Below are 576,716 nucleotides of genomic sequence, written 5' to 3'. Positions count from 1 at the left end.
CCATTATCTGATATACTTTTTGGCATTCAGGCACTGTAGAGAGTGTGCGTGTGCATGTGCGCGTGTGTCGCAAGAAGGTTTTTTTTTTAGTCATGTCTTGTGACTGGTTTGATGTAGCCCACCATTAATTCCTCTCCTGTGCCCACCTACTTATCTCAAAGTAGCACATGCAACTTGTGTTCTCAGTTATTTGCTGGATGTATTCCAGCTTCTGTTTTCCTCTACAGTTTTTACCCTCTACAGCTTCCACTAGTACCATGGGAGTTACTCTGTGATGTCTTAACAGATGTCCTGGTATCCTGTCCTTTCTTCTCATCAGTGTTTTCTAAATATTTCTTTCCTCATTGATTCTCTGGAGAACATCCTTATTCCTTACCTTTTCAGTCCACATGCTTTTCAGCATTCTTCTGTAGAATCACATCTCAAATGCTTCAATTCTCTTCTTTTCCAGTTTTCCAACAGTTCATGCGTCACAACCATACAATGCTCTGCTCCAAATACATATTATCAGAAACTTCTTCCTCAAAGTCAGGTCTACATTTGATGCTAGTAGACTTCTCTTGGCCAGGAAGGCTCTTTTTGCCAGTACTAGTCTGCTTCTTATACTCTCCTTGCTCTATCCATAATAGAAGTCTTTGACTTCATCTACTTCATGATCACCAATTCTGATGTTAAGTTTCTCACTGTACTCATTTTTGCCACTTCTCATTACGTTCATCTTTCTTTGATTTACTCTCAATCCATATTCTGTACTCTTTAGTCTGTTCACTCCATTCAGCGGATCCTATAATGTCTTCAGCAAATCTTATCATTATGTCAGTGATGAAAGACATTTAAGGAATATAACAATCTATTAGCATCCTGTACATCTTACTGACAACAGTGAGGAAAATAAAATGAACAATAAAGAAGAATGAAAAGAAAACACAACTGCCAATTCTAATTTAAACTAAAGGTATGTGATGTAAATATGAATACCAAGTCATGAATACAACTGATCTAAAAATTTATCAGCATAATATGCAGTTGCTGTGTAATAAGATCAACAAAATTAACATACTGTTAACTGATGAACTAAAATATGTCTCAGTGTTACACATTCTGAACACTGGCTTAACCCAGAAGTAATTCAGAATATATAAGCAAATAAATTCATTTTGTCTTCCTGCAACTTCAGGAAAAACAGAAAGCAGGGTGTGGTGGTGATTTACATAAAGGAAAATATAGATTTTGCTACCCTACCTGACTTAATAGAACAAATGTTGAAAAGGATTATGAAATCAAACCTCATTATTGCTACAGTTTACCAGTCACCATATGGAAATTTTGAACGTTATTTAAACAAAATGGAGTCTTTGCTACATAAATTAAATAAAATATATTGTGAGTTGATAATCCATGGGACTTCAATATTGATTTGCTCACAAATAATAGAAGCATAGAGGACCTTTTGAACCTTTGAATGTCCTATAATTTAATGGCTGAAGTAAAAGCTGCTACCCCAGTGACAAAAACTTGTGAAACACTTTTAGGTCAATTTCTATTCAAGAAAAGCTTATGCAACACTTCACTAAAATTTTTCAGTGCAGGTTTTAGCGACCATGTTGTTCAAATATTGAGCTTAAAAATGAAAGGCAATATTATTAACAACATGTCTTTAAGAACCACATGTAGAAGGTACAATCAGGACAATGTCAACTATTTCATCAGCTTATTACAGAATGAAAGATGCTCACAGGTTTAGAAAATTAATGAAATAAATGAAAAATTTACCACCTCCATTGATACTTTAACCCATTTCTTTCAAATTGCATTCCCTCTGAAAACTGTAACCATAAGGGGAAATTCTAGAACAGCTGGATCACAAGATGAGTAAGGCTTTCATGTCAGAAGAAAAGACTATTTCTTGAAATATGTAACAAAATCCTTACTTGAAACACACACATACAAAAAACTACAAAATTCTAAGAATAATAATAAGAGTAACAAAAATAATGCATAATGATGAATACATTAGTAATTCAACTAATAAAGTGAAGACTATGTGGAGTGCTATAAGAAAAGAATCTGGTGAACACAGGCCAGCCTGCAGAATTATAACACTATCACAAAAGAAAAGAAAAAAAAACCCTTAAACATAGCCAAACATTTAACAATCTTTCGCAGGTGTCACTGGTAATATGATACTATCAAACTTATGTATGAACACCCAAGCAAATGAATATAGCATAAGTGCTTGTAGAGGGTCATTGTATATCATTTCTGACTCACAATATGAAGAAACTAATGCAACAAAAGGACTAAAAATTTCCAACTCTCCAGGCATTGATAGTGTTCCTGCAACAATCTTAAAGAAGAGTACATCAAATCAGGCATTTTTCTCTGATGTATTGAAAACATCTAAAGTCATTCCAATATTTAAAAAAGGTGAGAAAGATAATCTAAATAACTACAGACCCATCGCAGTTTCCTCCTACATTTCAAAAGTATTAGAAAATGTTGTGTATGACAAACTTATGAATTTAGTAAAAAAAAAGAAAAAATATCCTATGTAATGAACAACATTGATTCAGAAACAAGAGGTCAATGACAACTGCTTTTTATGTGTGCATCAATTCCAAATTAAGCCTGATGGACAAGAAACAGGAATCAGTAAGAGTATTTATTGACCTGTCAAAAGCTTTTGACATAATGGACCATAAGATTGGTATTTGATGTCTGTCCAACAACTGGATAAGCTTCCTCCTGAGCAGTTGCATGCAAGCAGTGTGCATCAAACACACAAATATGCACCTAAAAACTGTATCTGAACAATTATCAGGCTATAAACAAATTAAATATGACAACCCCAAGGAACAATAAAGGGACCATCTCTGTTTCTTCTGCATATAAATGATCTCATTTATTAAAATGTGGATGCACATAAAACAATCATATTTTCAGAGGACACCACAATTACACTAAAAGGAGACAGCAATAAACAATTACATCAGTCAGTAAACATTGTCACCAAACAACTTAGCAGTTGGGCACAAATCAACCAGCTTGTAAACCACTAAAATTCCACATGTTTATCCCACTGGTCTCTATTAATGATGAACTAATTGGTAACAGTACTGAATCCAAATTCTTAGGTCCTTGGTTGCACACAATTAAAATGGAATAAACATACTGAATACCTTAATGTAGAACTGAGCAAGACATGTTACTTTCTTTGCTCACTAAAATCATGCTATAACAAATAAAGCTTTCACCAAAACTCTAATGAAATGTCTGATACTGCCCTTTTTTGTATATGCATCCGGATAATTATTGGACAATTTAGTACTTCCTAAGGACTTGTATTTGTGTCTTATATATATCATTCTGTCCAATTTGCTAAAACACTTGATATTCATTGTGAAAGCATATAGAAGGTTCTGGAAAAACATATATTATCATGATTGTCAGGGGATTGTTGTCATTGACAAAAATTATGTACAGGTTCCAAATCAAAAACCTAGTTGAGAAGTTTAAGTAACAGATATTTAGTAACAAATGTAAAAAGGCCATGGAAATGTTGGCATAAGTGGCTGGTGCCTCTAATTACCATAATTAGAATTGAATAACAAGTAAACACAGAAAACATCTTTATCTTGAGAAACAGCTTGAAAGTTATTACCAGGCAATGTATTTTCATTTTTTATCTATTTTTATGTCCCCCTCTGTAATTAATAGCCTTTGTAATTACATTTCTAATTAACTCTCCAATTGTTTACATCACACTATTCTCTCATTTTCTGAATCTGAAGCTTTATTTGTAACTTTCTTGTATGCAGTAGGATAAAGCACAAGATTTGTAATGACATTGAATGTTAGTAACCAAATCCAAACTGTAATTAATTAAGTAACTAAAATAATACAAGAGACATTATTGTAATTAAACTTCAGATCAATTTTTATATTTAAAACTAGTGATGATACTATAAAACTTACATCAATTAATATTGTATTTTTTATCTTATTCAGCTGTAACATCAGTTCCTTTACATTTTGTAAATTTTAATTGTAACATTGAAATTGTAAAAAATTAATAATGGACTATTTTGTAATTTATTGTTAAAATTCTATATAAAGTAAAGCAGCAATGCTCCTAGTCAGTCAGTTTTGAAGTTAGTTTTGGAAGTCAAAGAGATCAGTGATGTCAGTCAGTGTATTTTGTTAATATGGTGAGTAAGCAGATCAGTTGTCAGTAAATTATGTGAAGTTTGAAACTGTTATTTTCATTCATCAAATGAACTCAAGGTCAAGTTAAGTTAATGTAAGTAACATTCAAGAAAATAGCACTGTTACAATGCTGTAGTGAGAAAACAGTAACGAATGGATATCATGCCTACTTCCATTCTCACCTTAAGTATAGAGTCACGTTCTGGGGAAACTCTCAGACAGCTAATAGCACTTTCAAACTACAATAAAGGTCCACTAGAAGCTCATTTGGATGCAGACCTAGAGACTCTTCCAAACTTCTGTTTAAGATATCTGGTCTTCCTCCTTTACCTTGTGTGTACATTACAGCAACCCTTATATTCTTTAAAATAAATGTAATAGGTAAGGACAGCAGTCTGCAAAAAAAAACTGTGATGTAGGTGATCACTTTACCAGACAAAACAAAAATTTACATATAACCCAAATCAACACATCTCTGTGTCAAGAAGGTACTTTCCATATGGGAGTTAAATTTTATAACAAACTTTTTGAAAACATAAAAGCCATTACTGAAGTCAAATCCTTTGGAAAATCTCTAAAGTCCTATTTACAGCATCACTGCTTTTACTCAATGCACGAAGTGTCTTATATAATTGCTTAATGTGCAAAGAGTATTATTGTAACCATAAATAAGTGTGCCTAGAACTCACTTGCAGAAGTGTACTTATGACTTGATTCGCCTTATCAACCATAACAAAGTGTTTACTGAAGTTTGAATGATGGATAAAGTGCTCAAATGGCAAGTGGATATAGGTGCTGCTGAACTGACAAACTGATGTGCATTTGGGATCTCCATAATTGTCTCCAATTATCAGAAGTTTGGAGAGTTGCAACAAGCAGCATATCCCAATTCGCGGCAAGTTGTGGCTTCCATTATTTATAAATCTGTGGTTTGTTCCTTGACTTTTTGTTAGTGGCTGATGCTAGTCTGGATGCTATCAATACATCTGGTTTTTCCATTACGGGTATGGTGCACTTCACTACTGACCATGATGCTTACCATCAGTTAGATTCTCTGTGTTCTGAGTTCTTGTCTCTTTTTCTTGGATGGATTAGGTTGTGCCAATAATTTAGTGGCCCACATTATGCTGAAACCTGAGGCATGTGGCTGTGCTTTTTCTTTGTGCAGCCTGTTCCACTGGCTTTGCATGATCAAATGAAACTGAAATTGGACAGGCTGATGTCATTGTAGGTCATACAGCCTATTACATTGAGTGAGTTGTGTACCCCCTTGAGATTGTTAAAAAACTAACTGGTCAGCTTTGCCTCTATGTGGATTTTGAAGTTCCAGTTAATGCTCACTCTATCACTGACATGTACCCTCTGCCCCATCCAGATGAGTTATTGGCTAAACTTGCCAGGGGCCAGTTTTTCTCCAAAATGGATTAATTTGTGCCTATTTACAGGTTCCACTGGATGAGGACCATAAACAGCTCCTTGTGATTAACACACCCTTTGCGCTGTACCAGTATCAGTGCCTCCTGTTTGGTGTGGCTAGACTCCAGCAATTTTTTAGTGTTTTTTGAAACAGCTGATGATGTCTGTTCTGGAGTGCATCAGCTATCTCAATAAGATCATTGTGATGGGTCCATCTATGGAAGAGCTCTTATTCACTTTGTTCATGATCTTACATACTGCAGGGTTGAAATGCTACTTGGCCAAGTCATACTTTTTTTGGCCATCCATTGCATATTTGGGGCTTGATGTTTCTCACGATGGTGTTAAGCATTTACATAATCGTGTCTACACAGTCACAGCTCTACGTCACCCCACCAATGTCAAAGAACTCAAAGCATTTTTAGGTAAAATTGCTTACTATTGCAAATTTATTCTGGGTGCGGCTGTGTTGACCCATCCCCTCCATGAGCTGCTGTGTTGCTCCACAAGAACATTCCTTTTCAGTAGAAACTGGCCTGTGAGTGTGCTTTCATGCTTTTCAATCTAAATTGTATTCTGCTTCTTGTTTGCCCATCTTCCATCACTTGGTTTTTGTAATGGAAGCCTCTCAGTGTGGACTCATACCAGTCTCACTCATCTATATGAAGATGGTTCCGAATGTCTGAGAACTTTTGTATCAAAAACACTGAACTCCACTCAGCAGCACTACATCCAAGTTGAAAATGAAGCACTTGCTATCACCTACATCCTCAAAGAAATTCATGTATGGGTCTAAGTTCCATCTCATTACTGGCCACAAGATCTTGATTTTGTTGTTTAAGCCTTCTGCTTCATTGCCCAGCAAAGCAGCACATTGCCTTCAACATCGATCCTTGTTTCCACCTCGCTACAGCTATGAAATACACTTTCAGCCTACTGTGCAGCATGCAAGTACTGATGCATTGCCTGGCTTCTGATAGGGCAGTATACTGCTTTTGATTAGGATGTGCTCCTTTGTTTTCACTTATATGTTCACGCACAATGTACAGTGAAAGGGTTTCATATTATAGGCTCCTGTGTCACAGCTGCTGTCACTGCTGATCCAGTTGTGTGTTGAGTTGTTCAACTTGTTCAGCATGGTTGGCCAGACAGGCCTCTGGATAAAGCCTCTGATTCTTCAAGAAACTATTTTGCCTTTCATCACCGCCTTTCTGTATTTGATGGTGGTGTTCTCTTAGCTATGGACAGTCTGTTGCCTACAGTTGTGATCCCAGTCACCCAATGGTAAGATTTGCTTTTTTTGCCCAATGCCACACGTCCACGGTGGTGTCATGGGACCCTTCCTAATTTCTTACTGGTTGTTAGTTGTTGATGCTTTCTACAAATTTCCATGCATTTCCACCTTCCTTCAATGTTGGCCTGGGCTATGATTCAGACCCTCCCAAGAAAATTTTCTATTGAAGGATTGCAGTATACACTTGCAATGGTCCACAGTTTGTACCTCAGGCCTTCCACGTTTTCTGTGCCCACAAAGACATTCACCAAATGACTGCTCCTCCGTTACATAGCCAATCTAATGATGGAATAAAAGGTCTTGTCCACACATTCAAGGTTCAAATGAAATATGTTGCAGACGATGCCTTGACACACTTCTTGAGTACATACTGGTTTATATCAGTGGGGTATTGGAGTCCAGACAAGACATTCAATGGTCACCAGCCAGGCACCCTCCTGCATCTACTCATGCTACTCCACCAATGCCCATTGGCATTGCCCTCATTGCAGTTCACTCCTGGCTCTAATCTTGGTTCAGGGCTTCAGCCACCAAATGAAGTGGATTCCGGCCACAGTGCACAGCTGCTGAGGCCACCACCTCAGTATGGCACACACCAGTGATGGGCTGATGGTGCATTACCATGACCAGCTGCATCCTCATGCCACAGTGAGGCCGCAATTCTGACGCCACTACCACTTCCTTCAGTGCCTGTCCCAGCTTCACATGGTGTCCCTGGAGTGGGGGCAGACACACCGCTTGTGAATGTTGCTTCTTCCTACCTCTCCTCCAGGATCTGGCCCCCTAGCACCTGCAGTCAGGCTTTCCTGTGATGCCACTGGCTGTTCCACTGCCAGCTGGGCCAGTGCCTTCAGGTCCTTCGACACCTGCGTCCGACTGAGCAACAGGGCCCTTCACCATCAGTGCTGTTCCACCTCATCGTGGGGCCAAACGTCGAGATGCTACTAGCACCCTTGTCACAGGTTGTCTGTTATGGTACTTCAAGGGGGAGAGGCCACCATGCATGTCCACAGCAGCACGATTTCAGCCCCTACTCACCAGTTACGGCCTGGAATCTCTTTCTGCCCTCACCGTGATCAGCTACAGAATGCACCACAGAGGCCATGGACAATTCAACAGTCACCCCAGTGCCTGCATACATGCAACACCCTATCCCCAAGGGGGGGGGGGGGGGCAGGGATGTTCTGTACTTAATATTTGGCTATGAATCATGGCACCAAGCCGTCAATGCACTACAATTAGAATATTCTGTCAATGGCATCTGTGCGGGTCGGCCACCAGAGGCTGCCTGCAGTGGGCCATACAACCTGTGCACATGGCATGGCATCTGCCATGCCATCTATCAGAGGCCCCCTCTTTATAAGAACAATGAAACAGTCACTCACTCTCACATTGTGTTAGTACTTATAGTCAGCTATTGCTTGTATGAGTACCTGCATTTTTGTTTCTATGTTTGTGCCTGTGTTCAAAACTGGTGTCCAGTCATGTGTATAAAAAAATAAACTTTGGTTCAAAGTGACCGTGCTGTTGTTTGTGCCTTAGAGCATGTTACATGTTGGTTTACAATATGTTGTCAATGATAAAGAGCAGCAAAGTGTCATATTTACCAATTCAGTCCCTTTCCCACCAACACTACATAGGTTACTTGCAACACCACACTCACAAATTAAATGCACAGAAAAATATTTTACATAATAGGTTACTTAACAACTGCAAATAAGTGCTCACTTAATAAACAGAAAGGAAGCTATTTTGTCTAGTTACATAAATTTACTGGACCAGAAATGCTGGGGAGGTGTAACCGAAAAACTGAGCAGCGCTCATGGTGGGAGAATACTGAAACTGCCATGCAGGATAACTGTAAATCAATTTCTCCTCTAGCAGTATACAACAGTGGGAAGTGTTTAACCTAGATTCTGTCAATATGAATTATCTGCATACAGTCTTATTAGCAACTCCTATCAGCATTCATGTAGTGTTAACACATTTTTTGCACAAAATAACCACTATTTGGACACATCTGCACTCTCTGTCATTAGTAAGTACTAGAGGAGATGCATGGCTAGTACTTACTAATGACAGAGAGTGCAGACATTGGTACCACTGAATTAATTTACAGTTCATGTGCCTGTCATTGTGAGCCACGTTAAAAATCTGTTACATGATTGCGAAACCAGTGCTGTCTAATTTATTGTGGTTTTCTCTGTTATAGAGCAAGCAAGGGGAAACTGCAACCATAATTTTTTTTAGGGCATGAAGCTTTACTGTATGATATCATGATGATGGCATCCACTTGGGTAAAATATTCCCTAGGTAAAATAGTCTCCCATTCGGATCTCCGGGTGGGGACTACTCAGGAGGATGTCATTATCAGGAGAAAGAAAACTGGTGTTCTATGGATCAGAGTGGGGAATGTCAGATCCCTTAATCAGGCAGGTAGGTCAGAAAATTTAAAAAGGGAAATAGGTAGGGTAAAGTTAGATAAAGTGGGAATTAGGGAAGTTAAGTGGCAGGAGAAACAAGACTTCTGGTCAGGTAACTACAGGGTTATAAATACAAAATCAAATAGTGGTAATGCAGGAGTAGGTTTAATAATGAATAAGAAAATAGGAATGCAGATAACCTACTACGAACAGCATTGTGAACACATTATTGAGGCCAAGATAGACACAAAGCCCACACCTACTTCAGTAGTATAAGTTTATATGCCAGCTAGCTTCACAGATGATGAAGAGATTGATGAAATGTATGATGAAATAAAAGAAATTATTCAGATAGTGAAGGGAGACGAAAATTTAATAGTCATTGGTGCCTGGTATTTGACAATAGGAAAAGGAAGAGAAGGTGAATATGGAATGTGGTATGGACTGAAAGAGGAAGCTGTCTGGTAGAATTTTGCACAGAGCATTACTTAATCATAGCTCACAATTAGTTCAAGAATCATGAAAGAAGGTTGTATACATGGAAGAGGCCTGGAGATACTGGAAGGTTTCAGATAGATTATATAATGGTAAGACACAGATTTAGGAACCAGGTTTTAAATTTTAAGACATTTCCAGGGGCAGATGTGGACTCTGACCACAATCTATTGGTTATGAACTGTAGATTAATCTGAAGAAACTGCAAAATGGTGGGAATTTAAGGAGATGGGACTTGGATAAACTGACAGAACCAGAGGTGGTGGAGAGTTTCAGGGAGAGCATTAGGGAATGATTGACAAGAATGGGGAAAGAAATATGGTAGATGAAGAATGGGTAGCTTTGTTGGATGAAGTAGTGAAGGCAGCAGAGGATCAAGTAGGTAAAAAGATGAGGGCTAGAATAAATCCTTGGGTAACTGAAGAAATATTGAATTTAATTGATGAAAGGTGAAAATATAAAAATGCAGTAAATGAAGCAGGTAAAAAGGGATACAAACGTCTCAAAAACAAGATCAACAGGAAGTGCAAAATGGCTAAGCAGGGATGGCTAGACAAAAAATGTAAGGATGTAGAGGCTTATCTCACTAGGGGCAAGATAGATACTGCCTACAGGAAAATTAAAGAGACCTTTGGAGATAAGAGAACCACTTGTATGAATATCAAGAGCTCAGATGGAAACCCAGTTCTAAGGAAAGAAGGGAAAGCAGAAAGGTGGAAGGAGTATATAGAGGGCCTATACAAGGGCGATATACTTGAGAACAATATTACATAAATGGAAGAGGACATGTAGATGACGATGAAACGGGAAATATGATACTGCGTGAAGAGTTTGACAGAGCACTGAAAGACGTGAGTCAAAACAAGGCCCCAGGAGTAGACAACATTCCATTAGAGCTACTGATAGCCTTGGGACAGCCAGCCCTGACAAAATGCTACCATCTGGTGAGTAAGATATATAAGACAGGCAAAATACCCCAGACTTCAAGAAGAATATAATAATTCCAATCCCAAAGAAAGCAAGTGTTGACAGATGTGGAAATTACTGAACTATTAGTCTGATAAGTTACGGCTGCAAAATACTAACACGAATTCTTTAAAGACAAATGGAAAAACTGGTAGAAGCCGACCTTGGGGAAGATCAGTTTGGATTCCGTAGAAATGTTGGAACATGTGAGGCAATACTGACCCAACAACTGATCTTAGAAGAAAGATTAAGGAAAGGCAAACCTACATTTCTAGCATTTGTAGACTTAGAGAAAGCTTTTGACAATGTTAACTGGAATACTCTCTTTCAAATTCTGAAGGTGGCAGGGGTAAAATACAGGGAGTGAAAGGCTATTTACAATTTGTACAGAAACCATATGGAGTTATAAGAGTTGAGGTGCACGAAAGCGAAGCAGTGGTTGGGAAGGGAGTGAGACAGGGTTGTAGCCTATCCCCGATGTTATTCCATCTGTATATTGAGCAAGCAGTAAAGGAAACAAAAGAAATGGAGAAGAAATAAAAACTTTGAGTTTTGCCAATGAAATTGTAATTCTGTCAGAGACAGCAAAGGACCTGGAAGAACAGTTGAATGGAATGGACATTGTCTTGAAAGGAGGATGTAAGATGAACATCAACAAAAGCAAAATAAGGAGAATGCACTGTAGTCAGATTAAATCAGGTGATGCTGAGGGAATTAGATTAGGAAGTGAGACACTTAAAGAAGTAAATGAATTTTGATATTTGGTGAGCAAAATAACTGATGATGGTCAAAGTAGAGAGGATATAAAATGTAGACTGGTAATGGTAAGGAAAGCATTTCTGAAGAAGAGAAAAGAGTATAGATTTAAATGTTGGGAAGTCATTTCTGAAAGTATTTGTGTGGAGTGCAGCCATGTATGGAAGTGAAACATGGATGATAAATAGTTTAGACATGAGGAGAATGTAAGCTTTTGAAATGTGGTGCTACAGAAGAATGCTGAAGATTAGACGGGTAGACCACATAACTAATGAGGAGGCATTGAATAAAATTGGGGAGAAAAGAAATTTGTGGCACAACTTGACTAGAGGAAGGTATCAGTTGGTAGGACATGTTCTGAGGCATCAAGGGACCACCAATTTAGTATTCAAGGGCAGCGTGGAGGGTATAAATCATACAGGGAGAGCAAGAGATGAATACACTAAGCAGATTCAGAAGGACGTAGGTTGCAGTAGGTACTGGGAGATGAAGAAGCTTGCGCAGGATAGAGTAGCATGGAGAGCTGCATCAAAACAGTCTCTGGACTGAAGACCACAATAACAACAGAGTTTAACTTGTGTGTAACGGTATTGTAAGGTGCCCTGGCACAGGGCATGGCTTACTGGCATATTTTCCTGTGCATGTGACTTCTGTCTGGTACACTGCTGCCACGAGTGAGGGGCCTAACTTTGTTTTCATTTGCAGTTGTTAAAGTAACATTGTTACTGTGAATCCTGTCTTTGAGTGGAGGTATTAAGATGTTGTAAGTGTCATCAGTTCATGAGGGTTATGACACTGCATTTTGGGCAGCAACCATAAACTGTCAGGTGTTTTGTACTGAGTCAGTTTGGCAGTTATTGATATTAAAGTTTGGTAATTACTTGTGTTGGGTCATAAACACTTCTAACCAAGTAAATTGGCAATGAACTTTTTTTCTCTGTAATTGTCAATGGCGTCATCAAGTTTTAATTAACTTGTTCAAATGTCTACAGTCATTAGTGTTTTGTTATTTTAAATTCATTTGTTCTTTGATTGTAAAATATTTGTTGTTGATAAAGGTTTAGAAGTTCATTTGTTTTATCTAAATTGAAAATTTTACTGGTATCAGCTGCTCAAAGATTTCTGAGGGATTTTACTAGTCCATCAAGTAAAGATTTATAACTGCAGTTGCTGCATTTGTTTTAAAGATTTGGTCAATTTAACTCTTTGTTTGTGTTGTTCAGGTACCAATGTACATAAGTATTTTCATTGACATCTAATAAACGATTGTAAGTAAAAATTATAAAGAAAAGGGCCAGTGGCTTGTCACACAAGGATCCCTGTATCAGCTGCTCTTAGGGCACTGTAATTGGTAGCAGTGAGTGTGGTTTGGATGCATACATTGTTACTGAATAACTATTAGCTTTTAGTTAGTGTGTTCTGTTAGTGTTTGCCTTCTGTCTTTTAAAATTGTTGTTACACCTTGGTGTGTGGTTGCAGAAACTGCCATGCATGGGGGCAAAATGAGTCCTAGGGGTAAAATATTTAAGAAGGGACCATCTGGCATATGAATTACACATACACAGTGAGAAGGAGGAGAGCAGTGTCATGGAGCTGTGTCAGTGGCTGCAAAGTGCACTGGGCAGCCGAATAAACATCACTGCAGGAGCTGTTGGGGAGGTGAGTACCACTTGCGCTGCATGTTGCTCCTTGTTGTCTGCACTTCAGGTAGATGTAATGTTGTTAGAATGTACCTCTCTCTCACACGATGAAACATTGAGAGTACATGCTCCACAGACCACCTTGCTAATAGGTCGGTTGGTTGTATGATTAAAGGGATAAGAATGCTAGAGCATTAGTCCTTTTTTGCTTGAATGGACATGTCTACATGATTGTAGATCAGAGATAGCCTACCATGCAAAACCTAGGGAAAGAAAACCCCAAAGTCTATGAAAGGTCAATGAACACAAGATGAGGGACATGAAAGGGAGACAGAGGAAGGAAGGAAGGAAGGAAGGCATGCAGGCAAGATGCCCCATCTAAGGAGCAGCTGGAAGCCCCCAAAAGAAGAGTGCAATGATTGGACATACATCCCTCAATGCCCCACTCAGAAACTGCTTAGGAAAGATCAGCAATATGTACATGACAAAAGAAGCACAGAGAGATAAAAAAGATGAAAAAATCTAACAGACCACATGAGAGCGGGAGGAAGAATAAATGAGCAGGTAGGGAGAGAACCATAGGGAGAGAACCGGGCTGGACCATCAAACCCGGACACCCACAGCGTGGTCTGGACAGAGGAGGCAACAGTGTTTTCTGCCAACCCCTCAGTGGGCTGATAAGATTGAGTGGCCGTCCCTTAAGGAAGGTGCTAAAAGCCTCCTTCACAAATAAAATGTAGAACTAAGTTAGTTGCTGAGGCATCATCTCCTAACACCAGGGGAGTCAGGGAGATTGAGACTCTGCCACAGGGCAGTTAAGATTGGCACACTCCAGCAAAATGTGGCCCACTATCAAATGGTAACAACAACAACAACAGTGGGATGGTTCCTCAGAATGGAGTATATGACCATGAGTCAACCAATGCAGAGCTGGCAAAGGATGGTAGAGTACTCGCAAGAGGCCAGCATGGAGGACCTCCACAGGTTCGTAGTCTTCTTTCTCACATGTTAAGTACAGCTTCACCTTCAGAATTGTTAAACAACAAGGCAATCATTGCCACTCATACACACTCAATATAATTAGTCAAAGATTCATTTGCCCCTTGCCCCTTGATGAATTCAGAGTGAGCCATTCCATATTCCAGATTCATAAAACTTGATTTTGTCATACCAACTGGAGGTCTATTTCTGGAATACCTATCTCAAGAGGCCGTTTACAGGTAGGCATTTGCTAGTAGGATTGCTAATGTGGGTTTGGTTAATAAAGATCCAAAATTCAGTCCCGATATACAGGCTTCGTGAGATGAGCTTTTGTTAGTACAGCAATGCATATCTTTCCTCAACTGATAGGAGGACTGTAAAATAAGTGAAAGTCAGAGTTTAGATAATCAGGAGAAGTTTAGTGTGCAGAGGAAGCAGAACACTTGGAGTCAGTTTACTAAACTTCCAAATCCCATTCTTTCTGTCATTCAAGGTATTCAAGTCCTGCAAATTAATGATGTTAAACAAACTATAGAAGTGTTATGCCTAATAATAAAGCTGGAGAATCAGGCTAGTGCCATACAAATTCCCGATGGCGTCAAAGTAACACACTGAAGACCCAATGTTGTGTAGGGCCACCGCGAGTACACAGAAATGCTGCAACATGACATGGAATGGAATGGAATCGACTGATGTCAGAAGTAGTGCTGGAGGGAACTGAAACCGTGAATCCTGTAGGGCTGTCCATAAATCTGTAAGAGTACGAGGGGGTGGAGATCTCTTCTCAACGTCAATTTGCAAGGCATTGCAGATATACTCAATAATGTTAATGTCTGGGGAGCTTGGTGGCCAGCAGAACTGTGTTCCTGGACCCACTCTGTAGCAATTCTGGATGTGTGGGATGTTGCATTGTCCTGCTGGAATTGTCCAAGTCTGTCAGAACGTACAATGGACGTGAATGGATGCAGATGATCAGACATTATGCTTATGTACATGTCACCTGTCACAGTCATATCTAGATATGTCAGGGGCCCCACATCACTCCAATTGCACATGCCCCACACCATTACAGAGTTTCCACCAGCTTGAACAGTCCCTTGCTGACATGCAGGGTCCATGGATTAATGAGATTGTCTCCATACACATAGAGGCCCATCCACTCGATAAAATTTGAAATGCGGGGGGGAGGGGGGGGGGGGGGGGAGTCTAACAGGCACCCAACAGCAAATTTGAAATGAGACTCGTCTGACAAGGCAACATGTTTCCAGTCATCAACAGTCCAATGTCAGTGTTTTTGGGCCCAGACAAGGCGTAAAGCTTTGTGTCATGTAGTCATCAAGGGTACACAAGTGGGCCTTTGGCTCCTCAAGCCCATATTGATGATGTTTTGCTGCATGGTTTGCTGACACTTGATGAGGGTCCAGCACTGAAATCCATAGCAGTTTGTGGAAGGGTTGCTCTTCTGTCATGTTCAATGATTCTCTTGTCATCGTTGGTCCCATTCTTGCAGGATCTTTTTATGGCCACAGAAATGTCAGAGATCTGATGTTTTATTGGATTCATGATATTCACAGTACTCTTGTGATATGGTCATATGGGAAAGTCTCCAATTCATCTTTACCTCTGAGATGCTGTGTCCTATCACTCGTGCACCGACTATAACACCACATTCAAACTCACTTAAATCTTGATAACCTGCCATTGTAGCAGCAGAAACCAATCTAACAACTGCACTGGATACTTGTTGTCTTATATAGGGGTTGCTGACTGCAGCGCCATATTCTGCGTGTTTATATCTCTCTGTATTTGAATATGCATACCTATATTAGTTACTTTGGCACTTCAGTGTATGTCCTTCAACTGAAGGTCATTTGGGAAGATTATTCCGTAAGTATAAGGATTGTATAGTATCCTCCATGAGAAAATATTGTTCAAGTGCTTAGGGGCATGTACACATAGCTATTTGATTGATAAATATTTTTATAAAGTGCAAGGGGCAAATGAATCTTTGACTAATTATATTGAGTGTGTATGAGTGGCAATGATTGCCTTGTTGTTTAACATTTCTGAAGGTGAAGCTGTACTTAATATTTCAAAAGGAATACAATCTCAGGACTGATCATGGGAGCTGTCTGTGAACAAACCACAGTCATCCGCCAATCTAGACAAGATAGTAGTCAGTACTGAAAATGTGAAATATGGGGTGAGAAAAGGAATAGCAAAGGATTGACCCTTAAAAAACAAATTTACTAGCACCAATGGTCTGGTTTGTGATTGGTACATATGTTTCTAGTGTCAGAGAAAACTACACCTCATCAGACACTGTAATCTTATGCAGGGACAGCAGGGGGATAGTTGACACCAGTGTGCGGCACAAGGTTGAAAAGGAACTTTGCCACCGTGCGGCTGCCACCAGGTGTATGCTGCATGCTTGCCCTTCATGTGTGCCACTGCTGACTGCCACCACCCTCTTATAACCCAAAATTTATGTATTAATTTTGAATTAAGTTTAAATTTGGGCTTCTGGCCACATTTTCACAGGACTTGACATGATGAGATAGTGACACACTGCAGAGAGAGGTAGCGACAGTAGAATCTAAATGAACAGTTTTCATAATACTAATTTTTTATTCTTTTCTTTGTTGAAAGTTGTGTAGTCCATTCTGAAATGCAGTTTTGTATACTGGTTTAGAGGATGCTCGACTTCATTTTCTTTAAGCAATATGAACACTGGTAGAGTTTCTGTTGTTGGATAGATATATTTTTAGTCATTTCACTTCAGTCACCATGCTAACATGACACATATAACTTGTACTTGATCCCTGCACTTCAAACATTTACTAAAAACAACCCAAGGACAATCATTTACCTCAAACAACATTTAGCAAAGAAAATACTATCATATATTGACCTATTTGTGCAAAATCATCGTTGAAATATACATTTCAAAAGTGAAGTACAGATAATTGTTTATCACTGCTTATCTTTTTAAGAAGTCCACAATCATTATCATAATTACATTATGTGTTTATATATGTTGACATTTATACATTTTTGTATAACTATACGATAGCGGATTTCTGGATTTTGAGTCTTATCTCACCACAACCAGTTTTCTTACACACTCTTGGGTCATAACCAAGTTGTGCCCTGATCAACTCTGGCAGTAGCTTGTCCTCGATTGATCATACATGATACTCCAATTGTAAACAAAGCACAGAGTTGCCCGAGTTATGACCGATTAAGGAGAGCAGTCAGTCCGTTTCTGGTCAGATGTTGAAGCTTGCAGGGCAAGTATGCTGCAAACTCTGGACAGGTAACTTTACCTGGGTAGTACTATTTTTGGTTGTCAAAGGATTTACCATGAAGGTATTGCTAGGGGGTGACTTCTTGGCAAGTATACATTGTATACTAGACTATGAGAAAAAGGCATTGCATTTTAAGTTTTGATCTAGTAGGAAGATTGGGTTTTGTAACCATGGGGATGGGTTGAGTGTGTATAACTTTTAATCTAATGACTCGGGGGTTCAATGTAGGACATTTAAACTAACCTGAATGGGTGCAACTTGTGGGATTCTTGGGACAGTTTCCAGAGGTCTTAACACACAGGTTGGGGAGTACCAACAAAATTCAGTATCAAACTAAGATAACTGACAAATTTCTGGGGATGCAGGCTACCTACCATCAACTTCCTCCTAAGATGAAAGAACTCAGGAAGATTGTGAACTGCATGCTTAAAGATGAGTCTATAAGGCTGTCCTTGTCTCTGTATGCAGTGCCCATCTTCCTTGTACCAATGCCCAACAGAACAGATTTTAGACTGGTCATTGGTTACTAAGCCAGAAGGTAGTTTTAGAATCGGCACCTCTGCCTGACCTGCATAATTGTTTTACCTGGTTCACTGGAACACACATCTTCATTGTGCTCTAGCTGAATTGGGCTTACTATCAGAAACTACTCACAGAGAGCTCCAAGCCACTGACCACCTTTTTTATAAACATGTTTGAATTTAATAGGGTGTCTTTGGGTTGTCTACTGGTGCGACTGTTTTATCTTGGCTTCTGGATTCTGTGATCAGTGACTTGAAATTTAAATGCATCTACAACTATCTGAATGACAATGTCATCTACAGCATGAATTTTAAAGAATATCTCTAGCACTAGAGGCAGGTTTTAGGGTGACAGAGAGGCTGATTTGAGTGTCAAAACTACTGAGGTCACATTGGCCTGGCCACAGATATCATTTTTGGGGTATACCATTTCCAGTAATGGGGAGGCTGTGTATCAGTCATGAACCAGTGCTATTTATGAATTCCCAGTGCTGCATAACAATAAAGCTTCATTTGCATGGTAAATTTTTTTAGGTAATTCGTACCTAATTTTTCCCAGCTTGCTGCATCCCTTAGTCAGCTGCAGCACAAGGGGCGACTCCAAGCAAGCTGCCTTCGATGCATTGAAAGGTGGCATAAGTAATGCACCTGTGCTCAGGATCCCCAGTTTTAACAGGCTCTTCATGATCCAGACTAATGCTTCCAATTATGGGAACATGGTGTTTGTACTCCAGGAGCAGGAGGGAGAGCTTTGCAACCTCGAATGTGCATCAAGGACACTGTCCGGACATCAACTTCACTACTTTGTGCATGAGCTTGAGGTTCTGACCATACTGTTTGCTCTAGGGAAATCTAGACGGTATCTCGAATACAGATGTTTTGAAGTGGAGACTGATAATCAGGCCCTCAACTGGGTTTCAGCTAAGCCATGCAAGACTGGTTGCATATCCCACTGGTCTGTGAGAATTTATGTCTTCCAGTTTGATGTGGTTCACATAAGTGGAACACAAAATCAGGTGGCAGGTGCGCTTTGTTGTATATTCAAGAGGAAGTTGTGGCAGAAGAGGAAAAGGAAGTGATGGACTCTGTGGGGAAGGCAGAGGCACCCAGTTTGTACATGTTCACCACCATCTTGACTGAGAGCCCTGCTTTATTTAACGAACTTGAAGAGGAACAGAGAAGGATAACCAGTTAGGGATGATCTGTCAGTATCTGGAACTGGGGCACACAGTAAAAGGTTATTCCTTAGATAAGGGTGTGTTATGTTACTACATGTAGTATAATGGAAAGCTGAAGATTTGCCTTCTTAAGTGTTTGATACAGACAGTCTCTTGCTATTTTCATTGGTCCTTGTGCAGTGGGCACTTAAGAGTTATGGGAAACATAGGGAAAAAACAGCAAACACCTAACTTGGAAAGGCGCGGGCACCAAGATACGGAGGCTGGTCAGGAGTTGTTATAAGTGTATATTGGGCTTCTGGCAATCCACACAGGAGATCAGACCATGTGACAAACTTTCTGTGGACTATTTAGGACCTTCACCTCACACCTGTGGTGGTAATAATTCTGTCTTTGTAGCTGTCAGTACTCTTACTGACTTTTGCAACTTTAAGTAACTAGAGAAACCAACAGTGCGATAGGTATTCAAAATCTATCCAGAATCTTCACCAGTTTCAGACCACCGAAAGTGACAATGCGAGTGTGTTTATTTCATGTTGGCTCCAAAGATTTTGTTTCAGTAATGGCATTAGGTATATTACCATCACTCCCTACTACCCTCAGCCATCATTCATTGAGTGTATAAATAGAGACTTAAAATTGGCCCTTATAATTTACTGTTCAGGATCTCGAGGTTGGTGGGACAGTTCACTCAATTGGTTGAGTCTGGAATTTAATATCACATGTCATGAATCACATAAAACCACTCCAGCTAAGCTCATGTTTTCTTTTGATGTCACTTTTTCTCCAAGTAACCTTTGGGCATTGAGCAACTTATTGCCAGAGCACGTTGGCCCACAGGAATTAAAAGCTACATGGAACACTGCAAGAAGAAAAACTTTCCTTGCAGTGACAATCAGTGTCTGTAATGGTGGGTGTCAGTTTATGGGATGAATGTATGGAATCAGAGGAAAGGAAAATGTGGAGGCACACAGACAGAGAGAGAGAGAGAGAGAGAGAGAGAGAGAGAGAGAGAGAGAGCTGTTGCATTTGTTTTAAAGATTTGGTCAAATTAACTCTCAGTTTTGTTGTGCAAGTATTTCACCCAAGGATCCCTGTATCCATGCAATCCTATTTACCTGCACTTAGTGCAGTGCATATTCTACTAATGTATCATCTTCATGTATGAGCAACATAGAATATTGCAGCTGGCCAGAGCGGCCGAGCGGTTCTAAGCACTTCAGTCTGGAACTGCGTGACCACTACATATTACATCTCACACATGTGACAGGTTATTCTTGTGTCTTACACAGTCCATATATACTGAAATTAAACTTATCTTGATGAAGCTTAAAGCAGTGAGTTCACGTATTAACTCTCATGTTGGCAGGATAGCTTGCACAACTATCTGTATTTGTCACTTAAAACTTATCTTTTGAGGATGTTGCTCACTGAATTATATCGTTAGTGCTTCAGAGTAGTACAATGTACTGTTATGTCTCATTATAGTTACTTATTCCACCCTACATTAATCTTTGCATTTAGTGATAGCATTTTGAGTTACTGGAGTTGCTACTTATAGATGTAAGGGTACATATTTCTAAATAGTGTCAGTTTAATCACTTTGTATTATAGTGCAGTTCAGATTTTTGTATTTAATAGATCACATTTCCCCTCTTAGTCCATTTTCTTAAACATATAATTAATATTTACATTTGTACAGTTTTAACAGTCTACTTGTTCACTTTGTGAACTCCCAGTATTTCCATCAGTCATCATTGTGAGGCTTAGCACGACCAGTCGGTGTTGTCCAGTGGTGGTGGTGGTGGTGGAGTAACATTGCTATTGTCCAGCTTTTCAGCTATGCACACTGCTTGTTGTCTATTTGTGTGTATTTTATATATCCTGATTACTATGGAAACCTTGATCCCTTAGCTGAGCTCTGTGCTTTGCATCGGACCAGCATTCATTGGCCTATACTCATTTCATGTCTCATTGTTTATTCAGCTATTGTCCAGAGTACCTTGCCAGTTGTTTTACCACTCCCTGTTGTCATTATTTGGTGGGGGTCTGGTATCCGAGTTTATACATATGTTGTCCTTTCTTTTGATAATGGTCATTTCCTTGAGAGTCAGAGTTTCTAGGTCTATTATATTCTGGTGGCACATAAGGTTGCCCATCATCAATGTTGTTGTTACTGAATTGTGTGTTCCCACTGCCTGTAAATTTGATTGTGTGGTCATGTTGTCTCCTTGACCTAATCCTTCTTCAACAATTAAGTCAATGGAGTCAAACACAGAGAGGGAATATTCAAGATCTGTTCTATAATTGTGATTAACATTTTGTGGAATATTTGTTTGCAGCTTACCTCTGAAAATTTTAAGCACATCTACATGAGGGATAGGTTTGCTCCTGTATCTAGTTTATCTAGTTTACTTACCTATTTCTTAAAATATTTCTGAAATCTCCTAGCAGTTACAGGTTGAAAACTTCTTGTTGTAATCGTTCATCAACACCAGTGGGCCAAAATTTGTCTAGAAAGGCTTGATAAAATTGATCATACGTTTGACAACATTCTGGTACATCTGATACCCAGTGCTATGCATTTTCTTGGGTGCATCCTACCACACAGAATATTTTTTGTGATGTGGTAAAGCTAAGTAACAGTATGCTACAGAACACACTTAATAAAACTACTGGGTGGACCTTTTCTGACTGTAGAAAACACCTGGCATTTGTGATGCTTTAAGAGGCTGTCATCTACCTATATTGATGGAAGACAAGTTCCTGTCCCCAGTAAGTCTCATACCGACTTGTGTGGCAATGTAGGGTAACTCATTTGGTTTGTCATTGGTGTTGACAAATCATTGTACATGCCAAACTCACTTTCAGTGGCATTGTGAATCTGTGGAGGTGGAAAGGTATTTTCTCTTTCATTAGCTTAACTTTCTTGCATGTTTCCTGTATTAACAGCAGTCAATTGTGCCAGTGGCTAGTTCACAACGAATTCATGGTACACAACAGGTGTGATATCCACATCTACTTTGATAACAATTTTGTTTTCTTCTTTGGACATCAATTTTTGATTTGCTTTACATAAGTTCAGTGCTGCAGTACAGACTTTCCATGACTGTGGTGTCACTGTTGAATGCTCCCAGCTCCGTGTTGTTGTTCAACTTGTTTACATCATTAACAACACATTTTTTTACAGTTTCATAAAATCAGTCTTTGCGACAGCTTTTTCACTTGGTCAGAGAGTTCGCTGCAAACCGATTGCAGTTCTGAAACATCTGTCTGAACTGTAGCTATGGTTTTGGTAAACTTGTCAAGTGCAGTTTGCAAATTGCTTTGCTGTTTGGTCAGTTCATCTAACCCACACATAGGTTTCTTTTGTTATTCAAGGAATTGTAAAAATTTTTGGTCAAAATTGTTACACATTTTTGTAGATTTATGATCAAAATAATTTGACAGATTCATAAAAATACTGTTGCTGCATCTCCATAAAAATATTTCCTAACATAATGCCTTTGGCTGTTTTCTGCATCAAATTTGGATCATGATGATGTCATTTTGATGATGTTCAGTGCCAGTTATTCCTGTTTGTAAATACATATCTGTGGTGTCAAAAATTGCTGTAACATATTCAGGTACACTATCCCGATGAGGGTTCTCTCACAGAAAAAAAAGGGCTGTACACTTTTTCTTGCTCAATTCACAAAAACATTCAGTTTAGGGCAATCATGAATGTGTTACAATGATTGATGTGGATTTTACTTGCCTTATTAGTGTCTTATTGCTTGCACAATCATCAATCTGTACAGTTTCAAATGCAAGCAGTTTATCAACACATGCCAGACAGTAGTGTGTGGGATTTGCAGTTTGATAGATGCATGCCAGGTCAATTTTGAAGGGCTGTTGACAAGACGTTGTCTCACTCACTCATGGACGTCATTAGATTCGCTTGGACGGCCTGATGATTTCCCATGTGTTACCAAGCACCCTGTTTCTACAAAACATTTATGCCACTCATAAATTGTAGGCCTACTAGGAAGATCTTTAGCGTACTTGGTACGGAAAGCATGCTGAACTGTTGTTGCCGACTTTGATTCTTCAAACCAAAACACACAGCTATCCATCTTTAATGCATCTGCCACTGGCACTCCTTACGGTGTGATTCAGCACTAGCAAACTATGTGAGATGAAACTTGATGCATTTTCCTACAAATTGACACTATGGTCACCTCTGTAGGTACTATGATTTAAAAGTTGTAAAGTCCTTTCTGAAACATCATGTATTATTCCTAAGCATGTTTTTGAGCAATAAAGACTTTCTTTCTTAAAGATGAGGTACTCCAGACCTTACTCCATGTGAATTACTGAAGGAAAGTATGCAAAATATGTCAACTTACTTATTTGTCTCTCCCCAAGATTTGCAATGACTCTACAGGAAAATGTGGCTGAACTAAGTTGATTTAGGAGTTCCAAGAAGTGTTTTTTCCAGTTTAAATTCTCATCAATATGGACCCTAGGAATGTTGAAGTTTTCACCCTATTTATTATTTCCTCGCCATATCTTACACTTATCATTGGTGCAGTACATCTAGATTTGCAGAAAAACAGTCAGGGATACTTTTAAGAACTTTGTTTGCCATTTCTTCTCTTTCTGTATGTATGCTCAGATGGATTACAATACTAGTGTCATCTGCAAAAAAGGACTAGTTCTGCTTGTTGTATACTAGATGGACGTTTGTTTACATATATGAGGAATGGTAGTGGACCTAAGATTGAACCTTGGGAAATGGCATAGGTGATTTCTCCCCAGTCACAATTATGTCTCTGGACATTATTGTTTGAATTGCTAACAGACACACACACACACACACACACACACACACACACACACACACACACACACACACACACACACACACAGAGAGAGAGAGAGAGAGAGAGAGAGAGAGAGAGAGAGAGAGAGAGAGAGTCACCTAAGTCACCTAATTCCTGTAAATTCTGGGGAAGGGGTCGATGAGCTCTGACGCCATGTTCAACCACGCCTCAGATGTGTTCAATTGTGTTCGGATCTGGCGAGTTTGGGGGGGGGGGGGGCAGGGTGGCAGCACATCAATAGGAGCTCACCACTGCGTTGTTCTAACCACTCCATACTCTTGGCCTTGTGACATGGCACATTATCTTGTTGAAAAAAGCCACTACTGTCAGGAGACATGGTTGTCATGAAGGGGTGTGTGTGTTCTGGCACCAGTATACAATACCCCTCGGCCATCATGGTGCCTTGTCCAAGCTCCATTGGACCCATGGACACTCACATGAATTTTCCATAGAGCATAATGGAGTTGCCACCAGCTTTTCTCTGTCCTGCAGTACAGGTGTCAAGGAGCTCTTCTCATGGAAGGCATCAGATACGTGCCCTCCCACAGACAAGATGAAGAAAGATCAGGATTCATATCATCATGTAACACACTGCCAATGTGCCAACATCCAATGGTGATGGTCACATGCTTATTTCAGTCATAGAGCTGATATTGTGGTGTTAACATTGGCACAGGCTTGGGTCATACATTGCAGAGTCCGATTGTTAGGAGTGTTCAGTGCACTGTATGTTCAGAAACACTCGTACGCTGTCCAGCATTGAAGTCTGATTTTACTTCTGCCACATTCCGCTGCCTATCCTGTTTTACCAGTCACCCAATCTGTGATGTCTGTATGTGGTTTCACCTTGGTTTTGCCACTTGTTGAAGACACTCATCACAGCTCTCCTAAAGCCCTTGACAAGCTGTACAGTTTCTGAAATGCTCGTACCAAGCCTCCAGGCCATTACAATCGGCCCTTGGTCAAGTTCAGACAGATGGCACACCTGACACATTCTACACATGGACAGCACACTCACTGATACTACATGCACCATGCATGTGTGACTAGCAGTTATTCCTCACCAGGTGACACTGCTCTTGCCTGGATGGGTTCCTATTGATAGAAAGATGGTGGTCATAATGTTCTGGCTGATCAGTGTACAATGAAATAATATAAATTTTACCAGTTGTCTGTAATGTTGACTTACACACTCCTTGTTGTAATCTCACAAGTCACATTGCTGGTACTATAACGGGCATCCAATAAAGATTTCTTTTTCAAAGTTTCTGTTTTCTCTGGAGGTGCTAGATTTGACCATTCTCCTAGTAATGATTTTATGCTGCATGTAATTCTAATGTGGTGCTACAGAAGAATGCTGAAGATTAGATGGGTAGATCACATAACTAATGAGGAAGTATTGAATAGGATTGGGGAGAAGAGAAGTTTGTGGCACAACTTGACCAGAAGAAGGGATCGGTTGGTAGGACATGTTCTGAGGCATCAAGGGATCACCAATTTAGTATTGGAGGGCAGTGTGGAGGGTAAAAATCGTAAAAATCTACCATTTGGCATTAAAAAGTATCATTCATTTTCCCCATACATACGTTACATCACATAAAGAACTTTTAACTAAAACAAAAATATGTAAACTATGTAATAGATTGCTTTTTCTAAAATCATGACTGCTGAAGTAAGGAAATTTGTGGACATCTACATAGACCCCTTTGAAATACCAGAAAACAAAAGTCTTGATGCATACAAAGTGGTATCTCCATATTATTAAGATTACGTAATATCACTGCATTAAAACTTTACAGGCATGATACCTAATATCAAAAGTTTGTTAATCCAGATAATTTAAAATATTCTCTGCTTTATACAACAATAATCAAAAACCAATAACTATGGTTTTTATTAGTAGCTACACCTACCATTCTTTGAGTGCCATACAACTAAGCTAGCAGAGAAAATGTGTTAAAAAATTTATCGGTTGCTGATCATTATGTTACCATATACTGTGTAATCATAATTTAAATAACTATTTTGATGTTTCTCTCTATATTGCAATAAGATTAATGTTTTTAACATTGTGGCCAATGGCTGTTGTGCACACAGCACAGCACTTGTTGCAGCATCCACCCTGATTGTGAGGTGATCTCTTAGGCTGGCCATGGGGGGGGGGGGGGGGGGGCACTTGTATGATGCACTGATTATGTGTGCTCACCATATAGGGTCGCTCCTCCTCCCTCACGGAAAAGTGTTCACTGTGGAGATGCTCACGTTCCATTGAAAGGTGACAACTGCTTGTAATCTTACTCTCCCACACATCACTATTAAAATTCCTTGTGTCTGCACAAGTCTTGAAAACTTCGTGAAGCATAAGATATAAAAAAGAAAAACTTTTTACTTATCTCCATTTCCTCTTGTTGTTGGCTCCAGTTCTTGTGTCTAGGGGTACATTCTTGTGGCTGAAATTTTGATTTAACATTGTGGGCTCCTGATGACTAAATAACAGATAATACTTTATCTGTTGCTATGATTTTTTTTATTTTATCCCATTCTTCTATATCACACTGACTTCACAATCTCCATTTTCATAAACCATCAATTACATTGTTGCTGACAAAATTGAAAGACACGTGCACTTCTATCAGAGGCCTGCCCACAACTCCTCACATTCTGCGCTACTCACAACATTCTGAAGAGTCTACTAAGCTCAAACTTTCTTGACAAAACAAGAATCATCACCAAGTTATATCATTCTTTTATAAATGAATCTAGAAGTAAATTTAATAATTAGTGTCAGATTGTTCAATTAATGATATGAATGTTAAGTATGCTACACATTTCGTAGTTTCAAATGTTTCCAAAAGAAGAAGAATTTTAACCACACATTAATTTCTTTATATACATTTTAGTCTGAAATTTAATACATCATACACAAAATCAAATGCAATTCTTTCCGTGATACAGCTGAGAATGTTCACCTATACCAGAGTCGGGATTAATCCTGGTATCGGCTGCTTCTATAAAAAAAGGTTATGTTAGAAATGGGTGTCCCATTACAATATTCCCCTCCCCCCTCACAAAATTTGGAAACAAGGTGTTTATATGTTTACAATATATTCTGACAGACTATATAGTTTGCCAAACTGTGTACAAAATGATTCCCAGGATAGCAGATGGATGTATTGAAGTATCGGATACATTACATATTACAGAAAACACAAGAAAAATATCTGCTATGCTTATCGTAATCTATATATATATCAGGATATGGCATTCATATTTTTAGATTTGTGGAACATACTATCATATGACAAATAATACCAGGTCAAAACTACAACCACTTAACTATAGAAATACAAAGATAATGTAAATTACTAGCATCACAATTTGAAAGTTACATCCATACAATCAAACCTTCAAAATCTTCAAAAGACAAGAGCAAAATTTCAGAGCCTAAGTGTGTGACGAGTGAGCTGACTCGAAAAACTTACAACAATGGGTACAGACCAGAAGAATATACTCAACCATGAGTTGGCATGTAGTACAAAATCAGTCAGCCACATAAACCAGAATATTTATGGATATGTTGACTCAGTAAAGGACAAAATAATGGAAAAATATTAGGGTCTAAGTTTATGATGTGGGGATCAACCGATGAATCCAAACCACACCGGGTACAAAGCGTCCGCCGCTCGTGGTCTTGCGGTAGCGTTCTCGCTTCCCGAGCACGGGGTCCCAGGTTCGATTCCCGGCGGGGTCAGGGATTTTCACCTGCCTCGAGATGACTGGGTGTTTGTGTTGTCCTCATCATTTCATCATCATCCAGGAAAGTGGCGAAATTGGACTGAGCAAAGATTGGGTAATTGTACGGGCGCTGATAACCACGCAGTTGAGCGCCCCACAAACCACAAACCAAAACCAAACTGGGTACAAAGCAGCAAAAAATCTTTCAACACAACTAAATGAATAATGTTTATATTCCAGTAGCTTGAGGACCAAAATCAATATATGAAAGCAGACATGTATACATCTTGTTATATTGTTTATACTAAGAGATGTCTTCCACACTATTTGCTAACTGTCCATACAAAGTAGCCTACATACTCTAAGACCTAGAATATTCATTTACATTTGATAAAAGAAAATACATAGTGATTTAAAGTTACATAATGCATTGGAAAGTTAATCCCTCTACTTGAAAAAACATGCCTTTATGCTGAATAACACAGTCTCTAGCAGTCTGGGCTAACAATTCACAAACATCAGTCACAGCACAGATCCAGTCGCCAGATGCTCTATTACGTTACCTAGCACCCACGATGTCTTGCAAGTTGACTGGTCCAGCAGGGTACAGCCAGACAGCAGTGTGGGAAACATCTTCACATCACACAAGATATGTTCTCCTTAGTAACATTTCAAAGTCAATTATATGGGATTTATGTATGGTGAAATTAAAAATTGTCCACATATGAAACATTAAGAAACAGAGTTAAATGCAATGAAAAGGATGGGCTAATGAGGTAATGCACACAAATATGCTCAGATATTATTCCTAATCTTGGCAGTAAAAATTATGAACATTGTTCCATTTCAAAACTGTGAAAAGATCTAATTTAGCCTCATGGTGTATATGTATCAAATTCTGAAGCACGAATCTAATATGGAACATAATTATATATTGTATGATAGATTTTAACTCAGTTAATAGGTAAGATAGTACCTTGAAATTCATGTCATCTTACATACTAAATTCCAGACAAACAAAACATTATATCATTGTATGAATCTACAAATAGATTTATACCCAGTCACTGGATAAGATAGAATGCTAGAAACTACATGATCTTACACACTACATTCATGGCAAACAAAACACAATTACATAGTCTTAAAACTCTACAGACAGACTGTATCTATTCTTCTACACTAGGTATCATTATGCAACCATGATCATATGTCTTGTACTCTATTCTAAATATTAAAAGTACCCGAGATTTTACCAATTTGCTTTGCTTACCTGTAGCTCCTCTTATCTTTACACCTACAATGGGCATTTCCACAAAACTCTTACTGTGTTTACTCTTGTCTTTAAATTGTTCAGATATACCACAAATTGGGCTACCTGTATCAATCAAATAGTTCCCTTCCCACTGATTAATCTTAATTTTAATGTAAGGACATCCAAAATCTGATTCATCATCTTTGTTATTAGACACTTCATGTAAGAGATTGCTTTCAGTTTCATCAAATGCCACATACACACTGTTATTTCAGGGTTTTATCAACTTTACTGGTATCATAGTATTACTTTGGTTACATATGTTATCAGGTAAAATCTGAACACACTGAAATGATTCCATGACACAACCGACATCACTTATCACATAAGGAACATAAAATATATTACTGTCAAAATTACATTTCCTACTTAGGTCTTCTTTCACTTCATTTCATCAATTTGGACTAACCACAGCTAACTTACTCCAGAATGCACATTAATCTATGTTATCATCAATTTGGTCCCAAACAAATTTCAAAAAGTTTTCACCTTTATTCTCTAAGCTTATAGATAACTTACCTTTACTGTCTGAAACATTACTCTGCATGAAAATGAAAAACTGCTTTGACTGGACTCTCACGTAGATCATCACAAACATCACTTACCTTAACCAAATTCACAAATAACTGTGAAACTTCATTATTCTTAAACTCCACGAATAATTGATACTTATCATCATCATCATCATCATCATCATCATCATCAACAACCTCTTCCAAAGTTACTTCATCAACAACACTATTAACAACACAAGTCTCATCACTATCAAAGTCACACACCTCACCTACATTCATTTGCAATAAGCTACCAGTCTCAGACTTACCAACCTGTCATTTCACAGCTCTCATTCATATCTGCATCAAAAATACCACCTAATTCAGATCCGATACAGTGATCACCTGTTTTACATATGTCAATACCACTGTTTTCTGACCAAGAGAAGAAATCATTAATACACACTACATCACAGTTCTTATTACTCTCACATTCTGGTTTGTGATTAGTACCTACATCACTATAATTAAACATAGTATCCCAAAACTTTTGATTAAAACAGAAATGAGAAATCTGATATTCCTTCTGTTCAACTTCAGATAGCTATGCCACATTATTAATACTGTTATTATTGTCTTATTGTAAGCATAAATTGGAGGTCCTGTACTTGTTGTGTTTCCTTGCCCCAAAACTGTGGACCTTCTTCTAGCCAGACCACTGTTTCCCAAATAGTTATCTCTCTGATTGTTTTTGCTATTAAATTGCCCATAGTTATCCCCATTATTCCTAATCTGGTTCTGTTCAAAATTTCTGTTTCTATTGGCATTTTGCCCCTGAAAGAAATTACCATTATCTCTGCTTCTGTAGTTATTACCATTGAGATCTCTATAATTTCAATTATTATGGTACATGCTTCTTTCTACTACCCTATCTGCCTGTCAACACATCATAAAAATTGTTCAAGGCAATCATCAGGTCTGTGTACTAAATCCCATAGCAATCTCTCTGGTAATCTCCTTCTTTGTACATCAATCAATGTCATTTCATCAAATGGTTTGTCAAGATGTGTTAATCTCTTAAGTTGATTCTTACAAAACTCTTTCAGGGTACCATCCCTATTCCTATAAATGTGACCATTTAGAAATTCACTTTCAATTCTTGCTTGTTCAGCTTCTGACCAAAATTTATTTAAAAAACTTTTTTCAAAACTTTGGTACGTCTCCCACTGCCTTAAATTTAGATTTACCCAAGACGCCGTTTAACAAATTTAATTTTTTGATCATCACTCATGCTCAACACAAAACTATCTCTACAGTGGTGTAGAAAATCCACTGGATGTAAATGGTATGATGGAAAACTTGATTGGAATATTGGACCATGCAATACCATTATTTGAATACAGATTGTTGTGAATAAAATTTTCCTGAACTACTGAAATTTTTTGATCTAGAACATTTATGTTAGTTAGCTTACTGTCTTCAACATTTAAAATTTTTTGATCTAAACTACTAAAATTCTGTTCCATTTTTCCCTCTACAGCCTTCTGTTGAACTCTGACATCATTAACATTCTTCTCCTCATTTGCAGATTGTACAACTAACTCATTTTCCAAATAATAAATTTATTTTCTAGTACTTCAACTTTTTCATTCACACTTTTTAATCCATCTGACAACCCATTTTTTAGCTCCAAAACATGATTACTAAGTTGGTGTGTTTGGTATTGTACCCTGTCCATTTTATCATTTTTTTCAGTTCATATTTCCGTTAACTGATCATTGATTACAGTAAATTTGCTATTGTTATCTCCTTTTATTACCGTCACTAATCATTAACAGCACTCAGTTTTTCCAAAATCAACTGCATACATCAGTCTTAACTGTTTCTTTGCTGTCTACACATCCACTTGGTTCAAACATGTCTAGGCTACATCCTACAGCTTTCATTTCATCGCCACTACCATAATCTCTATTACATTTTTTCTTACTGACGTCCCTCATCATCTTTGTAAAGTCCTCTTTCAATTCATCCGGTCCGTCACTGTTGATATGACTTTGTCGGGCAGCTCTCTGGTTTTCTTTTGTCAAGTGACTGTAATTTCATTTATATATATAAACTGTAAATGACACAAATCCAAAATCCATTCTTCTTCTGCAACAGAAAAAACTTCATTGTAGTCAACAGATCATGGCTGATGCGCACACTTGTAATCTTACCCTCCCACACATCACTATTAAAATTCTCTGTCTCTGCACAAGTTCTGAAAGCTTCATGAGGTGTAAGATATATAAAAAGTGAAACTTTTTACTTATCTCCATTTTCTTTTGTTGCTGGCTTCAGTTCTTGCATCAAGGGGTACATTCTTGCAGCTGAAATTTTGATTTAACATTGTGGGTTCCTCATGACTTAATAACTGATGAAGTATTATCTGTTGTTACAATTTTCTTTTATTTTATCCCATTCTTCTATATCACACTGACTTCACAAACTCCATATTCATACAACAATCAATTACGTTGTTGCTGACAAAATTAAAAAACACATGCACTTCCATCAGAGGCATGTCCACTACTCCTAACATTCTGCTGTACTCGCAACACTCCAAAGAGTTTACAGAGCAAAAGCGTTTACAAACATTCTCAACAAAAGAATCATCACAAAGTTACATCATTATTTTATAAATGAATCCAGAAATAAATTTAATAAGTAGTGTCAGATTGTGCAATTAATAATATGAATTTTAAGTATGCCAGACATTTTGTAGTTTCAAATATTTCTAAAAGAAGAATAATTTTAACCGCACATACAGAATGTAACAAATTAATTTCTTTTTATACATTTTAGTCTGAAATTTAATACATCATACAAAAAGTCAAATGAAATTCTTTCACTGAAACAGCCGAGAATGTTCGCCCATACCAGATTCGGTATTAATCCTGGAATCGGCTACTTCTATAAAAAAAGGTTATATTAGAAACGGTTGTCCCATTACATACTGGAGCAGCTGTCATGCTATCACGGGAGAATACGGTCTGAAATAACATGGGTGCAGGCGTGGTGCCTACCACCCAGAGAGAAACTGTAAGGGAGTGCTGCTGCTGATGCTACCGTATTTACTCGAATCTAAGCCGCACCTGAAAAATGAGACCTGAAATAAAGGGAAAAAAAATTCCAGAATCTAAGCTGCACCTGAAATTTGAGACTCGAAATTGAAGGGGAGAGAAAAATTTTAGGCCGCACCTCCAGATCGAAACAAAGTTGGTCCATTGTAATATGAGACACAATTTAGGTCAAATGAATGACGACACAGCTGCAGTAGTTTGGTTCGAGTCATAAGCTTAGCAGTTAAGCTTTACCAGGTAGCCATTGCTATGCGTCAGGCGCTCCGTCCGTATATTATACGGGTGCCCTTCCCTTTTCATGTGCTTCGTCTGGTTTGATTTGATTGCTTATTTTTCTTCGATCTGATAAGTGCCGTTCTCTTTGTTATAGGTGTTTACGTCACTCTAGGCTGAAAATGCATTACTGTACTGTGTCATGCATTGTTTGTTGCATTCTGATAATGAGTGTTTCCTGTTTACGGCCTGTCGCCGCTCGCGGCATTGCTTGAGAGAGAGAGGAGTAGTCTTATTGGCGAAACAATGGGAAGAGACTGCTATTTGTTGTTACTCACACTGCTGCTTTCTTTGTTAATGATCAACAAGAACCCAGTAATAGACTGTGTATGATAGAAGATGGTCTGAACGAGAGTTTAGGGAAATTTTTCACCGTTTGAAAATCTTTGCAGACACCTCTTCAGTACATTACATTCTGCACAGAAATTAGAGTCATCTTAGATTTAAAAATCCATTCAATTGCCGTGCTTCATTTCTGACTGTATCACTATTAGGCACAAGAATAATACGAATATAAACATGACATTATATGCATATTCTTCCGCGTTTGTGGTTGTCTCACTCTAGTTTCGTAGTTTATTAGGCAGACGGGATTTAAATGAGATAGCAGCAAACATGAAACAATACATGGCAAAATGTGTATATTCGTATTCTTCTTATGGTGAAGAGAATACTGCATGTGATTGACAATTCATAAAAGTTCCTATTAGCAACCATCTCTTCTCACAGGTAGGAAAAAATTCAGAACGTAGAGTTGGCCATATCGACAAACATCCTGAATAGTCTTGCAGCCGGATTTTTGTGGTAAATTGAAATGCTGCTGCATTCGAAGATGAACAATACGGAATTTGTATTTACTTCGTTGGATAATGTATGAAAATGCAGTGGTCGAAACTTGAGGCAGAGAAAAAAGCTCGTCTTCCACCTTTTTTTTTTTTTAAATTTATTTACTGACACAGAGGTTTTGACGCCAGTATTTATCTTTGTGCCTACAAAGCATGCCTATGTAGCGCTACATATATTCGACGGCAGAAGTTAGTTGTGGCGGCACATACCAACATTTTTCAGAACTTCTGCTTACTTTGCACTCGATTATAAGCCGCAGGCGGTTTTTTGGATTACAAAAACCGGAAAAAAAGTGCGGCTTAGATTCGAGTAAATACGGTATATCCACGTCCACATCCACATCTTGGCAGAACACTCAGTGCTGGAGGCAGCAGAGGAGACAGTGGCAGCAGTGGCAACAACAGGGGCTGTGGAGATGAAGGTTGCTTGGAGCTGTCTACTCCACCCAGTGGTGACAGCACCCAGAATGAAGATGGTGCCAGGGCCGGGCCACAGGGGTTGGTGTAGATGGTGGAGGTGGCCGCAGATACGGAATGGCTCTCTGGTGCACGGTCGGTCATGCACGGATGGAGTCGGTTGTAGTGTCATGACACTGAACCATCAAACATGTGCATGATGCAGAGGCAGTGGCATCAGCAGCAATGGATGATGGCTGATATCCACTAAGGGTGGTGGACAATTTTGCAGGCTTAGACAGTGGAGCCCAGACAGAATTGCTGCAAGGCAGAACCATGGGCATATTTGTGTGAGAGAACAGCCCAAAGGCCATACTGGGAAGCATCTGTGGCCATGACAAGTTGGTCTGATTGGAAGATGACATAGCAAGTTGCCGAGTGAAATTTAGACCTTAATAGGGTATAAGCATGATTACAGGTGGCTGACCGGTGGAAATGGAAATCTTTACCTCAGAGAGGATGAAGTGGCTGGTATAATGTGGTTGTGCCAGGAAGAATTGATTGATTGATTAACTGAGAGGGGTTATGGAACCAAATGGCGAGGTCACGAGTCCCGCGATTCCATAGTGAGTTACAAAAGAAAGAGGGTCTGCTAAAAGTGGACCGATCTGGTCAGGAGAGTAAAATTATATAATAATGAACATTGAACACACACAGTAAAGGCATAAAAGGTGAGACCAAATCTAAAAACTGCAAAAAAGGGGGCGGTTGTGGGGTCACAGACCGAGAAGACTAAAAGAAGTCCCGACCACAACCAAACTGTCCCCACTCCAAGACTAAAGGAGAACCTTATACCTGAAAATAAAAAACACTTTCACGGTGGAAACCGAGGACCAGTTCAACTATCCGTGGATCATCTGCTAATACCAAATTTATGGAATCGGGAAGACTATACTTAACACAAAGGGCCGAAAGAGGGGGCATTCCACCAATATGTGAAATATCGTCAGTCTGGCTCCACGACCACAATGGGGGGGTGGGGTTATTACATAGGAGGAAACAATGGGTGAGCCGGGTATGACCAATGCAAAAATGGTATAAAACTGTGGACTACTCCTGGGAGGAGTGGAAAGAACAGTGCCAAACTCTAGTAGACTCCTTGATTGTGTGGAGTTTATTACTATGAGCAGTAGTGCTCCAGATGGCATTCCACTGTTGGGCAAAGAGAGATTTGACATAGATCCGCATATCTGCTGCTAATCATGAATGGAAATGGGGTAAGTATCTGCTTCTTGAGCCAAACAGTCAGCCAATTTATTCCCTGGGATGCCCAGATGACTTGGGTCCCAGAGAAGGACGACTGAACAGGCGGCATGCTGAAAGGCAGAGAGAAGGTCATGGATGGCAGAGACCAAGGGGTAACAAGAGTAGCATTGGTTAGTAGTCTGCAGGCTGCTCATGGAGTCTGAACAAATTAAAACACTGTGGAAGGAGCCCTGAGAAACAAAAAGGAGGGCCCTGTGAATGGCTAGAAGCTCTGCTGTGAACACACTACATGATACCAGCAATAAATGGTGTTTGAAGCCAGCAGGAGATGTGAAAGCATATCCCACCTTATCAATAGTCTTAGAACCATCAGTGTAAAGTGTAAAAGATGGTGGCACCCTGGAACTCTGCACGGATGGAGCAGATAACGCAGTGGAAAAACATAAGAGTGGCAGAGATCTTAGGACCCTGGAATAGATCAGTCCTAATACGTGGTCTAGGTGCCATGCGGGGGGGGGGGGGGGGGGGGGGGAGGAGGAAGGTATGGGAGGAAAGACACAGGGTGTTAGGAGGGAGACATCCCTCATTGGCGAAGAGCACAGGGTACACAGGATGGTCAGGGAATTGGCGAATGGCGACTGCGTAAGAAACAAGGAGTTGGCTCCATCAGATGTGCAGAGGGGGAATCCCCACTTCTGTGAGGAGACTATCAACAGGACTAGTGCAAAAAAAGCACCAATAGTCAGACACACAATGATGGACAGGGTCAAGGAGTTTCAAAGTGGAAGGAGCTGCTGAGCCATAAACCTGACTACCATAATCTAGTCTGGACAAGACCAGAGCATGGTAAAGATGGAGAAGAGTGGAACAGTCTGCACTCCAAGATGAGTGACCAGGAGGCAGAGAGCATTAAGCTTTTGCATACATGTAGTCTTTAGGTTGCGAATGTGGGGCAGCCATGTCAGCTTATTATCAAAAATAAGGCCCAAGAAACAGGACTGTGCCACAACATCAAGGAGCTCAGTTGCCTAAATAAAGTTCTGCATCGGGGTGCACTGTGGGTCAATGACAAAAAAATGCATAACCTGCATTTTGGAGGGTAAAAACTGGAAGCCACGGGTGGTGGCCCACGCAGAGGCCCTTCAGATGGCACCTTGGAGCTGGCACTCAGCAGACGCTACTGAATGGGAGCTGCACCAGATGCAAATATCATCGACGTACAACACCAGGGTAACCAGAGACCCAACAGAGGTTGCAAGCCCATTGATGGCAGTGAGGAAGAGTGTGACACTTAGCACAAAACCCTGTGGGATACCATTCTCTCGAATCTGTGGGGCACTGAGTGAAGAGCCAGCTCAAATCCTGAAGAGCTGGTAAGATAAAAACTCACAGATATAAATTGGAAGGGGACCACGGAAGCACCAGTCATGGAGGGTAACTAAAATGTGATGGCGCCAAGTCATGTCATACGCCTTATATCGGTTGAAGAAGACTGCAACAAGGTTCCGGCAGTGAGTAAAAGCCTGTCGGATGGCTGATTTCAATCAGAGTAAATGGTTAGTTGGAGATCGCCCTGCCTGGAAGCCACACTGATACAGGGACAAAAGGCACCAAGATTTGAGTACCCAACATAATCTGAAGTTGACCATCCTTTTGAGCAGTTTACAAAGTACATTCATAAGGCTAATTTGGTGGTAGCTCTTGAGAGATGTTGGGTTTTTCCCGCACTTAAGGACAGGGATAACTATACTGTCTCACCATTGTGACGGAAAAGCACCTGTGAGCCAAATGTGGTTGAAGAACCTGAGGAGCTGTTGCCTCTAGGAAACGTCAAAGTGTTGGATCATCCGGTTGTGGATGGAATCTAGTCCTTGGGCTGTGTCTCGTGAAGAGCTAAGAGCCTGCAGCAATTCCCATTCAGTGAAGAGTGCATTATAGGGCTCAATGTGGTGTGCGATCAAACAGAGGGGGCTCTGTTCAACTCTGCATTTCTAGCAGGTAACAGGGTAGGAAGAGGACAATATGCCATCACAAAGTGTGTCGCAAGGTGTTCTGCGATGACCAATGGATCAGTGCACAGAACACCTTGGAGGTTCAGACCCTGAACAATTGACTATCACTGGCAGTCCAGAACTCTATGGAGCTTGGACCAAACCTGCGATGAAGAGGCATATGGCCCTAGGGAGGAACTTCTGCTCCCAGAATTTCTTTTTACTCTGCTTAATAAGGTGACAAGCCTTAGCACAGAGACACTTCAAAGTGAGGAGGTTGGTCTGTGAAGTGTGTCGCTTAAATCGCTGCAGCACCTGTCAGTGGTCTTGGACAGTGACTGTGATATCCTCGGTCCACCACGGCATTGATTGACAATGAAGGGGACCTGTGGATAGGGGAACAGCAGTGCCAGCAGCATGAATAATAATAGCAGAGACGCCTTACATGACTACATCAACGGAAGTTTAGAGGAGGGTATCAAAGTGGACAGCAGACATATATAAAGTCCAATTGGCCCTGTGAAATGCCCAACGTGGGGGCCTGTCTGCCTGGCAGCAGCAGGGGAACAACAGAATCACCACTAAGTGGTCACTGTCACAGAAATCATCACGGTATAACCGATGTAGGGAAGCCATGAGGGCAGGGGAAGAGACCGTGAGATTGATGGCAAAGAAGGTGCTATGAGAGGCACTGAAGTGGGTAGGGGAACCATCATTGAGGAGACAAATTGAGGTCTGTGATAAGTTGGTCAACCTACCCATTGAAGTGACACTACTCCACAGTGGATGACGGGCATTGAAGTCCCCAAGGAGGAGAAATAGGGGTGAGAGGTGCTGGATTAAGGTAGACAGTGCAATGTAAGCAAGTGGCCTACCTGGGGGGTGGTAGACATTGGCAATCACCATTTGCAGAGTCATTTGCACTCGAACTGCTATTGCTTCCAAGGTGGTACATAGGAGGATCCAGTCACTAATGACATCAGAGCAAATCAAAGAGCAGACGCCACCAGATGACGATACCCCAGGGCCAGCACAATTCCGACAGAATGCCTGCTAACCACAGAAAGGTGGAGAGTGGTTATCACGGAAATGGATTTCTTGAAGAACAAGACAGAATGCAGAATAGGAGGGGACAAGACATCAAATTTCCAGTAGGTGACAATAGTATCTGTTGCATTTCCACCGGATGATCGTGTGGCACGAGTCCAAGGTAGACATGAAGAAGCTGAGAAGCAGGTCAGGTCACTCGGTCAGTAGTTGTCACCAACAAGGATGGCGTAACATCCATAAATAAGAAGTCAGGCTCAGGTTGTAAGGGGGGAGATGGCACCTCCAGGGGCATCTTGTCTTGGGATTTATGTTTCTTCTTCTTCTCTTTCTGAGGTGGAGGAGGGCAGGGCACAGGGAGAGCACAGGCTTTTGCAAGATCTGGAACCGAAAGAGAGCAGGCAACCTTAGGGTGCACAGATGGTGTGCTTCATGGCTGAGTGGTGATGACAGCCTTCTGGTCTGAGAGACGCCAGGGAGAGGGGTCTCGGGAGGGAGCCCAACCACCAGCAGATGCCAAAGAAGGGGGGCACTTCTTCGGCCGGGGAGGGGGCTGGTACCCTGATGGGAGGTCGTGGGAACTACAGGGGAGGGGGAGGGGGAAAGGATAGTGGGATGGAGCAGGAGTAAGGACGAGGGAGGAGGAGGAGGAGGAGGAAAGGAAGTAACAGAACGAAAGTTGAAGATAGTGACACTGGATGGAGTGTCTCATATTTTTGGTGAGCCTCAGCATAAGACATGTGTTCCAGGGACTTGTATTCTTTAATTTTCTTTTCTCTCTTGTAAGCCCAGCAATCCAACGAGTGAGGGGAGTGGCGGTCAGCACAATTTACACATGCAAGTGGTGGAACACAAGGTCTTCCCTCATGGAGTGGGTGGCCACAGTCTCCACACAAAGGGCCCACCGTACAGCAGGAAGACATATGCCCAAAACACAAGCACCAAAAGCACTGCATAGGTGGAGGGATGTATGGTTTCATATCACATCTCTAGCACATAACCTTAACCTTCTCTGGGAGGGTATTCCCCTTGAAAGCCAGAATGAAGGTGCCAGTATCGGTGTGGTTGTCTTTGCAACCCTTCTGCACTCGTCAAACAAAATGAACATCACGCTGCTCCAGGTTAGTCTGGAGTCCCTCATCAGTTCGCAGGATGAGAGTGGTGAGGAGTGATAGACACTGGGACATTGTCAAGATTATCACAGGCATGAAGAGCTGCAGACTGGGAGCCAGAAAAAGCTTTGATCAACAGGGAGCCCAACAGAATCTTACAAGGGCATTTCGAAAAGTACAGATACAATGGCTCGCAGTCCTTAAATAGAACATTTATTTTGAAAACGTCAGTTACATCTTACTAACTGGATTATTTGTTATTTTTCAACATAATCACCCTTGTTATCCAAACATTTGTTAAGTCGGTGCACAAGCTTTTGTATCCCACAGTCATAGAAGGTAGCCGCCTGTTGTTGGAACCACATTTCAACTTCATCTCATCGTCGTTGAATGATTTTCCACCAAGATGTGACTTCAGGTAACGAAAAACATGGAAGTCGGTGGGCGCCAGGTCCAGGCTGTATGGCGGATGGTCCAATACGTCCCATTTGAATTGTTTGAGTAGTGCTTTGGTTACGAGCGCTGTGTGAGGCCGAGCATTGTCATGAAGCAAGTGGACTCCACTTTTCAGCATTCCCCTATGTTTGTTTTGAATTGCCCTTCGAAGATGTTTCAAAGTCTGGCAATATGCAGCAGCATTAATTGTTGTTCCAGGAGGCATAAATTCCAACAGAAGAATGCCTTGTCTGTCCCAAAAAGCAGAAGCCGTGATTTTCTTTGCTGAAATCAATGTTTTGCGTTTCTTGGCTTTTGTGAATTCGAATGGCGCCATTGCATTGATCGTTGCTTGGATTCAGGAGTATGGTGATAAACCCACGTCTCGTCATCTGTCACAGTGTGATCAAGGAACTCATCACCTGCTTCAGCATAGCGTGTGAGGAAGTCGAGTGCAAAGCCCATCCTTTTCTTTTTGTGTTCTTCTGTTAACAGTTTTGGAACCCAGCATGAACACAGTTTCCTGTATCCTAACTTGACAGTCACAACGTCATAAAGAGTTGTCATTGACACGTCCAGTATGATCAGATGCAATTCTTTCAATGTGAGAAGTCTATTCGCACGAATTGCTTCCTCCATTCTCCAAAGAAGGGCATCAAAGATCACAGATGGCTGACCTGTTCTTTGTTCATCATGAACATCAGTCCTACTTCCAGAGAAATGACGACGCCATTTCGTTACGTTTTGTCGATTCATAATGTTCCCATAAACAGAAACAATTTCTTTGTGAATATCCACTGGTCGCTGACCTTTTGCATGAAGAAAATGTATGACGTAGCGCATTTGGCGGGATTCTGAATCAGTGCAGCCATTTTAAACATGATCTACTCCAACCAGAAGTAACATTCAACTGCCGAACGACCGCGAGGAGAAAGCTAACGGTTCAAGGTTAACACCAGTGTTGCCAACCTCCTCGCCAAAACTCTTCTGCTCCTCTGGCGTACGGTGTATCTTTACTTTCCGAAATACCCTCGTACAAAGAGACTCCACTTCACCAAACTCATCCTTGACATTTTCCATGAAAAACAATGTCCCTGTGGTGGTGAATGTTTCCCCTTGATGAGGTAACGGGGAAAGGGTTTCACCCCAAGATGGCGAGCCTAGCCCTCCTCCCATGGTGTAGCCAAGGAAGGGTTGGTTGCCATGTCATACGAAGCAGCATTCAAGGATCCTTCATCATTCAAAGAGATGGCCAGATTTTTGCAGCTTGAAATGCTTCATGTGCCAAGCATTTGCCCTGATACCATCCACTCCGACCAGGGGCTCTCCCCATGGGTGCCACCCAGCCATTGCCAGGATTTCTGATGCTTCAAGAAGATATGCAACCACTCCTTGGCATACATGGGGAGGGAACAGCTCGGGTATCAGCAGATCAGTAGTGTTATCCCTGTGTTGTCAGGGGGCTCAGCCATATAGGTACATAACAGCCCCACCTCAAGGACTGGCTACACGTGCTGGTGTCTTAGCAGGGTGGAAGAGGGCTTCAGTGAGATAGGGAGAGGGGTAGGAAGGGGGGGGCGAGAGGAATCCACACTGTAGATGTTAGGGAGGGAGTTCTTCCCCATATGGCTCTCACTAAAACCAGGAAATTTTGAAGTGTAGGTCAAACCTCAAGTGGGGACCTAACACCAAAAAAGATGAAAGAACAGGCAAAAGGAACAAAATTGCAACCAATACAGGAAACCAGATGGATAGCCAGGGTGCCATAAATCAGAAAACTGAGAAGATGGAAGGAGATGGCAACAGGGAAGGAATGAGGAAGGGAGGGGGCAGGGTGAAAGAAATGCAGCCAGGGGATGAAGAACTGGCCGCAATAGCTCGGGGCCCCGTGTGTGCCATGCACGAACTCACGAAAGAACTGTGAGCCCTCTGGGGGGTGCCAGGAAGAAATTTATGGTAGTATGTGTTCTTTCTGAGAAAGGCTTGCAACTCTTTGGCATTGGTAGAATGTGGTGAAGCTGTAATGGCATCACGATGCTGACAAAGGCTTGAGGCCAGCATGTGAGAATTCAAAAGCAAGGTAGATGACAGACCACTGGAAAAATTGTGATTTGTCTAAGTTACATTTCAAACTGATGACCTGTAGCACCATAAAAAAGTCACAAAGGCTCTGGAAATATTGTTCTGTTGAGGAACCCCAGACCACTCCAGCACCGAGGACGTGAGTTGCTCCAAAAATTGTTGGAAAATGGCAGGGGTGATATGCTGAATGGCAGGCACTAGTATTGATATAATTACAATGGGCATTCACTATGAGGACATGTGTGGAACCATCATTCACAGGCAGTTGTAAGCAAGCTTCTTAAAAAATTTTTAAAAAAGTAAATAAATTGATGGTGGGGGAGCGGGGGGCATGCTGACAGTTGGTTTAATTGTGATTGGTATCACACCCTAAACCTTCCAAAAACAGGAGCAGTCTGATCAGAGTGCATCCAATTGTTGGTACAGAACTTGATTCAATATCAGATGCACTTCATCAGAAACAGAGAACCCAAAAATTTTGAAGGTGTCCAACCCAAATAAGTTGTGAGCATTGGTATCATACACTACTAGAAAATTCAGAGGCCAAACAACTGCTTTTTATATTCTGGAATATAAAACTGTCCCAATATAGGTATATGTCATTTCTTGTAACTTACAAACTAATGAGATACTGGGAACAATACTGGTGATCTAAGATCCACATAGGTTTGAGAATTAAATAGGCACAACTTGCATTTTTAACATCTTGTCCATCAGATGTACTTCAATGTAGGGTTTGTTTAGGGTTACCATCACTTGGGAGACACTGTTCATATCCATATTCATGTCCGGTGAAGGAGGTTGAGAATTGCACACAGATGCAATGCCCCCCCCCCCCTCGCCCCTTTTTGTTTACAATTGTTGCACGTCACCCAATGCTTTGGGCATGTGGCTTGTTCATGTTGATTGAAACAATAAGAGCTCGACAGAAGAGGAGCATGTGATTGCTATTGTAATGCTGACTGGTGCTGTTGATTAGATGGCACTGCCCCATGTGGCATGGAGGCTGCAGTTACATGGCTGCAATGTTGTCTTCCCCCTTGTGCTAACCAACCAAACGTGGCCAACGACGAGAGAAACCAATGGCAATTACTTCACACTGTTCTTTCATCTGATTTCCTGCTGCCATAGATAGTTCAAAAGACTGAGCAATGGTGAGTCCACCTGTGAGAGAGTGATTTCCACATTGTAAAGCATGTTCACAAACTTCCCTGTCAGGGGCCAGAAGTATTATAGCATCATGAACCATCGAGTCAGCATATGAGTCTCGGTACGCCTCAGTGACAAACTGCCAATAATGGCTAAGCCTATGAAGATCCACTATCCAAGCTCTGTATGACTGTAGCGGCTGCTTTTGACAATGGTAGAACTCAACATGAGCAGCAATAACATGAGTAAGTCTGTAATGATACTCACACATTTCACCCAAAGAGAGACTGGAAGGTTCCTGAAGAGAAGCTAGTTGATATGAAAGGCAATAAACGAGGAGAAATACACATCAAAAATAAAGACTTACAAAAATTGGGGTCAGTGACTCCAAAAGCTTAGAAATGTTGCAGGAGGCATTTTCTATTTGCATCCCAATCTTTTACAGAATAATCATATTAGGAAACGGTGGAAGTTGCATCAATGGCAACAGAACCCAGTGCATAAATGAGGCTATGGCACCAAATTGTTTAGTGCCATGGTGAGAGAGTGTTGCTTTCATTGAGATCTCATTGTTGCTCAACAAGAGACTGAAGACCTTCGACATGTTGGCTGTATATCAAAGTAGAAAAACAAAACACACTAAGTAGAGTCTCATCCTTGTTGCCAAGTATGCTGTAACATTGTACAGACACAATATCGGCAATAACACCAACTTATGTTCTGCTTTCATGTGGAGAGATCTACAGCAACACTGAATGAAGTATAGAATGGTACAAAATCTCATATCTACAGAACACATCAATATACAGTCCAGTAGGTGAGCATGAGCAAGTAAACCCAAGTGAGGCTGAGGGCCTGCCATGCCTGTCTTGTGTTCAACTGTTGTGCACAGCACTTGCTGTTCCACCTGCCTGGGCTTTCAGGTGACATCTCTAGGCCAGCTGTGGATGCACTTGTATTGTGTGCTGCTTGATTATGTGTGCTCACACTACAGCATTACAACAATTAAGAGTGCGCTAATGGCACCTTTTTTTGTTTTTTTTTTTGCTATTAATTGATCTGGAACATTTATGACAGCTGTCTGAGAAGTAGACACATCTCTTGCAAATTTTAAAGACTCACCTGAGCATAATTATTTTTCTTCATGAAATACAGGGCTATTACAAATGATTGAAGCGATTTCATAAATTCACTGTAGCTCCATTCATTGACATATGGTCACAACGCACTACAGATACATAGAAAAACTCATAAAGTTTTGTTCGGCTGAAGCCGCACTTCAGGTTTCTGCTGCCAGAGCGCTCGAGAGTGCCGTGAGACAAAATGGCGACAGGAGCCGAGAAAGCGTATGTCGTGCTTGAAATGCACTCACATCAGTCAATCATAACAGTGCAACGACACTTCAGGACAAAGTTCAACAAAGATCCACCAACTGCTAACTCCATTCGGCGATGGTATGCGCAGTTTAAAGCTTCTGGATGCCTCTGTAAGGGGAAATCAACGGGTCGGCCTGCAGTGAGCGAAGAAACAGTTGAACGCGTGCGGGCAAGTTTCACGCGTAGCCCGCGGAGGTCGACGAATAAAGCAAGCAGGGAGCTAAACGTACCACAGCCGACAGTTTGGAAAATCTTACGGAAAAGGCTAAAGCAGAAGCCTTACCGTTTACAATTGCTACAAGCCCTGACATCTGATGACAAAGTCAAACGCTTTGAATTTTCGGCACGGTTGCAACAGCTCATGGAAGAGAATGCGTTCAGTGCGAAACTTGTTTTCAGTGATGAAGCAACATTTTTTCTTAATGGTGAAGTGAACAGACACAATGTGTGAATCTGGGCGGTAGAGAATCCTCACACATTCATGCAGCAAATTCGCAATTCATGAAAAGTTAACGTGTTTTGTGCAATCTCATGGTTTATAGTTTACGGCCCCTTTTTCTTCTGCAAAAAAAAAAACGTTACAGGACACGTGTATCTGGACATGCTGGAAAATTGGCTCATGCCACAACTGGAGACCGACAGCGCCAACTTCATCTTTCAACAGGATGGTGCTCCACCGCACTTCCATCATGATGTTCAGCATTTCTTAAACAGGAGATGGGAAAACCGATGGATCGGTCGTGGTGGAGATCATGATCAGCAATTCATCTCATGGCCTCCACGCTCTCCCAACTTAACCCCATGCGATTTCTTTCTGTGGGGTTATGTGAAAGATTCAGTGTTTAAACCTCCTCTACCAAGAAATGCGCCAGAACTGCGAGCTCACATCAACGGTGCTTTCGAACTCATTGATGGGGACATGCTGCGCCGAGTGTGGGAGGAACTTGATTATCGGCTTGATGTCTGCTGAATCACTAAAGGGGCACATATCGAACATTTGTGAATGCCTAAAAAAACTTTGAGTTTTTGTATGTGTGTGCAAAGCATTGTGAAAATATCTCAAATAATAAAGTTATTGTAGAGCTGTGAAATCGCTTCAATCATTTGTAATAACCCTGTATATCCTTACTGACCTCTGTTAATGGTTTACCACTGAAATAGGACAGCAACATTTGAAAATACTGTTAAGAAAACTGGTGTATATTAATTATGGTTGCTCACACTACTGTGTCATTGACACCATTATTGTTCAATGCAATGATGACTCATTTTTTAGGTTTAATGAGAAAATAGTTGGTCCATTTGTCAGAAACCAAAAGCTTTCAAATAATAAATATCATTACATGACACATGTAGAATGATAATTTTTTGGCGATTGTACCACTCAGCAGGTAATACCTACCCCAACTGGGTGACTCCATACATCATTTTGTTAAAGTGCTCATTCCTGTAACTGCTCTTCCTGGATAGCATACGAAAATCAACACAAAAAACTCTGACTAAAATTCAGATATGAAAGATCCAAATGTCTTTTCAAAATTACACAAACAAACTGTAAGGGGATATAGGAGTGTCTTGAGGAACAAAATGAGGATAGGACCCATGACTAGTCATCATCCAACACTACAGAACATTGAAGCTATAGGCATAGGCACCTGTATATGTATGTATTTACAGGATTATACTGTGATGATGTTACAAACTTTCAGAGATGATGGAAAAGAATAAATGTATCACTGATGCAATGGACCCTGGTCCAGAAATGAACAAGTTGCAACATACAAGTGAAAATTGTTCCGATACCTCTGGCAGTGGAATACAGGTAAAAGTACTGTTTTTGCCAAGATTGTAGGATACGCAACTTTCAGAGATGGTAGTACGGACCAAACCCAGAAAAAATGCCTAGTATACATCAACTATAAAATTCATACTTCGTAAGATCTATGAACTTTTGTTCAATAGTGGAGATGTTTTTTGGTGTTTCGCAGTAGCAAAGATGAACAAGTGCTCATAGCTCTTAAGGATCATGAATTTTGTAGTCAATATGTACTAGGCAGTTTTTCTGGTTTTGGTCCATACTTCCACATCTGAAAGTTGATTACCCTACAATCGTAACACATACATTCCACTGTCAGAGGTATCAGAACAATTTTTGCTAATAACTTTTGACACAGCCATTTACGGACCAGTGTTCCATACCTCTAATTGATACATTTACCCTTCTTCATCATCCTTCAAAGTACGTAACATCATCATCATCAAATCACCATTATATACATAAATATACAGGTGCCAGCACCTAGCATTTCAACACACTGTAGCGTCGTTGGATGATGATTACGGTCATGGGTACCTATTCTCATTTTATTCCTCAAGACACTTCCTACATACCCGCAAAGTTTGCAGGCATAATTTTGGAACAACCTTATATACGTAGCAGTTTTATCATAATTAGAATATGCAAGGTATGGTCAAAAGCAACGGAATTTTTTTAATTTCACATATTTTATACATCCTTTTTTCAAATTTTTTTGTATCTTGTTGGTACACATGTTCTTGATGTAACTTAGTATTTTTCAGCTGTTTTGAATATTTCATTTATTACTGACAATTGAAAAGGCTACATGATTTTTTTAAGTGCTTGAAGCATTTTTATTTTCAAAAAACATCGATCAAAGAATCTGTATTAAATTTTGCTTGAAAAATGGAATAAGAGCAGCACCGCATTCAGAATGTTGTCTGTGGCTTTTGGCGATTCGACTGAGTAAAACAAGAGTTTATGAGTGATACAAACATTTCAATGAAAGTCAAGAAGACATTAAAGGTGATGACTGCCCTGGATGCCCTAACACATCAATTACTGACAATGATGTGGAAGAAGTAAAGAAAATGATTCTGAGAAAGAGGTGAATCAGCATCAGAGAAGTTGTTCATGATGTCAGCATGTTGTTTTTTTCATGCCAAGCAATTTTTTTTGATGTTTTGGGCATAAAACACGTAGCACCTAAGTATGTTCTGAAATTGTTGAATCTGAACAAAAACGACATTGTGTGGACATCACTCAGGAATTCCTGAATGCAGTCAGCATCAATCCAGAACTTCTAAAGAAGGTTGTAACATGTGGCAAAACATAGGTATATGGGTATGACATTGAAACCAGGCCAAATCATTCCAATGGAAACTGCCTGAAGAGCCAGGACCAAAAAAAGTTTGGGAAGTTTGAACACATGTGGAGGTTCTTCTCATTGCTTTCTTTGATTACATTGGGTAGTACATCACGAGTTCCTGCCTTATAGTCATATGGTCAATATGGAATATTACTTGGAAATTATGTAATTTGCATGAAGTAATCCAAAGAAAAAACCAGAATTGTGGCAAAACCACTCGTGGCAATAAAGAACTACAAACTAGCTAGTTACTTCTGCAGATCTAAATATAAGGGTGGTGGTGTTTGTATATATATTAAAACAGGTACTCTATCAAAGAATGTAAACAGTGAAGCTGCTACATTTCCCATAGCTAGAGAAAAAGACTTTGAAGTTACTGGTATAGTGGCAGAGGATTTTAGAGTGTTTTGTGTGTACAGGTCACCATGTGGCAATATTAGCATCTTTCTAAAAAAAGTTGCTAGCTTATTGAGGATGAATATGAAGAGAAATCTTATTACATGTGGAGACTTCAACATTGACATGGGAAAAGACACAAAAATAAGACAGGATTTTGAAGAATTGTTAATACAGCATAACATGAAAATGACAATAACTGAACCAACAAGAGTGACTTCACAAAGTGAGACAATTATTGACAACATAATTACTAATATGTGTAACTATGAGTCACATGTAGTTCAGACAGAAATATCTGATCATCATGGACAACTAATCAGCTTTTGTAGAAGTAATGACACAGTATCAAAACCACAACAAACAACCAAAGAAATTAGGATCATCAGTGAACAAAATATCAACATCTTTAGAACAATGTTAAGTAAGGAAACCTGGAATGAAACCCTACAGGCCCAGAGTGTAAATGAAAAATATGATGCATTTATTTCCGCAATTAAGTACCATTTTAATGTAGCATTTCCCAAAGTAAAGAGACAAGAAAGGCAGCAAGATCAAACACAGTGGATTACCAGTGAAATACTAGAACAGTGAAGGAAGCTTCAGGACGTGAGACGGATGGGCGAAGCTGAAAACTTTAAAACGTTAAAAAAGAAGTATAGAAAAACAATAAGAGAAGCGAAAGCAAGAGCAATTGACACCACTATAGCGAACTCAAAAAACAAGGCAAAGGCAGCTTGGAATGCAATCAATGCTGAAAGAAAGGAAAAAGATGGGTCAAACAAAGAAGAAGGTATTAGGTCAATTAAAATAGACAACACAGTGGTCACAGATGGTATGGAAATAGCAAACATACTGAATAATAACTATATCAGTGTAGTAGAAAACCTAAAATTGGAAAGAAATAGTCAAAAACAGAAGGGTATTAAGGTACCAAAAAGATCATGCAGTACTATGTTCTTAAGACCAGTCACAGAAGATGAATTGCGGAAAACTATACAGAAACTGAAGTCCAAGAAATCAGCTGGTGATGATGAAATATCAAATCATGTAATAAAGCTGGTATGTGAGGAGATAATAACACCACTGCTGAACATAGCAAACTGTTCTTTCAGAGATGCAATTTTTCCAGAAAAACTGAAGATAACGAAGGTAGTGCCAGTGTACAAGAAAGGGTGTAAGGATGATCCCAACAACTACAGACCAGTTTCACTGATATCAGGTTTCTCAAAAATCCTAGAAATGCTTATGTATACCAGATTAGTTAACTATTTGGACAAACATAACATTCTCATGACCTCACAACATGGTTTCAGAAAGGGTAAATCTATAGAATCAGCAATTGTCAGTCTAACAGAATACATTTTACAGTCCTTAGATGAGAAAAAGGTTATCTCTGCAATGTTTCTGGATCTTTCAAAGGCATTTGACACCATTGACCATGAAATGCTGATACAAAAATTAAGCAACTATGGCATTCGGGGGCAGCCAGGTGAATGGGTAAAATCAAACTTGTGCAACCGCAAGCAGTATGTATCATTAAGAAACTCGTACCAATCAGAAACCAAATCCATCAAATATGGAGTGCCGCAGGGTTCGGTAGTGGGGCCATTGTTACTTAATGTATTTGTTAATGATATAGGTGTTGAGGAGGAAGAAAAGAAAATATTGTATGCTGGTGACATGACAATACTAAATAGTGACCAAAATATGGAACAGCTTCAGAGAAGAGCATACATATCTGCAAATGTCACAGCTCAATGGCTGTTGGAAAATGAACTGGTTATAAATCTAAAAAAAGACTATGTATGCAGTGTTTAAAAACAAGGAAAAGGCCATAGACATGGATTTAGAGGTTGATGGAACAAGGCTGGAAGAAGTAGAATCTGCTAGATTCTTAGGTATTCTTGTGGATAATGAACTGAAATGGAAAACACATATTAATAATGTCTGTAAGAAACTGAGCTCTGTCATATTCTTAATTATGCAGCTATCACAGTATTCAGACAAGAACCTTCTGTCTACAGTGTATCATGGACTTTTCGAACCATACTAACAGTATGGAGTGACTGTGTGGGGAAACTCAAAACAAACAAGAGACAAAACGAGTGTTCACATTTAAAAAAAAAAAAAAATAAATAAAAATAAAAATAAATAAAACTGAAACATGCAGTAACTGTTTCAAGATTTAGGTATCTTAACTTTTTCATCATTGTATATATACAAAACAATAATGTACATCACAAAAGGTAGTGAGGACTGGATTACAAATGCTAGTGTACACACCCACAATACAAGAAAGAAGAATGAAGTACGGAGCATACCCCACCGACTGGCAATGCTAGAAAAAGGACCCCAGTACTCTGGTATCAGACTACTAAGAAGTCTGCCCAAAACCCTGCAAGATAGTGTACTTCACAATGACTTTCCAAAGAAACTTAAAGACTATCTCATTGAAAAAGAGTTTTACAGTGTTGCAGAATACTTATGCCATTAAATTTGTATATATTGTTACTCATTATCAGTGATGTAAAAATGTAAGCTAAAGGTGTAGAAAAATAAGTGATAAAGAATGTTAATACTTTGACATGTCCTATATTACACGTACATTTACTGTACACAATGTAATCTTACAGGATCAAATAAAATTCAATTCAATTCAATTCAATTCAATTCAATGGAAACTGCAGCATGATAATGCTCCTGCTAACACATCATGACTTTTTGGCAAAAAACAAAACTCTTAAATTGCCTCTGCCACTGTATCCACCCAACGTAGCCCCCTGCGACATCTTTCTTTTTCTGAGGTTGGACAGAAATACAAAGAGACATCGTTTTGCTGCCACTGGTGAGATAAAAATAAAATTGCTGAAGGAGCTGAACACCATACTGAAAAGTGAGTTATTTTATCGGAAGTGTATTACTTTGAAGTGGATGAAGTTAACGATGAAAAATAAAGATTCTTCAAGAAAAACTAAAATTCCTGTTACTTTTTAATTGTACTTCACATTTGTTAGTATTTTAATCAAATCAAGTTCATTAGATTTTCTGTTTATAAATTTTGTGTGGTGCCAAAAATGGAAGTGGATGAAGTTAACGATGAAAAATAAAGATTCTTTAAGAAAAACTAAAATTCCTGTTACTTTTTAATTGTACTTCACATTTGTTAGTATTTTAATCAAATCAAGTTCATTAGATTTTCTGTTTATAAATTTTGTGTGGTGCCAAAAATGGAAAGACTTGTCTCAACGGAAAATGATTTTGCCAGCTCTTTGTAATCTCCGTTGTGCCATTTGTTATTGCAGAAGTGAGATAAAACAACCTGATATAGCTCTTCACAAAAATGAAGAAGGAATTTGACTATCCATTCAGTTGCTATTACCCTCAAACAGAATATTTCACTTATAAATTCTTAAAATTTTATTTGCACTGTTGGTCAAAGTACAAATGAAAAAGAAAATCTTTGCTTATAGCATTTACTTTATTTACAATATACACAAATGTTATGTTCTATTATGGTATTTGTCATGTGATTTCATTTAACTGAGCCTACTTTGAAAAACCATAGCTATTAAGAGTTATAATACAGTGGTATGTTACCTTTGGACTGCAAAACCAGTCTCCAATCCAATTAGAATAATAATTATAATTTATTTTCAGATTTAAAAAAACAATCTTTTACACAAACCTGATGTAAAACATATGGAAAAAATCATAACATATTCAAAGAACCTGATGACTCAGATATTTGTAATATGAAGAAAATTGTTACTTTTCATGCTAAATGATATAAAGTTTTTTAAACATGTTCTGTTGTTAGTAGATCAAAAGACACTATAAAGCATAATTTCATTTTACAATTATTTAAAAGCAAATGACAGTCTTTAAATAATTATGTAAACCTAATGCTTATATTTTACTTTGTCTTAAATTGCAAGCACAAATCTTTTAAATGCAAAAATTAGCTGTTATCTAAAGGAAATCATATTTGCTCAATAATACTTAAACAACATTTCTATTTTCCTTCAAAATTTAAAATTTTGAGCACAAAATTATTATTACTGTCTTGCTATAACATGATTACAAGTTCATTTATAATTTTTTCATTTAAGAATTTTTGTCTGCACACACCTGTCAAGATTCGCTGGCTAGACTTTGTGAAAACACCGTTTTCATTGCCATTGCTATTCAATTACTTTACTCCAACCAAAAAGCAGTTAACATTCTTGTTGCAGACATACTGCATGATTCATTAATGGTTTGTGAAGAAGACCCATAATTTTATTTTATGCAACCTCAAACTTTTGAAGTAATAGACACAACACAGCAATTTTTACATCTACAAGCCTCTCAAACTTTCAACTTCATATAAAACTTGCCTTAGAAAAACTAATTTTCAGATGTAACACCTGAAGCCACTCAAACAAGATCTGGGTGTGACTGAGCCACAGTCAGCTCAACTCCGTCTCTATACATCAAAGATCTTTGCTTAGGACTTGATGCACCATTCCTCGTCCACCACATGTCAGTACGGTGGTTGTAAGAAACTAAAATGCCTGCTGTGTCTCAGCGAGATGGGGTAAACAGCCCTCCAGCATTGTGCTCCGAGAGTCAGGAAACAAATGGGTCAACATTGCAACTCAAGGATGCCCATTGATTGCTTAGTGTGGCACAATACTTTTTCTATGGAATTCTGCAAATAAATTTTCCACTGAAGATGCCCCTGAGGGTCTCCGAGTCCATTCTTTAGCTTGCATAACGGTGCTAATCAATGAGAGGCATGGCACAGCACCACAGCCATTACTTCTGGCGAGGATTTCTGTTTGAAGCTCATGGTGGTACCACACTCGCATTATTGTGACGTAACTACTAGTGTTAGCGTTTGCTGATCTGCTGTGTGTTTCTGTCAGCCATTCAGATAAGTGATTAATCTGAAGCAAACTTAAGCTGCATCTACGTATACTAAACTTATATTTGTTTGGCAACAGTGATCGATCTGTTCAAGTATGTTAGTTTTGGCCGGGTTTGATGGAACTGTGCATGAGTGTACTTACTAGTTCTGAAGATTCTAATTAAAGTGTTTTTGGAAGTTATCTTATTATCTACAACTGCTTTGTTACAGTGTGTGTATAATTGGAATTTTGTTGTGTTGCAGTAACAACAAATGTTCACATCATTGTCAAGCTGATGTTCCCTTTAGCTGAGACATGGCAACTGATGTGGTACCAGCCAGAAGCAGCTTGCACACTGTTCTGGCAAAGGCTGATTTGCCTTTCATTATTTGTTTTCCTTTTAAAAGTTATCCAAATCACAGAATTTTGGTGTAGTAACACCTTATCAAATTTTAAGTTATTATGGGTTAAGTATGTTCCATTTTCTTTGTCCTGACTGAATTTAACATAGAGATTAAGTTTTGTTTTGATATTGTATCATATTGTATAGGTACATAAAGGAAAAGCCCCAACACGCTATGGTAAACACTAGTGCGGCCACTGTAATCGTCGGCAAGAGAGATATTTTGCTACGCCGGAAGGCGAAAGACAAATGGTGGAAATCTTTTTAATTTTTTTTGTTGACAATTATTAAAGAGACTCTGTTGTTAGTCCTCGTGGTGAGATGTATTCTTGTGAGAAGTTTGTAGTAGACATTGTATTACCTGAATAATATTTTTTATGAAAATATGAAGTGTGAGGATTCTTATTAGTGCAAAACCATGAAAGTTTTCATTTCCTTCTGTGCATTATGCTAACATCGTGTCACTAGCTGCCTGCATCTGAAGAGGAAGTCTGATTAAGAATCAATATTGTACACATAGTCGAGAGTGAGAACTAACTGTACTGGAATCGATGTAAGTTAAAAGTGAAGGACATTGCATTCCCTTAAAAATCTATAAGGAATCAAAGTGATAAAAGCAAGAAAAAAATCAATTTGTTTAATTAATTACAGTTTTTTAAATATAAAATTTGCACAACTGGCGACCTGGTGACATGACATTGAGAAAGCCATGAAGCCAGTTGTGTAAATTATTTAAAATTATTTATGACACTGTGTGAAATTTTTTTGCATGTATAATTATATTTAAATTTTTATGTGCAACATAACGTGTGGGAGCAAAACAACCAGAACCAAAAATTATTGTGGATGAAGCAACCAATTCAGAAGGGAATCAAAAGTGAAATGGGAATTCATGGAAAACTTTGGAAATACGTTGTTTGGTTCATCACAGCAAAGGTAGGACTACTCTACATAGCTATGCTTGGTAGCATCTCCTGCATAGTAATTAGACACCTTTTTCCTCAATTTCCCTTCCTAAATTTATTGTAATGAATTTTCCAGAAGTTTTACATAATGATTGGCAAGAGAAAAGTTTGAAGTTTTTGTGTCACAACATTTCGTGCATCATAATAGTAGCCAATTAACGCTTGACGACACGTAAATCATATGTTTAGATTTCCAAAAATAATATATCTCAATTTTATATTTTTCAAAATTTTGACTTTAATATTCAGTCAAAATGGCACAAAAATCAGTTTCCATTATTGTTGACAGTGGCAAAAAAGCAATGAGCCAAGATGTCATACAATTGCAAGACAGAACATCTGAAGTACCAGCGTCATGTCTTCCACACTCGTAAGTATTCAGTAGTTCAGAGATGAACATAACCAAAGTGACAAGTGCTAGTGAGCTTTCACAGAGTTCTAACCTTGATGATACATTGGTGACAACAGATGAAACTACATCATGTATCTCTGCAAGCAACATTCTCCTCACCAAGGAAAACACAGAAAGCGAAGATAACATGTTTTTTGACGACACTTTACCATCACCCATCATATGAAATCCAAATGTCAATTTAAAAAGTACAATTATTAACAACCAAAGTACATTGCATAGAAACCAAAATGACACACTTGCCGCTACACTTCAAAAACTCTGTAGTATGAACACCAGTTTGTGTGCAAACATAAAAAACAAACACCAATTTGTGAACGGACATAAATACAAAATTTGACAGTTTGTTGCAAAACCTTACCATAGTCACACAAGACATAAACAACATAAAACAAGAGCAGAAACAAGTTTTAAAAGATTTTCAGGATACAGTAACACAACAGATCAACAATCTGACAAAGAATTTTCACGAAGAAATGAATGTAAAATTTAGAGACATTGGAAAACAGCTAAAACAAGATGTACTTTCTGAAGTAAACAATGGCATTACGGAAATAAAACAGAAATTAGACACTCTTAACGAGCAGAATGATACAGTAGAGCAGCAAATAAAAGTGATTAAAGACACACACACACACACACACACACACACACACACACACACACACACACACAAACCTGGAAGCTGCACAAACACAATTAACTTCCACAGTAAAGAATATCTCTACTGTAGTGAAAAAACTGCGTAAGGATTACGAAAATATACCAACAGCTATTGATGAACTCACTTTAAATGTAGCATCACTTGAAATCGAATCAGTCTGTGCCAAAAAGGAAAGAGACAAAATTAGTGAAAATTTATCTGATGTAATGTCACAAGCAGGTACTTTGGATGAAACCAGTACTACAGCGGAAAAGGTAGTAAAGGAATGTAGATCAATCAATGACGTAGTTGAAAAGGTTATTCAGTAAAAGGAAAATGACATTACTGATGAAATGAACAGTAATTTGCAAGCTACGAAGCATAGGATATGCAACTACTTACACAGATCATTGCAAACCCCACAAACAATGCCAGTAGTAATGACAGACCACAGAGTGTAAGTATACCAGACCCGTACCTACAAGAAATGCAAATAATTATGACAGCTATGTAAACACAGCACAAAATGCAAACAGCTTGTCCACTATATTTGCTGAGGAAGGTCTATTAAGACACCATCAAGTCGCAACATTTACAAGTGAAGGTAAGAAGATTAATCCTGTTGTATTTATTAGTGCTTTTCGACATGCATTTCCTAGAAATTGGAGGGAAGCACAAAAGATCAGGTTTATTGCTCGGTACATGCAAGGCGATGTACTTTTGTGGGCGACTGAGGTAGCTGAGCATTGGCCACATATTTACAATTTGAACGGGCATTTCTTGACAAATACTGGTCAGAAATCGTACAAGAGAGACTTAGGCGAGAGGTTTTTAACCCCACCCCTTTTAACAGCAAATATGGTAGCTAGCGAGGGTATTTTGAGAAGTACCTCCATTAAACATGTTATTGGATGAATCATATTTCTCATGTTGATGTTTTAAAAAATTTAAAGAATTGTTTGCCATCACACATTTGTGAAAAATTAATTACCACACCTGAGCACAACACACAATTTTTTCTATCCAATTTAGATTTAATCAACCTAATATATGAGGAGAAAGTAATAACAAATAGGGCGTCAGACAGCCAAACACCACAACAACATAACTCAAATGGTCAATACAAAAAGCCAGATGTGAACATATAGCAAGGATGGTACGTGCAACCGCAAGGATATATTAACCGTGGTAATGGATACGGGAATCAAAATGGCAGGAACAAGAGACTTAAACAAAACTTTCTGTATAACAGGAACGATTACCGTCCACAAGCTAATTTGAATCCCTCCTCTCAAAACTATGCACTGGGTGTAAATAAAAACTGTCAGCCATACCAAAGGCCAGTGCGAGGCAACAAGAATACCACGCCGCATGCCATACCACAGCCAACTTTTTCCCAGCAAAATCACAATATGGCAACATTCCACAACAGCCATATGAACACATGAGAAAGCATGTCACAAACTGGAAATGATACACACTAGGGAAACAATCACACAGTACAACTGACAGAAATTGTCCCGTGTACTGAAGTAGATCAGACTACACCGCAGGAAAACCCAAATCGGTCATAGTTGAGCCCCATACTATAGACCTCATAAGTGATGGGGGCAAATCAGATTTTCAAGCATGATTTGTATGATTTGATGAGCAAGGAGACATAAAAGACAATCTATACCAACATGAACTGGAATCAGCTAAAAATACACTAGAAGAACAAGTGCAAGCAGTAATCAGGGTGAAAATTTTTGGTATAGACACACAGTTAATAATTTATACAGGGTCCATGACTAATTTAATGCCTGAAGCATTTTTCATTGAATTAAAAAGACTGAATAAATGTCCTGTTCTGCCAGTACAAAATTGCGAAGTACAAACCGCTACTGGTGGCAAAACTAAATTAGTAAAACACCAAGCTCTCATCACCGTGCACATTGAACAATTTTCTGTGCAGTGTAATTTTTTAATAGTAGACAAACTTATTGTCAACTGATTGATAGGTATGGACACATTTAGAACCTACAAAACTCAAATAGACATAGGTAATGGTAAGTGCCAAAAGATTTTCTATCAGCCTGATTACCACACTGGGGAGGTATGACAAAGTAAACCCAGAACTCAATGTCACTGTACGGTATTCATATCCCACATGTCACTGTACAGTATTCATATCCCACTGTGTACTTGTTGAACAAATATAATAACGAACACGAGACAGACACTGAAGTTAACCAGGAATTAGTAGAACAAAAATTAAATGAATCAAATATTCTAGATGCTACACAACGACAAGAGCTTTCTCACTTACTTTTTAAATATGCAAATGTTTTTAATAAGAATCCAGGATTAATCAAAGATTATGAACAGAAACTTAATGTCTATCCTCACAGAACATTTTGTGCTATGTCTTACCATATACCATGGTCAAAGCATGAAGCAGTTAAACAGGAAATCAATAGAATGTGCGAATGGGGAATCACACAGCCATCATTTTCACCACATTGCAATGCAGTACTACCAGTTAGCAAACCTGATGGATCAGTATGACTAGTTTTAGAGGCTAGAGGCATAAACAAAACCTAGTACCAGTAAGAACAAAACCAGATAATTCAGATGAACATCTGCTAAAATTTCGTAACACCAAGTATTTCAGCACCCTCGACCTTAAATAATCCTACTGGCAAATTAAGTTACATAAGGAGAGCAGAAAATACACAGCATTTGTCTGCAATGGCAGGAGTTATGAATTTCAAGTTCTACCCTTTTTCTTAAACATTAGCACAGGTATATTTATATCAGCTTTGGACAGGGTCTTAGGACCAGAATTGCTCAGTAAAGTTACAATTTATGTTGATGATATGTTAATAGCCACATCAACTTGGGCAGAACACATCAGTGTAATGAAAAAAGTATTCAGAGATTTACAGAGTATAAAGTAACAGCAAATCTTGAAAAATCTAACTTTGGCAAAGAACGAGTAAAATTCTTAGGACATATTGTATCAGAACAGGGTATATTACCAGATCCAAAGAAACTAGATGCCATACGTAATTGCCCACACCCAAGGAACAGAAAACAATTGAAAGCATATCTAGGACTAACTTCCTTTTCTTGAAAATTTTTACCACAACAGCTTATGAACAGTGATGCCCCACTTAACCTGTTGAGAAAGAATAAACCTTGGCTATGGTATGAGAGATGCCAGGAGGACTTAACCAAAATTAAAAATGCATTAATATCAGCAAACATTTTTAGTCATCCTGACATGTCTAAGGACTTTTGTTCAAGCACAGACACCTCGTCTCAGGGGCTGGGGGCATGTTTGTTCCAGATACAAGAAGAAGAAGGGAAAACAGTACCCAAAGTCATCAGCTTTGCCTGCAGTACTTTATCAGAGGGGAAAAGATCATATTCCATATCAGAACTGGAAAGTTTAGCAGTAATTTTGGCATTTATGAAATTCAAGTATTTTCTTTGGGGTAAAAACACTAAAGTCTATTGTGATCACCAATCATTACCTTTTCTCTTAACATGTAAACTGTTACACCGAAGACTAGCGAGGTGGTGTTTGTACCTGCAGGAATTCAATTTTGAAATAATATACATAAAAGGCAATCAGAATATTATCGCAGATGCACTATCCAGATTACTGCAGGGACTAGACGAGTTCAGTGAACTGTTTGAACATGAATCAGAAATCTGAACATTATTGATGAAAAGTAAGACACAAAAACCAGACCACAAAAAATTTTGTAAACAGGTGGGGATGATACACCACCAAGACAACATGTGGAAAAAGGTAATACAAAATCTCAACCAGAATGCAAACCATAAGGTAAGTAAATGGTATCAGTTTACAAAGGCGTTTTGTTTCACCGGAAGCACGAAAATTCTAACCACTGGTGTGTATGCCTTCCAGAGGAATATATCAACGAATTTATAAAACATACACATTAAGTGTTGGGACACTGCGGAGTAACAAAATGTACAGACAAGATTTCCAAACTTTGTTATTTTCCTAATTTACGATGACGTGTTTCACAAATATTAAAGAAGTATGCTATTTGCCAAAGAACAAAACCATCCAATATGTCAAAGTTTACAGAGCTGCATCCCATACTAACCAAAGCTCCACTGGAAATGGTTTCTCTGGATATCGAAGGGCCATATCCCAGAGAAAAAGGTGGTGTCAAACACAGAATAGCTCTTTATGATATTTTCACAAAATACTTTAAACTTTATGCTATCAAAACCATTACAGTCAGTAGCATCATGAGGAGAATTGAAACGGATTATGTACGAAGAGTAGGGAAACCCTAAGTAATATTAACAGACAATGCAGCCTATTTTGTAGTAAGAAAATGGAAACAATTCATGAATACACAGGGCATTAAACATATCTTGGTAAGTTTTTCCACCCAGAAGCAAGTCCTGGGGAGAGGGTGTTTAAGGAATTCAATAGGTTTATATGGAAATACGCTCGTAACAAGCATTCACGATGGATTGAATATGTGACTCCATTTATGCAAAAATAGCAAACAATCTCCCCCTCTCTTCCACAGGTTTCACTCCTAATGAACTTATGTTTAACACAAAGCAAAATGACAAATGAGAATCACCCATACCAAAATTACCTACTAAAGAGTAAGCTTTACAGTATAAAATCAAACAAGCAGTAATTACACTAGAGAATAGAGCAGAATACAGAAAGAGAATATACAATAGAAAGTTAAAACGAGTTACACATTTTTTCGAAGGGCAACAAGTCCTCTAGAGCTAATAAAAAATAGCAATTACTATACTTAGGGCCCTACATTATTGCAAAAATACCTTATCCTGGAACGGGGAGAGACAAAGGTCTCCACCCCATCACAAAGACTTAAAGGCTTTTCACAAGTAGTGACACAGGATCACAGCAGTTCTCTTGTCAGAAAATATATTTATCAGTAAAAATTTTTGTTATGTGTATTTTTAAATGAAATGTATATAAACTCAAGTTATTTTCTTGCTTTGTAAGCAAAGGCAAACATTTGACTAGAAGGAAGTGTAAAAACACAGCTTCATATGAAGCGAAATGCAAACTGGAGCAGCATACAACTCAGCTGTGCGTGCTCAACAATGCATGCTTATATCAGTACTAGGGAAGAGACATTGACCTTGCACAAGCGCAACAGGCTAACTCGCGGCACAACCAAACAGAAAGGCAAAGCTACACAAGTATCAAACTCAATTTCAAAATAAATAACAACACACAACAACTGTATTTGCTATCAGGGAATGAAAGAATACAACATTTCATTTATATCAACCTGCAAAATAAATAACAACAACTGTATTTGCTATCAGGGAATGAAAGAATATAATATTACATTTATATCAACCTGCGAAGTTGCGTCAATACTAAGATACATAAATTGTAACTAGAATTAAAAGAAATCATTACAACGAAACATACAGAACATGATGATACCGTACAAGATGTCAAAGTAACTCCCTTTGCAGTAAATGAATAAAAGGAATCCAAATGCAAGTAAATAAAATATATAAAAAAATAAGAATGAAATATGAAAAACGTCTGCGAACGAATGTGATGACCGAGTATATGCGTGGCCTGTGGCCTATGAAAAACAATTAGTTTTTAAGTTAGTTATAAGTTTTTTATATTGCAGTACCAGTACATCAACATGGTGCAGAAGAAGAGATTTACGACTGGTGTTATAGGTACCAAATGAAAAAATGGACTATTTTGGTCATCATACAAATGAAGAATAAGAATATACATCCTTGCAGTGCACCTACAAAACATTTACCCATACCTACTGACTACAAAGTGCACACAAACGCAGAGGCATGTGGCCTCAAATAAAACTAATCAATTCATATCGCATCACATGGAAATATAAATGATGACATTTCCACATAATTGTAAAGAGGTAAGCATGAGGTAATGCAAAAACTTTTGAGTTATGAAAACAAAGCTATACGTAAATAATTATAAGCAACACAATGGTATATAGTACATGAGTCGTTAATACGTTTCGGTTCCATGAAAGAGGAGTTCCCTAATAAGTGATTTAAATAAGGACGAATAGCATTTCCTCAGTAACCCATAAACCAGTAGAATAGTATTCCTTATTCCCTCACCAATGCACGAGGCGGTGCCAAGCCGTAGTTAAGTCAGCAACGCATAATGCAGAATCCTGATGTAAATGTTTTTCTCTATTTCTCCCTAGGAAAATATTAAACTCTCATAACTGATGTATGCATGACTGGAAAATAAAATGTGGATGCATTAAATGCATATATGGTAACACGGTGTAATGTTTTAGTATTTCAGAATTTTCAACGTTTGATATAAATAATGGGTGGAATGTCAGCCTTAGATATAAGCCATTTTAATACGAATTGTTATGTAAAAATGTTTATGTGACTTTTAAGTGTATATCAAGTCATACGTAAAAGATGAACTTGAGAAAAAAAAGGGAAAAAACCCTCAAGGACTAAAAACAATTCTCACGCCAAAGTGAACGATGAAATAGATGGTGGTATCGAAATGTGTGTGCAATAGTGCAACGAATCAATTGTGGTAGTGTCACGCTACACAACGTCTGATATATTAATTGGCAAACTACAATTGTGCAAGCATCACTTATCTTGACATTGGGTGTTTATGTGCAATATTCACCCTACTCAAAATGTGGATACGATGGAAAAGCTCTTCCTGGGCCGTATCAAAGGTGAATTATCTGCCACAGCATCGGTTCTTGGAGAGTAAACGCACATGCACTGCACTAACAATGGAAGACCAACAGCAAATTATTCGATGGATAGTACTACACTCAGTGTGAAAGTGACACTAAAGCGGGAGTGGAAGCGCGAACGGCCATACACAATAATGCATGGAGCATTAACAGCTCTTGAACAGCCAACAAACCTATTTCGTATGCATGTACACAGAGACTGGTAATGTTGCCAAAAGGACAAGTATCCGCTTTCACAGCACTCTCCTGTAAATACTTAATGAATTATCATTCCATATGTAAGTTGTGTATTTCCTGTAAGATAATGTGTAAGCAAGACAAGCTGATATCTCCAACCCAAAATACAAAGAAAAATACGCCGACAAATTAAGGTCATTGTACCCCTTTCGGCAAAAATTTAGATTTAAGCAGTATGAGTGTATACAAAACACTGTGCGCCTCCATTGCATGTCACCGCACAGTGTGGGAGCAATTGTAGAGGTACATAGAGGAAAAGCCCCAACACGCTATGATAAACACTAGCGTAGCCAATGTAATCGTCAGCAAAGAGATATTTTGCTAAGCTGGAAGGTGAAAGACAAATGACAGAAACCTTTTTCATTTTTTTTTCAGTTATTAGAAAGACCCTGTTGTTAGTTCTCGTGTTGAGAAGATGTATTCTTGGGAGAAGTGTATAGTAGACATTGTATTACCTGAATAACAATTTTTATGAAAATATGAAGTGTGAGGATTCTTATTAGTGCAAAACCACGAAAGTTTCCATTTCCTTCCTCGCATTATGCTAACGTCATGTCACAAGCTGCCTGCATCTGAAGAGGAAGTGCGATTAAGAATCAAATATTGTACACACAGTCAAGAATGAGAACTAATTACACAAAAATCAATGAAGTTAAAAGTGAAGGACATTGCATTCCCTTAAAAATCTATAAGGAATCAGAATGATAAAAGAGAGAAAAAAATCAATTTGTTTAATTAATTATATTATATTTTTTAATATAAAATTTGCACAATAGCAGTGCTGTTGTTTTGAAACTTGCTACTTCAAAGTTGGTGCAGCAAAATTTCACTTAATATTAAAACCTCTGGCCATCCTGGACTTAAAATTGAGTGTATGTAAATTCGAGTCAGTTAAAGTTTGAGATAAAAGCAATGGATCTGAGGTTATTCTTTAAAGTTCTTGTTGCTTTTTCTCTCCCTCTCCCTCTCCCTCTCTCTGTCTCTTTTGTCGTAGTAGTGCATCTGACTTAAAAGAAAAAGGAAAATATTTATTATCTTGTTAAAAAAATTATATAATTTCAATAGTGGTACAAGTCCATTTTTGTTTATTTAGAGATAGAGATACAGAGTCCTAAAGTTAAATGAGCGCTGAAAAATCTGCAGTTAAAATACCAGAAATATTCCAACATATGGCTTCTTGCTAGAGATGAACCTTTCTTTCTGTTTGTTTGGATCATTAATTTCAGAAGCATTATAGCCAGAAAAGTGGAGATAATGGACTTTTAACACTATTGAAATAAGCCCTTCATTTGCCATAACTAATCAATTAAAAGTGCTGAATTGATAGCTAGAGTGTGATTGAGCGGTACAGGAAATTTAGTTTTTGGTAAAATAGTTTTAAGGAACACTATTAAGGATATTTTACTGCCTGGCACTGTGTGTGGTTTATATTTCAAGTTATACCATTTCTGAATATGAGTACATGAGAGGGGACTGGCACGTCTCATTTAAAAAGGGAGTTCCTCCATTATGAACTGAGACTCAGGAACTAAGGTACAGAAGGAAGCATCACAGAACTTGTTTCAATAGGTTGCCAAATCCACTAGCAAAACTACTAGAGGAAATTGATGTGTTATCAGTTGAGTCAAGATCCACAATGATACAGTCCTATGGTGGTCTACTAAGTTACAAGACCAAGTTGATATCCTTCATACCTTCCTTTTGCTGGAACTTCAGATTATTTATCCTATGGAAACAAGTAGACTGAGCGTTTTGGTGATTCACACTATTAGTCACCAAGGTTCAGTGGAAAGCTTAAGTAAAGTGATCATTTGTGGAAATTTGTATGAGTTGATGAATGTGCATTATTTTAGGGTGCACTGTTCTGCCTGTTACATGGAAAGCATTCATAGTGCAAAGCTTGCTCTTTATCTTGAAACTACTGAAGTGAAAATGATTAGTAGTATTTTGGAAGGAATGTGCCCTCAGGACCATTCAAGGGTAGTTTTGGCTGATAATAGGATGAATTTCAGGGAGTTTGATGAATTAGTCATAGCTGTGAATGGCTTTCAATTGCTTGAAGAAAAACAAATGACGGATGATTGTGAAGGAGGCACGGATTCTGTTAGCATGAAGCAAGAGAACAGCAATCAGGCATTTGTTCGATCACAGAACTATTTCTGCTGCAACCAGCTGGAGGATTTTGTGGCAAACTGCAAAATCTGATCCTACCTGGATGGTAAGAAATGCTGACGGTTTTGGTGAAGGGGGCCTTGCCTAAAGCTTGTAATAAAGTAAGGGGTGTGAAGAGTGCTCTTCACCTCATTTGCGCTGCCATTAACTTGGAATGAGTGTGCAGATTATTAGATTCTGGGAGTAGTTATTTTCTAATACAGGGTGTCTACGTGGACAAGGAAAAAAAATTCCCGGATTTTTCCCGGATTTCCCAGTTAAAAACACACTTTCTCCCGGATGACAGTATATTTTCCCCTATCACTCCTTTGAATGGTTATGGTTTTGTACACGGGCGTACAATTTCCCGGCACTTTAGAAAACGAAACTCAGAGAAAAAGACACGTTTTGGAAATATCTTTGATGTGCAGCAACATGTACACTGCGCATTTTCGTATTACGAAAACATACATTAGAAAATCCACCAAACACCGCATGTTACTTTCCGAACCATTGGCACCGAGATTTCGATGCGCTTTTGTAAGCCGTTCGTAACTCATGTCACGTGATCTCGCCAGCCGATGACAGAGGATATTCAGACCATAGGACACGTAATTTAGTCAGCCAATAGCAACATCAATGTTAAGTAGCGCGCCAAACAGGGAAAGTTAATAGTTTAAATTAATATACATAGTGTTGTTACAAGAAAAGCAAAGCTTTCACATAAAATATTGGTCTCAAGCTGCAAGAGAAGCTAAGCTTTCGCATATACTGTTGACCTTTTTTGCGCGCGTTACACTTTAAGAGAGATCATACAAATGCACCTGTAAAATTTTTAATAATGACATAAATATCTGATCTTCAGGGTTCGAGGGTTCGAAATGCTTCTAAATGGCTCGTCATCTGACACCTGATTTTTAACTGAGAGTCAAACGCTTTGTGATTTAATAAATTCACGGTCCATTCTTGTACGTAGTTCAACTTACGTAAAAGGATATTTACTTTGAAAGTAACGCTTTTCAAACCACCAATCGTAACATTTTCCCGCGACCTGTTACAAATAGGTTCGTTTCAGCAGTTGCCAGAGAGCTCAGGTAACAGGCGACACCGCGCTTGGGTAGATATCATGATGTAGGAAGCCCGTATGTACGTACGTGTAAAAGATCATCAATGAAAGATGATACTGCAAGAGCATCGGAATTTCGTGAACCATATTAAAATGTGCACATTTAAAGTGCATACTTAAAGGCACACTCGTATGTCCAGATTCCCAATGAAGTACCGTAGACCCCGACCGGATATTAAGCTTTTAAGTGTGGTTTTCAGGATGTAAATTTTCTTGGAGCACCAGTACTGTATTATATCATGTTTGGTTCTTTATTATGGCATAATGCCATACGTGCTAGAAAATGAAAACGTGCACTTGAAATGCAGCGAACAGTTGAAACTACCCAGTACTGTGGAATTAAACATTTCGTTTCAGATACATTGACTGCCTCTGCGGAAAAGATTAGCAAAAGTCAAATTTCTTTAGCAAACAGACAAAAATAACTTCATTGTTCCGCAAGGCGATTGATGCTTGACTGTCAGAAAGGTGGAAATAAAATAAAATCTGAGACTAATGACATATTTCAGTCTTTAGTAATTATGTGAATGTGTTTTAATTCACTTGATAGCTCCCGGCCATGGATATCCGTTTTGTTTTCATTTGACGTGAGAGTAAACGAAGGGGAAACAGCAAAATCACTGAACGTAAACACGGCTCACGTGGAGGCTGCCCACTACAGCTCAGACTGCTCTGCGCATCAGCCCCGGATCTACGACATTTGCGAACCGGGTCAATACTAAAAAAATTCGAATTTTCAAAATATGTTCATCTTGTAGCGCACATCTTTCTGAAAAGTCTGAAGCATAAAACGTATGTATTCGAGGAAATGTAAGACATATAATTTGGTCGTAAGTATGCCCAAGTGCAGTTCCATGCCTCTTCATAAAGAATTTTTCTACTGCACGTCCAAACTATATTCAGGAGAGTGGAAATTGAAATGTCCTGTGGTGCCTCTCCTGCTCCCAGTCGGCCGGTTTGGCAGCCTCTTAAAAATCTCGCAATTAATAGCGGATGGGATTATTTGTAATCGAGAGAACAAAAACTCTTCGGAAAATCTGAATTCTTCATTGCCCATTAGTTAATAACTTGCTGTTTTGTGTGTCATAAAATTAAATATAGGATATATAAAACCAGTACTGACAAGAGATAAGCAAGAAATTACACATTTCTTCAAACCTTAGCTCCTAGCATTTTTTTCTCTCTAATCAGCTTTACATGGCGTGTTTTCCTTTCTGTGAAAGAATCTTTTACCTCATCAAAGTTTGCCAAACGTTTTGCTACATGGAAAATCGAAATGTAGTTATCTAATACTGAATAAGCTGTTAATACAAATAATACCCAAGACTGGTGTGGTTTCTCGATCTGATTACGTCTATTTTGTCACTGTCTGCTAGATAAAACAAAATAGGCCTTTCTAATACGGCAGCAATTTTATAACACACCAAATAAACGAGACTGTTTTGGCACAAATGGTCATTTTTATAACACGACAGAATATAATCCAATAAGTTTCAATATCAAATGCCTATTAGGCCTACTACAAGCAAAAAGCTTTATGTTAGGAAATAGTTTCACGTTTCATTCATATGCACCAGCTTCTCTAGTATTACGAAATTTTTATATAAATTTGGAATCTTCTTATTCTTCCATAATTTGTGTGATGTCCTCGTTTCTTCTCTGTCCTCGTTCTAACAAACAATCCTGTCATCACCAATTCTGTAGCTATTGCTGCCACTGTCAAAATTTGTTCGCCGATTAACTTCACTAACCCTACCAGAATCACTGGTTTAGTTCTCCCGCAATTATTCTCCGGTTATTCGTTGTTACGTGCTCGTACAACACGTTTTCCGCGTTACTTCCATAATAGAACTTAAGCGGCTGGTAGCCGGGGACTGTACTACTGGTCCTTACTAGTGTAGCGATCTGGCCAAACATTTTCTGTCAAAAATTCATTTTCTTGGACACACCGAGAAGATAATACATAATCTTTCTCACCTGTTATTCCTGTCAGTCGTTTATTTCCATTCTGATAGTATGAATCTATGGATTTCGCTAGTAATTATAACAATGCTGATCATTCCCACACCCAATCAGCCACATAATCAGACAGCGATTGCCATTCATCCATTCGGCTTTACTCCACTCAGCTCGTATAGCCCCGTCCCCTTTTGTCTGTGGTAAGTTTATTTCTAGATCCGACGAGGATTCTCCTGACAGAGACATCACGTACACTATGCATGCATTCAAAAGTCAGCTTATGATTCATTCAGAAATCAACTTAAAATGTGTTCAAATACCAACAGAAAAGCGTTTCAAAATCATATGACTAATTGATAGGCAAATGTGCATTGGATGCTAGGTGCTTTGTGAAACAAGTTTTTTTCCCCTCAAGAATATGAATTAGGCGCCCCCTTCTCCCGGAAGTATCTAGCTGCTTGCTGCGACTGCTTGCACAGCCAACAGCCACATTCCTGTTGACAGAAGCGGGAGAATCTACTACTCAAACGTGACTCTACTGCGCATGCGCATGAGCCCGCGCGTTAACTGCTAAAACAAATCGAATGTAACCAGTTGCGACTTCACGCTCATTGGAGACAATTTGTTGTTATGAAGCACTGCATAGTCTTCCTAAAGCCTTTGCCACATTTTCAATTGGCAGACGCTTGCATGATCACTTGTGTCGTCGTTGTATATGGCGCATTTCCTTTGCAATTTATTTTCGTTTCTTTCTCTCGTTTATGTTTTATTGTTGAAGTATTATTCTGCAGTAGCGGGATACAGTAATATCCCTTGTTAGTGTGTCGGTTCTTACTAGTCAAAATTACAAAAATTTAACTGAAAACTAAAACAATGAAAAATTCCCGGAATTCTAAAAATATCCCGAGTTTTTCCCGGTTTTCTCCCGGATGAAAAAAATCCCGGGTTTTTCCCGGATCTCCCTGTTGTCCCGGGTCGTAGACACCATGTAATAAGTTACCAGTGGTACTGATGGCATAAGTATCTGGGTAAGTTTCCCCCATTGGAACTGATGGAACAGCAGTGCTGTACAGTTAAAAAGAAAGAATCTATCATTAGTGGGAAAGGGTTCAGAATTTTACTTGGCCATTGGAATTTCTCGAGGCTAAGGACCTTCTGATGAACTTGATTCTGAGGTGTGGTTTTGTAACTAAATCACAATGCATGTTGGATTATGTGGGAAAAAGTTTTCTTCTTGAGCTCCTCCCCAAAGTTAAATATAATTTGTGTGAAACAGTTTAGATCAGCACGTTAATGCAGTTGTTGAATTTGAGAAACAATTTCAGTTATATCACCGAGGCACAAGAAATTTTTAATTTGTTAAAACAGTTTCCTGATACAATGACCGAGCAGTTGTGGGTTACTAATAACAAAGAGCATAATATTCAGCTGTTGGATCCAATCCCAGTGCAGCAATCATCCTACTGACCACCCCCACCCAAGATGTGAGAGCTAAAATGGATCATTACTCAGTTGCTGGAGGGTAGTGCAACTGGGTCCTCCATTTTGCCATATGCAGCACTCCGTGTCCTAGTTCCTAAGAGGAGAGGTGATGGTTATTGATCCACAGAAGAGGTTTGGCATTAAATCATAAGGTTGTTCTAGAATCAGTACCCTTACTCAGACCTCCATAATTGTGTTTAATGATTTGCTGGAACTCGTTACTTTACTGTAACAGACTTGAATCGGGCATACTATCAGATGCCTTTATCAGAAAGATCTAAAACTATTATGACTTTCTACACCAACTGGAGCTTGTACGAGTTTAATAGAGTTCCATATTTGGTTTACCCACAGCTGCCAACATTGTGTCCCAATTTTTGGATTCAATTTTTGGAGAATAAAAGTTTCAATTTGTGTATTATTATTCAAATGATCTTTATGTGAACAGTGAAACATTTTTCAGACATCTCAGCCATCTGAGACAAGTATTGGAGTTTTTGAGAGGTGCTGGTCTGACTGTGAAGCCAATGTGAAGCCTCTAAAGACAATCTAGTGCATTCTGAAATATTTTTCCTGGGACACCTGGTTTTGGCTTGGTGTGTGAGGACTGAACAGGAAAGAACTAAGACTATTGGAGATTACAAACTGCTCAGGATAAAATGGGTGTCATGCATTTCGTAGAAATGATAAATTTTTTTAGAAACTTCATTCCAAATTTTGGTCAGTTGGCAGCACCTCTAAATCAACCCTGGAGGAAAGGCAGGTCTTTAACTGCATGGAGACACAGTTGGTGGGGGTTTGATGCCCCAAAAGAGAATGCTCCAGTTTTAGGGATTTCTGATTTTGACAAGGAGTTTTCCCTCCAGACTGATGCTTCTACTATTGGACTAGCAGTGTTACTGTTACAAGAACAGGAGAGAGGGTATCGGCCCACTGTTTATTCCTCTAGGTGTTTGACAGAGATGGAGATGAAGTACTTGGTATATGAACTCAAGGCCCTTGCAGATTTTCTCTATTTCTACCTTCCGCATAATCATTAAGTCAGAGGTGGAAAACCAGGCTTGAGCTGAGTTCTTGCAAGGCCCAGAAAACTGGCCACATAGCCCACTGGGCTGTGCACATCTCCACACTACAATTTTCAGTCAAATGCTTTAGAGGATCAGGCAACACAGTGGTGGATGTACTGAGGCCTAGGTTCAGGAAACTTACTAGGATTCTCCCTCTGAGGATTTGCCTCATAAACAGGAAGAGGACAAGCACTGGAGAGAAATCGGGAGACAGATACGGGAAGGAAAGTCGCCAAGTGGCTGTCACTTAAGTAAAGGGGGTCTTAATGTTATCTACACCAGTAATGACAGAAAATCTAAGATTTGTCTCCCCAAGCAGTTGCTGCCAGCTGTTTTTCATTATTTTCACTGTACTTATGGGAAGGGCACCTGAGGATGTTTAAACCTATTGAGAAAATCAAAGAATGTCTAACAAGGCCAATTTTGTATTCATATATTAGGAAGTGTGGATTGTAAGATTGCTAAGTCAAACCCAAACAACTGGTGCGGTTTATTCATTTCCAGCCAAGAGTGTAGTCCTACGGATAAATTATTCTTAGATTATTTAGAACCATTGCTCCATACTTGAAGGGGAATAGGTACGTCTTTGGGGTCATCGACTCCTTTAGTCATATCGTCTGGCTGTTCAGCATTGTGAAGAGATTCTCTCCTGCTGTGGCTGCCCAGAGTACAGGTGAGAGATAATGCTCTGACTTTTATGTCTACAGAGTGTCACACGTTTCAGAAATGACTTCCCTCTAAACTCACCTATGTTATAGAATACTAATGATTTCCTTCCCAAGAAAGTGGACCCCCAAGTTCATCAAAAGGAACTGGGCTAGGGCCTTGAAGAATATTTGACCTGCACATCAAAGGGAGGCTGGGAGATATAGTCAGGGAAGGTGGCCTGCCTTGCTGAAAGTAGGAGACATAGTATTTGTGAAAAATTTTCTGATGCAGAGTAAGGCCATTGATAAGATAAAAAAAGAAAAAATGTTACCATGTTTTGTTGGCCCCTATAAAATTGTGGATGTACTCAGCCTATTTACCTTTTGTGTACAGAGAATGGCCACGATGAGGTGTAATGTGTCATTTGTAGACTGAGATGTTCCATACCCTTAATCTCCATTGGCCAATGAAAGATGTTAATAGGTTAAGGTAGGTAATAAGTAGAAGCACCTCACTTTCAGTAGGATTTTGATGGTTTGTACAGAATGGAGTTGTAATGATCCTAAGCTGTTAGTGATGATGGCTGCGGGCTGGTGCTTTTAGCTACTGATTGGAGTCATTTTGCTCTGTGGGGCCACAAGGGAAGGGCATGGAGCACATGACCTCCATGACATCAAAGAAACCATTGCTAAAAAGACAACTGATGTTTAGATTTTACTGTAAAAAAAAATTGTTAAGAGTCTCTTGTGAGATGCACTCATGCAAACATCTAGCTGGAATCTTATGCCTATGTAGTCCATCAATTAGATTAGGATTGTATGTTCTAGAAAATACAATAAGTTGAATTTCTCTGGGTGCTTTATTCCACTAGGAAGAAGGAAAATTCTCTTTCAATATCACTGATACTGTAGATCAAGGTCCACAGGGGTGAAGCTGGTTCCACGGTTCAAGGGTGCTGCGTAGCAGGGCCTTTGCAGCATTGATATTGCACGGCTACCAGCAGAAAATTTAAGAGAATTGAAAAATCCAGAAAAATATGAGAGCTGCAGATTGAGTATTAGACTGCTTCAACAGCCCAGTCCTATCACCCTCAGTAGGTAAATAAGCCATTAAACATTCCATTTGGCCACCTTAATAGAGAACATGAAGATAAGGTGCAAAGAACAAGACAAAAAGGTTTTGGAGAAAAATTCCTTTAAAACATTTGAGAATATACTTCATTGTCAAGGACAACAAGAGTCAGCAATGGAACGTCTAGCAGTGCACATATTATACAGTTGCACTTATATTATTAAAATATGTTTTTGTCTTGGAGAGAAAGAGAAGTAGTTTTTGGACAATTTGAGGATATGAACTGGGGTCCTGATTAAAGGCGTCAACTGTTACATTATTGTGTATGTTCATGAAAGTGTAGACATGAGTCGTGCACATACTGTTGGAGTTGTAATACTGAAATTTACTTTCAGTTCAGAGAAAAATATTACCAATGTTATAGCAACTGACAAATCTCACAAGAGATTTCAACATGGCACATTGTTTACAGTGTCATGCAGTTATGTCCACCAGCTACATAACAGCAGTTCCACCAGCAACCCACTACACAGCTGAATGATGTGACATGTCTGCAGCATGCTCGCAGCTCGACCGTGGTTCTTCGCAGCACACAGTTACAATATCTGGTGAGCTGTATAAGTCGCAAATGTTTGTTGCGGACATTGTTAAGGAGGGGCACAGTTGAACTGTGTTTAAAATAATAAAATTTGTGACAACTGCTAAGAAGTGGCAAACTCAGATATATAATTTTCGTAATAGTCTATGCAAATCACCACCCAGAAAATGGCACCTGAGACACAGGGAAGAGATATGTAGATATGACAGCTTTATTTGTTAAATTTTGAAAGGAAATTGCAAAGGATTTGATGAACATTTTAAAGATACTCATAAAAACATGAACACAGTAAACAAGGAAATCTCAGATACTAAAGAAATGGTAAATATACTCAAACAAGGTAGGGAATTTGATTAAATTTTGAGTCCTCATGCCACCTTATCAGCTTTGGAGGGATGATTGCAAGACTTTGTAGAACAAAATGTACAGGAAAGAATTGATTTCTCTAGCTTGACACTTCTACTGAAAACTCTAATTATAAATCAACAAAAGTTTCAGAGAATATGGGAGGAGTTAGAAAAAAAAACCACCAGGAACTACATTAAAGGAGTACTGTATGTCCAAATAATACGGTTAATCCAAAAGAATGGTTAGAACTTCAAATAGGGGTCGAGTACAATCTGTCAAAACAGTTTCCCAAGTTTAAATCAGATGGAGACGTACATCCTACATATTTCTTACAAGTATTTTCTAGGGTTTACACAATAGCTGGGAAGACCACAGAAAAACAGATTTTGAACTCAGTTACTTAGTCGGTGACACCGCAAAATGGGGAGCAGTCCATTCCAAGAATTTTAAATTGTGGGAAGACTTTAAAGAACAATTTAAAAGAAAATATTGTCTACAACTGAACAGGAGGAGTTGATGCTACAACTGTGAGGCCCCAAGTATTATATAATTCATGGGGAGGCTGCAAGAAATACACGGAATGGCATTTAACACAATCATAACCCCTTTAGAAGAAAATTCCTTGACAAACTTGTTAGTTAGGAGACTTCCATGCTATGTATGGAAGGACATTTTGTATAGAAGATGGAAGGATGTTAAGGAGCTATTGACCTTCATAGAGGAACTGGATTCATTAAAAAAAAGAGAAGAGTTATATTAGTGAAACTAGTGACAATATACATATACGAACATAAATATAAGATGTAAGGAGATTTGTTTATGCATCTATCCTGAAATAACCATAACAGAAACAACAGACATAATCAACTTGCGCAACAACTGAATATGCAAGTTTTCATACCAAACCCTACAAATGATGATGTTGATATTATGTGATACAAACTGACAATACCGATATAACAGAGGAAAGCAAGGAACATCCTGGAGGGAGGGCCAAATTCCAGGACGTGACATTTCAGCAGTAGGCCCAAAGAAAGAAAAACATATCACATTTAGTCAGATCTTATCAATGAGTGACTGGTTGGTAGAAGAAAAACAATCTTTGGAACAGGAACAAGCAAAACCCACTTAACTACACACAGTGGTAAGTACACCAATAGATATTTACACATATTCAGGAAGTGAAATCTCATTAGTATCACAAAAACTGTTAACATCTATTAGGAATCAATGTTACTGTCACATTTTACCAGTGATGGCTGTGCATGTTATTGGAATAACTGGCATTAAAGGAAGAAAAATTCAGAGAAGTATCTCTATTAACCTTAAGTATAAGTAATTTTAAGTTTGTATAAACAGTGCTGGTAATACTGAATGTAAATTTACAGTTATTATGGGAACTGACTGGGTAATAAAATTCTCAGAAAGTTAGATTTTGATGTCAAAATTTTATATTGGTAACATGGAAAATATCTCTATGAGACACCATCCAAAGTGAATTGTCCAACATGGAATACACAGGTTTGTATTTAGTAGTGAATACTCACATAATAAGTAACGAAGTAAATGAAGGGGAATGGATAGTGAGAGACGATTTACTACGTCGGGGGTGGGCAGTTATTTTGGCTTGGGGGCTGCTTTGTGGAAGTGGAGGTTAGCAGAGGGTCACACTTTTTTAAAAGACTGAATCTGCAAGTTACTATTGTATTTCAGAAATGGTGTAAATTATATCATAAAAGTCAATAAATGTAAATGAAATAAAATGATGACAGTGATACTCAGTTTATTTATAGATATTATCTACAGCTGCAAGTACACTTAATTTTAGAATCAGTTTCATGAGACAAATGCAACCCGTCATCCTTTTCTACACCTTTTTTGAAATCAGGACAGATTCCTTGTTGAGGTGCACATCACACCCTGTGAGATAATGTCCATCAAGTAGCCTCTGTATTTACTCATGTTAATTCTGAAGCAAGAAAATCTTTGGTCACAAATGTATGTGAAGCCAAATATAGAGAACATACTTCCACAAAACTTCTTCATGGATGGAAATTTTTCAGGAGATGAAGATTTGAAAAAGTCAATAAGTGCCCATTATGCATTTCTTTCATGGTGTGATCTGATTGCACATCAATAAGTTAAGTTCAAGCTGTAGCTCCTCAGGTGCTCTGTCACCAACAGTGATGTGATAGGAGAACAGATTGAGTTTAGGTTCAATTTTCTTCATTCCTGAAATCATCTTCTGCCCTACTATTCCAAACCTGGCAGATGCTCCCGATCACACCACAAACACTTTCAGGCACCTTCTGTTTTCCTAATTAAGGGAAATGACAAAAATTGCTTTCACTTGCCTGCATTGCCAATAGACATAGTTGAGCTTTGAAAGATCTTACATGCACCCACTTTTCATGCATAAACAACTCCTTTCCCTGCAATGTCACAATCAGTCCATTCAATTTTTCAGATATATCAGGCTGCAGACATCTTCACTCTTCACAAAACCATGTTCAGAAATAAGGGGATTACCTTCCGCAAAGCTCAGACACTTTCTAACACTTTCCCAAGGCTCAACCAACTAAAGTGGTCATGAACTGCTTGAATAATGAGGACTGAAATCAACAACTATATTGTAATTCAAACATCATTTATTCAAAACATGGTACCAGTTTCGAAGCCAAAATGCTTTATCTTTAGGCCCCTGTGCATGAAAACATACCTCACATGATAGTAAAGTATAATGAGACTACTGACACCACAAAAGATCACAGTTTGTGATTAAAACAGGATAAATCACATAAAATTATGTAATCAAAATACACACACACACACACACACACACACACACACACACACACACACACACACAAGAGAGAGAGAGAGAGAGAGAGAGAGAGAGAGAGAGAGAGCTACCATATTTTAGGTGTAGGTCAACATCAAGAAAGGTGGCTTGTTGGCTTGAGGACCAGGTGAAATGAATAGGGAAGAAGGTGTTGACATTCTGGGTGAATGTGGATAGGGTGTCCTTATCCTGAGTGGTGGAGGAGGATTCCTGTAGATGCCCCCTTGCTGTACAACAGATTTGTTTGTATGTGGTGCCTTCAAAAGTGAAGTAATTATAGGTGGGGATACAGTTAGTCATGGTAATCAGGTAGGAGGTTGTAGGTTTGGGCACTGGGTAAGGTAGTGTTCAGCAGCAGCAAGGACATTGCCATTGGGATGTTAGTGAAGAGGGATGTGGCATTAATAGTGACAAGCAGGGTGCCATATAGTAAAGAAACACGAACTGTGGAGAGTCGGTGAAGGAAATGGTTCTGTCCTTTATATACAGGAGGAGGGTAGGTTTTGGGTAATAGTCTGTAGGTGTTGATCCATGAGAGCAGAGATTCTATCAGTGGGGGCACAATAAAGAGCCACAGTGGGGCACCCTGGGTGGTTGGGTTTATGGAATATGAGAAGCATGTAGAATGTAGGAGTACAGGAAGTAGTAAGGGTAAGGAGAGAGATTCAGGGAAATGTGGGCTTAGGGATTTCAAGAGAGGTGGAGACACTATTGGGTTCTGGAATAGGAGCACTGTGGCAGGATTTGTAGATGGACAATTCCGATAGCCGGCAGAGTCCTCCTGTGGTTCCAGACCACAGTGGTAGAGGCTTTGTCGGCAGGTAAGATTATGAAGTCAGGATCAGCTTTTGGGTGGTGGATTCTGGTTCTCTGTGCAGATGGAATGTTAGCTTCCATTTTGAGGGATTTGGGGAAGGTTGGTGAGGCAAGGTTTGAGGTTAAGAAAATCGAGAATGTTAAGAGGGGGTGATTGGGGGCAATGTGGGTGGATCATGGTCGGATGGAGGAGTGAATTGAGTCAGGCAGTGTTCAACATTGAATCCAACATTACATGTCTGTAAGAACCACAATCCACCACCTAAAACCTGATCCCAACCTTATAATCCTTTGTGCTGACAAAGGCTCCACCAATCTTGTTTTGAACTGTAGCAATTACCTGGTGGAAGGACTCTGCCTGCCAGCTGTCAGATACATCCATCAGCAAACTCTAACCCAGTGATCCTATTCCAGAAACCCAACAGGATGTTCAGTCTCTCCACAAATTGTTAGGCCTACCTGACAACCTCTCCCCTAAGTTTATTTCTTTCCTTGCTGTTACCACTCCCCACACTCCTACCTTCTACACGCTTCCCAACTTCCATAAACCCAAACTCCCAGGATGCCCAACTGTGGCTGGTTACTGTGCTGCCACAGAGATTCTCAGCTCTCACTGACCAATGCCTCCAGTCTATTACCTGTAACCAACCCTCTTTTGACACCAACCGTTTCCTCCACAGTTCCTGTTCCTTTACCACACAGCACACTGCTTGTCACTATTGATGCCGTTACCCTCTACACGCACATCGCTAAACACCCATAATATTGCCACTATTAAACATTACATTTCCCAATGCCTGACTCACTCCAAACCTATAACCTCCTTCCTGGTCACCATTACCAACTATATCCTCAGCCATGATTAATTCAACTTTGAAGGCATCACCTGCAAACAAATCCATGATACAGCAATGGGCATCACACCATCCTATGCCAACCTATTCATGGGCCATCTAGATGAATCTTTCCTAACTACCCAGATTCCCAAACCTCTCAACTGGTTCAGATTCAATGACGACATCTTTGTGATTCAGACAGAGGACGATGACACTATCTAAATGCCTCCAGCATCTCAACACCTCCTTCCCTGTTCACTTCACCTGATCCTCCTCAACCCAACAAGACTATTTCCTCAACGTTGACATTCTCTTCAAAGATGGCTGTATCAGTACCTCCATCTATATCAAAGCTACCAGTCAGCAGCAATACCTCCTCTTTGACAGCCCATTACATACAAAGAAATCCCTTCCATAGAGCCTAGCTACCTTGACCTTCACATATTGTAATTACTCTCCCAACCTTGTACAAAAGCAGATCATCAATGCCTTGTCACTCGAGTTCCCTACCACATTCCATATTCCCAGTGTCTGGCCTCTCCCTTCATGACTCACTACCACCCAGGACAGGACATCCTCGGTCAGGGTTTTGACTATCTCTCGTAAAGCTCTGAAATGAGGAATACACCACCACCACCTATCCAGTCAGGTCACAAGAATCAGCTAACGTATCACAGGCTGGGCTACATACTAAACTGCAATGACTCTGCTACTCCCTAAGTGGGCATGACAACCAACACACTTTCAGGATTGCAGCCTGTCATCGTAAACTTCAGTCCACAAATTTCAACTGGAGACATGCCAGTCATCTTCAGGTGAGCCACCAAAGATTGACAAAGACATTTTCCACTCCACTTTATACAGCATACTGATAGTATTGTTGCGCATGCATCAGAGTCATGGTGACACTGCCAGGTAGCAGCACCCTCACTGCCGGAACTACAAGGATCAGCTGTCTTCAGCATTACCACTCCACAGTCATTGGAGTATTCCCTCATCTTCATCTGGAGTAAATCTCAGTGATGAGGGGATTCCACGCATTATCCAGAAGGTAGCCACAGTCATGGTTTTTATTAGATTTCTGCACTGTGAATTTCAGTAGATTCTTTTATAATGGAGTCCCCAAAAGATATTGCTGTGGCCCAAATTAATATTTTGTCATACTCCACTGAATGTCCATTGGAGATGGAATGTTCTGCAACTGCAGCCTTGCTGACTTGCAGAAGGCGAGTACAACATTTATGTTCTGTGCAATGTTCTTCCCTTGTATGTGTTGTTTGTCCTATATAAGCCATACCACACTGGCAAGGTATATTGAAGAGTCAAAGAAACAAGTACACCGGCCTAATATCATATACAGCCCCTGCAAGAACAAAGAAGTGCCGCAACACGATGTGGCATGGACTTTTACTAATGTCTGAAGTAGTGCTAGAGGGAATTGACAGCATGAATCCTGCAGAGTTGTCCGTAAATCCATAATAGTACGAGGGGGGTTGAGATCTCTTCTGAACAGCACATTGCAAGGCATCCCAGATATGTTCCATAATGTTCATGTCTGTAGAGTTTGGTGGCCAGCAGCAGTGATTGAACTCTTAAGTGTGTTTCTGGAGCCAGTCTGTAGAAATTCTGGATGTGTGGGGGGGTCGCATTGTCCTGTTGGAATTGCCCAAGTCCATCGGAATGCACAAAGGACATGAATGAATGTAAGTGATTACACAGGATGCTTAAGTACATGTCACCTGTCAGAGTCATATCTAGATGTATCAGGGGTCCCATATCACGCCACCTGCACACACCCTACACGATTGCAGAGTCTCTGGCAGCTTGAACAGTCCCCTGCTGCCATGCAGGGTACACGGATTCATGAGGCTGTCTCCATACCCGTACATGTCCATCCGCTCAGTACAATTTGAAACAAGACTCGTCTGACCAGGCAACATGTTTTCAGTCCTCAACATTCCATTTTCGATTTTGACAGGCCGAGGCGATGTGGAAAGCTTTGTGTCGCGTAGTTATCAAGGGTATGTAAATGGACCTTCAGCTCTGAAAGTCCATATTGATGATGTTTCATTGAATGGTTCACATGCTGATACTTGTTGATGGCCCAGCATTGAAATCTACAGCAATTTGCAGAAGGGTTGCACTTCTGTCACATTGAACGATTCTCCTCAGTCATCATTGGTCCCGTTATTGCAGGATCATTCTCCAGCCACAGCAATGTCTGAGATTTGATGTTTTACAGGATTCCTGATACTCGTGATACACTTGTGAAATGGTCGTACAGGAAAATTTCCACTCCATCACTACTTCAGAGGTGCAGAGTCCCTTTGCCCATGCGCCAACTGTAACACGACATTCAAACTCACTCACATCTTGATAACCTGCCATTGCAGCAGCAGAAACCTATCTAACAACTGTGCCAGACACGTACTGTCTTACATTTGCACTGCCGACCACAGCGCCGTATTTTGCCTGTTTACATATCTCTGTATTTGAATATGCATGCCTATACCAATTTCTTTGGAACTTTAATGAATTTTGTAAATTCCTGCCTTCCAAACTAACAAAGTATCCTTCACAGAACCCATTATATCGGAAATTTTAGATGGTGGGCAGAAAATCACCTGATAGTTACTAAGGATTCTTGCTATTTTGAAGGAAACATTTCCAATGAAGGGAAGAAAAACTACAGACTTTGCTGGCACATTCTCCTCTTTTTCCACTTCCCAGTTCTCGGTTGTAGCTGAAAATGCCCTGATAATTTGCCAGGTCAAGTATCCATTATGTTTGAACCTCGTCCTTAAATGTGCAAGCACTTTATGTAAACTAACTGACTGCATCAGTGTTAAGCACACTTACACTTTTGGATGGGTGGTGGCAACTTTAAGAGTGCAAGTAGAAAATGTTGTGAGTGGGCTTACAGTAAACAGAATGTCCCAGAGAGCCCTCACTCTTCTGTCTAACCGAAACATCCAGAAATGGGAAACAATGATCTTTCTCTTAATTCCACAGGAAATCTAATATTCTCACGAAAGAAGTTAAGACGATATAAAAACTCAGTTAACTCGTCTTCTCCGTGTGGCCACGCTACGAAAGTATCGTCCACGTACCTCCAAATAACAGCCCGTTTAAGAATCGCCGATTCGGGTGTTCTTTCCTCAATATCCTCCGTAAAAAAATTAGCCACCAGGGAGGTGACAAGGGGCTGCCCGTGGGAATGGTGTCAGTCTGTCCAAAATATTCTCGGTTAAACGTAAAATAGGTTGAGGAAAGAGCATGCCAAAACAAAGCAGTGAAGTACAGGTGAAACTGTTAACCAACTAGTGCCAAGGAGTCAGCAAGAGGCACCTCAGTAAAAAGAGATACTACATCAAAGCTCACTAGAAGATCCAAACTACTGAGATGGAGAGCCCCCAGTCTGTTACTCACTACGGGCCATAAACTAAGACCGACGTGCACTTTAGGAAGACCGTACAGTCTGGGTGGTCCACCTGCCACGTCGCCTTTAACTGCCTGATGATCTCTGGAGGTAATTAGGAAGAATTCAGGAGTGTACACATTTTGTAAAGGCCTCGTCACAACTTCCACGAAAGCTGAGTTGCCACTGTTTTTACGGTAAACCGAATTTGAGTGTTCGTGAAATGGCTGCTGGTGCAGTACACTGCTAAGACAATTTCTTTCTGCCACTATTACACAGCTGTGCCCCAGCATCAGGTAACAGAATAGGAGACCGAAGGTTCTACAACGTCCAACAAATTAGCAACGAGTCACACGAACGAGTTAAAAAGGTTTACTTATCGTTGTGACTTGTCGAATAATGAAGTGCACCATACTGCGTACAATTTAAAAAAAAATAAATAAAAATAAAAAAAACACTCAATGCATAAGTGCACGTAATCTAAGGTAAACTTCAAAATTTTGTAGTACGTAGCAAATGCAATTTATAACAACTGTCTGCTCACTTCTAAGAGTTCACTAAATGACATTCCCCGTGTAAGTCAGTCCTGGACGATGTTCTACAACCGAGTGGGAGAGAGCTGCTCTCCTATCTTCCGAGTAAGTTTCTGTCCGTTGTCATCCGATCACTGGCGGACCGTATTTGGCCACCGACTGGCAGAGGCGAACTCGTCCTCGGCGCCGCCCGTGACGCTGGCGGAACTCGGGCGAGTGGCGAGTCTCTGTGGCACTGGGACCGGTTCACATCTTTGTGCCCGTGCTGCTTTTGCCCTGGCCGTGTGTCGTTTGGACGGCACAGCAACACACCTCCCGTTGCACACGTGCCGTAGGGTCGTGATCGGTCTTCCTGTACGTAGTATCACTAAGCGGGCAATACGTCTTCTCCAAATATGAGCTACGATGTAACGGAACAGTCGAGTTACCTTTATCGACCTTTGGCACCACTGTGCCTGGATCCGCTCTGAGAGTTTGCAGTCCAGCCCTTTCTTCAGAAGTTATATTATTGCCTTAAGGATGAGCTTTCAACAGAGCACAGCAAGATTCCCTTCTTATTTCTTCGGCAGCATCCACAGGAAGACGTCTTACAGCTTCTTCGACACCACCCACGAAACTTAGCAGAGGTAGCACACTCGGTGTAGGTGCAAAATAAACTGCGACAGCAGATACCACTCGGATAATGTGTGGAATCCCGATATCTCCAAGATTTGCTTCAGACAAAAGACAAAGACACCAGAGTACTCCGACGACTCCAGCGAGCGGCAACGCCGTAGACAGCTGATCTCGCAATTCCACCAGAAAGGGCACCGGTGCTGGGTGGTGTGGTCCTCCAGTCACTGTGACCGTGATGCATGTGCGGCAATACTATCAGCATACTATTTGAGGCAGAGCGGAGAACGTCTTTGTCAGTGTTCGATGGCTCAGTCGAATATGACTGGCAGGTGTCCAGCTGAAATATCACGGAGTGAAGTTTGCGGCCACCAGCTGAAATCCCAAAAATTTTAAATTTCACATCAAATGCCTTTATGAGGAGGAAATAGCCTCACATGTAAGACGTTTCGACAAGCTACATGTTAAAAGAGCAAAACTCTTAAGATTTTTAATAAGATGTCGGGACTATGGGCATAATACCAAAATTTGCCAGAGTAACACACTTTATTAAGACTGCCACTGCACAGAAGATAATGGTGAAAGCCAGTCATGCTATTGTTATGAAGAGAATCTGTTGTACGAGATGAATGTTGGATGCCATTTCACAAGAACTGTTGCATCTATGTCTGAAGACTGTAGCACTTCTTTCTCCTGTATCATGGGACTAGATTGATAGAGTGACTTCCGCCAAGTTTGATTGGGTATATAAGGATGCAAGTTCTCAGCAGATGTCAAAATCTGATCATTTGGTACCACAACAAACGTCACAGCAGGGAATAATTGCATGAGGTTCCACTGCCAAATTCACGGAGAAGAATTTGGACAACGTGAGGTAGCCAGTTTTAGGTAAAGAACTCATAGTTGCACCTATACCAAGAGCACTACTTCTGATTAGTTTTGTGAGTGGTATTGAAGAAGCTGTATGCTGCCAGAGAAATAAGAAGGGAAACTTCATGAGCTCTCTTGTAAGCTTCCCCTCAATGCAGTAATATAACCTCTAAAGATAGAGCTGCACTACGAAATCTCTGAGAGGATCCGGACATAGTAGTGCTGAAGGCTGATAAAGGCAGCTCTGTTACATGGTAGTTTGTATTGGGGATGATGTATGACCTACTTAGTGATTCTATGTACACAAAGACTGATCATGACCCTACAGCACATGTGAAATGACATATATGTACACTCCTGGATTCCTCGTTACCTGTAGAGACCATCAAGTGGTTAAGACCACATGGCAGCATACCACCAAGATTATATGGTCTTCCTAAAGTGCAGAGAGAGAGAGAGAGAGAGAGAGAGAGAGAGAGAGGGGGGGGGGGGGGGAGAAACAGGGGTGGGGGAAGACGAAGATCTATTAATTATTCATTTTGGTAATGTTACAGATATCTGTTTGCTATTGTTTTAGTGGCTAACATGATCAGAGAGCTATTACTTACGTGGATTTGGTCATTAAGTACTTTTTTTCCATTGCTTAATAGAATGTTATATGATTTACATCCTGAGTTATCTGCATTTATTAACAACCCAACAGTGGTTATCAACACAATACAAAAAAATGGAAACATGACAGCAAGAACACTGCAATATACACAGAACAAACAAACAAAAAACCAATACACTCACTAACAAAAATAACCAGAAAGAAACTCACAATGAAGAACAACATATCCAACACCACAAATTTCACCCAAAACTAATAAAACTCAAAGATACACAATTAACAGAGAATGAAACACTGCTATTAGAGAAAGGGCTCAAACTCAACATCAGTAGAAAATAGATAACCACTACATAGCAAACCTGATTGTAGAAACAGAAAGCATCCTGACAGAGGAAGAGAAACAGAAATAACACTATAAATATTGGGCTAACACGAGAACAAGTGAAGAAAGAAATAAACAACATAATGATTATGTCAAAGAAATAGCAAACCAGGAAACTCCAAATAAAAAACACCATCAATAAGAAATTAAAAGCAAAACTATAGTCTAACAACATCATAGTCACAAGAGCTGATAAAAGGAATAGCAGAGTACTGACCAATAAAGAATAATACAAAGAAAAAAAAAACTTAAGATTTCATCTCATCTAACAATATCATGAAACTGATAACTGACCCAACAGTACATTTCCAGACATGCATAAAAAACAACCTCAAAGATCTCAAACACATACTCACAGATAAACAAAAACAACACATCACACAGAAGAACCAAAAAGCACCAACATTCAGAAGCCAAACCAAGGGTCACATACCCCTTATTCCGTTGAGGCCTATTGTTAATTTCATGAATGCACTATCATATCATGTGGCAAAGCACATGAACAAACTCATAATGCAACATTATGAAATAAAGCACAGCAGAACAGTGAAAAATACAAATGAACTCTTAACATAAATAAAAGACTTACATATTCCACAAACAGCATCACTCATCTCTTTCAACACAGATAACATGTACACCTCCAAACCCACTGCAGACACAATAAAACTAATTGAAGAAAACTTGCTGACATTCGACAAACTACCTGAAGACAATACTAATGAAATGAGTAGAACCCTCAAAGCAAATCATATCCTAAAATTACTTCCAGTTTGAAAAGGAATTTTACTTACAAGAAGATGGGCTTCCAATAGGATCTCCAATACCAGAACATTGGCAAACACGTTCTTTAACCACATAGGAAACACAATCTTTGATACAGTAATCACAAAGAAATGATACAAAATTGTTTATTGGTACAGATATGTGGATGACAATCTGTATGGAAGATGAACCAGCTGAGAAAATTGATAAACCTCAAACAAACAAACAAATACTTTTCTTGGATATACCAATAGAGAGAAACAACAAGAAGCACACATCTGACATCTTCAGAAAGCCAACAGCCACAGGTACAATTATACATGCTTCATCCAACCACCCACAAAATACAAAATTAGCAGCCCTATGACACATTACACAGACTAAATAATATTCTACTCAAGAATGAAAACTATGAAAGGAATTACAAACAGTACAACTCATAGCCATGAACAATGGTTACAGCACCCATGTAATACAAAATCACAACCAAAAAATCAAAACACAGCAAAAGAAAAATGAAAACAAGTTGAGAACACGAACATTAAAGAAGCCCACAGACACTACAGCACACACAGAAACAGAAAACAGTAACACTTGTGACATGACTAACAGTAAAAATGGTACAGTTTAACATACAAACACAAAGAAACATACATGATATATTAAAGACACAGGGATTACACATTGCCTTCAGAACAAGACACACACACACAAAAACACACACACACACACACACACACACACACACACACACACACACACACACACACACACACACACACCAGTCACATTTACAAAGAACAGAAAAACCCAATAAATACCAAGTAGCAGGTATATACCAGTTAAAGTGCCAAGAATGTGAATTATTATATCTGGGGATGACAGGTAGGAATCTCAAAACTGGGGTATGAAGAACATATAAGAAGCTGGAAGTATGAAAATAGCCACTCTCTTCATTGAACACTTGATAAAATATTGACATGAATGATGATATGAAAGTTATCTGAGTGAATAATCACAACAAAAAAACTCCTGGCATTACAAGAAAACTTTCGCATACAAAGAGCCCTTGCAATGAAACAGAAAGTACTTAATCATACTTATAAGAAATAACACACTGATCATGTTTGCCACTCGCACACACAAAGCAAATAAAAATATCAAACACCACACACAACACAAACAAAAGACTAAAGATAAACACACAGTGACAGCTGGCAACATTACACACTGTAAACTCACATATGTTGACCACAAAATTAAAAGTGCAAGTGAAGTGATGTAACAAATGTGGGTGAAAAAAAAAAACACTGGAAATTGCCAGCTGCAGGATGGGGACTAATGAACACATCTCCAGGACCACACATATAGGCTAACAGCACTGGAAATCTTAAGTAACAATGAATGATAATTTCATATCACAAAATTTGTGCAATAAAAGTTAATTCCAAGCCGAAAAACAAGAGAAAAATGGGACAAAATGTAACATCATAACCTACTGTAACTACTACATAATACAGTTATTATATGTATAAAAAGAAACATGTTACAGGTCACTGAAGATGCTTCACAAATAGAAAGTGAAATGTGTATGGCAATAAAAAGCCTGTCTTTCATTTAGTTGCATAGGCAAACTGTACCTCCATGAATTTAGAAGCAACTAAGGAATGACAGACAACAGAAAAAAAATGACACTGTTTCTCTTAGTTGCCAGTTATGTCTTCAGCTACCTTCTGGTAACCAGTGGAGATACAATCATCCTCTGTTCTCCAGTTGCTTCTGAAGACCTGCATCACTGTCTTGATTCCATGGTATTTGATTCTCTGTTATGCCAACTGTTTCCAAGTCCGAAAAGCAGTGCACTGATTTATCAGACATCTCATTGGAGCTACCCTGAATGAAGTTGACAGTTGCCTGGTTAACTGCAGTACCAGTTCTTTTTCTGTTAAGAATATATCCAAATAATGCACAAAGAAGAACCAATGATGGTGATGCTTTACCTGATTATTTCAAGGGTCACAAATTTTCCAGTGGCAATTAGCTCCAATCAGGAGTTCTTCACAGATCTGCCAGCCACGTACCCTCTCATGTGGTACTACTGCTTGGTGTGAGAATTTGTTGCTGTTTTTGTAAGCTGTAAATGAAATGTGAGTATTGGTGGAGTATCTCATCATATCAAAATGAATCTTTCTACCTGAGAGGGATGAAGCGTAGGATCACTCAAATGATGTTACCTCCAGAGCTGTGGTTTCAGTGGCATTGAGATGATGATTCTGGTGTGAAAGGATCAGCCACCAGAGAAACCTGATGCCCAGGGTACGCCCGATTGCAAGTCTTACCTTGGTCGGAAATCATTGCAATCTTTGTGGAGGCTCCTTTCAAGTAGCCTTTTGAGTCACCTTTATAAACTGTTCGAATGTATGATTCTGAATAGAATCCTACAAGTAATAGACCCTCTTCTCATACCCGAACAAGCAGGATTTCGACGAAACAGAAGCTGCACAGGGCAACTTTTGAGTCTCACTCAGTTTATAGAGGATGGTTTTGAAACCCGTCAAGTAACGGGCGTGATCTTCGTGGATCTCACAGCAGCGTACGATACTGTCCATCATCGGTTACTCCATGCAAAACTATACAATATGATCAACAACGCCCATCTAGTTAGATTACTCAGCACCCTCCTCCAAAACCGCAAGTTTTTTGTTGAATTTCAAGGACAACACAGTCGCTGGAGAGTGCAGAAAAATGGTCTATCTCAGGCTGCGTCTTGGCTCCACTTCTCTTGAACATCTACACCAACGACCAGCCATTGACCCCAGGTGCAAGAAGACTATTATTAGCAGATGACCTAGCCCTTGCTACGCAGAGCTCATGCTTTGAAACAGTGGAAAGAAACCTGACAACAGCACTTAGAACACTGTCAAGCTACTACAATCGGAACCAACTCAGACCAAACCCTTCGAAGACACAAGTGTGTGCCTTTCATTTAAGGAACAGGGAAGCTAATCGTGAGCTACATATTGCATCGTCAGGCACCCAACTCCAGCATCATCACGCACATAAATACTTGGGAGTCATTTTCGATAGAACTCAGACATTCAAAACTCACTGCAATAACACCAAAATGAAAATCTCCGCTCGAAACAACCTAATTCGCAAACTAGCGGGGACACAGTGGGGATCACATTCACAAACTACTCACTGTTCTGCAATGGCACTGTGCTTTTCTACTGCTGAATATGCTTCTCCAGTCTGGTACAGGTCATCTCATGCCAGACAAGTAGACATTGCTCTCAATGAAACCTGCAGGTTGATCACAGGTTGCTTAAGACCTACCCCAACTGATAAGCTCTCCTGCCTGGCTGGAACAGCGCCACCGTGGGTACGCAGAACAGTGGCTGCCAACAAGGAGAGACAAAGTGGAACAGGACAGTGCTCATCCACTGCATGGACATAATCCACCACAGCAACGGCTGGGATCGTGAAAGAGCTTCCTGAGAATATCTGAGAAGCTCACCATTTCACCAGAGAAGGCAAGGCTGGAGTTATGGAAGAAGTCGACGCCTCACCTGCAGACGCCAGAAGCTGAAGAACTACCACCTGGACACAACGAGAGCTGGCTGGTGTGGAAATCTTTAAACAGATTACGGTCAGGAGTTGGACGATCCAGCGACAACCTGAAGAGATGGGGCTTCATAATAGAAGATACATCCTGTGATTGTGGACAAGAACAAACCACAAGCCACATGCTCCAGTGCCTTTTGTGCCCTACATCCTGCACGAAAATTGATCTCCTGCAAGCCACTCCAAGCACCTTGGAGGTTGCAAAGTACTGGGCACATGTAATACAAATACAATTTGTGTGTGTGATCAATTTTGATGTGTATGGCTACTGTAAATTTGTATGTTTCTGATTCGAGAATAAAAAAAAGTGGCATTGAGTAGTACAGTTTGCAAGTATTCAAAGTTGGATGTCGTTTCAGTCTTGGTCACTGTATGTGGTGGTTATTCTAGATAGAACTGTGCTCACCCTTAAATTTCATGCAGAATGCCTTTCCCCACTTTAAATACTGATTCGTGTTGTGCTCACATCCAAAACGTAAAAATCAGTAACTTGTTTTCTTCAGGATGTAAGCTTACAACCGTTTCGCAAACTTGGCTCCATTCCTTGCTTTTTTTCACAGCATACACAAATTGAGCATGAATTTTGTTGTTGTTGTTCTTCTTCTCACCATTCCTTTTAATCTTAAAATGAAAGTAGCTACCATGGGTACATAATTCTCTTCTGAAGTGCATGTGGTGATTGGCTTTCTGAACTTCTGTTTTAGACACACCATAAGGTGATTAATATTCCCTCTCTGGATCTTTTGTCTTCATCATGTGTAAGCCAGTGTCTGTAAATTTCTTCTGGGAATCACACAACAATTTGGGGGACGAGCAGTCTTAACGTAAAAATTCACCTCCTCTCCTAGCACTCAAAGTGTTGGATCCGCTAATGGTACTCAATGCAACTGGCATAGGAGCCTATGGACTACCTAAAGTTGAAGTGTTAAGGTTCTCCACGAACTCAAGGTGACTTTGGATACTCCTGTTCTTGCACCATACTTGAATTTAAAAATCTGTTTTGTTTCCTCGCATGTGTCATCTCAAACAACATACCACTGACAGAATCATTGGGTTCCTCATCCACATAGGAATGAGTGCTTATTCAAAACTAGACACCATCAGATATTCATTAGTGCTCCAAGAATTGAGGCAATGTTTGTTTGTCACCACAGGAAGGATGCAGTTTGAAGTTAGGCAAGTTTATGTTTACATAGATGTGTTGTTGAACTGCTGAGGCTGGCTTGTGTGTGCTGGCAGCATTTTTATTCACTGAATGTGCTCTTCCTAAAAGCTCTTTTGCCTTTCAAGTAGTGCTTTAAATCTGTCCGTATTGTCCTTGCAAGCTTTGGACAGTAACAAAATGTCCCTCATCAAATATAATGTTTTTGAAGTTTTGCTGAATCAATTGTTTCACGCAGTTTCTCATTATTATTTAATCAAGTCTTATTACAGATCCTTAGTTTTGGTAAGAGCCTTAGTTTTAATAATCCCCTTGTAAGACTTTGATACAAATATTGTAGTGTGTGATAAATATAACTTTATTAATAGTGATATGAAAGGACCATGTGGCATTGATGGACAGAAGCCCCCACTTTGGGAACTTGAGCGACCAAGCTGCAAGTCTTTTCAGTTGATGTCACATTGGGCAACATGTGTATTATTGATGATGAAATGACAATGAGGACAACACAGCACCCAGTTCTCAAGCAAAGAAAATCTCCGACCTAGCCGGGAATCAAACCTGGTCTCACTGAATGGCAGTCTGACTCACTGAAAACTCAGACAAGGGGCTGGACTTTGTTAACAGTAAAACATTATTAGTGCAAGTAAAACATAATTGGATGGATAAATTTACTCACCAAGTGGCAGCAGGAGAACACACAAGTCAAAAAAATTTTACTTATGCAAGCTTTCAGAGCCAGGGGCTGCTCATTCCAGCTAAAGGGTTGAAGGGGAAGGAAGAGGGGTGATGGGAAAGGAACTGGAGACATTTAGGAAAAGGTGTAGAGTGCAGAAAAGTCACCCAGAACTTCAGGTCACAGGAGACTTACTGAACGGGATGAGAAGGAAAGACGGACTGTTGGGAACTGCACCCGACGAGATATGAAAGTCTGAGATCTTAAAGGTGGGAGTCAGGATAATATGCAAGTCAGAGATTAATGCTAAAACATTATGCACGATTTTATAAGAATGAAAAGCGAAGTGCATTGTATGTAACAGAGGTGGGAGGGGGACGCGAAAAATAGACTGGTCAGGAAATAAAAAAGGATGTAGGAAAACAAAATGAAGTGAAGAAAGGAGTAGTTACTGTGAAGAAATGTTGTGATGGAAGAAATTAATGTAAACTGAGGCCAGGTGGGTGGTGAGAACCAAGGACGTGTTGTAGTGCTAGTTCCCAGCTGCGGAGTTCCGAGGAAATGGCATCCGGGAGAAGAATCCAGATTGTGCATGTGGTGAAACAGGCACCGAGGTCATGACTATCATGTTGTAGAGCATTCTCTACAGCAGGCTCTTGTTTGTTGCTGGAATACACCCTCCACCTATGCCTGTTCATCCTGACAGACAACTTTGTGTTAGTGATGTCGATGTAAATGGCCGAACAGTGTGTACATAACAGCTGGTAGACAACATATGTAGTTTCACAGGTGGCTCTCCCTTTGATGGTATATGTTTCGCCCGTCACAGGGGTGAAATAGGTATGGTGGTGGTGGTGGTGGTGGTGGTGGTGGTGGTGGTGGTGGTAGCAGCAGTAGGAGTGTGCATAAGGCAAGTCTTGCAATGGGGATAGTTACAGGGGTATGTGTCATAGATGGATGCAGAAGGAGTATAGGGTCTGACAAGGATAATGTGAAGATTGGGGTTGGGGATATGAGGAAAAGCTATTCTGGGTGTGGTGCGCAAAATCTCAGACAGGATGGGTCTCATTTCAGGGCATGATTTTAGGAAGTCATGGCCTTGTCAAAGTAGCTTATTAATACATTCAAGGCCATGATAACACTGAGTCATAAGTGGTGTGATCTGAAGTTGTTTTTTCGAGGGATCAGTAGTACCATGATTGGATGTGACAGCCCGGACAATCTGCTTTTGAACTAGGCTGGTGGGGTAATTACATCCACCAAAGGACGATGTGAGAATGGTGGTGTATTTCTGTAAAGTCTGCATCTGGACAAATACGTTTGCCTTGAATGCCAAGACTGTATGGGAGGGAATGTTTGAAATGGAAAGGATGGCAACTTTCAAAATGTAAGTACTGTTGTTTGTTAGTAGGTTTAATGTGGACAGAATTGTGTAGCTGACCTTTAGTGAGGGAAGAGGTCAACATCAAGGAAAGTGGTGTGGGATTCAGAATATGACCATGTGAAATGTGAGTCCATATGGCAAAGATATCAATGTATCTAAGCAAAATCCGGGACTAAAGGCTTATGGATCCTAGGAAAGCCTCCACTAAGGGATCCACGAAAAGGATGCCATAGGAAAGAGCCATCCGAGTTTCCATGGCTGTACCCATGATCTGTCTGTCTGTCTACCCCTGAAAGGTGAAGTAGTTATTGGTATGTATAGAGGTGATTAAGGTGAGCAGGAAGGATGTCATAGGTGTGGAGTCAGGTGGGTGTTGAGTGAGGTAATATTCAGCAGCTGAGAGACCATACACATATGGGGGCTATTGGTACAGATGGAGATGGCATCAATGGTGACAAGCAAGCAGGGGGGGGGGGGGGGGCACGAATTTCAGTTGATCTATGGAACTGCTGGCATTTTAATGTAGGAGCAAGTTCTTTGTACTATGTGCTGCAGCTGCTGATCAACTGAGGCAGATATGTATTTGGTGGGTGCTTTGAAGCTGAAACTATAGGTGTCCAGGATTACTGAGTTTGTGGATCTTGGGGAGAAGGTACAAGGAGGGGATGCATGGTTTGGGTGGGTAAGAAGTTCTACAGATTGAGGTGTTAGTCCTTGTGTGGGGCCTGAGGTTTCAAGGTGTGATTGCAGGTCAGTTTAAATCACAGGGAGGGAATCTTGATGGCAGATGCTGTATGTAGAGGTGTCAGACAGCTGGCATAGACCTTCACTAACATACTCCTGTCAGTCAAGTACCACAGTGGCAGATCCTTTGTCTTCTGGTAGGGTAATGGAGTTATCAGCTTTATGGGAATGCAGAACCTGGAGTTCTGCAGAGCATAGGTTAGGCTTGTGTTACAGGGACCTGAGGAAGGGCTGTGAAGCAATGGAGGATTCGAGGAATTCTTGGAAGGCTTGTAAGGGATTATTTTGTGGTGGTGGTGGTGGTGGTGGTGGTGGAGGAGGAGGAGGAGGAGGATCAAGTTGGGATTGTGATCAGAACAGTTCAAGACAGGTTTCATTGTTAGGTTTGCTGTTGGAAAGGTTTTGAGACTGGGACTAAGTTGGGAAGTGTAGTTTCTAGTTGACATTACATGTGATGGGATGTAGGTCCTTTACCAAAGCAACATGATTAATAGAGATTTAGGGCTGAAAGTGAGACCCTTGGATAGTACAGATAATTCAGGAGGTGGAGAGTACTTTAGAAAAGAGGTTGAGAACATTGTACTATTGTGACTAGTTCTTGTGATTATGAGTTATTACTGGTGCGGGAGGCAGTGGTGAAGACTGTGGGATGTTAAGGATGCTGGCCAAGCTCTGTTTGTAGGAGAGAGGAGTGGTGGTTGATGGTGTGGCTGTTTATCCTTTTCAGACCCTATGCTCCTTCTGCAGTCATCTCCCCTACACTATGGCTCCTAATACCCCTGTGACCCCCCCCCCCCCCTCTCCACCCCAAGACTTGCACCACCGCCACCAATACCAGCCCTGTAATTGGCAAAATATATACTATCAAAGGGAGAGCCACCTGTGAAACAACATGCCATATACCAATATACCAGCTGTTATGTAAACACTGTTCGGCGTTTTACGTCAGCCATCAAATTATCAGGATGAACGGGTATAGGCAGAGTGTGTATACTCGCAACACACAATATCCTGTTGCAGAACAGGCTCTACAACCTGACAATTGTGATCTCGGTGCCTGTTACACCACACACACCATCTGGAATCCTTCCCCAGACACCAGTTCTTCAGAACTCCACATATGCGAACTAGCACAACAATGTTTCCTTAGTTCTTGCCACCCGCCCAGCCTTAATTTATATTAATTTTTTCTATCTTAGCATTTCTTCACACTAACTACTCTTTTCTTCACTCTTGTTTTAGTTTTTTACATCTTTCATTGTCTTATCCATCCATTTTTCAGTGCCCTCTCCATCTCTGTTATGTACAATACACTTAGCTTTTACCCTCATTAAATCATGCATGATTTTTAAGCAGTAATCTCTACCTTGCATATTACCCTGTCTACCACCTTTAAGCTCTTAGGTTTTCAAATCTCATCTGATGCAGCCCCCAACAATCAGTCTTTCCTTCTTGCTCTGTCCAGTATGTCTCCCTTAAACCATGGTTCTGGGTGACTTCCTGAAATATACCCCTTTTCCTACACCTCTCCAGTTCTTTTCTTTCACCCCTCTTCCTCCCTCTTCAACCTTTCTGCCTAAAAGAAGGACCCACAGGCTCCAAAAGCTTGCCTAATTGTAACTTTCTTTTATATGTGTGTTCTGCTGCTACTTGATGAGTAGGTTTTTAATCTACCAAATTAAATTGTTTTGTCAAAAATTGATTGTTATCATTATTTTACAAGAATCTTAGTTGACGCAATGTCTAGACTGTCACAACGTCTTACAGAAAATGGTAGAATGAGCAACAGACTATCACGTTTTATTCATGCAAGACAAACACTATTATAGTGACGTGCAGAAATGTGAAGGATTGCAATAAGCAGATCCACAGTGGCACCAGGTGAGAACATGCATTCCAACTGAGGTTTAATGATGATGCCTGGGGACATTACAATAACAAAAATGTGCAAAGAAACTTAAGCTGTTTTGCTGATTTCCCATTATTTGGCAGAAAGTACACTTTTGTCATCTGGTGGAGAGCAAAATCTATCAGCAAAACTGAAAATGTGCCAGAGCAGGACTCTGGCCTGGATTTTCCATTTATCACAAGTGGCTGCCTTACCATTTGGTTACCCAAGCATGACTCACAGCCAGACCCAAACCTCCACATGTCGTCATCTGTGTGTCAACAACCTGTACTTGTACATCAATTATGTAAATTCCCATACAGGGGAGACATTTTCCTTGTAAGTCCCTTGCCCACTGTGCTGGATGAATGCAATATTGCAGTGCCTCTGTTCTTCCAAATTATGATGTAAGGTTCCTTTGGACATGCACTGTTATTCCAGGTTATGATATAAGAACATTTCATCATAATTTGGAATAAACACTGACACTGACACTGAAATATCGTATTTATCCGCTGACACCGGGCAAGCGATTTTCAAGGAAAATGTCTCCCTGTACAAGAATATACATAATGGATGTACGAGAACAGGTTGTAGGCACATGGTTGACAGCATGTAGAAGTTTGGATCTGGCCGTGAGTCATGCTTGAGTAACCAAATGGTAAGGTGGCTGCTCGCAATAACACGAAATTCAGGTTTGAGTCCCACTGCTGCAGAAATTTTCACTGCCATCATTCCATTACACAGCTGATACTAGTCCGTATTCACAATTGTGAAAACATTTCATGTAGTTCATGATGACTGTAGTCACTTCAGTGCCTGCTCCTCTGGACATGCACTCATGTCTGAAAGAACACTGCATTGTAATTTGAAACAACACAGGCACTGCAATATCATACATATTTTAAAAAGCTGAAATACAGGGTGTCCCACTCAAATCTCCCCAATTTCAAGGACCCAGGGGAGAAAAACCACAGTAGATACGACAATGAAAAATGCACCACATTGTAGAGCATCTCAAAGAATTTACATTCCCACATCAGAAGCGCCAAGTATCACCACCAGAGTGCAGCATGGTCGCATGAAGTGAAAATGGCGAGTCCACAGCAGCGCGCGCAAGCAATAGTTTGGTGTGCAAAAACAAAATCCCCGATTACTGTGCAAATAAATTATTGTCATGTGTACGAATGTGATCCACCTGATGTGAAAACAAGGAATGGTACAGGAAGTTTCTGGTAACAGATAGGGTTCTGAAACATTCTGGCGGTGCATGTTACGGAGTTTTAGAAGAGACGGTGAAGGATATCAGACAAACGTTTGTCTTGAGCCCACGTAAGTCAATTCGTCAAGCATCTAGGCAACTTTATGTACGTCGATCACCATTGCATCGTGTAGTTCACCAGCATCTTCGTCTGTGTGCTTATAAAGTGCAAATTCTGCAACATCTGACGCCGAACGACAAACCACACAGACAACAATTTGCTGTGGATGTGCTGCAGCAGATTGATGCGGATGCCAGCTTCTTGGAAAGATGTTTATTCTCAGATGAGGCAACCTTTCATCTATCAGGAAGGGTTAATAGGCATAATGTTTGGATTTGGGGTTTTCAAAATCCGCACGTTGTCATCGAACATGTTCGTGATAGCCCTAAACTAAACGTCTGGTGTAAGTTAATGCACAACAGGATTGTTGGACCGTTCTTCTTTGCGGAACAAACAGTGAATGGGTCAGTATATCTGGACATGTTGGAGCACTTTGTGTACCCTCCGATACAAGACTTGCAACCCAACATCATTTTTCAACAAGATTGAGCTCCGCCGCAATGGTCAATGGCTGTTCGCAAGTTCCTTGATAGGAAATTTCCCAATCGTTGGATCGGACACGACGGACTCATTTCCTGGCCATCACATTCACCCGACATTTCACTGCTTGAGTTCAGGTGATTCATGAAGGACCGTGTGTATGCAACTAAATTGGATGATATTCCTACGCTGCAACATTATATCACTAATGCGATTGCAACAACAACAACAATAACAACAACAACGGAGGAAATATTACAAACGTAGAAATTTGTGGCAAGTTCTATGAGACCAAACTGCTGAGGTCATCAGCCCCTAAGATTACACATTACTTAATCTAACTTAAACTAACTTACGCTACGGACAACACAGACACACCTATGCACGACGGAGGACTAACCTCCGACAGGGAGCGGGAGGCGGTGGGGAGGGTGCGCAAACTGTGACAAAGAGCCTCAGACTGCATGGCTACCCCACACAGCTTATGTACGAAGATACCTAGAGTACTATTATAATAATAAAAAAAAAATAGTGGTGTGCACCTGCTAAACAATGACCAATCACGTGCTGAGCTGGAAAATTAGTGCACTGTATGTAATCCTGATCCCTGGTGGGGTGCTAAACAAATATCAGCACAAGTAAACACCATTTCTGGGCTAATGAATGGCCTTGCCACAGTGGTAATACAAGTTCCCATCTGATCACCGAAGTTTATCACTGTCGGGCTCTGCTAGCGCTTGGGTGCATGACCATTCAGTCTGCTGAGAGCTGTTGGCAAACGGCGTGTGCTCAGCCCTTTTGAGGCACAACTGAGGAGCTACTTGACTGAGAAGTAGTGGCTCCGGTCTTGTAAACTGACATATGGGAGAGCACTGTGCTGACCACAAGGCCCTCCACATCCACCGGTGGGCTGAGGATGACATGGCTGCTGGTTGGTATTGTTGGGCCTTTACGGCCTGTTTGGGTGGAGTTTAGTTTTTTAAAACAGCATTTCTGCCGGGTACAAAAGGTGTAAACTTACCTCAGGAAAGAAAGGTGTGCCGTGTCGGACAGTCGTGTCTGAATAAAGCTGCGGCACACCAGTAATAAACTGTAATTGTCACTGCATGTCTACGCAGTGCACATTATTGTGCCATTTAAAACAAGAAAACAAAGCTTATGGACACAGTGATAAGCATGTGAATATCAACAACCACTTTTTAATCCTTGTAGATAAGCAATGTGTTATCCAACAGACAATGAACTTTCAGCTTTGCCTGAATTTGCTTTGTTTCTGCAATGGACAATGCCCAAACCTTTCCAGTAGAAAACACGATGAAAAATGAACAACAGTTTATTACGACCCTTTCTTGTTATCCATTGTAAAAAGGTGAATCTAAAAACAGCATTTCTGCCAGGTACCAAGGGGTACAGTTACCTTAGGAAAGAACTGATGCTACTTTCTTAATGAGGTTGTGCTGCCAATTGGGTATGTGTGGACTTACGTATTATATATGTATTTTAATTCCATATGCATAACAGAAGAGCAATTATGTCAGTGTACAAATGTTTCATGAATCATGGAGCCTCAGCACTGCTGCATGTATGAGAGCGGACACAGGAGTGAGAATGAGGAAGACAACACTGTGTTTGTCTGATGTCATAACCCGCAACTGATGTCACTTCTCCAATGGACTCACAGCCAAAGATTGCATGTGTGCACAAGCCAACAAGGTGCGGAATCAACACTCAACTTTGGAACATTGTTTTACTCACATATGTTGACAGAAGGGTAATCCATGCCAAGGACTACACAATGATTGAACAGTACACTTACTGCAACGGTTTTCATCAAACAAGACAAAGAAATGTGTACATATCATCAGTTCCTTTCGATGTGTAAAGGGTGAATGACTAGTTGCAACAAAGCAATGATCTGTATCATAGTCATTCAGTGGGCACTGTAATACCCCTTTCCAAATATTCTATTTTTGTGTGTGTGTGTGTGTGTGTGTGTACCAATATTTGTGTATATATGTATATGGATGTCAATGATTTTGTATGTGAAGGCTTATGTAAGGATTTGCACCCGTCAAATTTTTTAGAGATCTGCTACTAGAAGCCTGGCTGTTCGCACTTGTCTTTTTGCTTTCAGATGTCACAATGTAAGCATTGTTGGGTGTAAATTTAAATGATTTCATAATATATGTGCTGATTTTGAGTTATTTGTGCATTCCTTTATTTTTAATCCATCAGATAACAGGTTTATATGAACATTTATTGTGTTACAAGTTCTATTTTTCAGCATTTCTAGTAGAAAGATGCAGCACTTTGATGTGATACTTATGTCATTAGCACAATTTCATTACTAATTTGCATGTTAATTTTTGTGTATTGTGTGAACAGAACCAGTCGTTCAGAGAAGTCAAAAGTTTTTCAAATCAACTGTATACCATAGAGCAATTACCAAATCAAAACATGCAGAGTATATTTTTAAAAAAATTCTTGTGTTTCACATGCCCTCTTGCACTGCTCCCAATGCCAGTATGGGATTACAATCTTCATTCTGGTAAAAATATTCTGAAATATTTGAACTGGCGGAGGTGGAAGCTGACTCACAGAACATAGAAAAATGGCCAAGACTTTACAATTAAAAAAAGTTTACTTACTGTAACGTCAAATTAGGTTATTAATTTATAAATATTATACTCAGCATCTATACATTTTTATGTAGTATGCACTGAATAGTGCCAGTATTCTAATATCAGTGACTTCTGTTACTTGCTGTTCATAGTTACATTTACATGATGAAGGTGCTCCACTGATCTATACAAATTATTTTTCAAGTTTCTTATGCCAGCTATTCAATATTAACTAAGAACATTGATTTAAACTTAACAGTTTGTTTGTTGTTCATTCTGCTTTTTAGATTTATTATTTAAATATCCCAAAAGAATATTTTAAGCACAATAAAATATTCTTTTACAGTTAGACAGAATACTTCGTTTCATGACTGCATCATCATTCACTGTGTTTCTTTCCCAAGTTCTTTTTCTAACATTTTCCTCAGTTTAAATTTTTGAATTTTTCCTGACACAGTCTTTGGAAATTCCTCCACAAATCTGATGTAGTGTGGTATCTTGAAATGTGCAATCTGTTCAAAAAAAAAAAAAAAAAAAAAAGAAGAGAAGTTATTAAAGTCAATATATTGTCAAACTGCAGAAACCTCATATGGCAAGATATCTTAAATTACAAGCATACAGCTTTGTATTGATCATCACAGAATAAACACATGAAATGTTTAAGACTACAATTTGAATGTTTAAAATAGACAAAATGGACTTTCATTCATTCATTTATTTATACATACAAAAAGTTCTGTAAATCTCATCATGAAGGAGTGCCTTCAAGGATGTGGATTTTGTCAAGTTGTAAATTAATAGCAGCTACTGCAGGCTGTGATTAGCATTAACTTCTTGAGATGGACAATTGTGGAAATTAAATCTAATAATTATATGGATATGGTTTATACTTCTATTGGGAGTGAATTTCACTGTTCATTTTTTGTGTTTAACTCCATGTGGCACAAATGTTCAACAATAGTTATTCTGAACTATACTACAAGGCTCCACATAACACGATATATTATAGCGTAATATTGTTTAACATACAGAGATTTTGGAGAAATACTGGAAATGAACATACATTTAACATAGATCCATATCAAATGATGATATCCACTTTTTTAAAGGTACTTAATTTTGTGCAGCCCTTAATTTAGTACATCTATATTATCTAATTTTTCTTATAACATTTTACTGCATGTGTCAAATCAATCCACATCTTCTTCTTCTTCTTCTTTTTCTTCTTCTTCCGCTACTTCTACAACTACTCTTATTGCTACAACTATATACAAAATAGCTGTGTAAGCCTTTTACCCTCATACATTCAGAAACACAATCATACAATGGAAAATCCACGATGGAATGCAACAATACTGTGAAAAGGAAAGTTGCTACTCACCATATAGTGGAGATGCTGAGTTGCAGATAGGCACAATAAAAAGACTGTCACAAATAATAGCTTTTGACCAGTAAGGCCTTCGTCAGAATTAGACAGCGCACACACACGCACACCTCACACACACCTGACTGCAGTCTCAGGTGACTGAGCCCACACTGCGAGCAGCAGCACTGGTGCATGATGGGAGTGGCAACTGAGTGGGGGTAAGGAGGAGGCTGGGAGAGGGAAGGATAGTAGGGTAGGCGTGGTGGAGCGCTGTTGTGGAGCATGGAGGGTCAACGTGTAAAGAGGGTAGGATAGCTATGTGCAATCAGGAGGTTAGGAGGGGGAAGTGAAATTACTGTGTGATGAAGGAATAAGGGCTGTGTAGTGCTGGAATGGGAATAGAGAAGGAGCTGCATGGGAGAGGACAATGACTAACGAAGGTTGAGGCCAGGAGGGTTACGGGAATGTAGGATACATTGCAGGGAAAGTTCACATCTGCACAAATTGTGGAAATCTGGTGTTTGTGGGAAGGATCCATATGGCGCAGGCTGTGAAGCAGTCATTGAAATGAATGATGTGTTTGGTAGTGTGCTCAGCAATAGGGTGGTCCACTTGTTTCTTAGCCCCAGTTTGTCAGTGGACATACATTGGGACATACAGCTTGTTGGTTTTCATGCCCACATAGAATGGTTGGTTGGTTTGGGGGATGAAAAGGACCAGACTGCTACGGTCATCGGTCCCTTTTTCCAAATACAAAGAACACCCACAGAGAATAAAAACGAGGAACAGAATAGATCACAGACGATACAGAACAAGAGAAACGGAGACAGGGACAAGACAAAACAAACTAAAACCACACAGAGTGTGACAGTGGTTGGCCGACCATAGAAATAAAAAAGGAAAAGCCAACCACTTAGAAACACATTAAAAGATCAGTTTAAAATCATAGGCCAAAGGCCAGAATCAACACAAAAAATAAAATAAAGCAGAAACACTCAGATGAAAGAATAAAAACTCCCTGCCCTAATAAAACGTAAAACTAAGGCAGCCATAACAGGGTCATCAGATAAAACGGCAGGGAGCGTATCAGGCAGCGTAAATGTCTGCCTGACCACAGCTAAAAGGGGGCAGGCCAACAGAATGTGGGCCACCGTCAAAGCCGCGCCGCAGCGACATACAGGAGGGTCCTCCCGGCGCAGTAAATAACTGTGTGTTAGCCGGGAGTGGCCAATGCGGAGCCGACAAAGGACGACTGAGTCCCTGCGGTTGGCTCGCATGGAGGACCGCCACACAGTCGTCGTCTCCTTAATGGCACGGAGTTTATTGGGTGTAATCCGATCGCGCCATTCAGCGTCCCAAAGCGCAAAAACTTTTCGGCGGAGGACTGCCCGCAAATCAGCCTCTGGGAGGCCAACATCCAGAGATGGTTTACTCGTGGCCTCTTTCGCCAGGCGGTCAACATGTTCATTGCCTGGGATACCGACATGACCGGGGGCCCACACAAAGACCACAGAGCGGCCGCAACGCGCAAGAGTATGCAGGGACTCATGGATAGCCATCACCAGACGAGAACGAGGAAAACACTGGTCGAGAGCTCGTAAACCGCTCAGGGAATCGCTACAGATAACGAAGGACTCACCTGAGCAGGAGCGGATATACTCTAGGGCTCGAAAGATGGCGACTAGCTCAGCAGTGTAAACGCTGCAGCCAGCTGCCAAGGACCGTTGTTCGGAATGGTCCCCTAGAGTTAGCGCATACCCGACACGACCAGCAACCATCGAACCGTCAATGTAAACAATTCCAGAGCCCTGATACGTGGCCAGGATGGAATAAAAGCGGCGGCGGAAGGCCTCTGGAGGGACCGAGTCCTTCGAGCCCTGTGCCAAGTCGAGCCGAAGGCAAGGGCGAGGAACACACCACGGGGGTGTACGCAGAGGCGCCCGGAAAGGAGGTGGAACAGGGAAAAACCCAAGCCCGCAGAGAAGCTCCTTGACGCGTACGGCGATCGGACAACCCGACCGGGGCCTACGGTCTGGCAGATGGACGACTGACTGCGGGAACAGGACACGATAATTTGGATGCCCGGGCAAGCTTAGAACATGGGCAGCACAAGCGGCCAGCAAACGTTGGCGCCGGAACCGCAGTGGAGGTACACCTGCCTCCACTAGTACGCTGTCCACAGGGCTGGCCCACATAGAATGCAGCACAGTGGTTGCAGCATAGCTTGTAGATTACATGACTGGTTTCACAGGTGGTCCTGCTTTTGATGGGAAAGGTGTTGTTTGTGTCTGGACTGGAGTCGGGATCTCCGCTATATGGTGGGTAGCAACTTTCCTTTTCAGAATACTCAAACATAATCATACTGATTTCACTAGCTACAGACATCTCCTCCCCCCTCTCCCCCAGAGAGAGAGAGAGAGAGAGAGAGAGAGAGAGAGAGAGAGAGAGAGAGAGAGCGTACTTCTCTACTCAGCACTCTTCCTATATGGTTTATACACTTGTGACAACACTACTGTTACGTATCTTGCTCTACATGGTCTTCCAATAACAAGTAATCTAGCCCCTTCTTTCATAATCCAGTATCCTGCTAGCTGTTCTAACGTGATAGTTCATATTTCTATATTAATGTGGTGATTACAAAAATTCAATTATTGACTGGTCTCAACCTAATACTTCAAATCCTCAAATATTTCCATTCTTTCTAAAAATTCTCTCTTTTGCAGATCTTTTCCTACAGCAAGTGTGATATGCCTGACATACATCTTTCCTGGATGTTTCATTAATTTTGCTTTTCTTGATGAATCACCTCCCTCCAAGTTCTCAGCTTTCAAATCATTTGTATTGTTGGTCCTGGATTGCTGATTTTCCTCTCAACCTGGTATTTAGCAGAGTCCATGAGCTGAGACACTTAGTGAATGTTGTATTAAGTATTTCCAAGTCCTTGAAACTTTTTTTTTTTTATAAATAAAGGAACTCTTAGTTTTGAATCTTAGTAATTTTAAACTGATTTATACATGTTTTTATGATATAAATAATAAAACAAGATTGTTCAAGAACTGGCTATTCTATTTAGAACAAAATGAACTATTAGTTACTATTATTTCATGTAACTGTAGTGACAATCTTTGATAGCAGCTCTAATGCACTGACTAATTGTTTTCTCTACTCATCAGAGAATAATTCCAACACAATTTTGAAACTCCAGCAATATTGAGCAGAATACTCTCATTACTTGATCAAACAATGGAAAAAAACCAGGGTGGAATGTAACTATAATATGAAAAGGAAAGCTGCTACTCACCATATAGCGGTGATGCTAAGTCGCAGATACGCACGATAAAAAGACTGTCACAAATAAAGCTTTCAGCCAGTAAGGCAATCATCAAAAATAGATTAAAAAATGAATGAGACATACATGTGTGACTGCAGTCTCAGGCAACCAAGGCCACACAACATATTTAATGTTGAGAAGATTAACAAGGACTAGGTTTGCACCCTACCTTTCCTCTGCAGAAGTCTTTCACATCTTGTTCGGTCAGTTTGTGGCCCTTTTTGGTACTTATGGCGACACACACTTGTTCACCAAGTCTGTCATCAGCTATCCCAAACACCTAAATAAAATAACAAGTGCAGATACAAAACACAGGAAATACTTCAGCTTGCCACAGTAAAATATTGTTACACTCAAGATAATAATGCCATTTGTCTAATTCTCTATTTGTTGAGTATGCAGGCAGTCATCCAGTTAATTTTTAATACATAATGCTATTAATATAGTACTATTACAATATATACATGAATAATCTGCACATATTTTCCCCAAATTTAAGGATGGAAACTGGGTTGTATGGGTTAATTATAATAAGGTTGGTACTGCTCCATCTCCAACAATAGATCTCGTTATACTATAGAGATGTTGAGGCCTCAGTCTTAATGTGAGCACGTTAGAAGTGAAGTGTTAACCATATGTTAACTTCTGAAGGCCAGAAGTTCTCATCATCACTCATAGGCAGCTTAAGAAAAACTTAAAATTATTGAAGAAGCAAAGAACATTGGAAACTGTACAGCAGAAATATACAATGTGAGTGAGGGTTGTATTTGTGACTGGGGGAAAAAAAACCCTGGCTATGCACTGAAAATGTTTAGGATAAAAATACCAAATCTGATTAACATGAGAAATCACAAATGTAATTCAAGCAAGCATGGGAATAAAGCTGAATATGTGAATAAATGAAGAAGTCTTCCTACCTGAGCTTCTGAAACACTTGGATGAGTCTCCAATAGTATTTCTATTTCCTTTGGGAATATATTTTCTCCTCCGCGAATAATCATATCTTTTATCCTCCCAACAATTTTACCATAACCATTTTCTTCAAGGATGAAAGCATCCCTGTAAGAAATGGAAGCATCTTATTAAAATCTGTTATTTGTGTGTGTGTGTGTGTGGGGGGGGGGGGGGCACATTTGCGTATCAGCTGCACACTGATGTCAGTAATGAATTTGTCTTCAATTTTAAGTGTTTTACCTCACTGACAATACTGCCTTCAGATTTGGACTTTATTGTGGTTTCAACATGACAGTTTGCTGAAGATGGCACGTACTTCAAAACATCTACATAAATGTGGCTCCAATTAAGCAATACAAAAGCCATCACCTACATGGGCAGGAATCAGAATAAAAGCAATATATCATTCCCAAGGTCCATATAGTTGGAAGACAATAGACTCCAAAACAGGAGTACATCAGGCTCTGTCACTGTTTTCTGGGGATACTGACCACAACCCAGTGTAACATTAAAGGACTTGACCAAATCAGCAAATACGACAAGTGGGATGACATGCTGTGTTTGGAAAATGTATGCTTTTACTTGGACAGCACAACCCAAGAATGTGCTGAGAACAATGAAGACAAACTCAAAAGCTGGGACAAATTTCAAGCTGAAGTGAAGAAAACATTTGGTGACAATCAACAGCAAGTCCACTTAGCAGAAGAATTATCTACAAGCAGGGCTCATTGTCACGGAGGAGTGGCAGTCTTATATACAAAATGTTTTGGCCCTTTGCAATATTGTGCATTCTAATATGACAGAATCTGACAAAATCTCTTATTTCATGAAAGGTGTCGCAGAAGACATGTACCAAGTTACTAAACAACAACACAGTAACACAAAAATTCATGAAGCTGTGACAGCACATCATAGAAAGGTACAAGAGAAGAGTCAGATGAAAGAGGTTCCTGTGACAGTTGTGGAAGATCACTATGATTTTGCTTCTCTCCTACACCAGGTTGTAAAAGAAGACTCGCAGCATTTTATGGCAGCCAAACCTGTTGCACTGAATACACAAGATATAGAGCCCATTAACGTTGACCCCATACGTCAGGAGGTAGTAGAGAACATTGAAGAGATGTATGTATCTTTGGCACCACTCTCCACCAGCAGATGAATGCCCCACGAAGAATGGCTATTACCAATTTGGACCTGTGGCGCAGCCATCAAATGACAATCCAATATCTGGCTGATGCAGGTACAACCAACTTCTACAGCAAGTATGAAGCACTCCAGAAGGACAGACATTTGGAGGCTGCAGAGAAAGAGGATGAGTGTTTGATGACTATTACACAACAAGATGTCAATTTCACAACAGTCCTATTAATGCTGTTCAACTTCACATGATTACAGTCAACTTGTGGGTCAAAGCTAGTTTCTGTACCCTGGATGAGATCACTCCTCAACATGCTGTAGCCATTTCCCATCACAGAGGGTCCAGCCACTTGCCTAACTGCTGAATTCAGGAAAACCAAGTGAGGTGGCCATCTATGCTGTTGAGGCTGTCACACATGTAAATCCTCCATGGGTGACAGTTACCAAGATGGCATTGATTCATCATCAACAGGCAACCATTCCAGGTGCTAGTCAACACAGCAGTTTCTTTTTCTATCATGTTAAATGCTTTTCATTGCCAGTTAAAATGACTATGTTCTGTGATATCAAAGTAATTGTGCTGAAAATCACAAATCACAAATCCATTAAGAGTCCACACCTTGCAATATATAGTGAAACCAGGCAATATATGCCGCCCTCCTTTTCACACACACTGGAAGCTAAATTTTGAAAACTACATTTAGTTTACCAAAAGCACTTAAAGTCATTTTCTACTCTTCTGTTTATGTCTACAGATATCCTTTCAAAGGTCGTCCACTGCCTTAAATACATGAACTTAGCCAGTTCTATGATTTTACTGTTAATTTGTACTATTTTCTGTGTAATATGTTGCATTATTTCCAGTCTTACTTTAATAAATTTCCAGGTCTGTTACAAATACTGTGGTATTAGTTTCTTCTATTCATTGTTGATGCTTAATCACACTAGAGGGAAACAATATGTCATCAGTGAACAAATTTCATTCAGTTATGTTCTGGCATCTCTTATTCCTTCTTCGTACTTCCTGCTATAGGATCTGAAAACTTCCTCTATGAATGCCAAGAATAGTTTAGCTGGTGTGGACTCCACCTTGCATATTTCCTCCTTAATTCTGTATTAACTGAAATCTTTGGTACCATTTAACTAAATCACTACTAAACCATAGAACTCAAGCTACACTACAGATCAATATTTCTCCACATTAAGATCTGATAGTTTTGTTGGCTTTGCTAACTATCAACCAAGTTGTCACCTTTCAGTCTGACTTACTTTGAGCTATGCTACAGGCTAAAGATCAGTTTGTCACAATGACCTACATTCCAAAAACTTACAAACAAAAAACTTTCCTTAGGATAATCTGAAAACCAACTGAATCAAAAAACGTTTACAGAACAACATAATAGGTTATGATCATGATACCAGAACAAAAGTAACAAAGAAGCAAACAGTACAATTTCATTTCCATTGTTATTAAACTGAGTGATCATTAAGGTAGTGTCACTAGGACTGGCCACTGCCGACATGAGTACCTCAAAGAACAACTACTTTCATGTACTCATGTCAACAGATACCAGTCCTAGTGACACTATCTAAATGATCACTCAGTTTAGTCAAGGAAAAGCCAATTTTATACTGGTATCTTAATCATGACCTGTTATATATGGCTCCGTACATGCTTCATGACTGAAGTTTTCAGTTTATTCTATACAAGGCTGAACTGCATATTCATCTACAGTGCAGCTTTTGTTCATGTGAAGATGGTCACTACAACCAAAACTAGCACCATTAAAGAATAAACTGTGCTGCTGGTGGCAAGTATGTAATTCTTCAAATTCCCGACAGTTATATTGAGCCACTTCTTTAAACTAATAGGTACAATAGACATTATTGCTAGTGTACAGTTCCCTTCCTGTTTGCATCTGCATGACATCACATACAACAACATGATGATGTCATGGAAAGTAGTGAATATCTGGTATTGCTAGGTTCAGGAGACCTGAATCTCTCACTGCCTTTACAAATTGTAAGGGAAGCTATAGCAATATATTCTTCAGTATACTAACAAAGGTTGAGTTAATACTAATTCTCGTTTTGTTTGAAAAGGATTTGGGCAAACCTAGACAAAAACTTTCTCAACGTCTTGAACCCAGATAAAGTGATAATTCACACACATTATGCCAGTCTGTAATTTTGTTTGTAGCTTGCAAGTAGTTCACTGGGACCAACTCCTTCCTTTACCAGATTAAAAGTTAATATTTTTTCTATGTAGCTAGTATAACTTCAGTATGTCTCTTGCATAATATGTACAGCAGACGTTCTCTTAATTATTGTTTGTGTTTCTGATTCATCTCTTTAACTATGCAAAAATTTAAAGCAATATTAAACATTTATATTTTTTGTTGTTATTTCGCCACCTGGAATCTTACATGCTCAAATGTGGTGTCTAACCAACATAGGTGTATGTTTTGTTTTATTAATATCATTATTTTAAGCTGTTTCTTTTCTATTTTTGTTGCATAATCTTAAATCCTAACGAACACATTTCTGCATAATTTAATTTATTATAAATGAAGGTACTCTCAATGACGTCTAATCCTTGGGTCATATATAATTCAATTGAAATTTGGATTGTGGGAAGTCTGATCAGATATTTCTTGTCTGGGATGGTACCTTCCATTCCATTAAAGGACAGTGGATGCTGAGAATGGCATCTGACAATCCAAACACGAAGTCAAACAAAATGCACTGTGTTAAGCACTTCAAAATTTTTGAGTGATAGCACATCAGGTGTGGTAGTACCATGGTGAGAATCTAGCATATAATGATTGGTTAACCTCTGTAGGCTGCAGAAGGAGTGGATCAAGCACATATGGATTAAAAGAGAGGTGCTGCTGCCTCCAGATATTAGTGCACCAGTAAGCCTGGTAACTCATTTTGTTGACAAAATATCATGCACGTATTTCTGCCACAATGCTCTGCGCAATTGGCTAAGGACTCTTAGGTGATAATATTCACCAGGTTCTGCCAAGATGAATTACATTATTTTACTATCAGTTTCAGTGACAGGTTCTGTGTGAGAATGAGCATTATTGATTGAAACTACTAAGAAAAAAATATAATTCATCTTAACAGCTGTAAGTAACATTTTATTACTAGGTAACCTTAGTATAAAACTTCTATTTCTCAGTTTATGTTCATCACCTATTAACATGGAATGCAGAGCTGACAAAGATTTCAAGTCAAGGAAATAAGTGATAAAACACTTTTAGCTACATGTCCAGAACAATATCCAGCTTTATTACCCAAGAGAATTTGCTGGATGTTTTTGCAATATAAAGAAGAGCAGCGACTCTGCTATTGGTATACTTTCATTAACATATTTGAAATAAATCTAAACAGTGGTGTAATATAGCATGTGATTTGTACATACCCTGTTCTGAGCCATCGATCTTCTCTGATTGTTTCTTCTGTGTGTTTTTTGTCACCCCAGTAACCTAACATATTGCAGTAGCCACGCACCCAGAGTTCGCCAGTGGTACCAAGTGGTACCATCTTTCCAGTTTCATCGACTACTTTTACCTGAAGTGAGCACATAATTTTCATTTCATGGAAAGTACAAAATTTTTGAGCAAAATTTAACAAGAAAATATGATGGAGCAACTACAATACCCTTCAAAAGAAATCAATTACAACAGAAGTAGCTGTAAGACAGATTTGCAGTTTGAAGAGTGCTGAAATGGAAAGTCTTGCGTTGAATACAAATAATGGAAGGAGTAAAGGTAGCTACTCACCATATAGTTGAGACATTGGGTATTGACAGGCAAACAAACAAGATGAAAATTGTCCCTACACAGTAGCCCGACCTGTGCTACGATGATGTGGCCAGTTGAGAAAATGTAATGAAGGGCGAGTATGTGCATATTTTTTCTGTTAACCATATATAAGGACATTGACCAAAAGCTTAGCTACAATTTCAGTCTCTTAAGTCCCAGTCAATACCCAATGTTTGAATTACATACTGTGTGCACACGTGCACAAAACCGGGTGAACAATTTTGCACTTGGTCTCTGCCACAGTATTTATTCAGGTGGACAGCTGGTTGTTGGTCATGCCACCATAAAATACTGTGTGGAAGTTACAGCAGAGATGACATGACTTGCTTTCACTATTAGTTGTGCCTCATATAGTTCAGTATAGAACAAATGCAAGGCAGAAGAGGATAAAATAGGATATGTCTGATGGGACAGAAATAAGATGTGTATGGTAGTCTTACTCATTGGTTCTCCCCCCCCCCCCCCCCCCCCCCCACACACACACACACACACACACATGTATGATCCATGTGGCGAAGTGTTTGAAGCATATGTGGCATAATGGCATAACGACAGATTAGAGTACTAGAGCATTTCATAGAAAGGGTGGGAAAGGGTTGATAAGAGGTTGAAGCTCTGACTGATACAGTTAAGTTGTTCCAGTCCAGAGTGAATGTAGGTACTGGGAATGATCAAAGGATTAGGTGTGTGTTTGGATATGGCACAGAAGATTTATTTGCGGATTAGGTTTGGAGGGTAACAGCTCTGTAAAGCACTTAGCAAGACAGAATATTGGGCAAGGGAATGACCATCACTGCAGATGAGTCATCCAAGGTAGGCAGACTACATGGAAATCACTTTAGTGTGGAAGCAGTGACCGCTATCAAAATGGAAGTTCTGTTGATGATTAGTGGGTGTGATAAGACCAGAGGTTTTTATAATGATATAGGAGATGTACATGTCAACATCCAGGAAGTGATAAGCTGGGCTGAGGAAGACCAGGTGAAGCAGATGGGAGAGAGACTGGCTTTGCCCACTGCACAGATTATAAAGATATCAATGAATCTGATTCAATTAAGAGATTTTTGATCTTGGATTACTAGGAAGGTTCCCTTCAGATTGCTCAAACAGGTTGGCACAGATGTGTGTGCGCCATATTGATTCCCACGGATGTGCCAATGTATTTGTTTGTACATATTACTCACGAGGATTGAGGTGGTGGATTTGGAGGACACGGGAGAGGTAGAATTTGACAGTGGCAGGGCCACGAGCAAGGAGGCCATTCTATGTAGGGAGATTGTGACATAATAAGGAGGAATTTCCCCATCTGTTGAGTTTCTATGCTTCCTAAATTACTATTTTTATCTTTTAACTCATCAAAAATAATTATACACATCATGTATAAGCAGCAGATACACAGGTTTATCAAAGTACTATTTACACCATAATTCATATAATTTTATTGTTCTTCTTATAACAGATGATCTGTTATCTTTAGCTTTACAAATTATTTTTGACTGAAAGTTCTAAATAACTGAAGTTACAATAATGAAGTCAAATGGGAAAACATTTTGTGGTAATTGGCACAATCTATGAACTATTGATACAATTCATTCAGAAGCATTCATTCATATAACTCTCTCTGAGAATATTTTGATTTGATGGGAATCAATTAACTTTAAAGATATTTGTAATTAAAGTTCAGAGAAAGCTATACCAGTGTTGTCTTCCATGCCACACACTATTTGTTAGATTCCCAGGATAAACTTTATACTTTTTGTAGACTGAATGTTGCTGGACCAAACAACATCCTTCACTCAGCAGTTTAGCCACAAATTAAAAAATTGATAAAACTAATATAAAACATTACAAATTTAAATATGACTGCCATACTTTAAGTTGGAGTATCCCCAATGCAGATGCATAAAATAGTTTCATGAACTTTTCTGGTTTACTAACCTCCAATATATTTCATAAAACAAGTCAATGTTAATGCTTTTAATCCAGCCTAAGTAGCAAAATTTAACCTAGTTGTTTTTCAAATGATAATGAAGCTTCAGAAATAACAATTTGTTCTTATGCTAGTCTTTACACAGTCAAACCCCATATAAAATCTCAGTCAGTACTTGAGTGTGAACATGTTGAGTCTGCCACTAGAATTAACTCTGGCAACATCTATGTGATGGAGAGTCAGGGGCTAGCACTCTCACAATTAATATCTTCAAGTCAATATCATCAAAAATCAGTACACACAAAATCTTCATTAAAACCTGCCATTCAAATGTCTACAATTAACAACTTTGCAGTTACATGCACTTTCTTCGGTAGGCAACATTTGTACCAGTTGTGTAACTGTTTCAACATTATCAAAGACAGTGGACTTGCATTACATTTGTGGAAACTGGATGTATCAATAAATTGTGTGCACCATGAATATTGTAGTTACATTATTATGTCAACCTTTATCTGCTGAAGTGCACTGCAATTATACCGCAATGACCACATTATTGTGTAGATTTGTGGATTTATTTACATAAGATTCGTCACTGTTCTGACGAGGAGGACAGTAAATAAAGAAGATAATCAAATTTATTTAAAGTGGTTTGATGTATCCTATGAGATACTGAGGGCAGAATATGACACTGCTGATAAGCAACTTTCCATGAGGATTGAGTGGCTTTGCCAGGTTACAGTTTGGTATCTTTGGTGGCTAGAAAGTGTGAAGACAGTACTCGTGACTTCGGAGAGTAGAAAACCACAGTTGATAAGCTGTGCTCGAAACACTCTTAGCACAGCAGCTGTATGGGTTGGCATTATGAACTATACTGAGGTCCACGAGGGCTGCAGCTGCCAATCCACATGCATGTAGCGATCGGTCAATGGCTCATTAAATATCGGAGCACTGAGCTATAGCGGCCAGTTCTCTTCAGTGCATCGAGATGTGTACAGTCCCCAGTCACCACCGAGCCTATGAGCTGCAGTGCTCATCCACTGTCTCCGAGACTTGGGCTCCGTAGCACAACAGGAAGCTGGATGTCAAAAGGCAGAATGACTCGGTGCGTCGTATGCCAACTCTGGACTCTACATAGGCATCACACAGAGGCACAGTGACAGTACTTCAATACTTTAGAGGACTTGTAATAGTTTCAAACATCTAATTGCACTGGACATTTCACAAGAAGCATCATCATTTAAGTTTATTATTTCTTCATATTTAATAAAGATCATTTTATTACTAATTGCTGGGAATTTTTTAGATTGAAGATAACCTGCACTGTCCTCCTGCACTCCCAAAGAAATGGTTTGGTCAAAAATTTCCGTTTGACACACCATTTTCTCTGCAGCGACGTGAATTATTTTTGTCTCGGTCACAACAGATGACACAGCTCGTGGCTGCTCTTCAAACACTGCTGCTTAGTCACGAGGGACAAAGCAATAAAATCTCCGCACCACCTTTTCGTAGTTATGATGAGAAGGTAGAAGACTGGAAAAACTACCTTCAGCAACTACAGCAGCACTTTGCAGCCTACATCAAAGATGAGGATCGTCTATCATTTATTTTCTCAGCTGGGTTGGCAAGGAGACCTACAGTCTCCTTGTCAAACATTTTGCCAAGTCTGATCCAGACAAACACATTTATGAGCACATCTCTGATAGGTTACTATGCCAGCAAAACTCATGTTCCTGTGGCTCGATTCAAATTGTTTTGAGGTACCAAACAACCACAGCAAACCTAAAAGGAATGGCTTACCAAGCTATGTTTTCTCACTAGAAATTGCAAATTTCTCTGTTCACGTGGAAATTCATTTGCTGATGAAATGCCCTCTCACGCAATTACTCAGAATGTTCCCAATGAAAGGATCCATTCTAAAATAGTGCAGCACAGGAATTCAACCTGTCAGATGATGTGCAGATTCTCTAATTATGTGCAGCCATTTCCCATAACTGCTGCTGTTGACAAAGTGCTGCAGCAAACAGCTGCCAGCATGCAGCAAGCCCTGCTCTTGCAGCCCAGTATGGGCACGGCATTCTCTTAAACAAGAGAGACGTGCTTGAACATACACAAACAATCACCAAGTGCATCTGCCAGAAATAAATTAAAAATCATGCCCACAATGCTTTGTCTGCCACGACATGAATTTTGTCTTCATAAAGATGCTGTATGTTCTTCCTGTAACAAAACCTGGTCATGTACAGCAAGTCTGTTCTCACAAGTTATGTTCACAAAAGCCTTCAGCACAGACAGCAAGAACAACATGTGGATATAAATGTTATTAACCCATCAAAATGTCAAGTCCACACAGATGTCTTAAGTCAACTCCAGCATCTGCTACTGCTAATAAAGCAAACCCTGTCCAGAGCCAACCAAAAGTAACTGGATGTCAAATTGTTCATTTCGCTGAAGATTGTTCAGCATGATGTGCAATTTCAACTGGATACAGGTGCACCTCTTAACTTACTGAATCAAAATACTTACACTGGCAGCCAGCCATTGCTTCCATCAAATACACATGCGACACCTTATGATTGTGCTAAACTTGACATTTTAGGAACATGTGTCTTAAATGCTATTTTTATAAGAACACCACAAAATTGGTGCCATTTACTGTCCTTCCAGCAGCTCTGAGTCAGAACATTTTTGGTTTGGATGCTTTTGATCTCTTTGGATTGACAATATATATCAATGTTCTGCACCTGGCTTCTCTTACATCTTTTACTGATTTTAATGCATTGTGTGATGAATTTCAAATTTTATTTGATGGTTCTCTAGGGTGCAGCAAAGATTATGCTGCACATATTATTCTTCACCCAGACGCCCATCCAAAGTTTTGTAGGGTTCACCCAGTCCCTCGTTCACTTCACTTCAAATTTGCAACAGAGCTATGTCGCTTGCAAAGCAATGGCATTTTGCAGACTATTATGCAAGTCAAGTCGGTGTCACATCTCGTAATAACTAAACCTAATGGAGACATTAGAGTTTGTGTGGATTTCAAACCTACAGTAATCGCCCAGACCACAGGTGACATTCTTCCCCTGCCTCACCCTGAACATATCGTTAATAAACTTCAATCTGGCACATATTTATCGTAAACTGATCAAAAGGATGTCTGCCTCCAGATACCATTGGATGAAGAAACCCTACAGTTTGTGGTGATCAACACTCACATTGGCCTGTTCTGTTTTCAATGTTTACCATTTGGCAGCTCTTCCGCTCCTGATTATTTCCAAAGGACTTAGAACAACTATTGCATAATGTTCCATGTCATGCCACCTATCTGGATGATAACATCAGATAGTAACATTGCCTGAGAATCATTTGAACAACCTCATAAATATTTAAGACCTTCAACATCACAGCACATCAGCAATCGTTGGTTAATATTTTAAAAAACTAAAAATCTGCCTCGATTGCAAAAAAAGCACCTAGTGTTAAGTGTTAACCCAGGTTTCGGTGTAGATAACTACACCTTCTTCAGAACAATAAAATCCACAAGTGCCTGGTGTTCTTTTAATCATTCACAAAGGTCTTCTTAAGCACTTGTGGATTTTATTGTTGTTCTGAAGAAGGTTTAGTTATCTACGCCCAAACCTGGGTTAACACTTAACACTAGGTGCTTTTTTCACAATCGAGGAGGGTTTTTAGTTTTTTAACCTCATAAATGTTGTTACTGTATTAGCTTTAGCTAGTCTTAAATGTAATCATGACAAGTGTGTATTTTTTGTTAACAAGTTGGAATATTCGGGCCATATGACTGATCAATTAGGCATTCACTCAGCTTAAAACCATTTGGACACTATTTGCCGCCTATCACCGCTAAAGATTGTGTCATAACTACAGTCTGTTTTGGGGAAGTTATCTTATTACATTAAATTCATCCAAAATGCGGCTTAAATCACTGCTCTGTTTCACTGCCTTCAGCAGAAGTATGTGCTTTTTCAATGGACAAGGGAATTTCGATATACTTTTCAAAAACCTAAGGATGAACTTCTCAGTGACCCCTGCCTCATGCCTTTTGATCCAGTGAAGACACTTATCATAGCAATGGACACATCTGATGTTGGCTTAGTGGCAGTGCTGTCACACAAGGTCGGCCCCTTGGAATGACCCATTGGATTCACATGCCAGTTGCTTACTGAGACCCAACATAAGGACAGCTAGATAGAGGCGGCGGCTCTGGCCATCATCTTTGGTGTGTGTAAATTTCACTGGTACCTCTATGGAAGATGGTTTACTTTAATCACTGACTACAAGCCATTCACTTCTTTGTTTCATCTGTCCAAGGATATACTGGATCAAACAGCTCAGAAACTTCAATTTTGGGCATTGATACTGTCCAATTACAATTATGATATTGTGTATAGGTCCACCATTAAGAACGCAAATGCAGATACACTTTCATGTCTGCCAGTGAGTGAAGATCCAGGTATCAATTCATCAGAAGATTCTTTATGTCAGCTGGATCATCCTGAACTTGAGAAACTGAAATCCTTCCTCATCGATGCACAGATCATTGCTTCAGCCAAAGTACGCAATCCACAACTGAAATGGCTTTCTCAATTCATTCAACACAGATGGTTCAGATGGTTGACTAACAGACTGGGGATCACTGGTGCTGCCATTTGCCCTTGCTATCCACAACGTGAGGCATTGTCTATACAGCAAGGTGTTATTCTGGTTCACTCACCAAATGACCATACTCTGGTCCTAGTTCCTCGTGAGGGTCAAGCTTCTGTTTTACACCAGCTCCGCATGGGACACTGGGGTCTGGTCAAGACCAAACAGCTCGTTTGTTGACATTCTACTTTGTTTGGACTATTTTTAAAACGATTGAATGCATCACTGTGCAATGTCAAGCACGTTCTGAGAATTCTGCAGTGCCTTGGCAACAGAATTTCAGTTGGACTCATCCTACTGTATTCATATTCACTTTTGCAGCCCATTCTGGAATACAAGATGGCTGATTTCAGTGGAAGCACACAGAAGATTTGCCATTTGTGCCCCTATGCACTCTTACATCATCAGTGACCCATGTCTGTGCACGGGAGGCTATTTTTTGTTTAGAGGGATTACCAAAAGTGAGTGTTTCTGACAATGGAACTCAATTTGTTTCTGCATAATTTTGCCAGTTTTGTTGCCTCAATGGCATCAAGCATTTGACTACTGCAACTTTCTCACCCTAAAGCAATGGGGAAGCCTAACACTTTGTAAGAACATTTAAGATGCAGATGACGAAGCTCCGCCGAGAACATTCCAGAGAGAATGCTCTTCTCTTATTCTTCACTTCTTATCAATCTCTGCCTCCTAATGGCAAATCTCCAGCAGAGCTACGTGGTCATCCCCACGGTACTATTTTGAGCTTATCGCATCTCCGAACAGTGCCGTCTCCTCAGCACTTTTGCACAAAGGTCACACGGTCTGACACCGTATACTTCTGCGTATATAATCCGCAACATACCTAGGAGCCGCGCACTGTGGTTCTCATTCATGGGTGAGCACATTATGACGTCGCGCCATCTTCCGATCATATCTGTTGCTGGCACCAGAATCAATTGAGAGCCCACCCTTGTGATGATTATGGTGATTGTGTCACGAGATTTCATTCCACAGATTCTGGCTGGCTGTCACCCCGGGCTTCAGTTGGCCTTTGCATCTCACGGCCTCCATCCGACTTAATGGAGTCTCCTCTGGCCAGCCCCACCTCCAGGCTGCAGCCACCTCTGCACGCCTTCAAGCAGCCTTTGCCACCAGTGCCACCTTCCCTGCTGCCAACCCACACAAATGTGAACCTGCCATCACCGGACAACCCTGCCCCCTCGGACCTGAATGCACCAACATCATCCCTGTTGTGACTACCTTCCAGAAACACCAGGGATGCCTCGTGTCCTGGCACCCCTGAAGATCTGCCCCAGGTGTGCACCCTGCTGACAGTTTCCTGGCAGATGTTCCTCGCAGGTGCGAGACAAATGTCAGGGTGTGGGCTAGGGGGAGCTATCTGTCACAGTTCTGCCACCAGTTTTCTAATCTATGGCAGTGCTCCTCCCCCGCCACCGTTCAACAGTTTCTCCATGACCGTGCATCAATTTGGAGAGGGAGGGGGATGGTGTGGTACTCACGACTTCAGATAGTACCACACTACAGCCAATAAGCTGCACTCAAAACACTCTTAGCACAGCAGTTGTAAGGGTTGGAAGTAAGAACTTACTGCAGTCTGCAAGGGGCCACAGTTGCCAACTCATGTGCGTCACATGTGTGTATAGCGATTGATCAATGCCTCAAATACTGGAGCACTGAGCTACAGTTGACAGTTTTCTTCAGTGCTCCGAGTTGTGTACGGTCTCCAGTTACTGCTGAGTCTACAAGGTGCAATGTTTATCTACCATCTCCGAGGCTTGGGGCCCGTAGTGCAACAGGAAGCTGGAAGTCAAGGGGTGGAATGACTGACTGAGCATTATGGGACAGATAGATAGATAGATAGAGAGAGAGAGAGAGAGAGAGAGAGAGAGAGAGAGAGAGAGAGAGAGAGAATCATCATCATCATCATCGAACAAAAAGAAATTTTGCAGATAGGCAACTATTAATGAAACAAAGCAATGTGTCTTCCCTTCTATCAGTGTGTTGTTGCGGAGTGGAGTGCTTCCATACAATGTTAATCTTTCCTCTTGGTTCTTGCTTCTCCTGCCAATAACAACACTCTCCTACACATCCGCTTTAGTGTTTTCAGAATGACACAGCGCTATAAAATGTCACCTGTAACAAGCTTGAGTTTGTAACTTGCAGGAGCAATGTTGAAAGGTAGTCAATTCCACAGTAATCCACAAGGACACTTCATTGGAAGCACGGTAAGCACTATAAGTGATTTACTATGACACTGCGATCAATGCCAATCTCAAATACCAGAAACACTTAGCATCCTTGGTGGCATTGCCTATCCCTTTGACAGTCAGAGTTCGTCCACGGCGTCACAGTAACTTAGGTCTCACCACCCTCACCTCATTGCATGCCTCATGCCGCGCCAGCGAGACTCCTGCCGGCCAATAGCCACATCCCTGTCGGCATCGGACATGAACCCAATGCCAGTCAGAGGTGAAGTCTTTAGTTGCAAGACGCACCAGTGCTGACATGGTACATTAGGCACTGTAGGTCAGCTCTGGCCTCTATGTAGGAATCACTCAGAGGCACAGTGACAGGACTTTGATATTTTAGAGGTCTTGCAATAATTTACAACATCTAATTGTGCTGGACATTTTACAAGAAGCAGCATCATTTAAGCTGAATAAATATTCATATTTACTAATTATTAATTTAGTGCTAATTGTTGGGAATCTTTCTGATTGAAAATAACCTATGCCGCCATCCTGCATTCCCAACAGGAAGGTTCCCTCCAGAAGGCTCAAACAGGATGGAATAGGTGTGTGTGTGTGTGGGGGGGGGGGGGGGGGGGGGGGTTTGAAAAAGGCCTCATTGGCTGAATGCTAGCTTTCTGACAGTCTTTTTGTTGTGCCTATCCGTGACCAAGCATTTCTGCTATATGGCAAGTAGCAACTATCCTTTTCAAAACACTGTTATATTCCATTCTGGATTTTCTATTGTTTAAAGGTCAGGTACAATTTTTCACTAACTGTAGTTTGAGTCACAATCAGTGCTTCACCACAATCTAACATCATCAGTTTTCGATCTGATTGTTGTGCAACACCAAATCAAAATGGTTACTTTCTCCACACTAATTACTGCATTTCTTGAAACTGCGGCAAATTTGACATTAGTCAATATTTAGTCTGTCCTGTGCTAGAATCGCTCAGTTACAGATATTATTCAGTGAAAGGTAATTCTACAGAATATCCTAAACAGTTTTTAAATGGATATCATCTAGCTAAAATAGTGTGTGTATAATTTCAAATGATGCTTTTTATATCTGTATATTTTTGATAGAAAGTTCTTATTATTATTGGTGTTTTGCCCTTAAAGAGCGCATTTGGACTAAACTACATGGCCAGTTCCTTTTGCTGCCTTCCTTGCTGCCCAAACTTCCCTCATTCGCTCGCTGTGTTTCTGTTTACGGTCCTCTGTCCATGCTTCTTGTCGGCTTCGTGTCTTCGGCTTCATCTTGATTGCCTTTTTGGTTGCCCATATTTCTTTCATCTTCTGGCTGTGATCTTGCTTTCGTTCTTCGGTCCATTTTATGCCTGTTCGTTTGTCGCATTGTATCTCATGTAGTTTACTTTTCTTAATGATGTTTCTGAACTTTATTCTGTCGTTTATTGTGTCTGCTGTTATGTTGAGCTGGTTCAGGTCGTTTTCTACCTCTGCCACCCATTTGTTGTTTCTAGTGGTTACCCAGTCAAAGATCTGTTTGGTCAGCCTGTGTGATGGCATTCTGTATAGTTGTCCATAGAATTGTAGTCTGCGTTTTCTAATCTTTTCTGTGATTGTCTCCGTATGTTTGTACAGTTCCTCTGTAGGTTTCTTGATCCATATTCCATTGTTGTTAGTTGCGCCAAATATTTTCCTAAGTATTTTCCTTTCTACTTTTTCTAATTGTCCGATACGTGTATGCCCTCGGATTAGTGTGGTCTCTGCTGCATATAGTGCCTCGGGGAGCACCACCGTGTCGTAATGGCGTAATTTGGCTTTTTGTGAGATAGACTTCTTGTTGTAATGATTCCACACTACTTTGTATGCCTTGTCTAGTTTAGTCTTTCTTTCTTCATTTGAGTCTCTGTTATGTCCACTCATTTGTAGTGTTTCACCGAGGTATTTGAAGTTTGCTGTTTTGTAAATCGTGCCATACTTTGCGTTCAGAGATGAGAGTTTCTTTGTGCTCATAAACTGTGTCTTTTCGTAAGAGATCTGTAGTCCAGTTTTGGAAGCGATTTCGTGCAGTTTTTCAATAGCGTCTTTTGTTTCCTTTATACCTTTCGTGACAATCGCCAAATCATCTGCAAAAGCCAGGCATTTAATCTGTAGGTTTCCTAAGGTTATCCCCTGTTGTGATGTTTCCCATTCTTTTATGACCTTATCTAACACCAGATTGAAAAGGAGAGGTGAGAGGCCATCGCCTTGTCGGACACCTGTGCGAATTTCGAAGGGCTCTGATAGTTCCCCACAGAACTTTACTTTGGAGGTCGTGTTGGTTAAAGTTTGCTCTATGATAGCTCGTGTTTTGTTGTCTACTTTGTATTCTGCTAGAATTTTGAAGAGAGTTTTCCGGTCGATAGAGTCGTACGCCTTTTTGAAGTCAACAAAGGTAATGATCAGGTTCTGTTTGTGTTGTAAAATCATTTTCAGGTTCCAAATTTGTTCCGCACAAGACCGCCCTTTACGGAAGTCTGCTTGGTATTCCCCAATCAAGTGGTCGGTTTTTGCATTCTAGTCTGTTCAGTAAAGCTTTAGAGAGGATCTTGTATGTGACCGGTAGTAGGGATATTCCTCTGTAGTTGTTCGGGTTAGTCTTGTCACCTTTTTTGTGTAGTGGGTGTATCAGGGCAGTTTTCCAGTCGTCAGGAATTTTCACGGTTTTCCAGATGTCTTCCAAGATCCTGTGGATGTCTTTGGTGAGTTCTGGGTCTTGTAACTTCCAGATTTCCGCGATGATGCCATCTTCTCCTGGTGCTCTACGATTCTTGAGTGACTTTATTATTTCTTTAACTTCTTCTAGAGTTGGAGGTTCACTATCTGGATTGTAAATGCTCGTTTCTGTCATCATTTCTTCCATGGGGGGGTTCGTGTTGAGCAGTTTTTCAAAATACTTTGCCAGAATGTCACAATTGTTTTTGGTATTGGTTTCTAGGGTTCCATCCGGTCTTCTGAAGCACAAGTTGGGTGGTTGATATCCAGTCATATTTTCTCTGAACGTTCTGTAGAAGTTTCTTGTATTGTTCTTCATGAAGTCCGATTCGATCTCTGTCAGTCACCGTTTGTCATACTGTCGTTTTTCACTGCGAATGATTTTGCTTGATTGCTTCTGTGTTTTCAAGAAGTTCATCCAATTCTCTTGGGATTTATGGCAACTAAATTTTTTCCATGCACTGATTCGTTGGTCAATAGCTTGGTCACATGTGTGGTTCCACCAACGGTGTTTCCGTGTTCGTGGTGCTTGTGCTAGTTTCATGGCCTCTCGGATTCTTCGTGAAAGTTGTGTCCAGTCTGTCGTTTTCTCCATTTTAATTTTGTGTAATATTTGTGTCTGGTTTAAAGTAACGTATTCTGGATCTGGTCTAACAATTTTGTTCTTCTGGAGCTTTTTCTTGGGCAAAAGACGAATCCTGATCTGTAGTAGGTGGTGGTCTGAGTCGAAGTAGCCTTTACGGGTGTCTATGTTCAAAATTTCTTTTTGTGAGTCTTTCTGCACTATTACGTGGTCGATTTGTAGTTCTTGCTTTCCGCTGGGGAATTTCCATGTGGTAAGTTTTCGTGTTGGTTTCTTGAATTTTGTTGACATAATGGCGAGGTCGTGGCTTTTGCAAAAGTCTATCAGATGTTTTCCGTTTTTGTTGGTGTCCTTGTGTGGAGTATGTTTTCCTGTGATATGTCTGTATATCTTTTCTTTTCCGAGTTTGGCGTTGAAGTCTCCCAGTATTATTTTGACTATGTGCAGGAATTTTTCTGATAGTTTCTTCCATTGTCGTCCAGAAGTCATCAATTTCGTCCGGGTTTTTCCTGTTGTAGTCATTAGTTGGTGCATGTGCGTTGATTATTGTGTAGGATTTATTGGCTGATTTCACTGTGATGGTGCTTATTCTTTCGTTAGGTGACGAAAAGTCGATTATGCTGTCCGTGATGGACCTGTGTACTGCAAATCCTGTGCCAAAAAGCCTTAGGTTTTTCAGTTGCCTCGATGGTTTTCCTTTGTATATTCTGAAATTCTCCGTGTTGAAATGGTCTTCGTCTGTGAATCGTGTTTCTTGCAGTGCACATATTTTGATTTGAAATTTTTCGAGAGTGTCTGTCAGTTGTTTCATCTTTCCTGTCTTCATCAGTGTGTTCACGTTGAGTGTGCCGATGTAGTGTTTGCGTTTGGTCTTGAGGGAGTTTGAGAAGCTCCGATTCTTCTCATGATGTCCGTGAGAAGTTCTTATATTAGAAAGTTTTCTTTTTCTTTTCTTTTTACAACAACAATTTGTAAATGTTGCCTGTTTAGGTTAAACTATATACAATGCTCATACAACTTGTTTAATAGCACTGCAGAAACAAATGGTAAGTTCCATCATAGTTACTAATTATAAAAAATAGCTGTAATAATTTCTCTGATAAATTACATGTCTCAACAATGCGAGCCCTGAAATGAAACAAAAAATTAATAACCTCTGCAAAATAATAATAATAATAATAATAATAATAATAATAGTTATAAACAGATTAATTTTGTTAAAAACAATGGGAAGTCCATGATGGACTAACAAAATATTATAAAAAGGATACTCTTCTTCTCACCTCAGAGGACAAGCGGAGGGACAGGAGGGCCTGTTGGATTTTTGGAATGGGGTCACTGCGGCAGGGTTTGTAGGTGGTCCTCTGCCATGTAATTCCTATGGTTCACAACCATAGTGGTGGAACCAATGTCAGCAGATAGGACTGTAAGGTTAGAATCCTTATTTTGCTGGGGGATTGCAGTTCTTTCTGTGGGGTGTATCGTTGGATTCCATGTTGAAGAAACTGAGGAATAATGGTGAAGCAAGGTTTGAGGTTAAGAAATTCTGTAATTTTAACTGGGAAGGAGGGGGAGGGGTGTGGCAGGTTGGGGGCAGTCGGGGTGGCCCATGGTTGGATAGAATGAACTGAACCAGGCAGGGTTCAATATTGGTTTTGTGTAGAGTCTGATTGGTAGGGTCAGTGAAAAAAATATTTCCATACAGAGAGTGCGAGGAGGAGAGAAGGTCTTTTACCAAGTCCAACATGACTGACTTTGGTAATGAGGCAACAGGTAAGACCTCTGGAGATGATTGCTACTTCTGTGGGACTAAGGTGTCTGCTACAAGAGAAAAGGTTCACAGCAGTGTTTTGGGTCTTTTTAGGTTCTGGATTGTGTGTGGTGATGGGGAGTTTGTCATTAAGGCACGATTAGCCAGCTTTGAGGGGATGCAAGGAAGGTTGAGAGGTTCTTGTTGAAGTGGTGGATAGTGGCTGTCTAAGGTGGGAGGAGATGGTGAACAAGCTGTAGATGTTTTTGAGGTGGTGGTGTGCTCACTGCTCTAATTCTTGGATGGAAAGTATTTTAATGTGTGAGATGGGATGCAGGAATTTGGAAATGCAGAGCAGGAGAAATTTACAGGTATTGCAAGGAGATTTGGGCTGGATTTATTAACAATAAAATCAGGCTTTTTGCAGATGATGCAGTTATCTGTAAAGAAGTACTGTCAGAGAGGCTGCACAAATATTCAGTCAGAACTTCATAAGATTTCAATGTGTTGTAGAGATTGGCAATTTGCTCTAAATCTTCAGAAATGTAAAATTTTACACAAAAAAAAAATAAAAAAAATGCAGTATCCTATGACTATAATATCAATGAGCCCTGTTGGAATTGGCCAACTCATACAAATACCTGGGTGTAACACTTCGTAGGGATATTAAACTGAATCATCACATAGAGTCAATTGTGTGTAAAGCAGGTGGTAGACTTCAGTATTGGTAGAATACTGAGAAAAAGAGATTGCTTGCAAAAAAAAAAAAAAAAAAAAAAAAAAAAAAAAAAAAAAAAAAAAAAAAAAAAAAAAAAACACTCATTTGACCCATCCTAGAATATTGTTGAGGTGTGTAGGGCCCATACCAGATAGGACGAACAGGGGATATTGAACATATACAGAGAAGTGCAGCATGAATGGTCACAGGTTTGTTTAATCCATGGGAGAGTATCACAGAGATACTGAAGGAACTGAACTGGAGGATTGTTGAAGACAGATGTAAACCACCCCGAAAAAATCAGTTAAGAAATTCAAGAATTGGCCTTAAATGATTAGTCTAGGGATATACTACAACCCCTCACATAGGAGTCATGAGGATAAGATTAGAATTATTACTGCACGCACAGAGCCATTCAAACAATCATTGTTCCCATGCTCCATAAGTGAATGGAACAGGACAGACTAAATATTGACTTCTGTTGGATTACGTTAGAGAGAATTATGGAGTGACAGAATTCGAACAGGCAGAGGTCCTTGTGAAAGGAGGAGCTGCAGCCAGAGATGGGCCACTCGATGTGGTTTCCATGGGCAAGGTAACAATGCAGGAACAGTATGCGGGACTAGGTTCTGGTTAGGCATAGAGAAACTTTTCTGTATTGGTGTAGATGGAAGGAGCTAGGATCCATATTGGAGAATAAAAACATGCACAAATATGTAGGAAAAATGCAAAATATGGAACAGATAAAGTAAGTGGAGGGAGTGGGGCTGTACTGAAAAGTAATTATGTTCTGTTTGTGGGGTGCTCAACCGCATGGTCATCAGTGCCCGTACAAAGTCCCAAGTTTTACACAGTCCAATTTCTTTTTTACACAATCCAATCTAGCCACTATCACAAATGATGATGAAATGATGAGGACAACGCAAACACCCAGTCCCTGGGCAGAGGAAGTGATAATGAACTAAAACTGTATTTAAGTTCCAACTCTCATATATATATATATATATATATATATATATATACATATACATATATACATATATACATATATATATATATATACATATACATATACATATACACACACACACACACACACACACACACACACACACACACACACACACACACACATATATATATATATATATATTTATTTATTTAAAAAGAAAGATGATGAGACTTACCAAACAAAAGCGCTGGCAGGTCGATAGACACACAGACAAACACAAACATACACACAAAATCTAGCTTTTGTAAAAAAAATCTAGCATTTGTAAAAATGTCTGCTTGTGTCTGTGTATATGAGGATGGATATGTGTGTGTGTGCGAGTGTATACCTGTCCTTTTTTCCCTCCTTTTTTCCCCCTAAGGTGAGTCTTTCCGCTCCCGGGATTGGAATGACTCCTTACCCTCTCCCTTAAAACCCAAATCCTTTTGTCTTTCCCTCTCCTTCCCTCTTTCCTGACGAGGCAACCATTGGTTGCGAAAGCTAGATTTTGTGTGTATGTTTGTGTTTGTCTGTGTGTCTATCGACCTGCCAGCGCTTTTGTTTGGCAAGTCTCATCATCTTTCTTTTTAAATATATTTTTCCCACGTGGAACGTTTCCCTCTATTATATATATATATATATATATATATATATATATAAAAAGAAAGATGATGAGACTTACCCAACAAAAGCGCTGGCAGGTCGATAGACACACAAATAAACACAAACATACACACAAAACTCTAGCTTTCGCAACCAATGGTTGCCTCGTCAGGAAAGAGGGAAGGAGAAGGAAAGACAAAAGGATTGGGTTTTAAGGGAGAGGGTAAGGAGTCATTCCAATCCCGGGAGCGGAAAGACTTACCTTAGGGGGAAAAAGGACAGGTTTACACTCGCACACACACACATATCCATCCACACATATATATATATATATATATATATATATATATATATATATATATATATATATATATATATATATATATATATATATATATATATATATATATATAAAAACAAAGATGATGTGACTTACCAAATGAAAGTGCTGGCAGGTCGACAGACACACAAACGAACACAAACATACACACAAAATTCAAGCTTTCGCAACAAACTGTTGCCTCATCAGGAAAGAGGGAAGGAGAGGGAAAGACGAAAGGATGTGGGTTTTAAGGGAGAGGGTAAGGAGTCATTCCAGTCCCGGGAGCGGAAAGACTTACCTTATGGGGAAAAAAGGACGGGTATACACTCGCACACATTTAAATATGTCTGCTTGTGTCTGTATATGTGTGGATGGATATGTGTGTGTGTGCGAGTGTATACCCGTCCTTTTTTCCCCATAAGGTAAGTCTTTCCGCTCCCGGGACTGGAATGACTCCTTACCCTCTCCCTTAAAACCCACATCCTTTCGTCTTTCCCTCTCCTTCCCTCTTTCCTGATGAGGCAACAGTTTGTTGCAAAAGCTTGAATTTTGTGTGTATGTTTGTGTTCGTTTGTGTCTGTCGACCTGCCAGCACTTTCATTTGGTAAGTCACATCATCTTTGTTTTTAGGTATATTTTTCCTTCATGGATTGTTTCCTTCTATTATAACCATATATATATATATATATATATATATATATATATATATATATATATATATATATATATATATATATATATAGTGGGCTGCATTTCAGTGAGTGAATGTGTGTGAAGGGAGAGGAACAGCAGTTTTGTTACTTTTTAGTGCAGTGCATATTTTCCCACTGTGATGAATATCAAACATAACAACACATCTGCAGTTTAACACCATTGCACTTTAAACAGATAAAACAACTTTATGTACAACTATTTACCTCAACATGGTCAATGACTCTGCCAACAGTAGTGTATGTTTTTTCTGGTGGATCATTTTCCTCAGGAATGAATGACAAGGGAGCAGTTTCAGTCATACCATAGAAAGTCTGCAAATAGGACATCAAAGTTATAACACCCAGCAACTTTACTAGTTCGTGAAAACTTAAGTGACTTATTTATTGTTCCTTACTGTAACTCTCTCAAGTCCAAATGTTCTGGTTAACTTTTCATACAGGTCTGGTGAAGATATTGCACCACCACTTGCCAAAATTTCTAATGAGTTTATTTTCAATCCAGAACTTTCGACAAAATTTAACAGATCTATATTCATAGTAGGGGTACCATACACAATAGAGCATCTGCAACAAGAAATAAAAGCTGTGACTAAAGTAAACTGTTTTGGCTCGTCATCTCCTTTTCATCACAAAAAAAAAAAAACAATAAGATTACAATAATTTACTACAATTTTTTACCGAGTTAATGTAGGGATGACACAGCTTGACATACATTTCAGACAAGAACAGCTACAAGTGTAGAAGATAGTCCTTTTCTGGAAAGGTCATCATAATTCCACAGTATTGTCACATAATAGCCTGAGTCATTAAGTCTGAATTTGGCCAAAACTTGAGTGCTGCTGAAATGAATGGGATGACTAAGGATTGCTACAGTAATAAATTTCTTCCATTTTTCAGGAAAGAACATTAAAAAAAAAACATTAAGACTCAGTGATGTGGTATGTTAAACCATCTACAAAACTGACCCAGGCCTAAACAGATAATGCATTTACAAAGTATGAAATAAATTTAAACAGCTGTCTATGACCAGAAAACCTCATGTCAAAGAATGATAGATATTATGTCAGGAAAAGTCATTGCAAATCCATATTCCAGCTACTTTGAGAGCTTTGTATATTAGATTACTATTTAATCATACTTAGAAAAAACTGTGATTGCAGGTTTTAGTGTTCACTGCTTGTAAAAAAAATCTTAGCTGCTAATTGACATTTTCTTCATGCACATACCACTGCTTAAAGGCTTCTCTTTTCACTGACTAGTGATCTGTTCTTATACAAATACTTAACAAAATAATAGTTTAGGATGAAAATGGAAGCAAGCATTTTGACTGTGTAACTTCCTTATATACTATTTAATAACATGACATGTCATACTTGAGAAGTCCTGAGACGACTTAGTCCAATTAAGTATGGTTTATCTTCCTACACACTGGTTTCACTTTGTACACTTCTCATTTCTTAATTGTCTTTGTCCACAAAATCATTAAGTGTTGCATTTCATTCTCCCCCCCCCCCCCCTCTCTCTCTCTCTCTCTCTCTCTCTCTCTCTCTCTCTCTCTCTCTCTCTCTCTCTCTCTCTCTGTGTGTGTGTGTGTGTGTGTGTGTGTGTGTGTGTGTGTGGTCCTTTTTCTCTATTATTTTCCACTAACTTCTCTATTTTTTTTTCACTAAATTATTGAAATGAGTTTAGTCACTTTACAGACTGAGCAGTCTGGTGTACCTACTGAGAAATTAGAGATTAAAAATTAGCCTTTTCAATAACAGCACAAGCTTTTGCAGCATGAACAAAGTTAAGGTACAAATTTCTTTAGAGACTGGTTGGGCTGCTGAATGTACCAATACGTATTATTATTTCTGGTATGGTAAATGACAAGTATTATTGTCTACTTAAGAACCTGGTGCACTTCCCCAAGTTTACTAAAGCTATTTCAGTGGCAGAATCTGTACACACTGTCAACAAGATTTCAGCTGATTTTTTCATCATAGCTGTCAAACATGTTCAGGCAATCAACACAAAGAGCACTGTTTATCCCCTCTTGTACACTGATTCTCAGTGACTGATGATTTTCATCTGTAGAATTTCTTTTAGTTACCATTTGAGCTGTGAATTCTGTTGAAATTGTATCCATCCTTGTTTCAAGTCACATTCAATTTACAGTTTGATATAACTATTTAGCGAGTCTGTGTTAGTTTCGGTGCTTTTTCTACATAGATGTTTTGATCACAGGACACAGTCCACCAGAGATGATATTTTGTGGCTGTGTCTCATCTTAGTTCAGGTATAGTTGTAGCATTTGGTTCAGAAGACTCAACTAGTCTCGTGACAGTTGTGACCCTGGCATGATTAGCCAGTGTGAATAAACCTGCAATACCAGAGGACTTATGCTCAGCTTCTCAAAAAGTCAAAATTTTCCACACTGGTAGATGTACCCGCCACAGGAAGATTCACAGTTTGAATAACCCATTTTGACCACACACTCCTACATTATTGTTTACTAATAGTTGAGGCAATTTCTCAGCACTCTAGTAACCACAGACTCCACAGAATTTGCTCTAGTGTTGCAGTAGTCCAGGACATAACAACCACAGCACCTGAAACAGAGTCATAGGAGAAGCTCAAAGGAGAGCTGATAAGTAGAGTATCTGCCTCACAAGAAGAGCACTTATGTACTTATACAGGAAGACATCGGGGACAGAAACACGTTGCAGTATCTCCAACATCTACTCACCAGCGCCAACACAGGCACGGTACCAGATACACTGCTGCACACACTGGAGCAGCCAACTGCCAGCTCAAGTAAATGCCACTGAAGCGGCCCAGACAGACGCCACTTGACACCATGGCAGATGCAGCAGGTAAAATTCACGACGCGATTGTGCCACCCCACACAGTTCAGCAGCAGCGGCACGCAACAGCACATCGTTGGCCACAGTGATGCATGTAGATTATGAATACCTCGTTAACAAGGTTGATGCCTTAAGCCAACAAATGAGTAAGCTATTCTCTTGCCACAATGTGAGAGGTCAGTAAGTCATTCCTCCATGAACTCTTCAGTAGTGAGCAGCACAGCACAGCCATTGTCTGATATCTGTTGGTAACACTGGAAATTCAAAGACCAGGTATGTAAATGCACTTTGTGTGATTTCCCCAACAGCAACGGCAATTGGACGTACATGCACGCAGTTGACAGTTGCCATCCTTGTGCCCCTTCATAATGGATTGGAAGATACGATGGATGTTTCTGGTGGATGCAGGATTGGTTTTTAACACTGATCCTTTTGCCTAAGTATTGGCAGCCGACTTGACTACCTCTCTGCAGCCAAAAACTCTAGCACAGTATTCTTCAGCACACAACACACGGAAATGAATTTGGGATTATCTTGCACTTCTGCTTGGAACTTTACCATAGCAAACATGACTTAATCGGTTAACTGAGCTGACTTTCTGGTGCAGTACAGTCTACTGCCACACATCGTCAACATGTACACTATGTGATCAAAAGTATCCAGACACCCTCAAAAGCATACGTTTTTCATATTAGGTGCACTGTGCTGCCACCTACTGCCAGGTACTCCATATCGGCAACCTCAGTAGTCATTAGACATCATGACAGCAGGATGGGGTGCTCCGCAGAACTCACGGACTTCGAACGTGGTCAGGTGATTGGGTGTCACTTGTGTCATACGTCTGTACGCAAGATTTCCACACTCTTAAACATCCCTAGGTACACTGTTTCTGATTTGATAGTGAAGTGGAAACGTGATGGGACACGTACAGCACAGAAGTGTACAGCCTGACCTCGTCTGTCGAATGACAGAGTCCGCCAATAGTTGAAGAGGGTTGTAATGTGTAATAGGCAGACTTCTATCCAGACTATTACACAGGAATTCCAAACTGCATCAGGACCAATTGCAAGTACTATGAATTATGTGGGAGGTGAGAAAACTTTGATTTCACAGTTGAGCAGCTGCTCATAAGCCACATATCACGCCGGTATATGCCAAATGACGCCTCGGTTGGTGTAAGGAGCGTAAACACTGGATGACTGAACAGTGGAAAAACATTGCTTGGAGTGAAGAATCACAGTACACAATGTGGTGATCTGATGGCAGGATGTGAGTATGGCGAATGCCCAGTAAGCGTCATCTGCCAGCATGTGTAGTGGGAACAGTAAAATTCTGAGGCAGTGGTGTTATGGTGTGCTCATGTTTTTAATGGAGGGGGCTTGCACCCATTGTTGTTTTGCATGGCACTATCACAGCACAGGCTTACATTGATGTTTTAAGCATCTTCTAGCATTGTTGAAGAGCAATTCAGGGATGGCAATTGCGTCTTTCAACAAGATCGAGCACCTGTTCATAATGCACGGCCTGTGGCCGAGCAGTTACACGACAATAACCTCCCTGTAACGGACTGGCCTGCACAGAGTCCTGACCAGAATCCTACAGAACACCTCTGGGATGTTTTGGACTGCCGACTTCATGCCAGGCCTCATCACCTGACACTGATACCTCTCCTCAGTGCAGCACTCCGTGAAGAATGGGCTGCCTTCTCCAAAAAACACTCCAGCACCTGACTGAATGTACACCTGCGAGAGTGGAAGCTGTCATCAAGGCTAAGGATGGGCCGACACCGTACTGAATTCCAACATTACCGATGGAGGGTGCCACGAACTTTTAAATCATTTTCAGCCAGGTGTCCGGATACTTTTGGTTACACAGTGTATCTGATCACTGGCCTAGCTGCTACTGGTTTCTGATGCAGTGCAGCGTTGCACAGTGCCGAGCTTATCCAGTCGGCAGGCAGCAGATACACCGAGCTGCTGTAGCAGTTCCCAGGTACTGCATTACCTCCAGGTGCACCTGACGAGGTATGTCACAACTTTGTGCACTACATTAAGACTACTGCAGCCCACGAATTTCATATAGGCGAAGAGGATTTGCCCCCAATAGCTATGCTGTTGCCAAGGCGGAATTCAATATTAAGCGGAAGGAAGGCACCATTCACCTTTTCAGTAGTCCACGGTCATCGTCTCCACAATTGGCGCCCAGGTTGTCTGGCATATTATATCGAGTCAAACTGCAGTCAGTTCAGCACTGGAACAAGACACAGATGGTTCACTGAAGCCAACTGCATTTTATTCACATGATCTCTGTCACAATTAAAAAGGAAGTGAGTTTGATTGCAAGGTATTTAATACTTTGCACACAGTTGGAGGCGAGAGTGTTTACCATTTTCACCAGCGACAAAACCCTTCTGTGCCTTCCGACAGATTAATGATAAATGCATGCCACAGCAATACAATCAGTTGGAATTTATCACTCAATTCGGCACTGACATACACTACATAGCAGGAATTGATAACACAGTAGTTGACTGCCTACCCCACGTAAACAGCACAATGAATGCTATACATTTTGGTAACTTCCTAAAGCACAAAAGTCAGACCAGGAGCTTCAGGGCCTTCTCAAAGATGCTTCCTCTAATCTTCAGCTGAAACTGATTGGTGTTCCTGCCACAAATGTAAAGCTTTGTTGTGACGTCTCTCCAGACAAGGTACTGAGACCCTTCACAACTTTCACCATCCTGGCATCAGATCTACAGTTTAACTGATTGCTAACCATTTCATATGGCCTGGTATGCAGAAAGATGATCAAGTGTGGACTCCAGCATGTGTTCATAGTCAATGTAGTGAAGTATCTCACCACGTGCACATTTCTGTGTCAGTGTGAAATTTCCCTGATGCAACCACATGATTTGCACATGTGCACTGAATAGTCAACAATACCTATTAAGAGCGATCAACTGATTTACCTGCTGGCCTGAAGCCATACCAGTCAACAATATTTCAGCAGGAACACTGGCCGCCACCTCCATTTCACACTGGATTTCAAGCTTTGGTTGTTTGCTACGTATCACAACGTTAGCGAGTCTGTATAATTTTCTGTAGTTTGTTCTAAATAAATCACAGTACACCAGAATTTATATTTTGTGCCTGTGCCTGGCTGAGTTGATGAATTTTTGTTAACATTCAGTTCAGAAGACTATCAACTAGTCTTTAAGCACTTTGATCTGCGACTAATTGTTAATTATGATGAGATGATTACAAAAAAACTTACTTTTCTTTCAGTATTGCTTTTGCTGAATCCTCTCCTTTGAAACCCGCTGAAGGTAACACAATTGTACACCCATGATGCAGTGAATTGAGAACTCCACACACATTTCCAAAGCAGTGAAAAAAGGGCACTTGTAGACATATACGATGATGCTAGAACACAACAGATTCCCTGCTCTCTAATACCCATATTACTATATTTAAATCTCTCAGGTAATAGGTTAAATGATATACAACTTACCTTTTTATATAGGCCCGCTCTCTCACCCAAGAAATATGAGTTGTTGACAACACTATGGTGACTTAACAAGGTTGCTTTTGGATGTCCGGTTGTGCCCTATTAAAGATGTACATATTAAAAACAAGGCAATTGCATAAACTATGAAAATGTAACAGAAAAAAATTAATTACACCAAACTGCCAATGGGGCAATTTTGTATTATTATGCATAAAGAAAGGATTATATTTTCTTGTTAAGCAACTTTTGCATAATTTACCTGACACTAAGTTAAGCAGTAAAAAATTAACCCCTTACTGTACAAATAAAGCCTCAGTGCAATGGTTTAGAAAATAATGTGTCCCTTTTCTTGTCTAAGTGGTAAAAGTCCCTCTCTCAGTAGGCCTCTCAATTTAGAATTCTAATGTCTTGAATCATTAAAATGAGAATAAGCCATGGAAGAACTGAAAATAGTCAAAACCAATCTCAACAATTTGAGGAAACTACCATTCTTGATTTTTAAAATGATGCATCAGAAAATTTACTTCTATAGCTATTGCACATTTTGACATTAACAGGCAATTTCAAGCAATCCTGTTGGAGGAACATCTGCAGCTGAGCATTATACCAGAGGTTGAAAATTGTATAGTGCACCACGTCTTGTACACATCCACTGCGCAAGGGAGGGGGAGCTCACAGCAACAAGTTACGACACCTGAACATGGACGTATACCGTATTTACTCGAATCTAAGCCGCACTCGAATCTAAGCCGCACCTGAAAAATGAGACTCGAAATAAAGGGAAAAAAAATTTCCCGAATCTAAGCCGCACCTGAAATTTGAGACTCGAAATTCAAGGGGAGAGAAAAGTTTTAGGCCGCACCTCCAAATCGAAACAAAGTTGGTCCATTGTAATATGAGACACAATTTAGGTCGAATGAATGACGATACAGCTACAGTAGTTTGGTTCGAGTCGTAAGCTTAGCAGTTAAGCTTTACCACGTAGCCATTGCTATGCGTCAGGCGCTCCGTCCGTATTTATACGGGTACCCTTCCTTTTTCACGTGCTTCGTCTGGTTTGAATCGATTGCTTATTTTGCTTTGATCTGATAAGTGCCGTTTTCTTTGTTATAGGTGTTTGCGTCACTCTTAAGCTGAAAATGCACTACCGCACTGTGTCGTGCATTGTTTGTCGCATTCTGATAGTGCGTGTTTACGGCCTGTCGCGGCTCGCGGCATGGCTTGCTTTTGTGCGCGCTACCGCCGCGTACAATAAAATAAAATAAAGAGGAATCGTGTCATTAGCGAAACAATGGCAAGAGACTGCTATTTGTTGTTACTTACACTGCTGCTTTCTTTGATAATGATCAACAAGAATCAAATAATAGACTGCGTATGATAGAACATGTTCTGAACGAGAGTTAGGCGAAAATTTTTCTCCGTTTGAAAATCTTTGCGGCCGCTTCTTTATTACATCAAATTCTGCACAGAAATTAGTCATCTTAGATTTAAAAATCTAGTCACTTGCCGTGCTTCATTTCTGACTGCATCACTATTAGGCATAAGAATAATACGAATATAAACATGACAAGATACGTATATTCTTCCGCGTTTGCTGTTGTCTCACTCTAGTTTCGTAGTTTATTAGGCAGACAGGATTTAAATGAGATAGCAGCAAACACGAAAGAATACATGGCAAAATGTTTATATTCGTATTATTCTTATGGTGAAGAGAATACTGTATGTGATTCAAATTTCATCAGGTTCCTATTAGTAACCATCTCTTCTCACAGATAGGAAAAAATTCAGAACGTAGAGTTGGCCATATTGACAAACATCCCAAACAGTCTTGCCAGTCAGATTTTCGTAGTACACTGAAATTGTGCCCACATTCGAAGATGAACAAGACGGAATTTGTATTTACTTCGTTGGATAATGTATGAAAATGCAGTGGTCGAAACTCGCGGCGGAGAAAAAAAAGCTCGTCTTCCACTTCTTTTTAAAAAATTTATTTACTGATGCAGAGGTTTTGGCGCCAGTATTTATCTTTGTGCCTACAAAGTATGCCTGCGTAGCGCTACATATATTCGACGGCAGAAGTTAGTTGTGGCGGCACGTACCAACATTTTTCATAACTTCAGCTTGCTTTGCACTCGATTCTAAGCCGCAAGCGGTTTTTTGGATTACGAAAACCGGAAAAAAAGTGCGGCTTAGATTCGAGTAAATACGGTATGCCATTTCTTTCTTGATTTCACAGGACCGTAGCATAGTTCAATCTCTTCTGGATCTGTCTACCAGTCTTCAATTCATCCTCCCTCACTGCAGTTACACTTCACCTTTTTATCATAACTAAACTGCACAACACCTTTTTATTATTCTTTTACAATACTACTCAGACGTCTGGCAGTACTCTGATGTCACTGTAAGCTCTTTATCTATAATTTTCTATAGTTCTCTAGTATAAACACATTCTCTCACATTAAAGCAAATCTATGATAACCTAGCCTTTCCTGTATTGTTTTACATCTACCTACTGCAGCTTAAAGTGTCCATCATTCTATATATCTTTATTTGTCTCAGCATGATCTATGAATGGTCTTTGATTATGAAATAAACAAGTGGGATTTGTGGCTACTACTATTTTAATCACTATTCCATGCTTGTAATTAAGGTCTGGCTTGTGGAAAGATCCTCTCACCATTACAGTTGTTTGCCCTACCATTAATACTCAATGAGTAGTAGTACCAGTAGTACAATAGCATTTTTACACTTTAGCTAATATGTGCTCTACGGAACATTTGTCTCACTGCAGATTCTTAATTTAACAGTTCACAATACCCTTTACATACTTATTCAATGTCTCTCCTCAAGAGTGTTAAGTATTCTTATCAATTTCTTCCTTATTCTACTATTTGGCTATCTACCTTATCCAAAGTGTACTTTTCTCTTTGGCGACTGCAATTGTCAAACGACACTTCACTCGTATGTCTGCATGTTTGTTACCTTCCTCATGGGTATTCTCTTCCCCCAAATGGCCGATGTGCCTAAGCAATATTTACTATGAGCTTTCTTGTCTTGTTCAAGTTCTATCGTCCCATGTGTGTAGATCAACATCGGCTGTTCTGTGAAAACAGGCTGTAATCAAAGAGAAGGAAAGAGTTCCACACTAGCGATAACTGAATATGGACAGATGGGAAGATAGTGCTGGACCTTGCATACACGAAGAACGAAAATGAGGAAGGAGAACATTTATTGGAACTGAGGAAGGGAAGAAGACAGATCCCAAAGACTGGTTATCATTCCCACCCACGCACCCACCCCGCGGTCTCCCGTCTGGCAGATACATCATTATGAGCTCTGAGGACATAGATATTCAGCATGCTCTACAGAACAAAGTGTCACAGTTTCTCCTGGTCAAGTCCTCAAAAAGTAGTCCCAACAAACCCATATTATAAAAGTGTTGATACAGATGCAACAACTCGTGATAAAAAGAAAATTCATAATTTGTAAATCATAATTGTCCTGAGTAACATCGAATGTCATAAATGTCATACATTGTCTCTTGTGATTATTCAGGTACCTAACCATAATGAAATAAATTTCTATTTGATCTGTCTTTAAGATAAATATATTTTTGACATGTGCACTACTGACACAGCAAGCATTCGTGAAATATTTTTCTCATTTGCTATTCGACCAGTGTAAAACTTACAGTAAATGCCTTATTTACTGTTTCGATCATGTCAAATCAGTAGTTTTTGTTACTCAAAAAAGTGACTACTCATTTACAAATCTGCAATTTCTCTGGTATCTTTTGTGCTAATTATTTATTGCAATAATATCATTGAAGTTCAAGCTGATTATTGACAAATGTGCCTTATGCTCCATTTACTTTGTCGTATTTGCAATTATTGTTAGTTATAATATTATACAAAGTCGTGAACTTCTAGGTAACTAGTGGATTCTATTTCTGCATACCCACACTGTATGAACCTTTTACTCAACTGGTATTTGGTTTTAGCAAGAAAACTGCTTTTTCATGTGATCTATTGATTATCATATAGTGTCCACTGTATCTTGGAAAAAAATTCTTGTGTTCCTTTATGTTAGAGCTTTGATGTACTACTTTGACTAACAATAAGTCATTAAGTTAAGTACTGATGTAACTGCTGTTTCATTCTACACTGAGGTTACAAAAGTCACGAGATCATGATATACACGTACACAGATGGCAGTGGTATCATGTACAAAAGCTATAAAAGGGCAGTGCGTTGGTGGAGCTGTCATTTTTACTCGGGTAATTCATGTGAACAGGTTTCCGACCCGAATTTACAGACTTTGAACAAGGAATTGTAGTTGTAGCTAGGGGCATGGGACATTCTATTTCGGAAATCATTAGGGAATTCAATACTCTGAGATCCACAGCATCAGGAGTACAACAAGAATACCAAATTTTAAGACATTATCTCTCACCAAGGACAACACAGTGGCCGACGGCCTTCACGTAACAACCGAGAGCAGTGCTGTTTGTGTAGTTGTCAGTGCTAACAGACATGCAACACTGCATGGAACAACCACATAAATCAATGTGGGATGTATCTGTTAGGAAAGTGCGGCAAAATTTAGTATTAATGGGCTGTGGTAGCAGACGAATGATGCTTCACCTACAGTGCCCCTCTTGCCCTACTAGTGACCATATTCATTGGATTCCAGACAACTGGAAAACCATGGCCTGGTCAGATGAATCCCAGTTTCAGTTGGTAGGAGATGGTGGTAGGATTCAGGTGTGGTGCAGACTGCATAAAATCATGGACCCAAGTTGTCAACAAGGCACTGTGCATGTTGCTGGATCCATAATGGTGTGCGCTGTGTTTACATGGAATGGACTGGCTTCTCTGGTCCAACTGAACCAATCACTGACTGGAAACAGTTATATTCAGTTACTTTGACACCATTTGTGGCCATTCATGGACTTAATGTTCCCAAACAATGGAATAGGGCCACAGTTGTTCGTGACAGGTCTGAAGAATAGTCTAGGCAAATCGAGCAAATATTTTGCCATCCAGGCTGCCCGACATGAATCCCAATGAAGATTAATGGGTCATAATCAAGAGGTCTGCTTATGCACAAAATCCTGCACCAGCAACATTTTCATGATGATGGACAGCTATAGAGGAGCATGGTTCAATATTTATGCAAGGGACTCCCAAAAACTTGTTGAATCCATACCATGTCAAACTGCTTCACTATGTCAGTCAAAAAAAACTTTTCACATGGAATTTTAGGGTGTCTCATGACTTGTCACCTCAAAGTATTTACCTCGTCATTTGCATGCTGATTCTCATAAATGCCATTTCACCACTTCTTCTACTTAATTTGTTAGATCTACATTTGCCTCTGGCCATTTAAGTAACTTCAATAATGCCTCTCAATGAATTTGTGGCGTAATATTCTTATGAGTGACAATCCATTTGATAAATGGGGTAGTTGATTTAGTTGTGCCTAGGTTGTTTGCCTTTTAGAACTATGTCCTAGGTAACCTTCCTATTTACTTCATTATCCATTCACAAGGTTATGATTTTGGACTTTATTTTGAAATTGCAATACATTTTATGCCTTCTCATGTCAAAACTATGACTAATAAATTGTGTTCCATTATCTTCAATAAGTCACTTCAGTTTTTCTACTGCAGCAAAATATTTTTGCATACAGTTAATTATTGTCTCAGTATTTGCACAAATATCTGGACCAGCATTCCACAAACACATATATAAATGTGACATCTCCCTATCAGTCAGCAACAGAGCATAAAAATCAGGAACTGTTAAATGGTTCAAATGGCTCTGAGCACTATGGGGTTTAACATCTGTGGTCATCAGTCCCCTAGAACTTAGAACTACTTAAACCTAACTAACCTAAGGACATCACACACATCCATGCCCGAGGCAGGATTCGAACCTGCAACCGTAGCAGTCGCGCGGTTCCGGACTGAGCGCCTAGAACCGCTAGACCACCGCGGCCGGCCAGGAACTGTTAAATCATGTAATCCTTTTGGCAACATCTGATGCACTGCATAACAAATACCAGTATTTTCCTCCTTTACCTTCTGACACGTTATACAGGTTCTCAATAAATTTATTTAAGCCTCTGAAATGACAGAACTTACTCATGTGTGTAATACTTATATGTATGCTGAAATGATCAAACACTTTACGTATGAACCACAACAAGTCTGTCCGAGCATATTCAATAATACATAGTTTCCAAAACTGTATATTCTGACTTTCATCAATGTAACAGTTTACCACTATCCACAATTCTCTCTCTGCTGGTAGTAACAACCCCTGCTTACATTTCTGAACTTTACTCTTAAAACTTCAATGTTCCTTGTTTTATTTGATTTGCTAGGTTTCTTTCATTTTCGGTGTAACTAAAGTTAACAGCAAATATTATCTCAGGCCCCTTGGTTTTTGTAAAATCCTTCACTTCTGATAATCTGCCTGGAACTTTATTTTGTTAAGCCTTCAATGTATTTTATATCTATATGAAACTGTTGAAGAAACAGTACCCAAAGCACGAGGCAGCTATGTATAAATGACTCTCCATCAAAAAGTTAAGTTCTTGGTGGTTGGTATAGAGTACTATTTGAGAACCCCAAATGAGGGTTTCAAATTTTTGTAAACTCTACACTATTACTAATAACTTTTTCCATTGCAGTATAATTCAATACAAGTCTGTTTAAGCTTCGACTAGCGAAAGCAATTATTTTATGTTCTTCCAACTCAGGATCCCATTCACCCTGAAACAATTCCAAATAGCTATCTATTTTAATAACAATAACAAACATGGTTCATTCATAACTTGTTCACATATATACTGGTGGCAGAAATCAGCTAATCTTAAGAATGAACAGAATTGTCCTGAAGTAAAGAATGTTAGACAATCCTTCATAGCTCGTGTGTTCAGGGTCTAGTTTTACATTGTTTACTCCCACAAGATGTCCTTCAAACTTCAGTTCATCGCCTCCAAAGTGTGACTTTGCTAACTTAATTGTTATACCTGCCTCATAAAATTTATCCAAGGTTCTTAATAACATTGTTCTTTCCAAGTTTTGGATATGATTAATAAAATAATTAAGTAGATCAAAAGCTCTTGCAGTAGCTCCCTGCTGAAAGCTTTCTCTCAGACCCACGTAAATACAGAAACAAGTATATTTAGCCCAAATAGTAATATTTTGAATTTAAATGATTTTCCCACATGGAAAAATGGTGTATATTGTTTTGCATCTTCATCTGAACTAATCTACCAATAGCCAGCCATTAAATCCACCGAACTAAAGTACTTTGCTTCCTCGAAACATGCTAACAATTTGTCGATTCACACTGGCCTGTCCCTTTCAGTCCCTATACATCTTCTGAGCATTTAGCCAACTACAGCTTATCTCTATCTGCTTCAGTGATCCAACCATGAAATCAAGCTGGCGATGAACTTGCATATAGATTTGTAGTCACCAACTGTGCTGAGATGGTATATGTTTTGTCAACAAGCCACAACTACGTCAGCTGTCTTCTCCATCACACCCGACAAATTTTCTTATAAATTTTAGCTGTATTTTATCTGTGTTGCGTGTCTGCAATGTGCGCGCGCGCATTGCAGACACACAACTCAGATAAAATACAACTAAAATTTAGAAGAAAATTTATCGGGTGTGATGGAGAAAACACACACACACACACACACACACACACACACACACACACACACACACACACACACACACACACACACACACGACTGGCAACTGTCTTTCAGCTATCCAATTAGGTGTGTGAATAATGCTATCGTGCACTTTTCAATATCATTTCTTTAGTATCTTTTATTTCTTGTCGAAATATTTAGATAACATGGTGTATCGAGGGATTTAGCTCTCTTGTTTGTCCTCAGTTACCACAGGAAATGAAAATAATAATCTCAACATTTCCTGAAAACTGGTATACTTTCTTGCAAAACTTGTGATCTTTCCAGCCTCGCAGTTTCTCCTCACTTCACAGTCACCAAATACTGTGTAAAAATTACAAATAGCTGCACTAAAAGCTGTCAGTACGTTTTATATAGGTTGAATACTTCTTTAACACAGTTTTAGAATGCCATCTGTTACCACCTCAAATGTCTGTTCTTTATGAATTATTGTCTTGCTACATTGTTCTGGTGGTCCATACTCTCCATCCCATCACCACGCTCGAACATCCAACTCTTCTGCACTTGACAAACTGCCTATTGGCTTCTGTCTCGGGTTCTTCGGCCGACGTTCATCTAATGATTTTTCTGACGTTTCGCCAGCACGAGTGGCTGGCATTGTCAAAGCTTCACCCTCCATTGCCGGTGGTGAACTGGAGGCGAGCTCACGGCCGCAGACTATATGTACCTGGCGCGCCAACGTCCGAGGGCTTCTCCGCGGTCATTTCCAGTGCGGTTCTCCTCTTGCTACCTGCGATGGTCATTCGCTGCAGTACGGGAAGCCAGGATCCGTTTACCTTAAGGCTTTCCTCTTTCTTGTTGAAACTGTTCACGTGTTTTTGGATTTCTACAGCTTCTCTGAACAAGCGCGTGTGATAGTGCTTCTCTACAGCCAGAACTTCCGTGTCGGCGAATTTTATTACGTGGTCGGTCTCATTCAGTGCGTGCTCTGCCACGGCCGATTTCTCCACCTGCCCCAACCTGCAATGCCGCTTATGCTCTTTGATCCTGGTGTTAATGGATTGTCCAGTCATTCCGACATAAACTTTTCCGTATGTGCATGGTATACGGAATATTCCCGACATTGCAAGTGGGTCTCTTTTCTCCTTCGCCGATCTAAGACACTCTTTGATCTTCCTTGTCGGTTTGAAAATCGTCTTTACGCCGTGTTTGCGCAATATACGGCTGATTCTGTCCGTCACTCTGGGAATGTATGGCAGAAAGGCCGTACCCGACATTTCTTTTTCTGGTTCCTTACTTCGCCGAGTGTTTGGCTCTGTTACACTTCTAATGTAATTTGTGGAGTACCCATTGCTCCTCAGAACAGTTTCCAGGTGTCGCATTTCTCGTTTGAGGTGTTGAGGCTCACATATTCGTCCTGCTCTCGTTACAAGCGTACTAATCATGCCTCTTTTCTGGCTTGGGTGGTGGTTTGACAGTTTGTGCAGGTATCGGTCCGTGTGTGTCGGTTTTCGATACACGCTGTGTCCCAGGTTTTCGCCGTCCCTTGTGACCAGCACATCTAGAAATGGCAGTTTCTTGTCCTTTTCTACTTCCATGGTAAATGTTATGTTGGCATGGAGGCTGTTCAAGTGTCTCAGGAATTCACCGAGCTGTTCTTCACCATGGCTCCACACCACGAAAGTATCATCGACGTACCTGTACCACACCTTAGGTTTGCAAGTCGCCGAGTCCAGTGCCTGTGCTTCGAATTGTTCCATGAAAAAGTTGGCCACCACTGGACTGAGAGGACTACCCATAGTGACGCCTTCCAGCTGTTCGTAGAAATCGCCATTCCACGTGAAATAGCTCGTGGTGAGACATGCATGGAAGAGCTTTTTGATGTCTTGCGGGAACATGGAACCGATGTGCTCCAGAGCATCGCTGAGTGGCACTTTCGTAAATAACGAAACAACATCAAAACTGACCAGGATGTCATTTGGCGCAAGTTTCAGTTTCTTCAGCTTCTCAATGAAATGTCCTGAGTCCTTAATGTATGTGTCGGTCTTTCCCGCGTGTGGCTGGAGCAGAGAGGCCAAGTGTTTCGCCAGTTTATACGTTGGTGAGCCAGGAGCGCTAACGATCGGTCTCAGTGGAACGTTGTTCTTATGGATCTTTGGTAATCCATACAGCCGAGGTGGTAGGGCTTCTGTGTTGCGCAGGTTTCTCTGTATGTCCGCCGGCAGAGAAGACGCCTTGATTAATCGAATCGTATTCCGAGTGATACGCTGCGTCGGATCTGCGCTTAGTTTTCGGTACGTTGTCGGATCTAATAGGTCTCGGATCTTTTGGTCTTCATTACGACGGTCGCATTCCCCTTATCGGCAGGAAGTACCAATATACTCTTGTCGGCGTTGAGATTCTTAATGGCTTGTACCTCTTCTTTCTTCAGGAGAAGCCCTCGGACGTTGGCGCGCCAGGTACATATAGTCTGCGGCCGCGAGCTCGCCTCCAGTTCACCACCAGCAATGGAGGGTGAAGCTTTGACAATGCCAGCCACTTGTGCTGGCGAAACATCAGAAAAATCATTAGATGAACGTCGGCCGAAGAACCCGAGACAGAAGCCAATAGGCAGTTTGTCAACAAGTGGCCACGAAAGCCTTAACAATTTTGTATTACGCCTCTACGGGAAGGAGATTTGCAGATTGTACCGACGCCTTGACCAACGACAGAAAAAGAAAGCGCGACTGATGTCCTCTCTCGCCTTTCTGTCACGGTGCCGAGATGAATGTGCTACACTGAAGTTCTTGAGATGCAAGCGCCTATTCACCACCGCCCAAACACATCGTATCTACGACAGAATGGAACGAGCTTTTCTTCGTGAGCGAATACATACAACACAGAGAGACTTGGCAAGAACGGATCAGGAACTTCTGGACATTTTCTATCAACTAAGTAGCAGAATGCATCGAGACGACTGGGACAAGATCGACAGCATCACTCACAGGAGCATGCAGAACTAACTCGAGCGCTGCACCGAGCGGCAAAATAAAAAGTTTGAAAGATACCGGAAGCAGACCGACAAGGCGATTCCCGACATGTCGCACACAGTGGTCAACCTCACTGAATGACAATTGACCGAAGAGGAAGTGTCTGTTCTTCAAAAAGGAGGGAATTTCGCTATCATCCCAAGAACTATACCTATGGAGGACATCATTGCCAACACCGAAGCAGCCATTCGGACACTTCTTTGTGAAAGGGCAGAGGAAATACGCACTGAAACAGCCAGGATACTGCGCCAAGCAAAACCACCAGCTTGATACCTGAAGAAAGAAGAGGTACAAGCCATTAAGAATCTCAACGCCGACAAGAGTATATTGGTACTGCCTGCCGATAAGGGGAATGCGACCGTCGTAATGAAGACCGAAGATTATGAGCAAAAGATCCGAGACCTGTTAGATCCGACGACGTACCGAAAACTAAGCGCAGATCCGACGCAGCGTATCACTCCGAATACGAATTGATTAATCAAGGCGTCTTCTCTGCCGGCGGACATACAGAGAAACCTGCGCAACACAGAAGCCCTACCACCTCGTTTGTATGGATTACCCAAGATCCATAAGAACAACATTCCACTGAGACCGATCGTTAGCGCTCCTGGCTAACCAACGTATAAACTGGCGAAACACTTGGCCTCTCTGCTCCAGCCACACGTGGGAAAGACCGACAAATATATTAAGGACTCAGGATATTTCATTGAGAAGCTGAAGAAACTTAAACTTGCGCCAAACGACATCCTGGTCAGTTTTGATGTTGTTTCGTTATTTACGAAAGTGCCGCTCAACGACACTCTGGAGCACATCGGTTCCATGTTCCCGCAAGACATCAAAAAGCTCTTCCATGCATGTCTCACCACGAACTATTTCACGTGGAATGGCGATTTCTACGAACAGCTGGAAGGCGTCACTATGGGTAGTCCTCTCAGTCCAGTGGTGGCCAACTTCTTCATGGAACAATTCGAAGCACAGGCACTGGACTCGGCGACTTGCAAACCTAAGGTGTGGTACAGGTACGTCGATGATACTTTCGTGGTGTGGAGCCATGGTGAAGAACAGCTCGGTGAATTTCTGAGACACTTGAACAGTCTCCATGCCAACATAACATTTACCATGGAAGTAGAAAAGGACAAGAAACTGCCATTTCTAGATGTGCTGGTCACAAGGGACGGCGAAAACCTGGGACACAGCGTGTATTAAAAACCGACACATGGACCGATACCTGCACAAACTGTCAAACCACCACCCGAGCCAGAAAAGAGGCATGATTAGTACGCTTGTAACGAGAGCAGGACGAATATGTGAGCCTCAACACCTCAAACGAGAAATGCAACACCAGGAAACTGTTCTGAGGAGCAATGGGTGCTCCACAAATTACATTAGAAGTGTAACAGAGCCAAACACTTGGCGAAGTAAGGAACCAGAAAAAGAAATGTCGGGTACGGCGTTTCTGCCATACATTCCCAGAGTGACGGACAGAATCGGCCGTATATTGTGCAAACACGGCATAAAGACTATTTTCAAACCGACAAGGAAGATCAAAGAGTGTCTTAGATCGGCGAAGGAGAAAAGAGACCCACTTGCAATGTCGGGAATATACCCTATACCTTGCACATGCGGAAAAGTTTATGTCGGAATGACTGGACAATCCATTAACACCAGGATCAAAGAGCATAAGCGACATTGCAGGTTGGGGCGGTGGAGAAATCGGCCATGGCAGAGCATGCACTGGATGAGACCGACCATGTAATAAAATTTGCCGGCACGGAAGTTCTGGCTGTAGAGAAGCACTATCACACGCGCTTGTTCAGAGAAGCTGTAGAAATCCAAAAACACGCGAACAGTTTCAACAAGAAAGAGGAAAGCCTTAAGGTAAACGGATCCTGGCTTCCCGTACTGCAGCGAACGACCGTCGCAGGTAGCAAGAGGAGAACTGCACCGGAAATGACTGCGGAGAAGCCCTCGGATGTTGGCGCGCCAGGTACATATAGTCTGCGGCCGCGAGCTCGCCTCCAGTTCACCACCGGCAATGGAGGATGAAGCTTTGACAATGCCAGCCACTCGTGCTGGCGAAACGTCAGAAAAATCATTAGATGAACGTCGGCCGAAGAACCCGAGACAGAAGCCAATAGGCAGTTTGTCAACAAGTGGCCACGAAAGCCTTAACAATCTTCTGCACTTCATTCCATCTTGCAGGAAATGTTAAATGAGAGATTGCAACTTCTACTCCAAGCTACGAAATGACTGAATGAACTCTTGTTTCAGCTCTTCTATATTTTACAGTTCATTACTTCTCACTGATATATATTACAGTGGTTCAAAGAAGCTATATCTATGGTAACAGACAAAAATCATTGAAACATTTCTGATTTCAAGGCCATACAGACAGGCAGTGGTATATTAAAAGATAGTTCATTTGTCTTGATGATGAAGTTGACATTGTCAGCAGGCTGTGTATTCCAGGCAGCCCATGACACCTTCAACTGGAGGCCGAGCTGCTAGATGTTGCACATTCACTGCCAACATACCTTGTCCTTTCCACAGCATCTGTGCCAATAAAAAGCGGCACGGATGGTCTCTAATTTCACCTTGAACACTATTTCTACCAATTTCCTCTATTGCAATCATGTCTTGGTGGAACGATTCTTCATAGTGGACCATGATATTTGCTGTAACATCCTGAAACACTACAGCGGTGGGAAGGATTTTTCGAACGATGTTCTTCATTTTGGGGCACAATGAAAGAGAGAAAAAGCCTTAGCACTAGATACAGCTAAGTTGTCCAAGGCGTACACTCTCTCTGTCTCTGTCTCGTGGTTTTTTTTTTTTTTTTTTTGAGGGTGGGGGTGGGGGTGGGGGAGGGTGCTGCTCCTTTGCAGCTGGTTAATGTAGATAGATCGTGAATTTAGGACTTGAGATAGGGTACATCAGGCCTGCTTGTGAACTACATATCATGAATAGTGCCTGTCTGTGAAGATGTTAGCAAAACTAACGAACTGGGAAAAGGGTTTTTTCATCATTCCAAATGTACCATCCAAGGGCTGACCAACTGTATGGGAAACAAACTTTGGTGTCCAATTAATGGCACATGTCAAAGATGACTATTGTTGATGGTTGATGGTCTTTATGCAGATAAAGGCACCTGAGACAGAAGTAGATGTTGAGGCTGAAGTAGATGTTGAGGCTGAAGTAGATGTTGAGGCTGAAGTAGATGTTGAGGCTGAAGTAGATGTTGAGGCTGAAGTAGATGTTGAGGCTGAAGTAGATGTTGAGGCTGAAGTAGATGTTGAGGTTGAAGAGGGCCAGCTGAAACAGATAGCACAGTAGGTGTTAAGACTTGACACCTACATTTGTGGCTCTCAGTTGCCTCCATTAATCTTTCATGGCCTCCGCCCCCTTCCCGCCCTGTTTTATTACCCCTTCACCCATGCCCAACTTAGTCTCACTTCATCGTGTGTCAAACAATTATTGCAGCCTGCACCAGGACATGGTCGTTGTTGCCACATTCGTATTTAATTCCCTTGCTGCCTCTCCCTCCCAGCTGTCACTATTGCACCCTACCCCCCCCCCCCCCCCTTCCTCTCCTCTGCTAGCAATCCTCACCCCAGTACCCCAGTTGGACTGCAGTCCTGGGACAATGGACTGATATGTGCATGAGCGTGTGTCCCCTTACATATAATACTGATGAGTAGCTCTTGGGTTTGAGTTGGCGCCCATGCTCAGATTCCACGGCATTGCAACAAGGGTCATATCCATAGCTCTCAGATGAAGCGTCGAGTCCTTGGGAATGTCCTCTTGTTTGTATATGTAGAAGCTGTGCTTATTCACTTGGTGTACATTCTTGCCTCGGCTCATGTGCAACATACTTGTAGGTGAGCTCTCACAAAGGCTGCTTACAGAGGATTTCACACGAACTTGAGATGATAGCACTCCTCTGTGTTTATCCTTATTCCTACTGATTTCTTTATGATGCTCTCCCTGTAATTACTGACTTCGCACAACAATGTTCCTTACATAAACACACTCAACAATATTGTTGAGATTCCTGGGAAATTAAAAATTTAAATCGATCTTCAATGTGACTTGGTCTGCAGTGTGATAAACTGTAATTATATGAATAACTTAAATCAATTAAACAATCGTTTTCAGCCATCATGAAAGATTAAAGATATGTGTAACCTGCCACATGTACCAGGTATACAAAAGCATCAGCATAAAGTACAAAGGCAGTACTGTATCTCTCGGCATTGCATGGCATGCATTAAATGCATACACAAAAGATATAAAGAGAAATCGATGATGGAAGAACACAGCTTCAATGTAAAAACATTTTATTTCAATGCATAACCTTGCTGTGATATTACTATTGAGAGATTGTGCTAAAGATTACAAAAAAATAAGTATTAACAAACATTATATCGAGGGAGACAAGGACATTAAGTTGTTACGGGCTACAGTCAGAAGATGCTCGACATGGGGCTCAGGCAATGTTGCCCACACAGAAGACTAAGCAAATACAACTGCCCCCCCTCCCCCCCCCCACACATACCACCCAGCCAAACACTGGTCCAAAAGAGCCTCAGTACTTCCACAAAATTTGTAATTTGTTGTACAAGTAGTTTGATCACCATTTTGAATGTGGTTCTTAAGACCTATGTATTTGTTTACTTTGGTACTTATTCCGATAGTGTTTACCTCTTCAAAAAAAAAAAAAAAAAAAAAAAAAAAAAAAAAAAAAAAAAAAAAAAAGCCATAGAACGAAAATAAAAGTAATATTCTTACCGATGTGAATTGCACATTGCAGCCTTCATCTGCTTGGATATCATAATCCAGCTGCTTTAACTTCTCAAATGATGCAGTTGAAGCACAGTCCATAACATCACTGAATCTGAACATTCCACTGAAATGACATCATATTTTTTATAAGATAAATTGAAGCAACTAGGTTGCTGAAACATTATTATTGAAATAAAAGAAGCAATTTTTGTCCTAAACCTCCAAGACGTTATGAGTTATTAATTTTTGAGAATTATACTAATTCTGCAAAATATTCCAACAGTGGTCATTGCTGCTTCAAATGCTGTATGATATTCTACTCAGAAACCATTTGTAGCATCACAGTAATACACAATTTGCACTGGAAATGTAGGAATTGAGTTGGTGATTTTGTGTGTGGCTTTAAATGATCATATTAGCATACTTTAATGATGCTCCCAAGACTGGGGAAGTCTATCCTTAACAGTAGTGTATGGTACTCACACTAAGTACATATTTCTCTTTTCATGCACATTATCTTTGTCTGCCTATGTTTAGTGTGAGGTGCCAGTATTTGGCAGGCATTTGTTTACTGGATGTCTTAAAGTTGTCACAAGAAAACCCATCTCCTTGCACAGCTACATAGGAACAGTTATTTATTTTATTTCTGATTTACAGCTGTTGTAAGGACATTCTCAATAGCAACTGCATATGATACTCCACTGTTTTTACATAACAAAACTACAGCTAGTTCAGTTGTATAGAATTCATACATTTTAAGCTGTGTACTATTTGAGTTTATTATTATTATTGTTGTTGTTCAGCCACTGAGGAAATGGGTTGCTTTCTTCTAACTGTCAGAGCAATACAGGATGATGCATCTGTACTACGAGAAGATTAACACTGTGCATACAGGAGGACTGTTCACAACGTATAGTCTCACACATCCTTTATATTCTATAAGAAGGATGGTTGGCAAAAATAACCTTACAGTGAATAAAGAATTTGCGACAGACAGACAGAACCCAAGTTTGGATTGTTTCAAAGATGGGGAAGGAAATTGGTTGTGCTCTTTCAAAGGAATCATCCTGACATTTGCTGGGCACAATTTTGGGAAATCATGGAAAACAATAAATCAGGATGGTTGGAGGTGCATTTAGTCTCTCATTCATCTGAATGTAAGTTCAGTGTGCTGAGTACTGTGCCATCTTGCTCTGTCAGGAACCACTGAGGCTGTTATGTAAGGTGGTGTCGTCGTACCAGACGGATGGATGGCTTCTGTCAAATACTGGTGTAACCAGAAGAGAATTATGGTTTGGAGATAAACATTAAAAATACAGAGAAATGGGAATGCTGAAGGATGAAAGATTACTGCAAATCAGAGAGAAAAACCATAAAAATAGAGAACTGTAATAACCAAATTCATAGATAGTCTGTTTAAGATACCTGTAATGGATTTGGATAAAAATTTATCATGTCAAATGCTTCATTCATTATGCTGAGGCAGCTACTGGCTGCTAGACGGATTGGGTTTATGAAAGTAGCTTATACAGCATCACACATGGAGCAGTAACTTTTATGGTCAAAACACTGAACTTAAGGAAAAAGGAAAGGAATCACTTCGACACACCACATTGTGATATTGGGAAAAAAAATAGGTAATTTAGATTGTACAGATAAAATCTTAGCAGCCTAATTACTTGCTACCACCAATAAGAAGAAATGTAAATGAACTGCAGACATCTTGAGACTGTTGTTGAAAGGTATTGGAAGGGATGCAAGTTACTGCTATGTGCATATTCAAGTAAAATTTAAGACAGATAAACTGAAGAGGAAAGTAACATTTCAAAAAGCTGCTAGTTCCCATGTTGTCCTAAATATCTGCTGATTACCTCCAATTGATAGCTTAATATCACAATGAGCACAATGATATTTATCATCAAATAACAGTTACCCATGCCCCAAATGCAGTGGCTGTTAGTTGGTGGAAAGAAGGGAGAGAAGGTAACTAGCATCAAAAATGAGTGAACATTTACAATACTTAGTTGTGTAAACAACATCAGTGCATAAAAAAGGAATGATCTTAACTTAATCAAATAAACCTTGCAATGCAATGACAAGAGTTAACTTACGGATATTGCTTATCTCCAATTACAATGACTGTTGTGAGATTGGGTAAATTTAGACTTTTCAAATGTCCAGGCTTTGCTGCAGTCACCTCTGGAGCCAGTGCCTGCACCATCTCAGGATATTTTTGTGTCTTAAATGTTTCTGCTGCAACCAAAGCACGAACATGCACCTTCTTCAGGCAGTATTCTAACTCAGGGATTTGATAAGCAGGATTGATATTCACCTACAGAAAAAATTCATCTGGTTGAATGGCATTTTAAAAGAAAAATAAATTAATTATTTTTTAAAATGCAGTCTTACATGTGAACACAAACTATCCCACCATTCAGTAAAAGCTTATAGAAAACTAACTGTATTTAAAGTGTCAGCAGAATCTCTGTATTTATGACAATTTAAATAACCATGTGACAAATTTTATATAGAAAGTTCTGACAGAATGTAAATAATTTAGAAGTCATGGTGACAAGCCAGCTAATTGTAGAAGTTGTCGAAAGGCACAAAAAAAAAAAAAAAATAAATAAATAAATAAATAAATAAATAAAAATTAAAAAAAATGAAAATTTTGTTAGCTTGTGTAGTTGTACAGCTTTTTTGTGGACAAATTTCTCCTATAGGCCAAGTTATATTGGTACTTACAATGTAACTGCAATAACTACAGTGCAACTCAGCATTTTTCACACATGTAAAGTAAGACAGCTCACAAGTTTGGTAGTCCAGAATAAATATTTCACTCTCAAGTCGCAGGTGCATGGTTGTGAAATATCCTGACTGATTAAAACTGTGCGAACTTTAATCCCGACTTTTGTGTTTCGTGGACAATGATCTCAGCTATTCACGACTCATCCACACAGCTTTCATTCCAACAATGCTTCTCTCATGCTTAACATACTTCAGAAAAGTTTACATGTCAATGTCTGAATCCCACATTGTGCCTGTATAATTAAGTTAATAAGTGAACTGCTCATGAAAAGAAAGTGACTAGGTGTTAGTCTTGATCCATCACAAAGTTTTAATCTGTAAGGAAGTTTCACAAGTTTCACATTATATGAATGCCTTGAATGATATGTAAAAATTAAGGTACCTTATTGTTTGACAGTGGTATAACATTTTTCTTTCATTGTCACTACACAAGTTTCCAGAGATTATATATTTAAAACCTATAAATGCAACATCAAGAGTTGTTTTGTGAATCTAGACTCTGGATTCCAGGAACATGACAGCATTAAGATACAGTTACAGTCTGAGTGTCACGCTCGTTGCCTACTGGTGAAGTGCTGAGATACTGTGGATGTTCCAATATTTACATAAGAAGTACGTCCCTCCTACCAGGTGGCAGGTGATTGGGCCCTGTGTGGCCTACGGGCGGGGGGAGAGTGGGGATGCAGTTTTTGGGGAGTCAGGAGCACTAGAGTTTCACTCTAATCTTTGTACTGGTATTCAGCATGCATCCTGCATGCCAGACAATGCTAAGTGCACTCTTGCCGTATTGCTGTTAATGTCAAATTCCAAACCAGACTTCACCCCTAATGGCAAGATTCTCTTAGATCCCTATTTTTATGGACTTCTTTACAATGTCATCCCAATAGCCATTTGCTTGGGGGGTAGCAACTATATGTTCTCAAAGTCACGAGTGTAATCATTTATTCAATGCTCTGCCACTACTAGTCTTTGTGTTTCTCAGTTTTACACACCTCATGTGTTTTCCACAGCATTTCAAGGTACAGTGCTGTGTTTTCCCAATGCCATATACCCCAGATATATTAAATTTTGTTGGTCTTTCACACAGTCAAGAAACTCTCATCTTAGGCAGTGGTTAGAAGACTGTTTTGCTGTTACATTTTCCAAGCAGCTTCACAATTTTGGCTGAGAACAGCCAAAACAAAAAGAGTTTCTTCGTTCTGTGAAAGACTCAATGAAACTAAATGTACTACAGATACGCAGCATTCCTTAGGAATGTAGCCAGCAACATATCAAGCAAAGGAAGTTCTGTATTCCAAAACAATGGAAGGAGCACATGAAGGGTATATGACTGGGGCACACAGAGAAATCTGTAGTGAGATTGTGGATCACACTTTTGACTTCCAGAACACCAAGTTGCTATGCTAAGGGATCAACTATTTGGACAGAGTTACAGAGAAATTCATAGAAGTGCAGATCCACAAGAGGCTTGTCAATAGGGACAAAGGTTTCCAATTAAGAATTAACTTCAGCTCAGAATCCCCCGTTAGCATCTCACGCGGCGTGCCAAACACATTCAGAATACCCATGCAGGGACTCGAGGGCAGCCTGCAGCCACCCCTATCACTACACATCCAGCTCCTCCCCACCCTCCAGCTGTACAGCAGACAGCACACACTCACCCACATCCATGTGCACCAGGCATTCCGCTGGTAGAAATGGTGGGACATCAGCAATATTGTGACACTTCACCTGACGGTGAGTATGACACTCATCAAAACATTGTAGTACCTTTGTTATTCTAATACAAAGAAAATATACATTATTCTTTCTGTGACACACACACACCACACACACACACACACACCACACACACACACACACACACACAATGAACTATAAGTAACAATAAGCTATATGATAAAATAAACTTACAATAACTAATCCAGCTTTGTTGGCAGCTAAGCTGGTCAGGTACCACTCGGTAAGGTTGGGAGCCCACACAGCAAGAGCATCACCATGCTTTAGACCAATCTCTAAGAAGCCGGCTGCTAATTTGTCAACCTGCACAAGTCAGTTATCCTTGAACGATGTCTGTAAGATGAAAGCATATTATGTATATGCTTATTAATTTAAGGACAATGACTATGGTGTCTGCAATTTGGGTATGTATTTTACTTTAAATTCACTTATTTCACAAGGGATCTCAGATTGGCATTGCAATACTACAAAAAAATCTGACATATTACAACATATTCAATGATAAATTGTGAATCATTTCTGCAGTTACTCGTACCAAGATAAATGATCAGGTCAAGGTTCATGACAGTGTTTTATTGGATAAGAGATAGCCAGAAAGTAACCTTCATTAGGCTACAAATAAAATAATGTAACAGACAAAGTAAATTAGAAGAATCTTAGAACTAACTTCTATATTACTTCTCCAGTTAATTACCATTCAAATTCAAGCATTTATCACATCTCTGAACGAGCTCACTAATAGCCTCTTCATATCATTCTGCTACGTGAGATTGCAGCCAGCCCATGAGAGCATCTGTACGTTCTTCATGGGAGTAAAGGACTGGTAGCCAAGTCACATATTAGAGTTTATGAAGAGATGGAAATCACCGAGTCAGGCTGTAGGGAGGATGTTAAAAATGGCCTATCTGAACTAACTGAACAGTTAGTGTGTGTGCCTGGCAACAAGCAGCTGAGCATTATTGCGCAAAAACATGACACCTATAACCAAGAGTTTGTTGCTCGATTTGAATGGCTCTTCTCAGTTGTTATACTTTGTTGAAATAGGCTTCGTAACTGATTAAATGTAGAACAATGTTCCAATAAATGGTAGCCTTAACAGGGTGTATACGTGGACAAGGAAAAAAAAAATCCCCAATTGGTCCCGGATATCCTGTTTAAAAAATACGCTTTTTCCGCGAGCGAAAATACACTTTTTCTGTGCTAAGTGACAGTACCATTGAATGACTTTTGAAAAAAAGGCAAGCAAGAAGTTTTGGAAAGACCTTTGATGTGCAGCAACATATACGCTGCATATTTTCAGGTTACAAAAGTATAAATTCGAATTGCACCAAACACAGCGCATTAGTTTCTGGAGCATTTAAATTGAGATTGGGATGTCCTTTTGTATGTAAGACAGTCGTATCTCATGCCATGTGATCTCTGTAGTGGACTAACCCGACAGCCAATCCATTAGGACGGGTAGCCGAAAGGCACGCGTTTAAGCTCACGCAGGCTGGCGTGAGGTCTGGAAAATGACAATGTAATTAATATAGCCAATAAGGTAAGTTGCTGCTGGAATACTTAACTTTAATCCATAATTGGTGTACATCGGTCTGATGGTACAGGCATCACAATATACATAGCAAAGGATATGGCGCCTTGCTAGGTCGTAGCAAATGACGTAGCTGAAGGCTACGCTAACTATCGTTTCGGCAATTTAGAGCGTATTTGTCAGTGTAGCATCGCTAGCAAAGTCGTCTGTACAACTGGGGCGAGTGCTAGGAAGTCTCTAGACCTGCCGTGTGGCGGCGCTCAGTTTGCAATCACTGACAGTGGCAACACGCAGGTCCGACGTATACTAGCGGACCGCGGCCGATTTAAAGGCTACCACCTAGCAAGTGTGGTGTCTGGCGGTGACACCACAATCTCGCCAGCCGATGACAGCAGATATTCAGAGCATCGGACACGTGCTATAGTCAGCCAATAACAAGATCACTGTTACATACTACTCGTGCGAACAAAGTTGACACTCAGCGCGCTGGCTGATGGGAGCAACATTTATAGTCACTCCCATAAGCCAGCTCGCCAGGTGTCAACTTCGTTTGTGCGAGTAATAGTGCGAACACACAAAGAGGAAAAGTTAACGATTTACATTAATATACATAGTATATTTACAAGAAAAGCTAAGCTTTCACATGTAATATTGATCTTCTTTTGCATGTGTTATACTTTAAGATACATCACACAAATGAGCCCGAAAATTTAAAATAATGGCATAAATTTAAAGAAATGGCATAAATTTAAAGAAATGGCATAAATTTAAAGAAATGGCATAAATTTAAAGAAATGGCATAAATTTAAAGAAATGGCATAAATTTAAAGAAATGGCATAAATTTAAAGAAATGGCATAAATTTAAAGAAATGGCATAAATTTAAAGAAATGGCATAAATTTAAAGTAATGGCATAAATTTAAAGTAATGGCATAAATGTCTGGTCTTCTGAGCTCGAAATTCTTTTAAGTGGCTGGTCCTCAAAGTGTTCAGTTTTAAATGCTCTGCGATTTAAGAAATTCATCCCACTTTCTCACACGTAACTTAATTCATCTTGTGTAAAAAGAAATTTACTTTGAAAGTAACACTTTTCGAACCACCGTTCACAATACTATCCGCAGATGTTAGAAATAGGTTTGATTTAAGAGTTGCCAGAGAACGCCAGGAAACGGGCACTATTGCGCATGCGCAGCTGCAGTGGTTTAGGAAGCCCACATGTTTATATGTATAAAGCACTAAGAGAGCTTACATTACGCCATAAAAGAAACAGGACATCAGAGGATACTCCAAGAGCACTAGAATTTTGTAAACCATAATAAAATGCATAATTCAGCTTGAAGTGCACATTGGTATTTCCAGATTCCCAGTGAAGTAGTTCCCATTTGATATTAAGCTTTTCAGTGTGGTTTTTGCGATGTAAATTTTCTTGGAGCACCAGTACAGTACAATCTCATTTTTGGTTCTTCATTATGGCATAATGCCGTACATGGCAGAAGATAAAAACGTGCACTTGAAATTCAGTGAACGGTTGGAACTAGCCAATACTGTGGAATGAAACACTTCGTTTCAAATAAAATGATTGCCTCAGTGGAAAGATTAATAAAGTCAAATTTCTTTGGCAAACTTGCAAAAATAACTTCATTGTTCTGCAAGGCGATTAATGCTCGACTGCTAATAACACGGAAATAAAATAAAAATCAGAAAACTGAAACTAATAATATATTTTTGCCCTCCATAATTATGTGAATGTATTTTAATTCACTTGATAGCTCCTGACCACTGAAATCCATTTTTTTTTCATTTGACTTGGAAGCTGTAAATGAAGAGAAGCAGCGAAATCACTTAATGCAAACACGGGTCATGTGGAGACTAACCCCCTCTCCACTACAACTCAGAGAACTCTACACATGCGCGAATCTGGAAGCTAGGGCGCACGAGAAATTTTTATCATTTGCATCTGGCTGCTTGTTGCTACTGCCGATACAGCTAACAGCCACATTTCAAGTAGCAGGAAGCTGGAGAATGTACTGCGAGTCAACTGTGCATGCGCATGAGGTCGCTGGCAACTGGTCAAACAAACCTAATGTAAACAGTTGTGATGTCACGCTCATAGAAAGCAGTTTATTGTTACAAAGTACCACATAGCCATCCCCCTACAGCCTTTGACACATTTTTGCTGTTTGCAGACGCTCGGCGTGCACGGTGTTTTGTAGTTGTAAATGGCACATTTCCTTTGCCACTAAAGTTTTATTTTTTTTTCTCTCGTTTATATTTTATTGCTGCAGTATTATTCTCCAGTAACAGGCTACAGTAACATTCTTTGCTAGAGAATCAATTCTTAGCAGTCAAAACTACAAAAATTTAATTGGAATGTAAAACAATGAAAAATACACGGAATTCCAAAAAATTCCCCGTTTTTTCCCAGATGAAAAAATTCCCAAATTTTTCCCAGATGAAAAAATTCCCAGATTTTTCCCAGGTTTCCTGGGTCATATACAACCTGACTAATCGTACTGGGTGAAAAAGCTTGGCACACTTTTTATGGTTTGTTGTGAGAGGCAGTATAATCTCCCCACTACTGACTGGTGTTTCATGTCTGCCTTACCACAGGAAACCCACGTCTTATCACTTATCATTCTTTTCAGTAGGATCTTCCTTCCACATCATAATGGAAAGGAAGTCCACAGAAGTAGTCGTCTATTTTGTGGAATTTTTCATCAATTTACTGTACATGCTAGTTTGCAAGCTGCCGACAGATGTTCACCTTTGTCATCAACATAATCACTGACAACACTATCAGTTATCACATTTCGTCTGTCTACAGCACAAATTTTGTGATGAATGGTAGCAGTTTTCAGATTTAATGCCACTAAAAATCATATTACAGAATGAGTATCACACTTGGTAGGATCTTCAATGAATGAATGAATGAACGATGTTACCACCTCATTATCAAGCTCTAAAACATACTGGCCTATTGTGACAGTCAGTGTAATGACTGTTCCACCCACTACTTCTCGCACTACATGAAAATAGAGATTCTTTATGAATAGCCCTCATTCTCACAAACACACTGCCAGAGATGTGGTATCTTCTTTAGCAGTTTATAAGCTTGCTAATGCCAGTATTTACAGTAGTTTGAAACAGGCCCTCTTCCTCAAGCTCCATTTCATTTGAAGGCGTATCTTTGCATTTTCCACTTAATAACCCAAAGATAAGTCTACAGGCACGACATACTGCAATGTTATGCAAGCTCAATTTTCTAGTAGTACTTATGGACATGCTGTCAATCTGATAAGTAACAAAGAACTACAATGTGAAGCTGGTTAGTAAGTACTTGCAATACGGGGATATTGTGTGTTAGAGTGATTAGCTCACTTCTTGCTCTGAAATCTGAACATACACATGATGCTCCAGACTGAAAAACAACAGCCTTGACACATCACAGACCACTGCTGGCTTTCAGAGGATGCTGATCCAGTAATGGGAGGTGTTATTTTAATGCTAAGAGTCTTATCCACAGCATCTGGAGCCATTGTGGATTCTATATTGCCATGTGAGAGCATTAAATCCTAAATCACCAGACACCATTGTACCTAGTAAGTGTGCTCATTCCTGGTTTTCTGGTATACTTTGCATTCATATACAGGGTTATTACAAATGATTGAAGCGATTTCACAGCTCTACAATAACTTTATTATTTGAGATATTTTCACAATGCTTTGCACACACATACAAAAACTCAAAAAGTTTTTTTAGGCATTCACAAATGTTCGATATGTGCCCCTTTAGTGATTCAGCAGACATCAAGCCAATAATCAAGTTCCTCCCACACTCGGCGCAGCATGTCCCCATCAATGAGTTTGAAAGCATCGTTGATGCGAGCTCGCAGTTCTGGCACGTTTCTTGGTAGAGGAGGTTTAAACACTGAATCTTTCACATAACCCCACAGAAAGAAATCGCATGGGGTTAAGTCGGGAGAGCGTGGAGGCCATGACATGAATTGCTGATCATGATCTCCACCACGACCGATCCATCGGTTTTCCAGTCTCTTGTTTAAGAAATGCCGAACATTATGATGGAAGTGCGGTGGAGCACCATCCTGTTGAAAGATTAAGTCGGCGCTGTCTGTCTCCAGTTGTGGCATGAGCCAATTTTCCAGCATGTCCAGATACACGTGTCCTGTAACGTTTTTTTGCAGAAGAAAAAGGGGCCGTAAAATTTAAACCGTGAGATTGCACAAAATACGTTAACTTTTAGTGAATTGCGAATTTGCTGCACGAATGCGTGAGGATTCTCTACTGCCCAGATTTGCACATTGAGTCTGTTCACTTCACCATTAAGAAAAAATGTTGCTTCATCACTGAAAACAAGTTTCGCACTGAACGCATCCTCTTCCATGAGATGTTGCAACCGCGCCAAAAATTCAATGCGTTTGACTTTGTCATCGGGTGTCAGGGCTTGTAGCAATTGTAAACGGTAAGGCTTCTGCTTTAGCCTTTTCCGTAAGATTTTCCAAACAGTCGGCTGTGGTACATTTAGCTCCCTGCTTGCTTTATTCGTCGACTTCCGCGGGCTACGCGTGAAACTTGCCCGCACGCGTTCAACCGTTTTCTCGCTCACTGCAGGCCGACCCGTTGATTTCCCCTTACAGAGGCATCCAGAAGCTTTAAACTGCGCATACCATCACCGAATGGAGTTAGCAGTTGGTGGATCTTTGTTGAACTTCGTCCTGAAGTGTCGTTGCACTGTTATGACTGACTGATGTGAGTGCATTTCAAGCACGACATACGCTTTCTCAGCTCCTGTCGCCATTTTGTCTCACTGCGCTCTCGAGCGCTCTGGCGGCAGAAACCTGAAGTGCGGCTTCAGCCGAACAAAACCAAGTTTTTCTACGTATCTGTAGTGTGCCGTGACCATATGTCAATGAATGGAGCTACAGTGAATTTATGAAATCGCTTCAGTCATTTGTAATAGCCCTGTACATGTCACAATGCTGTAAGGGCAATAACTGTGTCAAGTCATTCATGTCCCTCAACCTCAATTCAGTCAAATGCCACTCCATCGGGGTTCCAAGTGGTTGTGCTCATTAATAACTACAGCTTACTGTAGACTGCTCTGATACTTATAAAGGCACATTTGCATGCCGAGCGTGAGTTTCCTCGGAAACTCGAAATATTAATTAAATAAATAATCAGTGACAAATAAATAAAGCCTATGGCACACAACTGCAGCGCTGTGTCGCTGATAAAACAAAAGCACAATTACGTTACTCTTATGTTTGATTAAGGAATGGGAGAGCTCTGGTAGAAGTGGTGCGAGAAGCACGTATTTTATTCTTTTGTCTGGCACACCGCCATATTTCATGTTATAGAAGAATACTGCGAGTTGCAACCAGACTAGGCACTCGATTCTGTAAAGAACTTATATTTATAAAAGTAAGTAGGATTATGAACTGTAGGCTTATTCATTGAATATATCTGATTTAACTAACTGTGTAACTTATTTATGTTTAGTAGACAATCACCTCTGTACGACGTATTGGCATGGCTGGCAAATTATTGAAATATTGAGATTTAGATTATGAGTCCGCACCTACCGCAGCAGTCTTTGGAAACGATTTATTTACGAAGTCCGATTATTTCAGTTTTATTTCACGGTCAACTACGAGTAACATTGCCTTTATGAAAAAGCCATTGTCAAGCGTCTGATACCGAATAATTAAACGTCCACGTTCCAGATAAGCAAATATCAATTACAATTACAATCACCATCATACAGATAGAATAATTAATATTCAAATAATATTTTTTATTTTATTTATTTTATATTGGCGACTGCGTGTCGGACTTGTTATTTTGTCATTTGTTACATTGTTCTCTTTGTTTCATGTGAAAAATCAACTTCCTGGACCTGGACGTGAATGTATGAGAGATAACAAAAAATCTGAAGATATTTTCCAATTCTAAAATTTTGCGGGAAGACGCAATGAAACTTCCAGCAAAATAAGGTAAGACGCAGCATCTTTGCATTAGCAGGCTTGACCAGACGTATAATTCAGTGTATTAGCTTTTCAGTAGATTCTGTAGTGTTTCTTTCGTGCATAACAGTTTTCAAAGATAAATTTCATTCTCAGTACTTTTCCTTAAACAATAATGTATGCAACAATACCAATACACGAGTGTACAATACGGCCGACTTCTGTACGATACGTAGTAACATGGACAGCAGCCATTACCAATAATCTCAAATTCAGTTTATATTTTTAAATTAACAGACAGCCATTGTTGCTACGAGCGATTCATGCTCAACTGCATTTTATTTTAAAATCAGTGTCAAATATTTTCTTGAAACATATATCACGTGTGGCATGGTAATAACTAGAAATCAATACGCAAAAATGGAACAGCAAAGACGTACTATTCAGATGCAATCCGACTCGGACGAGAGACAAATGTTAGAAAATGACTTTACGACAGCAACCGGTAGTGACGATTTATCAAACATTGACGCAAGTGTTGACGGAAATTTTGGCAATAGGCCGTCCACTACAAAAATTTCAAAGTCTCAGTCAGAGCCCATGTTGATGCATGACGTCACGTCTAATGACGCGACGGGGGCACAGACCTTGCAAACAGTAAACATTGCCGACATGTTACAAATGCTAATGAAACAAAACGCAGAAAATATGGCATACATAAGGAAACAGAACGCCGAAAACATGGCAACCTTACAGACACAAAATGACGCAATTAAATCTGACCTCATAGCACTCAAGACAGGTAATGACACTTTATGTAAACGTGTGGAACTTATAGACGCCACACTGACCAAACAGATGACTGAACTCAGTACTAAATTTTCCCAGCTTAATACGAGACAAGAAAAGACTACAACTGACGTAGCACTTTTACAGACACAAGTAAAAAACCTTAATGTCACGTGTGAAGTTCTTACTGAACAAATTCAAACATATCCTTCAGTACATGACAACCTTGAAAAACGAATTACTGACGTACAGAATAAATTTGACAATGTTGAACAACACCTGACTGACATCTTACAATCTGATGCCACAGCTCATTTTCAAAATATTAATAAAGAATTTCATGATTGGGTAGTGAACAAAGACAAACATTTTTATAGATGCTTACGTGAATATTTACCAACAATTGTGCACGACTCCGTAGCGCAATACATTACTAATAACAAACAGCTGATCAGTGACGCAGTACAATCCGTCACTGCACCCATGAGACAATTCACCGATCGACCACAGTCTGAATGTAACGAAAATATCAGTCAAAATGCACAGTTCAGGAACCAATATACATTCGAGTATGACACACACATACCGCACACGAACAATATGAACTGCAATACTGTGCCGCGTGATCTAACTGTACGATATAACGGCAGTGCCGGAGTCACACAGACGCTTCTGCGCATGCGCGCACTCTATCTGCCAACATAAGAACTTTTACGGCGCACCCGCGTCATTCAAATTTTGTATATAATGTGTATAATGTGTATAATGTAGGTCATGTAAATAGTTGTAGATAACTTAGATTTTCTTGTGCCTTTAGGTGAATTGCTCGCCTGCAGGTGTGTCCTTTCGCCTCGCAATTCAGGGGGCAATATAAAGGCACATTTGCATGCCGAGCGTGAGTTTCCTCAGAAACTCGAAATATTAATTAAATAAATAATCAGTGACAAATAAATAAAGCCTATGGCACACAACTGCAGCGCTGTGTCGCTGATAAAACAAAAGCACAATTACGTTACTCTTATGTTTGATTAAGGAATGGGAGAGCTCTGGTAGAAGTGGTGCGAGAAGCACGTATTTTATTCTTTTGTCTGGCACACCACCATATTTCATGTTATAGAAGAATACTGCGAGTTGCAACCAGACTAGGCACTCGATTCTGTAAAGAACTTATATTTATAAAAGTAAGTAGGATTATGAACTGTAGGCTTATTCATTGAATATATCTGATTTAACTAACTGTGTAACTTATTTATGTTTAGTAGACAATCACCTCTGTACGACGTATTGGCATGGCTGGCAAATTATTGAAATATTGAGATTTAGATTATGAGTCCGCACCTACCGCAGCAGTCTTTGGAAACGATTTATTTACGAAGTCCGATTATTTCAGTTTTATTTCACGGTCAACTACGAGTAACATTGCCTTTACGAAAAAGCCATTGTCAAGCGTCTGATACCGAATAATTAAACGTCCACGTTCCAGATAAGCAAATATCAATTACAATTACAATCACCATCATACAGATAGAATAATTAATATTCAAATAATATTTTTTATTTTATTTATTTTATATACTGCATAGCTACTGCACCAAAAGTATGTTGTTGTGGTCTTCAGTCCTGAGACTGGTTTGATGCAGCTCTCCATGCTACTCTATCCTGTGCAAGCTTCTTCATCTCCCAGTACTTACTGCAACCTACATCCTTATGAATCTGCTTAGTGTATTCATCTCTTGGTCTCCCTCTACGATTTTTACCCTCCACGCTGCCCTCCAGAACCAAACTGGTGAACCCTTGATGCCTCAGAACATGTCCTACCAACCGGTCCCTTCTTCTTGTCAATTTGTGCCACAAACTCCTCTTCTCCCTAATTCAATTAAATACCTCCTCATTAATTATGTGATCTACCCATCTAATCTTCAGCATTCTTCTGTAGCACCACACTTTGAAAGCTTCTATTCTCTTCTTGTCCAAACTCTTTATCGTCCATTTTTCACTTCCATACTAGGCTACACTCCATACCAATACTTTCAGAAACGACTTCCTGACACTCAGATCTATACTCGATGTTAACAAATTTCTCTTCTTCAGAAACGCTTTCCTTGCCATTGCCAGTCTACATTTTATATCCTCTCTACTTTGACCATCATCAGTTACTTTGCTCCCCAAATAGCAGAACTCCTTTACTACTTTAATTGTCTCATTTCCTAATCTAATTCCCTCAGCATCACCCGACTTAATTCGACTACATTCCATTATCCCCGTTTCGCTTTTGTTGATGTTCATCTTACATCCTCCCTTCAAGACACTGTCCATTCCGTTCAACTGCTCTTCCAAGTCCTTTGCTGTCTCTGACAGAATTACAAAGTCATCGGCGAACCTCAAAGATTTTATTTCTTCTCCATGGATTTTAATACCTACTCCGAATTTTTCTTTTGTTTCCTTTACTGCTTGCTCAATATACAGATTGAATAACATCGGGGATAGGCTACAACCCTGTCTCACTCCCTTCCCCACCACTGCTTCCCTTTCATGTCCCTCGACTCTTATAACTGCCATCTGGTTTCTGCACAAATTGTAAATAGCCTTTCGCTCCCTGTATTTTACCCCTGCCACCTTCAGAATTTGAAAGAGAGTATTCCAGTCAACATTGTCAAAAGCTTTCTCCAAGACTACAAATGCTAGAAACGTAGGTTTGCCTTTCCTTAATCTTTCTTCTAAGATAAGTCGTAGGGTCAATATCGCCTTACGTGTTCCAACATTTCTGTAGAATCCAAACTGATCTTCGCCGAGGTCGGCTTCTACCAGTTTTTCCATTTGTCTGTAAAGAATACGCATTAGTATTTTGCAGCTGTGACTTATTAAACTGACAGTTCGGTAATTTTCATATGTGTCAACACCTGCTTTCTTTGGGATTGGAATTATTATATTCTTATTGAAGTCTGAGGGTATTTCGCCTGTCTCATACATCTTGCTTACCAGATGATAGAGTTTTGTCAGGACTTGCTCTCCCAAGGCCGTCAGTAGTTCCAATGGAGTGTTGTCTACTCCCGGGGCCTTGTTTCAACTCGGGTCTTTCAGTGCTCTGTCAAACTCTTCACGCAGTATCATATCTCCCATTTCATCTTCTTCTACATTCTCTTCCATTTCCAGAATATTGTCCTCAAGTACGTCACCCTTGTATAGACCCTCTATATACTCCTTTCACCTTTCTGCTTTCCCTTCTTTGCTTAGAACTGGATTTCCATCGGAGCTCTTGATATTCATACAAGTGGTTCTCTTTTCTCCAAAGGTCTTTAATTTTCCTGTAGGCAGTATCTATCTTACCCCTAGTGAGATAAGCCTCTACATCCTTACATTTGTCCTCTAGGCATTCCTGCTCAGCCATTTTGCACTTCCTGTCGATCTCACTATTGAGACGTTTGTATTCCTTTTTGCCTGCTTCATTTACTGCATTTTTATATTTTCTCCTTTCATCAATTAAATTCAATATTTCTTCTGTCACCCAAGGATTTCTACTAGCCCTCATTTTTTTACCTATTTGATCCTCTGCTGCCTTCACTACTTCATCCCTCAGAGCTACCCATTCTTCTTCTACTGTATTTCTTTCCCCCATTCCTGTCAATTGTTCCCTTATGCTCTCCCTGAAACTCTGTACAACCTCTGGTTTAGTCAGTTTATCCAGATCCCATCTCCTTAAATTCCCACCTTTTTGCAGTTTCTTCAGTTTTAATCTACAGTTCATAACCAATAGATTGTGGTCAGAGTCCACATCTGCCCCTGGAAATGTCTTAAAATTTAAAACCTGGTTCCTAAATCTCTGTCTTACCATTATATAATCTATCTGATACCTTTTAGTATCTCCAGGGTTCTTCCACGTATACAACCTTCTTTCATGATTCTTGAACCAAGTGCTATGTTTAAGCTATGATTAAGTTATGCTCTGTGCAAAATTCTACCAGGCGGCTTCCTCTTTCATTTCTTAGCCCCAATCCATATTCACCTACTACGTTTCCTTCTCTCCCTTTTCCTACCACCGAATTCCAGTCACCCATGACTTAAATTTTCGTCACCCTTCACTATCTGAATAATTTTTTTATTTCATCATACATTTCTTCAATTTCTTCATCATCTGCAGAGCTAGTTGGCATATAAACTTGTACTACTGTAGTAGGCATGGGCTTCGTGTCTATCTTGGCCACAATAATGCGTTCATTATGCTGTTTGTAGTAGCTTACCCACATTCCTATTTTCCTATTCATTATTAAACCTACTCCTGCATTACCCCTATTTCATTATGTGTTTATAACCCTGTAGTCACCTGACCAGAAGTCTTGTTCCTCCTGCCACCGAACTTCACTAATTCCCACTATATCTAACTTCAACCTATCCATTTCCCTTTTTAAATTTTCTAACCTACCTGCCCGATTAAGGGATCTGATATTCCATGCTCCGATCCGTAGAACGCCAGTTTTCTTTCTCCTGATAACGACGTCCTCTTGAGTAGTCCCCGCCCGGAGATCTGAATGGGGGACTATTTTACCTCCATAATATTTTACCCAAGAGGACGCCATCATCATTAAACCATACAGTAAAGCTGCGTGCCCTCGGGAAAAATTACGGCTGTAGTTTCCCCTTGCTTTCAGCCATTCGCAGTACCAGCACAGCAAGGCCGTTTTGGTTAGTGTTGCAAGGCCAGGTCAGTCAATCATCGAGACTGTTGCCCCTGCAACTACTAGAAAGGCTGCTGCCCTGTTCAGGAACCACACATTTGTTTGGCCTCTCAACAGATACCCTCCGTTGTGGTTGCACCTACGGTACGGCCATCAGTATCGCTGAGGCACACAAGCCTCCCCACCAACGGCAAGGTCCATGGTACATAACTGCCACATAATGACTAAACTGCTTCCATGCCTCTGCAGATTGGGTACGGAGATGATGCTGTAAGCTCCACTCACTCACATGGAGCCCTCCTGGGACTGGTAGTTTATGGAAGGGAGACTGTATTGTTCAATAAATTTGGTAAAGCAGTGGCTTGACCTGACAGTTGATGCCAACACCATGTTTTATTAGGTTTGATCCTACTGGCAATGCTATGCCATCATCTTCATTTGACTTTTAAATTGATTAAGCCAGTTGCAGAGGAATGCACCCTTTGACATGGAGTCCAGCTTGGCATTTTTCACATATACAGTTCACTGCCAGAGGTGAAAGGTGCAAGAAGTAATAGAACAAAAATACTTGGTTGAAAAGCTGATATAATCCAATACCTCTTTGGATTCACAGTCTGATCTTATGTGCATTGTGCCAGACTGAAATTTATACACACACACACACACACACACACACACACACACACACACACACACACACACACACACACTCCTGCCATAAGGTGAATATAATCAAATGGAACACCAGAAAAATTGCAAGAGGTACAATTTGTTTCTGCAGTTCTTATTGTTTATATACTTCTGAACACCCTTACCTTCAGGTGATTCAATCATGTAAGTTCTTATTAACTTTATGACCGAGGAGTCTCAATGACTGTTTAAAGTTGAGAATGTGTTGTTAATACGTATGGTCAAGTCTGAAATAGGATAATGAGTAAAACAGGACACACTGATTACACAATGCACACATTCACAGCTGATGTTTGCATCCTTTGTCATTTTTATCATATTGACATTGTAGGCTGTGGTGTAACACCCCCAAGAGCATGGCCTAATGCCCATATAACAAAAATTACCAAGAAAAGTTTTTGGTTGAAAAGCAAAACCCTGTTCCTTCTCCATTCCTCTAGCTTCTTATGTAGCAAATGAAAGACTAGAGCATTCAAGAAATGAAAAGTCTTCCCACAAAAGGGAATGCTGCATTTGACTTTTGACTGTGCACAAAATGTTGCCCGTAGGCAAGTTTAAGACAAATCTTATTCCCATTCATTTCTAAAATGACAGTTTTTAAGAAAAGACACCTCTAAATAGGGCAGGCAACCACATAAGCACCATTCATGCAACTGAAGTACAATGTAGTGCCTCCATATCTAGTGTTATACTATGAGTGAAGGTGCCCTGAAATGAATCTTGAACATCCACTTGCAGGAGTACTAATTGTATAGAGCTGATCAATGCTTCCTAAATCTACATTTTAAGTGGCTAGTATAGCCTTTTTGTTTTTCTTTCAAAAACTTTGATTCTATGATTATTAACCAAGTGCTCTAGGATCCTTCTGAGGCTGCACTGTTGGATGTAAGCAATCTTTTCCCCAACTAAGACAGTTATGTCAGTTTCTCTCACTTATCCATTGTGTTGTCCCTCAGATTACATTAAAAAAAAAAAGTGGAGGATGATTTTCTTGGATACCAAACATAGCTGTTTCAGCCTGCTACAATGAATCTTATCCTTATGTGGAGGTTTGAGAGGCAGCTAATGTAGCATGAAGTTCCCACAAAGAGGGATTGGTTGCATATCTGAATGTTTACAATGTCAATATGGAGTTTGTTGTTCCACATTTATTTGCCATCTGCACGAAAATTTGAGCTTTGATTCTTCAATGATATATTGTGGAAGTATCATGCCACTTAAGTGGGATATCTGTTGCAGTGCCTTAGTGAGCACCCCATTTTTGAGTATGGTTGTCAAGTGAACAGCCCTACTTTTGCATGACATCATCCTTACTGACTAACAACACTTCTATGGTTGAGATTGTAACGGAACATATTAAAGGCTTTACTTTACCGAAGTATGCGATACCCTCCAAATTCAAGCAGTTTGAGTATTTATGATTATAGAAAAGTTATTGTGTATGTTAACAATGATTGCATAACATGTCTGCATAAACAGTCAACCCATTAAATTATACTGAGTAACTGACCCACACAAAAGTTTATATCACTTGATCACTGATACAGCAAATGTCATCATGTAAAAACACTAAGTTCGTCTTAAATAATTAATATGAAGTACGAAAAATAGTGGCCAACTTAGGTATTTTGGATCTCCTTAAATAAAAATCACCAAGTGAAACCTATTTGTTCACTATGAGCGTTTTCACTCAGTATTCACGTAGGCAAGCCTATTTTAGACGAAAACCAATGTAATTCTTAATAATTCATGTTATTTACTTATTTATGCAAATTAGAGAAGTCAATTGACAAACTTCTAAAAAACGGCCTTTTTGTAACAAAGAATTATTCTGTCAAGTCAACAAATCTGTCTGTCATTTTAATAACATGTTAAATTATGTCACTCGATGCAAATTAATAACTTTTCTGCACAAATTATGATAACAGATGTACATGTGACTTATAAACTATATCTCTTTTTAGTAGTTCTTTGACAATGTTATAAATACAAGCAGCAAGAAGGGTCGAGAGGCAGTCGGAATGTCACTTTGGTAAAGTGTGTTTGTGTGTTATTGTTTGAGGTGGATAAACAAAGCAAAGAACATGTAAAGGAAGTACTACTTTGTGTTGTGTCATGGTCTTTGGTGGACAGTGGAATTAAGATGGCCACCAGAGTAATAAATATTTGAAGTTTACATATTTGTTGGTTTCGCTCGTTCTTTATCATCAAAAGCACATAAAAAACATGGGACCTCATGTTTTTAACCATAGACAACCAGATTTAGAGCCAGCATCAGCATCGAGAGACAGCAGCGATCCAGCAAGTAGCAGCGATTACCGCAACACAATGCATTTTAATGGCACCAACCTAACATCAAGTGCTAACAAGCTGCGTAAATGGGAGTGAAATAGTGCGATTATAGCAACTAGCAATATCTACGACTAGGCGACCATTACAAGGTGCAGTGGATAATGGTATTCTGGAACTTATTCATGGCTTCTTTAGGTTCTCCAGTTATTCTGTAGATGGCCTACTATGTAACCATCAGGGCTGCCTGCCTAACACTTTTTGCAAAATGACATCTCTCATTCCATGAGAGACATGTTCTCTTCTAACGTGTTTGGATGCCTTGATGGCTCTATGGATGGTTATACATTCTAGTCAGTTCTGGAGATTGCACGTTTTGCTGGTCAAATACAGTCTGTTGGCTGTAAGGAGTCCAGTTTGCCTATTAAAGATCCATTTTGGTTTTTTGCTTTCAGATATTCCCCTTTTTTGGCAGAACAGCTGGTCTGAGTAATCATCTCTGCTGTGCAAGTCTTTAAATATTTCCAATCAAACTGTTTTTGTGGTGGTTGGTGAGCATAAAGCGAAGTCAGTGGCTGAAAACAAGGAATAGTGTTTAGCTGAATTTGTATCTTCCCTGTGATCAAAAGAAATATGTTGTTCAGGGTAGCAGGCAGCTTCAACTACCTGATTCTTGGGGCATGTTTTACAAGAGCCTCAGAGCTCGCTGTGTTCACAGGAATCTCCTCAAGCTCACTGTCAATTGTATCATTTGGCAATGAGTATGGGAAGCATATTGGTATGTGTAATGAGAGAGGACAGTAGCAGCATGAGTTTGAAGTGCTGTAATTTTGTGGATAAGCCACCTGTGCTAGCTCTCACCGAGAGTGGCGGGCTGCACCGTTCACCCTGTCTCCACCAGGACGACCTTCCCTGTGAAGTTTGTAGCCCCATTGTGTAGATGCATGGGAAGGTTTAAACCGAGTCATTTAGAGACACACTGAAGTTCTTAGTGAAGGTATAGCTGCTCTGCATGTTCTGAAGTCATTTATATTCACATGTATGAGGAAGAAAGTTAACAGATTTCTGTTCCGCTCCCCCTCCCTCCTTCATTCCTCCACCTCAAGTGGGAAAGAAGCTTGAAGCAAGGTACGTTCAGTCATCATTGCTTCAACATCAAGTACAGAATCATCAACATGGAATGTCGAATGTCGTGCGTAGAAAAGGATGTGTCTCTTTCTTTCTATCACATTTGCATATTTTTCTCACTTTTTCTTGGGGGAAATGACAAATTGGATGCCACTAAGGATACAACCTTTGCAGATTTTGTGTGTTCTGATAGATATTTGTCATTCTTGAAACATTAGACTTTGCATCAGTGATAATACAAAAGCTAGGAATTAGATTTCAGTGCTGCGGCAAAAGCTGTTTTGAAAGTGTGAGGTCGAGTTGACCCGCGTCTTTATACCAACATGGGGCATGTGTTATTTATATATATATATTTTACTCTCCTCTATGAAGACTGGGAATTTTTTTAGTTCCATGCAGAATGGTCTCCTAAGCACTTAACACATTTTTCTGGGAATATGCACATACTACCATGCTACACCTTTCACATGATGTTTCGCAGTTGTGCCCTGTCCTCCCATACTTTGGCAAACACAAAAACACTCAAAAGGTCTATTTTCTTTTGAAAACAGTTAAAATTTTGGACAAACATGTTTTTTTGTTGCTAGTCGTGACTTCTGCTTTCAACTTAATACGTCCTGTCAGAATGTAGCTCCTGTTAATGTTCACTTTTTTTAATAGAGGTTGTCCCTTTGTCATGATGTGAACCAAGCTTCATATTTGTAACATACAAAATTCTAGCATCACACACGACTTGTTCCAGTATTCAAAGAAATTTAAGTTACAAAGGACTGATGACACCAATGTGGAATGATCTAGGAGGGACACATGACCTTTTTTTTATTTTTATTTTTTTTACACGTCAAGTTCTGTAGGACCAAATTGAGGAGCATATCTCCGAGGTCATGGAACGCGTCAGTACATGAAATTACAACACAAAGATAATAACAGATAAAACTAAATGTTATTGACCTGAAAAAAGTCAGTCCATAAGTTTAAGTAAACACAATCAACAATACAATAAGAATCAGCTTAATTTTTCAAGGAACTCCTCAACAGAATAGAAGGAGTGAAGCAAGAGGAAACTCTTCAGTTTCAATTTGGAAGTGCATGGATTACTGCTAAGATTTTTGAATTCGAGTGGTAGCTTATTGGAAATGGACGCAGCAGTATACTGCACATCTTTTTCCACAAGAGTTAAGGAAATCCGATCCAAATGCAAGTTTGATTTCTGCTGAGTATTAATTGAGTGAAAGCTGCTTGTTCTTGGGCATAAGCTAATATTGTTAACAAGAAATGACAGTAAGGAATATATATATTGAGAGGCCAGTGTCAAAATACCCAGACTCGTGAACGGGGGTCAACAAGAGGTTCGTGAACTTACACCACTTATTGCCCAAACTGCCCATTTCTGAGTAAAAAATATCCTTTTAGAATGGGAAGAGTTTCCCCAAAATATACCATACCACATAAGCAAATGAAAATAAGCAATGTAGACTAATTTTCATGTTGAACGATCACTCACTCCTAATACTGTTCGAATAGTAAAAATGACAGTATTCACCAAGTCTTTGAACAAGATCCTGAACGTGGGCTTTCCACGACAGCTTACTATCTATCTGAACACCTAGAAATGTTAACTGTTCAGTTTCACTAATCATATGCCCGTTCTGTGAAATTAAAACAAAAGTTTTGTTGAGTTGCATGTTAGAAACTGTGAAAACTGAGTCTTACTGTGATTTAGCGTTAGTTTATTTTCTACAAACCATGAACTTATGTTATGTACTGCAATATTTGAAACCGAGCCCATGTTGCACACAACATCCTTCACTACCAAGCCAGTGTCATCAGCAAAAACAGAAATATTTTAGAGTTGCCCATAACACTAGAGGGCATATCATTTATATAAATAAGGAACAGGAGTGGCCCCAAGACTCCCTCCCTCCCCCCCCCCCCCCCCCCCACTTGACTGTACCCCACTCAGACTCCACATCTCAACCATTATCAACATTGTTAACAATGACCTTTTGCTGCCTGTTGCTAAAGTAAGAGGTGAACCAATTGTGAGCCACTCCCCCTATTCCATAATGGACCAACTTCTGGAGCAATATTTTGTGATCAACACAATCAAATGCCTTAGTTAAATAAAAAAAATATGCCAAGCATTCAAAATGCTTTGTTTCGCCCATCCAGTACCTCACAGAGAAAAGAGAATATAACATTTTCAGTTGTTAAACAACTTCTAAAGCCGAACTGTACATTTGATAGCAAATTGTGTGATATACAATGATCAATTATCCTTACACAACAGCCTTTCCAATAACTTTTGCAAACACTGATGGCATTGAAATAGGTCTAAAATTATCTACATTATCCCTTTCTCCCTTTTTATAAAGCAGCATTACTACCGAGTACTTAAATCGTTCAGGAAACTGACCATTATAAAGGAAAAATTACAAATATGGCTAAATACAGGGCTAATATGTGCAGCACAGTACTTTAATATTCTGCTAGACACTCCATCATAACCATGGGAGTCTTTAGTCTTCAGTGATTTAATTATTGACTCCATCTCCCTCTTGTCTGTATCACAGAGGAATATTTCTGACAATCTCGGAAAAGCATTTGCCAAGACAGTTATATGATTCCCTGTAGAAACTAAATTTTTATTTAATTCAGCAGCAATGCTCAGAAAATGATTGTTAAATACTATACATACATCTGATTTATCAGTAAAAGAAATATTTTTACTGCAAACTGCCTTTATATCATCGACCCTGTGCTGCTGATGAAACACTTCCTCCACACCTGACCACATGGTTTTAATCGTATCTTGTCAATTAGCTGTTCTATTTGCATACCACATACTCCTTGCCTTCCTAACAACATTTTTAAGCACCTTACAATACTGTTTGTCATGGGCTACTGTAGCTTGATTATGACTACTTCTGACATTTTGATATAATTCCCGCTTTGTTCTATAAGATATCCTTATCCCACTAGTCAGCCACCCAGGCTGCCTATTACTGCTAGTACCCTGTTTAGAACGTTCTAATGGAAAGCAACTCTCCAAGAGCATGAGAAATGTGTTAAGGAAAGCACTGTATTTATCATCTATGTTATCGGCACTATAAACATCATGCCACTATTGTTCCTTGACAAGGTTTACAGAACTCTATTGCTGTTGGATTAACTTTCCTACATAGTTTGTAATTACATATGACATTGGTTTGAGTACAAAACCCTTTTAGTGTTGAAATTAGTGCATCATGGTCTGAAAGGCCATTCATGCTTTTACTAACAGAATGCACATCTAGTTGTTGTTGTTGTTGTCTTCAGTCCTGAGACTGGTTTGATGCAGCTCTCCATGCTACTCTATCCTGTGCAAGCTTCTTCATCTCCCAGTACCTACTGCAACCTACATCCTTCTGAATCTGTTTAGTGTATTCATCTCTTGGTCTCCCTCTATGATTTTTACCCTCCACTCTGCCGTCCAATACTAAATTGGTGATCCCTTGATGCCTCAGAACATGTCCTACCAACCGATCCCTTCTTCTAGTCAAGTTGTGCCACAAACTTCTCTTCTCCTCAATCCTATTCAATACCTCCTCATTAGTTATATGATCTACCCATCTAATCTTCAGCATTCTTCTGTAGCACCACATTTTGAAAGCTTCTATTCTCTTCTTGTCCAAACTAGTTATCGTCCATGTTTCACTTCCATACATGGCTATGCTCCATACAAACACTTTCAGAAACGACTTCCTGACACTTAAATCTATACTCGATGTTAACAAATTTCTCTTCTTCAGAAACGCTTTCCTTGCCATTGCCAGTCTACATTTTATATCCCCTCTACTTCGACCATCATCAGTTATTTTGCTCCCCAAATAGCAAAACTCCTTTACTACTTTAAGTGTCTCATTGCCTATCCCTCAGCACCTAGTAATGAAGAATAAATAAAAATATTGTCTATGGCTGTGCTACTGTTCCCCTGCACCATGATTGGAAAAAACACAATCTGCATCAGATCATATGAATTTCGGAGATCTACCAACATCCATAATTGAAGTCACTACATATAACTAATTTCTGGTACTTTCCTACAAAGTGAATCAAGAACCCTCTCTAGCTTTAGCAGAAATACTCTGAAGTCGGAGTTAGGGGACCTATAAACAACAACAATTAGAAGTTTAGTTTTACTAAATCCAGCTGCCATAGATCATAGCATGCATTACCTATAATGAATTTACAAGGTAGAGGAAGGAGGTGGAGGAAGAAGACAGAAGAGGAAGGAGGAACAGGAGGAGACAATCTTTTTGTTGTTAAAACTGCACACACTGACTGTGACTTGCCTTTTCCTTGACTTCCTGAAAGGTGAGGCGGTGGCCCTGGTGCACAGAGACGATGGCTTCACGGTCTCCCCAAAGCTGTGCACTCTTGTCCACCAGTTGACCTACTGTCAGGTTGACAAGAGGAATCTCGCTGGCCTCATGCCAGTAGCTCAGCTTCGGGCCCTTGCTGCCACTACTGTACCTGCAGAGGAACAGGAACACTTCATTTCACACTTGAGGTGGCTCATATCTTATTGTAACTAACAGCATAGAAGAAAAATTCTCGATGTTCATTCACACTCATGAAACTGACCACACAGCTCCACACACTTCTCACATCCATATTATTCAACCCTAAATCATCTCTAAAATACTTTTATTCAGAATAACTCTTAAAACTCTTGCTGCAGACTTTTACTTCTACATTATATTACATTTATTTTTTCCAATCATGGTTGTTCCAGTATTTAAAACTGTCTCATTCACACAAATCAGTTGGCTGTCACTATTATCAGGTGGAGCACTAATGGTGCGCTTGAGTGTGTTCAGCCAAGTTGTTGTTGTTCCCATGTTTTCCCCAATATTTTGATGGCTTGTGTGCTGACTGCCTAGGCTAACCAGACTGGTTTGAGTCCAGACAGCATGTACACTGTATCACAACTCTCAGTAATTTAAGGGGACTGGGCCTGTCGTGCAAAAATTGTGAATGTAATGGAAACAATTAGTCTTTTTTTTTTTTTTTCTAGGGTCATTAGCGCCCGGTCTATGACTTAGGAAACAGTAAAAAAACGAAAACGGAAACTAGCAGCAATGGGAACAAAAGTCATAAAATTGGAGAAACTAAAAGCAGAAGGAAGGCTTAAAAATTCACTACAGAAGGGGGTTGGTTGTCCCAAAAAAAACTTCAAATAACTGACGACATTTCACTGGCACGAATGAACTCTAGAACGCGATCGGCCGATCGCGTGTCATCTGCTAAAATTGACGATATATCAGGCGACAGCTGTAGACGGGCGCATAATGGAGTAAAATAGGGGCACTCAAAAGGTGTCTTACCGTCCACAACTGAGAGCAGTGGGGACAGAGTGGGGGAGGATCGCCGCTTAAAAGATGTCTAAGGCTAAAAAGACAGTGCCCTATCCGGAGTCTAGTTAAAATTACCTCCTCCCGACGACGCGTTCGGGAGGAAGAGGTCCAAGTACAAGGAAGAGTTTTCACGTCCCGCAATTTATTTTGGGGAAGTGTCGACCAGTGCGTGTGCCATAAATGAACAACACGATGACATAAAACGCGCCATAGATTGGCGACGGGAATCGATGGAATAGCTGGCCGAAGAAGAGAGACTGCAGCCTTGGCTGCAATATCGGCCGCCTCATTTCCGCAGATACCAATGTGTCCCGGGAGCCAGAGGAACGCCACCGAGACGCCCTCCAGGTGGAGCAAGCGCAGACAGTCCTGAATCCGGTGGACCAGAGGGTGCACAGGGTAAAGAGCTTGGAGACTGAGGAGAGAGCTGAGAGAATCGGAGCAGATAACGTACTGTATCCGCTGATGGCGGCGGATGTAGTGGACAGCCCGGAGAACAGCGTAAAGCTCCGCAGTATAGACCGAACACTGGTCGGAAAGCCGAAAGTGATTTGGGGTGTCGCCAACAACATAGGCACTCCCTACACCTAACGATGTTTTCGAGCCATCGGTGTAAATAAATGTGGCTTCCGTCATTTGTGCACATAGAGCAGCAAATGCCCGACGATAAACAAGTGAAGGGGTACCATCCTTGGGAAATCGACAAAGGTCACGGAGCAGGCAGACCCGGGGATGGAGCCAAGGCGGTGCTGTACCCCAAGTTGTCAAGAAGGTTGTAGGAAAGCGGAAGGAAAGAGAATGGAGCAGTCGACGGAAGCGGACTCCCGGTGGTAGTAGGGAGGAGGGGCGGCCTGCATACCCTACATCAAAGGAGGCGTCGAAAAATATGTCATGGGCTGGATTAGCAGGCATGGAAGACAGATGGCTGGCATAACGGCTCAGAAGGACTGCTCGCCGATTTGACAGCGGAGGTTCAGCAGTCTCAGCATAAAGGCTTTCCACAGGGCTGGTGTAAAAAGCTCCAGACACTAAACGTAATCCACGGTGGTGGATAGAGTCGAGACGCCGAAGAATAGACGGCCGAGCAGAGGAGTAGACTATGCTTCCATAGTCCAATTTCGAGCGCACTAAGGCGCGATAGAGGCGGAGAAGGACCACTCGGTCCGCTCCCCAGGAGGTACCATTCAGGACACGGAGGGTGTTAAGGGATCGCAGACAGCGAGCCGAAAGATAGAAAACGTGGGAGGACCAGCACAGTTTTCTGTCAAACATAAGACCCAAGAATTTAGCGACGTCCGAAAACGGAAGGTTGACAGGTCCTAGATATAAGGAGGGTGGAAGAAACTCCTTTCGTCGCCAAAAATTAACACAAACGGTCTTACTGGGAGAAAAGCGGAAGCCGGTGTCGATGCTCCAAGAGTGGAGGCGATCGAGACATCCTTGAAGACGTCGTTCAAGAAGGCTGGTCCGTTGAGAGCTGTAGTAGATCGCAAAATCGTCCACAAAGAGGGAGCCCGAGACATCAGGAAGGAGACAATCCATAATTGGATTGATGGCAATGGCAAACAGTACAACACTCAGCACGGAGCCCTGGGGTACCCCGTTTTCTTGGGAGAAAGTACGGGAGAGAGTGGTGTTCACCCGCACTCTAAATGTGCGCTCTGCCATAAATTCGTGAAGAAAAAGGCGCAGCCGACCTCGAAAGCCCCAAGAGAACAGTGTGCGGAGGATACCAGTCCTCCAACAGGTATCGTATGCTCTCTCCAGATCAAAAAATATTGCTACTGTTTGGCGTTTCTGGAGAAAATTATTCATGATATAAGTGGAGAGAGCAACAAGATGGTCAACGGCAGAACGATGCTTTCGGAATCCGCATCGGGCAGGTGTTAAAAGATTGCGGGACTCCAGCCACCACGCTAGACGGTAATTCACCATACGCTCCAAAACCTTACAGACACTACTCGTGAGAGAAATGGGGCGATAGCTAGAGGGTAGATGTCTGTCTTTTCCAGGTTTCGGAACGGGAACGACGATAGCTTCCCGCCATCGTCTGGGAAAAGTACTGTCGGTCCAAATTCGATTATAAAGGCGAAGGAGGTAATGCAGACTATGGGTTGATAAATGCAGCAACATTTGGACGTGGATACCATCCGGTCCTGGGGCGGAGGAGCGAGAAGAAGAGAGTGCATGTTGGAGTTCCCGCATGGAGAAAACAGTATTATAGCTTTCGCGATTTTGAGAGGAGAAAGCTAGAGGTCGCACTTCCGCTGCACGTTTCTTCAGGAGAAATGCTGGCGGGTAATTGGAAGAGCTCGAAATCGCAGCAAAGTGCTGACCCAACGAGATAGAAATTGCGACGGGGTCCACGAATGTATCATGCGCGACAGTGAGCCCAGAGACCGGGGAGAAACTAGGCGCGCCTGAGAACCGTCGAAGCCGACTCCAAACTTCCGAGGAGGGAGTGAAGGTGTTAAATGAGCTAATAAAGAATTTCCAGCTTGCCTTCTTGCTATTGCGGATGACGCGACGGCATCACGCACGGAACTGCTTATAGCGGATACAGTTGGCCAAAGTAGGATGGTGACGGAAAATGCGAAGAGCACGTCGCCGCTCACGTATTGCGTCACGGCATGCCTCGTTCCACCAAGGAACTGGGGGGCGCCGGGGCAATTCGGAGGTGTGTGGTATTGAACGTTCCGCAGCTGTAAGAATAACGTCGGTAACGTGTGTGACCTCATCGTCAATGCTGGGAAAGTGACGGTCATCGAATGTCGCTAGAGACGAAAAAAGTGTCCAGTCGGCCTGGGCAAACTTCCAGCTTCTCGGACGCATATATGGCAGTTGAGGCTGCAGTCTAAGGACACATGGGAAGTGGTCACTCGAGTGTGTATCATCAAGGGCGAACCATTCGAAGCGCCGAGCCAGCAGAACAGTACCGACCGCAAGGTCCAAATGAGAGAAATTTGTCATGGAGGCAGACAAAAATGTAGGGACCCCAGTGTTGAGGCAAACTAGATTCACTTGGTGGAAGACGTCTAGCAATAGTGAGCCACGTGGACAAGGATGTGGAGATCCCCAACGCGGGTGGTGGGCATTGAAGTCCCCAACCAGCAAATAGGGGGGTGGAAGCTGACCAAGAAGATGAAGGAGATCAGCTCATGCCATTGGTGTGGACGATGGAATGTATACTGTACAAAGAGAGAACGTGTATCCGGAAAGGGAAAGACGGACGGCGACAGCTTGGAAGGAAGTGTTTAAGGGGATTGGGTGATAATGGAGAGTATCATGCAGAAGAATCATGAGTCCTCCATGGGCTGGAGAGCCTTCAACAGAGGGGAGATCATATCGGACGGACTGAAAATGAGGGAGAACAAAGCGGTCATGGGGACGCAGCTTTGTTTCCTGAAGACAGAAGATGACCGGCGAGTAGGATCGTAAGAGGATTGACAATTCATCCCTATTGGCTCGAATGCCGCGGATATTGCAGTAGATAATGGACATGGGGTGAACAGAAAATGGAGGAATGTGACCAAAGTTGCTGTCAACTCAAAGACTGCTCGGAGCTAGCGACCGACAGCATGGAATGGCATTCAGCCGAAGGCAGAAGATCCTGATCCATAGGTTGGTCAGGAGCAGCTCCTGCCACCAGCGATCGGCCGGTTGACCGGCCACCAGCAGTGCGCCTCGGCGACACAGAAGACGGCCGAGGGCGATTTCCGCCAGGTGGTGCTGTAGATGGGACACGCCTTGGCGGAGAAGGAGAGGAACTGGGTTTCTTTTGAGCCTTCTTAGAAGTACGATGTTTAGATGAAGGAGGAACCGATGGTTGGGAAGTTGCGGTACGCAAAAACTCTTCACGAGTATGCTCTTTTTTGGAAGGCTTGGTGTCTGACTTTTGGGCTCGAGATTTAGCAGAACCCGATGAAGGGTGAGCCATAGAGTGGGCAGGCGAAAGTGGTGAGGTTTAACGGGCGATCTTTGCGCTGGCTGATCTGACGACCGTGGCACTAAAGATGAGGTCGCAAGTCTGTGTAGCCGCCTCCTTTGTTGGCCGAGGAGAAGCAAGGACAGTGCTGTATTTTCCTGTCGGAGGCACGGTGGGCTGGTGACTGGCAAATAATTTTCGAGCAGCAAAGGTCGACACCTTTTCCTTCACTCTTATTTCCTGGATGAGCTTTTCATCCTTAAAAACGGGGCAATCTCGAGAGGAAGCAGCGTGGTCACCCATACAGTTGATGCAGCGAGGGGATGGAGTTGGACAAGCACCCTCATGGGCATCCTTGCCACACGTAACACATTTGGCCGGATTGGAACAGGACTGGCTGGTGTGATTGAACCGCTGACACCGATAGCAACGCGTAGGGTTTGGGACATAAGGGCGAACGGAAATTATCTCATAGCCTGCTTTGATTTTCGATGGGAGTTGAACTTTGTCAAATGTCAAGAAGACAGTGCGGGTTGGAATGATGTTCGTGTCAACCCTTTTCATAACCCTATGAACAGCCGTTATGCCCTGATCAGACAGGTAGTGCTGAATTTCTTCATCAGACAATCCATCGAGGGAGCGTGTATAAACGACTCCACGCAAGGAATTTAAGGTACGGTGCGGTTCCACCCGGACAGGGAAGGTGTGGAGCAGAGAAGTACGCAGCAATTTTTGTGCCTGGAGGGCACTGACTGTTTCTAACAACAGGGTGCCATTCCGTAATCTGGAACAAGACTTTACAGGACCTGCAATTGCGTCGACACCTTTCTGAATAATGAAAGGGTTGACCGTGGAGAAGTCGTGACCTTCGTCAGACCGAGAAACAACAAGGAACTGTGGCAACGATGGAAGAACTGTCTGTGGCTGAGACTCAGAGAACTTACGTTTGTGAGCAGACATAGTGGAAGGTGAGGAAACCATTGCGGAAGAATCCCCCATGATTACCAGCGTCTCCGATGGCGCGCTCCTCTCTTGTGGGGGCCCTCACTGAGGGCACTCCCGCCTTAGGTGATTGTTCACACCTCAGGTCACACCTCCCGACAAACGGACGGAGGGACCAATCGGCACTTTCGGAAGGTATCAGCTCAGGTAATCACCCCTCCCTGGGCCTGGCCGTTACCAGGGGGTACGTACGTGTCCTACCTGTCTACCCGGGGCGGGGAATTATGCGTTACCCCGTCACCGGCTACGCATGGAAGTGCGTGGGTCGGCCTTCAGACATGCACAGGGAGGAAAAAAGAGAAAGGGAAAGGAAAGAAGAGGGGTCTCAAACGCCGCAGCGGAGAAAAGTGCAGAGAGAAGCGGGAAGGAAATGAGAAGGACAGAGGAAGGACGAAGAGTTGCAAGTATAGAAAGCAAGGAATTTGTAACAGTCTAGAGCGTCCGTCTCCTGACGTAGGCACAAACCATACTCCCAGAGGGGGAGAAAGGGAAGGAAAGAGCCAGAGGTGAGGGGGGGGGGGGGGCGCGAAGATGGGGGAGGGGGAAGGATGAGGAAAGGGAAGGTATGCAGCCCGGAAAAGAAGGAGGGCCACATTAGCTCGGGGTCCCGTGCTCGCTACGCACGTATCCACAAAAGAGTTGTGGACCCCCTGGGGGGAACAATTAGTCTGTTTGTGGTGTACTGAGATAATGATTGGTTGGTTTAAAAGAGGGGTGAAGGGACCAAACTACGAGGTCTTCGGTCCCTTGTTCCTAATAAAACAATGCCACAAATGTGAGAATAAAATGGACGAGACATACATCACAAAACGGAAAGAAAGAAAGAACCACAAGAACGGAGGAAAGGCAATGAACCCTAAAAGGAACAAAAGAGAACAAGAAAACAGACACTAGAAACAGAAGAGAGTAAAACAAGAAAGTGTCTGGCTGGCCACGAGAATAAAAAGGAGAAGCTAGCCACTCTGCAACACATTAAAACTTCCACCCTAAAAGCACTAGGGTGGAGGACACACGGGACAAAGAATGTGCGCTAAAACCTACATTGAAGTATAAAACCCTCTCTCACGGATAAAACTTTAAACTAAAGCTTCTGCAAGGGCATCGTCACCCAACACCGAAGATAGGGAGCTGGGAATGTTAAAAGTCCACTGAAGAGCGGCTAAAAGTGGTCAGTCCAGCAAGAGATGGACAACTGTAATTTGGGAGTCACAGCGACACAGAGGTGGGTCCTCGCGATGAAGTAGGTGACTATGTGTTAACCATGTATGGTCAATGCAGAGCCGTCAGGGGACAACTGATTCCCAGCGAGAGGACCGCATGGAAAACTTCCACACATTCATCGTCTTCTTAATGATATGCATCTTGTTGTGCAGGCTTTTATGCCACTCCGTCTCCCAAAGCCTGAAAACCCTGTGGTGTAAGACAGAACGCAGGTCAGCTTCGGAGATGCCCATCTCCAGAAGCTGTTTCTGTGTCTGCCTGTTTGGCAAGCATGTCGGTAAGTTCATTGCCTGGGATTCTGACTTGTCCAGGGGTCCAAACAAACACCACTGAACGACAGGACTGTTCCAGAGCCTAGATGGACTCCTGGATAGATGCTACCAGAGGATGGCAAGGGTAGCACTGGTCGACAGCTTGTAGGCTGCTCAATGAGTCAGTACACAGTAGAGCCAGGGCATGAGCGGATGTGCTCAAGAGCACCAGATATGGTCGCCAGCTCAGCAGTAAAACACTGCAGCCATCTGGCAAGGAGTGCTGTTCAATATGTCCTCCACGAACATACGCAAAGCCTACGTGACCATCAGCCATCAGTGTAAACCACTTCAGAGCCCCGGAACACGTCAAGAATCTAGAGGAAGTGACAGCGGAAAGCTGCAGGGTTAACGGAGTCCTTAGGGCCATGTGAAAGGTCCAGACAAAGCTGTGGCCAAAGCATACACCATGGAAGCGTACATGATCGGACAGCAAGTACAGGTGGTAAAGGGAAGGACTCCAGTTTGGAGAGAAGAGACCGCAGGTGAGCCACTATCGTTAGCCCCGACCTGGGCCACCGATGCGGGAAATGGATTGCCGCAGGCAGGAAAAGGAGACAGTGATTCGGATGCTCAGGAGAACTATGAATGTGTTGAACGTAACGGGCAAGCAGCTGTGCAAGCCTGTCTGTGCAATGGAGGGATTCCAGCCTCCACCAGTATGCTGGTCACCAGACTCTTCCTAAAAGCTCCTGTCGCTGGTCGAACCCCGCAGTGGAGCACAAGGTCAAGTATATGCAAACCTGAGGGCACTGTCGAACCATAAACACTCCCATAGTCAAATTGGGATTGGACAAGGGTTCTGTAGAGCCGTAGCAGTGTAGAGCAATCTGCACGCCAATTGGAGTTGCTCAGGCAATGGAGGGCCTTGAGGTGCAGTCAGCACTTCTGCTTAAGCTGACGAAGATGAGGAAGCCAAGTCAATAGAGCGTCGAAAACCAGTCCTAAGAATCGATATGTCTCCACTACAGTGAATGGATCATCATGAACATAAAGTTCTGTGTCCGAATGAACGGTACAATGCCAACAGAAGTGCATGACCACACGACTTTGCGGCTGAAAACAAAGCGCCTGGTGGATGGCTCCCTGTAGGCCACGCTCACCAACAACACCAATGGAGCAGCAGTACGACATGCAGAAGTCATCTGCATACAGAGAAGGTGAGACGGAGGGCCCGACAGCTGCTGCTAGACAGTTAATGACCACTAAAATAGGGAGACACTCAATACAAAGACCTGTGGGACTCCATTCTCCTGGATATGGATGGAACTATGGGAGGCACCAACTTGGACACGGATAGTATGGAGCGACAGGAAGTTTTGGATAAAAATCTGGAGTGGGCACTAGAAACCCCACTCGTATAATGTGGCAAGGATAGGACGTCCCCAGCTCATGTCGTATGCTTTACGCGAGTCAAAAAAGATGGAAATCAGGTGTGTCCATCTGCAAAAGGATGTTCGGATGGCAGACTAGAGGGACACAAGATTATCAGTGGTAGAACGACCCTGGTGGAAGCCGCTCTGACATTAAGACAGTAGGCCAGGTGACTCCAGGACACAACCCAACCGCTGACATACCATACGTTCCAGCGGCTTACACAGAACATTGGTGAGGCCTATATGGGCCGATAGCAATCCACATCAAGCGGGTTTTTACCGGGTTTGAGCACCGGAATGATGGTGATCTCCCACCATTGAAATATGAAGACGCCATCACACCAGATCCGGTTGAAGATGATGAGAAGATGTCACTTGTAGTCATACGAGAGATGTTTAATCATCTGGCTGTGGATCCGATCAGGCCCAGGAGCTGCGTTGGGGCAATGTGCGAGGGCACTGAGGAGCTCCCACTCTGTAAATTGGGCACTTAGGATGTACTGTGACATGTAGTGAATGAGAGGACGTTCCCTTGCTGCCGCCGTTTCAGAGTGCGACAGGTTGGGGGTAATTCTCTGACGCTGAGGCTCGAGCGAAGTGCTCTGAGAAGTGCTTGCGTTTGTGTCGGTAGATAACACGCCATTTAGGGTAACACCAGGAACCCCTGTTGGGGTCTGGTACCTGAAAGGACGTTTGATCTTTGCCCAGGCTTGGGAAGGTCATGTACGGCACCCAATGATCGAGATGTATCTCTCCCAACACTCCTGCTTCCGTCGTTTGACAAGATGGCGAACGCGAGCACGGAGCCGTTTAAAGGCTATGAGGTGTTCCAGGGAAGGGTGCCGCTTATGCCACTGCAGAACTCACTGACTTTCTTTAATTGCTTCAGTGATGACCAAGGGACTGTGTTATGCCTCAGGCACCCTAAAGAGCGAGGGATCGTGTTTTCTGCCGCAGAAACAACTGTGGGAGTCACCTGCTCAACCATCACATCGATGTTACCATGTGGGGGAGATTCAACGGTGACATCAGAGGTGAAAGTTTCCCAGTCCGCCTTGTTTAAAGCCCATCTGGGTAGGTGTCCGTGGACTGACGCTGGGGTAGTGACTGGAAGATGGGAAGTGGTCACTACGACATAGGTCGTCACGTGCTCTCCAGTGGATAGATAGGAGGAGTCCTGGGCTGCACATTGATAAATCAATGGCCGTGTAACTACCATGAGCCACACTGAAATGCATAGCGTCTCCAATATGTAAGAGGCAGAGGTCGAACTGAGATAGTAAAGTTTAGACATCTCTGCCTTAGCCAGTAAGCACAGTGCCACCCCACAAGGGGTTATGGGCGTTAAAATTTCCCAGCAGTAGGAATGGTACTGCACCATCTGGAGGAAGATATACATTGCGGACGATTATTTCCTGTGTGGTCCTTATTCTGACAGCCATAGCTTCAAGAGGGATTTGAAGTGGCACAGTGTCACTGCAGACTGAGTTTAGGACAAAAATGCAGACTCCACCTGACAATTATAGTAGCTACGGTTCCTGTAATATCACTTATAGCCATGGAGGGCAGGGGACCGCATTGACGGGAAACAGGTTTCCTCTAGGGCAATGCAGATAGCAGGTGTAAAGCTGCAGGCTGCAGAAAAAACCACTGCAATTCCACTGGAAGATGACATGAGACTGGGAGGCATGGAACATTCAATGAAATAGTTTACGCCTCAGAGTCATCTGCTGCCACTGACTTACTGCCTCAGCAGTCTATATCCGGTGAGATCTAGGTCCTCAGTGGATGCCCGAATCTCCACCTCATCTGCAGACGCAGAGCTTGTAGGTAGCAGTGGTGTGGGAGCCACTGCAATTACCTTGGTCTTAGGGAACTTCTTTTTGGATTTCTCTCACTGCTGCTTGGGTTTCCCTGGCTGGGAGGACTTCACTGGCTCTGTCTCCGGGACTGAGGATGAGTGTGAAGTCCTATGACCAACTACTTTTGGGCTCTTCAGCCACTGACGGGTGTCATTTTTTCCACTAGCAGAAACCTGGGAAGGGAGTGACCCAAGGGACCCCTTCCCAGCAAGAAAAGCTGAAGACAACTTCACTTCTCCGGCTTAGAAGTGGGGATGGACATCCCCGATGGTTGGGCGGTTGTTTCTCCCGAAGTAGGTGGTGCAGGAGCAACAGGGAGGGAAATGCCCCCCACCATCAAAGGAGCAGGTGTAGTCTTCCAGCTCTGAGAGGTGACTGACTTTGGTGGAGCTGGTTGTGCCAGAACTGTTGAAGCGGCAGCATAAGACAATGTCATACACACAGGATGCAGGCGTTCAAATTTTCTCTTAGCCTCAGTGTAGGTCAGTCGGTCCAGGGTCTTGCACTTCATGATTTTCCTTCCTTTCTGGAGAATATTTCAGTCCGGCGAGTGAGGCGAATGGTGCTCTCCGCAGATGACACAGATAGGAGGCGGGGCACATGGAGTATTGGGATGTGATGGGCATTTGCAATCTCGACATGTGATGCTGGAAGTACAGCGGGAAGACATATGGCCGAACTTCCAGCACTTAAAGCACTGCACAGGGGGAGGATATAGGGCTTTACATCAAAGTGGTAGATCATCATGTTGACCTGCTCGGGCAATGTATCACCCTCTAAGGCCAAGATAAAGGGACCAGTGGCTATCTGATTATCCCTCGGATCCTGGTTGACACGCCGGACAAAATGTACACCTTACTGCTCTAAACTGGTGTGCAGCTCATCGTCGGACTGCAAAAGAAGGTCTCTGTGAAATATGGTACCCTGGACCATATTTAAGCTCTTATGGGGCATGATGGTTACAGAAACATCCCCCAGCTTGTACCAAGCGAGTAATGCCTGTGACTGGGCACAGGATGCTGTTTTGATCAAGACTGACCCAGATCTCATTTTGGACAAGCCCTCCACCTCCCCAAACTTGTCCTCTAAATGCTCAACAAAAAGCTGAGGCTTCGTTGTCATGAAAGATTCCCCATCAGCTTTTGAACATACAAGTTACCGGGGTGAATATGATCCTCTGCCATCCTTAGCCTGACGTTCCTCCCACCGTGTGGCCAGGGAGGGGAACGATTTGGGGTTGTATGTCTGTGCACTGAATTGAGCTCGTAAACACTTAGAGACTGCTGGTGTTTCACCACCAGCAAGAGATGATGGACTATGTTACATTGCGTGTCATCCGTCCTGACGCCACCCACTCCAAACCAGGCGCCCTCCCACCGGCGCCACCCAGCTGCAGCAAAGGCCACCTGGCAGGATGGCCATAGCCAGGAGTACCGATGCCCCAGTGGGGTGGGCATCTACCCCTTGGCATACGTGGGGAGTTAACGATGCAGGCATCAGCAGAGCGATCCCTGTGTGGTCAGGGGGCTACAACCAACAGGGTACATGGCGACCCCATCACAACGGTCTGGCCATTCACCAATTGGCTCGCTCTTCAGGAAAATTTTGAAGAATAGAGGTCAAACCCTACAGGGCACCTTCACACAAGGCTGAAACGTGTGATACTCCTTTTAGTCACCTCTTATGACAGGCAGGAATACCTCAGGCCTATTCTAATCCCCAGACCCGCAGGGGGAGATGTACTGAGATAACAAAGAGGACGAGTTTGTGACAGCAGGTACCTGATGTATCATGGACATCAGTCCACAGCAGGACCATTGCCGCCTGCAGTGGCACCACCACCACCACCACCACCACCACCACCACCATCACCACCACAAGGGGCCTACTTTGAAGGGGATTATGGTCCCAACCTCGTCAGGTATTTGAAATATTTTTTCTGGCCAAAGGTCGGATAATTTTTAGACAGGTCTCTTACATTTTACTTAGTGTGTGTGAAAAGTAATGTCACTGATTTCATCTCCAAACTTTTTTTCTAATAATGATATCATCCCCTTCAGCAGCTATACATTGGCGGAGTCACTATTCCGATTCTTGGAAGCAGTGCTGAAAGGCTTGAGATGATGGGACCTTTGCCATTTTGTCTCAGGATCATATTCATAAATTTATGATTCATCACCTGTGATCACACAATCAAACCACTCACGGTCACTTGCAATCCTCTGAAGATTATCAATGCACACCTTTCTTCGATTGTCCTTCTGCTCAATTGTGAGGTTTTGCGGCACCATTTTAGCCGAACCTTTTGCTTGTGCAAATCTTCGGTCAATATTTGATGTGTAGTGAAAGCGTTTAACCAGTGACCCATCATCCTTATTGTTTAACTTTGATACAATCTCACAAGAGCACACATATGTTCGACATTTTTATTTTCTCTTGAAATTTAAAGTCTCCCTGAGCGAGGTTCATCATCAAAATGTTCTCTACCTCCCAAAAATGATTTGTGCCTGCAAAAAACTTCTGTTCTTGATAAGGAATGTTCCCATAGGCCTGTTTCAACTTTTCAGAGGTTTCCTCAAGTTTAACACAAAACTTGATGGCATAATGTCACTCTAAATTCCACAGTTTCATTTTCGTAGCAATAAAAACACAGTTTCACTGATGGCACTCTCAGAAATCATGTGATGGCCATATGGAGCTGAAACTCAAGACTGAGCATCTGGAAGGAATGAAGACACTTCTCTACACAAGTAGAAAAACACAGCATTGGCAGATCACTCACGTCTATGGCAACCCACCTGTCATGTGTGTCTCCTGGATCATTCCACATTAGTATCACCAGCCCTCTGTAACTAAATTCCTTGGATGCTGGAACGGAACTCTCGTGTGGTGCTAGAATTTTGTATGTTACAAATATGAAGCTTCGTTAACCGTGCAGTTCACGACAAAGGGACAACCTCTTATGGAAGAAAGTGAACATTAACAGGAGCTACATTCTGAAAGGACATGGTAAGTTTGCAGTGAAAGTCACAACTAACAACAAAAAAACATGTTTGTCCAAAATGTGTAACTGTTTTCAAAAGAAAATAGAAAACTTTTGAGTGTGTGTTTCATATTTGTAAAGATTTGTAGGAAGTGGCCAAGACCTTTTTAATAAGAGGAAACACCCCCCAAACATGCCAACAGTCTCACTTGATGAATGTTCATTACTTACAGAAATGCATCGGGCTCTGAATGGTGCTTTAGCTTCTATAAATATTATGGATATGAGCATTTTTGAGCTCCTGTTAGTACTTTAAGGAACCTGGGCCAGTCGTGAAAAAAACTGTCAATATAATGGAAACAATTAGTCTGTTTGTGCTGTACTGAGATATCAAAAAGGACAAGTTTGTGACAGCTGGTACTTGATGTACCGTAAACATCAGCCAACAGCAGCAACATTGCCTCCTGGAGGGGCACCACCACCACCACCACCACCACCACCACCACCACCATCAGGAAGAGGGATGCATCCTTAAGTAACTGTGCACAAGCAGAAGTTGTTGACTGCAAGTTGTGAGTCAATCCGAATCTCGCTAGGGTATTTCTGCAGAGCGTCTGTCACACTTTCATGTTGTTTTGTCTTGATTGACAAGTTTTTAATGTACTTTTATTTCCACTGCTTCTTTGATGACCATATCCCAAAATCTATTGGCACAACACAGCAACACCGTCTGCTCAGAAACAAACACGTCCTTCGCTGATGTTGTGCTCTGCCATTGCAGACTCATCGGTTTGGCCCGGTAACAACTGATGCTGCAGCTGCCATAGCCCTTAGCCTTAGCTGCTCTTTGACTACTATATCAATTGTAACTATTCAAATGGTTTTTATGTTGTGTTTCTCAATTATCCAGACAATCTTGGCTCTTGGCTGTCCTATGTATGGAAGGTATGCAAGGTGCTTTGCTGCTTCTTCTTCTTCTTGCTTGGCTGGAGAGTCCCTCTTATTTGTTTCCTCGTGAAAGGTTTGGCACACCTGCTGCAACTCAGTAGGCAGACTTTCCCTGTCATATATTTCTTATGTTCTGCATATCACAGTTGGGAGCATAGATTTTTCATTGTGTCGGATGGAGGCAGCTATTGCCGTTTAGGTACAGATTTGTGAATATGGAACATCCTAATATGCAATCAGGGTCTTTCATTATTAAAAAGTCCAGGAATTGTAGGCATCCATTTTCTTACCACTCCATGGTGGTCCTGATGATGATGTGGATCTTTCTGCTTACCAAGAGTAAAAGATTTCAGATTATGTAAGCAGTCAACATGAAAACTTATCTCCTGCACAATATGAATGGAGAAACTTTTAGAGTATTGCACAATACACTTCAAACAATTACATGCTTAGTGCAATTGTACAGGATAGATAAGATACTGATTTGTCAGTCACATTAAAAAGCTGCTACAAAAGCAAAGAGGTTCACTGTGAATTTAAATGTAGCAGAAGCCTCACAGACAAACTCAATTAAACCACAATTAGCATGATGAGAATCATACATTTAGTTCTCAATGAATGCAAAAGTCTAATTCTATCTGCCATTCTAAGACTTTCCGGTCTCGTATTAAATCAGTGTGACTGTAATGGCATCGAAGCGGAGGATGACACAAGAAAGGCTGAATATTAGATGTATTTTTCCAAAACTATTTCACTGAGGAAATTCACTCTGTAGTCCCTCCTTTAAACTGTTGCACGAACATCAAAATGACATATCAAAGTAAGTGACTATAGGATAAAAAAATCAACTGCAACCACTGAGCAGAAGAAAGGCCACAGAAACTGACTGGATACCAAAATGATTATACACACAGTATGCAGCAGAATCCACTTCTCTTCTTGCAGCAGTGTACTGTGCATCACTGGAGGAGCAAAGTGCTAAGCAGAAGAAAGCATACTGGTAGGTCATTTCTGTTTTCAACAAGAGTCATCGAACAGATGCACAAACGATAGGCCTGTATCTGTGACATCTGTCTGGTGTAGAATTTTGAAACATATTTTATGTTGACATATTATGACATTTCTGGAAGCTAAAAATCATCTCTGTTGGAATCAGCACGGGTTCTGGAAACAACGATCACGTGACACCCAGCTCACTCTGTCTCCAACACCCAGAAAACAGTAGATACTGGCACTTAGGCTGGTGCCATGTCCCTTGACTTCTGGGCGGCATTCAATACAGTTCTACTGTGCCATCTAATCAACAAAATATGAGTGTATGGAATATCAGATCCGTTGTGAGATTGGGCTAAAGAGTTTGCAGCAAACCGAACACAGCTCGTCATTCTCAGAGATATATATTTTAGTCATGAAAATAATGTAGCTTGCAGAGTGTAGATCTAGATTTTTATTGCAAACTATAATGACTGTACAGGGGCAAATCCAGGATTTTGGTTTTGGGGTGAAGCGGAGGGGTGGTTGAAGTCAGAAGTATCACCCTCATAGAGGCATCAAAATTTACTTCTGTTCAAGACACCTCATTATGTTTGAGCTCAGAATATGTTTTAAGAGTCTTCAACAAAACAACATCAAGGATATCTGATGGTAGTTTTGTGGATCACTTCTACTACCTTCTTGTACATGGATGTGACCTGTGCCTTTTTTTTTTTTAATTGGGCATAGTATTTTGTTCAAGGGATCTACAACAGAACCTAGTGAAAGAGGGCTAACTCAGCCGCAAATTCAGTATAAAATCTGACAGGTATTCCACTGGGGACTGGAGCTTCGCTCAATTTTTAATGATTTCAGGTGTTTCTCAACACCACTGACCCTAATACTTCTTTCATTCATCTTTTCAATGGTACAAGGATTAAATTGGGGAAATTCTCCAGCGGGGGGGGGGGGGGGGGGGGGGGGGTGTCCTTTGTAAAGGAACATTTGAAAACAGAGTTAAGCATTTCAGCTTTTGCTTTGCTCCTCTCAATTTCAGCTCCTGTCTTACTCATTAGGGACTGGACACTAACTTTGGTGCCACTAACAGCTTTTACATATGACCAGAATTTCTTTGGGTTCTGTGAAAGATCACTTTACAATATTCTACTATGGTAGCCATTGAAGGTATCAAGCATTGCTCTCTTGACAGCCAAACAAATTTCTTCCAGCATCTCTTTATCTATAGCCCTGCACTTTGTCTTACACCTATTAAGCAGTACTCTGTCTCTTTAGAGTTAAAGTATACCATGGAGGTTCCCTCCCATAATGAACTCTTCTACTGGGTATGTATCTATCCAGTGTGTGGCCAACTATCCTTTTAAACTATTCTTTAAATTAGTATTGTATTAATACCTTCAGCTGCTAATGGGTGATGATATATATCAATGAGGATAGGTGAAAATGTGTGCCCCGACCGGGCCCTCAAACCTGGGATCGCCTGCTTACGTGGCAGACGCTCTATCCATCTGAGCCACCGAGGGCAGAGAGGATAGAGTGACTGCAGGAACTATCTCACGCACGCCTCCCGCAAGACCTACATTCTCACCTTGTATGTCCACACATTACATTCATAGTGCTCCACCCCAACACACTCATTACTCGTGGAAGACATTCTTACCAAGTCCCGTAAGAGTTCGGGGAATATATGTGCATCCATACAGAAGACGGCTGCAGGTCGGACATGTCCGAAAGAACAGACACCATATCCATATATGTATATAGTTCTAGCAACACCGGCCATGACCTCCTCCTGTGCGGATGCACACATATTCCCCAAACTCTTCTGGGACTTGGTAAGAATGTCTTCTACGAGTAATGAGTGTGTTGGGGTGGGACACTACGAATGTAGTGTGTGGACATACAAGGTGAGAATGTAGGTCTCGTGGGAAGCGTGCGCAAAATAGTCCCTGCAGTCGCTCTCTCCTGTGTGCCCTCGGTGGCTCAGATGGATGGAGCATTTGCCATGTAAGCAGAAGATCCCAGGTTCAAGTCCCGGTCGGGGCACACATTTTCACCTGTCCCCATTGGTATATATCAATACCCGTTAAAATTATATTAATACCTTCAGCTGCTACTTTCGTTCTAGACGGCTGCAGGTCATCAATAGTGTGTGTTCTTTCGGACATGTCCGAAAGAGCAGACACATCCATATCCGTAAATGTAAATCCACCATATCCATATTTGTATATTCTTTAACTCTACACGCTCCTGGCCTGTGCAGAAAGTTGCAAGTTCCTCATCGAGATATGCAATTGATTTTTTTATCTAATTTACTGAACATATATACACATTACTGCTTGTTTTAGTTGCCCTTTGTACTTCGGTAATCATTGTTGTCACAACCACATCATGGTCAATAGAGATTTCAATGTGGACATCCTCAAAGAGGTCAGGTCTATTTGTTGCCATTACATCCAATACATTTCCATCATGAGATGGACTCCTTAACTATCTGTTCTCGGCAGTTTTCTGAGAAGCCATTTAGTAAAGTTTCACAGGATATGTTGTCATCACAACTAAGATGTAATTTTCTCAATTAATTAAAAGCATCCACCAATGATTACAGTATGATTGGGGAACTTATGTATGAATGAACTAAGGTTTCCTCTAAAGTTTCCGGTTACATCAAGAGATGAGTCTGGTGGACAACAGACAGTTCCAATTTTTGTGGATTTGCGTTTTTTTTCCCCCTGCTGCAATAATCATTTTGATACACACTTAAATTTTTTACCAAAAATCTCACTGCAATCAATTTCGGGTTTCAACTAGCTTTCTGTACCTAGTACTATACAGGCTTCACTGCTTTTCATGAGTGCTTCAACTCTTGGCACACCATTGTGAATGCTTCAGCAGTTCACCATTAGTATTTTAATGCTCTCACCTGTTTTGACGCATTTACACATACCACGAGTAGCAGCCTCTGATGTGCAGTGCACACCTGACCTATTTAGGGGGACCCTACACTTGTCAAGCCCTATGGCACAAATCCGGCAAGTCGCAGCCTAGCTTGTCTCACAACTTTCGAAGTCTCTCATTCAGTACTTCTACTCAACTCAGAATCAAAAGGGCCACAATCAGTTCTGGTGAAAATTCTTGATGTTAATTGTAGTTGTTAGCAAACTTGAAAACCGAGTTAATTTACGATGAATGCAGATAACATAAGGCTACTCCTCTTAAGATAAAAGTAGATTTAACACAAAATGTTAGTTACTAATCTGCTACAGAAGCTAAATCACAAATCCCAATGTGTTACAAATTGCTCATGTTGTTGTTGTTGTCTTCAGTCCTGAGACTGGTTTGATGCAGCTCTCCATGCTACCCTATCCTGTGCAAACTACTTCATCTCCCAGTACTTACTGCAACTTACATCCTTATGAATCTGCTTAGTGTATTCATCTCTTGGTCTCCCTTTACGATTTTTACCTTCCACGCTGCTCTCCAATGCTAAATTTGCGATCCCTTGATGCCTCAGAACTTGTCCTACCAACCGGTCCCTTCTTCTTGTCAAGTTGTGCCACAAACTCCTCTTCTCCTTCATTCAATTAAATACCTCCTCATTAGTTATGTGATATACCCATCTAATCTTCAGCATTCTTCTGTAGCACCACATTTCGAAAGCTTCTATTCTCTTCTTGTCCAAACTATTTATCGTCCATGTTTCACATCCATACATGACTACACTCCATACAAATAATTTCAGAAACGACTTCCTGACACTTAAATCTATACTCGATGTTAACAAATTTCTCTTCTTCAGAAACGCTTTCCTTGCCATTGCCAGTCTACATTTTATATCCTCTCTACTTCGACCATCATCAGTTATTTTGCTTCCCAAATAATGAAACTCCTTTACTACTTTAAGCGTCTCATTTCCTAATCTAATTCCCTCAGCATCACCCAACTTAATTTGACTACATTCCATTATCCCCGTTTTGCTTTTGTTGATGTTCATCTTACATCCTCCTTTCAAGACACTGTCCATTCTGTTCAATTGCTCTTCCAAGTCCTTTGCTGTCTCTGACAGAATTACAATGTCATCGGCGAACCTCAAAGTTTTTATTTCTTCTCCATGGATTTTAATACCTACTCCGAATTTTTCTTTTGTTTCCTTTACTGCTTGCTCAATATACAGATTGAATAACATCGGGGATAGGCTACAACCCTGTCTCACTCCCTTCCCAACTGCTGCTTCCCTTTCATGCCCCTCGACTCTTATAACTGTCATCTGGTTTCTGTACAAATTGTAAATAGCCTTTCGCTCCCTGTATTTTACCCCTGCCACCTTCAGAATTTGAAAGAGAGTATTCCAGTCAACATTGTCAAAAGCTTTCTCTAAGTCTACAAATGCTAGAAATGTAGGTTTGCCTTTCCTTAATCTTTCTTCTAAGATAAGTCGTAGGGTCAATATCGCCTCACGTGTACCAACATTTCTGCGGAATCCAAACTGATCTTCCCTGAGGTCGGCTTCTACCAGTTTTTCCATTTGTCTGTAAAGAATTCGCGTTAGTATTTTGCAGCTGTGACTTATTAAACTGACAATTCGGTAATTTTCACATGTGTCAACACCTGCTTTCTTTGGGATTGGAATTATTATATTCTTCTTGAAGTCCGAGGATATTTCGCCTGTCTCATACATCTTGCTTACCAGATGATAAGAGTTTTGTCAGGACTTGCTCTCCCAAGGCCGTCAGTAGTTCCAATGGAGTGTTGTCTACTCCCGGGGCCTTGTTTCGACTCAGGTCTTTCAGTGCTCTGTCAAACTCTTCACGCAGTATCATATCTCCCATTTCATCTTCTCCTACATCCTCTTCGATTTCCACAATATTGTCGTCAAGTACATCGCCCTTGTATAGACCCTCTATATACTCCTTTCACCTTTCTGCTTTCCCTTCTTTGCTTAGAACTGCGTTTCCATCTGAGCTCTTGATATTCATGCAAGTGGTTCTCGTCTCTCCAAAGGCCTCTAATTTTCCTGTAGGCAGTATCTATCTTACCCCTAGTGAGATAAGCCTCTACATCCTTACATTTGTCCTCTAGCCATCCCTGCTTAGCCATTTTGCACTTCCTGTCGATCTCATTTTTGAGACATTTGTATTCCTTTTTGCCTGCTTCATTTACTGCATTTTTATATTTTCTCCTTTCATCAATTAAATTCAATATTTCTTCTGTTACCCAAGGATTTCTACTAGCCCTTGTCTTTTTACCTACTTGATCCTCTGCTGCCTTCACTACTTCATCCCTCAGAGCTACCCATTCTTCTTCTACTGTATTTCTTTCCCCCATTCCTGTCAATTGTTCCCTTATGCTCTCCCTGAAACTCTGTACAACCTCTGGTTTAGTCAGTTTATCCAGGTCCCATCTCGTTATATTGCCACCTTTTTGCAGTTTCTTCAGTTTTAATCTACAGTTCATAACCAATAGATTGTGGTCAGAGTCCACATCTGCCCCTGGAAATGTTTTACAATTTAAAACCTCGTTCCTAAATCTCTGTCTTACCATTATATAATCTATCTGATACCTTTTAGTATCTTCGGGATTCTTCTATGTATACAACCTTCTTTTATGATTCTTGAACCAAGTGTTTGCTCTGTGCAAAATTCTAACAGATGGCTTCCTCTTTCATTTCTGTCCCCCAATCCATATTCACTTACTATGTTTCCTTCTCTCGCTTTTCCTACACTCTAATTCCAGTCGCCCATGGCTATTAAATTTTCGTCTCCCTTCCCTATCTGAATGATTTCTTTTATCTCAACATACATTTCATCAATTTCTTCATCATCTGCAGAGTTAGTTGGCATATAAACTTGTACTACTGTAGTAGGCGTGGGCTTTGTGTCTATCTTGGCCACAATAATGTGTTCGCTATGCTGTTTGTAGTAGCTTACCCACACTACTATTTTTTTATTCATTATTAAACCTACTCCTGCATTACCCCTATTTGATTTTGTATTTATGACCCTGTATTCACCTGACCAAAAGTCTTGTTCCTCCTGCCACCGAACTTAACTAATTCCCACTATATCTAACTTCAACCTATCCAGTTCCCTTTTTAAATTTTCTAACCTACCTGCTTGATTAAGGGATCTGACATCCCACGCTCCGATCTGTAGAACACCAGTTCTTTTTTTCTTTTTTTCTTTTTCCTGATAACAACATCCTCTTGAGTAGTCACCGCCCGGAGATCCGAATGGGGGAATATTTTACCCAAGAGGATGCCATCATCATTTAACCATACAGTAAAGCTGCATGCTGTCGGGAAAAATTACGGCCGTAGTTTCTCCTTGCTTTCAGCCGTTCGCAGTACCAGCACAGCAAGGCCGTTTTGGTTAGTGTTGCAAGGCCTGATCAGTCAATCATCCAGACTGTTGCCCCCGCAACTACCGAAAAGGCTGCTGCCCCTCTTCAGGAACCATACGTTTGTCTGGCCTCTCAACAGATACCCCTCCGTTGTGGTTGCACCTACGGTACGGCCATCTGTATTGCTGAGGCACGCAAACCTCCCCACCAACGGCAAGGTCCATGGTTCATGGGGGTAGGAAATTGCTCATATATTATACGAAGGACAATGTTAGCTTCTGAAAATTCTCAAAAGCCCATGTTTATTTGCATTATTACACTATGAAATTCAGGTGTGATGTATACTTTGGTTTAACTGTGAACCACAAAAGCTGATTTGCAATGAATTTTAATTCCTATCCAAAACACTCTTACCACTAACTTACAAAAATATATTTTCATAAGTGCCCAAAAATTCTGAAACTAACATATTTTTCACATAATTGTACAATTAAATTAGATTATTGTTCTGAACAAGGACAGAGGCCTTCTGTCCTTAAAATTTAAGAGAGCACAATTTAGTTTAATCCTACAATTTATGATAACAATACTAATTTGGTGTGACACTTGCGAATGTTCAAAATTTTAAATAAATTGCAATTCAAACGGATATTGATTCAGTCAATGAAAGAATATGCAGGAGAAGCGACACGAACAGTAAAATATGCATATATAGAACTTTAAATCCAGACACGATCTTGTACAAGTGGTCTTTCACAAGGGAAAATTTCTATATTGGCTTTTATATACAAACGTGTATTGCGCAGATTTTTCACTTAGCTAATTTAGTACCACAAAACAAACCAGGAAGGACAGCAAGAGTGAAGTTTCCTACAATTACTGCAGCAACAGCAATGACTCAAACAGCTCAATCACCAGTAAATGTGCAAACTATAGCAATGGCACACAGGAGCATCAGCCACAGTAAGTGCTAACTTAAGGCCATGAGGGCCTGCAACAGAGGAAGATTTTTGCTATGCCCCTAAAATAGATCAGACTTGACAACTTAAGTTGAAGTTTAGACATACAGTAATGCTATAAATAAATCCAAACAGAGTTTTAATTAATGAGACAGTGCCAGAATTCTCTCGTGGAAATGCATTGTTTGGCGAGAAACATGACTCTGCGCCAAAACACTATTTTCCTACTGTACAGCGTTTTAAGAGTAAGCTGAATGAGCTAGAACATAACGAGCATGAACAGTGAACTGTCAGATGCCAAAATACTGGGTATTACTGAACATTACAGGACACCTCTCCGGACAATCATTTGTGCTACCACAATTCAAACTAGTGCACCACTTTTGAAGGAAAGTCTCCAGTGGTGGAGGAAGCTGTATATTTGTAAAATACAGTGTTACAGCTTCACCACTGGAAATATGCAACTCTCACTCTACAGAGAAAGACATGGAATTGTCAGATGTTGAAATCAAATATATCACTGTTACGTAATATTAGTTTATACGTCTCCTTCAGGCAGCTTGTGCTCCTTTTATAGAAATTTCATACCAGTATTACAAAAGGTAGTACAGAGGAACCCTTGCAGAGTCATAATCTGTGGCGATTTTAATATCAATTTCCTTATAGAAGGTGACAACCAGCGTAATTTTAAACATTTCATGAACTGTTACAACCCTGATATGAAGTGTACATCCCCAACTAGGGTAACCAACCAAAGTGTAAATGCTCTTGACCAAGTAGCTAGCAACATAGATTGTTCTGTAAATGTAGGATTTTCTGACCATAATGCATGAGTATACAGCCAGTCTTTCTAGGAAGTAAAAAACAAGAGAATTACAAAGCACAAATTTTTGTCAAAGCAATGTCCTTAATTTTTTGTGTCAAATGCAGAGAGGAAACTAGGCAAAGTGCTTCACTGCATACAAAAAAATATTTAGAAATGGGAAATACGGAAGTGTCCGATCCCGCCCATCTGCTTTGACCCATGACGTCACAAATATGGCGGAAACAAAAACAAACATACACACTTTCCACAAGAAGCCTAATGACACTAACGGGACAAGCGCAGGAAATCGGGTGTTTTGGGTGGGGGGGGCAAACTAAATATAAACAAATTTAGACGCCTTGCGTAGCTACAATGTGTAAGTGAAGACAGCCATGCATGAATACCCACCCACCTCCCCAGGGGTCGTAACCCCTGCAACCCATAGAAGATAAAGATGCTTCAGTAGCTGATTAGTGTTTTTTGTCTTTAAAAAAAAAAAAAAAATCTCACGGGATAGAACGAACAGATCAGAAAGATAAATATAATAAACTAAAACAGAAATTGGAGGAAACAGATAATTAAAATAAGTAATAAGCGTTTTTCAATTTAAAAAAAAAAAAAAAATCTCACGAGATAGAACGAACAGATCAGAAAAGTAAACAAAATAAGATAAAACAGAACTGGAGACAGCCACACTCAAACCAAACTCCGCACAGTCATGACGTCACACACGACAACACCCTTACGTCACGGGTCAAAGCCGACACGTGGGATCGGACGCTTCTGTCGACCCTAGAAATGTGGTGAATGCTGCTAAAAAAACTACACAATGACAACGTTCTAATGTCTTCACATAATAAAAGCAAATGCATGTGCCAAATAATTAATGCAAAAATGGGTAGTGATAGAAATAGTGTTAGTGACATTACTGCAACATAGATTACTGACCAAGAGGAAGTAGCTTAGGAATGTAACTCCAACTTTATTGAAACTGTAGAAAAATTAACAGAACATCTAAAAAGTAATTACACCCTCAACCATTTCTTAATACCTTCGCCAAGACAATGTTCTTATCACCAACATCGGGAGCACAGAGAGAAAATATAATTCATAATAAAATAAACAAAAAAATCATCAGCAGGAGAAGATATGATCCCTTTGTTCTTTCTACACCATTACAGCAAACTTATTAGTAAGCCACTTTCTCTTGTAATAAATGCTTCATTTTCACATGCAATATTCCCAAGGAGACTTAAAATACCAAAAGCCATACCCATACATAAAAAGTGATCTAAAGAAGATCCTAGCATCTACTGTCCAGTTGCAGTGCTGTCTGTATTCAGCGAAATATTTGAATACGCAATGGCTGCCAGACTAAAATCATTTATTGGAAAATACAACTTTCTTTCTTCTGCTCAGTATGGTTTCCAAGAAAATGAAACTGCTACTGATGCAATAGATTAATTTCTTGATACAACTCTACATCTAGTTGACAAGAAATACCCAACCATAGGTGTCTTTCTTGACATCACAGGGGCTTTTGACTTGGAAAATCACACGCCACTTTAGCAAAAGTTGGATTATTATGGGGGTAAGGAGAACTACCGGTACCCATGGCTGGCTCAGCAGCAAAGACTGAGCACAGTATGTTCAAATAAATAAAGTCAATTGATCACAAATTCTAAATGGGCTGCAGTCATCTACACAAGTCATAAAACAGTGCTCTGTTCTAGGCAGCTCATTATTTCTACTTGATATAAATGTCCTCCCTTCCACCTTACCCACTAACAAGGCATCTCTCTTTGCTGATGATGCTAATATCCTTGTATCAAATGCAGATGAATCTCTTCAGTCAGCAGTTAATAGAAAAACAAACCAACTAGGCTCATAGCTTGCAACAAATAGACTACTCCTACATGCAAAAAAAGGCAGTATGCCTAATTTCCATACCATTCAGAACAGAACTCCTCAGGTTCAAACAGTAACACTAACTGGCAGCAATGTAGAATTTGTCAATGAATCAAAATTCTTAGGGACTGGTGTCACTGATACATTCACATGGAACAAACAGGTTGACACGATTAATGCCAGGTCAAGCACACTTGGTTTTGTGATCCACTCAGTGAGGGACAAGTTAAATAATGCCAGCACATTGACACATATGTATTATGCTCTTTTCCATTCAGTACTATGCTATGGAATTACTTTTTGGGGTCACAGTACTAAATCAACTTATTTACAACAAAAGAAAAGAAATCAGAATAACCCTGTACAAAAATCAAAGAGAAACATGTTAACCACTCTTTAAAAACTAAACATACTGCCTCTCTCTAGCCAATATACTTTTGAATTTCTGTTTTATTAAGCGAAACATCAATGACTGCACAGGAATCCAGACAGTCACCATAATGACACATAAAAAAAGACTAGTTCTCCATTCTACTAAACTGTAAAGGAACAGCATTAAATGTATGGGAATCAACGATACAACCATCTCCCAAAAGCAGTAGACAGTATTCAAGAATCAACAAAATTTAAAAACATTAAGAGCATGCCTAAGAAAGCACTGCTTTTACAGCATACAAGACTTTCTTCAATGTTATCTAATCATAAATTAAATTTTAGATTTTATGTTTCAAAATCAAACTTTTCCATTAGAAATAACTAATTGACCATTAATTAAATTTGCTGTCTGATTATGAGCAGCATTATTATTTGAACTTATTCTTATGAATACATACGTGATACATCTTCAGTGAGATGTAAACTATAAGAAGTAATGCTATGTCTATACATGTTCTCATATTATTTGTTTGATTTGGTCCATATCATATTGTACGCTTCTGTACACTGAATGATTAAGTTGATCAATAAATATACGAGTACTTTTATACTGGTGTGACGAAGCAGAACACTACAGCATACGTTCTCGATCAAAATCGCTAAAACTGGGGCACCAACAATGCCCTTCTGCCTCTTGCTGCTAACAATGCAACAGCCTATGTAAGATGACGTAAGAAAAACGTAATTACATTTTATAGGGAAGTAAACTATATGGTGAATACTTTACACACTGTCTCAAATATGTACTTGTGTTGTAACATTTCCAATTAAGGAAAACTTGTTTTTTTTTAATCACCTGTCAGACTGGTTTCATGCGGGCTGCCTCGCACTTTGAACCTACGTCCTCGTTATTTTTTTGTGGATGTATTCGACGTATTTCCTTCTTCTTGTCAGAATATTCCTTTTTTCGCTGATTCAGGAGAGTACCTCCTCCGTCCCTATCAGTCCACCTAATTTTCAACATTCTTCTGTGTAAATGGTAGAATGTTTTTGTTCTTATCAGAATATTACTTCTTCGCTGATTCTGCAGAGAACCTCCTCCGTTCGTATCAGTCCACCTAACTTTCAACATTCTTCTGCTAAGTGGGGCAATGGTACTTTTACAGTCGCGACACTTCGCCTCGGAGTAGGAGGAAAGCGTGTCTACGTAGTGCGTGACGTCATAAGGTGGATACACACATGGCCCCTTCTTCAACAGTTTCACGGAACAATGCTTGTGAATAGTCGTTCGGCCAGTTTCGCGTCAGTTTACTGTTGTAGTACTGGTGTTCCTGCGTTAGTGTACGTTATTTGGTTGTTTAGTTTCTGTGCACTAAACTGGTGATGTGTTTTTCTTGCCTGTGAAAATTTCGTTGCCTGCAAAATGCCGTATCGTTGTTGTGTGCCGTATTGTAGAGGCAATTACGACTGTGTACCAAAAGTAACCGTGTTTAAATTTCAGGAGGATGAAGCAACGAAGAAGAAATGGTTGTCAAGTATTCGCAGAGATAACTTCACTCCTCCTCCAAGTTCAAGAGTGAGTATTTGTTTCGTTTATTTCTTAAAAGAGGTTAAGTGTGCTAACAACGAATAGGCACTTATGCAGTAAGTGGAGGTGGGCCAAACGGTTATTCTGGAGTAGTGGTGGGCAGGAAATCGCGTATCTGTTAGAAATCACAGTGACTGAGAAGTCACAGATATCACAGTAGCAACTTTACAGAATCTAACTGCGATTTCAGTCACAGTTAGCAGTCGCAAGTAGTATTTCATATTCAAAGACGTGAGCCATCTATTGGTCGAATTTAGCACTGCTTTCTGCGATTTTAGTGACAAGTCGCAACTAAGAGTCGCAAGTAGCAACTAAAAAGCGCGGTTAACAGTGGCATCTGTTGGCCAAAGTTCGTGCTACGTCCATCTCTGCGATACGGTATCGGGTCTAACTGCGATTTCCGTGACAAATCGCAACTAAGAGTCGCAAGTAGCAACTAGAAAGCGCGGTTAACAGTGCCATCTGTTGGCCAAAGTTCGTACTACGTCCATCTCTGCGATGCGGTATCAAGTCTAACTGCGATTTCCGTGACAAGTCGCAACTAAGAGTCGCAAGTAGCAACTAAAAAGCGCAGTTAGCATTACCATCTGTTGAGCAAAGTTCATACTACGCTATTCGCTACCGAGTCAAACTGCGATTTCTGTGACAAATCGCAACTAAGAGTCGCAAGTAGCAACTAAAAAGCGCAGTTAACATACTTTTCCTAGTGTCATCTGTTGACCGACGTATGTACTTCATTATGAGAGCCTTGTGCCTCACGAGTTCGATGTGCTGTGTGTGCATATGAAGGGCTTATTTCAATAGTGGTACAAGTCCATTTTTGTTCATTTTGAGATACAGAGTCGTAAAGTTAAATGAGCGCTGACAAATCTGCATTTGAGATACCAGAAATATTCAAGCATATGGCTTCTTGCTAGAGATGAACCTTTATTTATGTCTGTTTGGATCACTAATTTCAGAAGCATTATAGACAGAAAAGTGGAGCTAATGGACTTGTACCACTATTGAAATAAGCCCTTCATATTATATGACGACATGCACATTCAGCATCAGTTATGATTGGTCAAATACTGCTGTGACTCTGAATGTATTATATTAATAAGAAGCAACATTGCCTTTTTCTCCAAAAAATATCAAGTAACGTAAGAAATGTGTTTGATTCTGCTTCCAATATGACAGTTTTGGTTAATACTCCACATGCCTACAGGACTTTGCAATGTTAACACAGCACAACTCAGACATCTGTATAAGTGTAGAGAAATGAAAACAGTCATATGAATGCCTCACTTTTGTTCTGATACAGTTCAAGACTCTGGAGAAAAGTTTTACACCTGGTGTTCTACATGGCAACTTCACACACAAGAACTTTTTGCCGACACTACTACCACCTACATAAGTAAGCTTTTCCTGTGTTACTTTCAAGTAATGCACTTAAGCTATTCCCGATTTAACTGGAAGATCTGTACTTCCCACTTTCATATCAACAGCCTCAAAATGCATATTGTAGACTTCGGGATATGTTACAGGTCAGTGTCACACCAAGATTGTGGAGAAAGGGGGGGGGGGGGGGCGGCATGTCACTCTCCAACAAGTGTTTACCAATAAGTAAGTGGCGGAAAATTATGGGTATAGGACGGCTTAAACATGTGGAAAATGAGATTTTTATAATTCACTCACTGTATTTGACATTTATTATTCCTTTAAAATCGCACAACAACTTCAATAAAACACAGTTTAATCACTCACACACTTATTTCACAATTATTTCATTTTTAAACTGCAAATCCTCTACGAGCTGTCTTGAATCTTCATGAGTCTCTCTCAACAGCCTTGATGTGGATAGATACGTACAGCAACCAGTAATCGGAGTCAGAACTGCGTCTGCAAAAACACAAAGATTATTAAACAATTTTTGCTGTCACTAATTACTAGCAATATAATTGACAGAGTAGATTGCTAATATTTGCTATAATGAATATCACATTTGCAAGAACGATCTCACTGAAGTAATTAAGTCCATTGAAACGCTTAGAAACTAACCTCTCGTCTGACGAAAACGGTCTAAAGACGCTGTGGCAATTTCTTCAAATCTGTTGACAATGATATTTTGAGTTATCACTTTACTGAGTGACTGAAATGTAGCTCAGGTACCTGTGAACATAACAATATGTTAGAATTCATTTTCTAAATACGAACTATTACGGTACAGTACGCTACTTACATATTAATTACACTATTAATATTTTCACAGTTGTTTCTTTAATACAAAATTAAAGCCAACGGAAGAAAAAACGTAAAACATACTTGCCAATGACAGGTTTGTTGAGATGCAATTTTCTGTGTTGACAGATGTAACTTTTTCATACGGTGGTAAGTCGCAGGAATCACAGAAATCGCAGAAGTAGCAGAAATCGCAGAAGTAGCAGAAGTCACAGAAATCGCAGAAGTAGCAGAAATCGCGGAAGTAGCAGAAATCGCAGAAATAGCAGTGGCGGAGGGATACACAAACTATGTTCCTTAACTGCGACTCTTAACTGCGACAAATCACAGTTAAGAATAACTGATACTGAAAAGTAGCATTCACAGAAATCACTGATATCGGAAAATCGCAGTTTAGCCCATCACTATTCTGGAGTAACCGTTATCACAGTTCCAGTTATTCTTTGATAAGGCCGGTATTACACTATCAAATTTCTTTGTCAAAGATATTTGATGGTGTAATAGGAACTTTGTCAAATGTCATCCAATATTTGATCAAATCTAGGGCTTCGCTGTAGATTTTATGAAAGAAATCGCTTGTCTTCTGTTCTCTGGAATGTGACATGTTACCACATGGAGCGCTAGCATCGCTGCAGCGTTCCGTTGTCTGTAGTGTTTTTATAAACATTGCCGGTAAATACAATTGGAGTGTGCTGACAACTACAAAATTAAGAGAGATGTATGAAGCTGATGAGGCGCTTTACAACGTGAGGCACCCTGAATACAAAAATAGATTAAGAGAATTTGAGATCTGACCTAAACTAACATAACCCTCTCCTGTAGCAAGGGATCGGAGTGTTACAGTGAGCCTGTCTTCTGTAGATGTAGCAGTTCTTAAGTGAATATTGTGCGTTGTGATATGAGGATACACATCACTGAGCACATACAGAAATGTATGCTCATCAATTATTAAGTAATGGATGTACGACTTGACGTCTTCCACTGTAAACTCACGTAACAAGTTTTGTCGAATGCTTTTATCGTGTCGTCGTAAAACCCACGGCTTCACCAAGATTAGATTAGTTTTTCGTTCAATAGATCCGTGCTGAGGAGATCCTCGTGGATGTGGAACATGTCAATTATTTTAAGCTGAAATAACAATACTAATAGTATGAATAAATACAATACATAATTTGTTTGTATTAAAAATTTCGTCAATGGAGTAGAAGGAGTTGGCCACTAGTAAGTCTTTCAGGCTCCTTTTAAACTGATCTTTATTTGTAACTAAATTTTTTATGTTTGCTGGCAAATTATTGAAGATGAGTTTTTCTGAATAGTGGACCCCTTTCTGAACTAAAGTAAGAGCTTTTAAGTCCTTGTGCAGATCATTTTTGTTCCTGGTATTGTATGTATGAACCGAGTTGTTTGTTGGAAAATATTGTTTAGGACAAATTTCATTAAGGAGTAAATATACTGAGAGGCAGTAGTTAGTATACCCAGTTCTATCAAGAGGTTTCTGCAGGACAAATAATACGTATTACATGCTTTTGGACTCTGAAAACTTTTGTCTGACTTGAAGATTTACCCCAAAATACTATACCATATGACATTATGGAATGAAAGTAGGCAAAGTGGCCAAGCCTTTTCATTTTTATATTGTCTGTCTGCTAACACTCGAATTGCAAATACAGATTTGTTAAGGCGTTTCTACAGTTCTGTGGTGTGCTCCTCCCAACTGAATTTATCATCAAGTTGTAATGACAGGAATTTAAGACTGTCAACCTGTTATGTATGGTTCCTTTTTTTCTCCACTTCTTTTCCGCATGTGCACACAATGCAATTGCGGTACGTGCAACTGCTACGGTTAATAACAAGTTGTTGTCAGCCATCTTGAACTTTGACGAAAAATTTGATGACAGTGTAATACCACAGTCTAACAGACTTTTGTCAAATATATTTGACGGAATATTTGATCACATCTTTCATCAAATCTTTGACAAAGAAATTTGATAGTGTAATACCGGCCTTATTGTTAACTGTTATTAATAACTGCCAAGTTATTTTTCGCTAGCGAATACTCAGAGGGGGCTACAGTTAAATAACGATATAGTTGGAATCCATCAGTTTAGTTATCGGTATAACTGCGAATAGTGTGAAATGGCAGGAATGTCGTATGAATCGTGTCATAACCCTTATTAACTCCGGGTACATTTTAGTTGATGTTAGAACGATTATTAGTGTTTCATATTATATGTTTGTAGGTTATCGGTCGCTATTAGAAATATTATCTTCGCAGCTGCGACAGAAAGTACGCGGAACTTCGCCACAGCAGTGTTTAAATAAAATGGTAACAACGTGCGTTTTCAAGTATGAAGTAATATGTAAACTGAGTACTGTAGGTCAAATTCGAAGCTTAATTTCTTGTGCTTCTCACATAATAGAATAAAGCGTACAGCCTTGTAATACAACAAAAAAATATACGTAATGTGACAGATTCTCCTGTGCTGTAAAAGCGAGTCCTATTGGGGAAAGTGTGAGTACGCTAATCCAAGTTTTATGTCAGATTTGGAAACTGCTCGATTTCTCCAGCTACAGCATGTTTATAACATATGAAGACATGCAGATCGAAAAGGTTGACAGTGTTACATTTCTGGGACTACAACTCGATAATAAATTCAGTTGGGAAGGGTATACCACATTTTTTTCACTCTATTATTTCATAAGGGAGCATATTCTGTGGTAACTTATCAAACGTAGCGAAAGTTTTTCGGATGTAAAAGCGTGTACTAAAAATCGTTTGTGGTATAAATTCAAGAACATCATGTAGGAACCTGTTCAAGGAACTTTCTATTCTAACCACTGCTTCCCAGTATATTTATTCCTTAATGTAATTTGTTGCAAGTATTTCCAACCAACAGCTCAATACATAATATCAGTACTAGAAATGGGAACAGCAATCTACATAAAGACAGCAGCCATTAAAATCTTGGTTTCAGATAAAGCACGGTTTACAGTGTGTTTGAAAGACTATTTGATACAGAAGTGTCTGATTCCACCCGTCATCAATATGCCGGAAATGGCTATTGTAAGTGTGTGTATTACGTCACTACATACACATGGCAACAAACACGAAGATACATATAAATAATACAATAACATCTCCCACCAAAAATACAACCAAACCAATGGGACAACTGCGGGAAGTTGGGGGTTTTAGTGTGAGGAAGGAGAAAAAAAACATGATCCCAAAACACAAAATGAAGAACAAAAAGAAAAAAATACAGCATTCTGCTACACCAACAAAAATCTGCAGGAATCTGACACTTCCCTTGAACAATATAGGTCAACTATAGGTGACCATACCAAAACACCAATACCCACAACAAAGTACGAAAATTGGAATCTGACAGTTCCCATGACCTACATAGGTCAACCTCGGTTGACGATACTAAAACATCAACACATACAACTATGAAAATAGGAATCGGTCATTTCCGGTGACCTATATAGGTCCACCACAGCTACTGATGCCAAAAAACCAACACCTACAATTGCGAAAAATAAACCCACAATCCCAAAAGTCCACAAATCAACTCGTAAACACCGTGCCGTAATGACATTCACACACCACAACATCTTTACGTCGAAGCAGACGGGTGGAATCAGGCGCTTCCATTGACCCCTCCTTCTACTCTGTAGATGAATATCGTAACAGAGACTGATAGACCAGCTTAGGTAAAAATTCTGCTATATTTCGGTTTTGACAACACTTTGTTGCAACAGTCAATGTCGGGTATTCTGTGTATGATAAATTTATTGAAAGTGCGTAACTGTGTTTTATTCTGACAGTATCAATTTTGTAAATATTAGCAGTTACTGTGATATATTCACATATTTTGACAATCTCCTGACAAATGATGATGATAATAATTATTATATTCAACTGTATTATGTTATACTTTCTGACATGTTATTTGTCATTCGTGATGGCCAGCGGCTATTTCCGAAGAAGTACGTAAATTTTTGTTCGCTGCAGTAACTATCGTGTCTGTAATATCACGGGGTCTAAGACTGGAGTCACTGTATCAGGAACACAGACACAGTTATTCCGTTAGCAACTTCCAGGTTACCTGTAATGGTAGCCCGATAACTGCCAGAGAGCGAGAACTGTGAGCCAATAACGATAACATCCAGAGGAAAATACCGATCGCTGACAGTTGTTTCCATAGTCGCTCGAATTTCTTATGGTACCACTCTCTATACAACCCGTCTAAGCTAAATTGACATATGAGGCGGTGGCTTAAGGGAACGACCTGCTTGTTAATGCTTGTACTGCAGCTCCTATCAGCCACTGCTCGGACATTAACCTTATTTAATTGTTTGTGCTAAAAGTAACGAAGGCGCACGATATAGTACACAGTTCTTATCAACAGATGGCGCACAGTCTCACAGTTATTCCCATGGCCTATAGAATGCCTTCCAAATGGTCTACCTTCTCATTAGGCCGATATTACACTATCAAATTTCTTTGTCCAATATCTTTGTCCAATATCTTTGTCAAAGATATTTGATAGTGTAATAGGGACTTTGTCAAATGTCGTCCCATATTTGATCAAATCTAGGGCCTCGCTGTATATTTGATAAAAGAAACCGCTTGTCTTCTGTTCACTGCAATGTGACATGTTACCACATGGAGCGCTAGCATTGCTGCAGCGTTGTGTCGTCTGTAGTGTTTTTATAAACATTGGCGGTAAATACAATTGATGTGTGCCGACAACTACAAAATTAATAGAGATGTATGAAGCTGGTGGGGAGCTTTACAATGTGAGGCACCCTGAATACAAAAATAGATTAAGGAGAGTGGAGACCTGACCTGACCTGACCTGACCTGACCTGACCTGACCTAACCTAACATAACATAACCCTGTCCTGTAGCAAGGAATCTGAGTGTTACAGTGAGACTGTCTTCTGAAGATGTAGCAGTTCTTAAGTGAATATTGTGCTTTGTGATATGAGGATACACTTCATTGAGCACATACAGAAATGTATGCTCATCCATTCTGAAGTAATTGGTGTATGACTTGACGTCTTCCACTGTAAGCTAACGTAACAAGTTTTGTTGAATGCTTTTATCGTGTCATCGTAAAACCCACGTCTTCACCCAGATTAGATTACTTTTTCGTTCCATAGATCCGTGCTGAGGAGAGCCTCGTGGATGTGGAACATGTCGATTTTTTTTTTAAGCTGAAATAACAATACTAATAGTATGAATAAATACATCATTTGTTTCTATTAAAAATTTCGCCACTGGAGTAGGAGTTAGCCAGTACTAAGTCTTTCAGGCTCCTTTTAAACTGATCTTTATTTCTAACTAAATTTTTTGTGTTTCCTGGCAAATTATTGAAGATGAGTGTTCCTGAGTAGTGGACCCCTTTTTGAACTAAAGTAAGTGCTTTTAAGTCCTTGTGCAGATCATTTTTGTTCCTGGTATTGTATGTATGAACTGAGTTGTTTGTTGGAAAAAGAGATGTATTATTTACGACAAATTTCATTAAGAAGTAAATATACTGAGAGGCAGTAGTTAGTATACCCAGTTCTTTGAAGAGGTTTCTGCAGGAGGTCCGTGAATTTACTCCACAAATAATACGTATTACACGCTTTTGGACCTTGAAAACTTGTTTGACTTCAAGATTTACCCCAAAATATTATCCCATATGACATTATGGAATGAAAGTATGGAAGCTTTTTCATTTTTATGTTGCCTATGTCTGCTAACACTTGAATTGCAAATACAGATTTGTTAAGGCCTTTCTGCAGTTCTGTGGTGTGCTCCTCCCAACTGAATTTATTATCGAGTTGTAATCCCAGGACTTTTAAGACTGTCAACCTCGTATGTATGGTTCCATTTTTTCCCCCACTTCTTTTCCGCATGTGCACACAATGCAATTGGAGTACGTAGAACTGCTGCGGTTAATAACAAGTTGTTGTCAGCCATCTTGAACTTTGACGAAAAATTTGATGACAGTGTAATACCCCCTCTAGCGCTACGTCGAAGATCTTTGTCAAATATATTGGACGGAATATTGGATCACATCTTTGATCAAATCTTTGACAAAGAAATTTGATAGTCTAATACCGGCCTTAGTTTCTACTCCTAGCCAGATCTCCGACGAGTTGACGCGAAAGCGTAGTACGATCTTCGGTCAACAGATGGCGCGAGGCACTGTTGACATTAGACAATTATTGAAATAACTGCCTGTATCAGAGGAACGATTATCTCAGTAACCAGTTATTTATATCAGTTACGTTATTTTTTGCCACCTCTAGCAGTAAGGAAGGTCAGCGACATTTTGGCTAATATATTAGATCTTAACTGCATAAGTGCCGAAGAAAATAGTGTTTCGTTTTCTAGCCCTGGCAATTCTACAGTTTTACTGGTATAGGTTAAAAGAATTCTGTATTCTGCAAGTTCAACCAGTGTAGCCTAAGCACAGTCATACTTACGTAGTTAAATATCTCAGTATATCTTTATACTTACTGTTTATGCTGTCCGTGGTTAGGAATAAAAGTCGGTTTATAATTAAGTACATGCACTGAAGATACAGACGACTTTCGATGCATTCTGCTTCTGTATGTGTTTCTTTTTGCTGTAAAAGTCTTTAAGAAGTTGCCTGTTCAAAAACAAGGAATGTGGTGTACCCAGAAATTGAAAATGAAGTAAAAACAGTGTCTCAGTCGCTTGTTTTTAATAAATTATTGGTGGGAATTTGAAGTCAATGCAAGGAATATAGTAGGCTTTCGACTTTACAGTGAACCATTGACAGGAAAAATAAATGAGTACATGAATGGATTAACAGGCCATCACAAAATGCAAAGGGAGAAACTGTGAAAACATGTAAAAAATAAAAAAAATACTTGTGGATTTTACAAATTCTTACTATCTGGGTCTGGAATTTCAGATACATGCCAGTGGCCTACACAGCTGCCTTATAGATACACAGCTAAAGTACTTGAAAGCAATTGTGTGCTCACGTTTAGCCTAATAGGTAGCACATAAGTGGCGATAAAAAGCATCTACCTTTAAGTATTTCATAGTTCTAAAGGTTACACAGTGTGACAATTACTTTGTATTATTCTGTTACTGTTTCACAGTTGCTTCTATGGATTACACCTGTGTGAATTTGGTGTCATCATGCTTTCTTGTGACCGAGGTGTGTGTGTGTGTGGGGGGGGGGGGGGGGGAGGAGGCAACAGAGCAAGACATTAAGCAAAAATCCCACCCCCTCTAGTGAATATATAGGTTTCAAGGCCAAATTATAAAAAAAAAAATCACTGTTATTGAATTATGCTACAAACATTAGTCAATGCTTGTAATTATTGATGGGGCAAGTACTTTCTTCATTTCACCATCTCTAAGAGCTTGTTGCCATGACATGTAACTGCATGTATACTTGAGTATTCTTCTGCATTTTAGTTGAGAGTCTATTTGTATTTTAGAACTAGAAACTAACTTTATATTCATAAATTGTTTTCACACTGTTAATATTGTCATCACATTCAATTGTAAGCACCTTTTTCATTTTTTATTCATTTTTAATTACAGGTATGTCATGTTCACTTTCACAAGGATGATGTTATTTGGGAAACACAAATTGTGGTTGAAAGGACTGGTCAGTTATTAACAGCCCCCCTTTTCAAACCACATTTGAGACCAGATGCAGTTCCATCACTACTCCCAAACTGTCCTTCCTACCTTTCAAAGGAAGAAAGTAGACGTGAAGGGCCAGAGGAGAAAAAGCAAAGGCTTGAAAATGAGCAGTTAGCTGCAGCGTTACAATATAGTTTAGCATCACAGAAGGACTATGAAAACACTTTCAGCTTCAGTTCTTTAGAAGAGTTGATGTTGCGTACGAAGGAAGTGGATTTGCCCAACGAGTGGAGTGTGATTAAAAAACAAACAAAATCACTGTGTTTTTCGAAGATAATACGAAAACCAGCACCATTAATCATACATTCTGTCATAGATAGTAATTTAAATGTTTCATTGTTTAAGAAAGATGTACAAATTAAGACATTAGGAAAAAGAACTTTTCCTGTAATTGTAATCAATATTCATGAAATTGTCAGTGTACTGCAGAAGTTTTCAGACACAGATTGTGGGCACTCAGAAACTTCTATAGATAGTATTGTAGAGATAGTGAAAGACAGTTTTCAGGAGAGTGAAAAGGAGATGGTAGACTTTATATATGAACAAGTTAGTCTCATAAATGTCAAGAAATTTAATCATAGGTTTAGTTCTACATTTATGATACTGTGTTTGCTATTTTCAATTTCATCTCATGCTTACAATTTTTTACGTAGCAGCTCATTAATGAAAATGCCACATCCAAGCACTCTGCGTAGGATCTGCAGCAAATTTAATGTGAATCCATCTCACGAAAGGCTTGGGGGAAGTAATTTCGTGTCCTATGCAAGACAGAAATTTCAATACTTGAACAGCGATGATGTCAATGTTGTTTTGAGTGTAGATGAAATTCATCTAAATTCTTATTTGGAATATAAAGGAGGTAGTGTTTTGGGCATGTCATAACTTGGAATGTGCTGCCAATTCAGCGTTTGTATTTATGTTGCAGAGTGTCAATTCTTTGTACAGGGATGTTGTTCACATTTTACCGGTGAAAACCATTTCATCTAATGCATTATACGATGTGCTACTGGCCATAATAAATGGCCTTGAACTAATAGGCTATAGGGTTTTTTTGTGTGGTAACTGACAACAAAATCAATAGCAAAACCATGTCCATGTTTTCTCTGGATAAAGCTGTTAATATAGTTTTTAAACATTCATCTGATCCTAATCCCCAACTTTTCTTTTTAATTGATGCCATACACATTGTTAAATGCATAAGAAATGTGTGGTTGAACCAAAAAAATGATGGTAAAGATATGTTTTATCCTCAGTTTCCAGTTAGAAAAGAAGTGGAAGAAAATAAGTTTTCTGTAGCTTCTTTTAAAACACTGAAACAGATTTATGACATAGATCCAGTTCTTTAGTAAAATATTGTCACACATTGTCTCTCAAATCACTTTGCCCTACATCGTTAGAAAAACAGAGCACGAAACTAGTGCTGCAGATATTCAATCGACATGTGTCAGAGGGCCTTGAGGTAGCTAGTGATAAATTTGATTTGAGACGTGCACCATCAACAGCAGAATATATTCAAATAACAACAAAATGGTTTGATGTCATGAATGTGAAATCAGTGTTTAAAGGGAAACACAAACAGAATCCTTATATGGAGCTGTTGACAACTGATAGCGTTTCTATGCAATTTTTGCTAGATTTTCTAGACTGGCTTGATGTGTGGAAAGCAAAGGGTTTGTCAAGTGGGTTTCTCATAAAAGAAACATTTTTTGCTATTCAGCATATGCCGTTGCAGAGATTGCTCGATACTGTACTGAAGAGCTAGGTACGAGCTATTTACTGACAGCCAAGCTACAAACAGATATGCTTGAGCGGCGTTTTGGAAAGTATAGACAGCTTGCAGGTTCCCAATACAATGTTTCAGTGACACAAGTCTATGAAGCAGAAAAGAAGCTTTGAATTCAAAGTGTAATGCCTTTAGTTTTATGTTCTCCTTCCTATGGCAATATCACAGTAGGAGCCATAAAATTTTTTATGTTTTCTGAACTTGAAGAAACAGACACATTAGACATAGAAGTCAGTGTAACTGTAGACGATGTTCTTTCAGTGAAAGATATTGCAACGTCTAACTTTCATTGCAGGCTACTGTGCTCATGCAGTGATTAAGAAGCTGAAATGTGATAGTTGCCTTAATGAAATTGTGATTGAAAAGGAGTTGCCAATAAATGAACATTTTAGTTTGATACAGAGACTTGATCATGGAGGACTAAAATACCCATCAGACACTATTTTAAATATGATTGTCCACACTTATATTGTCATCAGCAAACTTCTCAAAGAACATGAAAGAGATTTTCTTGCCTTTACGAATCAACGTGCTATTGCCTGTGCAGTAGCACTTGCTACTCTACAAGAAAATAACTTTTTATTATTTGATGGGGTATGCTGCAATGGACGTTCATCCCAGGCAATAATGAAAGTGTTGTTTGGGTTGGTGTCAATATATTTTTAAACAACTACTGTAAAAAGGTTAATGGAACAAAAATTTCAAAAAACACTCAGCGAAAACTGCAAACTCTTACAACATAATTTTGAAATCTTTATCTTAGATTCTTTTTAAATCATTAATACAAAACCTGTCATCAGTAATATTGCCACATCAACAAATGCCTCTTAAGCTGAACTAATTAGGTTAATCTGAAACTAGTCAAATTTACCAAATTGCAACTTATGGCTGAGAGTTTATATAAATATTTTAATATACAGCTGCTAACAGCTATAAACACTTGAAATTTTTATCAAAGAAATTAATCTTTATATTAAAGAATCTTACACTAATTCTTTCTCAGTTGAAGTTGGGTTGTGAATGATACATACAGGAGGGAGGGGAGGGGGTGTGGCAGGCAGAGAGGACCAATAGTAATCTTTTTATAGTATGTGAAACCTAAAAATCAATTAACTTGGTTTTCCGAGTATGACAAACCACTTCTTTGCTGCACGCCTTATTTATAGTATTTCTAATTTGTGTAATAAAGTTATGTGGCCCAACATGGCACATGCCGTTGACAAAGACAAGACAATGCCATTTTGATCACCTTCCTTTATTATTTTGAGAAAAACTTACACAAACTGTGCTATAGCAGACTTCACTTTTTTTTAAAAAGAAGGTTAGTTTGTTTTGGTGATAAATGGAAGACAAGAGCAAAATTGCTCTATAGTTCTTTACATTCTCTGCAACCTTTTTCTTTGTATACTGAAGTTATTACTTTAGCTTGTGATACGTGTGAGAAATCTGCCAATTTGTAGTGATTCATTACCGTATTTACTCGAATCTAAGCCGCACTTTTTTTCCGGTTTTTGTAATCCATTGTAATCCAAAAAACCGCCTGCGGCTTAGAATCGAGTGCAAAGCAAGCGGAAGTTCTGAAAAATGTTGGTAGGTGCCGCCACAACTAACTTCTGCCGTCGAATATATGTAGCGCTACACAGACATGCTCTGTAGGCACAAAGATAAATACTGGCGCCAAAACCTCTGCGTCAGTAAATAAATTAAAAAAAAAAAGGTGGAAGACGAGCTTTTTTTCTCCGCCCCGAGTTTCGACCACTGCATTTTCATACATTATCAAACGAAGTAAATACAAATTCCGTATTGTTCATCTTCGAATGTATTAGAATTTCAATGTACTACGAAAATCCGACTGGCAAGACTGTTTGGGATGTTTTTCAATATGGCCAACTCTACGTTCTGAATTTTTTCCTACCTGTGAGAAGAGATGGTTGCTAATAGTAACCTGATGAAATGTGAATCACAAGCAGTATTCTCTTCACCATTCACCATAAGAATAATACGAATATAAACATTTTGCCATGTGTTCTTCCGTGTTTGTTGCTATCTCATTTAAATCCTGTCTGCCTAATAAACTACGAAACTAGAGTGAGACAACAGCAAACGCGGAAGAATACACTTATCGTGTCATGTTTATATTCGTATTATTCTTAGCCTAATAGTAATACAGTCAGAAATGAACCACGGCAACTGACTAGATTTTTAAATCAAAGATGACTAATTTCTGTGCAGAATTTGATGTACTAAAGAAGCGGCCGCAAAGATTTTCAAACTGTGAAAAATTTTCGCCTAACTCTCATTCAGAACATGTTCTATCATACGCAGCCTATTATTTGGTTCTTGTTGATCATTCTCAAAGAAAGCAGCAGTGTAAGTAACAACAAATAGCAGTCTCTTGCCATTGCTTCGCTAATGAGACGATTCGCCTCTTTTTAGCTGTAAGCGGCGGTAGCGCGCACAAAAGCAAGCCGTGCCGCGAACGGCGACAGGCCGTAAACACGCACTATCAGAATGCGACAAACAATGCATGACACAGTACAGTGATGCATTTTCAGCTTAGAGTGACGTAAACACCTATAACAGAGAAAACGGCACTTATCAGATCAAACAAAATAAGCAATCGATTCAAACCAGACGAAGCACGTGAAAAAGGAAGGGTACCCGTATAAATACGGACGGAGCGCCTGACGCACAGCAATGGCTACCTGGTAAAGCTTACGACTCGAAGCTGTAGCTGTATCGTCATTCATTCGACCTAAATTGTGTCTCATATTACAATGGACCAACTTTGTTTCGATTTGGAGGTGCGGCCTAAAACTTTTCTCTCCCCTTGAATTTCGAGTCTCAAATTTCAGGTGCGGCTTAGATTCGGGAAATCTTTTTTTCGAGTCTCATTTTTCAGGTGCGGCTTAGATTCGAGTGCGGCTTAGATTCGGGTAAATATGGTAATTGTTACTGTTGAAAAAGCTACAATAGTATTTATGCATTCTTTAGGTAGACAAACTTCGATTTCACGTAGTGTTTGTGGTGTTCCTCTGTCTTCTACTACTGTCACTGTTATGAGTGCAGATGTGCATGCTGTGACAATTGCCTCTCTTTTTCTGAGTTTACTACTTTCTCTGCAGCTGTTATAACTGTTGTTCTTTCAACATTTTCTTATTTAGATCATGTTTGTATATATTTTACTACCATTACAAATGGAGAAGCTGGTAGGGGAGGGCTTTGCAGTACTTTCATGGCCTTCTTTGTGTATAATGATTGGCAGGTCTCCTCATTAATAGTAATGTAATTGTGGAACAGCTCTCACTTCTGTTACAAGCACTATTGAGTGCCACTAATCCTCAGGTTGACTAATTACTGAGCTCTTTAAATAGATGCTTGCTCTGTGCCGTAAAGTGCCTTCTTGTTAGCTCATCTTTGCTGAGGAGGAAAATATCTGAGGTGGACTCTCAGGTACGCCCTTCTGTTGGCTTTTTGACTATATTTGTTTAGTATAAAAGAATATTCAAAAAGCTTAAGCCTGCCACAATTGCTTTTCACTCACCTAATCTAATTAATGTAACCAGATCATATTCCAACACCACTTGACATATTTTTGCCACATAACATACACTTACAGATGGTAATTACTTGCAATTTACAGGGTGACCTAATATAATGTCTATATGCATTGCCATTTTTCTACTACAGTGCTTTCATATGCATTCTTCGTACACAAAACTTTTATCGTGAAGTGTTTTATTTGCGTTCTTTTAGTGTCCCACTTACTTGAAGACCTTCCATTACTACCCTGGAGATTATAAAATAGCAATTTAATAATTAATGTTGTTCAAAATTTATCATTATTATTCCTAAAATTATGAAACTTAAGTCTCAAGAATGTGCTTATTGTTAATGTTTGGACGTGGTGTCCATAAGTCTTAATTATTTTGTCCCTACATAGTATTCATGCTGTACATCTATAATTTTCTGTTGTGAACCACTATAATCTAAAATTTTTCTCATTCCATGTGTTAGTGATTATTGACAAGAGTGTATGGAAGCTGAATAAAAGAAATAAATAAATTCATTCATACACAGAATTTTTTTTACTTCATTTGCATTCATTCATATCAGCATGGTCAGTAGATGAAACTTGTGTTCCACTTCTAAACAATTACCAGTATATATATTTTGGAATGATGATCTGTTAAAGTATTGCAACTAAATAGAGCTGAACCACCCCCCCCCCCCCAACTTACGGAGTATCTAAGCCACTGGTGAGTGCAGCCCAAATGTGATGCCAAATGAAGGTATGTGTTCATTTTTCACAATTATTTCATCACAGATCACATCACGTCATAAAACTTCAACAGATGAAATGAAAGTTTACTTCGTAGTTGAAATTTATTTATATGCAATTCATGCAAACAGTTTGTTTTAAAGTATATATTTCTTATTACAGAAACATTCTTTCTTCAAAGGTATTCAGTTTAGAGCAGCGAAATTCTAACCTGGTAATCTGTATTTTGAGACCTCATGTAATTTCAATACATAATGGAAATTTAGTTAACTTACTGAGAAAAGAGAATTCATTGAAATTTGTATTGGCATACCAAAACTTCATGGCAATACCATTACATACTGATCTTGGGTCAGTGAGATTTTCTTAATGGACAGAAAGTTTCTTAGGGAAAGGTGCACAAACTGAGAAGAGATATCATTCATTAGAACTGCATTTCGCTTAAAAACTATTAACAGGAGAAACTTCCTTAAATTAAAAAAAAAAAGCATGAATACAAGGTTGCCGAAATGGACTAAAACATATGTAGAACATGTCTTTCAGGGTAGTGTTAGTTTTTGAAACGACTCGTACAATTGCTTATTACTAGTGCCTCTCTATAGGGGGTGTTATAATTCGAACACTATTTGCCCAATTTTCGTGTTTCTTTTTTTAATTCACAGGTATATCATCCAATCAGGTTTTAAAATGGATTTTGCTACATAAGGAATAAACAGCGGCAATAACAGTGTCCGTAAAATGTTAGCTGCAAGTGTGCTACTTTGCAAAATGCCGTCCACATCATTAGACCTGCGTCAAAGTGATGCAATATTTAACTTAAAAAACAAAACAAAAACCCTAATAGAAAGTCCGCGAGAGCATACGAGAATCTTTCGCGGGTGGCTTTCAATCAAAATTTTTGTCATTAAAAATCGTCTTACACAGGAACTGCAAAACGGAAGAATGGTGAATGGTGGTCAGCCATTATACCGTGTATACCGTTGCAGACGTTTAGATTGGCCTTTTCGAGATTTACAATTTATACTACAGCACTTACAGTTTAGGAATGGTATTGGAAAAGAGCACGCCGGTGGCAAACACTTGCACTTTGTGTAGCTGACGATCTTTGAACGGCTAACCAGACTGTCATCAAATAAGTCGTGACAATCCCCATTAAAGTAACTGTAAAATAAACTACAATGAAATGGGTCCATTCATTTGTGAGTTTTGATGCCTCAGATAGTGAAAGTTATTACATCCACTTTTTACGTCGGGGCTAAAAGGTACGCAGAAATAAGTTACAGACAAAAGAACTGGGTCATTTAAGAAAGGAAATCTTGTAATTCATGAGAGAGTTATGTCAGATTTCTTTACGAATTTTCCTCGTGCGGTTCCCGTAACAGTCTATTGCGGTCGCCAAACGGACTGCGAGCACCGGCACCAGACTACGTGCGTGACGTCACTGAGCGGGCGCGCAGGCTTTCCTCTATAGGGGGTGCTGCTCGGAGGCCCTCGATTTTGTTGCCCATGCCTACTGTGCCAGCAGCGCGCCAAGTGGCCAGTATGAGAAACTGTGGAGTTTGGTGCGATCGTGAAAGCGTAAAGTAGTATATGCATCTTCATATTTTTCCGGCGCAAAATTTCGGGCGTGCAGCCACATAAATTCGATTTTAATATTTCGTCTGAATACCGATTAGCCATCTTCAGAGTGAGCTGGAAGGCATTCAGCCGAAATATAAGAAGTTCTTAGGAATTTGGTTAGATGAGCGTCTCAAGTGGGACAAGCATATAGATGTGCTCAATAAAAAGTTAAGTAAATGTTGCTATGTATTTAGAATGCTCAAAAATTGCTGCAGTGATCAAACAGTACTGTGTACATATTATGCATTTATGTATAGTCTTTTGCGATATGGTGTCATATTTTGGGGCAATTCAAGTCAGGCAAAACGCTCTTTTATTACTCAAAAACGAGCGATAAGGATCATGAAAGGAGCTGCACCTAGTGATCCATGTGGGGAATTTTTCTAGGAATATAAAATCATGACTCTTCCATCCATTTACATCTATGGAAGTATATGCTTTCTGAAGTCTCACCCCCCAGTTTTCTTCTTTAAACAGTGAGTTCCACGACTACACAACAAGACAGAGTAATGAATTTCACAGAGAAGTGCATAAGAAAGCCCAGTACAACAAAAGTGCAATATACCACCCAAAAATTCTCTATAGTGCTCTTCCCTTAAAAATTAAAAGGATTCAGAAGCTGAGCAGTTTTAAAAGTGAACTCAAAAAAATGTTAATTAGTAATAGTTTTTACGGAGTTAGTGAATATATGAATTCTTCAGAAAGATAGGTGAAGGGACGCTATCTTATAAGTCACTCATATACAAACTTGTGTCGCGGGGTAGACTTATGTACACACAAAAATTAATTAATTTCTCAATATAGAGTGTTATAATCATTGTTTCTTGTTGCTGTCCATTATACACAGAATATATGTAACTTATTTGTGTCCTATATTGTTACAAATTTATATCTTGTAAGCTATAATTGTTTTGTCCATATATTTAATTCAGATTGTTCACTGATATTTTTTACATAATATGTTGTTGTTCATATTTTTTTCTGTATGTAACATATGACAAATCCCATATCATTGTACATGATAAAACGGGTGCTCAATAAATCAAAAATCAAATCAAAGTCGAATTTATGCGGTTCCAAGCCAGAAATTTTTTGGAACCGAATAGTAGTAGTTTATTTGGTTTGTACAACGGTTTTTACAAATGGGAGCACGTGATAAATTGCAGCAACAACAAGAAGATACCACGTCTGTCTTTTTTTAGTTTCCCAAGGACACAGAGGTATATACCATCGTGTTACTAAACTATCATCAGAAGTCGCTTGCAACTGCATGTGTATTAATGATTAAGGTTTCGTTTTAGGTGCAGAAAATGGCTAGTCAATAGCAGACGAAAAGATCTTATGGAAAAAGACCCAGTTTACCTGTATAATAAGTTTTGTTCGCTACACTTTGAAACAAACCAGTTCATGAACGCAGAAACACACTGACATCCCAAATAACCCACCTCAACTGACGAAGAAAAAATGCTTTAAAGGTTCGACAATGCGTCTAAAGATTTAAAACAGTCTTATGATATGTTGTTGTTGTGGTGGTGGTCTTCAGTCCAGAGACTGGTTTGATGCAGCTCTCCATGCTACTCTATCCTGTGCAAGCTTCATCTCCCAGTACTTACTGCAACCTACATCCTTCTGTATCTGTTAAGTGTATTCATCTCTTGGTCTCCCTCTACGATTTTTACCCTCCACTCTGCCCTCCAATGCTAAATTTGTAATCTCTTGATGCCTCAGAACATGTCCTACCAACCGGTCCCCCCTTCTTGTCAAGTTGTGCCACAAACTCTCCTTCTCCCCAATTCTGTTCAATACCTCCTCATTAGTTATGTGATCTACCCATCTAATCTTCAGCATTCTTCTGTAGCACCACATTTTGAAAGCTTCTATTCTCTTCTTGTCCAAACTATTTATCGTCCATATTTCACTTCCATACATGGTTACACTCCATACAAATACTTTCAGAAACGACTTCCTGACACTTAAATCTATACTCGATGTTAACAAATTTCTCTTCTTAAGAAACGCTTTCCTTGCCATTGCCAGTCTACATTTTATATCCTCTCTACTTCGACCATCATCAGTTATTTTGCTCCCCAATAAATGGTTCAAATGGCTCTGAGCACTATGGAACTTAACATCTGTGGTCATCAGTCCCCTAGAACTTAGACCTACGTAAACCTAATTAACCTAAGGACATCACACACATCCATGCCCGAGGCAGGATTCGAACCTGCGACCGTAGCACTCACGCAGTTCCAGACTGAAGCGCCTAGAACGGCACGGCCACTCCGGCCGGCTTGCTCCCCAAATAGCAAAACTCTTTTACTACTTTAAGTGTCTCATTTCCTAATCTAATTCCCTCAGCATCACCCGACTTAATTCGACTACATTCCATTATCCTCGTTTTGCTTTTGTTGATGTTCATCTTAACATCCTCCTTTCAAGACACTGTCCATTCTGTTCAACTGCTCTTCCAAGTCCTTTGCTGTCTCTGACAGAATTACAATGTCATCAGCAAACCTTATATTTCTTCTCCATGGATTTTAATACCGACTCCGAATTTTTCTTTTGTTTGCTTTACTACTTGCTCAATATACAGATTGAATAACGTCGGGGAGAGGCTACAACCCTGTCTCACTCCCTCCCCTTCATGCCCCCTCGACTCATAACTGCCATCTGGTTTCTGTACAAATTGTAAATAACCTTTTGCTCCCTGTATTTTATCCCTGCCACCTTTAGAATTTGAAAGAGAGTATTCCAGTCAACATTGTTAAAAGCTTTCTCTAAGTCTACAAATGCTTGAAACGTAGGTTTGCCTTTCCTTAATCTTTCTTCTAAGATTAGTCGTAGGGTCAGTATTGCCTCACGTGTACCAACATTTCTACAGAATCCAAACTGATCTTCGCCGAGGTAGGCTTCTACTAGTTTTTCCATTCGTCTGTAAAGAATTTGTGTTAGTATTTTGCAGGTTGTGGCTTATTAAACTGATAGTTCGGTAATTTTCACATGTGTCAACACCTGCTTTCTTTGGGATTTGAATTATTATATTCTTCTTGAAGTCTGAGGGTATTTTGCCTGTCTCATACATCTTGCTCACCAGATGGTAGAGTTTTGTTAGGACTGGCTCTCCCAAGGCCGCCAGTAGTTCTAATGGAATGTTGTCTACTCCCTGGACGTTATTTCGTCTTAGGTCTTTCAGTGCTCTGTCAAACTCTTCACGCAGTATCGTATCTCCCATTTCATCTTCATCCTCTTCCATTTCCAAAATATTGTCGTCAAGTACATCGCCCTTGTATAGACCCTCTATATACTCCTTCCACCTTTCTGCTTTCCCTTCTTTGGGACTTATGAAATAGCAGCAGCCAGCTCAACTCACAATATATCGGAGTCAACAGGAGCGTCCTATTCCACCCATCTGCTTTAACTCATGACGTAATGGTGTAGTGTGTGACGTCATTATGTCGCGAAGTTTGAGATGGTTGTGTTTGTAGTTGCCATGTTTTATCCCATGGGGACCTCTGGCGGTGAATGTGAACGTGCTGAGTTTAACTTGGGGAATTGGGTTTGAGTTTTGGTTGTCATCGTGCTAATGTGGTTTCAAGTTTAGGTAGTTCGTGCGGTAACGTGGGTTGTGGAAGTGTTTTCAGTGAGTGGTTAAGGTTCGTTTTGTTTGTGTTTGGCGCTTTTGTTAGGTGTGATTAGTGTGGTCCTTGTTGTGCGGAAAGAAGTCTAATTGTTTTAATTGCTTTTATCATTAGGTATGGATATGAAAGTGAAGTTCACGAGGATATCATTACGTGCTGAGATGGGTGATGCCATGTCTGTCAAAGTTTCTGCTGAATAAGTTAGGTGTCACGTTTGTGGCGTGGCATTGTCTATGCACGGTGTGTTTGTGTGTTTTTACACCTAGATGTTATTGCTGGCTTTTGTTGGTAAGGAATTATGGTTCTGGTTTTATTATATAGTAATTGTGATGCTTTGCGTGTTGTTTATTTATGGTAGGGCGTTTGTGTTTGAATTGATGTACCGAATATGGAATATTTGAGTTGGAGTTGAGGGGGGTTTGGTTCCAGTTTTCGGATTTGTAAGTGCTCTTTTGGCATCAATAGCTGCGTTGAGTTATATAAGTCAAGAGAAATGTCCGATTCCTATGGTTTAGTTTGTGTTGAAGCTGAAATTTAAATTTTTTTGATGTTATTTGTTGTGGGGTATGGTGCGGTGTTTTTTATTATTGTACGTTTTTCTTGTCCCCGCCCTAAACCACTATATTCCGCGGTTGCCCCGTTAGTTTCATTTTATTTATGGCATGAGATGTTGTGTAATCTTTATTTTTGTTCGCGTTCGTTGGCGTGTGTCAGTAATGACATTGTCATTCTATATAAGCTGGAAGTTGCCGTTTCCTCCATATTGATCATGTCACGGGTCAAAGCAAACGGGTGGAATCTGATGCTTTTTTTACCGTGACGTCATTGTCATTTTTGATACGCTGGAAGTAGCCGTTTCCGCCATATTGATGACGTCACGGGTGAAAGCAGACCGGTGGAATCTGATGCTTCTGTAACGCTGGAGGACCATTATGCAAATAACTGTAGAAGAGTAAAGTGAAGAGAGAAACGAGAAGCTGCAATTATTGGAAGAAAAGAGGTCATCTGAAATCACATTGCACGCTGTTGAAATTTAAGGAAGGCAAAAAGGCTCAGGTTGTAAATGTCTTTGTGTGTATGAATCAAGGGGTTGACCTGGAAGATTATTGCCTCATGGATACAAGCGCTAGCGAGCATATATGCAGTAAGAGAGAACTGTTTATGAAACCGGACAGTGCAAAACTCAACGAAAGTTACTGTGGTTGACAGTAAACTTCTTGATGTGATTGGGTGTGGTACTGTGGAACTATATGCACAGAACTAAGATATTTATGGAAACAATACTTAATGAAGTGCTTTTTGTGCATTAATGAAATTCAGTCTTTTTCTGTAGGAACTGTGTTAGACAAAGATGCGTGTTTACTGTCAAACAAGGAACAATGTTACCGGTAATTCTTGAACAGTAAAGGTGAAGTTCGTGCCTTATCCAAATGTGTCGTCAAAATGTATCATATGCTGTTTTCACTAAACGGAACACAGAACTGTCAATGGTTACTTTGTGTGCGGATAAAACACACATTGTGGTTGACAGTAATGACACTAATGAGATTTCGTCAGTCAGTAATTATAGTGGCCTGGTCAATTTGTCGACATGTGTTGAAAACTTGAGTGTCTGGCATAAAAAAATTGTGCGATCAGAGCATTACATATGTGAGAGTGTTTATGTCACGTTAATGGTGAGCTTTATTGACGACTTGGACACTTACGACACAGTTACACAACATCTCTTGCCTTTCGCTGTCGGTTCGTCAAGAGCTAATGCCCCACTTGACTGGTTCATGCAGACGTCTGTGGATCCATGGAAACGCATTCGCTTGGAGGAGCAAGATATTTTTTGCTTTTGAAGGACGACTACACTTGCTATCGCAAAGTACTCTTTATGAAACAGAAGACTGAAGTTAAAGGTTCGATTAGGTATTTTATTGAAACTTCCTGGCAGATTAACTGTGTGCCGGACCGAGACTCGAACTCGGGACCTTTGCCTTTCGCGGGCACAACTGAGCTACCCAAGCACGACTCACGCCCTGTCCTCACAGCTTTACTTCTGCCAGTATCTCGTCTCGTACCTTCCAAACTTTACAGAAGCTTTCCTTCGAACCCTGCAGGACTAGCACTCCTGAAAGAAAGGATGTTGCGGAGACATGGTTTAGCCACAGCCTGGGGAATGTTTCCAGAATGAGATTTTCACTCTGCAGAGGTCCCGAGTTCGAGCCTCGGTCCAGCACACAGTTTTAATCTGCCAGGAAGTTTCATATCAGTGCACACTCCGCTGCAGAGTGAAAATCTCATTCTAGGAATTTTATTGCAAAAACTGAGGGAGAAACTGGTCTGACAGAGTTCTAGGGGGTGACAATGGGCTGGAGTTTATGAATAGTGACTTAGGTACATTGTTGAGTGAAAATGGCGTAACTCATTAAAGGAGCGTTGTGTACACACCACACCAAAATGAAAGAGCTGAAAGGGAAGTATGCGTCTTGGTTGAAGCTGCTCATGCAATCATTTCAGAAGTGTCCAAACATTTCTGGGCTGAAGCAGTTAACATGCCAGCTTATGTACTAAATCGAACTGGTCTAAGTCCTGTATAAGGTAAAACTCCTTTTCGAGCTTTGTATGGCAGAGAATTACCCTTAGCAAATTTCAAAATGTTTGGAGCTCACGTGTGTCCTTGCAGCCAAAGAAAAGAGAAACTAGCCCACAAAAACGACAGGGGTTATTTATGGGTTATAACCGTAAAAAAAAAAAAAAATGTTTAGTAGCATCGAACATGGAATTCTGTCAATAATTCATGTATTTCATAAGATATACCAAACAAAATTTATCGGGAAACAGAAATAAACACTTATTACAACAGTGCCTTTCTTATACACAGGAAGAGTTTGATATATTCCTGGATAACATGGTAAGAAGCGTTTGTATGAGAGAGAGAGAGAGAGAGAGAGAGAGAGAGAGAGAGAGAGAGAGAGAGGTGGCTTGTTCCCCTCAACAGCCAGAAAAGCGTCCGCTGCAATGTGAGAGGCAGTAGGAGACCTAACAGGGCATGTATGAATTATTCGAGCTTGTAATCCTGCCAAGCAAGTTGAAACGTATTACGCACATTTTAAAACAATTATACTCACCAAAAGCAGCAACTCCAGGACTTTGGGAAGACAGCTTCAAAATAAATAGTAGGAACGGTATGGGAAATCAATTAGTCACTCCTTGTTGGAAGATATGTCATTCTCAAACTGAAACCTTCAATTGAACACGCGAATGACTTAACAGGAAAGGCACTCAGTCGTCCTTTCATGGTGTTTCGTAGGAACGTTTTAATTCTCTTGAGCATTGAAAAGCACCGCTCAGTTCCTGACGTCGAGACAGGCATCGTGATCAGCAGTTTCAAAACTTTACCAGTCTCTTAAAATGTGGCACAAAGTTCATCCTCTTGAATCAGAGAAAGAAACGGAGCTGCCCCAGAAACTGCTCCCCACTCAGGCCTAGCATAGAAGACTTGAGGCTCACCCTTCGACTTTCTTTTTTCCAGAAATTTGAGTGTGTGAGAGAGTGAGTGAGGAAATTTCAAGGTAATTGTCTGGAAAATTATGTATTTGTCGAACTGATTTACACAAGTTGGTTGGTTTAAAAGAGGAGGGAGGGGGGGGGGGGGGGGGGGAAGGGACCGAACTGTGAGGTCATCGGTCGCTTGTTCCCGGTAATATAATTACACATGGGAAAGAAGAAAAGAAAGGAAATGTACAGCAAAATAACATGAGAAAGGAAGAACCAGAAGACCGACAGATGGACAAAACAGGAAAATAACACCACAGAGACAAGTAAGAAACAGGCAGAAGGGGCAAAACCAAGACAGCAAATAACTGTGGCTGGTCGACCACGAGAAAAAGGAAAAGTCAGTCACTCTGCTGGGCGCAGATATTTAAAACCATAAAACAATTAGAGTGGAGAACACAAAGGGACAAAGCACACACGCTAAAACTTACATAGAATGATAAAACCCACATATAAAACATGAAACTAAATTAGCCGATGAGACTTTGTCAGCTAAAATTAATGGCAATGAGTCCTGTTACTGACGAGTCCATCGCAGGGCAGCCAAAGAAGGACAGCTCACCAAGATACGGCCTATTAATGACCACTAAAAATAGAGACACACTCAACACAGAGCCCAACGGGACCCCACTCTCCTGGATACGGAGGGAACTATGGGGGACACAAACTTGGACACGGAAAGTACGAAGCGACAGGAAATTTTGGATAAAAATGGGAGCAGGCCTCGGAGACTCCACCCGCATGATGTGGCAAGGACGATGATGTTGCCAGGTGGTGTCATACACTTTTTGTAAATAAAAAAAGATAGCATCCAGGTGTTTGCGTCTGGGAAAGGCTGTTCGGATGGCAGACTCGAAGGAAACAAGGTTGTCAGTGGCAGAGCGACCCTGGCGGAAGCCACCCCACATGGAGCCAGAAGGTCACGTGACCCCAAGACAGGACCCGACCCGACCCGACCCGACCCGACCCGACCCGACCCAACCCAACTGCTGACCTCACCATACGTTCCAGCAGCGTACAGAGAACGTCTGGTGAGGCTGATGGGCGAATAGCTATCCATATCAAGCGGGTTTTTACCTGGTTTGAGTACTGGAATGATGGAGCTTGTAATAATATTGGATTTCAGCTACTTTGCATGCGAGATATGTCACAAAAGAAAAGGACAGCCAACGACCTGTAGTTCGTAAAGATGCTAAGCATCACAGCGCGAGAGTAATTTTTTTAATGTGCGCCTATACCAAAACTCGCGTCCAGCGTTCAAATACTCTAAACACTATGACCCGCTGGGCGCAGATATTTAAAATCATTGCCGCAGCGCTTGATAGCAAGAAGCTGCGAAACAGAAGAAAGAACAATCTATCTTTTGTTAAGAAATATTCTAGAGACTTCATTATCCATTGTATTTTTGGTCGCCGACATGTTAAGACGTACTATATAGCATTGCTACAAGTTTTATTTTATTTTGTGTAAAAACTATGTAAAACGACGAACAAACATTTCGGTAACTCGGGTGTGGATACAGTGTGCTTACGCACCCGCAAGGACATTTAATTTTAAGAAGGAACGGACTAACAAAGCAGCGATCATTGGACTGCGCCATTTACAAAAGAAATATCAGATGTAAGTCATGCAATTATTGTGTATTTGTTAATGTGCAGAAGTTTAAAGCCAATTTGTTCAAAATATATTAATATAGTACGATGCAGTAATTTTTTTCTTATTCTTTTCTTTCACTAACCAAAAATGACGTTCAAATTGTATATGAGCTTTGTTACATGTTCGCACTTTATCGCGATGTCTCGATTGTATTTGGGAGACCACTAATGTGTTCAACTTCTGATCTGTTAATCTTTCCCTTACGAAATTCCACTAATTTGCTTTCGTTTCCATTTTATATTCAAATAGGTCGCTTAAGCATTTTCATCGAAGATTCTGATTGCGTGAAGGCAATCCGGGTCAAAAGGTCAATTATTCGATTAATCAATCCATACGTCTCCTGAACACAATCGAGAACCGACGCATCCGTGATCAATTAATAATCTCTCTCTTTTAAAGTCGTACTAAAAAAAAAGGCCGCACAGGGCAGCTATAAGTACGCAATTTAGGATCTATGCACCCAAATTGCGTGAAAATGTAATCACACGTCATTTGTAGTATAATATATTTGTCCAATTTATACCCGTTTATCGTCTGCATTTCTTCTTGGTGTAGCAATTTTAATAGCCAGTAGTGTAGTATTGATCTTACCAGTTCTCTAACGAATTGCTTTTTAACGATCTATACAAAATCTCGTGCCTCAGCAATCTGCAAAATGTACGTATCGAGCACCAGTTCAAGTTTCGGAAGCTGTTCGCTTTGTTAAAAAAGAACGCACGTACGACGCTCGACTTCTCTTCCTTTTAACTTTTTTCCATGTGGAATCTCTCTCTCTCTCTCTCACACACACACACACACACACACACACACACACACACACAGCGGCATTATCGTGACCCGCGTGAACACTTCTGGCCTAAAAGTGTATTGCCACGAACATTGTCGGGCAACAGTGACCGACCATGTTGAAATTGTGACAAAAAATGGTTCAAATGGCTCTGAGCACTATGGGACTCAACTGCTGAGGTCATTAGTCCCCTAGAACTTAGAACTAGTTAAACCTAACTAACCTATGGACATCACAAACATCCATGCCCGAGGCAGGATTCGAACCTGCGACCGTAGCGGTCTTGCGGTTCCAGACTGCAGCGCCTTTAACCGAATGGCGAAATTGTGACATTCTTTATGGCGACAGTGTTGCCGTGCAATATTTCCGACACACATTTTCGGCAGTATGCTACTTTTATTTCCTGGCTTTGTTTGTCCCACAATAACGTGTACTGCTGCCAGTCACGATTTTTGGGAAATAATTCCCCGTTGTCAAGTGTGTGTCTCGTGTACTGTGGCATTTACGCATGATGATTCGGATGTGTGGTCTGCTGCATTACTCCGGTGCCTTTACTATGACCCATAAACACGCGCAGTTAAATGAAAACTGTATGTCAGTTGTGTAAGCGCTGTTTAACATCCGCAAAGGAGGACGTGAAAAAGAAGTATTTTCCAAATTTTCCACTATCTATAGAGAACTATACATAGTAATTATTAATGTTAAGCGTGTTTGTATTGAAGCCATCAGAATGCGGCAGCTCACATATCGCAACTGAAGTGCCATAATGAAACGAAAAATGGAAATTATTGCCGGCCTCGGTGGACGAGCGGTTCTAGGCGTTTCAGTCCAGAACCGCGCGACTGCTACGGTCGCAGGTTCGAATCCTGCCTCGGGCATGGATGTGTGTGATGTCCTTAGGTTACTTAGGTTTAAGTAGTTGTAAGTTCTAGGGGACTGATGACCTCAGAAGTTAAGTCCCATAGTGCTCAGAGCCACTTGGACCATTTTTTTGGGAATTATTTTCAGAAACGTGAAAATCGTGGCTGGCAACAGCAACTGTTAAATCAGAACCACTGAGAGCTGCTTGTCTGGCGCCGCTCCCATTTCTGACAATCACTCTCCTTACGAGGTGTAATGGAAGCTACAGCACTGAAGTATACATTCGTCTGTTTCTTAACGTTGTTTCAGTACGCTGATTCTAAAGGACTGTTAGTAGTTTTTTGACTGTCTTATTAATAAATATTTCACGCCAAGGGAGGGTACGTAGTCACGCAGGATAAAAATAAGACTTTATGAGAATAGAGTTGTCGTGGTTCACACGAAGCGTGAAAGTAACAGTGCTATATTCGACGACGAGGTCGTCGTCGTTTCACGCCTTGTCCGCCAACTGTACTAGGAACGCACGCGTCTGGAGTTGCAGCAAACGGTCCTGCTGTCTGGCTGATTGATCACCCCCCAACCCATTACGTGTAAGTGGCTTCCACATTGCATGTTTGTAAGTCTTTCGGTTTTTCCTTGTTATAGGATCATATGCTTATAGTTAAGGTATAACGTGAGACTGACACATACTTGGGCTGAAAATGAAAGACTGGTAAGAGACTCTTCATCACAATTCAACATACCAGAAAAATAATCTGCATACATGCTCCGCAAACTACTCTACAGCGCTTTGTCGTACGAGTAACAGCCACTAGCTGTCCTACTCCATTCGCGTTAACACCTCCGCAGCCGATGTTCCACTCTGTACGAACCCTGCTGATGGAAGAAATTTTCGGCCCTCGTAGTTTCACTGGAAAAGAGGCGGGAAGATGATACCGTAAAATTCTTGATAACCGAACCTCAGTTTACGCCCTGTATTAAATTCCGAAATTGCCTGCGGTGTCTCATGGAAAGAATATATGGTACCTGTTTGGCTGTGATCCATCTTTGGATGGGGTCGTTAAGATCGACGCCCGCCTTTAAGTTCCTTGAGGCGGCAGGCCCTGTGCGGGTCCGCACTACACCATCCCCTTTGTCCCATCTTCACGCAACAAAACATAACGCCACATTATACACACGTCGACAAGGGATTTGAAATTGATTCCGGTCTTCAGAAGGCTTTTGACACTGTACCTCACAAGCGTCTTTTAGTCAAATTGGGCGCTTATGGAATATCGTCTCAGTTACGCGACTGGATTCGTGATTTCCTGTCGAAGAGGTCAACAAGTAAAACAAAAGTGATTTCTGGCGTTCCCTAAGGTAGTTTTATACGTCCTCTCCTGTTCATTATCTAGATAAACGATTTAGGAGACAATCTGAGCAGCCGTCTTAGGTTGTTTACATCTAGTAAAGTCATTAGATCAAAACAAATAGCAAGACGATCTAGAAAAGATATCTGTATGGTGAGAAAATTGGCAATTTACCCTAAGTAAGAGAAATGTTAGGTTATCCACATGAGTGCTGAAAGGAATCCGTTAAACTTCAGTTAAACGATAAAAATCAATCAAACCCGTGGCCGTAAATTCAGTTAAATACATAGCAATTACAATTTCCAACAACTTAATTTGTAAAGAACACGTAGAAAAATGTTGTGGAGAAGGCGAAGCAAAAATCGTGTTTTATTGGGACAACAATACATTATGCTTGTCCGTCCCCTTTTGGTGTACTGCTGCGCGGTGTGGGATCCTTACCAGATAGGATTAACGGGGCATCGAGAAAGTTCAAAGAGGGGCAGCTCGTTTTGTATTATCGAGAAATAGGGCAGAGAGTGTGTCACGGACATGATACAGGATTTGGGTTGACATCATTAAAACAATGTCATTTCTCGTTGCACCTGGAACTTCTCACGAAATTGCGATCACCGACTTTCTCCTCCGAATGCGAAAATATTTTGTTGAGGCCGACCTACATAGGAAGAAAATATCATAATAAAATGAGGGAAATCAGAGGTCGCACGGAATGATATAGATGTTCGTTTTTCCGCGCGCTGTTCGAAGGTGGAATAATAAACATTCTTAAGGTGGAAAAATCTGTGTATTAACAGGTTTAAGGACAGGATTCGGTTAGGATCCAGTGTTTCAGGTAGCTCAGATTTTTCACTGGAATGATCACTAGTGGCTTACTTTCCTCTGAAACAGAGACTGACATGAAACATCTGCTGTTATATCGTAGGCTGTCCCATTAGTAATTATTCCATACTCAAGCAGATACAAATGTTCAGCTCAAGAGCTTACCTTGCCTGTAGCAGTTTGCTACTGCCACTTCGCTACTGTTTACAGAAAACACCCAGTGCAAACCTGCTTGCTGAAAACAGCGTCACACTTCCAGTATGTCACGTTCCGCTTTACGTAAGTACAACCGTATCTCTCATGTGCCAATACCAATACGCACCACTCAAGTCAGGCAAACAACAACATTTTCCATCCGACAATGTTCAAGTTTGGTTAGTGACATCACCATGTAACTACCATCATATTCTATGATCAGCAGTAACCTCCTGTGTGCTTACATGGACGAATTTCCCCGAAGTTCAGTTTCAGCTTTAGTGCCCAACAATGGCTTGTGAGTACCACACCATCTCGCCTTATTAAATTTCTCTGGTTGCGAAAGCTGGTACCACAGTGCACACACTCTACTCCTGCTGAAGAGGTGCAACACAGCTAAGATAAGAACTCTGTCTTACTCTGACACCCAGCAGTCTGAGAACAGGAAACTCCAATCCCCATCCTCCCCCTTCAAGAAGTTTGTTGTAACATGCACATACAAAAAAATACATCCCTAAAATACCTAACTTACACGCATATTAACGTAAAAGTACATCCTTACTATAAAATGAACAAAACCTCTTCCTCCTACCGTCGTCTTATACTGACATGCTAATCATTTATGCTTCTACATAACACACACACTTCCTTGGTCTTAATCCATACAGAATCTCCTGCACTGTCCGTGAAAGGTTACCATACTTCCTCTTTTTCTACTGCCCATATTCCTACCCTCAAAAGATGACTTAACCTGCGTCAACGCACCTATAAAGTGTTTCCAACATGCTTACTGGTAACTGTCTCAAACTACCTGAAACAGCTCTTGATAATGAGTTACAAATTCCTTTGTCTTACCTTTCGAAATGTAATAAAATTGCCCAATGACCGATTTTATACTATGGTAATCTGTTCACATGATCCCCAACTGCTTTTTATGTTCCAAGGCTCTGGTGTTTTGTCCCTGAATATGCTCCAAACTTTCCTCACTTTCTTAGCAAAATACTTTATAGACTCCCTGTCCTTGCCAGCTCTTTGCCTTATTATGTCAAGCAATGACAGTATGTGCATCCTGTAAACCAGCTCATATGATAACCTTGTCACAGAATAGACTTTTGAATTACAAGCACTCTTAACAGAAGATAAACACACATCCTAACCATTACTGCATATGACCACATAATGACAACATCCATCCGATTGTGCAATGTACTCTTTGTGTCCTATCATTAGCCTGAGTGTGCAATGAACTCTGCCTTAACTACTTAACCTCTAGCAAACTGCATGGCACCTGTAACAAATTGGACAGAGATTGGCCCTTGGTCAGTGATGATAGTTTCTGGCACTCCAAATGTGAACACTGAGATGCTGACCAGTTGTTGTGCTACTTTTGCCATCTGTTAGAGACTGCAATTATTTCTACAGTAACAGTTAACACAAACTGATTCCCAGCCGGAGTCCTGTTGAATGGCCCAAGGACTTCCAACTCAATCATTTTAAAAGGCTTTGTTCCGTCTGGTAACCTCTGCAAAGATATAACTTAATGGCTCATATCGACCCACTACACACATTACACGTAACATCTTGCATACTGATCCACATCTTTCCTAGACTTCCACCACTCACCTAGTGATTGACTTTTGTTTTACTTAAGGGCGCAAAAAACAACTGGGGACATACGTGCCCAAGTCAAAACTATAGAACACGATCACAGAGAGGAGTTAAACGACTACACTCCACTCCCAATGGACACAATAGGAGACAGCTGAAAAACAGGCACATGGAGAAAGGGGTAAAATAAAACACCATGCAGAAATGGAGGTCCAAAACCAAAAATTAAATGGCCTTCAGCATATTGCTTCGGTGGATAAAAAGTAAAACGCGGTCGACAACCCACGCGTCATTCACTAAAACAGCTGATAAATCAGATGGCAAACCCAATCTGGAACATGAATTGTTAAAAAAGGGCATTCCAGCAGGAAGTGATTGACAGTTAAAATTTCGGCGAGATGTGTACAAAGTGGTGCGGTAGCGACACTTAGCAAATGTCGATGGCAAAAAAGGCAGTGCCCGATACGCAACCAAGTTAAAATGATCTCCTCCTGCCAGGAGGGCCAAGAGGAGGTCGTCCAAGGTTCTGGGAGAGGTTTAATGAGTCAAAGCTTATTCCCGTCAAGGGAGGACCATTGGCTTTGGCGAAGGGACACCACCTCCTGACTGACGGCAATGCCGAGATCATCGGAGGTAATTTAGCTACTCCCAGGCTGAGGTATGATGACTGCAGCCTTGGCAGCTGCATCAGCAGCCTCGTTTCCTGGCAGACCGACATGACCAGGGACCCACCAAAACATCACACTGGCTCCACCAAGAGTGAGCAAGCGACAGTTTTTATGGACACGCTGCACTAAGGGATGAACAGTGTACAGTGCACATAGACTTTGAGGGCGCTGAGTGAGTCTGAGCAGAGAACAATTGTAAAGGATGTGTTGCTGGATGTACTCGGTGGCCTGATACAAGGCAAAGAGCTCGGCTGTAACTGAGCAGTGTGCTGGAAGCCAACGACAAAGGCACACCTGACCCCACAGTCAGTCCGAGGGCCATCAGTGTAGACAAAGGTACTATGGCAAAGTTCGATTTGAATGTCGTGAAACTGGAGGCAATAGTCTGAGGCTGGAGTAGTGTCCTTAGGAAGCGAATGAAGACCAAGGTTAACATGGGCCACTGCACGAAGCTAAGGTGGTGCAGGGTTCACACCCACTGGGTAAGTTGCAGGTAGTATGAAGTTAAGCCACCGTAGCATATGCCAAAAGTGGACTCCAGGAGGTCACAGAAGAGGGATGTGCCACATACTGGTGATCAAAGGAATCATCAAAGAAGGAGGCATATGATAGGTGCCCATGCATGGCAGGCAAACTGCATGCATACCTGCTGAGGAGAAAGTCATAGCGATAGGACAGTGGGAGTTCAGAAGCTTCAGGATACAGACTCAACTGGGCTAATGTAAAAGGCGCCCATGACCAAATGGATGCCACGATGGTGGATAGTGTTGAGATGGCATAAGATGGATGGACGTGTACCAATAGTCCGAATAGACTAGGGACTGGAGAAGGGTGGTTCGGTCGGCACCCCAGGAAGTACCATTGAGGACATGTAGGACATTGACAAACTGTGTACAGTGGTCTGCCAGTAAGACATGAGAGGACCAAGAGAGTTTCCTATCGAGCGTGAGCCCCAAAAATTTCGTAGTTTCAACGAATGGAAGAGTAACAGGCTCAAGATGTTGCGATGGTGGGAGAAACAATTTGCACCGCCAGAAATTCATACAGACGCGTTTATCAGTGGAAAAGCGAAAGCCATTGTCGATGCTCCAGGAGTAAACACGATCAAGACAGCGCTGAAGATGCCACTCAGTGAGATATGTCTGTGGAGATGGCAAAATAGTCTACAAAAAGAGAGCCAGAGATGCCCAGCGGGAGACAGGCCATTATAGGGTTAATGGTGATAGCAAAGAGGGTGACGCTCAAGACGGAATCCTGAGGCACACCATTTTCCTGGATAGAGGTGTCCAACAAGGCACAACCCACATGCACCTTGAAAACTCAGTCTCGTGAAAATGCCCAAAGAAAACAGGGAAGGCGCCCACGGAAGCCCCATTTGTAAAGAGTACAGAGAATACCAGTTCTCCAGCAGGCATCGTACGCCTTCTCCATATCGAAAAACACGGCCACAGTCTGGGATTTCCTCAGAAAACCATTCATGACATAGGTGGACAAAGTAACGAGATGGTCAACTGCAGAACACTGTGCTCGAAATCCACACTGTGCATTCATTAGTAAATGTCGAGACTCTAGCCACCACACCAGCCAGGCACCAACCATATGTTCCATCACCTTGCAAACGCAGATGGTAAGAGAGATGAGGCTGTAGCTAGAAGGAAGGTTTTTGTGCTTGCTTGGCTTAGGTATGGGTACAACAGTGGCTTCACGCCAGTGTCTGGGAAATGTGCCCTCAGTGCAGATGCGGTTAAGCATGATGTGCTTTCCCCCCAAGAGAAAGGAGCTGCACCATCTGAACGTGGATGGCGTCTAGCCAAGGGGGCAGAGGATCGGGATGAATTGAAGGCACGATCGAGCTCTCTCATAGTGAAGGCGGCATTGTAGCACTCACGATTCAGAGAAGAGAAGGGTATTGCCCGAGCCTCCTCCACTCGTTTGCGATGGAGGAAGGCAGGTTGAAAGGGGGAAGAGGTCGAAACTCCAACAAAATGGCGGCCCAAGGTGTTGGAGGGAGCAGTAGGGTCCACAGTAACACCGTCTGCTACTGTCAGGCCGGAAATTGGGGAATGGATCTCGGTCCCAGGGAGCCGTCTGAGGTTGTCCCACACAATGGAGGAAAGGGTGGAACTGTTACAAGAACTAGTGAATGAAAGCCAGTTACCTCATTTACTATTCTGATGGACGCTACGACACTTTGCACACATCTGTTTATAATGAATGCAGTTTTTTCATCATAGGATGACGGTTAAAAACGTGGAGAGTACGTCTCCATGCGCGAATTGCATCGATTTATTCCTCAGTCCAGCAAGAGATTGGAACACGAAGTGGTAAAGAGGAAGTGCAAGGATAACGTTGGTGAGATAGTCCACCTCGTCATCACAACTGGGGAAATCTTGTTCTGCGAATGTTGCCAGGGAGGAGTAAAGCTGCCAGTCAGCCTTAGTAAGCTGCCATTTGGGCGTGCACGCGGATGGGGTAGGAGTCAACAAACGGCAAGAACACGAGAAATGGTTGCTCGAGTAGGTGTCAGAAAGAACGGACCACTCGAGACGATGGGCAAGCTGGGGAGTGCTAAAGGATAGGTCCAAATGGAAATAGGTGTGCGAGGAGTCAAAGGAAAGTGGGTGCTCCAGTGTTAAGGCAGAAGAGGTTGAGTTGGTTAAGGTCAGACAAGAGGGCACCTGTCTGACAGGTCCTGGGAGATGATGCACATTAAAGTCAGTGAGTAGCAAAAACGGGGTAGATAGCTGCCCAGTACGCTGAAGGAAGTCTGCCCTGGTGACATCGAAGGACAGAGGTACATAAACAGTACACAGGGAGAAAGTCAGGCGGAGAAGGAAAAGGCGAACTGCAACAGCTCGAAGACGGGTTGTCGGGGAGGTTTGTCGACTGTGAAGGTCATCCCGTATGAGCAGCAGGACGCCCCCATGAGACGGAATGCGGATATCAGGGGGAAGGTCGAAAAAAATTGGTAAGTAACGTGAAAGCTCAAAGTGATCATGAGGGCGCAATTTCGTTTCCTGAAGGCAGAGTACAAGAGGAAGCTGCAATGCTAAAAGCAGCCATAAATCCTCTTTGTGGGGCCAAAGGCCACAAACGTTCCATTGGAGGACAGTCATGAGGAGGAAGAGATGGCGAGGTGTGACAGCTGGTGTGGAGTCACTACTGCAGGGCACAGGAGCAGAAGCATCGGCCTGCTGTGCAGTCGGTCCGTGGAGTCCAACGCTGAAAAACGGTTGGTGGTGCGCACCAGCGAGGCAGAGACCCTCCAGGCTAAGGTAGCACGTGGCGACACCGTTGAACAGGATCTTACAGTTGGCGAAGGAGAAGACCATTTGCTTTTAGCAGACTTCTTCGAGCCTTTCCAGTTAGAGGAAGACTCGGGTGTTGTTTGGTTGCAGGGATGGAGGAAGTCTTCACAGGAGTACTACTCCTGTCGTTTCCTGCCTACTGGTTGTGTAGTCGGTGGCTTCGCACCTTGAGGCGAGAGTTCGACTGTTTGTTGCACAGCTGGACAGTGGGATGGCGATGCTACCTTGACACTGGGAGAATTTGAGGCCGCATGTCTGCGTGATCATGTCTTTCATGGAGTGAGGGTAACAAAAACAAAACTATAGGTGCCAGACGGGAGAACACAGGGTTTGCGAGTAGCCAGTAACTTGCGAGCTACTAGGTAAGGCACTTTTTCCTTTACCCAAATCTCTCTGACGACCCGCTCATCTAAATACACGGGACAATCCCGAGAGGAGGCGGCATGGCCGCCATTGCAGTTGATACAGCGGGTAGGAGGAGGCGGACAAACGCCCTCGTGTGCATCCCTGCCACAGGTCATACATTTGCGTGCGTGTCGATAAGACGTTCTAGGCTGGTTAAAACGATTAAATTGGAAGCGGCACATCGGGTTCGGGATGTACAGCCAGAGTGTGATAATTTCATAACCCGCTTTGAGCTTGGACGGCAGCAACACCCTATCAAAGGTGAGGAAAAGAGTGCGAGTGGACACTAAGGAGGAATCTACCTTTTTGAGTAGATGATGAATGGCAATGACACCCTGATCAGAGAGGTAAGATTGTATTTCGGCCTCAGAGCGTCAAGCAGCCTGGTGTAAATTACACCTCAGGAATAATTCAGAGTTGTGTGGGTCTCGACACAAATATGATAGCCATGGAGAAGTGAGGCAGCAAGCAGGTGTTGTGTTTGAGAATCAGAAGACGTCTCCAAAAGCAAAGTGCCATTCTGCAAACGAGAGCAGGATTTCACAGGGCCAGCAATTGCATCAACACCTTTCTGAATAATAAACGGATTGACCATGGCGAAGGACTGACTGTCTTCAGTACGCGAGACCACAAGGAACTGTGGTGCAATGGAAAGGGTCTTTGAATAAATAGCCTCATTACGTTTACGTTTTGTAGAAGTCTACTGGGAAGATGAGTGACTCATTGCGAGAAAATCCGCCACGATTGCCATCGTATCCGATGGCGCACCCCTTCAAACTGGGGACTCCCTTCACAAGGGGGCACACCCGCCATAGGTGATTGTTCAGACCTCAGGTCACACCTCCCGAACACCTGACAGAGGGACCAATCGGTAATATGGGAAGGTTGCAGCTCAGGGAATCACCACTCCCTGGGCCTGGCCTGTACCAGGGGGTACGTGCGAACCATACTTTTCGACCCAGGGCTGGGAATTACATGTTACCCACTCACCTGTTACACGTCAGACACGTGGGCCAGCCTTCAGGAGCGCACAGGGAGGAAGAAGAAAAAAGAGGATCCTCAAACGCCGAAGCGGAGGAACGAGAGGAGAAGGGAAACAAAGAAAGGAAAAGGGAACCAAAAATAAAGGTGAAACTGTTCGTACGTCAGCGATAGAATGCAGAACATTCCCAATAAATCCCCAGACATGTTCCCCAAGGGAGGGGAAAAAGAATAGTAACGGGACAGACATGCAGCACGGTAGGGAAAAATGCTGGAAAGGCTGGGGCTCCATGGTAGCCAAGCACTAACCCACCAAAGAGTGGCGAGCCCGCTAGGGGGCCCCTAGTGATTGTACTACAATCTCAGTGTCCTGACAACATGTGAACATGCGCTTCTTTCAGAACTTCCTCTTTTTATCTTTGATGGTACTATTACCCACAGTCCCAACCTCTGTCTTACACTATAATCTATCCCACACAGTGTATTGCAGCTGAAACTCTTATTGCTTACATTCCAAATCTGCCCATTGCGCTGCTTGCTTTTGTGTAAGGTCATGGCCCAGTGATCATATCACTGCTAATTTATGGCTCAAACTACCCACTTTTTTTGTGTCTAACCACACTTGGGTATAGCTTTGTACTTTAATTTACTTAACCTCAATGCCCATCTAGGCTGCTTTCTAGAAGCGTCCTTAACCCACAAAATGCACTTAAGGACTGCATGGTCCATTACTACTTTAAATATCTTTCCATATAAATAACGCCAAAAATATGAAATTCCATGTGTCACAATAAACCTCTCTTTTCACGCTGAGTAGCTTTTCTCTGTTCCGTTCAACTGCCTAGAGGTATATGCTACCGGATACTCTTCTCCTTGTAGCACTTGAATGAGGACACGTGACAGCCTGACTGGAAGCATCAGTTTACAAAGTTTTTCTTTTAGTCCAGAAAAATTAGTGCTAGACTTTACGTCAATGCTTTCTAACTCCTTGAATGCATCTCTACTTTCCTTTGTCCATACAAATATGATCTTATTTTAATATTTATGTAAGTGGTCCTGCTATATATGCAAACTCTTATGTGTTTTCTATAATAATTCCCGAAACCCATGAAAGACTGTAGCTTCTTGGTATTACTAGGAATCTGCAATTCCTGTGCCAACCTCAGATCGGTCTTAACACGGTCACTGCTATTAACATGCCCTAAATATGTAAGTTATTCTTAAAGCCTCTCGGAAATGTTGCATATGCTCTGCCGTATCCTTCGCAAAAATGATTACATCATTCAGGTACGACATGTACTGGTGAGGTTTCAACCCCCTCGGCACTCCATACAGCAAATGTTTAAATGTTGCTGGTACATATTCAACCTAAACGGCATTCTGCGATATTGAAATGCTGTTTTCAGACAGTCCTTTACGTGTACTTGCACGTTATGGTACCCACTCCTCAGATCTAAGGTAAAAAGAGTACATACACTGCCCCAAATTATCAAGATTTTCAGTAATATTTGCGATTGGGTATGCGTCAATTACACAACAGAATCTATATATTTTGGTCGCCTATGGGGACTTTTTCAGTACATACTATGACAGTTGCACTCCACATATAAGTGTTTTCTTGTATTACTCCATCCGCTGGCTATTGCTCAATTAATTCCTCCAGTATTAGTTGCATACATCACGGTATGTAGTAAGATCTACGATATATTGGTGACTCAATTCCTGTATGGTTATGACGCTGTGTTATACGTGCTGGTGGTAAAGGCCCTCGAGGAAACAAAACAAAACAAAAAATGCTCAAATTCGAACAATAATTTCTCCGTTTACCTCTAAGATGCTCTAACTTCCTACACAAGGCAATTCTGTCGGCGGTTCAGAGATTATCTTGGTGCACACTGAGTCCCTACCCACATTCTCCACGACTTACAAATTAGCTTTCTTGGTGAGCTGTACTCCATGAACGCCAAAATTATCTAAATTCACGGGCGCTATCTTCCCACCCTATTCCTCCCATATGTGTACTAATCTTCTACTTATGAAGCAATGTGATGAGTCTAATATGTCATTTTCATTGTCTACCAGTGGTTCTAACAAGCGCAATGCATTAATGGGAAACTCTGGTTCCGCATTTACCTACACCAACTTCTTAGCACCTTGCAGCACAATAACATGTGAATGAACTCTTAGTAATGTTGACAGCAGTTTAAGTGATTCACCTTGGTGCATCTTGCATTTGTACTTCACTGGTGACCATCTCCCTATACGTTGCCTAAGGTAGGTTTTGTCAGAAAGTCGAATCCTTACATCATGCAGTAGCCGTAACTTACGTGGTGCACGGTTCCTACACATTGCCTAAATGGTGTGTCACCACCTGAAGATCAGTTATAGCTGAACCCAAAGGTTGCGTAAATTACATCACAGAGGGTCCAATTGCCTCTGATCCACGAGGTCCAAACTTGCTACCGACCCATGTTCTTGTGTCTAATAAAAACTTTTGCTTTCTATTCTTCACTACTCCCGTTATACTACATTCCGTTTCTGCATCCATATACTTTGCTTCGAAATCGATCGATAACTCCGTTCTGCAGGACTGTGGTTCCCTTTTGCGTTTAACAAATGCTTATTCGAATCCGGTTACCATTCGTGCAACCAAGTTGGTTGTGTCCAAGCACACCACATGTACTACAATGACGTTGCGACATTGCCTGTCTGGACATGTCCCGTCCTCTAAGATGTACGACACATGACGTTGGCTAAAAAGACTCTCCTATGCTGTATTCCTGTTTCTACATCAATTTGTTAAAACTCATTGATAAATCAGACCATAGAGTATGAAACTTTTGGTGCGCCCATTCTCACCCCCTCTTAACACAACAGACAGTAAGTCCCTCAAAAATGCATCTAATGTTCTCTGTTTTGATTCATTGTGTATGACTATTTGCCTCATCACTTCTCCTTAGGTCATATGTCTGCACCCTAACTTCCTGTATTTTGTCTGCAAAATTCTCTACCGGCTCATTATGCTTCATTGACACACTGCGCAACAGTAAGGGAAAATTCCATGCACTGTTTTGCTTCTTTTGCTTCTTTTGCTTTTGTAGCAGGCCTTTTTTCAGTTTGTGAGACGTCTGTGTGCCTGGTAATCCCTCTGTACATCTGACATCTTGGCTTTCCCAACTAACCATAACTTTGTCATCTTTAAGCACTGATCCTGTGACACCACCACCACCACCACCACCACCACCACCACCACCGGTCATCCGCCAGTCGGTGTGACCGAGCGGTTCTAGGCGCTTCAGTCTGTAACGGCGCGACCCTGTGACACCACCACCACCACCACCACCACCACCACCACCACCACCACCACCACCACCACCACCACCACCGGTCATCCGCCAGTCGGTGTGACCGAGCGGTTCTAGGCGCTTCAGTCTGGAACGGCGCGACCGCTATGGTCGCAGGGTCGAATCCTGTCTCGGGAATGGATGTGTGTGATGTCCTTAGGTTAGTTTGGTTTAAGTAGTTCCAAGTTCTAGGGGACTGATGACCTCAGATGTTAAGTTCCATAGTGCTCAGAGCCATTTGAACCATTTTGTAGGTCATCCAACGAAAGCAGTAGGTTGTCAGTCGAGTTTCCAGAGAAGGGCATCATCAAACTGGCTGTGGATGGATCCTGTTGCTCAGCTAATTCCAATTCCTCCTCCCTAGCTGCCAGTCTAACACAGGTCTCCATTATCTGCTTTCCATTGCACCATTTCATTATTCAGTGCTTTAATCTCCTTCCAACAAGTGATACCCTGCACCTAAGACTACCACTGAATCTTAATCTGCATTATCACTAATATATAAAAATTCAGTTAACAGACCATTTAACACTGTACACACATAGATCTTACGTCCTATCGTGCACCCCAACTCCGTGCAGTACTAACCATATTCTAAAAAGCGATGAGAATTAACGCGAATTACTCGGACTCCCTCTATATACAATGGAAAATGCTCTCAAGTTACACTGACCGCAGGTCGTAACTAGTGCTCCTCTGAATTATCACAAAATTGCGAAAGATGAACTGGTTCCCATGGTTCTACAAAAGTAGCCCTCAAATCCCTAAGCATTATTCGCTTATCCTCCTTGTCCCCTACACATAAAACAGGACAGGAAAGAACAACCCCAAAAACCATTAGTCTGCCCACACACCCCACTGTCACCAGACTGGGTGCTGCAGTTGCGAAGTGGTGCTACGCGGAGGTCGACTGTGCTGGCACCAGCTGCTAAATGAGGCTCATAAGTGTTTCTGACACCACTCCATAGCAAGGCTGAGCGAGTGGCACCACTACTGTGTAGACATGGTGGAGTGGCGGGTTGTGGAAGCAGTGGTACTGGCCGGCGTGGGTAGGCAAACGCCTCTGCTAGATACAACACATTTTATTCGTCTCGGACAGCAATGCCAGAGTGCTGCGACGCCCCCCCCCCCCCCGCATTCGCCCTCTGCAAGTGTGTGGTCCACTGGTGATGCCTGTGACGTCAGAAGGCCGTGGCAGTGGGGCAGCCCTTTGACATGTACGTCCTGCTTTGCCGACTCTGTCTGCCTCACTCAGTAGCGCGTACTCGGCTGGCAGTATATGGTCTCGAGTGAGCAGTGCCAGCGATGCGCGTATCCACAGAATTCCCATAGGTGGCCACAGCTACGGGGTTAGCATCCCACCCTGATGCCGAGGCCTGGAGGAAGACGTGCCCTGACTGAAGTGCTGTCCTCTGAGGCACAGGCCTGGTGCGTGGGGACAGTTCGTCATTGTGTGGCCCAAAGCCGCGGGGCGGACTGACAGTAGCTCGCTGGTCTGGTGGAGCTGGCTACCCAGACCGGTATCGGCTGCTGGATGGCGTGTTGGACACCGCCGCTGACCCGATGGCGTGGAGGGTGCTGACAGACGGCGCATAACTGTGCTCCAAATATAGGGTCCTAGCACCCTCGTTGTGCCACTCCACTGCTTCCAGGCACATGGAGATCAACACCTGTTTGTCCCAACGGTGTGGGAATATACCGCTGGCCAGCCCGTCGTTGCATGGCCTCACTGTGTCACCACAACAGCGTGTCTTAACCTGGCCACGTTGCGCCGTACAAATAGGCTCGCTTGCGAAATTAAATATCAGCATCTCTGTGGCTACCCACCTACCTCTCCCACAGCTGCAGTGGAGTTGCTTTAATTCAGAAGTGCCAAAATTTAACGACGCCGTTACACACATGAAACCAGGGTTGCTACAAGTTTCCCCAAAGTTAAATTCCCTGATATTTCCCCGATTTTCGAACAAGTCGGGACATTTTCCCTGGCAAATTTTGAGATCTTAAGGGTAAGTTAAGACGTGAGTTGACAATCTGTCTTTGTTCAACTCAAATGGCTCTGAGCACTATGGGACTTAACAGCTGAGGTCATCAGTCCCCTAGAACTTATAACTACTTAAACCTAACTTACCTAAGGACATCACACACGCATCCATGCCAGAGGCAGGATTCGAACCTGCGACTGTAGCGGTCGCGCGGTTCCAGACTGAAGTGCCTAGAACCGCTAGGCCACTCCGGCCGGCCCTGTCTTTGTTGCTAAGGTACAAGAAACAATAGTGCAAACGAGGAACCATCTAAAAAAACTTGCAAACGGACGGCGTTTCCTGATGTAACCAAAAATGTTAATGTTAACTATTAACTTCTTTTGTAATGAACTATTTTTAGATGAAGAAAGGAAACCAAATGGTATGGGTGTTTCATTAAGACCACTGATATTTTATTTCAATAAAACTAAACACATTTGGTGACAAAAATGCGCTGGAGTTGCAAAACAGATTTAAAATTCCTTAAATAACCTCAGAAATAACCTCAGAAATAACCTCAGAAATAACCTCAGAAATAACCTCAGAAATAACCTCAGAAATAACCTCAGAAATAACCTCAGAAATAACCTCAGAAATAACCTCAGAAATAACCTCAGAAATAACCTCAGAAATAACCTCAGAAATAACCTCAGAAATAACCTCAGAAATAACCTCAGAAATAACCTCAGAAATAACCTCAGAAATAACCTCAGAAATAACCTCAGAAATAACCTCAGAAATAACCTCAGAAATAACCTCAGAAATAACCTCAGAAATAACCTCAGAAATAACCTCAGAAATAACCTCAGAAATAACCTCAGAAATAACCTCAGAAATAACCTCAGAAATAACCTCAGAAATAACCTCAGAAATAACCTCAGAAATAACCTCAGAAATAACCTCAGAAATAACCTCAGAAATAACCTCAGAAATAACCTCAGAAATAACCTCAGAAATAACCTCAGAAATAACCTCAGAAATAACCTCAGAAATAACCTCAGAAATAACCTCAGAAATAACCTCAGAAATAACCTCAGAAATAACCTCAGAAATAACCTCAGAAATAACCTCAGAAATAACCTCAGAAATAACCTCAGAAATAACCTCAGAAATAACCTCAGAAATAACCTCAGAAATAACCTCAGAAATAACCTCAGAAATAACCTCAGAAATAACCTCAGAAATAACCTCAGAAATAACCTCAGAAATAACCTCAGAAATAACCTCAGAAATAACCTCAGAAATAACCTCAGAAATAACCTCAGAAATAACCTCAGAAATAACCTCAGAAATAACCTCAGAAATAACCTCAGAAATAACCTCAGAAATAACCTCAGAAATAACCTCAGAAATAACCTCAGAAATAACCTCAGAAATAACCTCAGAAATAACCTCAGAAATAACCTCAGAAATAACCTCAGAAGTAACCTCAGAAGTAACCTCAGAAGTAACCTCAGAAGTAACCTCAGAAGTAACCTCAGAAGTAACCTCAGAAGTAACCTCAGAAGTAACCTCAGAAGTAACCTCAGAAGTAACCTCAGAAGTAACCTCAGAAGTAACCTCAGAAGTAACCTCAGAAGTAACCTCAGAAGTAACCTCAGAAGTAACCTCAGAAGTAACCTCAGAAGTAACCTCAGAAGTAACCTCAGAAGTAACCTCAACCTCAGAAGTAACCTCAACCTCAGAAGTAACCTCAACCTCAGAAGTAACCTCAACCTCAGAAGTAACCTCAACCTCAGAAATAACCTCAACCTCAGAAATAACCTCAACCTCAGAAATAACCTCAACCTCAGAAATAACCTCAACCTCAGAAATAACCTCAACCTCAGAAATAACCTCAACCTCAGAAATAACCTCAACCTCAGAAATAACCTCAACCTCAGAAATAACCTCAACCTCAGAAATAACCTCAACCTCAGAAATAACCTCAACCTCAGAAATAACCTCAACCTCAGAAATAACCTCAACCTCAGAAATAACCTCAACCTCAGAAATAACCTCAACCTCAGAAATAACCTCAACCTCAGAAATAACCTCAACCTCAGAAATAACCTCAACCTCAGAAATAACCTCAACCTCAGAAATAACCTCAACCTCAGAAATAACCTCAACCTCAGAAATAACCTCAACCTCAGAAATAACCTCAACCTCAGAAATAACCTCAACCTCAGAAATAACCTCAACCTCAGAAATAACCTCAACCTCAGAAATAACCTCAACCTCAGAAATAACCTCAACCTCAGAAATAACCTCAACCTCAGAAATAACCTCAACCTCAGAAATAACCTCAACCTCAGAAATAACCTCAACCTCAGAAATAACCTCAACCTCAGAAATAACCTCAACCTCAGAAATAACCTCAACCTCAGAAATAACCTCAACCTCAGAAATAACCTCAACCTCAGAAATAACCTCAACCTCAGAAATAACCTCAACCTCAGAAATAACCTCAACCTCAGAAATAACCTCAACCTCAGAAATAACCTCAACCTCAGAAATAACCTCAACCTCAGAAATAACCTCAACCTCAGAAATAACCTCAACCTCAGAAATAACCTCAACCTCAGAAATAACCTCAACCTCAGAAATAACCTCAACCTCAGAAATAACCTCAACCTCAGAAATAACCTCAACCTCAGAAATAACCTCAACCTCAGAAATAACCTCAACCTCAGAAATAACCTCAACCTCAGAAATAACCTCAACCTCAGAAATAACCTCAACCTCAGAAATAACCTCAGAAATAACCTCAGAAATAACCTCAGAAATAACCTCAGAAATAACCTCAGAAATAACCTCAGAAATAACCTCAGAAATAACCTCAGAAATAACCTCAGAAATAACCTCAGAAATAACCTCAGAAATAACCTCAGAAATAACCTCAGAAATAACCTCAGAAATAACCTCAGAAATAACCTCAGAAATAACCTCAGAAATAACCTCAGAAATAACCTCAGAAATAACCTCAGAAATAACCTCAGAAATAAGTAGGCCTCTTCCAAGAAGTGTATAAGGCGGGGAAGAATTGTGTAAACCAACACTATGTGACCGCCAACAAAATATTGGTTCAACTATGTTCGTTATTGTCGGTTATTGCCCACTGTGGTACGAGGGGTGTCCAGAAAGTGAGCTCCGATCGGTTGCAAAATGGAAACGAGTATGAAAATCCGATAAAGCTTTGCACAGATGTGTTGGGCAGTGTCTCTAGTATGACCCTAGATAGCATCACGTCACTCTTCTCATTTATGAGCTCACAGTGAGCGCATAAATATGTCTAGAAAATAATGTCTCCCGCCAAGTACGAGGGCCTGGTGAGAAATTCCGCCTGAAGCTATGCAGCCAGCATTACGTAACTGTCGTGAGGTTTCTTCTTCAAGACAATTCTCAGTCGCATTCTGCAGGGGCAATGAAGATGCTCCTGCATCGTTTCCAATTCGAAATGTTCGATTACCCACAATACAGCGCGTAATTGTCTCCCTCAGAGTTTCTTCTCTGCACACATGAACCGCTGGCTATGAAGATAACATTTTTGGCACAGACAACGAGCTGTAGGCCAGCGTAGAGAATTGGCGGAAAGCACTGGCGGCTGCCTTCTATGATGAGGGTATTGGAAAGTTGGTACAACGCTGCAACAAATGTCTAAGTCAGATCGGCGACTACGTAGAGAAGTAGCTGGAATGTATAGCTAACTGTTACAAATAAAACATTTCTGATTTTCTCTGTGGTTTCCATTTCGCGATCAATCGGAACTTACTTTCTGGACAGCCCTCGTGTTTCATATGTATTTTGTGATTTTTATTTCGACAAATATAGGAGTACATAGCGTACAAACCACCAGTGACTGACAATTTTCTTCTTATCGTCCATAATTTCTAATACATAAACTACTTTTGAAGTGCCAAAATGTACTAGAAGAAATAAAACGCTACGCTGTACGATGTACTTGTGATGAGACAGTCAATTCCTTGACCCCCATCGCCCATGGCCTCTTGCCTGCTGAGGCGCACTGCAGTCATCGGTCCACAGATAAACCATGAAAATCCGTCGCATTACATCGCAAACAAACAGACCTGGCCTGTGAGCAGGTCGGTGAGACCAGACCCCACGGGCAGGAGCTGCACATTAGAGGGAAGCGAATGGCCTCAGATCGGCAGGTGAGATCCATTACAGATACCCGCAGAAAAGGCCTGCGGTTTTGACCCGTCGCGGAAATCCACTCCTGTGACAAGCTATTCACGAGCCACAGACAAATTGATGAAATGCGACCACAGTGATCAATCCATGCGACAGATTATTCAAATACTCTGATGACGATGATTGACGATGATTGACGATGATTGACGATGATTGACGAATAATGAGGTAGCACCTCACTGTAAAGATGATCACTGAGCCGCAGACAAGCGGTTATAAAAGACCAATACACTCTCAGAACTAAATTTTCGGCCATAGCTCTTGTCAGCAAACGAGAGCGCACACGCAATCTCTCAGACAACTCGTGCTCACATGACCGCTGCAACAATCTCTGAGAATTAGATCCAAACAAACCACTCCTCACGCCTTCCCGCCTCTCGTCAGCAAGAAGTGGTGGCCGCACTGACCTGCAAATTGAGGGGAGTGGTAGGAGTAGGGAAGCGGCGCACGTACTCAGCGACGATGCATGCACCTCAGAAAAAAACATTTCATCTACTCAGATGAAAACGAGATTTTTTTTCAAATTTCCCTGATATTTTCCCGATCTCCCTGAAGTGTGTAAAATTCCTTTATTTCCAGAACCTGTGGCAACACTGGAAACTTTCGACTTGACGAGGCCTTGCACGGGCAGCACTTTACCTCTTAGCGTCAAATAATCCTGACCCAATAACGAGGGTCTAAACAGAGACAGGTGTTAGTGAACATAGGGTTTCCGTTGCGAGACTGAATACCGTAACTCCCAAATCCTCCAAAAACAAACGAAAAATATACCTACTCAAAAAGCAGATAAAAATCCTGCTTGACGCGTTTCAGAGAGAATCTCCACTCCTTCCGAATTAAAGTGTAAACTAGCAGTGGCTTGAAGTCAAAGAAATAGTAGCGGCAGCAGTTGAGAGATCTATACCGAACACATTAACGCAGCTGACTCCCTTGGTACACAAAACGGTTTAGAACACTGTTTCAGAAACAACAAAAACCATGCCAAATTTAAACGAGCGCAATATCTCTTAGATTTCCGATCTTCTACACAAGCTCGAAATTTAGCGCGGACTTCAATGAGAGATACTTAGTTTCCACAACGAAACTTTATCTCGAAACCTGGCAGAAAATCCAAACAGATTGGACGTATGTAAAGTGTGCTAGCAGCAAGACACAATCAATGCCTTCTCTGCGAGATAGCAAGGGAAATGCTATCGATGACAGTGCTACTAAACACAGACTTCCGGAACTTCTTCACCAAAGAAGACCAAGTAAATATTCCAGAATTGGAATCAAGAACAGCTGTCAACACGAGTAACTTAGAAGTAGTTATCCTCTGAGTAGTGAAGCAGCTTATATCACTTCATAAAATCAAGGCTTCCGGTCCAGACTGTATACCAGTTAGGTTTCTTTCAGAGTATGCTGATGCAATAGCCCATACGTATACAGCAACTACTTGCTCGACGAAAGATTCGTACCCAAAGATTGGATAGTTGCACAGGTCTCACCAATAATCAAGAAAGGCAGTAGGAGTAATCTGTTAAATTACAAGTCCATATCATTAACGTCGATATGCAGCAAAAATTTTGGGACCTATGTTGTGTTCGAACATTATGAATTACCTCGTAGAGAACGGTCTATTGACATTCAACACCGACTTAGAAAACATCGTTCTTGTAAAACACAACCAGCTCTTTACTCACACGAACTGCTGAGTGCCGTCGACAAGTGATTTCAAATTTATTCCGCACTTTTAGATTTCCAGAAGGCTTTTGGCACAGTGTCTCACAAGCGCCTTGTAATGAAATTGCATCCTTATGGAATACTGCTTAGTTATGCTACTAGATTAGTGATTTCTTGCCGGAGGAATTACAGCTAGTAGTAACTGGTGAAAAGTCGTCGAGTAAAATATAAGTAATATCTTTCGTTCCGCTAGGTGGTGTTATACGCCCTCCTCTGTTCCTTAGCTATATAAACGATTTAGGAGACAATCTGAGCAGCCGTCTTAGGTTGTTTGCATATGATGCTCTCGTTTATCATTTAGTAAAGTCATCAGAAGGTCAAAACGAATTGCAAAACGATTTAGAAAAGATATCTGTATGGTGCGTAAATTGGCAATTTACCCTAAATAATGAAAAGTGTGAGGTCATCCACATGAGTGCTAAAGGAATCCGTTAAATTTCGGTTACGCGATAAATCAATGGAATCTGAAGGCCGTAAATTCCATTAAATACCTACCAATTACAGTTACGAAAAAACTTAAATTGGAAAGTACCCACAGAAAATGTTGTGAGGAATGAGAACCAAAGACTGCGACTGACTGGCAGAACACTAAGAAGATGCAACAGTTCTGCTAAAGAGACTGCCTACACTACGCTTGTCCGTCCTCTTTTGGAGTACTGCTGCCCTTTCTCGGATCCTTACCAGATAGAATTAACGTAGTACATCGAGAAAGTTCAAAGAAGAGCAGCACGTTTTGTATCATCGGCAAATAGGGGAGACAGTGTCTCTGACACGAAAAAGGACTGGGGGTTGGAAATCATTAAAATAAAGGTGTTTCTCGTTGCGGTGAGCTCATCTCACGAATTTTCGATCAACTTTCCCCTCCATAATGCGAAAAAAAATTTTCTGTTGCTGACCTATATAGGGAAAAACGATCAACATAATAAAACAAGGAAGATCAGAGCTCGCACGGAAAGATACAGGTATTAGTTTTCTTCCGCGCTTTTGAAATTGGAATAATAGACAATTATTATGAAGGTGGTTCGATGAACACACTGCCAGCCACTTAAGTATGATTTGCAGAGCATCCGTGTAGATCTAGGGCAACACGACTTGTCTTATGTAGACACAGATTTGTTCATAAGACAGGGAATAGAGCTATGATTATAATTCAGAGAACAACATTAAGTAACTCAATATACTCACCCTTCATATTACTTTAAGCAATTTAAGCAGCACATGTCGTAAGAGTTCTCAGGAGGCAGGAATACTACTTGCTCCATTACTAAGGTTCTGCTCCTCAATCGGTAAAAATGGATCCCTTATAGGGCCTCTGTTGTCCGTCTGTTAAGATCTGTCTCAGGAGCGAGTACGGGCACCAAGTTGAAATTATTGTCTCATGCTAAGGTCTATGATCCTTTCGAATTGTAATCAATTTAAGTTTCTGAGTCCATGCAATCAAAAGATCAGCCATCTATGTTTTCTATTTTGACACCCGCAAACTCACTCATCATAGCCTATAGGGCACTTCCTGTTGCCGTATAATCATGAAATTTAGCAAGAAGCAAGGTTTCACAGTATAAGTAGAGGGAAAAAATTCAGAATATAGTTAATTTGTTATATTTTGGTAACCTTACCTGACAGTCCGTCAACCCTTGTTGTTGTTTTTGTCGTCTTTAGTCCACAGACTAGTTTGATGCAGCTCTCCATGCTACTCTATCCTGTGCAAGCCTCTTTATCTCGAATAACTACTCCAACGTACATCCCTCTGAATCTGCTTACTGTATTCATGCCTTGGTCTCACTCTACGATGTTTACACCCCCCCCCCCCCCCGCCCCCACGCGTCCGTCCAGTACTAAATTGGTGCTCCATTATGCCTTAGAAAGTGTCCTACCAACAGATCCCTTCTTTTAGTCAGGTTGTACCACAAATTTCTATTCTCCCCAATTCTATTCAGTACCTCCTCATTAGTTATGTGATCGACCCATCTAACCCTGAGCATTCTCCTGTTTATCGTCCATGTTTCACTTCCTTAGATGTCTACACTCCACACAAATACTTTCAGAAAGGACTTCCTGACAAATCTATAATTTTAACGAATTTCTCTTCTTCAGAAACGCTTTCCTTGCCATCGCCAGTCTATTTTTATCCTCCCTACTTCCGAACGTCATCCGTTATATTGCCTCCCAAACAGCAAAACTTATTTACTACTTTTAGTGTCTTATTTCCTAATATAATTCCCTCAGCGTCACCCGATTTAGCTCTACTGCATTCCGTTATCTTCCTCTTGCTTTTGTTGATGTTCATCTTATATCCTCCTTTCAAGGCACTGTCAATTCAGTTCAACTGCTCTGAAAGTCCTTTGCTGTGTGACAGAATTACAGTGTCATTGGCAGACAGTTTTTATTTCTTCTCCCTGGATCTTAATTCCTATTCAAAATTTTTCTTTTGTTTCCTTTATTACTAGCTCAATATACAGATTGAGTAACATCCACCGGCCGCGGTGGCCGTGCGGTTCTAGGCGCTTTAGTTCTGAACCGCGGGGCTGCTACGGTCGCAGGTTCGAATCCTGCTTCGGGCACGGATGTGTGTGATGTCCTTAGGTTAGTTAGGTTTAAGTAGTTCTAAGTTCTAGGGGACTGATGACCTCAGACGTTAAGTCCCATAGTACTCAGAGCCATTTTAAACAATTTGGTTTCTGAACAGATTATATATAGGCTTCCGCTCCCTGTATCTTATCCCTGCCACCTTTAGAATTTGAAAGAGTACTCCAGTCAACATTGCCAAAAGCTTTCTCTATGTCTTCAAATTCTACAAACGTAGGTTTGCCTTTCCTTAATCTACCTTCTATGAGAAGTCTTCGAGTCAGTGTTGCCTAGCTTGTTCCTAAATTTCTCTGGAATCCAAACTGATCTTCCCTGAGCCCAGCTCCTACCAGCTTTTCCATTCTTCTGCAAGGGATCCGTGTTAATATCTTGCAGCCGTGACTTATTAAATTGGTAGCTCGGTAATTTTCGCACCTGTCAGCACCTGCTTTCTTTGGAATTCAGATTATTATATACTTCTTTAAGTGTGAGGGTATTTGGCCTATCTCATACATCTTGCTCACCAGATGGAAGAGTTTTGTCATGGCTGTCAGTAGCTCTAACGGAATATTATTTGCTCCCGGGGCCTTGTTTCGAGTTAGGTCTTTCAGTGCTTTGTCAAATTCTTCACGCACTATCATATCTCTCTTTTAAACTTCCTCTACGTCCTCTTCCATTTTCATAATATTGCCCTCAAGTACATCTCCTTTGTATAGACCCTCCATATGTATGCACTGGACAGATGTATCAAGTTTAAATTTATGTGACATACTAAGGCCTACAGTGTCTTGGTATAACTAATTTTTCGAATTATTTCCTTTACATGTACTGTGCAATACCGCTTCTTGGAAAATTTCATGATTCTCGGTCAACACGAAGTACCTTATAGGTTCTTTAAGTGAATCTCATTTTCCCTATATGTATATGAGGCAGGCAAATGAACGCAAGATAGACTATATAACGAGCAAGATGCGGACGTTGGTGTCCTCTACTGGCAAACAAAGGAACAAAGGAACAACTGAAAAATTCGCCACTGTGCCATTCCTCTTTTGGATGTGCTCGACGTGACCTCAGCGAGTGGTGTTTGTGTCCGACTTCACTGTTGAGTACGGTAAAGAGGAACAGACGTGTACTGCGGTTTTTGACTGCAGAAGAAGTGTTAGGAAGTGTAATTTATGCCCGAATATCAGCAGCGTGCGCGTGCTCGTCGAACACAGTAGGACACGTACGCGCGTGTTTGCGTGGTACAAACAATTCTGGGAAGGTCGGGTGTCATTGAAGAACAGCAGTTGGAAAGGACGGGGTCACCGTGTCCCAAGCTCCCTGTCACTGCTGCCGTGGACGCTGCCGTCAGAAACGAGCGGCGGCGGACGACGGAAGACATTCGGCTCGTCCTGGGCATCTGTCACGGTGTTGCTCACGCCATCGTGACAGAGCGTCTGAAGTTGCACAGAATCTGTGTGCAGTGTGTTCCCCACAGCCTGACGGAAGGGCACAAGTTGAACAGAATGTCCCGTAATATCCGCGGGAGATGAAACAGGGTGTAACAATTTTGACCCGGAGTACAAATGTCGGAGACGATAATGTAGTCCATAGTTCCACACTCATCGAAAAAATCGAAAACTGTCAGCGCCAGCTCCGGGGAAGTCATGTTGACCTTTTTCTTTGACTGTAAGGGCTCGCTTGCTCATCGAGTTTATGGAGCACAGCACTACAATTACCGCACAACGGTACGTGAACACTTTCCACAATGTGACGCCCGCCGTCAAGTCAGTAAACCCAGGAATGTTGACGGACGACGTCGTTCTATTGCGGAATCACGCCCGCCCACGTGCTGCTAGGGCTGTTACGACTACGTTGCAGAAATTTCACTATGAAGCCGTTCCACATCCTCCATACAGTCGCGATCTCTCCCTGTGGATATCCGTATTTATTATTTTTTTTTTTTTTTTTTTTTTTTTTGAGTCCTGAAGAAAGACATTCGTGGATTTTGATTTGATTCGGATGAAGAGGTGCACCCCTGCGTACAATCATGGTTCTGCAGGCAACCGCAGACGCTTTTCGAAGGGGGCATTGACGTCTTGTGTACCAGTGGGAAAATTGTTTAACAGTTACGGCGATTACCACATGCGACCCGTTTGTACAACAAGGTGTTGCATTCCTACAAGACGTTCACTTTTTCTCATTTATATCAGTGTTAAGCAAATGAGTTGAACTGTGTCATGTTACACGGTACACCGCAAAATGATGCTAATGATAAAAAAACATTGTACTCGCTAATGGTGTAAAAGCCGAAATCTAGATCGTACAGAAGAAAAACAGTAATATACAGTCAAATGGCGCTGTTTTCTTTAAAAAAATGTTCATAGGTTGTAAACACGGTACTCTGACGTCAGGGTGTTGTGTGTATTGTGCTGTAAGGAACCTGTGATCACCTGGGCCTCGTTACATTATGATTTAGTCGATTTGGTAACCGAATTAGCTTCATAACAGTGGAAAGACCCAAAATATACAATCAGCAAAGAGTCCAACACAAGACGTTGCAATGCAACAACTCTCAAAAGCTGTAGTTCAGTGACTTGTCTTGCCGACACTGTGGTGGCAGCTGAGAAGAGCGTCGCCCTCCCATTGTATTCACTCAGGGAACCCACACGCGAGCTGCGCGCCTACCAGTTCTTCATCGGTAAAAAATTCGTACTGCTCTCTATAAGTGTATTAAAAACACTGCCCAAAAAAAAAAAAACAAGAGAGAACGGAGCGGTACTGAATGTTATCATGAGGGCGAAGAACAAAACCGGCATCACTGTTTCCAACAGCAAGTACCGTGACTTATTTCCAAACAAGCTTGTTACACTCAGACAAACTTGTACACTTCCGACATTTGCACTGTTGCGCAAATATTTTCTGTGCAACAAAGACAAATGGGGTAAGAAATTAAACGAAATGCGAAAGAAGTCAGCTACACAGGGACGTGTTCTCTTTCTGGGGCACAAGCTCAGTTGGCTCGATGTGGACTGCCTAGGCACTGCCGACGGTCTGACAGTTCTTTCTGATCCAACGGGAACTCCACTGAATCAGCTCAGTGTTCTCAGACAGCAAGCAGAAAAAGTAGGGCTAAATATGTCGCTTGAGAGAAAGAAATAACCACCTCTCTATACCACCAACATCAGTAACTCCTTGCACGTCGCACTTGCTGCAGGGAGAGAGCAGGAAAATCAGCACGAATACCTGGCAGAATGGCTGGAACCCTATCTTTCCGAAAGAATAGCTTTACCAACTCTAGTGAACAAGCTTAACTGTCCTACCAACTGACCAAGAGCACCTGTAACAAAAAGGACCTCTCCTGTGACACAGAAATTGAGCACTTCTAGACAGACATTCACCCAAAAGTCCTATATTCTTCAGAATGTCTAGTACTTAAGAGGATGGGCCTCCCAGACAAACTTTAAATCCAGATGAGAAATATAATGAGGAAGATACTGCGGACAGCAAACGAAGCTAACGAATATCAAAAGCGACGAAACCAGTACTCTACAAGCACTGTGAAAAAACCATGCACGTGGCTATGTGGGGATGTCTAGCCTTGTGTGGACACGTCTACAGAGTGCATCCGAGCGGGTTGACCAGTCAGTTTCTCGCATATTGGCGAAAGAGGGAGGTCAAGTCACCATGGTTGATGGAAGCGATGTAAGGTCTGCAGGGACTCGGAGATACAGAAAGAAACGTAAAGGGCCGGAATCTCTTAGGCGAATGGCTAAGCAACAGATTCCTGGACAAACCACCAAGAAAGAAGGCAGGTGCGCTCTTAACAAAGGAGAGGGAGGAACAATACAGCAATTACTGGACGAACTTCAAAACCCACCCCAAACCCAACAGTGTAGGGTCATGCTCTTTAGCTGGCCTACACGAAAGCAGAAGTAGTGTAAATACTCTAACGAGCCACCAGATATGACAGCTCTCTGATACCAAAACATTCAGAAAATATCTTAACAACCTCAGAGATTTTTTCTGAGTGCACATTTAGTCTATGGACTGCAGAACAGTCCTCGAAAAACATTTCTGAGATTTTGAACTATCCACTAGATCATTTACATACACTCTAAGACGAGAAAAAGGAGACACTACAAAAGAATTATATGAATGGGACGAAAATCTATATACGTGTTGTAATAATTTGTTTGTCTTTACATGTACAATTTCTGCAAAATCTAATCATTTAGTCAAGAAAAAGACCTTCACAAAGTCAGCAAGTCAATAACGTGTTTGTCAACTTCTGGCTCTTATTACTTGGCACTGATTGACAGTTGTTGGATATCCTGAGGGATATCGTGCCAAATTCTGTCCAACTGGCGCATTAGATCGTTAAAATCCCTAGCTCGTGGGAATGTTCTGCCCCTGACGCTCCAAACGCTCACAATTGGCGAGAAATGCAGCGATCTTGCTGGCCTTGGTAGGGTTTGGGAAGCACCAAGACGAGCAGCAGAAACTCTCGCCTTGAGCAGGCAGGCCGGCAGGCAGGCAGCTATTATCTTGCTGAAATTTAAGCCCATGCCAAGTTAGTATCCCACTGCTCTGTGGGGTGTCTGCAGACACGTCTCGTTGACTGGAATTGAACTGTCTGCAGCAATGAGTCGCCCTTCGAATTGAGCTCCCACGACCAGTGAAGACGCGTCTGGAGACGCCCCAGAGAGACTGTGGCCTGCTATACAACCCGGTAACAAGCAGTGATCTCTGGGATGCCATTTGTTTCTATACCAGCACCCCTTTGGCTGTCATCCGCGGCAGTCTTACAGCACAGCGGTACGTCGACGATACTCTAAATCCCGTTCTGTTGCCCTTCATGGCAATCCAACTCGTGCTTGCATTTCGGATAGATAATGCCACAAAGCGAAGGTTTCTATTGCTTGTCAAACCCTGCCTTGTCCAGAAGGATCGCCGGAGCCCTCAAACTGAGAACGTTTGGAGAATTCTGCGCAGGGCCCTCCAACCAGCTTGGAATTTAACGATCGAACGCGCCAGTTGGATAATTTTGCACGATATCACTGAGCAGGACATGCAACAACTATCAAGCAATGTCAAGGCGAATAACTGCTTGCATAAGGGCCAGAGGTGCACCAACAAGTTATTGGCTTAATTTCTGACATTCTCTTTCTTAATTACATCTTTTTTATGGAATTGTAATCTCGTTTCGGTCTGTAAATGCCCATCACATTACCGTTTTGTGTCCCATTCTGATAATTCCTTCGCGGTGCGCTTTTTTTACCTGTAAATACTAGTAGTCATTCAGCAGTCCAGTCCCCAAAATTATCTTCACATCTGTCAATTATTTCCTGTTAAAAAGAATACGAGTTCTATCTACATGGAATGAACCCAGTCACTAATCTGGTCCAGTCTTCGCTAAACTTATTTAGTCCACGGCACTGAAGGAGTGTCGGAAACCCCCGAAAGTCAAGGAACACGGCATCAACTTGGGCGCCGTTGTCTACACCGCTCTAAATCACAAGGGTAAACATAACTAACCGAAATGCACAATTTTGTCAGTTAATTTTCTTGATTCAATTTCTTTACGTGCGTCTTTTCGTCCATGCAGTTTCGTGGCTGAGGTCGCCAAGGCCAGCTTAAGCGGAGGCGCCTTACTGTGAAGTGCGTGGCTCACATCTTCACATCTGTCAATTATTTCCTGTTAAAAAGAATATGATTCCTATCTACAAGGAATGAACGCAGTCACTAATCTGGTCCAGTCTTCGCTAAACTTAATTAGTCCACGACACTGAAGGAGTGTCGGAAACCCCCGAAAGTCATTATTCTCCTGTGCGATGTGTAAACATGTTTGCGACTGGACGCAATGAGAACGAGACATTCAAGCAGTGTGCGGCACAAGGGAGTGTGATATTTTTTTTTAACTACTTGTTGATCGTACACAATGATATGGTGGACAGTAATACACTGAGGTGACGAAAGTCATCGGATAATGACATACACATACAGATGACGGTAGTATCGGCGCACAGAACGCGTAAAAGGCCAGTGCATTGGCGGAACTGTCATTTGTACATAGGTTTCCGACGTGATTACGCCGCACGTCAGGAATTGACAGATTTTGCACCCGAAATGGTAGTTGAAGCTAGATGCATGGGACATTCCGTTTCGGAAATCGTTACGGAATTCAGTATTTCGAGATCCACAGCGTCAAGATTGTGCCGTGAATACCGCATTTCAGAGATGGACAATGCAGTGGACGACGACTTTCACCTAACGCCCGAGAGCAGCGGGATGTGTGTTGAGCTGTCAGTGCTAACAGACAAGCAACACTGCGTGAAGTAACGGCAGAAGTCAATGTGGGACGTTGACGAACGCATGCGTTGGGACAGTGCGGCAAAAGTTGGCGTTAGTGAGCTATGGCAGCAGACGACCGAAGCGGGTGGCTGTGCTGAGAGCACGAGAACACTGGCAGCGGCTCTCCTGGGCTCGTGACTGCATCGGTTCGACCCCAGACAACTGGAAAGTGTGGCCTGGTCAGGTGAGAGCCGACTGCAGTTGGCGAGAGCTGATGGCAGGCCTCGAGTGTGGCGCAAACTCCGAGGATCCAAGTTGTCGACAAGGCGCTGTCCAAACTGGTGGTGGCTCCGTAAAGGCGTGGACTGATTTTACGTGGAATGGTCTGGTTCCTCTGGTCCATCTGAAGCGAACATTGACTGAAAGTATTCGTGTTTGCTACTTCGAGACCACTTGCGGTCATTGATTCATGTTCCCAAACAACGTTGTCACCGGGCCACACTTTTTCACGATCGGTTTGAAGAACATTCTGGACAATTCGAGGGAAAGATTTGGCCTTTCAGATCACCCGACATGAATCCCATTGAACATTCACGAGACATAATGTAGAGGTCAATACGCGCACAAAATCCTGCATTGGCAACACCTTCGCAATTATGGACGGCTCTAAAGGCAGCATAGGTCAGTATTTCTACGAGACTGCCAGCGACTTGTTGACTATACGCCACATCGAGTTGCTGTACCACGCCGGTTAGGAAGAGGACCGACACGATATTAGGAGATATCCCATTGCTTTTCATCTCAGTCCAGTTCCACCCACGGCTTTTGCAGAGGGTGATGTAACAATCAGTTATATCACGACAAAATATTAGTCTAAAGGTACGTTTACACTGGGATACATGTATCGCGACATGTATCAGCGACATGTCAATTTGACATGTGGCGATACATCACCTCATACAAAAATTCACGGAACTTGTATGCGGACCCTCGAGCTCATACATGTCGCGTATACATTTTGTATATCGCTTTTTGGCCATATACGCGACATGTATGAGCGACATTTGAACTCGCGCATGCGCAGTACTATCATTTCCTGTCGTCTTGTCGCCTGCCGCTTATTTTGACGATTAGCGCATGCGTAGTACCAGGCTCTTTGGCGGCTGTTTTGAGTTTTGGACTATCGTTTCGACGTTAATGTATCTGCATAGAACATAAAAAAGTGCCATATGCAACATTATTCTTCGTGTTTGCGAGGCCATTGTGCAAATTTTATTCCAAGAAGTGAAGGTAAAAGTTTTATATATATATCAGAGTATGTAATACATTCTATAATTTTTTCATGCATCTGGCACGTATATCAATTTTTTGCTATTATCCGGCGGCCTCGCGTGATAATGTTGACAACGGATGCCGACAATCGTGTGTGAGCCGTTGGCATTAGCAATCGCGCGACAATGCAAATGTTTTGTAATGAAATCTTCGTTTCAAGAGGAATCCCCAGTGGCCAAAAACGGAGTGTTACTGCCAACTGATCCTCTGGTGGAATCACTTCCCGAAAGTTTGTGTTGGTTTTGGACACAAGAGGAGCCACAAGTGACAACAAACCGCGGAAATCCTCCATACTCACCCTAACATAATTTCTAAAATATGCGCCATCCTTTAGCGTTAATTCGCGAGAAACTCTCTCTGCCACCATCTACGCTTCCTCCGCCTTTTCTTCCTATCATCTTCCAAAAGAGCAAGTGTACCAGCACATAAAAATGTGAAATCTTCCAAATCGTCGTCGAAAGCTATCGCACAGTGATACATATCAACCAGTGTAAACGCACGCTCATACATGTATGAGGTTGATACTTGTCAACTCATACAAGTCGCGATACATGTCGCAAAGTCGCATATACATGTATCTCATACATGTGCCGATACAAATGGCAGTGTAAACGCACCTTAATACAGACATTGGCAAATACTTCTTGCTGTAGACAAATGGACGGCAAATCCGAGGTACCGTCTAACTATTAAAACAATGAGTCACATGGAGATTCAGCGACGTCAAATATTTGGGAGTAACAGCGACCTGAAATGTAGTGAAGCAACCACATATTCAGTTGTTCATTGAGACACTGAGGCTCGACTATAAGAGATTGCTCACGAACACTTACTTGTACGAAGTGTACTTCAGGACTGCTCTCCCATATCACGGGATACTTACAGAAGGTCATCGAAAGTATACGAATAAATGAGGCCAAAGGTCGTCAGCTGATGATTGCAGAGCTGTACATACCACACTGCGCCAGTATTCCTCTGGGTGGTCAACTTCTACAATAAAAATAATTTTGTTTTTACCATTTAATGCTATTTTATGAAGACACTTGCCTGATGTAAATATTCTTGGTCAAATCTGTGCTTCTTAGTGATGTCAACCGCATTCAAGTGATCAAATTCAACGTGTCTAAATAGAAATGCTGTTTTGCTTTTAAAGTTTTATTATAGTGGGCACTATTTTATTACGCAATTTCTTAATTTCATACTTTATGATATTTTTAGATATATTTTACATTCAGACTGTTTAAGAGTTGAAAATGCAACTGCATACGCGGGGAAGCGGTATCACTGCTGATCGCGATTTATATCTATTTAAAACTCAGAATTAATCTTTACTTTCTAGTGTTTGACGCACCTGCTTGGGATACGGGTGCGACGACTCCGTGCCAGAGTTAAGGGACTATCTGTACACTACATACAATGCGTTTGCTTCTATAAAGAAAAATAGATCTTAAGTTTCTCTTCCATTATTACTCGGACTATGTACTGGAACTTTTTGATCGTAGAACGACTTGAGGATGGTACTGTGTACCGAAACCGACAGCCAGTAGACAAAGAAAGAAGACTACAGACCAAAATAAATTTCTCTAGTGTATTGGTCGCTGTTGCAACAGATATTATGTGCAGACTATGTTATAAGAAGAGGGATCAGAGGCTAGTTTGACTGGCGGGAGAATAACACGTAGATCTATACTCTAGGACCGTGAAACGCATGGCGGAAGGTACTACCCATTGTGCCAGTTGTTAGGGCTTCTTCCCGTATCACTCACGCTTGGGCCGTACGCAGAATGACTGCTTTGCTGCAGTTAGCGTAATCTCGCGGGAGCGATACGTGGCAGGTTCCATCCACGATACTGGTTCTCTATGTTTTGGAAGTGGGCTTTCGCGATTTCAGTTTCTTCAGCATCGCACTGAGACCCTTCCGTGGGTAAAACACAGCTGTAATGCTTCGTGTTGACCTTTGTGTACGTTCAGTCACCCCTGAGATAAACACCAGAAACTCACCATAAAGCATTCCAGCTCTAAATTTTGTTGCCAGTTTCTGCTTAATACCCATCTTCACATGGCGAGGAAGCAGAGTTGACAGCGTTGATGTGTAGAGTCAACAACTTTTTATTAATGAAGTCTCTATAATCCCATAGACGATGACACACACACACACACACACACACACACACACACACACACACACACACACACACACACACACACACACGGAAAATTCCAGAAACTGTCATTAAGGGCAGAAACTATGAATATGTTCTGCACGCTATTTATTCTATGCAGTCAGTATAGAATTAGAATAAACAAGAAAAAGACTGAAGTGATGGTATGCAGTACAGGAGCAGAATATGAACCTCTGAGAATGAGCATTGGAAGAGAGGAGTTTGAAGTGACAGAGGAATTTACTTACCTGGGAACCAAAATCACTAGAGATTGTAGAAGCCGGAAAGAAATTGCGACCAGAATACAGAAGGCCAAAATTGCATTTAATCGGAGAAGTAACTTTCTCACTAGCTACATCAGTCTGAAAATAAGGAAACGTATCATGAAAGGTTTCGTTTGGAGTGTAGCCCTATACGGATGTGAAACTTGGACGATTTTAAGAAAAGAGAGGACGGCTAGAGGCCCTGGAAATGTGGTGCTATAGAAGGATGATGAAGATCAGCTGGAGAGACAAAGTAACAAATGAAGAGGTGCTTATAAGAGTAGAGGAAACCAGATCTCTGTGGAGGCACATCCAAACAAGAAGAGAGAAACTTTTAGGGCACATCCTACGACACAACATCATTGAAACAATAGCAGAAGGAGCTATTGAGGAAGGAATCGGCGGGGGCGACCAAGGATATCATACATGCAACAGATCATGAATGACGTTGGATGTAACACATACGTGGAAATGAAGAGGAAGGCAGGCAGAAGAGAGGAATGGCGCTCTGCTGCAAACCAACCTCAGGGTTGAACACTAAAAGAAGAGAAGCTATTTATTGAAGCAACATATCCTGCGTATCTAGACTTAGGCAGGTGAGAGCTCACACAGAGGTGTGTACCAGGTTAGCAGAACTGTTCCACGCTTCACCAGCGACAGGAATTGAGGATAACCTAAATAGGTAACACAGCAAAAATATATTCGCGGAGTAGTGATGTACGAAGGTGGTTTGAAAAGTTCTCGGAACGGAATAGAAAAAAGAACTTACATCACATACTTCTTTCATTTTTCAATGTAGTCTCCTTGCAGATGAATGCACTTGGTCCAACGATGTTCCAGTGCCTTGATCCCATCTCTAAAATGAGTTTCCTCCAGGCCTGCAAAATAGATGTCAACTCCAGTTATCAATTCTTCGTTTGAAGTGAACCTTCGTCCACCAATAAGAATTTTCAGTTTGGGGAAGAGACGGATGTCTGACGGACCTATATCAGGTCAATAAGGTGGGTGTGGCAACAATTCATATCTTAGTTCGTGTAATTTTGCCGTGGAAACGGCACATGTGTGCGGGCGCGCGTCAAGAGTCGCGGCATCCATCCTGCAGATAATTTTTTCATTTCTAATTCTTCAGTTAAAATGTGATATACCCTTTCAGATGACATCTGGCAAGCGTGGGCAATTTAACGCAATTTCAATCGGCGATCCTCCATGACCATTTTGTGCACTTTTGCTATGATTTCTGGAGTAGTGACACATCTTGGCCGAACACTGCGCGGATCATCAAAGCTCTCCCGACCGAATTTAAATTCATTTGTCCACTTGGCAACAGGACTCTGTTCCTTCATATTGATCTCAGTGTATTATGGAAATCGGCATGAATGTCCTTCGCTTTCGTAGCTTTCTTTATGAAGTACTTAATCACTGCTCGAATCTCGATTTTTGCATCTTCGCAAATCACTATGAGGGAACAACAACAGAACCACATCACCGCCACAGCTCTCTTCCAAGAGCACTGACGTGGCACATGTTTACAGGCAACAGTCCAATGAATATCACGTGAACCACTCGCGATAGCGCTGACCTATCATGGTGATTCCGAGAACTTCTCAATCCCTTTACGACGGACCTGCACCTACCTGTGAACATTGTCTCAGCAGATCATCACTAGGAAAGCCGAGTGAAACGTACAGTACTTCGACGTGAACCGGTCTGCAATTTAAGTCACTAATCTACGTTTCGGGAGAAAGTTTTCACACAAATGAAAGGTTGGAAATTTTGTCCCCAATTAATATATTCTGAAACTTAGGTGAACAAGTATCACTGCCAAGCCCGTGCTAGTCTTAACACAGTCACTCCCAATCCCTTTCACTCAAATTAGCAAGTTTATGGTGTTGCATTTCCCGAAAACGTAATAGCTGCAAAAATACTGATTGTTTTTGACTGAGAATGCTCGCCAAATATTAAGTCTGTCGGTACCTAATGCAGTCACAGTTTTTAGCCACCGACCTGCTCAATACGCCACGCGGAATATATGTCTTTTCTCCTCACAAAATTCACTTAAAAATTCTGAAATTTCTACACATACATCGGAATAATTATGCCGTCACTTTCCAACACTTTTGATGTATGAAACACTGCTAGATCCGGCAACTTATTTCCATCGGAACTGCTACTACACACGTCCGATCTGTTTCATGGATAGGCTTCGACTCCTCTCTGGAATACTCCAAGTTTTCTCTACCAGCAGAGAAAGGCGCGCGAAGAATATTGCTTTACTATTGGTCAGTTTACTCAACAGCCAATAGCAAAACAACATTCTCCCGCGTCAGTCCGCACTTTTCCTCAATAACCAATCGCAAATAGTAAACCTAACGACTGTACTTTTTACCGACGTAATTATCTAATATGTTGAAGTTTTGCTTATGCATAAAGTTATTTTCTATTGTTATTTATAACTGAATTAACTTTCCCTTTACCATAAACTTACTTTACAAATCTATTCTACAGAAATTCCCTTTTTCCACATCCATACTTCTTCGAAATGTTCCCACACTAAATGCTACGACATAACTCGTTAAACAATTATCTTCATATTAACCTTAAACCACACTCACGCATCATTCGTACTGCTAAAACATTTATAACATTTTACATACACAAAAATGAAAATACTAGAACAGTTTCTGAAAAACATTCTATTACTTTAGTGCACTCTAGTGGGCACAATCGAAACTAAAATCACAGTCCCCCTATCCAATATTGTCGTGTATCGGCTGATACATAAACTACGTGCGCGTCCATTCTCGCGTCACCATCTGTCACTATCCAGCTCTGAGACACATCTCCCACTTTACCGCCTCCAAGGCAGGATCGGTATACGGCGCTACACCTCAGTATATCCGGCTACTGCCATCAAATCGGGAGCTGCGATTGTACCAGTTGAATGGTTGATTAATGGAAACAATGTTCACTGTCTTGACAACAGTTATTGGATAAATACACTAGCTGATGCAAAGTATCTAGACACCCCTAAGTAATGCTGAATTGACCGCTAGATGTCAGGAGCGTCAGACCCGCCAGTATAAAAGCGAGGCGGATAATATCGCAGCTAGTAAGCCACTACTGCTCTTACTACCCATCCCACTGTCGCAGAGGTTTTTTACCCACGGCAGGAGCCTTGGCACTTTTTCCCCCTCTGCTCTTCAAATTGCTACCCTCATTCGCGTTTCGTCCAGTATCTATCACCTGATCGACCGTCTTAATGCGTAGTCTTACCCAGACGCACGGATAACATCACAGCCCAGCATCCTGCGGTCCACTTACTAGATAACTAACACGTTGACGGAGGTGACAGTAGAACTTTTGGTCTGGTCACCATGTTGGTGCGGGCACGGAGGGGCCCCATCTCTTATTTAAAGTTGCGATGTCAGTGGAGAAGGAGTAACAGTAGAATGGGTGTGTCAGCAGGAGTCACTGAATCCTGTCGTGTTCCAGTTACTGAGTGTCACCTGAGTAACAGAGCCTCCAAGGAGGTTTCCACTCTCTTAAAGCTGCCCATGTCGGCTCTTTACTGATGTCAATGTGAAGTGGAAATGCGCACGAACGATCTCAGCTAAACCGAGCCTAGGCAGACGCCGTGTACTGATGGTCAGGGATCGTCGAACTTTGCGGAGCGGGGTTTTAAAAAGTCTTGACATCGTCGGGAGTGATTCCCAAGCAGCTATAAGTTGTCCAGCTAGCACAATGGCTGTACATAGGGAGGTAAAAAGAATCGGATGGAATGGTCAAGGAGCTCCTCATAAGGCACACATTTCTGTAGTCAGTGTTAACCAGCCCTTGAGGTGGTGTAAAGAGCGACTCCGCTGGACAGTGGATGATTGGAAATGATTCAGTTGGACTGACAAACTACACTATACCCTGTGGCAACCCGATGGAAGGGTTTGGGTTTGGCGAGCGCCCGGAGAATGGTACCTGCCGTGACGTGTAGTGCCAACAGTGAAGGACAGAGGTAGGAATGCTACGGTAAGGGAGTGTTTTTCTCGGTTAGGGCGTGGTCCCCTTATTGTGCTAGAGACAGTTACATTTGACAGCTACTGTGCACAGTAGGGGAATATTTCGCAGACACTGATTGCATCAGCATCCGATCAGGTGTCAAAGCAGCAACTGCCGGACAAAGCAGTCTTATGGACTGGCCCAAATGTCCAGCATCACTGCCTTTTCTGGTTTTGGCTCTTGAGGAAGAATGGGCTGCAATTCCTACACAGACGTTCAGACAGCTCACAGAGTGTCCAGAACAGGTTAAACCCGTCATAAAGGCAAAGGGTGCAGGCAACCCGTAATAATGTCCGCTATTAGTTGTCTGGATGCTCTTTCGACCACAGTATAAATGTAAAGTTCACGCGTAAATAAGTGAAGCATTCCATTACTGTTCCGTTTCACAAATGGCGTCAGATCATTGGAAGCAATAATAACCGTTAAATACCTACGAGTAACGAATCGGAGCGATGTAACGTGAAATGACCTCATGAAACTAATCCACGAAAGCAGTGGCTCACAAAAATGACCGAGTCTTCAGTACGCCTCATCGGGTTGTGTTCATAGAAGAGACAACGGAAGGTCCAATAGAGAACGGCTCCTTTCGCCACAGGGTAGTTTGGTCGCCACCAAAGCGTCACGGAGATGCTCGACAGACCGCAGCTGCAGGCGCTGCAAGAGAGGCTTTACGCACTGCACAGAGGCTTACTGCTCAAACTGCGAGATAGTACGCGGGGCAGCCCACTGCTTCTTCCCAGATACGTCTCGTGAAATGTCCACGACGAGAAAATCAGAGATATTAGAACTCAATCAGAGTTTTACCGGTCGACTTTATTCCCTGGCCCCATACGCAAACTGAACAGGAAAAGGGGGAAAAAGATAGGAATACCAGAATACATTCCGCCACACTACAGAAGGTAGTTCGTCGAGTGTAGGTGTGGACGTGGGCGTAGATTCGCCTGTGACATCAACAACATGAGTGTAAAATCAATGTGCACGGTATCCATAAGCCAGAGACTGTGCTCTGGGGAGGAGGGAGGAGTACAGGTTGATCTCAACTAAGAGCTTTTTAACTTTAGAGACTATATGAACAATGTTTCCTGTACGGTAATATATACGCGGATTCCTTACGAGGATCTTTGTCCTCCGCTCCTGAACTTCCATATTTTCCTATTTGTCCAATCTTCTTCCTAAGGCCCCCTTCAATACGTTGCATCTATAACATTTTGCATCAATCTATGTGGTCTTCCACCTTTTCTTCGCTCAGGTGGAGTCCATTCCTAGATATTTTTTTTGCCCTCTACTATCATCCATTCCTTGGAGGCGGCCATACCTATTATTATTTTGCCATGTATGGCTTCGAGAATATTATTCTTTTTTCCTATAAATTCCCGTACTGCAACATTTCTGAGGGGTCCCAGTCTGGAGATGCAGCAAGTACTTCGTCAGAAGTCTGTCTCAAGTTACATAATTTGTTTTTCTCCTTTTCGGTTAGCTCCCATGTTTCAGCGCCATACGTGGTGACACACTCTACGATTGACTTTTACAGCAAGACAAAAATGGTTCAAATGGCTCTGAGCACTATGGGACTTAACATCTGAGGTCATCAGTCCCCTAGAACTTAGAACTACTTAAACCTAACTAACCTAAGGACATCACACACATCCATGCCTGAGGCAGGATTCGAACCTGCGGCCGTAGCGATCGCGCGGTTCCAGACTGAAGCGCCTAGAACTGCTCGGCCACACCGGCCGGCTTACAGCAAGACCTTCGTTCTGTTTGTAATTTTGTTACTGTATAGCAAGGAGTTAAGCTGCCCAATTACTCTTCTTGCTCAGTTTTATTTGCAGTGTCTTGTGTGCTGCTACAGTTCGCTGTAAAAGTGGCGCCCAAGTACTTAAACGTACAGAAATTTTTTATTTTACAGAAACCTACACCCAAGTTTTATCGGTCATCTTCACAAATTACCATTCACTTTACGTGCTAATTGTTAGGGCCCATTTCGTGCCGTTGACTGGACATACACTCCTGGAAATGGAAAAAAGAACACATTGACACCGGTGTGTCAGACCCACCATACTTGCTCCGGACACTGCGAGAGGGCTGTACAAGCAATGATCACACGCACGGCACAGCGGACACACCAGGAACCGCGGTGTTGGCCGTCGAATGGCGCTAGCTGCGCAGCATTTGTGCACCGCCGCCGTCAGTGTCAGCCAGTTTGCCGTGGCATACGGAGCTCCATCGCAGTCTTTAACACTGGTAGCATGCCGCGACAGCGTGGACGTGAACCGTATGTGCAGTTGACGGACTTTGAGCGAGGGCGTATAGTGGGCATGCGGGAGGCCGGGTGGACGTACCGCCGAATTGCTCAACACGTGGGGCGTGAGGTCTCCACAGTACATCGATGTTGTCGCCAGTGGTCGGCGGAAGGTGCACGTGCCCGTCGACCTGGGACCGGACCGCAGCGACGCACGGATGCACGCCAAGACCGTAGGATCCTACGCAGTGCCGTAGGGGACCGCACTGCCACTTCCCAGCAAATTAGGGACACTGTTGCTCCTGGGGTATCGGCGAGGACCATTCGCAACCGTCTCCATGAAGCTGGGCTACGGTCCCGCACACCGTTAGGCCGTCTTCCGCTCACGCCCCAACATCGTGCAGCCCGCCTCCAGTGGTGTCGCGACAGGCGTGAATGGAGGGACGAATGGAGACGTGTCGTCTTCAGCGATGAGAGTCGCTTCTGCCTTGGTGCCAATGATGGTCGTATGCGTGTTTGGCGCCGTGCAGGTGAGCGCCACAATCAGGACTGCATACGACTTAGGCACACAGGGCCAACACCCGGCATCATGGTGTGGGGAGCGATCTCCTACACTGGCCGTACACCACTGGTGATCGTCGAGGGGACACTGAATAGTGCACGGTACATCCAAACCGTCATCGAACCCATCGTTCTACCATTCCTAGACCGGCAAGGGAACTTGCTGTTCCAACAGGACAATGCACGTCCGCATGTATCCCGTGCCACCCAACGTGCTCTAGAAGGTGTAAGTCAACTACCCTGGCCAGCAAGATCTCCGGATCTGTCCCCCATTGAGCATGTTTGGGACTGGATGAAGCGTCGTCTCACGCGGTCTGCACGTCCAGCACGAACGCTGGTCCAACTGAGGCGCCAGGTGGAAATGGCATGGCAAGCCGTTCCACAGGACTACATCCAGCATCTCTACGATCGTCTCCATGGGAGAATAGCAGCCTGCATTGCTGCGAAAGGTGGATATACACTGTACTAGTGCCGACATTGTGCATGCTCTGTTGCCTGTGTATGTGCCTGTGGTTCTGTCAGTGTGATCATGTGATGTATCTGACCCCAGGAATGTGTCAATAAAGTTTCCCCTTCCTGGGACAATGAATTCACGGTGTTCTTATTTCAATTTCCAGGAGTGTATAATTGGAGTCATCTTTACTTTCACTATCAGGATCTGGCCATGGCAAACGGGTAAAGCATACAGTGTTTCTTGTTGCACAGGGATTCCCATTGCACGAGTTTCTCGGTTTTTGCAAAACTTCTATTTATAGTTTAAACAGAGTCATTCCTAATGAACACCCTTGCATTAGACAGTACTTATTTACGAACAATTTTTGGTAATTTTTTAACTTCTTCAATCACACTGTTCCAGCCTCCTGGACATACTTTTTATCGATAGTAAAATTTTTTAATGCTATCTACGACGTAGTGGGACTCTAATGTATGCCTCCTGCAGATTAACAAATGTCAAGTGAGCCGTCATTCCCCTTTCCAGCCTCTTTTTAATGAAGTGTGTAACAGAATACGCCATCTGTACATGTGTGTCCCATTCCAAATAGATTTTTTCCCCCAGACTCCGTTGTTCTAGCTTCTGGTTTTTACTTCATTACTTTACCATGTAATCGGACTACTGTACAAATAAAACTAATTACAATGTGCACATTCGCGTCAGATTCCTTTAAATATTGATGAAATAATTCCTTTTTTCCATTCATTTGTCGGTTCCTCACCATTTAACCATATATTAAATATTTCTGCCAGATATTAAAAGTTAGTAACTAATTGTAGTATTTTACTTAATTTTACAGATTTCTGGTCTGCGCCGGAACTACAGCATCCTCCCTCCTATGAGTACACAGTACCTTATTCACCGCACCTGGAGTAACCACGGAATGATGTGGACTTTCACATGGAAACAGGGGACTACACAGCACATCGCTCGGCGCACTACTTCGCAGCTGCTTCATGAGAGGTGTCTGGATTGCGATATCACTAAGCTTTAAGCGAAAGAAATTATGAGCTGTGTGTGTGGTAGATAACAGGTTACGTACGATTAACGTCATTCGGGAGTCTCTTCCAAACTTGTCTTCGATCACTGTTCACAGACCTCCGTAGCCGCGGGCAGTCGTGCCGAAGTTCTCTGCCGCCCATGCCCGAGGCTCGCCTGTCACCAGCTTTAAACGAAAGGCAAACACGAAGAGAGTCGCTCTGTCCCAAGCAGCACGGCCGTCCAGGAGTCGAGACGGAGCTGCCGAGACCTTGGTGAAGTTCCCCCCTTTGCGCTTGTTGACCCTGGTGGCTCCTTGGGTCAGGCCATCGCGTGTCTGTGGCTTGTTTCGCTCCTTTGCCGGTTCTTTTGTACCACTGTTATTTTGTAGTCACATTTGTAAACGATTCTTTCGAGTTGGACTGTACTTTTCCAGAAGTTACGCAAAGTCTCACATCAGAACAGAGTGGAATTTGGTCTACTGCAGATCACCACCTCGAAGAGCCAGCTTTCCAAAAAAAAAAAAAAAAAAATGATGTAGATTATCCAGCCTGGAAAACTTCCTCGAAACTGTTGGAAGTTTTGTTAAGAAGCTTGACTCTTCGTAAGTGCGATTCATGTGACGGGTTTGTTCACACTTTCAAACAAATGAAACGTGTATCAGATGTTGTGCATGACATTTCTTGCAGCAACGTCTGTTTGCGGGTAAACAGTGTTAAGATTTACTTCTTTATTGTAATGTTACCAGTAAGTATTTTTTACTTGTGCAGTGAAGGTTCGTACAGAGTTTGGTTGCACCGGAAAGTATATAAAAGTCAATATTTCGTGCCACAGATAAGGCAATTTTAAAAACGTCGAAAATTTGCTGCCACATTTTTTTCGGGTATAATGTAATTAAATTACAATCTAAAGCTAAGGAACCATATTGCGAATGAGCAGATGGAAATAGTGTTCTGTTTAAGTGTATTTATTATTTGATGCATGAAAGTTCCGAATTTGCTTATAAAGGTTATTCTTTATCTGCCTCATACAGCAGAAGCCAATGTGGAAAGTTATTAAATGTTATTTTTATATTCATGGCAAAAACTCCGTAGCTTCTTATGTAACCGTTAATACTGATTGTCTGTAAGATTAAATGCGAAGATCTGTCTCCATCCTTGTTCTCTAAGGAAAAATTTAAACGCAAGCAACACAAAATCGTGCAATAAACTTTGTTTGAATGTATTGAGCCCTTCTGAGCAGGAAGAAAACTAAGGCCAGATACTGTGGAATCGGTATCCAATTTTTTTCTTATTTAACATCGAAACTTACGATTGATAGTTATCTGCAAAAAATGTCATTAGCATCAATTCGAGTTTTAGATTACTACTTTTATCGACACAATTTTAAAATTTTTATGCAAAATGCCTAAATGTGTAGTTTTATTCAGTCTGAAACTACGTTTAGCTGAAGTTTGCATAAAAATCTAACAAAAGGAGAACCACTGACATGAGATCCTAGCACAGAAATCTTCAAGTGGTGCACGAGTTGAAAGCTGGGATTTACGTTGCTTGTCAGATCCAGAACTCGGCGAATGACAAAATTTTGGGGCAACAAAATGTTAATATTACTTGATTCACCGGGGAAATGCAATCAGTCTACAGATGAGATTGCTTGCAAATCACTCATGCGACCCATTCTATAATAATGGTGAAGTGTGTGGGACCCCGTATGAAACATTAACAGGGACACTGAACTCTGCTGAGGAGGACAGCACGAATGGTCACAGGCTTCTTTGACCGATGGGAGAGTGTTACAGTTAATGACGATACTGAACTAGCGCACTCAGACTCAAACTATCCCGAAAAAGTCTACTTATGAATTTTCAAGAACCAACTCTAAATATGGCTTACAAGCCTCCATGTATGTCTCCCGTAGGGATTGTAAGGACAAGAAAAATTGCAGCAGGCATGGAGACATTTACACAAACATTCTTGCCACGCTCCCTACGTGAGTGGGACTCTAAAAACCCTCAAACTGGTGCTGCTCCTTGGAGTGGTTTGTAAAGCGTAGATGTAGAGGCAACGGAGGGAGGCCAGCGTAGCGCAGTGATTAAACGTTTAAAGTTTACTACAGCTCGAGACGAGATTAATGCAGGGAAGCTAGATGTTGTCTAGCAACTAAGAGCCGTTTATTGCTGAATTAACGATTTTTAAAGGTGGTCATAATTAGGATTGCGGATGTCGCACAATGCGAAGCTCGTCTTTGTGTTTGTGGATCTCTTCCTGTACAGGTGTGCACTGCCTGGAGCTGTTTCATCCAAATTTGGTACACACATGATTTACTAATTGGGGAAAAATGCCCGTGGGCTAACATAGAATTTGATCCCGTATGGATGTCGTGGAAGTGTGAAACAGATGACGTGTGAAAAATATTGGACCTGCGATATTTGTGTTGGGGCTACAGTTATCGTGGTCGTTAGTCTTGTGATTACAGTCACAATGGCATTCAACTCCAAGTCACTTTATCTTATTGAGCAGGGTTTATGTAAGTATGATGAAATAGTGTGATTGAGATATTTCGACACACTTTTAGTTGCACCGTACGGTAACCTCTTACAGGCGACACTACAGGACCTGCGAGCTTTTCAGCTAAAATACGTCGTCCTTGCTGACGGCAGCTACGTGTTCATCTTCAAGGTGTTTATTTGATTATGACACATACTTTCAACGCTGATCATGTGTCAGTCTGTACTCTGGTCCGTAATCATTTCGTCGAATGCTATAAAACTAAACATGCTGTGGCAATATCCCAGTAGGCTGTGGGAATCTAAGAATCATTGTTTGCATGACGCCGTACACCTTGAGGAATACGGACAGGAAACTACACAATGCACTGCAGACGTGCGGGTCCACTAATATAGCCACTCCTGACGTTAAGGTCTGTAGCACCGCAGTCTGTTTACAAGTCGATGGTTTCAGTGGATCAGTCCCAGTGATACGGCATTGCGCCCGATAACGGCGTATCCGTAAATGGGCGACCAAATGGAAACAATAGGAAAGAGAGACGGCAGTGCTAGGTACAGTCACTTATCTAATTCATTGCAGATGTACCTGTTTCTGGAATTTTAAGAGGAGAGGTGAGTAACAGGAGAAAGATTGGAACAGAAGGTGTATAGTTGCGGTCGTTTAGTGAAAACTGCACAGTGATCAGAGTTATGGACCACAAGATATTTCAGTTTTATCTGTGATAATGATGGAAACTGAAGAAATGAATCAAAATTTTTACCATGCCCGAGACTTGAACCCAGGTCTCCTTGCTTACTAGGGACACCACCATAGCATTGAAGGTAACGTAGCTGCATGGCCTACCCTAGTCCAGTGCCGCCACCCCCCCCCCCCCCTCCCCCCAATAACAAACTTCAATTTACATATTTAGCTGAGGATGTGAATTGAAGTTTGTTATGGGGGGTTGAGGGGGACATTGGACTAAGTCAGGCCATGCAGCTATTTATCTTCAATGCTGTGGTGGTGTAATGGCTAGCATACCTGCCTAGTAAGCAAGGAGACATGGGTTGAAGTCTCGGCCATGCCACAAATTTGCCTCAATTTCCATCATCATCATCATCATCATCATCATCATCATCATCATCATCAATAAAGATGTGACTCAAATGTCTCAAGGAAAATTTGATTATATCAGATTTATAAATCACCTGCGCCTGCCGGTCGCGGTGGTCTAGCGGTTCTGGCGCTGCAGTCCGGAACCGTGGGACTGCTACGGTCGCAGGTTCGAATCCTGCCTCGGGCATGGGTGTGTGTGATGTCCTTAGGTTAGTTAGGTTTAAGTAGTTCTAAGTTCTAGGGGACTTATGACCTAAGATGTTGAGTCCCATAGTGCTCAGAGCCATTTGAACCATTTGAACCTGCGCCTGAGGCACAGGCAGGATTTCCCTATTATATCCAATGCTGGGGTACTATTCCCATACTGGAGAGCCTCGACAATAATATGATTGCAATTCTAATTCAGACTGAAATCAGCATTCGTGGCAGTGCACGGAGGTTGACGGCAGACATTTTTAATAGCTGTTGGAGATGATTATGACACTTTGATCATATTCCATTTGGAGATCTCTAACGCCTGCATTAACATGAATGTTTAAGCAGCATCTTTAAAATCAAACTAATTAGTTGTCTGCACTGGAGTTATGTGGAATGCTTCCTAGCTTTAGCCGACTCAATGTCGTATAAATCTCTCAGGACACAGACATTGTACATTTCTTTGCTTCTTCATAATTGCAAAATTGTCGCATCTCGCTGAAAACTTGCGAGTTATATCTTTAAACAATCCTAGGCTTATCAGAAGCGTAATAAAAACTAAACGGAGAAGATCTTGGCGCAAGGCATCCTGAGCTCTGCATTGGTACAAGATTACGCGCCACTCAGTAACGAATGTTTGAAACGATTTCTGCATGATAGGGTACTCTGAAGAAGTCTAGGGTCATACAACAGTACTCAAACCGCAATAGCACTGAGGACTCAATTCGTGAAAAAAATTGTGTTTAGAATGCTTGGTATTTCCACTCTTCATATGTTCTGTGCGAATTGTTATTAGTCTCATTTTATATCCATATGTTGAGGCACTGCCACTGCCCATACAATGTCAACAGTCTGTCCATACCAACCACGTTGATACGGACACTGGTGAAAGCTCTTTGATTGGTGATAGACATGTAATTAGACACACTTCCGAAGTTTTTTGCCGATAGTAATGTTATCTTCCCGCACACAAATGCTTTCGAACACACAAACAGAAACAAACTTATACTTGCTCAACGTAATAGAGAATTATCAGCGTTGCAAACAAAGTGAAATCGGGAACGAGCAGCGTGGAGCACCACACAACGTTGTACCACCTGAGTAGGTAAGATTAGACTCGACGGAGGACACCTGCCAGCCGCCTGCATCTACCCACAACCATGAGTGGACAAGCAGGATCCTTCCCACGGGGTATCTTACCCGGTCTAGGATTAGCCGTTTAAAATGGGTAGTGGGGGTCTGTCGTCGTTGATGAGACAACGGTCTTTTTACAGGAATAGTATGAGGTATGCCTGTCAGTACTTGCTTGCTGTGGTGCCTGTTTTTAGCAAGGCGACCGTAAATCCTTACACTTTGGGCCTATAAATTCTGCTGGTCCACAATTTTTGCTGTTTATTTTTACAGAAACTATCAGTGATTTACAGATTTGAATGCGCTGAAAACGAATATCAGAATTGCAACTGTGTCCTAGCTAACAAGGGAACCTCCCCATCGCACCCCCCTCAGATTTAGTTATAAGTTGGCACAGTGGATAGGCCTTGAAAAACTGAACACACATCAATCGAGAAAACAGGAAGAAGTTGTGTGGAACTATGAAAAAATGAGCAAAATATCTAAACTGAGTAGTCCATGTGGAAGATAAGCAACATCAAGGATAACAAACACAGGAGCGTCATGGTCCCGTGGTTAGTGTGAGTAGCTGCGGAACGAGAGGTCCTTGGTTCAAGTCTTCCCTCGAGTGAAAAGTTTAATTCTTTATTTTCAGTTTATGTGACAAACTATTATGTTTTCATCAGTGTTTTGGGAGTGATTATCACATCCACAAGAAAACCTAAATCGGGCAAGGTAGAAGAATCTTTTTACCCATTCGCCAAGTGTACAAGTTGGGTGGATCGACAACAAATTCCTGTCATGTGACACACATGCAGTCACCAGTGTCGTATAGAATATGTCAGACGTGTTTTTCTGTGGAGGAATCGGTTGACCTATGACCTTGCGATCAAATGTTTTCGGTTCCCATTGGAGAGGAAAGTCCTTTCGTCTACTAATCGCACGGTTTTGCGGTGCGGTCGTAAAACACAGACATTAAACTTATTACAGTGAACAGTGACGTCAATGAACGAAAGTAAAGAAATAAAATTTTTCACTCGAGGGAAGACTTGAACCAAGGACCTTTCGCTCCGTAGCTGCTCACGCTAACAACGAGACCATGGCGCTACTGTGCCTACGTTCTACTTGACATTATCTATGTTGCACATGAACTACTCTGTTTGTATATTTTGCTTATTTTTTCATAGTTCCACACAACTTCTTCCTTTTTTTCTCGATTGATGTGTGTTCGGTTTTTCAAGGCCTATCCACTGTGTCAACTTGTAACTAAATCTGACGGGGTTGCGATGGGGAGGTTCCCTTGTAAGGTGTTTGAGTGGGACATTTTAACAGCTACTTGCGGAGGCACTGTGACAAGGGCTCCTCTGTCCTGAGCGAGGTGGATGTTTCCAGTACAATTGGGCACTACTGGTTTACACCACGACTCGTGCGCGCATCATCCAGTCACGTGAGCGTTGTCGAATGAAGAAAGCAGACGCGCCATCTGTCACGACTGCCAGCTCTTATACTGTGTCAGTTCGTTTGTTACCGCAACGAGTGTCGTGGCGGTTGGCAGGTACGTATGTGAGGTGAAGTATCAAAATTCAAGAATTGTGTCCTTGTGCACATGTACGCTTTCACAAAAATATCCACCCCCCCCCCCCCCCCTCCCTGCAGTAACAAACCTGATAACTTTTGTTACATTTGTGCAGATGTCATTTGTGGTTCAAGAAGGCGATCATTTCTAAAGCAGTAAAACAAGCCTATGCCTTTTATGTCGGGTATAGAGTTGGAGACAAAAATAAATCGTGGGTTCTGCACGTGTCGCACATCGCGTTCGTCTACACTGGGTGCTTGAATGCACGGTGAAAACTTCTCCATGTAGTGTGCCATTTAACATGAATTCACAAATCATGCATCAGATCTCTGTTTCTGTATGGTACCTCCCTTGAGGAAAGAAAATACCAAGAGAGAGAGACGACTATTCAATACCCCGACATCTGTTGCTCACGGTTGAAGGACTGACAGTTCCTGTTCCCCCACACGAACCACTATCAAGCACTGATAGTAGCGATGACACACACACACACACACACACACACACACACACACACACACACACACACACACACAGAGAGACAGAGAGAGAGAGAGAGAGAGAGAGATCGTACATTTAAATCAACGTCGTCACCTGGGGATCAACACAAGATCACACAGTGTGAAATCAGTGGTCTGGTTAGAGATTTAGATCTTCCAAGGAGTAAAGCTGAACTCTTGGGCTCGCCACTGCAGCAGTTGAATGTCCTCGCTGACAAAAATGCGCGCGCGTGTCCGTGTGCGTTTCAGGAGCGTAAGAAAAATCTTTAATGTCGTTTCTGGACTGAAGGTAACATATTCTGCAGTGACAATCATGGCTTGTTGCAAGACCTGAGCATTACATACAAACCAGACGAGCCTGAAGGCAATACTGTGGTAATGAAAGGCCAGTCATCCCTATCGCATATGCTACCTTAGGTATAGCAAGCTGTATCATGTTGAAATCTGCTGTAAACTATTAACTGGAGTTATGTGAAGATTTCTAAGTCACTGCGATGCTGTTGGGTTTGCAAGGGGGTTACACTAAGCACTGGTACTACTTGTGTGAGTGGGGCATTCGCAAGAGAGGAAAACACTACAGAGGGAATGGCCTCTACGAACGGATCTCGTGCCTGGGCCAAAAAAAAATACTTCTCAAGAATGTCTAGTGGATCCGAACAAAATTGTTCTCCCACCACTGCAAAATAAGTTGGGACTCATGACAGCATTTGTTCAGTCTCTGCACAAGAATGAAGCAGCATTTCAGTATTTCTGTAAGAAGTTTACTCAACTCAGCACAGTAAAAATCACAAAAGGAATATTCATTGCTCTAAAGAGTCCGTTTTAACCCATCAGCTGCACATGTGGCATTGTTTTCGTAACATAACATAGTTCTCCGGAAACAAGAGAACCGAAAATTAGAGGGACCCTATGGACGAACTCCATCTTGGTAAGGTCGCTGGCTGCAGCAAGACCCTGAAGATGCACTTTTTACTCGCGCCTCGATGCGTTACAAGGGAACTCTGGTACATTCAGCGATAAGCGCGGCCAGCGCTTCCACCAGATCTCTCTCATGGAACACAGAGACGCTCCAGAAACCATCCACAAGAGGAAGGCAAAGAAACGGCGCAAATGAACTAGGTAAATGCAATTAATGTGTACGTCCTATTTATTGCGGTAGCAATATACGTAAAACATAAAATTCCAACTTATTTGTAGACTGCGATAGCAGACAGTTTTAATCGTGATATACGTGTTCATCACATCGAAGTCTACAAAGACCGTCTAATTTGGTTTCTGGAAAATATTCGCTATGGAGCAGTGATTTTTCGTCCGCCAGTGGGATCAACATTTAGAGCCACGGGCAGTCGCAACATTGGCTGCATTTTTAGTTCACAGATCCATTTATTTTGAGTCGGTATCAGGACATCAAACGCTGTGGGATACTGAGGATATTCCGATGAACTATTAATGCCCAAAGCACTGTATTGTCTGCCGTATATCTCGAGCAGTATGACAGAAGACGTTGCCCGTTTTGTTTGTATGAGAGATGATTCTGCTGTTTGGTTTGTGGAGAGCTCAACTGCGCGGTCATTAGCGCCCGTACAGAGTCCTAATTCTTACACAGTCCAAATTTTTTTTCACAGGTCAATCTAGCCACTGTCACGAATGATGATGAAATTATGAAGACAACACAAATACCCAGTCCCCAGGGAGAGAAAATCCCCAACCCGACCGAGTATCGAACCCGGGACCTCGTGATCCAGAGGCAGCAACGCTAACCACTAGACCACGAGCCGCGGACGTATGAGATATTATGTGACATCTAACAACAGATTGGAACCGCCTAAGACGATGATAGACGCACGCATGAAACAAAGAACTATGGGGACTGTAAGAATTGCATCGCAAATTGTTGAAACCAAATGAGTAAAAATTTTATGAGTACATCGTATCGCTTGGTGTTGAAATGAAACACTTCATGTTCCTACCAATGGTAGAAAAGGTGGTGAATTTTACGCTGTTTGTTGTTGAAACCAAATAAGTCACTGACTTACTTATTTTCAACAGATGCTGCACGTTCCCGCGCACTGTTTGTTTTCCTCCAATACTACACATTGTTGATGAAATTATCAACGTCCTTTGTTGCAGCACTAATTCCTTGCTAATGTTCATTGAGCAGAAGTTGGTTGTCTTACAATGGCTCCAAAAAGGAAGAATAGTAGTGCAGATTATGATAGAAATAAGGTAAAGACAGCTCATACCGAAGGACTGCCTTATCGAAAATGCAGTGGAGATTATGTTTCCGAGAAAGCAGTTAGGGAATCTTATTTACCAGCAATACTATTTACCAGCAATACCAATCTGATGTTATTAATTTCCTTTCAGCTGCAGAATGAAATGGTATGATTCCATTGACGTAATTCAAATTAATATTTTGGCAAGATTTCTTGATGTTCCTACCAAAGATGCCCAGGACGTACATCTGCGGCGCCTTATTGAAGCAAAAGAAGTAAAGAAGAGGAGTCCTCGGAAATCTGATCCAGAATGTTGTGGAAATTGCAGGGATGCAACGTTTCTTTACCATATAGGCCCTAATGCTTGGAAGAGAAAGGAAACGCGTCCAAGAAAGCTTTCCTGAATATACATGCGGTGGCGAATTCGCTCGTGTTTCGTATCTGTATATCGGTGGATTAGTAAGACATGTCTTTTTCTTAAGTGAAAAGTATGAGTCCATCATTCTAGGATTGATGGACAGCATTCCAGTGGCCTACAAAACATACCAAGTACCTATTTCCAAAATGACGATGGAAGATGTGAAGAAAGTCATTGGTGCCTGCTGCAAAGAGATCATTCTATGAATAAGTGCTATCGTGGCCAGAGATTGACTAAAATTGTAACTAATGTACAATTAATCGTTATTGCTGTTGAAATAATTCAGTTTGTGCTATTTTATCAGACCGTGTTAATGTGTTATGAAGTGTTCATACAATTAAATCATAAAAAAGCAAAAAATGTTTGTAAATTGTTGAAACTAAGTTAGTCAAAAAACGTTGAAATCATTAAATACAGACATGATGTACTCTTAGTTAATTATTTCTCTCTCAATAAAAGCAGAATGACATCACTTTCAGTTCTGAAAAATTTCCTTAGTGTAGCAGTAATATAGATGGCAATATTCAGTCTTCTGTTTTTCCTGAAAAGTGTAAAAATTGACTTATTTGGTTTCAAAAATTCACGATTGAATTTCTGATAAACTGGAACGAAGTTAGAAGAGCCAATAACTGCCTTAACCACTGGCAAAGAAACACGTTGCTTCTGACCAGTGACACAAAACGGTCTAATCTTCGTGTTTGAGAAGGTTGATGTAACCTTGTGCTCACTGGCACAGATTGCACTAACGACAGTGTGTCAGAGCAGGAACGAGGATACCAATTGCTGCATACAGAAGTAGCTACTTGAGTGACTTATCACTAACCTGTCTAATCTGTCTTTTAGTTGTCCGGATCTGTCCGCCAGCCAACCAATTTTTGCCAGCTTATTCGCTGTTGCGATTCGTGGAGATGCATCGCATGATGGTGAGCGAAGGATATCTGCGGACAGCCAGATTTACAGTGCCGAGGTTTGTGCATCTTCGGCTTCGTATAGGAGTAAGAGATACACGACTTTTATGTACTGTTCGATACATTGTAACTTATAATGTTGTATATTTACGATTGTGTTTATTTCTTCCACATTATTCCTTATGTAACACTAGTTGGAGTTATTTAATGTAGTGTAAATAACAGAGCTCATTAAGTTTTCATTTGCCTGATTACTGAACTATAAAATTTGCAATGTTGTGTTGAGACAAATCAATTTAAAATCCAGGAAGATAATTCACTCATGTAAGGTAGTTTTGTGTAAAATTCACTAATATCCTTAGCGATTTCTGGATGTCGCTAAGGTGTCGTAGTGAATTATTCCAAATGTAAGCAGGTTAGTAAATGATCTTTAACATGGTATGTAAAACAGTTGGAGGTATCAAGTAATATAGCTTCAGCAATGAAACGTCTGAATGATAGCATTCAAAATAGGAATTCGCATATTTCAAAATTAACTGTTCTAAATTACTATTTTACCATATTTCACTTGAAAAAAAGTAACGCGTAAGTAATGTGACCATACGATCGGCGATCAGCGCTCTTAAAGACCTCGAGGGAGAAGAGAAATTGAGGCGATTACTGATTGGTCCCGACAATCAGTTACATCCAGTCACAGGACAGCAGTTTACAACATTCCACAGCCCTTTTAAAGACACTGACTTACGATGCGATGCTTTGCCGGTGATCCTACTCAGCCGAGAAGCTGCTTACAGGGAGATAACGGGCCAAGGTCATAGTTGCTACCTTCGGATATTGGGTGAGGATCGACTCGTAGCGATAACAGCTAAGCGTTTGGCAGAGCACAAACACTTGCTCGTATCTTCGTTTGAGCGCATTCCGCTCCAGAAACTAGCTAATAGTCTATCACAAATCAAGGGGAAAAATTCAAACTATTGTGGAAACTCAAAAGATTATGAGTCTAATGCAATAAAAATTGATTAAAGACTGTTTCTATTTCCTTTTTTAAGCCGTTTTGACAACCGTCCGTGACTTTCAGAAACACGATTTTTTTTTCCGAGACTACTACCAGTCAGAAAATCTGTTGACACTTCAGTTATTTAATGAAGTAACACGTTACTGTCACTCTGGTGGCCTTACACACCGCAGTTTGTTTTTAGTCTAGTCAAGTTGGCGTCCCTTCCCTTGCTCAGATTACCTGAAAATCACTGGCCACCTGGTCTCTCCACTTTATTTTTGGCCTGCTTAGAGGTCTTCGTCTTTTGGGCTGATTTTGACACTTTCTCAATCTTGACATGGTCCCTATCTCCGTGTCCTTGTCTTGGCTTGAGCAAGATCTTGTTTATTATGTATCTCCCTGAGCTCCGTGTTTCCTTGTACGCCATTCTTCCCCTTTAGAAATTGGTACATATCTCCAAGAATGAATTTTCGCTCTGCAATGATATCAAACGTCATGGCACATTATAAGTGTATGTCGGGCCGTGAAACAGCCCAGTTTTGTACGATTTTGAAGTCAATTTTGATCGCTTTATTAATTGTCAAGTCATTAGGTAGGACCTATGTATGTAATTTCGCCTTTTGGTCTCTGCGATTTTCAACAACTTCATGGCAGAGTATTAGGTAATATTACGTCCATCCATTGGTAGAAACATGGTTCGTTGATTATTTTAGTTGTAATTAGGGCTTTCCATATACAAACAATTGGATAACAAAAGATCTGACAGATATACTGGATCTTATAAGGTTAGAAATCTGTAACTATTGTCATACTATCAACTTGCTCTAATATTTTTTAACATAATGCCATATAATTACTTCAAATTACTATAATTCTCAACACGAAACTAATTAACAACGCAAACAGTATTTATTATATACTGAAATTACGTCTACACTGAAAAATAATTTACTCATATTAGAAGTTATTTCATGCATTTCAGTTTTAATCTCCGAGTGATAACATTTTCTGTAGTTCTGAATAACTTCTGCAAGAGCACCTACCCTCAAAAGGCAAAAGTGCCGAATTCGATTCGCGGACCGACACGCAGCTTTAATCTGTCAGGAGGTTTCTCGTCCAAACATCTTCCGCAAGACTGTTTTGAAAAACTTTCAACATTCTCTGAATATTTACCCATTCCCCATATTTCTGCCCCCTATAATAACAATGACATGTTTCTAGTCTAATATTTTGGTTGCACGTGAAAAAAAAGAAAAAGATGGCATTAGGTTTTGGGAATGTGATGCTGATGCTCGCTTCAACTTATCTCCCATTTATGTTGTTTACGATACTCATCAGATTTTTAAACTCATCTACTTGCTCGAACACATCGTCAACAGTCCGCAGGGTATACCATTATTGTCTTTCTATCCTCAAGGATTTTGTTTCCTCGTCGTTTACCGCTAATTCCATTTCCATTGCTTTTTTTTTTAAATAGCTTTCTTGCCAGCATTTTCCGCTCATAGATTTCCAGCGGTTAATGTAACACCATCTGGAAAGGTAAGTGCATCCACTTGTGTGCCTACACTGATTCCCTCTGTTTCGCTTGCTGCATCCAATGAGTGCTTCCTGTATTGTTATGTTGGCTCTTGTATTTTTGTCGAAAGCCGTGGAATATTCTCCTCCCAGTTTCACTCTCGCTTTCAAGGCTTACAGTGCAACTGTGACAATGTGTGTCGTCTGCCTTGCTACACCAGCCTTGTGCGCCAGACTTGTGTACTTTCTCCCAAACTTTTCTCTGTTTATGCTATCTACTAGTGTTGAAATATTTGTGTGTCACAGAGCTCTGTGGAATTAAAGGAGGCGAAGGGACTACGTAGGCTGCGGACGCTACCACCAATGCATGACCCCGACAGTCTTGCAGGTAAACGGAAATGTCGTATGGCCAGGACCTCCCGTCGGGTAGACGGTTCGCCTGGTACAAGTTTTTCGAATTGACGCCACTTCGGCGACTTGCGTGTCGATGGGGATGACATGATAAGGACAACACAACGCCCAGGCCCTGGACGGAGAAAATCTCCGACCCAGCCAGGAAGCGAACCCGGGCCGTTAGGTGACATTCCGTCGCCTTGACCAGTCAGCTACCAGGGGCGAACAGCCTTGCAGGTGGCGTATGGGTTTTCGCGGAGACGGGCGGGCTAGGAGCGGACCTCGAAAGAAGTCCGAGGAAGTCTTCACGCTTTCAGCTCTTGGCTAAATGGCTCTGAGCACTATGGGACTCAACTGCTGAGGTCATTAGTCCCCTAGAACTTAGAACTACTTAAACCTAACTAACCTAAGGACATCACACACACCCATGCCCGAGGCAGGATTCGAAACTGCGACCGTAGCAGTCCCGCGGTTCCGGACTGCAGCGCCAGAACCGCTAGACCACCGCGGCCGGCCTTTCAGCTCTTCAGCCTGGTGTGTCGTAGCATCTGTTCACACAACTGAGCACACGCAAACTAAAACCTTCGAGTCGAAGTACATAGCTCCTACCATAAAAACAACACCTCTGAATATTGCGACAGAGCTACGTAATTGAGGTGCGTGTTCTAGGTCTACAAGTAATATGGGAATCAGTCTTTTGCAACTGTCAAGTCTTATTTGGACCAGACGCGTTTCGCTTTGTTTAAAAGGACCATCAGTAGTCACTATAAAAACTGTGGTCTTGTTTACAAATCACTTTAATGAAGTAAACGTGAGAACTGTCTGACCTAGTTAAATTGATTTGTAAACAAAGCGACAGCTGCTGCAGTGTCCACTGGTAATAGTTTTAAATGAACAGCGCCTGGTCCAAGTAAGACTGCACAGTCGCGAAAGACGACATGTTATCTGCAAAACCGCGACTGCGGAAGAAGAGGGGTTTTAAAAGCAAAGAGGCAACATTTAACCCTAGGCCTGTTCGCTAGCTGGTTCTTCTCCGAAGAATGATAGGCTTATTACTCACAAATCAAAGAGAAGTTACGGTTTAGTGGAAGAAGTTTGGCGTTAAGCTAATTGCAGACCGTGCTTCTGTTTTCAACTCGTGCAGTGCCCGTTCATTTAACCGGTTAGCTTTTTCGGAACTCCAGCGCCGAATATTCTGCGAGTTGACGCACCCTGATGATTTCAGCCAGGGACAGCACCCTTGATAAGCGCCAACACGGGCACTCGACACGGAAAACACGAGGATGTGCGACATTCCTCACTGAGGCACGCAGAGTATCAGAAACGACAGCGCCTCAGGGCTGGCACACCCTGCTCTGTTTTAAGCACTGCATTCGAACCCGCGTTTGCACTTGGACGACTAGGGGGTGAACGCACAACAACACACCAACTTCTTTTTGGGAAATATGACTAAGCACTGCATATACTAATATGTATGGTTTGAAGCAAATGTTTAGTTTGTTGCAGAATAACAGCTCATTTATTACTGCTGTGAATCAGCCTTTTCTTATAGTCTGTCAGCAGACGGCTGTTTTCCTGCGACTTTTGTTTGTGTAGTATTTAGATTAGGTAACTTTCAAACACGTCCTGGATACACATGCAGAGATTTACAGATAAATGCGCAAGGTGACTGGTATAACAAACACACAGCCGTATTCTAAATTCAGTTTTAGCCGCTCGAGCTGGCGTACTTCGTTGTGAGTATATTCAGCATTATAACAACATTCTCACGCTTACTAACCGATTGGCTTGGCGCAATGATTAAGACAGACAATAGACTCATTCCGAGACAGGGTCCAAATTCCCGTCTGACGATCCAGACTGCCACTGCGTCTACGACATTATTACGAGGCATCCTGATTATAAGAACTGTCCTCGCAATTCTGTTACAGGCCATTCACGGAGTGTACTACTGTATTGTTATGTATGAAATAACCACGAATCATATCTTTTGTTTATAATGCACTGTTGACCCACACTATGTAAGGGCTCATGGAAGAAGATCACTCCAATAATTGATGTTGCACTAACTCTACTGGACACTCCGATTTCCACAACAAGCAAAGACTCTGGATTTTCGTAGTTCCAAAGTCGTTCGTTCTTTGAGTAACTTAGCCCTGATAAATGCAGCCTGCTTCATCAGAAAAAAAGAGACAAGTTTCGGAGTATCGTGGATATTAAGCAAAGACTATAGTAACTAGTTGCAGTACTGACGACGCTCAATAGTATCCGAGTTGAAACTTCCTGGCAGATTAAAACTGTGTGCCCGACCGTGCACAAAGTTTTAATCTGCCAGGAAGTTTCATATCAGCGCACACTCCGCTGCAGAGTGAAAATCTCATTCTAGTATCTGAGTTGTTTGGTCTAAGCTCTAACCGTTACTCTGAAATATTTCAGCGTGAGAATCATTGATAGCTCGGTGAGCAGGCGCTACTGACACCAACGGCGCAGCCCCGAACTGACCTGTCTGCAGGGCTTCTGCAGGTTTTTCTTGTTCGGGTCCGAGACTTGCCTGTCCGGTACTGACGCACGCCCAGCGCCAGATTAGACGCTTGTGCCCCATGTGAGGCAACGGGCACTGGACGACTTTCATCAGTTCCAGAGATTGCCGTTCACCTTCTTAAATGTTGGGTATTTTTGTAATTACGCGCATAGTATCAGCGACAAGTTTACTCTCAAGTGGGACTTATCGAGAGAGAATTCCTTCTCCTGACATTTAAGTCTCATATCACGGTCAGGTCACTAGAAACTCTGCGTAATCATAACCATCTAGACAGACTGCAAATACACCTCTTCGTGTGCATTTTTTTTTTTTTTGAGACCACTTAGAGTTGTAGCCAATGGAACACCTCATCTGAGATTTAGGGTGTGAAGTAAACGTTTATACTTCGCTATGTAATGACAGTTATTCTTCTTAGAGCTGAGATTATATCTATGCAGCGATTTAATATCTTTCTCCAATTTTTGACTATGCTTTTTTTAAAAAAATATGGAGTACAGTTAATCTTTACCTTTCTTTCTCAGCCATTGGACTACCAGATCATGTGATCTCTACGCTCTTAATATTGTTTTTTCAATAATGATCCGCTAAAACTTTTCTGTATTTTTCAGCCTGTTAAACTGCCTGGAAATGATCGGTTCGATGACGCAACGACTGTGCCCCATGAGCAAGGACCGTTTCAACATTTCTGGGTTGTAAGTCAAGCCTGCAGTCCATGTTTTCAAGTCCGATCATTATTACTGTTACCACGCACAGCACTTCTTTGCGCTCAAACTTAACAAAACACGATTCGATTTTGTGCCACCAAGCTCCCCGCTTTCCAACTACTTCTGAGCGTGCTGCTTTAGCTTCAGCAAGAGAACAGGTACCTAATTAATTTAAAGTGATACACACAGCAGGAGAATTGTGGATAGTTTCAGCTCAATTCTAAAGTTGGTTGGTTGGTTTTGGGGTTTGATGGGAGCTAAACAGAGGTCATCATTCCCCTGTTCCAAGCAGACATACTTGTGAAAGGCCTATACAGTAAAAGCGTAACCTCTGCACCCAGAGGGAGGGAACACCAAGGGGTACAGAGCTAAAATGAACACCGCAGTAACACGAAATAGAGGACACTTAAAAGGAGCAGAGCAAATAGTTGACTAGAGTAAAACAGACTACAGTGGTTGATGGATCAGGTAAAAGGTCAACCACTCAGTGACAAACGAAGAACCTCCAGCTGGAAAGCGTTGATAGAGTACCAACACAACTTGTTACCGTAAAAGACACTATTTTGGTATCCACGTCACAATTAAAAGTCGCTGGAGTGGGTGTAGCCTGAGAAATCACGCGAGAGCACCCACACTAGAGTGAGTGATAAAACCCAGCTGCGCGGATAAAACGTAAAACTGAGTCAGCTATAGAGGCATCGTCACCTAGAATTAAAGGAAGCGCAGCTGGTAAATTAAAGGACTGCCGCAAGAGGGCTAAAGGGGGCAGTCCATCAGAAGATGGACCACTGTCAGCCCTGCATCACAGCGACACTTTGGCGGGTTCTCACGGCGAAGGAGATAGTTGTGGGTCAACCGCGTACTTCCAATTCGGAGACGGCAGAGAACAAGTGAGTCCCTACGCGTGCTCCTCAAGGATGAGTTCCATACGGCCGTGGACGACTTTACCTTGCGGAGCTTATTTGGCATGTTCAAGACAGACCATTCAATTCTAAATCCTACCTTTCTATGTCTTTTCGTTAGTCTCTTGTCATGTGTTAAGCGACCTTCGTTAACTTTTTATCATCTTATTTTAAAACATTTAAAAAATTCACAGCGGTACAAAAGAAATAGTATTACACAGGCGAACTGGTTTCCAGAATTTCACTGAAGTATATACTGTGTCCCCTTCAAGGAGAATGTAATAATTCCAATCCAAAAGAAAGCAGGTGTTGATAGGTATGAAAATTACCTAACTATCTGTCTAACAAGTCACGGCTGAAAATACTGACACGAATTCTTTACAGACGAAAGGAAAAAAATGGCAGAAGCCGACCTTAGGGAGGATCAGTTTGGATTCCGTAGAAATGTTGGAAAACGTGAGGCAATACTGACCCTACGACATATTAGAAGATAGATTAAGGAAAGGAAGACCTACGTTTCCAGCATTTGTAGACTTAGGGAAGGCTTTCGGCAATGTTAACTGTAATACTCTCTTCCAAATTCTGAACGTTGCAGGGGTCAAATACATGGAGTGAAAGGCTATTTACAATTTGTACAGACACCAGATTGCAGTTATAAGAGACGAGGGGCATGAAAGGGGAACAGTGGTTGGGAAGGGAGTGAGAAAGGGTTGTAGCCTATCCCTCATGTTATTCCATCTGTATATTGAGCAATCAGTAAAGGAAACAAAAGAAAAAATTGGAATACGAATTAAAATCCATGGAGAAGAAATAAAAACTTTGAGGTTTGCCGATGACATTGCCCATTCCGTTCGTCTCGTCCAGGTCCTTTGTTGTCCCTGACAGAATTACAGCGTCTTGAAAGGAGGACGTAAGATGAACATCTACAAAAGCAAAACGAGGATAATGGAATGTAGTCGAATTAAATCAGGTGATGCTGAGGGAATTAGATTAGGAAATGAGACACTTAAAGTAGCAAAGGAGTTTTACCATTTGGGGAGCAAAATAACTGATTATGGTCGAAGTAGAGATGATAAATGTAGACTGGCAATGGCAAGGAAATTTGTTAACATCGAGTATTGATTTAAGTGTCAGGAAGTCGTTTCTGAAAGTATTTGTATGGAGTGTAACCATGTATGGAAGTGAAACATGGACGATAAATAGTTTGGACAAGAAGAGAATAGAAGCTTTCGAATGTGGTGCTACAGTAGAATGCTGAAGGGTTAGATGGGTAAATCACATAACTGTTGTTGCTGTTGTTGTCGTCTTCAGTCCTGAGACTGGTTTAATGCAGCTCTCCATGCTACTCTATCCTGTGCAAGCTTCTTCATCTCCCAGTACTTACTGCAACCTACATCCTTCTGAATCTGCTTAGTGTATTCATCTCTTTGTCTCCCTCTACGATTTTTACCCTCCACGCTGCACTCCAATGCTAATCCATCTAATCTTCATCACATAACTAATGAGGAGGTATTGAACAGAATTGGGGAGAAGAGGAATTTGTGGTACAACTTGACTGGAAGAAGGAATCTGTTGATAGGACATGTTCTGAGGATTCAAGGGATCACCAATTCAGTATTGGAGGGCATCGTGGAGGGTAAAAATCGTATAGGGAGACCAATAGATGAATACATTAAGCAGATTCGGAAGGATGTAGGCTGCAGTGGTTATTTGGAGATGAAGCTTGCGCAGGATATAGTAGTATGGAGGGCTGCATCAAACCAGTCTCTGGACTGAAAACAGTAACAAATTCTGTGTACATAATTTTATTGTCATTGCAATGTTAAGTTTTGTGTCTATTTCATGTACACTGGCAATGATGAACTATAGAAGAAACTAAATGGAAACTAGAAATATATTTGGAACGAGAAGTTGTGAATGAATGAACTTTAGGAAATTGATGAAACTAATTATTAACGGAATTTTTTTGAAAATTCATTTCCATTACAACGAAACATACGAGGTAAAGACAGCGTTATTTATTCTCCCTTGCCTATGCATAAAGTGTCAGCTGGCTCAATGAAGGCCATTTCTTATCAGGAAGTTATTTGTAATTTTGTAGTTGCATACAACAATTAGTAACTGGTTTGTACACCACATCTGACAGCATCGGGAGCACGCGTAATGGCTCAGCACTTCTTTATTGTTTCAACAAATTAGTATCTTTACACTAACATTGTTATTTGTTCACTGATGTCAAACTTGAATCTGTAATTCTACACACAAAATCAGCCGCCATTTATGTTGTGGTGAGAAAGCAAGGCCCACAAAAATGGAATCAAGTGCCAGTGATAGTGACCGTTGAAAACATACTTCAGCTCGCGAAATTGAGTCTAACGCTGACAGCGAGGAAATACATCCAACCACCAACCCCGCACAAAGATCCATTTACTGCATCGGTTAACAGGTAAGCAGCAATAACGAATTCATGCATTGAACAATTACCAACCACCAAAATGAAATGCGAAAGGAAATGTCGCCCAAGCTGACAAATTGATCGACGCAAAAATTTACATTAACCATTGAAATTACAGAACAATAAACACTATACCAGGGTCTTCCAGATGCAATACAACATTAATGGATATGTGAAAATCGCGGGCAGCCACAAATCTGTGAAATTCGCACCTAGCTTTGCTGGAAGGTACCTGCTCAAGGGCAGAGTCTACCTGCGCCCCGAGAGCTGTCATCCAGCGGAAGCGATCTCTGCCTACCTGCACTAGGGAAGTCCTCGTCCACTCAACTGACTGGTCCGCCGCTCGTGGTCTCGCGGTAGCGTTCTCGCTTCCCGAGCACGGGGTCCCGGGTTCGATTCCCGGCGGGGTCAGGGATTTTCACCTGCCTCGAGATGACTGGGTGTTTGTGTTGTCCTCATCATTTCATCATCATCCAGGAAAGTGGCGAAATTGGACTGAGCAAAGATTGGATAATTGTACGGGCGCTGATAACCACGCCGTTGAGCGCCCCACAAACCAAACATCATCATCATCATCATCTCACTCAAGTGACTGACCGCTTGGCTACTCACTGCCATTGTGACTACCTTTCGAAGTGTTCAGCTCGTTTGCCTTGTGTCTCCGCGTCCTTATACGTTCGATATGGACCAGTCAACAACAATCCACGGTAAACCATGTGCCCACTATGACGTTTATTCGTACATCTTAAAGAGAACCGGGACTGTGATATGGCGCTGTTCGAAACATAGAACAACATATTGCCGAGGAATGGTTAAGACCAGAGACTTTATTGTGCTTGGTTCAAACGAGCATCAATGTGAGGCACTCGCTTAGAAGTAAAAAAGACGTTGAATCGGGCGAAGAAGGGATCAGGAGAGGAAGATACTTCGCTTTCTAAAATATATACTGAAGAGTATGATTTTGTTACCGAAATGCCAGAACACCAAGCAATGAAGACATCTACATCTACATTTATACTCCGCAAGCCACCCAACGGTGTGTGGCGGAGGGCACTTTACGTGCCACTGTCATTACCTCCCTTTCCTGTTCCAGTCGCGTATGGTTCGCGGGAAGAACGACTGTCTGAAAGCCTCTGTGCGCGCTCTAATCTCTCTAATTTTACATTCGTGATCTCCTCGGGAGGTATAAGTAGGGGGAAGCAATATATTCGATACCCCATCCAGAAACGCACCCTCTCGAAACCTGGCGAGCAAGCTACACCGCGATGCAGAGCGCCTCTCTTGCAGAGTCTGCCACTTGAGTTTGTTAAACATCTCCGTAACGCTATCACGGTTACCAAATAACCCTGTGACGAAACGCGCCGCTCTTCTTTGGATCTTCTCTATCTCCTCCGTCAACCCGATCTGGTACGGATCCCACACTGATGAGCAATACTCAAGTATAGGTCGAACGAGTGTTTTGTAAGCCACCTCCTTTGTTGATGGACTACATTTTCTAAGGACTCTCCCAATGAATCTCAACCTGGTACCCGCCTTACCAACAATTAATTTTATATGATCATTCCACTTCAAATTGTTCCGCACGCATACTCCCAGATATTTTACAGAAGTAACTGCTACCAGTGTTTGTTCCGCTATCATATAATCATACAATAAAGGATCCTTCTTTCTATGTATTCGCAATACATTACATTTGTCTATGTTAAGGGTCAGTTGCCACTCCCTGCACCAAGTGCCTATCCGCTGCAGATCTTCCTGCATTTCGCTACAATTTTCTAACGCTGCAACTTCTCTGTATACTACAGCATCATCCGCGAAAAGCCGCATGGAACTTCCGACACTATCTACTAGGTCATTTATATATATTGTGAAAAGCAATGGTCCCATAACACTCCCCTGTGGCACGCCAGAGGTTACTTTAACGTCTGTAGACGTCTCTCCGTTGATAACAACATGCTGTGTTCTGTTTGCTAAAAACTCTTCAATCCAGCCACACAGCTGGTCTGATATTCCGTAGGCTCTTACTTTGTTTATCAGGCGACAGTGCGGAACTGTATCGAATGTTACACATGCACCGGGCCAAATCACACAGCAATTAGTAATAGTCAGAAACACAACAGGAAGTTTATCTTCAAGCAGAGTTATTAACTATGAATGACTGCAGCAGTTTCCTCTTAAGGAATCTCAGATTTTAGCGGAAAAGGAGGCACAGAGTCTTTAAAGAGTAAACAAGACTTTATGGATGGGACCTTCAAATGATTTAGCAAGCAATTTTCACATAAATACTATTCATGCAGACTTCGGAAGTTCAAAGTACGAAACAAACATCTATCGGGTGGCTTTTGTATTCTTACCAGACACAAGGAAAGAAACATATATCTGTCTTTTCCGCAATGCTGTGGATAATGTACCAGAATGGGAAACTAATAATGTCGCCGTTGATTTCGAACCAGTTGCTATTGCTGCGCTAAAAGTTGTGATCCCGTCGGTTAAAGTGCATGGCTGCCATTTCCATACGAAGAAGTAAGGCTGCAAATTCGCAGTGTGCTGCTCTGGCGTTCCTTCGACCTGAAGATGTCTGCGATGGTTGGCTCGTCATACATTCACAAGCACCGGATATCGCCAAGCTTTCTCAGTTTTTCGATTATTTTGTAGATAAATTGTTGGAAAATGACGAAAACCCGATAAGTCTTTGGAACTGCTACAGACGGCACCATCGTACCACCAACGCTGTAGAAGGTTGGCACAACAAAATTAATAATCTTCTCGGAAAATCAAATCCTAAAATTGAAAGGAGTATACTGCGGCGCACCTGTATGTGGCACCAGAATAAGATAAGAATGTTAATCGATTAAAATGAAACCAATGTACTATAAACAACGAATGTCTCTCATAGGCTCGATAATGTGGATCGCTGACTGCTGTTGCTGTATTGCTGTGTCGAAGTAAGAGAGCTCTAAGGGGAAGACGAAGTATGCAGTTTCTCTGGTGTGCTGCCTGAAGCCATCAAGAGTTAGATTAATGTAGGTATGTCAATATTGTTGAAGATGGAAGCAGAAGTCTTCGTGGAAATAAGGTAAAAAAATAAATTATGATTTCTGTATTTCCCAGCGCATTAGTATAGATGAATTGGCTGATAATTTGTAATTGTTGAGTAACCCCAGAATGTATGTAAACTGTTTTGAGAAAAAGACTAGTTATATACTTCATTTTTTGTAATGCTTTTAAGACTTGCTAACAGAGCTATGTGTAATTTGATGACCTGCATTTTGTTCGATTAATGAAGTTTAGATAATACTTGCTGTTTAAATCTCATCGTTTGTGAATCAATTGTGAGTAATTTAACTGCAATTGTCAGATGTTTTACAAAAACCAAACTTAACTTTCAATATAATTTTGCCAAAAGAACTGTTAATAATTCACCATAATCAGTATCGCCTCGCAGTCCAGGTCATATTTTTAAACAAGTTGAATTTTCTTAAATGTCCTCGTTTATCAGCCCAACATCGCCCCGGATATAATGCATGGCAGATCCACACTCGAACGCTAACTCCGGTCTACTGCGGGTCTTGGGAGCCATCCGTGACACAGGGTTATACACAGACATACAGAAAACAGAGCAAACGCTCTCCAAATGTGGAAGTGACTGGATACAATCGAGTACAGTGCTATACTACACTACCCGATCACTACATTTGGGTTGGGTGATGGCAGATGTTCCACATTTACAAGCAATTTTAGAACACAGAATGAGAGGTTATGTCATAATCGCATGGATAGAATTGACATAAAATCGACAGAACTGCGAAAAATGATGGGGCTGATAGGTATAAATTGACCTAATATACACTGAAATGCGGGGAAATTGGAGTATTTTCATATCTTCTGACTGGCGCAGAGCAATTTGTTCCCATGTACAAGTATGCGGCACCAAGAGGAATTCAAGAAAACGTCGACATGGGAGCGAAGGGAATCAGGGAAGCAGTTTTTCCTATCGAGGCTGCATTATACTGTGCGCCTATTGAGATACCGGTGGTACACGCGAGTTTACTGCTGTATTTGACGCTTTTCAAGAGGCAGAGAACCACCCGCCTCTAAACTTACATGCATCTGCATCAAAGGATGACAGAGTGGATGGGGTGACCTACTGAGATGGAGCTGTAATGATGTACGATGTAATTGTAGACTGATGATGCATTCTAGAGAGGGACAAGTTGCTGTAGGCCAATTTTTCCACTGTTCTGTCAGATTCATCAGTCACATGACATATCCTGCGTTCGACTCGTTTACAGCCACGTCTTCTGTACGTGATTTCAAGCACTGTCTACTTGCGGTTGATAACGGTAAACCTGTCGGTCATCAGAGGACTTCTGTCTCATGTGTGATGAAACGTGACATTCTCTAAACAAACTATGATTTATGCGATGTACTCCATCCCCTGAGGCAACCTGGGTGCAAAATAAAGACTTCAGCTTCATAACTAAGTTAGCGATAGGTGCTTGTGAGGCACTGCAATCCCTGTGTATATATTTGCATGACAGATGTGCTGTTTACAGAGGTAGTGGAGGAATGACTTAGTTTTTACATGTCGGACGTTGCTACTATGTGTTTGTGTTTTCTTCTAAGAGGTATTCCGTTACTAGCCATAATTTTATATAGGGCTGATGCAGGCATAGCACAATTTCTGAAGCGTGATCAGATGTGAACAGTGGACGCTATACATCTCTGGCAAGCTATATTGTGCTCATATCACACAGAGACAATGTTTCAAGGAAGAAGTTTTCTCGTTTTACTGTTCGATAACAGTTTACCATAGAGAAACCAGGAAGAAGTATGTATGTCTTGCCCTTGAAATATATTTCTTACATTGGAATATTAACAGCATTACATTCCATATGATTGATAGGTCGGAAACGCAAGCCAATTAACATCATAGCCCGTTTTAAGTGCGGAACGTTGTAGCCTTAGGAGTGCGTATATTTAGGTTCTCTTAAGACTCTGGAATAATACAATTGATAACTTGGTTGATTTACGTAAAAATGCTTCGAACTCCATCCATCTGAAGCTCAATCACGCATAAAAATCACCAGTTTATTCTTCTTCACCGTCTGCTATTACATCAACACTGTCAAAGCTGTTACTATACATTAAGGAGTGCAAACCTCCTCGACATGGCGCTGCCATACATGGATTTATAAAGTCGATATAGCTTTTAACATGGATACTTGTCTGTACATGTAGAACCAAGACCGCTTGTGACAGTAACACACAGTAGTTTGGATTGGGTTTTGTATCATCTGGCGGTCTGTAAGACGATTAAACCTCTCTTTCTAAGACACGGAGGTAACACTCGCAAGAAAAAATTACGAGGCATGTCCACCGATCTTTGATTTTCGGTCAGTATTATTTTATATGGCCAGCTATCAGTTATTGACGAAGTATTTTACTTAGTAGTAGGGGGTGCGTCACAGGTTTGTCTGGAGCATCAGGCTTATCAAGTATGTGTTTGTGTTCGGACATGTGCGAAGCAAGGTCTGGATTAGACGTGGAATACTGTGACAGCAAAGGGAAGAATATGTCAAGTGATAAGAATGGTACAGATATTTCTATTTCCAGTGCCACAGCCGTCACTAGGCTGTATTTCCGATACTTCCCTCAATGTCGAATGTCGATCAATTGAGACCGCGATCCTAACATTTAACTGTAAGTACAGTGATAAAACACATGTGACCTGTTTTCTAGAAAGATTCTGCCTATTAGTGGTTGGCATGGAGCGCTGGTGACGGGAATTATTCACGTTTCCCGTTAACAGATGACTTAATCGTGTAGTCCTCTAAACAGCTGAATAGCGAACTAATACTTTGTATGTGTTGGACAGCTTTCATGATTGTGTGGAAATTTGAGAAGATTACATAAGGAAGTGTGTTTGCACTGGGGTATTTATTCCCACCCATGTAAATTGTTCGTTACTGCTTCACATTTCGCGTCTTTAGTTGAGAGAAGGTCGATTGTGGTGTATACATCTAACAGGTGGAAGACACTTTTCCTGGTTCTCTAGACATTAGAAACATGTTATTTGGCTTTGTAATTTATAGGGGTGATTTGGACTCTGTTGTTAAATCACCGACATTGATAGTAGTGAGTGGAAATATCAGTTTATTTTTCTTTTGTCGAGTTTTTTTTCACATAAAGGCCTTTACAGACAGGATAAGCTTCTAGTTCCTCACTGGTCTAGAGCACACTCGATCTCGCTGATGTTTTGGGGTTGTAGAGAAATAATTTCCTGGTATATCTTCTGAATAATGTTGCACGCGCAATCGGTAGGATACTGCTGTGTGTTTGATATCGAGAAGTACCGCGGAACTGGTATAATATTATGCCAAACAATGCGAAAATACATGGGTACTTGTAATCCCAGAGTCTTGAGATGGGTGTAGAAAAGCAAGGAGGGAAGGAAGGAAGGAAGGAAGGAAGCAGGTTCGGAGCAGAAACAGTACGAGTAACGCGTTTGGAATGAGCCCGAATTTGTAGAACAGCTGTGAGAGTGACTTCAGTCCACTGAGGGCGCTCTGGTCATCCATCAGGTGTGGTTGACTGTAGACCTGGCAGAGAAATATCTAGTGCTGCGAGGAGTGTATCCGGTGCTGTCTGTCTTTGCGGTGTATGTACAAATGATGTAAAAGGAGTAAAAGGGGTGATTTTGTATGGCGCAGAATATGAATTGTATGTTTTACTACATCGACACGATACACAGTTATATATTGCTGGATTGGAGGTCTGTTTCGGGCTAATATTCAAGCTCCTGTCCTCAGTGGGAGAGCAATGTAATTGAGTAAAAGTTTTCCAGTATTTGACGATATGTAGGGCACTTTGCAAGGTTCACTGTCAGTGCAATATGTGGATCTGTGTAAAATAGGTTTTTTTTTTTTTTTTGCCACTGATAGCCTCATCTGCAGAAAGAAAAACAAGGCGGGCAGTGCTTCCACACCAACAGCATCAGTAATTCTGTGGGTAAATTCGATGAGCCAATCATAATGCACAATTCATTCAAAAGATATCCTTTGTGCTGGGATATAGGAGTCTCTACATAGGGGTGAGAACATCTGCACGTGTTGAAAGCAGGAAGGGTAACATGTGATGGACGGGGTGCCACGTTAGGATCGTGAGGAAGAATGCATTCGACGTAACTCTGCGCTATTTTCGTAAACAGGTTCTGTTAGGGCATCTCCAGACTGCCATCTTGGGTTACATCATGGAATGGATGACAGCGCCATCTGGTGGTACTGTGTGCTAGGTCAGTTGGACTCCTGACTCCATGGCGACTGCACTTGATAGTGGTACTGCCCTAATTGTTTAAATAAATATTGCATGGAAATAAAGACTTATGTCCAGCACAGGCTGAGTCTTTTTCCCCTCGAGTTCCTAGGAAGAGGTGGCGGTCGGGTGACTTAGGTTAGTGGAGGTAGTCCAAATGACCTACCTTTCTGCCAAAATCCACCACCTTGGATGACATGTGCTGTTGCTAAATCTACAGGTCGCCACCTTTGATGACATCGCCGCCATCTTGGATGCATCTGGCAACAGTAGAAAGCGAGGTGGCGCCGCCCTTGTCCCCCTACTGATTAATGCATGGTGGAGTGCCTTTCATGTGCTGAGTGAGGTGCTATGGAAGTTGTAGAATTTTTCTGCTGCGCTGTTCTGTTCATTTATTTAACATTGTTCTGAGAGATGAGTCGTGTGAATGTAGATTTGTACAGCATTTAATCTAGCATGTCCATCAATTAACCTTTGAAGACATCTGTGAAGTAGTGAAATAGTGAAATTTCTCTCGATATTTTCAATAGGGTGTGTATTATTCTGAGGTGCGTGCTGAAAATTGAAAGGTTATTTTCCCTCAGTTTATGTATCCTGTATATTTCTTTTTAAATGGATCTTGTGTTCAATGGGCTGCATATCTACGCCTCGATTTCATCGCGTGTTACTCTTCTCTACAATGAGAAAGAAGTTGCGGTTTTGTTCCAACAATAAACGACATTAACTGAAGCTGTACAAGGAAAGCTATTTAATTACCTGTTATAGTTTAAGAAATACGACATTCAGTATAAAAGACTGTTCACTCTGAAGAAATTTGGTGAACATAGCTCAAATCATTGTGAAGATATATGTACCTAATGGTCTGAAAACTTAGTTTCGCGAAAATGAGAAAAGATTGTTCTCAGTGTGACTCACCATATGCCTCTTTCAGAATATTCCAGCAGCATTATTCTTGCTGGCCAGCTGCTTCTTCATCCTCTGTAGACTTTTAGGAATAATTTTTTTTTACTCTAGACTGTCTGTGGTGACTTTCGCAACCCTTTCAGCTTGAAGTACTTGTTGGCAATCTTCGGCTGTCAACACAGGTATCATATTATTGCCTGGTTGGATGCCTAGTTTGTCCATTAGTTTTGTCTTGCTAATTACATCACTGAAACAGATGACAGCATCCATTACACCTGTTTTTGGTATTCTGCACCACAAGCAGCTGTTTAAACTCTCATTAGGGTTTGGTGTATGGCCAGGTAGACATTTAAGTAAATTTGTATCTGCAAAGTCCCTGTATATAGGCTTTGTTTCCATGACTGTGGCAGGCAAGAAATCTTTATGGTGATATTCCTTACCTGTCGCATGAGTGTGGCTGGTTCACAGACATTTGTTCGAAGAGCGTTTAAGACCAAAATCAACAACTGAAAAGTAGATAAAAATTCATCTTTTGAAACGGGAGAAATTTGTTTTTCAGATGGTGACAAAAATGTGTTTTCCATCATTTCAGTCGTTTAACATCCATGTCCCCTTACACGTCCGTCTGTCCAATGTAGGCTTCATTACATTCGTTGTATTCGATTTTTTAAGTGCCAGAATAGTTATATCGTCATTTTTTGAATACTTTATAAATAGTGTTGGTGTGGAGTGTGTTTGTCAAAATTGCGATAATGCCTGCAATAAATAAGCCGATGCCACAATTATTATATACCAATACACACACACACACACACACACACACACACACCACACACACACACACACACACACACACACGTGATATCTTCGAACGCAGATCTGAGATACATTGGAATGTGGTGACATATGACAAATATAACTGTCCACACCAAACACTTCCTAAATACAAAATACGTAAATAGTTACCATATGAACCGTATTATTTATGATACCTTCATTATCTACAATCAACGCATCCACTCCCAACAGATTTTGTTTTGTGTAATAAGTGGCTTGTGAAAATGGGCGAAGTCCGAAACTTGTCAACCAACACTAAATAATTAATTAGCAACTTTGTTTAAATGTTTAAAAATGCCTTTTATTCCATATTTTTGAGCTGCCAGACTCGACGCACTGAAAAATTTTATATCTTCAAAGTTTATTCCTCATTCATATGCTTCTTGGTACAAGGCATTTGCAATGCTTTGGTGGAAAGGCTCGAAGAATTTATTGAAGAAGTAGACCAGAGTTGACCAGAGTTATAGGACACGCAAAGTAATGTATACAACCACCACAATAAAATAGTAACAATTGGCAAATTGATGCCCATTTAAAACACGTGACGAAGCTTCCAAAACATTCATGCGTCTTAATAACCGATGTAGAATAAAATTTCTGTTCAGCGTTACAGATCTTCTAAAACGATAGCAGTGAACGTCCTTTTTCAGAATACGCTCTCTGTATACATCACTTTCTGTTTCTTTCGCTGTAGCTGTAGATATATTTATCACATTAATGGATTTCTCGTTGGTTGTCTCGTTTGGCCCAATTTTACGTACCTGTAGCTGCTTCTGTATTCTTGGAGCAGTGGTTCGTGTAATTCATTAGATTAACCTTACCTCCAAGAACGTAATTACGCTGTTTCATGTGACTTGACACAGCAGCACTGTCGGCTGAGGAAGAAGAATCGAGGCTGAGAGTGACAATATTGCGGCCACACATTGCCGTAAAAAGGCCTTCGGCCGTCCTACCCGCCGAGCGGAGATCGGACGGAGAGATTAGAGGACCTTTCGTCGACCTTTTCTGGATGCGAATTTCAGGACACCAGCATTAACTGACTAACAAGCGCAACTAAAAGAATCTGTTCGTAAACTGAACGAAACAGTGGATAATTTTACATATCAACAGGAGTTCCTAGATAACAGGACGCAGCATGTCATTCTCAATGGAGAGAACTCTTCCGAAGTAAGAGTTATTTCAGGTGTGCCGCAGGGGAGTGTAATAGGACCGTTGCTATTCACAATATACATAAATGACCTTGTGGATGACATCGGAAGTTCACTGAGGCTTTTTGCAGATGATGCTGTGGTGTATCGAGAGGTACAATGGAAAATTGTACTGAAATGCAGGAGGATCTGCAGCGAATTAACGCATGGTGCAGGGAATGGCAATTGAATCTCAATGTAGACAAGTGTAATGTGCTGCGAATACACAGAAAGATAGATCCTTTATCATTTAGCTACAAAATAGCAGGTCAGCAACTGGAAGCAGTTAATACCATATATTATCTGGGAGTACGCATTAGGAGTGATTTAAAATGGAATGATCATATAATGTTGATCGTCGGTAAAGCAGATGCCAGACAGATTCATTGGAAGAATCCTAAGGAAATGCAATCCGAAAACAAAGGAAGTAGGTTACAGTACGCTTGTTCGCCCACTGCTTGAATACTGCTCAGCAGTGTGGGATCCGTACCAGATAGGGTTGATAGAAGATATAGAGAAGATCCAACGGAGAGCAGCGCGCTTCGTTACAGGATCATTTAGTAATCGCGAAAGCGTTACGGTGATGATAGATAAACTCCAGTGGAAGACTCTGCAGGAGAGACGCTCAGTAGCTCGGTACGGGCTTTTGTCAAAGTTTCGAGAACATACCTTTACCGAAGAGTCAAGCAGTATATTGCTCCCTCCTACGTATATCTCGCGAAGAGACCATGAGAATAAAATCAGAGAGATTAGAGCCCACACAGAGGCATACCGACAATCCTCCTTTCCACGAACAATACGAGACTGGAATAGAAGGGAGAACCGATAGAGGTACTCAAGGTACCCTCCGCCACACACCGTCAGGTGGCTTGCGGAGTATGGATGTAGATGTAGAAGTTAAAATTAGGGACTAATAGGAAGTGCAAAGAGAAAGTTTTTCCTAGGATAAATAAAAAGTGAGAATCAGAACTAAGAGTTGTTATACAACAATCAGCCGCTGAAGTTCTCTCACAAGAGCACTTCAGAAGAAACGGTTAAGACAGAATTTAACGAAAGCTGCTTTACGCAAAGATTTAAATGAGTGGCGGGACAGCGCCACGTCTCAAATTAGTAACATGCAAGAAGAACTGACCGGTGTGAGTTCATGCCACACCGCCATTTGTTCCTACGGCAAATGGTGATTGTACAGCCCTGTACCACATGACGGAATGTGTAGAATTTGTGTTGATCATACGATTACATCACCTAATCATACATCTTATGGAGTGGGTGCAGCATGTCCGTCTGTTATGTTAGATAAGCGTTTATTAAAACATAGCTTCCCGTATTTTCACCTGACAAAAATCTTCATTCTGTAGTGTTTATCAAGTCGTTTGAAGAGGTGTTACTAAGAGCAAGCAGAGATCAGTAAGGTATCCACTTCACTACAGGCTTTATTCAGAGAGAAGCCACCCTTTGAGCAATCGAGACCAGTGAAGATCTTCAGAGTTACGAACAGTTTGAGAACGCATTTTTATCGAAGTACTGGTTCGGTTGTATGAAAGAGTCCACAAGGAGGTATTTAATCCTGAACCATTTAACAGTAGGCAACGAAGTCTAGAGAAGTATTTCGAGAAGAACAGAGTATCGAAAGGAATCATCCGATTTGGCACGTCTGTATTTCTGAAACTAATAAACATATACAATGAATTCTGTTTTTTGATGAACGGTAAACTCAAAAAGTTTTTCTTCACACCTTTTCATAGGTGTTCAGTATGGCCACCTTGAGATGCACGGCGTATATCAGTGCGGTATTCAGATTGTTTCCACACTGCAGCCAACATATCTCGAGTCACAGCTTCCACAGCTGCTGTTATGCGACGTCTCTGTTCATTCATTCACTGTTGTTGGTGGTGACGCAGGTACATAAGCAGTCTTTTATAAACCCCCACAAGAAATAATCACATACGGTCAGGTCCGGCGACCTTTGAGGCCAGTAATTTAAGGCTTAATAATTTGGGCCAGTGCGACCGACCCATCGTTCAGTAATCCTTTGGAAAGTCCCTCATGCTTTACAACTTCATCTTGTTGATCCATACCCCATATTATCACATTATGTCTGTTCACCTTTGCATTTAAATGGAATATTGCCTCGTCACTGAACACAAAGCACGTTAGAAAACTGTCATCCTCCATGTTGCCAAGAACGAAATTACAGAATTACATTGTTGTCACCTTTACGAAGAGCTTACAGTAACTGAATTTTGTATGGTTTCATTTGTAAACGTCGACGCAACACACGCCAGACGGACATCGGAAGCTTGTTGAACTGTCGAGCTGCACGGCGAACGGATTTGTGCGGACTCATTATGAAACTATGGCAGATGTGTTCGACGTCTGTGTCAGACACTCTGGGACAGTCCGACGATTTGCCTTTAGACAAACAACCTGTTTCTCGGAATTTTTCGTGCCATCGTCTAATGCTCTGTGCTGCAGGAGGATCCACACCATATCTAGCACGAAAGTCACGCTGAACAGTTATTACTGCCCCGCACTGCGCAAAACGTAGAACACTAGTTTCCTGTTGTCCCGACACCAGTTTTCCTAGAACTGAAGTGGGCGCAAACTGCTGCTACCTAGCGGGAATCTTGTTAAACTCTAGAGTTTGCTGTTTCGAACAGTGCGTTGTTCACGCACATTGTTGTTGTTGTGGTCTTCAGTCCTGAGACTGGTTTGATGCAGCTCTCCATGCTACTCTATCCTGTGCAAGCATCTTCATCTCCCAGTACCTACTGCAACCTACATCCTTCTGAATCTGCTTAGTGTATTCATCTCTGGGTCTCCCCCTACGATTTTTACCCTCCACGCTGCCCTCCAATACTAAATTGGTGATCCCTTGATGCCTCAGAACATGTCCTACCAACCGATCCCTTCTTCTGGTCAAGTTGTGCCACAAACTTCTCTTCTCCCCAATCCTATTCAATACTTCCTCATTAGTTATGTGATCTACCCATCTAATCTTCAGCATTCTTCTGTAGCACCACATTTCGTAAGCTTCTATTCTCTTCTTGTCCAAACTATTTACCGTCCATGTTTCACTTCCATACATGGCTACACTCCATACAAATACTTTCAGAAATGACTTCCTGACACTTAAATCTATACTCGATGTTAACAAATTTCTCTTCTTCAGAAACGCTTTCCTTGCCATTGCCAGTCTACATTTTATATCCTCTCTACTTCGACCATCATATCTCTAACATAACAGTTCTGCAGAATGAGATTTTCACTCTGCAGCGGAGTGTGCGCTGATATGAAACTTCCTGGCAGATTAAAACTGTGTGCCCGACCGAGACTCGAACTCGGGACCTTTGCCTTTCGCGGGCAAATGCTCTACCATCTGAGCTACCGAAGCACGACTCACGCCCGGTACTCACAGCTTTACTTCTGCCAGTACCTCGTCTCCTACCTTCCAAACTTTACAGAAGCTCTCCTGCGAACCTTGCAGAACTAGCACTCCTGAAAGAAAGGATATAGCGGAGACATGGCTTAGCCACAGCCTGGGGGATGTTTCCAGAATGAGATTTTCACTCTGCAGCGGAGTGTGCGCTGATATGAAACTGGCAGAAGTAAAGCTGTGAGTACCGGGCGTGAGTCGTGCTTCGGTAGCTCAGATGGTAGAGCATTTGCCCGCGAAAGGCAAAGGTCCCGAGTTCGAGTCTCGGTCGGGCACACAGTTTTAATCTGCCAGGAAGTTTCATATCAGCGCACACTCCGCTGCAGAGTGAAAATCTCATTCTGGAAACATCCCCCAGGCTGTGGCTAAGCCATGTCTCCGCTATATCCTTTCTTTCAGGAGTGCTAGTTCTGCAAGGTTCGCAGGAGAGCTTCTGTAAAGTTTGGAAGGTAGGAGACGAGGTACTGGCAGAAGTAAAGCTGTGAGTACCGGGCGTGAGTCGTGCTTCGGTAGCTCAGATGGTAGAGCATTTGCCCGCGAAAGGCAAAGGTCCCGAGTTAGAGTCTCGATCGGGCACACAGTTTTAATCTGCCAGGAAGTTTCATAACAGTTCTGATTTTTTAAAAATCGGATGATTCTTTTTGATGCTCCCTGTACTTTAAGACGACCAGGTATTTGCAAGAACCCATATCACAGGGCCTTTTACGAATTTGGCGCTGGACCTAACATACATTAGTTCACATGTCACAAACCAATCTTTAGCACTTCATGTCTGTATTACATTATCATCTTATAAATGAAGATTCGAAATTGAGCACTGACCATAACAACAGTGGTGCAGCTGTCTGTCTCTTCTACCATTCCTGCTGTTTTTTCATCGCGGCACGTCACACCTGTCACGCAACGGGCTACGCCTCTGCCAAGCAATGCTGGCTGTGCTGCACACAGCGCCAAATTTGAATGGGAGGAGAACAGGCATTTAATTAATTAAAGGTGACACACACACACACACACAACAGGAGAACTGCGATAGCTTCAGCTCATTAATTCTGAAGCCTAGATATCTGTTTGTTTTCTTGTTATTTGGCTGTCAATGTGGTGCAACCTTCCCTCGTGAAATTTTCATTTCAAAACATTTAAAAAATCCATACTGGTACAAGGGAGTTACCTTTTTTCAGGTGATTAAATAGTAAATGGTTCCTACAGAATGGGGAACAGGCATCAGTCGGCAAGACGACAAAGCCCCATTCACACAGTACACTTAAGTTTTCGATATCCAAGCAGCAATTCATGGGACTTTAATCCATAGATAGCGTCAGAGCTCTTCTGTCTCAACGGACATGCTGGTTGGATAGTTGGAGTAGAAGGCAACGTTTCCTCCAGCATCGATGAGAACAGAATCCAATCTGACAGATCACAATTCAGCTGACGCCCTAGGTAGGGCAGGTGCTCCTATCCGACCTTCCCCATGTAGGTTTCGGCTTTTTTCCTTTCTATACTACAAATGGAAACCACGCCAGTTTCTTGTAACCCAACAGGTGCAATGACACTTCTTTTATTGTTTTTGAGAATACTTTCGAGTTCTTTCCTTTCCCCTTGACTATAAAACTGCTTTGTAGGGTAGCCCTAATTTTTGCATACAGTTGTTTAAAGCCTTTAGTATCGATATCTGTTTCAATTACACTCACACAGGGCATCTGCAACGCCCATTGACCTAGACAAACGGCGCGATTTTGTTACTTACATGCCACTCTGCTATCTCTGTCGTATCTTACGTTTCTGGCAAGTCAGTCGTTTGGCAACGTGGAGGCCTTCGTTATCGAGATAACAGAATACAATCTTACTTTTCGAAGGGCAATATTCACGATGTCTCACGGTGTTGGGAAGTGTTGAGATGAGTATCACGTAATTCAGATTTTACGAACAACCTTTTCATTAAAAAAGGGTGGACGAAGAAAAATTTAGATGGCTAGAAATTAGCCAGAATAAATGATATAGGAAACACTATCAGAATTATAGGAACATTTTTCCGCAGAATATTAGATATCAAATATTTTCGAAATTGGTAATATGATTCTAATGTTATCTACAGTATCTGATATAATAAAGAATACAGCCGTGAGACGAGAACGAGCGGAAGGTATTGGTAAAGACTAATAAATACAAAAATGGAAAGTGTCAAAAATTAAAACAGAATCACGAAAACAAATGATCTACCAATACGGAAAGGATCATTAACACAGCCCAAGGGGAAAAACAGACTTCAAGAAGAATATAATAATTCCAATCCCAAAGAAAGCAGGTGTTGACAGATGTGAAAATTACCAACCTATCAGTTTAATAAGTCATAGCTGCAAAATACTAACGCGAATTCTTTACAGACGAATCGAAAAACCGGTAGTAGCCGACCTCGGGGCAGATCAGTTTGGATTCCGCAGAAACATTGGAACACGTGAGGCAATACTGACCTTACGACTTATCTTAGAAGAAGATTAAGGAACGGCAAACCTACGTTTCTAGCATCTGGAGACTTAGAGAAAGCCTTTGACAATGTTGACTGGGATACTCTCTTCCAAATTCTAAAGGTGGCAGGGGTAAAATTCAGGGAATGAAAGGCTATTTACAATTTGTACAGAAACGAGATGGCAACTATGAGTTGAAGGGCATGAAAGGGAAGCAGTAGTTGGGAAGGGAGTGAGAGGGGGTTGTAGCCTCTCCCCGATGTTATTCAATCCGTATATTGAGCAAGCAGTAAAGGAAACAAAAGAAAGATTCGGAGTAGGTATTAATATCCACGGAGAAGAAATGAAAACCTTGAGGTTCGCCGATGACATTGTAATTCTGTCAGAGACAGCAAAGGACTTGGAAGAGCAGTTGAACGGAATGGATGGTGTCTTGAAGGGAGGATATAAGATGATCAACAAAAGCAAAACGAGGATAATGAAATGTAGTCCAATTAAGTCGGGTGATGCTGAGGGAATTGGATTAGAAAACGAGACACTTAAAGTGGTAAAGGAGTTTTGCTATTTGGGGAGCAAAATAAATGATGGTCGAAGTAGAGAGGATATAAAATTTAGACTGGCAATGGCAAGGAAAGCGTTTCTTAAGAAGAGAAATTTGTTAACATCGAGTATAGATTTAAGTGTCAGGAAGTCGTTTCTGAAAGTATTTGTATGGAGTGCAGCAATGTATGGGAGTGAAACATGGACGATAAATAGTTTGGACAAGAAGAGAATAGAAGCTTTCAAAATGTGGTGCTACAGAAGAATGCTGAAGATTAGATGGGTAGATCACATAACTATTGTGGAGGTATTGAATAGAACTGGGGAGAAGAGGAGTTTGTGGCACAACTTGACAAGAAGAAGGGACCGGCTGGTAGGGTATGTTCTGAGACATCGAGGGATCACCAATTTAGTACTGGAGGGCAGCGTGGAGGGTAAAAATCGTAGAGGGAGACCAAGGGATGAATACACTAAGCAGATACAGAAGGATGTAGGTTGCAGTAAGTTCTGGGAGATGAAGCTTGCAAAAGTTAGAGTAGCATGGAGAGCTGCATCAAACCAGTCTCACGACTGAAGACAACAACAACAACAACAAGGGAAAAAAAGAGCGCAATACAAGCTTATAACAGGAGGGCATTACAGGAAATTTGTGTTGCAAGCTCGCTACTCAACGGGAGTAATTAATTGTCCACATACCTACCAGAGTCAAACAGCACTGCTGGAGTGACCTTGAAGTAGCCAATCATGTTGAAGTTTCACGACAAGCGGCGACGCTCGCTACAGGAAACACACACCGATTTGATATCATCTCATGACGAGGATCTCAGAAATCATCGGGGTGAACAACGATGGTGCAATTTAAATGGATCGGTAAGACTCAGTGGCCTTGCAGCGTCATCGCCTGGCATGCTGGCGGCCTGCGAGCACCCAGTTGGCAGCATAAACACATTTTAACACATGAAGATCCACACGCAGTCACCCAGGAAGAACTTCAGAACGTATTCAAACAATTGCTCTTTTCAATGGAAACATTACAAAAACTGGTTTTACATCATAATACAGACTGAAAACGGTATGACATACACTGAAGAGCAAAAGAAACTGGCACACCTGTCTAATATCGTGTAGGGTCCCCGCGAGCACGTAGAATTACCGGAACACTAAGTGGCATGGACACTACCAATGTGCGTAGTGCTGGAGGGAACTTACACCGCCCGCATCTCGTGGTCGTGCGGTAGCGTTCTCGCTTCCCACGCCCGGGTTCCCGGGTTCGATTCCCGGCGGGGTCAGGGATTTTCTCTGCCTCGTGATGGCTGGGTGTTGTGTGATGTCCTTAGGTTAGTTAGGTTTAAGTAGTTCTAAGTTCTAGGGGACTGATGACCATAGATGTTAAGTCCCATAGTGCTCAGAGCCATTTTTTTGAACTTACACCATGAATCCTGCAGGGCTGACCATAAATCCATAGGAGTACGAGGGGGGTGGAGATCTCTTCCGAACAGCAAGTTGCAAGGCATCCCAGATATGCTCAGTAATGTTCAAGTCTGGGGAATTTGGTGGTCAGCGGAAGTGTAAACTCTGAAGAGTGTACCCGGAGCCATGGTGTAGCAATTCTGGATGTGTAGGGTGTCGCATTGTCCTGCTGGAACTGACCAAGTCAGTCTGTATGCACAATGGACATCAAAGGATGCAGGTGATCAGACAAGATACTTACATAGGTGTCACCTGTCAGACTGGTATCTAGACGTATCATGGGTCCCTTATCACTACAACTGCACACTCCCCACACCATTACAAAGCCTGCATCAGCTTAAACAGTCCTCTGCGGACATGCAGGGTCCATGGATTCATGGGATTGTCTCCATTCCCATACACGTCCATCCACTCGATAAAATTTGATACGAGACTCGTCCGACTCGGCAACACGTTTCCAGTCAACAGTCCAATGACGGTGTTGACGGGCCCAGGTGAGGCGTAATGATTTGTGTCATGCAGTCATCTTGGAAACAAGAGTGGGCCTTCGGCTCCGAAAGCCCATTTCGATTATGTATCGTCTAATGGTTCGAAGGCTCACACATGTTGATGGCCGAGCACTGAAATTTGTAGTGATTTGTGGAAGGGCTGCACTTATGTCACGCTGAACGATTCTCTTCAGTTGTCGTCGGTCCCGTTCTTGCAGGATTTCTTTCCGGCTGCAGCGATGTCCGAGATTTGATGTTTTACCGGATTCCTGGTATTCACGGTACACTCGTGAAATGGTCGTACGGGAAAATCGACGCTTCATCGCTACCTCGGAGATGCTGTGTTCCATCGCTCGTGCGCCGACTGTAACACCACGTTCAAACTCGCTTAAATCTTGATAACCTGCCATTGTAGCAGCAGTAACCGATCCACCAACTGCGACACACACTTATTGTCTTATATAGGCGTTGCCGACCGCAACGCCCTATTCTGCCTGTTTACGTATCCCCGTATTTGGATACGCATGCCTATACCAGTGCAGAATAGCGTTAAATAATCAATACACCAGCCTTTGAATGTCTGGTGTCTTCTTACCATCATTTATCCCAGCATGCAAATGTAGTTAGGACGTGTATAAATGTCATACACCACACAATGCAGATAGCAAAGGGGCTTTGAAACTAAGACTGTGTACCTGACCCTATCTTGACGAGAATCCTTCCTAGCAGCATTTTTTTTACTTTTCTTTGTGAAAATTTCGTTTCAGCTTTCCAAAATTTTAGGTGTGTACATACTGAAGTCAAAAATAGTAAATACAACTAATTTACTCTTCTGATTGAAACAAACTTTAAGGTACTTTTACGTCTCCTCAGATGTGTCACCGACTTTAGATTTCAAAAATGTATTACTTAACTTCACTTCTGCTAAAATTTTCGCGCTATCTACAGTGTTGAAGGAAAACGCCGTTACGGTTTCGCATGTGCATGTGTATTTTATGAGTCGAGGAACATTAGCTTGTTTTTGAGGTAGCATTACTCAATGTAATCTTATTTACCTATCAGTATCACACACACCAGACTACAAATAGATCAATACTTGGTACAACAGGCGACAGCACCACGGTTTCCCTTGTCCGAGGTATTCAGAAAGTCTGCCACGAAATGTAACAGTTAGTTTTAAAATTAAGATAGTAAAGGATTTTTATAAAGAAAGCGTCCAATGTTCACACAGGAGAAAATACTAGTCAAAGCTAGAAAAAAGTGCTGTGAACATGTGTCCGGAACCAACTTGTTGAGATATGGTTCATGTTACTTGCGTAGAGAGCGGTTAGCTCACAATAGAGTAGGCTGTTTTCCCGTTTACGTTCATTGCTCGTTTCTTATTGGCTGCGTGTATTCAGTACTTAATCCTCTGAATGCGATGGTTTCGCAAAACATCGAGCTGAAGCTATTCCCCACAACAGTCGGCGCACGTACCATTTTAGCGTAGTGTTAGCATCAGAACAAGATTCCGGTGAATGTGAACAACGTAAACTGTTGAATAGAGTCCTATTATTCCACATTAGCCTTGCAGGAAGACAACGGACGTGTTTCATCCATGACAGGGCACTAACCCACTTTCTATGTGTGTTGTAAACAGTACCTCAGATAAACGTTCAGTGAGCAATGGACTGGCCGAGTTGGTCCAATAGCATGAGCTCCGCGTTCAACTGATCCTAATCCCTTAGATTTCTGGCTACGAATGCTTTGGAAAGCATCAGGGTATTCCACATCCATTGAAAACTTGCACACAACGCAAGACTTCGCGAGCTCTTAAGAAGGAACCTGAAGCACGTGCGAATGTGAGTGGTAAACACGTTGAGCACCAGCTGTCCTATCAACATCATACGTGAAAATGGCCCATATCGTAAGTATGTTTCCAAACAGATTAAAAGATCTTTTTTCTAGTTTTGACTAGTAATTTCTCCCATAAGAACACAGGACACAAGGATCCCATGTATGTTTTTCTGGTTAGTGTTATCTCTATCATCACTGTCTCTAAAAAATTGGCCTTAGACAAGTAATTAATAACACTTGCATCGAGCCTGGATCAGTTGGCCCGATTCCGTCTTTCCGTAGCTGCTGTACATTTTCTTACGTCTGGTAGCTCAGTAAACTAAGGAGTCTGGCCCACATGCGGAGTGGAGAGGTAGACATTCCCAAGGAGGAAACAAGCGCTCTCAGCATTCCTTCTTACTGTGTTTAATTAAATAGCAAGCCTTAGCACAAAGCCGCTTAAAAGTAACGAGAATAGTCTGCAATGAGTGTTGACAGACGTTGCAGGACCCTTCAACGATCCCGAATAGCTGTTACAATGTCTTTGGTAAGCTATGGCACCAGCCAGTAGCAGAGTGAGCCCTGTAAAAGGGGGAAGGCAGGTAAAGCTCTGCGGATGATCAGTCAAGTCGAAGCAATCTCCCACGACCTTGTCAATGTAATCTGATAGAGAGTGAAGGTGTGGTAAGTGGTGATGAGGAATTTTCAGAATCTCTGAAAAGTGGTAACTGTCAGAAACACCGTTGTAAAGTGGCCATTATAGTGAAGAGTGGTCTAAGACTTAAGATCAGTAGCCGGAAAGATGCTACTAGCAGCACTAAAGTGGGAAGGAGTACCGTTAAAATGGAAAGACTATGGACAATCAGAAGGCCCTACCAGCCCAGCCATACTTCCTCAGAGTGGGAAGTAAACGGAGGAAGAATTGTTGGATTAAGATGATCATCTAAAGGTAAATTACGTTAGTAACAGATTGCTGTGGTCGTTTGCGCTTGCAATGGTGCTGCTTATGACGTAGTACGGACGGAAATCCACTCATTGACAGAACCTGAGCAAACCAATGTTCTGACTTCTTCAGGTTTTCTGTCGGTCCCATTATGGTTTCTACAGAATGTACGACAATCTCTGAGTTTGAGAACAGTCATCAGCGAAGCAAATTTCTTTGAGATCAGTACACATTGCAGAACAAGAGAAAACTAGTTATTTCGCAATATGACAATCTGTTTGGCATGACAGAGCCAGGAGGACAGGTTACAGTTGGCTGGTTGGTTAAATGAACCAAACCAGTAGGTCATCAGTTTCTTTTTCTTACATGACTACATCAGAGACGACCTACCACACAAAACTCAGAGGAAGAAAACCAAGATCTACCAAACGCTTGTGATGGCTAGATAAGAGACAAGAAGAAGAAATGGTTATGCGAGATGGCCTATCTAGTGAGTAGCTGGAAGCTCCCGAAACAGTGACCCCCCTACCAGAGGTACCCCACCCAGAAATTGCCTAGGAAAGACTAGCAACACCGACAGGACAAGAAAAGCACAGACGGACACAAGGCGAATAAGTCTAAGAGACCATGTGAGAGAGGGTAGGAAGAGTAAAAGAACACGTAGGGTGAGGGCCAGGGATGGACCACGGAGCCAAGACAGCCACAGCCTGGTCTGGGCAGAGGAAACAACAGATCGTTTTGCCAAACCATCAATGGGCGAATAAGGTTAAGTGGCTTCCCTTAAAGAGTGGCAAAAACCCCCTTCACGAACGAAATATAAAACTTAATCAGCTGTTGAGGCATTGTCCCAATACCAGAGGTAGCGAGTAAGGGAGATTAAGTGTCTGCCAATCCGCCTCCTGTAGCTGAGTGGTCAGCGCGACAGAATGTCATCCTAAGGGCCCGGGTTCGATTCCCGGCTGGGTCAGAGATTTTCTCAGCTCAGGGACTGGGTGTTGTGTTGTCCTAATCATCATTTCATCCCTATCGACGCGCAAGTCGCCGAAGTGGCGAACGGTTTCCCCGACAGGGGGCCCTAGTCACACGACATTTATTTAGTGTCTGCCACAGGGTGGCTAGTTTGGGACGTTCCATCAAAATGTAGACCATTGTCGAAGGGAATCACAGCGACACTGGGGTGGGTCCTCATAAAGGAGGAGACAATGAGTCATCCAAGTATGGCAGATGTGGAGACGGTAGAGTCCTTGCAAGAGGCCTGCATGGAAGACCTTAATAGATCTGCTGTCTCCTGTCACCTGCTGTTAGTTTGTATGTAGTTAGAGTGAGCCATCCGTATTCCAGATCCCTAAAGCTTGACGGATTGGTATCGGTCGGTGGTCTGTTATATACCAATCTCAAGAGTCTTGTTTACTGGTAGCCAGTTTGGCCAGGCTCTAAGTGAGTTCTTTCCCCGGGAACCCAATGTGGCTCAAGGTCCAGACTAAGGTCACTTAGTCTCAACATTGTTCAAGTGGATACAGGCAATCCTGGATAGCCATGGACAAGGGATAGCGAGAGTAACACTGGTCGAGAGCTTGCAAACTGCTCAAGGAGTCGCTGCAGATGAGAAGGGACTCACTGGTGCAGGAACAGATATGGTCAAGAACACAACAGATGGCTACCAACTCCGCAGTAGAAACACCAGTCATCCAGCAAGAAGCACAGTTCAATGTGTCCCACGTAAGTATATGCAAAGCCTCACTGGCCAGCAACCATCGAGCTACCAGTATAGACCACTACTGAACCTATGAATAGTCACCGTCCGGTTGTATGTTATGACCTAAGTGCTCCGAAGATTCTTGAAGAATTTCTCTATCCTTTTTACTGGCTACTAACAGACACGAAGAGCTAGCCCTAGCAGTGCATCGCATTTTTGCAGCTTAAGTCTTAATAATTCGAAAAAGGTTACTGTCGGCAGAACGAAATCTCTTCGAAACATGCTGATATCAAGCTGATCCCGTGAAGTGGATTACAATGGTTAGGAAAATCTTGCTGGGTAAACGAGCAGCCTCGAATATAATGGTGTCGCAGGAGAAACTGTCAATATTCCAGGATACGACAGAAATAATCATTCAAAAGAAAAATGTCAGGTAAACATGGGCTCTAAAATGTATGCATTATGAGTTATGAGCACTTTCTCATCTGCTCTATTGGGAAACATCTTTTCTACTGAAGATGTGCTCATAACTCTTAAAATACGCATTTTAGAGAGCACGCTTACTATAATTTCTTAGAATGATCGTTCCCGTCATATCCTTCAATATTTACCACTCCTCATGAAAAAAATGGCTCCAAGAGCTATGGGACTTAACATCTGAGGTCATCAGTCCCCTAGACTTAGAAATACTGAAACCCAACTAACCTAAGGACATCACACACATCCATGCCTGAGGCAGGATTCGAACCTGCGACCGTAGCAGCAACGCGGTTCCGGACTGAAGCGCCTAGAACCGCTCGGCCACAGCGGGAGGCGATTCCTGAGACACTGTGTATGTAGAATATAACTGAACGATATCGACGTACTTCCAGGCGTTGTAGCCGATGTTAACTTTCGGAGGACAGGATACCTTGTCGGAAAACGTCATCCAACGACGCTGTAAGGCGACAGATTTGTGGGGTGGTTGTCTATACCCACTGTCAGGCCACCGGTACGTCAGGAAACATGCGCTCGTACGCTAGTGGACCACAACCAGAACCGCCCGCAATGCGGCTGACAGTGACCTGAACTATACATGGCGTCGAACGAGTCCACTGCTGCTATAAAAGTCCACAAAGACCGCTGTGGTCCGTTGATGAAGAGCGAGTGTGCTAATACCTACTCTCTGTACCCACCCACATCACAATGATGAACAACGGGCTTTTCACAATGTTATTTCGGCCCGTCCCCATCGTTCCTTTTAAACGAGTGGCAACGTGATGTCTAAGTACGACTGGGACTTTATTTGGAACTAAATGTGTTTACCATACAGGGAATACAGTAACTGATTTAACTAAAGCAAGAAACGCACACGAAAAACTCTACGTACACTAACTCACAGCAGGCTGAACTGCCAACGGCAGACTAATTCTTAACCATTCTGCACGGCAAGTAGGGTATTCAAGGAAATGTACTACCGTACAGAGGCAACTTCGTGACAGCAGTTTAGCTGTTATCTGTATGCGCTGTAACTGTTAGTCTGTACATTTTTGACACGTTTTTTGCGTTTTCGGAAATACGATATTTGATTACGTTACTACGATTTGAAATTATGTTCGGGCATAAAACAGAAATTTGCAACTTTGTTTGGTATTTCGTTGTACTGGAGTTTTTTTCGCATTCAAAGGAGATATTTGGTGTTTTAAATCTCGTGAGAAGATCATGCCGCAACGATAAAACTCTGTTTTAACGATTGGCACCGCAACTCACTTGTCACACCTCAAACTCTCCCCTCTTTCTCGCGATGGTGCAAAACGAATTGACTTTTGAACTTTTTCTGTTCTATCTGGCAAGTGTCCTATACCGCTTAGAAACACCCCAGGAGGGGATACACAAGCCTGATGTAGGCAGTCTCTTTAATAGGCTTGTTGCTTGTTCTAAGTGTTAGCTTTAAGATGCAGTCTATGTTTCGCCTTCCCATAACATGGCGTGTTGGCGTGTTTTTCGAATTCGAATTTAAATTGTTCCTAAGTTTAACCCTACGTATTTAATAGAATTGACTGCCTACAAACACTTGTGATTTATCGTGTAATCTAAATTTATCGGATTCCTTCTAGTACTTATGTGGATGACATACTTTGTTATTTAGAGTCAATTACCCTCTATGCACGACACAGATATTGTGTACATTTTGCAATTGGTTTCGATCTTATGATGACTTTACAAGACCATATACAAGTACCAAAGGAAACAGTGCAAGATTAATTCCAAGGAATTAGTCTCACGTTCTAGTTTAAGTCCATAAACACCCAAACACGCAATTTTATGACCATAAACAGCTGGACCTGCCAAGGAAAGAGTGGCATACATCTATTATGCTGTTTGTACAAGGGTGAGTCAACAAGTAAGTGGCAAATGGACAGACATCAAAGTCGCGTGTACCAGTTTGAAATTTTCCTTTTCGACGTCCTCCCCTTGGCAACCACACTTCTACTATCGTTCGAGAAGGCGTTAAAGGCCTGCAACATAGAATTCTTGTGGCAGCGTTCGCATCTAACGAGTGACCTCCCTGGTAGAACAAGTTTATTTGGTTCCTTAAATCACTGCCGGCAAAGAGATCGATGTGTCTTGAGGGTAGTGAAATGCCCCTAGATGAGGAAATAATGTGCCATCAGTAGATAACCGAGACGGTCAGTACACTCCTTGTCTGAGACTTTTCTTGTCCTTTGCTGAATCCCCGTATCCAACTATGATTGAGAGCGGGGGATTATGGGACAGAACGGCTATATCGTCAGTACAGCGATTCCAAAGTACTTGCGGAAGAGAGGGGGTCAGCTAAGAGTGGACAAAATCAGTCAAGAGGTCAAACAATAAAACGAGGTGGTTAAAACACACACAGTAGAAGACGTAAAAGGTAAAGCAAATCTAAGAACTGCAAAAACACAAGGAGAAAAGAACGGTCCTTTGACATGGGAGTGGTCATGGGTCCCTGACTGAGGAAACATGAAGAAAGGCCCCAACCACAACCACCCTGCCCCTGCTCCAGCAGTAAAGCAAAACCTTATACCTGAAAATAAAAACCATTTTCACGTATGAAACTGAGGACCAGTCCAACCATCTGTGAATCATCTGTTAATCATCTGTTGATACTGAAGACAAAGAATCCGGAAGACTATACATAGCACGAAGGGCCAATGAAGGGGACATTCCACCAATATATGGGGTATCGTCAGTCTAGCTCCACAGCCACATTGTAGGAGGTGGCTCATTCTGCAAGAGAAACCAATGGGTGAGCCTGGCATGACCAATGCATAGATGACATAAAACGGTGGACTCTCCCCGAGCAGACGAAGGCAGAGCGTCAAAGTGCAGTTGTCCCCTTGAGTGTGTGGAGTTTATTACTAAGAGCAGTATTACACTAGATGTTATTCCACTTTTGGACAAAGAGATCTGATGTGGATCCGCATATCTGCGTGGGAAGAGGGGTAAGTATCTGCCTCTCTACCTAAACAGTCAGACAGTTAATTCCCTGGGATGACCACATGACTTGGGACCCAGAGAAAGATAAATGAGCGGGTGGCACAGCCAAGAGCACAGAGTAAGTCATGGATAGCCGAGACCAAAGGTTGACGAAGGTAGCATTGGTCGATAGCCTGCAGGCTGCTCATTGAGTCGGTGCATATGAAAACACTGTGGAGGGAGGCGTGAGAAACAAACTGGAGACCAAGTTGATGGCCAGCAGCTCTACTGTGAACACAGTACATAATCCCAGTAATAAATGGTGTTCTAAGCCAGACGACATAAAGTCATATCCCGCATTTCTATAGTCTTTGAACCATCAGAGCAGAAGATGGTAGCACCCAGGAACTCTGCAAGGATGGAACGTATAAGACTCTGGGAGACCATAGGGGTGACAGAGACCTTACGACCCTGGAATAGGTCAGTCCTAATCAGTGGTCTTGGCACCATCCAAAGTCCTGAAATTCGAGCACCCAACATAATCTGAAGCTAACAATCCTCTCGAGCAATTTACGAAGTACATTGGTCAGGCTAACTGAGCAGTAGCTATCGAGAGATGTTGGGATCTTCCTGTGCTTAAGGATGGGGATACCTATGCTACCTCGCCATTGCAAGGGGAAGACACTTGTGTGCCAAATGTAGTTGAAGACCCTGAGTAGATGTTGCCTGTACGTAACGTCCAAGCGTTGGACCATCTGGTTGTGGATGGACTCTGGGTCTGCAAGAATTCCTATTCCGTGAAGGGCTCATTATACCATTCAGCTCGGTGGGGGTTGGAACAGAGCAGGTCTGCTGAAGTTGGCGTTTCTGCCAGAAGAAGGTAGCAGGATAGGAAGAGGACTCTGACGCTGTCGCCAAGATGTCCTGCAAGGACTGATGGATCAGTACACAGAGCAGCATGGATGATAAGCCCCTGGACAGCTGACCGTCGCTGGTGGCCAACAACGCTTTGGAGCTTGGACCAGACGTTCAATGAAGAGGCATACGTCTCCAAGCAAGAAACATAGCGCTCCCAGGATTCTTTTTTACTTTGCTTAATTAGGTAGCAAGCCTTAGCAAGGAGACGCTTAAAAACAATAAGATTGGTCTATGAAGGGTGTCGTTTAAATCACCGCAGCGTCTGTCAGCGGTCCTGGATTGCGACTGCCACGTCCTTGGTCCACCACAGTGCCAGTCTATGACGATGGGGACCTGTGGATAGGTCGACAGTAGTGCCAGCAGAATGAAGAATAGTGGCAGACACTCCTTGCACGGCCCCATCAACGCAATCAGAGAGAGGCGTTTAAGTACACAGCAGACATATATAAAGGCCAACAGGCCCTGCAAAATGTCCAGCGTGGGGATTTTTTTGTTTGTTTTGGTTTTAGGGCGCAAAACTGCTATGGTCATTAGCGCCCGGAGCGGGGAAGGAAGACAGAGGGGGGAGAGAGCGGGGAAGGAAGACAGAGGGGGGAGAGAGCGGGGAAGGAAGACAGAGGGTGGGAGAGGGAGAGGGGAGAGAGAGAGAGAGAGAGAGAGAGAGAGAGAGAATTGGACACATATTTCCGTGCAACACTGTTTTAACTATATGCGGGAAAAATTTCGTTTTGGACAGTGCCTCGGCTCACAATAATCGCACTGTTGTAGGCGGGTACACTTTATAGCACACCTGCCATCGTAATCGGATCATTGGCCGTGGAATACTGAGTATCGACCACGTGACATATGCTGCTACTTTCTAGATACGTCTAGCCGCGAGATTTAAAACGCTATGCGGTATTCTGGGGTCTTTAACTTACTGATTCACACTCGTATTAACCTATGGAAAGATGTGTTTTGGAAAGAGGAACGTAGTGAAATGTTGGATACCTCAAAAAGCATAAAAATAAAAGTGGTGCAACGGTTAAAAGCTCGAATCTCATTCGGAGGAGCAGCTTTGAAATCCAAGTTGACTATAAATGTTTCCTTAAGTCGCCTCAGGTGAACACTGGGGTGGCTCCTAATCCCTTCCCCATACTTCCTCAATCCGATCTTATGCTCTTCGTAGACGGAAACAAACGTATTCTATAGGGAGTGTGTGAACTTTATAGCAAACTAGTCACGTTGGTGAAGTACATACGAGGGTCTTTTAGTGAAAAATTGCTCCCTGGCGATGTGGTTAGATTATGGAAAAACATTACGTTTTCCGTCTCTCTAACCGTAACGTAGCACGTGAAATCAAGTTAATATAGCTGTAAATGCTTATTTAAAAATGGTTAGGTGGAACGAATCCTAACTGAGCTGATTTTTAAAAACAAACGAACTTATTTTTTACCATTGTGCAAAACTGAATATCGCTGTTTAAGTAAATTTTACTACGTTTCACGTTACATGTATTCTAAACCTTATGTATGTTGTTTTAGATAAAAGAAAACAAGGCTATTTGGTTAACACCAGCAATGCAGCTGTGAATGAATACTGTATCATCCAAAATTTTTTCTCTGATGTGCCAAATATTTGGTGGAGCATACGAAAAGTCGCACGATTCCCTCTTGGTTGGGATCATTATCTCCTAAAACGATGGAGTTCGGTAATTAGATGTGTGACTAGCACTCTCAACCGGTCGGTGCTTTCGCGTCATTTTTGTTGACCACTGCTGCTTATTTGGCCTCAACGGACTGGCTGTGTCCCACACCAGGCCTTTCCAGTGACGGCAAACTTAGTACAGTCACCAGTAGTCGAACCTCTGGCGTTTGCATAAGCAACCAGTGATTCTAGTCTAATCACTGTATTTTACTGATATTTCCTGTCCACGTCAGAAATGATCCCGCTTTAAAGAAATTATACCATTTGTTCCGCGTGAATACCGTGTTGCAGACTTAAGAGATTGTACATGTGTGCAGCGGAAAGTGAAGAGGGATTACTTTTAGCAAATTTTCGATTTTGATTTAATATTTTCAAACTAAGCATTAAATTCTCAATAATCTGATGCAACAATTGTGTCTAAGTTACGGACATTTAAAGTTTATTAAATGAAAACGGTCTCAAGGAAAACACATTCAAAAGTCGAAAGTAACGCAGAACCTTTGTATTTTACATTTAAGTAATTAATACCAAAAAGACAGCTTTAAATGTCCTCTTTTAAATAGTATAAAAATGTTTCACAAGTCTATAGGTTGAGCGTTTTCGACGCTTCTTTGACGGTCAAGGAACTGCTTGCGGTGCGTCGAGTTTGGGATCAGCAGCTGCATTAGTGTTGGTTTCAGCAGCAGGTAAAAGGTCAACTGAGGATATACAACGTCTTTGAATTCGCCTTTACAGTACGGACTGATATTTTTGAAGAGAGATTCTTGAAGTTCCCATGTCAGTCCTTCTGGAGCAACTTGTAAAAGTACATGATAAAAGGCCCCCAGGATACCACAAAATTAAGATTTATTAAAAATCAAAAATTGAAACACCGTGTAACCAGAGAGTTGGCAAAGAAGTTAATTATGAATGTGTGACAAGGCGCAGACAAATGAAAACATTTTTTCATTCAATTCGTTGTAAAGTTTTTTTGTTTTAGACAGAGTCTCGCATATAGAAGGACGATGATGTGCGATTTTAGATTAGAAGTATTGCAAGCTCTCTGTATCGTGTGTGCGCGAATAATATTATATGGAAAAACAGTGTCAAGTATTTTTTTATTTATTGAAGTAAGTGAAGAGGATTGTCGTGATTGTGACAAGCGCCGGTGTCCTCCGCTGCCTGCAGCTTCAACAAAAATGTAAGGAAGTCCGATGCCCAAAAGAATACCAATAAGCACAGAACATTTCAACAACGCAACCACATTCACATTCAATCATATTCATTTATATATAAAAAAATTTCATATACAGGGTGTCCCAGCTATCTTGTCCACCCAAAATATCTCTGGAACAATAACAGCTATTGGAAAACGACTTCCACCGGTATCAATGTAGGGCTGGGGCCCATGAACGTACATATTTGGAAACATTCTAAAACGAAATCATATGTGTTTTTTAACACAAACTTACCTTTTTTTTAAATGGAACTCATTTTTTCTTCAGCAATCCATAGCATGACAAAGCACATACACAATGGCGTTGATTGCATCGCAATATTCCAATTACATCCCGAGATATTAAGACGCGAAGTTGACGCTTGAAACACCCGAAATGCGCTGCTAGCGCACGTCCTGAGGCTCAGGCGTGAACCCCATGCTGCCCGTAATCGCGAAGTGATTGACATGCATAATCACACTTCCATACTTATCAAGAGGGCCGATTACGGGCAGCATGGGGTTCACGCCTGAGCCTCAGGACGTGCGCTAGCAGCACATGTCGGGTGTTTCAAGCGTCAACTTCGCGTCTCAATATCTCGGGATGTAATGGGAATATTGCGATGCAATCAACGCCATTGTGTATGTGCTTTGTCATGCTATGGATTGCTGAAGAAAAAATATAGGAGGTCCATTTAGAAAAACATAAGTTTGTGTTAAAAAACACATATGCTTTCCTTTTAGAATGTTTCCAAATATGTACATTCATGGGCCCCAGCCCTACATTGGTACCGGTGAAAGTCGTTTTCCAATAGCTGTTATTGTTCCAGAGATATTTTGGGTGGACAAGATAGCTGGGACACCCTGTATATAACAAACTATCAGAAAATCTGTTAGGCCAGTCTTCTAATGGGAATACCTTGTGCTGAGAACATTCCCTGTGAAGTCGATTTTGCAATACACCTTACCTTTGTTCTCTAAATTGAACTCAAAGTAGTTGTACCGAGTTCTTAGTGTCATTTTCTTGGCAGAATAGTTGTGAAAAAATTTAACCAGTCACCTTTTTTTGCTAACTCACCAGTTTCAGTTCCATCTATCACAGCAGAATTAAAATTAGTTGTTGGTTTTGATTTTGCAGTGCGATCAACCAAATCTAAAAAAGAGAAATTACTCTTGACACTTTTAAATGTCCGAAGGCCCAATCACAAGCAAATTGTGTGTTGCCTCTTGGCAATATCTGAATGGTGCGAAAAGTGGCAGTTGACCCTACATAACGAAAAGTGTGAGGTCATCCACATGAGTTCTAAAAGGAAATCAAACTTCGGGTACACTATAAATAAGTCTAATCTAAAAGCCGTTAATTCAACTATATATCTAGGTATTACAATTACGAACAACTTGAATTGGAAGGAACTCATAGAAAACGTTGTGGGGAAGGCTAACCAAAGACTGCGTTTTAATGGTAGGGCATTTACAAAATGTAACAGACCTACTAAGGAGAATGCTTAAACTACGCTTGTCTGTCCTCTTTTAGAATACAGCTGAACGGTGTGGGATCCTTAGCAGATAGGACTGACGGAGTACATCGAAAAAGTTCAATGAAAGGCACAACGTTTTGTATTATCGCGAAATATGGGAGAGAGTGTCACAGAAATGATACAGGATTTGGGCTGAACATCATTAAAAGATAGGAGTTTTTTGTTGCGACAGAATCATCTCACGAAATTCTAGTCACCAACTTTCTCCTCCAAATGCGAAAAAATTTTGTTGACACCGACCTACATAGGGAGGAACGATCACCACGATAAAATAAGGAAAATCAGAGCTCGTACAGAAAGATATAGGTCTTCATTCTTTCCGTGCGCTATACGAGATTGGAATAATGGAGAATTGCGAAGGTGGTTCGATGAACCCTCTGCCAGGCACTTAAATGTGATTTGCAGAGTATCCATGTAGCTGTATGTAAATGAATGAATTATTTTCTTCTTTCTCTCTCGGCAGATTCTCCATGCCAAGTACACCATCAAGACGATTGATTATTCGTACGACGCAATTGTCGGAACTTGACAAACATTTTTTCTTCTCTTAAACTGCTATTTTCTAAATGACGACGAAAAAGGTTCACGATAAGATTAAAACCTGTAGTTGTACTGGAACTACCGGGAGTAGGGTATTTTACTTGTTTCTGTCGTGACGCCAGAATACCTACTTTAAAAGGCGCTAAAATAGATAGGAGCCAGCTGCAAAGGGTTGCTTGGCGTGTGCGCTTGTGCCATGTCACAACAGCAATGCGAAGTTCTCTCTACTTTTGTTTGTGTTAACGTTATAATACCTTCTCTCCTATCCTGTAGGTGGGATCTCATTTTCTTAATCATTTGCAGTTTTGTCTCTTCGGAAACTAAAGACATTTCTACACCAAATTTAAAATGTTTTTGACATTAAGCAAATAAATCTGTTCTGGGTTTCATTACTACTGCATCAGGGCAAACTTTCCTCCAAACGTTAAAATGGTTCAAATGGGCCTGAGCACTATGGGACTCAACTGCTAAGGTCATTAGTCCCCTAGAACTTAGAACTAGTTAAACCTAACTAACCTAAGGACATCACAAACATCCATGCCCGAGGCAGGATTCGAACCTGCGACCGTAGCGGTCTCGCGGTTCCAGGCTGCAGCGCCTTTAACCGCACGGCCACTTCGGCCGGCTCCAAACGTTAGGAAACATCCTTGAATGTACAGGTTTCTGCAGCATGTTAACTGTAAAATACGCTTTGTAAGTTTTCACTGACTAACTTCTCAGTCATTAGAAGGTACCAGTTTTAAACGTGTTTTCAACACTGTGCTGCTTCTGCCAAGCTATGTCTAGCGCGCTGTTCTGGAAAATTGATCAGAAATAAACTCACCATCTGAAAAAGATGTTACAGCTTTTTTCAGTTTTTTTTATTTCCATGCACTTTTGCAATGAATGCTGTACTGTTACACACTTAAGCAACACATTTCAGCCTTTTAATTTTGAACTGGTAACCAAACAGACTGTCCTACTTTTAACATCTAATGGGTTCATGAACTTTTCCTTTGCTTTTCTTTTTCCAACTAGATGTTAATCTAGGATCTGTGGTCAGACAGCAAGGTGACCTAAAATCATTTCATGTTGTTGTGGTCTTCAGTCCTGAGACTGGTTTGATGCTGCTCTCCATGCTACTCTATCCTGTGCAAGCTTCTTCATCTCCCAGTACCTACTGCAACCTACATCCTTCTGAATCTGCTTAGTGTATTGATCTCTTGGTCTCCCTCTACGATTTTTACCCTCCACGCTGCCCTCCAATGCTAAATTTGTGATCCCTCGATGCCTCAGAACATGTCCTACCAACCGATCCCTTCTTCTAGTCAAGTTGTGCCACAAACTTCTCTTCTCCCCAATCCTATTCAATACCTCCTCATTAGTTACGTGATCTACCCACCTTATCTTCAGCATTCTTCTGTAGCACCACATTTCGAAAGCTTCTATTCTCTTCTTGTCCAAACTAGTTATCATCCATGTCTCACTTCCATACATGGCTACACTCCATACAAATACTTTCAGAAACGACTTCCTGACACCTAAATCTATATTCGATGTTAAATTTCTCTTCTTGAGAAACGCTTTCCTTGCCATTGCCAGTCTACATTTTATATCCTCTCTACTTCGACCATCATCGGTTATTTTACTCCCTAAATAGCAAAACTCCTTTACTACTTTAAGTGTCTCATTTCCTAATCTAATTCCCTCAGCATCACCCGACTTAATTTGACTACATTCCATTATCCTCGTTTTGCTTTTGTTGATGTTCATCTTATATCCTCCTTTCAAGACACTGTCCATTCCGTTCAACTGCTCTTCCAAGTCCTTTGCTGTGTCTGACAGAATTACAATGTCATCGGCGAACCTCAAAGTTTTTACTTCTTCTCCATGAATTTTAATACCTACTCCGAATTTTTCTTTTGTTTCCTTTACTGCTTGCTCAATATACAGATTGAATAACATCGGGGATAGGCTACAACCCTGTCACACTCCCTTCCCAACCACTGCTTCCCTTTCATGTCCCTCGACTCTTATAACTGCCATCTGGTGTCTGTACAAATTGTAAATAGCCTTTCGCTATCTGTATTTTACCCCTGCCACCTTCAGAATTTGAAAGAGAGTATTCCAGTCAACATTGTCAAAAGCTTTTTCTAAGTCTACAAATGCTAGAAACGTAGGTTTGCCTTTTCTTAATCTTTCTTCCAAGATAAGTCGTAAGGTCAGTATTGCCTCACGTGTTCCAACATTTCTACGGAATCCAAACTGATCTTCCCCGAGGTCGGCTTCTACCAGTATTTCCATTCGTCTGTAAAGAATTCGCGTTAGTATTTTGCAGCTGTGACTTATTAAACTGATAGTTCGGTAATTTTCACATCTGTCAACACCTGCTTTCTTTGGGATTGGAATTATTATATTCTTCTTAAAGTCTGAGGGTATTTCGCCTGTCTCATACATCGTGCTCACCAGGTGGTAGAGTTTTGTCATGACTGGCTCTCCTGAGGCCATCAGTAGTTCTAATGGAATGTTGTCTACTCCCGGGGCCTTGTTTTGACTCAGGTCTTTCAGTGCTCTGTCAAACTCTTCACGCAGTATCTTATCTCCCATTTCATCTGCATCTACATCCTCTTCCATTTCCATAATATTGTCCTCAAGTACATCGCCCTTGTATAAACCCTCTATATACTCCTTCCACCTTTCTGCTTTCCCTTCTTTGCTTAGAACTGGGTTGCCATCTGAGCTCTTGATATTCATACAAGTGGTTCTCTTTTCTCCAAAGGTCTCTTTAATTTTCCTGTAGGCAGTATCTATCTTACCCCTAGTGAGACAAGCCTCTACATCCTTACATTTGTCCTCTAGCCATCCCTGCTTAGCCATTTTGCACTTTCTGTCGATTTCATTTTTGAGACGTTTGTATTCCTTTTTGCCTGCTTCATTTACTGCATTTTTATATTTTCTCCTTTCATCAATTAAATTCAATATTTCTTCTGTTATCCAAGGATTTCTATTAGCCCGCATCTTTTTACCTACTTGATCGTCTGCTGCCTTCACCACTTCATCCCTCAGAGCTACCCATTCTTCTTCTACTGTATTTTTTTCCCCCATTCCTGTCAATTGTTCCCTAATGCTCTCCCTGAAACACTCTACAACCTCTGGTTCTTTCAGTTTATCCAGGTCCCATCTCCTTAAATTCCCACCTTTTTGCAGTTTCTTCAGTTTCAGTCTGCAGTTCATAACCAATAGATTGTGGTCAGAATCTACATCTGCCCCAGGAAATGTCTTACAATTTAAAACCTGGTTCCTAAATCTCTGTCTTACCATTATATAATCTATCTGAAACCTGTCAGTATCTCCAGGCTTCTTCCATGTATACAGCCTCCTTTCATGATTCTTGAACCAAGTGTTAGCTATGATTAAGTTATGCTCTGTGCAAAATTCTACAAGGCGGCTTCCTCTTTCATTCCTTCCCCCCAATCCATATTCACCTACTATGTTTCCTTCTCTCCCTTTTCCTACTGACGAATTCCAGTCACCCACCACTATTAAAGTTTCGTCTCCCTTCACTACCTGAATAATTTCTTTTATCTCATCATACATTTCATCTATTTCTTCATCATCTGCAGAGCTAGTTGGCATATAAACTTGTACTACTGTAGTAGGCATGGGCTTTGTGTCTATCTTGGCCACAATAATGCGTTCACTATGCTGTTTGTAGTAGCTAACCCGCACTCCTATTTTTTAATTCATTATTAAACCTACTCCTGCATTACCCCTATTTGATTTTGTATTTATAACCCTGTAATCACCTGACCAAAAGTCTTGTTCCTCCTGCCACCGAACTTCACTAATTCCCACTATATCTAACTTTAACCTATCCATCTCCCTTTTTAAATTTTCTAACCTACCTGCCCGATTAAGGGATCTGACATTCCACGCTCCGATCCGTAGAACGCCAGTTTTCTTTCTCCTGATAACGACGTCCTCTTGAGTAGTCCCCGCCCGGAGATCCGAATGGGGGACTATTTTACCTCCGGAATATTTTACCCAAGAGGACGCCATCATCATTTAATCATACAGTAGAGCTGCATGTCCTCGGGAAAAATTACGGCTGTAGTTTCCCCTTGCTTTCAGCCGTTCGCAGTACCAGCACAGCAAGGCCATTTTGGTTAATGTTACAAGGCCAGATCAGTCAATCATCCAGACTGTTGCCCCTGCAACTACTGAAAAGGCTGCTGCCCCTCTTCAGGAACCACATGTTTGTCTGGCCTCTCAACAGATACCCCTCCGTTGTGGTTGCACCTACGGTACGGCCATCTGTATCGCTGAGGCACGCAAGCCTCCCCACCAACGGCAAGGTCCATGGTTCATGACCAGACATTTTCTAGGAAATTGAGCTCAGGAATGTGATCATTTTCGACATCAAAACTGTCAACTAAATCAACGTAATTATCAATCGTCATCAGGTTTTTCCCACCATCATTCTCATTAATTACCTTCTGAACATCATGACTTCCTTTTATTTTAACTGTAACATCGTTAATATTAACAAGATCCTCGAATTTACTTAAAGTTCATCCATATTTGCTATATATTTTAACGAAAAAGTTCCTGAAAGGTTAACTGATTCTTCTTGTTCAGGGAGGTCTTCCTCTTCAGTCGATTCGTCACTGCTTAAACATCTTTCCGTAAAAAATCTGCACACACGGTATAATCATCTTTGAAATTATTGTAAGTATCGAAACCTGTCTTATTTAATGTATCTATAACTATCTCTCCTGCTTTCTTCTAGACCCACAATCAATCAAAGGTAGACCCATAAAACATTATGATCAATTTTAACTAGATACTCAAACAAATCAAGCAAGCGCACTCAAGATATGTTCCTCCGCTAATCTATTTGCAATTGTTTGCATGGTTACCAATACTTGTTTACAAAAGTTAAACAGCACGGCAATTGTTTGAAATAAATTATCATTCATAATAACTCTTAAAGGGAATGCACAGAGCTAGAGTCTGAATATCAGCAATATAACTGGCTTCCAAACTTAGAAAGAAAAGGAATCTGTAGTCGGAGCAGACATAGTTATCAGGAAATTCTTCTGTTGAGAGAAACCAGTATTTGTTGCTGCTAGCATTCAGTAGAGATTAATTTTCAAAGTGATTAGCGTTAGCCAAGTACATTAATGAAAAGTGACATGTTTCTCTTGACTCTAAATTCGCTACTTGAACGACGGATTTCAATGTTTTATCTTTTCTAAATTGTTTTATTATCGATTGAAGCTTTTAGAGGACGAAGTAAAGTGTATTAGATTGGAGAAAGTCTGTAGCGTTGAAGAAAACCACTTTTTTCAATGGTACTGAACAATTGACTTTATCAACAAGAGTTCCTTTTTTGCTTTCCGCCTGATCTACTGTTGCATTATGATTGTCATTCGAAATATTAGTTTGGTATTGCTATCTGAGGGATTTATTCCTTACGTTTAGCAATTTTTTGTACGAAATTTAATAAGCTAAACACCGTTTCCTTACAATACTTTTCATTTCACACTAACAACTGATTTGAAAATAAAAATGGAGTGAGAATAGAACAGTTACATACAGTTTTGAGAACCTTGCTGTGCAGTTCACATCATCTCTGAATAACTGATGTAACCTACATTCATCTGAACCCACTTACTGCATTCAAGCCTACATCTTCCTCTACAATTTCAACATGTTGCCATAACACACACACACAAAAACACACACACACAAAAACACAGACACACAAAAACACACACACACAAAAACACACACACACAAAAACACACACACACAAAAACACACACACACAAAAACACACACACACAAAAACACACACACACAAAAACACACACACACAAAAACACACACACACAAAAACACACACACACACACACACAAAAACACACACACACACACACACAAAAACACACACACACACACACACAAAAACACACACACACACACACACAAAAACACACACACACACACACACAAAAACACACACACACACACACAAAAACACACACACACACACACACAAAAACACACACACACACACACACAAAAACACACACACACACACACACAAAAACACACACACACACACACACACAAAAACACACACACACACACACACAAAAACACACACACACACACACAAAAACACACACACACACACACACAAAAACACACACACACACACACACAAAAACACACACACACACACACACACAAAAACACACACACACACACACAAAAACACACACACACACACACAAAAACACACACACACACACACAAAAACACACACACACACACACAAAAACACACACACACACACAAAAACACACACACACACACACACACACAAAAACACACACACACACACAAAAACAAACACACACACACACACACAAAAACACACACACACACACAAAAACAAACACACACAAAAACACACACACACAAAAACAAACACACACACACAAACACACAAAAACAAACACACACACACACACACACACAAAAACAAACACACACACACAAAAACACACAAAAACAAACACACACACACACACAAAAACACACACACACACACACAAAAACACACACACACACACACACAAAAACACACACACACACACACACAAAAACACACACACACACACACACAAAAACACACACACACACACACGCAAAAACACACACACACACAAAAACACACACACACACACACACACGCAAAAACACACACACACAAAAACACACACACACAAAAACACACACACACACACACACACACAAAAACACACACACAAAAACACACACACACACACACACACAAAACACACACACACACACACACACAAAAACACACACACACACACACACAAAAACACACACACACACACACACACAAAAACACACACACACACACACAAAAACACACACACACACACACAAAAACACACACACAAAAACACAAAAACACACACACAAAAACACAAAAACACACACACAAAAACACAAAAACACACACACAAAAACACAAAAAAACACACACACACACACAAAAAAACACACACACACACACAAAAAAACACACACACACACACAAAAAAACACACACACACACACAAAAAAACACACACACACACACACAAAAAACACACACACACAAAAACACACACACACAAAAACACACACACACAAAAACACACACACACAAAAACACACACACACAAAAACACACACACACAAAAACACACACACACAAAAACACACACACACAAAAACACACACACACAAAAACACACACACAAAAACACACACACACACAAAAACACACACACACAAAAACACACACACACAAAAACACACACACACAAAAACACACACACACAAAAACACACACACACAAACACACACACACACAAACACACACACACACACACACACACACACACACACACACACACACACACACACACACACATAAAAACACACACCCACCCTCTTCCCCCCTCCCCAACATCATATTAAGTTTTCCTTGGCGCCTCAGAATACGAGCTGTCAACTCATCCCGTCTTTTGGTCAACTCTTACTATAGTCGCGCCAGTACATCCTTACTAATAATCGAATCTGCCCATTTAGTCTTCAACGCTCTTCTGTAATGCCATATTTTCATATAGGGCTATACTCCAGACAAATACTCTGGCTGACAAAAAAGTACTCAGAAGGGAAGCAAGAAACTAAATGAAACTTTACAGTTAACCCACGTCCACGTCCAAGAGCGCTCTGTGAGACTTAGCCTTCGGTAGAAGATTATTTCATTTTTCCAATTCTGAACTGGAATTTTCCTGATGTCCTCTGACTCCTTCCTCTTACCTTACCTTTCATAAAGTTTTGTTAATGTCTGTTTCAGAACTGTACATTAGAACCGGCCTTACTAAAACTTTTACACCCATAACTTCAGTTTTTCTGAACAGCAGCTTTGATTTCATAAATGTCTTGAGTCCTTGGTAGTACTTGTTGGCGGACAATACTCGTTTTTGGATTTCAGAGCTGAAATTATTCTTACAGTTTACTTCTGAACCAAAGTGAAACTAAGAACATCAAACCAGTTTCTAAGGATGGGGGCTCGTTTCGATAATCGTCCTTAGTGACAGGCATACTGTTAGTTTCATTTATCTGTTGGATCATCTTTCTAGCAGCAATTTCAAGAATTGTAAAGACCTCATTGCATATGTATTTTTGTAACTATATCATCTGCATATGCCAGCACCTGAACTGATTTCTACAGGATAGTCCCACTTGCACTGATTTTTGTTTGTTTTGTTTTAGAGCGCAAAAACAAAGCTTAGAACACTAATACGACAAAGGAGTTATAAGCGACTACTTGGTAAGCCCAATCGAGTGAACGAAAGAGCTCAGAACAAGGACTTCCTCTTAGCGGAAGGTCCACAAAAACGCCGTAGAGATAACGGAGGTCCCGAACTAAAGATTAAATGTTGCACTGCGCCAGTCTTCAGCCCGAAAAAAGTACATCTCTTGTTTGTATCACTAAAACTTACTATCGATTTTTAAGTGCCAGAAGTGTGAAGAGATGAAGTTGTTTATATAGTTTTCTTAAATTTGTGATAAAATGTTTTAGATATGTGACACTCGATGGTCGACAAAAGCTGTTACCAGTCAAGTCAGCGAGGTTGCAACGCTCAGACGTTTGCTGAAACGCGGCGTGCGGCGAAGATACTGCTGTGTAGCTGGACACTACGAACATCTGCCGGCGACGGCTAGGAAGAAACACTTATTGTTAAAGAGAGAATTAGCGTGATACGTTTGTTCGCAGAGACTGGTTCTTGGCTTGTCCTTACAGAATTCCGGTAGTAGTATCCGAGTATTGTTCGAGTAGTGAGCCTCTAGAGAGTAAGAGTTTGACGAGATCGGTTCACACGTACGATACGTGAATTTGTGTGCAATGGGGATAGAACTCAAGATTTGTTTAAAGCAGCTCTAAGTCGTTTGGAAAAGTATTTTGAGAAGATCATCGGCTTGTACAGAAAACGATTATTTCGCCGATTTTAGTAGAGTGTAGACTCGCCAGGAATAGGGAAAGCTCTGATTTATTGAAGTATGAGATTAGTTTCTCCCAGTTGCGACTAATCGTGCGTTATACTGTTTGATTGTCACGCGATGTATGTATGTAAAGAGGTGTCCACGCGAAGTCTTTTAGTTGTTTTGTGGTTGAGAATTAAAGCACGCACTAAGGGACAGGAGAGTTGCATTGTATTATTGTGGTTGCGTAGGTGTATGCAAGCACTAAGGAGTAATGACTTAGCGTTATTTGATTAGGATTTATTGTGTGACTGGTGTGAGGGTCGCAATATAGTAAATTCCAGAAATATCGTTGTATGCACTGAATGTGTAAAGAGAACGGTCGTCCTACGTAATAGCTATTTATTGAGAAACAATTGAAGCTTATCGAGAATGTGATAGTTTCTCCCTTTGGCCCTAAACGACAAATCAAGGACCATTTAAAAGAGAACACGCTAATTCTCTGTGAAAGAGATCATCGAGTGCTGAGTTTATTAGCAGGCCGCGGAAGTCTACGCCTGAAGTGGTTGCGCTTTATCTGATTATTTGAAGTTCATATAGCTGAAAAGTGACGGTGACACTCAGGTTTTTTGTTTTATTTTTTATTACATTTCCGCTTAGTGGGGGTTTTTAATAGAGAATCAGCACTTTTAAAATAAAACGCTGATTTGTACCTGTAAATGATTTAATTGCAGGGAATAAAACGGTTTTAAACTGAAAAAAGCAGTACCCGATTTGTCCTTTATCTCCAAACTACTACAAAAAAATCAAAGGCTTATTTGAAAGCAGACTTATCTGGAATGTATCTTTTCGGAGTAAACTAAATCCAGAGGCCAATAAAGTAAAATACTGGAATATGGTAAAAGCAAAATTCAAAGAAATTAAAGAGAAGGAATAGGATTTTTCGGTGAACGACCAGTAACGAAAAGGAAGATAATCATTAGACGGGAAAAAGTGTTACGGAAAGTGATTAATTATACATGAAACGTTATCACATTTAATTCTGAAAGGCTGAGATTAACGAAATAGTTTATTATGATAAAATTTCAATGGAGTCAAGGATATTGTTGGTTGGTTGGTTTAGGGGGGATTAAAGGGACCAGACTGCGACGGTCATCGGTCCCTTTTTCCAAAAAAAGTAAAACCACCCAAAGAGAATAAAAAACGAACAACAGGAAAGACGTCAGACGACACAGGACAAGAAATACTCCTACAGAGATCAGACGAAACAAATTAAAATCACACAGAGTGTGACAGTGGTTGGCCGACCATAGAGATAAAAAGGAAAAGCCAACCACCAAGAACACATTAAAAACTCAGCGTAAAATCGTAGGCCAATGGCCAGAATCAAAACAAAAGAACAGAACAAACACTCAGAGTAAATAATAAAAACCCCCTACCCGAATAAAACGGAAAACTAAGTCAGCCGTACCAGGGTCATCACATAAGAGGGCAGGGAGCGTATCGGGCAGCGCAAATGTCTGCCTGACCACAGCTAAAAGGGGGCAGGCCAACAAAATGTGGGCCACTGTCAAAGCCGCCCCGCAGCGACATGCAGGAGGGTCCTCCCGGCGCAGTAAATAACTGTGTGTCAGGTGGGAGTGGCCAATGCGGAGCCGACAAAGGACGACAGAGTCCCTGCGGTTGGCTCGCAGGGATGACCGCCACACAGTCGTCGTCTCCTTGATGGCACGGAGTTTATTGGGCATGATCCGATTGCGCCATTCAGCGTCCCAAAGCTCAAAAACTTTTCGGCGGAGGACTGCCCGCAAATCAGTCTCTGGGAGGCCAACGTCCAGAGACTGTTTACTCATGGCCTCTTTCGCCAGGCGGTCAACATGTTCATTGCCCGGGATACCGACATGACCGGGGGTCCACACAAAGACCACAGAGCGGCCGCAACGCGCAAGAGTATGCAGGGACTCATGGATAGCCATCACCAGACGAGAACGAGGAAAACACTGGTCGAGAGCTCGTAAACCGCTCAGGGAATCGCTACAGATAACGAAGGACTCACCTGAGCAGGAGCGGATATACTCTAGGGCACGAAAGATGGCGACTAGCTCAGCAGTGTAAACGCTGCAGCCAGCCGCCAAGGACCGTTGTTCGGAATGGTCCCCTAGAGTTAGCACATACCCAACACGACCAGCAACCATCGAACCGTCGGTGTAAACAATTCCAGAGCCCTGATACGTGGCCAGGATAGAATAAAAGCGGCGGCGGAAGGCCTCTGGAGGGACCGAGTCCTTCGAGCCCTGTGCCAAGTCGAGCCGAAGGCAAGGGCGAGGAACACACCATGGGGGTGTACGCAGAGGCGCCCGGAAAGGAGGTGGAACTGGGAAAAACCCAAGCCCGCAGAGAAGCTCCTTGATGCGTACGGCGATCGGACAACCCGACCGGGGCCGACGGTCTGGCAGATGGACGACTGACTGCGGGAACAGGACACGATAATTTGGATGCCCGGGCAAGCTAAAAACATGGGCAGCATAAGCGGCCAGCAAACGTTGGCGTCGGAACCGCAGTGGAGGTACACCTGCCTCCACTAGGACGCTGTCCACAGGGCTGGTGCGGAAAGCACCAGTGGCAAGGCGTATCCCGCTGTGGAGAATTGGGTCCAGCACCCGCAACGCAGATGGGGATGCTGAGCCATAATCTAGGCACCCATAATCCAGGCGAGACTGGATTAACGCCTGGTAGAGCCGCAACAGGGTAGATCGGTCGGCGCCCCAGCGGGTGTGGCTCAAACAACGCAGGGCGTTGAGATGCCGCCAACACGCTTGTTTAAGCTGCCGGATATGAGGCAGCCAAGTCAACCGGGCATCAAAAAGGACACCCAAAAACCTGTGGGTCTCCACCACAGCAAGAAGTTCGTCGGCAAGATAAAGCCGCGGCTCAGGATGGACCGTTCGGCGCCGGCAGAAATGCATAACGCGGGTCTTGGCAGCCGAAAACTGAAAACCACGCGCTACAGCCCAAGACTGCGCCTTGCGGATTGCGCCCTGTAGCTGACGTTCAGCTGCTGCAATGCTAATAGAACTATAGTAAAGACAGAAGTCGTCAGCATACAGGGAAGCGGAGACAGAATTTCCTACTGCCGCAGCGAGACCGTTTATTGCAATTAAAAACAGGCAGACACTGAGGACAGAGCCCTGGGGTACCCCGTTCTCCTGGACGAGGGAGGAACTATACGAGGCCGCGACTTGCACGCGGAAGGTACGATACGACAGAAAATTTCTGATAAAGATCAGCAGAGGGCCCCGACGACCCCATCCATGAAGCGTAGAAAGGATGTGATGACGCCATGTCGTATCGTACGCCTTCCGCATGTCGAAAAAGACAGCGACCAGGTGCTGACGGCGAGCAAAGGCTGTACGGATGGCCGACTCAAGGCTCACCAGATTGTCGGTGGCGGAGCGGCCTTTACGGAACCCACCCTGAGACGGAGCCAGAAGGCCCCGAGACTCCAGCACCCAATTTAAGCGCCGGCTCACCATCCTTTCAAGCAACTTGCAAAGAACGTTGGTGAGACTAATGGGACGGTAGCTGTCCACCTCCAGAGGGTTCTTTCCAGGTTTCAAAATGGGGATGACAATACTTTCCCGCCATTGCGACGGAAACTCACCCTCGACCCAGAGACGGTTGTAAAGGTCGAGGAGGCGTCGCTTGCAGTCCACTGAAAGGTGTTTCAGCATCTGACAGTGGACGCGATCTGGCCCGGGAGCGGTATCAGGGCAAGCGGCAAGGGCACTCTGAAATTCCCACTCACTGAATGGAGCGTTGTAGGGTTCAGAAGCGTTGGTGCGAAAAGAAAGGCTCCGACGTTCCATCCGCTCTTTAATGGAGCGGAAGGCCTGGGGGTAATTCGCAGAAGCGGAACTCATAGCAAAATGCTCTGCTAAGCGGTTTGCAATGACGTCGGAGTCAGTACAAACTGCTCCATTCAGTGAGAGCGCAGGGACGCTGGCAGGGGTCCGATAGCCGAAGACCCGTCGAATCTTGGCCCAGACCTGCGATGGAGTGACATGGAGTCCAATGGTGGACACATACCGCTCCCAGCACTCCTTCTTGCCTTGGCGGATAAGGAGGCGGGCCCGCGCATGCAGCCGTTTGAAGGCGATAAGGTGGTCCATGGAGGGATGTCGCTTGTGACGCTGGAGCGCCCGCCGGCGATCTTTAATCGCTTCAGCGATCTCAGGCGACCACCAAGGCACAGCCTTCCGCCGAGGGGACCCAGAAGAACGGGGAATGGCAGACTCGGCGGCAGTGACGATGCCGGCGGTGACCGATGTAACCACCGCATCAATGGCATCAGTTGAGAGAGGCTCAATAGCGGCAGTGGAGGAGAACAAGTCCCAGTCAGCCTTATTCATAGCCCATCTGCTAGGGCGCCCAGAAGAGTGACGCTGTGGTAGTGACAGAAAAATCGGAAAGTGGTCACTACCACACAGGTCGTCATGCACACTCCAGTGGACAGATGGTAAGAGGCTAGGGCTACAGATTGAAAGGTCAATGGCGGAGTAGGTGCCATGCGCCACACTGAAGTGTGTGGAGGCACCATCATTCAAAATCGAGAGATCGAGCTGCGACAATAAATGCTCAACGGTGGCGCCTCGACCTGTTGCCACTGACCCACCCCACAGAGGGTTATGGGCGTTAAAGTCGCCCAGTAATAAGAAAGGTGGCGGCAATTGGGCTATCAGCGCAGCCAGGACATGCTGCGCGACATCACCCTCCGGTGGAAGGTAAAGACTGCAGACGGTAAGAGCCTGTGGCATCCACACCCTAACAGCGACAGCCTCTAAAGCTGTTTGTAGAGGGACAGACTCGCTGTGAAGAGAGTTAAGGACATAGATGCAGACGCCACCAGACACCCTTTCATAAGCTGCTCGGTTCTTATAATAACCCCGATAGCCACGGAGGGCGGGGGTGCGCATTGCTGGAAACCAAGTTTCCTGCAGAGCAATGCAGAGGAAAGGGTGAAGGCTGATAAGTTGGCGGAGCTCAGCTAGATGGTGGAAGAAACCGCTGCAGTTCCACTGGAGGATGGTTTTGTCCATGGCTGAGAAAGGCGTGCCGGGACTGGGACGGCAGATTACGCCGCTGGGTCACCTGCTGCCTCCGATTGAGCACCCGTGCTAGTGCTATTGCTATTCACGGCGTCTGAGGGACTGGCGAGATCGAGGTCCTCAGCGGACGCCAGAATCTCCACCTCGTCCTCAGACGCAAAGCTAGAAGGTAGCGATGGGGTGGCTACCACCGCGCGTTCCTTGGGCTTAGAGCTGCTCTTCTTTGATTTCTCACGCTGCTCCTTGGGTTTAACTGGCTGGGAGGGCTTCACCGATTCAGTCTCCGGGACTGAGGAGGATCGGGAAGCCCTTCGACCTACAGATTGTGGGCACTTACGCCACTGTCGATCGTCAGCCTTCCCGCCGGTGGAAACCTGGGAAGGGAGGGACCCAAGGGACCCCTTGCGAGCGTGAGAAGCCGAAGAAGTTGGACACTTCTCTGGCTTAGAAGCGGGGACCGACGTCCCCGATGGGGGGGATGGTGTTGCTCCTGAGGTAGGTGGCACAGGAGCAACCCGGTGGGTAGAGCCCCCCACTGGCAAGGGGGCAGGAGGAGTTGTACCACTCGTCGATCCAGCCGGAAGGCGCGAAACTGATGGGGCTAGCACAGGTGTTGTAGCAGCGGCGTAGGAAGTTGTCATTCGCACTGGATGTAATCGGTCGTATTTCCGTTTGGCCTCAGTATAAGTCAGTCGGTCCAGGGTCTTATATTCCATGATTTTGCGCTCTTTCTGGAATATTCTGCAGTCTGGCGAGCAAGGTGAATGGTGCTCCCCGCAGTTGACGCAGATGGGAGGCGGGGCACATGGAGTATCGGGATGAGATGGGCGTCCGCAATCTCGACATGTGAGGCTGGAAGTGCAGCGGGAAGACATATGGCCGAACTTCCAGCACTTGAAGCACCGCATCGGGGGAGGGATATAGGGCTTGACGTCACATCGGTAGACCATCACCTTGACCTTTTCCGGTAACGTATCACCCTCGAAGGCCAAGATGAAGGCACCGGTAGCAACCTGATTGTCCCTCGGACCCCGATGAACGCGCCGGACGAAATGAACACCTCTACGTTCTAAGTTGGCGCGCAGCTCGTCATCAGACAGCAAAAGGAGGTCCCTATGGAAAAATAACACCCTGGACCATATTTAAACTCTTCTGTGGAGTAATAGTAACGTTAACATCCCCCAACTTGTCACAAGCAAGTAACCTGCGTGACTGGGCGGAGGATGCCGTTTGTATCAGTACTGAGCCAGACCGCATTTTAGACAAGCCCTCCACCTCCCCAAACTTGTCCTCTAAATGCTCGACGAAGAACTGAGGCTTTGTGGAGAGAAAAGACTCCCCATCAGCTCTCGTGCAAACTAAGAATCGGGGCGAATAACTGTTACCTCCATCCTGGGACTTACGCTCTTCCCACGGCGTGGCCAGGGAGGGGAACGTTTTCGGATCGTACTTCTGAGCATTAAATTGAGCCCGAGAACGCTTAGAGACTGCTGGCGGCTGGCCGCCAGCGAGAGATGATGTACCACGCTTCATTGCGGGTCATCCGCCCTGATGCCACCTACTCCGACCAAGGGCCCTCCCCACGGGCGCCACCCAGCCACAGCAAAGGCCACCTGGCAGGATGGCCATTGCCGGGAGTCCTGATACCCCAGGAGGATAGGCATCTACTCCTTGGCATACGTGGGGAGTTAACGGCGCAGGCATCAGTAGAGCGATCCCTGTGTTGTCAGGGGGCTACAACCAAGAGGGTACATGGCGGCCCCACCACAACGGACTGGCTACCGTGCTGGATCTTAGGTGCAAAACTGTCCAAGGTCGTCGTCGCAGTTAAAAGAAACACTGCAGAGGGCAGCGTGGTAATCGCACCCAGGGACGTATCCCCGCCCTAAAGATCGAAAACGAGTGGGACACCATTGCAACGACGTGAAAGCCGGCTAAAGGTCTAATTGCACGACGGATACAGTGCACCATGTAAGGCGCCCTTCCCCAATTGGCTCGCTCTTCGGAATAATTTAGAAAGATGGAGGTCAAACCCGAGAGGGGACCATCACATAAGGCCAAAACATGTGAGACTCCTTTTAGTCGCCTCTTACGACAGGCAGGAATACCGCGGGCCTATTCTAACCCCCGAACCCGCAGGGGGAAAGGATATTGTTGTAGCAGGGCACTACTTAGAGGTTATCGTTGACTGACAACGAGACAAACAGTATAAAATTTTATCTTTGCCTTGTGAACGTTTTCTCTGATTTATGTAAAAATTTATCACGTTGACACTGAGTGTATATACTGTTATATGTTGATGCGTTAAAAGAGAAGCGGAGCTATAGGACATATTCATCAGTTATATACGAAAGCTATCGTTTCTGGTACCTACGTTGTTGAGAAAGTTTAGTCGTGTTGTCAGGGTACACAGAGTAAGCTTCACTTAGGTTGCTGTTATTGGTGAAGTAAATGCATCATTCCTACTCCTACATTTAGTATTTTTCTGGTGCTTGATACTAGCTTTGGTGGTAGTTTATCTTTCGTACCTAGTGAGCACTGATAGATGTGTTGTAAGTAATATCCAGACGCTACCACTGACCCCACTACACCACGAAAAGTGTTAATGTATCCACCATTCGTAGATAGTGATGACGACCTGAGCTGTAGAGTAATTTATAGCCGGAGCAGCTGAATATCAAATCTTACGTGACTTCGTTGCGTTAGTGCAGACGATCATTTAAAGTCACACAGATTTTGTCGTTGAGTGTAGGCAAGCTCTTGTCAGGACAACTTATTTCTGTAGTACGAGAATAAGCTACATGGTCTGACGTTGCCTTTCACCTACGTATTGAAGTGCTGTTAGAGGCTGTTCAGACGGTATATCTCCTACGAGTTAGGAGTATCTAAAGGGAAACGCAGTACAAGTTGGCGTTAGTGGTATCTAACGGGTGGCGCGGTACAATCTCCTTCGCCATATTGCTACGACGGAAAAAATGTAAAACGCCGTCGACAGCCCGCGCGTCGTTTGTGGAAAGGGCCGATAACTCGGACGGCAATGAGGGTATTAGGCTTTCAACGGGGGCTTATCGCACGAGTCCAGTTGCTAGTCTCCTCCTTGTGGTACGGCACGCGTACAGGGCCAAGTCCACTCCTCTTTCATTGGCGTCCAACACTTTTTCCCAGCCGGCACTGGCACGTCTCTTCCGCCACCATCCGGCGGCAACAAAGCCGTTTGGCATCCGTGCAAAGGAGAGTCTCGAGTCAGTACACCTGGAGGGCTTTAAGGTACTCCACCAGGGATGGAGTAGGGGATCTCCCTGGCGACTACAAAGGCCAAGATTAGTTCTTGATCTGGCTGCTTACAGGAAGTATTGTACCCCGGACCACCTTTTTAAAATTAAACTTACTCAGATTTTGGAACGCCATTCAGATTTTATTACTGTTTACACGGATGGGTCTAAACAGGGGGATTTTATGGGCTGCTCTGCTGTGTTTCCCGATACTGTCCATTGGATAGGGCTCCCAGAGCAGTTCTCGGTTTACTATGCAGAACTGTTTGCCATTCTGCAAGCATTAGAGCATATGCGCCGACATCGTGGCATGAAATTCCTCATCTGCTCCGATTCCCAAAGTGCTCTACACGCTCTTGAACAGATGTACCCAGAAGATCGGATGGTGCAAGAGGTGCAGGACGCACTCCTGCTCTTGCAACAGCAGGGTAAGGACGTAATTTTCTGCTGGGTTCCAGGGCACATAGGGATTCCTGGAAATTAACTTGCAGATGCGGCTGCCAAGGAGGCTTGCTCCACCCCACCTCCCGCTCGCTGTTCCGTCCCCCTGCAGGCAATAACAGCATTCGTGACTCGGAAGGTCATGCGTTGGTGGGAGGCTCAGTGGCTGGACGTGAGGGATAATAAGTTGCGAGCGGTGAAGGACTCTGTCCGACCGTGACTCACCTCCTTCCGACAACGACGAGCTGAGGAAGTAGCCCTTACACGGCTTAGAATAGGCCATTGTCCTTTGACACATGGTTTTCTGTTACGTCGTGAGGAGCCACCAACGTGTCAGACATGTGGGACACAGCTGTCGATACGACATATTTTAACTGAGTGTGTTTTATATGCGGGTTTGAGGGAAGATTTCAGTTTCCCACCAGACCTACCCTCTCTTCTAACTAATAATGAGGCGAATGTCGCTAGAGTTTTACGTTTTTGTGTGATGTCTGGCCTTCTTCCCAAAATATTGGGATTGAAGTCTTAATGTGCTGTCCAGTGGTTTGGTCACCCATTATTTGTAAGTGGTCACTCAGCCACCGTTAATTATTTTTACCTGTTTGTACTGCTATTTTATTTTTAGTTTTATCTCCCTGTTTTGATGTGCTGTGTCCAATCTTGCCATTTGAACGATACCAATTCTCTCACAATTCGGCTCTGAATTGAACTTTTGGGTACGGGCGCTGATAACCTCGCTGTTGTGCGCCCTAAAACACTAATAATAATAATAATAATAATAATAATAATAATAATAATAATAATAATCATCATCATCATCATCGGACGGCAAACCCACATTAGAACAGAATTGGTTACAAAAAGGGCATTCGGTCAGGAAGTGGCGAACCGTCAAAGGTCGATGACAATGAGCACAAAGTGGTAGGGGATCACCACTTAAATGACAATGGCTAAAACGGTAGTTGGCGATAGGCAACCCAGCTAAACCTATCTCTGCACAGTGAGAGGGCAGAGACGAGGCCGGCCAAGCCGCTGGGAGAGGTTTAAGTACCCGGAGCTTGTTCCACGAAGGCAAGACCAGTGGTGATGCCAAAGTGACACCACCTGCCGACAGACGGCAACACTGACATCAACGGAAGCACTAGCGGGCCGGTGTATGACGACTGCAGCGTCAGCGGCCTCGTTTGCCGTCAGACCGATGTGACCAGGAACCCACAAGAACATCACGGTGGCTTCCTCAACAGCGAGCAAACAGAAGGTTTTTTGGACGCGTTGCACTAGGGGATGGACACTGTATACTACACAGGACAGAGAATCAGAATAGGTAACTAAAAAGCCTGTGTCGCCAGATGTACTGCATGGCCTGATACAGGGCGAAGATCTCTGCTGCAAATACTGGAAGCCGATACAGAAAAGCGTTGGTGCCCATGACGAGGGCACATGCGACACCACGGTCAATTCAGAGCCATTAGTGTACACGAAGGTACTACTGCTAGGTTTCCTGCGAAGGTCGAGAAACTTGCAGCGATAGATCGAATCTGGCGTTTCCTTAGGAGGCGAATGAAGTCCAAGGTGAACACCGGCTGCTGCACGAAGTCAAGGGAAACTTTCCCATCGGGAAACTGGCAGGTAGCGTGAAGCTAAACTTCTGGAGCAATAACCAAAAGCGAACTCCAGGGGTTAACAGAGAAGAGGGATGCGCCACATACTGGCAGTCAAAGAAGTCATTGAAGGACGTATAGGATGAGTCACCAGGCACGGCATGCGTATCCTCTTACGAGAACATTACACCTGAATAACAGCGGTAGTTTGGCAGCTTCTGCGTAGAGGTTGAACTGGGCTAGCGTAAAAGGCGCCAGTGGCCAAATGGATTCCACGATGGCGGATTGTATTTAGACAGCTTAAGACGGCTGGATGTGCAGCTGCATCAACGAAACAGCCGAAGTCTGGTTTCGAACGGACAAGGGATCGGTACAAACAGAGGAGGGTTGTCCGATCCCCTCCCCAGGAAGTACCACTTGAAATGGGTCTACCTTTCCATCCTTATCCGAAACTCCCTCATGTCAACATTCTCTGAAGAGGTTATTTTAGCTCAAAATTTTAACTTTCTGGGCTTTACACTTAAGTTTATACCCGTACCAGTAGAAAACTGCCCTTTAATAAACTAGTACAAATTAGTTTACCAACTCAGATTAAATTTCACGTTAATATGGTACCCAATTTATATTAGCAATAACGGGAGTAAGCCGTTTGTTAATAACCCAACTTTCAAATTTCGTGATATGAACTGTGTAGTCATATTGCACCAATTTCTTGAAAATTTGCTTCTCTGTTTCTCAAAAGCTACGACGTCTATTCATTATGATTATTCAAAATAATAGCTCTACTTGAGAGCTAACCCAAATACTGTAATCAACTTTTTATTCAAAATGATTTGGTTACAATTAACTGAAATGTAATTTAAAATGTTGTGTAAAATTCATTGAAATTTTATACGAAATTACGTAAACTTTTCCAAACTGAATGAACATGTAGGGCAATATGAGTAATTTTTTGATATAAGTAACTAAAATCATCTAATGACTTCGTTGTTTTTTTGTAAATCTTACTTTTAACAATGTATTCGATGGTTTAGTTTTATGTAAAAGGAAGAGGCGCGTGAACCACGAGGTCAGTCTGCATTATTGTATTTTGAGGCTATCAGACGACCAATGTATACCACCAATTTACACACGATTCGCTCAGTATAAGATAAGAGAAGCGATATGCTCTACGTTTTATTTAAAAAATCAGTACAACAGCGAATTCGAGTTCTGGGGCTTTCTGAAGCAACAACGCCCAAGGATATCAAAGTTGAGAATCTCATGATATGGAACAGCTAAGTTACGTGAACTTTCATTAACTGTGATCGAAATTTTCTAGTTTTCACACGTCTTCACAGTTCACACTAGTGAGTGGTGGAGTCCCAAAGTATTAATTAAGTTGCTCCAATGGTGTGATTGAGAATTCACCATTACCACTGTCCAACTAGAGACAGAACTAGACACAGTGTATATATTTCTTCACTCATTGTCAATGATAATTGCGTCCACACTTACACATGTAAGGGTGGAATTTTACGCTTAGGACACGTAGGGCATTGAGCGACCACATGCAGCAGGTGGCCATGTAAGACACGTGGGAGGACCAAGAAAGTTTTCTGTCAAGCATGAGCGTCAGGAATTTCGTAGTTTCAGCGAACGGACGCCGTTTTCCTGGATAAAGATGTCCGACAAGGCAGAACCAACACGTACCTTTAAAACCTGTCTTAAAAATTCCTGAAGGAAAAAGGACAGGCGGCCTCTATATCCCCACATGTAGAGCGCTCAAGGATACCAGTCCTCCAGCAGGCCACAGTCTTGTGTCTCCGCAGAAAACCGTTCATGATACGGTTTGACGAAGTGACGAAATGGTCAGCTGCAGAACGGCGCGCTCGAAATCCACATCGTGCAGTAGTTAGTAAGTTGAGACACACTAGCCGCCATACCAGCCAGGCACGAATCTTACGTTCTATCACCTTGCAAACACGCCTGGTGAGAGAAACGGGGTGATAGCTAGAAAGAAGACGTTTGTCCTTACCGGGCTTAGGTATGGGTACAACAGTGGCCTCACGTCAGAGTCCGGGAAAAGTGCCATCTGTCCACATGCGATTGTAAATATGAAGGAGAAAGTGTTGGCCTGCAAGAGAAAGGGGGCTGTGACATCTGAAAGTTATCTTCCGGCCCAGGGGCAGAAGGTCAGGATGAAGTGAGCGGAATCTCTCCCCTCATACTGAAGGTGCCATTGTAACATTCACAACTCAGAGAAGAGGGCTATCCCCTGAGCCGCCTCCAGTCGTTTCCGATGGAGGAAGGCAGGGTGATAATGGGTAGAGTGCGAAAGTTCCGCCAAATAGAGGCCTGAGGTGTTAGAAATTAGCAATGAGGTCCACAATGACTTCTGCTACGGTCAGGCCGAAAATTGGGGAATGACCTTAGCACCAGAAATCCACATGCAGGTGGTCCACTGACAGAAGAGGGAGCGGAACTTTAAAGAACTAGTAAATGAAATCCAGCTAGCTTTTTTGCTATCCCGAAGAATGCGACTACACTGCGCATGCAACTGCTTATAATAAAGTTCGCCAAAGTAGGAAGACGCTTAAAAACGTAGAGCACGTGTCAGCATGCAAATTGCGTCATGGCACACCTCAGTCCACCCAGGGACTGGGATATGGGGCGTCAAGATGATGTGCAAGGAATGAAACATTCTTCAGCAGTAAAGATAATGTTTGTAAGGTATTCTACATGGTCATCTCAACTGAGGAAATAATGCTCCGCGAAGGTCGCCAGGGAGGAGTAATGCCTCTAGTCACCTTAGAAAGCTACCGATTGGGTTTACACATACGTGGGTAGGACTCAGCACATACATAGCACACGGGAAATGTTCGCTGGACTATGTGTCAGAACGGATCACTTTAGATGACTAGCAAGCTGGGAAGTGCAGAACGAGTGGTCCAAATGGGAATAGGTGTGCGTGGAGTCTCAAAGGAATATGGGTGTTCCAGTGTTAAGGAAGATGAGGTTGAATGGACAATGTCAACCAAGAGGTCACCCCTCTGACAGGTTCTTTAAGAGCCCCAAATGGATTGGTGTGCATTAAAGTCACCAAGTACCAAGGAGCGGTGAGGGACTTTACCAGTAAGCTGGAGCCAGCCTGCCCCAGTGACACTGAGTGACAGAATGTAAACGGTATAAAGAGAAAAGATGAAGCAAGGAAGGAAAATATGGTTTGACTATAAACTTCATCCAGGATGAGCATCAGGATAAGCTGTGCAGGGGAGAGGTCAAAGCAGACCGAAAAGACATGCGAGAGGTCGAAACAGTCCAGAGGACGCAGTTTCGTTTCCTGGAGGCTGAAAGCAAATGGACGCTTCGATTCCAAGAGGAGCAGTAATTCCTCCTTGTTACTTCTAATACTGTGAACGTTCCTTTGTAGCAGTGTCATGACGGGGAAAGGATTGGAGAGTGACAATGAAGGCTGTCATTTTGGTGTCACTCTACAGGGTGCAGAGGTGGGAGGATCCTGTTCTACGAGATCTACAGAGGTATCAGCACTATCTCTGGATTTGCCTGCGTATTTCAGGGCAGAAAAACAGTTGGCAACGCACATCATCGAAATGCAGGTCGGACAGCTGAGGGTACCACGCGGCGACGCCGTTTAAGAGGATCTCAGAGTCGGTAAAGGAGGAGACCATTTGCTTTTGTTTGATTTGATTGGTTGGATTAAAAGAGGGGGACAGGGACCAAACTACGAGGTCATCCGTCCCTTGTTCTGAATGAAACAATACCACAAGTGTGAGAATAAAACGAACGAGACAGACAACTCAAAACAGAATGAAGGAAAAAAAAATCACAAGAAAGACGAAGGGTAACAAACATGTAAACGGACAAAAGTGGACAAGAAAACCACAGAAACGGAAGAAACGGGATGAAGAGATTAAAACAACAAAGAATACCCATGGCTGGCTGTCCATGAGAGAAGCCAGCCACTCTGCAACACATTAAATGCTCCACCATAGAAGCACTAGGGTGGAGGACACATATGGACAAAGGACATGCGCTAAAACTTAGATCAAATGGTAAAACCCACTCTCACGAATGAAACGTGAAACTAGATCAGCCGATGAGGCGTTGTCAGGTAAAATGAGCAACAGTGAGTCCGGTAACCCAAGATTTTGTCTCTGGACAGTCAAAGTGGGACACTGCATCATAATATGGGCCACTGTCAACCAGGCGCCGCACCGACACTCAGGCAGGTCTTCACGGCGCAGGTGGTAACTTTGGTTCACCCAAGCATCGCCAATGTAGAGCCGGCAGAGGACAACGGATTTCCTGTGATAGGCCCGCATGGAGGTCTTCCACACATTCGTAGTCTCCTTAACGACACGCAGTTTGTTGGGTGTACTGTTATGCCATTCCATCTCCCAAAGCCGAAAAAACCCTACGGCTTAAGTCAGAACGCAGGTCAGGTTCAGAGATGCCCATCTCCAGAACCGGTTTCCGCGTAGCCTGTCAACAAGTTCGTTGCCTGGGATGCCGACATGTTCTGGGGTCCACACAAACACCACTGATGATGGGACCAGTTCAGGGCATAGATGGACTCCTGGATGGGCGCTGCCAAAGGATGGCGGGGTAGCACTAGTCGATAGATTGTAAGCTGTTGAAGGAGTCAGTACACAGAAGAAACGATTCCCCAGGCATGAACGGACATACTGAAGTGCGCGAGTGACGGCCACCAGCTCTGCAGTGAATACACTGCAGCCAACGTGTAAGGAATGCTGTTCAAAATGGCCTCTGTGGACGTAGGCGAAGCCAAAATGACCATCAGCCATCGACCCGTCAGTATAAACCACTTCAGAGCCCTGGAACACGTCAAGAATCGAGACGAAGTGACAGCGGCGAGTTGCTGGAGTGACTGAGTCACTAGAATCATACAAAAGGTCCAGACGAATCTGCAGCCTAGGTGTACGCAGACAGACCTGGATGGGAGGTGGTAAAGGGAAGGAGTCCAGTTCAGACAGAAGGGATCGCACGTGAACTACAGTCGTTAGCCCTGACCTAGGCCGCCAATGCAGGAGATGAACTGCTGCGGGTGGAAAAAGGAGATGGTAATTTGGATGATCAGGAGAGCAATTGTGCACGTCTAATCTGCAATGGAGGGATTCCAGCCTCCACCAGGACACTGGTCACCAGAATCGTTCTAAAAGCTCCCGTCGCTAGACGAACACCGCAGTGCTACACTGGGTCGAGTACAAGCAACGCTGAGGGCGCCAGCGAACCATAAACCATACTCCCGTAGTCAAGGCGGGATTGAACAAGGGCTCTGTAGAGCTGCAGCAGCGTAGAGCTATCTGCAGCCCAGTTGGTGTTGCTTAGGCAGCGGAAGGCATTGCGGTGCTGCCAGCACTTCCACTTAAACTAACGAAGGTGAGGTAGCCAAGTCAATCGGCCGTCGAAAACTAGTCCTAAGAATCGATATGTCTCCACTACAGTGTGTGGGTCGTCATTAAGGTAAAGTTCTGGTTCCGGATGAATTGTATGACACCGACAGAAGTGCATGACACTCGACTTAGCGGCCGAAAACTGGAAGCCGTGGGCGAGAGCCCATGACTGCGCCTTGTGGATGGCTCCCTGTAGGCGCCACTTAGCAACACCAGTACTACTGAAGCAGTACGAAATGTGGAAGTCGTCTGCATACAGAGAGGGTGAGACAGACGGCCCTACAGCTGCTGTTAGACCATTAATAGCCACTAAAAATAGTGGTACACTCAATACAGATCCCTGTGGGATTCTTTCTTCTGGGTATGGGAGGGGGGGGGGGGGGGGGAGACTACGGAAGGCACCAACTTTGACACTGAAAGTAAAGAGCAACAGGAAACTCTGGATAAAAATCAGGAGCTGGCCTCAGACCCCTCCCGTATAATGTGGCAAGGATATGTCGTCGCCAGGTGGTGTCCTACGCTTTGCGTGGACCAAAAAAGATGGTAACAAGGTGTTGGCATCTGGAAAAGGCTGTTCGGATGGCAGACTCGAGGGACATAAGAGTATCTGTGGTAGAGCACCCCCGGCAGAAGCCGCCCTGACATGGAGCCAGTAGGCCACGTGGCTCCAGGACCCAACCCAACTGCCGACACACCATATGTTCCAGCAGCTTACAAACAACGTTGGTGACGCTGATGGGCCGATAGCTCTCCACATCAAGGTGGTTTTTGCCGGGTTTGAGCACCGGAATGGTGGCGCTTTTTCTGTGATTTGTTGGAGCCTTTGCTGTTGGCAGATGATGACTCAGGTGTTTGTTGGCTGGAGGGATGTAAGAAGTCTCCGCAGGAGAATTCGTTCTATCTTTTCCAGCCTGCCAGTTGTGTAACTGGTGATATCGCTGACAGATGAGAATATTTGGTGACTTGTTGCACAGCTGGAGGAGAAGCAGACTGGGATGTAACGATGACACAGATTTTTTTAACTGCAGTCATGAATTTAAGGTCGCAAATCAACGTGGCCATGTCTTGTGGAGCGAGTTGTAGGAAGAACAGTACTGTGCCAAATGGTAAAATGCAGGGCTTTCAACTAGCCAACAATTTGCTAACGACAGGGTAAGGCACTTTTTCCTTCAACCAGATCTGGACGACCTGCTCATCGAGATACACTGGATGTTATCGAGATGATTCTGCAAGGCCGCCATTGCAACTGATACAGCAGGGAGGGGGCGGCATCCAATTGCCCTCTTGTGCATCCCTACCACAAGTAACACATATGGCTGTGTTTCGACAGGACATTTGAGTGTGGTTGTAATGTACCCATTGGTAGCTGCGTATCAGGTTTGCAGTGTACAGTCTGACAATGATGACTTTATAGTCTGCTTTGATCGAAGCACTACTCAATCAAACCTGAGACAAAGAGCACATGTGAGCACTAAGGTTTCACCAAACTTTTACATTACCCGATGGCCTGCAGTGACACCCTGAACAGAGAGGTAAATTTGGATTTGTCCCTTAGTCAGATCATAAAGCATCCCAGCTTAAGTAACACCATGTAAAGAATTCAGCATTCGGTGGGTCTCTAACTAAAAGGATAGCCGTGGAGGAGCAAAGCTGCAAACAGTTGTTGGACTTTAAAATCACAATTGGTCTCGAAATGCAAAGTGCCATTATGCAAACGAGAGCAAGATTTCACAGGCCGAGCAATTGAATCAATACCTTTCTGAATAATAAACTGTAAAATAAATGATAATATTAAACTGTAGCAAAGGACTGACCTTCAGTACATACCATGATGAACTGACATGCAGCTGGGAGATTCTTGAAATCTTTAGCCTCATTCCATTTACCTTTTCCAAGATGAAGACTGACATAGTGACTGGCTCATTGCAAGAAAATCTCTGATGATTGCTAGTGTCTCCAATGGTGTGCTCCTTCAACTGGGGGTCTTCCCTGAGAGGCTGGGGGTGGGAGGGGGGGTGAGGTGGGGGCTCACCTGACTTTGATGACTGTTCACACCTCAGGTCACACCTCCTGAACTCCTGACAGATTCTAGAATATATGGCTTAATCTGCGAGGAAGTTTCGAAGTTTCCTGACAGATTAATTGGCAAGTTGGGAAGGTAACAGCTCAGGCAGTTACCCTTCCTTGAACCTGACCTGTACCAGGAGGTATGCACGAACCTTACCTGTCGACCTGGAGATGGGAATTACGCTTTACCCAGTCACCTGTTACGCGTTTCTGACGTTCGCTGTTTTAAGTTCAAGCTGCCACCGCAGTTGCGACGCTGACGTCGCTTACATGCCAGGAATAAAATCTGTGTTAACTGTTTTCTTACATGCATACACAATGTTACTGTCTAAACAAAGTGACGATGAATACTTAAATACTCTTGTGTAGTGCAGGAGTAGCCGACATGTTGACAAAACATTTATGGAATCGGAAACGTTAGCCATACGAAGATGGGCATGATAGGCTGAACCCGGCTATAGCATTGAAGTAAAGTATTTTAAAAGTATTTGTGGCTGGTTACGTTATTCACCAGCAAAACGTCGTCTATATGTTGTACTGAAATGACAGAAATCGGTATTGCGATGCGTACTAAAATCGCCATGACAGTGGTACAATCCACCTTCCACACTAAATTCGTTCCTCCTGTGCTATTACGTCACAAATTTATGTAGAAGGAGAGCTATGTGACAGGATTTGGAAAGTATGCAGAAGGCAAACACGAACGTTTGAGACAGTCTTAACTGGTTTATGAAAGAAGGAAAGTCACTTGACATCTTTGTTTGGGAGACTCGTAGGGGATAGTTTCATCCACGTAACTAGGGTATTTTTCTTTCTTCGTACACAACGGCACCTTCCCCTTGCGAAGTCGGATTTGTAGTTGGTTGGATGATTAAAGGGACCAGACTACTAGGTCATCAGTCTTTTCCTCGAACAGACAAGTCTGCATGACTATAGATCAGAGATGGCCCTGCACGCAAAATCAAGGGGAAGAAAAACTCAAGGTCCATTCAAGGTCAACGAAGGCGAGAAGTGACAAAAAAGAAGAAAGGCATAGAAAGGCAGACAAGGTGCCCTTCTAGGTAGCAGCCGGAAGCCCCCGAAGGCAGAGTGTAATGAGAGAACCCCCATCCCCCCACCACTTACCAGGGGCACCCCACACAGCAATGGCCTAGGAAAGACTAGCAACACAGACGGAGCAAGAGAAGCACAGAGAGGCAAAAGATGAAAAAGTCGAACCACGAGACGAGGGAGGAAGAGTAAAAGAACAGGTAGGGTTATGCCAAGGCTGGACCACCAAGCCCAGTCCTCTCTGGGCAGAGGAGGCAACAGTGTTTTACCAACTCCTCAGTGGGCCGATAAGGTTAAGTGGCTCTCCCGCAGAAAGAGTGGTAAAAGTCCCTTTGCGAATAAAACGTAAAATTAAATCATCTACTGAGGTACTGTCCTCTAGCACCAGAGTTAGCGAGTCTGGGAGATTAAAAGTCTGCTGCAGATTGGATGAGTCAAGCAAAACGTGGACCACCATTTAACGGGAACCTCAACGACAGTACGTATGACCACGATTCAGCCAAGTATGGCAGATGCGGAGCCGGTAAAGGACGCTGCGCGAGACTTGTGTCTTTGCGTATCTGCTGAGTGTAGGTGGCCTTGGTAAGGGGACATGCTAGTTTAGATGTTGAACCGAATTAAGTAGCTTCTGTTGTTGAAGACGAGGAGAGAGAGGGTAGAACCAAGTTCGTCTGGAATTGCAATTAGTGGGCCACACAGCCTAAGGTCTCCATCTGTTGGACCACCATCAGGAGTGTCTTGAGAGGCTACGGACTGTGTGTAATTTGGTCCATAACAATGGCACGGTGACTGGAGGTCGGGAATTTACGCGTCCACATCTAGTCGGTCAATTATCAGCGGAGAAAATTCATTCCAAAACCAGGACTGGAACCGGTTGGCTATGAATTGAGCACTGCACAGGCGTGCTTCAGGAACCTCTGATATGGAGGAAGGTGTTCATGGTATTGCTAGTACCATGCATCCGAATTGAATTCAGGTTTGACAAAAATAGTCAAGCGTCACAAAACATGAACATTTGCAATTTTTTGATAGCGGATACAAACGTTACAGGATTTTTAGTGGTATTTAACCACTGGCTGAGCTCCAGAGATGCAGTCTGCTTAGGACATCAGTTTAGAATTTTACTCGTGGATACTTATATAGATCTGTTTACTAGTAAAAGATGGAAGGGAAATTACAATTCAGTTCTCCGTCTACGATGAGGCCATTATGGATGGGAGTGTGGGGAAGGAAATAGGCCATGCCTTCTCAAAGGAATTATCTCAGAATTCACCTTGAGCGATGCTGGAAAACCATGGAAATCAGATTTCTATGGCCGGGAGTGGATTTAAATCGTCGTGTGCTAACCACTGTGGTTTTTTTTATTACTGTGCGCACACAGCAAACAATAACAATGTAAGCAACTAGTGTGCATTCTTTATTGGTTCAAAGAGTTTCAGTCGACCTCTTAACATACTTTAATTCCAAATGTCTTCAACGAAAGGAGTGTTAAATAAAATACAATATTGCGGTAACGTATAATATTTTCGACACTACAAGTTACGACCCATATTTGTCTTGTTCATGACACTTAATGAACTACTTACATGTATTCATTTATTTCCTTAGCGTAGTGTAAATATGTAATATCACTAAAAACGCTTGTGCAAAGTTTTGCGTGGTGTGGACGATTATGGAAATTAAAAGAATCCCATCAAACAGTTCATCTTAACGTCGTCCAACAGTGTCACATGCCCCCATTCCACGAAACGCTGTGCAGTAGTTTTCGACGTAGACGTACGAACTCCGCTGGCAGGAAATCCACGACATCGCCTGCCTACGCCGAAAAAAAATAAAAATGACGGTGATTAAAATTTCTTGTACCAACAGAATTCGAACACACTTCCTCCAGGACGAACACCACCGCATTGTTGTGCTTTTATTATACCGATTGTGGTGCTTTTTGCATACCAGCTCACTGTGCACTTCGTACAATTTTCATCTGTCTAATAGGGGAGTGGAAAGATGCTGCACTGTACTTGCGAGATCTTCCTTCGGCTCGAGTTGACGGTCAAAGTCCTTACAGCGGATGACCTCCACGGTGAATTGCCTGGCTATTACACTAGCTGTTGAGGCTCCACTCATCTAGTTAAGATAATAGCAAGTGACTATAACGTAATAGTCAACAGTAATTCACGAACATAAATAACTTTGCAAACAATTAAAGTGTCACATAATACCATCCATCGCTATTTTTTTTTCCATTCACATACGGCGATCCGTGAATAGCAGAGTGAAGCAGGCAGGGGGAGTTTGTGAAATAATCAAGAAATCCGTTGGTTCAGAGTAGCAGCTGGTGTGAATTGATTTGGTGTGCTGCACTGACATCTGAGGACCGTGTATAGTGTTGTGTTGAGGTATCCCACGATAGATTTTGTTCTCTCCGGGATGCAGTTCGCTTCCAGCCACAAAAAGGCTGGAAGATATATTAACGGTTTAACGTATTGCCGGCGTCGGCATCGTTAGATAACTGAGGACAGATTGAGGAACGGAATCGATCACACCCTTTTCAAATGAATCCTCAGGCATTCGACTGAAGCAATAAAGAGAAATCGTGGAAAAACCTCATGTGGATGGCAAGACAGGGGTTTGAACCATCGTCTCCTTGACAGCGAGTTCAGTGTCGTACAGTTGCCACCCCTCTCGTACAGTCAGGAACAACCCCACAGTGATACAAATTTAAGGGATAAATAAGCGTTTAGAAGTAAAAAATGTTTAATAAATTTAGTCTAATTAAATCAGGCTATGCTGAGGGAATCAGATCAGGAAATGAAGCCCTAAAATTAGACAAGTTTTGCTATTCGGGAAACAAATTAAATGAAGGTGTGGAAATAAGTTGGGCACAAAATGGAGATTGGCAATAGAGAGGAAATAGCTTCCAAAAAAAAGCTGAAATATACCGCCTAACAAAAAGTGGAGCACCTGGCAGAAGCGGAGGAAACAAAATGAAACCACACTGATAGAGAGGGCATTTCACTTTATTTCAGTGACGACAAAGTCGAGTCAAATTTTCGAAGAACTCGTCAGTAAAGAGTCCACTTGGCGGTATGACGTTGCACCTGACCGTGCCTGGATGTGTGCACGGACTCATTCGGGAAAGCTGTCCAAGTCGCGTCCTCTCTTGAGGCAAGCCAGCCCGCAGCTGTTTTAAGTGGTCTCCGGTATCCCGGATACTGGCGCTGGGATGGATTTTACATCAGAGCTGGCCCGAAACGTTCCATCTGGGACACACGTGTGGGGTCTTGTTGGCCGTGGGAGTGCCTCAGCATCACTCAGGTCGTTCAGACACGTGTAATGTGTGTGCGAGCAGTGTCTTGTCGAAAAATGGCGCAACGATTGTCACGTGGGAGGTAACACGAGGACGTAGGATGTCTGCGACTTACTGTTGTGCCACGAGAGTTCCCTGTATCACTGCCAACCGTCCCCTGAAGTCACACCGAATGCATCCCCGCGTCATGACTCTAGCAGTAATACCACCAAGGCACTCCAAAACATTGGAAGACAGACTTCGGCAGATCCCCCGTAATCGCCGGCGATGGTCGTCTGGGGGTCGTGCAAAACCGCCGTTTATTGCTGAACACATGTGAACGCCATTAACCATCAGTCCGTGCTCCCCAGTCAAGACGCAGCCGTTTATGTTGTGGAGTTACCGCCAGCCTACACCTGTCACCATGGCTCCCTAGTTCGTCTGCTGCCAGCATCCGAACTCTGAACGTGTGATGCCTTTCACGCTCCTTGTATACCCTGCCCGGCCTGGCAACAGTAGTAAGGACGAACGGAATTAACTCACTCTGGTGAGCGTTCTACTTGCGACAGAGTTGCAACTGTAATCTTAGACACTCGCCGAAGGTATGCACGTGCACGAAGTTACATTGACATCCAACCACGTCTTCTGGGTGCCTCGTTTTGCGAACGAGTGCATACTGTTTCAAGCAAATGTCTAGCTCAGGTGAAATTTAACTCTCCGCCGCATACGTTGTTCGATAAAATTTCGGGTGAACTACCTTATGTTGCCACAGTATAAATTCCTAAGGGACCAAACTGCTGAGGTCATCAGTCCCTAGACACCACACACACCACACACACACACCACACACACACACACCACACACACACACCACACACACACACACCACACACACACACCACACACACACACACCACACACACACACACCACACACACACACACACACACACACCACACACACACACCACACACACCACACCACACACACACACCACACACACCACACCACACACACACACCACACACACCACACCACACACACCACACCACACACACCACACCACACACACCACACCACACACCACACCACACACACCACACCACACACCACACCACACACCACACCACACACACCACACACCACACCACACACCACACACACCACACACCACACACCACACACACCACACACACCACACCACACACCACACACACACCACACCACACACACCACACACCACACCACACACACCACACACCACACACCACACACCACACACCACACACCACACACCACACACCACACACCACACACCACACACCACACACCACACACCATCTCCTGCCAGCTTGAGTTCTGTACTGCCATAGGTATACACGTGAAGACGACCAGATGACTGCCTCGAAATATCGTGACAGCACGTTCCAGGCATCTGATAGTTCACACAGTACTCCACGGAACAAAAAATGTTTAACTTTATGTGCTATGACACTTTATTTACGACTCTTGTGAATCGGCTTGTAGTAGTTGTCTGTTACACCGAACCGTTTCTTCAGCGACTTACCTCAGACATCGAATGGGCACAACTGCAGAGTTTTACAGAAAAATGGCCGCGATTGGTAGTAGAACAAACACGTCTCTATATATAAAAATCTTTTGATGCAGTTTCGAGGTAGGGTGCTTCCCTTACGTATCAGAAAGGTTCTAAGGATCTGTAAGCTAACAAACAGGAACACGCTTGCGGAATATTTGTTTGGCCAATTTTCGGGTACTGTTCGTCGATGTGGAACCCCTACTAAGTGGGATGAACGAAAGAGCGAGGGAAAATTCGAAGACTAGCTCTGCGTTTCGTCATGGACTTGTTTACTCTGCACGAAAGCTTTACCGTAACACCCGATAGGCTGAAGTGGGTGATGCCGCAAGAGACACTGTGCGACGTGGAGACTTTCTGCAAATACCCCGAAGTCCACTGCGCGATACGGGCCACATGGGCCACTACAGCCTAAATTATACCTCGATTAAACTCTAAAAGAGAAACATTAAGAGACACACAGGTACGCAGACAACCTATCTTTCCGTGAACGGATCAGGAAACAGTGCGAGGTTAAGACGCTGGACGCATATTCGAGGACAGCGGTTCTGATCCCTGCTCAGCCACTCAGATCTTTATTTTCCGTAGTTTCGCTAAATCGCTTAAGGCGAATGCTGCGATGGTTCCTCTGAAAGGGAGTCTGTCCGTTTTTCTCACCATTGTGCCTTCAATTCGATCGTGTGGTTTGTCTCTAATGAACTTTATGTCCTTTCCGCCATGCACCAGCAGTCGGTTTGCAGAGGACAGATGAATGTTTTCTGGCATGTTCCACATCCACGAAAATCTATGGGTCTGTGACGATCAGAATCTCTCGTGTAACGCAAACTGAAACCGTATTCGGGAGGAGCACAGTTCAGGTCCCAGTCCAGCCGTCCAGAGTAAGATTAAAATTCCAGTAGCTTTCCTCAGTCACTACAGCCATGTCGGAACTACACCAGTTAATGTCAGTATTTTTCTAAAGCTAGCACAGTGCTCCACTGTTTACCATGGAAACATCACAGCAAAAGCCCAAACATCAGTATTCAGCGCGCTATGAATTTTCGACTGATGTTTACTGCCTCTCAGTTATCGTATTTCGGGACGGAAATCCCTCATCTCACTTTCTGGTGAGGTAAATAATAGTTCATTAAGATATTGTTTTCAATACCGTGCCAAATTCAACTTTCAGATATTTTTCTGAGAAAACGAAATTTAATGAATGGTTAGTATACAGTTACGTATTTGGTTTATGACTTACATTCAGACATTGTTCTGCAAGTTCAGGTGATGGATTCCCGCACCCTTTGTTCCTTATGGTTCACGATCAGGATTCTTCAGTCAAGATCTGACAAAAGTAAGCGCTGCTAAGTTGATACAAAAACGGCACTGATTTATGAGGTCACGGTATCACAAGTTCAGATAAAAGTAACACTGTTGATCAACTACGCCCGTCAGTATCTTCTTTCTGCATCTTCGCCGAAGGCTGCGGGAGTTTTCAGTCATTGCTGTTTCGGCGGAATGTATCTTTTTTAGATAAGCGCAGTTTCCTGCCGAATCTTTCTATTCGTCCCATTTGCAACCTCCCAGTGAACTAAGCAGTTCAAGGCCGTCAGGTGCCGAATTACCACGAACCCATATTGTATTTTATAGATTGACTAATCGCTCTGCGACTTATTGGAATGCTTCCTCGCCACGATAAGTGTGTAAGTAACAGTGTGGCAACGCACTGTTTACCGCTAAAGTAACTTCAGAGCCTATGCAAAGAACTCTTGCATGCGTACTTAATTTGGAAATTACGTGCATATTTATGAGCTATCAGCACGTATTGATGATTCAAAAATGATCGTTGAGGCTGAAATCGGCCGACTTTACAGACTTTTGCCTATTACAGACAAAGGTACAACAGCTTCTAATAACTATATATAGGCCGGGCACCCCAATTCGAAGAAACTGTATAGATGAATATTTCGTATATTAGTAATACCAGACATTATCACCAAACAGAACAGCGATCTTACACAATTTCAAAAAAATTGAAAGATTTATACAAAACTTTAGTTATCTGGATTGCAAACAATATACAACATTAAGTTTGATAACTAGTTTCCGTTTTTTCGCTCAGCCATCCTCAGATCCGAAAGAACGAGCAAAAACAAAACTGCTTCAGGAATACTGACAGTCTTCAAGAATATACACGTTTCTAGGAAGTGTGAAGGCATAGTGTAATGTACACAGTAAAGCTAGACAACATCGCCTGCATGTATTGGTACGACGTAAGAAAGGTAAAACAGCTACGTGGACGTGCACCATAATTTTATGGCGTTACAAAAATAGGGAAGTGACAAACGTAAATAAACACCATTCTCAGACGAGAGAACCCTAAAAAGTGCTGGCTTTACCAAAGAGAAAGTGATTTTAAGTCTAGAGGGGTAAAAGAAGGAAGCAATTTAATTACAATCAACGAAATTAATCGGTTCATCACAACTTTGTTTATGCCGATTTATTCCATTATTTGCAATGAAACTGTTTGCATCTTAGTCCTGCTGGTTTAGAATCAATCTCTCGCTACTATAGCCAGAACATCATTAGAGTTCTCTCTCACATGGGAAAGGTATGCATTTTACGTTTATTACTTACCTATTTTTTAATGCCGTTAAATTATTGTCCACGTCCATCTGATAGCTGCTTTTTCTTTACGTGGTATAAATGGAAATGTCGTGTGGCTAGGGCCTCCCGTCGGGTAGACCGTTCGCCTGGTGCAGGTCTTTCAATTTGACGCCACTTCGGCGACCTGCGCGTCGATGGGGATGAAATAATGATGATGATTAGGACAACACAACACCCAGTCCCTGAGCGGAGAAAATTTCCGACCCAGCCGGGAATCGAACCCGGGCCCTTAGGATTGACAGTCTGTCACGCTGACCACTCAGCTACCGGGGCGGACCCTTTACGTGGTGTCGAAATACTCACTCGACGCTGTCTAGCCTTCCTCTATACATTTACACTATGCCTTTACCATGATTGGTACGTCTTTTTGTGAGTTACTATACCTACAAATGTGTGTATTCTAGAAGAGAGTTTACGCTGAGGTGACAAAAGTCAGGGGATGCCTCTAACGTCGTGTCGGACCTCCTGTCCAGCGCAGTGCAGGAGCTCGACGTGGCACGGAAAGTCGTTGGAAGTGCCCTGTAGGAATACCGAGCCACGCTGCCTCTATAGCCGTCCATAATTGCGAAAGTGTTGCCGGTGCCGTATTTAGTGCACGAATAAGCCTCTCGATTACGTCCTACAAATGTTCGATGGGCTTCAAGCCAGTCAGTCGCGCCGTGGCCAAATCACTTGCTCCAATTGTTCAAAATGTTCTTCAAACCAATTGCAGACTGCCGTGGTCCGGTGACATGGCGCATTGTCGTTCATAACAATTGCATCGTTTTTTTGGGAACATTACGTTCATGAATGGCTGCAAATGCTCTCCAAGTAACCGAACATAACCATTTCCCGCCAGTGATCGATTCCGTTGGACCAAATGACTCAGTTTATACCATATACACGCAGCCCACACGATTATACAGGGTGTTACAAAAAGGTGCGGCCAGACTTTCAGGAAACGTTCCTCACACACAAATAAAGAAAAGATGTTATGTGGACATGTGTCCGGAAACGCTTAATTTCCATGTTAGAGCTCATTTTAGTTTCGTCAGTATGTACTGTATTTCCTCGATTCACCGCCAGTTGGCCCAATTGAAGGAAGGTAATGTTGACTTCGGTGCTTGTGTTGACATGAGACTCATTGCTCTACAGTACTAGCATCAAGCACATCAGTACGTAGCATCAACAGGTTAGTGTTCATCACGAACGTGGTTTTGCAGTCAGTACAATGTTTACAAATGCGGAGTTGGCAGATGCCCATTTGATGTATGGATTAGCACGGGGCAATAGCCGTGGCGCGGTACGTTTGTATCGAGACAGATTTCCAGAACGAAGGTGACCCGACAGGAAGACGTTCGAAGCAATTGATCGGCGTCTTAGGGAGCACGGAACATTCCAGCCTCGCGACTGGGGAAGACCAAGAACGACGAGGACACCTGCAGTGGACGAGGCAATTCTTCGTGCAGTTGACGATAACCCTAACGTCAGCGTCAGAGAAGTTGCTGCTGTACAAGGTAACGTTGACCACGTCACTGTATGGAGAGTGCTACGGGAGAACCAGTTGTTTCCGTACCACGTACAGCGTGTGCAGGCACTATCAACAGCTGATTGGCCTCCACGGGTACACTTCTGCGAATGGTTCATCCAACAATGTGTCAATCCTCATTTCAGTGCAAATGTTCTCTTTACGGATGAGGCTTCATTCCAACGTATTCAGATTTTAAATTTTCACAATCAACATGTGTGGGCTGACGATAATCCGCACGCAATTGTGCAATCACGTCATCAACACAGATTTTCTGTGAACGTTTGGGCAGGCATTGTTGGTGATGTCTTGATTGGGCCCCATGTTCTTCCACCTACGCTCAGTGGAGCACGTTATCATGATTTCATACGGGATACTCTACCTGTGCTGCTAGAACATGTGCCTTTACAAGTACGACACATGTGGTTCATGCACGATGGAGCTCCTGCACATTTCAGTCGAAGTTTTCGTACGCTTCTCAACAACAGATTCGGTGACCGATGGATTGGTAGAGGCGGACCAATTCCATGGCCTCCACGCTCTGCTGACCGCAACCCTCTTGACTTTCATTTATGGGGGCATTTGAAAGCTCTTGTCTACGCAACCCCAGTACCAAATGTAGAGACACTTCGTGCTCGTATTGTGGACGGCTGTGATACAATACGCCATTCTCCAGGGCTGCATCAGCGCATCAGGGACTCCATGCGACGGACGCTAACGGAGGACATTTTGAACATTTCCTGTAACAGTGTTTGAAGTCACGCTGGTACGTTCTGTTGCTGTGTGTTTCCATTCCATGATTAATGTGATTTGAAGAGAAGTAATGAAATGAGCTCTAACATGGAAAGTAAGCGTTTCCGGGCACATGTCCACATAACATTTTCTTTCTTTGTGTGTGAGGAATGTTTCCTGAAAGTTTGGCCGTACCTTTTTGTAACACCCTGTAGAGCCACCACCAGCTTGCACAGTGACTTGTTGGCAGCTTGGGTCCACGGCTTCGTGGGATATGCGCCACACTAACCCTGCCATCAGCTGTTACCAACTGAAATAGGGACTCATCTGGCCAGGCCACTGTTTTAAAGTCCTTCAGAGTCCGACCGATGTGGTCACGAGCCTGGGAGAGGCGCTGCAGGCGATGTGCTGATACCAGAGGTGTTCACGTCAGTCTTCTGCTGCCGTTCTCCATTAATGCCAAATTTCGCCACACCGTCCTATAGGGTACGTTCGTCCCACGTCCCACAATGGTTTCTGCGGCTATTCCACGCAGTGTTGCTTGTCTCTTAGCACTGACACCTCTATGCAAAAGCTGCTGCTATCAGCCATTAAGTGGTGGCCGATGTGCACTGCGTTGTTTGTGGTGAGAGGTAATGCACTAAATGTGGTATTGTTGACGTCCTATGGACACTGCCAATCTCTGAATATTGAATTCCCTAACGATATCAGAAATGGAATGGCCCACGTGTCTAGCTCCGACCGTCATGCCGCGTTCGAAGTCTTTCCCATCGTGCGCCCTTAACTACGTCGGAAATCTTCACCTGAATCAGCTGATCACAAATGACAGCCTCGCCAATGCACTGCCCTTTTATACCTTGTTTAGGCGATACTACCGCCACCTGTATATACAGGGCGGTCCATCTGAAGTTTCGGATGAGATTATCTCGAAACTGTATATCGGGTAAAAATAGTGGGTAAGACAAGTTCGTAAGCTCAAATAGTGACATCAAATGACACTACACGTGACCTCCAGCCCCCGCTCCCCTTGGGTGGGGCAGGGTGCAACTTTTAAATCTTAAATGGGAAACCCCATTTTTAGTGCAGATTCGGATTTTCTGTAAAGAGTAATCAAGTTTTGTCTGAAATATTTTTGTAAACCATTGGTAGATGGCGCTGAAATCGAGAAAAATTAAAATTGGGGAAGAACTCCGATTTATTTAGAATGATCCGAGAACGACACATCTAATCTATACAAAAAGTGCACCAGTTCTTTCATTACACCGAATTAAACAATTTTTTTTACAAAATGTATCCTACCGGACACATTTTTTGATGGAGGGAGGCGGAATGGTATTAAAATCTCGTTAGGGAACTCTTCACAATTGCATTAGTCACCCTACTGTGACGCCACCGTGGCCAGACTGCGAACTGTGGCTCAGTATAAAGGTCAGTGCAGTGCGAGCAGACGTGACTTCTTTCAAATTGTGAACCGTGAACAAATGACGAAAGTAAACTATTCTTTAGCGAAACATGGCTCACTATCCTGCTACAGAGATTGTTGATATGATAATTTTAGGTATGCGGATAGTTTCCCAAACAGTTGACATCCAAGCGAAAACATTATTCGAAATTGCACACAACGAGCTTGAAATGGATACATGCAACGTCAACCTCGTCATTTCGAATACAATGAAAATGACGCTCGTAGCCCTACCGTTCTCGTCTGTGTTCAACTGGAACCCGAAATGAGTAGTGCGATTCAGAGAAACTGGAATACCAAAATCAACTGATTTGAGGATTTTGAAGGTACATAAATATCATGCGTATCATATCACGCTGACAGGCAATAACGCCGAAAGATAAGCAAACACGCGTGCATTTCTGCCAATAGGCCTTGGAAATAAGAGCTGAAATGATTTTTTTTAGATACGTTATGTTCACCGATGAGGCCACATTCAAAAATAATGACTAATTAAATCGTCATGATTGTCAGTATTGGTCCCCTTCAATCCACACTGGCACAGAAATGGTCGTTAACGGTCTGGTGTGGAATTTTAAACGGTTACTTGACAAGACTATTTTTTGACCGAAAAGTTACTGGGGAATCTTGTTTACAACTTCTCCGCGATGATTTGTTGGAGCTAATGGAAGATGTTGATTTAGAAACTATTGAACGAATGTCGTTCAACAGGACGAAGCAGCTCCCCGTTATGCTAAAAATGTGCGGAACGTTTTAAATTTACGGTACCCTGGTCGGTGGATAGGACGCGGTGGACCAACTCAGTGGCCTCCACGTTCACCAAACCTAATACCTCGTGATTTTTTTCTTGTGGGGTTATTTAAACTATATTGTTTATGAAAGACAGCCCACAACCCGAAACCATATGGAGCAACGCATTCGAAGAGCGTGTGTTGCTATACCACGGGATGATAACATCATTCTACGTTCCTGGATAACGCTAGAAGTAGGATACAGCACATTTTGTACAAAAATAGCTTAATTTGGCGTAACAAAAGAATTTGCGCACATTTTTTATCGATTTGATGCGTCTTTCTCGGATAATTCCAAATAAATCAGAGTTCTTCCCCAATTTTACTTTTTTCTCGATTTCAGCGCCATCTGTCAATGGTTTAAAAATGTTTCAGACAAAATTTGATTACTTTTTTTATGGAGAATCCGAATCTGCAATAAAAATGAGGTTTTCCATTTAAGATTTCAAAGTTGCACCCTGCCCCACCCAAGGGGGCGGGGGCTGGAGGTCACGTGTAGTATCTTTTGGTGTCCCCCTGTGAGCTTACGAACTTGTCTTACCCACTATTTTTACCCGATGTATAGTTTTCGAGATAATCTCATCCGAAACTTGAGATGGCCCGCCCTGTACACATATCGCTACCCTATCACTTGTCACCTCGGTATAAGACAATTTACCTACAACATTTTTCTGTTTCTGCTTTTTCTTACAGATCTGAGGATGGTCGTGTGAAGAACCAAAACTACTCACCAAATTCAATGTTTTACTTTTTTGCGATCCAGGGAGTGAATAATTTCCTATAAAATCTCTAAATAAATTCATATGCCGTCATAAAATGATGGAACAAATGCATCGATCGTGTTGCTACTGTAAGAGTGTAGATCCAGTTTTTTATAGGTTGATGATAGAGGACGCATTTTACGGAGTATATAGTTTTGTTGGCCTCTGGTTGATACACAGCAAGAGTCCAGCACACACACCTCTGGATTTGTCGTTCGCCCTACGGAGGCCTTACTACTGTTAGGTGTTTGTTGTGTTGCCGCCACCTGCGAATGATTCAGCTAATACTGTTGCAGAAAGTATCTCTTCCGCTCACAAGTAAGGTGTAGGATTTCATTTGTACACAGGAATTTTTGCATCATCTTTATGCGTCACGGCTACAAATTCTGCGAGGGTGGAGAGCTTGAGGTCCTATGATTCGTGTAGCAAAGTTTTTTTTTTAAGGAGGGACAACAGAAAAAAAGAAAATCACTTGAGTCTTGTGGCGTAACGCGCGACTCCAATGGATAAATTCATGTTCCTCCTTGGAAAAGTTTGTTTTCATTAACGTCTTCCATTCTCGAAGTGCTAGAAGCGTTTTATCTTGAGTACGACTGATACTAGTACAGATGACGGCGTGCTGAGTACACGCGTTTTTGGAGGATCAGAGCGGCAGGAGAATATGAAAAGCAGAGAGTGCCATTTCTGGTACATCTACCAATTCTCCAGAAGTCTGAATTTAACATAGGACAAAATCTCTAAGTCGAATGATCAGGAACTGCATATCATTCCTTCCAATCCACTTTCCTGTTAGATACTGGCCTTGCAAATATCCCTTACCACCGCACTACTGAATGTCTGCAGCGAAGCATAAACAGGTACAATATGGTGTTTACAAATGACAAGCTTTTCGTGGACAGACTACGGAAATATCCTGCGCCGCAAGAAATATTAATTCAAAATTGTTTTTCTCCGTAAAGCTTTCCTGCTTGAGCAGTAAGTGGAATGTACCTCATGAAGACAGAAAGGCAGCTGAAATTACGTCAATGACAGTGACTTAAATAAGCAGAATTTTATCGCACTCGGCACAAAATAATCTTATCAGTACTGCAAGAAGAAGAAAGGTCGTACGTGCTGTGAATTACGGGAGCCCACAGAGAGAGATGTTGACTGCTAAAATAAAAGCTACGCCACCGCGGATGGCAGCGACCTGGCGCCTATACACAAGTGTTTCACAATTCCTACCACGGACGTCGAGGGGCTGTAGATAAAGTTTCGATAAAGGCTCCGTATCCGGAAAAGTACCATTTAGATATAAAACAAGTCCAAAGGCCGGTTCACTTCCAGATCAGAATAACTTGCTTAGGACGGGACACAAGCAGAAGGAGCGTGTGAGCGCGGATGTTTAAGTACTCACTGCCTCGCCGCGGCCCTGCTGCCGAGTACGATGACGAATCGCCGCCACAGCACCATCGCCTCTGACGAGTGATCGCCTACTGGCGCGACTTACCGCCGGCGCCTACCGCTTCCATGCAGCGGCTACTCCAGCACCGTGCAGCGGCGGCCGCGCTAACTAATGTACTACCAGAGTGTCCGTCGCTAACTCGAGGAGAAACTGGTTTTACACACAAACAAAAAGTTTGTGTAATGTGAAAATTTATCTCTTTTTTGGTGACTCTTGACTTGAAAAGTTCGTCATATGATTTAAACAAAGCTAGCTCTTAAAAATAATTTTAATAAACCGTTGGCATTTACGGTTACCGTAAATGAACATCTTTTTAGGTTTGTCTAGCGATAATAATGTTGTTGTTCTTGTGGTCTTCAGTCCTGAGACTGGTTTGATGCAGCTCTCCATGCTACTCTATCCCGTGCAAGCTTCTTCATCTCCCAGTACCTACTGCATCCTACATCCTTCTGAATCTGCTTAGTGTATTCATCTCTTGGTCTCCCCCTACGATTTTTACCCTCCACGCTACCCTCCAATACTAAATTGGTGATCCCTTGATGCCTCAGAACGTGTCCTACCAACCGATCCCTTCTTCTGGTCAAGTTGTGCCACAAACTTCTCTTCTCCCCAATCCTATTCAATACTTCCTCATTAGTTACGTGATCTACCCAGCTAATCTTCAGCATTCTTCTGTAGCACCACATTTCGAAAGCTTCTATTCTCTTCTTGTCCAAACTATTTATCGTCCATGTTTCGCTTCCATACATGGCTACACTCCATACAAATACTTTCAGAAATGACTTCCTGACACTTAAATCTATACTCGATGTTAACAAATTTCTCTTCTTCAGAAACGCTTTCCTTGCCATTGCCAGTCTACATTTTATATCCTCTCTACTTCGACCATCTTCAGTTATTTTGCTCCCCAAATAGCAAAACTCCTTTACTACTTTAAGTGTCTCATTTCCTAATCTAATACCCTCAACATCACCCGACTTAATTCGACTACATTCCATTATCCTCGTTTTGCTTTTGTTGATGTTCATCTTATATCCTCCTTTCAAGACACTGTCCATTCCGTTCAACTGCTCTTCCAAGTCCTTTGCTGTCTCTGACAGAATTACAATGTCATCGGCGAACCTCAAAGATTTTATTTCTTCTTCATGGATTTTAATACCTACTCCGAATTTTTCTTTTGCTTCCTTTACTGCTTGCTCAATATACAGATTGAATAACATCGGGGAGAGGCTACAACCCTGTCTTACTCCCTTCCCAACCACTACTTCCCTTCCATGTCCCTCGACTCTTATAACTGCCGTCTGGTTTCTGTACAAATTGTAAATAACCTTTCGCTCCCTGTATTTTACCCCTGCCACCTTTAGAATTTGAAAGAGAGTATTCCAGTCAACATTGTCAAAAGCTTTCTCTAAGTCTACGAATCCTAGAAACGTAGGTTTGCCTTTCCTTAATCTTTCTTCTAAGATAAGTCGTAAGGTCAGTATTGCCTCACGTGTTCCAGTATTTCTACGGAATCCAAACTGATCTTCCCCGAGGTCGGCTTCTACTAGTTTTTCCATTCGTCTGTAAAGAATTCGTGTTAGTATTTTGCAGCTGTGGCTTATTAAACTGATTGTTCGGTAATTTTCACATCTGTCAACACCTGCTTTCTTTGGGATTGGAATTATTATATTCTTCTTGAAGTCTGAGGGTATTTCGCCTGTTTCATACATCTTGCTCACCAGATGGTAGAGTTTTGTCAGGACTGGCTCTCCCAAGGCCGTCAGTAGTTCCAATGGAATGTTGTCTATTCCAGGGGCCTTGTTTCGACTCAGGTCTTTCAGTGCTCTGTCAAACTCTTCACGCAGTATCGTATCTCCCATTTCATCTTCATCTACATCCTCTTCCATTTCCATAATATTGTCCTCAAGTACATCGCCCTTGTATAGACCCTCTATATACTCCTTCCACCTTTCTGCCTTCCCTTCTTTGCTTAGAACTGGGTTTCCATCTGAGCTCTTGATGTTCATACAAGTGGTTCTCTTATCTCCAAAGGTCTCTTTAATTTTCCTGTAGGCAGTATCTATCTTACCCCTATTGAGATAACCCTCTACATCCTTGCATTTGTCCTCTAGCCATCCCTGCTTAGCCATTTTGCACTTCCTGTCGATCTCATTTTTGAGACGTTTGTATTCCTTTTTACCTGCTTCATTTACTGCATTTTTATATTTTCTCCTTTCATCAATTATGTTCAGTATTTCTTCTGTTACCCAAGGATTTCTAGTAGCCCTCGTCTTTTTACCTACTTGATCCTCTGCTGCCTTCACTACTTCATCCCTCAAAGCTACCCATTCTTCTTCTACTGTATTTCTTTCCCCCATGCCTGTCAATTGTTCCCTTATGCTCTCCCTGAAACTCTGTACAACCTCTGGTTCTTTTAGTTTATCCAGGTCCCATCTCCTTAAATTCCCACTTTTTTGCAGTTTCTTCAGTTTTAATCTACAGGTAATAACCAATAGATTGTGGTCAGAGTCCACATCTGCCCCTGGAAATGTCTTACAATTTAAAACCTGGTTCCTAAATCTCGGTCTTACCATTATATAATCTATCTGATACCTTTTAGTATCTCCAGGGTTCTTCCATGTATACAACCTTCTATCGTGATTCTTAAACCAAGTGTTAGCTATGATTAAGTTGTGCTCTGTGCAAAATTCTACCAGGCGGCTTCCTCTTTCATTTCTTAGCCCCAATCCATATTCACCTACTACGTTTCCTTCTCTCCCTTTTCCTACACTCGAATTCCAGTCACCCATGACTATTAAATTTTCGTCTCCCTTCACTATCTGAATAATTTCTTTTATTTCATCATACATTTCTTCAATTTCTTCGTCATCTGCAGAGCTAGTTGGCATATAAACTTGTACTACTGTAGTAGGTGTGGGCTGCGTATCTATCTTGGCCACAATTATGCGTTCACTATGCTGTTTGTAGTAGTTTATCCGCATTCCTATTTTCCTATTCATTATTAAACCTACTCCTGCATTACCCCTATTTGAATTTGTGTTTATAACCCTGTAGTCACCTGACCAGAAGTCTTGTTCCTCCTGCCACCGAACTTCACTAATTCCCACTATATCTAACTTTAACCTATCCATTTCCCTTTTTAAATTTTCTAACCTGCCTGCCCGATTAAGTGATCTGACATTCCACGCTCCGATCCGTAGAACGCCAGTTTTCTTTCTCCTGATAACGACGTCCTCTTGAGTAGTCCCCGCCCGGAGATCCGAATGGGGGACTATTTTACCTCCGGAATATTTTACCCAAGAGGACGCCATCACCATTTAATCATACAGTAAAGCTGCATGCCCTCGGGAAAAATTACGGCCGTAGTTTCCCCTTGCTTTCAGCCGTTCGCAGTACCAGCACAGCAAGGCCGTTTTGGTTATTGTTACAAGGCCAGATCAGTCAATCATCCAGACTGTTGCCCTTGCAACTACTGAAAAGGCTGCTGCCCCTCTTCAGGAACCACACGTTTGTCTGGCCTCTCAACAGATACCCCTCCGTTGTGGTTGTACCTACGGTACGGCTATCTGTATCGCTGAGGCACGCAAGCCTCCCCACCAACGGCAAGGTCCATGGTTCATGGGGGGGGGGGGATAATAATGTATTCTGCGGAAAACAAAGTAAAATTACAGCACAATTTAAAATTTACATGTTAATTTGCTTTGAACAATTTATTTTGCATCGAAGAAAATAAAAAACAACCCGGTAAAGAACTAAGCAACTGAACTTTAAAAAGCAAGAAAAAAAAAGAAAAAAGGCTATACAAATCGTACCTGCCTGGCTTCGGTTTGCGCAAACTCTTTCACTCGATTAGCACAATTTAAGTAGTCTGCAACCTCGTGTTCAATAGATATCGTTGCAAGATGACTTAAACGAGTCTGGCCCATCGTGGTTATAAGAAACGTTTTTATCCGTTTTAGTTTTGCGAAACTTCTCTCTTCACTCGCAACTGTCATCGGGAGTCTTAAGAGAATTCTTACATCGTTGTTAACATTGAGGCAAAAATTATGTCCTATAAATCCAAAGTCTCTGTCAGACCTATTCCGGTTTTCACCGACACTGAAAGCACTTTTAAGTTGTTCCCTCAAGTCTATCGCGTCAACTTCACTTGGCTTGTTGGCTTGCAAAACCGCTTGCGAGGTTTCTGCACTTTTTGTCTACGCTATCAGGAGGCATATTATTCAGCTTGCCGATGTCGTACAGGAAATCAAAATTATTCCAATGAGACTTCAGTCGAGTGAATCTCTCGTCCAAAAATTTGGTGACTACGTCTAAAAGATAATACAAGTAATAGAATGCAATCTTGTAACGTTTTGTTGGATCCTCAATCGTCTCATCCCTTCCTTCGCAGGTAAAGTATCTTAGCTTCTTGCTTCGTCGCCGGGTAACACTTAAAGCGGCAACGTGAGATCTTGTAGCTCTAATTCTGTGGCGAGTTCCTTGCAATCTGTCAAGAAAGACACAAGCTTTTTTCTGTTCTGCTGTTCTCAAGATATAATTTCTACTTTCAAGCATTTACACGGCCTCAGAAACATTCACGTCGATGCTTTGGAGGGCCTTACTGACAACGCTCATATGAAGAAGTACGTCGTACCAGATTAACAGAGAAGTAAGGTATAATTTTTCGTCTGATTACCAAGTGTTGTGGTTTTGAGAGCGGTCAAGCCATCGGATTCTTCTGACATGTTTACAAGCGCGTCATAACTCTTCCATTTCGAAAGCTTAGTGGAGGAAGTGCATCAGTGCTGCTTTCCCACCTAGTATCGGTCTGCGGCTTCGTCAGGTTAGACAGATAATACTCCAAGACATCCCAGCGTCGAGTGGAGGACGAGAAGAAATCGTTCAAGCTCTTCACTGTCGCAAACATGGAAAAAGCATATTGAGAAGACATAGCGGAATCAGTTAGAACAAGATTCAATGAATGACTGCTACATGATACACAGAATGGTCTCTTTTTCTTATCTGGATACCACAACGCTTATCCTTCCCGTTCACCCCTTTCGTAACCTTGACCTCTCATACTGGGCGGTTATAATTAAACTTCCTCTATTTAACACATTATAACACAGAAACTAATTACTGTACGAGAACCAAACTTGGTAGCACTAATGTCAAGGACGTGGGAAAGAGAAATAATGCAGAATAAATTCAACCGAAACTTTTAATGTGCTCCTACGGCACATCATACAATTTGTAAGTAGGCTGTTTATGTTTTCTTATTGGCAAAGTTACGTAGCGCTCTATATGAAAATCACTGGCTGTGCTGTGTGCAGTCTGTGGCTAGTTTGCATTGTTGTCTGCCATTGTAGTGTTGGGCAGCGGCAGCTGGATGTGAACAGCGCGTAGCGTTGCGCAGTTGGAGGTGAGCCGCCAGCAGTGGTGGATGTCAGGAGAGAGATGGCGGAGTTTTGTAATTTGTCATGAACTGCTATATATATTATGACTATTAAGGTAAATACATTGTTTGTTCTCTATTAATATCTTTCATTTGCTAACTATCCCTATCAGTAGTTAGTGCCTTCTGTAGTTTGAATCTTTTATTTAGCTGGCAATAGTGGCGCTCGCTGTATTGCAGTAGTTCGAGTAACGAAGATTTTTGCGAGGTAAGTGATTTGTGAAAGGTATAGGTTAAAGTTACTCAGGGCCATTCTTTTGCAGGGATTTTTGATAGTCAGATTGCGTTGCGCTAAAAATATTGTGTGTCAGTTTAAGCACAGTCTTGTATAAATTGTTCTAAGGGGACGTTTCAAATTACGTACCGGTACCATTACAAAAGATGCTCAATATGGCTGCCCATCAACGTCCTGAAGAGTCTGAAACGGCAGGACTGCATTCTGCACAGCAGAACGAAACATGTCAGTAGATATGCTGGCTACCTCTCTCGATATGCTGCGCTTCAGATCAGCATATGTATGAATGTTCCCTGGTAAACCCAGCCTTTCGTGTAGCCCCACAACGAGGAATCTTAGGGAGTGAGATCAGGTGATCGTGCCGGCCAAGCATTTGGAAACGATCGGCAGATAATTCTATCGTTTCCAAATTTCTTTCGAAGAAGCAGGTCAACTTCACGAGCGGTGAGCTGTGGGCCCCATCTTGCATGGAAACTTTTGAGTTCAATGCGTGTCTCTCCTGTGAGGCGGGTACGACATGCTGGCGAAGCATATCGTAGTCACGCTGGCCAGTCACACTGCACGTCTTTGGTCCTTGAGCGCCAGTCTGTTCAAAAACGGAATGGGCCAATGATGAACGTAGCCGATGGGGTGACACGTTCACCATACAGAGAAACTCCATGCACAGTGACTGGTCGCGAAAATCCCCACACTCGGAAATTGTGCGTGTTCACCTCATCCTTCAGAGAAAAGTGAGCTTCGTCTGTCTGTAGGAGGGTTCAGGGCCAGCTCTAGTCAACTTCAATCCTTGCTAGAAAGTGGAGAGTGAAGTCAATACGCCGTTGTGCGTCCTGCGGTGCAAGCTGCTGTAAGATATGGATCTTTTGCGGATATGGTTTAAGAACGGCTCGATGCACCTTCCGTAGAGTGCACCACGGGAAGTTCAACTGTCGTGACACAGCACACGCACTGCCTGACCATAGGGAATTGCGCGCAGCGTTGCCTGCCGTAGCAACAGCGCTTTCGTCAACCACCTGTGGTGCAGCCGGTCGTCGGCCAGCTCCCGGAGCGACGTCCACTTTTCCAGTTGATTACAACTTCTTCATCATGCTCCGCGCAGCAGCCGGAGAAAGAGCACCCTCAGGTAGTCCTTTCAGCCTGCAATATTCCTGAAGTGCAGCTGCAGATTTGATAATAGAGCCTCACCAATAATGCCGTGCTCCTTTTGTCCAAGCTCATGTTGACACGTCAACAAGTACACTGCGACTGGTCAGGTTGAAACATCCCCTTAGAACAATTTATACAAGACTGTGCTTAACCTGACACACAATAATTTTAGCGCAACGCAATCTGACTATCAAAAATCCCTGCAAAAGAATGGCCCTGAGTAACATTAAACTATACGTTTCAGAAATCACTTACCTCACAAAAACCTTCGTTACTCGAACTACTGCAATACAGCGAGCGCCACTACTGCCAGCTAAATAAAAGATTCAAACTACTGAAGGCACTAACTACTGATAGGGATAGTTAGCAAATGAAAGATATTAATAGAGAACAAACAATGTATTTACCTTAATATTCATAATTGACATCCAGTATTACAAATTATCAAAACTCCGCCATCTCTCTCCCCACATCCACCACTGCTGGCGGCTCACCTCCAACTGCGCAACGCTACGCGCTGTTCACATCCAGCAGCCGCTCTACAATGGCAGACAACAATGCAAACTAGCCACAGACTGCACACAGCACAGCCAGTGATTTTCATACAGAGAGCGCTACGTGGCGGCGGCGTTACCAATATAAGAACCTAAACAGCCTACTTACACAAAGAAAACATAAACAGCCTACTTACATAGCCCCCATGCTCCCCACAAAAAATTTTTACAAATGATGTTGGGCAGTGGTCAATACAGATTTGAAAATTTTTTTCATAATTACAGTAAGAAAGATATCCAATGCACACACTTATTGATACAATGTTGGTCAAAAGCTAAAATTTTCTCACAGTCCATAAAGATAGTCCTGATCATTCATCATAATAGTAATTACAGTTTCTTTTTCACAAAGTCTCATTAGTAAAAAAATTGCACACAGAAGTAGTGGATTCCAGGTTCGAATCCTGGCAGGGTCGCCATATGAAACATCCCCTTAGAACAATTTATACAAGACTGTGCTTAACCTGACACACAATAATTTTAGCGCAACGCAATCTGACTATCAAAAATCCCTGCAAAAGAATGGCCCTGAGTAACATTAAACTATACCTTTCAGAAATCACTTACCTCACAAAAATCTTCGTTACTCGACCTACTGCAATACAGCGAGCACCACTACTGCCAGCTAAATAAAAGATTCAAACTACTGAAGGCACTAACTACTGATAGGGATAGTTAGCAAATGAAAGATATTAATAGAGAACAAACAATGTATTTACCTTAATATTTATAATTGACATCCAGTATTACAAATTATCAAAACTCCGCCATCTCTCTCCCCACATCCACCACTGCTGGCGGCTCACCTCCAACTGCACAACGCTACGCGCTGTTCACATCCAGCTGCCGCTCTACAATGGCAGACAACAATGCAAACTAGCCACAGACTGCACACAGCACAGCCAGTGATTTTCATACAGAGAGCGCTACGTGGCGGCGGCGTTACCAATATAAGAACCTAAACAGCCTACTTACATAAAGAAAACATAAACAGCCTGCTTACATAAAGAAAACATAAACAGCCTACTTACAAGGTGTGTGTGACGATGAATCACGTTGAGTGATCACGGTACCTGGTGGCCATGGTTGGAACTGTACGGTGGCGCTGTGACGCGTGGAAATGATGCACCCCATACTCTGGACATTAGTGCTACCAAGTTTCATACTCGTACGGTAATTAGTTTCCGTGTTATAACGTGTTAAATAGGGAAAGTTTAATTATACCCAACCGGTATTACACAACGGGCCTTTTTTTTATATTACCAGAACTGAAGTACGACCTACGTCAAAGTGGAGCTTGAGGAATCGGGGACTGGTATACATCGCAGCAAATGCTCGCGAATTCGGACATCGTATGCCCCTTCGAATCATGTCTCCTGGGTAAGCGAACCACAACTGTCATCTGCTCAACTTTTGAAATATCTGGTGTGCAACACAGAACGATACTGTAATAATTTGCAGGTTTAATCATTAATAAAATGTTGTTGGTTGTAGATGACCCATTAAGATGAGTTGCTTCGTTCTGCTTGGCCTTTTCCAAGATAATGATGACCCTTGTTCTCCCCTTGCTTTGTTTAGTGCAAGTGCTCCATCATCACAGCGTCGAGCTTTCTGAGTAACTGAACAAGTTTCACGAAGTTTTCGTCGTCAAGCTGAAAGTGTTTCTGTACTCCCTCTCAAAGGTAGGCGTTGTTGACTCAGGAAATGTATTACCACGTAAATGCTGAAGAACTTTTTCCGATGTTCGCTTTCAGAATTCCATAACTCCCCCCAGGGGCTCAACATTCATTTGCTGAGTACGGGCTTGGCGACCCCGTGGTCCTGAGCTGGGGACTGGTCAGCGCCGCCAGTCTCCTGTCACCGTAACCCCGGACATGCTTCAGCGACCACCGCATGGCGCGGCGGTGGAATGTTGTGTGCTGCGGGGAATGGTAATCTTGGCTTGACCGCCTGGATTGTGAGGAAGGTAAACCTCTATAAAAACCCCTCAATCTTACGGTGTGCTGCGCGCGTTACCTCCCTTTTGCGTTTTCGTATTATGTGTCAATGGGAAGAGGAGTGGCTGGCAGTCGGTGAAAATAAGCTGCGTCTGGTCAAGGCCACCACGCAGCCATGGCGTACGTCCTACCAGTCATGCAGGCGGGATGAGGTTCTCCTCACTCGCCTCCGCATCGGGCACAGTCCCTTAATGCACGGTTTTTTGCTCCGGCGGGAGGACCCCCCAATCTGCAGTGCTTGTGGCGTCCAGATTACGGTCCGCCACATTTTACTTGACTGTCCTTTATTCTCTGACCAGAGGGCAGTGGTTTCCTTGCCACCGGATTTGCCCTCTATTTTGCAAGACGACGCAACGACTGTGGTTAAGGCCTTACGGTTTTGTGTCCTGTCCAGTTTGTTGCCTCGGATTTTAGGGAGAGGATTTCAATGTGCTGCTGGGTGACTGGCTCACCCAGGCTTTAGGTAAGAGGTCCGCCAGTCATGATTACCTACTTGTTTCACTTCGATTTCTGTTCTCTTTTCCTTGTGTTTCCTTTCCTCTTTTAGTGCGTTTCTTCTCCTCTTGTTTTGCCTCTGTATGTGAGGATTTGTAACTGCGTCAGGTCTGTGTCTTTTAGCCGTTCTCCTTGTTCCGTGTCCGTCTTCGTCCCTTCACTGCATGTGTTCCTGTTTCTATGCATTTGGGCTCTGATGACCACGCTGTTTAGCGCCCGAAAACCTCAAACCACACACACACACAATTCCATAACTTTGATGATGGGCGTCGACTGATTGTTAATTTCTCAGTACTTCCGGAAACACGATCCACTTTTTGTATAAATTCAAGTGCTCGATAGACTTCCCATGATTTTCGAGATAAGAAGCAAGGTACGGCCAGTCGCTTATACCGTTCTTTGCAAGTCTTACAGTAGATTACGAAAAACGTTTGCAACAAAAACAGATGACACCATCGTTTCTCTATAAGTGTGCCAGCCAGTGTCTGTCTGCTTTTTCTAGAGTATTCAAAGAACAGCTGCAAAGCACAGGGTTGAAGCGCCCATTGTCTGCGTTTTTAGGATATTCTTCAACTTCTTTAATGCGCTCGGGAGGACCTCGTGTCACCAAAGTCTTTCGGAAGCAATCGTTAATAATTTCAAAGTGGTTCAAATGGCTCTGAGCACTATGGGACTTAATATTTGAGGTCTTCAGTCCCCTAGAACTTAGAACTACGTAAACCTAACTAACCTAAGGACATTACACACATCCATGCCCGAGGCAGGACTCGAACCTGCGACCGTAGCCGTCGCGCGGTTCCAGACTTAAGCGCTTAGAACCGCTCGGCCACACCGGCTGGCGTTAATAATTTCCGGCCATCTTCCGGGATCTGAGTTAATTGTGTCCTCAAGTTTAGGCTCACCTTCAATCTAATCTGCAGTGGGACTACCGGAGCTGATGTCACTCCGGTATTTTCCGAGTCGGCTCGCCTGATTTCACTTCTGTCTGATGTGCCGTTCTCGGAGTTTCCCTCATAAGGCAGGTGGCAGGTCTTCAGTCGTGTGGAGACCTGTTGACCGCCACTTGGATGGCCGGCTGTCAGCACTGCTGCCGTATTCTGTGGTCACAGGGATTTTCTCGTCAGCTTTGTGGGAGCGTCCTGAAGATGAAAACGCGGCTTCAGTAGCTCCACTGGTTTCTTCGGTCTGTGGTTCAGCATCCATTTTTCCACCCTCAAAGCTATTGGGTTGTTCTCTCTCTTTGGCTTGAAATATCGTTGTAGTGCATCCTTTTGCTTTTTATCGTCTTCTTCCTTAAGAGTCCGTCTTCCCCTGTTTTCACTGACAGACAGTGTTTTTCTCCCATCGGACATGTCTCTACACCACCTATGAAATTAACTGTTGATGTCGCTTTTTTAAATTACCTATGTTTATTTGGCTTTCCTCGTCTCTGCGTCGCCCATTTCTTCAACTAAAAAATTAAAGAAAAGTAGGAAGGAAGCGGCCCTGGTCTAAATATAGTTATGATTCCATCACTGGTCTCGTCAAGCAGAAAAATCCTTTTCCTTTCCTGCATTCATTGAGTTTATTTTCAAATTTCAACGAATCCATAGAATTTTCTTTCTACGTTACTAATTAGGCCTTCGGAATTTTATGTAAATTGGGGTTCTGACAGTTTTCAGAAATCATTTTTTTCTGGATTAAAATTGTTTGAACTCGTACATCAATAAATAACTTCAGAGTATTATAGAACTTAATGTTGTTGTTGTTGTGGTCTTCAGTCCTGAGACTGGTTTGATGCAGCTCTCCATGCTACTCTATCCTGTGCAAGCTTCTTCATCTCCCAGTATCTACTGCAACCTACATCCTTCTGAATCTGCTTAGTGTATTCATCTCTTGGTCTCCCTCTACGATTTTTACCCTCCACACTGCCCTCCAATGCTAAATTAGTGATCCCTTGATGCCTCAAAACATGTCCTACCAACCGATCCCTTCTTCTAGTCAAGTTGTGCCACAAACTTCTCTTCTCCCCAATCCTATTCAATACCTCCTCATTAGTTACATGATCTACCCACCTTATCTTCAGCATTCTTCTGTAGCACCACATTTCGAAAGCTTCTATTCTCTTCTTGTCCAAACTAGTTATCGTCCATGTTTCACTTCCATACAGGGCTACACTCCATACAAATACTTTCAGAAACGACTTCCTGACACTTAAATCTATACTCGATGTTAACAAATTCCTCTTCTTGAGAAACGCTTTCCTTGCCATTGCCAGTCTACATTTTATATCCTCTCTACTTCGACCATCATCGGTTATTTTACTCCCTAAATAGCAAAACTCCTTTACTACTTTAAGTGTCTCATTTCCTAATCTAATACCCTCAGCATCACCCGACTTAATTTGACTACATTCCATTATCCTCGTTTTGCTTTTATTGATGTTCATCTTATATCCTCCTTTCAAGACACTGTCCATTCCGTTCAACTGCTCTTCCAAGTCCTTTGCTGTCTCTGACAGAATTACAATGTCATCAGCGAACCTCAAAGTTTTTACTTCTTCTCCATGAATTTTAATACCTACTCCGAATTTTTCTTTTGTTTCCTTTACTGCTTGCTCAATATAGAGATTGAATAACATTGGGGAGAGGCTACAACCCTGTCTTACTCCTTTCCCAACCACTGCTTCCCTTTCATGCCCCTCGACTCTTATAACTGCCATCTGGTTTCTGTACAAACTGTAAATAGCCTTTCGCTCCCTGTATTTTACCCCTGCCACCTTTAGAATTTGAAAGAGAGTATTCCAGTTAACATTGTCAAAAGCTTTCTCTAAGTCTACAAATGCTAGAAACGTAGGTTTGCCTTTTCTTAATCTTTCTTCTAAGATAAGTCGTAAGGTCAGTATTGCCTCACGTGTTCCAACATTTCTACGGAATCCAAACTGATCTTCCCCGAGGTCGGCTTCTACCAGTTTTTCCATTCGTCTCTAAAGAATTCGCGTTAGTATTTTGCAGCTGTGACTTATTAAACTGATAGTTCGGTAATTTTCACATCTGTCAACACCTGCTTTCTTTGGGATTGGAATTATTATATTCTTCTTGAAGTCTGAGGGTATTTCGCCTGTCTCATACATCGTGCTCACCAGATGGTAGAGTTTTGTCATGACTGGCTCTCCCGAGGCCATCAGTAGTTCAAATGGAATGTTGTCTACTCCCGGGGCCTTGTTTCAACTCAGGTCTTTCAGTGCTCTGTCAAACTCTTCACGCAGTATCTTATCTCCCATTTCGTCTTCATCTACATCCTCTTCCATTTCCATAATATTGTCCTCAAGTACATCGCCCTTGTATAGACCCTCTATATACTCCTTCCACCTTTCTGCCTTCCCTTCTTTGCTTAGAACTGGGTTGCCATCTGAGCTCTTGATATTCATACAAGTGGTTCTCTTTTCTCCAAAGGTCTCTTTAATTTTCCTGTAGGCAGTATCTATCTTACCCCTAGTGAGACAAGCCTCTACATCCTTACATTTGTCCTCTAGCCATCCCTGCTTAGCCATTTTGCACTTCCTGTCGATCTCATTTTTGAGACGTTTGTATTCCTTTTTGCCTGCTTCATTTACTGCATTTTTATATTTTCTCCTTTCATCAATTAAATTCAATATTTCTTCTGTTACCCAAGGATTTCTAGTAGCCCTCGTCTTTTTACCTACTTGATCCTCTGCTGCCTTCACTACTTCATCCCTCAGAGCTACCCATTCTTCTTCTACTGTATTTCTTTCCCCCATTCCTGTCAATTGTTCCCTTATGCTCTTCCTGAAACTCTCTACAACCTCTGGTTCTTTCAGTTTATCCAGGTCCCATCTCCTTAAATTCCCACCTTTTTGCAGTTTCTTCAGTTTCAATCTGCAGTTCATAACCAATAGATTGTGGTCAGAATCCACATCTGCCCCAGGAAATGTCTTACAATTTAAAACCTGGTTCCTAAATCTCTGTCTTACCATTATATAATCTATCTGATACCTACTAGTATCTCCAGGATTCTTCCAGGTATACAACCTTCTTTTATGATTCTTGAACCAAGTGTTGGCTATGATTAAGTTATGCTCTGTGCAAAATTCTACAAGGCGGCTTCCTCTTTCATTCCTTCCCCCCAATCCATATTCACCTACTATGTTTCCTTCTCTCCCTTTTCCTACTGACGAATTCCAGTCACCCATGACTATTAAATTTTCGTCTCCTTTCACTACCTGAATAATTTCTTTTATCTCGTCATACATTTCATCTATTTCTTCATCATCTGCAGAGGTAGTTGGCATATAAACTTGTACTACTGTAGTAGGCATGGGCTTTGTGTCTATCTTGGCCACAATAATGCGTTCACTATGCTGTTTGTAGTAGCTAACCCGCACTCCTATTTTTTTATTCATTATTAAACCTACTCCTGCATTACCCCTATTTGATTTTGTATTTATAACCCTGTAATCACCTGACCAAAAGTCTTTTTCCTCCTGCCACCGAACTTCACTAATTCCCACTATATCTAACTTTAACCTATCCATTTCCCTTTTTAAATTTTCTAACCTACCTGCCCGATTAAGGGATCTGACATTCCACGCTCCGATCCGTAGAACGCCAGTTTTCTTTCTCCTGATAACGACGTCCTCCTGAGTAGTCCCCGCCCGGAGATCCGAATGGGGGACTATTTTACCTCCGGAATATTTTACCCAAGGGGACGCCATCATCATTTAATCATACAGTAGAGCTGCATTTCCTCAGGAAAAATTACGGCTGTAGTTTCCCCTTGCTTTCAGCCGTTCGCAGTACCAGCACAGCAAGGCCGTTTTGGTTAATGTTACAAGGCCAGATCAGTCAATCATCCAGACTGTTGCCCCTGCAACTACTGAAAAGGCTGCTGCCCCTCTTCAGGAACCACATGTTTGTCTGGCCTCTCAACAGATACCCCTCCGTTGTGGTTGCACCTACGGTACGGCCATCTGTATCGCTGAGGTACGCAAGCCTCCCCACCAGCGGCAAGGTCCATGGTTCATGGGGGGGATAGAACTTAATACTGCGAATTATTAATGACTAAGAAGTCAAAATTTATACAAAGCGCGATTTGAGGCCCAATCAACAAAATTAATAACTTGTTTATACAACAATTTAATCCATTCAAACAACTAGGTTGCCCAGTCTGATTTTACCATATTTTTTCTCGAAAAAAATACATGCACACAATCAAGGACACATGTTTTTCAATAAAATACGTTAAAAAAATATTAACGCTCTAACAAGTTACATCCTTGGTTGATTGGAACTAACCGAATCTAAGAAATAATTTATTGTTGGGAACACACACACACACACACACACACACACACACACACACACACACACACACACACATATATATATGTGTGTGTGTGTGTGTGTGTGTGTGTGTGTGTATGTGTGTGTGAGACACATAAAGGGGAAGCTTAGTTACCACATATCTCGTAAAGTTCTTGACCGATTTACTTCCAATTTTACACAATACTCTAATGAACATTCAGACAGACAAAGGTTACATATTTTTTGGCAAATGTTCTTGCCAAATATCTCGAAAAGATGTTGATGGTTATACCTCAAATTTTTACACAATACGCTACTGAACGTTGAGACGGAAGATTACATAGAGAACGGATGGACAGAGTGATGGAGGGGGGAGGCGGGAGGAGAAGAGATGGACAGGGAGGAGGAGGGGGGATGAGAAGATGGACAGAGAGAGGGGGGCAAGGAATTTAGGATGTATATGTAACTCCCAAACAAATTTAGCAATTGCAAAGCATTGCCGGATTCGCCAGTAATTTCTATAAATATACAAATTTATGTGTTTCTCAATGAAATACGTTGTTAGAATCAACCGCTTGAAATTATAATTCTGATAAGCGGTATTCTTGATTGGCTGTGCATGAAATAAAATTTGATTTCTGCAAACCAAAATGTGTGATATTGTTATGTTAAAATCGACTTAAATCCATCTCTACAGTTGCGCCTTTGTCCGCCGCGCGAAACGTACGTAGTGTTTCCATGCCCTTTCCTATGACTTTTTTAGAACTTCTCATGCAACAACGAAGCGAGCGTTACAGGAAAGTGCAGCCTGCTAAGAAGGTCAATAAGGCTCAATTTCGTAAATTTTCGTCACTTTCTTCCGAAATCCCTGTTTCAGTTGCAGTGCGTAGCAGAGTTTATTCGATTCGTAGTAACGTCTGTAGAAATAAGGAGAGGAATTCTTGTGATAGCAAGAAAATGGGATTAAGTTCTTTTCGCTTTACATAAAATTTTGCTTCATAATTCTGAAATTAGGAGTGTAATAGAACGGAATGGACAGTGTCTTGAAAGGAGGATATAAGATGATCGTCAACAAAAGTAAGGCGAGTATAACGGAATGTAGTCGAATTAAGTCAGGTGATGCTGACGGAATTAGATTAGGAAAGAGGCGATTAAAGTAGTAAATGAGTTTTGTTATTTGAGGAGCAAAATAACTGAGGATGGTCGGAGTAGAGAGGATATAAAATGTAGACTGGCAATGGCAAGGAAAGCGTTTCTCAAGAAGAGAAATTTGTTAACATCGAATGTAGATTTAAGTGTCAGGAAGTCTTTTCTCAAAGTATTTGTATGTAGTGTAGCCATGGATGGATGTGAAACATGGACAATAAACAGTTTAGACACGAAAAGAACAGAAGATTTTGAAATGTAGTGCTACAGAAGAATACTGAAAATTAGATGGGTAGATCACGTAACTAATGAGGAGGTACTGAATACAACTGGGGAGAAGGGGAATTTGTGGCACAACTTGATTAGAAGAAGGGATCGGTAGGTAGGATACGTTCTGAGGCATCAAGGGATCACCAATTTGCTACTGGAGAGAAAATGCGTTGTAAAAATCGTAGAGGGAGACCGAGAGATGAATACACTAAGCAGATTCAGACGGATATAAGTTGCAGTAGTTACTCGGAGATGAAGACCCTTGCACAGGGTAGAGTAGCATGGAGAACTGCATCAAACCAATCTACGGACAACAACAAATAGAAGTTAATTATAAAAATATTAACTCACTGTACCGTGGTCGTTCATTAGACAGAACCGCCACTGAACGAATCTCACCCTAATCGTGTAATAGCTCATTCATGTCTGATTATCCTCTAAATGTAACGAACTAGTCTTCATCGCTGTATCACTTCACTGTTCATCAGAGACAAGTGTATCGTCAGGAGTGCGCCAGGGAAGTGTGACAGGGCTGTTGATGTTCTCTATATACAGGGTGTTTCAAAAATGACGGGTATATTTGAAACGGCAATAAAAACTAAACGAGCAGCGATAGAAATACACCGTTTGTTGCAATATGCTTGGGACAACAGTACATTTTCAGGCGGACAAACTTTCGAAATTATAGTAGTTACAATTTTCAACAACAAATGGCGCTGCAAGTGATGTGAAAGATATAGGAGACAACGCAGTCTGTGGGTGCGCCATTCTGTACGTCGTCTTTCTGCTGTAAGCGTGTGCTGTTCACAACGTGCAAGTGTTCTGTAGACAACATGGTTTATTCCTTAGAACAGAGGATTTTTCTGGTGTTGGAATTCCACCGCCTAGAACACAGTGTTGTTGAAACAAGACAAAGTTTTCAACGGAGGTTTAATGTAACCAAAGGACCGAAAAGCGATACAATAAAGGATCTGTTTGAAAAATTTCAGCGGACTGGGAACGTGACGGATGAACGTGCTGGAAAGGTAGGGCGACCGCGTACGGCAACCACAGAGGGCAACGCGCAGCTAGTGCAGCAGGTGATCCGACAGCGGCCTCGGGTTTGCGTTCGCCGTGTTACAGCTGCGGTCCAAATGACGCCAACGTCCACGTATCGTCTCATGCGCCAGAGTTTACACCTCTATCCATACAAAATTCAATCGCGGCAACCCCTCAGCGCCGCTACCATTGCTGCACGAGAGACATTCGCTAACGATATAGTGCACAGGATTGATGACGGCGATATGCATGTGGGCAGCATTTGGTTTACTGACGAAGTTTATTTTTACCTGGACGACTTCGTCAATAAACAGAACTGGCGCATATGGGGAACCGAAAAGCCACATGTTGCAGTCCCATCGTCCCTGCATCTTCAAAAAGTACTGGTCAGGGCCGCCATTTCTTCCAAAGGAATCATTGGCCCATTTTTCAGATCGGAAACGCTTACTGCATCACGCTATCTGGACATTCTTCGTGAATTTGTGGCGGTACAAACTGCCTTAGATGACACTGCGAACACCTCGTGGTTTATGCAAGATGGTGCCCGGCCACATCGCACGGCCGACGTCTTTAATTTCCTGAATGAATATTTCGATGATAGTGTGATTGCTTTGGGCTATCCGAAACATACAGGAGGCGGCGTGGATTGGCCTCCCTATTCGCCAGACATGAACCCCTGTGACTTCTTTCTGTGGGGACACTTGAAAGACCAGGTGTACCGCCAGAATCCAGAAACAATTGAACAGCTGAAGCAGTACATTTCATCTGCATGTGAAGCCATTCCGCCAGACACGTTGTCAAAGGTTTCGGGTAATTTCATTCAGAGACTACGCCATATTATTGCTACGCATGGTGGATATGTGGAAAATATCGTACTATAGAGTTTCCCAGACCGCAGCGCCATCTGTTGTTGAAAATTGTAACTACTGTAATTTCGAAAGTTTGTCTGCCTGAAAATGTACTGTTGTCCCAAGCATATTGCAACAAACGGTGTATTTCTATCGCTGCTCGTTTAGTTTTTATTGCCGTTTCAAATATACCGGTCATTTTTGAAACACCCTGTACATAAATATTTGGATGACAGAGTGGGCAGCAAACTGCGGTTGTTTCCTGATGATGCCCTGGTATACAGTAAATTCTCGAAGTTGATTGATTGTAGGAAGATACAAGACGACTTAGACAGAATTTTCAGTTGGTGTGATGAATGGCAGCTAGCCCTCAATCCGGAAAAAGTAAGTTAATGTGGATGAGTAGGAAGATCAAACACGTAATGTTCGGATACAGTATTAATAGTGCCCTGCTGAAATAGTCAAGTGGTTTAAATATCTGGGCCTAATGTTGCAAAGCGATTGAGGTGAATCGAGCATGTGGGAACTGTGGTAGGGAGTCTTTGGAAAGATGGCGTCCAGTGAAAGCATGCTTTGTGCTAAGTGCGGGAAAAACGTTAAAAGCAAGTAATTCAGTGTTTTGTGTTGACTGTTGTGTGGAAAATCGTTTCACATGGAATGTGTGGGACTCACCAACAGCGAAGATCGCATCGTAAAATGTTCAAAAGGTCGCTTAATATACGTTTGTGACAACTGTGAAGTGAGGTTAGCTGACGAAATCTCAGAAGACATTAATACAGTGAAACATGAACAAATCTTGTACTCTAAGCAGCAATGCAGTATTGATCTAGTTGCATCAGTGAGAAATATTACGTAAATTGTGAAAAAACTTACCAGTGACAACAAACTAATAAAAGCAAAACTCGACACTGTGATTGCCACAAACTCTATGGTAGAAATATTGGTGCCACGAAGTGAAGAAGCATCTCTGTCATCGAGAAACACAGCAAGACAGTGTGCAGAGGATGTAGAAAACAACATGCCATGTATTATAGCCGGAAATAAAGAGGCAAACATCGCTAATCTGAGGCAAATTCCAAATACAGGTCTGGAGTATGTCAGAGAAGCGGCACCAACCACCATCACCAATCACAACAGCAGCAAAAAGCCTGCAAATTCATCAAGTGGTAATTTTCCAACGAGAAATAACGTTGAAGACCCAAACATTGCTAGAGTGGCATCTAGTACAAATGTAAACAAAGAGTGTGTCAGTGAAACTCAACTCCTCATTAAAAACAAACCAAATACAGACATAAACAATCTGATGGATGAAAACTCTTCAGAAGACATCAATACAGACTGGCAAGATGTGGAAAACAAGCGAGGAGGCAGAAGAAATTCTACTGTTGCGAAATGGTGTTGATTTCGACCTAAAAGATAAAATAATGGACAACAGTATATGGCCAAAGAACATTGTGATAAAACGTTTTTTATTCCAGAGGATGCCCAGTGCACCAGTGCGATAAACTCCCAAGACCAAGAACATTCCAGTGAAAAAGGAAATGGCTCAGAAAAAAACTTGATACATTATCACTGTTTGTTGACGAAGTGAGACCTGATATTATGCATATGTGAACACCGGCTAGCTCAACCAGAAACAGAATACTACAGAAATATTGAATATTTAGAAATGGTGAATGCATGATATAGAGAAACTACTATCCATGGTGGTGTGGCTGTATATGTAAATAGTAAACTCAGTGACAATAAAACTGACTTAAATAAATTTTGTGTAGATCTCGACCTAGAATTAGATGCTTTGGGACTGTCAGATGCCAACCTAATTGTTGTTTCTGTTTCCTGTTCCCCAGGTGGAAATTTTGAAAATTTCCTCACCCAGTTGGAAAGCTGTCCGTGTCACCTAGTGCTCTTACGAACAAAAATTGCTTTATTTGGAGACTTCAACATGCATATTGGAGAAGGTAATGATAAAGATAGAGCATTCATGAATTTATTAAGCAGTTGTGGGTTGTTCGTAGGAAACTCTCTACCAGCAAGAGGAGCTATTTGTCTTGACACAATTGTGACAAACCTAAATAGTTGGGACTACAAAATAAGTGTGGTGGCCCCTATACTAGTAGATCACCATGCAGTAATCATGAAGTTATGGACAAACACAGAAAGTACACAACAAATTCCCAACTGGCATTCAAATTATATATTCAGAAATAGAGTTATTACAAAGAAAAGTTAGGATTATTTCAAAACTACAGTGTCTTCTATAGATTGGCACCAAACAATTGATGAATGGCCACAAAATTCTGCATTCAGTCACATGTTCCAGACCCTTAAAGTGAAATTTGATGAACATTTTCCATTAAAATCCAAGAGATATTCAAATGCTAAATCAAAATATAGACAAAAAACTAACAAAGTAAAGAGGTGGTATACTCCTAGGAGATATAGATATTAAGGATAGACTGTCCTCTAGTTATTTACGGACCAAAAGGATCTACAGAAAGGAAGTAGTAAAAGCAAAGAAGGAAAGCAATGCCAGATTTATTGAAGAAGATCACAATCCTTGTAAGCAGCATGGGATCTGCTTAATGAGCACAGGAAAAAGCCCACCTCTTGCTCTAATTCTTGCAGTCCAGATGAGTTTAATGAATATTTTATAAAAATAGTGGAAAACACAGTAGATGAAATTCCTGACTTTGGAATAGATCCTGCAGCTGCTGTGAAATTTGAGAATAAATGCAGCATGGTAATGTGGAAGAGAGAGTATCCAAAAGGAATAATAAAAATTGTAAAAAGCTACAAATCTTCAGGGAGCTCTGATATTAACGGCATGTCCTATACTATGTTAAAAACTATAATCAGTGAAATTGCACAGCCATTAACAGTAGTAATAAATAAAAGCCTCCGTGCAGGGAATTTCCAGACTTCCTGAAAGTAGCACACACAGTTCCTGTTTACAAAAAAGGCAGTTCACATGAAGTGTCAAGCTACAGACCCATATGTATTACACCAGTACTAGCGAAGGTGATGGAGTCAATAATGAAAGAACAACTATTAAGTTACTTTGAAGGAAATAGTCTCTTTTATGATGCGCAACATGGCTTTTGGAAGGGCAACAACAGCTGCACTTGACTTAGTTACAAACGTAAGTCAGGGTTTTGAAGACAAAGAGTCTATAGCACTAGTACTCTGTGACCTTAGTAAGGCATTTGACTGCATCCCACATAAGGCCCTGCTCAGAAAGCTAAAAACATACAGTATAGGTGGATATGTCCTGCAAACTCTTGAATCCTACCTGAGAAACAGATGACAGATTGTCTCTGTGCAAGGAGCTGATTCAGGTGAGAAGAAGTTACAGCATGGTCTGCCACAGGGATTGGTAATAGGGCCCATGCTGTTCCTTATCTTCGTAAATGACATAGGCTCCAATGGGTACACCTTGCAGTTTACGGATGATACAACCTTTTTCTCGAAAGGAGAGAATGTTGAACAGGCAGTCCAACAAGCAGAAGTCTTGTTCAATGAAGCTAAGGCCTGGTTTATCATGAACAAAGGGAAAATTAATGAAGAAAAAACTCAGAGGATGATATGCAGCTTCAGCAATACTGGAGGACTGGGTAATGCAGCAGATGTTAAACTTCTGGGCTTTCTCATTGATACCAAATTCACCTGGCAACAGCACACTAAACATGTATGTTCCAAACTTTCACGGGTCCTGTACCTCTTGAGGATACTGAAAAGTATAGTACCAGAACAGTACCTGATAACTGTGTACTATGCAATGTTCCACAGCCACATCAGTTATGGGCTGTTGTTGTGGGGCAATTCTGCAGTCTGCAAGAATGCGTTTTTACTGCAAAAGAAAGCAACAAGTGTTATTACTTCAAGCAAAAACACAGACCACTGTAAACCAATTTTCACTAGGTTAGGAGTTTTGCTTACAGCCTGTATATATTGAGCTGCCTCTTCCACATAAAGAGAAACCAGGATATCCACAGAAAGAGAAATGAAGCTCACAAACACAGCACTCGCAACCAAGACAGTTTCGACATGCCAAGGTGTCGATTAGCGAAGACACAAAACAACTTCCCAATGGTGGCCCTAAAATTGTTTAATGCTCTACCTGATGACATTCTGTCTTCACCATGGGAGCAGTTTAAAACTACTATTTTGCGTAAGCTAAAAGAGCAACCTTTCTACAATATTGAAGAATTCTTCTCTAGTAACAGCGTAGTGTTTACTTGAGCTGCAGCTCAGTTCCATGACTCCAACACAAACTGTTATATTTAATTTCATTGTGATATTATTGTAATCTAATTTATAACTTAAATATGTCTTGCGGTATTAAATTACTATCATAGTAGGTTGTATTCATGTAGTTTGATAATGTTGTATCTTGATGCTGTCTGTCCAGCTGTGACTGATGAATGACATAGAATTGGTAATAAAGTAATAATAATAAAGGAAGGCGAATGGTCGACTTCGGTTTTTTGGGAGAACTTTAGGAAACAGTGGTTCACCTGTAAAGGAGACTGCATATAGAACGCAGGTGCGACTAATTCTAGAGTACTGCTCGAGTGTTTGGGATCTGTACCAGGCCAAATTGAAGGAAGATATTGAAGCAGTTCAGAATTGGGCTGCTAGATTGTTACTGGTGGGTTTGAATCACACGTAAGTGTTACAGAGATGATTTGGGAACCCAAATGGAAATCCCTGAAGGGAAGGCGACATTCTTTTAGAGGAGCACTGTTGAAAAAATTTAGAGAACTGGTATTTGAATCTGATTGCCGAAAGATTCTACCGCTGCCAACATAAATTGCGCGTAAGGACGATAAAGATAGGATACGAGAAATTAGAGTTTGTATGGAGGTATACAGATAATTGTTTTTCTCTTGCTCTGTTTGCGAGTCGAAGAGGAAGGGAAACTACTAGTAGTGATACAGGGTACCCTCCGCCACGCACCATACGGCGGTTTACGGAATATCTGTTTAGCTGCAGATGTAGATGTGCACACACACACGCGGTCGGTAGAAAGTGATTGGCTGCAGGCGTGCGAAGTCGTCTCCTGCACTGTGGACTGACCGGCCATTTCAGAAACACGAACTGCTCCAGCACAGGCAATAGCCTCAATGAGGTGTGAAATGCATCTTCAGTCCATCCCACTACCTCACCATTATTTGCTGGAAAGTATTCCCCTGTGCTCATCCATTATCACCTCCTATCATTTCTCATGTGGGAGGCTAGAGACACAGTCCTCGACTGTATGCTTACAGGTAATGCACTCATTAAACTCAACCGCGATATTGTCCAACACCACCATCTGGTCAGTTGTGCTCATTTCCCGCCAAAAATAAAGATAGCACCTTTCACTATAGCCCTTGTGCCACCAGTTCACAAGGGAGCAGAGAGATTTATTCTGATTTGTAGGTGGAGGGATCATCCAATGTTGTTGTTGTTGTTGTTGTTGTTGTTGTTGTTGTAGTAGTCTTCAGTCCAGGGCCTGGTTTGATGCAGCTCTCCGTGCTACTCTGTTCTGTGCAAGCTTCTGCATCTCCAAGTGACTACTGCAACCTACATCCTTCTGAATCTGCTTAGTGTATTCATCTCTTGGTCTTCCTCCACGATTTTTACTCTCCACACTTCCCTCCGATACTAAATTGGTGATGCCTTGATGCCTTACAAACAGGTAAAGTGCTCAACTACGTACCCGAAAATGAAATACATTCGCAGTATATCCAGTCCTTAATGCTCTCAGGAAAATTAATGTGGGGCTAATTAAACAGATGCCATCATGTATCAACATCTCTAGCTGCCTAGCTGTAGTAATGTATGACTGACAGCTACGTACAGGAAGGCCACGTCAGATTGGTGTGTCCCCCCTGACACCTTACACAACTCCCATTGGGCAATCAGTGGTGGGATGATGGGGCCACGACCCTTCCACTCACTCACGTTGCAGCAGTGAGGCCAGTATCTTCACCCGACGCAGGACACTCTCTCTCTCCCGAGACATTACGTTACGACACCACACGAGGGACAGATCTGAATAATGATGTGACAGACACGGAGCAACAGCTGGAGGCCATTCTACATCAGTCTTTGCCCACCACAGATTTTGATGCATTTGACTTAACATGCCAAGATCGTGTCGGTTGCTGGTCCGCTATTGGAGTGAGACGCGATGGCAACCCACTATCCGCATTCCAGTTCTGAGTCACGTGTCCACAAGCAACTCACGCTGTGGAAACACATGAAGCGACATCGGACACAATCTGATGACTGTGTCTTGCAAACATTAGCCACGGAAGATAGACATCTTGCGACAGCCGAGAGCAATGCGCGAGCCTACACTGTGCGACACTCAGCAGGCCGAGAGGCCACGGCGCCTGACGTACTGCCCTCAGCCACGTCTCTGCCCCGTGAGCTGATCCCTGCAGCCAACACCCTGCTAGGGTCACCTCCGACTCCACAATACGCCGTCACAGACGATACCCTCCCCGTCCCCCCCCCCCCCCCAACACACACACGCACAACTGTTGCCCACCCAAACCACATGGGCGGACGATACCGAAGAGGCCGAGACGTCGACAGTCGACCACGAAAAGCATGAGTGTGCTTCCCATACTAGACAGAGACAATGACTGTAATAGTGGGAAGCACCCATTGCGCCACAGCTGATGGATCACCTTTGCAACTTAGTGGCTCATAGCCACCTTTTCAGAGGAAATGGAATTGAGGTATACAGAACTGCGACCATCAATATCAACAACATATGTACTTGTCCTAAGTTACTGTTGTTACAGGACATGATAAACGCAGCTAAAGTCGTATAGATTTCCTCCAAGAAGTCAGCACAGCAGCGTTCCCCGACGTACAGGTTTATGGTTACAACGCATTTGTGTCCCACGCTTCACCCAGCAGTAGCGGCGTCTCGATACACTCCTCGAGGAGGAACTACAGGCTGATGGCGTGTTCTGCCTCCCCAATGCCAGAGGGATGGCGCTCACAGTGCTTGGAGTGCAACTTATCAATGTGTATGCTCCATCTGATTCCACAGCCCCTTGAGGCAGTGCGCCACGTTTTACAGAAAAACTCTAGCGAGATTCTCCATCTGTGAAACTAGCAGCTCCAGCTCTTGTTTGGGACTTTAGACTGCTCGAGACTTGGGACCAACTAAAAGCAGACCATCCCAAATTCATCTATCATGCGAGCCATTCATCCAGCTGTATTGATGTGATATATATCTCTCGTCTTTTAACACCCACATTGCCACATGCAGGGCTGCAACCAACTGCCTTTACAGACCATTCATCCACATAAGCGCTGTCGCCCTCTGCAGCCAGCAGTTGTGTGGCGAAGCCAAAGTCTCTGGAAGCTTAGCACTGCTCGTGTGACTTCCCCTGACTGCAAACTCGCCATTGAGGATGTGTGGCACTCATGCATCCACCACACTGGGCGTATCCCACAACGCTAATGTGATGGATTGCTTGTGATCATCTCTCGTACTTAGATTGCATACAGTCACAACACGGCTGCATGGAACCATCCATCACTCGACTTCTATTACAATGTCTTACATGACAACAGTTGGATGCCACCCTCACCAGAGAGACAAATAGCGGTAAACAGGACAAAAAGACAGATTGTGGCAAACATACAGTGACAATCAGTGCAGTCATACGGGCACAGACGCCTGATATGTTTACGGTGGACAGACCAACCAGGTATCATGTTGGTAGAGAACGTCGACGGCGCCAACGAGCACCAACAAATGTTACTGACGTGGACGACAGGCGGCACTTTTCCACACAGCGCATCAGTGTAGCCATCTATGAACCCTACAACATGCTCCACTCGGCTCAAGACCCCAACCGACTGTCGGTGATGGAAGTCACAAAGCAGATCTATGATACCTTAACCCCTGCCATGTCTGACGCCTTCATAGCGCACTTAAGGAGGAAGGGCTTGACGACTGCTACGGTCGCAGGTTCGAATCCTGCCTCGGGCATGGATGTGTGTGATGGCCTTAGGTTAGTTAGGTTTAAGTAGTTCTAAGTTCTAGGGGACTGATGACCTCAGCGGTTAAGTCCCATAGTGCTTAGAGCCATTTGAACCATTTTTAAAGGGCTTGACGCCATCAGTAAAGACGAGTCCCATGGATCACCGGAGTATTGTAACAAGGCCGATGCCATTCCAAAGTACCATTATCCATGATGGCGGCCTTGACGTCAGAGTCATTATGAACTGTTTTCATAACACCGTCACCATTCCTAAGCATCGTTAGTCGACAACAACAAGGTCGCACGCAATGTATCCGGCACGTGTTGCCTCTCTAGTCTTTATTACCGCCACCAGAGTAATCTGGTTTTGTGGAGTGGTGGAAATGGCTGTATCCAATACGATCCCTTAATTGAGTCACATGTTCGACTTCTACCAATAGGATTCAACTATCCTATGAACTCATTGCAGGACATATATAGGTTAAGTTCCGGGACCTCAGTCTTGGTCACTCAGTCAGCGGGAGACTAAGAAGAACAATCATGAAGCACCAGTCGACCTCCAGTGCAGTCACTCAGAACAGGATCAAACGGAAAAGTAAGTATCATATTTCACATTATTCTATCTCGTTCATTATCCTTATTATTCAATGTTTTCACTTATTCGCTAATATCTAATCATTCATCTTCTTTTTTCAACAGAGTCAAACGCAACCATGCTTAGCTCCGCAGACGCGTCCGAACCTGCATCATCATTAGCTTCGTTAACCATCTCATCCGGACCTACACCAGCGACAGCCGACTCATTTGATCCAGTAGCGACCACGCGGGATCCTGTAGCTCACATGTTGGAGCAGGACAAGGAGTTGCTGCTCTCTGTCCCACTCAGCAACTTGTGTGATGAAGACGCTCGATCTGCTCACCACACAAGGAATTCAACCACTGGTGGTGTTAAAGATCAACTAAATGGTGGTCAGTACTGGATGCCTACATATAACTCATCACAATCGAACACTCCCGTGATAGTGCAACCACCGAGTTTAGATACTGTAAATAAAAAGATTACGTCTAGTGCGGCTACGCTATTCACCACGACATATAATTTAACCTCCAGTGGTTCCAAACGTGTGAACATTGCTATAGACGTCCATCATGTCTGGGGGATCCAAGCTATAATGGAGATTGAAAATATTTCCAAAAGTGTTAAAGTCCCGATTTCCGAGTTCGACTGGGCGGGGATCTGTCATGCAGAGCGCTACATCAATCAACAAATGACCACCGAATACGATCCAACTCATCCCCCACCAGAAATTCGTCTTGCCGATGTCACACTTTCCATTACTACTGTATATGATGACTGCGCCTTATGCATTAAATCAGGTGTCGACAGCGTCTATCTAAGGCATCCATCAGTTATCAAATTATTCAACCTAGACTCCTCTATACGATTTGCTCTCGAGAGACTGAATCGTTGGGTTCCTAGCATAGAGGCAGCATATAGTGATGTTAAAAACTCTCTACGTGTTAATAATATACATATTGACGATTTTGAGCAGCATCTTCGTTCGTATATGGCCATTAAAACTACAGACATCCAATTGAAATGCGTGTGTCAAAAACCAGAGTACTCAGAGTCACCTATCGGATTGCGTGAGATACGTGCAGAATTTATTGCCAACCAAAGAGAATTATTTGGTATATATTGTACAGGTTCTAAGAAGAAACGTGCAGATTATGATAACACCTCAGAAATAGTACATCCAATGTATGATTTTTAAATAAATAATTTATATTTAATCTTATCTCCTGTTTCTCTTTTATTTCAGACCACCACTCCTATTATAATCAAATTGATCCAATAATTTTTTAATTCTACTCAAATTATGACCATCTTACTCTTCATACATGTGTTCCTCGTGTAGGCAGTATAGCTCAATCGGTTAATTGATCGAACTATACTGGCTACACACAAATATTATTATTATCCACTCAGTTATATTTTCTATATATGTCAAGTATTTGTTTGTACATGGCTCATTTACTATCATGGCTGGCTGGGTGAAGCACCCTCACCACAAGGACTTTGTTGTCGGTGACTGGTCATGTGAAGATTCAAGTGAAGAGCAGAAGAAGAAGAAGAACAAGAAAAACGGAATTCTCCTTCCCGATAATATAAGAGCAATTATTGTAGGCCCATCCAACTGCGGCAAGACTAATGTCCTCATGACTCTGCTAACTCATGTGCAAGGTGTCCGATTTGAACATGTCTGTCTATTCTCAAAAACACTCTTTCAACCCAAGTATCAGCTATTGCATGAGATATTTCGAGGTGTAGATGGCGTTACATACACAACATTCAGTGAAAGCTCTGATATCCCCCCACCTGAAGAAACAAAACCAAACACAGTATTCATATTTGACGATGTTGCAGTAGAAAACCAAGACCAAATTCGCAAATATTTCTCTTTCGGTCGCCATATGGGTGCTGACGTATTTTATCTAAGTCAAACATATTCCAGAATCCCCAAACAACTTGTTAGGGATAACGCAAATCTCATTATAGCCTTCAAGCAAGACAATCTTAATTTAAGACACATTTACCAAGCACATGTGGGGACGGATATGTCTTTCAATGATTTCTTAAAGATATGTGCAGATTGTTGGAACCATTCACAGTATGGGTTTCTCGTTATTGATAAAACAAGAAAACTGTATGATGGTAGATACAGACGAAACTTTCAAGAATTTTTGCATATATAACAAGGTAAGAGACGTTAACACATCAGTCTACGTCATACCATGGACAAATTCGCGCGTATGTCCACCTCTCTACCTGAGATGATTGGTGTACACAGACAGAACATTCGCTTGTACATGGATGCGAAAATTCAAGCTATGGCTCTTAAAGTTGCAAGTATGCGCAGGGAACTAGAGACCTATTACCAAACCCTACTGAGAATGGTGAATCAGTTAAATGAGCTAGTTAATCAAATCAGTAAGAAAGTAACCGACTTAACTGAAAAGGTCGATCATATTCAGAGAAAAATAGATGTAGACCTCATTGTTGTCAATAAGGGTGATCGTGATCATACTAAGAAGCTGAAGAAAATGAATGCATATATAAAGCCTCATCTCGCAGAGACGTCTGATTAGTATACGTTGAGATGTCGACGACCAAACAGAAAGTCATTCAAGCCCGTAAAGCAGTCCGAGAGAAATTACGGTTGCTTAGGTTAGGGTATATTGATCGTCAGCAAACACTAAGAGAGACCTTTAAGCCCGTTACTGAGTCTCTCCGACAGCTCTCACCAAAAACAAAAACGACCCAAAACGACAGTCAAGCCATTGATGAATTCATTATTAGTCACGCACCAGGCCAGATAGATAGAACATTCGGCGTTAGCCCGGGAAGACCATACATGTTGGGCACGCATCCCATAACTGTAACAGAAGACAAAATACAAATAGCTGATAGACAGTTTGACCGAACACCAGGCTTAATGAATCTTATTTTCCTAAGACCAACTAAAAAACCTATAAATTATTCAGTTAGTGATAAGGACACGTACCGTCAAATACTACACATGACTGGTGTACACAAGATCACCAAAAGCCTAACCAACAGGAAGTATAAAACCATTATAAAACCAATACTTGAAGACCAAAACAACAACAACGGTGCCAGCAGCGGAGATGGTATTGACATTGGTCTTAAGACAGTGAACAATCGAGTCCCTCAGTATATATATTATGACGACCCCAACGAACTAATAGATCGACTACGTCTGCTCATAGCATCAGCTGCTGCAGGTAATACAGCTCATTCGAATGAAGTTATCTCCATAATCTCTGAGCTTCGAGAGAGAGGTATCATCGAATAAGTATGGAGACAGTAGTTCGAGAACTACACAAACCAGCACGCAAAACATACCCGCGCAGGCATGTCATGATTAAAGGGATGGATGACTTGTGGCAATCTGATCTTGTAGATATGCGACAATATTCACATGAGAATAATGGCTTCAAATACATTTTAATTGTTATTGATACATACTCCAAATTTGCATGGGCAGTACCAGTCAAGACAAAAACCGGACCAAATGTCGCTGATGCTTTTGAACGCTTGCTACAGATAGGAACCAATCGATGCCCGGACAATCTCCAAACCGATCATGGTGGTGAGTTCTACAATAGGTACTTCAAGACAGTGATGCAGCGGTATGGAATACATCACTACTCGACATTCACTCACCTGAAGGCAAGTATCGTAGAGCGCTTGAACAGAACAATAAAAGGCAGAATGTGGATGCGGTTTAACCTTCGTGGCTCATACAAATGGACTGATATCCTCCCAGAAATAATTGCTCAATATAATAGAACCAAACATAGCACAATAAAAATGCGGCCAATTGATGTTCGTGATAACACACTCATGGATACGGTATACTTTCACATTAAGATACTGGATCCACGCAAACAGAAATTTAATGTAGGTGATTTGGTGCGTATCTCAAAACACAAGACCGCATTTGAGAAATCATACCTACCGAACTGGTCAACTGAGATATTTACAGTTTCAAATGTGCAGCGAACGAATCCTAGAACTTATTTATTGAAAGACAGTAAAGGTGAAGAAATTGCAGGCTCCTTCTACACTGAGGAGATGCAGAAGAGCTCACAACCAGATCTTTTTCTCGTGGAGAGAGTCATAAGACGACTTGGAAATAAAGCCCTAGTCAAATGGCTTGGTTTTCCTGCTACACAAAACAGTTGGATTGATGCCAGGGATTTGCTATATAATGAACATTCATCGTCCACAACCACCACAGTAGCCTGACATGCGCGATCGAGGGCACATTAGAGGAGGCGGTGGTGTTCTGGACAAACTACCTTTGGAATTACACATCCCGGGGTATAACTACTGCGGACCTGGGACAAAGCTTCAGAAACGCTTGGTGCGAGGTGATAAGGGAGTGAATCTGCTTGACGAAGCGTGCATGGAACACGACATTGCATACGAAGCAAATAAAGATCTACCAAGTCGTCACATTGCAGATAGGATTTTAGCTGATAAAGCTAAGGCGATACGGAAAAGAAAAGATATTGGTATAGGTCAACGCATCGCAGCATTCGCAGTTGATAAAACCATGTGCGGAAAAATCAAGTTAGGATTAGGAGTGATGAATTTCAAGCGCGTTATGAACGCTGCACGTCGCGCACTAAACATGAAGAACAAGAAGGGTTCTTTGAAGAAATGTATCCTGACAGCGATGTATGCAGCTAAAAACGCAATGAAGGACAAAGAATCACCAACGAGAAGATCTGTTAAAGCACCTCGCATTCTACCGATACCCAAGACATCCGGCGGTTTTATTCCTTTTCTCATCCCAGCCCTCTCCGCGCTCTTAGCGGTAGGTTCGCTCGCCGGTGGGGCTGCAGCTATCGCTCGAACAGTCAAGAATGCGCAAAACTCGCAAACCCAGTTAGAAGAGGCGAGAAGACATAACCGCATGATGGAAGCAACAGTCATTGGAAAAGGTCTATACTTGAAACCGTACAAGAAGGGTCTTGGTCTATTCATAAATAAAAAAAAAAAAAGCCCAATAGCGGTCCTACCAGATCGACCACTCACAAATACAGACCTTCTTAAGTTTGTTAGACATAAATTCAAGATACCAAGATTCCGTGGTGTGTTTATGAGGGATACATTACCTAAGACTATGTGGAAAACTGGTGAATGCGGTATTGTGAATTTAGATGTTGTCGGAGGTCCTGGCACCCACTGGGTGGCGTACGTTATGAAAGACGCTGGGGTAGTCTACTATTTCGACTCCTTTGGTGACCTGCAACCACCCGAAGAATTACAGCAATACTTCACTCACAGAAGACATGTGCTATACAATTATCAACGGTATCAGGACTTTAATACATACCTCTGCGGGCATCTTTGCATCATCTTTCTCTTGACGTTCACAAAGAAGAAGAATAAGAACAAGAACTAACGTATATAAGCAGGATGTTTAAACCTTCATTCATCAGTTGACGTTCAGATGCAATGTCGTACACTTTGACGCTGAAAGGACGGTCATCTGTATTGCGTGCAAATTACTTCCCACCAATTGATTTGAGTGCAGGTCAATGGAGTGTTGCATTGATTGGACTGGAGACGTACAACAGCATCCCGAATATCACCAACACTAACAATAAACTGCATCTCGATATTAATGGTGAAAAAGATATTCTTGAAATAGAATCTGGTGCATACGATATTGACGATTTAAACGAACTCTTAAAACAGTCTGGAAAAGGAATTGAACTACGTGCAAACATCAATACACTTAAATCTGAAATAAGGACTCTAAATGCAACGATTGACTTTAGCCAGAAACATTCAATAGGACCCCTGCTTGGATTCACAAAAGGGCAGATTTTGAAGAAAGATCCAACTAAATTTTACAAGTCCAATCAGTCTGTGGATATACTCCCAGTCAGCACAATACGTGTCGAGTGTAATATTGCTACGAATTCCTATCTCAACGATACTCTCATTCACACTATTTACGGATTCTTCCCCTCAGTTGCAGCGGGGTATAAGATTGTTGAGACACCTGCCAATGCAATATACCTTCCAGTGACTGCTCAGACATTGGGCTTTTTGGAGCTGCGTATTGTGGATCAGAATAATAAACTTGTCGACTTTCGCGGTGAGGAAATCATTATACGATTACATCTAAAACAAGATGGGCTTGCGGTATAAAACAAGTGCACGCAATACACAGCGCGCCACTTCGCTACTGAACAGCAAACTGATAACACCTGTGAACTACGAATTTCTTAAATCAGTTGGTCTCAAACCCTGAAATGACGTCATCACTCAATATAACCAATCCAGTAGAGTATGATGACAGAATTATACGTCAAGAATACTTCTCTCATAAATCTTACGCTTCAACCACGTTTAACAAGAATGATGAAATCAGGATTGTCATACAACACCAGGACACACTCACTCTTCCGTGCAAGAGTTTCATATATCTCGAAGGGTCATTCAAGAAAACTGATGGCACCGATACAGTGGGGTCAAAGCTGACACGCAACGCATTGGCATTCCTCTTCCAAGAGATTCGCTATGAACTGAATGGTTCTGAGATTGATCGTACACGCAATGTTGGTCTAACATCGACCCTTAAAACATACGTCTCGGCATCACCAGCAGATCTGCACAGTTTAGAAAATGCTGGATGGTTCATAGACGATGCGGAGGGTAGAACACCCCAGGAGTACAAGCGATTTACTGCATGCATACCTCTAAAAATACTTATGGGATATTTTGAGGATATGAGACAGATTATTATGAACGCTAAACAGGAACTTATTCTCGTGCGGAGTGCGGCAGACAATAACTCGTACATTCAAGGAGCTCAAGAAGAGAATAGGATCACAATCAACAAATTAATATGGAAAATGCCTCACGTCAGTGTATCCGACGAGGAACGATTGAAGCTTTTGAAAGTGTTGAATTCAGGTACATTTCGCTCATGGGAGATCTTTGAGTATCCAGTGTTACCGACCGCGAGCAGACAGACATGGGCTATTAAGACCTCCAGTCATATCGAGACACCCAGATTCATTATACTTGCGTTTCAGACTGATAGAAGAGCAAATACATCAAACGATTCCACCGTGTTCGATAACTGCAAGTTAACTAACGCCAAAGTCTACCTCAATTCAGAATTCTATCCATATGACAATCTACATCTGCAATGGAATGAAAATGTATACAGCCTCGCGTATGGCATGTATGCAAGGTTTCGTCCTTCTTACTATGAAATTGCTGAAGGAGAGGGAGGGGGGTGTCTACTGAGTCCTCGTAAGTTCAAAGAGCTTTCACCGATCATTGTAATAGACTGCTCTAAACAGAATGAGATAATTAAGTCTGGACCTATAGACGTTCGAATTGAATTTGAATCATCGACAAATTTCCCAGAACACACCGCTGCATATGCATTAGTCCTACACGACAGAATAATCAATTACTCACCGCTCACAGGTGTTGTGCAACGAGCTGTATAAATGAAAATATGCTGTCCTGTGCATTGATCATTTGACGATGGCAACTCAGCCTGTGAAGATCATTGCAGATGTTCAAGGATTCCATGATGGAGAGCGAAGACAGTTCGTATTTAAACAAGTTGCTTTTGTGGCCTACACACAAGACGCAGGAATAATTGAAACCTTCTCCGCAAATATTCGATCACCAAGGCCGTTCACGCAAGTGAAATCTTGTAAAACACGGACCAGTGCATTGTGGTTAACTAATTTTTATCATGGAATTCACTGGGATGATCCAGGCATACCCTATAAAGATGTGGTGATCGCACTTAAATTATTCGATCACAAGGACACCATCGTTTACGTGAAGGGAAAGGACAAAACCTCCTGGATGCGTCAAATATTTAAATTTGCATCTATTCAAGACCTTGAATGGTACGGTTGTCCATCCATCCATCGACTGAAGAACGATTACCAAAAAAGTGCTTTTGTATCTGCATATGAGAATGTAAAATTACTTTTCACTTTTATTAGAAATAAATAATAATTTATAAGATTGAGTGTTTTTTCTTTCTATGACATCCAACGTCCCTAGTATTGTAAGTTTATTCTTTTTATATTGTATATGAAGGGAACTGTCCGAGAGAGACACATACCCCGGCCTTTGACGTGGAATGAGCCTACTGTCATAGTTAGGCGCGGATGCGTCAGATGCCGATCTCGCGGCCTCCGTCGAAATCGGCAGACACGCGCAGCCGCTGACGCTTGGTAGGGGGTTGCAACAGTTGCCGGCCTCGCGGCCGCTGTGGAAAGCGATGTGTCAGATTACGATCTCTAAAGTATCTGTTGACGTAGGACTGTAAGAGATAGCGCTGCAGTGGGCTGTGTGTGTTCGTGACAACTAGCAGAAGTCCGGCACTTGTGATTAAAAGCAGGAAACCTTATAACTTTATGCATTGCGATGTGGCTGTATGTACGTATTCTGCATACACACATAAATAAATTTATAATATTTTTAATAAAAAGAATAATCATTATTAGGGTATCAAATAATAACAACATTTTTTTTAGAAGGAAATAACTGAGTTTATTATTGAATTCAGAATTTAACATTTTTCACATTATATATAAATATGAGTTTACGGATATAAGATTGGTTTTTAACCAAAAATCTGAAATTCCACATCTTTTTAGATAATTTTTTTGACAATTTTAGATAATTAAGAAATATATATAAGCATTCTCTTCAGATAAATTATATATATATAATTTTAAAGCTAATGCAGAGGTACTACCCTATCTTACAAAGTAACTAAAATCGCTAATGAAGTTCCACCAGAAAAACAAAGCACTTTTAATTAATACCAAACCTATTTGCTTCAAGTCAATGGCTCTAAACATTTTCGAAAAGAACAACAACAAATTGAATATATATTTTTTTCCAAGTAAGTCGATTTAAAGATTTTCAACTACAAGAACAAGGCGAACATATATATTTTTCTTTAAAGTGGACGTCTAGAAACATTTTCCGCTAGAACAAGCAATTGAACATACAGAAAGAATTTAATTAGTGGAACTCATACACTTAAAAACTAGTTCTGGCTGGGTGGCTAGCGGTAGGTGAAACTTACAAACTAAAATCTAAGCTCTATAATGACTAGAAGTGATGCATATATTACGTGAGAAAATTTTATTATTATTTTTTTGTTCATACAGAAGTTAATTGGCTAAATTTATAGCCTTTTCATATATATATATATATATATATATATATATATATATATATATATATATATATAATGGTCAGCAATATGTAGATATAAAGACTATTTTATTTATTATGATTTTCTTTGAAAAAATAATGATTATATTTACATACACACACACTTAACACAAGTTCGCGCTCACACTCAGACATGCATGGAAGCACGCAAACTGATACACGCAACAAAACACTCTCATCAACTATTTACACTATGATAAAAGAGCCATACTATTTCCACGCATAGCCCACATTCGTAACATTCACACGCTCATTCCCTCTCTATCACTCAACCAGAGTACCCCACCCCTACTTTCGTTTCAAGTAAATAGTGTGAGTATGGGAGGGTTCGCACCCCATCCTCACAAATGACTCTTTTATCGTCATGAGGAGACAGTCCGACTTTAGACTGCAGCACAGTGTACACCTCGTGAGCTCGTGATCGAATACTAGTTTGTTAAACCGTGTGCGGATGAGCGCCTTCAACGCTACGACCGTACAGGCACTGCAAGTAGTCCTCGACCGTAAGCGCACGAGACGCGATCCGTCTAACACCCTTTGCCCGTCTCAGAGTGCCCCCGTCTACTGTGCGATATGCATACATTTTCGATCTCAGTCCCACATACTCTACAATTGGTAAACCATTCGACTCGTCTTTCATGAGACCGATAACCTTCTTGTTCTGTGGAACAATACCATAAGGATTATTGACCTCATAAGAAGAGGTGTCGAATTCTTTACCATTGCACCTAATTACTTCATATGGATCACAGTTCTTGATCCAGTAGATAAAGCTGTCTGTATCCATATAAAGTAATTTTGGATCTACGAAATGAGGTTTCGCAAACTCATAGTGGAATCGGTACATGTAGAATTTGGAGATATCGAGTATACACATCCCCAAATAGATGGGTTTCATAAACTCTACTGCAGTCTTCGACATCTCCACAGCAACAAAGTTTTCATTGAAGATGGTGGCACGCTTAAAATTTGGCCTGGCTATACATTTTCTCACGCCGTAACGCCCTTCCCATGCGGTTCTAATAACAATATCGCGTTCATTTCTTACATTTTGCATAGTTTTCCCGAAAATGGAATTATTCATTAATTTATAAAAGTCTTTTTCAAAATCATTACTCGTGACCGCCCTCTTTTCGGTATTTAGTTCAATATACTCCTTCAACCAGGGGGATTGCTTGAAGGAGATTGCCCGGGTGATTTTAATGAGCTCCATTCCTAATCTGAGACACTGCTGGAGGTTACGATAATGAATAATATACCTCTGCTTATCCCCAACAGTGGCCATCAGTTTAGGGATGGTGCTTCCTCGCGGAATTTGTTGCTCTGGACATAACGGCAAGTCGCTTGTCTCTCCATGCAAATTATTAGGTACGCGATGTCTGCCTCAAGCACATACCCTACATCAGAATCGGCCGCAAGACCCATTATCTGTCCACCTAATCCCTTCAATTCGTCTTCAGGCACCCATTGGAACCCGGCAACCGGCAGCGGTTGCTTCATAGCATGCCCATATAAATTGTTAACATCTAAGTACAAAATGTAACTAGAATCAAGGGATGCGTTGTACTCGACACCCATCCGCGGATTATTTGCCCTGGCGTGTCTGTGAACACATTGACAAAGTCCACCGCGGATCCCTCGCTCAAAAAATAGAAGCATTGAAGCATCAGTCAAAAGTTCAATGTTGCAATCCGTTTTTTTGAGCATAGCGTCCCAGGACAACCCAGGTGCCGTGTAATAAAAGGCAGGGTCCAGTGAGTACGTGGTCATACATACACTCCGGAACTTTTCGAAAACATCTGCAAGCAAACGAACGTCCGTGTCCATGTATAACCTTGCATATTCTCCCAAATTGGGGATGTTGAATTCCTGCCATACATTAACGAATGCTCATAATCTGTGATAGTTATGGTATCGCCAGTGAGAGTACTGGTAAAAGAAGTTATGTCGGGAAGCCTGGTTTCATTGAGTTTTGCCATACTATCAAGATACTCCTACGGGAAAACTCCTTTCCTCGTCGCAAGTTGAAACTTTTCCTCATCGGTAAATGCAGATCGAGTGATATGCATATCATTCCGAGGTAAAGTCTCAACCAGTTTCTGAAGCGAAGTTTGCATAAATCGTAGAGAGTCAAGGAAGCGGAGCGTAATTTTCGGCGTCATTCGTTTTGAAAAAGAAATGTACTTTTCAACACTTTCAGGCAGGATATTGACCTGATCATTCTTCATACCGAACTTAGCCAAGTGCTCAACGAGAAAATGAGCGTCATACCCGCTCAGATTATGAAAAAAGACGGGTATGTGTGTAGATAACTGATACTTCAAGTTGCATGCATTGTGGGCTGCACCGCGGAACTTACCCGTAAGATGACAATGGTCTCTACGAGGAGTCTCCGCTTTTCTATCTAAGACCAGCCCGCAAATATGACAATTAACAGCCTTTTCATACAAGTCATCATTTTCCCTTGATTTGGTCATGGGAATATTGATGCTGTAGAGCTTGTGAACTTGCCAAGAAAGTTTTTCAAGCTCTGTGAGAAGCCAAACCGCCGGGTCGTTCCCTACATAAGACTGATAGCTATTAAGTTTACAATCATATGCGCATACAACTTGGAACGCCGCCGCATAAGGTACGTGTTTTTGTGTGAAGGTTGTGTGTGAGGCTAAGGGGTTCCCTTCACAACGAGTAATAGGAGCCAGCAAGCATTCAAAATCGGCGTACACAACAAAAGGACAACGCTGCTGGTGGTGAGCATTTTTAAATTTAATGAAGTTATTTTCCTCAGTGGGCATAACAACACGTACCGGGTCCTTGCATGCACAATCTAGTAGATGTGTTGCTAATAACTCTTGAGATGAAAAATAATTCAAACACCTTATACAAATATGTTGTTTACGATCATTTTTACTTAACTGGGAGGAAATGAGTCGGGACATGTCTTTGATCCAGACGTAGTGATAATTATCACGTTCGGAGAAGAGCAGCATGTTGACATGCAACTCTCGCTCACCTGCAAATTTTGAGAAATGGAGGGGGCCTACTACTGTATGCTTGTTCTGCTCATCTGACTTGCTTTTCTTCTCCATGCCATAAACGTGGACCGATATTGCGGTATTCTGAGCCTCAAACTTAGGTATGTCCTGGATTCTTAAAGGGAACTCTATTCCGTCAAAGTTATACTGTCTCTTAATATCTTTGACTTTGTAACTGCTGGGACGCTCGGGATGATGTTTGTAATTGTAATTTCTCTCGCAAGCCAGGACTGACCATGCAAAACACGCATTATCATACTTATTTTGAACATTAATGCATGCTTGCTTTTTCTCAATATCTATAGGGAGTTTAATATAACTGGACCCTCCATTCATTGGATCATAGACATGTATATGGATGTCGAGGTGTGGTATACTGCTGAGCGCTTTAGCGGATCCACGTACTTCCATCTCGGAAAATCGGGCCATAATAGCGCTCAAGGTGGATTCTCGATACCACTCAGCAATCGATGTGCTCCGAGAAATAACGCCATTGTCACCCCATATATAATGCAGAGTAGCCGTCTCCGCGTCACCTTGATGTTTAGGGGGGTGACTCAGTTCACAGCATAACACAGCACTGCATTTAAAGGCGTTAAATTCCGGATCTTCTAAGAGTTTGAGGAGCTCGGTCTCCAAGACGGGGAGGCACGCCTCCAAAAACCTTACAGGATCGCGATACCTCCCACCTGGATTCTCAATTCTGGTGAAAGAGATTCGCCCCTCTAACGCTCTAGCAACTGCTGAGTATTCTAAGGGAGTCATTATCCGTTATTCTGATCGAATTCGTTATCGATAGGACGGGGGAGAGAACTACCGCTAGCCATAAGGAAATTACTATTATTACTGTTGCTACAACTAGGAGTCCACCCGATAGATGAATGGGCTGGTGATGGGTGATGGTAATCATCATCATTTGCGGGGAGAGGTATACGTCTCGGAACGCATACCTTGCGTGGGCGGCGGCGGCGAGCTGCTGCTTCTAGAGGAGGAGGGGGTGACAGCCGGTTTGAAGGGTCAGGCTGTGGCGACGGCGGACGGGCTGCGCAGCCAAACGGTCGCGACAGCGCTGGGGGAGGAGTGGCGCGTGTTCTGCATCCGTCTCCCGCGAAGCCCTTATAGGGGCTACGCAAGGCGCGGCGTGTCTTTGCGGTTCGGTGCGCCCGAGTCCCGCCCCCGCAACCACTGCTCTAGGAACACGGCCTACGCCGTGTGATATACCTGTAAGATAAATAAGGAAAAAAATTAATTTAGTGATTTATATTTAAAAGAGCGATAAATAATAACAATAAGAGTAGATAATGGCGGTTATGTGAAGGAATGTTAATGTTCAAAATTATTCACCTTCTCCGCTCTGACTCCATGGTTTGAGCAACTCATTGCCAAAATGAAGTAGATCCTCAAACCACTCAGGTAGGTTGATCTCCTCAAACGGGTCAGGCAGGTTGGTCTCCTCCTCCTCTAAAGACTGAGTGTCCTGTGTGGCGGGCGCCGTTTGAACGCTACCGCCGCCTCCTTGAACGTTTTGGGTGGGTGAACCGAATGCTGAATTAGGCGCATCTACAAAGAAAAGACCGGCTTATGAGGACTAAATGTATACAATCAGGAAACGGGTATATATTAGATGAAATGAATTAAGTTTAAGAAGTATGATTGTATTATAAATGTACTTACATTCGAGCTGCGCTTGAGCCCTTTCCATCTCGATCTGGTTGTCTAGATCAGCCATGATTTGCTGGAAGAAATCTGGAAAGATGGAGAAGACTGAATATAATATCGCATATGGAAAGGGAAGTGTGCTTTCAGTTAAGTGATAGAGAAATAAGCGGACCAGCAAATTAAAAAAAAAAAGGAACGAAATGAAATATTTACAAAGAGCATTGCACAACGAATATAACAGATACACAACACGTGGAAGCTCTATCTTTATAGCGGATACGGTAAATTAATTCTAACACATACAACATGTGGAAAGTCATTCTTTACATAGATATGTCCAAAACGGATATAAGACTTAACACATACACAAACATAGAATCCGTTAAAAGACTTAGTAAACTTTACAGAGAGAGATCGAAAACGGGTATAACACGTAACATACAACACGTGGATGAACAATATTTATAGAGAGCAGTACAAAACAAATGTAACAGTTAAAATAAAAGATTCAGACACCCAAGTTAGAGGTAAAAAAAAGGGTGTGGATAAGCAATTTTTATAGAGAGAGAGATTCAAAAGGGTAAAAAACGTAAGCCGGAACACACACAGAACAAGTGGAGGAGCGGTCTTTATAGAGAGCATTATAAAAGATATGTAGCACTCATACACAGAGTTAAAGGGTGTAGATATCAGAATACTGAAAATGTACTTACCAGGGAATGGAACTTCGTCCACATGAGCACGTTTGCTGCTGCTGCTGTCACTGGATGTTCGTGATCGTTTCATTTTTACATGTTTAATTACGAAGACGTGACAAGTATTGGATGAATGAAGTATACGAGCAGTGTGAGAGTGAGGTAGGTCGTGCATTGATTCATATGGGTCCTGCCTAGCGCGTGTATGTATGCGCGGGGTTGCGACATAGAGAGAGATGGCGCTAACTCTCTCTCTATGTCACAACCCCGCGCCGGTAATAAAGACTAGAGAGTCAACACGCGCCAGATACACTGCATGCGACCTTGTTGTTGTCACCTAACGATGCTTAGGAATGGACTCTCTCTATGTCACAACCCGCTACGGTAATAAAGACTAGAGAGGCAACACGTGCTGGATACATTGCGTGCGACCTTGTTGTTGTCGACTAACGATGCTTAGGAATGGTGACGGTGTTATGAAAACAGTTCATAATGACTCTGACGTCAAGGCCGCCATCATGGATAATGGTACTTTGGAATGGCACAGGCCTTGTTACAATACTCACCGGGCTTGGGCAGACTCTCTTTGGAGTTCTATCGGACGTTCCGGTATTAACTCACAGAGCACTTCATTATCAGACGGCATTCTGTTAGCAAAAGGTTAAATGGCCTTTCAGACGATGACGCACAAATTTTAACACTAAAAGCGTTTTATACTCAAGCAAAGGTTACGTTAAATTGCAACTTATGTAGAAAAGCTAATCCAATGGCAACAGAGAGTTTTTTGAACCTCGTTATGGAACAAGAGTCGCAGGATGTTCATAGTGCCGATAACATAGATAACAAAAATATAATGCTTTGCTAAACACCTTTCTCATCCTTTTTGAGAGTTGCTTTCCATTAAAACGTTCTAAATAGGATATTAGCAGTAAAGGGCAGCCAGGATGGCGGATAGTGGGATAAGGATATCATGCAGAACAAAGTGGGAGTTATATCAAAATGCTAGAATTAGTCACAATCAAGCCATTACAAACAGTATTGTAACATGCTTAAAAACGTTTTTTGGAAGGCAAAGAGTATGTGGCACGCAAATAGAATAGTTAATTCACAGGATAAAATTACAACCATATGGTCAGTTATGAAGGATGTGTCTGGTCAGCAGCACAAGGTCGATGGTATAAAGGCAGTTTGCAGTAAAAATATTTCTGTTACTGATAAGTCAGATATACTCGTATGTACGGTATTTAACAATCACTTTCTGGTCATTGCTGGTGAATTAAATAAAATCTTAGTTTCTACAGGGAATCATATAACTCTCTTCCTTTCTGAGATTGATGCCTGAAATATTCCTCTGTGATACTGACAAGGACGAGATCGAGGAGTCAATAATTAAATCACTGAAGACTGAGGACTCTCATGGGTATGACGGAGCGAGTAGCAGAATATTAAAGTACTGTTCTGCACACGTTAGCCCTGTACTAATTTTTCCATTAAGAATGCTCAGCTTCCTGAACGGTTAAAGCACTCAGTAGTATAGCCACTTTATAAAAAGGGAGAAAGGGATAATGTAGACAATTTTAGACCTGTGTCAGTGCCATCAGTGTTTTCTAATGTTGTTGAAAAGGCTATGTGTGTAAGGATATTTCATCATTTTACATCACACATTTTGCTGTCAAATGTACAGTTCGGCTTTAGAAGTCATTTAACAACTGAAAATGCTGTATGCACTGAATTACTGGATGGATTAAACTAAAGGTTTCGAACACTAGACATCTTCATTGATTTAACAAAACGGTTGATTGTGTTTATCACAAAATATGGCTCCAGAAGTTGGACCATTATGGAATATGGGAAGCAGCTCACAATTGGAATATGGGAAGCAGCTCACCTCTTACTTTAACAACAGACAGCGAAACGTCATTATACACAGTGTTGAGAATGACCCTGATGTGTGGTCTGAGTGGGCACATTTAAATGGGAATTGCCCCAGTCTTCAGTGCTGGGACCACTCCTGTTCCTTATATATATATATATATATATATATATATATATATATATATATATATATATATATATATATATCATATGCCCTCTAATATTACAGGTAATACTAAAATATTATCTTTGCTGATGGCAGTAGCTTGCTAGTAAAGGATGTTCTGTGCAACAATGGCTCTGTTTCAAATTGTGCAGTTTGTTACGTAAGTTCGTAACTTGTAGAAAAGAAACTAACGCCAAATCACAGTAAGACTCAGTTTTTACAGTTTCTATCACACAATTCAACAAACGCCGACGTTTTAATATCACAGAATGGGCATATAATTAGTGAAACGGAACGGTTCAAATTTCTAGGTGTTCAGATAGGTACTAAACTGTCGTGATAAGCCCACGTTGAGGATCCCGTTCAAAGACTTAAGGGGCTCCGGAACGCCCTATACTTGCAATGTTAAAATAACGCTTATAAATTACATCTTTCCTCACAAAGTATTTGAGGTAGGAAGTTGAACTTTTTACAGATTATTTATTGGAATATGGGCTACAACTTAACACAGGGATTTTACAAAATTTTAGTTCAGTTATTAAAGATGATTTTTTTTCAGTTGTAATGAAAATTCACAACATTTTTTTGCAATTTTTTATTTATATATTAAAAAATATACAGTTTTTTGGAAAAAGGCTGTGTTAAATTATGCAGAAGGTACTGTGTAACATTTACTGAAAGTTTGAAACAAATATGTTTGGAAGATCCTTAGAAAACATGTAATTAGTATGAGAAAATAAAAGTTTTGGGAATCGAGCGACAAAGATTGGATTAACTTTTTAGTGCATTCCAGGTCCATAGGATGGATTATCTTCATCCTCTGCAAACTCCTCCTCCAGCTTCCTCTTGTTCCTCCTCCTGTTTACTCTTACTTGTATTTCTAGACTCTTTACAGCCCTGTCTGCAGCCCGAAGGCGTTCCTTGTCTAAAGCAAGCATTGCTCGTACCATGTTAGAACCTATCTTCATTCCCATATTTCTAAATACCTTGCACCTTACAATGTTGCCATCATTGAAAGTCGCAACAGCAACTTTACTTTTACTCATTATTATACTTCAACAAAACAGAGACTCAAGAAACAGAATTAATTACGAATATTTTCGAGATAACGACAGAGTAAATAAACATGAAACAATCGACAATCACACCAGCGATATATATTGAACCATCACAGGCTAGCCACAACACATACTTTATCTCACATCACTAAAATGTACCTGATGAACACGGACGTTAATAATAACACCATTTGACAGCAGTTTAACAGCGCCACAGTGGGTCACGCCCATGTAGAACACATTTCAAAAAAAAAAATTTAAAAATAGTTGTAGTCTTCGGAATTGAATAAATTATATATCTATTAAAAGGTAATAGTCTGCAGATTCAGAAAACGCAAAAAAGTAAAAATTGAACTTTTCATGATTTTGAGCCTTTCCGGAGCCCCTTAATGATACTATTTTTACTATTTGAATGGTATCTGAAGTCAGTGATCTTTCGACACGAAAATTAGTCTACTTTGTCTATTTTCATCCACTTATGTCGCACAGTATTATATTTTGGGGTAACTCTTCCCATTCTCTGGCATCTTCGCAAAATTGCCTCAACATCAAGACACAAACAGGCTCACAAACAGGCAGTTTGGGCAATATGTGGTGGAAGTTCGTAAACCTCTTGTCGCCCCATTTCACTAGTCTGGGTGTTCTGGCATTGGCCTCTCAATAAACGTATTCTTTACTGTCGTTTCTTGTTAACAATATCAACTTATTTCCAAGAATTAGCAGCATTCAATCAGTTAACACTAGGCAGAAATCCAGTCTGCATTTGGATCACATTTCTTTGTCTCCTGTGCAGAAGGGTGTGCAGTATACTGCTGCACCCATTTTTAATAAGCTACCACAAGTATTCAAGAAACTTAGCAGTAATCCACGCGCTTTCAAAACGAAACTGAAAGTTTTCTCATGGGTCACTCCTATTCTGTCGAGGAGTTCCTTGAAAAATTAAGCTGATTCCTATGTTTTATTGTTGACTGCATTTACTTAAAAATACGGCTTGTCTTTTTTTGGGTTCATAGTCATTTTTTTATCTGTTATTAATTTTATGTTGTAATTTCATGAACTGACACGTTCCATGACCTTGGGGATTTCCTCCTCAATTTCGTCCTACGTAACTAGACGTGTAAAATAAAAAAATAAACTGGTGATCCACATATCAGAAGCTGCTGTCCCTAGAGACGTCAATTCCAGCTACCTTCGATGAAGGAATGGTCATCCCTATCATGAAACCGAAAGGCATAACATGGTTTCGAGATTATTGCCCGTTAACACTTTTTAATTATGACATGAAAATGCCGACCCGCCTCTTGTCGGCACGCACTCGCTGGACGCTGTTTAGCGACATCTCATACGGCCAAGCGTCGCTAGGAGAACCAAATAACACCACGCTGCTTTGTGCAGATTTCGCGATGCGATAGCCCTACCAAAGACGACAGTTTACCAGTGCTCTGGCATCCCTGGACTTTAGCCAGGTTTCCAGACGAGTAGGCCACTCTTGGTTGTTGCACACTGTCCTGAACATGGTCTATCCGCAGCACTTCTTTACCTCTAAGGGTGACCTCCAAAGTCCTAATCAACGACCAACACACGCTCCATACTTCCATCGCACGTTCGTTGCTGAAGGGATGCCCGTTATTGGCACTCTTGTACACACTGGTGCTTGAACCTCGATTATGCGGCCTTCGTCAGAAGATTACGGGCATGATATTCCGTGGAATTACGTTTCGATGTCCAGTTCATGCTGACAATCTGGTGGTTGTGCTCCGAAATAGCGACGATGTCTCTAACGCACTCTACTGGGTACATACGTACGGTATGTCCTCAGGTAGCGTCCTCAGCGTCGAAAATTCGGTTAATATGAACGTAGGGACACGACTCAATCTCGTGTGTGTCACTGCCTTCCGACTTTGTGGCGCAATGAAGCGTCTAGGCATTGAATTCCGTAACGACATACACAGCACGGCGACCCATAACTATCGGCGCCTTCAGTACACGTCAGGGCTCTCATCGTCGACCCACTGTTGCAAACTGTGGACATCATTCAACAATCAGACATCTTCAACACCTACTTGGCTTCTCGTATCCCTCACCTAGCCCAGGTCTTACCCATGCCACTCACCACTGCACGACGTTTGACAGCAGACTTCGGATTTTTGTCGCCACTGGCATGTCATTCAAGTACAATTACGGATCCTTCATCCTCACCTCCAATCGATAGGAACTCACACTCGTTCATGTCTATGACAGGGAGGTGGCCCTCTTCCTGAATACACAAATGAACCCGTGGAGGACTTGCCAACAAAGCTTGACGGCCTCCTCCTGGAATCGTGTAAGTCACCTCCTCTCGCACCATAGTTGACGACACGAAACATTTCCCTGTCTTCATAGCGTCTAAGCCATTTTTATGTCGAATTTAGCTATGTTGACCTCGCCATACCGACAAATCTTCTCATATGACGACACAGGACATTTGTCATGTCCTCCAAATGGCTCGGCGAGTCACAGCATCCACACGCCCGATGGCAGGTCGTGTGGCAAACGATGAGCACGGGCCTGATGTATACTGATGTTCAGTCCACGCGGTATGTAACAGTCAACTGCAAACAGGAGACACAACCGAGACTTCAACAGATCAACATGGCAGACTCACCCAATTGCACTACCTGCTGAACTCCGGACAGTGATGCTGTGGAGAGGCAAGTGGCACGTCGTGTCACAAATCCTGGCCTACTTTCTTTGAGTAACGCCGGCACATACTGATACAAACGCCCTCCTTTCCCAGCAAGATACCTACTACCCTCGTCGAAAGCCAACGCAGTTGCATGGATCAGAAGACAGGAGGTTTGCTACCTATTTTGGATTAATACGAACACTTTATAGCGTACCCAGTGCTATATTACGAAAAGAGTTAAAAAACAGTATTTATAAAGAAGAGACATTTAAAAATTGAATAATATATTTTTATCATGTAGCCGTAAAACAATAATTTCTCTGTCTAAGTTTCGAATGCAAAGAAATATAACAAAGTGATCTAAAGAGACGACAAGATACGCTCTTTTGTTAATTTTTTAGTCGTCTTCACTTCTTCTATTGTCTTGGTTGCGTGTAGACGGACATCTTGCGAGTGCTGGCAGATGTAAGCATATTTGTATGAATTTAGCAGATAATATATTGATTTGTTGCAGAAATACGTAGCTTTAAGATTCTGATTTTCAGTACCGTAGCCGACAGCCAGAGCCAGGACTCCGACTACAATACAATGGTTAACGGAGGTAAGAAAAATACTCTCGCGCGTGTGTGGGCCGCAATTGTAATTAATAACTAAAGATCTTTTGCTTTAAATTGAACTGACTAGCAGAGGAAATTAATATGAAAAGTTTATTCCAATGTTCAACTTGTATGCTCATGTTTTAAGATTCAGCAAGTGTAACATTCATTAACGTAACAAATAATTTAAGATTAATATTGTTAAAAAGGAGAACTTCACAAAAGCATCTAATCGTAAATCAAAATTGAATGAAATATCATTTTTATTAAGGCCCACCACGTAAGTCGGCAACAATCAAAAAATCAAAATAACAATAATAACAGTATTTATAAAGAAGAGACATTTAAAAATTGAATAATATATTTTTATCATGTTGCCGTAAAACAATAATTTCTCATGTTTTAAAATTCAGCGAGTCTAACTAAGTTTTCCGAAGCAAATTTAAGGCAAGGCGCCTGAGGCTGCAGGGATACCCCGCGCGGGGTGTCTGACGTATTGTTGAGCGTTGCCACTGTGGCGTGGCAACGCGACCTTTGGACAGTGCCGTAGTGGCCATAGCGTAAAATCTGTTCGACGAAAGCGCCGCTGGTGTAGCGACCAGGGCATCTGGCTGGACGGGAGAGAACCTGTGTTCGATTTCCAAACGCATTTTTCATTTGTGTTCTTTTCTCCACCGAAACTATTAGGATTAGGAGTTCAATAACATAATAAGTAAGGAACAACAGCAAGGTAGGCAGGTAAATTTCCCAAACGACTTGAGTTAGTAAAGAATTGAAATTTTAATCGTGGTTGCCTAACCACAGCTCTTTCACATACTCCTTATAAGCGCCTCAGTTCCCTTCAAACAACTACATGTATGATACATGTCATGTAAACATTCGAAGCAAATATATTTGGAACACAAAAAACAGATAATGAATGCAATCTTCGCCCAACTACGCCGTTCATTCCGACGATTTGACGGAAAACAAATTTGGTTTACATTTAAGAAATGGACTACAATGCATACCACACATGTAATGACATCGCCTGAATTATGGGTGCTGAAAGTTGTTAATGAATCATGCTAAGAATCGTTGTTGCACCCCGATGGATAGGCGATTTCCGTTGTGTTTCCAGAAACTCATCGCAGTTCCGAAACCTCCAAATGAAGTTCTGCACCGCGCCTCGTTGCAAACCAGCAACGCGCTGTCGGCTGCCCCCGGTCCCTCGTGACGAATTCGCAACAGTGTTACACGGAACTGTTTTCATACGAGACTTAAAGATTTGATTCCTCACTCATGCCCCCAGGGGCTCAGCATTCATTTGCTGAGTACGGGCTTGGCGACCCCGGGGTCCTGAGCTGGGGACTGGTCAGCGCCGCCAGTCTCCTGTCACCGTAACCCCCGGACATGCTTCAGCGACCACCGCATGGCGCGGCGGTGGAATGTTGTGTGCTGCGGGGAATGGTAATCTTGGCTTGACCGCCTGGATTGCGAGGAAGGTAAACCTCTATAAAACCCCCTCAATCTTACGGTGTGCTGCGCGCCCATAAGATGCATGACTGTTGGGGTGGAACAGTCGCAAGCGGGCAACCTCTGGGGCACCTGCCGCACCCCAGTTGTATAAGGCTTACCTAGGCACGCGGGGCTCTGTCTAGGTGGACTTCTAGTTCCCTAGCTGCTCGTGGGACCGAGATGGAACCCTCGAACTTTTATTTTTCTCCTACCAGCGGAAAGGGTGGACCGCTGGTGGGTTCTAACACCCAATCCAACAAGAGGGCTCGTGTAGCCAGTCCTCCTGATACAGGTAGTAGTAACAGAACGCATGCTGCTTCGCAGAATGTGTTTTTCATAATTAAAAGAAAAGATGGGAGTTTTGAAAAAGTTTCGCCATTTTATATACCGAAGGGCTTAGAAGGTATTGCTGGCACATTAAAATCTGTAAAGCGCTTGCGAAATGGCACCTTGTTGGTTGAAACATCTAGCTTCCAGCAAGTCCAGAACCTTCAGAAGGCACAATTTCTTGGGGAGTTTGCGATAGAGACTGAATTTCACAACACCTTGAACTATAGCAAGGGTGTTGTGACTTGCACAGATCTCGTTGACATTCCCCAAGACGAACTGAAGGCTGAATGGTCCCGGGAAGGAATTGTCGACGTGCAACACATTATGAAACGGGTGGATGGTGCTCTCATAAAGACTGACTCATTTATCCTTACATTTAACAGCACCAAATTGCCAGAGCATGTGAAGGCAGGTTTCCTACGTCTCAGTGTACGGCCTTATTACCCCAGCCGCATGTGGTGTTTTAAATGCCAACACTTTGGACACACTACTCTCGGCTGTAAAAGGGAAGCCACTTGCGGGAATTGTGGTAAAGCCGCCCATGAGGGAGTTGGTTGCTCCTCTCCTCCCAAGTGTGTCAACTACTCTGGGGATCACCCTGTGTGGAGTAGGGAATGCAGAGTTTCCCTTGAGGAACGGAAGATCCAGGAACTAAAAACTACAAAACGTATCCCGTATGGTGAGGCGAAGAAAATTTACAAGTCCATGCAGCCGCCCACGTTCGCTGCTTCCTTTTCTTCCGTTCTCAAACAACCAGTCTTGAAAACCGATGCCGCTACACAAACGGAGGTTGCTACTGTTAGCACTAGCACCTGCGCCTGTCAATGTACGTGTGCTGCTGCCGTTCCTGTGAAGCCTGCTGCTCCCCCGCCCCCCCCCCCCACCCGGCCTTCTGTCCAGGCTGTGGTAGCTAACATCATGGAACTTCCTGCCCATTCCCGGGTCCAGTCTTGTGCACTGCCCAGCGCTGCTACACCCCCTACTGCTTCTGAGGTTTTGGCTCCAATGCCACCTCAGGCCAGAACATCGAAGCCAAAGACAAAGGTGAAGACTCGCCCACTAAAGGAGACTGCAGTTATACAGTCTCCTGATGTGGATGTCATTCTCTCTGACGTCTCTCTCGACTCCTCTTCTGAGGCGATGGAGGTTGATGTCAGACTGGGGCAATCATCTCGCCCCAAAACTGAGCCTCCACCTGTTGTGGGCTCTCCTCCCCGACAGAAAGTGAGGATGAAGGTACTCCCACCCTAATAGATGGCTCCAATTATACAGTGGAACATGAATGGATTCCGGGCACATGTGGAGGAACTGGACCTCCTAGCACGGCAACGACCCCTGTGCTTGTGTTTACAGGAAACGCATTTAAAACCATCTGATACTCCTGTACTAAGGGGCTATATGTCACATCGCAAAGATGACCTGACTGGAGAAAGGGCCAAAGGCGGAGTCGCTGTGTTTGTCAATAATGACCACCACTCCTCTGCTCTCCCCCTGGATACTGACCTGCAAGCAGTTGCAGTTGAAATTAATTCACCTCGGAGGCTTTTGCTCCTTTTATTTACCCCCTCTGGATGCAATGACCTTAGACGCTCTCACAGATCTTATCGACCAACTCCCCCGCCCATTTCTCCTCCTGGGAGACTTCAATGCCCATCATGTGCTGTGGGCCTCCACTTCTCTTTGCGCTCGAGGTCGAATTTTGGAGAGCCTCCTAACATCTCAAGTGTTGTGCATCCTCAACACAGGTACTCCGACTCATTTCTCTACTGCTACAGGGTCATTCTCAGCCATTGACCTATCTTTCTGCTCTCCAACCCTCACCGACTCTGTTTACTGGGAGGTCATTGACGACCTTCATTCCAGCGATCACTTCCCTATCCGCATTCATCTCCTGGATGGTGTATTGCTGGAGCAGCGGCCACCATCGTGGATGATTGGCAGGGCTAACTGGCCACTGTTCACTCGGTTGGCTGTCTTTGACCGCCACAATAACGTACAGGAATGGGTGGATCACATCACGCTTGTGGTCCATCATGCTGCTGACCTGTCCATACCACAGTCTTCTGGCACTCTTAAGCGGCGCCTTGTGCCTTGGTGGACAGAAGAGTGCCGTTCAGCCATCCGGGACAGGCGTGCTGTTCTTCGCCGATTTAAATGCCGCCCAACAGCGGTCAATCTTACCGCCTTTCAAATCGCGAGAGCCAGGGCACGCCGTGTCATTAAAGAGAACAAGAAAAAGTCATGGCAGGAGTTCCTGGACTCCATCAGCCGTTCCACTTGTTCTACAAGAGTATGGGAAGCCATCCGGAGGATTTCCGGTAAACATAGCGGTTTACCAATAGCTGCTGTCCTGAAACAGGGATGCCTCCAAACGACACCCAGAGCCATTGTTCAGACGCTGGCAGAGCATTTTGCACAAAGTACTGCCACTGCAAATCAGGATCCAGCGTTTCGTCACTACCGTGCGACTGTCGAAAGAGCGACCTTGGACTTTCGGTCGAACAGTTCTGAGGCCTAAAATTCCCCTTTCTCCATGTGGGAACTTGAATCGGCACTTACTGAGACTTCTGACACTGCACCAGGTTACGACCGCATCCGGTACTCCATGCTTCGACATCTGCCAGCGGCGTCAAACGAAATCCTCCTCGAATGTTTTAATCTCATATGGCAGACAGGAGTGTTCCCCACCTCGTGGAGGGAGGCAATCCTCATCCCTCTCCTCAAACCAGGAAAGGACCGCACATGTCCCGGTAGTTATCGTAGTATCGCCTTGACAAGCTGTGTCGGAAAGACCCTGGAACGGATGGTTAACTGGCGTCTGGTCTGGCTGTTAGAGACCAGACAGCTCCTTAGCCGCTTTCAGTGTGGATTCCGAAAATTTCGGTCCACGGTCGACAACCTGACCCTCCTAGAGGCGGCTATTCAACAGGTTTTTCTCCGTCAGCATCACTGTATCGGTATCTTCTTTGATACCAGTAAGGCATATGATACTACTTGGAGACACTATATTCTTGCACAAATGCATCAATGGGGCTTTCGTGGCCGCCTCCCCATTTTCATTCGGTCTTTCCTGTCTCAGCGGTTTTTTCGGACCCGCGTTGGTAACACACTGTCTGATCGCTTTGAGCAAGAGAACGGTGTCCCCCAGGTGTTTTAAGTGTTACCCTCTTTGCCATAGCCATAAACAGTATAACGTCTACAGTGAGGAGTCCAGTACAGTGCTCCTTATTTGTGGACGACTTTGCTGTTTTCTGTTCCTCCTCCAGTGTTGCAACCGTGAGACGTCAGTTGCAGCTAACAGTGCGGCGGTTAGAGGAGTGGGCTGCAAAGACGGGTTTTCGGTTTTCTGCCGATAAGTGTGTCTGTGTTCATTTTAATCGTTCTCGTCATCTTTTTTCTTTGCCTGCCTTGCATATGGGGGATACTGTCCTACATTTTAGAGACACAGTGCGGTTTCTAGGCCTAATTTTTGACTCCAGGTTGTCATGGCTGCCACACCTACGTGACTTGAAAGCCAGAACGCTGAAGGTACTGAACATTCTCAAGTGCCTCAGCCACAGGTCTTGGGGCGCGGACAGGGCGCGTCTCCTTCAGTTTTATGGAGCTTTTGTGCGTTCACGGCTGGACTATGGCTGCACAGTATATGGGTCAGCGAGGCCATCTTATTTGCGGATCCTTGATGCTGTTCACCATGCTGGGATCCGACTGGCCACGGGTGCTTATCGGACCAGCCCCGTACCCAGCCTCTGTGCTGAGTCTGGTGAACCGCCACTTACCATCCGGCGGCAGCTCATGCTGGTGCGCCAGGCTTGTAAGTCTCTTGCAGCTCCCAGCTCGCCTGCTCACCGTCTTGTTGCCCATCCACCTCTGGACCGCCTTTTTTCCCGCCGTTCCCGGGCTACGTTGCCATTTGGGATCCGTGTGCAACGTGTACTAGAGTCCCTCGGTGTGGAGTCTGTACAACCGCAAATCCAAGGTTTTAAGCGCCTGCCACCCTGGTTACTGAAGAGGCCCAGAGTGATTTTAGATTATTGCAGTACAAGAGAGATTGCACTCCTGCCACCGTTTTTAACGCAGCATTTTCTGCCATTTTATTTGAGCACCACGACTATGTAGCTGTTTTTACGGATGGGTAGAAACAAGTGGATTCTGTTGGTTGCTCAGTTGTTTTTCCATATCGTGTCCTCAAGGTCCGACTGCCTCAGACTTTTACTGTCTTTGATGCAGAATTGTCTGCGATCTTGCGGGCACTGGAGCACATGAGACATTCTTCCTCTCCTAAATTTCTTGTCTGTTCCGATTCACTCAGTGCCCTTCACTCATTGCAACGTTTGTATCCGGCAGACAAAATTGTCCAGACCATCCAGGATGCCCTCCTCCGACTACAGCGACTGGGGAAGGTTGTAGCTTTTTGCTGGGTTCCGGGGCATGTCGGCATTGCTGGGAATGAAAGGGCAGATCTCGCAGCCAAGGAGGCGTGTCTCGATCCACAAGTATCTCAGTGTGCTATCCCCTTGCACGCACTCACCTCGCTGTTGAGCTCCGGGTCATGCGTCGGTGGGAGGATGAGTGGCTGGAAGTGACTGACAATAAGCTCCGTATAGTCAAGCCCACAACGCGTGTGTGGTGTACTTCCTTTCAGCCCCATTGACGGGACGAGGTTCTCCTCACTCGGCTTCGAATAGGCCACAGCCCTATGACGCATGGCTTCCTGCTCCGGCGAGAGGACCCTCCAATGTGTGGTGCTTGCGGCGTCCAGGTCACTGTGCGCCACGTTTTATTGGATTGCGTTTTATTTTCTGACCAGCGGGTCGCGGCTGACTTGCCAGCGGACCTGCCATCTCTTTTAGGCAACACTCGGACGAATGTGGCTAAAGTTTTAAAGTTCTGTGCCCTGTCAAATGTTTTTACAAAGATTTTAGGGAGAGGATTTTAATTTGCTCACTGTGTGACAAGCTCGCCCATATTTTATGTAACTGGCCAGCCAATAACAATTTTCTGTGACATTATTGTTGCTATGTTTCCCCTTTCCTTAGGTTTTACTTTCTTATGTAGCATTTTCCTTCTTTTCCTGCTTTCTTTGAGTGAGTGCTTTAGTTTTCTTAGGTCTGTCCACATTCGTTCCTTTTAATGTGTGTCAGGGCGCTGATGACCTCGATGTTGAGCGCCCATAAGCCCTAACACACCACCACCACATCCTCACTCATCCAGGCCGTTTGAGAAATTTATTAGCCTGTCTTGTCATTCTTCCATATTCATTACCTCATTAACCGTCCTGTTCCTATAAAAATGCATACGAAAAAAAACTGCTAAATGCATCGAACACAGGCCTTCTACTCACCAGCCAGATTCTTTGGCCACTAGACCGGCGGCGCTTTAGTTGAAGAGCTTCACGTTTTGGGAACGTATCAGGCACGTTTCTATGAAAGTATTCTTTTTCCGACCCCAGTATGACGCGGAAGAATGCACAATTTCCGACTGTCTTTCGAGCCTGTCAATTTTAAGTCGATTGCTCTTTATGAACGTTAGAGTTGGTTTTCTCTAAAGCGGTGAGGTAATGAACCAAATTTTGTTAGAGTCTTTCATTTCAAGTTGTACACAAGCGATCTGCCAAACACGATCCCAGTCGGTTCGCCGTGTTTAAGGCTTTCCCCTTGTTAGTGGAGAACGGGAAGAACTGAGCAAGTTCACCCCTCTGCACACTGAAACCCGTCTGGGAGAGCCCATAAGCCTGTCAAATATCCTCCAGCTATTGGGGCATCCACTGTGTAGACGGAAAAATAAAATCAGGTACAACGATTAACGTGGCTTCAGTTTGACAGTGGATTCAAGATGTTGGTGGACGAAATGGTACTCTGGCGCTCAATCGGTGGTGTAAAGCTGGTTCGAGGCGTATGTTTTGTTGTATAACCAAATATCAAGACAGTTACAACATGTCACCTAGCGCCCAATTTGCAGGTAAAACATATTACACGTGTTATACGTATATGCCATCAAATATTCGTATGTTTATTGTCAGTGTTATTTGTGTGATTGTAAAGTTTCAGTTGTGTTTTTTTAAGATTCTTTTGTATCTGTTTCATGTCGAAGGAGTACGCCGTAACAGACGTCGGCCCCATCTTCGGCGCTGCCACGAAGCTGAAGGCTGGCCGCTGTTGCACACCAAGCGAAGGCCATCACGCTGCGTGCGTCACGGCGCTCTGATTCACGTAAGATGAAATGAATTTATCTGTGTACAACAAACATAAAAATGGGCGGCCAATGACGCAAATGCAAACTGTAATGATGATTGGTTAGTCTTTGTGTTGACGTCATATGGCTAACATCGATGTTAATGTAATACTTATGCTGTAATAAAATGCGTCGGAGGACGTGAGAATTTATTTATTTAACCATCATGAGTTTTCTAAAGTGAATACAAATGTGAAATAATAATTTGAATATGAATCTGACTGCATGACGACAATGTTGATTTTTTTAGTGATCAAGTATTACTGGAAATTTTGAAATTCTTGACGTCTGAAGTGGATCGGCTGTCGATAGTTAAAAGCCAGAGTAGCGATAACACCCCAACTACAAATCTTTGTGAAGGCACGGAACTTTTGTGGAACGGGTGACACGCAAAATGATTGAAGTTTTCTCTACACATCTGAGCTTGCATAAAGTTAAGCTGTTTCACGTCTCGCGTCCGTCGGCCGTCGTAATTTAATATATTATTATTGTTATTATTATTATTTTTTGATTGTTGCCGACTTACGTGGTGGGCCTTAATAAAAATGATATTCCATTTAATTTTGATTTTACGGTTAAATGCTTTCCTGAAGTTCTCCTTTTTAACAATATTAATCTCAAATTATTTGTTACGTTAATGAATGTTAGACTCGCGGCATCTTAAAACATGAGTATACAAGCTGAACGATGTAATAAACTTTTCATATTAATTTCCTCGGCTAGTCAATTCACTTTAAAGCAAAAGATCTTTAGTTGTTAATTACAATTGCGGCCCACACACGCGCGAGAGTATTTTTTCTTACCTCCGTTAACCATTGTATCGTAGTCGGAGTCCTGGCTCTGTGTCTCGGCTATGGTACTGAAAATAAGAATCTTAAAGCTAAGTATTTTCTGCAACGTCGGGCGGCTGTGGAGAAAAATTAATATTATGTTAATAGCGGGCGAGTATTTCGCTTCCGCTAATTTTCATAAGTTAATATCGCCACGTAATGGCGTCGTTGGCTGCATCGGCCGCTGCGATTGTTGAACTGTAAATTACTTGAATGCAGGTTAATTCAAGGAAGGCGGACATGAAATCGGGATCACCTCTTACAAATTAAAAGTGCACAATAATATTCAATTAATATATTATCTGCTTAACTCATACAAATATGCTTACATTTGTCAGCACTCGAAAGATGTCCGTCTATATACACTCAAGACGAAAGAGGAAGTGAAGTCGACTAAAAAAATTAACAAAAGAGCGTATCTTGTTGTCTCTTTAGATCATTTTGTCATAAATTATTTCTTTGCATTGCATTTCCTTGCATTTCTCGACAGAGAAATTATTGTTTTATGGCTACTGTCTCTTCTTTATAAATATTGTTTTTAAGTCTTTTCGTAATATGGCACTGGGGACGCTATATTGCCCCCCGAAATGTTTATGTCATAAAAAATGTTCGTGTTTTTATTTTGACATAAATATTTCCTCTTTCATATCCACAGTGTCCACACGCTGATTTTTCTTTCACAGTCTATATATGTCACATCGTGTATTTAAATCGTTAAATTATTGAGGTGTGTTGCACACAAAGTGTACTACAGATGAAGTTATCTACATAACAATATAATATACAATTGGTTACGTATACAGTCATGTACAAAAGGACATAGAATACCATTAGTTTTATTTTGGCTGCTTCTTCTTAGGGTTGCAACTTTTGCAGTGTTCAAGGTATACAATCACTAGTTAGTCTGTAGAACTTGAAGTCCCAGGGGTGTCAACTGTTCGCTCCCCATTTGGCTCGGCCGTAGGGAAACCTGGGGAAACCTCGGCGGAGCGACAGACTAACTGCTTTGGTCACTTTCACTTGAATGTTTCTGGGATGTCATTGGAGTACAGGATGTGCATACATTACAAATAATGTTTTGTTGCACTATGCAAAGAAATGAGGTCATTATAACAATTGATTGCGGTGTCGTTGATGATATACACCGCGGCGTTTAGCTCGCGACGGCGTCGGTTGGTGTGTTCGGTGCTCGGCGTTCGCGGCGGCTGCGGAGAGGTCAACGCCCGCTCGTCGCCAGCGTGTCTCTCGCCGTCGCGGAACGTCAGAATCAGCTGATCGGCTGCACGGTTGGCGATGCGCTTCTGTCTCGCACAGGCGTGGCGGAGTGGGATGATATTCGCCCCCCGCGCTTGTTGGCAGGAGTCAGCTCTGCTACGCATCTCCGACGTAGTACATGAAACATACACACTACCAACGTAATATTTGTTTCCCGCTGCAGATGGTTACGCTAGTGGGAAAGAAGCTTTTATTAGTGCGGCAGTTGTTGTTAAGTTTTCGCCAGTTTCCGAGTCTCAAGCTAGCACTGTCTTGCAGAATACATGACATGGATCTTCTCCCGTGAATGAAGTTTTGATGCGCCACTGTTTCCATTACACGTCAGTTTTTGTCTTGATACAATTATTTATGTTTTCGCTGCACTCGCAGGCACTGGTGAGTGTCCCAGTACGAGCTTAGCACAAACATTCGCCGTTTCTTCGGTCGCTGTTTTGCAACAGTCCACGCATCGCATTCCAATCTCGCATTATTGTGCTCACTGAAACTACAGTCTGTCCCAAAAATATTGACTGTGGGTTCACTTCACGTTAACAGTTCACATTTATAAGCAAATTCACAGTTTTTCGTGCGTAATATTGGCGTTTGGCGTCCTTACCGCTGTTGAACGTTCAATACTAGCACTTCACTGTCCATATCACAGTTTCACCTTCACACTTTTTCACACTGCTTAAAGTAACTGTTTCGATTAGTTCATAAACACTAATGTATTTCATTCAGTCTGAACTGGACTTTGGCTCGTGCTGGATTTTACCAGTCTCTCGCACTAATTATCGCTTTTCATTTTCCACTTAGAGTCGTACTTGCCTTCAGATTTTTTTGACTATACAATTGTATTTCCGTCTCATCTGAGGTAAGTCCCCATGTCATGTCTGCCCACTCATTGCGTACTTGCCCTCCAGAGCCAAGCTCGACTTTACAAAACTTTGCCTCTCGCATTATTGTAGACATTTTATAATCTAGGCCTAGCGTGCAAGTTCCTAGATTAATGTTAGATTTGTGACTTTTGTTTACACTACAAATTCGTGCAAATCTCTGACTTAGCAGATGGCAATATATTTTAACAGTGCTTAGCGGTAGTCGCGTTTACTGATTTGCTTTGTACCTTGTCCACAACACATGAGGTACCTTGGGTGATGTACACCCTGCACTCATATTGTTAAGTAAATTATGATTGAGCATATTTCAGGATCGGTATAGACATAAATACATGGAACAACATATACACTATAATATTGAATTTCATAAGTTGCATTACTATTACAGTTCAAAAATATTCATGACACACTAATGAAAAATTCTTTCATCATTACATGCTGTTGAATTTTTTTTTAAAAAATATTTTTCAACATGAAATTTTTAAAATATTCTTAAATCTACGTTTATTTTTTTTTCAAAATGCAATTGTTTAAAAATACTATTATTCCTTAACATCTACAAAATTGAATCACACTAATCTTGTGCGCCTCATTGTCTTTTAATGTAACACTAAAATCTGAACATTTGCACACACAAAAAAATACACTCTAAACTTAACCTATTATTCACATATGTAAAAGTTGCTCTACTGAGCGAACGTCTTTAAGTTTTTGTAAGTATTTTCCTTGTTTCCTTCGTAATTGCCTCCTTATTTGACCACGGGATGGTGTAGTTTGCGTGACAGAAAGTATCGTGAGGTACCACTTCGATGTTATAGGTGTAGCCCTCGATAACACCGGGTTTTTCCGAAAACACATTCTCATAATCTGTAAGTAGCTGAGTCAATTCGTTTTGTTGTGCTTCAGTCAAATGTTCTGACTCCCTGACTTTCATGGCTATCAGTTTCCTTTTTTCCTCTCTGTCTTCAGTAATAAACTCTTTATAACATGCTTGTCTTGTACTTAAGTCAGAATATAAATTCATTACCTGTATTCCTTCGAATCTCGACTGAAAGCTCCGGCAATATTTACCGTGCACTTCCCGTGTCCTCAACAACGGCAAAATTACCCGTCTACCCTCATTCATAAGGCTTACTTCCCCGCACAAGAGGTCGATTTTTGCGTCCCTCTGGCGTAAAAATTCCATCCCCGGGATGCAAGCAACACCTAATCCTTTAACCCTTTGTTTCCTGACATAAGAAAAAATGTACTTTTTAACATTTTCTTTGCAGAATTTATGCTATTGTGGCCTCAAATGACGGTAGGATTTTTTGTAAAATTTTATTTTATTTTTCACAACTTTTTCCTCTCCTGGTACTCACAAGTACCGTCAGACTCCATGGACAGAATCACAACATGCGCAGAAAAATGCTCCAATTTTTATAAGTTGTACTTTATTCCACATAAATATTAAATATTTTAACATTAGAAAATTAATTAACAGAAATATGATATTTCTGAATTTTTTTTAAATTTCACATAGATTTAATCTAGAGCAACTTCACAATACATAGTAACTTAGTTATACATTTTTGACAGTATATACGTATCACATATTTAGTGATACCTCATGAAATTGTAGGAAACAGTTCTTTCTCTCATTGCAGCACAAATACACTTTACATGTACCACATTGTGAATGTGCTCTCGACTGAATTTTATTTTTCGCACAAATTTCGCATCGTCCTCTTTTACAACTGAACACTACAAAATGGTTGCCTCTGTTGCCAAGACGTACATCCTTCGGAACAGAAAAGTTATCCTTCCTTCTCTTTGGGAGAGTTATTTCATCTTTAACAGAGTTTCTCTTTTTGAGATTTGGCACTTGCTGTTCATTCATTAGCCCTAGTGCTACAGCACGCCTGAATTCCAGCAGTGGCAGTGCCCCATGTAGATCACTGAAAATGACGTAAGCATTGACAAAAGCAATTTCTATTGCTCCACAGAAGAGACGGTGCCACCATTTCTTTGATCGCTTGTCAAGACCATAAGTTGAACGTAATCTGTCTGCATGATCCACACCACCCATGTTTTTATTGTAATCACATACAATAACTGGACATGGTATAGTCATACTAGTTCCATCTTTCTGTTTTCTTGTCACTACGCTCTGTTCAGTGCCATGGAAGTTTGACGCAAAATACACTACTTTATTTTCCTTCCATTGAAATACTGTTAGGTCTAAAGATGACTCTCTGTGATTTGATTTAGACATTTTTCTTTGGGTAAATTGCCTGGCAAACCTTTCCTGTTTGTTCTAATTGCTTCACAGGCAAATAAATTTACCGATTTCTATGTGAGAAAAAGTGGACAGAACAACTAGTGAGAGGTAACGCATTGTTGGTACAATAAAGTGTTCACACAACCTGACGGTACTAATAAGTCCGCCTTATATTTTTCACTTTATCTCATTCACATGTAACGTAATGCTTCAAACTATTATGAAAAAACAAAGAAGATAAGTACGTACAATGGAAAACACAACGGAAGTTTCAATAAATTGCGCACAAATTCAGGCAACACCATGGAAACAAGCACATACAATCTTCTGTTTTCACAGCAGCGCGCGAAAAACAATTTCAAGCTCTGACCGCCAGAGAGGTCTATGTATTAAACAGTAGAGCAGAGTTACTGTTACGTAACGACAGGCTCTCAGATCACGAAACTGCACCACGAGAAAATAATGAGAGTCAAAACTTACTGGTACTTTTAAGTACCGTCAGGCAACAAAGGGTTAACTACTAGGAACGAGCTGTTCATTGCTTCATTTCCTACCGTAAACTCGATTTGCACCTGGTGCTTTATGATATGAGATTGTGCATCTATTGCACCTGTTACACGACAATTATTCACTGGCAATACTGGTATTCTATTATTTTGACTCAAGTATTTGTAAAAATTTGCACTCATGACATTGGTTGACGCAACGGTATCGATTATTATCTGTATTGGTGCTCCGTACATATCTGCTTGGAATATAGCCTGCACAACACTTTTGTCGGTTCGGTTACATTTCTGCGGTATGTCTACAAGTTCCTTTTCTATTTTTATTCCCTCATTGTATCACAGCACACAAAGTTTTTGGCTGTCATCCGTGAATGTGCCCTCACTACACCGTCCTGCAGCCAACAACGGAGAGCGTACTGTGGCTGTCTTTAGTTTAACGGATGAGCATTAGTGGGTTGACAGTTGTCTGTCACTTCCACTAACCTCACATTGTGGTTCTGGTTGTTGTTGTTGTTACTGTTGGGTTGGCCACCCTGCCTCCCCGATGGTGTAATTTGATATTGTGTATGGCTCTAGTTTTGCGGTGGTCGATTATAACTGCCTGACATGTTCTGTGACGGACCTGGGTTGGCGTTCCAGTGTGGCGCTGTGTTTTGTTGCCACTGTAGTGTCGGTTCATTACAACCACGCCACTGGTTCCGGTTGTTCCGCCATTGCGGATTGCCGTTACCATTATATCCATTACTCATGCGTCCATCATGATGTCTCTTTCGATTTTGACGATTATAACCGTTGCCGTTATAACCATTGCCACTGTTTGTGCCTCGATTCTGTTGCCGGTGCTCTTGCTTATTCCCGTTGTTACTACCGTTACTGTGGCTGCTATTGTAATCGGCTTTTTGTTGATTACAGCCTGCATGGTTCCACTTGTTTTCGGTTTTCATATCTTCGATCAATAAGTCAACAGAATCCACTATTTCCATTAATTGTTCTATATCGTATTCCGGCACATTGATGAAATATCTTTTAATTTCACTGGGCAACTTCATTTTTATCAATCTGATTATGTCACGATCGGACATTGGCTCGTCCCAGTACCTGGTTTTGTTTATATACTTTTCGAAATATTTGCGTAACGTTCCCATCTTAGGATTGTACATTTCTGGACTGTACAACTCCTTTCGTAGTCTTTCTTGGACGCTATCGGACCAGAATTTTTGCAAGAATGCACCTTCAAACTGTTGCATCGTTAGACATTTTTCGGACACGTCGGTGGCCCACAGTGCCGCGTCACCCTGAATAAAGGAGACCACGAACTGTATTCTTTGTCTTTCCGTCCATGTCCTGGGAAACACATTCCTGAAGCTCTTAATAAATACCACAGGGTGGACATTTCGTTTTTCGCTATTGAAGGTTTGGAATGTCCTGTGTTTTATTACATTGTCCTCTTTTTTGCACATCTGATTGCTACATTCTGTGACATTCATTACTTCGTGATGTGCGCTGCACGGTATCGCATGTTGTTCGTGCCCGTAATTCACATTAGGTTGCGGTTGCGCACTCGCACCCTGCATACAGTCTGCGTTATTATAGTAGTCAGTACGCGGAGTTAGAGATGGGGGATCTGCTCTTGAACTGATTCATGGAGTTGAATCATTCAAAGGAGTGAACAATCAGTGATTCAGAAAAAAAGAACGGTAGCTCCAAACGTTTCCCACGGCAGAGAGAGAGAGAGAGAGAGAGAGAGAGAGAGAGAGAGAGAGAGACGGAGCATATCAGCAGCACCTCTGCTGGTCACAGCACAGTGCACGCCACACAACACAGCCAGCGCCGGCCTCTGCCCTGCTTCTACCTTGGCTGCCTGCATTGTGCAGTGCCCCATTGGATTTTGTGTTTCACATATGCCGTGCCGTCTCTGTGCGTCGTCTGCCGCGTGCAGTGTCTGGCGCAGCTTAACTTCACATCGCACTCTGTCGGCGATCGTTCCAGTCGCACGTCCTGCCCTCTGGGCAGTTGATGCGAGCAACAGAACAGAGAGCCACCTAGCGGATAATATAGGAACTACTTGCAACAACCTGCTCGCAAGGGAACGGAAGATTTGTCTCGGAGCGGGTGAGTTCACCGCTCCCCCCACCCTCGGAACTCGCCCGCTCAACGCTCACCCCACCATTCTCGACTCTAGCCAGAGCGTTGAGCAAAGCAACTCAGGTGTCACTCTGGTCTCTGCGGTCTTAGCTCACGCAGTAATACAGCTCGCGGCTCGGCCTGCTCGACTCAGTGCTTCTGCATCGGAGTTCGTCTCTACTGGATATTGTTCTTCATAGTAATACCGCTATGTATATTACATTATTATGTTATGTATACATCATTTGTTTTTATTTTATTTTTATTTGTTTAAACTGATCAGATTAGGTTCCTGATGACTCCTCTTACTATAGGATTTTTATTATGGACACTCGAATTTACGCTTTAATTACGAGCGAACTGATAAACGTATCGCAAAATGTGATACACCAATATTTTCCTTGTTTTATTCTGCATAAGGCTATATGCAGCACTTTCGTTTTACAGTCAAATTTATATTTTTTTTCTTATTCTGGTACGGATTTTGCGATTTTAGGTGTCTTCGGAAGGAAACGTTCACTTTAAAAATATATGGCTTGCGATGTATTTGTATGAGGTTAATGAAATTTTAATACATTATAGCCAAATATATTGTTAATGTAAATCTCAAGTTACAACATTTTCCGATCACCCAAAAAAACCACGATAGTGCAAAATAAATCAATAATCAAAAACTTTGTCATATCGTGGAAATTTCAATAAACAATACAAAATTCTTACTCATTATCTGTGTTACTTCAAAATAGGATCAAATAAGATCAAAATACAGGTATAGTACAGGAATAAACCAAGTTTAAAGGGCAATGTGCCTTCCATTTATTTTCTATTGTAAATGAGTGGTGAGTCATGAAAAAGAGCTAATTCATTTCAGAGAGTGAACAGTTCTGATCCGATCTCTGAAAAGAACAGTTTTGCCCATCTCTACGCAGAGTCGGATTCATCTGTCCACCACTGTTTACATTGCTTTCCAACACAGACAGTCTCCGCGCGACCTCCTGTTGCCAATTTGGCAACTCCGCTGTCACACGGGATTTGATCTGTGTTAATTCGGCGTGCAGTGCGGCAGCGCTAGCGTCAATATTTACACTCGCGGCCGCAGTCGCTTGTTCTACAGCTGTTTTTACATCGCTTTCAATCTTTGCAGATATCTCGCGATCCTTTACTTCTAGCCATTCATTGAATTCTTTGTCGACTTTTTGAGCTTGCACTTCCAAATATGTATCAATACTTTTCCGTGCATCTATCTCCACATTATCCACGCGGTTGGTTAAAGCCTGGACATTGTCTTCAAGCCTAGCCTGCGATATCTGTAATTTTTGCATCTCGCCAACTAAGCTTTGCACAAGATCGGGGATTTCTTTGCAAGCGTCCCACATCTCGGCAAGTTCGCTTTGGATACTATCTAGCATCGCTTCACTGCGCTGCTCTTGCTCAATGAGCTTTTGCGTTAATTTTTTCTCCTGCTCATGTAGCATCTGAGCCAGTTTTTCATCTTTTTCCTTATCTCTTTCTTCGAGCCTACGCAGAAATTCAGCAAAAGGGTCTGCAATCAGTGAGCATACTGGTGCCCTGCTTAATCTAGCACTCGATTGGCCCTCCTGCCCAAGCAGTGGAGTTGTTACTCTATTCCCATTCTGCTGTGGAGCGTCATTCACAGTCCACAGATCCTCGCCCCCCGCTCCGGAAATTATGTTATCCGACGCGGTGGCTTGGGATTCGTTTACGTATTGCAAATGACCCTCACTTTCCATATTAACAGAATTTTGTTCTTCTGGTACAGATGCTTTAGGTTGTCCTATCTTACCCATACTAAATTCACTTTAAGCCACTGACAAATCTTTAACACTGATATACATACAAATAATTATCCCCTCCAAAAATAAACATATAAATACACAAAACGAATTATTATCCCCTCCAAAAATAAACACATAAATACACAAAACACCGAAGGTATCTCATGTGCACATGGGTTCGATATTCCGCACAGTGCTACACAGGATGCTTGCACAATAGGCCTTACCTTACTTATTTTTCTTTCTCGCAATCCTTTTTCTTTTCTACACTTTTTCTTCTCCAGATCTCCTCAGGGTGTGGTTTTGTTGTTGTACATGTAAAAGAATTCATATAAGCATTAATATTTTACAACAATTAGACACATACATAATTACATTCATTACAATATAGTCAGATTTAGTAAATTTCATATTTTCTTTGATCGGGCCCCACGTTGGGCGCCAATCTCGCGTCCGTCGGCCTATAAAGGCACATTTACATGCCGTGCGTGAGTTTCCTCGGAAACGCGAAATCTTAATTAAATAAATAATCTCTGACAAATAAATAAAGCCTATGGCACAGAACTGCAGCGCTATGCCGCTGATAAAAAATGTTTGTTTACGAGGAAGGAGGTCGAGGAGTATAGCTGAGGCTGGAAGCACGTATATTTTATTAACTGGCACACCGCCATATTTGAAGTTATATAAGAACACTGCGAGTTACTATCTTACTAGGCACTCGATTCTGTAAAGAATTTATATTTATGAAGTTGTTGTGGTCTTCAGTTCTGAGACTGGTTTGATGCAGCTCTCAGTAAAGCTGCATGCCCTCGGGAAAAATTACGGCCGTAGTTTCCCCTTGCTTTCAGCCGTTCGCAGTGCCAGCACAGCAAGGCCGTTTTGGTTATTGTTACAAGGCCAGATCAGTCAATCATCCAGACTGTTGCCCTTGCAACTACTGAAAAGGCTGCTGCCTCTCTTCAGGAACCACACGTTTGTCAGGCCTCTCAACAGGTACCCCTCCGTTGTGGTTGTACCTACGGTACAGCTATCTGTATCGCTGAGGCACGCAAGCCTCCCCACCAACGGCAAGGTCCATGGTTCATGGGGGGGATTTATGAAAGTAAGTAGAATTATTTAACTGTAGGCTTATTCGTTGAATATATCTGATTTAACTAACTGTGTAAACTTTTTTATGTTTAGTAGACAGTCACCTCTGTACGACGTATTGACATGGCTGGCAAATTATACTAATATTGAGATTTAGATTTGAGTCCGCACCTACCGCAGCAGTCTTTGGAAACGATTTAAATACGAAGTCCGATTATTTGAGTCTTATTTCACGGTCAACTACGAATAACATTGCATTTACGAAAAAGCCATTGTCAAGCGTCTGATACCAAATAATTAAACGTCCACGTTCCAGATAAGCAAATATTAATTACAACCAATCACTATCATACATATACAATAAATTAATATTTTATTTATTTTATAGGCCGTCGTAATTGAATATATTATTATTGTTATTATTATTATTATTTTTGATTGTTGCCGACTTACGTGGTGGGCCTTAATAAAAATGATATTCCATTTAATTTTGATTTTACGGTTAAATGCTTTCCTGAAGTTCTCCTTTTTAACAATATTAATCTCAAATTATTTGTTACGTTAATGAATGTTAGACTCGCGGCGTCTTAAAACATGAGTGTACAAGCTGAACGATGTAATAAACTTTTCATATTAATTTCAGCGGCTAGTCAATTCACTTTAAAGCAAAAGATCTTTAGTTATTAATTACAATTGCGGCCCACACACGCGCGAGAGTATTTTTTCTTACCTCCGTTAACCATTGTATCGTAGTCGGAGTCCTGGCTCTGTGTCTCGGCTATGGTACTGAAAATAAGAATCTTAAAGCTAAGTATTTTCTGCAACGTCGGGCGGCTGTGGAGAAAAATTAATATTATGTTAATAGCGGACGAGTATTTCGCTTCCGCTAATTTTCATAAGTTAATATCGCCACGTAATGGCGTCGTTGGCTGCATCGGCCTCTGCGATTGTTGAACTGTAAATTACTTGAATGCAGGTTAATTCAAGGAAGGCGGACATGAAATCGGGATCACCTCTTACAAATTAAAAGTGCACAATAATATTCAATTAATATATTATCTGCTTAACTCATACAAATATTCTTACATTTGTCAGCACTCGAAAGATGTCCGTCTATATACACTCAAGACGAAAGAGGAAGTGAAGTCGACTAAAAAAGTTAACAAAAGAGCGTATCTTGTTGTCTCTTTAGATCATTTTGTCGTAAATTATTTCTTTGCATTGCATTTCCTTGCATTTCTCGACAGAGAAATTATTGTTTTATGGCTACTGTCTCTTCTTTATAAATATTGTTTTTAAGTCTTTTCGTAATATGGCACTGGGGACGCTATACACGGTAAAAATTTACTTACGGCAACGACGGCGTAGTATGTCAGTGTTCACAACGACCGGCTGTGAAGTAAATAATTAATGCTTTTCCTACTCTGTGATTGACAGATTCCTGTGCGCTCTACATGGAAATGAAGTCCCGTGCTTCTTGACAGAGCGTAGGGGAACGATGCGGGAGACCCGCCCCGCCGTACAAGGCAAGATCCTAATGGAGGTGGTTTGCCGTTGCTTCCTCCGACCGCAATGGGGATGAATGATGATGACGACACAACAACACCCAGTCATCTCGGGGCAGGTGAAAATCCCTGACCCTGCCGGGAACCGATCCCGTGACCCGCGTATGGGAAGCGGAAACGCTACCTCGAGACCACGAGCTACGATCTTTCGCTCAGTAAATTAGTATTATTATCCTTTTAAAGGGAATATTTCATAATAAAACGTTTGTGTTACTATGAAAGTTACATACTTTTATATGTACCTGATTAAAAGTTTTCGGCCGTGCGGTTAAAGGCGCTACAGTCTGGAACCGCAAGACCGCTACGGTCGCAGGTTCGAATCCTGCCTCGGGCATGGATGTTTGTGATGTCCTTAGGTTAGTTAGGTTTAACTAGTTCTAAGTTCTAGGGGACTAATGACCTCAGCAGTTGAGTCCCATAGTGCTCAGAGCCATTTGCACCATTTTTTTAAAAGTTTTCGTCCACTGGGTGTACGTACGATGTTTACTGTTGCTGTATGTTCAAATAACATAATAAGAGACGTGGCACCGCAGTTTCCTTTGATATGCAGTTTTCTCAAACTTTAGTGTTGATATTGTGTTGGATGTAGTTCATCACTCACATGACCAAAACTGTGTGATTAAACGGGAAATCAATCCATTTCAGGAGTATGTCTCCTTCTTGATCTCGTAATTATATACAGAGTGCGACACAAGTCCGTTATCCGAAAATGCACTACAGTGTTTTGTATCTTTAAAAGTTTGTGCAAAGTAATTTTCCTACTCAGAATGTTCCCAGTGCCCTCCATTGTTGTTTAGGCATGTAACATATCGTTTAATCACTGATTTACGAATCGTGTCATACGACTTCCCATTATTATCAAAAATGTTTTCAAATTCTTGCTAACTGAAATCCCATAAATGCTGTAGCTTTAATGGTTTTGTAGCGAAAACGTAGTCTTTGAGCGTCTCCCACACTGAAAAATCAGACCGTATGAGGTCTATTGATCTTGGAGCTCAATCGACTTTATTGCACCTGGAAACTGTCATTTAAATATGCACAGACGTGTCATTCATAGCGTGGTGGAGCTCCGCCTTGCTGCCAGATGTGGTTGTTTCTTACAGCTCCTAGCACAGGCGTATTGTCTAACTGAACACCTTAATAACTTCTCTGAACATTTCATGACGTGCTTCCACAGTCACGATCGCATCGATAAAGTAACGGCCGTTCAATGCTTTGCTGCATATACCAGATGAAACCGAACCTCCAGAAACAATTACCTCCTCAACAAGACTTTCAGAATACAAGTGCACTCGGTTTTAGTTCTTAAATCTTGCACTTGGCTTAAAACTTGCTGCATCAGACCACATGATTGTTTTGCTAAAGTTAGTCACTTTCCCTGTGCCGACTCACAGAATTCACGTCTTCGATGAAGATCATGTCGTTTACGGCGTAGGCTTCCGATGTAATATTTTTAACATTCTACTTGAACTACTGTAGTTGCTTAGAATCTCTTCTTGCAGATTTCTTGGGTGGTTGAATGAAAGTCTTTGCAATGAGCTGCAGACTTTCATCAGTAGTTAGTGTGATTTGATTTGAAGATAGGTCGCCTACATGGTGGCTGTATTTGCAGGAAGTTTTAAATGAAAGATTCTCTTTCATCTTAATTACATCCACCCCATCCGTAAAGTAAATTTGCAACGTTCTGCTGAAATTTTTTTGTTCATAATGTACGGTTTTCACGCTTATAATGAGATGCACAGATGACGCCAAAGCTTAGATTGTCACCTGTTAGTAACAAATCATCTCTGATATCACCTCCGAAACAGATTTCACTGTGTACAGGTTTGGCAATTTTTCATCGTGGGGCTTATTACTTGATTAGTTTGCTGAAGTGTGACCGGGGACAGACTTGTGCAGCAGTTAACTGAGTTATGTCGCATACAGTGCTCTTAACAAATTTTGTGCTGTTTAATTACAAAACTATTTTAGGTAGTATTTTGCACAAAAATACATAAAAAAATAACTTTAAAGCTTCTCATATTGTGATTTATTTAAGAAGACAAAACTTTTAACAAACCATTAAATATCTGGGACATTACATACAATGCAATCTTATTGTTCGTGCGTTTTGTAGCTCTTGGGATACATAATGCTTGGTTTTTAAAGTTTTTGTAACATTGCTGACAGTTGACGTGTTATCAAGTTAAGTCCCCGTTTATACGCAAAGGCAGAGACTGCCTCAAAATATAAAATCCTTTTTTTTCCTTCAAGATATTTTTCTTCAATATGTTTCTTCCCTGTTGCCTGACAGGCGGCGTCACCAAAACGAAGTCTTTGTTCACTGCATTGCACTACACTGCCTCCTGAAGACCCCACGAGTACAGAAAGCACGGGACTTTGCATCACTGGAGGACTGGAATGCGTTGTCTCCACCAGAGAAGCCAGTCGCAGTGACTTCCATCGAGTTCATAGTCCCCCATTGTCTTTTACACTGAGGTCTTCAGTCAAATAACGGGGAATTTTGAGGACCTCATTGGTCAATCCGACGGCGAGGCATCCAGCCCACAAAAAGACAATAAACCGAGGAATATAATAATGGCTGCACTGGAGATTTGGCGGGGCGACGCTATCAGCCGTCAGAGACACACGAGGTCCGGCGCCGAACAGGAAAAAACGAAAAACTGAAAAAGTTTATAAATTGTAGATGTCGTAAAACGACCAGACTGTGGTGGGCCGCGCACTGGTGCTCAGCCACCGCTCCACCGACAGCTCCGCAGCGCAGAGGCGCAGTGTGGTGTCGCGGCAGTGGCGGCGCTGGCGGCGCTCCGCCTCCCGCAGCGGCAGCCGGCGGTGTGTGCTCCGCGCGTAGCGGCGGGGGGCGGCTGCCAGCTGGACGCACTGCTGGGGCTGGTCTCCAGCTGCACCTGGAGTCCAGACAGGGGGGACTCGTCACTGGTCTGCGGCTCTTCCCTCTCTCGCTCACACACACACACATTATTTGGACAGTGCGTGAACTAAACTGTGTGGCCAAAAGTTATGCGATCGGTTATCCTATTTAATGATGTGCTGTGTATGACTCCCAAAGTTTTCGGCTAGATGTTACGTATGGTACGGGTGTAGGCACTGCATCTGAACTGTCTGTTAGAGGCTGCCACGCAGTGGACCTGGCTGCATGTCGCGAGATGACAAACTTGGAATGTGGGATGATAATCGGTAGCAGATGCACTGCTCCTAGCATATCACAGATTACACAAGGACTCGGGAAGACAGATGCATAAAACCACCCACATGATAACTAGGACTTTATGTATGAAACTAACGTCGCCTTCACACAACCACTGATAGCCAGATTGCACGCCATTTGAATGTGGGGTGAGATGAACCCATTTCCACCAGGACTGTACGGAAGCAAACAAAACGTGTAAGCTTCAGCAGGCAACGACTGACTCGTGTCATAGTGCCTCCCCATAACTCTTCAGTACAGAGTATCTCAGTGAGGGAGTAAGTTTATTTAAGTAATATTGACTGCAAGATCTCCCAAAATGGATGCACAGGTGTAGAAGATCAGAGAGAACAGGTAAGCAAACGTTTCGCTGGTCGGTCGAAGATAGCTGATCAACCACATGTGGGGATGTACGTCCTTTTCTCCTGCTCTGGTAGCTGAACAATCGTGAATCCCCGTCCCCTAGCAAGCGTCAGTGGTGATGGCAGATTAAGAGCTATCATACAAGATCTCCGCTCACACGAGGCCGTTTCTTACTGACTGTACCAGCGGTACATGGCAGGGACGCCCATCATAAGGGTCCATTTCCATCACGGTCTCTTCCTCGGTCTGTTCTACACAATAGGCGCAGACACTCCCCAATTGTTCCTGCAGTACTTCATCAATATCGCTGTTCCTTTTATGTGAATAGTATCGCAACGCACAAATCACTTCATACAAGCCTAAGCAACATGAAATATCAGTTTCTCACTAGTATCTCCACATCATAAAATTCCTAATCTTCCAAAACGATCAATAAATTTTTAAGCGGGATCAACATGGTCATTTAAGTGAGTATCTGTTAAAACAGAGAGTTTCTTTCCGTTCCCTGGACTGTCTACATATTCATTAATTTCTTCCTTACTGAACCAGGACAGCAGGTAGCAGTTTCACTTTATAACAAACTAAGGATCTCGTATCCCTGTTTCCCTCAATAACAACAAAGAGTTCCTACGATGTGTTATCATGATTTGTTGTCAGTACTTATTAGATGTCATCTGCTTATGTTACACTTTTAATTAGGTGTATCACCTGAGTATTAAGGTGACATAATGGGTAACAAAATTAACTGACGAAGGAGACTGAAGTTGACAGGACGCCTGGAAGAGCCGTAACAATGCGCCTGCTTTATTTTAATAAAGCAACAGCGCATGTCACCTTGTAACAGCCAACCATGCTACAGTCTCATTTTACTCATAAAGCAGTAAAACTGTACGATGAGTGCCTATTCCTTATTCTCATCCTCACAGACACCACTGTGCTTGCTCAGACACACAACTGGCGAAGAATTGATAGCGGCAGTCACAACTGTAGCCACCAATGTCTCCAGGAATGAGTTAGCAAATGGCACACTAAATATTGCCTATCTGCCGTTTTTTATACCTTGTATCGAAAACGAGAATTCCACAGTACGGGGGAGGGCTCCCCTTCATGAACATTCCTGACAGATGTTGGCGTATGTGACTCGGAACAAGATGTGTGCCAAGAAGTACAAAGGAACCCTCTCTGCATTTGGAATATAGGCCCTGTAGAATAAGTACAAAAGGTATGAATTGTGACATTGTCTGTTTGTGACTTGCCCCAAAGTATTGGCCGATAACCGTGGTATTAACCCCGTATGCCAGGGGAAAGGTACGTAGGATCATAACAAAATCTGTGGAAAGATATGGATTCATCTATATTGGCACGATTTGTAGGCATTTACCAACTAGATTAACGGAACTGAAGTTACGCCATTCTTGCATTAATTAGTCAAACACTTTCATACAGATTTTCCAAAAACAATAAATAATACTTTTTGAACGTATCCGCTCAGATACAACAAAGTAACTTCATTTTTATCTTTGGAAAACATGCGAAATCCTTGGATTAAACGTGGACTAAACTGTAAACACGCGAGTTTTCTGTAATTCGCTTTATTTCCGTAGTTACGCCTAAAAATGTGAAATCTGTGGGACGAACCGCAGAAAAGATGCAGCTTGTAATTGTTTAATCACGAGTGAGAAAATCAGTAACATTTCGTAAACGTAGAGATAAATACAAGCAACAGTGCAGTCGTCGACTTTTCTGTATGGAAAGAGATGACAATCTATTTATACTGATAGCAGGTACGCAGTGTGTATACGTCGTAACGTCCAGTTTAGTTATGTATCAACTTCTCTAGAGAGAACATATGGCTAATTATAGTGTACATACGTGGTCAGAGACAGTCGAAAAGCTTGTGAGGGTGTTGCAGGAGACATTGTACTGCGAACAGCTTTCAAGAAAAAAATTCTGTGCGTTACACCGTTACCGTACTGAGTTGTTTAGCATTGAAGTTAGACAATAAGGTATGGCTGTCAATTCAATTAAATACCTAGGAATTACAATTACGAACAACTAAAATAGATATTATTATGGGGAACGCAAACCCAAGCACTTGCAAGCGCTAAAATGCGGTAATGGACAGACAGGTGTTCGTTCGTGAGTTACAACTTATTGAAACGCTCCTTATCAGTTAAAACACGGCTATTTCGGAAATGATTAATTTTAAGGTAGATGAGAAAAAGCCACGTTTTTTCGGTGTGCGCAAACGAAACAAAGGATGTGTTCAGCGACACAGTCTCTAGTAGGCTGCTTGAAATTTGGGCGCGCGAACACCTGAATGGTGAACTTCAATGCTAAATAACTGGCAAACGACGAACGTATCGAATTTTTTTGTTAACATCTATTTCTCACCTCAGCCTTCCCTGCAACACTATTACAAGCTTTTTCAGACTTTTTCCTGACCATCCTATATAAAGAAGACGCTTTTACATTAATACTTCTTCTGTACATGTTCACCGTTGTAATATCAAGAACTACTTCAGCCTCTTTCCACTTTGCTTTTTCTCTCGCCTTACAGATCATTCATTCGACCGATTCTTGAGCATCCAAGTAGGATTAACAGAAGAGTCTGTGAGACAGAAAGGATCTACCAAAGGGCGGCTTGTTTCGTCAAAGGGGAGAAGTAATGGAGACACTCAGAAAACGCTACAAAAGAGCCGTTGTGCATCGCAGAGACGGGTATTGTTGAAATTTCGGGAGGATGGTTTCCATTAAGAGTAGGACAACATGTTACTTCCTCCCACAGAATTATGCCTCATGAAGTGAACACGATGATAAAATCAGAAAAATTAGAACCCATACGGAGGATTACCGACATTCATTCTTCCCACGCGCCGTTCGAGAGTGGAACAGGAAAAGGGGTGGGGAGGCAAGGAAAACCGTTAGTCAGAAACAGTAACGTGGCTTGCGGAATATAGTCATAAATGTAGATTTGCGGAAAGTGGCAACTGTCTCTGAATAAAGAAAAGTGTGAGGTCATCGAAATGAGTACGAAAAGAAATCCATTAAATTTCGATTACACGAAAAATCACTGAAATATGAAGACTGTCAGTTCAACCAAATACCTACGAACTGTAATTACGAGCAACATAATCGGGAACGATCACGTAGATAATGTTGTGGGGAAGGCAAACCAAAGACTGAAATTTATCAGCAGAACTCTTAGAACATGCAGTTGTCCTACTAAAGAGTTTGTCTAGGAGTACTGCTGTGCGGTGTGGCAACTTTACCAGAAACGATTGACGGGAAACATCGAAAATGTCCAAATAAAAGCAGCTTGTTTTGAATTATCGCGAAATACGGCAGAGAGTGTCACGAGTATAATAAGCTGTGGTGGCAATCACTAAAATAATGCCGTTTTTCGTTGCGGCTATACCTTCTGACGAAATTTCAAACATCAGCATTCTCCTCTGAATGCGAAAATATTTTATTGTCGCCAGCGTACAGAGAGAGAAATAATATCCATGATAAAATAAGATAAATCAGAGAGTAAAGAAAGATTTAAATGTTCAGTTAAATTCTCCTACGCTGATAGAAAAGAAAACTGAAGCAGGTTCGAAGAACCCTCTGCCTGGCACATAAATGTGTATAGGAGATTAGCTACGTAGTTGCAGATGTAGATTTGCTAAATCAGCAAGATTTTTGTGAGGTATGCAGCAAACTTATTAACTTCAGAGCAGAAATAAGTGAATGGAATGAGATAGGTGGGCCCCAGCCTTTCCGACACCATTACCCCTAAGTGAAATTACATGTCAACCATTCCTCGCCCTCTCCCTCCCTTATCTTCAACGCTGGCACCTAAAAAAAAATTTAGAATGAGAAAGATTGTTCTTAGAACATTTCTATTTCCAAAATGCTGAAAGACGAATATTTAGTATTAGTAAATAACCCGAGAATTAATGAGTCAATGAGACAATTGGTGCTGCTTATTTATAGCAACCTCTTTTATAAAATGATGAAGCAATTGCCAGTGTATGAAGAGTGCTACATACAACTCCTCCTTCGCAGTGAAGGTTAACTGTCCACACTGAGGGTAGTTAGTTGATACAAAACATGGTTTCTCTGCTACACCCACTCCGCCCACGCCCTCAACTTCTATTTAAAATCAGCCAAGTTAAAATGGGTGCACTACACTTGAGCGTACTGTTTGTGTATCACCCAATTCTTGGACTCCATACTTCTCAACTGGCAGACATTGGAAGACTTCACCCAGCCGTTCCTTTGTGCATGACCGCTGTCACTAATAATAACAATAGTAACAATAATTAGAACACTGTATAAGCTCTATATGTGTTTCTGTTGTGGTGTCAATACTTTGTTTGTCTGGTGCAAAGTGAGTAATGCAGCAATTTCACGGTCTCTCGTGGAAACTACCAAATTTGAGGTGGCTTTTCATGAAGCTATTTGACATATTTGAAATACATGTCAAAGTTTTACTGTTGTACATGCATGATCCAAAGTACGTGTGCAGTGGGTCAACTACGTGTTTGAGGAAGGTGTTCATACCTTCGTTTCACTAGCTAAACGTCCTACATATTGTCTCACATGGCAATGCTAGTATTTGAAATAAGAAATGAGGTATTTACTGGAAAATCTTGAAATAGGCATTACAGTTTTACAAAATAGTGAGCGTTCTCAAATAATTTAGCTCCGTCATCGTAACACAATTGGACCTGTCTGTTTACAGCCCTCAGAAAATTTCATTTTACCCTCAGGGAATAATAACCTCCAGGCTGGGAACCACGGATTTAGATTGTAGCGACTGCCTCGAGAGCCCCGACCGCTCGTGCTGACTCACCCAGCTCGTCGAGGCCAGCGCGCAGTCGAAACGCTCCTCTCGCTCGATGGCGCTCCTCCTGGAACGCGACCGCCAGTAGAACAGGTCGCCCCGAGAGCTCCTGGTCCACGGCGCGGGGCTGTGGAGGACCACCGAAGCGCTCGGCGACCCGAGGTACGAGGTGCGGCCCAGGCTGGCAGGGGGGCCGACCCACCAGTCGGGGTCCCCACAGGCTATGGCCCAGAGGCGCCGGATCGCGCGCCAGACGGCGGCCAGGGAGGGCGGCCGCTGGTCTTCCCAGGGCCAGTCCGGGCTCTCGTGCAGGCCCAGCCTCTCCAGCAGGAGGTGGCCCAGCGCCGACAGCAGGTCCACGCTCGTCGTGCTGCGCGACACACTGCCCGTCACACACCCTACACGCGCTGGCTGCAGCTGGCGCGGTGCCAGGGAGCAGTTCTGGGATCGGGGCGAAGGGGGCGTAAATATTCATCGTACAATGGAGTACCCGAAACGACTGGAATTATTTTTGAAAAGCTATATATTTTCAAATTGTTTGCAAAATCCACGTTATCCCCTTAAAAATACTCCCCATTACAACTGATACATTGCACCACCAATGCTTCCACTGTTTCCAACATTTTCTGTAGCCATCTTTCGAAATGGGTGGCAGCTCCTCCCTGGTTTTCTTCTTGTCATCTTCAGTGTTGTCAAAACGTTGCCCTTTGATGATCCTTTCCACACGTGGAAATAAGAAAAGTTGCACAGTGCCAGGTCAGGCCAGTAAGGTGCGTGGAGCAGTGGAACCGTGGCATTTTTAGCCAAAAACCCGACGTCCGTTTTTATTGTTAGTCAGAAGCCGAGGAACAAACTTGGCAGCAACATTTTCATTCCCAAGTCTTCCGTTAAAATTCGCTGAACCGAGCTCCGAGATAACGTACTCATCTCTGACAGTTGACCATTTCTCTGTCGACGGTCTGTGATCACAAGTCTCGAATTTTTTCAATATTTTCTGAATCCGGGCACTCGATCGACGTCCAGAACTAGCTCCGTCATCAATCGACATGTCGTCATTTTTAAATCGAGCAAACCATCTCATACACTTGAGTTTTCCGCCTGGCGTCATCTTGGTAAGCTGTTTTCAAGATTAAAATATTTTCAGCAGCATTTTTACCGAGTAGAAAACAAAATTTCACAGCTGCACTTTGTTCACTTAAACTTGCCATCATGAAAAACTAAATAGGAACAAAACAGCACTAACACGCCTAGTGGCAGAAATGCATACTACACAAGCTGCCCTCACGCTAGTGTTAGTGGGAATTTCTTTGGGTACCCCGTCGTTGTCTCTTATTGTCTGCCCCCTCCCATATGCACAAGTATAAGATGCTTGTCGCCCACGCTTTTACCGTGCCACAAAAAAATGGTTCAAATGGCTCTGAGCACTATGGGACTCAACTGCTGAGGTCATTAGTCCCCTAGAACTTAGAACTAGTTAAACCTAACTAACCTAAGGACATCACACACATCCATGCCCGAGGCAGGATTCGAACCTGCGACCGTAGCGGTCTCGCGGTTCCAGACTGCAGCGCAAGAACCGCGCGGCCACTTCGGCCGGCTACCGTGCCACAGATACTACGATTTTAATAATAAAAAATCTATAAAGCTGTCATGTGTGTCTGCTTGTCTGTTTGCACATGCTTCTCCAAAACTACCAGACCTATTTGCATGAGGTCATCACAGGTAACTTGAGCTTAGCTTGGGGCGCAGTACAGGCTTTATTTCATCAAAATCGGGTCATGCAATAGAAAGATATCGTACCTGAAAACTTCATCCAACGATTATTATAAATGCAAAACTAGCTCTGATTGTTAAGTTTTCACTACTAACGCACTAAATCGATTTCAGTGACATTTGGTATGGAGATAGCTTCTACATCTACATCTACCGTTGGAGCTCTGATTTCTCTTATTTTATTATGATGATCAATTCACCCTACGTAAGGGGGTCTCAACAAAATATTTACTCATTTGGAAGAGAAAGTTGGTGATTGACATTTCGTAAATAGATCTCACCGCAAAGAAAACCGCCTCTGTTTCAGTGATTTCCACCGCAACTCGCATATCGTATCAGTGACACTCTCACCTCTGTTGCGCGACAACACGGAACGCGCTGCCCTTCTTTGCACTTTTTCGATGTCCTCCGTCAATCCTACCTGGTAAGGATCCCATACCGTGCAGCAATAATCCAGCGGAGGACGGATAAGTGTAATGTAGCCTGTCTCTTTAGTGGGTTTGTCTCATCTTGTAAGTGTTCTGCCAACAAAGCGCAGTCTTTGCTTCGCCTTTCCAACAATATTATCTATGTGGTCTTTCCAATTTAAGTTGCTCGTAATTGTAATTCCTAGGCATTTAATCGAATTGTCAGCCCTTAGATTTGTGCGATTTATTGTATACCCAAAATTTATCGGATTTCTTTTAGTACCCATTGTATGACCTCGCACTTTTCTTTGTTTAGTGCTAATTGCCACTTTTCGCACCACATAGAAATTCACACTAGATCATTTTATAATTGGAATTGATCGTCTGATGATTTTAGTAGACGGTAAATTACAGCGTCATCTGCAAGCAATCGAAGGGGGCTGCTCAGATTATCACCTAGGTCATTTATATAAATCACGAACAGCAGAGGGACTATGACACTACCTTGCGGAACGCCAGATGTCACTTCTGTTCTACTCGATGAGTTACCGTCTATCACCTCGAACTGTCACTTCTCTGAGACGAAATCACGAATCCAGTCACACAACTGAGACGATACTCCATATGCACGCAATTTGATTAATAGTCGCTTGTGAGGAACGGTATCAAAAGCCTTCTGGAAATGTAGGAGTATGGAATCGATCTGAGATCCCTTGTCGACATCTCTCATTACTTCATGGGAATAAAGAGCTAGCTGTGTTGCACAAGAACGATATTTTCTGAATCTGTGTTGGTTATGTATAAATAAGTTATTTTCTTCAAGGTGATTCATAATGTTCGAGTACAGTATATGCTCCAAAATCCTACCGCAAATTGAGGTCAGTGGGATGGGTCTGTAATTCAATTGGTTACTCCTACTTCCTTTCTTGAATATTTGTGTGACATGTGCTACTTTCCAGTCTTTAGGAATAGACCTTTCGTCAAGTGAGCGGTTGAACATGATTGCTAAGAAAGGCGCTATTGTGTCTGCATACTCTGAGATGAACCTGATTGGTATACCATCTGGACCGGAAGACTTGCCTTTCTTAAGTGATTTGAGTTGTCTCGCAACACCTAAGATATCTACTTTTATGTCACTCATGCTAACAGCTGTTCTGGTTCCGAATTCTGGAATATTTACTTCGTCTTCTTTCGTGAAGGAATTACGGAAAACTGTATTTAGTAACTCCGCTTTAGTGGCACCATCATCGGTAACATTTCCGTCGCCATCGCGCAGTGACGGTATTGACCGGCGTACTTTACATACGACCAGAATTTCTTTGGGTTTTCTACCATATTTTGAGACAATATTTCACTGTGGAAACTATTAAAAGCATCTCGCATTGGCGTCCACACTAAATTTCGAACTTCCGTGAAACTTAGCCAGTCTTGGGGATTTTGCGTTCTTCTGAATTTGGCATGCTTTTTTCGTTGCTTCTGCAACAGTGTTCTGACGTATTTTGTGTACCATGGTAGATCAGTCCCGTCTCTTATTAACTTATGCGGTATGAATCTATCTATTGCTGTCGATATTGTTTCTTTGAATTTGAGCCATATCTGGTCTACACTTACATAATTAGCTTGGAAGGAATGGAGACTCTCTCTTAGGAAGGCATCAAGCGAATTTTTATCTGTTGTTTTAAATAGATATATTTTTAGTGGTTTTGGTTGATATGGTTTTGAGCCTCGCTACAATGACCTTGTGTTCATCAATCCCCGTATCCGTCATGACGCTCTCTATTAGATCAGGATTATTTGTGGCTAAGAGGTCAAGTGCGTTTTCGCATCCATTTACAATTCGTGATGGCTCATGAACTAATTGTTCAAAGTAAATCACAGAGAAAGCATTTTGTACAATTTCGGAAGATGTTTTCTGTGTACCATCGGGTCTGAACATGTATTTTCGCCAACAAATCGAGGGTAGACTGAAGTCTCCACTAATTATAACTGTATGAGTGGGGTACCTATTTGTAATGAGATTCAAGTTTTCTACCATGAGAAAAGACACAGGTTTCTTTAGAAAGTGTATGGTACATGATACATGTTGCTTTGATGAGTATCACACGAAGTAGGAAAAAGTATTTACTCTTTGACTTTTGATATTTATCGTATTTGTGAGACGCGTTTATTGGTTGACGTGCGTTACGTGATATGATTGAAAGTAATGAATACAATACTCATACAATCTTCATTGTGTTCAGTCCATACTTCAACACTGTTTGCTGCATGTTGTACACGTTGTATAACACATAGGTACTTCAGTAGCACATTGCGTACATGAGCATTCCTGCCCATGCTTCTGTGTATGCACTGCTCGACAGGGACGATGCTGATGGACTGTGCTTTGAAACAGTTTGAGAGGCGTGAGAGCGACCACACATCACGAGCTATGCTTAGCTGAACAGGCAGACATGTGAAGGCAGCTGATGTTACTGCATGTACGAGACGTTACTTCTTCAACATCACACATCATACCAGAACTACTGATATGTGACTGCAGCCATGGGTAACAGATAGTTAACAATAATAATAAAGATGGTGACGATGATAATGATAATAGTAATAATAATAACCTTCTTCTTTATCTTCTTCTTCCTAGTGCTTTCTTGTTGGAACAGGGACCACTTTTTGGGTCAATCACGCAATTTTTTATGGTCTAACGCTTCCTCTAGACTTACGCTTCTTGATCTTAGACGTGCTCTTACAGTATCTTTCTACTGTACTTTGAAGTCCCCCATGCAGTCTCTAGCCTTCGACACTGTCATCATAGACTGCACTAGGTTGTGGCCATACAATGTGTCCATACCAGTGAGGTCTTCATTCTTGAACCTTCTCACTGATTGGAGCCAGTCCAGCTAGTTGTTGGCTCGATATATTGTTGATAAGATCAAGCAGATAAATGTCGAATAATCTTCTCAGTATCCACATCTCTATGACATTGGGTGAGTGCTCAGAACTTATAGTTGTGTGCCAACCCTCGGTATCATATGATGGAACTGGCCGCAGCGTTGTGCAGCGAAACTTTTAATTTCATGTGGACAGGCATCTTCTTAGCCCTGAGAACACAAGTGATGTCTCTGAATCACATTCAAGTCACTTTGATTCTCTCTTGCACATCTTCATTCACATATCAGTCAGTCTGTAGTCGAGAGCCTAGATAATGGAATGTGTCCAACTTGGTAAGAAGAGCTTATAAAGGCACATTTGCATGCCGTGCGTGAGTTTCCTCGGAAATGCGAAATCTTAATTAAATAAATAATCTCTGACAAATAAATAAAACCTATGGCACAGAACTGCAGCGCTGTGTCGCTGATAAAACAAAAACACAATTACGATACTCTTATGTTTCATTAAGAAGGAGAGGTCTTGTACAACTGGTGCGGGAAGCACGTATATTTTATTAACTGGCACACCGCCATATTTGAAGTTATATAAGAACACTGCGAGTTGCAATCTTACTAGGCACTCGATTCTGTATAGAATTTATATTTATGAAAGTAAGTAGAATTATTTAACTGTAGGCTTATCTAATTTAACTAACTGTGTAAACTTTTTATGTTTAATAGACAGTCACCTCTGTACGACGTATTGACATGGCTGGCAAATTATTCTAATATTGAGATTTAGATTTGAGTCCGCACCTACGGCAGCAGTCTTTGGAAACGATTTAAATACGAAGTCCGATTATTTGAGTCTTATTTCACGGTCAACTACGAATAACATTACATTTACGAAAAAGCCATTGTCAAGCGTCTGATACCGAATAGTTATACGTCCACGTTCCAGATAAGCAAATATTAATTACATCCAATCACTATCATACATAATTAATAATTAATGTTTTATTTTATTTTATTTTATTTATTTTATAAAACCTTGCACGCCAGATTCTGTTTTTAAACAGACTTTTTATGAGTCTTTAACTGAGCACAAGAATTTGGCAATAATTTACACTTGTGAGTCTGCAGAGCGCCATATTGTCAGCTGCTCAGTAGATTCTCGTCACGTTGTTTTTATGATTTGACTTGGAGACGAATTCAGTCTTGGAGGAAGAGCTCTGTGCGATTCTAAAGGCACTGCAGCAGACGAGTTGCGTTCGGCGCTGTCACTTCCCCACCTCCTCTGACTCCCTCAGGTGCTCTGAAGACGATTCAGAAAACGTACCCAGCAGCCACAACACGCAGTTCGTACTGCAACGTCAAGGGGAGGAAGTACACTCCTGGAAATGGAAAAAAGAACACATTGACACCAGTGTGTCAGACCCACCATACTTGCTCCGGACACTGCGAGAGGGCTGTACAAGCAATGATCACACGCACGGCACAGCGGAAACACCAGGAACCGCGGTGTTGGCCGTCGAATGGCGCTAGCTGCGCAGCATTTGTGCACCGCCGCCGTCAGTGTCAGCCAGTTTGCCGTGGCATACGGAGCTCCATCGTAGTCTTTAACACTGGTAAGCATGCCGCGACAGCGTGGACTTGAACCGTATGTGCAGTTGACGGACTTTGAGCGAGGGCGTATAGTGGGCATGCGGGAGGCCGGGTGGACGTACCGCCGAATTGCTCAACACGTGGGGCGTGAGGTCTCCACAGTACATCGATGTTGTCGCCAGTGGTCGGCGGAAGGTGCACGTGCCCGTCGACCTGGGACCGGACCGCAGCGGCGCACGGATGCACGCCAAGACCGTAGGATCCTACGCAGTGCCGTAGGGGACCGCACCGCCACTTCCCAGCGAATTAGGGACACTGTTGCTCCTGGGGTATCGGCGAGGACCATTCGCAACCGTCTCCATGAAGCTGGGCTACGGTCCCGCACACCGTTAGGCCGTCTACCGCTCACGCCCCAACATCGTGCAGCCCGCCTCCAGTGGTGTCGCGACAGGCGTGAATGGAGGGACGAATGGAGACGTGTCGTCTTCAGCGATGAGAGTCGCTTCTGCCTTGGTGCCAATGATGGCCGTATGCGTGTTTGGCGCCGTGCAGGTGAGCGCCACAATCAGGACTGCATACGACCGAGGCACACAGGGCCAACACCCGGCATCATGGTGTGGGGAGCGATCTCCTACACTGGCCGTACACCACTGGTGATCGTCGAGGGGACACTGAATAATGCACGGTACATCCAAACCGTCATCGAACCCATCGTTCTACCATTCCTAGACCGGCAAGGGAACTTGCTGTTCCAACAGGACAATGCACGTCCGCATGTATCCCGTGCCACCCAACGTGCTCTAGAAGGTGTACGTCAACTACCCTGGCCAGCAAGATCTCCGGATCTGTCCCCCATTGAGCATGTTTGGGACTGGATGAAGCGTCGTCTCACACGGTCTGCACGTCCAGCACGAACGCTGGTCCAACTGAGGCGCCAGGTGGAAATGGCATGGCAAGCCGTTCCACAGGACTACATCCAGCATCTCTACGATCGTCTCCATGGGAGAATAGCAGCCTGCATTGCTGCGAAAGGTGGATATACACTGTACTAGTGCCGACATTGTGCATGCTCTGTTGCCTGTGTCTATGTGCCTGTGGTTCTGTCAGTGTGATCATGTGATGTATCTGACCCCAGGAATGTGTCAATAAAGTTTCCCCTTCCTGGGACAATGAATTCACGGTGTTCTTATTTCAATTTCCAGGAGTGTATCTGGTTGGTTACCAGCCTGTGAGGCAATCGTGAGGAACGAGCCAGCTGACACCGCAGCAAGGGACGCACGCAGTGAGCTCCCCACCTCGTGTTGTCATCTCGAGCGATGTTACGTCGTTTCTGTGGACGTGAGTTACGTGCCAGTGGCAGCATGTGTGGCCGGGCACGCAGAGTGACAAAGTGAGACTGGTCAAGTCTGCAGTGTCGGTGCACCACTACTTGCTTCTTTACACGCATTTTAAATTGTGGCAAGAGGGCAGAATCACTGTTTGATAACGGTTCTATTTCTGATATTAAAGTGTGTGCTTCTGAACCAGTTTACCACGGGAAATTCAAATATGTAAACAAATATCGTTGTCAGAGATACTTTTTATGTAATATGTATACATACACAGACGTATATACACATATTCATGGCAAACACAGGGGCGTTATAGAGAAATACGGGTATGTTGCAGCATCCAGTAGTAATGCAAAGTCCTCGGCAGTAAACCCTAACGCTTCCCAGAGGCAGGTGCATCGAGTTTACAAGAGAGGTGTTAGCCGTAATTTGTGTCAATCCTAATGAGTGAGTGTTTTGTCTGACAAGTAACCCTCTCTGTCATATTTCCGAGCACAGTTGAACTTACAAGGTCCTGTGTTTAAACTGATTTAGTCTGGTGCTGAAGGTAAATTGAGTGCTTATTTTTACATATCAGCGTTTCTCTAGTTTTCTAGTATTAATGTAGTACAGGTGTATTACTGAAGAGGTATTTTTAAATTTTCAGAAACTTGACGTCGGTGTTGATGTCGATATAAGCTAGACAACTGCTTCTATGTCTGTGGGAAACTCACCTTTGTCAGAAGCAGAAAGAAAATTTCAACACTCATAAATAAACCATATAAACATTACTTTGGAGTAGAAGTATGTTACCAAGACAGAGAATGGGCACAAAATTTCTGTTGTGCCACATGTCACTGCAAAGTAATTCAGTGGTGGGAAGGTAAAGAGAATGTTGGCGTTGTTCGCTGTGCCCATGGTGTGGAGAGAAACCAAGGACCATGTTACTGATTGTTGTTTCCCTCTAACAAAAATCACGGTTTTACAAACAAAAAATCGAAGAGGCACAATGTTTACCCAGATCTACCTTCAGCGAGAATGCCAGTGCAGCATTCTGTGAACACAAGCAGATTTAAATGATTTAGTACGTGATCTGGGACTAAGTAAACAAAAGGCACAGCTGCTTGTTTCAAGATTACACGAATATAATCTACTCTGCCAAAGTACTAAAATCAGTGTGTTCAGATGCAGAGAACATGCCTTTATTTCCTATTTGGCAACTGACGGAGCACTGGCATTTTGGAATGACGTTGCTGGCCTAATGAAAGTTCGGAACTACACCTATATTTCACAGGATTGGAGACTTTTCACAGAGACGTCAAAAACAAGTCTCAAGGGTGTTTTGCTCCATAACGGAAATGAAATACCCTCTGTTCCAGTAGCTTATGCGAGTTTGACCAAAGAGAATTACGAATTCGTACAAATAATGCTAAATTCATTCCAATATAATAAATACAAATGGAAAATACGTGCAGATTTCAAAGTAATTGCTATGGTACTGGGAATGCAACAAGACTACACAAAGTATACATGTTGTCTTTGCGAGTGGGATAGTCGAGACACAAATTCTCACTACGTGAAAAGAAATGGCCCAGGCGGGGATCGAAAGTGGGTCAAAAGAATGTACAACGTGCAAGCGTGGTAGCTCCTGAAGATATACTACTTCCACCACTTCACATCAAACTTGGCCTAATGAAACAATTCGAACGCCATGGATCCAACAAGCCGAGAATTTGCATATCTAGATACAAGATTCCCCCATCTTTCAGCAGCAAAAATAAAGGAAGGGTATTTGTGGTTCCACAAATCAAGGAGCTGCAGAAAGATGCAAATTCTGAAGCACTTTTAACTGACAAAGAAAAGACTGCGTGGTACTGTTTCAGGATGGTGTCAGAAAACTTCCCGGAAGAAGAAGAGCTACCAACTACAAAGCAATGGTGAAAGACATGACCAAAGCATATCGAGATCTGGGGTGCAATATGTCTTGAGAGGTACGCAGGATGGACTCTGATCTGGACAACCTCACAGAGAGTTATAGTGACGTATCGGATGAACATGGCAAAAGATTCCATCAAGACATATCAAACATAGAAAGGCTTTATGAAGGGAAGTGGGTACCTTCTATGTTAGCAGATTATTACTGGAACATCATTCGAGAGAAGAAAGATTCACAATACAAGAGAAAAAAGTGATGTGCATTACAATACAGTGGCTCTTTTTTTTATTTTCTGTAATTTCTCACGTCAGACAAATTCTGTGAAGCATATACACAAAGATTACTGTGTTATTTGTTAGATCTCAACATCCATTAATTTGATGAACTTAAAACATCATAAAAACGTGAATTTGTTTATCGAATTTCACCTCATGCTTGCTGCACTATTTCAGAAACAGAAAAGAGAAATAAAATTGCTGTTACTCATAAACTATCCCTGACAGAAAGAAACTGAAAACAGTTTTGAATTCAGCACTGGAAGTACAACTAGGATCACAATGTATTATTTCAGAAATAGAAAAAAAGTTTTTTTGTAGAACAGTGATATTTTCATGATAACGATTGCTCCACTCTTTTGAATAACAGCGAGACGAGCATGGGAAAGGTTCTAAGGGTTTGTGTGTTGTCAAGCCTCCTGCTTAAATTATTAGGGAAGGTTAATTTAATGACCCTCAGAAGTGGCTCGTTAACTCTCTTTTAGTCAGTGATCAAGCCTGCTACCATTATCTTAACCACTTTCCCATTTTGACTGTGCATTCATATCTCCTTTATTCTATGTTTTTAGAGTGAGACTCAGATTTTGCGTTTCGGTGCGTTTAACGCCCATATTCCCCAAGTTTTACTTGTTCTCATACTGGTTAGCTCTTTCCCTGTAGCCGGCCGCTGTGGCCAAGCGGTTAAAGGCGCTACAGTCTGGAACCGCGTGACCGCTACGGTCGCAGGTTCGAATTCTGCCTCGGACATGGATGTGTGTGATGTCCTTAGGTTAGTTAGGTTTAAGTAGTTCTAAGTTCTAGGGGACTGATGACCTTAGAAGTTAAGTCCCATAGTGCTCAGAGCCATCTGAACCATTTTTTTTCTTTCCCTGTTTTTATTAGTGGTCTACCAGCCACATCTATCGGCGAATAAATCTTAGCATCCTCTTCAATTAACTATTGTTTTAGATAGTATCTTGTGTGGATACTGTACAGGGTGTACGGGGAGAAATGACCAGTGTTCAGGGATATGACAGGAACGATCATTCGAATCAATATGTCTGATAAACATGGGCTGTTAAATGCATACCTTAAGAGATATGGGCACCTCTTTGTTTTCGACATAATGAAACAAATCTCTTCTATTGCAACCGCTATCCTTTCCAAAGTTTGGAAGGAGGTAGCATACAACAAAAAAAGGAAAAAATGTCTGGTATACATGGGCTCTACAGTGCCTACCTTAAGAGCTATTATCACTTGTTCAATAGAAGAGGTGTGTTTCACAGTAGCGAAGATAGCTCTTCACGGTTGCACTGCAAGGTCTATGTTTACTGGAAAGTTTTTCCTTGTTTTGTTCCATAACACTACCTCTCAAAATCTGGAAAGCGAGGAGCTTGCAGAAGAACAGACTGATTTCACATTATCGATGATGAGGAATTGCTGATAGCTCACAAGATATGCATTTTCTAGCCTATGTTCGCTAGACTTTATTGCTTCGAATACTTGTTCCAGTCAAGTTCCTGAATACTGACCATTGCTCCTGGAACAACGTGTTTTATATTTTCATTTAATGCCGACTGAAAGGGATGGTTCCTTTGAAAGGGCACGGCCGATTTCCTTCCCAATCCTTCCCTAACCCGAGCTTGGGCTCCGTCTCTAATGACCTCGTTGTCGACGGGACGTTAAACACTAACCACCTACCACCGACTGAAAGGCACGAACGGGCATATAGACACACACAGTCCCATGTACAAGTTTTATTATCCTTTGTAATATATTAGTAAACTCCTAACGTTTATGTTGCGATTGCCAGACAGCCTTCCAAGTCTCTCGTATATTTGTGCAAGCGCCTTTGTCCCAAGGAGACTGCTTATCAGGAACTGTTTTATTTCCACAAAGCTTTTACTGTGTTCTGTATGTATTCTGAAAATCACGCTGTTGAGCACCAGGAAACCAATATCATCATCATCATCATCATCATCATCGTCGTCGTCGTCGTCGTCATCGTCACCGTCTTGTCACTGTTGTGGCCAAACGCCATGTTGCGGTGGCTGGTGTCCGGTGGTCGAGGAGATTAACACACTCCAAACGGCCACAACGTGCTTAGCACGAACAGAAAATCGTTATCTGAATTACGGCCATCATAAATATAACGAGGGGTGTGGGGAATTAATTAATGAATGACTCAATGATTCAAAATTGGATGCAAATATTCATTTCATGTAGAAGAGCGCGGCGGTAGGTTATGGAACATGACAGGGCTTGTGGGAAAAGACTGATGCAGAGATGAGAAGCAGGCAGGAAGATTAAAAATTTGATGTCCCATCCAGGGCTCGAACAACAGAGACGGAGCACAAGCTCGCATTACTACCGGGTGGAGAAGGATTCGAGCGAGCCGTTTCCAAAGGAGCCATCCAAGAATTTGCCTGTAGCGAAATCTTAAATATGATTGTCTGGACGGCTATATGAACCATCGTCCCCGTGAATGCGAGTCCAGTGCGCTAACCACAGTCATAAGTGTGATGAGAAGACATATATTACAAGGTAACAACATTTGAATTTCAGGCTTCCAACTTTAAAAAAAAAGTGCATCAGTTCATCTGTTCCGTAGGCAGCAATTTCAACATCGAACCTGTAGAACACCCGGTCCCACACAGCAGCCTTCTCAATGAACGCAATGATGCACAATGGTATTGAGATGGCCTTTTGAGGGTCTTAAAAAAAGCAACTTTGGAGTCTTCTTTGTGTATGAATTTTTCTTAAATTAGTAATCTATAAATAACTCAAGATAACGCTTCTATATGTGATATGAATGGTTTACAGCGGCACGTGTATCATGCAATAACCCGATATGATTTATTGGTCTTTCACGACCAGCCCGCTACAAAGCCCATACATCACAAAATTAGTAACGTAGGGAATGAAATAAGGAGGGGAATCCACATATTCAGAATATTTCTGATTATATTTAAAGTACCACAAATTTGCATCGCTCGCTTTACGAACCAGCTGCCAGGCACATACGCCATCTGGGCACGTCCTGTGACGAATCTTGTGGAATATGCTTTGTTGCTTATGTCAGGACACAGCCGTAAAAAAGTTTCATGAATGTACCTCCATTACAGTTTACGTTGGGTGAATATAAACTGGTTTCAAAATACAGCTGCATGTTCCTTGCTCTTAAAGATGAGAGCATTCCTTTTATTGACCTAATCAAAGTTTAAATCCGTAACAGCGCCATTTATTTATTGAATCAAGTAATTGTATTTCCCATTTTCACTTGTCTTCTTATGTCATGTACAGATTTTCGTAAAGTAAGCCCATGCTTTGTTATAGTTAAACGGGACCACATAAACAAGCTCTCACTTGAAATAATATACAGCCATCCGTAGTCATGAGCCCTGATGCAATCGAGCCAGTAAAATTAATTTTGGTCCTGGCAGCCGCTAAATGCAGAAAGATAGCATTCTTGTATGAAAGCTTTGAGAAGAATTTGTTGTTTTCAGTCTATTTTTAGACTTAACTCTTCAGTTATTTCGCACTGTTATTTCAGGAGATGTATTCGTGTTTGTAGGAATTGGAGTGCGCACATTAGAACACTCCATAATTGAGCTGCTGCTACTGTTACAGAATGTGGGATCCATACATCATAAAAAATAGATGTATGTACATGTAGAAATGGGTGGAAGTTGAGAGATTTTTATATGCGGTATCTTAGTATCAACACACATCAGTGTGTTGTTTATTTTTTCTCTGAGTTGAATAGTCTTCCCACAAACATGTCACAAACTTCCTGACCTAATCAGGAGATATGATGTTATCAACACTGAGATGCGTAAAAAACTCCTGCATGATGCATGACGTTTTAAAATTTTCCGTTTTACTCCTAAGTCTATTGGCAAAATGTTTCGCAGACAGTATCCAAATATACCACTGATAGTATTCGCAAATTTGTATTATTGTACAGAGCATAGCTCAGCCTATATGGCACCACAGATATAGAGCTGCACGAAAATGAAAACGCAGAGCGAAATTCGCTAGAGATACAGGTGAAATAAGTGTACAAATACGTGTGAAATATGTTAAATATATGTGACATGTATTTGACATGTGCATACAGAGACAACGCTATGAGTAAAAATCTCATCCTAAGCCCATGGAACGATTTCAACCAAATTTGGTACACATATTAGTTACGATGTGGGAAGAAATATTGTGGTGGTAACAACCACCAGCCTTCTATCGGGGCGAGGGTGATAACGTGGAGAGAGAAGGGGGAGCACCAGATGGGCAGACAACGAGGAGGAAGGAGATGCGAAGAGATATGGGGAACGAGGACGTAGACACAGAGAGGGAAGGAGGAAATATAAAGAGAAAGGATAGTGGAGGAAATTAATAGAAAGAGGGTGAGGAAGAGATATGCAGAGGAAGGAGGAGGGGGAGGAGACAAACAGAGAGAAGGGTAGGAGGAAATGGACAGAGAAAGAGAAGACTATGGTGATGGACAGAAAGAGGGAAAAGGAAAAAGTGGACGGCGAGAGGGGAGAGGAGGAGGTGGACAGATAGAGAGGTGAGGTGGAGATGGAATTGGAGGGGGGAGGAGGAGACTGACAGAAGGGGATGACCCAGATGGATAGAGGGGGAGGAGCAAATTGACAGAGAGAGTGGGGAGGAAGAGGTGGACACAGAGAGAGGCAGGAGGAGATGGATAGAGGGGGTGGGGGAGAGAGGAAGAGATGGACTAACAGAAGACTAGAATAAAAACGTACCCTGGCAATGACAGGTACTCAGCTACTATGGATACAATTTCAGGCTCAGCACTTACCCTCTGAAGCACTCGCCAAGATGGCGCCAACTTATATTCAGAGCCCTGAAAAGGAAAATATCCATATTTAGTTTCTACACTGGTGAAACAGCATACATATTGGCAGTTAAAAATCTTATTGATAAGCAAATACCACAAAATCTAGCATTCATGTAATTTCATTTGCTACAAGTAAAATTGAGTTAATACAAGGGGTAAGGGAGCATGTAGCACATAGAAGGTGCCTGGGAAGTAGGAACGAATATCAAAGTGCTATAGATCAAACAATATTTATTGAAATGTAATGTTTCTTTTTTTACAAAGACATTAAGTAACTTCTCCCATTTATGTACGAAAAATTATATCATCCATATGACCATCCAGTTCCGCGCGGCAAGGAGCAACGCGTTCACTGAATTTATCGATGACGCATTCACAAACATCTGGTTGGATTCCGTTAAGAACCCTTTTAATTTTATCCTTCAGTTGGTATATTGTTTGTGGTTTGTTCACGTACATACCTGATTCCACAAATCCTGCAACTACACTGCTCATAAAAGGGTGTGACTTTATCGAAACCCCCTAACTGTCTCCCACTGCATCACGTAAGTTTGGAATATGGCACAAAGGTATCTTCGACCTCAGTCTGTAATGGTGCAAAAGCGTAGCACCCTGTGACGTCACGCTCGGGATCGCCGACGCTTAAAACAGCAACGTGTCGACACATGGGGAAAAGGCCACAGCTCCGAAGTTCACGTGAGTTGTAAGGTGGATTAACGACGTCAAATTGGCACCAAATTTCACCACGATTCTGCCCAATGCCATCGTGGACGCGTCACACGGTGGGAATGTTTTCACACTCCATTTTACCCACAATTCATCCCTTCTGCCATTTGCGATGTAAGTCAGAACTGCAACACACAGCGTTGCAATCGCTCGGTTTTCTTATGAGAGGCCGAGGAAAACGTTTCAGACACACCGCTCCCCAGAATCGACACTAGAATCCCTTATTGAGTGGCATAGAGGGTGTCAATCAAACCACACCTTCCCATGAGGTCTTGATTCCACGAGAGTTGGCATTATACTGAACAGAGGGACGATGATCTTAATAATGTTCGACACTTCTCACTCCTCATGTACGATTCATCCCCACTCTAAGGAGATCGTGGGGCTGCAACCACACCGCAGATGATACGACCCTCTGGAGTGTGGTGCAACCACAACTTTTTCTCTGCTATACACAATGTTACTGCTAGGGAGGGCACACTAGAGCAGCCGCGAGGCACCACTTAGCTGCACGGCAAAGTGCGTGGCTGGCAGCGAGGGGGCTGCCGGAGTGGGTGCCTGGCTGGAGGGGGACTTCAGCGGGAGCCTCTGCCGTTTTCTTCACGCACAGGTCAGTGCTGCACCTGAGAGTGATCACGTCACAGGAGGCCGGGAAACAAGAGAGCTTTCCAAGTGTAAACACCCTTTGCTGCTTCGGACCACGTTCACATATCGCCGAATGGTTTTGCACACTTCTTAGTAGTCTCGCGCAGTGTACTCCGGCAGGACTATCGTTTGCACTGCGCTCCATAGGGGTCAGATCACGTTCAGTGAGGTTGCGGTCCCACGATGTCTTTAAAGAACGGACGAATCGCCCAGGGTGGGTCACCAGTGTCGAAGGTTGTCGAGAACGTGGCTCCTGTTGCTCATCACACTGCCAGCTGTCGTTTTCGACGGCCAAATATGTGGCAATTAACGACCAAGGCGTGGTCCCATTCCCGCCGTCTGCACCTCCTCCTGAAGGGATTCACGTGTCGATTCTGGGCAGCAGTGTGTCTGAAACGTTTTCCTCGGCCACTCGTAAGAAAACCGCGCGATTTCAACGCTGCGTGTTGCAGTTCCGTCCTCAATCGTAGAGGCGTCAAGTGAAGGGGTAAAATGTGGGTAAGAGGGGGGTGTCGATCTTCCCATTGTCTGCCACGTCCACGGTGGCGTAGGACAGAATTGTGATGAAATTTAGTGGCAATGTGACGTCGTTAATCCACCTTACACGTCACATGGACTTCGCAGCTGTGGTCTTCTTTTGCATGTGCCACTCCCTGCTCTTTGAAGCATCCCCGAGTGCGAGAGTGACGTCATAAGTCGACACGCTCTAGCATGATAAGAGAGGAGGCTCGTAGGCACCTTGGAGCCGAATTTCAAACTTGTGCGCCGTAATGGGAGACAATTACGACCTTTCCAAAATGTGACACTTTTTTCTCAGTGTTTAACGCCAGAGTAGATCAGTGGCAGCGGCTGGCGAGTGGTCTTGTGCTAGCCTCGGAGTACCCCACGACCAGATGTTTTTAATGGGTGAGAGATTTGGAGATCGTTCTGGAGGCCAAGTTGGTCAGGACAGCACGGGCAACAGGCGGTCTTGCGGTATCTTGTCGAAAGCTAACGTCACACAGTGCCTGAAGACAGACCGCAATCACTGGCCGAAAAACATCAGAAATGTAACCGCTGCTGCCCAAATTAGAAGATGTGCAGAACAGTTGCATCCGAGTCGCGCTCCGTCCGATCACCCCAGACGCAAAGGCAGCGCTATGATCGCGAATCCAATCTGGCAACGTTTGTTGTTGTAGCCCCCAAATGCAGACATGGCCATCGCGACGCTGCTGCAGAACAGGCAGCGAGGCTTGCTTAGAACAGGACGTGACGACGCTGCTGCGCCTGTTACTGTTGGACGCACCACTGTCTTATATTTATCAACGCCTGTAAGCAGCTATAGGTCTGGTCTTCATTATAACTTCACTGTCTTCCTCTGTTGCCACAGCAGTGGTGGCCGGTGTGACAACTGGCGGTTCCACAGACGCCGTCGCGCTCTGCCTGTCGCCACTGGTACTGACACAGGCGAGGCACGTGGCGCCGCTGTAGGATTCTACACGGCCGAGCGGACGGCGTAACCCGTCTGTCCTCCAGGACACCAGTCTCGTGGGCTGGTGGCATCCGGCTTGGCGTCGAGTGTTGCCCTTCCGAACCCAGCCATCCCGCATCCGCATGACAGCCGTGGGATCCCGACCAACACGAAGAGCGACAGCGCCGAATGATGAACCACAGCCCCGACTGGTCACGATTCTGCCTCTGTCAATGCTGAATGTTGTGGAAGTTTCTCCCTCTCACAGGAGGCATGACACGATGTTCTCGCTAATAGCCACATCTCAGACCCGATTTGTGAACGAGTTACTGGCTGCGTACCCTTAGCTTACTTACGGAATGAACATGGCTCTACTCCTGGCTACATTTTGCGGCAGCGCTACAACGTTGACCACTCGTCTCTAAAAAATCCCCATTAATATGTTGATCACCCTCTCTCCAAAGGCTCAATAATATTGAGATCTGGTGATTGTGACGTCCAGGAGACGTGCTACATTTCATCCTCTTGCTCGCAGGACCAGTCCTGACGATACCAGCTGTGCAAACAGGGACCCTGTCACCTTGGATTAGAAAAACCCCATTGGGGAACGAATATTGTGCGCTGGGATGGACCTGATCTGCCAGATAATCCTTGGCAGTAATGCGAGAATGCAGAGTAATCTTGGGGTCCACGGAATAACACGATGGGGCTGCCCCAATAATCACCAGACCCACGCTTCACTATTGGGACGAAAACACAGCCATTGCGTCATAGTTGAGGTTTTGTGGCTTCGTCGTCACGTCTTCCTGTTAAGCGCATTTGCATCACTGATCAGTGGTTTTGCAGTTCCAACATGCCCTGCAGTTCCAGCCTATGGAGCAGCCTCCGTGTTGTTTTGGGGCTGGCAGCCATCGTGAGTGTAATGTTCAGTTCTGCAGCGACTTTTGCAGATCTCGTCCTCAAGTTTACGTCACACTTCTCTTCACGACTTTGTGGCACAATCACTCGACACACACCACCGTCCGCGCTGTGGGTTAGTGGATGACATTTCTCCGCTTTCCCAGTATGCGTATATAGCTTCTATAGGGTGCCTCTTGAAACACTCCATCTGCGTTGCTTATGGAAGCACCTATCACACGACCACCGACAATCTGCCAACGCTCGAATTCACTCAGCGCCGACAAAACGCTCTCTCACCTACACAGAACACGATTGACTCCTGCGACCCGTCGAAGACATTCCACAGGCACCGGTCGTGGTCGAATACAACGGCGCAACCTGCGTGCTCGGCTATCGTCTGCATTTGCGTTCGAGCATATATTTGTCGCTGTCTTCCCCAATTTCTGTACAATCCCTGTATGAGTCAATGATGCCGCTAACTGTAGATTACACTTAAAGTAATCTTCAACTGGGATATTAATAAATTTACTTACATGTCGACGTAAGATGCTGCTGTTGTGACAAGCTGCAAAGAAGAACAAAAAACAGACTGGTTAGAATGAGAATTTGTTTGAGGAAATCCGAGATCAATGTGTTGTCAAAATCCTAGAGATATTGCATTATTGTTAGCATTATTCTTAATAACAGAATGTTGTGAAGCGCGTGTGTTGAACGACAATTTTAACTTAGTTTCATACTTTCACTTCCGTTACATGGTAAACCTTCGACACAGCCAATTTTGGGGAACTGATTTATAATTTTACACATGGTTATTAACATGAAGTTTTACAGTTATTTCAAAAAGTCTCTAAATTCTAGACTGCTTCGTTTGTTCTTAAATATTTACCCTCTAAATTGAACACATTTTTGCGCGTCCCCAGACAACAGTAACACAAAACTACGTATTACGAATTTCTTTTACCTGTGCGTCAGCGAATAATAGCACCTACAAACACAGACACTTCAATTCCTTAACGAAGGACTGTCGTTCTCTTTCTCAGAACTTGCAGGCAGAATGAACACAGCGGTAAACAGGGGAGACTCCTGCTCAGCAGCCACAGAACAACTCCAGTACTGGACACGGAGGTCTGCCAGAGCACGGGTGACGAGAAGAGTTACTGGCAGTCAACTGATCTTACAGGGGACATTTTTCGCCAACTGGGGGGGTTTTCGCGTGGGAAAATGAGCTTGTTACTTGAGGGCAACGGAAATCACTAAGGACCAATCATATCCGTAGTATTAAAAATCAGAGCTGGTCAGACAAAACAAGGACACACCATAGATGAAATCTTGCAGAAATGTGGCTCAGAGACAAGACCCTTACTTACAGATTCTTTTGTTCCTATGCCTGATGTGAGAAAATTTCACGAAAACCTTGACAGAAATTGTGGGATTGGAACAAATTTATTCCTGGGACAATTCGTCCATCTTAAAGATGATAAGGAACGCGGTCTTTGAATAACAGTGTAGCGTCTCAGAGCGAAAGTCGATGACTTGCCCAAGACGTGCAATGTATCTGTTCTCTCTCTCTCTCTCTCTCTCTCAAACACACACACACACACACACACACCTCCTTTTTTTAAAAATCTTTCATTGTATTCTTTGTACTCTTATTAGATTAACGTGCACTGCTCTGTATCTTTGTTCTTCCATCCAGATATCTCTGTGCTTTTGTAATCTTCATTCTCCACTTCACACGGCAGAGTGGGCTCTTTTAGACTGTAGAGGTTCGGTTCTTTTTCAGCCATTGAAACTGGAGAGGAGATAGTGAGTTAGCGGGTTCCCAATCACAAAATACGGTTACAGTCGACAGTCTTCGGTACTGATAATCAGGAATTCTAGGATGATTGGTGGACTGAAAATGCTGTTTATACATTCGTTCATTAAAAATAAAAATCCTCAAATAATAAAATATCGCCAGCTGATCTTTCCAAGGCGTTTGACTGAGTAGATGATTTTATGTGCTGCACCAGTCCGTACATACATTCCTTTACTGAGGCAAATAACCCTATTAGAAAATGAGATGAAGAAATCTGGCATCTTATCTATGAAATTTGTTATCTGTTACGGCTTTTTCAGCAATAAGAAAGAAGCAGCAGATGCTATTGTTGGCTGTGAAACCCGGAGGCATAAGCTCATTACGCCGTGATATGTTTCTGTTGTATGATTATCAAAAACAGTGCCACGAGCCCACATTTCGAGAGACAAAGAGGAAAGTTTAGGACTTTAATCTGAGACATTAGCGATCAGGAACTTTATACCACCGACTTTCCTTCTCTTGCCTGCCAAATTCTGGTGGTGAAAAGTTTTTCCCCACACTAGTCACCATACAGACAAATTTTAGTAAGAATCACTGTGGCATTAAAGGCAATGGATAATCATTTGCTGGGAAGAACAGGCAGTGTACGCTGGTTGATGGTATACGACGAACTACCTACCACCTTATGACTTCCTATGTACAATCAAGACCCAAATTTGCAATAACAAACTAATCTTTCATGTGAAGCCAAGCCCAGAGGTTATGTTGCAATGGTCCTCGATTTGTCAAAACGTCGTTGCTACGACAAAAGCAATTGCAACGAAAACTTCCAAGTGCCAAAATCCCACCTCAGATTTAATCATAGGAAGTTTTGCCAACCCCTGTATCGAATCAGTATGGGCCTTTATCCCTGCTCTGACTATGGGTCCGATGAAGACGCCAACTGTATTTTGTCCCGTTATCTCCGAAGAGATCGTAGGACCATGAACTTGCTGCAGATGTCGTGGAGAAACGTGCTCCTCAAGAGTCAGAAAAACTTACTAGTGGGGAACGGTGTAACCATATACGAGTACAGAGGCACCTTACAGAACATGAAACAAACATACAGACGAACTTTTAGCTACATAAATTAACAAGTGATTAACGTGTCATAAAATTATCGTACTATCCTATGAGGCATTTATATAATATTTACTTTATCTGTAACTGTCCTGTTAAATTAGTTCTGTATTATAGGATACTATTTTGTAGAAATGTCATGTAACACCTTAAATTGCTTTTTAATTACTTCTTTGATGTGCGATCAGTTTCGCTTAAAGACCATTGCCACATTCAGAATTTTACTAACTGTAGGAGCTACACATAAAAATATCCGATAAAAATACAATGTCAAGGGTATAATATTTATAACAAATGTTATTTCTAACTGATGTATAAATCTTGCTGTTAACAGAAATCTGTGCTGGTTAATGGTCCTCGACGGAAACAGGTCACACAGGAAACTGACAACAGCCTAATGTCTTACACGATATCATTCCTGCAATTTATAATAGCTGTAGAACACCATCAAGAATAAAACCTATTATTAGCCTCCAGAGGCGCACTTCATATGGACTGCATAAAACACGAGGTGTCCGACTAACGAATTATGTACGGAGACCACAAAATTAAAAACATTATCTGTCTGAGCGGAAACTTGTATGCATTTTGTTTTGTGCCTGAAAAATTTAGAGCAGGAAAGTTTCGGTTCCAGTCAGGAGCTATCGCATACAGTAAGTGCAGCGTAAACTGTTAGCCACACACACCACTCTCCCTTTTCTTCTCACCGGAAACTGGTATTTATTCAGTTTACAAAACATGGTACCTGTCGCATTTGGAAGACCACAGCATTATGTAGGGCCAACGTGTTACACGCCCGCAACTGAGCGATGGGGATTACCCACCTTCAGTTCCTAAGGCTAGGAAAACATTTAAGAGTGGAAATCAAACGTGGACATTTTACAACGCAATAAACTCCTAGTTATCTTAAATTCAAAGAAACAGTATCGCAGCAATTGATTTATACCAAATAAATTAACAAATGACGGAGCTGATCCTCCTTGGTACACAAAACGGGTTAAAACACTGTTGCAGGAGCAACGAAACAAACATGCCAAATTTAAGCAGGGTTGGCGATCTTTTACAGAAGCTCGAAATTTAGCGCGGACTTCGATGCGAGATGCTTATAACAGTTCCCACAACGAAACTTTGTCTCGAAACCTGGCAGAAAAGCCAAAGAAATTCTGGTCGTATGTGAAGTATATAGGCGGCAAGAAACAATCAGGCCTTCTCTGCGCGATAGCAATGGAGATACTATCGAAGACAGTGCTGCCAAAGCAGAGTTACTAAACACAGCATTCGGAAATGCCTTCACAAAAGATGACGAAGTAAATATTCCAGAATTCGAATCGAGAACAGCTGCCAACATGAGTAACGTAGAAGTAAATATCCTCGGAGTAGTGAAGGGCCGCGCGGGATTAGCCGAGCGGTCTGAGGCCCTGCAGTCATGGACTGTGCGGCTGATCCCAGCGGAGGTTCGATTCCTCCCTCGGGCATGGGTGTGTGTGTTTGTCCTTAGGATAATTTAGGTTAAGTAGTGTGTAAGCTTAGGCACTGATGACCTTAGCAGTTAAGGCCCATAAGATTTCACACACGTTTGAACATTTAGTAGTGAAAGAACTTAAATCACTTAATAAAAGCAAGTCTTCTGGTCCAGACTATATACCAATTAGGTCCCTTTCGGAGTATGCTGATGCATTAGTTCCGTACTTAACAATCATATATAACCGTTCGCTCGACCAAAGACTGGAATGTTGCACAGGTCACACCAATATTCAAGAAAGGTAGCAGGAGTAATCCACTAAATTACAGGCCCATGTCGTTAACGTCGCTATGCAGCAGGATTTTGGAACATATATTGTGTTCGAACATTATGAATTACCTCGAAGAAAACGGTCTATTGACACACAGTCAACACTAGTTTAGAAAACATTGTTCCTGTGAAACACAACTAGCTCTTTATTCACATGAAGTGTTGAGTGCTATTGACAAGAGATTGCACATCGATTTCGTATTTCTGGATTTCCGGAAGGCTCGTAGTGAAATTGCGTGCTTATGGAATATCGTCTCAGCTATGTGACTTGATTTGTGATTTCCTATCAGAGAGGTCACAGTTCGTAGTTACTGACGGAAAGTCATCGAGTAAAACAGATGTGATTTCTGGCGTTCCTTATCTATATAAACGATTTGGGAGACAATCTGAGCAGCCGTCTTCGGTTGTTTCGACTAATAAAGTAATCAGAAGATAAAAACAAACTGCAAAACGATTTAGAAAAGATATCTGAATGGTGCAAAAAGTGGCAGTTGATCCTAAATAACGAAAAGAGTGAGGTCATCCACATTAGTGCTAAAAGGAACTCGTTAAACTTCGGTTACACGAAAAATCAGTCTAATCTACAAGCCGTAAATTCAATTAAATACCTAGGTATATACAATTACGAACAACATAAATTGGAAGGAAGACACAGAAAATGTTGTGGGGGAGTCTAACCAAAGACTGCGTTTTATTGGTAGGAGACTTAGAAAATGTAACAGACCTACTAAGGAGTCTCCCTACACTATGCTTGTCCGTCCTCTTTTAGAATACTGCTGCGCTGTGTTGGATTCTTACCAGATAGGACTGACGGAGTACATCGAAAAAGTTCAAAGAAAGGCACAATGTTTTGTATTATCGGGAAATATGGGAGAGAGTGTCACAGAAATGATACAGGATTTGGGTTGCACATCATTAAAAGAAAGACGTTTTTCGTTGCGACGGAATCTTCTCATGAAATTCCAATCACCAACTTTCTCCTCGAAATGCGAAAATATTTTGTTGACACCGATCTACATAGGGAGGAACTATCACCACGATAAAATAAGGGAAATCAGAGCTCTTGCAGAAAGGTATAGTTGTTCATTCCTTCCGCACACTATACGACATTGGAATAATAGAGAATTGTGAAGGTGGTTCGATGAAACCTCTGCCAGGCACTTAAATGTGAATTGCACAGTATCCATGTAGATGTAGATGTAGATGAAATGGAAAACGAGATGAACTACGGTGGGTTTGAGGCCTGTGACGGAAAAACAGGAGTGGCATACCTAATAGTCTATTCTAAAGAAAAATATTCCTTGCGACTATTCCGGAAATTGTCTCCGATTTCAATGCTGGTCCATCAACAAGAGTCAGCGTGCGAACCATTCAAGGAAACATCATCGTGTACACTTGACGTCAGCACGACACAAAGCTGTACACCTCGCCTGGGCCCGTCAACACCGACGTTGGACAGTTGATGACTAGAAACATGTTGCCTGGGCGGACGAGTCTCGTTTCAAATTGTATCGAGTGGATGGACGTTTACGGCTATGGAGACAACCTCATGAATCCGTGCACCCCGTGTGTCAGCAGGGGACTGTTGAAGCTGACGAAGGCTCTGTAATGGTGTGTTGTGTGTGCAGTTGGAGTGATGGGACCCCTGATACGTCTAGATGTGACTTTGACAGGTCATACATCCGTAAGCATCCTGTGTGATCATCTGCATCCATGCATGTCCATTGTGCATTCCAACGCATTTGGGCAATTCCAGCAGGACAATGCGACATCCCACACGTCCAGATTTGCTACAGAATGGCTCCAGATATACTCTTCTGAGTTTAAACACTTCCGCCGGCTACCAAGCTCCACAGACATGAACATTATTGAGCATATCTGGGGTGCCTTGGCATGTGCTGTTTACAAGAGATCTCCACCCCCTCGTACTCTTACGGATTTATGGACAGCCCTGCAGGATTCATGGTGTCAGTTCCGTTCTGCACTACTTCAGATATTAGTCGAGTCCATGCCACGTCGTGTTGCGGCACTTCTGCGTGCTCGTTGGGGCCCTACATAATATTAGGCAGGTGTACCAGTTTCTTTGTCTCTTCAGTCTAGTATGTTTGGAAGTGTAATACTAGGAAGCCGTAACACACTACTCATCTCGACGTACAAACTCCGCTAGCTCAGCGAGAAAATACAGAATCACTGCACTTGAACTGCGAGAGCGCGGTCTGCTGCGATCCGATTGACTTTTCACAAGCTGAGCGAAGTAACCATGGTTTCAACCTGGCATTGTTGCCAGCGATCGGAACCAACACACGACCACAGTTGCGTGGCTTCGCCAGTAGTCATAAATTACCGAAAGTAGTATAACCGCGTTTCTAGCCCATTCAATAAACGCTATTAGAGTGGAGAGAAATGATTTTTTAGTCTTCCGCAGTTTGAGATGGGCTTCTCTATTCGATTAATTCTGTAGCGTTAGAATGCTGAATGAATGCGGTTGATATTCCAACCAGCTACGTACTGCTTTTACACTTAGGGCGTTAATGCTATAACGCCACAATTTAATAATGAAAATTTTAGCAATTGCAACGGTGGTGTTATCGTTAGCTACAGAGCAACTGTTCTACTGGCATTAAGTATATGTACCCACAGCTATGTTAGGCAAGCTGTTGTACCATGTTTTGTGGAGAGTACAGAGTATACGAGTATCGTTTCCCCTTACGTCCCAAATGCAGATGGTGAGTGCGAAATGCGACTTTCGGTGCCCCTAGAATGTTATCGTCAATATGGCGCTCAGTATTACTTGTACAAGGAAGAAACGGGACTTGCAGCTCTGCTCGGAGCATCTCCCCCCAGGGGCTCAGCATTCATTTGCTGAGTACGGGCTTGGCGACCCCGGGATCCTGAGCTGGGGACTGGTCAGCGCCGCCAGTCTCCTGTCACCGTAACCCCCGGACATGCTTCAGCGACCACCGCATGGCGCGGCGGTGGAATGTTGTGTGCTGCGGTGAACGGTAATCTTGGCTTGACCGCCTGGATTGCGAGGAAGGTAAACCTCTATAAAAACCCCTCAATCTTACGGTGTGCTGCGCGCCTATAAGATGCATGGCTGTTGGGGTGGAATAGTCGCATGCAGGCAATCTCTGGGGCAACTGCCGCACCCCAGTTGTATAAGGCTTACCTAGGCACGTGGGGCTCTGTCTAGGTGGACTTCTAGTTCCCTAGCTGCTCGTGGGACCGAGATGGAACCCTCGAACTTTTATTCTTCTCCTGCCAGCGGAAAGGGTGGACCGCTGGTGGGTTCTAACACCCAATCCAACAAGAGGGCTCGTGTAGCCAGTCCTCCTGATTCAGGTAGTAGTAACAGAAAGCATGCTGCTTTGCAGAATGTGTTTTTCATAATTAAAAGAAAAGATGGGAGTTTTGAAAAAGTTTCGCCATTTTATATACAGAAGGGCTTAGAAGGTATTGCTGGCACATTAAAATCTGTAAAGCGCTTGCGAAATGGCACCTTGTTGGTTGAAACATCTAGCTTCCAGCAAGTCCAGAACCTTCAGAAGGCACAATTTCTTGGGGAGTTTGCGATGGAGACTGAATTTCACAGCACCTTGAACTACAGCAAGGGTGTTGTGACTTGCAGAGATCTCGTTGACATTCCCCAAGACGAACTGAAGGCTGAATGGTCCCGGGAAGGAATTGTCGACGTGCAACACATTATGAAACGGGTGGATGGTGCTCTCATAAATACTGACTCATTTATCCTTACATTTAACAGTACCAAATTGCCAGAGCATGTGAAGGCAGGTTTCCTACGTCTCAGTGTACGGCCTTACTACCCCAACCCCATGCGGTGTTTTAAATGCCAACACTTTGGACACACTACTCTCGGCTGTAAAGGGGAAGCCACTTGCGGGAATTGTGGTAAAGCCGCCCATGAGGGAGTTGGTTGCTCCTCTCCTCCCAAGTGTGTCAACTGCTCTGGGGATCACCCTGTGTGGAGTAGGGAATGCAGAGTTTTCCTTGAGGAACGGAAGATCCAGGAACTAAAAACTACAAAACGCATCCCGTATGGTGAGGCGAAGAAAATTTACAAGTCCATGCAGCCGCCCACGTTCGCTGCTTCCTTTTCTTCTGTTCTCAAACAACCAGTCTTGAAAACCGATGCCGCTACACAAACGGAGGTTGCTACTGTTAGCACTAGCACCTGCGCTTGTCAATGTACGTGTGCTGCTGCCGTTCCTGTGACGCCTGCTGCTCCCCTCCGGCCTTCTGACCAGGCCGTGGTAGCTGACATCATGGAACTTCCTGCCCCTTCCCGGGTCCAGTCTTGTGCACTGCCCAGCGCTGCTACGCCCCCTACTGCTTCTGAGGTTTTGGATCCAATGCCACCTCAGGCCAGAACATCGAAGCCAAAGACAAAGCTGAAGACTCGCCCACTAAAGGAGACTGCAGTTATACAGTCTCCTGATGTGGATGTCATTCTCTCTGACGTCTCTCTCGACTCCTCTTCTGAGGCGATGGAGATTGATGTCAGACTGGGGCAATCATCTCGCCCCAAAACTGAGCCTCCACCTGTTGTGGGCTCTCCTCCCCGACAGAAAGTGAGGATGAAGGTACTCCCACCCTGATAGATGGCTCCCATTATACAGTGGAACATGAATGGATTCCGGGCACACGTGGAGGAACTGAACCTCCTAGCACGGCAACGCCCCCTATGCTTGTGTTTACAGGAAACGCATTTAAAACCATCTGATGCTCCTGTACTAAGGGGCTATACGTTATATTGCAAAGATGACCTGACTGGAGAAAGGGCCAAAGGCGGAGTCGCTGTGTTTGTCAATAATGACCACAACTCCTCTGCTCTCCCCCTGGATACTGACCTGCAAGCAGTTGCAGTTGAAATTCATTCACCTCGGAGGCTTACCGTTTGCTCCCTTTATTTACCCCCTCTGGATGCAATGACCGTAGACGCTCTCACAGATCTTATCGACCAACTCCCCCGCCCATGTCTCCTCCTGGGAGACTTCAATGCCCATCATGTCCCGTGGGGCTCCACTTCTCTTTGCGCTCGAGGTCGAATTTTGGAGAGCCTCTTAACATCTCAAGTGTTGTGCATCCTCAACACAGGTACTCCGACTCATTTCTCTACTGCTACAGGGTCATTCTCAGCCATTGACCTATCTTTCTGCTCTCCAACCCTCACCGACTCTGTTCACTGGGAGGTCATTGACGACCTTCATTCCAGCGATCACTTCCCTATCCGCATTCATCTCCTGGATGGTGTATTGCTGGAGCAGCAGCCACCATCGCGGATGATTGGCAGGGCTAACTGGCCACTGTTCACTCGGTTGGCTGTCTTTGACCGCCACAATAACGTACAGGAATGGGTGGATCACATCACGCTTGTGGTCCATCATGCTGCTGACCTGTCCATACCACAGTCTTCTGGCACTCGTAAGCGGCGCCTTGTGCCTTGGTGGACAGAAGAGTGCCGTTCAGCCATCCGGGACAGGCGTGCGGCTCTTCGCCGATTTAAATGCCGCCCAACAGCGGTCAATCTTACCGCCTTTCGAATCGCGAGAGCCAGGGCACTCCGTGTCATTAAAGAGAGCAAGAAAAGGTCATGGCAGGTGTTCCTGGACTCCATCAACCGTTCCACTTGTTCCACAAAAGTATGGGAAGCCATCCGGAGGATTTCCGGTAAACATAGCCGTTTACCGATAGCTGCTGTCTTGAACCAGGGATGCCTCCAAACAACACCCAAAGCCATTGCTCAGACGCTGGCAGAGCATTTTGCACAAAGTACTGCCACTGCAAACCAGGATCAAGCGTTTCGTCGCTACCGTGCGACTGTCGAAAGAGCGACCTTGGACTTTCGGCCAAACAGTTCTGAGGCCTACAATTCCCCTTTCTCCATGTGGGAACTTGAATCGGCACTTACTGAGACTTCTGACACTGCACCAGGTTACGACCGCATCCGGTACTCCATACTTCGACATCTGCCAGCGGCGTCAAAGGAAATCCTCCTCGAATGTTTTAATCTCATATGGCAGACAGGAGTGTTCCCCACCTCGTGGAGGGAGGCAATCCTCATCCCTCTCCTCAAACCAGGAAAGGACCGCACATGTCACGGTAGTTATCGTAGTATCGCCTTGACAAGCTGTGTCGGAAAGACCCTGGAACGGATGGTTAACCGGCGTCTGGCCTGGCTGTTAGAGACCAGACAGCTCCTTAGCCGCTTTCAGTGTGGATTCCGAAAATTTCGGTCCACGGTCGACATCTGACCCTCCTAGAGGCGGCTATTTGGCAGGCTTTTCTCCGTCAGCATCACTGTATCGGTATCTTCTTTGATATCAGTAAGGCATATGATACTACTTGAAGACACTGTATTCTTGAACAAATACATCAATGGGACTTTCGTGGCCGTCTCCCCATTTTCATTCGGTCTTTCCTGTCTCAGCGGTTTTTTCGGACCCGCGTTGGTAACACACTGTCTGATCGCTTTGAGCAAGAGAACGGTGTCCCCCAGGTGTTTTAAGTGTTACCCTCTTTGCCATAGCCATAAACAGTATAACGTCTACAGTGAGGAGCCAGTACAATGCTCCTTATTTGTGGACGACTTTGCTGTTTTCTGTTCCTCCTCCAGTGTTGCAACCGTGAGCCGTCAGTTGCAGCTAACAGTGCGGCCGTTAGAGGAGTGGGCTGCAAAGACGGGTTTTCGGTTTTCTGCCGATAAGTGTGTTTGTGTTCAGTTTAATCGTTCTCGTCATCTTTTTTCTTTGCCTGCCTTGCATATGGGGGATACTGTCCTACATTTTAGAGACACCGTGCGGTTTCTGGGCCTAATTTCTGACTCCAGGTTGTCATGGCTGCCACACCTACGTGACTTGAAAGCCAGAACGCTGAAGGCACTGAACATTCTCAAGCGCCTCAGCCACAGGTCTTGGGGCGCGGACAGGGCGCGTTTCCTTCAGTTTTATGGAGCTTTTGTGCGTTCACGGCTGGACTATGGCTGCACAGTATATGGGTCAGCGAGGCCATCTTATTTGCGGATCCTTGATGCTGTTCACCATGCTGGGATCCGACTGGCCACGGGTGCTTATCGGATCAGTCCCGTACCCAGCCTCTGTGCTGAGTCTGGCGAACCGCCACTTACCATCCGGCGGCAGCTCCTGCTGGTGCGCCAGGCTTATAAGTTTCTTGCAGCTCCCAGCTCGCCTGCTCACCGTCTTGTTGCCCATCCACCTCTGGACCGCCTTTTTTCCCGCCGTCCCCGGGCAACGTTGCCGTTTGGGATCCGTGTGCAACGTGTACTAGAGTCCCTCGGTGTGGAGTCTGTACAACCCAAAATCCAAGGTTTTTACCGCCTGCCACCCTGGTTACTGAAGAGGCCCAGAGTGATTTTAGATTTATTACAGTACAAGAGAGATTGCACTCCTGCCACCGTTTTTAATGCCGCATTTTCTGCCATTTTATCTGAGCACCACGACTATGTAGCTGTTTTTACGGATGGGTAGAAACAAGGGGATTCTGTGGGTTGCTCAGTTGTTTTTCCGGATCATGTTCTCAAGGTCCGACTGCCTCAGACTTTTACTGTCTTTGATGCAGAATTGTTTGCGATCTTGCGGACACTGGAGCACATGAGACATTCTTCCTCTCCTAAATTTCTTGTCTGTTCCGATTCGCTCAGTGCCCTTCACTCATTGCAACGTTTGTATCCGGCAGACAAAATTGTCCAGACCATCGAGGATGCCCTCCTCCAACTACAGTGACTGGGGAAGTTTGTAGCTTTCTGCTGGGTTCCGGGGCATGTCGGCATTGCTGGGAATGAAACGGCAGATCTCGCAGCCAAGGAGGCGTGTCTCGCCCCACAAGTATCTCAGTGTGCTATCCCCTTGCACGCACTCACCTCGCTGTTGAGCTCACGGGTCATGCGTCAGTGGGAGGATGAGTGGCTGGAAGTGACTGACAATAAGCTCCGTATAGTCAAGCCCACAGCGCGTGTGTGGTGTACTTCCTTTCAGCCCCATTGACGGGACGAGGTTCTCCTCACTCGGCTTCGAATAGGCCACAGCCCTATGACGCATGGCTTCCTTCTCCGGCGAGAGGACCCTCCAATGTGTGGTGCTTGTGGCGTCCAGGTCACTGTGCGCCACGTTTTATTGGATTGCGTTTTATTTTCTGACCAGCGGGTCGCGGCTGACTTGCCAGCGGACCTGCATCTCTTTTAGGCAACACTCGGACGAATGTGGTTAAAGTTTTAAAGTTCTGTGCCCTGTCAAATGTTTTTACAAAGATTTTAGGGAGAGGATTTTAATTTGCTCACTGTGTGACAAGCTCGCCCATATTTTACGTAAGTGGCCAGCCAATAACAATTTCCTGTGACATTCTCGTTGCTATGTTTCCGCTCTCCTTAGGTATTACTTTCTTATGTAGCATTTTCCTTTTTTTCCTGCTTTCTTTGAGTGTGTGCTTTAGTTTTATTAGGTCTGTCCACATTCGTTCCTTTTAATGTGTGTCAGGGCGCTGATGACCTCGATGTTGAAAGCCCATAAGCCCCAACACACCACCACTTATTTTGTTTTATTTCACTAACGGCAACATTAGTAAAATTCTTTCTAGGGCCAGTCTTTCTTTAGTATTCATAACAAGATTCCCGGTCGTTAATCATTTCTTCTCTTGTTTTGCCTCTGTATGTGAGGATTTGTAACTGCGTCAGGTCTGTGTCTTTTAGCCGTTCTCCTTGTTCGGTGTCCGTCTTCGTCCCTTCACTGCATGTGTTCCAGTTTCTATGCGTTTGGGCGCTGATGACCACGCTGTTTAGCGCCCGAAAACCTCAAATCACACACACACACACACACACACCGAACACCGCAGAAGTTACAAAAATGCTTTAGGCGACCTTAGAATCAACATGAGATCGCACAACTAAGTTTTCCGAAGCAAATTTAAGCCAAGTGTAATGTCTCTTTCTGCTATAGGTTATACGAGGATTCTATTAAGTTCGTGAAGTTAAATTTCGTAAAGCTGTCTTTCATAAAACCTCGTAAGAAACAATTACAAATAAGCAATATTATAATTTCAGGTTGTCAAATTAAACTTTAAATTCTGATTGAAAACTAGCGCCAGGCTCCCTACAAATAATATCAGATGCATTAGCGTGTGCGACTTGGTAGAATAATCTGTCACGGGTAATGAGTATGATTGGCAAACATCTATTAGGCGCACTGCGAATGTAGTGGTTTGGGCATGTTGGGAGTGTGGGTCTCACGGGGAGTGTGCAAGGGATAAGTCCCTGCAGGCGCGCTATCCTCTGCGCCCTCAAGTGGTTCAGATGGACAGAGCGTCTGCCATGTAAGCAGGAGATCCCCGATTCGAGTCCCAGTCGGGGCACACATTTTCAACATGTTTCCTGTGAAGTATTCCAATGCATGTTTTCAGCTAGGGTGTCCATTTTATTATCATATAGTAAATTGTATCACTGAAAATAGTCACTTTATGATAAAATAAATCTTGTGATTTGATGCTAATTAGTTTCGATAGTATTTTTAAATCAATTCTTCTGCTGCGGCTTCGTCGTATTTCCTGTGGAAATAAAAAGTTTAAATGCACCGCGTAATGACGGCAAACTTTCTCAGTCAAAGATGATTGCAACTAGCTCCGCAGCAGCTGCAAAAAATGCTACACAAACTCTTGCGTTATAACAAATGTGCTGTGGGTTCCTTAAATGATTACGCTGCAGATTAGCTTATTATGTTTTCGTAGCTCGTTTACACATCAATTATGTTCTAGTAATTAAACGATTGCAAGACAAAAGCTTTCGCAATACAATCGTACCTTCTGCACTCAAACAATAGCCAATACACAAGAAAACATCAGAAGAGAACTAAGTTCATTGTCTTCCAGTCCTTTTATAATATAATAGAGATTATAGTGTTCAGTTCATTAGTTTACACATATGATCTTATATCATGGAGAATAATGTCTTTTTTCTATTGTTGTTGTTGTTGTTGTGGTCTTCAGTCCTGAGACTGGTTTGATGCAGCTCTCCATGCTACTCTACCCTGTGCAAGCTTCTTCATCTCCCAGTACCTACTGCAACCTACATCCTTCTGAATCTGCTTAGTGTATTCATCTCTTGGTCTCCCTCTGCGATTTTTACCCTCCACGCTGCCCTCCAATGCTAAATTTGTGATCCCTTGATGCCTCAAAACATGTCCGACCAACCGATCCCTTCTTCTAGTCAAGTTGTGCCACAAACTTCTCTTCTCCCCAATCCTATTCAATACCTCCTCATTAGTTACGTGATCTACCCACCTTATCTTCAGCATTCTTCTGTAGCACCACATTTCGAAAGCTTCTATTCTCTTCTTGTCCATACTAGTTATCGTCCATGTTTCACTTCCATACATGGCTACACTCCATACAAATACTTTCAGAAACGACTTCCTGACACTTAAATCTATACTCGATGTCAACAAATTTTTCTTCTTCAGAAACGATTTCCTTGCCATTGCCAGTCTACATTTTATATCCGCTCTACTTCGACCATCATCAGTTATCTTACTCCCTAAATAGCAAAACTCCTTTACTACTTTAAGTGTCTCATTTCCTAATCTAATTCCCTCAGCATCACTCGACTTAATTCGACTACATTCCATTATCCTCGTTTTGCTTTTGTTGATGTTCATCTTATACCCTCCTTTCAAGACACTGTCCATTCCGTTCAACTGCTCTTCCAAGTCCTTTGCTGTCTCTGACAGAATTACAATGTCATCGGCGAACCTCAAAGTTTTTACTTCTTCTCCATGAATTTTAATACCTACTCCGAATTTTTCTTTTGTTTCCTTTACTGCTTGCTCAATATACAGATTGAATAACATCGGGGATAGGCTACAACCCTGTCTCACTCCTTTCCCAACCACTGCTTCCCTTTCATGCCCCTCGACTCTTATAACTGCCATCTGGTTTCTGTACAAATTGTAAATAGCCTTTCGCTCCCTGTATTTTACCCTTGCCACCTTTAGAATGTGGAAGAGAGTATTCCAGTCAACATTGTCAAAAGCTTTCTGTAAGTCTACAAATGCTAGAAACGTAGGTTTGCCTTTTCTTAATCTTTCTTCTAAGATAAGTCGTAAGGTTAGTATTGCCTCACGTGTTCCAACGTTTCTACGGAATCGAAACTGATCTTCCCCGAGGTCCGCTTCTACCAGTTTTTCCATTCGTCTGTAAAGAATTCGCGTTAGTATTTTGCAGCTGTGACTTATTAAACTGATAGTTCGGTAATTTTCACATCTGTCAACACCTGCTTTCTTTGGGATTGGAATTATTATATTCTTCTTGAAGTCTGAGGGTATTTCACCTGTCTCATACATCTTGCTCACCAGATGGTAGAGTTTTGTCAGGACTGGCTCTCCCAAGGCCGTCAGTAGTTCTAATGGAATGTTGTCTACTCCCGGGGCCTTGTTTCGACTCAGGTCTTTCAGTGCTCTGTCAAACTCTTCACGCAGTATCGTATCTCCCATTTCATCTTCTTTTACATCCTCTTCCATTTCCATAATATTGTCCTCAAGTACATCGCCCTTGTATAAACCCTCTATATACTCCTTCCACCTTTCTGCCTTTCCTTCTTTGCTTAGAACTGGGTTGCCATCTGAGCTCTTGATGTTCATACAAGTGGTTCTCTTCTCTCCAAAGGTCTCTTTAATTTTCCTGTAGGCAGTATCTATCTTACCCCTAGTGAGACAAGCCTCTACATCCTTACATTTGTCCTCTAGCCATCCCTGCTTAGCCATTTTGCACTTTCTGTCGATCTCATTTTTGAGACGTTTGTATTCCTTTTTGCCTGCTTCATTTACTGCATTTTTATATTTTCTCCTTTCATCAATTAAATTCAATATTTCTTCTGTTACCCAAGGATTTCTATTAGCCCTCGTCTTTTTACCTACTTGATCGTCTGCTGCTTTCACTACTTCATCCCTCAGAGCTACCCATTCTTCTTCTACTGTATTTCTTTCCCCCATTCCTGTCAATTGTTCCCTTATGCTCTCCCTGAAACTCTCTACAATCTCTCGTTCTTTCAGTTTATCCAGGTCCCATCTCCTTAAATTCCCACCTTTTTGCAGTTTCTTCAGTTTCAATCTGCAGTTCATAACCAAGAGATTGTGGTCAGAGTCCACATCTGCCCCTGGAAATGTCTTACAATTTAAAACCTGGTTCCTAAATCTCTGTTTTACCATTATATAATCTATCTGATACCTTTTAGTATCTCCAGGATTCTTCCAGGTATACAACCTTCTTTTATGATTCTTGAACCAAGTGTTAGCTATGATTAAGTTATGCTCTGTGCAAAATTCTACAAGGCGGCTTCCTCTTTCATTTCTTCCCCCCAATCCATATTCACCTACTATGTTTCCTTCTCTCCCTTTTCCTACTGACGAATTCCAGTCACCCATCACTATTAAATTTTCGTCTCCCTTCACTACCTGAATAATATCTTTTATCTCGTCATACATTTCATCAATTTCTTCATCATCTGCAGAGCTAGTTGGCATATAAACTTGTACTACTGTAGTAGGCATGGGCTTTGTGTCTATCTTGGCCACAATAATGCGTTCACTATGCTGTTTGTAGTAGCTAACCCGCACTCCTATTTTTTTATTCATTATTAAACCTACTCCTGCATTACCTCTATTTGATTTTGTATTCATAACCCTGTAATCACCTGACCAAAAGTCTTGTTCCTCCTGCCACCGAACTTCACTAATTCCCACTATATCTAACTTTAACCTATCCATTTCCCTTTTTAAATTTTCTAACCTACCTGCCCGATTAAGGGATCTGACATTCCACGCTCCGATCCGTAGAACGCCAGTTTTCTTTCTCCTGATAACGACGTCCTCTTGAGTAGTCCCCGCCCGGAGATCCGAATGGGGGACTATTTTACCTCCGGAATATTTTACCCAAGAGGACGCCATCATCATTTAATCATACAGTGAAGCTGCATGTCCTCGGGAAAAATTACGGCTGTAGTTTCCCCTTGCTTTCAGCCGTTCGCAGTACCAGCACAGCAAGGCCGTTTTGGTTAATGTTACAAGGCCAGATCAGTCAATCATCCAGACTGTTGCCCCTGCAACTACTGAAAAGGCTGCTGCCCCTCTTCAGGAACCACATGTTTGTCTGGCCTCTCAACAGATACCCCTCCGTTGTGGTTTTTTTCTATTATCAGAATCGATAAATTGTCTTTAAAGTTATTTCGTCACTTTGTCCGTGTCACAATTAGGCATGAAAGTTCACACAACATTACGCATGTATAGTTCTTTTGTCATTATTTATACTGTTCATGTGAAATATGTCCGTGTCCTAATTAGGCATGAAAGTTCACACAACATTACGCATGTATAGTTCTTTTGTCGTTATTTATACTGTTCATGTGAAATATATGAGAGCTTGGCGACCCCGGGGTCCTGAGCTGGGGACTGGTCAGCGCCGCCAGTCTCCTGTCACCGTAAACCCCGGACGTGCTTCAGCGACCACCGCATGGCGCGGCGGTGGAATGTTGTGTGCTGCGGGGAATGGTAATCTTGGCTTGACCGCCTGGATTGCGAGGAAGGTAAACCTCTATAAAAACCCCTCAATCTTACGGTGTGCTGCGCGCCTACAAGATGCATGGCTGTTGGGGTGGAACAGTCGCAAGCGGGCAACCTCTGGGGCACCTGCCGCACCCCAGTTGTATAAGGCTTACTCAGGCACGCGTGGATCTGTCTGAGCGGACCTTTAGTTCCCTAGCTGCTCGTGGGACCACAATGGACCCTTCGACCTCAACATTTCCCCCTACCAGTGGATTGGGTGGCCCACTGGTAGGAAAGCACACCCCATCGAAAAAGCGACTTCGTGCTGCGAGTCCTCCAGCGCCTGGTGTTACTAGAGATTTATCAGACTGTTGTAACAGAGCACATGCTGATAACCAGAATGTGTTTTTGATTGTCAAACGGAAGGAAGGTAGCTTTGAGAGAGTTTCTCCCTTTTACATCCACAAGGGTCTTGAGGGAATTGCAGGAACACTGAAATCTGTGAAGTGACTGCGCAATGGGACTCTGTTAGTTGAAACTTCTAGTTCCCGTCAAGTCACTTCTCTTAGGAAAGCAACCTGTCTCGGAGAGTACGCTATCGAGACCGAGCTCCACTCCACTTTGAACTATAGTAAGGGTGTTGTGACATGTAGGGACTTGGTGGATATCCCCAAGGACGAGCTGAAATCTGAGTGGGCTGACAAAGGTATTGTCGACGTGCAGCATATTATGAAACGAGTCGATGGGGACCTAGTCAAGTCAGACTCGTTTATTCTCACGTTCAATTGCCCGAGACTCCCAGAGCATGTTAAAGCGGGTTTCTTACATTTGCCAGTATGGCCATATTTCCCCAACCCAATGCGCGGTTTTAATTATGTCAGCACTTTGGGCATACTTCGTTGGGGTGCAATGGGATAGCCACTTGTGGTACATGTGGTCAGCCTGCCGATGAAGGAGCCGATCGTTCACCGCCTGTGAAGTGCGTGAATTGCTCTGGGAATCACCCTGTCTGGAGCCAGGTCTGCCCCATCTATCTCGATGAACGGAAGATACAGGAGATCAAAACATCTAAGCGCATTCCCTATGATGAGGCCAAGAAGCTCTTTAAGGCCATGCAGCCTCCTGTGTTTACAACATCTTTCGCTTCCACTCTGCAGAAACCGGCACAGTTAGCCACAGTTGCTACACAAACGGAGGTTGCTAGTGTCAGCACTAATACCTGCGTTTGCCAGTGCACTTGTGCTGCTGCGGTTGTTTTGCAACCTGCAGCTCTCCCCACAACGTCGGACAAGGCCGTGGTTGCTGACATTTGGGTATTTCCTGTCCCTCCCCATATGGCGCCTTCTGCCCAGGCGAGTAAAGCTCCAACTGTTGACAAGGTTCTGCATTCTAAGCCCCCCTAGACAAAGATGCCTAAGGAGAAGGTTTTGCCACCTGAGGAGACTAGTCAGGGACAGTCCGATGACGATGCCATCGTACTGTCTGACTTCTCCCTTGGGCCGCCATCGTAGCTGATGGACATTGATGTCGACCGGGGGCGATATTCTCGCCCCAGGAATAAATCTCCGGTCAGTACGGGCTCTCCTCCTAAGTACAGAGGCAGGGTGAAAATTCAGCCACCCTGATCACTGGCTCCCCTATTACAGTGGAACCTGAATGGGTTCAGGACGCATGTGGCCGAATTACAGCTCCTTGTTCGAGAGCGCCCCTTGTGCTTATGTCTCCAAGAGACACATTTCCGGGCCACTGATGCTCCTTTCTTTACGGGGCTATACCGTGTATCGGAAAGATGATCTGATGGGGGAAAGGGCAAAGAGTGGTGTTGCGGTTTTTGTCCATGAGATGCACCACTCATCTGAGCTCCCTCTCGTTACAGACTTGCAAGCAGTTGCAGTTGACCTTCTTGTGTGGCAGAGGGTCACAATCTGTTCTGTTTACTTACCGCCTCAGGATGCAATAGACTCAGAGGCTCTCACAGACCTTATTAGCCAAATCCCCCACCAATTTCTCCTTCTGGGGGACTTCAATGCTCATAATGTCTTATGGGGCTCTACCACTACTTGCCCCAGGGGTCGCGTTCTGGAAAGCCTCATGGCGTCCGAAGAACTGTGCATCCTCAACTCTGGTGCTCCCACTCATTTCTGTACTGCTTCTGGGTCGTCGTCAGCTATTGACCTTTCCTTTTGCTCTCCAGCACTCGCGGATTCCGCTCTGTGGGAGGTTGCCGCTGACCTCCATTCTAGTGACCACTTCCCCCTTTGGATTCGCCTCCTGGATGAGACTGTGGCATTACCAGTGCCGCCCAGGTGGCACCTCTGCATAGCTGACTGGACACTGTACAGCGATTTAGCTGTTTTGGAACACCGTGCCAGCGTCCACGAATGGGTCGACCATGTTACAGCCGTGGTCTCCCATGCTGCTGAATTGTCGATCCCACGGTCCTCAAGTCATCCCAAGAGGCGCCCTGTCCCTTGGTAGACCACTAGGTGCCACTCAGCCATCCGAGCCCGCCGTGCAGCTCTGCGCCGCTTCAAGTGCCGTCCCTCAGCTGACAACCTTGCGGCCTTTCGGGTGGCAAGGGCCAAGGCGCGGCGAGTGAATAAAGAGAGCAAACGACGGTCATGGCAATCGTTCCTGAACTCCATCTCCCGCTCCACTAGTTCTACAAAAGTATGGGAAGCCATCAGGTGGATTTCCGGGAAACGCAGCCAACTACCTGTCGCAGCATTGCTGCATCAGATTTGTCTCCTCACGGCGCCGGGAGACATTGCCCAGACACTGGCCATGCATTTTGCCGAATCTACTGCCACTATTAACTGTGATCATGATTTCAGCCGCTACCACACTGCCATCGAGAGGGATCACCTGGACTTCCGGTCTCCAAATTCTGAACCCTACAACTGCCCCTTCACAATGTGGAAACTGGATTCGGCGCTGTCTGTGGCTCATAATATTGCGCCAGGTGATGATCAAATCCTGTACAGCATGCTGCAACACTTGTAGCTGCCATCCAAGGAAGTTCTCCTGAATTGTTTTAATATGATATGGTCATCCGGCACGTTCCCTGACTCGTGGAGGGAGGCGATTTTGATTCCTCTCCTCAAACCGGGGAAGGACCGAATGTATCCCAGTAGTTATCGGAGTATTGCTTTGACGAGTTGTGTCGGGAAAACATTGGAATGCATGGTCAACCGTAGCCTGGTTTGGCTGCTCGCGACCAGGCAGCTCCTTAGCCACTCTCAGTGTGGCTTTCGGAGATGTCGTTCAACTATAGACAACTTGACCCTGCTTGAGGCGGCCATCCAGCAGGCCTTCCTACGTAACCAGCATTGTCTAGGTGTATTCTTTGACATTAATAACGTGTATGACACTACTTGGCGCCGCCTTATCCTCAATCAACTCCATCAGCGGGGCTTTCGTGGCCATCTCCCCATCTTCATTCGGTCCTTTCTTCCCCGCCGCCTCTTTCGATATCGGGTTGGTAATGTGCTATCAGATTTGAACGTGCAGGAGAATGGTGTTCCTCAGGGAAGCGTTTTAAGTGTCACCCTCTTTGCCATCGCCATTAACAGTATCACGTCCACTGTCCGGAGTCCGGCCCAGTGCTCCTTGTTTGTGGATGATTTTGCTGTTTTCTGTTCTTCCTCCAGTGCCTTTTCCCGCCGTCAGCACCTGGTCGCTGTCTTTTTCGACATGCGGAAGGCGTACGATACGACATGGCGTCATCACATCCTTTCTACGCTTCATGAATGGGGTCTTCGGGGCCCTCTGCCGATCTTTATCAGAAATTTTCTGTCGTATCGTACCTTCTGCGTGCAAGCCGCAGGCTCATATAGTTCCACCCACGTCCAGGAGAACGGTGTGCCACAAGGTTCTGTTTTAAGTGTCTGCCTGTTTTTAATAGCCATTAACGGGCTCGCTGCGGCCGTGGGAAATTCTGTCTCTGCTTCCCTGTATGCTGACGACTTCTGCCTTTATTACTGCTCTACTGGCATTGCAGCCGTTGAACGTCAGCTACAGGGTGCTATCCGCAAGGCGCAGTCTTGGGCTGTAGCTCATGGGTTCCAGTTTTCGGCAGCCAAGACCTGCGTTATGCATTTCTGCCGCCGACGCACTGTCCACCCAGAGCCGCGGCTTTATCTAGCCGGCGACCTTCTTTCAGTGGTGGAATCACACAGGTTTTTGGGGGTGGTTTTCGATGCCCGGTTGACTTGGCTGCCTCATATCCGGCAGCTCAAACAGGCGTGTTGGCGGCATCTCAATGCTCTGCGATGTTTGAGCCACACCCGTTGGGGCGCCGACCGATCTACCCTGTTGCGGCTCTACCAGGCGTTAATCCAGTCTCGCCTGGATTATGGGAGCCTAGCCTATGGCTCAGCATCCCCATCTGCATTGCGGGTGCTGGACCCTATTCTCCATAGCGGGATACGCCTTGCCACTGGTGCTTTTCGGACCAGCCCTGTGGACAGCATACTGGTGGAGGCGGGTGTCCCTCCACTGCGGTTACGACGCCAACAATTACTGGCCGCTTATGCTGTCCATGTTTTTAGCTTTCCCGGGCATCCAAATTACCGTGTCCTGTTCCCGCAGTCTGTCGTCCATCTGCCAGACCGTCGGCCCCGGTCGGGTTGTCCGATCGCCGTATGCGTCAAAGAGCTCCTCTCTGGGATTAGGGGTTTCACTGTTCCACCTCCTTTCCGGGCCCCTTTGCGTACACCCCCATGGTGTGTTCCTCGCCCTTGCCTTCGGCTCGACTTGGCACAGGGCCCAAAGGACTCAGACCCTCCAGAGGCCTTCCGCCGCCGCTTTTATTCTATCCTGGCCACGTATAAGGGCTCTGGCATTGTTTACACTGACGGTTCGATGGTTGCTGGTCGTGTCGGGTATGCATTAACTCTAGGGGACCATTCCGAACAACGTTCGTTGCCGGATGGCTGCAGCTTTTACACTGCTGAGCTGGTCGCCATCTTTCGTGCCCTAGAGTATATCCGCTCCTGCTCAGGTGAGTCCTTCGTTATCTGTAGCGATTCCCTGAGCGGTTTACGAGCTCTCGACCAGTGTTTTCCTCGTTCTCGTTTGGTGATGGCTATCCATGAGTCCCTGCATACTCTTGCGCGTTGCGGCCACTCTGTGGTCTTTGTGTGGACCCCAGGTCATGTCGGTATCCCGGGCAATGAACATCTTGACCGCCTGGCGAAAGAGGCCACGAGACAACCGTCTCTGGATGTTGGCCTCCCAGAGACTGATTTGCGGGCAGTCCTCCGCCAAAAAGTTTTTGCGTTTTGGGACTCTGAATGGCGCGATCGGATCACGCCCAATAAACTCCGTGCCATTAAGGAGACGACGACTGTGTGGCGGTCATCCATGCGAGCCAACCGCAGGGACTCAGTCGTCCTATGTCGTCTCCGCATTGGCCACTCCCGGATGACACACAGTTATTTACTGCGCCGGGAGGACCCTCCTGTATGTCGCTGCGGGCTGGCTTTGACAGTGGCCCACATTTTGTTGGCCTGCCCTCTTTTAGCTGTGGTCAGGCAGACATATGCGCTGCCTGATACGCTCCCTGCCTTTTTATCTGATGACCCTTTTATGGCTGACTTAGTTTTACGTTTTATTCGGGCAGGGCGTTTTTATTCTTTAATCTGAGTGTTTCTGTTTTATTTTCTTGTTTTGTGTTTATTCTGGACTTTGGCCTACGGTTTTAAACTAAGTTTTAATGTGTTTTCGGTGGTTGGCTTTTCCTTTTTTTTGTTCCTATGGTCGGCCAACCACCGTCACACTCCGTGTGATTTTATTTCGTTTTGTCTGGTCCTTGTCTCTTTCTTTTGCTCTGTGTCCTCTGTCTCCTATTCTGTTGAACATTTCTTTTTTTTTTATTCTCTGTGGGTATTTTTTTTAGTATTTTGGCAAAAGGGACCGATGACCTCTGCAATTTGGTCCCTTTAATCCTTAAACCAACCAACCAACCAGTCTTGTCTCTGCTATTCGGCAGCTGCAGCTTGCGATAAAGCGATTAGAGGCATGGACTGCGAAGACAGGTTTTATCTTTTCTGCAGACAAATGTGTGTGTGTCCATTTTAATCGTTCTCGACGTGCTTTTACCTCCCCTGAATTGCGTCTGAGGGACACCGTACTTTCTTTTAGAGACACTCCTCCAAGACTCCTCCAAGAGAGAGAAGAGGAAGCTCTCTAAGAAGCCTAAGGACCCAATGGTTCCCGCGCCAACGCTTCCTGTCAGCTCAGCCTCTGATGATGAGGTCGAGTTCTTTGCGTCCCCTGATGACCTCGATCTCGCCGTCTCAGAAACAATGGCAGTTGCGACGTCTGTCACTCAGTCGGTGGCAGCATGTGACTCTGTGAAGTAATTTGCTTTTTAAGTACCTTAATGCCCTTACAGGACACGCTTTGTACAATCCTCCAGTGGAATTGTGGCGGTTATTTTAGCCATCTCCCTGAGCTATGACAGCTTCTAAGCATGACACCTGCTTTCTGCATTGCCCTCCAGGAAACCTGGTTCCCGGCAATGCGGACCCCTGTCCTTCATAGATACAGGGGTTATTACTGCAACCGTAGCACTTACAATTGTGTGTCAGGTGGAACCTGCGTGTATGTCCTTACCTCTGTATCTAGTGCTCCTGTGCCCCTTCAAACATCACTGGAAGCTGTGGCTGTACGCGTAAGGACTACCCAGGAGATAACTGTCTGCAGTGTCTATCTCCCTCCAGGTGGTACAGTCTCCTTGACCGAATTGGCTGCACTTGTCGCCCAACTCCCCACGCCTTTTCTTCTCCTGGGGGATTTTAACGCCCACAATCCCCTGTGGGGTGGAACGAAGGTTACTGGCCGAGGCAGAGAGGTCGAGAATCTCATCTTCCAACTCGACCTCTGTCTCTTAAACACTGGCGCCGCTACACATTTCACTGTGGCTCATGGCACGTTCTCGACCATAGATCTGTCGTTGTGCAGCCCAGGGCTTGTACCATTGGTCCACAGGAGAGTCCATGATGACTTGTGTGGTAGTGACCATTTTCCCATCTTCCTTTCACTACCGCAGCGTCGATCCCATGAACGCCTGCCTAGATGGGCATTTGGCAAGGCAAACTGGGAAACGTTCTCCTCTGCTGCCACTGTTGAATCTCTCCCCCACGGTACCATCGATGTGGCGGTTGAGACACTGACTGCAGCAGTAGTTTCCGCTGCGGAACGTACCATTCCTCGTTCGTTAGGGTGCCCCCGGCGAAAGTCAGTGCCTTGGTGGTCTCCGGAGGTCGCTGAAACCATTAAAGAACGTCGGCAGGCTCTTCAGCGACATAAGCGGCACCCGTCTTTGGAGAACCTCATGTTTTTCAAGCGTCTCCGTGCTCAGACACGGCGGCTCATCAAAAGGCGGAAACAGGAGTGCTGGGAGAAGTACTTTTCCACCATTGGTTCCCGTACTTCACCCTCCCAGGTGTGGATGAAGATTCGGCGCATCTTTGGATTGCAGCACTCTACAGGTGTCTTAGGGCTTATCATCAACGGGGCGGTATCCACCGATGCCGATGCAATCGCCGAGCATTTCGCTCAGCACTATGTTCGAGCCTCTGCGTCGGGGAATTACCCGCCCGCGTTTCGTGCGCTAAAACGCCAGGAGGAATGCAAACGGCTTTCTTTTGCTTCTCGCCAGCCTGAGGCGTATAACACCCCATTTAGTTTGTGGGAACTCCAAAGCGCCTTGGCACAGTGCCCCGATACAGCCTCTGGGCCAGATGGCATCCACAATCAGATGCTCACACACCTGTCCCCGGAATGTCAGCGGTGTGTTCTTGCCATCTTCAACTGCATACGGGGTGATGGTGTCTTTCCGTCGCAGTGGCGGGAGGGTACCGTCATTCCGGTGCTGAAGCCTGTCAAGGACCAGCTTAATGTGGATAGCTATCGGCCCATCAGCTTGACAAATACTCTGTGCAAGCTATTGGAACGCATGGTGAGTCGACGACTGTGTTGGCTGCTCGAGTCTCGGGGTCTTCTGGCTCAGTGCCAGAGCGGCTTCCGTCAGGGCCGTTCCACCGCCGATACTTTGGTCTTTCTTGAGTCTGCAATCCGCACTGCTTTTTCCAGGCGCCAACACCTCGTCTCCGTCTTTTTCGATCTCTCCAGAGCATATGACACGACGTGGTGGCACCATATTCTCGCCACGTTGCACGGGTGGGGTCTCCGGGGCTCTCTCCCCATTTTTATTCAGAATTTTTTATCTGTACGGACATTCCGCGTTTTAATTGGCACATCCCATAGTTCACTTCATATCCAGGAGAACGGCGTTCCACAGGGCTCTGTATTGAGCGTGCCCCTTTTCCTTGTGGCCATTAATGGCCTTGCAGCAGCAGTAGGGTCGTCTGTCTCACCCACGTTATATGCTGACGATTTCTGCATCTTTTTCAGCTCTTCCACCATTAGTGATGCAGAACGTAGGTTGCAGGGAGCCATACACAAGGCGCAGGAGTGGGCCCTAGCCCATGGGTTTCAATTTTCTCCTGCGAAGACTTGTGTTACGCACTTTTGTCGGCGTCGAACTGTCCATCCCCACCCTGAGCTCTATCTTCAGGATGCCATGCTCAGGGTTGTTGATACTTACCGTTTTCTGGGATTGCTGTTCAATGCCCGGCTTACTTGGCTTCCACATATTCGTCAACTCAAGCGTCAGTGCTGGCAGCATCTGAATGCCCTTCGCTGCCTCAGCAACACAACTTGGGGTGCAGATCGTAACACGCTGCTGCAGCTCTACAAAGCCCTTTTGCTGTCCCGACTGGATTATGGGAGTGTGGCGTATGGCTCAGCGTCGCCCTCAGCGTTGCAACTGCTGGACCCCGTACACCATTGTGGGGTTCGACAGGCAACAGGAGCATTCCGCACCAGTCCTGTTAATAGCCTACTTGCTGAGGCTGGGGTTCCTCCGCTCCACATTCGGCGTCTACAACTCTTAGCCGACTATGCTGCCCATGTTCGTTATTCACCTCGTCACCCTAACTACCGTCTCCTTTTCTCCAATACGGCAGTCCATACACCACACCGGCGGCCTCGATCGGGCCATACCATTGGGATCCGTGTTCGGTCACTCCTTAGTAACCTCGAGTGTTTGCCTCTTCCATCTGCTTTGCAGGTCCACCAACATACACCACCTTGGTGTATTCGTTGGCCACAGCTTCGGCTGGACCTCTCACAATGGCAAAAGGATTCAGTTCCTCCTGCAGTCTTGCACCACCAATTTCTTGCTCTCCTCGACGCATACCACGACTCGGAGGCTATCTATACAGATGGCTCGATGGTTGATGGCCGTGTGGGGTACACTTATGCTCATGCGGACTATGTAGACCAGCGCTCCTTGCCGGACGGCTGCAGTGTTTACACCGCAGAGCTAACAGCCATTTTTCGTGCCCTTGAGCGCATTCGTACCAGCACTGGAGAGTCTTTTGTCATTTGCAGTGACTCTCTCAGAAGTCTGCAGGCTCTTGACCAGTGCTACCCACGCCATCCCATTGTCGTTGCCATCCAGGAGTCCGTTCATGCTCTTGAACAGCGTGGACGTTCAGTGGTGTTCATATGGACCCCGGGACATGTTGGGATAGCGGGAAACGAACACGCCGACAAGTTAGCTAAAGAAGCCACCCGCAAACTGCCGTTGGAGATCGGCCTCCCGGCCACTGATCTTCGATCGGTGTTACGCCGTCGGGTCTTTGGGATGTGGGCAGACGAATGGCGCACTCTGTCTGTACCCAACAAGCTGCTGCGTGTAAAGGAGACCACGACTGTGTGGGGTTCCTCCATGCGGGCCTCTCGCAGGGATTCTGTTATTCTCTGTAGGCTCCGCATTGGTCACTCTTATCTGACACATGGTCATCTGCTACGTCGAGAGGACCCCCCTCATTGTCGCTGTCGTGCAACCATGACGGTGGCCCATCTGTTGTGGGAATGTCCTCTTTTAACCGCTCTCAGGCGTGCATTTAATCTCCAGAGTGATTTATCATCTCTTTTAGGTGACAATGTCTCTCTGGCAGATCGGGTTTTAAGTTTTATTCGCGCAAGCGGCTTTTATAGGTCCATTTAATTTTACTACATCACCCTCTTTTGTGCTGTATCTTTTACTTTGTTTTGTGTTGTAACTCGACTCCACCCTAATCTTTTAGGCTGGACGTTTTAACGTGTTGCAGAGTGGCTGGCTCATCCTATTATTTCGTGATCAGCCAGCCACAGTCCTCTGCTGTGCAGTTTTAATTCCTTCTGCCTTTGTTCTCTATGTAGTTTTTGTTGCTGTGCTCCGTTTTCCGTGTTGTCTTACCATTGACCATGAGGCTTTTCTTCCCCCGGAATTTTTATTTTAGTGCTTCGCCTGACTGGTGGATAGTTTCACTGTGCTCTGTGTTTTTATGAAGCAAGGGGCGATGACCTTTGCAGTTTGGTCCCTTTAATCTTTAAACCAACCAACCAACCTCCTCATGGTGCGACGGGTGTGTCAATTCTATGCCTGTCCTATCTCCCCTGCATACCCTACCGTTGCCAGACCGCCTATGGAAGGTCTCTTTTCCAGTCGCCCAAGGGCAACGAGACCATTTGGGATTCGTGGCAAGCATTTGCTCGAGTCTCTTGGTGTGGAGCGTGTGGATTTGTAACTGCGTCAGGTCTGTGTCTTTTAGCCGTTCTCCTTGTTCGCTGTCCATCTTCGTTCCTTCACTGCATGTGTTCCTGTTTCTATGCGTTTGGGCGCTGATGAGCACGCTGTTTAGCGCCCGAAAACCTCAAACCACACACACACACACACACACACACACACACACTATATGTACCTGATTAAAAGCTTTCGTCCACTGTGTGTACGTACGATGTTTGATGATGATGATGTTTAAATCACATAAAAAGAAACGTGGCTCCGCAGTTTTGATATGCAGTTTTCCCAAACTTTAGTGTTGACTTTGTGTTGGATTTAGTTCATCATTCACACGACCAAAACTGATTGATTAAATGGGGAATCCATCCATTTCAGGAGTATGTCTCCTTCTTGATCTCGTAATTATATAGAGTGCGACACAAGTCCGTTATCCTAAAATGCACTACAGTGTTTTGTATCTTTAAAAGTTTATGCAAAGTAATTTGTAACGTTCCCAGTGCCCTGCATCGTTATTTAGGCATGTAACACATCGTTTAATCACTGATTTACGTATCTTGTCATATGACTTCCCATTATTCAAAAATGTTTTCAAATTCTTGTTAAATGAAATCCCATAAATGCTATAGCTTTGATGGTTTTGTAGCGAAAACGTTGTCTTTCAGTGTCTCTCACATTAAAAATGAGTTTGTACGAGGTCCATTGATTTTGGAGCTCAATCGACATTGTTGCACCTGAAAACTGTCATTTAAATAGGCACAGACGTGTCATTCATAGCGTGGTATAGCTCCGCCTTGCTACCAGGTGAGGTTGTTCGTCACAGCTTCAAGCACAGGCGTATTGTCTAATTTAACACGTTAAAATTAATTCTCTGAGCATTTCATGACGTGGTACAGCAATCACGATCGCATCGATAAAGTAACGGCCGTTCTCTGCTTTGCTTCTTATACCAGATCAAACCGAACCTGACTCCTCCCTTGATTCCTTGCGGTCAGCCAGCCACTTCCATCTGCTCCATTGTTTTAGCTCCCTCTACCTTTTTCTTCCTGTGTTGTCCATGTTTTCCTGCTGACGCCCAGCTTCATCCCACGCTTCTGTGTAGGTGAGCACATATTTTTCCATGATTGTTCCCCGTGTTTTATGTTCCGTTTGATGTAAATGTTCTGAGTTTTTTTCTTGACACCCGTCTCACTAGGATACTGACCGGGCGCTGAAGACCTTGCTGTCGTGCGCCCACAAAACCTTCAACTACTACTACTACCAGAAAGAATTACTTCTTCAACAATACTTTCAGAAGACAAGTACACTCAGTTTTAGTTGTTAAATCTTCCATTTGACTTAAAACTTGCTGCATCAGACCAGATGATTGTTTTGCAAAAGTTAGAGTCACTTTCACTTCGGCGACTCAGAGAATTCACGACTTCGGTGAAGATCATGTCGTTTACGGCGTATGCTTCCGATGTAATACTTAAACTTCCGTACTTGGTTAGAACCTATTTTTGCAGATTTCTTGTGTGGTTGAATGAAAGTCTTTGCAATCAGCTGCAGATTTTCATCAGTAGTTAGTAATGTTGGGCGGCCATTGCGAGGTATGTCAGCTACTGAACCTGTCACCTCTAAACTGTGATTTGATATGTAGATAGCTCGACTATATGGTGTCTGTATTTGCAGGAAGTTTTCAGTGAAAGATTGTCTTTCATTTTAATTACATCCACCACATCCGTAAAGTAAACTTGCAACGTTGCGCTGAAAATGTTTTGTTCGAAATGTATGGTTTTCACACTTACAATGAGATGCAAAGATGACGCCAAAACTGAGATTGTCACCGTTAGTAACAAATTATCTCTGATATCAGCTCCGAAACAGATTGCATTGTACACAGGTTTCGCAAGTTTTCAACGTGCGGGATATTACTTGATTACTTTGCTGATGTGTGACCGTGGACAGAAATGTGCAGCAGTTAACTGAATTATGTCGCATACAGTGCTCTTAACAGATTTTGTGCTGTGTAAATAGAAAACTATTTTAGGTAGTATTTTGCACACAAATACATAAAAAAACTTTAAAGCTTCTCATATTGCGATTTATTTAACATGACAAAACTTTTAACAAACCCTTAAATACATGGGACATTTCATACAATGAATTCTTATTGTTCATTTGTTTTATAGTTTTTAGGATAGATAATGCTTGGTTTTTAAAGCTTTTTGTAACGTTGCTGACAGTTGATGTGTTATCGAGTTATGTCCCCGTTTATACGCGAAGGCAGAGGCTGCCTCAAAATATAAAATATTTTTTTTCTTCAAAATATCTTTCTTCAGTATGTTTCTTCCCTGTTGGATGACAGGCTGCGTCACCATAACGAAGTCTTTGATCACTGCATAACACTACACTGCCTCCTGAAGACCCCACGAATGCACAAAGCACTGGACAACGCATGATCAACCGTCGCCTGGTTTGGCTGCTCGAGACCAGGCAGCTCCTGAGCCACTCTCAGTGTGGCTTTCGGAGATGTCGTTCAACTATAGACAACTTGACCCTGCTTGAGGCGGCCATCCAGCAGGCCTTCCTACGTAACCAGCATTGTCTAGGTGTATTCTTTGATATTAATAAGGCGTATGACACTACTTGGCGCCGCCTTATCCTCAATCAACTCCATCAGTGGGGCTTTCGTGGCCATCTCCCCATCTTCATTCGGTCCTTTCTCTCCCGCCGCCTCTTTCGATATTCGTTTGGTAAGGTGCTATCTGACTTGTACGTGCAGGAGAATGGTGTTCCTCAGGGAAGCGTTTTAAGTGTCACCCTCTTTGCCGTCGCCATTAACAGTATCACATCCACTGTCTGGAGTCCTGCCCAGTGCTCCATGTACGTGGACGATTTTGCTGTTTTCTGGTCTTCCTCCAGTCTTGTCACTGCTAGTCGGCAGCTGCAGCTTACGATAAAGCGATTAGAGGCATGGACTGTGAAGACGGGTTTTACCTTTTCTGCAGACAAATGTGTGTGTGTTCATTTTACTCGTTCTCGACGTGCTTTTACCTCTCCTGAATTGCATCTGAGGGACACCATTCTTCCTTTTAGAGACACTGTGAGGTTCCTGGCCCTCACTTTTGATTCCTAGTTGTCGTGGTTGCCGCCCCTTAAAGACCTCAATGTGCGGGCCCTGAAGGCGATGAAAATTTTGAAGTGTCTGAGCCATCGGTCCTGGGGAGCAGATTGGGTGCGTCTGCTGCAGCTTTATAGGGCTTTCGTCCGGTCGCGTCTTGACTATGGATGCACTGTGTATGGGTCAGCGAGGCCTTCGTATCTGAAGATTCTTGACGCAGTATACCATGAGGGTATCAGGCTGGCTACTGGTGCCTTCCGTACCAGTCCCATCCCCAGCCTGTGTGCTGAGGCAGGGGAACCGCCGCTCGCCATCCGGCGGAAACTCCTCATGGTGCGACAGGAGTGTCAATTCCTTGATTGTCCTATCTCCCTTGCGTACCCTACTGTTGCCCGACCGCCTATGGAAGGTCTCTTTTCCAGTCGTCCAAGGGCAACGAGACCATTTGGGATTCGTGCCAAGCATTTGCTTGAGTCCCTTGGTGTGGAGCGTGTGGGTTTTACTTGCCTGCCTCCCTGGTTGCTCCAGAGGCCCAGCGTCCTTTTAGACATGTCAGAGTACCGGAGGAGCTGCACTCCTGCGTTTGTTTTTACCTCCTGATTTTACGATATTTTAAACCAGCATGCCGACCATGTACCAGTATTTACGGATGGCTCCAAACAGGGGGACTCTGTTGGTTGTGCTGTTGTTTTCCCTGATCGAGTCGTCAAGTTACGGCTTCCTGCAGCGTTTACCATCTTTGATGCCGAATTGTTTGCGATCTTGTGGGCATTGGAGCAGTCGAGATGTGTTCCCAGTCTTAAGTTTCTCATCTGTTATGACTCACATCCATGATGCCCTACTCCACCTACAACGGCAGGGGAAGGAGGTTTCTTTCTGCTGGGTGCCGGGGCACGTGGGTATTAGGGGAAACGAACTGGCGGATGTGGCTGCCAAAGATGCATGTTCCCTCCCTCACGTTATTGAATGTGCCGTCCCCCTCCATGCTGTTACCTCCCTTTTGCGTTTTCGTGTTATGCGTCAATGGGAAGAGGAGTGGCTGGCAGTCAGTGAAAATAAGCTGCGGCTGGTCAAGGCCACCACGCGGACATGGCGTACGTCCTACCAGTCATGCAGGCGGGATGAGGTTCTCCTCACTCGCCTCCGCATCGGGCACAGTCCCTTAACGCACGGTTTTTTACTCTGGCGGGAGGACCCCCCAATCTGCAGTGCTTGTGGCATCCAGATTACTGCCCGCCACATTTTATTTGACTGTCCTTTATTCTCTGATCAGAGGGCGGTGGTTTCCTTGCCACCGGATTTGCTCTCTATTTTGCAAGACGGCGCAAAAACTGTGATTAAGGACATACGGTTTTGTGTCCTGTCCAATTTGTTGCCTCGGATTATAGGGAGACGATTTTAAGGTGCTGCTGGGTGACTGGCTCACCCAGACTTTAGGTAAGAGGTCCACCAGTCACGATTACTTACTTGTTTCACTTCGATTTCTGTTCTCTTTTCCTTGTGTTTCCTTTCCTCTTTTAGTGCGTATCTTCTCCTCTTGTTTTGCCTCTGTATGTGAGGATTTGTAACTGCGTCAGGTCTGTGTCTTTTAGCCGTTCTCCTTGTTCGCTGTCCATCTTCGTCCCGTCACTGCATGTGTTCCTGTTTCTATGCGTTTGGGCGTTGATGACCACGCTGTGAAGCGCCCGAAAACCTCAAACCACACACACACACAAATGGTCTCGAGCCCTCAGGTGTCATCAATCGTTTGCTAGGTACAGGTTAGGCGGCCATGGGGTTGTTGCCCTTGGGACTGATGAGTGCTGCCAGGCCACTGTCACCATAAGATCTGGGCGTGCTTCAGCGACCATCGTGCAGTGCGGCAGTGGAATGTTGTGTGTCACTGGGAATTGGGATCTTGGCTTGGTCGTCCACATAGTGAGGATGGAATAAAGATCTTTAACATCTATAGAAAACCCTCAGTCTCAAGGTGTGCTGCGCGCTGAGGAGATGCATGGCTGTTCAGATGGAACAGTTGCTAGTGGACAACATCGGGTGTACCAGCTGCACCTCAGTTGTATAAGGCTTACCCATGCATGCTGAGCTCTGTATGGATGGACTTTTAGTTCCCTAACTGCTTGTGGGACGAACACGGATCCTTCGAATTTTCATTATAATTTTACAGCTGCTAGTGGGATGGGTGGATCACTGGTAGGCACCAACAGCCAACCTAATAAGAGGGCTCAGCTAGCCACCCCTCCAGATGTGGGAGTACATAAGAACGAAGCAACAAAGAGTAACAGAACACAGACTGGTAATCAGAATGTGTTTTTAGTGATAAAAAGGAAAGAAGGAAGTTTCGAGAAAGTCTCAGCTTTCTACATCCAGAAAGGTTAGATGGACTTGCCGGGTCTCTAAAATATGTAAAGTGGTTTCAGAATGGAATACCATTGGTTGAAACATTCAGTTTCCAACAACCTATTAACCTACAGAGAGCTAAGTGCCTGGGGGCGGGAAGGGGGGGGGGAATATGCCATTGACACAGAGCTCCACAGCACCTTGAACTTCAGCAAGGGTGTTGTGTCATCTAGGGACCTAGGTGATATTCCTATAGAAGAACTAAAGAGTGAGTAGGATCAAAACGTAATTTTTGATGTTCAGAACATTATGAAAAGGGTGGATGGAGGTCTGATGAAATCCAACTCCTTCATTCTTACCTTTAATACCAACAAACTCCCACAGCATATCAAGACCAGCTTTCTTCACCTAAACACACAGCCAGTGTTTTGAGCAGACAGTCCTAGGGTGTAAGAAGAAGTAATACGTGGCAACTATGGTAAGGCCACTCATGAAGGAGTTGTTTGTTTGTCTCCTGTCAAATGTATGAACTGCTCTGGAAATCACCCTGTATGGAATAGGCACTGTAGAATCTTTCTAGATGAATGCAAAGTACAGGAAATAAAAACAACAAAGCATATCCCCTGTGGTGTGCCCAAAAAGATCTACAAGTCCATGCAGCCTCACACATCTGCTACATCTTGTGCATCAATCCTTCAGAAGCCTCCTCCAAAAGCTGATGTCTCTATACAAGTGGTGGCTGCAAGTGTCGGTACTAACACCTGCACATATCAGTACACTTGCAAGGCAGCAAAAGTATCAGAGCTTGTAGCCCCCCCCCCCCCCCCCCCTAGGACAGCAGAAGAAGGTACAGTGGCCAACATGGGAGAGCCCTAGGCACCTCCAGTGGCTGAGGCTGCTCAGAAGCTCAGTATGGCCATTACCACTCCTACCCCAGTCCCTGTAAAGCTAATGTTAAGAAGTAACAACAGGCAAAATCGAGTAGCAAATCGTTGGAACATGTTGGAGTGAGTCTGCGTGATGCTTTATGTGCCACTTACCCAAAGCTGATGGAGTATGAGGTATCTATTGTGCAATCATTTCGCCCCAAGACTGAACCTCCATCTCCCATAGTCTTCCCACCCCAGCAGAGAGACAGGATGAAGGTGCTACGCTGTGACAGATGGCTCTCCACTATAGTATGGAAGCCATCTTATCACTGGGGTAGCTACATACTACAGTGGAACTTTCAGGGATTCAGCACGCATGTGGAGGAACTTTGTCTACTACCTCAGAGCAGACCACTGTGTCTGTGTCGCCAGGAGACTAATCTCAATTAATCATACACCTCTAAGTTATGAGCCCCCCAGGGGCTCAGCATTCATTTGCTGAGTACGGGCTTGGCGATCCCGTGGTCCTGAGCTGGGGACTGGTCAGCGCCGCCAGTCTCCTGTCACCGTAAACCCCGGACATGCTTCAGCAACCACCGCATGGCTCGGCGGTGGAATGTTGTGTGCTGCGGGAAATGGTAATCTTGGCTTGACCGCCTGGATTGCGAGGAAGGTAAACCTCTATAAAAACCCCTCAATCTTACGGTGTGCTGTGCGCCTATAAGATGCATGGCTGTTGGGGTGGAACAGTCGCAAGCGGGCAACCTCTGGGGCACCTGCCACACCCCAGTTGTATAAGGCTTACTCAGGCACCCGAGGCTCTGTCTGAGCGGATCTTTAGTTCCCTAGCTGCTCGTGGGACCACAATGAACCCTTCGACCTCTACGTTTCCCCCTACCAGTGGATTGGATGGGCCACTGGTAGGAAAACACACCCAATCGAAAAAGCGACTTCGTGCTGGGAGTCCTCCAGCGCCTGGTGTTAATAGAGATTTATCAGACTGTCGTAAAGGAGCACATGCTGATAACCAGAACGTGTTTTTGATTGTCAAACGGAAGGAAGGTAGCTTTGAGAGAGTTTCTTCCTTTTACATCCACAAGGGTCTTGAGGGAATTGCAGAAACACTGAAATCTGTGAAGCGTCTGCGCAATGGGACTCTGTTAGTTGAAACTTCTAGTTCCCGTCAAGTCACTTCTCTTAGGAAAGCAACCTGTCTCGGAGAGTACGCTATCGAGACCGAGCTCCACTCCACTTTGAACTATAGTAAGGGTGTTGTGACATGTAGGGACTTGGTGGATATCCCCAAGCACGAGTTGACTTCTGAGTGGGCTGACGAAGGTATTGTCGACGTGCAGCATATTATGAAACGAGTCGACAGGAGATCAAAACATCTAAGCGCATCCCCTATGGTGAGGCCAAGAAGCTTTTTAAGGCCATGCAGCCTCCTGTGTTTGCAACATCTTTCGCTTCCACTCTGCAGAAACCGGTACAGTTGGCCACTGTTGCTACACAAATATAGATTGCTAGTGTCAGCACTAATACCTGCGTTTGCCAGTGCACTTGTGCTGCTGCGGTTGTTTTGCAACCTGCAGCTCTCCCCACAACGTCGGACAAGGCCGTGGTTGCTGACATTGGGGTACTTCCTGCCCCTCCCCATATGGCACCTTCTGCCCAGGCGAGTAAAGCTCCAACTGATGACAAGGTTCTGCATTCTAAGCCCCCCAAGACGAAGATGCCGAAGGTGAAGGTTTTGCCACCTGAGGATACTAGTCAGGGTCAGTCCGATGACGATGCCATCGTACTATCTGACATCTCCCTTGGGTCGCCATTGGAGCTGATGGACATTGATGTCGACCGGGGGCGATATTCTCGCCCCAGGAATAAATCTCTGGCCAGTATGGGCTCTCCTCCAAAGCAGAGGGGCAGGGTGAAAATTCAGCCACCCTGATCACTGGCTCCCATATTACAGTGGAACCTGAATGGGTTCAGGAAGCATGTGGCCGAATTACAACTCCTTGTACGAGAGCGCCCCTTGTGCTTATGTCTCCAAGAGACACATTTCCGGGCCACTGATGCTCATTCTTTACGGGGCTATACCGTGTATCGAAAAGATGATCTGATGGGGGAAAGGGCAAAGGGTGGTGTTGCGGTTTTTGTCCGTGAGATGCACCACTCATCTGAGCTCCCTCTCGTTACAGACTTGCAAGCAGTTGCAGTTGACCTTCTTGTGTGGCAGAGGGTCACAATCTGTTCCGTTTACTTACCGCCTCAGGATGCAATAGACTCAGAGACACTCACAGACCTTATTAGCCAACTCCCCCTCCCATTTCTCCTTCTGGGGGACTTCAATGCTCATAATGTCTTATGGGGCTCTACGACTACTTGCCCCAGGGGTCGCATTCTGGAAAGCCTCATGGCATCTGAAGAACTATGCATCCTCAACTCTGGTGCTCCCACTCATTTCTGTACTGCTTCTGGGTCGTCGTCAGCTATTGACCTTTCCTTTTGCTCTCCAGCACTCGTGGATTCTGCTCTGTGGGAGGTTGCCGCTGACCTCCATTCTAGTGACCACTTCCCCCTTTGGATTCGTCTACTGGATGAGACTGTGGCATTACCAGTGCCGCCCAGGTGGCACCTCTGCAGACCTGACTGGACACTGTACAGCGATTTAGCTGTTTTGGAACACCGTGCCAGCGTCCACGAATGGGTCGACCATGTTACAGCCGTGGTCTCCCATGCTGCTGAATTGTCGATCCCACGGTCCTCAAGTCATCCCAAGAGGCGCCCTGTCCCTTGGTGGACCACTGAGTACCGCTCAGCCATCCGAGCCCGCCGTGCAACTCTGCGCCGCTTCAAGTGCCGTCCCTCAGCTGACAACCTTGCGGCCTTTCGGGTGGCAAGGGCCAAGGCGCGGCGAGTGAATAAAGAGAGCAAACGACGGTCATGGGTATCGTTCCCGAACTCAATCTGCCGCTCCACTAGTTCTACAAAAGTATGGGAAGCCATCAGGAGGATTTCCAGGAATCGCAGCCAACTACCTGTCACGGCATTGCTGCATCAGGGTTGTCTACTCACGGCGCCGAGAGACATTGCCCAGACACTGGCCGTGTATTTTGCCGAATCTACTGCCACTATTAACTGTGATCCAGATTTCTGCCGCTACCGCACTGCCATCGAGAGGGATCACTTGGACTTCCGGTCTCCAAATTCTGAACCCTAAAACTGCCCCTTCACAATGTGGAAACTGGATTCGGCGCTGTCTGTGGCTCATGATACTGCGCCAGGTGATGATCAAATCCTGTACAGCATGCTGCAGCACTTGTTGCTGCCATCCAAGGAAGTTCTCCTGAATTGTTTTAATATGATATGGTCATCCGGCACGTTCCCTGACTCGTGGAGGGAGGCGATTTTGAATCCCCTCCTCAAACCGGGAAAAGACCGAATGCATCCCAGTAGTTATCAGAGTATTGCTTTAACGAGTTGTGTCGGGAAAACATTGGAATGCATGGTCAACCGTAGCCTGGTTTGGCTGCTCGCGACCAGGCAGCTCCTTAGCCACTCTCAGTGTGGCTTTCGGAGATGCTGTTCAACTATAGACAACTTTACCCTGCTTGAGGCGGTCATCCAGCAGGCCTTCCTACGTAACCAGCATTGTCTAGGTGTATTCTTTGACATTAATAAGGTGTATGACGCTACTTGGCGCCGCCTTATCCTCAATCAACTCCATCAGCGGGGCTTTCGTGGCCATCTCCCCATCTTCATTCGGTCCTTTCTTCCCCGCCGCCTCTTTCGATATCGGGTTGGTAATGCGCTATCAGATTTGTACGTGCAGGAGAATGGTGTTCCTCAGGGAAGCGTTTTAAGTGTCACCCTCTTTGCCATCGCCATTAACAGTATCACGTCCACTATCCGGAGTCCGGCCCAGTGCTCCTTGTTTGTGGATGATTTTGCTGTTTTCTGTTCTTCCTCCAGTGCCTTTTCCCGCCGTCAGCACCTGGTCGCTGTCTTTTTCGACATGCGGAAGGCGTACGATACGACATGGCGTCATCACATCCTTTCTACGCTTCATGAATGGGGTCTTCGGGGCCCTCTGCCGATCTTTATCAGAAATTTTCTGTCGTATCGTACCTTCCGCGTGCAAGCCGCAGGCTCATATAGTTCCACCCACGTCCAGGAGAACGGTGTGCCACAGGGTTCTGTTTTAAGTGTCTGCCTGTTTTTAATAGCCATTAACGGGCTCGCTGCGGCCGTGGGAAATTCTGTCTCTGCTTCCCTGTATGCTGACGACTTCTGCCTTTATTACTGCTCTACTGGCATTGCAGCCGTTGAACGTCAGCTACAGGGTGCTATCCGCAAAGCGCAGTCTTGGGCTGTAGCTCATGGGTTCCAGTTTTCGGCAGCCAAGACCTGCGTTATGCATTTCTGCCGGCGACGCACTGTCCACCCAGAGCCGCGGCTTTATCTAGCCGGCGACCTTCTTTCAGTGGTGGAATCACACAGATTTTTGGGGGTGGTTTTCGATGCCCGGTTGACTTGGCTGCCTCATATCCGGCAGCTCAAACAGGCGTGTTGGCGGCATCTCAATGCTCTGCGATGTTTGAGCCACACCCGCTGGGGCGCCGACTGATCGACCCTGTTGCGGCTCTACCAGGCGTTAATCCAGTCTCGCCTGGATTATGGGATCCTAGCCTATGGCTCAGCATCCCCATCTGCGTTGCGGGTGCTGGACCCCATCCTCCATAGCGGGATACGCCTTGCCACTGGTGCTTTTCGGACCAGCCCTGTGGACAGCATACTGGTGGAGGCAGGTGTCCCTCCACTGCGTTTACGACGCCAACAATTACTGGGCGCTTATGCTATCCATGTTTTTAGCTTGCCCGGGCATCCAAATTACCGTGTCCTGTTCGCACAGTCTGTCTTCCATCTGCCAGACCGTCGGCCCCGGTCGGGTTGTCCGATCGCCGTACGCGTCAAAGAGCTCCTCTCCCGGATTAGGGGTTTCACTGTTCCACCTCCTTTCCGGGCCCCTTTGCGTACACCCCCATGGTGTGTTCCTCGCCCTTGCCTTCGGCTCGACTTGGCACAGGGCCCAAAGGACTCAGACCCTCCAGAGGCCTTCCGCCGCCGCTTTTATTCTATCCTGGCCACGTATAAGGGCTCTGGCATTGTTTACACTGACGGTTCGATGGTTGCTGGTCGTGTCGGGTATGCATTAACTCTAGGGGACCATTCCGAACAACGTTCGTTGCCGGATGGCTGCAGCTTTTACACTGCTGAGCTGGTCGCCATCTTTCGTGCCCTAGAGTATATCCGCTCCTGCTCAGGTGAGTCCTTCGTTATCTGTAGCGATTCCCTGAGCGGTTTACGAGCTCTCGACCAGTGTTTTCCTCGTTCTCGTCTGGTGATGGCTATCCATGAGTCCCTGCATACTCTTGCGCGTTGCGGCCGCTCTGTGGTCTTTGTGTGGACCCCAGGTCATGTCGGTATCCCGGGCAATGAACATGTTGACCGCCTGGCGAAAGAGGCCACGAGACAACCGTCTCTGGACGTTGGCCTCCCAGAGATTGATTTGCGGGCAGTCCTCCGCCAAAACGTTTTTGCGTTTTGGGACTCTGAATGGCGCGATCGGATCACGCCCAATAAACTCCGTGCCATTAAGGAGACGACGACTGTGTGGCGGTCATCCATGCGAGCCAACCACAGGGACTCAGTCGTCCTTTGTCGTCTCCGCAATGGCCACTCCCGGCTGACACACAGTTATTTACTGCGCCAGGAGGACCCTCCTGTATGTCGCTGCAGGCTGGCTTTGACAGTGGCCCACATTTTGTTGGCCTGCCCTCTTTTAGCTGTGGTCAGGCAGACATTTGCGCTGCCTGATACGCTCCCAGCCCGTTTATCTGATGACCCTTTTATGGCTGACTTAGTTTTATGTTTTATTCGGGCAGGGCGTTTTTATTCTTTAATCTGAGTGTTTCTGTTTTATTTTCTTGTTTAGTGTTGATTCTGGACTTTGGCCTACGGTTTTAAACTAAGTTTTAATGTGTTTTCGGTGGTTGGCTTTTCCTTTTTTTTGTTCCTATGGTCGGCCAACCACCGTCACACTCCGTGTGATTTTATTTCGTTTTGTCTGGTCCTTGTCTCTTTCTTTTGTTCTGTGTCCTCTGTCTCCTATTCTGTTGAACATTTCTTTTTTTTTATTCTCTGTGGGTATTTTTTTTAGTATTTTGGAAAAAGGGACCGATGACCTCTGCAGTTTGGTCCCTTTAATCCTTAAACCAACCAACCAACCAGTACTGTCTGTGCTATTCGGCAGCTGCAGCTTACGATAAAGCGATTAGAGGCATGGACTGCGAAGACAGGTTTTATCTTTTCTGCAGACAAATGTGTGTGTGTCCATTTTAATTGTTCTCGACGTGCTTTTACCTGCCCTGAATTGCGTCTGAGGGACACCATACTTTCTTTTAGAGACACTGTGAAGTTCCTGGGCCTCACTTTTGATTCCAAGGTGTCGTGGTTGCCGCACCTTAAAGACCTCAATGTGCGAGCCCTGAAGGCGATGAATATTTTGAAGTGTCTGAGCCATCGGTCCTGGGGAGCAGATCGGGCGCGTCTGCTGCAGTTTTATAGGGCTTTCGTCCAGTCGCGTCTTGACTATGGATGCATCGTGTTTGGGTCAGCGAGGCCTTCGTATCTGAAGATTCTTGATGCAGTACATCATGAGGGTATCAGACTGGCCACCTGGGGCCTTCCGTACCAGTCCCATCCCCAGCCTGTGTGCTGAGGCAGGGGAACCGCCGCTCGCCATCCGGCGGAAACTCCTCATGGTGCGACAGGAGTGTCAATTCCTTGATTGTCCTACCTCCCTTGCGTATCCTACTGTTGCCCGACCGCCTATGGAAGATCTCTTTTCCAGTCGTCTGAGGGCAACGAGACCATTTGGGATTCGTGCCAAGCATTTGCTTGAGTCCCTTGATGTGGAGCGTGTGGCACCCCAACTGCAGGGTTTTACCCGCCTGCCTCCCTGGTTGCTCCAGAGGCCCAGCGTCCTTTTAGACTTGTCAGAGTACCGGAGGAGCTGCACTCCTGCGTTTGTTTTTACCTCCTTGTTTTATGATATTTTAAACCAACATGCCGACCATTTACCAGTATTTACGGATGGCTCTAAACAGGGGGACTCTGTTGGTAGTGCTGTTGTTTTCCCTGATCGAGTCGTCAAGTTACGGCTTCCTGCAGCGTTTACCACCTTTGATGCCGAATTGATTGCGATCTTGCGGGCATTGGAGCAGATGAGATGTATTCCAAGTCTTAAGTTTCTCATCTGATCTGACTCCCTGAGTGCCCTTCAGACCATGCAACAGTTGTACCCAGCGGATACGGTCGTCCAGAACATCCATGATGCCCTACTCAACCTGCAACGGCAGGGGAAGGGGATTTCGTTCAGCTGGGTGCCGGGGCACGTGGGTATTAGGGGAAACGAACTGGTGGGTGTGGCTGCCAAAGATGCATGTTCCCTCCCTCACGTTGTTGAATGTGCCGTCCCCCTCTATGCTCTTACCTCCCTTTTGCGTTTTCGTGTTATGCGTCAATGGGAAGAGGAGTGGCTGTCTATTTTGCAAGACGACACAATGACTGTGGTTAAGGTCTTACAGTTTTGTGTCCTGTCCAATTTGTTGCCTCGAATTTTAGGGAGAGGATTTTAATGTGCTGCTGGGTGACTGGCTCACCCAGGCTTTAGGTAAGAGGTCCGTCAGTCATGATTAGCTACTTGTTTCACTTCGATTTCAGTTCTCTTTTCCTTGTGTTTCCTTTCAATTTTTAGTGCGTTTCTTCTCCTCTTGTTTTTCCTCTGTATGTGAGGATTTGTAACTGCGTCAGGTCTGTTTCTTTTAGCCATTCTCCTTGTTCGCTGTCCGTCTTCGTCCCTTCACTACAGGTGTTCCTGTTTCTATGCGTTTGGGCGCTGAGGACCACGCTGTTTAGCGCCCGTAAACCTCTAACCACACACACACACACACTCTGCATCACTGAAGGAATGGAAAGCGCTGTCCCCAACAGAGAAGGCAGTCACAGTGACTTCCACCGAGTTCCAAGTCTCCCAGTGTCTTTTACACTGTGATCTTCAGTGGAATATTGGTGAATTTTGGGGACCTCATGGGTCAATCCAACAGCGAGGCATTCAGCCCAGAGAAACAGACCAAACTGCGGAATAATAAGTGGGGCTGCACTGGAGATTTGGCAGGGCGACGCTATCAGCTGTCGGAGACACACGAGGTCCGGGGCCGAACAGGAAAAGCCGAAAAACTGCTAAACTTTATAAATTATGCAGGTCGTAAAACGACCAGACTGTGGTGGGCCGCACACTGGTGCTCAGCCACGGCTCCACTGACAGCTCGGACGCGGAGAGCTGGAGTCTGACGTCACGGCAGTGGCGATGCTGGCGACGCTCCACCTCCTGCAGCGGCAGCCGGCGATGTGTGCTCCGCGCGAAGCGGGGGGGGGGGGGGGGGGAGAGGGGGGTCGGCTGCCAGCTGAACGCACTGCGCACTGCTGGGGCTGGTCTCAATCTGCACCTGGAGACCAGACAGGGGAAACTCGTCACTGGTCTGCGTCTCTTCTCTCTCTCTCTCTCTCAGACACACACACACACACACACACACACACACACACACACACACGCGCACACATTGTTTGGACGGTACGTGAACTAAGTTGTGGGGCTAAAAGTTATGCGACTGGTTATCTTATTTAAAGATGTTCTGTGTATGACTCCCAAAGTATCCGGATAGATGTTACGTATGGTACGGGTGTAGGCACTGCATCTGAACTGACTGTTAGAGGCTGCCACGCAGTGGACCTGGCAGCAGTCAATATCACTGTTCCTTTTATGTGAATGGTATCGCGACGCACAAATCACTTCACTTCAGACCATGCAACACTTGTACCCAGCGGATACGGTCGTCCTGAACATCCATGATGCCCTACTCCACCTGCAACGGCAGGGGAAGGAGGTTTCTTTCTGCTGGGTGCCGGGGCACGTGGGTATTAGGGGAAACGAACTGGCGGATGTGGCTGCCAAAGATGCATGTTCTCCCCCTCACATTGTTGAATGTGCCGTCCCCCTCCATGCTGTTACCTCCCTTTTGCGTTTTCGTGTTATGCGTCAATGGGAAGAGGAGTGGCTGGCAGTCGATGAAAATAAGCTGCGTCTGGTCAAGGCCACCACGCGGCCATGGCGTACGTCCTACCAGTCATGCAGGCGGGATGAGGTTCTCCTCACTCGCCTCCGCATCGGACACAGTCCCTTAACGCACGGTTTTTTACTCCGGCGGGAGGACCCCCCCCCAATCTGCAGTGCTTGTGGCGTCCAGATTACTGTCCGCCACATTTTACTTGGCTGTCCTTTATTCTCTGACCAGAGGGCGGTGGTTTCCTTGCCACCGGATTTGCTCTCTATTTTGCAAGACGACGCAACGACTGCGGTTAAGGTCTTACGGTTTTGTGTCCTGTCCAATTTGTTGCCTCGGATTTTAGGGAGAGGATTTTAATGTGCTGCTGGGTGACTGACTCACCCAGGCTTTAGGTAAGAGTTCCGCCAGTCACGATTACCTACTTGTTTCACTTCGATTTCTGTTCTCTTTTCCTTGTGTTTCCTTTCCTCTTTCAGTGCGTATCTTCTCCTCTTGTTTTGCCTCTGTATGTGAGGATTTGTAACTGCGTCAGGTCTGTGTCTCTTAGCCATTCATTTGCTGGGTACGGGCTTGGCGACCCCGGGGTTCCTGACCTGGGGACTGGTAAGCGCCACCAGTCCTCTGTCACCGTAAGCTCTGAGCATACTTCAGCGACCACCGTGCGGCGCGGCGGTGGAACGTTGTGTGTCTCAGGGAATCGGGATCTTGGCTTGACCGCCCGGATCGCGAGGATGGAATAAACCTCTATAAAAACCCCTCAATCTCAAGGTGTGCTGCGCGCTGATGAGATGCATGGCTGTTCAGGTGGAACAGTCGATAGCGGGCAACCTCTGGGGAACCTGCCGCACCTCAGTTGTATAAGGCTTACCTAGGCACGCGGGTCTCTGTCTAGGTGGACTTCTAGTTCCCTAGCTGCTCGTGGGACCGAGATGGATCCTTCGAAATCCTCTTTTCTTCCTCCCAGCGGAAAGGGTGGGCCGCTGGAAGGTTCTAACACCCAGTCTCTTAAGAGGGCCCGTGTAGTCAGTCCCCCTGACTCCGGCGCTTCTTTGAACAGTCCATTCTGGTAATCCGAATGTGTTTCTCATTGTGAAACGGAAGGAGGGTAGTTTCGAGAAGGTTTCGCCCTTCTATATACAAAAGGGATTGGAGGGAATCTGTGGCTCCTTAAAATCGGTGAAGCCCTTACGTAATGGGACCTTGCTAGTGGAAACTTCCACTTCCCAGCAAGCAACTAACCTCCAATCTGCTAAAAGCCTTGGAGAGTATGCCATAGACACTGAACTACACAGCACCTTGAACTACAGCAAAGGTGTTGTGACATGCCGGGATCTAGTTGACATTCCCAAGGAAGAACTGCAACGTGAGTGGGCTCCAGAAGATATCGTTGATGTCCAACACATAATGAAGAGGGTTGATTGCACTCTTGTCAAATCCGACTCCTTTATTCTGACCTTCAGTAGCACAAAGCTTTCTGAACATGTTAAAGCTGGCTTCCTTCGCCTTAGTGTGAGGCCTTATTTTCCGACCCCAATGCGCTGTTTCAAATGCCAGCGTTTTGGTCATACCACCTTAGGCTGTAAAGGCGAAGCGACTTGTGGAAACTGTGGTCAGGCTGCTCATGAAGGAGTTGGTTGCTCGTCTCCGGCTAAATGTATTAATTGCTCTGGGAACCACCCTGTTTGGAGTAGGGACTGCCGAATATTTTTAGAGGAACGCAAGGTCCAGGAAATAAAAACAACCAAGCGTATCCCCTATGGTGAGGCCAAGAAGATCTATAAGTCGATGCAACCTCCCACATTTGCTACATCTTTTGCATCCCTGGTTCAGAAGCCTACTCCAAAAGTCGATGCCTCAACGCAGACTGAGGTGGTGAGTGTTGGCACTAACACCTGCAGCTGTCAGTGCACTTGCAACGCAGCCAGTGTTTCAGAGCCAGTAGCCCCTACTCGAACGGCAGACAAAGGTACAGTGGCGAACTTGGGCCAGGCCCTGGCACCTCCAACAGGTGAGGCTGTTCCCAAGCCCAGTGCGCCAATTACCACACCCACATCGGCTCCCCCAAAATCCACCAAACCACAGAAAGCTATTGTACAGCAGCAACAGCGCGTCAAATCCCGTGGTAAACCATCTGACCATGCGGATGTTGTTTTAGGTGAGGCTTCATCTGACTCTTCCCCAGAGTTGATGGAGTACGATGTATGTGTGGGGCAATCATCTCGTCCCACGCCTGCCCCTCCACCTGCTGCGGTCTCCCCGCCCCATCGGAGAGACTTGATGAAGGTGCTACCCCCAACATAGATGGCTTCCGTACTCCAGTGGAACTTGCAAGGGTTCAGGATGCATGTGGAGGAACTTCGTCTACTCTCTCAGGGTAGACCACTGTGTCTCTGTCTCCAGGAGACGTATTTCCATCCATCATACTCCCCTGAGATACGAGGCTACACACTCCACAAAGAGGACGACCTGCATGGAGAGAGAGCTAGAGGAGGCGTAGGTATTTTCGTCAGGACGGACTACCACTCCTCGCCTCTCTCACTTACGACGACTTTACAGGCCGTCGCTGTGTCCGTGCACGTGCGTCATCCATTGACTGTATGTTCACTTTACTTGCCCCCAAATGATGCTCTTGATGAAGCGGCCCTCACTGACCTTCTTACCCAGCTTCCCCAGCCATTCATTATTTGTGATGATTTTAATGCCCACAATGTGCTTTGGGGCTCTGCAATTACCTGCCCCAGGGGTAGAGCAATTGAGAGGCTTCTCCTGTCATTCTGTGCCTACTTGCTTAATGGAGGACAGAGTACTCATTTCTCCACAGCGACTGGGTCGTTCTCTGCCACTGATCTCTCGCTTTGCTCTCCAGCTCTTGCCGCCAGTGCTCACTGGGAAGTGGTCGCTGACTTGCACGGCAGTGATCATTTCCCAATCTGGATTCACCTGCCAGATGGCGTGGGCCCCGAAAGGAGACCACCACGATGGGTGCTCAGTGGAGCTGACTGGACACTTTATAGCCAATTGGCCCAATTCGAACACTGTGCGAATGTTGAGGTGTGGGTGGATCACATCACCAAAATGGTCCACCACGCCGCTGCAGCATCCATTCCACAGTCCACAGGCCACCGGAAGAGGCCATCTGTGCCTTGGTGGAGTGCCGAATGCTGCTCTGCAATCAGGACGAGGCGTGCAGCTCTGCGTCGGTTCAAGTGTCGGCCGACTGCTGAGAATCTTGCAGCCTTTCGGGTGGCGAGGGCAAGATGTCGCCGCGTTATTCGTGAGAGCAAGAAGAGGTCATGGCAACAGTTCCTGAACACCATTAATCGTTCCACCAAAAGTTCCATTGTGTGGGACACCATCAGGAGAATTTCTGGCAGAGGAGGGAGGTGTCCCATAGCTGCTGTAATGAATAATGGCACTCTCCATACGGATCCGCGAGACATTGCCCAGACTATGGCAGCGTATTTCGCCACAGTTACTGCAACAACCAGTCAGGATCCAGGTTTCCAGCGCCATAGAGCCGTTGCTGAGAGATGTAGTCTGGACTTCCATTCCACCTCTCATGAAGTTTACAACTGCAAATTTTCTATGTGGGAGCTGGATTCTGCGTTGTCTGGAGCTCGTGACACATCCCCTGGCCACGACAGGATCCATTACAGTATGCTATGGCACCTCACATTGCGCAACAAAGAAATCCTCCTCGCACTTTTTAATGCCATTTGGGCGTCGGGTCACTTTCCTGACGCGTGGCGTGAAGCAGTTTTAATCCCTTTTTTAAAACCTGGGAAAGACCGCACAAGCCCAAGTAGCTACCGTAGTATTGCCCTCACTAGTTGCATAGGGAAGACCTTGGAGCGGATGGTCAATCGCCGCCTTGTCTGGATGTTAGAATCCCGGCAACTCCTTAGTCGCTTTCAGTGTGGGTTCAGGAGGTTTCGTTCCACCTTCGATAACCTTGCCCTCCTGGAGGCGGCTATACAACAGGCTTTCCTACGCCGTCACCATCTTCTAGGTGTATTTTTAGACATCGAGAAGGCCTACGATACTACTTGGAGGCGTCTCATCCTGGAGCAGCTTCACGAATGGGGTTTTCGTGGTTGTATTCCTCTTTTTATTCAGTCTTTCCTCTCGCCACGATATTTTAGATACCGGATTGGTGACGTCCTGTCTGATCGCTTTGAGCAGGAGAACGGTGTCCCTCAGGGTAGCGTTTTAAGTGTGACTCTCTTTGCCATCGCTATTAATAGCATTACGTCCATAGTGAAAAGTCCTGTCCAGTGTTCTTTGTTTGTGGACGATTTCTCTTTGTTTTGCTCTTCTTCAAGCCTTGCAACGACAACTCGTCAGTTGCAACTTACGATTAGGCGTTTGGATGACTGGGCGCAGAAGAGTGGTTTTATGTTTTCCACCGAGAAGTCTGTATGTGTTCTTTTTAACCGTTCTCGTTCGATTTTAACCTTTCCTGAGTTGAGGATGAGGGACACTATACTTACTTTTAAAGACACGGTGAGATTTCTGGGGCTCATTTTTGACTCGAAGCTCACGTGGTTACCTCATCTTAAAGACCTGAAACGGCGGTCACTTAAGGCTGTAAGTATTTTAAAATGTCTTAGCCACAGTACATGGGGAGCTGACAGGACTTGTCTGCTCCAGTTTTACAGGGCGTTTGTGCGATCTCGGCTCGATTATGGGTGCACGGTGTATGGGTCTGCGAGGCCTTCTTACTTAAAGTTGTTGGATGTTGTGCACCATGAAGGGCTTCGGTTGGCCACTGGGGCATTCCGAACTAGCCCCATACCAAGCCTCTGTGCAGAGGCTGGTGAACCGCCACTTCATATGCGGCGACGGCTACTTACAGTGCGCCAGGCGTATAAAACTTTGTCCACACCATACACCCCTGCATACCATACCGTTGCTCAGCCTCCTCTGGCACGATTGTTTCATAACCGGCAACGTGCGACGCAGCCCTATGGGATTCGCGCACAGGATTGCCTCGGTGCAATGTCTATGGCTGGTCTTCGTGTTTTACGTCGCGGTTGGAGCAGATCTCCACCTTGGCTCCTCCGGAGACCCAAACTTATTTTAGATTTGACTAATTTTAAGAAAGCTGGCACACCAAATTTTACGTTCCAATCTCTGTTTTTTAACATTTTAGATGTGCATCATGGTTTCACTGTCGTTTATACTGATGGCTCCAAACAGGAGACTTTCCTTGGCTGTTCTGTGGTGTTCCCTGATCATGTTACCCGGATTCGCCTCCCTGCTGAATATACCGTTTTCGCAGCGGAGCTCCACGCGATCCTGACGGCACTGGAGCAGATGCATCGTGTTCGGGGCGATCGATTTCTTCTCTGCTGCGAATCTCTTAGTGCCTTACAGTCACTGCAGAACCTGTACCCCACTGAAGAGATGGTCCAGCTGATACATGACCAACTGTACTTGCTCCAACGGCGGGGTAAAGAGGTATCCTTCTGCTGGATGCCTGGTCATGTCGGCATATGGGGCAATGAACAGGCTGATCGGGCTGCCAAGGAGGCCTGCAGAGAGCAGGATGTGGTCCAGTGTCCCATCCCCTTGCAGTCAGTCATCGCTGCACTCCACAGGAAGTGCATGGAGTTGTGGGAGGACGAATGGCTGGCGGTGACGGCCAATAAACTGCGGTCGGTAAAGTCAACCACTCGGCCGTGGCGTTCCTCCTGCCGGCTGCTCAGGCGGGAAGAGGTGGCCCTCACACGTCTTCGGATCGGGCACTGTCCTCTGACACATAGCTATTTATTACGGCGGGAGGAACCTCCGTTTTGTGATGCTTGTGGTGTGCACATCTCTGTCCGGCACATTTTAACAGACTGCATTTTATACCGTGATGCAAGGGCAGAAGCACAAGTTGATGGGGATCTGCCCTATGTTTTAGCTAACGATGAGACGTGTGTGTCTAGGGTTTTTAAGTTTTGTGATGTGTCTGGACTCTGGCCTAAACTTTTAGGCTGGAGGTGTTAGTGTATTGCAGAGTGGCTGACTCCTCCCTTTTTCCTTGCGGTCAGCCAGCCACCTCCATCTGCTACATTGTTTTAGCACCCTCTACCTTTTTCTTCCCGTGTTGTCCATGTTTTACTGTTGACGCCCTGCTTCATCCCACGCTTCGGTGTGGGTGAGCACATGTTTTTCAATGATTGTTCCCCGTGTTTTCTGTTCCGTTATATGTAAATGTTCTGAGTTTTTTCTTGACACCCGTCTCACTATGATACTGAACGGGTGCTGAAGACCTTGCTGTCGTGCGCCCACACAACCCTTCTACTACTACTACTTTAGCCGTTCTCCTTGTTCGCTGTCCATCTTCGTCCCGTCACTGCATGTGTTCCTGTTTCTATGCGTTCGGGCGCTGATGACCACGCTGTTTAGCGCCCGAAAACCTCAAACCACACACACACACACACACACACAAACACACACACTATATGTACCTGATTAAAAGCTTTCGTCCACTGTGTGTACGTACGATGTTTGGTGATGCTGATGTTTAAATAACATAAAAAGAAACGTGGCACCGCAGTTTTGATATGCAGTTTTCTCAAACTTTAGTGTTGACTTTGTGTTGGATTTAGTTCACCATTCACACGACCAAAACTGATTGATTAAATGGGGAATCCATCCATTTCAGGAGTATGTCTCCTTCTTGATCTCGTAATTATATACAGAGTGCGACGCAAGTCCGTTATCCTAAAATGGACTACAGTGTTTTGTATCTTTAAAAGTTTATGCAAAGTAATTTGTAATGTTCCCAGTGCCCTCCATCGTTATTTAGGCATGTAACACAGCGTTTAATCACTGATTTACGTATCTTGTCATATGACTTCCCATTATTCAAAAATGTTTTCAAATTCTTGTTAAATGAAATCCCATAAATGCTATAGCTTTGATGGTTTTGTAGCGAAAACGTTGTCTTTCAGTGTCTCTCACATTAAAAATGAGTTTGTATGAGGTCCATTGATTTTGGAGCTCAATCGACATTGTTGCACCTGAAAACTGTCATTTAAATAGGCTCAGACGTGTCATTCATAGCGTGGTATAGCTCCGCCTTGCTGCCAGGTGAGGTTGTTCGTCACAGCTTCAAGCACAGGAGTATTGTCTAATTTAACACGTTAATAACTTCTCTGAGCATTTCATGACGTGGCACAGCAATCACGATCGCATCGATAAAGTAACGGCCGTTCTCTGCTTTGCTTCTTATACCAGATCAAACCGAACCTGACTCCTCCCTTGTTTCCTTGCGGTCAGCCAGCCACTTCCATCTGCTACATTGTTTTTGTTCGAAATGTATGGTTATCACACTTACAATGAAATGCAAAGATGACGCCAAAGCTCAGATTGTCACCCGTTAGTAACAAATTATCTCTGATATCAGCTCCGAAACAGATTGCATTGTACACAGGTTTCGCAAGTTTTCAACGTGCGGGATATTACTTGATTACTTTGCTGATGTGTGACCGTGGACAGAAATGTGCAGCAGTTAACTGAATTGTGTCGCATACAGTGCTCTTAACAGATTTTGTGCTGTGTAATTAGAAAACTATTTTAGGTAGTATTTTGCACACAAATACATAAAAAATCATTAAAGCTTCTCATATTGCGATTTATTTAACATGACAAAACTTTTAACAAACCGTTAAATACATGGGACATTTCATACAATGAATTCTTATTGTTCATATTTTTTATAGTTTTTAGGATAGATAATGCTTGGTTTTTAAAGCTTTTTGTAACGTTGCTGACAGTTGATGTGTTATCGAGTTATGTCCCCGTTTATACGCGAAGGCAGAGGCTGCCTCAAAATATAAAATATTTTTTTTCTTCAAAATTATTTTCTTCAGTATGTTTCTTCCCTGTTGGATGACAGGCTGCGACACCATAACGAAGTCTTTGATCACTGCATAACACTACACTGCCTCCTGAAGACCCCACGAGTGCAGAAAGCACTGGACAACGCATGATCAACAGTCGCCTGGTTTGGCTGCTCGAGACCAGGCAGCTCCTTAGCCACTCTCAGTGTGGCTTTCGGAGATGTCGTTCAACTATAGACAACTTGACCCTGCTTGAGGCGGCCATCCAGCAGGCCTTCCTACGTAACCAGCATTGTCTAGGGGTATTCTTTGACATTAATAAGGCGTATGACACTACTTGGCGCCGCCTTATCCTCAATCAACTCCATCAGTGGGGCTTTCGTGGCCATCTCCCCATCTTCATTCGGTCCTTTCTCTCCCGCCGCCTCTTTCGATATTGGGTTGGTAATGTGCTATCTGACTTGTACGTGCAGGAGAATGATGTTCCTCAGGGAAGCGTTTTAAGTGTCACCCTCTTTGCCGTCGCCATTAACAGTATCACATCCACTGTCTGGAGTCCTGCCCAGTGCTCCTTGTTTGTGGACGAATTTGCTGTTTTCTGTTCTTCCTCCAGTCTTGTCACTGCTAGTCGGCAGCTGCAACGGCAGGGGAAGGAGGTTTCTTTCTGCTGGGTGCCGGGGCACGTGGGTATTAGGGGAAACGAACTGGCGGATGTGGCTGCCAAAGATGCATGTTCCCTCCCTCACGTTATTGAATGTGCCGTCCCCCTCCATGCTGTTACCTCCCTTTTGCGTTTTCGTGTTATGCGTCAATGGGAAGAGGAGTGGCTGGCAGTCAGTGAAAATAAGCTGCGGCTGGTCAAGGCCACCACGCGGACATGGCGTACGTCCTACCAGTCATGCAGGCGGGATGAGGTTCTCCTCACTCGCCTCCGCATCGGGCACAGTCCCTTAACGCACGGTTTTTTACTCTGGCGGGAGGACCCCCCAATCTGCAGTGCTTGTGGCATCCAGATTACTGCCCGCCACATTTTATTTGACTGTCCTTTATTCTCTGATCAGAGGGCGGTGGTTTCCTTGCCACCGGATTTGCTCTCTATTTTGCAAGACGGCGCAACAACTGTGATTAAGGACATACGGTTTTGTGTCCTGTCCAATTTGTTGCCTCGGATTATAGGGAGACGATTTTAAGGTGCTGCTGGGTGACTGGCTCACCCAGACTTTAGGTAAGAGGTCCACCAGTCACGATTACTTACTTGTTTCACTTCGATTTCTGTTCTCTTTTCCTTGTGTTTCCTTTCCTCTTTTAGCGCGTATCTTCTCCTCTTGTTTTGCCTCTGTATGTGAGGATTTGTAACTGCGTCAGGTCTGTGTCTTTTAGCCGTTCTCCTTGTTCGCTGTCCATCTTCGTCCCGTCACTGCATGTGTTCCTGTTTCTATGCGTTTGGGCGCTGATGACCACGCTGTGAAGCGCCCGAAAACCTCAAACCACACACACACACACACACACACACACACACACACACACACACACACACACTCACTCCCTGAGTGCCCTTCAGACCATGCAACACTTGTACCCAGCGGATACGGTTGTCCAGAACATCCATGATGCCCTACTCCAGCTGCAACGGAAGGGAAGGGAGGTTTCTTTCTGCTGGGTGCTGTGGCACGTGGGTTTAGGTGAAACGAACTGGCGGATGTGGCTGCCAAAGATGCATGTTCCCTCTCTCGTGTTGTTGAATTTGCCGTCCCCCTCCATGCTGTTACCTGCCTTATGCGTTTTCGTGTTATGCGTCAATGGGAAGAGGAGTGGCTGGCAGTTGGTGAAAATAAGCTGCGTCTGGTCAAGGCCACCACGCGGCCATGGCGTACGTCCTACCAGTCATGCAGGCAGGATGAGGTTCTCCTCACTCGCCTCCGCATCGGGCACAGTCCCTTAACGCACGGTTTTTTACTCCAGCGGGAGGACCCCCCAATCTGCAGTGCTTATGGCGTCCAGATTACTGTCCGCCACATTTTACTTGACTGGCCTTTTTTCTCTGACCAGAGGGCAGTGGTTTCCTTGCCACCAGATTTGCCCTCTATTTTGCAAGACGACACAGTGACTGTGGTTAAGGTCTTACAGTTTTCTGTCCTGTCCAATTTGTTGCCTCGAATTTTAGGGAGAGGATTTTAATGTGCTGCTGGGTGACTGGCTCACCCAGGCTTTAGGTAAGAGGTCTGTCAGGCACGATTAGCTACTTGTTTCACTTCGATTTCAGTTCTCTTTTCCTTGTGTTTCCTTTCCTTTTTTAGTGCGTTTCTTCTCCTCTTGTTTTGCCTCTGTATGTGAGGATTTGGAACTGCGTCAGGTCTGTTTCTTTTAGCCATTCTCCTTGTTCGCTGTCCGTCTTCGCCCCTTCACTGCACGTGTTCCTGTTTCTATGCGTTTGAGCGCTGATGACCAAGCTGCTTAGCGCCCGTAAACCTCAAACCACACACAAACCACACACTTAAGCTCTTCTGCCTGTTTCATGTACGTATGTGATTTTCTTGTTTTCTGTTGTCTCTAGTGTGTTCAGCTTTGTGATTTCTTTGTCTGTCTCGAACTCCTGCTGTGCGTCCTGCATGTTTTCCGTACTATCCCATGGACTTACTTCAGTGGAACAAGGGACCGATGACCATGTAGTTTGGTCCCTTTAAAAATCACACCAACCAACCAATAAACCAAGTAACAACTAAGTAATCAACTGAAACGTCACACAGATGGCGACAGTTGTTCACGCATCTCATTCTTTCTGATGTCATGTCTGCATTATCGATTTCATTTATGTTAGAGTTGATCTAAGTGACGGCGAAAACAAGCGTTGTACGCTTTTGTATTTGAAGAAAGTGTTTTGATTCTGATGTTTCTCGGCCGTGTAGGCTAATATAAAAATTTCCGCGGTGGAGCTTCCAGTGGTGGTAATTTTTCCATTCACGCAACAGACTTCTGGTGGTTCTTTACTGATATTCTTGGCGTTGCAAAATTGGTAGATGTATCCATTTTTCCGATTAAGACGTGTTCGTCGGTTCGTAGGTTAATACTTTATTTATTAGGTTGTACTCTTGCTTGTCCTGACCCGCGCTGCTCATAGGATGATATTTTCATGGTTGGCTTGAGTTCGCAGTCTTTTATTATAAGATTGTGTCGCAAGTATTGATTCTTCAATACATTCATTTACACTGGACTCGCATTCGGGAGGACGACGGTTCAATCCCGTCTCCAGCCATCCTGATTTAGGTTTTCCGTGATTTCCCTAAATCGTTTCAGGCAAATGCCGGGATGGTTCCTCTGAAAGGGCACGGCCGATTTCCTTCCCAATCCTTCCCTAATCCGAGCTTGCGCTCCGTCTCTAATGACCTCGTTGTCGACGGGACGTTAAACACTAACAACCACCACCACCACCAATACATTCATTTCGTTCCTCGGTTTTTCTGCTTCTCAAGGTGCTGGTTCTCGTTCGTTGTGATCTTAAAAGTGCTTCGGGATCTTCGCTGTTTCATTTTTTCGGCGTCCTTTATATTTTCGCCCTTTTTCTTCAGAACTGGCAAGAGTGCCTTTTGCGTTTAGACATAGTCTAAAATAGAAATAAAATCAGCCTTCTAGTAAGAAATGTACTAAGTACGCTTTAAACACTTTTCACACTTTATTTTCGATTTATATTCAATCACTGTATCTCTTTGACTACTCACAAATCACTGTTCGTTTTCATGACAATAAGCTCCATTTAGTCAAGCCCACAACGCGTGTGTGGTGTACTTCTTTCCAGCCACGTAGACGGGACGAGGTTCTCCTCACTCGGCTTGGGATAGGCTACAGTCCTATGACGCATGGCTTCCTGCTCTGGCGAGAGGACCCTCCAGTGTGTGGTACTTGTGGCGTCCAGGTCACTGTGCGCCACGTTTTATTGTCTTGCGTTTTATTTTCTGACTAGCCGGCGGGTCTGCCATCTCTTTTAGGAAATACTCCAACGAACGTGGTTAAAGCTTTAAAGTTCTGTAACTTGTCCAATGTTTTTACTAAGATTGTAGGGAGAGAGTCTTAATTTGTTCATAGGATGACTGGCTCGCCCATATTTTACGTAAATGGCCAGCCAGTGACAATTTCATGTGGCATCCTTGACGCTCCTTTCTCGTTTTCCTTACGTTTTATTTTCTTATACAGCATTTTGCATCTTTTCCCGCTTTCTTTGCGTGTATGTTTCCATTTTACTAAATTTGCCGCATTTGTTTCTTTTAATGGGTGTCAGGGCGCTGATGACCTCGACTTTGAGCGCCCGTAAGCCGCAACACACACACACACACACACACACACTGCACTACTTTTTCGGTTCCTCCCTTCGTCGCTGATAAGAAACTGACGTTCGAACCCACGGCAGGTCGTCCTTTATATACTCCTACCGATGGGTAGCCCCACCAAAATTCCACCACACATCAAAACGACTTCGAATTGGTGTATTCGCCGGCCGCAGCTTCGGCTGGACCTCTCACAATGGCAAAAGGATTCAGTTCCTCCTGCAGTCTTGCGCCGCCAATTTCTTGCTCTCCTCGACGCATCCCGCGACTCGGAGGCTATCTATACAGATGGCTCGATGGTTGATGGCCGTGTGGGGTACGCTTACGCTCATGCGGACTATGTCGACCAGCGCTCCTTGCCGGACGGCTGCAGTTTTTACACCGCAGAGCTAACAGCCATTTTTCGTGCCCTTGAGCGTATTTGTACCAGCGCTGGCGAGTCTTTTGTCATTTGCAGTGACTCTCTCAGTAGTCTACAGGCTCTTGACCAGTGCTACCCACGCCATCCCATTGTTGTTGCCATCCAGGAGTCCGTTCATGCTCTTGCACAGCGTGGACGTTCAGTGGTGTTCATATGGACCCCGGGACACGTTGGGATAGCGGGAAACGTACACGCCGACAAGTTGGCTAAAGAAGCCACCCGCAAACTGCCGTTGGAGATCGGCCTCCCGGCAACTGATCTCCGATCGGTGTTACGCCGTCGGGTCTTTGGGATGTGGGCAGACGAATGGCGCACTCTGTCTGTACCCAACAAGTTGCGGCGTGTAAAGGAGACCACGACCGTGTGGGGTTCCTCCATGCGGGCCTCTCGCAGGGATTCTGTTATTCTCTGTAGGCTCCGCATTGGTCACTCTTGGCTGACGCATGGTCATCTGCTGCGTCGAGAGGACCCCCCTCATTGTCGCTGTGGTGCAACCATGACGGTGGCCCATCTGTTGTTGGAATGTCCTCTTTTAACCGCTCTCAGGCGTGCATTTAATCTCCAGGGTGATTTATCATCTCTTTTAGGTGACAATGTCTCTCTGGCAGATCGGGTTTTAAGTTTTATTCACGCAAGCGGCTTTTATAGGTCCATTTAATTTTATTACATCACCCTCTTTAGTGCTGTATCTTTTACTTTGTTTTGTGTTGTAATTCGACTCCACCCTAATCTTTTAGGCTGTAGGTTTTAACGTGTTGCAGAGTGGCTGGCTCATCCTATTATTTTCGTGATCAGCCAGCCACAGTCCTCTGCTGTGCAGTTTTAATTCCTTCTGCCTTTGTTCTCTATGTAGTTTTTGTTGCTGTGCTCCGTTTTCCGTGTTGTCTTACCATTGACCATGGGGCTTTTCTTCCCCCGGAATTTTTATTTTAGTGCTTCGTCTGCCTGGTGGATAGTTTCAATGTGCTCTGTGTTTTTATGAAGCAAGGGACCGATGACCTTCGCAGTTTGGTCCCTTTAATCTTTAAACCAACCAACCAACGAATGGTCCACAATGTTTCAGAACATTCCGCAGTATTCGTGACTGTTCAGGAACGTTCCACAATGAGCTGGGATGCTTCCGAATATTCTGGAATTTTCTCGAATGTTCCAGACAATTCCCGAACATTCCAAAATATCCTGGATCATACTGGAATGTTGTGGAATGTTCTCGAATACTCTCGAATGTTCTAGAGGGTGAATCTTCTTAGCTCTTATATCTTCAAATGTACCTTCTTCAGGTAAAAATAGTAACATTCTTCATGGGTGGGGGATTGGGGGATACAGGACTACCACACCATGTAACTGCCTTGATCGTACTGGAACTCGCTTCTGAGTTTTAGCGGCATGCACATTGTACACTAATTTTCATAATATTTATTGATTATAGACACACAGATAATATTTTGCACCCATCAAAGACAGTTATTCGATTATTCATATAAATCATTTAGGTAAAATCTTATAACCCTTCCTGTCATAACCCATAAATGTGGTTGTGATTACACTCTTTTACGTGAATACCCCAGGGCAAGCAGGTAGGGTGGATGAGAGACTATTTTCTGTATCCATCACGGCATATTAATGGAGGAAATTCAGTTTAAAGACATGCATGCGACGTAACAGCAACAGTGAAATTTCTTATGATTTTTAAGTTATAAAATCGTATGATGGTAAAACGCATAACAGCGGACGGCTGCAGAAGCTCAGAAGCTCACGCACTCACTCACTTGATTTTCGGAGATCTCTTGATTTCGTTTATTTGATAGTTCTGGCACTTGTAGTATCTTGCATAGTTATCTGCTCTATTTGCTTGGCTTTTTATACTTCCCTTTCCGGTGTGTCTGCTCTAGGTATCATTCTTATTTTAATAACCTGTTTAGCGCCCGAAAACCTCAAACCACACACACACGCACACAATAACCTATTACTCTTATTGCGCGCTTTATACACGCAATGGATCTGACCACCTTAGAGCCGGCCACCAATGTATCTGGTTGCCCAGACTGGCATTTAATGGGTTTTCAGCCCATGCACCTCTTCAAAGAATTGGCGGGTAGTCTGCTTGGTGCTGTCCTTTAACATTGGAACGCCAGTTTGCTCGTGAAGCTCCCTAGAGGGGAAGCATCTGGGTAGGTGCAGAGCAAGGCGAAGAGCTTGTTCTGTACTTACAGTAGTTTTTCAAAATGGATGATCACAGCATTGCCCCATACCACAGAAGCGTACTCTATAAAGTGCCAAATAAGTATCAGATATAGAGTTAATCCACACTTGGTGGATAGCGTCGTAGTTGGATTTAAGGTGGGATAAAGCATGCTTAGGCGACCCAACGCTTTTCCTCTTACTTCGCAGACGTGTGGTCTCCGGGTCATGTGCCCATCTACAGTCACACCGAGGTATTTCCCGGTTCTTGACGATGGGATGGGGTCTCTAATGATACGAAGCGGAACTAAATCTGCAGGAAGCTTTTTCCTGGTGATGAGTAGGGCTTAGCTTTTAGCCGCATTCATCTTGAGTCGTCGTTTGGCCGCCCAAGATACAAAGTTGTCACATGCTTCTTGAAGACGACGCTTCATTATATGGGTACTGAAACTGCGCGCAAAGAGCGCGTACAGCGTAAGCTCGACTCAGGGAGTTTTTGGCATCTCAGACGTATGTAGAGTGTACAACAGCGGGCCGAGAACAGACCCCTGCGGCACTCCCGTGTGGATTTGTCTTCCTGTGGATTTGAGATCTTCCACGAGAATGTGGATCGTGTGGTCACTTAGGTAGAATTTGAGCAGGCGCACCTGTGACACCGGCACCCCCAGTACAAGAAACTTGCGCAGGAGGCTGTTATGCCACATGCTATCGAATGCCTTGGACATGTAGTCCCAACTATGGCTCAGTGACATGATACCTTTGTCTGGGAACATGAAGTCAACAATTGGTTGCAAATGGTCTTGACCTGTGTCTTTTAGCCATTCTTCTTGTTCGCTGTCCGTCTTCGTACCTTCACCGCATGTGTTCCTGTTTCTATGCGTTTGGGCGCTGATGACCACACTGTTTAGCGCCCGAAAACCTCAAACCACACACACACACAAATGGTCTCGAGCCCTCAGGGGTTCAGCAATCGTTTGCTAGGTACAGGTTAGGCGGCCAGGGGGTTGTTGTCCTTGGGACTGGTGAGTGCTGCCAGGCCACTGTCACCATAAGATCTGGGCGTGCTTCAGCGACCATCGTGCAGTGCGGCTGTGGAATGTTGTGTGTCACTGGGAATTGGGATCTTGGCTTGGTCACCCACATAGTGAGGATGGAATAAAGATCTTTAACCTCTATAGAAAACCCTCAGTCTCAAGGTGTGCTGCGCGCTGAGGAGATGTATGGCTGTTCCGATGGAACAGTTGCTAGTGGACAACATTGGGTGTACCAGCTGCACCTCAGTTGTATAAGGCTTACCCATGCATGCTGAGCTCTGTATGAATGGACTTTTAGTTCCCTAACTGCTTGTGGGACGAACACGGATCCTTCGAATTTTCATTATAATTTTACAGCTGCTAGTGGGATGGGTGGATCACTGGTAGGCACCAACACCCAACCTAATAAGAGGGCTCAGCTAGCCACCCCTCCAGATGTGGGAGTACATAAGAACGAAGCAACAAAGAGTAACAGAACACAGACTGGTAATCAGAATGTGTTTTTAGTGATATAAAGGAAAGAAGGAAGTTTCGAGAAAGTCTCAGCTTTCTACATCCAGAAAGGTTAGATGGACTTGCCGGGTCTCTAAAATATGTAAAGTGGTTTCAGAATGGAATACCATTGGTTGAAACATTCAGTTTCCAACAATCTATTAACCTACAGAGAGCTAAGTGCCTGGGGGCGGGGGGGAATATGCCATTGACACGGAGCTCCACAGCACCTTGAACTTCAGCAAGGGTGTTGTGTCATCTAGGGACCTAGGTGATATTCCTATAGAATAACTAAAGAGTGAGTAGGATCAAAACGTAATTTTTGATGTTCAGAACATTATGAAAAGGGTGGATGGAGGTCTGGTGAAATCCAACTCCTTCATTCTTACCTTTAATACCAACAAACTCCCACAGCACATCAAGACCAGCTTTCTTCACCTAAACACACAGCCATGGTTTTGAGCATACAGTCCTAGGGTGTAAGAAGAAGTAATACGTGGCAACTATGGTAAGGCCACTCATGAAGGAGTTGTTTGTTTGTCTCCTGTCAAGTGTATGAACTGCTCTGGAAATCACCCTGTATGAAATAGGCACTGTAGAACCTTTCTAGAGGAATGCGAAGTACAGGAAATAAAAACAACAAATCGTATCCCCTGTGGTGTGCCCAAAAAGATCTACAAGTCCATGCAGCCTCACACATCTGCTACATCTTGTGCATCAATCCTTCAGAAACCTCCTCCAAAAGCTGATGTCTCTATTCAAGTGGTGGCTGCAAGTGTCAGTACTAACACCTGCACATATCAGTACACTTGCAAGGCAGCAAAAGTATCAGAGCTTGTAGCCCCCCCCCCCCTAGGACAGCAGAAGAAGGTACAGTGGCCAACATGGGAGAGCCCTAGGCACCTCCAGTGGCTGAGGCTGCTCAGAAGCTCAGTATGGCCATTACCACTCCTACCCCAGTCCCTGTAAAGCTAATGTTAAGAAGTAACAACAGGCAAAATCGAGTAGCAAAACGTTGGAACATGTTGGAGTGAGTCTGCGTGATGCTTTATGTGCCACTTACCCAAAGCTGATGGAGTATGAGGTATCTATTGTGCAATCATTTCGCCCCAAGACTGAACCTCCATCTCCCATAGTCTTCCCACCCCAGCAGAGAGACGGGATGAAGGTGCTACGCTGTGACAGATGGCTCTCCACTATAGTATGGAAGCCATCTGATCACAGTGGAACTTTCAGGGATTCAGCACGCATGTGGAGGAACTTTGTCTACTACCTCAGAGCAGACCACTGTGTCTGTGTCGCCAGGAGACTAATTTCAATTAATCATACACCTCTAAGTTATGAGCCCCCCAGGTGCTCGGCATTCATTTGCTGAGTACGGGCTTGGCGACCCCGGGGCCCTGAGCTGGGGACTGGTCAGCGCCACCAGTCTCCTGTCACCGTAAACCCCGGACATGCTTCAGCAACCACCGCATGGCTCGGCGGTGGAATGTTGTGTGCTGCGGGGAATGGTAATCTTGGCTTGACCGCCTGGATTGCGAGGAAGGTAAACCTCTATAAAAGCCCCTCAATCTTACGGTGTGCTGTGTGCCTATAAGATGCATGGCTGCTGGGGTGGAACAGTCGCAAGCGGGCAACCTCTGGGGCACCTGCCACACCCCAGTTGTATAAGGCTTACTCAGGCACCCGGGGCTCTGTCTGAGCGGACCTTTAGTTCCCTAGCTGCTCGTGGGACCACAATGGACCCTTCGACCTCTACATTTCCGCCTACCAGTGGATTGGGTGGGCCACTGGTAGGAAAACACACCCAATCGAAAAAGCGACTTCGTGCTGGGAGTCCTCCAGCGCCTGGTGTTACTAGAGATTTATCAGACTGTCGTAAAGGAGCACATGCTGATAACCAGAATGTGTTTTTGATTGTCAAACGGAAGGAAGGTAGCTTTGAGAGAGTTTCTTCCTCTTACATCCACAAGGGTCTTGAGGGAATTGCAGGAACACTGAAATCTGTGAAGCGTCTGCGCAATGGGACTCTGTTAGTTGAAACTTCTAGTTCACGTCAAGTCACTTCTCTTAGGAAAGCAACCTGTCTCGGAGAGTACGCTATCGAGACCGAGCTCCACTCCACTTTGAACTACAGTATAGGTGTTGTGACATGTAGGGACTTGGTGGATATCCCCAAGCACGAGTTGACTTCTGAGTGGGCTGACGAAGGTATTGTCGACGTGCAGCATATTATGAAACGAGTCGACAGGAGACCAAAACATCTAAGCGCATCCCCTATGTGAGGCCAAGAAGCTCTTTAAGGCCATGCAGCCTCCTGTGTTTGCGACATCTTTCGCTTCCACTCTGCAGAAACCGGTACAGTTGGCCACTGTTGCTACACAAACGGAGGTTGCTAGTGTCAGCACTAATACCTGCGTTTGCCAGTGCACTTGTGCTGCTGCGGTTGTTTTGCAACCTGCAGCTCTCCCCACAACGTCGAACAAGGCCGTGGTTGCTGACATTGGGGTACTTCCTGCCCCTCCCCATATGGCACCTTCTGCCCAAGCGAGTAAAGCTCCAACTGATGACAAGGTTCTGCATTCTAAGCCCCCCAAGACGAAGATGCCGAAGGTGAAGGTTTTGCCACCTGAGGAGACTAGTCAGGGTCAGTCCGATGACGATGCCATCGTACTATCTGACATCTCCCTTGGGTCGCCATTGGAGCTGATGGACATTGATGTCGACCGGGGGCGATATTCTCGCCCCAGGAATAAATCTCTGGCCACTATGGGCTCTCCTCCAAAGCAGAGGGGCAGGGTGAAAATTCAGCCACCCTGATCACTGGCTCCCATATTACAGTGGAACCTGAATGGGTTCTGGACGCATGTGGCCGAATTACAACTCCTTGTACGAGAGCGCCCCTTGTGCTTATGTCTCCAAGAGACACATTTCCGGGCCACTGATGCTCATTCTTTACGGGGCTATACCGTGTATCGAAAAGATGATCTGATGGGGGAAAGGGCAAAGGGTGGTGTTGCGGTTTTTGTCCGTGAGATGCACCACTCATCTGAGCTCCCTCTCGTTACAGACTTGCAAGCAGTCACAGTTGACCTTCTTGTGTGGCAGACGGTCACAATCTGTTCCGTTTACTTACCGCCTCAGGATGCAATAGACTCAGGGGCTCTCACAGTCCTTATTAGCCAACTCCCCCTCCCATTTCTCCTTCTGGGTGACTTCAATGCTCATAATGTCTTATGGGGCTCTACGACTACTTGCCCCAGGGGTCGCATTCTGGAAAGCCTCATGGCATCTGAAGAACTGTGCATCCTCGACTCTGGTGCTCCCACTCATTTCTGTACTGCTTCTGGGTCGTCGTCAGCTATAGACCTTTCCTTTTGCTCTCCAGCACTCGCAGATTCTGCTCTGTGGGAGGTTGCCGCTGACCTCCATTCTAGTGACCACTTCCCCCTTTGGATTCGCCTCCTGGATGAGACTGTGGCATTACCAGTGCCGCCCAGGTGTCACCTCTGCAGAGCTGACCGGACACTGTTCAGCGATTTAGCTGTTTTGGAACACCGTGCCAGCGTCCACGAATGGGTCGACCATGTTACAGCCGTGGTCTCCCATGCTGCTGAATTGTCGATCCCACGGTCCTCAAGTCATCCCAAGAGGCGCCCTGTCCCTTGGTGGACCACTGAGTGCCACTCAGCCATCCGAGCCCGCCGTGCAGCTCTGCGCCGCTTCAAGTGCCGTCCCTCAGCTGACAATCTTGCGGCCTTTCGGGTGGCAAGGGCCAAGTGGCGGCGAGTGATTAAAGAGAGCAAACGACGGTCATGGCAATCGTTCCCGAACTCCATCTCCCGCTCCACTAGTTCTACAAAAGTATGGGAAGCCATCAGGAGGATTTCCAGGAATCGCAGCCAACTACCTGTCACAGCATTGCTGCATCAGGGTTGTCTACTCACGGCGCCGGGAGACATTGCCCAGACACTGGCCATGTATTTTGCCGAATCTACTGTCACTATTAACTGTGATCCAGATTTCTGCCGCTACCGCACTACCATCGAGAGGGATCACTTGGACTTCCGGTCTCCAAATTCTGAACCCTACAACTGCCCCTTCACAATGTGGGAACTGGATTCGGCGCTGTCTGTGGCTCATGATACTGCGCCAGGTGGTGATCAAATCCTGTACAGCACGCTGCAGCACTTGTTGCTGCCATCCAAGGAAGTTCTCCTGAATTGTTTTAATATGATATGGTCAACTGGCACGTTCCCTGACTCGTGGAGGGAGGCGATTTTGATTCCCCTCCTCAAACCAGGAAGAGACCGAATGCATCCCAGTAGTTATCGGAGTATTGCTTTGACGAGCTGTGTCAGGAAGACATTGGAACGCATGGTCAACCGTCGCCTGGTTCGGCTGCTTGAGACCAGCCAGCTCCTTAGCCAGTCTCAGTGTGGCTTTCGGAGATGTTGTTCAACTATAGACAACTTGACCCTGCTTGAGGCGGCCATGCGGCAGGCCTTCCTACCAACATTCTTGCGGGCATTGGAGCAGATGAGATGTATTCCCAGTCTTAAGTTTCTGATGTGTTCTGACTCCCTGAGTGCCCTTCAGACCATGCAATACTTGTACCCAGAGGATACGGTGAGGATTTGTAACTGCGTCAGGTCTGTGTCTTTTTGCCGTTCTCCTTGTTCGCTGTCCGTCTTCGTCCCTTCACTGCATGTGTTCCTGTTTCTATGCATTTGGGCGCTGATGACCACGCTGTTTAGCGCCCGAAAACCTCAAACCAGACAGGAGAAACTCGTCACTGGTGTTCGTCTCTTCTCTCTCTCTCTCTCTCTCTCTCTCTCTCTCTCAAACACACACACACACACACACACACACACACACACACACACACACACACATACTACACACACAAGCACACATTGTTTGGACGGTACGTGAACTAAACTGTGGGGCTAAAAGTTATGCGACTGGTTATCGTATTTAAACATGTTCTGTGTATGACTCCCAAAGTTTCTGGATAGATGTTACGTATTGTACGGGTGTAGGCACTGCATCTGAACTGTCTCTTAGAGGCCGCCACGCAGTGGACCCGGCAGCAGTCAATATCACTGTTCCTTTTATGTGAATGGAATCGCGACGCACATATCACTTCACTTCAGACCATGCAACACTTGTACCCAGCGGATACGGTCGTCCAGAACATCCATGATGCCCTACTACACCTGCAACCCCCCCTGCGGGTTCGGGGGTTAGAATAGGCCCACGGTATTCCTGCCTGTCGTAAGAGGCGACTAAAAGGAGTCTCAAACGTTTCGGCCTTAATGTGATGGTCCCCATTAGGGTTTGACCTCCATTTTCCCAAATTCCACAGAAGTACGAGCCTTTTGGGGAAGGACACCTTACGTGGTGCACCATCAGTCCTCTGAGCCCTAAGGCCTTGGCACTCTTGATCGTCTTGGCGTCGTAATTGCACCCTCCATCCGTCATTTTGGGCATACACACCTGATGGATTGTGTACGTAACGCCCTTAGTGCGTCACCATCTGCACGCACGATCACTATGGACTACCCATGGCACCCAAAATCCAGCACGGTAGCCAGCCCGTTGTGGTGGGGTCGTCATGTACCCTCTAGGTTGTAGCCCCCTGACAACACAGGGATTGTACTGCCGATGCCTGAGCTGACCCCTCCCCACGTAAGCCAAGGAGTCGATGCTCGTCTCTCTGGGGCATCAGGACTCCCGGCAACGGCCATCCTGCCAGGTTGCCTTTGCTGTGGCTGGGTGGCGCCCGTGGGGAGAGCCCCTGGTCGGAGTGGGTGGCACCAGGGCGGATGCCCTGCAATGAAGCGAGTGAAGTCTTAATCTGGTGGTCGCACGACTGCCAACGTCTCTAAGTGCGGTAAGACAGAATTTAATGCTGTGACATATAACCCCAAATCGTTCCCTTCCCTAGCCACGCCATGGGAGGAACGTAGGGCTGCGGACAGACAGGAGCCGTATTCACCGCGATACCTTGTGTGCAGCAGAACTGATGGGGATTCGTTTTTGGGGACTAAGCCTCTCTTCTTTGTTCACCATCTTGAAGATAAGTTTGGGGAAGTGGCATCTGTTTCGAAAATGAGGAGCGGGGCTATTTTGATACAAGCAGTTTCATCTGCACAGTCACGAGCGTTACTCGCCTGAGAGAAGCTCGGTGACATCCCCGTTCATGTCACTCCCCATAAGTCCTTACATTTGGTCCAGGGGATTATTTTTCATAAAGATCTTCTGCTACAGTCTGATGACGAGCTACGGGAGAACCTGGCACGACGAGGTGTGCACTTTGTCCGTCGTGTCTTTAGGGGGCCCAAGGATAATAGGGTCGCTATCGGTGCCTTCATCCTGGCCTTTGAGGGCGACTGCTTGCCTGAGAAGGTCAAGGTCATGATCTACCGGTGCGATGTCAAGCTCTATGTCCCACCCCTTATGCGATGCTTCCAGTGCTGGAAGTTCGGACATATGTCCTCCAGATGCACTGCCAGCCCCACATGTCGTGATTGTGGACGACCTTCACATCCTAATGCTCCATGAGCTCCGCCTCCCACCTGCGTTAACTGTGGGGAGCATCATTCTCCCTGCTCGCCAGACTGTGCAGTCTACCAAAGAGAGCGGAAGATACAAGAAATTAAGACCCTGGACCGTTTAACTTACCAAGAGGCAAGGAAGAAGCTAGAATGGCTCAACCCCACATCTATGTTGAGGAGTTATGCTGCTGCAACTCTGCCGCCACCAGTTCCTGCAAAGACTCCCTTCTCAGTTGGCCCACAGAACAGTAAAGTTACGCCTGCCCCACCGCTGGTAGGGGCCACACTCTCTTCCACTGCTCCCAAAACACCCGGGTTGGGAGCAGTGGACCTCGAACAACTGGGGACATCCATCCCCACCTCTCAGCCGGAGAGGCACCAGCCTCCTCCGGCTGCTCAGCCGGAGAGGCAAGAGCCTCTTCCGGCTCCTCAGCTGGAGAAGCAACAGCCTCCTCTGGCTGCTCAGCCGGAGAGGCAACAGCCTCCTTAGGCCTCACTCATCCGGAAGGGGTCCCTTTGGGGAGTCCCTTCCAAGGATTTTACCAGTGTCTCGCTAGACGCTAGCCAGTGGCTGAGGAAGCCACCAGCTGCTGGTCGAAGGGCTTCCCGCTCTTCCTCTGTTCCTGACAATGCATCAGGAAAGCCCTCCCAGCATGCGAACCCTCCTCCCAAAGACAAGAGAGAGAAGAGGAAGCTCTCTAAGAAGCCTAAGGACCCAATGGCTCCCGCGCCAACGCTTCCTGTCAGCTCAGCCTCTGAGGATGAGGTCGAGCTCTTTGCGTCCCCTGATGACCTCGATCTCGCCATCTCAGAAACGATGGCAGTTGCGACGTCAGTCACACAGTCGGTGGTAGCATGTGACTCTGTGAAGTAATTTGCTTTTTAAGTACCTTAATGCCCTTACAGGACACGCTTTGTACAATCCTCCAGTGGAATTGTGGCGGTTATTTTAGCCATCTCCCTGAGCTACGACAGCTTCTAAGCAAGACACCTGCTTTCTGTATTGCCCTCCAGGAAACCTGGTTCCCGGCAATGCGGAACCCTGTCCTTCATGGATACAGGGGTTATTAGTGCAACCGTAGCACTTACAATTGTGTGTCAGGTGGAACCTGCGTGTATGTCCTTACCTCTGTATCTAGTGTTCCTGTGCCCCTTCAAACATCATTGGAAGCGGTGGCTGTACGTGTAAGGACTACCCAGGAGTCTATCTCCCTCCAGGTGGTACAGTCTCCCTGACCGAATTGACTGCACTTGTCGCCCAACTCCCCACGCCTTTTCTTCTCCAATGTCTCTCTGGCAGATCGGGTTTTAAGTTTTATTCGCGCAAGCGGCTTTTATAGGTCCATTTAATTTTATTACATCACCCTCTTTTGTGCTGTATCTTTTACTTTGTTTTGTGTTGTAATTCGACTCCACCCCAATCTTTTAGGCTGGACGTTTTAACGTATTGCAGAGTAGCTGGCTCATCCTATTATTTTCGTGATCATCCAGCCACAGTCCTCTGCTGTGCAGTTTTAATTCTTTCTGCCTTTCTTCTCTTTGTTGTTTTTATTGCTGTGCTCCGTTTTCCACGTTTCTTTCTTATTGACCTTCGGGATTTTCTTCCCCTGAAATTTTTATCTTGTGCTTCGAATGGCTAATGGATGGTTTCACTGTGCTCTGTGTTTTTATGAAGCAAGGGACCGATGACCTTTGCAGTTTGGTCCCTTTAATATTTAAACCAACCAACCAACCACCTGCAACGGCAGGGGAAGGAGGTTTCGTTCTGGTGGGTGCCGGGGCACGTGGGTATTAGGGGAAACGAACTGGTGGATGTGGCTGCCAAAGATGCATGTTCCCTCCCTCACGTTGTTGAATGTGCCGTCCCCATCCATGCTGTTACCTCCCTTTTGCGTTTTCGTGTTATGCGTCAGTGGGAATAGGAGTGGCTGCCAGTCGGTGAAAATAAGCTGCGTCTGGTCAAGGCCGCCACGCGGCCATGGCGCACGTCCTACCAGTCATGCAGGCGGGATGAGGTTCTCCTCACTCGCCTCTGCATCGGGCACAGTCCCTTAACGCACGGTTTTTTACTCCGGTGGGAGGAGCCCCCAATCTGCAGTGCTTGTGGCGTCCAGATTACTGTCCGCCACATTTTACTTGACTGTCCTTTATTCTTTGACCAGAGGGCGGTGGTTTCCTTGCCACCGGATTTGCCCTCTATTTTGCAAGACGACGCAATGACTGTGTTTAAGGTCTTACAGTTTTGTTTCCTGTCCAATATGTTGCCTCGGATTTTAGGGAGAGGATTTTAATCTGCTGCTGGGTGACTGGCTCATCCAGGCTTTAGGTAAGAGGTCCGCCAGTCACGATTAGCTACTTGTTTCACTTCGATTTCTGTTCTGTTTTCCTTGTGTTTCCTTTCCTTTTTTAGTGCGTTTCTTCTCCTCTTGTTTTGCCTCTGTATGTGAGGATTTGTAACTGCGTCAGGTCTGTGTCTTTTAGCCGTTCTCCATGTTCGCTGTCCTTCTTCGTTCCTTCACTGCATGTGTTCCTGTTTCTATGCGTTTGGGCGCTGAGCACGCTGTTTAGCGCCCGAAAACCTCAAACCACACACACACACACACACACACACACACACACTATATGTACCTGATTAAAAGCTTTCGTCCACTGTGTGTACGTACGATGTTTGCTGATGCTGTATGTTTAAATAACATAAAAAGAAACGTGGCACCGCAGTTTTGATATGCAGTTTTCTCAAACTTTAGTGTTGACTTTGTGTTGGATGTAGTTCATCACTCACACGACCAAAACTGATTGATTAAATGGGGAATCCATCCATTTCAGGAGTATGTCTCTTTGATCTCGTAATTATATACAGAGTGCGACACAAGTCCGTTATCCGAAAATGCACTACAGTGTTTTGTATCTTTAAAAGTTTATGCAAAGTAATTTGTAATGTTCCCAGTGCCCTGCATCATTATTTAGGCATGTAACACATCGTTTAATCACTGATTTACGTATCTTGTCATATGACTTCCCATTATTCAAAAATGTTTTCAAATTCTTGTTAAATGAAATCCCATAAATGCTATAGCTTTGATGGTTTTGTAGCGAAAACGTTGTCTTTCAGTGTCTCTCACATTAAAAATGAGTTTGTATGAGGTCCATTGATTTTGGAGCTCAATCGACAATTATTGCACCTGAAAACTGTCATTTAAATAGGCACAGACGTGTCATTCATAGCGTGGTATAGCTCCGCCTTGCTGCCAGGTGAGGTTGTTCGTCACAGCTTCAAGCACAGAAGTATTGTCTAATTTAACACGTTAATAACTTCTCTGAGCATTTCATGACGTGGTACAGCAATCACGATCGCATCGATAAAGTAACGGCCGTTCTCTGCTTTGCTTCTTATACCAGATCAAACCGAACCTCCAGAAAGAATTACTTCTTCAACAATACTTTCAGAAGACAAGTACACCCAGTTTTAGTTGTTAAATCTTCCATTTGACTTAAAACTTGCTGCATCAGACCAGATGATTGTTTTGCAAAAGTTAGAGTCACTTTCACTTCGGCGACTCAGAGAATTCACGTCTTCGGTGAAGATCATGTCGCTTACGGCGTATGCTTCCGATGTAATATTTGAACTTCCGTACTTGCTTAGAATCAATTTTTGCAGATTTCTTGTGTGGTTGAATGAAAGTCTTTGCAATCAGCTGCAGATTTTTATCAGTAGTTAGTAATGTTGGGCAGCCATTGCGAGGTATGTCAGCTACTGACCCTGTCACCTCTAAACTGTGATTTGATATGTAGATAGCTCGCCTATATGGTGTCTGTATTTGCTGGAAGTTTTCAGTGAAAGATTGTGTTTCATTTTAATTACATCCACCACATCCGTAAAGTAAACTTGCAACGTTGCGCTGAAAATGTTTTGTTCGAAATGTATGGTTTTCACACTTACAATGAGATGCAAAGATGACGCCAAAGCTCAGATTGTCACCCGTTAGTAACAAATTATCTCTGATATCAGCTCCGAAACAGATTGCATTGTACACAGGTTTCGCAAGTTTTCAACGTGCGGGATATTACTTGATTACTTTGCTGATGTGTGACCGTGGACAGAAATGTGCAGCAGTTAACTGAATTATGTCGCATACAGTGCTCTTAACAGATTTTGTGCTGTGTAATTAGAAAACAATTTTAGGTAGTATTTTGCACACAAATACATAAAAAACTTTAAAGTTTCTCATACTGCGATTTACTTAACGTGACAAAACTTTTAACAAACCGTTAAATACATGGGACCGTTCATACAGTGAATTCTTATTGTTCATATGTTTTATAGTTTTTAGGATAGATAATGCTTGGTTTTTAAAGCTTTTTGTAACGTTGCTGACAGTTGATGTGTTATCGAGTTATGTCCCTGTTTATACGCGAAGACAGAGGCTGCCTCAAAATATAAAATTTTTTTTTTCTTCAAAATATTTTTCTTCAGTATGTTTCTTCCCTGTTGCATGACAGGCTGCGTCACCATAACGAAGTCTTTGATCACTGCATAACACTACACTGCCTCCTGAAGACCCCACGAGTGCAGAAAGCACTGGACAACGCATGATCAACTGTCGCCTGGTTTGGCTGCTCGAGACCAGGCAGCTCCTTAGCCACTCTCAGTGTGGCTTTCGGAGATGTCGTTCAACTATAGACAACTTGACCCTGCTTGAGGCGGCCATCCAGCAGGCCTTCCTACGTAACCAGCATTGTCTAGGGGTATTCTTTGACATTAATAAGGCGTATGACACTACTTGGCGCCGCCTTATCCTCAATCAACTCCATCAGTGGGGCTTTCGTGGCCATCTCCCCATCTTCATTCGGTCCTTTCTCTCCCGCCGCCTCTTTCGATATTGGGTTGGTAATGTGCCATCTGACTTGTACGTGCAGGAGAATGGTGTTCCTCAGGGAAGCGTTTTAAGTGTCACCCTCTTTGCCGTCGCCATTAACAGTATCACATCCACTGTCTGGAGTCCTGCCCAGTGCTCCTTGTTTGTGGACGATTTTGCTGTTTTCTGTTCTTCCTCCAGTCTTGTCACTGCTAGTCGGCAGCTGCAGCTTACGATAAAGCGATTAGAGGCATGGACTGTGAAGACGGGTTTTACCTTTTCTGCAGACAAATGTGTGTGTGTTCATTTTAATCGTTCTCGACGTGCTTTTACCTCTCCTGAATTGCATTTGAGGGACACCATTCTTCCTTTTAGAGACACTGTGAGGTTCCTGGCCCTCACTTTTGATTCCAAGTTGTCGAGGTTGCCGCACCTTAAAGATCTCAAGGTGCGGGCCCTGAATATTTTGAAGTGTCTGAGCCATCGGTCCTGGGGAGCAGATTGGGCGCGTCTGCTGCAGTTTTATAGGGCTTTCGTCTGGTCGCGTCTTGACTATGGATGCACTGTGTATGGGTCAGCGAGGCCTTCGTATCTGAAGATTCTTGACGCAGTATACAATGAGGGTATCAGGCTGGCCACTGGTGCCTTCCGTACCAGTCCCATACCCAGCCTGTGTGCTGAGGCAGGGGAACCGCCGCTCGCCATCCGGCGGAAACTCCTCATGGTGCGACGGGTGTGTCAATTCCTTGCCTGTCCTATCTCCCCTGCATACCCTACTGTTGCCAAACCAATCTCTGTTTTTTAACATTTTAGATGTGCATCATGGTTTCACTGTCGTTTATACTGATGGCTCCAAACAGGAGACTTTCCTTGGCTGTTCTGTGGTGTTCCCTGATCATGTTACCCGGATTTGCCTCCCTGCTGAATATACCGTTTTCGCAGCGGAGCTCCACGCGATCCTGACGGCACTGAAGCAGATGCATCGTGTTCGGGGCGATCGATTTCTTCTCTGCTCCGATTCTCTTAGTGCCTTACAGTCACTGCAGAACCTGTACCCGACTGTAGAGATGGTCCAGCTGATACATGACCAACTGTACTTGCTCCAACGGTGGGGTAAAGAGGTATCCTTCTGCTGGGTGCCTGGTCAAGTCGGCATATGGGGCAATGAACAGGCTGATCGGGCTGCCAAGGAGGCCTGCAGAGAGCAGGATGTGGTCCAGTGTCCTATCCCCTTGCAGTCAGTCATCGCTGCACTCCACAGGAAGTGCATGGAGTTGTGGGAGGACGAATGGCTGGCGGTGACGGCCAATAAACTGCGGTCGGTAAAGTCAACTACTCGGCCGTGGCGTTCCTCCTGCCGGCTGCTCAGGCGGGAAGAGGTGGCGCTCACACGTCTTCGGATCGGGCACTGTCCTCTGACACATAGCTATTTATTACGGCGGGAGGATCCTCCGTTTTGTGATGCTTGTGGTGTGCACATCTCTGTCCGGCACATTTTAACAGACTGCATTTTATACCGTGATGCAAGGGCAGAAGCACAAGTTGATGGGGATCTGCCCTATGTTTTAGCTAACGATGAGACGTGTGTGTCTAGGGTTTTTAAGTTTTGTGATGTGTCTGGACTCTGGCCTAAACTTTTAGGCTGGAGGTGTTAGTGTATTGCAGAGTGGCTGACTCCTCCCTTTTTCCTTGCGGTCAGCCAGCCACTTCCATCTGCTACATTGTTTTAGCACCCTCTACCTTTTTCTTCCTGTGTTGTCCATGTTTTACTGCTGACGCCCTGCTTCATCCCACGCTTTGGTGTGGGTGAGCACATATTTTTCAATGATTGTTCCCCGTGTTTTCTGTTCCGTTATATGTAAATGTTCTGAGTTTTTTTTTCTTGACACCCGTCTCACTATGGTACTGAACGGGCGCTGAAGACCTTGCTGCCGTGCGCCCACACAACCCTTCTACTACTTTACTACTGTTGCCAGACCGCCTATGGAAGGTCTCTTTTCCAGTCGTCCAAGGGCAATGAGACCATTTGGGATTCATGCCAAGCATTTGCTCGAGTCCCTTGGTGTGGAGCGTGTGGCACCCCAACTCCTGGGTTTTACCCGCCTGCCTCCCTGGTTGCTCCAGAGGCCCAGCGTCCTTTTAGACATGTCAGCGTACCGGAGGAGCTGCACTCCTGCGTTTGTTTTTACCTCCTTATTTTACGATATTTTAAACCAGCATGCCGACCATGTACCAGTATTTACGGATGGCTCTAAACAGGGGGACTCTGTTGGTTGTGCTGTTGTTTTCCCTGATCGAGTCGTCAAGTTACGGCTTCCTGCAGCGTTTACCATCTTTGATGCCGAATTGTTTACGATCTTGTGGGCATTGGAGCAGATGAGATGTGTTCCCAGTCTTAAGTTTCTCATCTGTTCTGACTCACATCCATGATGCCCTACTCCACCTGCAACGGCAGGGGATGGAGGTTTCTTTCTGCTGGGTGCCGGGGCACGTGGGTATTAGGGGAAACGAACTGGCGGATGTGGCTGCCAAAGATGCATGTTCCCTCCCTCACATTGTTGAATGTGCCGTCCCCCTCCATGCTGTTACCTCCCTTTTGCGTTTTCATGTTATACATCAATGGGAAGAGGAGTGGCTGGCAGTCGGTGAAAATAAGCTGCGTCTGGTCAAGGCCACCACGCGGCCATGGCGTACGTCCAACCAGTCATGCAGGCGGGATGAGGTTCTCCTCACTCGCCTCCACATCAGGCACAGTCCCTTAACGCACTGTTTTTTACTCCAGCGGGAGGACCCGCCAATCTGCAGTGCTTGTGGCGTCCAGATTACTGTCCGCCACATTTTACTTGACTGTCCTTTATTCTCTGACCAGAGAGCGGTGGTTTCCTTGCCACCAGATTTGCCCACTATTTTGCAAGATGACGCAATGACTGTGGGTAAGGTCTTACGGTTCTGTGTCCTGTCCAATTTGTTGCTTCGGATTTTAGGGAGAGGATTTTAATGTGCTGCTGGGTGACTGGCTCACCGAGGCTTTAGGTAAGAGGTCCGCCAGTCATGATTAGCTACTTGTTTCACTTCGATTTCTGTTCTGTTTTCCTTGTGTTTCCTTTCCTCTTTTAGTGCGTTTCTTCTCCTCTTGTTTTGCCTCTGTATGTGAGGATTTGTAACTGCGTCAGGTCTGTGTCTTTTAGCCGTTCTCCTTGTTCCGTGTCCGTCTTCGTCCCTTCACTGCATGTGTTCCTGTTTCTATGCGTTTGGGCGCTGATGACCACGCTGTTTAGCGCCTGAAAACCTCAAACCACACACACACACACACACACACACACACACACACACACACACAAGCTGCTGAAAAGAGCCATAAGAATAATCACAAAAATGGGTGATTTTAATTACACCATGCAAGTACACTTACCAATCAGTTGGAAAAAAGCCATTGATGGTTGATAATTGTTGCCCAAACAGCTGTGCCTATGAACGTGAAACAATAGGTAGACTGAGCTTACATTTACCAGGAAATAATAAACATAAAACTCAAAACAGCAGTTTATACCAAGGAATAAAACTGTACAGTAAATTTCCAGGGAGTTTAAAGACATTACTAATACAAACAAAATGACAGTTAAAAATATCTTTTAAGCAATACTTTCTACATGATAAATGATCACTTAGATAACACAGAATAGGGGTATTGTAAAAAGTGTAATACATAATAATCATAATAATAATAACAAGAATAAAACATATTGTTTCATGTAACACTTTCACACTGTGTTTTACTTCATACTTCTTTTTCTGGAAAAATTTAGTCCCAAAGCTATCCAGTGTATAATACCAACACCTTAACACCTTTGTGAGCCTCACATCGCACTCATTTTAGATGGATGCAGACTCAGTTTTTTAGATTAGCAATGGGAAGTAGTGGTACACAAAATGCAAACCATGCATTGCCACTAAGCTCCTCATATCAGCTGATAATTTGCTTAGTGTTGAAACAATGTGTGTTGTGTGTGCAGTGAGGAATGAATGAACAGTGTAGCACTAGCCTTTTATGTTATTAAATAATTTCTATGTAAAACAGTATTGTACACTAGGTACAAATCAAATAGGGAGCACTGATTTAAACACACTGGCCGTGGATTTGAGAAGGTAAAGTGTCCAACCCACATCAGGCCATACTGATTTAGGTTTTCCATGATTTCCCTAAATTACTTCAGGCAAATGCTGGGATTGTTCTTCCTATAAGGTTACAACAGACTATGTGACCCATTCTTGTCAAACTAGCCTTGCAAGTATGTAAATGACAGTATGTATCCAGCTTGCAGATGATGATACCTGCTTGGGAGTTGTGTACACCAGCAAGTAAGCTTATAGCAAATCTTTCCCTGAGTGATATGGGCTTTCCTTTGTCAAATGATCTCCTAAGCCAATCATGCCACCAATCCTTTTAAATTGCTGCATACTGGTGTGATACAATTCTACTGAACTTGCAGCACTTTCCAAAAATTTGAGATCAATTGTCTATTCCAAATCAATTGCTTTACATGAAAACTGCATGGTTCATCATAAAGGAAATTCCATGTAATAAACATTGGTGTTGACATAACATAACAGACACCTTCACCACTATGTAAAGTTGTTTGAATTTATCCAGCCTTTATCAATCTCTTTCCCCATATTTACTTAATCAGGCTCAGATGAAGAGGAGGAGGGGGAGGGCACCTGGTATGGTGTGGTGACAGTCTTGAAAATGATATTGATGAGTGTAGCTAGCAGATGGTTTAATAGCTACTGGTGTACAGGTTTTCAAAATTGTGCTATATTGTTTTTGCCTAGGGTGAAAGTGGCATCACTGAGGCGGTAGTGTATTTCAGAACACCATACTATTTATTTATTTTTGTACTGAACAATAATAAATAAAGATTATTCTCTTGGCTGTTATTTATAAAGTTAAGATTACATCAGACGTATATGGTAATGACAGACACGCAACCCATGATAACCAATGAAGTAAAATGGCCATATAGCATTATTAGCCAATGACAACAAGTTTGTATATCCATAGGAGTGCTTGAAACCCAAACATCACAGACTGAGCATGTTACCTGTTTTGATGTGTGATAGTGAGACGTGGGCTTTAAATGTGTGAGGGTGGGAGCTGAGGGGGGAAGAGGTTGCTTGGTAACTGGTGGAGAGATCCAATGGGAACATTCTGCAGTGGAAAATGAAACTGATTGCAATAAAGGAGGTAGGTGGTACACGTAGCCAGGTTGCTTTATGATAGATGGTCAAGGGAAGTTCTTTGATGGATTCCAAGAAATACAAAAAGACTGAGACCAGGTCAAAGCAGAGGGTGGGTATATGAAATTTAAAAAACATGCAGCAGTGACAATGATGTTGATCCATTAAATATTACTGTCTACCAAAACAGTGATATTGTTAGAGAATAATTTAGAGTTGTGACTAAATCATAATCAAACCTTCTTTGTTTTTACCCTCTCAGAAAATTTCTTTTTACCTCCTAGGGGATAATTACCTGGGGGTGGGATCCACTGGCATACAATAATCACATGCTTGTCATCCATTCCATCCCTAATCCTATACTCATCTCTGAGTTTATTGTGGCTTTAACAGCTAAGGTGAGACTAAGGTGAGACTGAAGTACCATCAAAAAAGTGGCTTTACATACCTGCATACGCAGATCATTTGCAGTTGTTGCTAAATCACGGAATCATTACGTCCAGTACCAGTCATCATGCATGCTTTGGTAAATTAGTTTTCATAAGCTAAACTCAATGGAGAAAGAGAGGAAAGGTAATGGCATACAATTTCTGATCATGTGTCTGGGAGATAATGTCACTGAATAAAACAAAAACCTCGCTGCAGTTATGCACCAGTTTTCTGAGAGTAATAGTAGTGGGTGATCTGAACTTAAGTTTTTATCATATTGTGCACCATTGGTGGGTATGCTTGTATATGTCACTTGGCCACATTTACCAAATTTTGTTGTAAAGTGTGATTAAAGCAAAAATCTTGTTCTGCAGATGGCAAAACTGAAGCCGAGTGTTCACAGAGAAAATGTATCTTATTTGTGAACCATATGAAATGTTCCACATCATGGTAGGTTGTTGCAAATATAATCTCTGGAACAGTCAAAAGCCTGAACCACACCAACTAACAAGAGCTACAATCTGAAGAGTAAACAAAACATGTAACTTTCTGTCATATTTAATGTCATACGAGGAAGACTTCAGTGACTGGTATTAATCTAAGGAGTCATGGTTATTACCTTTGTGAATATGTGAACGCACAGAATTAACACATTTGAGATACAAAAAATTGACATCAAATGCACAAGTCCCCTCCATATGTGGAAAAAAAGTGTTTCTAATACAGTGTCATAAGACAACCTGCGACATGGATGAAAATAGAAACTTGGGGTGTATTTTAACTTATGCATAGGACTACAAAGTATTTATTTTCAAAAAACTCTTCTGATTTACGAGGGTATATCTTTTACATGAATTAACATACAGCCTAGGGGTACTTTTTACAACTAAATTTCTTGTTTACTTATTTGTATGTCATGTACTGTAGGAACAAATTGAGGAGCAAGTCTCCATGGTCATGGAATAAGTCAGTACATGAAATTATAACAGAAGAGTAAAAACAGATAAAATAAAATTATATGGATCCTACACAGACAACAAGCTGTAAGTTTAATAAATAACCATAATCAATAATGTAACATAGGAATTAGCTCAATTTCTTTAATTCTTCCAGGAGTTCCTTGACAGAATAGAGTGATCCAGGGGGAAACTCTGCAGTTTTGACTCGAAAGTACATGGATCACTGTTAAAATTTTTGGATTCTTGTGGTAACTTGCTGAAAATGGATGCACCAGAATGCTGCACACCTTTCTGCACAAGGGTCAAAGACGTGCATTCAAAATGCAGGTTGGATTTCTGCCTTGTACTAACTGAGTGAAAACTGTTACTCTTGGGAATAAGCTGATATTGTTAACAACGAACAATATTAAAGAAAATATGTACTGAGAAGCCAAAGTCAGAATTGTCAGAATTCCCAGAGTAGTGAACAAGGGTTGACAAGAGGTTTACAATTTTACACCACATACTGCTTGAACCACCTGTTTCCAAGCCAAAAATAACCTTTTCTATCAGAAGAGTTACCCCAAAAAATAATACCATAAGTGAATGAAAATAAGTGAAGTAGGCTGCTTTCTGTCTTGAGCTATCCCTTATTTAAGCAACTGTTCTAATGGTAAATGAAACAGCATTTAGTTTTAGAACAAGATCCTGAACATGGGCTTTCCATGACAAATCTATCTGAGTGCCTAAGAATTTGAACTGTTCAGGCTCAATAATCATATGTCCATTCTGTGTACTAGAAATGTCAGTTTTTTTAAACTGTGAGTTAGAAACTGTGAAAACTGAGGCTGGAGGTTTACAGTTACTCTTTACAAATGTTCAGTGGACCCTCCACTGGATGCATGACAAACATCGAGACACCAGCCAAACTTTCCCCATTTGCTTGTGAGCATGCCTAGAGGTCCTGCAATCACTGCTGCTCTGTGGCATCATGGTTCATCTAAAGTTGATGTAAGGGTAAACACACAGACAAGAGTCCTTAACAATCTCACCATCGCAAAAAATCTCCCAGATTGGGCGACCTTTGAGGCTGAAGGTGCAATGTGAGATCAGGACATACCTCAGGGTTAATCCATGACTGAGGACTTGAAATGCTATATTCTCAATGAAAATCACACTGCATAACACAACAGGTGGAATGGAGAACAAAATGCACATTGGGTACTGGTAGCTGAATCTAAGTCTTCTAAGGGCTCAGTTATACTGTTTTTCTAGTTTAACTCATCAATTTACTTATAACTTCCTAATTTGCTTATAATTTCTTATCTTTTTCCAAGTTTTAAAAACACACTTGCTTGAGAGACCTCACTTTGGTCCAAAGATTAGTTTGATGCAGCTCTGTGCAGTAGTCTTTGCTGTGCAAATCTTTCCACCTCTCTGCATCCACTTGAACCTGCTCATTGTTTTCATGTCTTGGTTTCCCTGTGCAATTTTTATCTCCCACATTTCCTCCATTGCCAAATTATCTATTTCTTGATGCTTGAGAATCTGTCACAGCAACCTATATGTTCTTTTAGTCCTGCACATGGTGGGCAGTCAGACTGAGTGCAAGTGTTTTTTGGAAGGTTTAGTGAAATTTAAAATTTTTAATTTCTCTTTTATTTTCTCACTGTCCTTGTGAACAGCAATCCCACACAGGATACTGCTGATAGGGGACACACTCCCAAAGCACCATTGATAGAGGGACACCAGGTATTACATAAAACTATTTGAAATCAGCTGATATCTTATGCAATGTGGTAACATTAGGTATCCTGGCAAGTGGGTTAGCAGAGCGCTACTCTGACAAACAAGAGCTAGTTATTACAGAGACTATTTGTTTAAGTTATGACAAAAAACCAGTGAAGACTTTGAGACTTTTGCTGATCAGATACTGGCTGTATACTGCCACATGTATGTGTTGAGGACAAATGCCATGTTAATGAAGTACAACTTGAAGAGGCTGAAACCAGAGCTAATGATGGATTCATTTGTGTAATAAACCTGCAGATTGGTAGTGAAGTGAAAGTGGCCTCTCCTGCTTCCTTACATGAAGCTGTAAGATTAGTATTGTATCATCAGGAGGAGAAGAATTTGTTTCTACTCCATTGTAAAACAGCAAATCTCACCATGTTTTTGTGGCTGAGATGCAATGTCAACTTTGTGGGATGCCTAATCACTAGCAGGGTAAGAGAAGCAAGTGGTTGCCACTTAGGAGAACTTGTGCAATTTTATTATTGAAATGGCAATTATGTGAGAAGTCAAAGTGATATCTTTTGTACTCAGCTTTAAAGAAATACGTATGGTTATTCAAACAACTAGGGATTTGTAGTCACTGACACTATACAGCACAAAACCCCATGGGAGATGCTAAACCTATGGTTCAGAAACTGTACAGACAACTAGATCATCTACAATTTGTTTCTGAAGATACTTTTCAACAACAATTGTTTGCAGGGATAGCTCACATCCTGAAAGACTCTGGCCATTACCAATTGTCATGGTACCCAGAAAGTCAATAACTGGGATAAAAAAAATATCGTCTATGTGTTCATATGTGAGTGGTAAATAAGGTGATGACATCTGATACTCACCCTCTTTCCTGCGTTGAAGAATCATTGATTGAACTAGAGAATAGTAGGTATTTTACAAACCTTGTCATGCATTCTGGCAACCCCCAAATTCTGATTTCACCACAAGATTAACCAATGACAGCTTTTGTGCTTCCTTCCAGTTTGTACAGGTTTTCACACATTCTTTTTGGTCTAAGGAACGAGCCTCCCACTTTCCAAAGATTCACTGACATGCTTCTGAGAGGTTTGAAACCTCTGATATATCTTGTGTACTAAGATGATATAATTTTTTCCAAACCTATTGAGGAACATGTGGGAAGACTAAGAAATGTATTTTCAAGGTTACACTGTGCACATTTAAGTTTAAAGATAGAGAAATGTTCTTTTTCACAGTCTCAGATCAGTACCTAGGGCACATTATTGGTTTAAGTTGGGTTAAGCCACACTCAATGTTGACAGAAGCAACTGAGAATTCCCCAGCTCACACAAGTGTTAAAGAGTTGCAATCTTTTCTATGCCTAGCAAATATAGCAGAGATGTGGAGTCACAGATAGGCAAAGCAAAAAGGCTGTCACAAAATGCCCCCCCCCCCCCCACACACACACATATTCACACATACACACACACACACACACACTTCTAAATACAACTTACACACACGACCACAGTCATGTGTATGTGAGTTACGTTTTCGTGTGTGTGTGTGTGTGTGTGTGTGTGTGTGTGTGTGTGTGTGTGTGTGTGTGGGTGGGTGGGTGGGTGGGTGGTCTTCTTTCAACGAAGGCCTTGCTAGTCAAAATATCATTTTGTGACAATCTTTTTGTTGTGCCTATCTGTGACTAAGCATCTCTGCTATATGATGAGTAGCAACTATTCTTTTCATAATATTGTTACTGTTATCTTGTGAAGGACTGTGCTATGGTAGATAAGCCATTAACAAAGTTGTTGAAGAAAGGTTCTGTGTTTGGATGGACAGAGGAATGGGAGGCAGCTATGAGGAAATTTATGGATTTTTTGACAATTTCATCCCTGCTGATCCTTCTGGATTCTGAGGAACATTTAATCCTTTCTACTGGCACCTTTTGTATCAAAGGCTTGATGATATCTTGAGTGATCAAGGAACTAACTTTATGGTAGCTTTGTTTGCACAAGTGTGTAAATTACTGAAAATCAAAACATGGTGAATGATGCTCTTTCATCCAGCAGTAATGGTCATTTTAACATGTCTACTATAGCTCAAATGCTGTCTTACTGCATTAACAAATCACATGGTGATGGAGATAGGTATCTTGATATGTAGGTTCTGTGTATAATAGTCATGTGCATGAGTCAATGGGATATATGCCCTGTAAGGAAGTATATGTAAGATCTATGAGCTCCCAATTCGAACTTAAAATATCGCCACTTGGTGTTGATATGGTCAAAGTTAAAGGACTGTCACACTGCCTTAAGGCTATCTGGAAACAGGCTAAATGGAATAATTCCAAAGCTACTGGAAAACAATTGCAATGCAGCAATACACAAGAGATGTGCTTCCACGGCAAAAACTAGGAGATTCTGTTTTGCTTTGTAATCCAGGGGTGAAGAAAGAAAAAAACTAAGAAATTTACACTGCAGTGTGAGGGTCCATATCCTATATAAGAGTTAAAGCTGAATCATTGTCCACCTGTGCTGCCTCCTGCGGTACCATCAACCCCACTCCAAAATATTTCCCTGAAAAGCAAAGGTAATGTTGTAAAGAAGGTTAGAAGGAAAACAGACAAGTTATTGCCAGTACACACTTGGTATACTCTCAGAAAATAGGATCCCTATTTTGAGATGTCATTTATTTATCTGTGCTGTAAGGTTGTTAACTCACAGGTTTTAATAGTGTTACGGTATTTTGCATTTCTCTTTCATGATACTGTATTAGTTGGTTAGAACCATATTCTGTGAGGATGATTTGCTGTTTCTTTTCTGTGAATTCTGGTTGTACAGAAAGCTGCACGAATTGCTCCTAACTAGTAAGATTCAATGCTCTACCATAAATAATAGTGTTACAGGTCAGTAACAAGTGCAGTAACAAATAATAACGTAAATGTTCCAAGTGTTAACTAGAAGTAATTGCTTAAGCAGTGGACAACAGAGTGACTACAGTTATTCCCATTGCAGTGAACTGACACCATTTCCATTCAAGGAAAAATGTGAAGATACTACTAGAATACATTAACATGAGGTTGATAGGAACTGCTAAAACCATTAATGCTTTAAAGCAAAGAGTGCACTCAGGTCATATGTTAGATTATGAATAGTTTTCTTTATTCTCATTGAAGAATTGCACATTGTGACAGGTTTCTCAATAACTCAATTACACTACTATAGACGAGGTATAACCTATGTTTAACTATTGTGAGAGAAAGATTACAGCTTTGAGGTAGAACACTACTTTTCTGAGCTAGTCTGTTAAACATTGTTAAGAATGACTAGTCATCAGGAAATGTAATCAAGTGCCTCCCTTGTCAAAGGTCAGTTCTGTATACGAATACACTTTCTTTTTTTGCAATAAATGTTTACATACACATGCAAATTGCATGTTAGCTCATTAATAGATAACATTTACTGAAGTTTCCCAACAAATGTTATTCTGGAAACCAGAGAAAAACAGTAAAAGATTTAAAAGTTCCTTATGTGCAAGAGACTAGTGAGGTACTTATTAAGCATGAAGCTGCTTTGAAGGACAAAATATTAAACTGTAACATCTCTTACTCACCCATTCAGTGTTTCTGAAGCTATTGAACAACACAGTTTTACTGAATGCTACCAGTAAGCTAATTTCACAGCCAAGAGTTGGTATTACTTTTCAACAATTTTGTACTGCTAGAAAAGTTTTACTATTAGAGCTATCTATTTCATTCTGCTACAGAACAGGTAAATGCCTACAGGCATTTGAAGTCAACTTCTAAAAGATAATCACACAGGAATTAACACTGGAGGGTTAACAGGCTTTCCACAAGTTTCCCCAAGTGAAATTTCCTGGTATTTCCCTGATTACCAACCAGGTTTTAGCATTTTCCCTACAAATTTTGTGATCTCAAGGGCTAGTAAGGATGAAAGTTGGCAAAAAATGTAAGGACTTCCATATTTCTAGATGAGTTATTTACCCTCTAGTTTTGAATGAAAAACAAGTTGCCTCCTTCACAGGGTTTATGATCTGGAAGGTAAATAAACAAGTAAATTGTGCAAATGAAAGCCATTTTTAGATGAAGAATTTCTGTTTTTATTAACAAGTTAACTCTGACTTTGAATTAACACAGCAATCCTGTCATTGCTGATACTAAATCAGAATAAACTGAGACAAAAACATTTTATTCAAGAACTTTTCTTCTGTTACTGTTAGCTTACATTTTTAGTTACTTTATTCAATTTTAAATACACAGATGGTGAGCATTAAATTGTAAAACACTCAGGTAAAAGTTCCACAAAATAGCAGTCCTCTTCACATGCAGAAGAAATATTTAAACATGTCTGTATGTCTATGATGTATCCTTAAAAACACAAATTTATCAAATCACAGAGAATTTTACTTGGCTAAAATTGTTTGTCATCTAATAGCTATGACAGTGATATATTATGAAATCACAATTATAAAAAAACCTTTACAGCAGAACTGAATGTTTAATTACAATTGATCACTCCAAAATCTCATAGATCATGTTGAATACTTTGATTTTAAGGTGTTTATATGAAGACCATGCGATAGTTTGTGTCAATGCTTTTAAACATAAAACATATTTTCCATGGAATCAAACCTTATACACATCTGTGATGACATCCTATCATCATAAAAATTGTTTCAAGTACAATTCAAGAAATTAATATGAACAGAAAACTGTTTAACAGATTAAAATCTATAAAAAAATTGAAATTGGTCAAAATTGCTTTTATATTTGAAGCACTGACAATCTTATGATTAAATGAAAATCAAACAGAAGTTTTGCCTTTTCACTAGGTGACACAAAATGTGAAAATTCTGTAATTTTCAGGAAAATAGATGACGCTTTCAGTCCTTTCATGTAAAATTCAAGCAAATTTTAAGCTGTGAGAATACACACTGCATGTATGAAATGAACAGTTAAAGGATGCAGGAATTATGTTCAGTCTCAAATGATAAGTGTCTATTTTTACATAGTTGCAGTCCCAATTATTACTATATAGTACTGAAAGGCTAAGCAATTGGAACAACCACTTACAAGTGCTAAAGTAATAGGACAAGACATACGTACTAAAATAATAACAGTACATTTCTTCATCCTTTGTATGTAGGGGTAGACATATATTTAATTAGGTACAGGCATAGGAAATTTAAAATTTGTGCTTGAAGTTAACTTTCACCTAATACTGAATGTTTACCTGCCCAACATCATACACAATCTATCTGAAAAGTTGTTAAGGAAGAAAATAAGAATTTTTAATAACAATTCATATCATAACTATAGTACACATCCTTGTAACACATTGCTGCAAATGACAGTTCACCTGTGCATTAACAATGTTGATTTACTACTATCTCATTTTTAAGTTTTGTTTCAAACCGTATAAGTCATTTTTCAAATGATGGGCTGAGGACAAATTTTGAAGCAGAGATGACACCAAAAACTGTTCTTCAGAATACATCTTACTTTCCTCAGAGTATTATCAGTTGTCATGCAACCTCCTGACAGAAGTGCCTGTTGGGTTTGGACACAAACCTGCATGCTAGGATAGAAACTCCAACTGATTTTGTAAATTTGAGATAGATACTGACGGACTGAAGCATCAATGTGGATAATGATGTGTGCTTGAAAAGGCTCTGAAGTAAGAGGTTCATGCACAAAATAGTTGTGAAGCTCCTTCATAACAGATGGAAACGGAGTAACAAATCTTTTGAAATAGATGGCTAGAAATACTCTTTTACATCAGTTTGCATCACACATTTTATAACTAATTTCTTTATGAATTTTATTTTCCTTATGTGCAGTCTTCATCTGGCACATAAGCTACCTGGCCATTATTTCTCTAAATTGGTATGGATTGTTATGTGCTGCCTGCTACAGTCAAGATTCCGGCACTATAAAACATACAGTCATATCCTAAGAAGCCTGTAAACTGAACATCAAAATGTAGACAGAGGTCAGTCACCTTTTTCATTAGGTTTAATAGTTTGATAAAACCTTCATCCTACCATATAGGATTTGTGAACTTACCAGGCTAGATAATGCATCAGATCAGACAAACATAAAAGAGATGTGCATGTATAATACAGCATTAAAGTTCGAAAAATAAGAACAGCTGTGGGGTATGTTTAGGGAATTCTCTCTTCCAAATGATAACCCTCTGTATTTTGTCAAACAAATAATTCAAATCAATAAATGAAAAATCAGTCAAAACTCCTTTTTGAAAGAAGTTATCTGTTCAACAATTCCAGTCAGTACAATGGCCCTTTTGACCAGTATCTGTAACTTTTTGGCCTCCAATTCTTGAACTTGCTGGGTGATGGACCCCTTCCATCTAGCTCTCCTGGCTTCTCCATCTTCTTCACATTGCTTCTGCTTTACACTCTAACCATACTGATCTCTGGCATTGTGATACTCCAGTACCATTCTCTTGTTAATGTCAGTATTGAAGACAGCACTACTTGATTTTGGGCTGTCAGATACTTGACATATGGCTACCAGTGACTTGATTTATTGGTTGACTATTATACACTCTTTATTAATGGAAAAACCTTGCTCTACAAAGGCTTGACCATTACTCAGAATGAGAATCTTTTCAAGAAAGCTATACAAATGCTGACATGTGGTGTCACCATCCCATAAATCTCTCCAAAAGTGATCAGTTCTTGTCTCAGTCCTCCCGTAGTTTGCACAGAGATCCAGAAATATCTCCATACCAAGTTGCATGAATTTTTTTACTGGATCATAAAAGCTTATGTGTCTACAAATGCTGTACTTCAAAGGTGACTTTAGAAGGAGGTCTGAGCACATTTTCAATCAGAAAGTCACTGCACTCAGTTCTGAAACTTAAAATATTTTTGGAGGCACTTTTACTTTTCTGAGCTCAGACAGTACAGAATGACCTGTCATATCTATTGCACAAATAAGACCAGCTTTTTTATCAAGTTTTATATTACAAACAGTTTTGTGGCAGATAATACTTCAACCTTAACAACAAAGGACATCACATCAGCAAGTAGATATGTCAAGCATTGTACAGGAAAGGTGCCATGCAGGCTACACATTGAAATAACCTCAAAAAGGGCGAGACTTGCCCTGAGACAAAGCTAAAAAAAAAAAGATATTTTAGCTAGCAGCAGAGGATCTTCGGGGTACTTTATCATCATTTTTCCAGTTGTAAGTATCTATTTTAAACTTGTGCTCCTTTACTTTGTCTGCATAAGTCTTTAGAAAGAGGATGATTTTTAAGCCACAGTCGGCCACATCCTCGTATTCTAGCCAGTGCATGGAGCAAAATTTTTTAGGGAAAAGTGGACTCTCAGGTTTATTAAATCTTTAATAATCTGCTCTTCTTGCAGATACATTCATCAGCACATTATAAATCAATCTCAGAAGAGGTACAAAATCTGAGTTAGTCTTTAAGGCTGCATTCTTGAAACTTCGGTGAATTGTATGAAGATCACAAGATCTCATATCAAGAAAAGTTGGTGCACTGTCTTCATGAATACTCTTGAGATCAAAACACAGATCCTTCAAAAATGCCCAGTAGACATTAGATCCATCCACTGATACCTGAAGAATGTTGGTACAATTCAGATCAGAAGTTTATAGCTCCTTTTCACTAATGTGGCAGTCCATATCCCACACCGGCGGCCTCGATCAGGCCATACCATTGGGATCCGTGTTCGGTCACTCCTTAGTGACCTCGAGTCTTTGCCTCTTCCATCTGCTTTTCAGGTCCACCCACATACACCACCTTGGTGTATTCATCGGCCGCAGCTTCGGCTGGACCTCTCACAATGGCAAAAGGATTCAGTTCCTCCTGCAGTCTTGCGTCGCCAATTTCTTGCTCTCCTCGACGCATCCCGTGACTCGGAGGTTATCTATACAGATGGCTCGATGGTTGATGGCCGTGTGGGGTACGCTTACGCTCATGCGGACTATGTAGACCAGCGCTCCTTGCCAGACGGCTGCAGTGTTTACACCGCAGAGCTAACAGCCATTTATCGTGCCCTTGAGCGTATTCGTACCAGCACTGGCGAGTCTTTTGTCATTTTCAGTGACTCTCTCAGTAGCCTACAGGCTCTTGACCATTGCTACCCATGCCATCCCATTGTTGTTGCCATCCAGGAGTCCGTTCATGCTCTTGCACAGCGTGGACGTTCAGTGGTGTTCATATGGACCCCGGGGCACATTGGGATAGCGGAAAACGAACACGCCAACAAGTTATCTAAAGAAGCCACCCGCAAACTGCCGTTGGGGATCGGCCTCCCAGCAACTGATCTCCGATCGGTGTTACGCCATCGGGTCTTTGGGATGTGGGCAGACGAATGGCGCACTCTGTCTGTACCCAACAAGCTGCGGCGTGTAAAGGAGACCACGACTGTGTGGGGTTCCTCCATGCGGGCCTCTCGCAGGGATTCTGTTATTCTCTGTAGGCTCCGCATTGGTCACTCTTGGCTGACGCATGGTCATCTGCTGCGTCGAGAGGACCCCCCTCATTGTCGCTGTGGTGCAACCATGATGGTGGCCCATCTGTTGTTGGAATGTCCTCTTTTAACCACTCTCAGGCATGCATTTAATCTCCAGGGTGATTTATCATCTCTTTTAGGTGACAATGTCTCTCTGGCAGATCGGATTTTAAGTTTTATTCGCGCAAGCGGCTTTTATAGGTCGATTTAATTTTACTACATCACCCTCTTTTGTGCTGTATCTTTTACTTTGTTTTGTGTTGTAACTCGACTCCACCCTAATCTTTTAGGCTGGACGTTTTAACGTGTTGCAGAGTGGCTGGCTCATCCTATTATTTTCGTGATCAGCCAGCCACAGTCCTCTGCTGTGCAGTTTTAATTCCTTCTGCCTTTGTTCTCTATGTTGTTATGTTGCTGTGCTCCATTTTCCGTGTTGTCTTAGCATTGACCATGGGGCTTTTCATCCCCGGGAATTTTTATTTTAGTGCTTCGAATGACTAATGGATGGTTTCACTGTGCTCTGTGTGTTTGTGAAACAAGGGACCGATGACCTATGCAGTTTGGTCCCTTTAATTCTCGAACCAACCAACCAACTTAAAACTATCCAACCTACTGGCAGTAGTGGTATGGCTTAAAAATGCAAATGAGAAATAGTGCATTTCAACTTGTTTGTAAACTTTGTGCCAATATCTGAGAGCAATATGCATTTCTGTACCTCTACCACCTTGTTAAGGCTCTCAACAAATAAGATTACAAAAGGAATGTCCCCTTCAAGATCTTCGAGAATATTTTTCCTAAAGTGTAGGGCTAACACATGAATAGTAATGTATGATGTCTTGGTCTGCCCAAGCTGCATCTTATTAACTAACTACATTATCGTTAGGAAATATGACCAAAAATAAAGCAGTTTGCTTTCCTAGTAGTAGAACAGGACACATGATTTTCGACAGCCAGCAAAGCCCATTATATTTGTGCCCTTGTAACACCATCCTGAATCAGGTGCTTTGAAATAGTGCAGCATTAGTGGCTGTGGCCGAGGTGATGTCAGGCTGCAATAACTGGGAAGTTGACAAACCAATAGTCAACTGCGAGGTTCAAACGTCAAGGTAACATCTTCACTATGCCCAGCTGCCAGATAACAGGGAGTGTGATCCAGAAGTACCACTGCCCAAAAAACAATCAAATATCCAAATAAGATGTTGATGTGATCCTTGTGATACTACATACCTGCCAACCTTTAAAATGCAAAAATCTGGAGACACGGTTTAAACAAATCAGGAGGTATGTATGATCAAAAATCATGGCTCATTTTCAGTATAGTCCCAAGACAACTGATGCAAATCTTTTCCTGTGACGTCAGAAAGCTATATAATTGCTATAAAATACAAATAGAAACAAAAACTAACCCAAGCATCAATTCCATATCCGTTATCTGTAGCGTATTTCAACTGTGGTACTATAGTGCGTTTAAAATTGGTTGCATATTTTGACATTTGGGTCACTGGAGAAGACACGATGACATTTCTCAGGTAACAGTGATGCCAAGTCAGATTTCCTTACCATGCCACCAGTGATTTGCTTGGGAAAGCCCTCCTGCTGCCATGCCATGGATGGATGGTACAACGTGATGTCGTACATTAGATGGATATATGCATTCAACAGATCTCGTTGTAAAATGGTATTTCCTGCCACTGGTGTGCTCTAGAGCCATCAGGTATTGTGAATGAGTGTTTTGCATTAGAATTGCACTAATAACAACAGTTCAGCATGTCTGAACATGAGATTCCCATTCAAAGTTGCTCTCCAAGAACACATTTGTCGGCTGTGAACATAGTGTTCTGCTGCAATATATTCCTCCAAATTCGACAATATTACTGGACAATGCGGATACCACTCTTTTGTATTGGGTAAAGCTCCAAAAATCCACTGGAGGAAAGGAGATATTTTGCTTTGTATGGAAAGAAATGTTCTATTGGATAAAACCAAACATTCCACACTACCAGATTGACAAACTAGCTAAGGCTAAAGGGCACAGTTCATCAGGCTTTCTCTGTATCATGCTCATTTAAATCCAAGAGAGAATGTATGGGCCTAGGTGAAAAATAATGTACCAAAGACAACAAGAAATGTACGAACAGTGAGGTTGAAATGTTGACAAAAGAAACTATTGAAATGCAGATGTTACACCACAGGACTGGTCTCGAGTTGTCAGCCACATTAAGAAGGTACTTATGGAGAGGCTTTCATGAAGGACTGTGATGAGTTTTGAGTAGTATGTAACTTCTCATGTTGCCATGTAAAAATCTGCTTCTTTTACCAAAACACAGCACAGCATCACAATATTCTGATGCAGTTGAAAAAGAAATTGTGACACATTCCTGAAATAATATAATATTAAACTAGCACACAATATCAAGACCAGTCAGTAGTTCATGAAAAATACCATTTTCAGTACAAATATCAATGTGTAACTTCTTCACTAATATTATTGTACCACCCACAGCAATTCTCGTTTCATCAGCTATCAACGGTCCTTGGAAATTACGTTATTTCATTGCAAAAAGTTTGTAGTTGCTCGAATATCATGGTAGATATGGAAGTTTCACATATTAATCTTATAGTGAAAAACTCTTCTCCTTGTACGCTACCATTTGCAAAACAATTACCTACTTGTTTCACTTCGATTTCTGTTCTCTTTTCCTTGTGTTTCCTTTCCTCTTTTAGTGCATTTCTTCTCCTCTTGTTTTGCCTCTGTATGTGAGGATTTGTAACTGCATCAGGTCTGTGTCTTTTAGCTGTTCTCCTTGTTTGCTGTCCGTCTTCGTCCCTTCACTGCATGTGTTCCTGTTTCTATGCATTTGGGCACTGATGACCACGCTGTTTAGCGCCCTAAAACCTCAAACCACACACACACTTTTTTTTCCATACCTCAGACCTTTTATGAGATATGAGATTTTTTCAGTCTGACTTTTTCACTGGTGCATGTGTTCATAACACAGTGCTCTTTATATACATTTCTGTTCTTGAAACTGGAGACAGATAGCGATATCCTTCAACATTTAAAGAATAATTCAACATGTTACTTACATTTTGTACACAGCAACACATGACGTAACAAGCATGAAATGAAAATTCATAGCGACCTTCATTTCTTACTGCAGATTTTAAGAATATCTTTCAATGGTTTACCTAATACCAAAATATGTCAATAACTATGACCATTAGTGATATAGTAGACAGTTCATTGTGAAGCTGATGAAATAAACTACAAGATGTGTGAGAATCAGAGTTAATGACATAATCGTTTCTTTAAAATCATTTGAGAAAGATTGGCTGGATTGTGGGCTAGTGAACTTGACAGGTTCCACACTAGGTGGGCCTGGCATTACTGCCAGCTTCAGACACATTCAGCACACGCTGGCAACTGTGTTCCCTCCTCTCTCTCAAAACTGAATTGTCAAAAGTTGCAACTAATTTTAAACACACTAGAGGCTTGATGTTTCTTGACCATTCCTCCTATGATTGTGACACTGCTCATACTACACCTGTCCACCTCCTGTTGGAATACAGTTGCAGATAGAATTGACAAAGAATACTGAAAAAGTCCAAAGAAGGGGAGCTCATTTTGTATTATTGTGATACAGTGGGGGGAGTGTCACAGAAATTATACACAAGTTGGGATGGCAAACATTAAAAGAAAGGTGTTTCCTGTTGCAGCGAGAGCTATTTGCAAAATTTCAATCACCAGCTTTCTCCTCTGAATATGGAAATATTTTGTTGACCCCACCTACATAAGAAGAGGTATCATCATAATAAAATAAATCAAAGTGTGAACGGCAAGATTAAGGTGTTTGTTTTTCCTGTGCACTGTTCGACGTGGAATGGAAAAGAAATAATCTGAAACTGGTACGATGAACCCTCTGCCAGGCACTAAAGTCTGAATTGCAGGCTAATAATGTAGATGAAGATTATAAGATGTAAACAACAGGTCTTTCCTTGACATAATAATGCGCAGAATTGTTGCAACATTGCTCCAAAAAAACAGAAGGAAAATGTTTGAGGTCGGCTGATCTCAAAAATATTGGAATGACTGCATTAGTTGCTGCACTGCAATATATTGTTATTATTCCCAACAATTTGGTAATACTAATGTCTGTCGTTTCATCAATTACAATGTAATACATGCTGCCATTGATATCTTGCCACATATTTGCCATGAAATAGGGGCTTAGTACATGTTTTATGATGCACTATTCTTTGTTATACATATTTGAAGTTCTCTGCCAACATCATTGTCTGAATTTAACTATGTGCAACTCACTTAAGTGACCACATGATATGATCACACAATGGCAAAAAATACTGGGGAAACCTCAGCTTGATTCACTTCTAAAGATTCTTTCATGCTTTTGAAAAGTATTTCTGTTTAGGGTGCTGCAACTGTCTTGTGTTCTTATGTGTCACTATGGCTAACTAAGTGCTAGGACAAAATTTGCAAGACGCTTTTGTTTTATCACCAAAAATTCTTCCTTACCAGTTTGCAAATGTACTATTGTGTAGCCATTTGAAAAATAACAGTCTAATTGAAACCCATTTAAACACTTAAATTTTAACCATTAAACAGTAATTTCTGACACAAACGTGTATGGAAATAAGTAATTGTGGAAAAGTTATGAAGAAAATAATTACGGAATCTTAATTATAGTAATGTGTAGAAGCTCTGTTAATGAAGGGAGCAACTCCCACGAAGGGAGTCTCTAGTAATTAATAAAAAATGTAAATGTATTATTCTAAATACACATTCGAGAAGTAATTCTCGAATAAAATAACAGACATGTACTAATATCTTAGTGTACTAGCTGTTCTGGAAAAAACATGGGTTTTTCTATGTCAACTTTAATTGTTAATTAACAAAAACTGTTTCTAAACAATGCCGAGGATTGTTCGAGATTGTTAAGAAAGTGTAAATAGTTACAGCCATGTTGGTGAAGGGAGTCAGTACTTTGATTGTATTTGGACACAAAGCATGTAGCTTGTTGACTATGATTTATTTCATTATTGTAAGTTTGTTACAACTTGTTTCAGATTTGTCAGGATGCTTTTATTTACTTCGAGACTGTAAACATTATACTGGATTAATTATTTAAAAATAATTTTATAATTTTTTTACTGTAGCTGTTATCCAGGATTTCTGCTGTGACAGATTGCCAGCTATGATAAGTAAATTAACACATAGTAATGTTTTATGTGGTGGAGGAGCTGGGATACAGTGTAATTCTGTAAACTAATCTTGTATTTTGTTTCAGAGTTAATTCACTTGTTGAAAAATTATTCCATTTTTCGAAAACTGAAAAATGAAGAACGTAATGCTACAAAGGACTTAATGATATTTATGTGAAAACGCAACTTGAAGAACCAAATATAAGTACAAAACTCATTTGAATTTTTACTTTTGGAAATTGTTTTTTCATCTGCATTGTCATTATGGATGACAATAGGGAGGTTAACAACAATAGGGAAGTTGATGATAAAAGGGAGGATAATGGAAACCTGCAAAATAGCACAGATATTACTGATAATAAGCAGTTAATCAGGACAGTGAAAACAGAGAGGATATTGAGCACAGTAATGTATGTTCACCCTTTCATGGATTTGAATCAAATGTATCTGCCTTAGATAGGTTAGTTCAGTTAATGGAAGAACAAGAAAGATCAATGGATGAACAAAAAATATCAACTGATGAACAGAAAATTTTTCTTGATTCAATCAATAAAAAAGAAAAATAGACAACCCTGGAACCCAAATTTGTTCAGATAGATGCTGGGAAAAAGTAGATGAGAATACCAAAAATGTGTCGACTATAGAAGGGGAAATTGTTACCTTAAAACAGGAATACCAAAAATTCAAAGAGAGGCTAGATTCTGTGGAAAATTTCGAAAACGTTGCTACTGTAGAAGTGTTACAATTAAAAAAACTCAACAAAGACTCAAATCTAAATTTCTAGTAATCGAAGATGTAGTTGTTGTGAAATCTTTCTGTAGTTACAGTCCATCTTGGAACAATGTCAACATAAAAACATTTTCAGGGGAGGGCAATATACATCCAGTTGATTTCATGTACCAGATTGAAAATAACTTCGAAAATAAAATGAGCGATAATTTGAAAATTAAATTTTTTAAATAGTTTGTAGATGGGGAGGCTTTGTCATGGGCAAAGCAATCACTCAAACCCAAAATGTCATTTAATGAGGTGGAATGAGCTTTCATGAACAAAGTCTGGCCAGAAACTAAACAAGCCAGAATTAAGCCAGAATTTTTGAATGGGCCAAATTAAACCAGGTAGTGGACGCAAGAAAATCTTTTGTGAACAACAATTGTGAACTTTGGTGCATCTTGATAAACCACTGGATGAGATGATCCAGATAGATGCATTAAGACGTAGATTGCCGAATGGAGTACAGTGGAGTCTTGTCTACAGACAAGATAAATTGGACTTAGCACGAGAGAGAAATGACAGACCTGATGATAGCAGGGATAACAATAACAGAGCTTTCAATGATCATTTTAATAGCAGATTCTGAAATGACGACAGACGAAATGGGGAGAGGAATGATAGGCAGAGACCAGAGGACAGGAATGTTGAACCAAGAAATAGGCAATGGGGTCAAAATCAGGGAAACAATAGTAATAATTTTGGAACCAGAAGAAGTGGTCCAGTAAACTAAGAGCTGCCTCTTTCGCAGCCTGATGAAATGGGGCAAATAGACATGGGGATTACAATCTGGAACATTGTAGTAATTTCAGAAGGAGAAGGGGCAGAACAAATAGGACATACCAAAATTTTGTACCGAGAATACAACCTGAAGTGAATAGAATGAAGTTTGATAGGAAATTTTGGGAAATTTTTTTATCTGGGAACAAAGATGAACAAAAAAGTAGAAAATCTGAATTTGAATTAGAAGAAAACACTTTGATAAATTTCTTTAACAGTAGTAATTCAGTAGTAGTTGTTGATAGTAATGAGAACAGATCTGATAAGTGTGGTTTAGTGAGAATGTTGAGTGACTGTGAAATGAGTGAAAAAGCTGATACTGGTGCTGTATGTGTGGAAGCTGATGTTCATGTGCTTGGCAATGGAAATGAAAATGACAGAGTAATTCTAGATGAAACTGCAGTAGATAATAGACAGGAAAATGAGGATGTGTTAGAACAGAATAGTCACAGTGTTGAGGTTGTTGCAAAAGAGTGTGAAGAGAGAAATGGGTTTGGTGTTGAAAATAATATTAAGTGCGATAATAATATTTCTGATGAGAATGTATCAGATGATGATGATAATGATGTTGATGATGATGTGTTACTTACAGAATTAGATGGGATGGATTTGTGTAGAAGTTAAAGTTGATGATTTGATGCTGAATGATTCTGATAATCCTGGTGTGTGTTCGAGTAATGAGTTAGAAACCAGTAGAGCAGTGCCTGATAGATTAATGTTACCAGTTGATGTTAGTGATGTTGTGTCTGAATGTGTTTGTGAAAATAGAAAAGAAGGTATAATTAGTGACAGAGTACTAAGTGTAGTCAATGACTATAGTAGCAAATGTCAGGCTCACTATGATACTGAACGGGCGCTGAAGACCTTGCTGTCGTGCACCCAAACAAACCTTATACTACTACTACTAATGTCAGTATGGTGGTTAAAAGTGTAAGGTCTTAAGTGAAATTTGTCAAAGTGTGTACTCAGATGATAAAATTTTCATGAAAAATGAGCTGCTCAGGGGAACACAATAGTAAGCGCCATCACCGTGTATTTTGCGGTAGATGGCTAATGACACCACCTGTGGGATGCACAATGCAGTAAACCTACTAGTAGTTCCAAATTCACTCAACAGATGTCAGGGTCGAGCTTAATGGTAAGCGCCACTGTCCGTATGTTGCAGAAACATAATGGTAAGTGACAGAGAGAATGGCAGCAAGTAAAAACATCTCCAAGATTATGGCAACAGTGAACATGGCAAAGACAAGAAATATACTTCCAATGATACTAATAACTTCGAGAGGGATCCAGAATACATTCCTAATGATTCAGATGACTCAGAGGTATGTTATTTTGTAAATATATGGTCTTTAGTATGTTTCACGAACATAATGGTAAGTGCATGTACATACCATTATGTTACTGAAGTACGTTAATTTTGAGGTTATTTTAGAATGGCTACATTTTTTTGGCTAAGCGGTGTGTGAAAGCGCATTTTTCATTTACATTGTTACATGTAATAATAATAATAATGGTAATGGTAATAGTAGTTTTTGTTGTTATACAGGTTAATAGCAAATCAGATCATATTGCCCAAAACAACAAACGGTGTATTGCTCCTGCAGAAACCATTCAGGAACAGACAAAGACATCGTCTCGGAAAAGGTGCTACTGTGGCCAAAATAAGAACTCAAACATGGTACTGTTTTGGAAATATCTAATTTCAACTGGTAGATTTCGTGTGATTGAACACCACTTCCTCGTAAGCAGGCACACAATTTTGCCGTCCGATAGAGATTTCGCGACAATTGAAAATTACATTCGCCGACAAGTACAAGATGTGTACAGTCAAGATCAGTGGTGCGAGATCATCAAGAAGTCGGCTAAGAAGAATCCATTGCCTGTATATAATATGAAAAGAGAGGATTTCTATCAAATACAATTCTCTAAAGAAGCATTTGTCTTCAGAAAGAAGACAGTTGATAGTCGAGATGTCAACCTAAGGAAAGTATGTAGGTGGAAGGTGACCTCCGAATATCCATCATCTTTATTCATCAGCGAGACATTTTGTCATGACATTTGGCATGAAATAAGCTTCAGGAAACGTGGAAGACAAGGACCAGTTCCTATGCTTTGACTTAAATACAATGGGCAAAGGCTTATTGAAAAGAAGAAAGTTGCTGACTTCCTGTCACTCCTAAATTACATACCTCCTGACCACCATGGATTTATCCTGTCACTAAAGCCAACAGTTTTGGATGAAAAAGACTTAAGTAATGAGAGTGATGAATGATTTTGCAGTTTCAGGAAAGTGTTGAAGACTTACTGTAAAATTTAATATGTAATATTCTATCACTATGTGTTGTTAATGGTGTATGGTAATGTAATAATTTTTGTACATTTCATTTGTTTTGGTCAGTTCTGAGTTTCATTTATGTCTGTATAGTAGAAGATAGATGTTAGAATCACTACAGAATAAAAGTACTGTTCAAAAAAAATTATTCAGATTTGCAGATCAATTGAAACTTTAGATGCGCTGTATCCCGAAACTGTGATTTTGGCGCTTACCATTTTGTTCTCCCGAGCAGCTCAAATATGGAACAGTTTCCTGGTGATAATATGATTAGGAAGTGTGTAGAATCTGAAATAAAAGATAATGATTGTGATGAAGGGGTGAGTTTTTGGGACATAAAAGAGCATTTGTTATTTGAAAATAGGTCAATGAAATGGGTAAAGAACTTGGAAGTCCATATGTTGTAGTACAGATTAATGATTGGGTAGGAAACTGTCTTCTGGATGCAGGCAGCCTAATTACAAGAATGTCGAGAAAGCTAAGAGACAGGATCAAAAATAATAAAAATTTTGCACAAGTTCCTGTAACAGGGGAAGGATAAAGGGGGCAGCAGGAAAAAGCAGTAAGTTGATTACCAGCCAAGTCTTACTTCAATTTAAGATTAATGATATACAGTTTATACAAGGATGCTTAGTAATTGATGATTTGAATGAAAACTTGATGCTAGGTATGCACTGGATTGTTAAGGCTAAAGTAAATTTTATGTGGGGTGACATGAAAATAACATTTGTTGAACCAAAAAGTGGGATTCATGGGGAACCGAGTATTTTAATGAAAGATCATGGTCTAAGTAGTCTGATGAGAAGGTTGCAAGAGACTAACAGTGATGGTTATTGTGAGGAAGAGGAAGAATTTGATATTGATGAGGGTAGTGTTAATTATTACAGTAAACTAATTGCTAGAAAGGTATCTGAAACTGAAAGCAGAGAACAGGAGAGAGCTTGAACATTTTTTATGGGATTATAATGACATATTTGATTAAAAAAAACCTGGGAGAGTAAAAAGGCACCAATGTAGACTAAAATCAAAAGCTCATGACCCATTTTCCATAAAACTGTATGCTATCCCTATCTGTAAGGGAAAGGAGGTAGAAAGAGAACTTCAGAAAATGGAAAGTTGGAAAATAATAGAAAGAAGTTGTAGTTCTTACAATAACCCATTAGTGGTAGTTTAGAAACAAGATGGGGGGTATTCATTTAGTGCTTGACTCTAGACAACTGAGTAAATATTTGGAGAGATAAACTGACCACCCTGAAAGTATAGATGAACTATTACATAAGTTAGAAAATGTAAAATATATGACTCGACTTGACCTGACTTCTGGGTTTCATCAGATCAAATTAGAAAGAGATTCTAGAAAATACATTGCATTTTTGTTTAATGGGAAATGTTTCCAATATTGTGTTGTACCATTCAGTTTAAATATATCTGTGGCAGACTATATTAGGGGATCAGACTTTGTTTTGGATAATGAACTCTTAGAAAAGTTAATTATTTATGTGGATGACATTCTGGTATCAAGTAAGACCTGGGAGGAACATATTCAAATTTTAAAGGAAATTAGAAACTGAGACAGGGGGGTATGACTTTGAAGTTAGAAAAATGACAGTTTGCAATGAAACAATCAAAATGTCTTGGCCATTGTGTAAATGGAAAAGGGATTTTGCCTGATGGAGAAAGGATAGAGACCATTGCAAAATTCCCGAGATCTACAAATGAAAAAGATTTAAAGTCTTCTTTTGGATTAGTAAACTTCTATCAAAAATATGTGCAAACACAGGCACTTAATGCACCATGTTTGAACAATGTGTTAAAAAAATGCAGTGTGGGATTGGTCTGATGAATGTCAGTTAGCTTTTGACAGAATTAAGAGAGAATTGGCAGAAAGTGAAATCCTCCATAGACATGATTTATCTTTACCATTTTGTTTGATGATATACAGTTGTGATTATGGGCTGGGGGTACATTTATTCCAATAGATAGAAATTAACGGGAAAATTGAACCTCACTTTATAGCATTTGCAAGCAGAACCTTACAAAAACATTAGAGAAATTACATGATAACTGAAAATGAACTTTTGGCAATTGTATGGGGATTCAAAAAATTTCAAAATTATTTGTTTGGGCATGAAGTCAAAGTTTATACAGATCATAAAGCATTAACTTACTTATAAGAGTGCAAATTGTATGATGTGAGAATTACCAGGTGGTCATTGCTCTTACAGCACTTCCAATACACAGTCATTTTATAAAGGGTAAAGAAAATGTCATTGCTGATGCCCTGTCAAGAATGCCAGTGGGGAATGGAAATGATAATGGAAACAGTAGTCAGGAGAGAAAATTTAAAATTATGTGTTTTAAAGATGTCAAAGAGGAAAGTTAAATTTAAAAAAATCTGTAATCAATTGAGAAGATATCAAAATGGTGATAATCTTTGGAAGCTTGTTAAAAGTTATATAGGGAAGAAAGGTCATGAGAAAGTACAAATGTACTACCAGGTTTTCAGATGTATTCTATTTTATAGACACAGCACAGATAATGATGCTTGAAAAGTTTGCTGGCCAGATTCTCACATAAATACTTTGATAAAGTACACACATGAGTGCTTCAGAGTTCAGACACTGTGCACATTGAAATGTATTCAAAAGATACAAGAGTGTATATATTTTCATAATATGTCTAGGAGAGTTAGGACGTTACTTGCCTGCTGTGATAGATGTCATAGAGCAAAACTTAGTAACAAAACCAACAAGTGACTTTTACTAAATGAGGTACCACATAAACAGTTGGATTTGGTAGGGATAGATTTGTGTGGTCGACGTCTAAGAGTTAAAGGAGGATTTCAGTATACTTTCGTCATTGTAGATATGTTTTCTAAATATGTGAAATTTTATACTTTAAATAAAGCAACTAAGAAGAAAATAGCTTCTACATTTGTGAAGGACTACTTCATTAAAGTGGGTAAACCTAAGGCAATTTTATCTGACAATTGGAACCAGTTTACTTCTAAATTTTGGAAGAAATTTGTGGAAGGACATAACATCAGATATGTCTTAATATTATCCTATTCACCTAAATGCAACCCAACTGAATGGTACATGAGGGAAATTGGTAGATTATGTAGAACTTACTGTAAGAAAGTTCACACAAATTATTTATGTTACAGTATATTAATGAATTTGAAGACATTATGAATATCCTACAGCTGGCTGGTGTGGCCGTGTGTTCTAGGCACTTCAGTCTGGAACCGCATGTTCGCTAAGGTTGCAGGTTCGAATCCTGCCTCGGGCATGGATGTGTGTGATGTCCCTAGGTTCGTTATGTTTAAGTAGTTCTAAGTTCTAGGGGACTGATGACCACAGATGTTAAGTCCCATAGTGCTCAGAGTCATTTGAACCATTTGAATTGCCTACAATATGCCACCACAAGATACTCTCCTTATGAGATCATGTTTGACCAAAAATCATCTTACCTAATCAGAGAACTTATAGAGTTTCCAGCTTGTAAAAATTAATAGCAGCTGAAAGAGAGGAGATAGAAGAACTATGAAAGATTATTATGAGAAAAGAAAGATATGGCATGACAAACAAATAAAAAACATGGAATTCAAAGTTGGGGATCTACTTTTGACAAAAAGTTACACCAAATCTAAAGCACTAAATAGAGAAATAAAGAAATTATTTGATATTTATATAGGACCATTTGAAATTATTGAAAACCCACACCCAAATGCTTATAGACTTGTATATCCTAAGCCTAAAGTCTTTCCTCAGGAGGTTGCAAGCTCTTGTTGCAATTTGGGGGTGGCAAACCCAAGGCTCTGAGCTGGTGTGATTCTCTCCTTTTCAAGTCACATCCTCTCTTACTTTTCTGTACAATCTGACCCTCTTTCTCTTTCTGATTTGGACAAATAATTAGAGACTGGATGCCAAATGGAACTGGTGCAGATATCTCATACTATGCCAGCTGCCTTTTTCTGGTTATCTGGATGTGAGTACAAACTCTGGGCAGGTTTAATAATGTGTGGTTTAATAATACAACCCGAGTATGAATTTTGAGGAGAGCTGATGTAATATTTACTTATGATGTCTGTACAGTTATAATGAGGTTCTGTTACTTTACATTTTGGATATGATACTCTCACTGTGATGATAATGTTGTACTCTCATTCTGCTGATGGTTTTGCGAAAAGTTGAGAAAGTGTTTAGAGTTGGTGTGAAGTTTACTTAAGATATCTGTGCTGTTATAGTGACATTCTATCACTTTAAATCTGGGATGTGATTACAGCTGGGTTAGAATGTTTGCAGTCTTATATATGTGTTCTCATTTGGTTTGTCCTGTTACTACATGTATTATGTGAAAGTCACTGGATAGACGTTGATTTACTATCAAGTGTGAAAATACTCTAAGTCATGATCTTGTCCTTAAGATGTATTAGATCTACTGTATAATTGGCAAAGGAAAGTTTATCAGTAAGAAATTTATTATGTTTGTATTAATTAAATGGTTCCATCTATGGAGCATAAAGAAAATGGAATTTTATGTTGGAGATAGTGATTGTGACAGAAGTGTTTCTGATTCCCAAAATTTGAGATTCACACAGTTTTATTTTCATGTTATTTCTGCTGCTTCAGTGACCATTATGATAAACCATTGGTAGTCTTATTTAATTATTCTTTTGCCATCTTAGTACTATAAAATAGGGATAATGTTTGCTACAGTGTCTGATATCTGTATAAGTCATGCTATCTCCTTAGTATAGATGCAAGGTGTTCTTTGTCACAATGTCTACAGATCAACTATCAACTTCATGTAATACAAAATATTTGAGTTAGGTACTGTTCAATAGAGTTGTATGTTACTGCAAGTCAATGCTTTTCAATATATACAAATGTTAGCTTACAATCTGATTCTTAATGGAAACTGGTTAAATTTCTCCAATATCTTATTGAAAATACTCTGATGACCACTAACGATTCATATGTAATGAGCAGCAAAGGAAAAATTAAAGATTGAGGATTTGTATTCATGGTATAGTTATGTTCTACTTTCAATTGAAGTCTAGTTGATTCATTAATACATATTTGATGAGGAAATATATATTTACCACACCTTTAGAATGGCTGCAGTAACCATTTCACTGCTAATGTTAACACACTCATATGTAACCAGTGGTACTTTACCCTCTGCCTTAACCTATGTTGGAGTTTTCATTACCTGTGCCCAGTTTTCCAATCTGTCGGATCTGATTATCTTGCATTATGTCAAATGTGGTGATGATCAATGAGAAATCTGTCAACTAGTTGTTGAGCAGTATGTATTCTGGAAGTAACCTGCTGATTCTCAATTTACCATATTCAATTTACCAATGTAAATTGAACTTTACAGTTACATGTGACCATGTTGACTTGCAGTTACCACTGAAAAAGGATGAAAATTTGGAATGACTACATCTATGCTATGAGAACATGATGCCTTTGACATTTGTTGTGGGCAAATCCTTCTACCCATCCTTGTGGTTTCCTGACCTGAAATGTTCATGTCAATTCAGTTGCTCTAAGGCCTGAGTTGGAATTGTAAACAAATAAGGATGTTTGGTCCTACAAGTGGTACAGTTATTATGTCTATGTGTATTTCAACAGTTGAAAACTGATAAAATCTTTGCATGAAAATAGATTGAAAGGCTAAAAATTACTGTTTCTTGTAAATTGCTTGACAACTACCTTTACATGATACGATGCACACAATAATCATCTGTTTAATCCGGTCTATCTAGACTTAATACAATGATATGCTGTTAAATGCAATATAATCCTTAATAATCACCTATTGTCAATGTATTCTCAAACTTATGAGTGTTTATTCATATGCGCTGCTATTTGAAATATCTTCTACCTCTACTTAACACAATGATATACTGTCATGTGCAACATGGTTCTCAGTAATCACTTATAATCAATGCTCCTTTCCTTTCAAAAGAAATATATTTACTTTAATTAGAGCTACACCTAACAGGCACAAACTTATAACTAGTGGTGTATTGACATGTATTATACCGTGATGTGCTGTCACATGCAACCTAACTTCCTGTAATTATAAACACATGAAATATGTCCTTGAACTTAATGTAAGGTTGATATGAATGGCTTATTTCAATAGTGGTACAAGTCAATTTTTGTTCATTCTGAGGTACAGAGTCCTAAAGTAAAAGAAGCACTGAAAAATCTGCAGTTGAGATACCAGAAATATTCAAATATATTCAAGTAAAGTATATTCAAGTATATGTACTTGAATATTTCTGGTGTCTCAACTGCAGATTTTTCAGTGTTATTTTAACTTTAGGACTCTGTATCTCAGAATGAACGAAAATGGACTTGTACCACTATTGAAATAATCCCTTCATATATGCCTTGTCAATTGGAAAGAGAACTTATATATCCCTTGGCTGAGATTCCAGTAACTTTAATTTTATATCTCAGACCTGTTTAAGGTACTTCACATAATGTGAACATTGTAACACTTGGATCATCTGCCCAATGAGGCAGCTGATTTTGTTTATTTATTGATGTGAGATATGCTGTAATTCAATGCATTTGGCTATCTTATTGCTATATTTTCATGCTGATGTAGTGATTTATATTTCAGCAGCAACAGACATCAGACAAACACAGTAATCCTGTACCTTGCTTTAGTATTTTCATGTTTATGTCTCAGATATATCACAGGTTTCAATATTTCATGTTTATGTAATTGATTAGGTTTGATCAAACCCAGATACTAGAGGGACTGCTTTTAAGTCAGCTGGTGGGATCTAGCATTTGTTAACCAGTACAGCATTATATATGTCATTTACTCTGACCTGCAGAATGCTAATTGTTCATCCTTCATTGATCAGTCAGTAGGGAGTGTTGGGGCTAATTTTCAAGGACTGGGAATGTGAAGCTGTGGCAAGTCCATTCTGCACGGAATGCCGAACACTCTTCTCCCTCCAGTGCCACAGTGAAGTACTGGAACAGTGGGGGTTCTGGGTAGGTGGTTTCCTGTCTTTGGAGTCTTTCTTCTTTTCTTCTTCAACTCCAACACTCTGAACCTTCTATATCATTTCTTACTTCTCATTAGAGTACCAAGCTATCCTTGCCTCTGTCCACATGCATGTGTCTCTATTGCTGAGACCTTTCTAATTTACCATGTCAGCTTTATTAAGTGACTAAAGCATTTTATACAAGGATCCAGGGAACAAGCTAGCATTTCTACTTCATTAGATGTAACTATTCTCGGTATACTATATTGTTTATTTATGTCTGATTTTATTGTATGTTGTCACCCAAATGATAAACATTTACTTATGTATTTACTTTGCTATATACCAGCACTCATGCAAGTATGCTCTGTAATGTTTTAATTATCATGAGGAATGGCTCACTTAAGATACTCTGTACTATCATACATAATGTTTCTTTAATTATCGTGAGGAATTTTTCACTTACTGTTGGAATGTTCATACATTTATATCGATATATGGAATCCAATGAAGAGTGATATATCTTTATAGCACAACCGTTTTGTTCTTTGCATGTTTTCTCACTCACTGTAAAAATATGGATGTGTGTAGTTGTACCATGATTTGTACTTAACCTTTGTTCTGAATAAATATTAACATGGTAGCAGTTCGCAGCTGTAAACCACAAACAAAGTGTGTCCCTCAAAATAATAGTGATCAGTTGTAAATTAAATGGAAGACTGTTATTCGAAAAAGTGTGATTTGTGAAACTGAAAATGGCTGATATTAAGATACCGGTATTTGATGGAGAAGACTACAAGAACTGGAAAAGAAGAATGGAAATGTACCTGAAAATGAAGAAATGCTGTACAGTGGCTTCAAGAGTGAAAACAAGTGCGGACAAAGTGGATATGTGGGAAGAAGAAAATCTGATTGCAATGAACTATATATGAAGCAATTTCGAACATGCAACTAGAATTCGTGAGTGATAAGGAAACTGCATTTGAAATAATGAAAAAGTTTGATGATTTATACTGCAAAGAATCAACAGCACTGCAAATTGTGTGCAGAAACAAGTTGGACAAACTGAGGTTAAAATACTATAGTGATGTGGCAACATTCTTCAGTGTCTTTGAAAAAACAGTGAATGAATTAAATTAGGCAGTACAAAAGTGTCAGAAAAGGAGAAGCTAAATTATATGTTAAGAACATTGCCGGAAACCTTGAGCTATATTGCGGACTTGATCGATGTTTTGAAAGAAGAAGATCAGGCAGTGGAATATGTTAAAAGCAAACTTCAGATGATTGATCTAAAAGAAAAGGATGAAAGTGAATGTGTAAAATCCAATGCATTTCATGCTGAAAAGAAAACCAGTATGAGCTACCAAGAGCAATTGTGTTACAGATGTGGCAAACCAGGTCATATAAGGAGGGACTGTCGCCATTCAGCAACAAGCAGAGATTCAAGGACATGTGGCAGACATCACCAAGGATGTGGTCGCAGCATGGGCAGAGTGATCATGCCAGTGGGAACAACTGGTCATTTGGTCAGAGTAAACATCATGTTACAAGAGGAAGTCATCATCCTGGACACCAAGGATGTCAACAGAATGGAGTCAGTATCAGCAGCTTTGTAACAGAGGTACCACCTGCAGTGGTGTGTAACAACCTTGAGTCAAGTAACAATGAACAGATTGATTGGTTATTGGATAGAGGTTGTACAGATCATGTTGTTCATAATGAGAGTCATTTTTCTGAGTACATAACCTTAAGAGAGCTTGTAAATGTTAAGACTGCGAATGGAAAAAGTCTTGCAGACTACAAAAATAGGAAACATAATTAATTATTTTCCAGTTTATGATGATATAGTTGCAATTGAAATGAAAAATGTGTTTTATGTCAGGGGCATGGACAGAAATTTGATTAGCTATGCTAAAGTAACAGAAAAACATAAAGTTGTATCTGTGGGCAATACTTTAAAGATTTTCTATAAATACAATAACTTATTTGTGATTGCTTTGAAAGAAGACAGGCTGTATTAAAGTGACAAGTAAATTCTACAAGGAGGAGATAAAAGTAAACCCTGTCAGTAGTGGGGATAGTATGTCAGTTAAGGAGAAATGGCCTAGTATACTTGGACATGTAAATTTTAACGATTTGAATACATTGTGTAAACAGCAGTTAGCTTATGGATTGCCAACAAATTTAGAATCAGAATTTATGAAGTGTAAAGTCTGTATTGAAAATAAAATGCACAATTTACCTTTCGAAAACAAAATAAGAAAAGGAAAAGCAACATTGGAGATTATTCATACTGATTTAAATGGGCCTCACTCAACTTATGGTTTGTATGGGGAAAGATATTTTCTCACTTTCATTGATGATTATAGTAAAGCAGCTAGAGTCTATACTATTAAATCTAAAAGTCAGTATTATGATTGTTTTGTGGAATATGTAAATGAAATAGAAAATTTAACTGGTAAAACTATTAAGAAACTGAGATGTGACAATGGGAAAGAATATTTAAATTCAGATGTGTATCAGTTTATAAGACAGAAAGGAATCATATGAAATGCATGTCCTCCCTATGTACATGAATTAAATGGTACAGCTGAAAGATATAACAGGTCAATTATGGATATGTCACGATGTCTGATATCCGAAGCGAGAGTAGATAGGCGATTTTGGCCAGAAGTGGTATGTGCAGCTGCATACCTTAAGAACAGAACTTTAGCTAATACCATTAAAAAGAAAACTCCTTATGATTTGAGAAGAAACCTGATGTTGAACATTTAAAGTTATATGGAAGTAGGGTTTTTGTACGTCTACCAGAACAGTTGAGGAAGTCAAAGTGGGACCGTAAAGCAGACTTGGGAATTTTAATAGGGTAGAGTGAAGTTGGGTACAGAGTATTGATTAATAACAAAGTTATCATTGCCAGACATGTTGATATTCTGGAAGAGGATGTCAGGTATATTGATATTAAGGCATCCAGTTCAAGGAAAGAAACATTTTGGTGTTTCTAAGTGCAAAAGCATAAACAATGAATCACTAAATGAGCATATGGAAGGAAGAGGTGTAGATTGTTGTCCACGTAAGCAAACACAAAACCAGGAACAAGAGTTGAGAAGGTCAACTAGGAAACATAGAATGCCTGCTAGATTAAATGATTACATCTTGAGTAACTTCATTTATGTAAACTTTTGTTGTGCTGATAGTCCAGAAAATTTTGACGAGGCAATGAATAGTAATGAGTCAGAAATGTGGAAGGAAGCAATGGATAAAGAAATTGAAAGTTTAAATAAAAATATATTTGGAAAATAGTAACTAAACCAATAAATGTAAATGTTCTTGATGTAAAGTGGGTTTTTACAAGGAAATCAGATAACACTTGTAAAGCAAGATTAGTTGTAAGGGGCTTCCAACAAAAGGAATTTGTGGATGATATTTATTCACCAGTTGCTATGATGCAAACATTGAAAATGTTTTTGTCACTATGTTGTCAAAAGGGCTTAATTGTAGAACAAATGGCTGTACAAACTGCATTTCTTAATGGAAAAATGTTGTCAGAAATTTATGTTAAGCAACCCCCTGGATACATGGATGGAACAGGTAGGGTTTGTAAGTTATTTAAGGCACTTTATGGCTTGAGGGAAAGCCCTAGAGCATGGTATAAATGTAAGGAGGCATGTTGGAATGTTCATACATTTATATTGATATATGGAATCCAATGAAGGGTGATATATCTTTATAGCACAACCGTTTTGTTCTTTGAGTGTTTTCTCACTCACTGTAAAAAGATGGATGTGTGTAGTTGTACAATGATTTGTATTTAACCTTTGTTCTGTATGAATATTATCAACACTTACTATACTCAGTATTACCATGCATATATTTGTTTTCATTATCACGAGGAATGGCTCACTTACTATACTCAGTATTACCATACATAACGTTTGTAATTATCATGAGGAATAGCTCACTTACACTACTCTCTATCACATAACTATATTACATGACTGTTGTGGGGTATGATACCACTATATGTTAACACATACCACGAAGGAAGAGGCAGTGATTGTAATTGCATAAATATTCATAAAAAATAATTATTATATGTTTTATAAAGATGGAAATAAAGCATCAGAAGTGTTTTGGAAAGAACATTGGTCAGATATTCCATTCTATGCATATAGGGTGAATTATGCTAACTGTTGAGGAACTATAGTCCAAGAATTTAATTGTACTATATGATAACAATATATTTTGTTATTCAATACTATATGTAAATTTCAATATAAATTGCAGAAAATAGTGCCATAGCACTTGAAGATTTTGTTCTAGTATGATTTTAATTAGATGTTATGAAAGAACAAGTTAAAATTTCAATATGAGATTTTAGACAGGAAATGTTTAGGTATGAACAGCTGGACTTTTGCTGAACTGAACTAGTCTATTCAAAACAATCAATTAGGCAATATATGATGGTCATAAGGAGTGGAGTATGAGCCACATTCAGGTGTTCGCAACGAAGTACTTCCGACGAGCAGAGATCTACAGTGTACTTGAGTTCAGTTCTCTTCATTGCACATAGAGAAGACTGAACATTTTATTATATTATGGTCTAATACTAGGTGTACTTGCAAAGATAAGAGGTGGCTAAATACATACTAATATGGAATTTGAGTATTGCAGTATCTGATACTAATGCTTGTTCCACAATGCATCACCAATATTGAGAAAGAGTTACACACACCAGTGTCTCCATTGCACTCAGGAGAATGAGGAGGCTCTAATGGCAGACATAAATGTACAGAAACAAGGTCAATTCAGCTAACTTCCAATAGATAATCTTCTGATTGAAATGAATTTACCTCATATTCATGTTGTAATACAAGTTGCAGATAAATGCTGCAAATTAACTTGTTCCTTCTTTGAACTAATAATTAATATTTTGTTTAATCTAGTTGAATCTGATACAAAATAATTTATGATGATTTTACATATTTGGTTGCTCATAACTTTCGCAAATTGTTTGTTCATCCAATTGATTGCAAATGAGTACTGTTACGTAGATCTGTCAGTAAAGGTTTTGTTCAACTTTCAGTTGCACAAATCTTTTGGGGATTGTTGAAATGTAACAGTCTAATTGAAACTGATTTAAAAATGTACATTTTAACCATAAACAGTAATTTCTGACATATAGGTGTATGGAAATATGTACTTGTGGAAAAGTTACAAAGAAAATAATTATGGAATCTTAATTACTCTAAAATGTAGAAGCTCTGTAAATGAAGGGAATAATTCCCATGAAGGGAGTCTCTAGTAATTAATAAAAAATGTAAATGTATTATTGTAAAGCTGTTATCCAGAATTTCTGCTGTGACAGATTGCCAGCTGTGATGAGTGTATTAATGCATAGTAATGTTCACATTCAGCACGACATTTCTGGGCATACTGTGCCTTTACTGTAGCCATGTTCAGCGCTAAAACAATATCCAGTGATGTAAAATAAATAAATAAATAAATAAATAAAATTAAAAAATAAATAAATAAAAAATTAAAAAAAAATATATTTGAATGGACCAAGTGATTTTCAAAAGTAATTTTATCATAAAACCACCCTAGTATGTTTAAAATATACCATAGTTCTGACTAGCCGCTAGACAGGTACTCAAAGTCACCAGATTTAGTACATAAATCCAAACAGCACTCAAAACTGACCAATATGAATATATATTCCATAAAATGCACAGGAAAGAGGAAATACTACAATCTATAGCGTGTCATGCTTATTTCCTGATTTCTATAAACTCCGAAAAGTACATCAATTAAAAAGACTAATAAGCAAAGGAATTTACACAGTTGGCCAAAAACTGAAATGATGAGTTCTGGAAACAACCATCTTAGGTTCAATGATGTTAGCTACAAATTGGGAGCCTCATGCCTACATCAGGAGAGTCTGCAGGTATTTATTATCAAGTGAAGAAAAGTGGTTGTCAATAGACGGGTATGTCCTGTTTCTGAACACACGTGCAATAAAGAGGGGATTAATGAAATCAACCCCTTCATCTAAAGAGGAATCAAGAAGAACTGAAACATCAGGAAAGCAAGATGGCAAGGAAGTAAAATTATTTATTTGGATGGATAAAAAATAACCTCACCAATTGGTGGCGGAACACACACACATAAAAGATAATTGTAATTGGTAAGCTTTTGGAGCCAGTGGCTTCTTCTTCAGGCAGGAGAGTCGAATAGGAAGGAAGAAGGGCGATGGAAAAGGACTGGAGAGGTCTAGAAAAAGGGGTAGATTTTGAGAAAGTTATCCAGAGCTGTTGGTCAAGGGAGACTTACCATATGGGATGCGAAGGAATGACTGATTGTTGGGGACTGCATCAGATGGGATTTGAAAACCTGAGAGCTTAAAGATGAAAGACAGGGTAATATGCATGAGTTAATACGAGTAAAAAGCTAAGTGCATTGTAAATAACAGAGGTGGGAGGGGGTCAGTGAAAAGTTAACGGAAAGACAAAGAAAGATGTAGAAAACTAAAACGGAGTGAAGCAAAGAGTAGTTACAGTGAAGGAATGTTGAGATGGAAGAAATTTATGTAAATTAAGTCCAGGCAGGTAGCGAGAACCAGGGACATTATGTAGTGCTAGTTCCCACCTGTGGAGTACTGAGAAACTGGGGGGAAGAATCCAGATAGTGTTTGTGGTGAAACAAGTACATGGTCACAAATGTCTTGTAGAGCATGCTCTGCAACAGGATACTGCGAGTTGCCAGTATACACCCTCTGCCTATGCGCGTTCATCCTAGCTGATAATTTGATGTTAGTCATGCTGATGTAGAAGGCTGAACAGTGTTCGCATATAACTGGTATATAATGTGGTGTTTCCCAGGTGCCTCTTCCTTTGGTTGTATATGTTTTGCCAGATACAGGGCTATTATAAATGTTGTAGGAGGGTGCATAGGACAAGTTTTTCAGCAGAGATGGTCACAGGGGTAGGAGCCATAGAGTAGGGAGATGGGTGCAGAAGGAGCATAGGGTCTGACAAGAATATTGCAGAGACTGGGAGGGTGACAGAAAGCTACTCTAGGTGTGGTGGGCAAACTTTCAGACAGAATGGATCTCATTTCAGGGCACAATTTTAGGAAGTCATGGCCCTGTGGGAGTAGCTGATTAACACAATCCAGACCAGTATTGCACTGAGCTGTTTTGTGGAGGGATCAGCAGCACCAGGATTGGATGTGATGGCCCAGAAGGTGTGCTTTTTAACTAGGCTGGTTGGGTCATTATGTGCAGTGAAGGCTGAAGTGAGAATGGTAGTGTATTGCTGTAAAGAGTCTGCATCCAAACAGATATGATTGCCTCTGATGCCAAGATTGTATGGGAGGGAACGTTTGACATGGGAAGTATGGAAACTGTCAAAATGAAAGTACTGTTGTTTGTTGGTAGGTTTAATGTGAACGGAATTGTGAACCTGGCCTTTGGTGAGAACAACAACATCATCACGGAAAGTGTATGCCTGCCTGAAACAGAATTTTCATGTAATTGGCTTAATACACATTAACTTCTTTGAATACCAACCCATTGGTGAGGCAACCTACCTTTTTGATTATTACTTTATGTTTGTTGTTGAAGACTACTAAAGTAAAGATCATATTTTAAGGAAAAGAATTTCCAAAGTAAATACTGGCCTCTGCCAGTGTCTGCATGATACTTGTTGCTAATACCAACGTGCCATTTTAATTTATTTTTGCTGACAGTGACACAGCCTTCTACATCTTTCCCCAATGGTCTACTTAAGCGACTGTAACACCTATTTAATTTGCTATGGGATGTGTTTGTTAATTTGTTAATGGGAATCTTAGAGTTATATTGTATTTTATTTGTCTCTTTGCCCTGACCTTTTCAGCCTCACTACAAATCATTGCAAGAGCACATATAACTTAAATAACAGGTACTTTACAAAAAGTGATTTTATTCCACTGATAAATGATCATACTGCATTCTGTATTGCTCCCTGTTTTTCTTAATCCTGTGCAAGAGGTGTGGCCTGAAGTTAATTTTATTTGGTTCAATATATGTCTACACAGATTAGGGTTTCCTTCACTCTCATAGCGAAGATGACAACTGTATCAATCCCTAAACTGTCAACAATTCTGCATGTTGAGAATGCTTTTCAATCAACCACAGCATGAGTTACCAGATGTCCATATGTTAACAAAGCTTGCCACTACAATATATAGTTTTACATGTCTGTCTATTATGCATGAAGAAAGGCTAATCCTTGGACCTTACCTGGAAGTGCTGATGCCACATGAAATTCCTTGGACAGAAATTTGAAGTTATATTTGAAGTCTGTTTATGATTAGGTTCTGTTTCAAACCCAATACAATAACTCCAGTTGACCATAACTAATCTATTGGTTTCATAAAGAAGTAATATTTTGCTTAGTCCATGTTTTAATTTTCTCACTGCTTGCAAAACCTGTAGCACTCTTCAATAATACACAAGTATCATTTTGTAATCCTCATCTGACATGGATTTTGAAGGGAGATGTGCAGTGCTAGAGTAAAATGAGTCACGTATTTATCCTTCTGAAGTTTAATATTCCACTCTTCTGTCAGAACATTTTGAATAGGCATTCAACATAAATTCAAACAATCTACACTCCTGGAAATTGAAATAAGAACACCGTGAATTCATTGTCCCAGGAAGGGGAAACTTTATTGACACATTCCTGGGGTCAGATACATCACATGATCACACTGACAGAACCACAGGCACATAGACACAGGCAACAGAGCATGCACAATGTCGGCACTAGTACAGTGTATATCCACCTTTCTCAGCAATGCAGGCTGCTATACTCCCATGGAGACGATCGTAGAGATGCTGGATGTAGTCCTGTGGAACGGCTTGCCATGCCATTTCCACCTGGCGCCTCAGTTGGACCAGCGTTCGTGCTGGACGTGCAGACCGCGTGAGACGACGCTTCATCCAGTCCCAAACATGCTCAATGGGGGACAGATCCGGAGATCTCGCTGGCCAGGGTAGTTGACTTACACCTTCTAGAGCACGTTGGGTGGCACGGGATACATGCGGACGTGCATTGTCCTGTTGGAACAGCAAGTTCCCTTGCCGGTCTAGGAATGGTAGAACGATGGGTTCGATGACGGTTTGGATGTACCGTGCACTATTCAGTGTCCCCTCGACGATCACCAGTGGTGTACGGCCAGTGTAGGAGATCGCTCCCCACACCATGATGCCGGGTGTTGGCCCTGTGTGCCTCGGTCGTATGCAGTCCTGATTATGGCGCTCACCTGCACGGCGCCAAACACGCATACGACCATCATTGGCACCAAGGCAGAAGCGACTCTCATCGCTGAAGACGACACGTCTCCATTCGTTCCTCCATTCACGCCTGTCGCGACACCACTGGAGGCGGGCTGCACGATGTTGGGGCGTGAGCGGAAGACGGCCTAACGGTGTGCAGGACCGTAGCCCAGCTTCATGGAGACGGTTGCGAATGGTCCTCGCCGATACCCCAGGAGCAACAGTGTCCCTAATTTGCTGGGAAGTGGCGGTGGGGTCCCCTACGGCACTGCGTAGGATCCTACGGTCTTGGCATGCATCCGTGCATCGCTGCGGTCCGGTCCCAGGTCGACGGGCACGTGCACCTTCCGCCGACCACTGGCGACAACATCGATGTACTGTGGAGACCTCACGCCCCACGTGTCGAGCAATTCGGCGGTACGTCCACCCGGCCTCCCGTGTGCCCACTATACGCCCTCGCTCAAAGTCCGTCAACTGCACATACGGTTCACGTCCACGCTGTCGCGGCATGCTACCAGTGTTAAAGACTGCGATGGAG

The 576,716-nt window shown here is 42.5% G+C and overlaps 2 protein-coding genes across 7 annotated transcripts; one reads left to right on the top strand and one right to left on the bottom strand.

Moving 5' to 3' along the window:
- Nucleotides 1-98,186: 98,186 nt before the first annotated feature.
- Nucleotides 98,187-366,210, bottom strand: LOC126092949 (medium-chain acyl-CoA ligase ACSF2, mitochondrial-like). Of its 3 annotated transcripts, none has more exons than XM_049908679.1 (13): nt 366,145-366,210; nt 174,251-174,431; nt 153,011-153,139; nt 150,400-150,620; nt 148,295-148,412; nt 132,804-132,899; nt 132,567-132,715; nt 126,843-127,011; nt 126,652-126,759; nt 108,820-108,968; nt 104,216-104,357; nt 103,468-103,578; nt 98,187-99,113 (listed from the first exon to the last, which is right to left on the bottom strand). In XM_049908679.1, exons 1-13 carry the CDS (start codon nt 366,198-366,200, stop codon nt 98,985-98,987), a joined length of 1,758 nt encoding a protein of 585 aa, XP_049764636.1. In that variant the 5' UTR covers nt 366,201-366,210; the 3' UTR covers nt 98,187-98,984. The 3 variants fall into 3 exon arrangements, with proteins under 3 accessions (XP_049764636.1, XP_049764637.1, XP_049764638.1); XM_049908680.1 differs by lacking the exon at nt 366,145-366,210 and adding an exon at nt 258,427-258,461; XM_049908681.1 differs by lacking the exon at nt 366,145-366,210 and adding an exon at nt 201,069-201,119.
- Nucleotides 201,179-280,820, top strand: LOC126092950 (uncharacterized). Of its 4 annotated transcripts, XR_007521374.1 has the most exons (4): nt 201,179-201,660; nt 201,821-201,895; nt 271,342-271,505; nt 280,129-280,820. XR_007521374.1 is itself a non-coding variant. In XM_049908683.1 (2 exons), the coding sequence occupies exons 1-2, from the start codon at nt 201,743-201,745 to the stop codon at nt 212,694-212,696; spliced, it is 1,140 nt and encodes a 379-aa protein (XP_049764640.1). In that variant the 5' UTR covers nt 201,179-201,742; the 3' UTR covers nt 212,697-217,804. The 4 variants fall into 4 exon arrangements, 2 of the variants coding, with proteins under 2 accessions (XP_049764640.1, XP_049764639.1); XR_007521373.1 differs by lacking the exons at nt 271,342-271,505; nt 280,129-280,820 and adding an exon at nt 211,710-217,804; XM_049908683.1 differs by lacking the exons at nt 271,342-271,505; nt 280,129-280,820 and adding an exon at nt 211,710-217,804 and having other exon boundaries at nt 201,179-201,895.
- Nucleotides 366,211-576,716: the final 210,506 nt, after the last annotated feature.

This window comes from Schistocerca cancellata, chromosome 7 (genome assembly GCF_023864275.1).
Source record: "Schistocerca cancellata isolate TAMUIC-IGC-003103 chromosome 7, iqSchCanc2.1, whole genome shotgun sequence".
Lineage (NCBI taxonomy): Eukaryota > Metazoa > Arthropoda > Insecta > Orthoptera > Acrididae > Schistocerca > Schistocerca cancellata.
Note: the sequence above shows the minus strand (reverse complement) of the source record. Positions and strands in the feature narration are given on the sequence as shown.

What these genes read in the sequence shown, in the direction of transcription:
- LOC126092950 (XM_049908682.1), top strand. Translation starts at nt 206,280, where the DNA reads ATGAATCGTGTCATAACCCTTATTAACTCCGGGTACATTTTAGTTGAT. An exon ending in AGCAGTGTTTAAATAAAATG is followed by an intron (nt 206,454 to 211,709) that starts GTAACAACGTGC and finishes TTTTAATTACAG; the next exon opens with GTATGTCATGTTCACTTTCA.
- LOC126092949 (XM_049908679.1), bottom strand. Translation starts at nt 366,200, where the DNA reads ATGGTGCTGTGGCGGCGATTCGTCATCGTACTCGGCAGCAGGGCCGCG. An exon ending in TTGGACTTGAGAGAGTTACA is followed by an intron (nt 126,760 to 126,842) that starts GTAAGGAACAAT and finishes TCCTATTTGCAG; the next exon opens with ACTTTCTATGGTATGACTGA. An exon ending in GATCGATGGCTCAGAACAGG is followed by an intron (nt 104,358 to 108,819) that starts GTATGTACAAAT and finishes CATTTCTTACAG; the next exon opens with GGATGCTTTCATCCTTGAAG.